Here is a 567136-nt window from a genome sequence, read left to right as displayed (position 1 = left end):
AGAGTGGTCCAGCTGTGGGCAGAATATTGCCTAGAAAAAACACAGTTTTTGTTTTTTTACTAAATCATATGGCAGTCTGAATGGGGCTTAAGATTCAAGATATTTAAATACATCCTTCTATTTTGTCATCTATTGCATGTCATAGATGCATAATAAAAATAAACACAAGAGGGCACCTCCATCTAAGTGTAGACAGTTTATTCAAACAAGGGTCAAAAGATATATATATATATATATATATATATATATATAATAGATTTTTTTTAAACCCTTGTTTTAAAAGATTGTCTATACTTGTGTTGTTTTTAATATGTGTGTACATTCAGAGAACTCAAGACCCCGGGTTGTCCTTATACCAGTGAAATCACTGTGACATTAATGGGTCTGTCGGCACAGTAGCTTGTTTTTTGGTATGTCACAGACACATGTTTCCTCTATCTTATTAGGAATGTGTACCACTATTTATTGCTTCAATGACTATCATGCATGCATGCAGTCAATGACAAGGTTAAGATGTGCACCACTACAGATGGGAAAGACCACAGAAATATAAACATTAACATTATTGTAAAGGAAAAATAAAAAACATGTTTAATAGCCCCGATCCTCCTATTCTGGTATCCTAGCCAGCACTCCTGGCTCCTCCACATTACAAATGCTCCCATAACCAGCCTCCTGTGGGCTACATTTCCGAGCTGGGCTCTCTGTGTCAATGGACACACAGAGTGCTGCTCCCTCCTCACAGGCTGTGATCAACAGCAGCAGGAGCCAATAGATGGATTGAGATCAGTATGCAGGGGGAGGAGCTGAACATAGAAGGTAAAAAACACTTTAATTCAGACAGGCTATAGTGCTGATAGTCCGTGAATGAACAGCTTATTTATGTGGTTTCCGCTGCTAGGTGCTGCAATGAGGCAGCCCATTCAAGTCTATTGGGGCTCCCAATTTGACAATCATGTCAGTGTGGGTGAGCAGCCCTGAATGCAGACTGTCCGCCTTAGAAGCCGATTACCTGGCTGTCAAGTTGGGGCAGATGGTCTGTGCTGTCGCTGTGTCCCAATAGACATGGATAGGCTGCCTGCACACAGCACCTGGCAGCTAAAGCCACATAAACAATGCGCTCCTTCACAGACTATTGGTGTCAGTGCCCATCTGAATGAGACCATACAGAAAGCCTCTTTGCAGTATATTTAAAACCACAATGCAATTCTCTCAACTGAAAATAAACACATTTAAAGGGCTTAAAAAGAACACAAATGGAAATCTAAGAGAGATGAAAGAAGTAATACAAACAGCAGAAGAATAGCTATAGGAGAGAGCCGTACAATGTATAGTGTGCACATGTATAGTGTACATTTAGAGCGCATTACTGGGAACTTACTCACTGATGGAATAACACACATTAAATGTTCAATTACCATATAAATATTGTTTCCTGTAAATCGACCCTCTAAAGAAGACAAACATTTATATGGTATGCAATCATCAAAATACTAAAATAAAAAGGTAAAAAGCCCCATAATTATAAAATCCTACAAAAGAAATGAAAGAAGCAGATTTGAAGAAATACTACCATTTATAGCATCATGATTTTATATGATTTTCAATTAAAACATGGGGAACATGGTTCTGGCTCTGCCGACCTAAATGTTTTTTTGTTTCTACTGGCATTCAACGTAAAGAGAAAGTATATGTATTTTTTGGGGGGGGATTTTTGGTTAGCACACATTTTCAGTTATTGTTGTAGCATTTACCTATAGCAAAATTAAATTTGGCTTTGAGATATACTGTAATTGTCATTAGCTCTACATCCGTTGCGATAAGATATTAGCCATCTAGGAAGCACGTTGTTTTCAATGAGTCAACCGGTTCCATGACTTACTTTGCAGGAATGAGCAGTAAAGCACAACCATTGTGTAGTACTGCAATAGGGGAAGCACAGCCTAAAAATATACCTAAACAAAAAAGGTCTAAAATCATCTTTTTTACATTCATATCTAATAACATTGGAAAGACCTCACATTCTGATTAATCTAAATGTAGATCTTTTGTAAATAAATCTTCAGGAAAAAGCCTGCAACCACCCACTTCTTTTGATCTCTGCACCAATAAAAATGATAAACCTGCATTGCCATGTGACCTGTCTGTAACAACCACTGTCTTTCCTACCACTGTGCTAGATTTTGCACACAGAGGACAGGGTAAAGCCATTTAGGATGATGGCAGCCATTTAGGATGATGGCAGCCCCAGAACACGTATCAAGGTGAAAATGGAGCTTTCCCTCTATGCACAGGGCTGCGCGTAGCATAGAAGGCCTCAGTACAAGATGCATAGTGAATACATTTAGAAAGATCTGATGTAACCAACCTTAGATTTTTTATTGATGCACTGGCTTAGCAAGTGGTGAAAGTGTTGCAGAGTTTCTTTTTCCAAAGGTACACTTTTAATTTATCTTTTTAAAAAAAACTCACACAGTGATTGATGTTCACACTGTTCAGCAAATCAGTCCTTACTGTTTAATTTTTCTTAATTCTTTGTTCACTTTCTTACATATCAAATACCCTTTGACTTTCCTCTAAGACAATCATCTACCAGCATCTGTTCTTGATGTACTGTATTTTATTATGTGCATAAAAGTGCAAAGGGTCCTTCTTTTTACAATTACAGAATATAATCAGTTTTACCTACAGGGCTCTACATGCACACAAATTTTACAGGTTGAAGGAAAAATATAATTTAATAGGCAGACAACCATGAAGTATTAATAGGTTCACCATCAGGATGTAATCTGAATGTCAGCAGTGCATTCTAGTGAATCAACCTCTATGTTCATCCTACTCCTTTGTGTGCTGAGACGATCTGATCATGAATTATTTTAAGGACATGGGTTCACTACAAGATGAACCAGTCACCTATGTATAAAAATGTGTTTAAATGGACATCAAACATGTTCTGTTAGTATGGATCCAAGTTAATTTTGGAAAGTGACAAAATATTTATCCTTGATATAGGCATTAATACTTTACCTTGCTTCACTAAACCAAACACTTTCTGGTTCCATCATGACTACATGGGGGCCATTTTCCCCATTGTACTTTCCACATACTGTATGTATATGGCATGTAATTATGAGAAAAAATAATACAACTGTGGTGGGAAAATATTATACTTAGGAAGAAAATTAAGCAGAATTTTCAGTCAATCCTATTACTTCCTATATAATGTGGAGATTTTGCATCAAGCTCTCATAGGATAAAATTGTGTTGTTTACAAGAAGTGACAATGGATATCTAAAATGTGTATACAAATCTAAAAATCACTCTACACGGTGTAAAATAAAAAATAAAGAATGGTTAGATAGTTGATTCATTTTATAAATTAGTTCAAAATATATTTTTGTAATTGGAAAAAAGTTTGCCATGCAGAAGTGACATAAATGGGCTTACAATTGCTAGTAGGTTTACGTCTCCTAAAAAATACATTTATTAAAAAAGTGAGAGAATTCCAAAGGCCTTTTCCAACAAAACAGGAAATATCCTAGAGGCAAGAGTTGAAAATTTGGCAGTGTGGTGCAGCCTTCAGAGGAACTCCGGGCAGACAGCTAAAATATGCAGTTGAAATGTTTCCTGTCATAGAATTTGTAATCTTACTTAGCCTCCTTTGTGGTTTGTGCAACTCTTTACTTCTTCCCAAATCGGCTCCATGCTAAATTATGTGATTATGCTAATCAATTGTGCAGTGAGCAGTGTGTGGGTTATATATCAAGTTGCTTTTTTCACCCAGGAAATAAGTTCATCAAATGGCAAGCAGTGTGGCATGGAAATGGTATGTAAATTACAATATTGGCTTTAGAGAAATGCAAATTATTTGGCATGTAAAATAGTACCCACCTATATATATATATATATATATATATATATATATATATATATATATATATATATATATATATATATATATATATATTATATATATATATCAACTGGGTATAGTTTTTTCTGGAATTCCGGGTCAAAATAGGGAGATTTCCTGTGCAAACTATTTTTTTTAATGTGGTTAATGTGGACTTAAAGTCAAAAATAGATTTTGCATTGCATTGTCCCCCAGACACTTACCTGTCACTGTAAAGGGCAGACCAGCCACTACCTTGCATACAATTCACCTTCTCAACTTCAGCCATGATCATATTCTGTATGAGGAAGTTCCACCTGCTGTATGGAGGGCATATTGGACCCTTCAGGCAGTGGCTCCACTGTGGTGTGCATATGTATCTAGCTGTTTTGCCAGGAGCAGAACATATCGTTTTCAGATATTTTGCACCGTGCTCATAAAAGCAACCCGCAGATTAGCATGCACAGCCTCCTAAAAAGACTTCTACACAAATCTTAATATTCATAGTTTATGCATATGCTCTCTCTCTCTCTCTCTCTCTCTATATATATATATATATATATATATATATATATACATACATATACACAAATACTGCTGAGCATGTATGGCTGAATTTATGGAAAGACCACTGGATTTTTTAAACTGCATGTGGAAAGTCCACTTCATGTGAACAGCTGCAAAAGTATGCTTCCCTATCGTAATTTTTTTTTACTTCCTATTATACTTGTAATGTGGACTAACAGCACATTTATAGCACCTTCTACAGTGATTATGTCATATGAGTTCTTGCTTCAATATTTTTTAACCCAACTAACAGAATTTGCAAAACTGATTTGCTTAGGTTAAATTAAGATTTAAGGCATTCATTTTCATTTATATAGAGAGTACCCTTACTGTTTATGCAGCCCTTATAGAATGTATCTTCCATTGTAAAGAATAACTTGTAATATGTCCTTGCACTGTTTTATAATTAAGTGTAAAAAGTACATTAAATGAAAAAGTGAATTGTAATTTACTGATGTTATAAGCTGTTCTGAGGCATACTTTAGCATTTGAAGGTAATTACTCTTGTCCACCTTGTTGCACAGCTGAACCGGCCCCTTAAATAAAGGAAACATTAGGTTATTTGGTGAGATTTAAATACCCCTATTATGATTAATGTAAAGTGCTATGTATGTTGTTTTTGTATAAGTGGTAAGAGGGAAAATTACATTTTGTATCCCAAGGACTCCAATTTCCTTGTAAAATAAGACATTGGGTGAGATAGATTATTTTTTTTCCGTTGGAAGAAAACGGTAAAAGCAATTTACTCCAGCACAAAGTGAGGCATCCCTGCTTAGTATTAAAATTGTTGGAAGACTTGTTTCGGAACAATTTACGGCAGCTGTCACCTGACTTGTCTAATGAAATGTGCAATCTTCTGAATTCTAACTTTAAAAGGCTATTTGTTGTCCTTTGAAAGGTTCCTTTTTAACCATGGTAATTTAAAGCTTTCTATCTTTCAAGAAGGCATGACCAAGAAAAGCAGTGTTATTGAACAAATCATAAAAAGGATGTAAATTTTGTACAGTATCAGAATGTATAAATTGAGCTTGCTTGTAGGAAGAAAACTTTAAATAAAACTTTATGTAAGAATTACTCTTTTGGTGTTTCATTCTTGTCATGTCAAAATCTTTTCTTTATTGTTGTCGTGGCCTTTTGGTTAAATTTGACTTGGCTGAAAAGAAATCCTTCAATGAACATTCAGTTGGATGTCATTAAAGAGGGGAATGTAGTAGGCTGGGTAAAGATCATATCTTCTGAAGTCTATGTTTATAGTACAAGACAAAGAGAACATTTGGTATGATGTATGTTCAGAGCCAAAGTCAATGGTGAAACTAAATGTGATGTAAACAGTTATGATTAGTATATCAAAAAAGAGTGATTTTATTTAGTATGTATTTGTTTATTCGTTTTTTTTTTAACTACAAATGCTTAGGTTTTAGCACATGAAGTGGATTAACTTTTACCAACATTAAGAGAACCATTTATGGGAGTTTTTGTTCATTTGTAAGTTCAAAACCTACAGTAGCTATTAAACTGAAGGAATAGCATATTTTCAGTGTGCATGTATTCTGAGTCATTATTGTAGTATTTGCTTTCAAACTATCTTGGAGCATTCAGACTCTTTGATCTGTTGCCTAACGTGCATTATGGGCATTAAGGCAGACTATTTATTTGAATGAGCTGCTAATGCACTTAAATTGGACTTGCAATATTTTTTCTTTTACAGTACACCACTGTGCATAGCAATGTGCTACCATGTGTCGTGGTGTTCTGCAACATGCATTTTCATAGTGGTGCCATTGAACGACAAATGAATGACATCACACTGAACTAGTGTACATGTGCTGCTGAACATTGCAGTAATGCACATTATATTGCTCATTTTACCATATCAATGCATAGGTCAGAATGAGCTCTTAAAGAAGTCTTTCACAATCTTTTTAGAAGCTTACATGTCAATATTGTTATCACTATATTGACTATAGAAACAAGATATGTATATGAGCTGCTAGAAAAAGTTCTCAGTGGCTTAGTGCAATTATTCTGTCTGCCACAATGGGCATTGAGATTAGATATCAGCCATTATGTTTTGATTTAGTTGGCTGACTAACAGGGGTTGATTTACAAATAGGCTGTTCCCTCTGGAGGTGAAGTTGCACTTTGCAGTGGTGTTTTCCCTAAAGCTTAGTGAATATAGTGAAATTTCACTTTGAAAAGAATATCCATGTGCAAGGAATGCAAGAAAAAAAAACCCATTGTGCTTGCACGAGATTGGCAAGATTGGATGGTGGAAGTCAGGGGCTAATTCTGTTGCAAAATGCTTCTTCCCTTGCAAAATGAACAGTCCTAATATCGATAGTATTTTACCTCTATATACAGTAGTTGCATTGAGTAAAGATCAATTAACTGCATAGCACTGCAAAACAGGCAACAGAGAACGTATATAATATAATGAGAAAATATGGCCGCTCCAATGTTTTACAAAGTTAACACAGCAGAAACATCTTTTAAAACATTACCATATTTTCATGAGAATATTTACATCAAGCTGGTCTATTCTACATTTCATTTATATAGAACATTGAAAAGACTATACATTAGATGAAACTTATATGTTTAAAGAACAAAGTATCTTATATGAGGTTTTTTGCTGTGTCCATTAACAAGGTGGTAGAGTCATCTGATTAGCATGTCTAAATCTAATGATAATGGTTAAGACTCACTGAATAACAATTATTTTTACCTCAGTTGATCAGCTTTGCACATTACTGTCAAGAGTTCATCTGTTATAACAGTAATGCTAAGTATCAAAGGATATTGTTCCTTGTCTTTCATTTAGCCATGAAAAATATGGTTATTAATAAAGCGATCCAGCTGCCCAACCAGACTGGAGTTTAACATTAGACCACCAGATCTTTAAAACATCTAAGTCTGGACTATCTGGAAATTTGGGACATCTGGTCAATCTTCTGGCCTGTGAGAAGCAAATGCAAATGTTTATGTCAATTGCATGCATAGACACATGTGGTCATTGGATAACCTAAAAAGACTTTGAAGACACCCATTGACCCCCAATGGGAAAATGTTAATACGTTTACTGTATGATTGGAGTGGAAACAGCTCTACTGTAATCACTAAGCGAAGTGAACATTCTCTAATCCTTTATTAAATTGCCGTAACTTGGTATTCAAGTGTCATACTTCTCAAACGGCAAGTACGATTAGATAACTGCAGGAATGAACATTATTATTCACCATTACTATTTAATACCTATATAAATTGAAATGTTTATTCAGTTTACAGTCAGAAATTTGAAACTGTTAAATTACTGACATTTACATTTAGCCCTGCCCACGCATTGTAAATCTTAGCCAAACTGCTTTTCTTCTGAAAAGCTTTTTTGAAGGTAAATGGAGAATGTAACGTGGTGATCATACCTTATAGCTTGACAGCCTAAGCATAATTTTCACAAGAAACTCCCCAGGTATGTCTATTCCTTTCTTAAAGTTGGAGTCTATGGCAATAAGGGTGTCCCATGTTATGCTCATCTGTGAATGTCAGTCTGTGTTTTAGTCAAAGCAACATACATCTTTATATATATATATATTATAAAAATGAAACCCCAACCAAAACATTTTCTAATTCTAATTTTGGATAGCATGGAGAAGAGTTAGAAACTCTGTCTGTTTTTTTCAACTATTGTGCCAGATGGAGATATTTTCCTCACTTTCTTTGAAAGGGTATAACAGGATATAGGATGAAAATTCCACAAAATGAAGGGCAAATCAAACCCTTGACAGCTGACATAAAACAGATGTTCACATTGGGAGATTTCCCCTTCTGCTCCGTTTAGCTGTTAAATTTTGAAATTCCCGTCTCTTTCTGCCATGATGACATTGGTCATCAGGACAGAATGCAAGAGTGGAAATACCTAACCTATCATTAAAACCTGACAAAGGCTCTAACCTTTCCCAACTCAAATCAAAATTGAACTGTGCAGCCATGGATGTCTGTTATCACAAGGAGGAGCGTAATAAAAGTGGCATGGGAACTGAAATCTGGCCTTGGTACAGGCCCAAAACTTCATAGGACATTTTGTTCTTCCAAATTGTACTTAAAAAAAAACAAAAAAAAAAGCTTTTCACTATAGTTTATTATCAATTTTACATATCTGTCTTTAATTGACACATGTGCCAAAATCCTTTACTATGACATTGCAGTTACTATATCAAAGAAAATAATGAACTTATTCAATTATTTCTAAGTAGAACTAAGTAAATTAAAACAATGATAATACTGCTTATAGCAGCCAATGAGATGTCTTACATCCCCATTAATGACAGTCAGAAACATATTAGCTGCTGTGATCACTTTTAGTTTCATTAAACTATTATTTATAGATGAATCCCAATAGCATTAAAACAGATAGATGTGTTTGTTTTGCAAAATTCTGTGTGGCCTAAAACAGTATTACAATAGTACAAAGTAACTGTGTCAATGTTCCTTATTGATGCAAAAGTTACATTTTTCACTGTTAATGCTGTATAGTTTGTATCTGCAATAAAGATTCTGCTAATCTCTAGCTGATATGCTGAACTATGGAACCGAAACTCATTTCTTGGACCTTGTCAGATGTATTCTGTGTATGTCACTGTTCCACACCAATTACATTTTTCACAAGGCACTTCCATGCACGGCTTTGGACCCTTATGCATAAGCCATTTCAGATGAAACTAAAATTAAAATCTGACTGACGGAAATCTCAGTAATCCTGAAAATGGAAACTCAAATAGTTTACAGAAATGGGAAAGAAAGAACTTGTTTTAGAATTACTTATGCAGGATTAATCCCCTCCTCCCTGCTTGAATGAATATGCCATACTTTGCTTAATAAAGCTTACATGAATTGCAAAGTGAACTCTGCTAACTTCTGCAATTGCTGTCTTAGTCCTTCACCACTGCACAAAGTATTCAACACACTTACAAGAGCCTGACACCAAAAATAAAAGTGCTTGTTTCCTATCACACACTGGGATGGATCACTATGCCGTAGGGTTGGGTAATAAAGACAATGTGACACCTGTATAGAAATCTGAGCACACAAGATGTACATGAACATTAAAGAACACATTTACTTTAGGAAAAAGAAAAAAGAAAAAAAAACCACAGCCCACCCTCCCTCACCCCTTAAAATAATCTAACCCAGACACCTGCACCAGTTGTGTAATTACCTTAATTACAGGTGGTTTGTATACTTCTTTGGCCAAAACTCTTCCTTGCCACAGGCTGAGCCTTCACAGTGAGCCCCCCATACACTTGAATGGGGGCACTACTATTGAACACTAGAGATGCTAGTAGTACGGGCCTATTCAAGTCTATGGGAACTCAGCACCATAGAAGATTTTTAGCCAAAGATTGGTAAACCCCACAGAGGTCACTGTTTGTCAGGCAGAAGTAAATAAGATCTTGGTAAGAGGTTAAAACTAGATTAGAGGGTTAGGGAGGGTGAGCTGATGTTTTTTTTCTTTTTATGAAATTAAGCATCCCATAAAGGTTCGCTCTTGATTTAGCTTTGAAATTTATGCGGCAACATTGTCTACCACCCCTGGACTTTTTCATCCTGACACAGCTGTAGAGAAATAGACAACCCTCTTATTAAAATTGCCTTGTTGCTGGCAATCCGACTCTCTGGCTTCCGTACTATAATTTTCGGACCGAAGACACATGTACAGATAAGGACCCTGTTTTTTTGTTTAATTTCCTGAGCTGCATAATTGCTTCAGGTCAGGGACTTTTTAAGCCAAGGAGAAAGCATAGCAGCTGGGCAACATACATTATAGGAAGGTAAACAGTAGCAACCCCCAAATTTCTCTCATGACACATTTACTTTAACCACTTGAGGTCCGGGCCATAGCCGAATGATGGCTACAGTGCAGACCTCAATTTCCGGGAGGCCGTCCACCCCTATTCACACGCGATGTGATCACCGAGTCACTGAGACTCGGTTGATCACCGATCTTAGTAAGAGGCCGGTCCCGGCCCATTACCGCGTGATCAGCTGTCAGCCAATGTAAACAAAATCTCGGTGATCATTTTTTTTTCTCCTCACGCTGACAGCGTGAGGAGAAAAAAAACCCGATCACCGGCTTATGTTAAAGGGTCATCGGTCCCGAAGAGGAAGGAGGCACATTTGCCTCATCTGTGCCATTCACTACCCCCTGCCAGTGCCACCTGCCATTGTCACCTGCCAGTGACCACAGTGCCCACCAGTGCCACCTATCAATGCCCATGAGTGCCACCTATCAATGCCCACAAGTGCCACCTATCAATGCCCACCAATGGTGCCAATCAGTGCCACCTAGCAGTGCTGCCTATCAGTGTAAGCAATCAGTGCCCATCACTGCCACCCATCAGTGCCCATCACTGCCACCCATTGGTGCCCATCACTGTCGTCTCATCAGCATGCATCAATGAAGGAGAAAAATTACCTGTTTGCAAAATGTTATAACAAAATAAAAAAATATATAAAAATGTTTTTTCTAAATTTGGACTTTTTCAATTTTTATAACAAAAAATAAAAACCGCAGAGGTGATCAAATACCACCAAAAGAATTTGGCTACAGTGTTGCATGACTGCGCAATTGTCATTCAAAGTACAACAGGGCTGAAAGCTGAAAATTAGTCTGGACAGGAGGGGGGTTTTAAGTGCCCAGTAAGCAAGTGGTTAAGGTGCATACTTTCTAATGGGAATATTTACCAATTATTCAAAGGTCATTTCACCTTATATTTGCTGAAGTATCTTTGGTGGATATTCACCTTATGTATCAAGACAAATTATTGGAAACTTTTCCTAGATTATCCCAAGTAAATTACATTTGGTAACATCTGTTTTTTAGTAGGAAAAATCTTTATAGTAACACCAACCTTAGGTAAAATAAAAGGTAATCTTTCCCAATAAAATACACCTGGAGGTCTCGATTCATTGCATTTTCTACTGATCCCATGATAGAGTGCTGAACCTGTGTTTATAAAACAAATATATATTAAAAGAGCATTCCCCCATGATACTTATACCAGCCCGCATGCCCTTTAGCGAGTTTCAACAAGGGGGGCTTATGTGCCACCTACCTGCTCACCACTGGTGGTTGCCAACCTTCCTGGTGAACTGGTTTACCTTAATCAGTTTACTTGTAAGAAAAATAAAAAAACATCAACACAACACCAAAGAAAAATAGAAATAAATCTACAAAGTTGTATTTTTAATCAGTATTTAACTGCCAGGTTCCAGCGATGTCTGAAAATGTCCCATGGTATCTGTTCCAGTATTGGCAGCTCAGAGAAGGGAGGAGAACGTGCCCTACCTGTTTTACTTCTTAGACTCTGTTCTGGCAATGAGAAAGTTCCCAACACAGTTTTATGTGTCCACCGTGTGTCCAAGGTACTCCGGAAAAGGAATTTTCTGTGATATCACTGCTAAATATGAGTAGTGATATCATGGGACCTGCATTAAATCTGTAACTACCGCAAACATAAGGCTTATGCCAGAGCAGAGCGGCTTGCAGCAGACCAGCTGGTAGCCCTTGCCCTCCGGTGCATTTGCACAGGCTGTAACAAAAATCTTGCAGCCATCTATTGCCCAGTACTGCATGGAATTATGGCTGGATGTGATCCTTGGCTATTAAACCATTGAAAGTATGAATTGGCCCCCATTACTTTCTTTTTACATTGTAGCACATCACAATGAACAGCATGTGGGGGTACATTTCTCATTTCTGTATAAGAGCATTGGGGTGCCATTCAAATGTAATGTCACCAATGCACTGCAGTTCATGAATTGCTGTGCATTGCAGCAACAAGCAGCAAAACACTTGTTTTATTAACACAAGCACAAGTGTGAATGGGCCACTAATATAAATAAATAAATAAATATAAAATGACAATGCCTTTGAAAATCCGCCCATGCCTCAAACCACTTATGCTCATCATTTAGCGATCCCCTGCTTATCCTCACTCAGAATATGGGGGAGCATATTCCCTTCTCCTAAGTGGTAGTACTCTTGCTTATGAGCCAATCACTAAGAGGGGTGTCACTGCTTCCTCTAGACTATGGCACTGGGTATTTCAGTAGCAGCTACAAACTAACTTTTTACTAGCACTGTCACTTTGCTTTGAGAGGTCAAAGAGACAGGGTGTTAAGACAACCTAATTTTTTAATGGAGTGACATCACACCACAATAGACTTAAAATCAGGTATGATGCTTTATTTCAGCACAGTACTCTGCAACACACAAATGGTTCATTGGGGATTACTGGCAAAGTTTGTTGGGGTGCCATTCAAAGAGAGCATAAAAAATCATTAGCACCATCCTTTAATTCTACAATCCATGTGCTGATAGAAAATATATGGTTTAACTAGTAATTTTTACTAACATATAAAGTAGTAAATTTACTAACTTATAACGCTGGAAGTGTAAAATAGTGAAAAGTAGCAAAAATGTTAAAGGTGAAAATGAGAGGCTGGTCCTGGCAGCAAAAGGGTTAAAGTATATGTTAATCCCATCCAACCTAGTCAGATGGGGTGTCGTTCAGATGTGTACTTTTCACGTACATTCAGTAGCAATAAAACCTAAGCTGGAAAATACCTTTATTCCACATTTGTTTTCATGGTCATGTGACCTGCATGTTCCTCTGCTCATATTTGCAGATTCAGGGTTGTGGGCAGGCAGCAGCTCATCATTTCACTTTTCCTCATCAGCTTCAGATTGAGATTACGCTTATGGTTCTTTTCACTTGTTGACCTATTCTTATCTGTACTTAAAAAAAGGCCTTCTACTATACAGAGATGTTGAAATGTAAATCACAGACAGAGAGAGATAGAAAGCAAACAGCTTCTGCTGTACTCTCACTGTAGAACCATAGTGCATTTTATATTTAATGTCATGGGTGCAATCTGCAATAAAAAAAAAACATTTATGTACATATCATAAAAACTTTACTAGTGTAAAAAAAAATAGATTAACTGTAACACAAAAGTGTTTCCATAACATAAAGAGGTCTCAGCAGCTGATCTGGCATAATATGATGTGTAATAGAAACTTAAGAATATTATTTGGCACAAATAAGTGCCTTGATTCTTTACAGTAGTATGGGGTTGTATTTTCTAATATATTACATTGTTCTTTAGCATGCATTATGAAAAAATTAAGTTACCATATGTACACTATCTGCATTAGTACCCCGTGGCTGGAGCTTTCCAGATTTTCTTGAAAATACTGTATTAAGATACAGGAAAATTGTATTTTACACCCTTTAGTTTTTCTGGTTTACTATCTTGTTAAGAAAAATCACAGTAACATTACCTTTTACCTAAGGAGTAGCTGCACACTTATATTGAAATTTGCACTTATTTGTGTAATAATGCAGAGACCTCTGTTTTCCGTAATATTCTCTTCGGGAATGGGAAGGTTGCCAAGCAGGGCCACCTGGGCAAACATTTGCTTTTCAAGCTTGTTAAACAACTGATAAACCTTAAGTATCTAATTGCTTTGAGATTACAAACCTTCTTCATGTCAAATTCACTTGTATCTGTTAATTGGCTGTTAGAATTTAAGGAGAAGTCCACCCATGGACAATTCTCCACTAATAATCATTTTTGGTGCTACTTTGTATTATTACTAGAGATGGGTGAACTGAGATTTCACCAGGATTCTGCCAATTTCTTTTCTACAAATATCTACAAAGATGGGAGTATTTCAACAGAAAATTTCTGTAATTTTTTGTCCATGGAGACTTTTAAAGAGTTGCCTCCACTGTTTTTCATGTCCTGCTATTGTCCCTTGGGGTTGCACACTCAAAGCTGTTCTGGAAGGATTTTTCAGTAGACACAACACCCATATGAAGGCAATGCAGTAGAACAACATTTAAAATGTTACCCGATTAGGATAGTGCTGGGTGAGTAGTGTATGATCACATACATGGATCAATCTTTGACAATTGATGGAATATAGTTGTTTCATTCTGTTTCTCCTTTGGTTTGCTGTTTTTGTGTCAGTTTCTTCTTTGACCTTTATTTTTTAATTGTCTGTAAGATCATGAAATCAACATGGAGACGGTTTAAGGCACTATATAAAGATATATATATATATATGTGTGAATAATGTTTTGTTTGGGGTGACCTGAGAAGTATTATTGCACTTTCTCCAATGTATATGCATTGTGGATTTTATTATCTTTTGATGTTTTAATACTGTTTTGTGTATGTGTTTTTATATGAGTAATCTACTCTGTCAGCTGCTCCAGGTTTTGGGAAGGCTATTGAAACTAATGATCTGCCTTGGGAAGTAGTCATAATTAAACTTTTTTCCAGTCCCCACAGAGTCTGTGTAGCCATTGACAGTTGCCCTTATGTTATATAGAATAAGGGTGAATATCTTTGGAGTGCAGCTTTCTGGAGTTTTTATCTACATGGCTTCAGCAACTTGAACTGAGACTGTACATGTAAAAGAGGAGTGTAAAGGTGATTGTTGGCTGACTCACCTAGAGCAGCATTTACACTGATTTACACTTTTAATCTGTAATGGATCACAACACTTCCTTGTAAGCCTTGCTCAGTGCCACCATGTGGGTACAGCCACAAAGTGTCAAACCATATGTTATATCATCGTTATCACTTTTTCATCCAAGTGCCTTTGTTCACTGCCCCAAACTGTCAGTAAATCCTCCTACACAATGATTGTTGGCCAAACGAGCGTCTGATTTTTGTCAAAACAAGAGAAAACCTTGTGCTCAAGGCACGGTGTGACCCCTCTGGATTTTAAAAGGCGGACCAGGCATTCATTAAATTGTGTGTGCACCACCAACACCCAAGGCACCTTGTCCCCCTGTTGATGGGGACAAGGGCCTCTTCCCGACAACCCTGGGCTGTGGTTGTTGGGGTCTGTGGGTGGGGAGTTTTAACAAGGGGGGGCCCATATCCATACCCATTCACCAAAAAAGTGTCAAAAACTAAGAAACACAGTAAACTGTTTTTGACAAGTCCTTTATTAAAAAAGAGAAAAATAAATAAAAATAGTGTCCCTCAATGTAAATCTACTGCCAATCACCCCGCCTGCAAAAATAGAAAAAAAAATGCCCGCTGTCATCTCCTGGGCGGCCACCAGTCATTTGCCTCCTCTCTGCTTTGACAGCTACTATATAGGCAAGGGTGGGGCCAAATGGTGGCACCCCCCTTTCTGATGTCAAGTGGCGTCATGTGACGTCAGAAGGGGCAGTGCCACCGGGTAACATAACTGGGTGGCCCCCCTTGCCTATAAAAGAGCTATCAAAGCAGATAAGAGGCAGATGGCCGGTGGCCTTCCGAAGAGATGACAGTGGGCTTTTTTTTTTCTGGTTGGCCGGCGGCGTGATTGACGAGCATCATTAAAATCACTGCTCTTTTAAAAACGATCATTTGAAAAACTTTTTTTTACATTGATACATGTCCCCAAGGGAGCACCCAGGTCCCCATACATTTTATGGCAATAACTTGCATATATGCCTTTAACCACCTCAGTACAGTGCAGTTACACCCCCTTCCTGACCAGACCAATTTTCAGCTTTCAGCGCTCTCACAGTTTGAATGACAATTACTCGGTCATCCAACACTGTATCCATATGAAACTTGCGTCCTTTTTTCCACACAAATAGAGCTTTCTTTTAGTGGTATTTAATCACTAGTGGGTTTTTTATTTTTTGTGCTATAAATAAAATAAAACTTACATTTTGTGAAAAAAATGCCTTTTTTTTTGTTTCTGTCATAAATTTTTGCTAATTAGTAATTTTTCTTCATAAATTTTGGCCAAAATTTATACTGCTACATATCTTTGGTAAAAATAACCCACATTAGTGTATATTATTTGGTCTTTGTGAAAGTTATAGAGTCTACAAACTATGGTGCCAATCACTGAAAATTGATCACTTCTGATCAGGCCTTCAGTACATCAGGTGTACCTCATTTCTTGAGACACTAACAAGTCAGGAAAGTACAAATACCCCCCAAATGACCCCTATTTACAAAGTAGACATTCCAAGGTATTAAGTAAGTAGCATGGTGAGTTTTTTTAAGTTGTCATTTTTTCCCACAATTCTTTGCAAAATGAAGATTTTTTTTTTTATTATTTTATTTTTTACAAAATTTTCATATTATCAGGTTATTTCTCACACACAGCATATGCATACAACAAATTACACCCCAAAATACATTCTGCTACTCTTCCCAAGTACGGCGATACCACATGTGTGAGACTTTTACACAGCCTGGCCACATACAGAGCACCAACATTGATGTAGTACCTTCTGACGTTCTACGAGCAAAAATGACGCATCTCATTTCTCAACCACCTATTACACTTTTGAAGGCCCTGGAGTACCAGAACAATGGAATTTCCCATAAAATGACCCCATTTTGGAAAGCAAACACCCCAACGTATAATCTGTGAGGCATAATGAGTCTTTTGAATGGTTAATTTTTTTCCAGAAGTTTTTGGAATATGTGGAAAAAAATTAAAACGCATTTTTTTTTTACACAACATTGTCAATTTATAAGATATTTCTAACACATAGCATGTATATAGCAAAAATTACACCCCAAAATACATTCTGCTACTCCTCCCAAGTATGGCGATTCCACATGTGTAGGACTTTTGCACAGCCTGGTCACATAGAGAGGCCGAACATTGAAGTAGTATGTTCAGGTGTTCTAGGAGCATAAATGACACATCTCATCACACTTTTGAAGGTCCTGGACCACCAGGACAGTGCAATTACCCACAAAATTACTCCATTTTGGAAAGCAAACACCCCAACGTATATTCTATGAGACATGGGCTGCAAATAGGTACTCTGGTACTTTGATGGCCTGGTGACAGGTACTCTGGTACTCTGATGGCCTGGTGACAGGTACTCTGGTACTCTGATGGCCTGGTGACAGGTACTCGGGTACTCTGATGGCCTGGTGACAGGTACTCGGGTACTCTGATGACCTGGTGACAGGTACTCGGGTACTCTGATGGCCTGGTGACAGGTACTCGGGTACTCTGATGGCCTGGTGACAGGTACTCTGATGGCTTGGTGACTGGTATTTGGGTACTCTGAAGGGCGGTGACAGGTACTCATATAGACTGTGACAGGTACTCGGGTACTAAGATGAACTGTGACAGGTACTCGGGTACTCAGATGAACTGTGACAGGTACTCGGGTACTCAGATGGACTGGGACAGGTACTCGGGTACTCAGATGGACTGGGACAGGTACTCGGGTACTCAGATGGACTGGGAAAGGTACTCGGGTACTCAGATGGACTGGGACAGGTACTCGGGTACTCAGATGGGCTGTGACAGGTACTCGGGTACTCAGATGGGCTGTGACAGGTACTCGGGTACTCAGATGGGCTGTGACAGGTACTCGGGTACTCTGATGGACTGTGACAGATACTCGGATACTCTGATGGACCGTGACAGATACTCGGACACTCTGATGGACCGTGACAGATACTCGGGTACCCTGATGGACTGTGACAGTACTCAGTACTCTAAAGGACTGTGACAGGTACTCGGGTACCCTGATGGACCGTGACAGGTACTCGGGTACCCTGATGGACCGTGACAGGTACTCGGGTACCCTGATGGACCGTGACAGGTACTCGGGTACCCTGATGGACCGTGACAGGTACTCGGGTACCCTGATGGACCGTGACAGGTACTCGGGTACCCTGATGGACTGTGACAGGTACTCAGGTACCCTGATGGACCGTGACAGGTACTCGGGTACTCTGATGGGCCGGGACAGGTACTCGGGTACTCTGATGGGCCGGGACAGGTACTCGGGTACTCTGATGGGCCGGGACAGGTACTCGGGTACTCTGATGGGCCGGGACAGGTACTGGGGTACTCTGATGGGCCGGGACAGGTACTCGGGTACTCAGATGGGCCGGGACAGGTACTCGGGTACTCTGATGGGCCGGGACAGGTACTCGGGTACTCAGATGGGCCGGGACAGGTACTTGGGTACTCTGATGGGCCGGGACAGGTACTCGGGTACTCTGATGGGCTGGAACAGGTACTCGGGTACTCTGATGGGCTGGGACAGGTACTCGGGTACTCTGATGGGCTGGGACAGGTACTCAAATACTCTGATGGACTGTGACAGGTACTCTGATGGACTGTGATTGACAGGTACTATGAGGGGTGGTGACAGGTCCTCTTTATTGGGGGGGGGGGCAATCAGTGTGTGTTGGTGTACACTGTAGGTGGTAACGAGATGTTACCGCAATCTTCTCCTCACACACGATCGGTGTGTGTGGAGGAGAACCCGGTAACATCTCGTTACCGCGGTTTGTTTACATTTTAGTGATCGGCTGTGAAAGGATCACAGCCGATCACGTGGGTAAACAGCCGGCCAATGGCTGTTTACCAGCGTCGGTGATGAGCAGTGTTCCCGGGGAACACGCCGCCACCGACGTGCACGCGCAGCGCGCTCACGATCGCGCGCATGCGCCGTGCACAGTGGGGGTGTGACCATCTGTGATCGGCCGTGACTTCATCACGGCCGATCACGTGGTAAACAGCCATAACCAATGGCTGTTCACCCCCTTTGGTGGCGAGCGGTGTCTCCGTGACACGCCGACACCGAAGTAACAGGGATGCGCGCGCACGATCGCTCGCATTCCCTGTTTAAACGGGAGGCAGTCATATGACGGCCTCCCGCCGCAATAGGTGCGCCGCCTGGCCGTCATTTGACAGCCGGCGGTCAGCATCTAGTTAAAATTAGGATTTTTGATTTTTCATGTTCTTATCCCATAGACTTTAATAGAGTTTGCATGTTCAGTAGAACTTTTTGCCTGTTCAAGATGTTCTGGTATGAAACGAACTGGGGGTTGTTCGGCCCATCTCTACTGACAACCAGCACGAATGGCTGTCAAAATACCTGAATAGTGACTGTTCTGCTTCGCGTTATTGAACTGTTGTATAACACTAGTCAGACAGCTTAACAATAATTCAGAAGTCAAGAAACGGGAGACATCAGATCAGATCAGACAACATAAGCATAAACAAAACATATGTGTCAGTACATTAACCACTTGCTTACTGGGCGCTTAAACCCCCTCCTGCCCAGATAAATTTTCAGCTTTCAGCACTGATGCACTTTGAATGACAATTGCGCGGTCATACAACACTGTACCCAAATTAAATTTTTATCATTTTTTCCCACAAATAGAGCTTTCTTTTGGTGGTATTTAATTACAGCTGTGAGTTTTATTTTTTGCTAAACAAACAAAAAATATGCAAAATAAAAAATAAAAATAAAAATCATGTTTAATAGTTTGTTATAAAATTTTGCAAACAGGTCATTTTTCTCCTTCATTGAAATGCGCTGATGAGGCAGCACTGGTGGGCATTGATAGGCTGCACTGGTGGGCACTGATAGGCATAGTTAAGCTGGCACCGATAGGCACAGTTAAGGTGGCACCGATAGGCACAGATAAGGTGGCACCGATAGGCACAGATAAGGCAGTACTGATGGGCACAGATAAGGCAGCACTGATGGGCAAAGATGGGCACAGATAAGATGGCACTTATGGGTGGTACGGATGGGTGGCACAGATGGGTGGCACTAATGGGCACTGATAGGTACCACTGATAGATGGGACTGATGGGCACTGATAGGTGGCACTGATAGGTGGCTCTGATAGGTGGCACTCCTGGGCACTGATGGGCGGCACTGATGGGCACTGATGGGCATGGGTAGATGACACTGATGGGCACGGCTATATGTGGCACTGAGGTGCAGCACTGTTGTTGAGGCAGATTGTGGGCACTGATAGGTGGCACTGATGGGTGGCAGTGTGGGCACTGATGGGTGGCACTGTGGGCACTAATGGGTGGCACTATGGGCACTAATGGATGGCACTGATGGGTGGCACTTTTGCCTTTCCTTAGGTGGCACTGGCAGGGGGCAGGTGGGCACTGATGAGCTGGTGCCAGCTCGCCGTGATCGGGATTGAAGTCCCTCTCACGGCCGCCGATGATGGGGACTGAAGTCCCTCTCACGGCCGCCGATGATCGGCTTTTTTTTTCGCTGACAGCGCGAGGAGGAAAAATAGCCGATTACTGGCTCTGATTGGTGCATCACTGTATCCTGGCCTAGGCCGACAAGGCCTAAGCCTAGGGCAGCACTTTGCAGTGGGGCAGCACGGAAAGAGTGTAGCGCCGCACTGCTTCTGGTATATGGGTGGCCCGGCAGTCCGCAACTGTGGGGGGGCACCACTTCTAATTTTGACTGTCCCATCATCCTGGACCACAAACCTTCCTCACTGTGCTATATGTTTTCTGCTGCACCATTGGCATGGTTATATCTTCTTAGTCCTCTCCATAAAATGATCAGAAATTTGTGCTTAAAGTAGAATTATAGGCAACACTTTTTTTCATAATGGATAGAATAAGGAAGAGTTATAGCCCCTATCAGTTTATTTTTTACCATCCCTTTCCCATTGCAGAGATTTCCCTTCACTTCCTGCCCCATTGCCAAACAGGAAGTGAGAGGAAATCTATGCCCCCCCCCCCCCGGCATTCAGAACTAGTGTCTCCACTCAAAAAGGTTCTTCTTCCTAAACAGCAAGGGGTGTGGCCTTGACAGGAAGGGGTGGGTCATATTTAAATTAGGGGGTGCACGAGTTTAGTCAGGCCGAGGGCAGCACAAAACCTAAATACACGACTGGATTGGTGATGTGAAGGGGGGCCCTTCCATGTGGCATCAAGGAGAGGGTGACACTGTCCTCCAGTGTAGATGTCAGTGTCCTTCAGCCCAATAAATACAGTTTGGAATTGGGGTGGCTTGTGAAGTTGCAAACTTTTAAAGGGTGCCATGGCTGGGTAGCAAAAAAGTCAGTGTCCAGCATACATCCCTGTGGCTACTGATCCCAGCACCACCTCTTCAGGCACTACCAGCCTGCCTGGCTGCAGCTGCCTCTTTCACTAGCCCTCCTGCCTAACTTCTCCACAGTCCTCCCAGACTGAACACTCACCAGCCCACCCGGCTGACTTCTCAGGAGATTTCCCAGACGTGTTGACCCGCTCATGCTGTCCTCTCCTTGCGTCTGTGCCTCCAGGAAGGGGTTCCATCATATGTTGTGGGGGATCCTTCAAGTAGCACCCGAGCCCTAAGCCCAATGCCACCCCCCCAGACTAGGAGGAACCCTCAAGGGCCACTGACAGCTTCCTCAGCACTCCATCTTCCACCCGACTGCCCCTGCTGACATGACTCATGCCTATTTATGAGGTGCCTACCCCCTTCTAGCCCCTTTTTGCTGGGGATTGGTCGAGGGCCTCAAAAATATGCCAAACTTCTCCTCCTAACCTCCACCCACTACATCTGGAAGCTTCTCCAAGGTTCGAGAAAACAGGGGGAGGCATCAGAGAAGCTGCTTGCTGAGTCATCCAGCCTCCCTGAGATACTCAACCCTGACCCAGATTCAACCCAGCTTGGCTCTAAAACAATTTTCCTACATTAAAAACCTATTTACAGCTAGCACACTAGCTAGAGGGTGCTACATATAGGAAGGGTGAAAGGTGCCTTAAAGAGGTAGTAAACTCCGCTTTGCAATTTTTATCTACAGGGAAGCCTATAATAAAGCTTACCTGTAGGTAAAATAAATATCTCCTAAACATGCACTGTGTGTGAGGTTGTTTTTCAGGGGTTGGGCTTGGCTCCTTAGTACCAGTGAAGGGAACTCTTAGGGCATCAACAAACCAAGACATTATGGACAATTTCACGCTCCCAACTTTGTGGGAACAGCTTGGGGGTGGCCCCTTCCTGTTCCAACATGACTGTGCACCAGTGCACAAAGCAAGGTCCATAAAGACATGGATGAGCGAGTTTGTGCTGGAGGAACTTGACTGGCCTGCACAGAGTCCTGCCCTTAACCCAATAGCCAATAGAACACTTTTGGGATGAATTAGAGCAGAGACTGCGAGCTAGGCATTCTCGTCCAACATCAGTGCCTGATCTCACAAATACGCTTCTGGAAAAATGGTCAAACATTCCCATAGACACATCCCTAAACCTTGCGGACAACCTTCCCAGAAGAGTTGAAGCTGGTTTAGTCAAAGGGTGGGCCAACTCAATATTGAACCCAACGGACTAAGACTAGGATTCCATTAAAGTTCATGTGCAAGTAAAGGCAGGTGTCCCAATACTTTTTACAATATAGTGTATATACAGTACATATTTGAATCCCTCAATGTGATTGAACCTTATAAACCACTTGACAACTGGGCACTTAAACCCCTCTCCTGCCCAATGAAAATTACTCAGTCCTGCAACACTGTACCCAAATGTATTTTTTGTCCTTTTTTTCCCACAAATAGAGCTTTCTTTTGGTGGTATTTAATCACCTCTGGGGGTTTGCTATAAATGGAAAAAGACCGAAAATTTCGAAAAAAATGCATTTTTCTTTGTTTCTGTGATAAAATTTTGCAAATTATTAATTTTTCTTCATAAATAACCCAAATTGGTGGATATTATTTGGTCTTTGTGAAAGTTAAAGAGTCTACAAGCTGTGGTTCAAATCATACAAAATTGTTCACATCTGATGTACTGGTGGCCTATTTCATTTCTTGCGACCTGGACAAGGCAGGAAAATACAAATACCCCCCAAATTACCCCTTTTTGGAAAGTAGACATTCCAAAGTATTTATTAAGAGGAATGGTCAGCTTTTTGATGTTGTAATTTTTTCCCACAATTCTTTGAAACATTTTTTATTTTATTTTAATATTTTTCCACAAAATGGTAATTGTAATTGGTTATTTCTCTCACATGGCATGTGTATACCACAAATAATGCCCCCCAAAAAAATTCTTCTATTCCTCCAGAGTATTACGATACCACATGTGTGTTGTTTTCCACAGCCTGACCACTTAACCACTTTCAGACCGGACCAATTTGCTGGTCAAAGACCAGACCACTTTTTGCGATTCGGCACTGCGTCGCTTTAACTGACAATTGCGCGGTCGTGCGACGTGGCTCCCAAACAAAATTAACGTCCTTTTTTTCCCACAAATAGAGCTTTCTTTTGGTGGTATTTGATCACCCCTGCGGTTTTTATTTTTTGCGCTATAAACAAAAATAGAGCGATAATTTTGAAAAAAACGCATTATTTTTTACTTTTTGTAATAATAAATATCCCCCAAAAATATATAAAAAAACATTTTTTCCCTCAGTTTAGGCCGATACGTATTCTTCTACATATTTTTGGTAAAAAAAAATCGCAATAAGCGATTATTGATTGGTTTGCGCAAAAGTTATAGCGTTTACAAAATAGGGATAGTTTTATAGCATTTTTATTAATAATTTTTTATTATTTTTTTTTTGACTAGTAATGGCGGCGATCTGCGATTTTTATTGTGACTGCGACATTGTGGGGGACCCATCGGACATTTTTGACACATTTTTGGGACCATTGTCATTTATACAGTAATCACTGCTATATAAATGCAGTGATTCCTGTGTAAATGACACTGGCAGTGAAAGGGTTAACCAGTGGGTGGCAGTGTAGGGGTTAAGTGTTCCTAGGGGTGTGTTACTAACTGTGGGGGGGTTGGGCTTTCATTTAGTGTACACTGATCTCTGCTCCAATCACATGGAGCAGAGATCAGCGTCACTAGTTGCTAGGCAGAATGGAAAAATGTTGTTTATACAGCATTTCCTCCATTCGGCCGCTCAGTGAGACGATCGCGGGGATGCCCGCGGCGATCGAGTCCGCGGGTCCCCGCGACCGGACTCACGGGGGTCCCGACCAGCGCGGGAGCGCGCCGCCGCCGGCGCGCTCCCGATGGCACGGCGGCAACGAATATTGGACGTACATGTACGCCAATATGCCTGCCCGTGCCATTCTGTCGACGTACATCGTCGTGCACTGGTCGGGAAGTGGTTAAAGAGGCCCAACATGCAGGGAGCACCGTCACGTGTTCTAGGAGCATAAATTACACATCTAACTTGTTGACTACCTATTACACTTTTGAAGGCCCTGGAGCACCAGGACAATGACACGTGACACTGACGTGGCACCGATGACAGATGGCACTGATATGTGGCACTGATGTGGCACTGATAACAGATGCCACTAATACGTGGCACTGATGACACACGTGACACTGATGTGGCACTGATGACAGATGGCCTTTATATGTGGCACTGATGACACGTGGCTCTAATACGTGGCACTGATGACACATGGCACTAATACGTGGCACTGATGACAGATGGCACTAATACGCGGCACTGATGACACGTGAGACTGATGACAGGTGGCACTGATACCTGGCATTGATGACACGTGACACTGATAACAGATGGCACGTGACACTGACAGGTGGCACTGATGACAGATGGCACTGATACGTGGCACTGATGATACGTGACACTGATATGGCACTGATGACAGATGGCACTATTTGGCACTGATGACACGTGGCACTGATGTGGCACTGATGTGGCACTGATGACAGATGGCACTATGTGGCATTGATGACATGTGCCACTGATGTGGCACTGATGACAGGTGGCACTGATGACAGATGGCACTTATACGTGGCACTGGGGACAGATGGCACTGATGACAGGTGGCACTGGGGATAGATGGCACTGACGACAGGTGGCACTGGGGACAGATGGCACTGATGACTGGTGGCAGTGGGGGCAGATGGCACTGACAGGTGGCAGTGGCGACAGATGGCAGTGGGGGCAGTGGGGACAGATGGCAGTGGGGACAGATGAGCACTTTATTTTTTTTTATTATTTTTTTTTTTCACTAACCGCTGCATCTCACAGCAGTTCATCTCTCCCTCCTCACACGCTGTCTGTGTGAGGAGGGAGAGCCGGTGATGAAAGATGATCTCATATGTTTTGAGATCCTCTCTCATTGGACACATTGGACACAGTGATCTGTGACTGGCTGTATCTGAGGGACATGGCCAGCACAGGAGGACGTCCAGGGATGCCCTCTAGGCAGTTAGCGTCCGCACTGTAGCCGTCTTTTGGCTATAGCGTGGGCGCAAAGTGGTTAAGGACAGTTCACAAAAGAAAAAGGAAAACTTTTATTTTTGTTGTTGTTTAACACCTCTGCTTATCCCTCCTGTTGCAGTCCTTTTTACCTATTCTTGCTTTCCTCATCTTCTGTTCATTCTCCCCTATAAACAATGATTGTATTTGCATATAGAAGTATAGAAGTCTCTGCTTTTTGTACATTTCTAATGCCGCATACACACGATCGGACTTTCCGGCAGACTTAGTCCGGCAGACTGGAAACCTTCAGACAATTCGATCGTGTGTGGGCTCCAGCGGACTATTTTTTCCCAAAAGTCCAACAGACCTACAGTAGAAATAAAACATGTTTCAAATCTGTCCAACGTCTCGGCTTTTTAGCGTGCAAACCGTTCGTCTGTATGCTGGTCCGACGGATCAAATACGACGCAAGGGCAGCTATTGGCTACTGGCTATTGAACTTCCTTGTTTTGTCACGTTTACATCATCACGTTCAAAATGAACAGACTTTTTAAACTGACTTGTGTGGACAAATCCGCTCATTCAGAAAGTCCGTCAGACCGTCGGGAAGACTGTCGGGAAGACCGTAGGACCTAGTCCATCGAAAGGTCCGGTCGTTTGTACGCGGCAAAACATTACTATACTATTCAACATGCAATGAACCAGTGCATAAGTGTGATCATATATATAGTAGTCTATTTTGTGGTGTTATTTTTTTTATTTGATATGCTTGCATACTACCAAAAAACAATATCAAAATGTGCCATATGCATTTATAAATAGCAATACTGCTTAAAGCGTTAGTAAACTCCCCCTGGACACTTGTACCTACAGGTAACTGTAGCATGTACTGTGACATACTGAAGCAGAACATGATCCCCTCCATTTTAAGACTGCACTGCAGGGCAGTATTCCTCCAAGACAACCACTGCCTTGCTAAAGAAGCTGAGGGTAAAGGTGATGGACTGGCCATGCATGTCTCCAGACCTAAACCCTATTGAGCATCTGTGCGGCATCCTCAAACAGAAGGTGAAGGAGCGGAAGGTCTCTAACATCCACCAGCTCTGTGATGTCATCCTGGAGGAGTGGAAGAGGACTCCAGTGGCAACCTGTGAAGCTTGGTGAACTCCATGCCAAGAGGGTTAAGGCAGTGCTGGAAAATAATGGTGGCCACACAAAATATTGACACTTTGGGTCCAATGTGGACATTTTCACTTGGGGTGTACTAATTTTTGTTGCCAGCGGTTTAGACATTAATGGCTGTGTGTTGAGTTATTTTGAGGGGAGAGCAAATCTACACTGTTATAAATGTACACTCACTACTTTATATTGTAGCAAAGTGTAATCTCTTCAGTGTTTTCACATGAAAAGATATAATAAAATATTTACAAAAATTAGAAGGTATACTCACTTTTGTGAGATACTGCATATCCCTAATTAACTGTGACCTTAAAATTCTTACAAAAGCTTTTGAGTTACGACTAAATTCTTTCTTACAACATTATATTCATAAGGACACATCTGGATTTATCAGATATCGACAAAACATCAGATCAAATGCCCAATTATTTGACACGCTACATTATTATCATTAGACCTTCACAAGGCCTTTGTCATGGGATTATTTGTTCACTGGATTATTATCAATCCGTATTACAACTACCATCCTCAGAACTGCTTTAATACAACCTAATTACTTTATTCTTAGAGAATAAACTTAGTAGAATTATTCACCCACTTCAGTTATCCCTATTTGAACAACCTTGTACTACTAGAAATCCAATAACAGACCGTATCTCTATTTTATATAATATTTTAATTGAACCTGAACATAAGCTCCCGAATATGGCACAATGGGAAAAAGATCTTAATTTTTCTTGGGAAATCTCAGAATGGTATAAAACGATCAATAATCTCTCCAAACTATTGATAAATAGGTCTTTGGTGGAATCTAACTACAAAACTCCATTGCGATGGTACATGGTTCCATTGAGAATAACTAAATAAATTAACAAGTTTCTTCTAAATTTTTTAGAAATTGTGGCCAAGAAGGTTCTATAAAAATTTGATACGAGTGTACCTAAACACACCAAACGCTTAATTTCTTACATAAGCCATTCCTAACCACTAGAATAACCATTGCGCTTTGTTGGAATCAGTCTGGAATAACATTTGATTATGTTATACAAAAGTTAAACTGGGCTATAATCAACGATAAATTGACTTACATTTTACATAAACACCTGACTATTTTTGAAAAAATGTGGCGACCTTGGTTACATTATTTATCTTTGAGTACTATCAGTATATATATGGAGATCCTTCCACTTCTTGCAACAAAGTGACAGCAGTAAGTCACAGCCTTGCAATGCAGCAGTAATGTCCTCAACCTTTCATGTGTGACTATAGAACAGTGCTGACTCCCATTGTGCATATAGTCTCATCATAGCGCACAGCTGTCTCCTCTACCCCAGAAGGAAATACCGTAGACCAACATGTGACTTAAAGGGGTTTTAAAGTCAGAAGGTTTTTTTATCGTGATGTATTCTATGCATTAGGATAGAAAGCCTTATGTGTGTAGCGGCACACCTCGACCCACCTAATACTTACCTGAGCTCCATCTCTGTCCAGCGATGTCCACGAGTGTCTCGGCCATCCGAGACCCTCCCTTTTGGCTGAGACACAGCAGCAGCGCCATTGGCTCCCGCTGCTGTCAAAGTCAGTTAGCCAATCAGAAGAGAGACGGTGGGACTGAACCGCAGCTCTGAGTGTGAATGGACACCAGGAGCACAGAAGAAGGGACCTGAGAAGAGGAGGATCTGGGCTACTCTGTGCAAATCCACTGCACAGGGCAGGCAAGTAAAACAAGTCTTTACAATAACTTTAAACTCCCTTGGTGTGCAGCAATGTGCCAGACAGTAACAATGTGCTACACCTTCTCCCCACTTACAGCCCTGGCCCTGCAGAAGCTATTAAATAACATTTACATGGCCACAAAAAAAAGAAAGAAATTCACAATACAGTAATACATTTTAATCATGCTATATTTTAACCACTTGCCTACTGCGCCAGGGCGTGCGGGAGCACGATTCTGGGATGACGTCATTGTATGCCCTCCCAGAGTTATCGAGCCACGCTGTAGCCATCATTCGGCCATCACAGATCACAGTAAATGGGCGCTGACAGCAGCCGTTTACCACATGTTCGATCCGTCAAATGACGGAGCGATCACTTGTAAACAAACCGGCATCATATCCGATTCCTCTTACCCTCTCTGTACCGATCGGTAGAGTGTGAGCGGAGAGGGAATTGATCAGATGCTACAACACTGTGGGCTGGATCTTTAGTACCCACAGCGCTGATATGTGACAAATCCTGCCTCATTCAGCCATCCATCCATCCTCAGCCATCCCATCTATCCCCATCCATAATCAGCAATACTCATCCATCCATGCTCAGCCATCCATCCATACTCAGCAATACTCATCCATCCACCCATACTCAGCAATACTCATCCATCCATGCTCAGCCATCCATCCATACTCAGCAATACTCATCCATCCATCCATGCTCAACCATCCCACCCACCCCCATCCATACCCAGCCATACTCAGCCATACCCAGCCGTACTCAGCCATACTCAGCTGTACCCAGCTGTACTCAGCCGTATCCAGCCATACCCAGCTGTACTTAGCCGCACCCAGCTGTACTCAGCCGAACCCAGCCATACCCAGCCATACTTAGCCGCACCCAGCCGTACTCAGCCAAACCCAGTCATACTCAGCCGCACCCAGCCATACTCAGCCGCACCCAGCCATACTCAGCCGTACCCAGCTGTACCCAGCCGTACTCAGCCGTACTCAGCCATACCCAGCCGTACTCAACCGTACTCAGCCGTACTCAGCCGTAGCCAGCCATACTCAGCCATACCCAGTTGTACTCAGCCATATCCAGCCATTCTCATCCATGCTCAGTTATCCCATCCATACTCAGCCATCCCCATCCATGGCTCATCCATCCCCATTCATGCTCATCCATGCCACATCAGTTCTCATCCATGCCACTAGAGTGCCTCACAAAAGTGTAATAGGTAGTCAAATTAGATTTGACATTTATGGCCTGATGGTGCTCCCTGCATGTTGGGCCTCTCTATGTAGCCAGGCTGTGTAAAAGTCTCCCACATGTTGTATCACCATACTCTGAAGGAGTAGGAGAATCTATTCTGGGGTGTAATTTTTGGTATGTACATGCTATGTTTTAGAAATACTGTGTAAATGTTCAACTTGTGTAAAAAAAAAATGCATTTTCATTTTCGTTACACATATTCCAAACACTTGTAGAAAAAAATGACATGTTCAAAAGACTCTTTATGCCTCATAGATTATATATTAGGTTGTTTTCTTTCCAAAATGGGGTCATTTTTGTGGCATTTGGGGTGTAATTTGTGCTATGCATATGCTGTGTGTGAGAAATAACCTGCTAATATAACAATTTTGTAAAAAAGAAAAAGAAAACTTGATTTTTTCAAAGAATTGTGGGAAAAAATCACAACTTCAAAAAACTCACCATGCCTCTTACTTAATACCTTGGAATGTCTACTTTCCAAAAAGGAGTCATTTGGGGGCATTTGTACTTTCCTGGCTTGGATCTCAAGAAATGCAATTCAGTGCATCAGGTGTGATCAATTTTCAGAGATTGTAGACGCTATAACTTTCACAAAGACCAAATAATATACACCAATTTGGGTTATTTTTACCAAAGATATGTAGCAGTATACATTTTGGCCAAAATATATGATGAAAAATTAATAAATTTGTAACATTTTATAATAGAAACAAAGAAAAGTGCATTTTTTTTTCTTTTATAGTGCAAAAAAACCAGCAGTGATTAAATACCACCAAAAGAAAGCTCTATTTTTGTTTAAAAAAAGGACAAAGAATTCATATAGGTACAGTGTTGGATGACTGAGTAATTGTTATTCAAGTTGTGAGAGCACCAAAAACTGAAAATTGGTCTGGTTAGGAAGGGGGTTTAAGTCCCCAATGAGAAAGTGGTTAATAGGACACGTCTTCACATTACCTTGCATGTCTGTAAAAGATACTAATACATCTCCTTTACCCCCTTCAGATCTGCGCTATAGCTAAATGGCGCCTACAGCGTGGATCTGCTTTGCTGGGAGGCCGTCAATAGACAGCCTCCCCTTTGCACACTCCCTGAGCGCCCCCTGCAGGTGATCACAGATCGGAGTAATGGGTCGATCCTGACCCCCTGCCACGTGATCAACTGTCAGCCAATGACAGCTGATCATGTGATGTAAACAGAAGATTGGTAATCGTTTTTTTTTCTTCTCATGCTGACAGTTTGAGGAGGAAAAAAAGCCAATCACCGGCTTCTGTAGAAGGGACATCGGTCCCGAAAACGTGAGGCCGCCTCATATGTGCCCACCAGTACCGCCTGCCAGTGCCACCTGCCAGTGTCACAAATCAGTGCCCACAGTGCCACAAATCAGTGCCCACCAGTACATAAGTGCCAGCAATCAGTGCCACCTATCAATGCCCACGAGTGCCAATGCTCACCAGTGGTGCCAATCAGTGCCTCATCAGTGCCATCTAGCTGTGCTGCCTATCAGTGTCACCTACAAGTGCCAATCAGTGCCTATCAGTGTCACCTACCAGTCCCAATCAGTGCCCATCACTACCACCCATCAGTGCCACCTATCAGTGGCACCTATTAGTGCCCTTCTGTACCACCTATCAGTGCCCACCACTGCACCTATCAGTGCCCACCAGTGCCGACCAGTGCTACCTCATCAGTGCTACCTCATCAGTGCCACCTTATCAAAGCCCATCAGTGCCGCCTTATCAGCGCCCATCAGTACAGCCTATCAGTGCACATCAGTATAACCTCATCAGCATACATCAATAAAGGTGAAAAATTACCTGTTTGCAAAATTAAAATGTTGTATTTTTTTTTTATTTTGTTTTTTTTTTAAACAAAAAATAAAAAACCCAGAGGTGATCAAATACCACCATAAGAAAGCTCTATTTGTGGGAAAAAAATTATAAAAATGTAATTTGAATTGCCATTCAAAGAGTGATAGCGCTAAAAGCTGAAAATTGGTCTGGGCAGGAAGGGGGTTTAGGTGCCCAGTAAGTAAGTGGTTAATAGTGTTGTTTGTTTGTATCTGTCTGGAGTTCAGTGTTATGAACATTACAGCACAAATTGCTGTATGTGTTCACTGTCCTTTCAGTACACAATCTCTCATATCATTGTAATGTTATTCGGCACTTTCTCTAAAACATTTCTTTATTTATTCCATCTAGAATTATAATGGATAAACTGAACTTGATTGGGGCATATAGATGTTTGTCATAGTAAGTAAATGAAACAATGGAGACAATGTCAGCAAAGTGAAGATACTTCCTTAGTGCATAGATCATACATCCCTGTGATTCTGGTGCTGATGCCATTTTGCACCTCTGCAGGAGTGCAATAAGTGGTGCGGTAAACCAGGAAATTAGAAGAATGTAAATTCTCGCAAAGGAATTGCACGCTGGGGGAAAAATTGCTTCCTCATGCTTATATTTTTTTCATGGAAATAATTCACCTACCTCCTAAAATCAAATTGTTAAAGGCTTGGTGGGAGAGCATAACCTGAAAATGATATGTTGCCGGACTAAGAATGATCAACTGAGTAATCTCAACTCCATCTGCAAAAAATATACACCCAGACTTCATAAGAGATTGTTACCTGCTGCATAGCATCTGCCTGCTCAGACCACTTCACTGCCCAGTCACTCTGCACTGCAATTGCTGGCAATTTAGCAGTTATGCCAGCAAAGTCCATCAACATAAATAGTTAGAAAAACAATTTGGATGTATTACCTGCAAATATTTCATAGTGCCATCTGCAATGAAATAGGTCATGTGTATAATGGCATCTTAAAGCACATATTTTACAGTAACCCTGAAAGCTTTTAACACTTTGAAAATAAGCAAAATTTAATGGAAGAATTGGACGTTTTTCAGAATATTATTTTGTGTCAGACTAAACATAATGGCTAAGACTGGTCTAAAGCAGGTAGACATCTACCCAGCAATGAGGAGTGGGGACAGGACTCAAGTCCCAAGTCCTGCAGAGATCATTTCCTAGGCTGACAGTCACAAATACTGTATGAAATACATCTTATCCTTCATTCTTCTTCATTGAGGAATAAAGAATTAGATGCTATTTGTGGAGAGATTATCACCATCTAGTAGGGTAGAAACAGCCTGCAAGTAACAAGCAGTAAAAGAAGATTGGGAGGGGGCGTGGTCATGGCACGAGCATGTGAGGACGTGTTCATATGGAGCTCTGTGAGAAGAGCTCACCACACCACACCCACAGCATCTTTATTGGGGAGATATCGGCACACTGTTATGCCCCCCAAGTGGAAGACATCCCTGCAGCTGCAGCGGACTCCTTGGAGTCGTTCTGGTTCCCTGCAGGCTCATCCAAGATGGCCCTTGCACATGCAGCCTCCTTGATCCCCTCTCCACAACTACCGTTCCCATTGCTTCCTCCCCCACCTCACCCTCTTGCTCGGACAGCCAAGACAGACACTCAGATGTGGGAGAGGATTTGGGCATAAAGACCTGTGCTCCCATATTTTATCCCTCCCCACTAAGGCTGGCCTAGAGCTGTTTGCAAATAGGGTAGAGAAGGCCCTGTGACAGGACATAGAAGCCCTCCAGGCTGATACTGCTCACATTGTGGGGAGAGACAAAGACATAATAAGCTAGTATGCATTGCATACTAGCTAACTATGAAATACAGTTCCAAAAAAAGTATGTGAACCCTTTTGGAATGACATGGATTTCTGCACAAATTGGTCATAAAATGTGATCTGATATTCATCTAAGTCACAACAATAGACAATCACAGTCTGCTTAAACTAATAACAAACAAATAATTAAATGTTACCATGTTTTTTATTGAACACACCATGTAAACATTCACAGTGCAGGTGGAAAAAGTATGTGCACCCCTAGACTAATGAGATCTCTAAGAGCTAATTGGAGTGAGGTGTCAGCCAACTGGAGTCCAATCAATGAGATGAGATTGAAGGTGTTGGTTACAGCTGCCCTGCCCTATAAAAAAAACACACACCAGTTCTGAGTTTGCTTTTCACAAGAATCATTGCCTAATGTGAATGATGCCTCACACAAAAGAGCTCTCAGAAGACCTACGATTAAGAATTGTTGACTTGCATAAAGCTGGAAAAGGGTTATAAAAGTATCTCTAAAAGCCTTGCTGTTCATCAGTCCATGATAAGAAAAATTGTCTATACATGGAGAAAGTTGAGCACTGCTGCTACCCTAGGAGTGTGCGTCCTGTAAAGATGACTGCAAGAGCACAGCACAGACTGCTCAATGAGATGTAGAAGAATCCTAGAGTGTCAGCTAAAGACTTACAAAAGTCTCTGGCAAATACTAACAACTCTGTTAGCGAATCTACGATATGTAAAACACTAAACAAGAATGGATTTCATGGGAGGATACCACAGAGGAAGCCACTGCTGTCCAAAAAAAAACATTGCTGCACGTTTACAATTTGCACAAGAGCATCTGGATGTTCCACAGCAGTACTGCCAAAATATTCTGTGGACAGATGAAACCAAATTTGAGCTGTTTGGAAGAAACACACAACACTATGTGTGGAGAAAAAGAGGCACAGCACACCAACATCAAAACCTCATCCCAACTGTGAAGTATGGTGGTGGGGGCATCATGGTTTGGGGCTGCTTTGCTGCATCAGGGCCTGGACGGATTGCTATCATTGAAGGAAAAATTAATTTCCAAGTTTATCAAGACATTTTTCAGGAGAACTTAAGGCCATCTGTCCACCAGCTGAAGCTCAACAGAAGATGGGTGTTGCAACTGGACAACGACCCAAAGCATAGAAGTAAACCAACAACAGAATGGCTTAAACAGAAGAAAATACACCTTCTGGAGTGGCCCAGTCAGAGTCCTGACCTCAACTGGATTGAGATCCTGTGGCATGACCTCAAGAAAGCGATTCACACCAGACATCCCAAGAATATTGCTGAACTGAAACAGTTCTGTAAAGAGGAATGGTCAGGAATTACTCCTGACCGTTGTGCACGTCTGATCTGCAACTACAGGAAACGTTTGGGTGAAGTTATTGCTGTCAAAGGAGGTTCAGTCAGTTATTAAATCCAAGGGTTCACATACTTTTTCCACCTGCACTGTGAATGTTTACATGGTGTGTTCAATAAAAACATGGTAACATTTTATTCTTTGTGGGTTATTAGTTGAAGCAGACTGTAATTGTCTATTGTTGTGACTTAGATGAAGATCAGATCACATTTTATGACCAATTTGTGCAGAAATTGATATCATTCCAAAAGGGTTCACATACTTTTTTTTTGCAACTGTACTTACCTTAGATTGAAGCTGTTGCATTGGCCCCACACACCGATGTGACAGGCGACAAGTATTCCAACGTTATTTCTGGGTTTGCAGGCTCCGGCACTGTGATTGGCCCAGAGCCGAAATGACGTCACGCATGCACGGGGAAGTCGTCGTTTACAAGACAGCTGCTGAAGAAACGGCACGAGCAAGCCGTTTCTTCAGTGTGCATGCGCCAATGACTTTGGCGCAAGCCTATATGGTAAATATCTCCTAAACCATGCAGGTTTAGGAGATGTACAAGTGGTATAACTAGGTTTACAACCACTTTAAAGCCGTGGAATCGCAGTGGAAGGAGATCACCCCCACCTTGCAGGCACTTACTGAGAGATGCAAAACACAGGATCAACAGATTAACTCTTTGCTGGATCAGATGGATGATTTTGAAAATAGAATCCTTAGGGTTTACATTCACATCAGAGGCCTGCCAGAGGCCACTGCGCCCCGGGTTATAATCCCCACCTTGTAAGGTAGCTTTAAACAAATCATAGGCCATGAGGCACCCTAGCACATTGAAATTGATCGCGCTCATAGAGCACTTCGCCCTCCATCTGAGGGCCTGAAGAAACCAAAAGACATAATATGCAAACTTCATAAATACTCCCTTAAGGAACGCAGCATGTTTCATGTCAGAGGCGCCAGTCATGTAGATTTTGATGGTGCAAAATTATCCTTTTTTCTGGATTTCTCCAGACGCACATTGACGTGGAGATTTCGCTATACTCCATGTGTAATCCATGTCTCTTGCGCTACTAAGCACCCTTGTAGCCTTTTGGTATTTAGCTCCGGCTCCTGAAGAGCACGCGCTATATGTTTTGAAATGTATTGTTACCCTTAAACCGCAGTTTGGTTTGGGTTTGATTATTCTAAATTTTGACCTCAGCATCAGTCTGACTGGACTGCCGGGTGTTCTGCCTAGCCATGGGTGGCACTGTCACTTGCAGCAGGAATGGAAACACAGTATAGTTGGGTGCAGCCCAGTGGGAGTGTTACTCTTGCTGTGCCTTCTGAGAGAGGGTACTTAAGGTGCGGATGTCACGTGTTTCGGAGTTCCGGTCCAGAAGTATGTTCTGACTGCATGGTCCTGGGCCTCAGGACTTCTGTGGCCTGGGGTGTGGATCCACCCAACTTTACGTCTTGGGGCTGGCTAGCCCGAGGCGAGGAAACTGAAAGGAGGATTCGGAGGTGGTCTGGTGCCGTCTCGTTTAGTGGAGAGGCCCAGCAACTGTGAAGTTATCCAGGGGAGGACTCTTTGGGAGAAGGCCACGCAAAGGGTTGGCTTCTCAACAAGAGCCTGGAAAAGCTGAAGGACCTAAGAAAATTGAATCCCGTGCGGTATCGCCGGACCAGCTGCAAGATACTGGTACCACACAAGTGTTCTACAAGCTTTCAAGTTTCCCTCAGGTGTTCTATAGCAAAGTCTGTGGCAGAGACTTATTCCTGACTCAAGTTCCGTGTTGACTGCTAGGCCTGGTGAGAGAAGGACTATCCCATTAGGGTGAGAATCCAGTTGTGAATGGCTATTCTCTGGATTTATTCAAAGTGAGAGACTGTTTCATATGGAATATAACATTAAGAGTACTTTTCACCTAAACCCTCTGATCCTATGTTGAGATACTGTGTTACTAACTGTTTTTCGCAAATAAAGATCCCTTTAAGTGAATCTGTCATCAGTTTTTGGGCCATCTACCTCGGGAAACCCCTAGACGCATACGAGGTAAAGAAGGTAACGGTAAGCCCAATAAAATCAGCCGCTCCTTCGGGGGTCAGTGCTACAGGTATAATGCATCTTAATCAACCCCTGTCTCCTGCATTTCCCCAAGTAAACAGACATAGTCACCGTCCTCACGTTCTTAGCTCCATCGCTCGACTGCCTCGTGAGCGCAGGTACCTTTTATTCATCGGCAACAAAAGGAAAATGACAAACAGGAAGTCATGACCCCAACAGCCAATGGCTTTCTTCATGCAAAATGACCAGACAGGAAATTACCACACTAAAGGGGGGGCATCCATAAGAGTGGGAGGGAGAAGTGCACATGTCTCATCCACTTGAGGCATGTACACTGCCCTCCGCCCAGCCACACGCATGCACATCCACCATCTTGGTCAGCATGGAGCCCACTCAATACTGCTCAGAGTAACCAGTATCTAGTAAGATCATTCTACTTGTTCTTACAGGCTTGAGAAGATCTGTGGGGACATCTGTGCTACTGCTGTTGTCAATATACGGTATGAGTATATTAATAAGGCAGATATGTATCCAAAAAGGGATAGCGTAGCCACAAGAGAGAAATAAGTTGTTTCTCTTGTTATATGGACTTCGCTTCTCTAATGTGCCTAGCCATTTGAAAGCAAGAATCCCAGCGTGTTGCGCTTGACACTTAAAAGCCGACAAACACCCACACACACAGAGAACATGTCTCCAAGCCCATGAGAAGGTTTTCATACTGACAGTTTTACCGCTGGTCCCGATTCAACCCAAGTGCGCTCTGCTAGAAGGCTCCTGGGTTAAATCAGACACAGGGAGACAGATGACAATATATAAAACACACATAATAAAATTTCCACAACAACATTGATGCAACGCCACGCTCTTAAACTGCTTTTAAGAGAAGTGGAGAGGAGCAACTTCTTGTATCTGGACTGCACTTTTCCTGGAGCCCTGCACTTGTTCTGGAGCCCTGCACTTGTTCTGGAGCCCTGCACACACCTGCCTGAAATTCCCTATGCGCGATGGCAGACATCAGTAGAACAGAAGACTTCCTCCTAAAGAGGAAAATAAATACCAAGCACTAGTCATGGTGAGAGTTCTCCTGTCGTTATTCACCTATGATTGGATTGAATTCCAGCTGAGGTCCAGTTCCTTCCAAACGCTTATGCAATACTGGATTTCCTGGCTGTGGCCAATACAAGCGTGAATGGCTCTCTGCCACTGGAAAGTGAGTACACTTTGTCTGGTAAGAGCGTATACCCCATTTCCTTGGTGAAAGATTATCTCTCACTATCTCTGGTGTTCCCACCACCCATCATCTGTTTCTAGTCTTCACAGTTTTATTACAGGAGTGGATCTGGAGTTCTTTATATCCATGGACATTTGTTTCCATTATTTTACCTTAGTGGTGCATTCATGTTCATATTAGTTCTTAATCACTGGACTGTATTTTCTGTCACTCTTTACTGTATATAATATTACTATTTTGAGTTTTTTTTTTTTGCTTTCTAAATATTACAGTATGCTGTTTGTTTGATGTTTTCTAGCGCTACACTGTGTTTTCACATATCTTTTTTACTTTGTTTAAGGCCGCGTACACACGGGCGGACTGTTTGCCCAACCTTGTTCGTCAAACAGTTTGGGCAAACAGTCCGCTCAAAATTTGCATGAGCGGACTTGCCCACACACGAGCGGACTGTTTGACGAACAAGGTTGGGCAAACAGTGCGCTCAACTTTTGAAATGAACGGACTCGCCCACGTAAGGCGGAGGCAAATCCGCCCATTTCGAGCGCGTGTACAGGTAGGCGGGGCCCGCGAAGGAGACGTCGCGGGCTCCGCCGCCTGGAATGGGCTTAAAGGGGAACCCCAACGCCGAAAAAAATCGGCGTGGGGGTTCCCCCCAAGTCCACACCAGACCCTTGCCCGAGCACGCTACCCGGCCGGCCAGGAAAGGGGGGCGAGCGAGCGCGCCCCCCCTCCTGAGCCGTACCAGGCCGCGTGCCCTCAACATGGGGGGTGCCTTGGGGAAGGGGGGGCCGCGCGGCCCCCCCACCCCAAAGCACCTTGTCCCCATGTTGATGAGGACAAGGGCCTCTTCCCGACAACCCTGGCCGTTGGTTGTCGGGGTCTGCGGGCGGGGGGCTTATCGGAATCCGGGAGCCCCCTTTAAGAAGGGGGCCCCCGGATACCGGCCCCCCACCCTATGTGAATGAGTATGGGGTACAATGTACCCCTACCCATTCACCTGTGAAATAAAGTACAATAAAAAACACAACACAGAGAAAAAATATTTTATTGCACAGCTCCGGGGGTCTTCCGTCTTCGGGGGTCTTCTCGCCGGACTCCTCCGCTATGTGTGTGTAGCTCTTTTGCTAGCGGAGGAGTCCGGCTTTCTTCCTCCCCGCCGCCGGCCTCTTCTCCCGACTTCGGGGGTCTTGTCCCCCTCTTCGGTTCTTCTGCCGGGCCACCGCGCCTGGTCCGGTGGCCCAGTCTTCTGTCGCCGTCTTCCGTTCTTCTGTCGCCGCCTTCGGTTCTTCTGCCGGGCCACCGCGCCTTCTTGTAGCTCTTTTACAGGCGGTGGCCCGGTCTTCTGTCGCCGCTGTCGTCGCCGCCGCCGCCGCCTTCCGTTCTTGTTCTTCTTCTTGTTCTTCTTCTTCTCCTGGAGATGTTGACTCGACGAGCTCTCCGGCCGGAATGCCAGAGCCGCGCTGTGCGGTCACTTATATAGTGACAATGGGGCGGTGTCACATGGTATATGTCACATGGGTTGGTCACATGGTGACCCCGCCCCCTTACGATGTCATAGTCCCCATGTGACATCAACCCATGTGACCAACCCATGTGACATATACCATGTGACACCGCCCCATTGTCACTATATAAGTGGCAGCGGAGCGTGTCCCTGGCATTCCGGCCGGAGAGCTCGTCGAGTCAACATCTCCAGGAGAAGAAGAAGAACAAGAAGAAGAACAAGAACGGAAGGCGGCGGCGGCGGCGACGACAGCGGCGACAGAAGACCGGGCCACCGCCTGTAAAAGAGCTACAAGAAGGCGCGGTGGCCCGGCAGAAGAACCGAAGGCGGCGACAGAAGAACGGAAGACGGCGACAGAAGACCGGGCCACCGGACCAGGCGCGGTGGCCCGGCAGAAGAACCGAAGAGGGGGACAAGACCCCCGAAGTCGGGAGAAGAGGCCGGCGGCGGGGAGGAAGAAAGCCGGACTCCTCCGCTAGCAAAAGAGCTACACACACATAGCGGAGGAGTCCGGCGAGAAGACCCCCGAAGACGGAAGACCCCCGGAGCTGTGCAATAAAATATTTTTTCTCTGTGTTGTGTTTTTTATTGTACTTTATTTCACAGGTGAATGGGTAGGGGTACATTGTACCCCATACTCATTCACATAGGGTGGGGGGCCGGTATCCGGGGGCCCCCTTCTTAAAGGGGGCTCCCGGATTCCGATAAGCCCCCCGCCCGCAGACCCCGACAACCAACGGCCAGGGTTGTCGGGAAGAGGCCCTTGTCCTCATCAACATGGGGACAAGGTGCTTTGGGGTGGGGGGGCCGCGCGGCCCCCCCTTCCCCAAGGCACCCCCCATGTTGAGGGCACGCGGCCTGGTACGGCTCAGGAGGGGGGGCGCGCTCGCTCGCCCCCCTTTCCTGGCCGGCCGGGTAGCGTGCTCGGGCAAGGGTCTGGTGTGGACTTGGGGGGAACCCCCACGCCGATTTTTTTCGGCCTTGGGGTTCCCCTTTAAGCCCATTCCAGGCGGCGGAGCCCGCGACGTCTCCTTTGCGGGCCCCGCCTACCTGTACACGCTCTCGAAATGGGCGGACTTTCCGAGCGGGAACAGTCCGCTCATTTCGAAAGTACAGCGGACAGGCCCACACACGGGCGGACTGTTCGCTCAAACACAGTTTCAGCGGACAGTTTTTCGGAATTTCCGAAAGACTTTGTCCGTCCAACTGTCCGCTGAAACTGTCCGCTGAAAGCCCACACACGAGCGGACTGTCCGCCCAAACACTGTTCAGCGGACAAGGTTGGGCGAACAGTCCGCCCGTGTGTACGCGGCCTTAGTGTCAGCAGCTTTTCACATGATAGGTTTAGCGCAGTAAGCTTCCAAATCTCTTCTGATAGGACCAAGAACCTCTTGGGGAGACATAACCTTACTGCCCTGTACACATGGTCAGACATTCCGACGACAAAATCCGTCAGATTTTTTCCAACGGATTTTGGCCCAAACTTGTCTTGCATACACACGGTTGCACAAAGTTGTTGGAAAATCCGATCGTTCAGAACACGGTGATGTAGAACACGTACGACGGGACTATAAAGAGGCCAGTAGCCAATAGCTTTCCTCTCGTAATTTATTCTGAGCATGCGTGGCACTTTGTCCATCGGAATTGTCTACAAATAATTGAAATTTAAACGATCGGATTTTGCTGTTGGAAAATTTTAGATCCAGCTTTCAAACTTTGTGTGTCGGAAATTCCGACGGAAAAAGTCAGATGGAGCCCACACACGATCGGATTTTCCTACAACACGATCCGATCGCACATTTTCTGTCGGAAAGTCCAACCGTGTATACAGGGCAGGGTAGGGTTCAAAATTGAGTTGGCCCACCCTTTTCAACTATAACAGGTTCAAATCTACTGGAAGGCTGTCGACAAGGTTTAGGAGTGTGTCTTTGGGAATATTTGACCATTCTTCTGGAAGCATATTTGTAAGGTCAGGCACTGATGTGGACGAGAGAGCCTGGCTCTCAGTCTCCGTTCTAATTCATCCCAAAGGTATTCATAGGGTTGAAGTCAGGACTCTGTGTAGGCCAGTCAAGTTCCCCCACCTCAAACTCGCTCATCCATGTCTTTATAGACCTTGCTTTGGAGGAACTTGAATGGATTGCACAGAGTCCTGACCTCAAACTGATAGAACACCTTTAGGATGAATTAGAGGGGAGACTGCAAGCCTGGCCTTCTTGTCCACATCCATGCCTGACCTCACAAATGGAAGAATGGTCAAACATTCCCATAGACACACTCCTAAACCTTGTGGACAGCCTTCCCAGAAGAGTTGAAGCTGTTATAGCTGCAAAGGTTGGGTCAACTCAATATCGAATCCTATGGACTATGACTGGGATGCCATTGAAGTTCATGTAAAGGCAGGTGTCCCAATACTTTTGGTAATATAGTGTATGTTGCTTACATGTTTTTTAAACACTCCTCTTTCCCACTGTAGCTTTCAAGATCCATTTACACTGGAGTGACTCATCATGCGATTTGACAGGTCAAATCGCATGGCAAGTCACACTCTATTGTTGGTAATGGCATTGTTCAAATCTGTGCAATGCTGACTTTGCGGTGCCGCATCGATTTGAAAAAGTAGTGAGGTCATTGGCGAAAGAGGGAACTAATGTTTACTTTATCTATTAATTTACCTGTTTTTTTTTTGTTTTTGTTTTGTTTTTTCTTTGTCCTTTTTTCTTTTTTCCTTCCCCTTTGGATTAATAATTGCCATATTGGATCTTGGAAATAGTACCATTATATCTTTGGTTCAATGTGTATGATTTGTTGTGTTTTACGTGTTTTGTCTGTAATTATAAAAAACTATAAAAAAAGATTTAAAACAAAAAAAAGGAATAATTAACTAAAAAGCAGTGTTCATTTTTACATCAAACTTCAATTTAGTTATAGTCTTTTGACTAAAATGCCATTTTAGTTTTAGTCGTCTTTTAATCATCTGAGTTGTTTTAGTTTTATTCGTATTTTAGTTGACTAAAATCCCCAGTACATTTTAGTCAACTAAAAACTGATGGGTTTATTTACATTTTAATGCATTATTTCTTTAGAACTGCCAAACATTATATACTCCTGGAGTAAAAATTAAATAAGATGTTTATTATTTATGGTATTAAGGTCTGAACAAGCACTGCTGACAAAGATTTAGCTGTTGTGATAGATATTCAATTTAGTTTCAGTTATAGACTTTTGATTAAAACGCCATTTTAGTATTAGTCGTATTTTAGTCTTTTGACTAAATTGTAATTTTAGTTTTAGTCGTATTTTTAGTCATCTGAATTGTTTTAGTTTTAGTAGACTAAAATAGTATTCATTTAGTAGACAAAATTAACACTGCTAAAAAGTAGAGGCCATATGTAAATGATATGCAGTATGGCGTGAAAGGGTGTCTGAAAGCCTTTTCAGCCAAAGGGTGGCCTTTTCTGGGGATGATCCTCTTAAGGAGTAGTACTTTAGTAAAGCAACGTGCTATGGTATTCAATATCTGAAGTGGTGAGGATGAAATGGTTGATGTGATGACCCTACCTACAAGTGAGTTAATGTAATATTGGAATTATAATGACAGCACACTGCTCACTCCTACACAAAGCCCCATGGGTAATGGGGAATACCCACAATAAATCCCTGTTGTGGGTGCCGGGGCCATAGATTTGGGTGGGAGTAAGCAGTGTGTAGTCATTGCAATAAGCATGGGCTGGAGCTGAACATCCTGTTATTTGGATGGTGCATTACAGTAGAGAAAGAGCAGACTCCTGGGCCTTGGCACCCAACTGATTGCAGTAAATCGAGGAGGGTAAAGGTTGGTGAATGGCAAAAGGGATTGGGTTCTAATTAGAATTTGAAGCCTTGTCTAAAATACCATGTCCAAAGTATCTGCAAGTGGATAGGAACACTGCTTTAGAGTAGCTCACTTCCTTTAGTAATGTAACTTATTACCCATGCATTGAAATTGAAACGTGTGATCCATCATGGGTGTTTCAGAGTTAATGTAGACAGAAACCTTACTATCTCTTTAGAGAAAGCTGAAATTTCTCCAGAGCAACTGTTCAAGACTATAATTTTGATGCTTTTCCCTGATGAAAACTGTTAATGTATTAAGTCAAAGGACAAAGCAGATCCTAAGAAATGAAATTTGATGTTCAGATTGAATATTAAGTAGTGTTTCTCCCTCATAGCCGTGTCTTTCTCAGTATAGCATTGACTTGAGTAGCCAGTTGCCAGTTGTTATCATAATTTCCATTGGGGGGTCCCACAGGTTACAACACAAGATTCAACAAGGTCATGTATAATAGCTGTTTTGTTGTTTTACTGATCTGACTTTGCATAACACAACTCTAACTGGGCTATTCTGGGTTGAAGGCTTTGGTTGTAAATCCTAACCTTGTCTTGCATGCTTCGTGATTTTGCATGTAATCTATTCCAACAACAGCTACATAGTGCCTATAAAGAGGTCTAGTATGATGTGGACTTGCAGGAGTAGACATAGTGTTGAATATCTCTGTATTTTTGTTTTGTTTCATGCAAATATATGCTATATTTGTCTTGTTTGGTAGGAAATGATGGAGCATCTTGACACCCATCAACCATCAATGAGACCCCTAGAAACCATCTTTTCCTCAAAGCTGAACTCCAGGAAGATGTAAAAGACAGTTCTGTATACATCAATACACATTTTTATTAATGCAGTCAGTACACTGTAGAAATGTGAGAATTTGACTTGGGATTAGACTCTTGCAGTTCCTGTACAACAAAACTCTGATTCTGGGAGGATGCAGCAGAACAAGGAGCCAGTCAGTTGAGCTGCAGTGCAGGAACAATGCTGATAAGTCTGTTGCTTCTCCCGTCCACTTACAGGCTGGAGGAGAGACAATACTTGTAAGTTATAATAAGAAACATCAGGTCTTTTTTACTGACAGCAGGGGCGGACTGACCATTCATGCACTCGGGCATTGCCCGTTGGCCCCATGCCACCAAGGGGACCCATCAGGGTTGCCAGCCTCAATAAAACCAGGGACAGTATGTAAAAATCTGTGTTTTTTGAAAAATCCCAAGATTATAGCTCCCCCGTCTCTCCAGTACCTTTTCAGTGTGTGTATGTGTATTCTGTGTGTGTATACTGTGTGTGTATATTGTGTGTCTGTGTGTATAATGTATTGCCTGGGGGCCCCATAATCTCCTATTGCACGAGGGCCCCGTAATCTTCTCCTATTGCCTGGGGGCCCCATAATCTCCTATTGCCCGGGGGCCCCATGAGTTGTCAGCCCACCCCTGGCTGACAGGCAGAGCTGTGTTGTGGGGCTAAGCTGTGTAAATCTCATGACTGGATGGATAAATGTACAAATCATTTGACAGGTAAAACAGCACCCATATAAAGTGGATATAAAAAGTCTACACACCCCTGTTAAAATGTCAGGTTTCTGTGATGTAAAAAAATGAGACAAAGATAAATAATTTCAGAGCTTTTTCCACCTTTAATGTGACCTATAAACTGTACAAAATAGTAGTAAAGGTCTTGCGAGCTACCAAATCAAAGATACCCTATCTTACAATAGTATGATGACAGCTTCTAGCACTAATCACGTCCTATACTAACGTGTGAGTATTTATCTATAAACTGTACAACTCAGTTAAACAACAAACGGAATGTTTTTAGTTGGAGGGAAGTAAAAATTTAAAAAATTTAATAATATGGTTACATAAGTGTGTACACCCTTAAACTAATACTTTGTTGAAGCACCTTTTCATTTTATTATAGCACTCAGTCTTTTTGGGTATGAGTCTACCAGCATGGTACATCATGGCTTGGCAATATTTGCCCACTCTTCTTTGCAAAAACACTGTCAAATTGCGAGGGCATCTCCTGTGCAAAGTCCTCTTCAGATCACCCCACAGATTTTCAATTGGATTCAAGTCTGGCTGAAGCCATTTCTTTGTTGATTTGGATGTATGCATTGGGTCATTGTCATGCTGAAAGATGAAGTTCCCCTTCATATTCAGCTTTCTAGCAGAAGCCTGAAAAGGTTTTGTGCCAATATTGACTGGTATTTGGAACTGTTCATAATTCCCTCTACCTTGACTAAGGCCCCTGTTCCAGCTGAAGAAAAACAGTCCCAAAGCATGATGCTGCCACCATCATGCTTCCCAGTGGGTGTGGTGTTCTTTTGGTGATGCGCAGTGTTGTTTTTGCACCAAACATATCTTTTGGAATTATGGCCAAAAAGTTCAACCTTGGTTTCATCAGACCAGAACACATTTTCCCCACGTGCTTTTGGGAGACTTTGGATGTGTTTTTGCAAAATTTTGCTGGGCTTGGATGTTTTTCTTCATAAGAAAAGACTTCCGTCTTGCCACTTAACCCCATAGCCCAGACATATGAAGAACATGGGAGATTGTTGTCACATGTACCACACAGCCAGTACTTGCCAGATATTCCTCCAGCTCCTTTAATGTTGCTGTAGGCCTCTTTGCAGCCTCCCTGACCAGTTTTCTTCTTGTCTTTTCATCAATTTTGGAGGGACATCCAGTTCTTGGTAATGTCACTGTTGTGCCATATTTTCTCTACTTGATGATGACTGTCTTCACTGTGTTCCATGGTATATCTAATGACTTGGAAGTTCTTTTGTACTCTTCTCCCGACTGATACCTTTTAACAATGAGATCCCTCTAATGCTTTGGAAGCTGTCTGCAGACCATCGCATTTGCTGTAGAATGTGACTAAAAAAGACAGGAAAGACCTACTAGAGCAGTTTTTTTTTGGGGTTAATCAGAGGCACTTTAAATGATAGCAGGTGTGTGTGACTCCTATTTAACATGAGGTTGAATGATTGCTTAATTCTGAACACAGCTACATCCCCAGTTAAAAGAGGGTGTGCACACTTATGCAACCACATTATTTTAGTTCAATTGAGTTGTACAGTTTATAGGTCACATTAAAGGTGGAAAAAGTAAAAAAAAAAAAAAAAGATCTTTGTCTCATCTTTTTACATCACAGAAACCTGTCATTTTAATAGGGGTGTGTAGACTTTTTTTTTATCCACTGTAGTTATGCAATCTGTGTATTGAGCTATTTGCCTAAAAGTTCAGCTTTAAAGCAACTCTGTCACTAGCCAAACAAATACAAATTTACACAAAAAAGTCTCCTTCAGAAGAAAATTATTACTACCTGTCCAATGGGCAGTGATTCTTTCCACCCACCAGCTGGTGCATCAGTAGTACAGAGCACAGTAATGGCATAGTGGCCGGAGAGTGGAACAACCATTGGAATAATTTTGATCAGCGTCAGTCAAAAATGTGTAGCCATTCTTAATATTCCTGGTTGTCAAAATGCTGGTGTTTAAGAGTTTGGTCAGAACAATCCAAATTCATACCCAGGAGTAAAAAAAAAAAAACAGTGCAAAAGTACCATGGAGAATTTAGAAATAAAGCAGGAGTACTAATATAGAACCATAAAGCTAACAGGTCAAGGATCCAAGCAGCAAACCTCAGAAACCTGGCCTACCAATAATCAGCAACAAGAAGTCTGAAAACAGTAGTGCCCCCACTGAGGAAATCATTTATGGGTTGCACATATAGATTTCCTTAGATAATTACTACAGACAATCACTAAGCAGCTCTGCGGGCAATGTTATACAAGTTAGGAGACATTGATAAGAATACGTTGCATGAGGATGCGTGAGTCTAAGAAACTGTAGTAAGGAATAAGAAAAAAAGCCAGGCGGTGACAATTTCACAAAGCCATTAATTGATAACTATAGAAAGCTGTAATAGATGTTATAGTTGTATTACTGAATCTTGCATATCATTATTATTCTGTACTATCGTAATAAGTATATGGTATGCAGTTTTTTTTATTCCTATACTTAGGATATAAAATTCAGAGATGGTAGGCAGGTGGGTTGCCAACGGGTTAATCCCTTTCTCAGTATATGTTGTGCATTTTCTGGCAGACTCGCTCTACATGAGATCCTCATTTTTTTTTATTTTGCACTTGACTGAGCAAGCTTCATTATGATACTTATTCTAGCATTCACAAACGCAGTCAACTCACTGAGCTACACCTCTCACATTGCACAATTGATGGATTTTTCCACATTGTATGGCTAAACATTCTCTTATCATCTAATTCTGCTGTATAGATGTAATGTGGGGGCACATAATCATATTATCTGGAGAAAAGAATAATATGAAATACAAACCACTAACCACATTGCTTGTTAGGAAAAATAAAAAATAAAAATAAACCTAGAATTTATTTTATTCACATGTAAGAACAGACAAAACAGCAGGCCCTAGACATGGCTTCCCCATGCCCCCACTCCACAGTTAGTGCTGCAGTATTGTCAATCCAAAATCTTAAAAGTACTCAATCTTCATCACTAGGTAGAACATAGCTGGTCCTCTGGATAATGTCAGAAACAATGAATCAGACTGAAACAGAAGTACAGTTAAATCACACGTGTGTATTATTATTAATAATAATAATAATAATAATAATAATAATAAAAAGGTAAACAGTGTAAACGTAGTCAAAACCTGGCCAGAGTTCTGAAACCAGACAAGCCAAAACGTCAGGGAGTCAGCGATGAGCATAGTAGAACAGCAAGTAGGATCTGGAGCCAAAAGGAAGCCAAGCAAGTCTTTAACAGGAACACAGGAGAACGTTTTTAGAGATGTGACCAAGGCGAGGGCAGAGATCATCTGGGCTGGACGGCTTAAGTAGGCAGGACTGAAGAGCAGGATACCATCAACAGGTGAGTCACTGTGGATAGAAAGGAGCTGGCAATTAACCGACAGCTAAGTGGACTGTACCCTTTCCAATGCACCAGGTATTGTATGTGCCCACGGAATCTATGAGAGTCAACAATGGACTGTACTTTTATACTCCTTATGGTTCTCAACCTGTACAGGGTGAGGACGAGGCACTGAGGTGGTAAAGTGGTTGCAGACCAAAGGTTTTAATAAGGAGACATGAAATACATTCTAGATACGCATATTAGAAGGAAAGTCTAATGCGTAAGCCACTGGGGTAATCCTGAGAAGACTACGGAAAGGCCCAATAAACAAACCTCAGAGAGGGAACACGAAGACGGAGGTTGTGAGATGACAGCCAGACCCTGTCCCCAACCTGGTAGGAAGGCATAGGCAGGCATCTGCAGTCAGCATAGAGTCTGTACCTATCATTGGCACATTGCAAAACCTCCTGGACTTGTGCCCAAGTGGAACGAAGACCACGGATATGTTCCTCTAACGAAGGAATGCTCTGTGGAACAAATGAGTCAGGCAGCATGGAAGGTTGAAAACCATAGTTTGCCATAAACGTAAACAATCAGGAAGCAGAATTCAAGGCACTATTGTGAGGAAACTTCGCCCAAGGTAAGAGGTCTGACCAGGTGTTATGATGGTCAGAAATATAGCAATGTAGGAATTGCTCCAATGGATGACTGGTTCGTTCTGCGGCCCCATTAGACTACAGGTGATACGCAAAGGTGAAAGCAAGCTGAATTCCCAACTGTGCACAAAAGGCTTGCCAGAACAGGGACACAAACTGACTACCCCTGTCCAAGACAATCACCTTGGGTAGCCCATGTAAGCGAAAGATCTCCTGAGCAAAAATGGAAGTCAGTTCCTTAGAAGTGAGCAACTTCTTAAGTGGAATACAATGGGACATTTTCGAGAACCTCTCAACCACTATAAGGATAACCTTGTTGCCCTGAGAGTTGGGTAACTCCACAATTCCATAGACAGGTAGTTCCATGGCCTCTCTCCATTGGGTATGGGTTGTAGGAGGCCCACTGGAAGGTGGCAATTACATCAACATGTAGACTAGGCCACCAGAATTGCTGGGAAATGGCCCAAAAGGTTGATTCTTTCCAGGGTGGCCAGCAGCCTTGGGAGAACAGTAAGTCTGGAGCACAGCAGTATGGAGACTCTCTGGGACAAAGCAGCGGTCACAAGGTTTCTCAGGGGGAGCATGGACCTGAGCGGCAAGAATTTTGTCACCCAAAGTAGAAGTGAGACTGGGGCGAATCGTAGCCAGAATATGGTCAGGAGGAATCACAGGAACTGGATCTGACTCCATCTTGGAAGTGGAGGTAAATTGGCGTGACAAAGTGTCAGCCTTTACATTCTTAGTATCAGGTAAGAATGAGACAATGTAATTGAAACTAGACAAGAAAAGAGCCCATCACGCCCTTCTGGAAGAGAGACATTTAGCCTCAGACAAGAATGTGAGATTCTTATGGTCAGTGAAACTGAGAACCGACACAGTGATACCTTTGAGGAGATGTCTCCATTCTTTCAGGGCTAAAATGATCGCTAACAGCTCTCTGTCACCAATATCGTAATTGCACTCTGCACGTGACTTGGAAAAGTAGCCACAAGGATGCATAGTGCTCTCAGAGGTAGGACGTTTCAGACAGAAGGGTGCCAACTCCTGCTCAGAAGCATCAACCTCAAGGATAAAAGGTAATGTAGGATCAGAATGTGCCAAAAGAGGAGCAGAAACAAAGGCAGCCTTGAGACTCTGAAAGGCCTTAATGGACTCCGGAGACCAACTCTGTGGGTTACTGTCCTTTCTGGTCATATCAGTCAGGGGCTTGACTAGAGATGAGAAGTTATGAAAAAACTTCCCATAATATTTGGCAAAGCCAAGAAAATGCTGTAGAGGACGTAAACCCACGGGTCAGGGCCACTGTAGCACTGCTGAAAGTTTCCCTGGGTCCATCGAAAAACCAGCAGTGGAAACTACATAACTGTCAGGAAAGGTTCCCTCCGCTGGTCATATCAATCATTTGGCATGCAGTACTGAAATCCACCAGCAGGTGTCTCCTGGCAGTTTGGAGCTGTCAGAAGAGCTTTTTCCTGCTGGAATTATGTCATATTTGGGCCGCAGTACTGGCATCCACCAGCAGAGGGATCCTGGCAGTGTGGAGCAGGTATTACCTTCTGCAATCGGGCGTCACATGACTTTCATAGCAGCTATAGTATAAATACCCAGCAAGTGCACACACACCTTGCCCTGATATTGTCCTTGTGCCCTGACCTGCAGCCTGTTTATCTGTTAGCCTGATCCTGATCCTGAACCCTGATTCCTGTATCCTGAACCTGTTTGTCTCTGTATCCCTGGATCCTTGCCCTGCAGCCTGATTCCTTCCATCGTGTTTCCCTGTCTGTTTACTCCTGGCCCTCCATCTGCTGATCTCCTGTTTATGACCCTGGCCTGGCTTGACTACCATTCTGGTACTTTCTTTTGCTATATATGCTGGTTGGTTTATTATCACGGGTTGTTCAGTTTCTTCACTCTGTAACACTCTGTAACCCAGGAATTTAACCTGTTCACGATGGAATTAGCACTTCTCCAATTTACAATAGAGGTTGTTCTCTCTTAGTTTTTGAAGTACACAACAGACATCTGTGTGGTGGCTCTCCAGGGACATGGAAAATATGTGGATATCATCGAGATAAACCACAACACATAACTCCAGAAAATATTGGAGGACAATAAATTCCTGGAAAACCGCCGGGGCATTACAAAGGCCAAAAGACATTACGAGGTACTCATAATAGCCTGTTCTGGTATTAAACGCAGTTTTCCACTCGTCACCCCCTCCTTAATCCTCACGAGATTGTATGCCCCTCCTAAATCAAGCTTTGTGAAAACCGTTTCTCCCTTGAGTTAGCCAAATAACTCCATAATCAATGGAATCGGATATGCGTTCTTAATCGTGAAATGATTGAGACCCCTATAATCAATACAAGGTCTCAGTTCACCACTCTTCTAAACAGAGAAGAAACCAGCACAGGCAGGAGATGAGCATTTGCGGATGAAACCTCGCAAAAGTACATCTGCAACATATTCCTCCATGGCCCTATCCTCCAAGACCAACAAAGGGTAAATCCAGCCATGAGGGGGTATGGGACTAGGTTGAAGGTCAATTGCGCAAGCATAAGACCGATGTGGAGGCAAACTATAGGCTTGACCTTTGTCAAAGACATCGCTAAAATTGCGGTACTCCTCCAGCAGGAAGGAAAATGAAGAGGTGCACAGGACCTTGGCTACCTTCTGGAAGCATGTCTTACTGCATTGTGGAGACCAGAAGAGAACCTCAGCACAGAGCCAATCAAAAGAAGGTTTGTGCCTCTGTAACCAAGAATAACGAATAACCAGTGGAAACTTAGGTGAGGAAATAACTTGGAATTGGAATATCTCATGGTGAAGAGCCTCTATGGCCACAGACAATGGAACAGTCTCATGAGTCACACATGGGAAGGCTGTAGAGGTCTCCCGTCAAGAACCTCAATGGCAAGTGGAGTGTCACGCAGCAGAATAGAGTGCCTCAAAATCGAACCTTTGAACGGGCCGAAAATTCGTACAAACTTTAGAACCCCATTAAAGTCTATGGGACTCGAACGTTCGAAATCAAAAGTGCTAATTTTAAAGGATAATATGCAAGTTATTGTTCTAAAAAGGGTTTGGGGACTCGGCTCCTGCCATGCAAATTTTTTTTTTCGAAATGGCAGTTTTTTCGACAGCACTGATTTTAATGATGCTTAAAGTGAAATATTCCTTTATATATCGTGCCTGGGGGGTGTCTATAGTATACCTGGGAAGTGGCATGTGTTTCCCGTGTTTAGAACAGTCCCTGCACAAAATTACATTTCTAATGGAAAAAAAGTAATTTAACCACTTCAGCCCCGGACCATTTTGCTGGCCAAAGACCAGACCACTTTTTTGCGATTCGGCACTGAGTCGTTTTAACTGACAATTGTGCGGACATGCAAAGTGGCTCCCAAACAAAATTGACGTCCTTTTTTTTCCCACAAATAGAGCTTTCTTTTGGTGGTATTTGATCACCCCTGCAGTTTTTATTTTTTGCGTTATAAACCAAAATAGAGCGACAATTTTGAAAAAAACGCATTATTATTTACTTTTTGTTATAATAAATATCCCCCAAAAATATATAAAAAAACATTTTTTCCCTCAGTTTAGGCCGATACGTATTCTTCTACATATTTTGGTAAAAAAAAAAATCGCAATAAGCGATTATTGATTGGTTTGCGCAAAAGTTATAGCGTTTACAAAATAGGGGATAGTTTTATGGAATTTTTATTAATAATTTTTTTTTTACTAGTAATGGCGGCGATCAGTGATTTTTATTGGACTGCGACATTATGGCGGACACATCTGACATTTTTGACACATTTTTGGGATCACTGTCATTTATACAGCAATCACTGCTATACAAATGCAATGATTCCTGTGTAAATGACACTGGCAGTGAAGGGGTTAACCGGGGGGTGGCAGTGTAGGGGTTAAGTGTTCCTAGGTATGTGTTACTAACTGTTGGGGGCTGGCCTTTCATTTAGTGAACACTGACCTCTGCTCCAATCACATGGAGCAGAGATCAGTGTCACTTGTTGCTAGGCAGAATGGGAAGATGCTGTTTACAACGACATCGTCCATTCGGCCGCCCCGTGAGACGATCGTGGGTATGCCCGCAGCGATTGAGTCTGCGGGACCCACGACCAGACTCATGGGGGTCCTGGCCAGCACGCGAGCGCACCTCCAGTGACGCGCTTGCGATGGCAGGGCAGCAATAAAGATTGGACGTACCTGTACGCCAATATGCCTGCCCGTGCCATTCTCTCGACGTACATAGGTGTGCGCTGGTCAGGAACTGGTTAAAACTGCTTGCAGTTTTAATGTAATGTCTGGTTCCAACAATACAGATGAAAATTATTGAGAAAAATGGCATGGGTAGCCCCCCCTGCCCGTTACCGGCCCCTTTGGGTCTTGTACGGATATTAAGGGTAACCCCGTACCCAAATTAAAAAAAGGAAAGGCGCGGGGCCCCCAGGCCCTATATGCTCAGAACAGCAGTATACAGGCGGTGCAAACAAGATAGGGTCTGTGTAGGTTTGTTGTGTTAAGTAGAATCTGTTTGTAATTTTGAACTGGTACATTTTTAAAGTGTAGCTCCAGTCAAAAAATCTATTTTTAAGCTTTTTGGAAAACATAGGGAAGGGTTATAATCCCTGTATATATATTTTTTTCATCTCACTTCCTGTTGTCTCCTTCCGTTTGCAAGTAGGAGACGTTTGTATGTTGGATGTTTGAAAGTATTGGCCTGCCCTATATGCTCTGCATAAATTTGGGTCTAAGGTGTTGGTGTTGCCACAACACTGTAAGCCCTCAAAGTGACTCTTGGTGGGCGCTGGAACTGTCCCTACTGTGAAATATGTTATCATGAATTGTAATTACATGCACCTGCTAAACAGGGGCTGAAAAATTGGGCCTTAGGCACTGGTGCCACAACACTGCAACACCTCACAGATACTCTAGTTGTAGTGCAGGAATGAGCCCTGCTGCAAAATATTGTATCAAAAATTGTAATTACACGCCCCTATTAAACAGGGGCTGAAAAATTGGGCCTTAGGCACTGGTGCTGGTGCCACCACATTGCAACCCCTTACATATACTCTAGTTGGAGTGCAGGAATGAGCCCTGCTGCAAAGTATTGCATCAAAAATTGTAATTACATGCCAGTTGTTAAACGGGCTGAAAAATTGGGCCTTAGCCACTGGTGGCGCGCCCAGAACCAAAAATGTTCTTCCAAGCTATCAGCAGGATCATTGAGGATGAAGAGGATAGTCAGTCAACTTAACAGGATAGTCACTCAGCATCAGCATAGGCAGTCTTGAAGGGATGTGACATTTCAAAAAAAAATATTCGGTTACATCAGCTTCAGGTGCTTGGTAGCTGGTGGTGATCCAAGACTGATTAATCTTTATGAAGGTCAGTCGATCAACCGAGTCGGTGGACAGCGCACCCTGTGATCGGTTACAAAGCCTCCAGCAGCACTGAATGTGCATTCCAAAAGAACGCTGGATGCAGGACAGGCCAGTAGCTCAATTGCATAGTGCGTCAGCTCTGGCCAGTGATCTATCCTCAAGACTGAGTAACCCAGAGGATTTTCGATGGGAAAAGTGTCCAAGTCTGACCTTGCCCCTAGGTATTCCTGCACCATGTAAATCAGACGCTGGCGATGGTTGCTGGAACCGATCATACCTTGGGGCTGCGGACTAAAAAATTGTCTGAGCGCATCGGTCAGACGGCCACCTTCTCCACCGCTCCTTCTGAGACTGACCGAAGCCTCAGCAACACATTGTCCAGGACCAGGAATTTGTAACCTCCCAGTCTCTGGGAATGCATTGCACAGACCTTTCTGCAAGGCCTTCCGGAGATGTCTCATCCTCTTCTCCTTCTGCAATGGCAAGATAAGGTCCACAACCTTACCCTTGTACCATGGATCAAGGAGAGTTGCCAGCCAGTAATGATCCCTCTCCTTGATCCGCTGAATATGAGGATCCTTCCGCAGGCTTTGCAGGATCAGGGAGGCCATGCAGCCTAGGTTAGCTGAGGCATTTGGTCCGGAGTCCTCTGGGTCACTAAGGACGATATGATCCGCAGCCACCTCCTCCCAGCCACATACAAGTCCACGGGTTTCTTGGGACTGTAAATCATCCCTACAAGACTGCTGATGCTGATGCTGAGTGCCAGGCTCAACCTCCATGCTGACACAATCCCCCTCCTCCTCCTCCTCCTCTTCCTGTGTGATCCACGGGACAGCAGGAACACTGTCTGGATAAAGGGGCCTTGAGAGGCAAGGAAGTCCTCCTCTTCCTGTCTCTGTTCTGCCTCAAATGCCCTGTCCATTATTCCACATAGTGTGTGTTCCAACAGGTGGACAATAGGTACAATGTCACTGATGCATGCACTGTCACTGCTCACCATCCTCATGGCCTCCTCAAATGGTGACAGGACAATGCATGCATCCCTGATCATGGCCCACTGGTGTGGGGAAAAAAAACAGAGCTCCCCTGTCCCTGTCCTGGTGCCGTAGTCGCACAGGTACTCATTGATGGCCCCCTGCTGCTTGTGCAGCTGCTGCAGCATGGCCAATGTTGAGTTCCACCTGGTGTGTATATCACAGATAAGGCGGTTCTTGGGCAGGTTCAACTCCTTTTGGAGCTCAGCCAGCCGAGCACTGGCATTATATAACTGGTGGAAATGAACACAGAATTTCCTGGCCTGCCTCAGGACATCCTGTAAGCCCGGGTCCCTGCCCAAGAACCGCTGCACCACCAAGTTAAGCACGTGAGCCACACAGGGCACATGGGTCAGTTGTCCCTGTCAGAGGGCGGAGAGGAGGTTGGTGCCATTGTCGCAAACCACCATTCCTGGCTTAATCTGGCGTGGCGTCAACCACCTCTCAACCTGCCCCTGCAGAGCTGACAGAATATCTGCCCCAGTGTGGCTCCTGTCCCCCAAGCACACCAGCGCAAGCACGGCATGGCATCTTTTTGCCTGCGTACTTGCATAGCCCCTTAAACACCTACGGAGCACTGCTGATTCCAAGGACAAAGCACAGGAAGAGGCCATGGAGGAAGAAGAAGAGGAGAGGGTGGAGGAGAGAGATGTGTCACAACAAGTAGTAGCATTTTGGAGACATGGTGGCAGAACAACCTCCATCACTACTGCACCTTGTCCTGCATCCTTCCCAGCTGCCAGAAGAGTGACCCAATGCGCCGTGAAAGATAGGTAACGTCCCTGTCCATGCCTGCTGGACCATAAGTCTAACAACTGAAAAGGCAGCAGTTGAAGTGCTAGAAATTTAGCCAAGCTAGCATTCATCCGCTGGGCATGTGGATGACTTGGAGTGAACTTCTTTCAACGGTCCAGCAGCTTGGGGCAGGGAAATTTTCCTGGTACAATTGGACGTCCGTGTACTGCTAGCAGAGTGCCCGCAAATACTTGGCTGTGACACACCTAGTTCTTCACCTTCATTTCAGAGAGGACTGAAGGTATAGTGGGGTTGGAGATCCCAGCTGATGAGGAGCAAGGAGAGGTCCATTTTGTTCTTTGGTGTGGGTCTTTAAGGTACGCTTGGCAACTAACTGCATGGCAGGTCAACATATATCTGGTCAAGCATGTGGTGCCCAAGTGGCTGATGTTTTGGCCACGCGAGATACGCTTGAGAAATATGCTGCAAATAGCAGTGGTGCGATCTGATGCATGCACCCGTCTCAAAAAAGGCCCACACCAAAGAACTTTTGAAATAACGTGCAGAGGCAGCGCCCTGCATAGGCGGAGCTCTGCGGTGTGATTCAGTCGGTGTGCTGTCCTTAAGCTAGCCCCTGGAGGGCATCCTGCCTCAATGGAAATAAGCACTGTTTCCTCTAGACACAGAGCCTGCTTGCCCTGTTTTATTGGCTCGTGACTGTCTGCCTCTCCTTGTTGGTCTTCCAGACATACTAATGGCCTGCAGGGAGATGAGAACACCAGCAGTTGGGGTAGCTTTAGGTGCACACTGAGCAGATGACAGAGTACACCGACTGTAATTACTGCAGCTGGCTGCCTGTGGTATAGGATCTGAAGAACATGAGCAATTGGAGGTAGCTTCAGGTGTACACTGTGCAGATGGCGCAATACACCGACTGTAACTGCTGCAGCTGCCTGTGATATAGCACCAGAACAACACCAGCAATTGGGGTAGCTTCAGGTAAACACTGTGCAGGGGGCACAATACAACAATTGTAACTGCTGCAGCTGCCTGTGGTATAGGACTAGAACAACACCAGCAATTGGGGTAGCTTCAGGTGTACACTGTCCAGGTGGCACAATACACTGACTGTAACTGCTGCAGCTGCCTGTGGTATAGGACTAGAACAACACCAGCAATGGGGGTAGCTTCAGGTGTACACTGTCCAGGTGGCACAATACACCGACTGTAACTGTTGCAGCTGCCTGTGGTATAGGACCAGAACAACACCAGTAATTGGGGTAGCTTCAGGTAAACACTGTGCAGAGGGCACAATACACTGACTGTAACTGCTGCAGCTGCCTTTGGTATACTACTAGAACAACATAAGCAATTATGGGGTAGCTTCAGGTGTATACTGTGTGGTTGGCACAATACACCGACTGTAACTGCTGCAGTTGCCTGTGGTATAGGACTAGAAAAACACAAGCAATTGGGGGTAACTTCAGGTGTACACTGTGCAGGTGGCACAATACACTTGACTGTAACTGCTGCAGCTGCCTGCAGTATAGGACCAGAACAACACCAGCAATTGGGGTAGCTTCAGGTGTACACTGCAGGTGGCACAATACACCGACTGTAACTGCTGCAGCTGCCTGTGATATAGCACCAGAACAAAACCAGCAATTGGGGTAGCTTCAGGTAAACACTGTGCAAAGGGCACAATGCACCGACTGTAACTGCTGCAGCTGCCTGTGGTATAGCACCAGAACAACACCAGTAATTGGGGTAGCTTCAGGTAAACACTGTGCAGGGGGCACAATACACCAACTGTAACTGCTGCAGCTGCCTGTGGTATAGGACTAGAACAACACCAGCAATTGGGGTAGCTTCAGGTGTACACTGTCCAGGTGGTACAATACAATGACTGTAACTGCTGCAGCTGCCTGTGGTATAGGACCAGAACAACACCAGTAATTGGGGTAGCTTCAGGTAAACACTGTGCAGAGGGCACAATACACTGATTGTAACTTCTGCAGCTGCCTGTGGTATAGTACTAGAACAACACGAGCAATTGGGGGTAGCTTCAGGTGTACACTGTGCAGGTGGCGCAATACACTCGACTGTAACTGCTGCAGCTACCTGTGGTATAGGACCAGAACAACACCAGCAATTGGGGGTAGCTTCAGGTGTATACTGTGCAGGTGGCACAATACACCGACTGTAACCTCTGCAGCTGCCTGTGGTATAGGACCAGAACAACACCAGTAATTGGGGGTAGCTTCAGCTGTATACTGTGCAGGAGGCACAATACACTGACTGTAACTTCTGCAGCAGCCTATGGTATAGGACCAGAACAACATGAGCAATTGGGGGTAGCTTCAGATGTATACTGTGCAGGTGGCACAATACATTGACTGTAACTGCTGCAGCTGCCTGTGGTATAGGACCAGAACAACACGAGCAATTGGGGGTAGCTTCAGGTGTATACTGTGCAGGTGGCACAATACACCGACTGTAACTGCTGCAGCTGCCTGTGGTATAGGACCAGAACAACACCAGCAATTGGGGGTAGCTTCAGGTGTATACTGTGCAGGTGGCACAATACACAAACTATAACTGCTGCAGCTGCCTATGGTATAGGACCAGAACAACACCAGTAATTGGGGTAGTTTCAGGTGTACACTGTGCAGGGGGCACAATACACCAACTGTAATTAAGCTAGGTTCACAAGAAATGAAGACACTGTCCCTGCCTATCTGTCTCTCTATGAACGCCACAACACACAACACAAGGCCGACCGCGCAACCCCCTGAGCTATAATTGGCCACAGGCAGGATTATGATGGCTCTCCTCGCTGCCGGAGCTGTGATTGGCCAAGCATGCGGGTCACAGTGCATGCTTGGCCAATCATCAGCCAGCAATGCATTGTGGGTCGTGAGTGCCACACGAATATGGCGCGAACACCAAGCTCATCCCTATTCAATACAAAGGCAGTATCAATGAACAGGCCGGCAGACCCAGAGTCGATTAGAGCCTGTATCTCTAGGGACGACTCAGCTGAATAAAGGGTAACCAAAACCAGGGGCTTATTCTTCTGGATAACTGGGGATGAAACAACACCACCTAAGGTCTGTCCGTGACAGGACCTCAAGGTTCGAGCGTTCCCTAGATGGGTAGGGCAAGACTTCAAGAAGCGACCTGCCTGGCCACAAAAAAGGCACAATCTCTCCCTCCTCCTAAAGGTTCTCTCATCCGCAAAGAGACGAGTGAAGCCCGAGTGCATGGGTTCATCTTCACAGACCAACTCGGTACCAGGAGGCATGGAAGGTGAGGGAGGCAAAGATGGGACTGCAAAGTTTGGAGACAAATGTACAGGAGGCTTCCGCAAGCACTCCTTAAAAGGAAGTCTTTCTCTGAGTCTGGAGTCAATGAGGATGGAAAACGTTATCAACTTCTCCAGCTCAGTGGGTATATCTCGGGCTGCTATCTCATCCTTGATGGTATCCGAAAGACCATGAGAAAAAGCAAACACAAGGGCCTCATTGTTCCAAGCAACCTCTGCTGCCAGAGTATGGAATTCAATGGCGTAATCAGCAACAGTTCTCATACTCTGTTTGATGTACATGAGACACTTGGCAGCAGAAGCGGAGTGTACGAGAACGTCAAATACCCTTTTAAAAGAAGCCACAAACTCTGGGTAACTTAAAACAAAGATATCACGATACCTACTTTGCTTCTATCCATGGGAAACACCTGGGGCAGCATCTCAAAGTATATCTCAGCCTGGTTGAGAAACCCTCTGCATTGGACTGGATCGCCCCCAAATCACTGGGGAAGCAGAGCGGAACCAGTCATACCTCTTTATAGAGTTAATACTCAAGGCGAGTGCCTGCAGAGACTGGAGCAGCAGCAGGGATGGCCTGCAACACAGGTTGTACCAGAGCAGCCACAGTGGGAGATTCCAGGTGAGCCGTGCGACTCAAGAGCAATTGTAATACTATGGCAAACTGATCCATACGGTGATCCTACTCATCTAATCTGGAAAAAATATTACCAACAAGTGGATTGACTGCATCTTCTGAATTTATGACCTTCGCCTACTGTCAGAAACCCAAATCAGACTGAGACAGAAGTACAGTTAAATCACACTTGTTTAATAATAATAATAAAAAGGTAAACAGAGTAAACGTAATCAAAGCATAGCCAGAGTTCATGAACTGGAATGGATAGTCAGACAAGCCAAAATGTCAGGGAGAAAGAGATGAGCATAATAGAACAGCAAGCAGGATCTGGAGCCAGAAGGAATGTCAACCAAGCATGTCTTTAACAGGAACACAGGAGAGCGTCTCTAGAGATGTAACCAAGGCGAAGACAGAGATCATCTGGGCTGGACTGTCTCTCAGCATCTCTGTAGTTTAGAAGGTAAACTCTGTGAATTCTGTGACACATCAGTGTTTACTCACAGGGCATGGTGAATACATATCCTAGGATTCAAGGAACTAAAAGTGTGGGGATCTTCACAAAACAAGTTTACAAACTTCAAGATTATTCAAAATAAGATAGGCTATAAACAACTGCAATACAGTATAAAAAAAAAATATATGACTTGACATTTTGCCCAAAGAAACTCATTAAGGTATGGAGGAAGAATTATGTACATCTTACATCTATGTCTACTTACTGCCACTCTACTAGCCAAATTGCTTTTTTTTTATGAAATAATTGTCACACTGGGAAACTGATAAAGATGCTGAATGGTTAGTTTTCCTGACATTCCTACTAAAGCATTTTTATAAAGGTGTACAAAGTCATTAAATATATATTATTATACATTTGTATCTAAATATTTAAAATTGACAGTGCAAGGGGAATTAAAATTAAGGTTTAGAGGCCTCAAAATGAAAAGAATTCAAAGGAAACGCTGGAGATCTCAATGATCCTTCTAGCCCACCCCTGCTGCTTTTACATCACTTAATAATTGCCTTATCTTCAGGCTACAAAAGTCTTAACAGGTTAACTCACTTTACTCATTCAACCTAATAATTCATTAGTGTATGGTTAAATGCTTGGGGCAGTAGGAAGATCTTGGTGATAAGGAATGATGCTGAGGGGTCAACTGTCGTTTTCCTTCTCTAAGGTCTTATTTGTGCCTTTACTGAAATTTTAAGGATTTTAGACCAGTGTATAAAAATATTTTAAGTAGATATTTAATTTATAGCTATAGTGATGCCAGTGTCAGATTTGGGAATGTGTAAGTGACAGCACCACTCTAGCATATCATCCTACTTATGCAGAGGTATGCAGAAGAGGTTGCACCTCCCCTGTAAAGATATTCAATGATACCAGTGAAACTTTTTTGCTTGGTAGTGTATTGTGTGTCCATCTTCTGATTCTGATTGGCCTTTGCCAACCTTTGAATCACAGTAACTCAGAAGCTGAAGACAGCCTAATTTTACACAGTTCTGCTGTTACAGCTAGAAAAGAATTTAAGTTACAGTTCAAACAAAACAAATAATTCCTGGATCAATATATGTTGTATGATGCATAGTTACATAGTAGGTGAGGTTGAAAAAAGACACAAGTCCATCAAGTCCAACCTATGCGTGTGATTATATGTTAGTATTACATTGTATATCCCTGCATGTTGTGGGATGTCTTATTAAATTCCCTTCAATAGAAAAGTTTTATTTCTATTGTGTGGTCAACAGTATGGTATTTGTAAATTTAAATCATATCCCCTCTCAAGCGTCTCTTCTCCAGAGAGAATACGTTCAGTGCTCGTAACCTTTCTTCATAACTGATATCCTTCAATCCCTTTATTAGCTTTGTTGCCCTTCTCTGTACTAGCTCCATTTCCAGAACATCCTTCCTGAGGACTGGTGTGCAGAACTGGACAGCATACTCCAGGTGAGGCGGGACCGGAGTATTGTAGAATGGGAGAATTATTGCTTTATCTCTTGAGTTAATCCTCTTTTTAATCCATGCCAATTACTTTGTTAGCAGCAGCTTAGCATCGCATGGCATTGCTGAGTCTATCATCTACTAGAACCCCAGGTTCTACCCCCAGTGAGTAGATTGCATTCATATTTTTGCCACCCAAATGCATTATTTTACATTTTTCCACATTAAACCTCATTTGCCAAGTAGTTGCCCACCCCTTTAATTTGTTCAGATATTCTTGCAAGGTTTCCACATCCTGCGGAGAAGTTATTGCCCTGCTTAGCTTAGTATCGTCCACAAATACAGATTTTGAAAGGTTTACCCCATCCTCTTGGTCTTTTATGAACAAATTAAATAGGATTGGTCCCAGCATAGAACCCTGGGGGACCCCACTTATCACCCCTGACCATTCCGAGTACTCCCCGTTTATCACCATCCTCTGAACTTGCCCTTGTAGCCAGTTTTCAATCCATGTACTTAGCCTATGCTTTATGCCAATGGACCTTACTTTGTACAGTAAACGTTTATGGGGAACTGTGTCAAATGCTTTTGCAAAATCCAGATACACCACATCTTCTTTTATCTAGATGGCAGCTCACCTCCTCATAGAAGGTTAGTAGATTGGTTTGGCAAGAACGATTCTTCATGCTCATTCACCTAACAATTTCTAATATCTCTTGGGACTTAGGAAGATATTTGCACTCACATGCTGTAACCATGACAAGGGATTGCTGCATTCCTTACTGTATTTCTAATGTTATATTATGAATAAGAATATTGTGAGTGAGAACACCCTTGGTTCAAGTGCAATACTCAAATGTTCAACCAAAAGTAAGGGAGGAACATGACCATGAACTATGCTATCGGAGATGCAGTCCCCATCATATTTCACTTATAACTAAAAACAGTATATTTGAGTGTACTGATTGTTTAAGAACTACATCTACTCAACGATGAACCAAAATGTAAAAAGTGACTTGCATACAAAGAGTCCATTCAATATAAAATGAACTTTATACACATCCTGCAGGGAAAAAAACTGTATCATAGAAATTCGTAATGACCCATCAATGCATTGCCATGACGTTGGTTTTTTTTCCTTTGAGATCTGATAAAAGTAATCTCTTAGGCCGCGTACACACGGGCGGACTGTTCGCCCAACTTTGTCCGCTGAACAGTGTTTGGGCGGACAGTCCGCTCGTGTGTGGGCTTTCAGCGGACAGTTGGACGGACAAGGTTTTTCGGAATTTCCGAAAAACTGTCCGCTGAAACCTTGTTTCAGCGAACAGTCCGCTCATGTGTAGGCTTGTTCGTCAAACAAAGTTGCGCGCATGCTCAGAAAGGATTTTCACGCCGAAAGCTATAATGCAGTGTATAGGATGTCGTATTTTTCGTCCCGTCATACGTGCCGTTCACGTCATCGCGCACGGTTTCAGCAAACTGTTCGTTCGTCGTGTGTGGCCATGTCCGTCCATGCTAATTTTGAGCGGACTGTTTGCCGAAACTGTTGGACGGACAAAGTTGGGCGAACAGTCCGCCCGTGTGTACGCGGCCTGAATCAGAAAAAATCCTGATGTGTTTCTTCTTTCATTTTGGATGACAAGTAAGACCTGAGTTCCCGATTTTGTTCAAGTTCCCGATTTAGTGTGCGCCTCTCACACAGAAATGTGTATCATGCATCACTTGAATGGGCTGCTCTATGCGCAATTGTCGCTCAAGAGAAGCTCATGAACCAAATTTTGGCCCTGAGCCAGGAGTGGTTTTGCAATTGCATTTTGATATGATTCTCACACATCTTGTCACTCGACAATCGTGGCAAAATCATACCTTGTTTTGGGTGAGATTCAAGATGAATGCCACGCGTTTTTCCATGATTTTGAATCGCAGTGATTCTGCCTGCGATTCCAAATCACCCATGTATTAAAGGGGTCTAACACAAAATTAACCTTCAGTACAGTTCAGAACTTTTTCCACCTTTAATGTGACCTATAAACTGTACAACTCAATTGAAAAACAAACAAATCTTTTAGGTGGAGGGAAGTAAAAATAAAAAAATAAAATATTATGGTTGCATGAGTGTGCACACCCTTAAACTAATACTTTGTTGAAGCACCTTTTGATTGTATTACAACACTCAGTCTTTTTGGGTATGAGTCTATCAGCATGGCACATCTTGATTTGGCATTATTTGCACACTCTTTTTTTAACCACTTGCCATCCGCGCTATAGCCGAATGATGGCCACAGTGGGGACCTAAATTTCTGGAAGGCCGTCAAATGACGACCTCCCCTTTGCATGCTTCCTTCGTGCGCCCTGCAGGGCATGCACAGTGTGTGCTGTGATCACTGAGACTTGGGTGATCACAGATCCGAGTAAGGGGCCGGTCCTGGCCCCTTACCACGTGATCAGCTGTCAGCCAATGACAGCTAATCACATGATGTAAACAAAAGCTTGGTAATCATTTTTGTTTTTCTCCTCACGCTGACAGCGTGAGGAGAAGAAAAAGCCAATCACCGGCTTATCTGCAAGGGACATCGGTCCCGCAGAGGAAGAGGCAATTATGCCTCATCTGTGCCCAACAGTACCCCCTGCCAGTGCCATCTGCCATTGCCGCCTGCCAGTGCCCACAGTACTCACCAGTGTCACCTGTCAATGCCCACGAGTGCCGCCTACCAATGCCCACCAGTGGTGCCAATCAGTCCCACCTAGCAGTTCTGCTTATTAGTGTAACCGATCAGTGCCCATTACTGCCACCCGTCAGTGCCCATCAGTGCCCATCACTGCCACCCGTCAGTGCCCATCAGTGCTGCCTCATCAGCCTACATCAATGAAAGAGGAAAATTACCTGTTTGCAAAATTTTATAACAAAATATAAAAAAAAAATTTTTTAACAAAAAATAAAAACCGCAGAGGTGATCAAATACCACCAAAAGAAAGCACTATTTGTGGGAAAAAATGATAAAAATTTAATTTGGGTACAGTGTAGCATGACCGCGCAATTGTCATTCAAAATGCATCAGCACTGAAAGCTGAAAATTGGTCTGGACAAGAGGGGGGTTTAAGTGCCCAGTATGCAAGTGGTTAAAGAAAATCCAAATCTGCCAGATTGCAAGGGCATCTCCTGTGCACAGCCCTCTTGAGATCACTGCACAGATTTTCAATTGGATTCAGGTCTGGGCTCTGACTGGGCTATTCCAAATCTTTAATCTTCTTCTGAACCTATTCCTTTGTTGATTTGGATGTATGCTTTGGGTCGTTGTCATGAAAGATGAATTTCCTCTTCATGTTCAGCTTTCTAGCAGAAGCTAGAACTGTTCATAATGTCCTTTACCTTGACTAAGGCCCATGTTTCATCTTAAGAAAAACAGTCCCAAAGCATGATGCTTTTGGTGATGTGCAGTATTGTTTTTGCACCAAACATATCTTTTAGAATTATGGCCAAAAAGTTCAACCTTGGTTTCATCAGACCAGAACACATTTTCCCACGTGCTTTTGGGAGACGTCAGATGTGTTTCTGCAAAATTTAGCCAGGCTTGGATGTTTTTCTTCCATCTTAGCACTCTACCCCATAGCCCAGACATATGAAGAATATGGGAGTTTGTTGTCACATGTACCACACAGCCAGTACTTGCCAGATATTCCTGTAGCTCCTTTAAAGAGGAAGTAAACCCTGATGGGTTTACTTCCTCTTTGTCTCCCTGCAAAGGTAAAGCATAATGGGCTACTATGCATTGCATAGTAGCCCATTATGTGTCAGTTACCTGACACAGGAGCCAGCGATGTCACCGCTGTCCCCTGTCCGGAGCATCCATCTTGTTCTGGGTATCGCTGCTCACATCGCTGTAGACAACTGTCACTGTCTTTTACTAAATATCTCCTAAACCGTGTAGGTTTAGGAGATATTTCTTGGACCTACAGGTAAGCCTTAATCTAGGCTTACCTGTAGGTCAAAGTGGTTTGCAAGGGTTTACAACCACTTTAAAGTTGCTGTAGGCCTCTTGGCAGCTGACCAGTTTTCTTTGCATCAAGTTTGGAGGGATGTCCAGTTCTTGGTAATGTCACTGTTGTACCATATTTTCTCCACTTGATGATGACTGTCCTCACTGTGTTCCATGGTATATCTAATGCCTTGACAATTCTTTTGTACCCATCTCCTGACTGATACCTTATAGCAATGAGATTCCTCTAAGAAAATAGAATAAGAAAATGTCAGGAAAGACCTACTAGAACAGCTGAACTCTATCAGGGGTTAATCAGAGGTAGTGATGGACGAACTTCCAATGGGACGTTTCGTGAACGTGAGCCGCAAACGTGACCAAAAGTTTGCGAACCGCAAGGTTCGCGGAGGACCCCATTGACTTTAATGGCAGGCAAACCTTAAAAACCTCCACGTCATATTTGCAGCCACAAAATACTTACTAGACATGCACACATAGTCCGACAACATGGACACTGACATAACAAAAGTATTAAGTGAATCTGGGATCGACAACGACAAGCATTCTGTGTGCCAACCTGTGCTTGAGCCCCTCCCTCTGCCCAGCCCTTACCCCCACCTATGCAGGGCTCCACTGTGGTGGTCCAGAGGTGCCAGTCCAGTACTGATCCTCAGCCATGGTTCTGGCACTGCCTGCTGATTGGCTTCTCCACTGCTATCTCCCTCACTGTCTGAAACCAGCACCACGATAGAAACTGAGCACTGACACCAGCACCGTGATAGAGAGCACTGACACCAGCACCGTAAAAGAGAGGACTGACACCAGCACCAAGATAGAGAGCACTGACACCAGCACCAAGATAGAGAGCACTGACACCAGCACCGTGATAGAGAGGATTGACACCAGCACCGTGATAGAGAGGACTGACACAAGCTCCGTTATAGAGAGCACTGAGACCACACCAGCACCGAGATAGAGAGCACTGACACCACACCAGCACCGAGATAGAGAGCACCGACAGACTGTCCCTGCTCCAAACACCAAACTGTCCCTCCCTACACTGAGAAACAACAGCTGCAGAATCGGTCAGCAGCACAGCAATGCAGTGCACTATAATATGCTTTCTATATTTGAAAGAAAGTATATTATACGTGTATTACAACCCTATATACTGTACACCTATACCAGTCCTTAAAAGGACCTTTGTGGACCTAGTACTAGCTAGCTAGTAGCTAGTGAATTGCAGACTGCCCCTGCTCCAAAAACCACTGTCCCGCCCTACACTGAGAAACGACAACTGCAGAATCGGTCAGAACTCAGCTCAGCAGCACAGCAGTGAAGTATAATATGCTTTCTATATTTGAAAGAAAGTATATTATACGTGTACAACACAATATACTGTACACCTATACCAGTCCTTAAAAGGACCTTTGTGGACCTAGTAGCTAGTGATTTGCAGACTGTCCCTGCTCCAAACACCAAACTGTCCCTCCTTACACTGATAAAAGACAGCTGCAGAATCGTTCAGCACTCAGCAGCACAGCAGTGCACCATAATATACTTTCTATATTTGAAAGAAAGTATATTATAAGTGTATTACAACCCTATATACTGTACACCTATACCAGTCCTTAAAAGGACTTTTGTGGACCTAATAGTAATAGCTAATTAGCTAGCTAGTGATTAGACTGACTGTCCCTGCTCCACACAGCGTCCTTTCCCTACACTGACAAAAGACAGAATGTAAAATGGCCGCCAGATCAGGTCAATTTATAAGGTAGGGGGTATGTCCATGTGCTGAAATGTCTCAATTGGCTGTCCTGTACCCCATGATGGATGTGTCATAGGTCAAAGTTCTTCACAATGTAAACAAATATGGCCGCCGCAAACAGCGCGAGAAGTCCGCCGGTTTGGCGAATCGCGAACGAGCAAAGTTCGCCGCTTACCGAAAGCTAGGCGAACCGCAAGGCCATCTCTAATCAGAGGCACTTTAAATGATGGCAGGTGTGACTCCTTTTTAACATGAGTTTGAATGTGATTGCCTAATTCTGAACACAACTACATCCCCACTTGTACACACTTATGCAACCACATTCTTTTTTTTTTTACACCCCCCCCCACCCCTAAAATATTTTAAGTTTTTCAACTGAGAAGTACAGTTTATAGGTCACATTAAAGATGAAAAAAGTTCTGAAATTATTTATCTTTTTCTAATTTTTTTACATCACAAACATTTTAACAGGACATTTTAACATTTTAACAAGAGTGTGTAGACGTTTTATATCCACTGTATATTACAGCTGTCTTTGTTTACTATTTTATGTAAGTAAGATACAATTTAGTCTTTTGTTACCTTGCATTAAAGGGGATGTAAAGACAAAAGGCATTAAATTAAAAAATATTCTGTGTGCAGCAGCGTCCCCCCAATGCTTATCTGAGCCCATCTAGATCAAGCGATGTTGCAGGAATGTCTTGTCTGCATGGAACTCCCCTCCTGATTGGCTGAGACAGCAACGCAGCTCCATTGGCTCCTTCTGCAGGTTTCCATTACATCAGAGGGGGGCTGGGTCACCCGCACGTTACTGCCAAAGCCCGACTTTCCCTTTGCGTCAGAGGGGGACGGGGTCAGGTGATGAGTGGCCCCGCCCTCCTCAGCTAAGAAGTGTCAGACTGCCGGAATTCCTGCAGTGTCTCCGGTGGACACAAGATGGATGCACTGCGCTGGAGGGAGAGATCACCCATCGCTGGATCAGATCACCCATCGCTGGACCCCTGAGAAGAGATCATCCATCACTGGATAGCAAGAGTGGATTACCACCGCTGGAATCTTTTTTTTATTCTTTTTATTTTTAATAAAGGACTTTTCCCAACGGTGTGTGTGTGTGTGTTTTTAAAAAATGTTGTACACTCTCTTTGTGAAATGGTAGGGGTACTTTTGTACTCCCTTACCATTTCAAACGGGGGGCAGGATCTGGGGGTCCCCTTGTTAAAGGGGGCTTCCAGATTCTGATAAGCCCCCCACCCACAGACCCCCACAACCACCAGCCAGGGTTGTGGGGATGAGGCCCTTGTATTCATAAACATGGAGACAAGGTGCTTTGGAGGGGACCCCAAAGCATCCTCCCAATATTGAGGGCATGTGGCCTGGTATGGTTCAGGAGGGGGGACCCTCTCTCATCCCCCCTTTTCCTGCGGCCTGCCAGGTTACATGCTCAGATAAAGGGTCTGGTATGGATTTTTGGGGGGAACCCCACGTCAGTTAAAAAAAAAAATTGATGTGGGGTTCCCCTTAATATCCATACCAGACCTGCAGGGCCTGGTAATTGAATTTGGGGGAACCCCACGCTTTTTTTTTATCAATGACTTTCAATGACTGTTATCTGTATTACGAGGAGCCGACAATTCATTATAACCACGAGTGCTTTTAAATGACTTTTTTCCTGCAGAAATGACACTTTGTGCAGGGACAGTTCTAAGCACGGGAAACATGCACCCCTTTACAGGTATACTATACACACCCCCAGGTACGAAATTTAAAGGAATATTATACTTTTATTGTTTCACTTTAACCATTATTAAAATCACTGCTCCCGAAAAAACGGCAGTTTTTAAAACTTTTTTTTGCATTGATACATGTCCCCTGGGGCAGAACCCAGGTCCCCAAACACTTTTCATGACAATAACTTGCATATAAGCCTTTACAATTAGCACTTTAGATTTCTCCCATAGACTTGTACAGGGTGTTCCGCGGCTTTTCGAATTTGCCGCAAACAACCCAAATTGTTTGCTGTTCGGTGAACAGGACGAACAGGCAATGCTCGACTCAAACTCGAAGCTCATCCCTACTATGTACTTTGAGAACACTGAAGAAACACTAAAGACTTTTCAGAAGAAATATAAAAAAAAAAAAAAAACAATATTTTAAAAGAATGGAAGCAATTCTGGATCTATCGGTTGAAAATGTAACACTGAAGTTTTACATGCTTTCAAATTATGTATTACAATATTTTTACCTTATTTTTTTCCCTTGGTTTTACTTGTAATATTCCATCTCTTTCAGGTCCAAAGCACTGTGATAACAAGTGCCTAGAGATTAGTTTTGCTCAGAATGATATAAAGCTATAAATCCCAACAATGTTACGATAAATTGCCCCATACACTATATATAAAGAAGGAGAGGGGGTTGATTCGCTAAAGGCAAATAGACTCTTCACTTGGCAAGGGAAGTTGTACTTTGCATGGAAATCTTTTTCCAGAGGTTAGTGAATGAGGTCTCTGTTGACATCCTTTATCCAACCATGTGCAAATAAAATGCTGTTTTTTTTATTCTACTTGCACTTGGGTATTCTTTACCAAGTGAAACTTCGCTACATTCAATACATTTTGAGGCAAAGTCCTTTGCAACTTTCCTTGTAAAGGGAACAGCCTATTTATATCAACTCCAATGATTTCCTAAGAAACGTTCCTGATGTTAGTGTAACCAAACTGAACTTTCTTTGCAACTATTCTGCAAGTCTGCTGCAAGTTCTGGTTAAGTTATGTTGTGCAATAGTCATCCCACCACAGGGGTCACTGTGACTGAATTTTCATGCTGTAGACTTGCAGAGCTCTTGTTGTACACTCACCAATGCAACTTTCCTCTTGCTAGAGACTTGGAAAAATGTCAACGAGAACTTGTGCTTCAAGTGCTCTGCAAGTGTACAACTTGTCAGTGAAATTATTCAGCAAGTTAAAAGACTCATGCCGCGTGTACGCGACCGGAATTTTCGACGGACTAGGTCCAACAGTCTTCCCGACTGACTTTTGGTGGAAATCTGATGGACTTTTGAACAAACGAACTTGGCGACACATGACCGGACTATGTCCGTTCGAAAGTCCTTTCATTTTGAGCGTGATGACATAAACGGGACTAAACAAGGAAGTTCAATAGCCAGTAGCCAATAGCTGCCCTTGCGTCGTATTTGGTCCGTCGGACTAGCACACAGACGAACTGTTTTCTGGATTTTTAGTCCGTCGAATAGATTTAAAACGTTCTTATTCTAGGTCCGTCTGATTTTTTTATTAGAAGCGGTCGAACTAGCCCACACACGATCGGATTGTTCGAGGGACTGATTCCGTTGGACCTAGTCTGCCAGAAAGTCCGTTCTTGTGTACGTGGCATCACAATTCAACACTGCCACAATTTTTTGGCAAGTTATCCTTGCTATCTGAGTATTAGGTTGTGTACCAAAAAGACAAAAGGTCACTTTTTAGAACAGATCTTTTCAATAGTAAATCCTATTTTAAGGAGCAAAACACTAGGAAAGGCACACTTTCATTTTGGTTGTGTATATTTATTGGTTTGCATTAGCGTCAACATCATTGCAAAAGTGGCGGTGCTTCACAGGAATAGGTGGGGCTTCCTGGCACCTAAATTTTAGTTCATTTATAAAATGTTGCCAGTGGTTTGCTGTGTGCTAAAAGTGTAGCTCTGTTATGACAGCCCAAAGTGCTGAGAGCTGAGGTAATTTGGGAGCCTAAAAAAGATGCTACCTCCATCTCACTCGAACCTAAATGCTCTTCCTGTTCTGAACTAAGCAAGGAAATGAAGCCTAAAAAGAAAGTTCAAAGAAAAAATTAGCTATGTTTATTACTGTTTCCTTTTGCTAGCAGACGTTTGGAATGACTGGGGTTAATGAGACTGCTGTCACAAACCTCTATAACAATGCGGCACTCCAGGATGTAGATTAAAGAATCTTGATGCACATAGCAGTTGGTAAAGATACTTCGCCTTTGGCCTCATGCCTTCTAATAGATTTCATTCACACCCTGTTGTGTCAGTTACGTACGTACTTGTAGCTTGAACGGCTTAGCTTTAGCACAAACTGCCGCATGTTTTGGTTTATCTGACTAGCTATATTACCAGCTTGGTTTATACCTCTTTCATCCTTCAAGAACTATATGCCTGGCTGCATTTATGTTCTCATTTAGCATCTCAAAATGGGCACTTGCTTTCAAGAAGGGTTACTGCTTGATTCACCCGCTTTGTTAATCTGGTTAATTAGCATACTGTCTGCCATTAACAACAATAAAACAACAATGCTTCTGACTGCTCTGCAAATCCAAAACACAGACAGTGAAGCCAGAATAAATGAACAAATCACCTATCTGAAACATTTCTGCTGGAGTGACGTTTGGAATTAAAGGCATGGTGCAGAAGTTTCTCTAAATAGGCATATGTTTAACAATATAAAAATTACCATCTGTGGTTGTAAACAAATATGGTATTTACCTGACTGTGGATCAATGCATGTGTACACTACATAGCAGGCTGTACATATGTGTACCATACAGTGAATTAATATGACAACATCTGCTGCCTCCTGTTTCTACAAACCTCTATTCTCCAAGACAGTCAGGAATCCTCAGTAACCAACCTTATCCCTTTAACAGCAGTGGGCAGAAAGCTTCAAAAACATTGCCTACTATAAGAAACAGTGCTGTTTAGTGTAGCGCTTACCCCTGGAGGAGCTGCTGGCGTTAGGTTCTGTGTTCTGGTGTTACAACTCTGCAAACAGCTTTGCCCCTTCTGACACACCAGGCTGAGCAGAGAATTGCTGCAAACACCTGTGCATGCACACATGCAAATATTCTGCACACGGTTAGTTTGGGTTGTTACGCTGGTTACTGTCTAATTTGAAGCGCTTGTTTTTACCCTGGAAACGGTAAGGGCAATTCTTATGTTTACAACAATAACTATTCCTTACAGAATTACGCTATGTTTCCTGTTCTTCCTCTCTTTTCCCTTTGTAGTTGGGCTCATTTGCCCATTTGTTTTACCTGCCTTATCAATCGTTTTGGAGTGTTTGCCTGAAGACCGTATTCACATAGTGTGCCTGAATTCCCTGGTCATCATGTAAAGCCTGTTTGACCCATCAGATGTAAACCCGTATGAGTCTATCCTTTCTGGTAAGAGACTGGAGCTTTTGGTGGCGGATCTTCTGTTACCTCTGTCACATTTTGGATGTTCACTGATGATTTTTGTGACTGTTTCCCATTTATGTTTTGAACGACTCCTTTGGAATACATTTGGGACTTGTCTGCGTGCCTTTTTTTTTGTTTACACCTTGGACATTAATTTCTCACGGAACACGTCACTATTTATATTGCATTTTTTCATATCTTAATTTTATTTTTGATCATTATTTGCTTAGCGTTGCACATTTTCCATATATATCAGTTAGAAAAAGGCACCAGAAAATAGACACTGGACCAGTTAACTGCAAGCAAAGTATATTGTCAGGGGGGCATGTCCAAGATGGCAATGGACAGTGACTTGATCTGCACTGACCTTGACTCCTACCATGAATGTATTACAGCAACAGAGCAGAGCGTGAACATTGTTCATGGTGGAGCGAGCTCACCGCATGCAGGCTGCGTGTCAGCACCCTAGCACCCCTTCACACACTTTCGTTCTCTAGTTACTCAACTTTTTGGGACTGTGACCTGGTCCTCAAGGAAGGAAGACTACAGGGTAAACTCCACTATGAAAATGCATAGCTTTTAATTTTTTCTGACCTCTCATTTGAGACGTAATGCCTTTGGAGGTAATTTGATGAGGTGAAGGCCATATGGAGTCCTTTATAGCATGATATACCCAGCCAAATTCATCTTGTCACAAGTTAGTCTGCAGGTTTCCAGCCTCTGTATTGTTAGCTCCTTGCTGCATTGGTTCTGCTAGTCCTGTGTTTTTTTTCAAGTGTGTTGTTTGGCTCTGTGCTCATCTATGGGCTTTGCCTGCTACTCTGTGGCTTTCCATTTCCTTTTCCTTCCATCACTTTCTGGCGCACCTCCCAGTTTGCTTCCCTATATATACACATGTGCTACGTCCAGCCAGCATTGCCTGAGCAACTTCACGGGTCTCTGAGCTCCCGTTTGCTTCTACTCATGTATCTTGTGTCTGACTACCCATGTATCGATCTCGGCTTCATCTACCTCTTCTCTATTGATGTATATTGTTGCAGTGGTGGCAGTCTTCCATTGACCACTATCCGGCTATCTATCCATGCTGAATTACTGTGCTGTGTTATCCCGCTATGTTGTTATCGTGGATGTTTTCTGGCTGCCTCACTGCTGCTCCTCTCCTGGGGCAATGTTCCTTCAAGTTTTGGTGTTACCTGAGAGACTTGTGCCCTTTAAAGACTGAAGCAGAAACTACATCTGTCACATATACACACATTGTTGTGATGAGTATTTTGATTATGACCCCTAGTGGCTTGTTGCCATTTTTAGGTTGAAGACTCAGATCCACCTTGACTGTAGCAGACTCCACTTACAGCTATAGATATTATTGTAGACCCATTGGGTAACTTGGTGTCTGCCCCTGACCTATATAATGGATGTTTTACCTCCTACTATCAGGCACTTTATACATCAAGAGTGAACTTCGAATCAAATGCATTGATCCAATATCTAAATGGTATAGACTTTGCCATTCTCTCATTGACCCAACACAATCACCTATAGTCTCTGATCTCAGTTGAAGAGGTTCAGACAGCTAAAACTTCATTCCAATCAGGGAAAACCTCAGAACCTGACAGTCTTCCAGTGGAGTTTTTTAAAACCGATTCAAGGATTTTGAATCTTTCACAAGGCCTTGGATGAGGACTTACGAGAGGGCATACCACCTGCCTCGATGTCAGAAGCCATAGTATACTATAGTAGTAATTCCTTAGCAAAGGAACCAACCAATGCACTTCATACCACCTGATCTCCCTCCTAAATGTTGCCTCGAGGATTTTTTTCTAAACTTCTGGTGAATTGTTATGGGAGTTATATGCACGGTGATTCATGCAGAATAGACTGGATTTATGCCTGACTGGGAGACATGTACAATTTGTTTTGGGTACGAAATCTCTATTTCTCTATTTGGAAAAACAAACTAAGCTATACAAGAATTATAAAATACACAGAATACCCTAATAAAGAGGAAAAAATAGTAACTATATTAGTAACTATATTTACAGATATGACATTGAGAGAATCAGAGCTATTTCACAAGAATTTACCATCATGCTGACAATATCGGGATCCTATATACTCAGGTCAATTTATTGCAAAATTGATGCAGCAATACCAAGGATTTTTGGTTTTCTGTGTCCCTGTTGGGGGAATTTCTCATTCCTTTCCAGTCCATTTGAAGTTTGTCAGGCAGAATAGAAAGTGAAACAAAATCTCTCCAATGGAAAAACACACACCTGTTACATTAAAAGAGAAGCAATTTTTTTTTTTTGCCCCATTTATATTTACCTAGGTGGATGCAGCATTGGTCCGATCTGTCCCCTAGCGCCTCTGCACTGAGAACCGAGCGATTGAACGCCACCAATGGTTTTGTTCTCACCGCTTCCCTAGCGGAGAGATACTGACTGTCAGTCAGCAGCTCTCCTCTCTGCTTCTCCAAGCTCACTGGTGCACTGAGCTGTGAAGGGGTGGGAAGCGACCGTCTCAGGTTCTCACCGGCTCACTCAGAGGCTGAGACTACCATTAGTCCAGGTACCTGGCGGATCCAGACTTTATTGTCGTGATGACACGGTGCCTGGACTGATTCCAGTGATGTCAGCAAAGAGTGGAGTACAGACCACTCTCTTTTGAAAACGGGTCACAGGAGTGCAAGATGAATTGCACTCCTGTGATTCATAGGAGAAGTACAGCCAAATAAGCTGAGGCTGGACTCTCCTTTACCCTCCCCAGGGATCCAGCATCAGATCTTTTCCCTGTCGCAGGGCCAACAGCACATATGGGTTTTTACCCTGAAGCAACGCAAAAAGAGAGCCAGCAACTCTTTCCCTATCTCCTTGGACTTTGTTTTTAATTGTTTAACTAGTCAATTATGCTATTGTAACACATCAATTTGTCTATGGGTAGAGTTTATATGTTTAAATGTCCTGTTGTTTCAGACCATAGCACGTATAGTCTGATTCCCAGGGACCCGACATCTAATTATAAAAGCACCCACATTAAGCTTATTAATGAGGGCTCTTATCAGAAACCATGAATCAGACTGAGACAGAAGTACAATTAAATCACACTTGTTTACTAATAAAAATAAAAAGGTAAATAGAAAAAGCGTAGTCAAGCATAGCCAGAGTCCAGTAACCAGATGGGGTAGCCAGCCAGTCCAAAGTTCATTAACCAGATCGGGTAATCAGCCAGACCTGAAGTCAGGGATCCAAGGAGAGCAACTGTAAGCAGGATAAGAAGCCAGGAGGGATGTCAGCAAGCCAGTCTTGAAAGAAACAGCAGGAGATGGTTCCTTGTGATGTGACCAACGCGAAGGCTTTAAATAGGCAGGTCAGAAAAGCATCATTGGGAACAGCTGGTAACTGTGGAAAGAGAATAGAGCTGGCAATTAGCTGACAGCTGAGCGGCCAGCCCAGAGGAGGAAGGGCTAAGCCAGCCCTGACATCTCTGCTTTGAGCATTTTGAACAAGGAGAAGGATTTTTTTAGTACCTTTAGCCCCTCGCATCCCGGTAATATATTATCTCCCAAAGGTCCATAAGGACCCAGTCAATCCCCCTGGACACCCCATAGTTAGCGGGATTGACTCGGCCACATCCAGAATAGGGCGTTATGTCAATTTCCATCTTCAACCACTGGTCAAACAGATACCCTCATATCTCAAGGATACTCGGGACACTATTAGGCTCCTGGAGACAATTGAATACCAGGAGAGTTTGATACTGGTAACAGCAGATGTTTCTGCTCTTTGCACATGTATCCCGCATGATTTGGGTTTTTCAGCAGTTGACCATTATTTATCAAAAAAATACAGCCCCCCTTTAATTCAATGGAATTTCATCATAGAGGACCTGATATTCGCAAATTAACACAACAATTTTTTTTTTTATGACCAATTTTATTTGCAGAAGAGGGGTGTAGCTATGGGGGCCAAGTTCGCACCCAGTCTGGAGAACATGTTCATGACCCAGTAGGAGGAGGATGTCATCTATGCCCTCAAGAGACCCGAGTTGGTTCTCTGGGCTTGGTACATAGACGACATACTCCTCCTTTGGAGGGGAGACTTTAAGTCTTTGGATGTCTTTATGACTATTTTTAACAACAATAATATGGGTATAACCTTGAGTTAATCAAGCTAGTCTCAAAATCATACATGTTTTAGACCTCGAGATTGCGTTAATAAATCATCATTTAGAATTCAGAGCGTATTTCAAACCTACTGACCGGAATGGATACATTATGGTTGATAGTTGCCATCATGCTCAATGGCTCAAGTCAGTACCACGCAGTAAATTTTTTACGACTGCAGCCTAACTGTACTAATTTAGTGGATTTCTATCACCAGTCAGAAATCTTGAAGAAAAGATTTGTTGAAAAGGGTTATAGTAGATCTAGATGTAGCGATTAATAGGGCTTCAGTTATGGATAAGAATTCTTTACTGATTGATCATCCCAAGCCAGTTCAGGATAACAAATTTAAGTGGTCTTTCTTTGCCTCTTATTCGATCCAACACAGGCAAATCAAAGAGATATTCAACAAACACTGTAGTGATAGATACCTTCGTCCTGTCATTCGTAAACACGCCGGTATCATATACAGAGGTGCTCAGTCTATACATGGACAAATTGCACCCAACGTTATTGATCCTCCAAAAGTGTTTATTTTTTCCATCAATGTAAGGGTTATTATCCATGTCATAAGTGTAATGTTTGTCTCCACAATGTGTGTGGGAGACATAAAACAGACACATTTACATCTACGACTACTCAACGTACTTATTCTATTAAACACTTTACTACGTGTGCCACTAGGTTCATAGTATATCTTTTTTTTACTTCTTTATTTATTTTTATTTTTTCCTCATTGTACAAAATATCATAACAAACAGCTTATATACACATCAATTAAGCTTATCCACTATATGTATTCACACTTCCTTTGGTGTCAATTTATCCCACATTCTATTACCCCCCCCCCCCCCCCTCTTTTCCTCCCGTCCCGCCTTCCCTACCCCATCCTCCCCCTCACCCTCCCTCTCCCAGTGTCCCTCTTATCTAGATCTATCTTGTTATCTCTGTACTTATTTTTAAGCCTGTATTTCGTGGTTTTCAAGCTACTTTGTACCTCATTTACCCTTATCCTTCTTCTTTTCCTTCCTTCCTTTTCTTCCTTCCTTCTTTTCTTTCTACCACTATTGTTGGTTAGGTGGGTACCCTATTTCATTCAGCCACGGCGTCCAGATTTTCTCAAACCCTATGAGGTTTCCTCTACGTATATATACAGTTTTCTCCTTCCAGATTAAATCATTGATAACTCGGGACCACTCACTCACAAGAGGTGCGCTCTCGGACTGCCATTTCTGTGCTATCAGTTTCCGTGCTTGATATAAGCAGCGTATAACTGCGAGCATAGTGCTTTTCTGTTCGCCCGGTGCTTTCCTATGTCCTAGTATACAGGTTTTAGGATCGAGATCCAGATTAATCCCGAATGTTTTATTTATAGTTTCTGCTATTCCTTCCCAGTATCGAAACAGCTTTGGGCACTTCCACATCATATGTAGAAGGTCCCCGCAGCCTCGGCATCTAGGACAATTGGCGTCCGTCCTCCTTCCGAACAGAAACAATCTCTTGGGAGTATAGTAGGCCCTGTATAGCAGCATCAAGTGTGACACTTTCTGTGAAGGAGAAACTGACAATAGAGGCCCCAGTTCTATTATTCTCTTCCACTGTTCCTCCGTGATCTCTCCTATGTCCTCTTCCCACTTCTTTCTTTGCTTGGCTAAGCCAGGTTCTATTTTTAGTCCCCTACCTAATAGCCCATAGAGGGTGGATATAACTCCCCTAGATTTATCTATCTTAATTATCTCCTGGGATAGGGATATCTTATCCCACTCAGGGATCTGTGGTCCAAACTGCGCTTTCAGAGCATGCCGGAGCTGTAGATATTGAAAGAATGTTTGTTGCGGTAAATCGTATTCCTTTTTTAAATCCGTAAATGTTTTCAGTATTGTACCCTCATAAATTTGACCCAACTTGACTATTCCTTTCTTCTCCCATATATTAATTCTCCCCATTAACAATATTTCCTGCAAGTTCTTATTATCCCACAGGGGCGTATGTTCTGACCAGCCTGTACATCCCAGCATCTTTTTTACTGTTCTCCATACTTTGTTTAGCATATTTATTATGGGGTCCTTACGCTGAATGGAACTTGCTTCCAGTGCATCTACCAATTTTTCATGTGGAGCTCCAATCAGCATTGCTCTGCCATTTGGGTTACCCTCCCCCTCCTGATTACATCCCACCAGATGTTGCAATTGCGCTGCTAAGTAATAATTCCTAGGGTTGGGCACGGCTAGTCCCCCCTTATCCGTTGGCTGCTGTAACGCCTGGAGTCGAATTCTCGCTTGTCCCTTTTTCCAAATTAGCTCCCGAAAGAGAGTTTCAAATTTTTTAAACCACTTTTTTCCTATCCACACCGGGGCGTTGTGCAGAACATACAACAATTGTGGCAGCCATATCATTTTTATCAAGCTGCAACGACCCGCCACCGACAAGGGAAGTCGACTCCAGACGTCACAGCTTCGCTTGAATTTTCCCAATAGCGGAAGCATATTTTTATCAACGTATTGCTCTAAGTTTACTGTTAAATATATACCTAGGTATTTCATTGAGTCTACCATTTTCAATTGCGGTATCCCAGTCGCAATCACTGCGGCTGGGGTATCCACTTGGAGCAGTTCTGACTTCCCCCAATTTATTGTCAAACCTGTGAAGCCTCCAAAGTCCTCAACAAGTTTAATTGCCTTTACCAGAGAATGACCAGTGTCTCCTAGAAAGAGAAGAACATCATCTGCATAAAGTGCAATCCTCTCCTCTCTATCCTCTTCCCTTTGAAAACCAGATATCTCAGGGTCTGACCTAATAGCAATCGCCAACGGCTCCATTGCAATAGCGAAGAGCAGAGGGGAGAGAGGGCACCCCTGCCTTGTCCCCCTGCTCATCTCTATTCTTTCAGATTGTTCTTTATTTATTCTTACTTTTGCACTGGGGTCACTGTACATCATTTTAATCCATCCGATGAACGCGGGGCCGACCCCACACCCCTCCAGGACACGCCACAGGTATCCCCATTCTAGACTGTCAAAAGCCTTTGTCATGTCCAGAGATAGGATGGCCCTCGAGCCCGCGTTCATCGGGGGGGTCTGAATATTTAAAAATGCCCTTCTTATATTCATACTGGTTGATCGTCCGGCAATAAAACCTGTCTGATCTATGTGTATCAGTCTATTAATGACTTTATTTAGCCTATTTGACAATACCTTCGCCAAAATTTTAGCATCAGAACATAAAAGTGATATCGGCCTATATGAGGCTACCTCTTGAGGGTCTTTCCCTTCTTTAGGTATTACAATAATGGTCGCCTCCAACATGGATACTGGCAGCTTCCCCTCTACCTTTGCCCCTTTCAAAGTCCTAAGTAGTTCTGGAAGTAAAATTTCACTGTATTTCTTGTATAGTTCCACCGGTAGGCCATCTGGCCCAGGGGACTTTTGGTTAGCCATACCAGTCACTGCCTGCTGTATCTCGCTAAGGGTTATAGGGGCTTCCAGATCATCCCTCTCCTCTTGAGTGAGGGTTGGAAATTTCACTTTTTCCAAAAATGCGCCCATGCCTTCTTCATTCCTCTGGCCTCGAGTTCTGTATAGTTCCTCATAGAAGACCCTGAAGGCCTCTACTATCTCCTTTTCACTTGTAAGAACTGTCCCGTTCATGGATTTAATCGCTGGGATTGTAGCTGAGGGGGAATTAGTTTTTACTAGCTGGGCTAATGTTCTCCCGACGCTCTCTCCCTCCCCAAAATAGCGTTGCTTCTGAAATAATCGCTTATTTTCTTCCCTTTTTATAATTACCGACCTATACCCATGCTGTTTGTTTAACCATATTCTTTGTTTTTCATAGGTGGGATCCTGGACATAGTTCTCCTCTGCCTCTATTACTTCCTTCCTAATTTTTTCCTCCCAGCTCCTAGATTTTTGTTTAATTTTAGTCACCTGGTGAATCAGAATACCTCTAGTGTATGCTTTTAATGTATCCCATATTGTGTTAGTTGGGGCAGTGTCTATATTGAATACTATAAACTCTTTTAATCTTTTTGGAATTTCTTCTACATCTTTCATTAATTCAAGCCAGAACGGGCTTATTCTCCAATCCCCCGGTGTTTTTCTTTTTTCCCCTGTTCTCAGTACTATTTTCAAAAATGAGTGGTCAGATATTCCCCTAGGTAGATACTCTATATTTCTTACATCTTGCAACGCTTCCTCATTACCCAGGGCTAGGTCTATTCTGGATAGTGTTGAGTGAGAACTTGAAAAGCAGGAGTATTGCCTTACATTCATATTCCTCACCCTCCACATATCCAGTAGTCCTACTTCCTTCAGGAAGTGACTTAATCTTGTTAACCCCGTTTCTCCTGATTGAAGTTTACTGGGGAGCCTGTCAGCCCCTCTATCAAGCACTTCATTGAAGTCCCCCAGAACTATTACCGGTACCTCCTCTTTATCTGCCAAAAAGTCCATTAGTCTATACACCACCTCCATCTTAAACGGGGGTGGCACATAGACACACGCCAGAACACATGGCCTGTCCTCCAAAACACAATATAAGAAAATATAACGGCCCAGTTCATCTAAACTGGCCTGTCTGCAGATGAATCTAACCCCTGTTCCTATCATCACACACACTCCCCTCGAGTAGGATGTGTGGGTGGAGTGGTATTGATTTTGATACCTCCTATTTTTAAATTGGGGAATAGTTAATTTTGTTAAATGTGTCTCCTGCAGACAGGCCAGGCCGATCGCATGTCTATCCAGCATCAAAAACACTGCTGCTCGTTTAATCGGGCTCCCCAAGCCTCTTACATTCCAAGAGGCAACATTAAGTACCTTATCCAACATTATTCAACATATACCGGAACAAAATTAAAATAAATAAGCAAAAAGGGGGTGGAGCTTCAAACTTTGTGAAAAATATCCTATAGTATCTCATTCTACCCATATTCCCCCCATATCCACCTAATTTACAAAATCCATACCGGTGTATCATCTTTATAATGGTAGCTTCCAATTGAGCCACTATTTGTGTACAAAATATACAATATATAGCTTTCAACCTTCTGTGATCTTCTGTGTTCAAAATTTTTTTTTGATCCCTTCTACCCTTTCTCCTTTTGCAGTCCCTCCCAGCTCCCCCCCCTCCCATCCCATCCCTCCAACCCGCCCCCTCCCTCCCCTTCCCCCCAACCCACCACCACCTATCTAGGTACTCCCTTAAGGGGGTATACATGGCCCTTACACACTCCTCCCTTCCATCCTTCCCTCCCTTTGCATCCCCACACTTATTACACTCTACTTCCACCCTAGGGGAGACAGACACCACAAAAGTAAAACAGATATAAAGAAAAAAAAGAAATAAAACCTTAATCCCTATCTCCCCTATTATCATTGTTTCATACCTCATTTAAGTCTCCCGCCACTCTCTCCCTGTACTCCTAAAAAAGAATTGTTCAAAAAGAAGAGACCCCTATTCCCCTCCCCCACCCCCTTAATGCGTCTGTAATGACTCCTTGTTAGCCTCGAGCCATAAGGTTACATCTCCCGGGGCGTCAAACACCCGTATTCCCCCCAGTGTCGCTATTCGCAAGCGTGCTGGGTATAAGAGGGCATATGTAATCTTATGGGTTCTTAAGGTACGTTTAACCTCTAAGAAATCGGCCCTTCGCCTCTGCAGTTCTGGTGAATAATCTGAATAAAAAGAAATCTTTACACCATCATACATAACACTCCCCATGTCTCTAGCCTTACGCATCAATGTCACTTTGTCATTGTAATTAAAAAATTTCAAAATCATTGGTCTAGGACGGCCTCCAGGAGGCGGGGCTTTAAAAGGGACCCGATGGGCCCTTTCTATTGAAAAGAAAGGTGAAAATTTTTCTCTGCCAAATAGTTCTATGAACCATGTCTCTAAAAATTTTATAGGGTCAGAGCCTTCACATCTCTCAGGCAATCCTAGCACCCTAATATTGTCTCTTCGAAGTCTATTTTCTACTTCATCCATTCTGGCAGTTTGGCTGGTTAATTGTTTTCTCAAACTGTTAACCTCCTGATGTAATGGGTGTAGAACATCTTCCATTTGGCTTATCCTTATTTCTAGTGCTGCCGTTCTTTCCGCTGCGTTATGTATGTCCTGTCTAATCAATAGTAGCTCTTCCTTCATATTTTTAAATTGGCCGCATAGATCTCCCAGCGAGTTTTTGCATGCATTAACAGCTTGAAGGACCTCTCTTAATGTTGGTTCCTCTTCAATAGGGGGGTTACTTTTGGTACCTAATTCGGTCTCATTATGGGTTATCCCTTGATGTTTGCTTGCATTCTTTGAGCTGGGTGCTGCTACAATTTTTGAGCCTGAAGGACCTTGGCTTTTTCTATCCACTGATCCCCCCTGTTGAATTTTTACTTGAATAGGCTGGGCTTGTTGTTCCGTTTGCTCCCCCTTCATTGGAGACTGACCCGATGTACGGGTATATCGCTCTAGTTTTGCTGCAGCTGATCGTGCAACCTGGGCGTTTTTTTCCTTTGAGGAGCGGAGGTGTTGTGCCCCTTCGTTCTCCTCCAGTGCCTGATCCTCTCCTCTTCTCCTTGACATCTTTAATATTCAGGTATGGTGCAAAGAATCTAGGCCTAACCCCAGAAAAAAGGCAAAAAAAAATAAAAATAAAAAATGGGGGGTAATAATAGTAGTAGAGCAATAGCTCAAAGCAGCTCAAAACAGCTAAAAAATATAACAAGAGGGGGGGGGGGGGGGGGAGGGGTGAGTCCCTGTACTGAGTCAGCCAAATGTATATAGACCAGTCAGTTTTTCTTCAGCGAGAGCGTGCGTCAAGTATCTTGTTTATAGGACCGCACCTGCGGAGGGCTTATAACATTTGACCTTTAAGCAGCTGTCCTTTCAGAATTCTTTTTGCCCAGGTATCAAAGCGCTGATATTCACACAGTCATTATACCTCCCAGTCAGAATTACAAAGATATTAACCAGCCTGGGATATCCTTTAAGAGTCTCCTCAAATAGACAGCTTATTTCCACAAGTAAAAGCAAAAGTTTTCCTACCAGGAGGGAGAGTGAGTGCTTACTCCAGTCCTGGTCCCAGCTGCTCAGCGCTTCTGCGTTCTGTCAGGCCTCCCCCACCTCCACTTCACATACCTCGGGAGCCTTCTAGTTTCCTCCAGGCTCAGCTGCTGGGGCGTCTCTCAGAACGATATTCGTCTGTGCCGCTTCTCGCTGTGTTCTCGCGGTCTTTGCGCTGCTCTCCGACAGTCCTCGGCTTCTCTCGGCGACCTTCGGCGTGCCTCGGCGATCTCCGGCTGTTTTCCGGATGCATGCAGGTGCCTTCGGAAATCTCCGACCTCAGTAAATTCTCCGGAGCTCCTCAAGCGTTCGTATATACGGCCGCCTCACCGCTCTGCCTTCCCAGCCAGGGTGCACTAGACGTCGGAGCACAGAGAGAGAACCCGTCGGCACGCCATTCACCTCACATCACCTCGCCGTCTCCACACCTCCCACACCTTCCACATCCGGCCACTCCCCCGTGTGTTCTAGGTTCATAGTATATCTAATGACTTCAGGACATACCATAAGGACCTTCTCAGTGAGGGTCAATGAGCATTTGGCCAGCATTAAAAAGAGTCGTATTAACCATAGCATCCCCTGTCATTATTTGAAACATCATAATAAAGACCCCACTGGAACCCAATTCCAAGTAATAGACAAATTTGTCCCACATTGGAGAGGTGAGTCCTGTTTACGTGGGGTCGCTCGTCTTTAAACGTAATGGATACATGAACTCAAGTCATATACATCGTATGGGATGAATATGGATTGGGATATAAATTATTTTATTAATCAAGCCTAATTGCTACATTCCATGTTTCCGATTACCATTCAGTAGATACTGTTTATCTATATGAATATGCTATTTTTTCTTATTAGCTCAGAATTTATGTATGTATGATCCCATGTATTGACTGTAAGACGCCCATCATTGGGGCCTCCAATACATATTATTTATTTATATATTTTTTTAATTTGTTCTTTCCATTACATATATTTTTATATGCCTCACATTTTAGGGTGACACTTGGCCCAATATGTCCGTGTGGAGTCACCACTTCCTTTCCTTTCAAAATGAGGCTTGGTAGACTTGACTGAGGTTTGGCACGCACTCTGTCACATTGACATTGATGACGAGATTGCACTTTGGCCACAACGAGGCTTGGATGTCATATTTACAGCCATGTGGCCGGCGTCGCTCCGCTCATGGATTATCGAAATGAGGCATGCAACTCATGCCGACAGTAGCATTTTCTGTCTTGGAGCCATGTCCGGAGCCACACCGCTCTGATTGGTCCATTCTGTTAGTACATGTTCTCTATAAATATGGCCAATGTGGGAGAGCTGTTTTATGCCCCAGTTGAAGTCCATTGGGACGAAACGCATTCCACGCGTTTCAGTTTTTCAGCTCCCCACATTGCTTTTATCTTGTGATCGCAATTTCATATTTACATTTACGGATCTATGTTGGTATTTTAACCACTTGCCTACTAGGCACTTAAACATCCTTCCTGCCCAGACCAATTTTCAGCTTTCCGTGCTCTCACACTTTGAATGACAATTACTCAGTCATGTAACACTGTACCCAAATGAATTTTTTGTCCTTTTTTCCCACAAATAGAGCTTTCTTTTGGTGGTATTTGACCCCCTCTGGGGGTTTTTTTGCGCTATAAATTAAAAAAGACTGAAAATTTGGAAAAAAAATGAATTTTTCTTAGTTTATGTGATAAAATTTTGCAAATTATTAATTTTTCTTAATACATTTTGGCCACAATTTATACTGCTACATATTTTTGGTAAAAATAACCCAAATTCGTGGATATTATTTGGTCTTTGTGAAAGTTAGAGAGTCCACAAGCTGTGATGCGAATCATAAAAAATTGATCACACCTGTTGTACTGTTGGCCTATCTCATTTCTTGCGACCCGAACAAGCCAGGAAAGTACAAATACCCCCAAATGACCCCTTTTTTGAAAGTAGACACACATTCCAAGTTATTTAATAAGATGCATGGTGAGGTTTTTGATGTTGTCATTTTTTTCCCACAATTCTTTGAAAAATTAAGATTTTTATTTTTTTTTCTCACAAAATTTTCAATGTAAGAGGGGATTTCTCTCACATGGCATGTGTATACCTCAAATGTTGCCCCAAAATACATTCTGCTACTCCTCCGGAGTATGGCAATACCAAATGTGTGAGACTTTTACACAGCCTGGCCATATACAGAGGCCCAATATTGAAATAGCACCATCAGGCGTTCTAGGAGCATAAATTACACATCTCATTTCTCAACCAACTATTACATTTTTGAAGGCCCTGGAGCACCAGGAGAATGGAAACGCCCACAAAATGACCCCATTTTGGAAAGCTAACACTCCAAGGTATAATCTATGAGGCATAATGAGTCTTTTGAACGGTTCATTTTTTTTACGCAAAGTTGTCCATTTATAAGATATTTCCAACACATTATATGTACATAGCAAAAATGACACCCCAAAATTCGTTCTGCTACTCCTCCTGAGTATGGCAATACCAAATGTGTGAGACTTTTACACAGCTTGGCCACATACAGAGGCCAAACATGCAAGGAACACCATCAGGTGTTCCAGGGACACATAGCATGCACATACCAAGAATTACACCCCAAAATACATTCTGCTGAGCAAAGAGTAAACAAAAGATTACCTGTGGTTTTAGCAGCGCAGTTGTCCACAGGATGATAGCACTGGTCCAGGCAGCAGGCAGGGACTTGGTCAGCAAAAGCAAACACAATTTTCCAGGCAACAGGCAGGTATACTGTCCATAGTCAATATAGACAGCAGGCAGGGATACTGTCCATATACAGTCCAAGGTCAGTGCAGGCAGAGATTGTCAGCAGTGCCAAAATATTGGTCCTGGTAGTAGGCAGGAACATGGTCCATCCATGTGGTGTGGTCAGTTCATGTGACAGGCAGAGGCATGATGGCATAGGTCCTACAGGCAGCAGGCAGAAGAAGGGCCTCGTTCAGGACAGAATGGGGATAGGGGTAGAGGCTTCTCCCACCCAAATCTCTTTGAAGCCTCCGAGTCTCCAGACCCTAAACTAGGAATGAGAAAACAAATGAAATAGTCTTCTTCATCCAGAAAAACAATTCTGGAGCCCCTCACATATGTGAGAACCCTGTTATGAATCCCACTAGTCCACTGGGAGGGTACAAGATCAGTCCAAGAGGCAGGCAAGAGGCATGGTCAAACAGTTCAGGGTCAGTTCCAGATCAGGCAGAGGTATATACAGAATTGGTAGGCAGAAGCGTGGTCGAATAACAGTCCAGGGTCAGTTCCAGATCAGGCAGAGGCATAAACAGAATCAGTAGGCAGAAGCGTGGTCGAATAACAAGCCAGGGTCAGTTACAGAGAAAACAGAGGCATAAGGGGTGTGAAGGTAAATGGCAGGAAGTTAGGGTTATGGTTACCATACTTCACTAATAATTCAGTGAAGTATGGTAAAGGCGGAAACAGTCACCTATGCAGAGGCCTGGTTGGGAAGGGCATTGGGCACAATGATAAGTGGTGTCTCTTCTCAATCCTTGTTTGCTGCACACCCAACATTTTTTCTGACGTTTTCGGACTGTTGGTCTGGGAGGGATTTTATCAGGAAAGTGGCGTTCAGAGAGTCTGCTAATTACATCGGATCGAATGTTTTCTGGTGGGCCGTTGGGGTATATAAGGGCAGTGGTGATTTCCTCCTGGTAGCCAAGGAAGGGTATGGGTCTTTCAGTGGCTTTTCGATAGATTACATACGTGTTGTACATGGCCAAATTAAAGAAATAATGAAATGAAACTTTTTTATACCACTTGTATGTTCTTCTTGTGGAAAGGTAGGGTTTGAGCATCTGGTCGATGAAGTCGACACCCCCCATGAACATGTTGTTCTCATGGATACAAGTTGGCTTTTGTATTGGGCCATTCCTCCTTGTGATCTCAACAAATGTATTGTTGTGGATCGAAGAAAGCATGTACACATCCCTTCTGTCCCTCCACTTCACAGCCAAAATTTCCTCATTCCGTAAACTCGCCGCTTCACCTTTTCTTAACTTTTTGTTGACGAGGCTTTGAGGAAAGCCCTTCCGGTTCATCCTTACGGTGCCACATGCTGGAGTTTTCTTTCTATGAAGGTTTGCGGAACAGGGGTAAACTTGTGTAAAAATTGTCCACATAGAGATGGTAGCCTTTCTCCAGGAGTGGGTTTATGAGTTCCCAAACAACTTTCCCACTCGATTCAATGTATTCAGGGCAATTAGGGGGATGTAGCTGGGTGTCCTTCCCTTCGTATACCATGAAAGAATATGTATACCTCGTGGCTCGGTCGCACAATTTATACATCTTCACCCCATAGCGGGCCCTTTTGGAGGGAATAAATTGTTTTAGGCCCAGCCTGGCAGAAAATTTGATCAGGGACTCATCCACACATATGTGTTGGTCTGGGGTAAACAACTGGGGGAAGATCTCAGAAAAAATCATTTATTAGTGGCCGAATTTTGTAAAGTTTATCAAAATGTGGGTCATTTCAGGGAAGGCACTGGGTATTGTCGTTATAGTGTAGGAATCTCATAATCATGAGATATCTGGTCCAGGGCATTATTGAGGAAAAGATGGGCATGTGGTAGATAGGGCGGGATGACCAATATGAACGAATTTCATTTTTTCTGTTTAGTCCCATACAGAATGTGAGGCACAAAATTTTTTTAAACTCCTCCACTATTAGGGCTCTTCACTTGTAGGGACGGGCATAATAGGACGTTGGGTTGCTTGCAATAAATAGTTTGGCATATAGGTTGGACTGGACCACAATCGATTCAAGCATGTCCTCAGTAAAAATTACGTGGAAAAAGTCCATCGGGGAAAAATTGTGTATGTCCACCTGGACTCCTGGGTGGGCAGTGAAAGAGGGAACGTTAGCTTCTCCTGAGTTAGGAGGAAGCCACAAGGGGTTCTGGAGGGAATAGGGAAGGCTGGCATGGGACCTAACCCTTTGGGGCTGAGTTGACACACTGGTACTTGGCCTTTGCCGAGGTACTGTGGTGCTGGTGGATGGCACTGTGTGGCTGGTGGATGGTACCGCCTCCTCACCAGTACGCCTTTGTCTGACGGGCGGATTCTCATCTTCCTCCTCTGAGGCTGTCATTGTACTGCTGCTGAGGACAGGCTCGTAGTCCACGTCAGACTCAGAATCTGAATATGGGGAGGAATCCGAAGCGGAGAGCTCCCCGTTGCTCTTGTCGGCCGCAAGAATATCGTATGCCTCCTCGGCTGAATATAACCTTTGTGACATTTTTAGTGATCACAAATAGCACTGACAGGTGACACTGATGTGGCAGATGACACTGACAGGTGATGCTGATGTGGCAAGTGACACTAGCAGGTGACACTAACAGGTAGCACTGATCACAGGTGACGCTGATGTGGCAAGTGACACTAGCAGGTGACACTAACAGGTAGCACTGATCACAGGTGACACAGATGTGGCAGGTGGCACTGACGACACGTGGCACTGACGACACGTGACACTGATACGTGGCACTGATACGTGGCACTAATACGTGTCACTGACACGTGACACATGACACTGGCAGATGGCACTGGTGGCAGATGGCGCTGGCAGATGGCTCTGGCAGATGAGGCTGGCAGATTGCTCTGGCAGATGCCACTGGGGCTGGCAGATGGCACTGGCAGATGGCGCTGGCAGATGGCGCTGGGAGATGTCACTGGCAGATTGCTCTGGCAGATGGGGCTGGCAGATTGCTCTGGCAGATGGCACTGGGGCTGGCAGATGGCACTGGCAGATGGCACTGGCACTGAAAGATGGCACTGGCAGATGGAGCTAGCAGATGTCACTGGCAGATGGCTCTGGCAGATGGGCAGGGCAATGAGAGATGATGTCATATGTTTACATTTGAGATCATCTCTCATTGGCAGGTACGATCGCGCTGTAAACGGCTGCTTTGATTGGCCGTTTACAGCGATCTATGATTGCCTATGTCCGAGGGACATGGCAAAATCAGAATTTCCCAGATGTGCGCCCACGGCGGCGTGCATTGTGGAAGTAAACAGGAGGACATCCAGGGACGGCCTCCCGGCAGTTAGCGTCCGCTCTGTAGCCGTCTTTCGGCTATAGGGCAGGCGCGAAGCGGTTAAATAAAACCCATCTATTTTGATTTACACCATATGGAGACATCTTTTTCTTTTCATATTCCTTTGGATGAGAGTGTCTGGCTTTTGGTGTCTACACCTGGATTGACCACCATTCAAATTCCATCTGTGTGAGTTCCAGGGTTCATTTTGATTGATTCACTGTCGCTGACATGTGGGTCCACTTCATTTGGTAAGAGTATTTACCCCTTATCTTTGGTGGAGGTTGCATCATCCCTGGTGTTGTATGTGCTGTCATGGCTATTCCATACTACCTCTGAATATTAATTCAATCATAAGGAATTAAAGAATTTAAGGAATTTCCATGTTCCATTTTGAACTTACTTTACGGTATAATGATCCATTATTGGTTCAGACCTTTGGGACTTTTAATTTCATATTCTTATTTGATTAGCACTTTATTTTTCATCATAAATGTTCTTCACTATTGTATCACTGTCAGAAACCATGAATCAGAATGAGACAGAAGAACAGTTAAATCACACTTGTTTAATAATAATAAAAAAGGTAAACAGAGTAAATGTCAAAACATAGCCAGAGTTTAGGAACCGGAACAGATAGTCAAACAAGCCAAAACTTCAGGGAGCCAGAGAACAGCGTAGTAGAACAGCAAGCAGAATCTGGAGCCAGAAGGAATGTCAGTCAAGCAAGTCTTTAACAGGAACACAGAAGAGCATCTCTAGAAATGTGACCAAGGTGAAGGCAGAGATCATCTGGACTGGACGGCTTTAGTAGGCAGGACTGACAAGCAGGATATCATCAACATTTGAGTCACTGGTGAGAGATATGAGCTGGCAATTAGCCGACAGCTGAGAGGCCAGCTCAGAGAGGGAAGGGCTGAGCCCAGCCCTGACAACCAATTATTATATGGTTCATCAGTGTACAATATTTCTCACTTTTCATATGTTGTATCATCACTTTAGTGCTACATTTTGTTGTGCCTCCTACACACAGTAATTTCACATATTATGGTTTCAGTATGTTATAAGTGTTAGGTACCTGGTAATGAGCCCGACTTGATGGAAGAAGACTTCTCTTACAGCTCTGGTTCAGGGACCACTGGAATGGAGACAGTGGCCCCATGAGCGCAGCGGGGTAGGAGTGTCTGACTGGAAGCAGCGGCTGGTTACTTCTGGATGCTGAAACTGCAGAGAAGATGGTAGACAGGCAGGCAGTGATCAGCAGGCAAGGCAGCGGCAGCAAGGACCGGGTGCAGCACACTTGAACAGCAGAAGAATAGTCAGGCGGGCCGGGTCACAATGGATAAGCAGACAGGTAAGTACAGCAGGCAGAAGAGAAGTGCAGGCAGGCAGAGGTTTGGCAACAGAGGTACAGTCCAAAGCAAGGTCAGGTAGGCCGGGGTCAGAGCAGGAGAGGTCAGCAAGGTCAGACGGTAGCCGGGTCAGATATCACAACAGCAGGCGGATAGCAGGTAGTTCGGGTACAGAGCTGCAGACAAACAGCACTGAGTAGATGCAGCAGCCACCTTTAAATAGGCCCACTGGCACCAAACCGCGCTAACGCGCACACGCACGCCGCGCACACGCAAACCGCGTGCAGTGCGCGTGCACGCGAACGTCGCGATCGTGAACGTCGCAAATGCGTACGCCACGCGCACATCGCGTACGCGCACCCGCGCATCCGCCCGTCCCGTGCGGGAGAAAACCCTGACAATATGCTATGATTAAGGCTCTTGTCAAAGGGCGCTAGCTTCTTTTTACACCACTATTATGTAGCCAATAAAATTGCAACATGGATACCAGAGTTTTCAGCTCTCTTTCTTCATTTTGTCCTGTGGGAGGATACCCTGAGCCTGGGCACCTGCATGTTGATTCTATGTCTGGATGCATTAGTTCCCCGTAGTGAGTGCTGCACCTATGCTTCATTTTCACCCTGAGTTTTGGGACCACGGCCAGTTGGGTGCATGCCTAAAAAGCAATGAGATGCTAGTTGTTTGAATAAAGTGTCACTATTTCTAAGCCAATAAAAAATAATTAAAATAAACAGACTGCTGTGGCAGCACAACATAACATTTTGAGAAATGGAATGAGGATAAGTTAATAGTGTGAAAGGGTTTTAAAGAAGTATTCCAGGTATAGCATTTTGGACCAATGTAACTATGCATTTTCCATACTTGTGGGATTCCACTAGAAGTGAAAATCACTGTAGTAAACACTGCTACTCTAGTGATCTCTACTAGCTTTCAGGTTCTGTGCTGAGTGGCTGCCATTCTGCATTCTAAATCCAGATCAAAGTGTGAAACTGCAACATTTTGGAGCCACGCAAGACCACTTCATCAGGCATGTAAGCAGTCCCCACCCAACACACAAGATCTCAGTATATTTTGTTGTAGCTGCTTCTTCATGGAGTCAGGCCCATGGATACCAGTTCATAGACAAGGGTAGGTGAGAAATCCTGCCCTACTACCCGGTTTGGGATGTGCTCCCATGTGGATTCCAGCTTGCTTCTTCTGGTGTACTTTGCATTCTTTGCCAACACCTGGACCAGATGTTTAAGGTGTTCTTTAAATGTCTTGAAGAAGACGATGATATCATCAAGGTAAACTAAAACAGTCTTGAAACTTTAATCTCCAAGACACGTTTCCATTAGGTGCTGGAATGTGCTGGGGGCGTTACTTAGGCCAAAGGGCATGCAATTAAATCCAAATAGTCGGCAAGTCCCCGTGCCTCAGAGGGTGACCCCACCCTCCATTATATAGGAGCTGTCACCTGAACAGAAGCGTCACACAACGGGAGACTCCCATTGAGGCAGATTGTCTGGAGGACAAAGTGGGTAAGAAGAAGCCGGAGGAAGATGCTGGATGAGAAGAGTGGAGAAAGAAGCAGTGGAAGAAGGGGGGGAAGAACAAGATGGAGGAAGAAGAAGAAAAAAAGATGGAGGAAGAAGACATTAATAAAGGAATTGTCAAAAACCGGCTATTGTCTTTTTAAATATTTTTGACACTTTTTTGTGAAATGGTAGGGGTAAATTTGTACCCCATTACCAATTCACAAAAGGGGGCTGGGATCTGGGGGTCCCCTTGTTAAAGGGGGCTTCCAGATTCCGTTAAGCCCCCGTCCGCAGACCCCCACAACCAGCGAGCAAGGGTTGTGGGGATGAGACCCTTCTCCCCATCAACATGGGGACAAGGTGCTTTGGGGGGCTACCCCAAAGCACCCTCCCCATGTTGAGGGCATGTGGCCTGGTACAGTTCAGGAGGGGGGGTTCTCTCTCATCCCCCTCTTTTCCTTCCAGGTTGCGTGCTCACATAAGGGTCTGGTATGGATTTTTGGGGGGACCCCACGCCATTTTTTTTTCATTTCGGCGCAGGGTTCCCCTTAAAATCCACACCAGACCTGAAGAGCCTAGTATGGAATTTGGGGGGACCCCCACACATTTTTTTTAAAATTTTGGTTTGTGGTTCCCCTGTGGTGGAATCCCATACCATTTCTTTCAATGAATTTAATGTGTATTGCAGGGACCGACTATTCATTTTAGCCTTGACTAGTTTTAAATTACTTTTTTTCCTTTAGCAATGTCATTTTGCTCTCAGACTGTTCTAACCACGGGAAACATGCGCCACTTTACAGGCATACTATATACACCCCCCAGGTACGAAATTTAAAGGAATATTACACTTTTATTGTTTCACTTTAAGCATTATTAAAATCACTGCTCCCGTAAAAACTGCAGTTTTTAAAACTTTTTTTTGCATTGATACATGTCCCCTGGGACAGTTTTTATGACAATAACTTGCATATAAGCTTTTAAAATGATCACTTTTGATTATTCATGTTCATGTCCCATAGACTTTAACGGTGTTCATGTGTTCGAACAAATTTTTTGCCTGTTCGTATGTTCTGGATGCGAACTGAACCGGGGGATGTTCAGCTTATCCCTAGTCCCAACCAAGCGGGTTACCTGTCCCTACTCTATCCACTTGCAAAATAAGCGCAAAGCTTAGGCGCCAGGGCCTTAAATAGGCTCTGCTTGATCCAAGATGGCTTGTAGAGTCACATGGGGCAGCAGCAACCAACTGGATTTGGCTCTGTCAGGGAAGACAAAATTGTTTTTTTGTACTTTATGAATATTGCACATCACATAGTAGTTTGATTTGTTACTTGTTTAATCTGCAATACAGGAGCCTTTCTTTGTACTTTCAACATTTAAAAAAATCAATGGGTCATAGCCATATTAATCCCAACATAATCCCAACATAAGCCATTAAAAAAGCAACAATATTCAGAAAAATATTGTAGTGTTACATTCTGGAAATAAAAAAAGTTTTATTTCACTGATCTATACAAAATAGTCCAAATGATGAAATGAGGGAAAAAAAGCCTAGGTTTTCCAAAATATGTAATTAAATGTTCTTGCATAGCAAAACTACTTACTGTTATCTCACATATATATATTATTATTATTATAGCCAAATTTACCACCCTAACACCTCCCACAGCTTATACACTACATAAACAGTAATATACCAAAACGTGCGGATTGTTCCCCATTGGTGTGCTATTACTTTGTGGAATGTTTCACCAAATGATTCAGGAAATATCGTTGTTTTTGTGGCGAAATTGGTCCCATAGGAATAAATGGCGAAATTAACTAGAGTGGGAGGTGACAAAAGCCGACAACCCCATGATCAAAACATTATATCCACACCATGATCAGCCAAAACATTATGATCACCCCAAGATCAGCCAAAATATTATGACCACCCCATGATCAGCCAAAACATTAGGATTAATTTAATAATTTGGCTGATCATGGGGTGGTCATAAATTATTTGGCTGATCATGGGGTGGTCATAATGCTTTGGCTGATCAAAGGGTGGTCATAATTTTTTGGCTGATCATGGGGTGGTCATAATGTTTTGGTTGATCATGGGGTGGTCATAAAATATTATGACCACAACATGATCAGCCAAAATATTATGACCACCCTATGTTCAGCCAAAACATTATGACCACGCCATTAAAAAAAAAATGTAAAAGAAAAAATCATTTTTGAAAAAAAAAACATTTAAAAAAATAATAATAATCAGTTCAGCTCTTTCAGCTAATGATGGGACTTTTTTACTACTATTTATACTTTTTAAAATATTAAGCTTTTTAACACTTTTCTCAGTTACTCCAGCCACTCCAGCCACACAACAGTTACTTAAGCCACTCCACCCAGTGACTCCGCCCACTCCAGTTGTAGACTACTGTAGGTGGAGGCAAGAACACTTCACACAATTTCCCCAGAAATTGTAGCTTTTATAGTTAAAATTTACAATCCCATGGCTTAAATAAAGATCTTTATTCCTATGTTAGCACTGTGAAATGAGTCTTATCACTTCATACAAAGCTTTCCTACAGGTCATATATTTTCATTTCTATCCTGCTTTTATTTTATCATTATTTTTTTTAACCACTTGACCTCTGGAAGATTTACCCCCATGCATGACCAGTCCATGTTTTGCTATATGGCACTGCGTTATTTTAACTGTCATGCAACTCTGTGCCCAAATAAAATTTGTGTACATTTTTTCCCACAAATAGAGCTTTCTTCTTGGTGGTATTTTACGACCAATGTGTTTTATTTTTTGTGCTATAAACAATAGAGACCAACAATGCTGAAAAAATATGTTTTTTTTACTTTCTACTATAAAACATATCCAATAAAAATAAATGTAAAAAATCCAATTTCTTCATAAATTTAGGTCCTGTATTCTGCTACATGTTTTTTGGTAAAAAAAAAAATCCCCATGAAGTAATGTATATTGATCTGTTTACTTGAAAGTTATAGCATATGAAAAATATGGGATATATATATATGGAATTTTTTTTTAATACCTAGTAATGACGGTGATCAGCAACTTATAGGACTATGATATTGGAGGTAACAATTGGTTACTAATGCCCCGTACACACGAGAGGAATTAAGTCTGACAGACCTCCAAAGGAGTTCCGCCGGAGTTCCGCTGGAGTTCCGACGGAGTTCCGACGGAGTTCTGGCGGACTTTTCGACCGAACGGACTTGACCACACACCATCACACCAAACTCCGACGGAGTCGAACGTGATGACGTACGACTAGATTCGACGTAGGAAGTTCATAGACAGTAGCCAATAGCTGCCCTAGCGTCGGTTTTAGTCCGTCGGAGTAGCACACACACGAGCGGATTTTTCAAAGGGGACCGGGTCCGGCGGAGTTCCGTCGGGAAAATTTAAAGCATGCTTCATTTCTAAAGTCCGTCAGACTTTAGCTTCGCTAAAGTCCGTTGCAGCCCACACACGATCGGATAGTCCGCCGGACTCAGTCCGTCGGAGTTTGGATGTCGAAAAGTCCGCTCGTGTGTACGGGGCATAACTGACGCTTTTGATACTTTGTGGGAACCGACACTAATATAGTGATCAGTGCTAAAAATATACACTGTCACTGTACTAATGACACTGGCTGGGAAGGGGTTAAACATCTAGGGTGCTCAAAGGGTTGTGTACTGTATGTGCTGGATTTTAGTTCCTGCTTTGCAGGAAAACAAAATCCATTGCTTCCCCCTGTCAGAACAGAGATCTGCCTTGTTTACATAGGCAGAGGTCCATTCTGAGTCTCTGTGTGATGTTCGGCAGACGTCGGCAGACATCAAGTGACTGGGACTCACAGATCCACGGATCGGCTTCTGCTGTGAATAATCATAGCAGAAGTAGCCCCCACCGGCAACACACATGCCCCCTTCAGTGCAGGATTGCATATATATATATATATATAGTGAGGGGTTAGCTCGGCAGCGGGTGTGTGTGACCCCCTGGATGGGTTCACAACACAAAATCAGGCACAGCAGACAGCGTTGTAGGTGCAAAAAAAAACAAAAGATGCAGTTTATTTATGCTACATGCAGTGAAACATATAACAGCCAAACAAAAATAAAACATGAAAATAAATCCTGGTCAGCTTGACCTCTAATTACACACTTAGATTCCCTGTCTAACAACTGAGTGCAGCCTTGTGCTGCACCAGTCCCTGTCTCTGTTGTAGAGGTTTGCCACACAGGCGTTAACTCACCGCACAGAACAGGTGTCACACTCCCCAGTCTATACAAACACAAAACTGGTTCCAGGATGGAGCATCTCCCTAAGCATGCTGGGGCTTTTTGTAGAGGTCTTAATGAGCCCACTTACTTCAGCTGGGCTCATTAACCCTTCCCCTCTAATTGTACAAGTCTGCATAAAGCCTGAATCTGGGGCACATTTATTTCCCATCCTGGATACAACCAGGTGACTTTACCTGCGTGCTGCCACATACCCCCCCTCTTGTTTCAACCTTGGGGTTGTAACACAAGCAGTCAGACACGCATGTATCCGAGACAAAGCATCCACATTCCCCATTTTAACACCAGGGCGATGCTTAACTGTAAAGTTAAATTCCTGTAGGGCCAGGAACCACCTATTTACCCTTCTATTGGTCTCCTTGTTTTGAGCCATCCACTTTAAAGGAGCGTGATCAGTCACCAGGTCAAAGTGCCTACCTAGCAGATAGTACCGAAGGGAATCTAGAGCCCACTTCACTGCTAAACATTCCTTCTCAATCGTGGCGTAATTTACCTCATGGGACTTCAACTTCCTGCTGAGGTAAATGACTGGGTGCTCTTCCCCGTTCCAGACCTGGGATAACACTGCTCCTAACCCAACGTCTGATGCATCAGTTTGTACAACGAAGTCCTTAGAGAAGTCTGGTGAGTACAACACTGGCTGGCTACATAAGGCTGTTTTTAAGGACTGAAATGCTTCTTCAGCCTCTGGGGACCATTTAACCATGACCGACTCTTTCCCTTTTGTCAGGTTGGTGAGGGGCACAGCCTGAGAAGCAAAATGGGGAATGAATCGTCGATAATAGCCAGCGATTCCCAGAAAGGCTCGTACCTGTTTCTTGCTGTTAGGACGTGGCCAACTCTGTATGGCCTCGACTTTATTGACTTGGGGTTTTATCACCCCCCTCCCAATAGTGTACCCAAGATATTTGGCCTCCTCCTGTCCAATGGTACACTTCTTTGGATTGGCCGTAAACCCAGCTTCCCGGATAGAGTCTAGGACTGCTTGTACTTTTGGCAAATGTGAGACCCAGTCTGTGCTATGGATAATCACATCATCCAGGTAAGCTGCAGCATATTTCTGATGGGGCCTCAGAATCTTATCCATTTTCCGCTGGAATGTTGCCGGTGCATTCTGTAACCCAAACGGCATTCTCTTATATTGGAATGCCCCATCTGGGGTTACAAACGCAGTTTTCTCCTTGGCCGACTCGGCCAGGGGAATTTGCCAATACCCTTTGGTGAGATCAAGAGTTGTCATATATCGGGCTGTTCCCAGCCGGTCAATCAACTCATCTATACACAGCATGGGGTAGGTGTCAAATTTTGTAACTTTATTCAATTGTCGAAAATCGTTACAAAACCGCCAGCTCCCATCAGGTTTGGGCACTAGTACGATAGGACTGGACCAGTCACTCTGGGACTCCTCTATCACACCCAATTCCAGCATCCTTTGAACCTCCCCACGTATTGCCTCCCGTCGGGCCTCTGGTATTCTATAAGGTTTTAGTTTTACCCTTTCTCCTGGCGGGGTGATAATGTCATGTTCTACGCCAGATGTTTGTCCCGGCAGCTCAGAGAAAATCTCTTTGTTACGAAGTACAAACTCTTTAACCTCCTGTTGTTGGGCTTTCGATAAGGTGTCTGCTATTCCAACCTCAGGAACTAAGCAATCAGGCTGTGCTTGTGACAAAGTCTCTGCGACTAGGGATTCCCTATCCCTCCAGGCTTTCAGCAGATTGACGTGATAGATCTGCTCCGGCTTTCGCCTTCCTGGCTGTCTAACCCTGTAGTTCACCTCACTAATTTTTTCAATTACTTCGTATGGACCTTGCCATTTGGCCAGAAATTTGCTTTCAACCGTAGGGACTAGCACCAAGACCCTATCCCCCGGGGGAAAAGTACGGGTCTTGGCCCCACGGTTGTACACTCTCTGCTGTGCTAACTGCGCTTGGGTCAAATGTTCCTTTACGATTGGCATTACCTGTGCAATTCTATCTTGCATCAGGGCGACATGCTCAATCACGCTCCTGTGAGGAGAACTCTAATTTTCCCAAGTTTCCTTGGCGATATCCAGCAGCCCTCTTGGGTGTCTCCCATAGAGCAACTCGAAGGGTGAGAAACCCGTAGAGGATTGGGTTACCTCCCTAATGGCAAACATCAGATAGGGTATTAGACAGTCCCAATTCTTTCCATCTCTATCCACCACCTTCTTTAACATTTGTTTTAGGGTTTTGTTGAATCTTTCAACCAACCCATCTGTTTGGGGGTGATACACAGATGTACGCAATTGTGTCACTTTGTACATCTTGCATAGTTCTTTCATAACCCTGGACATAAAGGGTGTACCTTGGTCCGTAAGCAGTTCCTTACAAATACCCATGCGGCTAAAAACAAGAGATAGCTCTTTGGCTATCGTTTTGGCCGAGGTATTTCGAAGAGGAATTGCTTCCGGATAACGGGTGGCATAGTCCAATATAACCAAAATGTATTGATGCCCCCTAGCAGACTTCATTATCGGACCTACCAAATCCATTGCGATCCTCTCAAAGGGAACCTCAATGATAGGAAGAGGTACCAGCGGGTTACGGAAATGTGGCATAGGTGCCGACTTCTGACACACAGGGCAGGAGGAACAATAATTTTCTGTTTCCTTCATGACCCCAGGCCAATAGAATCTCTGCAGTACCCTCTCTCTGGTTTTCTCGGTCCCCAGATGACCTCCCAGAATGTGCCCATGGGCCAATTCTAACACCAACTTCCTGTAAGGTTTGGGCACTACAAGTTGCTCAATGGTTTCTTCTGCCCTTTGAGCCACTCGATACAGCAGGTCCCTTTCCATAGTGAAGTAAGGATAAGTGCAAGTCTTATCTGGGTTCACTAACTCGCCATCTATTTTCACCACATTTTCCCGTGCCTTTATTAGGGTGGGGTCTTTTAACTGTTCTGTGGCAAAATTTTCCCTGTGAACCTCAAGATCCGAAAACTCCACAGACGGCATGTTTTCATCTGAGGATGTTGGCTCCTCCCCAGTTTCTCGAGTTTCCCCCGCCAATACCGACAAGGGAAATTCAGGAGAGTCCTCACCACTCCCAGAGGAATTCTGGTCATCTTCCTGGTCTATAGGGGCACCAGTGGGGGGCTCAGGACAATCCCAGGGTTCCCAGAATTTTGGAAAATCCCTTCCCACAATAGCATCATGTGGTAAGTGAGACACTAACCCCACCTGATGAGAGGGGTTACCTTTGGGGGTCTCAAAAAACACTGAAGTTACAGGATACTCTCGGGTGTCCCCATGCACACAAATAACAGCCACCTTGTTCTTCCCAGAGAACTTTGTAGTAACTAATTCAGCTTTTATCAATGTTACCAGGCTACCTGAATCCAGCAACACATCAACATTTCTACCATTAATACACATTTTACATAAATGTTTCTCAGGTCCCCGAATGGCAGTGCATGCAACTGTCGCAAACAGCGACTGACGTCTCTCCCTTATAAAGTCACATTGCATAGGCTCATCCGCAACTGGGCAATTGGCTGCAATATGTCCCTCTTGCCGGCAGCGGTAGCGAATAATCTTTTTCGCTGCCTCTTGCAGCCTGGGCTTCCCGGGCTGCTCCCGCCAGACCTTAGGTAGAACTCCCATCCTCTCACTCTCTCCACCCTCACCCCTTGGAGTCATCTTACCCGCCACTGGGGATGATCTGGTCTTAGGGTGGAAAGTCCGTGAGTCCCTGGAAGAGGTGGTCAGGTTCTCTGTAGCCAAGTACCTCTCAACCAGATCCACAAGTTTATCTGCATTTTCTGGGTCTCCATGGCTTACCCATTTTTGGATGGCAGTAGGAAGAGCTCTCAGGAAACGATCCATAACAACACGTTCCACAATGTTTAGTGCGGTCAAAGTCTCTGGCTGCAGCCACTTCCTGCTCAGGTGAATGAGATCATACATTTGAGACCTGGGGGGTTTTCCAACCTGAAAAGTCCAATTATGCACACGCTGAGCCCGGACGGCCAGGGTGACACCCAGCCGTGCCAATATTGCTGTTTTTAGCACCACATAGTCTTTTGCTTGGTCAGGCTCTAGGTCATAATAAGCTTTCTGCGATTCTCCAGTTAACAGAGGGGTCACCAGTCCAGCCCATTGCTCCTTAGGCCACTTTTCCCTTTCAGCAGTCCTTTCAAATGTTGTCAAAAACACCTCCGGATCATCCTCTCCAGTCATTTTTGTCAATAAACGGCTCACACCAAAGGATGCGGTATTATTGTAACCACTTGCTTCATTGGTCTGCGGACGTTGCTGTATTAATGTCTCTATTTTCTGTTGAAAATTCTGCTCTTGCTTCTGCAACAGGTCTATGAAGCGGGCTTCAGATCGCTGCTGGGCTTGTTGCTGAGCTTCCAGACTCTGCTGCAAAGTTGCATTTGTCTGCTGCTGGGCTGCAAGGCTCTTTTGTAAACCTGCATTTGTTTGCTGCTGATTTGCATTTGCTTGCTGCTGATTTGCATTTGCTTGCTGCTAATTTGCATTTGCTAGAGCCAGCTGTCTCAGTATCTCTTCCATGCTGGCCTTAAAAAAAACTGCCAAAATTCTCCACCAACTGTGAGGGGTTAGCTCGGCAGCGGGTGTGTGTGACCCCCTGGATGGGTTCACAACACAAAATCAGGCACAGCAGACAGCGTTGTAGGTGCAAAAAAAAACAAAAGATGCAGTTTATTTATGCTACATGCAGTGAAACATATAACAGCCAAACAAAAATAAAACATGAAAATAAATCTTGGTCAGCTTGACCTCTAATTACACACTTAGATTCCCTGTCTAACAACTGAGTGCAGCCTTGTGCTGCACCAGTCCCTGTCTCCGTTGTAGAGGTTTGCCACACAGGCGTTAACTCACCGCACAGAACAGGTGTCACACTCCCCAGTCTATACAAACACAAAACTGGTTTCAGGATGGAGCATCTCCCTAAGCATGCTGGGGCTTTTTGTAGAGGTCTTAATGAGCCCACTTACTTCAGCTGGGCTCATTAACTCTTCCCCTCTAATTGTACAAGTCTGCATAAAGCCTGAATCTGGGGCACACATATTTCCCATCCTGGATACAACCAGGTGACTTTACCTGCGTGCTGCCACAATATATATATATATATATATGTGTATATATATATATATATATATATATATATATATATATATATACAGTACATGATCCAGCTCAGAGCTGCTACCCTGTAGCAGTAAAACTGCTATAGGACAGTCAGCAAGTGGTTAATATTTTTTATGTTATGTTATTATTTTTACCCCTATTAATTTACTTTTTTTCTGACCTTTCATTATTTATTAAGCAGTCTCAAACCCCACCTCCTGACATCAGTCTGATTTCTTTTTTTAACTCTGTGTGCGGTCTAAACCCAAAACAAGCCTACAATAATTACCAACAGTGCCTGTAATATGACACTTTTAAAGCTGCAGACAGGAGAAGTTGATGATGTAATCTTGTATAAATAATTTTTTCTGTTCTTTCCCGCTGTTTGCTGGCAGTCGGGTATGGATATTTCCAGTCTTCCTGATTTTAATTTTCAGCTGGTATGTAGGGAGTGATGTGGACCTAATCTTAAAGGGTCTACAGCAGATTACACATAGTGCATAGTGATGTCTGCAGACAACAGGAGCTGCTACTGCCAGTAAGGTGTAGGTGTGAGCATTCAGCCCAATGCTGGTCAGTTTTAGGCCTCTTTCACACGGAATGGATCCGTGATGATCCACCCAGTGAACAGCCGCTTGCTCAGCGGGGATCGCTCTGCCGATCCCCACTGAGCAGGCAGATGACAGGTCCATTTCTGCACTGTGCAGGGACGGACCTGTCAGAGCGCCGCTCTTCCCTATGGGAGATCGGATGACGACAGACCGCAGAGTCCGTCGTCGCTCGATCCAATGACGGATGGAAGAGTTTTTCTTCCGTCACACTTTTTTGGATCAGAGCGGGTCGGATGTCAGCGGACATGTCACCGCTGACATCCAACGCTCCATAGAGGTCTATGGAGCATTCGTTCAGGTCCGCCTAAAAAACTGACAGGCAGACCTGAACGGATCGTCCGTGTGAAAGAGGCCTAAGTCTATGCTGATTAACCCCTGATGGGAAAAAGCACCAGCTGGACTTATAAAGTAAGTCAGTAAGTAAGTGAGTAAGTGAGTCAAATCACGGTGGAGTGCCCTGGTGAAATTTCAGTTTTGGGTGGAGTTGCGCACAGTATTGAGGATAAATATATCAGAACATTGGGATTGAAATTAAATAAATGAGGAACCATTGGTGTGGACACTTGTTAATCCTAGTTTTACAACCGTGCCATGTCCCAAGGTAATCTAGATATAGGAAACAAACACATTGAACTGCAGTTTGTGGACTATATAGGCGCAACCAACATAACCAATTGGACATACAATCTGTAATTAGATCTGTTGGGCGATGTGTACTAAGCCCCCACCTTTAACCACTTCAGCCCCGGAAGGATTTACCCCCTTCCTGATCCCGAGAACACTGACACACCTTGAAGGTTTAATTGGGCTTTATTTCATGGCAAAGCTCTAGAAAAGCATGGGTTAAATAAGGATAATTTACAATACAGCAATGTAGGAACCTTGTTAAGTGACACCATTCACAGGGTGTCACTGTTCATTCACCACCTCTGCCTGGGAAGCAACTGGTGCACAGGCAGGTGCTAGTGAGCGATACTGGCTTGTAATTGCAGAATAATGACAACCCAACACAGTACAGCAATACAAATGGCATTTTTCAAAGGTAATACAGCCTACCTACTACCTAATGTAAAGTTGTCCTGCCTAACCACTGGCCAGTGGGACTATGTAGAGAGTCTGCCAGTGATGGGGCCCTTGCGTGGGAGTACTCACTAAAGTAAACAAGATGGTGGCTGGAAACCTCTACCATTGATGACTGATTCAATTCCTGAGGGGTTCCTCTTTGGCTGGTGAAAGGCTAATGCTCTCTGGGCACACACAGTACAGTTCAGCTCCTAGACTCTGTAATAGCAGTCACAGAAAGTTCTCAATTCATTTTCTCTACTCCTAGAATACTTCCCGGGGATATATTGTACTGGCCAGGCACTCTTGTTCCCCAAGTGGTTCTCGGGCTCTCTAAAATGAGTCCTAGAGCCCTCTCATCAGATCCCACATGGATCTTCTGCTTCTCTCAGTGGTGAAAGGCTGAAAAACATCCCACAGCCGATTGGGAACCAGCCTGGCTTAGGCAGCTAATCAGGAGTCCTCCTTCGCCAGAGTTGCTAGGGGCAGGTCCTCTTCAGCTGTACTCAAAAACATATAAAAAGACACACAGGCAAACCAATAATTTGTTGAAGCACAGGGTGGTTCAAGGTCAGAACCGTATCCCTATGCTGGGGCCCCCACCTAAATTAACAGGTGTGGTTCCTTAAAGTAGTTGTAAACCCTTACAATCCACTTTTTACTACAGATAAGTGTATAATAAGGCTTACCTGTAGCTACCCCGGATATCTCCTAAACCTGCGCACTTTAGGAGAATTCCCCTGTATCAGCATATGTCGACACCATCGGCACATGCGCACTGAAGCAATGGCTTGTTTGTGTCCTTGCTTCAGCTAGTGTGCTGTTACCGGCAGCTCCCGAACGCATGCTAGCTCATTATGGCTTTGTCTTGCAGGTTTTTTTTTTTTTTTGTTTTTTTTTTTGTGGGTTTACAAACACTTTAAGGTCATGAATAAACTAAAAAAAAATGGCCATTGAAGATCACCAAGAAACCTTATTAAGGAACACTCTGGACTTAAAAAACAATTTTAATGAAAATGATTAAGTTAGTTGATGCAAAAAAACTACCATTAGTGCCAACATTAACCACTTCAGCCCAGGACCCCGGAAGATTTTACCCCCTTAATCACCAGTGTTTTTTGCAATATGGCAATGCGTGCGCAAACGTTATAGCGTCTCCAAAATAAGGGGTAGATTTATGGCATTTTTTCTATTAGTAATGGTGGTGATCTACGATTTTTATTGGGACTGCGATATATATATATATATATATATATATATATATATATATATATACATACAATACGTTGTACAGCATTGTGTTCCAGCAGAGAACGTCCCATCCCACTCCTGGATAAAATTGAGTTTAGTACTGGTCAGCAATTCACAGTGGGGCTTTGTATTCTGTGAATGAATACAAAGCCTCCTCTGATTGGCTGAGGCCGAGATCATGAGGTCACCTGCTTGCCTCTCCACTTCAGTCAATGAAAAGAAGGTTTGTATTCATTCATAGAATACAAAGTCCCTCTGTGAATGGCTGAGCAGCACTCAGCCCAACTTGATTTTGTTGTTGGAGCGGAACATCAAGTTCCCATCCTGCTGACCAAACACAACACTGTATACTGTATGGAGCTGAGGCTATATACAGTTTATACAGCATGCCCAGCCACTGCATCTGCTGATGAAGGCGCAATAGATTGCTTGGACCAGCTTGGTCCAAATAAATTATTTATACTTTACTAAAAGCTACTTTAGAAGTTACAGACCTGCTCCAGAGAAAGATCAGGTCTTCTGCACTGCCAGACAGAACTTTGCTGTGTGGCAGAGCTGTTATCAGGGCTGGATGAACAGAAATACAAATTCTTTGACAGATAAAAAAAAATCTCCCGTATATGTGTAGGCAGTTACCAAGTGTATTAAAGATGCTCTGTATGTAAAATACGTTGCTGGTATTTTTGGTGTTAACTTGCTGTGGTGTGTTTTCTGTTTGGCCTGTTGAGTTTCCTTACCCGAGATATTTAAAGTGGTTCTAGAGGTAAAAAGTTTTACCCTAATTTATTCTCTGCATTAAAGGGATTCTAAAGGCAGAAGATTTTCTTTGTTAATATATTTTATGTGTAGCCCTGGCCTCGACTTCCCGGGAGCCCGATTGTGACTACTGGGAGTAGGGGTGGCTCAAACATCCTCAGGGTGCAGGTTCATGGGCATGAACAAGAAAGAAGTTGGGCGCCAGTCACTTTTATGCTTTATACAATAGAGAAGTTTATTTCTCAATAGGAAAAAATCTGGGCGAGACGGGAATAGGGCACAGGACACCCTTGATAACGATCAGCAATAGGCAGACTCCTTAGACAAAAATAGGGTAAGTAAAGCAGACAGCAGTACAGGAATAAAAGCCTTTAAGCTGAACCAGCACATCTTTACTTTGTAGGTCAAGCTGTCTCCTCTAGCAACTAAACTTTACTCACTGCTTCATCCACTGATTCCCTTGGATGAGTTCTCTCTGAAGCTGTCCCAGCCACTTCATAGCCACCTGGTCCTCTCTCTGGTGCTTCCTTAGAACTCCGACCATCCCTTTAGAATCATTACTGGATCTTTGGCAGGCTTTTCTTTGCATAAACTTGAATACCTGTATAGGCCTCATCAGGCCTAGCTGCTGGCAGCCTCCTGGATAGGCCCCAGGCTTCAGGCCTAGCAGCCAGGAACTCTATATATTATTATTATTTACAATTTATATAGCGCCAACCGTATACGTAGCGCTTAAGGCGTTTATATTTGAGTGTGATTGTCCAGATCCTCCTCCCTCTAACTGAGCCCCGGTACAGCTGTCTCACGGTTCCAGGGCTTAGATATCCCCGGAGCTTAATCACCTAAATATACCCCATCAGGAGGGACACTTAGGAGAACTCTAATCAGAACCTGCGTAGCCCGTCCTCTCAGCGGGGAAGAAGAAGAGAGAAATCTGAGAGGATTTCTAAGTCCTGGAACCGCAAGGCGGCTATAGATTTGTGCACTGCAGGTTAGCGGGACAGTGGGTGCTGAGGAGGGGGTCCTGTGTAAGTTCACCTTACAGATTTTTCTACTTAAATTTTAAAGAAAAAAAAAATAAAAAATTTTACAACCACTTTAAGGTACCAAACCTTTGTGTGCATGTGTGGCCCCCACCCCCTAAACGGCTGCAGCAGCTATTCTCTTTACTCTCTTCTCACAGAAGACTCGGCAGCATTGGGAGCCATAGACTGCTGCTGCTGTCAGTCAAATCCAGTAAGCAGGGGGCAGGTCCGAGCCACACTGTGTGTGTGTCTATAGACACACACAGCCTGGTAAGAATTGAGCCTGCATGTCTGCCACCATAGCAAGCAGTTTGCTATGGGGCAGACTGAGGGGTAGAGGAGCCAAGATCAACAGCGGGGAGCCCTGAAAGGGCTACTCAATACCGTTGGGACTGTAGTGAGCAAAGGACCATGGAATGTAAACTATTAAAAGGTTTGACACAGCATAGCCCTAAGGCCTCTGTCAAAGCTAAAAAAGAACACCATTCATTTAATGCCTGTTGTACTGTCTGGTAATTGCTGGGTTAAACTGTATAGAAAGAAGTTGTAAAGACAAATCTGTCTCAGTGAAGGCAAATTCACACATGATTGCAGAGCAGCAGAGGTGATTCAATGCTTCGACTACTCTGCATTGCTGGCCTGTTAGGGGGAAGTGTGGGGCACAATTCAGCACATCACACTATTCTTTTTTTTTTTTTTTTGCACAAGCTTACTTTGAAGTTTACAAAGTGCAATGCACTGCCTGACATTGCACTGCGATTTGGGCCAGTGAGCTGTGATAAATGCAACATGTCTGCATTTTATCCCAGTACGCTGCAGTGCAGCCCTAAGCTGCATTGCAGTGTGAATGGCACACATAGGAATCCATTGTTTCCTGTAGGTCCCTATGGCAACAGATGTTTCACCATGCGGTAGAACATCTGTCACATGTTCATAGTGTGAATTGGCCCTAAATGCCCCTGCCAGTTAAGTGAATCGACTGGTATTATTAATTGGGAATGACAAGTGAGTGAAATCCTGCAGTCTGTGGGAATGTGGAATGAAGTATACATCTTGTGTTAACCTTCTGGGTATCTGAGAGTGATAAATACAAAGGAAGGAGAAGCAGCCAGTGTGGGAGAGGAGACACTGGTGGCTGGTGATGGAGGCTGGCTGTATTAGAGGGGTGATCTGGTGGCTGTATGGTCCACCAATCTCAGCGGCAGAGACCCTGGGTTGGGGACCCCTACATAGCAGAGCTTTCCTATGGACTGGGCATGGACCCTGAGTGTTCTAAGCCTTGTGAAATGGCAGGTTCCCTCCATGCCTTCGGTGCTGAAAAAAAAGTAAAGCACAATCAGTGTTTGTCGCTATTTCCTTCTAAATAGCTTTATAGTCTGTCAGGACAGGTGTCGTCTGTTCCTAGTAATTAGGAACAGTGATCACTCTCCTCCTCCAGTCAGCCCAGCCACCATACAGTTATGCCGCATACACACAACCAGACTTTTCAATGGACTAGGTCCAACGGTCTTCCCGACAGGACCTTACGAACGTACGGACTTGGCCACACAAAAGCACACCAAAGTCTGATGGATTCAAACATCATGACGTACGACCGGACTAGAATAAGGAAGTTCATAGCCAGTAGCCAATAGCTGCCCTAGCGTCGGTTTTCATCCATCAGACTAGCATACAGACGAACTGATTTTTCGACTGGACTCGAGTCCGTCGGAAAGATTTGAAACATATTTTAAATCTAAAGTCCGTCTGATTTTTAGACAGCAAAGGTCCGATGAAGCCCACACACGATCGAATTGTCTGGCGGATTCGTTCTGTCGGACCTAGGCCGTTGAAAAGTCGGTCGTGTGTACGCGGAATTAGAAACACTCCTTAGGGAACACACTTAACCTCTTGATCGCCCCCTAGTGTTAATCCCTTGCCTGCCAGTGACATTTATAAAGTAATCAGTGGTTATTTTCAGCTCTGATCGCTGTGTCAATGTTCCCAAAAAAGGTGTCAAAGGTGTCTGATCGGTCCGCCGCAATGTTGCAGTCCTGCTACAAATCGCAGATCTCCGTCATTACTAGTAACAAAAACAAATGCCATAAATATATCCCCTATTTTGTAGACGGTGTAACTTTTGCACAAACCAATCAATATATGCTTATTGCAATTTTTTTACCAAAAATATGTATTTTTTAAAAAAATTTGGATATTTATTATAGCAAAAAGTAAAAAATATTTTTTTTTGTTTATAGCACAAAAAGTAGAAACCGCGGAGGTGATCAAATAATCAAGCAATCAATAATCACCAAAAGAAAGCTCTATTTGTGGCAAAAAAAAGGACATCAATTTTGTTTGGGTACACCATTGCACAACTGCGCATTTGTCAGTTTAAGCGGCGCAGTCCCGTAATGCAAAAAATGGCCTGGTCATTAAGGGGGCAAATCCTTCTGGTCCTTAAGTGGTTAAAGGTGGAAAAAGTTCTGAAATGATTTATCTTTAACCTTTAATCTTTAATGATTTATCCACTTCACGCTAAATCACGTACCTGTATGTCATTTCGTTAAAGTGGTGCTACCGGAGTGAAGCCTGCAGCTGCAGACTCCACCACAGCACCGTTTTTTAGAGTGGGAGGTTGGCTATCTATTTAAAAAAATGACAGTGTTCCAAAATGCAGATTTTGGCGTTTTGAATACTTTGAAGTGCAAAAGAGGGATTTGAGGTCTTTTAGACCCCCGATCCCTCCATAAAGAGTATGTGTCACTGCCTATTACTGTCACAAGGGATGTTTACAATCATTGTTGCGGAATGTCAGTCTGACAGAGACTCTTTACCATGTGATCATACCCTGTCCAATCACAGCTGATCATGATGTAAACAGGAAGAGCCATTGATAGGCTTTTCCCCACTTGCGTCGGACAGACGCGATTAGAGAAGAGCCGATCGACTGCTCGACTGACAGGGCTCGGATGCCCAGCCAGGACCACCAGGATGCTGCCAGGACCACCAGGGATCTCCACCACAGTGGACCACCAGGTATGCCACCCTAGACCACCAGGGAAATGCCAATCAGTGCCCAGGCAGTTGCCAATCGGTGCCAATGTAAAATGCCTGCCATTGCCACCAGTGATGCCTATCAGTAAAATCTATCAGTGCCAGCCAACAGTGCCCATCAGTGCCAACCATAAGTACCCATCAGTGCAGCCTTTCAGTACCCATCAGTGCAGCCTATCAGTGCCCACCAGTGCCACCTATGAGTGCCCATCAGTGCCGCCTATCAATGCCCATCAGTGCCGCATATTAGTGCCACCTATTTGTGCTGCCTATCAGTGTCGCCTATCAGTGCCCATCAGTGCCATCTTATTGGTGCCACCTCATCTGTGCCCCCCTTATCAGTGTCCATCAATAAAGCTTATCAGTGCCCATCAGTGAAGAAGAAAACGTACTTACAACATTTTATAACAAAAACAAAGAAAAAACGTTTTTTTTTCAAAATTTTCTGTCTTTTTTTTTATTAGTTTAGCACAAAATAAAACCTGCAGAGGTGATCAAATACCACCAAAAGAAAGCTCTATTTGTGGGAACAAAAGGATAAAAATTTAGTTTGGGTACAGTGTAGCATGACCACGCAATTCTCATTTAAAAAGTGACAGCACTGAAAGCTGAAAATTGGCCTGGGCAGGAAGGTGCGACAGTGCTCTGTATTGATTTGGTCGGGTACTGTAGTTTTAGTTTGTAGCCATTCCACGAGTGTGTGCAATTTTAAAGTGTAAGGTGTTAGGTATCTCTTTACTCGCAGTAACAACATCTTTCAAAATATGCAAAAAAATTGGGCTAACTTTACGGTTTTCTTCATTTTTTTATTCAGTGAAGTGTACATTTTCCCAAAAAATTGCGTTTAAAAGACTGTGCAAATACCGTGTAGTAAAAAATATTGCAACGACCACCATGTTATTCTCTTGGGACTTTGCTAAAAAATTATATATATATATATTGTTTGGGAGTTCTAAGTAATTTTCTAGCAAAAAATACAGATTTGAACTTGTAAAAAATAGGCTTGGTCCAGAAGTGGTTAACATCACAGAAACCTGACATTTTAACAGGGGTGTGTAGACTTTGTAGACATTGCTACATTGCTATATTGCTCAGGGCTACGGCTGATTCTGCATTATGGTGAGTTGGACCATTTCATTTTATATAACAATGTGATAATAAAATAATGCGCTTCAATCATCCTGACGCCATAACAACCATGGTTTTCACCAACCATTTCCTAGATATATTGCCTGCAAAAAAAATTCTGGTAGGGTCCCTCCCGAGACTAGACTCTGGATCCCCCCTGGGACAGGACAGAGATGCTCTGACTATCACATGGATTTAGATATACACTCAACAGCTGCAGATAAACTATGAGATCATAGGACTACTTGCATAATAGTCCCTTCTGTCTTGGGGTTTAGCAGTATGGACCGGACATGTGGCTGAGACTTTTTCTCTCTCCACTTCCTCCTTCCAGGGTTTCAAAGCTAACAGCTCAGGAATAGGAAATGTATACATAATTTATTTACAGTAATTTACAAATTCAGACAGTAGTGGGCAACAGATGCCTACATGTTAATATACTTTGCAATGAAGCACAAAAGTGTGACTTGGCACTTAACCACTTAAGGACCAGGTATCTTTTTCCGATTTGGTGTTTACATGTTTAAAACAGTTTTTTTTGCTAGAAAATTACTTAGAACCTCCAAACATTTTATATATTTTTTTCTAACACCCTAGAGAATAAAATGGCGGTTATTTGCAATACTTTTTTTCACACCGTATTTGCGCAGCGGTCTTACAAGCATACTTTTTTTGGAAAAAATAATGTGAAAGATAATGTTACGCCGAGTAAATTGATACCCAACATGTCACGCTTCAAAATTGCGCCCGCTCGTGGAATGGCGTCAAACTTTTAGCCTCAAAAATCTCCATAAGCGACATTTAAAAAATTCTACAGGTTGCATTTTTTGCATTACAGAGGAGCTAGAATTATTGCTCTCACTCTACCGATCGTGGTGATACCTCACATGTGTGGTTTGACTAGCGTTTTCATATGCGGGCACTACTCACGTATGAGCTCGCTTCTGTGCGCGAGCTTGTCGTGACGGGGTGTTTTTAAAAACCTTTTTTTTCTTATTTATTTTAATTGATTTTATTTATTTTTACAGTGTTTTAAAAAAAATGGATCACTTTTATTCCTATTACAAGGAATGTAAACATTCCTTGTAATAGAAAAAAGCATGACAGGTCCTCTTAAATATGAGATCTGGGGTCAAAAAGTCCTCAGATCTCATATTTGGACTAAAATGCAAAAAAAAAAAAAAAAATGACATTAAAAAAAAAATACCTTTAAGAGGTATGCGCGGAAGTGACGTTTTGACGTCGCTTCCGCCCTCCTATGGTATAGAAACGAGTGGGGGCCATCTTAGCCTCACTCATCTCCATACCCAGCTAGGAAAAGGACCCGATCGCCTCCGCCGCTACCGCCAGCTCCGGTAAGCGGCAGAAGGTGCGGGAGGGCGGCGGGAGGGGGGTGGCCCCTCTCCCGCCACCGATAGCGGTGATCTTGCAGCGATTCTGCCACGGAGACCAACATTATCGTACAAATGACCGGCGCCTGAAGAGATGGATATCTCGGTTGTGGCAGCAACTGCTGCCGTTACCGAAATATCCCTCTTCAAAAATAGGACGTACATCGGCGTGCACTGGTCGTTAAGTGGTTAAAGTAGAGCTTCACCCAAAAAGGGCAGTACTGCTTCCCCCCCCACTATATTTTGCACTTTTTCCTTTTTTATGGAGCAGGTACCATTTTCACCAGCACCCACTCCCACTTGGCCAAACAGAAGTTCTCCCCCTTTCTGCCCCAGGAGGAGGAGGCTGGGGATCCATTCAGAAAGTGCATTTGTGGCTCATGCATATGCAGTGCATATGCAGTGGGGAGCCAGCTGTGAATTTTAGCTGCTGACTTTTTTTTTCCAGACCAAAGATCCTTTTTAAGTGTGACAGCTCACATAACAATACAATACGACATTTCCAGCAAACACACTTATCATCATGGTGAAATAAAATACAAAATACACAATACATCTAAACTGTTAAAAATATTAGGTTTACATTGTGTGTGTGTGTGTGTGTGTGTATGTATATATATATATATATATATATATATATACATATTTGCAAATATATGTGAAGCCACACTGCCACATCAGGGCCCCTCTGCAAAGTGCGGTCCCTATTCTAACGTAATTTCCAAATTGAGACATTTATAGCAATAAATAACCTGAGCGTCTAAACTAGTTCAGGAATGTTGTTAAAAACAGAGGTTTTTGTTGCATATATTTGCAATCCTATGTGAAGCCCCAAAGAGCTCCCAGCTTGCGACATGCTGCTATCATACAATGGTGAACGCTTCTGGGATGCAGCAGAGCCATTGGATCTATCCTTATCTCTTGCACTTGGTCACAGTCGCATGATCAGGATTTCTGTGTCCCTTCAAAAATGTTTTCAGGGTTAATGCCTATGACTATTCTAAGTGTTGGGTGCTTGTAGCACTCAAAAAGATTATTTTCACCATTTATTGTGAGAGCGATGTCATATTATTGCAGACAATGTTTTATTGCTGGTTTGACAAACATCTAATGCCAAAAGAAATAAAATACTAGCCTCCAACCTCCCCTTATAGCCAGTCCAACACACACAAAAGTATCATCCTCCAACCTCCCATTTTAGCTGATCTAACACATGCCTAGAAAATAATGACCTCTAACCTACCCTATAGCCAGTCCAACACATGCCTAAAAAGGTTCCAACCTCCCTGTTTAGCTGATCTTACACATGCCTAGAAAATACTGGCCTCCAATCTCCCCTATAGCCAAACCAACACATGCCTAAAGAAGGACCAGCCTCCAATCTCCATTTTTAGCTGATATAACACATGCCGAGAAAATACTGGCTTACAAACTCCCCTATAGCCTGTCCAACACAGGCCTGAACAAATACCATCCTCCAACCTCCCTTTTTAGCTGATCTAACACATGCCTAGAAAATACTGGCCTCCAACCTCCCTTATAGCCTGTCCAAAATAGGCCTGAACAATTACCACCCTCCAACCTCCCTTTTTAGCTGATCAGACACATGCCTAGAAAATACTGACCTCCAACCTCCCCTATAACCAGTCCAACACACACCTGAAAAAGTACCAGCCTCCAACGTACCTATTTAACTGAACAAACACATGCCTAGAAAATACTGGCCTCCAACCTCCCCTATAGCCAGTTCAACACACGCCTACACAAGGACCAGCCTCCAACATCCCTTTTTAGTTGATCTAACACATGCCTAGACAATACTGGCCTCCAACCTCCCCTACAGCAAGTCCAACACACGCCTGAACAAATACCAGCCTTCAACCTCCCTTTTTAGCTGATCTAACACCTGCCTAGAAAATACTGGCCTCCAACCTCCCCTATAGCCAGTCCAACACACGCCTGAAGAAATACCATCCTCCAACCTCCCTTTTTAGCTGATCTAACACATGCCTAGAAATTACTGGCCTCTAACCTCCCCTATAGACATTCCAACACACGCCTGAAGAAATACCATCCTCCAACCTCCAACCTCTCTTTTTAGCTGATCTAACACATGCCTAGAAAATACTGGCCTCTAACCTACCCTATACATTCCAGCACACGCCTGAACAAATACCAGCCTACAACCTCTCTTTTTAGCTGATCTAACACATGCCTAGAAAATACTGGCCTCCAACTTCCCATATAGCCTGTCAAACACACGCCTGAACAAATACCATCCTCAAACCTCCAACTTCCCTTTTTAGCTGATCAGACACATGCTTAGAAAATACTGGCCTCCAACATCCCCTATAGCCTGTCCAACACACACCTGAAAAAAGTGCCAGCCTCCAACCTACCTATTTAGCTGATCAAACACGTGCCTAGAAAATACTGGCCTCCAACCTCCCCTATAGCCAGTCCAACACATGACAAAAAAGGACAAGCCTCCAGCCTCCTTTTTTAGCTGCTCTAACACATGCCTAGAAAATACTGGCCTCCGACCTCCCCTATAGCCAGTCCAACACACGCCTAAAAAAGGACCAGCCTCCGACCTCCCTTTTTAGCTGATCTAACACATGCCTAGATAATACTGGCCTCCAACCTCCCCTATAGCCTGTCCAACACATGTCTTAACAAATACTAGCCTCCAACCTTCCTTTTTAGCAGATTTAACACATGTCTAGAAAATACTGGCCTCCAACCTCCCCTATGGCCAGTCCAACACACGCCTGAACAATTACCAGCCTCTAACCTCCATTTTTAGCTAATCTAATACATGCCTAGAAAATACTGGCCTCCAACCTCCCCTATAGCCAGTCCAACACACGCCAAAAAAGGACCAGCCTCTAACCTCCATTTTTAGCTAATCTAATACATGCCTAGAAAATACTGGCCTCCAACATCCCCTATAGCCAGTCCAACACACGCCAAAAAGGACCAGCCTCCAACCTCCCTTTTTAGCTGATCTAATACATGCCTAGAAAATACTGGCCTCCAACCTCCCCTATAGCCAGTGCAACACACGGCAAAAAAGGACCAGCCTCCAGCCTCCTTTTTTAGCTGATCTAACACATGCCTAGAAAATAATGGCCTCCAACCTCCCCTATAGCCAGTCCAACACACGCCAAAAAAGGACCAGCCTCCCTTTTTAGCTGATCTAACACATGCCTAGAAAATACTGGCCTCCAACCTCCCCTATGGCCAGTCCAACACACACCTGAACAATTACCAGCCTCTAACCTCCCTTTTTAGCTAATCTAATACATGTCTAGAAAATACTGGCCTCCAACCTCCCCTATAGCCAGTCCAACACACGCCAAAAAAGGACCAGCCTCCAACCTTCCTTTTTAGCAGATTTAACACATACCTAGAAAATACTGGCCTCCAACCTCCCCTATGGCCAGTTCAACACACGCCTGAACAATTACCAGTCTCTAACCTCCATTTTTAGCTAATCTAATACATGCCTAGAAAATACTGGCCTCCAACCTCCCCTATAGCCAGTCCAACACACGCCAAAAAGGACCAGCCTCCAACCTCCCTTTTTAGCTGATCTAATACATGCCTAGAAAATACTGGCCTCCAACCTCCCCTATAGCCAGTCCAACACATGCCAAAAAGGACCAGCCTCCAACCTCCCTTTTTAGCTGATCTAATACATGCCTAGAAAATACTGGCCCCCAACCTCCCCTATAGCCAGTCCAACACACGCCAAAAAAGGACCAGCCTCCAGCCTCCTTTTTTAGCTGATCTAACACATGCCTAGAAAATAATGGCCTCCAACCTTCCCTATAGGCAGTCCAGCACACATCTAAAAAAGGACCAGCCTCCAACCTCCTTTTTAAGCTAATCTAAGGCATGCCTAGAAAAAAACTAAATCTGACCTCCAACCTCCCCCTAAAGCTAGTCCAACACACACCTATTAAAAGTACCAGCCTCCAACTTCCCCCTATAGCTGGTCCAACAAATGCTCCAACTTCTTCTTTTAGCTGATCCAACACACCTAAAAAGAAATACTAGCCTCCAACCTCCCCTTATAGCCAGTCCTGCACACACCTAAATAAAAAGTACCAGCCCCCAACCTCACCCTTTAGCTGATCCAAAACAACAAGGGTGTAGATAAGGGTGGTAGGGGGGAAACCCCAGGATGTCCTTAATTTCAGGCTGGTCACATACCTTGCATCTATTCCGTAGTGTGGAAAATAAATATCTTCAGCCCTGCAACGTTTGCAGGGGGAGCTGATGGCACCTGTGGCCTTTGTATTTCTCCCCATCTGCTGCTCGTGAAAGAGAACCCACAATAGAGCTTGCGATCCTCTTCTGATAATTCGGTCTTCAGTTCTAATTTGGCAGACTATGATTTTCTCCATTGGCATCTCTGTCGCCAGGTCTGCTGAGCACTGTAAAGAGAAGAAACATTAGTACTGAAGAATTTGTGCAATGATGGCCTTTTTATTAGAAATGGTTATACACACTCAGGTGCTGGGAGAATATAGAATATACTTACCGTGCTCATGGTAAATGGTGGGCTTACTTCTCCAGCCTCCAGTTTCAAACAGTCTACGCTCTTAAAAAATGGGTGGCTTTGCAGATCTTTAACAAGAATCTCTCTTGTATCTGGACATTAGCATAGGAGCTGTAAAAATATACAAAAAAAATAGATTATCCATGGTATAAAGACAATAACTATGCTATTCCACTTTTATAATTATTCATAAAATAGGAATTTTTGCTGGCTATAGATGGTCTTTACTTACTTTCTCTATGAGGTCTTTGAGATTCGTATTAAAATCCTGAGGGAATCTTGGATCATGGTTGCAGATTAAGTCTCTAAAGAACTCCTCATCGCTAATTCTGTTTCTGAGTCGGCATCTGAGTCAGTGTCTGAATGCATGCCTACATCAGCATCTGAAGCAGCCTCCGAAATATCTGATTTGGTGTTTGATTCAGTGCCTAGATTGCCATCTGAGCTGGCATCTAAAGCAGTGTCTGAATCAGAAGCAGTGCCTGAGTCAGCATATGAGTCGGTGTTGGAGGCAGTGTCTGACTCCGTATCTGAGTCAGTATTTGACTGTTTGAATGAATAATTTGCAGTTGTCATATCATAGACTATAACTCCCAGAGAGAAATAGTCAACAGCAAATACATACGGCTTCTCCAAATAGATCTATGGAAATATCAAAAAGAGTAGAATGATCACTACTGATTGTTTTACTGACAAGAAGAGAGGAAATCCAAAATAATTCAATACTCACTTCTGGTGCGATGTATTGAAAAGTCCCGGCGAAGGAAGTCAGGGTTTGGGATGCATGCACCTCTGTTGCTGATATGCCAAAGTCAGCAATTCTCACATGTCCAACACTATCCAGCAGAAGGTTGTCTGGTTTGAGATCCCGGTGTACAATCCACCAGTTATGAAGGAACTGCAGGCTACAAAGGATCTCTGCGGTGAGAAATCTGATAGAGAAAAAATGATATATAAGATTACCATTCAAACAGCTTTATTTAATATAATAATCTAAGCCACAGAATAGCAAAACATTGATCCCATCGCTCCAATCATCATGTATAGTCATGTATGCTTGTAATAACTTTATCTCATTGAAAGAAAATATTATCAGTAACAGCAGAATTTAGCACAATACATAGAAGTTTTTTTTTTACTGTATATGGATATTTGAAATTGCTGATGAATTTGTAACAAATACATTTTGCAAATTCTGAGAAATATGATTGTATGTGATTGCGCAGTCTCTCCTAAAGTGTATATAAGACCAACAGAAGACAATAAAAAAAGCTTCCCCTCTTCATACAAAACTACAAAAAAGGTTTCACATTTACAATCAAACTTTATCAAAATTGACATTATACAAGAACGTGTCAGATATATATCAAATTGATTTTTTGGTAGAGCCCCCATATGATATAATTGTAAATTAGAGAGGAAATAGTTTAGAGATTGCCCAATCAGATGCAAGGTTGAAGGCGTCCACTGGATGATAAACTGGCCAATAACAGTTGGATTATAACAGTATGTATATGGACACATACATCTGTAGAGGCATTGTGACAGTTCATTCACGGGGTAGAAAAGAAATTTGCTAAGATATGTCCAGTGCCTGAGATGTCTGTTCGGTGTGTGATTGAACATGTATAGGTAGAGCTGTGGTAGGACAGATGTACTAATAGTCAGACCTCCCTGCCGCAATCTTGTATGTAGGACAAGCCTACACTTTGATGTGATAGATGTACAGTACTATGTTCTACCTCAATTCTTCCTCTCTTTGCTTACCTCTCCTCATGTGTTCAGACTAAGAGGCCAGCCACTTCCACCTGGTGGTTTTTATAACCTCTCCTCTAAGCATGACTCCATCCCAGGCCCTATCAGGGAACCCTATATTAACCTGTGCACTGCAAGCAAGCTGATCAACCATTGTGTATCCATTGTGTGTTTGGCTTCCTGTTTCCTGCTTGCCGTGTGCTCTATGTTTGACTCTGTTAGCGGCCTTGGCGGGTTCTCAACGATTCCTGTCTGCTTGTGACCTTGACCTTTTGGCATGTTCATGACCGTCCCTGTCTGCCTGTGACCCTGATCCTTTGGCCTGTACTCTGTTGTTCCTGTCTGCTAGTTGCCCTGACCTCTGCCTTATCCCCTTACTATCCTTGTCATTCCAGCCTGCTGCTTCCTTCTCCAGTAGTCTACTGCCAGACTGCAGTGAAGTCCATCCTCACCACTAGAGGCTCTGGCGAACACCCGCTGGCTCTTAGGCCGCGTACACACGGGCGGACTGTTCGCCCAACTTTGTCCGCTGAACAGTGTTTCAGCGGACAGTCCGCTCGTGTGTGGGCTTCAGCGGACAGTTTCAGCGCACAGTCTGACGAACAAAGTTTTTCGGAATTCCCGTAAGACAGTCTGCTGAAACTTGGTTTGAGCGGACAGTCCGCTCGTGTGTAGGCTTGTTCATCAAACTAAGTTCCGCGCATGCTCAGAAAGGATTTACACGGCGAAGGTTGCATTGCAGTGTATAGGACGTCGTTTTTCTAGTCCCGTCGTACGTGCCGTTCACGTCATCACGCACGCTTTCAGCGGACTGTTCGTTCATCGTGTGTGGTCAAGTCCGTTCATGCAAATTTTGAGCGGACTGTTTGTCGTACTGTTTGACGAACAAAGTTGGGCGAACAGTCCGCCCGTGTGTACGCGGCCTTAGACTCCGCGTCCTGGGGAATCTATGCTCCAGCTCCCATTGGGATCTGCGTTAGTGATCCTCTAGACCTGTGTCCTGAATCTCCCTGGGTACAATCCGCAGAAGTCAGTCCTAAGGTCCACTACCTAGCGGTGCACTTCCGACTCCTACGGAGTGCATCTGTCACCTGGTCTCAGGTGACCTGACATTATCATGGTGCCATGCCTTACCTTATCGTCTCTATATTTACTGTTACCCTCTTCTTTAAGAAGTTCTCCGGGTCTCCACCACTCAGGTATTCCATGGTGAAGAATGCAAGATTCTGTGAAGAGGAAAGAAAAATGCAGGTTATAGAAATGATTCACTCTGTGAATCCCTATGAAGCTTTGGGTAGGTTGTGAGAAAGGTAGATGTCACAGCGGTATTCTGACAAGATTAACCATTTAACATCGGCCTCTCCCAATAAAAAAAGTGAAGTCACTTACTTTTGTCTGGAAGGTACCATATGCATAAGTGCAAAATGGGCTGGCACAAGCTTCCTTCAGTATTTGGCTCTCGTTGAGGGCATCTTTATAGTATTTGTTGTCCTTGGTCACGATTTTGAGAGCCAGCGGTTCATCACTGGAGGTGTGTGATGCCAAAACCACCTGGAGGAAACAGGGAGAGGGAAAAATTATAGTTGACTATAGTTCAATCACATTTAATACTTTATTTATGGGTCACCAATAATGGTAGCATCACCATAATGGAATTGTATTCATCACAGGGTCTACATTGGTTAAACAACTGAAATTCTGGGCCCTTCTCCTACTCCTGGCTAGAGTCTCACTCATTCAAGTGTATTAAAATAGATGTCAATAAAGAATACAGCAAGAAAAGTGAGATCATCCCATTCATTACTCCTTTATGGAGAAGCTGATCTCCTTCACCACCCTGATTCTTTCAATACTACCACATTTATCGGCATATAACACACATTTTTTCCCCTTAAAATCAGTGTACTTCGGCTAGACTCGGCTCCTCTCGCAGTCCCGTCCCTGACTGTGAGCAGAGCCGAGTCTAGCGAATTACACTCAGCTTTTTGTATGTCGGCGACGCTCACTCCTCTCCTCTTGCAATCAGTGGAGATGAGCGGGACTGTGAGCAGAGCCTAGTCTAGCCGAAGTACACTCAGCTTTGTGTATATCTGCTCCGCTCAGTCAGCGGAGATCGGCGCCAATTTTAAATCAGGGCAATGCTGCAAAGACACTGGGTAATGCTGCAAAGGCACTGGGCAAGGCTGCAAAGGCACTGGGCAAGGCTGCCAATGGACACTGGGCAAGACTGCAGATGGACACTGGGCATGGCTGCAATGATGGACAAGGCTGCAGATGGACACTGATAAGTCTGCATTGATGGGCATTTAAATGTAAGTTTTTTTCCTTAAAATTCCCTCCTAAACTTGTGGTCCGTGTTATACACCAGCGCGTGTTATACGCTGATAAATACGGTATATAAAGTTAGTCACTGATGGGCATTTAAATGTAATTTTTTTTCCTTAAAATTTCCTCCTAAACTTGGGGTGCGTGTTATACACCGGTGCGTGTTATACGCCGATAAATACGGCATATAAAGTTAGACATGGTGGAGTCTCAGTGTGGACTTCACATGTTGGTGGAGTCTCGGTGTGGACTTCACATGTTGGTGGAGTCTCGGTGTGGACTTCACATGTTGGTGGAGTCTCGGTGTGGACTTCAAATGTTGATGGAGTCTCGATGTGGACTTCACATTTGATCTCACTCACTGGGGCAGGCCTGTTGTGTGAGCTGCGTCTGCGGTATACATCTGCAATAAGAAAAGGAAATCAGATTTAGAACCTTCACCTACATTTGATAAATTTTCCTTTGTAGAAAATCGAATTATAGAGAGCAAAGTTCAGAACTCCAGTGCCAGGGACAATAAATAAACCCACCATGACAGGGATACAGGGATGACTATTGGTTGTTTTAAAAATTCTGGTTGCCTGGCACTTATAATGACCCACTGGATATGATACTTACTACAAGTCAGTCAAAGTAGTTGGCAACAAGTATAGTCAGTGGTGTGATGATACACTTTAACCACTTAAGGACCGCCTCATGCCGATATACATTAGCAGAATGGCATGGCTGAGCACAAGCATGTACAGGTAAATTGCCCTTTAAGAGACCAGCCGTGGGTCTCCACCACTGGCGCACTCGCGACCTGGTCCTGAGCTCCATGACCGTGGCTGTGGGACTCATGGATCCGATCGCCGCCGGTGTCCCGCTATCAGGTCACAGAGCTGAAGAACGGGGAGAGGTAAGTGTAAACAAACCTCTCCCTGTGCTTCCTAGTGAGCCTGTCACTGATCGCCTGTTCCCTGTCATAGGGAAAGACAATCAGTGACATCACATGCCAAGCCACGCCCCCTACAGTTAAAAAAACACACATTAGGTCACACTTAACCCCTACACTGCCCCTGGTGTTAACCCCTTCACTGCCAGTGACATTTTACAGTAATCAATGCATTTTAAATAAAATATGTAGAAGAATACGCATTGGCCTAAACTGAGGAAAAAATTTTTTTTTTATATATATTTTTGGGGGATATTTATTATAGCAAAAAGTAAAATATATTAAATTTTTTTCTAAATTATCGCTCTATCTTTGTTTATAGAGCAAAAAATAAAAACCGTAGAGGTGATCAAATTCCACCAAAGAAAGCTCTATTTGTGGGGAAAAAAGGGACGTCAATTTTGTTTGGGAGCCACATCGCACAACCACGCAATTGTCAGTTAAAGTGACGTAGTGACGAATCGCAAAAAGGGGCCTGGTCCTTTAGCTGCAAAATGGTCCGGGGCTTAAGTGGTTAAAATGAGTGAGCGGGTCACAAAGAAAGTTGTAAAGCTGCAACAGGAAGTAGCTGTGTCACCTCCCTAGCTGCGCATTGTTTCAGAGCTTGGTAAATCCAGGGTCGGTGCAAGGCTCTCACACCATCCACCCAATATGTGCTGGGCAGTATTGCTCCTCATAAAGTGTGTTATAGAAGAGAGGTAGCAGTGATTGTATCACAGTGCCAACATCCAGATAGACAAATGCAAAAAGACAAAATAATCATTTTTGAAAAACAAATTTTTGAAAAACAAATCATTTAAAAAAATAATAATTTTTGAAAAAATAAATCATTTTCAACATGTTCAGCTCTTTCAGCTAATAACGGGACTTCAACTTTTTTACTACTATTTATACTTTTTAAAATATTAAGCTTTTTAACACTTTTCACAGTTACTCAAGCCACTCCACCCGGTTACTCTGCTCACTCCAGTTGTAGACTACTGTAGGTGGAGGCAAGAACGCTTCACACAATTTCCACAGAAATTGTAGCTTTTCTAGTTATAATAAGCTCTGGTTCAATCAATGACCTGCAAAATCCACATGATTAGTTTAACTGCACTTTTGCGCGGTGCTATTTCTTTCAGGGCACAGAGTTTGTAAGGTGGCACTTCTAAACAAACAGCATTAAACAGATGAAGTATCTATTAAAACAAGTCTGAGATTAAGTTCTGGAGAGGCACCAAACCGGTTTTCATTGTTTAAAATGATTCTATGAATTTCCAGTGGAGCACAGTTACATCCAATATTTAACCACTTGCCTACTGAGCACTTAAAACCCCCTCCTGCCCAGACCAATTTTCAGCTTTCGGTGCTCTCACACTTTGAATCACAATTACTCAGTCATGCAACACTGTACCCAAATAAATTTTCTGTCCTTTTTTTTCCCACAAATAGAGCTTTCTTTTGGTGGTATTTGATCACCTCTGGGTTTTTTATTTTTTGCGCTATAAATGAAAAAAGACTGAAAGTTTTGAGAAAAAAACGCATTTTTCTTTGTTTCTGTGATAAAATTTAGCAAATTATTAATTTTTCTTTATAAATTTTGGGCACAATTTATACTGCTACATATCTTTGGTAAAAATAACCCAAATTAGTGGATATTATTTGGTCTTTGTGAAAGTTAGAGAGTCTACAAACTGTGGTGCAAATCACACAAAATTTATCACATCTGATGTACTGGTGGCTGCTCTCATTTCTTGCAACCCGAACAAGCCAGGAAAGTACAAATACCCCCCAAATGACCCCTTTTTTGAAAGTAGACATTCCAAGGTATTTAGTAAGAGGAATGGTGAGCTTTTTGATGTTGTCATTTTTTCCCACAATTCTTTGCAAAATTAAGATTTTTTCTTTTATTTTAATTTTTTCCACCAAATTGTCATTGTAATAGGTTATTTCTCTCATGTGGCATGTGTATACCACAAATAATGCCCCAAAATACATTCTGCTACTCCTCCTGAGTATTATGATGCTACATGTGTGGGACTTTTCCACAGCCTGGCCACTTAGAGAGGCCCAACATGCAAGGAGCACCGTCACATGTTCTAGGAGCATAAATAACACATCTAACTTAATGACTACCTATTACACTTTTGAAGGCCCTGAAGCACCAGGACAATGACACATGACACCAACGTGGCACTGATGACAGATGCCACTAATATGTGGCACTGATGACACGTGACACTGATGTGGCACTGATGACAGATGGCACTATGTGGCACTGATGACATGTGGCACTGATGTGGCACTGATGACAGGTGGCACTGATGACAGATGGCACTTATACGTGGCACTGAGGACAGATGGCACTGATGACAGGTGGCACTGGGGACAGATGGCACTGATGACAGGTGGCAGTGGGGGCAGATGGCACTGACAGGTGGCAGTGGGGGCAGATGGCAGTGGGGGCAGTGGGGGCAGGTGGCAGTGGGGACAGATGGGCACTTTATTTTCGTTTTTTTTTTTTACACTAACCGCTGTCTGTGTGAGGAGGGAGAGCCGGCAATGAGAGATGATCTCATATGTTCATATGCAAATATTTTTAGTGCACTTTCCTTCCTTCCCACTAGGTGTCACTGTCTAATAGTCTGAGTCACCTGCAGTGTTGATGTAGCAGCACTTTATTAGACTGGTTCACACGATAGCAGAGAGCTGCGTTTTTCTTAAGAAGAAACAACACAGCTCCCAACAAAGGCACACAGCAAACAATGGTTCGCACTTCATCCCAGCTATCAGCTGCAGAACAGAGTGTTGAGGAAAAATTCAAAACTACCACATGCAGCCAGGAGAGACGTAACCCACAGTGACATCTGGCTGCTTCCACTTGTGGTTGAGGCTTGGTTCACACTTATGCAATGCAGCAAACCCTGCAAATCCAGTGCAGTCCGCATCACACCTGAATTGTCGGCAGTTCACACAGCCTTATGCAAACTGCTGGGGGTTTCAATACAAAGTTAATGACACCCCCAGATCGACTCGCAGATTGCGAACTGTGAAATGGTGCAGGAATCGGATCGCATAGTTGTGAACACCCATGCGATCCAATTCCAGCACAGACCAAAAAAAGGATCCTGTATCATTTTGGTCCGAATACGATGCAAATTCAGCCATACAATCTATATGGCTGAATTTGCATCGTACAGATATGGCATGTAATCTGCACAGCAATGCAATGCGAACCACATGCGATGTCTAAAATCGCTAAGATAAAAGGCATGCCCCATGCTTGGACTTTATCCCTGTACTCCAAAAGCAAATGTCTTACTCAGCAGATGCTCTCTAATGATTTTGTTGTAACTGTGTGTGCTACATTACAAAGATATTATGCCACCACCTGGAGAATGGCTGAATGTACAGAACCTTGTTTATTTTAAATCGAAAAGATATGCGCCAGTCTGGACAATGTGTTATTCCTGACTTACAGGAAACTTCCCCTGGAACTTTCCTGTGCATTTAGAGGATTTGGGGGGCATTAAATGTGAGCGCAGGATGGAATAAGACACATGATCCCAGTAAAGCCAGGCTGGGATGGCTTTAGGGGCTTCAAAAGCGGAAAGTTCCAGAGAGTTTAAATGTATATGTGCTGTCTCACTACTTTTCAGTGAAAACAAAGGGAAAAGGAATAATCTATTTGGGGCATAATTATTGTTTGGTATTGGTCAACCTTTACCTTCCTTTCCATTGAGACAGTTAAAGCGGAATACTCACCTCGGCTCCATCGATGCAGCATCACCGAGGTCCCTGCCCAGCCGCTGACATGTTCGCAGCTTCTGGACCTTCATTGAAGGCTGCTTCAATTAGTCAGATTTGGCATTACGAATTTGTTCAAAGAGCTGTCCGTGCGTGGCTCACTGTACGAGGGCAGACAGGTCAGAAGTAACTTTAATGCAGAAGAGACAATGCATGTCTCTTCTGCATGAAAGTTCCTGACTATTTGCCCATTTTTTAGTTTTGCCCTAAAGTTCCACAGAACATTTGACTTAGAAGACCAATATTAATAATTTCAGATACTTGACTTGCTTTTTCCTCAATGCAAAGAAGGCTGTCAGTTGCCATGCTATTCAAGTATTTTCTGGAAGGTGGTCTTGCCATTGGACTTGGTTAAAGCACAGATGAAGTGCTCCGTATTTTCCTTTGAAAGAATTCTTGCATATCAGTCATACCCGATAGGTTTGGGCACTCAGTAAAGCACACGGTTCACCTTGCTAAAAGGGGAAAAGTAGCAAGCTTGTAGGCAGGTACAGTCTGTTTTCTCAACTGCAGGCGGCGCTCTACCACAGTGGCAGTGCAGAGGGAGAGGAAGTCAGGAGAAAAATGGCTCCTCTATGGTTTCCTGGGTCCCTGGGGCAGCAAACTGGTTGGATACTGACAGCCCATGTAACCTTGGTGGCCATCTTGGGTCAGTCTATTTAAGATCCTGGCTTTCCTTGGTTTGGCGCACATTTTAGCATGTGGGTAGTATAGGGGCAGGTCACATGTCTGTCAAGGACAGTATTAGCAGTAGGGAAAGGTTCCAGACAAGTGGAAAAAGCCTAGGGGTCCACCATCCTTCTTGGAAACCTTCCCACTTGGGCTCAGACTGGAAAGGCCGCATTCCGCCCCTCAAGACAGACGTGTAGTGGTTCAGGCTGAGACCTGAACCACTACACGCTGCTGTCATCCCTAAGTGTTCCCGGCTGGGTTTCCCTTCCACCAGGCTCATTGTGAACTGTTTTTCATCGACTTCAGTACAAGTTCCATTATTTTATATTCTGGACTGAGCCTGTGTTATTGCTGCATGCTGCACCCAACCACAAGCTTGTTTTGGATCCAGAAATGTTGGCACCCAAACCGGGCGCGAATTGGTTAACCACATAAGCCCCAGACCATTTTGCTGGTCAAAGACCAGACCACTTTTTGCAATTCGGCACTGTGTCGCTTTAACTGACAATTGCACAGTCATGCGATGTGGCTCCCAAACAAAATTGACGTTCTTTTTTTTTCCCACAAATAGCTCTTTCTTTTGGTGGTATTTGATCACCCCTGTGTTTTTTTGCACTATAAACAAAAAAAGAGCGACAATTTTGAAAAAAACGCATTCTTTTTTACTACAATAAATATCCCCCAAAAATGTATAAAAAAAACATTATTTTTTTTAGTTTAGGCTGATATGTATTCTTCTACATATTTTTGGTAAAAAAAATCTCGCGGGTATCCCCGTGGCGATCGAGTCTGCGGGTCCCGTGATTGGAATCACGGAGGTCCCAACCAGCACGGCGGCAAATTTAAAGGGATGTACCTGTACGCCCATTTGCCTGTCCATGCCATTCTGCCGATGTACATTGGCGTGCGCCAGGCAGCAAGTGCCACAGACAGGCAAATGGGCGTACAGGCAAGTCATGCATATGCCACAACCATAACCTTGTCTACAAAAGCTTGGTAGACAATGAGTCAACTTCTTGTAAACTATACATATACCCTAACATTCTGAGGGCAATTTACTAAAACCACAGAAGGCAAAATCTGGAGCAGCTCAGCACAGTAACCAATACACTTTTAACTTCAGCTTGTTAAGTTAATCATTGAGCTTAAAGCAGAGTTCCGTTTAAAAAAAAAAAATTTAAGTCAGCAGCTACAAATACTGCAGCTGCTGACTTTTGGTAATCGGACACTTTCCTGTCCCAGGGTCCAGCGATGCAGGGGATCGAAGCTCCGCTTGTCCCCCCATCTGCTCGGCGGCGCCGTCATTTTAACTGTGGGCACCCAGCTGTGGTTTCACAGCCGGGCACCCACTGTTCATGCGCAAGCCGCGCGCCGTGACTGACCGGCCAATCATCTAGGACCGGTCATGTGTTCAAAAAGATTACTTAGAGGGAGGGGGGAGAGGTGATCTCCCTTCCTGCGCTGAGGGAAGTGAATTCAGGAGCCCAGGTGCTGAAGGAGGCAGATTTTGAGGGACCACATAGTAACAGGTATAAAAAGGTAAGTAAAAAGAAAAACATTTTCCAAAGTTTTTTTTATTTTTTCATGCACATTAAAAAAAATGTTTACATTTTTTTTGTTTTGGGGTGGAACTCCACTTAAAGCATTGATCATCCAGAATCTGGCTACCCCAGTAATTTCCCCCAGTTGTGTTTAAAAGTTTGCATAATATATGTCACATGACGCTAAGCTGTATATTACCGGTAATGTATTTTTCAAGCGATCCTTTGGACTCACATCTTCTTATAAAGTGGCCCTAAATCTATTGAACTGCATCCCCAAAATAGGATGTGGGGGCTGTATTATGCAGATTTTGACCACAATATCCATGGTTAATATTTGACACCCCCTTCCTCAACCTCCTATTTGTCAATGAGACTTACCATTATATTTTCCATCCTGTAGGTAAGTACAGAAGCAGATGGAGCCACATAACCATAGAATTTGAGGTTAATATTTTCATAATATAGATTTGGAAGTCCTCCAGAGCTCTGGAGATAAATGTAGGTGGACACCTGGAAGTGTCTTTATTATGTACTTGGGACCCATGTTCAAGGTAAGGCAAGATCACAGGGTCAGTTATGGTAGTGGCATATGCATGACTTGCCTGTACGCCCATTTGCCTGTCTGTGGCACTTGCTGCCTGGCGCACGCCAATGTACGTCGGCAGAATGGCATGGACAGGCAAATGGGCGTACAGGTACATCCCTTTAAATTTGCCGCCGTGCTGGTTGGGACCTCCGTGATTCCGATCACGGGACCCAGGGTCAGTTTTACCATTAATTCTAAAGAGAGTAACCTCCCTGAATCAGACAGCAGTTATAGAATGATGCCAGTATAGCTTCTATCAAAGTGTCTGAAAGATCTGCCTGAACTGTTTACAGTAACCAACTGAATTCAGTGTTTTTTCTTCTTATACTGTCATTTACCATTTTAAGTTCATATGAAGCAAAATATGATCATGTCAGGGTGTAAACAGAAAAGACAAATCTTAAATATGCAGAATTCATAAATGTAATAAACAATATCACATATGATGAAAGAGAATTAAGCTGTGATTTAACTAGATTTTAGGCTTTTTAATATGCTAACATCTGACATTTTTGGAAGATTTATTCAATAGTTGTATTCGGTTTTACTTGTTAGTTGTTAGTGAATGAAGTTAGCTCAGTGACCACAAGGTGGCTCCCACCATACAGTTTGGAAAGAACAGACCTCATGATGACTACTGTTTGAATATATTAATATTGATTGTAACATGCACTGTACTTTATACTATACTGTTAAACAAAATAAATGAAAATGTCTGAACTGCCTGAATAATTTAGGTAAGTACATGCATTGGCTAAAGTATAATCAGACAAAGGATTAATTAAATATCATGCACCCATTTATATTACCTGCTCCTCTCAGGAGCTGACCTGTTCTGCTTCACCTGTCCTCCTCCAACATATCTGCTTTAAAGTTCAAAGGGCGACTCAGAAGATTTTTCTTTCTTTTTTTGTAAGATCACAGACTATTAGCAGAAACTGTAAAAGACTGGAATTAGCATATTACATGGTTGGCTCAAGCTTATATTGGCATGGCTACCGACATGCCACTACACAAACATAATAAAAAAGTGGCCTCTTTCAAGGAGTGATAGCATGACAACCCCAGTCCTGCAGAAAAGAGCAAAAATCTTATGATTACTGAGAGGTTCAATGGGCTATGGAATACATTTATGGACAAGTAAAATAAAAAAAACCTTAGGTGTGAATAGAAGCAGGCTACATTTTTTCTTTTTACTATAATACAACATGAACTGGGGGAGATTTACTAAAACTGGTGCACACAGAATCTGGTGAAGCTGTGCATAGTAACCAATCAGCATCTAGGTTTAAGCCCGGGTTCCCACTGGTACGACACCACTGTTGTACGACTGTCATTCCGACTTTGGCCTGCAACATCGGTCATACATCGGTCCTACAGCCATCCGACTTGAATGAACAGAATACGATTTTGCTCCAACTTTGAGATAGTCCAACTTGTCCTTTGACCAATCAAAACAATCCCAGTGTGACATAAATTCATTTTCCTGCTGCTGTAATCACCACGTCAGATGTTACAAGTCTGATGGTTAGGACAAGGATCCGACTTGAATAATATTCAATGGGCTGAAAACAGACCAAAGTAGTGCAGGAACCTTTTTCAGAATCAGACTGACTTGTGTCGGACCAGTTAAGACAGCTCTTATAGGGAACCATTGATTTGTACATGTCATTCGACATTTGCTCCCAAAGTCGGAGGGTATTTCGTACCAGTGTGAACCGGGCCTTAGTATGTCACTGCCTGCGGCATGATGGGGTGGTGACATCATAAGAGGCGGGCCTCCAGTGACCCTGCCTCATGCCAATATAAGTAGTGGCACACTGCACACCCGGCATTAGAGTAGGAGAGAACGTCGAGTCAACATTGCAAGAAGAACAGAGGGAGAAGACAGTGGAGAAGACCCAGCAAAAGAGTAAGAAGATAGCAGGAAGGAGACCCGGACAGAGAAGAAGACAGCAGACAGAGGGAGAAGAACCGGAGAGGACTAGAAGATATCAGCGGAGAAGAACCGGAGAGGGGAGAAGAAGAGACAACGGAGCTGCCTTAATAAATTACTTTAAAAACATGTGTAACGTGTTTTATTTTAGATTTTTTTTTTGGGTAGGGGGTACAACGTACCCCAAACTTATTCACATAGGGTGGGGGGCCAGAATCTGGTGGGCCCCTTGTTAAAGGGGGCTTCCAGATTCTGATAAGTCCCCCGCTGCAGACTCCAACAACCAACGGCCAGGGTTCTTGGGAAGAGGCCCTTGTCCTCATCAACATGAGGACAAGGTTCTTTGAGCACCCACCCCTCACGTTGAGGGAATGCAGCCTGGTATGGTACAGGAGGGGGGGGGCACTCGCTCATCCCCAACCCCTTTTCTGACCTGCCGGGCTGTGTGCTCGGATAAGGGTCTGGTATGGATTTCGGTGTGGGGGTTCCCCTGAAAATCCATACCAGACCGAAGGGCCTGGTATGCTCTTGGAGGGGGAACCCATGCCATTTTTTTTTTTAATTATGCACGGAGTTCCCCCTAAAGATTCATACAAGATACAGTGGCTGGTATTGTCAGGGATCAATGTTGGATTCCTGTTCATTGAAGTTAGATGCATGTTGGCCTTCAGGGAAAAGTCAGATACAAAGTGGTAGGACTGTCATGTTGTACCAGTGTGAACCCGGCCAGAAGCTGGTTGGTTAAAATGCACAGCTGCACCAGATCCTGTGTAAACTAGTTACATGTCATCAAAACAGACTTTTCTACTAAAAAGTCAAATAGTCACAGCCTGTTGTGATATTTTAGTTTGCATTAAAGCAATAAAAGTCAAACATCAATAAAACTTTGTTTAATTTTGGCTAGAAGTCCCCAATTTGTCTCATTTAAAGTCGAAAAACCCTTCTTATTTACATAGTTTTGGCTATAGTGAGTAAAGGTCAGAACCTCTATCTCATTTTAAATGCCGACTACATCGCCATTGCTGATACTTGCTTTAGCCTTGTTCCATGTTTTCTTGACATTCATCAAATAGAACAGATGGGTACCCTAGAGCATGACAGACATTCTACCCCCCACCCCCCAAAATGTTTTACCTCTGTTTAAAAATTATAGTTGCCTGGATGTGTCTGGCTTCCACATTTTCGAGTCAGAGACCCAAAAACACATATAGCAAATAAAAATAATTTTCTTTATTTTTCATCAACTTTAAAAAAAAAGAAAAAAAAGCCAATTCATCAGCATGACAACCGGACAATTAGCATTTTCAGAAAGTTAGGTCAACAATGGCAATCTTCATACTGCTCTTATGATAGGTTTCTCTTCCATAAAACCTTCATTACAATACTATACTTCTAACTAAACAAAAAAAAAAAAAAACATTGTATATTTATTTGTCTAACATAGATAGGGGGGCTGGAATCAGATAGAAAAGCACTTTACATTTTTATTTATTGCTAGAACATAAGGATTTTCAGGTTGGTCTAATCCCATGGAACTGAATATGCTACCTATAAAACCATTGCTAACCTTATTCATAAAATGCAAGAAGCCTCTGCAAAGGAGGGAGGTGATACCTGGGAGTGACAATTACAATACATATGTAGAGAAGTGCAAATATTTTTAGTGCACTTTCCTTCCTTCCCACTAGGTGTCACTGTCTAATAGTCTGAGTCACCTGCAGTGTTGATGTAGCAGCACTTTATTAGACTGGTTCACACGATAGCAGAGAGCTGCGTTTTTCTTAAGAAGAAACAACACAGCTCCCAACAAAGGCACACAGCAAACAATGGTTCGCACTTCATCCCAGCTATCAGCTGCAGAACAGAGTGTTGAGGAAAAATTCAAAACTACCACATGCAGCCAGGAGAGACGTAACCCACAGTGACATCTGGCTGCTTCCACTTGTGGTTGAGGCTTGGTTCACACTTATGCAATGCAGCAAACCCTGCAAATCCAGTGCAGTCCGCATCACACCTGAATTGTCGGCAGTTCACACAGCCTTATGCAAACTGCTGGGGGTTTCAATACAAAGTTAATGACACCCCCAGATCGACTCGCAGATTGCGAACTGTGAAATGGTGCAGGAATCGGATCGCATAGTTGTGAACACCCATGCGATCCAATTCCAGCACAGACCAAAAAAAGGATCCTGTATCATTTTGGTCCGAATACGATGCAAATTCAGCCATACAATCTATATGGCTGAATTTGCATCGTACAGATATGGCATGTAATCTGCACAGCAATGCAATGCGAACCACATGCGATGTCTAAAATCGCTAAGATAAAAGGCATGCCCCATGCTTGGACTTTATCCCTGTACTCCAAAAGCAAATGTCTTACTCAGCAGATGCTCTCTAATGATTTTGTTGTAACTGTGTGTGCTACATTACAAAGATATTATGCCACCACCTGGAGAATGGCTGAATGTACAGAACCTTGTTTATTTTAAATCGAAAAGATATGCGCCAGTCTGGACAATGTGTTATTCCTGACTTACAGGAAACTTCCCCTGGAACTTTCCTGTGCATTTAGAGGATTTGGGGGGCATTAAATGTGAGCGCAGGATGGAATAAGACACATGATCCCAGTAAAGCCAGGCTGGGATGGCTTTAGGGGCTTCAAAAGCGGAAAGTTCCAGAGAGTTTAAATGTATATGTGCTGTCTCACTACTTTTCAGTGAAAACAAAGGGAAAAGGAATAATCTATTTGGGGCATAATTATTGTTTGGTATTGGTCAACCTTTACCTTCCTTTCCATTGAGACAGTTAAAGCGGAATACTCACCTCGGCTCCATCGATGCAGCATCACCGAGGTCCCTGCCCAGCCGCTGACATGTTCGCAGCTTCTGGACCTTCATTGAAGGCTGCTTCAATTAGTCAGATTTGGCATTACGAATTTGTTCAAAGAGCTGTCCGTGCGTGGCTCACTGTACGAGGGCAGACAGGTCAGAAGTAACTTTAATGCAGAAGAGACAATGCATGTCTCTTCTGCATGAAAGTTCCTGACTATTTGCCCATTTTTTAGTTTTGCCCTAAAGTTCCACAGAACATTTGACTTAGAAGACCAATATTAATAATTTCAGATACTTGACTTGCTTTTTCCTCAATGCAAAGAAGGCTGTCAGTTGCCATGCTATTCAAGTATTTTCTGGAAGGTGGTCTTGCCATTGGACTTGGTTAAAGCACAGATGAAGTGCTCCGTATTTTCCTTTGAAAGAATTCTTGCATATCAGTCATACCCGATAGGTTTGGGCACTCAGTAAAGCACACGGTTCACCTTGCTAAAAGGGGAAAAGTAGCAAGCTTGTAGGCAGGTACAGTCTGTTTTCTCAACTGCAGGCGGCGCTCTACCACAGTGGCAGTGCAGAGGGAGAGGAAGTCAGGAGAAAAATGGCTCCTCTATGGTTTCCTGGGTCCCTGGGGCAGCAAACTGGTTGGATACTGACAGCCCATGTAACCTTGGTGGCCATCTTGGGTCAGTCTATTTAAGATCCTGGCTTTCCTTGGTTTGGCGCACATTTTAGCATGTGGGTAGTATAGGGGCAGGTCACATGTCTGTCAAGGACAGTATTAGCAGTAGGGAAAGGTTCCAGACAAGTGGAAAAAGCCTAGGGGTCCACCATCCTTCTTGGAAACCTTCCCACTTGGGCTCAGACTGGAAAGGCCGCATTCCGCCCCTCAAGACAGACGTGTAGTGGTTCAGGCTGAGACCTGAACCACTACACGCTGCTGTCATCCCTAAGTGTTCCCGGCTGGGTTTCCCTTCCACCAGGCTCATTGTGAACTGTTTTTCATCGACTTCAGTACAAGTTCCATTATTTTATATTCTGGACTGAGCCTGTGTTATTGCTGCATGCTGCACCCAACCACAAGCTTGTTTTGGATCCAGAAATGTTGGCACCCAAACCTTTAACACACTAAACTGTAGGCAACAGTAGTCTTTCATGCATGGGTTTTTTTGCACATACTTTTCATTCCTGAAAATCTATTTTATTAAACTAAACTATGCCATTTCTCTTTCTATCCCATCAAACAGTAGGTGTACATAGCCATCCCCAAATAGCAGCAGTGAAAACGTTCTGCAAAAATCCATGTAGGGATATCATGGCTATCTAATAATTACTTAAGAGCTGTAATACGAGAAGGAGCAATGAAGTACTTAAAACATCCTCTGTGCACAGGTACTGTGATATAGGGCAGCAACAAAAAATGACATAGGGCAATTCAAAGTTAATATTTCCCCAGAGAAAAGAGGGTGCTGTCCTTTTGGAAAAGAAAGCTGATTAAAGTATTGTCAAGGGAAATTATACCATAGAAAAAAAAAACACTGCTCCAGGAGAAGAAACCGCCTGCCTCATACAGCCTCCATCTGGGTGCTCACCCCAGCTCGCCACCGCTACACCACAGAAATTAAAGGACCGGCCACACACTATTGTAGAGTTGCTTAAACCATTTATTCCATCATCACTCCAGATAAAGACAGCACACCGATATGAGACACAGAGTACCTACTTGTTAACATATAAATATAATTGTGTTTTATTCATGCCCAAGCCATAACCAGGTTATTGTATGAATAAGCACTACTCTGTGTGTGTGGCTCTACAATGGTGTGCAGCTGGTCCTTTCAGTGTCAGGGATATGCACATAATGCAAACAATATATCTTATGCTAGGTCTAATTTAATCTGGTCACTATATCGGGAACGACGGCATGATGTCAGCGCTTAAGACCTTACGTGCTGATGTCACGCCGCCATTCCCGGTTGTCGTGCGGCGGTCATCTTAGTAAGTCCGGCCTAAGTGGCTTATCATTTGTTTCCACATGGATTTTTATAACTTAATTTGTAATAATAAATACTACCCCAGTGTGTCCAGTCCAGCGAGTCACATATTTGTGCTATGACCCAGATCTTTCATATCACAGCCCCTCCCCACCCGAACATTGCAGTTTATCCTTTTCACCACATTGCCCCCTTATTTACGTTGCAGAATTACCCTCTTTACATCACAGCACCCCCCTTTAAAATACAGCTCTCCCTTTTCCATCACAGCACCCCCTTTATAATATAGACCCCCTTCACATTACAGTACTCCCTTTACAATACAGCCCCCCTTTATATCTTGTATACCAAAGTCCATACCCCCTGAACCCCTGACTGGGCTCCCACAGGGGATGTAGTAGTTCACATCCTTAGCAGCATTCTGTTCCTTGAGTGGGGAGACCTGGTGCCATATATCCGGCTGTCTTACTAACCATGGCACTCTAGAGAGGTGGCTCCTTCCCTTTTTATGTTTGCACAAGCAGAGGGTGGTACTTTCACAGATAGACACTTTTTTTGGCAAATAACTGCAGAAAAACAGTTAATGCCAATGGGTGCACATACTTTTTCTTGCCATTTTACCTTGTACTGAGTGTAAAGTACACATGATAGGATAAACCTGCTGAAGCTATAGGTTTGGTAGTATGTCTGACAAATAAAAAGCCCACAGATAATAGGACTGGTCTACTTATACAAACATCAGCAAAATAAGAATGAAGTGCTAATGGGTATTGTGAGCTCCGAGTAATCATGAAAATATCAGCATCTCAGAGCTAAACTTCCCATTTAAAAAAAGATTTTCATTCATCTGTAGCATGCAATACTGTAACAAAATGCCTTTTTCAAAGCTGCTACGAGCAGTCGGATGCTAATGCTTTTACCATACTATGATGAGTTTTTCATGATTCATGGTGTTTAAAATATACAAGAATGCTGTTTTCAATTGGAAATTTCTCATAGATTGAATGCATCATCAAGACGATTGTTCATGCATGGAAGAACAACAAGCAAAATGATACGAACCATTTTTAAGCTCTACACTTAAGCAAAGCAAAACAGTTGTAATACAAACTATTAAATGTAGTTTTCAGTCTCAGTACATCTCCTATGGAAAATTCAGGCAAAATAGACAATATTATTCAACTGCACCATATACTTTACATGGACCTGAAAATTACTGTGAGGTTGAAGAGGATTGTTGGGTTTCAGGGATGAGAGCTCCGAAGCTAATTTTTTTATAGTGGTGGGGCCCCAAGTTTTACTGGACCATTGCAGTGGCCCCAAATGTATGTGTAGCACCCTCCTAGGTAGGTGCTAGAAGAGAGTATAGTTTTTGGTCTTTCTGCTTACCAGGAAGATGGTAAGGTAAAACTTAGCCCTTGTACACACGATCGGAGATTCCGACGGAATGTGTCCGATCGGAGTGTTTTTTCGGATATCCTGACTGTGTGTGGTCTGCATCGGACTGTTTCCATCTGAATATCCGTCGGACCAAATTTTCCAACTTGCTGGAAATATTTTCCAACAAAATGCTCCGATCGGACATACTCCGATCATGTGTAGAGAATTCCGATCGGACAAAGTGAAACACATGCTCAGATCAAATTCCTACATCATGGCTATTGGCTACTAGCCAGAACATAGTCCCATCGTAACGAAATTATGTCATCGCGTTCTGAAAGATCGGATTTTCCGACAACTTTGTCCGACCGTGTGTATGCAACAGTTTCGGACAAGATCCGTCGGAACAAAATCCGACGGACAAAATCCGACAGATTTGGTTGTCGGAATCTCCGACCGTGTGTACAAGGGCTTAGCCTGCCAGAACCGAGGACTCCTGTGCGCATGTGTGGGAGTGACAGCACAACTCACAGCACCGGAGCCTGCGAAACACTGGGGGAACATGTCAGCCCCTCAGCGATGACCGGGCCCTGCTGCAGGGGCTTCGTTCTAAGGTAAGTATTTCATAATGTGCTAGTTTGCAAAGCATACTATCACATTATTCCATTGTCTTGCACTTTGTTTGTTTTTTCCAATGGTTTACTACCGCTTTAAGGGCCTTACAATCTAAGGTCCCTAACTCACATTCATACTTTTTTACGTGTTTGCTGGAAATGCAGGCAAAAACACACATTTCTGCTCCTGTTTCTGCTACGCTCAGATGTGAATGCAGCCTCTGGCATGAAGAAGTTAACCAGTGCTAAACAAAGACAAACAAGAAGTCAGTGAGAAGCTGTAGCAGTGGCTTTCTATAAGTGGAGCAGAGATCAGACAGACTATTGTTATGGCTCTGTGAGACTAGTTCTACCAGAAGTGGGTGAGGCCGGAGGAGTTGTGCAATAGTCAGTGACACTCCAGCAGTGCAGGGCCCAGTGCAGGCTATTATAGGAAGGAAGCAGATCATGTAGTAGAGATCAGGGGATGTTCTGCTGGAATTGAGAGTTTGGGCATCCTGTGTTCAGCTCCACACATCAGGAAGAGCCTTGTGTAATGCGGAAGAGACTGTGTGTAAGTGTGCAGCTCACACTTCTCTATCTAGTAATCACTCCCAGTACTCAGCCAGAAGTGACAGATCAGGATGGCAGGGACATCTTACAACAAACTGGTCCTTAAACTGGTGATGACTGGGGACTCCAATGTGGGGAAGACCTGTATTATGACCAGGTACACAGAAAACATCATCCCATCCTATATCTCCACTATAGGTGAGTAGTGGTAAGGTATTTACATTGCAAGGTTTTGTAGATACAGTATGCTTCTCATGTAGCTATAGTCTGTTCCTGATTTGTTCCTGAATAGTCTTAGTTTTTGTGCCTCCATAGGATCCTGGAAATGGCCATGTAGGATTAATAATGGCAACCTACTGAAACAAAATACACCTTTTTCAGCACATTGAATGCTTGTTAAAGTGACACTAAATGATATCCCTAGAGCTGTTCCACACTGCCGTGCTATGATTTGGCCACAGTGTAAGTGCAGTGCAGTGTACCCATGGGTTATTATTACGGAAATTGGCACTAGTGCTGGGCGTTAATTGTGGAAACTGGTACCAATACTGGGGGATATTATTGCAGAAACTGGTGCCAATGCTGGGGATTAACATTGCAGAAATTGGCACTAGTGCATTATTTATTGTAGACATTAGCACCAATGATAGGGTTTGTAATTGCAGAAACTGGTACCGATGCTGGGGGTTATTATTGCAGAAACTTGGAGCAACACTGGGGGTTATTATTGCAGAAACTTGGAGCAACACTGGGGGTTATTATTGCAGAAACTGGTGCTAATGCTGGGGGTTATCGTTGTGGAAATTAGCACTAGTGCTGGGCTTTATTTATTGTGGAAATTAGTTCCAATGATTGGGGTTGTAATTTTGGAAACTGGCACCAATGCAGGGGAGGGGAGGATTTGCTGATACTGACACCAGTGCACAGAGTTATTATTGAATCCACTGACATCAACACTGGGGTTACTATTACTGCAACAATGGAGCGAGGAGCTCGTGGATTTTAGGCAGATACAGCAAACAGTTTTTTCCTATTTTTTTTACATAAATAAATAAAAAATGATAATTTTAAGCACACCTGTTGTTTGTCTCAACCCACTAACTGCTATATCTTCAGAACAGCTTGTTCTGTTGAAAAACAACAGATTACTGGTCAAATCAGCAGGTGAAAATAAAGGAAATCAGTCCTAAAAAAGAAGACAAATGTAGCCACCACATCTAAGAATTGGTAAGCTGCAATATAATAAATGTTTGTTTTTGGTTCTAATACAGCTTGAATTCTAGCATCAAGCCTACTTTTCACATATGGCTCAGTGTCCCAATGCGCATTAAAATCAGCATAAAAAAATAATTTAACCACCTCCCGCCCGCCCTATAGCCGAATGACGGCCTTAGAGCAGGCGGGTTCCTTCGCCTGGCCGTCCCTGGACGGCCTTGTGTTTACTTCCGCAATGCGCGCCGCCGGGGGCGCGCATCGCGGGAGTATTGTATTCGCCGTGTCTCCCGGAGACAGGCAAATACAGATCGCCGTGAACGGCCAATCAAAGCGGCCGTTCACAGCGCGATCGCAGCTGCCAATGGGAGATGATCTCATATGTAAACATATGACATCATCTCCCATTGCCGTGTCTCTCCCTCCTCACACAGAGACAGCGTGTGAGGAGGGAGAGCGATCTGTGTGTCAGCCCCAGTGCCATGTGTCAGCCCCAGTGCCATGTGTCAGCCCCAGTGCCAGTGCCATCTGTCAGCCCAGTGCCATCTGTCAGCCCCAGTGCCATCTGTCAGCCTCAGTGCCAGTGTCATCTGTCAGCCCAGTGCCATCTGTCAGCCCAGTGCCATCTGCCAGTAGTGCCAGTGCCGCCAGTGCCACATGCCAGCGCCAGTGCCTGCCGTCAGCCCCAGTGCCGCCAGCCCCAGTGCCGCCAGTGCCGCCAGCACCAGTGCCACCTGCCAGTGCCACCTGCCAGCCCCAGTGCCATCCATCAGCCCCAGTGCTGTCAGTGCCGTCAGCCCCAGTGCCGCCAGTGCCGTCAGCCCCAGTGCCACCTGCCAGCGCCAGTGCCACCTGCTAGCACCAGTGCCACCTGCCAGCGCCAGTGCCACCTGCCAGCGCCAGTGCCATCCGTCAGCCCCAGTGCCGTCAGCCCCAGCGCCGTCAGTGCCGCCAGTGCCAGTGCCACCTGCCAGCGCCAGTGCCACCTGCAGCGCCAGTGCCACCTGCCAGCGCCACTGCCACCCGTCAGCCCCAGTGCCGCCAGTGCCAGTGCCTCCAGTACCACCTGCCAGTGCCACCTGCCAGTGCCACCTGCCACCACCAGTGCCGCCAGTGCCAGTGCCGCCAGTGCCACCTGCCAGTGCCACCTGCCAGTGCCACCTGCCAGCACCAGTGCCACCTGCCAGCGCCAGTGCCATCCGTCAGCCCCAGTGCCGTCAGCCCCAGTGCCGCCAGCCCCATTGCTGCCAGTGCCACATGCCAGTGCCACCTGCCAGTGCCACCTGCCAGTGCCAGTGCCACCTGCCAGCGCCAGTGCCACCTGCCAGCGCCAGTGCCATCCGTCAGCCCCAGTGCCGTCAGCCCCAGTGCCGCCAGTGCCAGTGCCACCTGCCAGCACCACCTGCCAGCGCCAGTGCCATCTGTCAGCCGCAGTGCCATCTGCCAGCCCCATTTGCCAGAGCAATTAGCCAGAGCAAATAGCCAGCACCATCTGCCAGTGCCAGCCCCAGTGCCATCTGTCAGCGACATCTGCCAGCCCCATCTGCCAGCCCCATCTGTCAGCCCCATCTGTCAGCCCCATCTGTCAGCCCCATCTATCAGCCCCATCTGCCTCCAGTGCCATCTGCCTCCAGTGCCATCTGTCAGTGCCACGTGTCGTCAGTGCCACGTGTTGTCAGTGCCACGTGGGGTCACTTTGTGGGCATTTCCATTGTCCTGGTGCTCCAGGGCCTTCAAAACTGTAATAGGTGGTTGAGAAATAAGATGTGTAATTTATGCTCCTAGAACGCCTGATGGTGCTATTTCAAAATTGGGCCTCTGTATGTGGCCAGGCTGTGTAAAAGTCTCACACATTTGGTATCGTAATACTCAGAAGGAGTAGCAGAACGTATTTTGGGGTGTCATTTGTGGTATACACATGCCATGTGAGAGAAATAACCTATTACATTGAAAATTTTGTGAGAAAAAAAAAAATCTTCATTTTGCAAAGAATTGTGGGAAAAAGATGTCAACATCATAAACCTCAACATGCATCTTAGTAAATACTTTGGCATGTCTACTTTCAAAAAAGGGGTCATTTGGGGGGTATTTGTACTTTCCTGACTTGTTCGGGTCGCAAGAAATGAGTAAATCAGGTGTGATCAATTTTGTGCGATTCGCACCACAGCTTGTAGACTCTCTAACTTTCACAAAGACCAAATAATATCCACTAATTTGGGTTATTTTTACCAAAGATATGTAGCAGTATAAATTGTGGCCAAAATTTATGAAGAAAAATTTATAATTTGCATAATTCTGTGACAGAAACAAAGAAATATGCGTTTTTTTTCAAAATTTTCGGTCTTTTTTCATTTATAGCACAAAAAATAAAAACCCCAGAGGTGATCAAATACCACCAAAAGAAAGTTCTATTTGTGGGAAAAAAAGGACACAAAATTAATTTGGGTATAGTGTTGCATGACTGAGTAATTGTCATTCAAAGTGTGAGAGCACCAAAAGCTGAAAATTGGTCTGGTCAGGAAGAGTGTTTAAGTGCCCAGTAAGCAAGTGGTTAAGTGATTGTAAAGCCTTTTTTAAATAAATAAACATGTTATACTTACCTACTGTTAGTTTTCCACCACACATGGTCCAAACCTAAATCCAATTGACATTTGAAAACTGCTGTTCCCAGATGCTCTCCATACAATCTGACAGAGGTTGAGCTATTTTGCAAAGAATGTGAACTTGTCAAACCTTGTAATTGTAAGCTGCTATGCTAATACAGTGAAGCTGCCCGCATTTCCCACACTTTTTAAAAAAAATTGGCGTGGTTTTCCCCCCACCCCCCAAATACATACCAGACTCTTATCCGACCATGCAGCCTGGCAGGACAGGAAAGGGAGGGGACAAGAAAGTGCCCCCCTCCTGAACCATACTAGGCCACTTGCCCTCAACATGTTGGGGACAAGGGTTTCTTCCGAACAACCCTGTCCGGAGGTTGTTGGGGTCTGCGAGTGGGGGGCTTATTGGAATCTGGAAGCCCCCTTTAATAATGGGCCCCCAGATCCTGCCCCCACCTATGTGAATGGGTATTGGATACATTGTACCCCAACCCATTCATCAAAAAAGTGTCAAAAAGTGAAAACCACAAGAGACAGTTTTTGACAATTCCTTTATTAAACAAAGAAAAAAAAAGTGTCCCGCAATGTACATCCATCTTCAATTACGCCACCCGATGGACCCTAAAAATAGAGAAAAATTAAAAAAGCTTGATGGGAGGCCTCCCAGTGACTGCTGTCTCTTGGCTTTGACAGCTGTTTTATAGGCAAGGGCGGTGCTACCCGGTGACGTAACCAAGTGACTCCGCCCCTTCTGACGTCATGTGCTGTCAGAGGGGGCGGGGTCAGCGGGTGGCCTCGCCCTTGCCTATATAACAGCTGTCAAACCTAAAAGACAGCAGTCGCTGGGAGGCCTCCCATGGAGGCAGAGTTTTTTTGTTGTTTTTTTTTTCTATTTTTTGTTGGGTGGCGTGATTGACAGTAGATGTACATTAAAGGATACTTTTTTTTTTCCTGTCTTAATAAAGGATTTGTCTAAAACTGTCTCTTGTGATTTTTACTTTTTGACACTTTTTTGGTGAATAGGCAGGCGTACAATGTGCCCAATACTCATTCCCATGGGGGGTCGGGAATTGCAGATAAGCCCCCAGACCCCGACAGCCACCAGCCAGGGTTGTCGGGAAGAGGCCCTTGTCCCCGTCAACATGGGGATAAGGTGCTTTGGAGTGCGCCTCAAAGCACCCTCCCCATGTTGTGGGCATGTGGCCAGGTATGGTTCAAGAGGGAGCGTGTTTGCTTGCCCCCCCCCCCCCCATCCTGACCTTTTTCATTGATTTTTCATCTACAGTATACTGCTGGAAGCTGGAAATAATTTACAGCCGCAAACAAGTTTAAATGAATTTTTTTTCCTTTAGAAATGTCATTATTGCTGTTGTATGTTCTACACATTGCACATATGCGCCAATTTACAGGCAGACTAAAGGAATCCCACAGGCATGATATTTAATGGAATATTTAATTTTTATTGTTATTGTTTCACTTTAAGTATCATTAAAATCACTGCTCCTGAAAAAAGATTGTTTTAAAAACTTTTTTTTTCTTTGATACATGCCCCCAAGGGCAGTCCCCGGGCCCCCATACACTTTTTATGACAATAACTTTGCATATAAGCCTTTAAAATTAGCACTTTTGATTTTTCATGTTCGTGTCCCATAGACTTTATTAGAGTTTGCATGTTTGCTAGAACTTTTTGCCTGTTCGAGGTGTTCTGGTGTGAACCAAACCGGGGGGGTATTCGGACCATCCCTAATCAAAAAGGTACAGTTGTACTGTAACCTCTGCACTTTCTGCACATACTGTATGTACAGCAACTACAGACCTATAGCCATGCCTATTTTATAATTATGGGATGTGTCTGGTCTAAAATTATAATTAGATTCTAGGCTGACCATTTACATGGTCAGCCTAGAAGAAAACTGTGCTAACAAGTGTAACAATGTTGTCATCAGGACCTAAACTGAGAGGAATTTTTCATTGGTGACACCAGGGGTCAATATACTAATGATTATCGCATCTGATATTTGTGCTTTTTCAGTCAATTCAGTAAATAAAAACCACACACACACATTTGTTATTTACAGGATTATATAGGCCAGTGATGGCGAACCTTGGCACCCCAGATGTTTTTGAACTACATTTCCCATGATGCTCAACTACACTGCAGAGTGGATGAGCATCATGGGAAATGTAGTTCCAAAACATCTGGAGTGGCAAGGTTCGCCATCACTGATATAGGCCATTGATATTTTAGGCATGTACAAAAATACGAGTGGCACTCTGCACTGACCAATAAGTTAAAAGTATACATACAATGTATCAGTGCAGTAAAGTTGCAACCTTAGCTCAGTAATGTAAATTAATTGTAACATTGCACTAGAGAGTGATCATTCTCTGAATTAAAGCACACTAAGGCTGGGATCACACTTGTGCAGATTGAGAACGCTCCCAAAATCACGCGTATTCCTGACCCACAGGAAAAACTTGCCATTCTCTTGCAGATGCGCGGGAGTGCCACTAAAGCCACGTACACACGTAGCCGTCTGTCCGACGTACTTAGTCTGGCGGACTTTCCGCCAGACTGTCCGTCGGACTTTCCGAACGGGCTACTTGCCCACACACAGCACTTTTTCAGCGGACTAATACGGCGTACTAAGTCCGCCGTACTTTTGAAATGAACGGACTCGCCCACACACGCGGAGGAAAGTCCGCTCATTTCGAGCACGTCTTCAGGTAGGCGGGGCCCGCGAAGGAGACGTCGCTGGCCCCGCCGCCTGGTATGTACTTAAAGGGGAACCCCCAACGCCGAAAAAAAAATCGGCGTGGGGTCCCCCCCAAGTCCACAACAGACCCTTGTCCAAGCACGCTACCCGGCCGGCCAGGAAAGGAGGGGCGAACAAGCGCCCCCCCTCCTGAGCCGTACCAGGCCACGTGCCCTCAACATGGGGGTGCCTTGGGGAAGGGGGGGCCGCGCGGCCCCCCCACCCCAAAGCACCTTGTCCCCATGTTGATGAGGACAAGGGCCTCTTCCTGACAACCCTGGCCGTTGGTTGTCGGGGTCTGCGGGCGGGGGGCTTATCGTAATCCGGGAGCCCCCTTTAATAAGGGGGCCCCCGGATACCAGCCCCCCACCCTATGTGAATGAGTATGGGGTACAATGTACCCCTACCCATTCACCTGTCAAATAAAGTACAAAAAAAACACAACACACAAGATAAAATAATTTATTGCACAGCTCCGGGGTCTTCCGTCTTCGGGGGTCTTCTCGCCGGACTCCTCCGCTATCTTCTTGTAGCTCTTTTACTAGCGGAGGAGCCCGGCATTCTTCTTCGTCACCGCGGCCTCTTCTTCCAACTTCGGGGGTCTTGTCCCCCTCTTCGGTTCTTCTGCCGGGCCACCGCGCCTTCTTCTAGCTCTTTTACAGGCAGTGGCCCGGTCTTCTGTCGCCGCCGCCGCCTTCCGTTCTTCTGTTCTTGTCTTCTTCTTCTTCTTCAGATGTTGCCTCGCCGAGTCCTCCGCTCACAGTGACAGGGAGCGGGCACGCGGCGACTTATATAGGGACAAGGGGCGGGGTCTTCGGTGGATGTCACATGGGTGGATGTCACATGGTGACCCGCCCCCTTACGATGTCACAGTCCCGGAGGATGCTGGGACTGTCACCATGTGACATCAACCCATGTGACATCCACCCATGTGACATCCACATCTTGTGTGTTGTGTTTTTTTTTGTACTTTATTTGACAGGTGAATGGGTAGGGGTACATTGTACCCCATACTCATTCACATAGGGTGGGGGGCTGGTATCCGGGGGCCCCCTTATTAAAGGGGGCTCCCGGATTCCGATAAGCCCCCCGCCCGCAGACCTCGACAACCAACGGCCAGGGTTGTCGGGAAGAGGCCCACCCCGCCCGGAGAAAAGTCCACTCATTTCAAAAGAACGGCGGACTGGCATACACACGGCCGGAATGTCCGCCGAAATGCGAGTCCGGCGGGAAGATTGGAGTGCAAAACTTCTTTCTAAGTCCGCCGTACTTTCGGGTCAAAAATATGCCGGAGCCTACACACGGGGGGATTGTCTGGCGGACTTGAGTTTGCCGGACTTTTCCACCCGCTTGTTTGATCGTGTGTACGCGGGATAATTCTCACACTGCAGCAAACGTGCCGCATTTTCGCGTCCTGGTGTGGTGTGATTTAAAACAAAGAGAAAGATATTTCTTTCCCTGCATTTCTGCAGATAGGGCAGCCATTTTAAATTAAGTGTGAACCTAACCTAAGGCCTAATGAACATTGCTGCTCCTAAACGTGAATTTAGGAGCTTTTAACATTTTTTTGCCAATGCCCCTAAACTCAACTCAATAAAAGCCTATGCGTTCATGTACACATAGGCTTTTATCAGAGTTTAGGAGCAGCAGACTTTAGGGGCAGTTAAATGTCCTTATCTTGAATGCAAAAGGAGAGGAACCTTTTTTTGCCAAAAAATGCAAAAAAATGCGGAAAAAAAGGCATGTAAATGCACCTAATTGCTAACTGGATTTAGCGCTTGGGCATTTATTCATGTCAATTGCAAGTACTCTGGCCAATGAAATAAATAAATTCCAAGCACTAAGCATAGAAAAAACATGGCAAAAACGCGGTACTGTTTTTTGCCGCGTCTAGCATTTTTCTGCTGCCAAGAGAGTTACGTTAAGGGGTGGCCGGTGGACATGTCGATTTATGTTTTTAGTTTCACAATATTTCTGTTTGCCTTCATTCACAGTACAATCTCCTGACAGCTGTTCTATTTCTGACCTACTCTATCCAGAGCTAAAAAGGTCTACACTTTAAAGGGGTTGTAAAGGTAATTTTTTTATTTTCTACATAGTTTCCTTTAAGCTAGTGCATTGTTGGTTCACTTTCCTTTTCCTTTGATTTCCCTTCTAAATGTTTTTTTTCTTTGTCTGAATATCTCACTTCCTGTTTCTCCTCAGTAAACTTCTCACCATCATCCGAGCTGGTGGTTAGTCAGCCAGAACAGCTTACTGAGCAGCTTACTGGGGAGGAACAGGAAGTGAGAAATTCAGACAAAGAAAACAAAGAAAAAAAAAATTTAGAAGGGAAATCGAAGGAAAAGATAAGTGAACCAACAATGCACTAGCTTCAAGGAACCTATGTAGAAAATAAAAAATTTACCTTTACAACCCCTTTAAATAAAGGCAGTAAAACAGGTTATTATTATAAATATGTAGAGAATGTGATAACCTGAGCATCATTGCATTTCTCCATGTGTCATATAGGTGTAAATGTAGTAATGCAAATAAACTTTACAAAGTAAAACATACCAGAGTGAGAACTTCCCTGTTGAAGCTGAAGTTCAGTAAAATTCCAAACTGTCCTGGACAGAGGCGGCTCTAGACTTTCTGAGGCCTTAGGCAAAACTTAGACATGAGGCCCCACTCACGCCCATAATGGGAAAAATATTATAAAAATGATAAAAATTAACTGTATGAATGCATATATTAACTTAATTCCTATGAACTATGAATTCACCGTTTCTATAAATTTCTCTAGCCAATTATTCTTTAATCAAATATCATTAAACATAGGGTGGGTGGGTATATATGTTACACGCACACAGATATAGATCAAATTGTGCAGCTGCCTACTCATTATCCTTTGTGCTGTCTCATAAATGTGAAATTAATTTGTCAACAAAGTATAAAACAAAAAAAAAAGTAATTTTACAACATATTCTAAAACATAACCTGTTTAATGCAACAAGTCCAATCCAGCTAAGGAGCAGTCCCAGCTGAGGGATATAGTCATAGTCCAACCCAGCTGATAGACATAGTCCGACCCATCCAATCCAGCTAAGGGACAGTCCCAGATAAGAGACAGCCCAGCTAAGAGACAGTCCAATCCAGCTAAAGGACAGTCACCGACCTCACATCCATGATACAAGAGATGGTCAGAGACTGTGTACGGGCAATAATACAGGAGATGGTCAGAGACTGTGTGTGGACAATGATACAGGAGATGGTCAGAGACTGTGTGTGGACAATGATACAGGAGATGGTCAGAGTCTATGCAGACAATTATACAGGAGACGGTCAGAGACTGTGCAGACAATGATACAGGCAAGGGTCAGAGACTGTGGACAATGATACAGGAGATGGTTTTATTATGGTAATGACAAGCAAACTCTTACCTGGCTAACATGGTATCAAACGTTGGAGCCACTGACAGGGTGCTGACAGACAATCATGCAGGAGATGGTCATAGACTGCGGAAAATTATACAGGAGATGGTCAGAGACTGTGTGTGGACAATGAATCAGGAGATGGTCAGAGACTGTGTGTGGACAATGAATCAGGAGATGGTCAGAGACTGTGTGTGGACAATGAATAAGGAGATGGCCAGAGACTGTGTGTGGACAATGATACAGGAGACGGTCAGAGACTGTGTGTGGACAATGATACAGGAGACGGTCAGAGACTGTGTGTGGACAAGGATACAGGAGACGGTCAGAGACTGTGTGTGGACAAGGATACAGGAGACGGTCAGAGACTTGCAGAGACAATGATACAGGAGACGGTTTTATTATGGTAATAACAAGCAAACTCTTACCTGGCTAACACGGTATGAAAAGTTGGAGCCACTGACAGGGTGCTGACAGACAATCATGCCACAAAGATGCAGGAGATGGTCAGATACTGTGCGCAGATAATGATACAGGAAATGGTCAGAGACTGTGGGCGGACAATGATACAGGAGCCACTGTGCCATCAAAAGCAGCCACCGTGCCAGTAATCGCAGCCACTGTGTCATCAAACACAGCCACTGTGTCATCAAACGCAGCCACTGTGCCCTCAAACGCAGCCACTGTGCCAAAACGCAGCCACTGTGCCCATCAATTGCAGCCACTGTGCCCATCAAACTCAGCCACTGTGCCCATCAAACTCAGCCACTGTGCCCATCAAATGCAGCCACTGCGCCATCAAACGCAGCCACTGTGCCATCAAACGCAACCACTGTGCCATCAAACGCAGCCACTGTGCCCTCAAACGCAGCCACTGTGCCCTCAAACGCAGCGACTGTGCCCTCAAACGCAGCCACTGTGCTCATCAATTGCAGCCACTGTGCCCATCAAATGCAGCCACTGCGCCATCAAACACAGCCACTGTGCCATCAAACGCATCCACTGTGCCATCAAACGCAGCCACTGTGCCCATCAAACGCAGCCACTGCGACATCAAACGCAGCCACCGTGCCAACAAAAGCAGCCACCGTGCCATCAAACACAGCCACTGTGCCCATCAATTGCAGCCACTGTGCCATCAAACTCAGCCACTGTGCCCATCAAATGCAGCCACTGCACCATCAATTGCAACCACCATGCCATCAAACTCAGCCACTGTGCCCATCAAATGCAGCCACTGCGCCATCAAATGCAGCCACTGTGCCATCAAATGCAGCCACTGTGCCCTCAAACGCAGCCACTGTGCCCTCAAACGCAGCCACTGTGCCCTCAAACGCAGCCACTGTGCCCATCAATTGCAGCCACTGCGCCATCAAACACAGCCACTGTGCCATCAAACGCAGCCACTGTGCCCATCAAACGCAGCCACTGTGCCCATCAAACGCAGCCACTGCGACATCAAACGCAGCCACCGTGCCAACAAAAGCAGCCACCGTGCCATCAAACACAGCCACTGTGCCCATCAATTGCAGCCACTGTGCCATCAAACTCAGCCACTGTGCCCATCAAATGCAGCCACCGTGCCCATCAAATGCAGCCACTGCGCCATCAATTGCAGCCACCGTGCCATCAAACTCAGCCACTGTGCCCATCAAATGCAGTCACTGCGCCATCAAACGTAGCCACTGTGCCCATCAAACGCAGCCACTGTGCCATCAAATGCAGCCACTGTGCCATCAAACGCAGCCACTGTGCCATCAAACACAGCCACCGTGCCCATCAAATGCAGCCACTGTGCCCATCAATTGCAGCCACCGTGCCCATCAATTGCAGCCACCGTGCCATCAAACTCAGCCACTGTGCCCATCAATTGCAGCCACCGTGCCATCAAACTCAGCCACTGTGCCCATCAATTGCAGCCACCGTGCCATCAAACTCAGCCACTGTACCCATCAAATGCAGTCATTGCGCCATCAAACGCAGCCACTGTGCCATCAAACGCCGCCACTGTGCCATCAAACGCAGCCACTGTGCCCATCAATTGCAGCCACTGTGCCATCAAACACAGCCACCGTGCCCATCAAATGCAGCCACCGTGTCATCAAACTCAGCCACTGTGCCCATCAAATGCAGCCACTGTGCCATCAATTGCAGCCACCGTGCCATCAAACTCAGCCACTGTGCCCATCAAATGCAGTCACTGCGCCATCAAATGCAGCCACTGTGCCAGCAAACGCAGCCACTGTGCCCATCAAACGCAGCCACTGTGCCATCAAACGCAGCCACTGTGCCCATCAAACTCAGCCACTGTGCCATCAAACGCAGCCACTGTGCCATCAAACACAGCCACCGTGCCCATCAAATGCAGCCACTGTGCCATCAAACGCAGCCACTGTGCTCAATAATTGCAGCCACTGTGCCATTAAACCCAGCCACTGTGCCATCAATTGCAGCCACCATGCCATCAAACACAGCCACTGTAAAGCATCCTCAGTAAAGCAGATGAAAAGTTATTTTTAGAATGTGTGAAAATAAAACTGTCTTGTCAATGCAGAGTTAATATGGCCTTTGGACTCTTAGATTTGGTGGGGGTGCATTGTTGTTAGGTTTTTCATATATATATATATATATATATATATATATATATATATATATATATATATATATATATATATATATATGAAAAACCTATATATAAACTGTACCTGATGATCCTGCTCCTCGCCTTGGTGACAAATTGGTAAAGGCAGCAGGACTCAGTTGGAGAAGCAACACATGATGTTCTAGCTCTGCCCTGCAGTGCAATCTGGGAGTTGTAGTCTCTGCAGAGCACAGGCACCAGACGGCCATGTTAAAGTCTATGTGCCTGTGCTCTGTGGGAGAACTACAATTCCCGGCATGCAATGGGGCCGCCGTTAGGGGAAGGAAGGGCTAGGACTCGGAGGACAGCGCTGCTGCTATTGGACACACAGGCAGCCTAAGCCATGCATATTAGACAGTCGGACATACTCTTATCACCCCCCTCATCCACCGCCGCGGAGCTCACTCTGTCTGCAGCTGTGTGCAGCGCGCCCGCCGCTCGCTCACCCCGCCGTTTGAGAGACACTCCACACAGCAGCAGACAGTGCAGCACAACACCTCAGAGACAAATTAGGCAATCGCTCGATGGCGAGGCCCTTCCTGTGGGCGAGGCCTAAGGCAATCGCCTAATTTGCCTAATTAAAGAGCCGCCTCTGGTCCTGGAGACATGGTATTTCCACTTCAGCTGATCTGAGTGGAATTGGTGACACACTCCTTCATCTTCACTTATCTTAACCTCGGTGACTTTAACAGACAAATGCAGTTTACTAAAATAAAACCCCAATGTGACTCCCATGTCCTACTCCCATGTCCTACTCCCATGTCATTCTAATTAAATTTTATATATATATATATATATATATATATATATATATATATATATATCAGATATATATATATCAGACTTCAAACCGTGCTATAGTGGCTTATTCTGCCTCTGGCAGGGCTTACATCCTATAGGAACCGCAGGTTATGCAGTGCAATATATAGAATTATGAATGGATAGATAGATAGATAGATAGATAGATAGATAGATAGATAGATAGATAGATAGATAGATAGATAGATAGATAGATAGATATGCATTTGTAGGCTGCAAACCAATGGTGGTCAACTTTCTTGATATGGGGGGCCTCAAGTACAGCCCCCAACTTCACCAAAGGGCTGCACATAAAAATGGTCAGAGATTGTGGACATAATACAGGAGATGGTCAGAGACTGCTGACAGGATACAAGAAATGATCAGAGACTGCGGACATGCTGCAAGACACTTTCAAAGACTGTATACATACTATTGGGGTTGTTGGGGACTGGGGACATGCTTTAGGAGAAAGTCTTTGACTGGAGACATATCACATAAGAATACTAGAAACCACTGCTATAGGGCAATAGGGAAACACATTAGTGTCACAGATTAGTGTCTGTGAGGGCCCTGAGGGCTGCACAAAAAAGTGCCAAAGGGCCCATAAGCGGTCCTCAAGCTACAGTTTTGGCACCAAGGCTGTTGACATTTGCAAATGTAGCACCCTGATGTTTAGGCAGGGCTTCTAGTAAATTTATCTGCCAGGTGTAGTCGCCTTGACCAATTGATAGGGGATCAATTGATTCCACCCTAATTCTGGCATTGCTGCACTTCTCTCTTTTGTCACTAGATGGTCGGGTATCTGGGGACATTAGATAAGACAAGGGCATTGCAAGGACAGATTAGCAATAGATGGGGTATCTCAGCCAATGGCCAGGGATCTTCTTCGGTCCCTTAGCCTGCTGAGAGAGCCTATTTATTTAGGTGAGGTCAGGTGATCGGGGTTCTGGACAGCTGTTTGGGTGGACGTGTGTTGTGCTGCCCCAGGCTGCTAGGCCAGAGCCTGAAGCCTATCCTGGGGGACGTCTGGCTGCTAGGCTGTCTAAGGGCTTATCCAGAAGAAGAGAGCAGCATAGGGTTGGGATTGCGGCTTGTAGTCCAACCAGGAGTGATGGTTCTGCCGGTCAGAGAACCTGTCATGGTCAGAGGTAGAGGGGAAACTGTCGCCACTAAAAGACCATCCACCTTATTACCAGTGATCACTGTTAGTAGCTGAAGTAAGTACCAGAGCAGTATTCTCACCAACCGGGGACAGTGAAGAATTGGGAAACTTCAGCTGATTCGAGTCAGAGACCCAGCCAGTGGAGGTGATGCTTGCAGAGCAGCCTTGTTTGTCAAGTCAGGGACCGAGCAGGCCAGTGGGGTGACGCTTGAGGAGTATTTTGAATGCCAAGCTAGGGACCCAGCTGGGAAGCGGGGGTGACGCTTAAGGAAGATACTGAGAGAGAGAAGGAAGCACTTGGGAGATCCAGTGGCAGTGGATCAGAAAGTCTAGTAAGAGAGACTGGGAGCTCAGTTGAGTGAAGATCTACAATAGGAGATTGTGGAGGAAGTAAAGAGTTCATTGTTACCTTTGTTAGAAACTGTTCAAGATCATTGCCATAGGAGGCAGCGTGTCTACACATGCAGATGTGGTGTCCGGCTGAATGCCTTTCCCTGCATGTCCACCTATAGAAGTCTCAGAGTCTGCTAATTAACATTGCAACTACTAAAGGGTGTCCTGGCCCTAATTCCTCTCTCCCACAGTTTTGTTCAAAAGACAATAAATCATTCAAGAAGTGTCTGGTGCCCATGAATCTACCTTGCATTACACCCACCATGCCTCGTAACCCACTCTACACAGAAGGATGTCAGCTGTACCTAGCTCTGGAGGTCACCATTAGGCTTCTGGATGCCTGGGACCTGTCTAAACAAACATGGCACCTGCTCTTAAGATATGCATTAAGAGACATATCAAAACACCTTCTAAAAAACATCTGATGCATGGGAACAGGTCCACTGGGGGCAGAGTGTCTGCAGTACAACACGCTCCATATAATTTAGCAATATATTATAAGACCAAATGTTTGTGGAAACCTATAACACCTTGTTGGACATCCCATTTCAAAACTATGGGCATTAAAATGGATTTGCCCTCCCACTCCTTGTGGCTCTATCAGCGCCTTCTTAGTCTTGAGGAAATTTGTACCCATTCAACCAAAAAAGCAACGGTAAGGTCAGGTAGTGCTGTTGGAAGAAAAGGCCTGGCGTGCAATTAGCATTCCAGTTCAACGCAAAGGTGTTCAAGGGGTTAAGGTCATGCCTCTGTGCAGGTCACTCAAGTTCCTTAACACTGATCTTATCAATAGCGATGACCTCGGGCGTGTTTAAACCATGATTCAAATCCACATGTGTTATATACTATACTGGGTCAATCATCTGCAGCCGGGTATTCTCTGACTTACAGCCAGGGCAGGACTTACCATTGGGCTTGACTGGGCTCAAGCCCATGGGCCCCACCCAATAGGGGGCCCCGCCAAGATACATAGCCGAGTGTACCCGGCTCGGCTCCGCTCACAGTTATGCCCAGTCCCGCCCTATGATGGACATAACACAGGGACTGGGCATGACTGTGAGCCAAGCCGACTACTATCGGCTCCGCTCGGGACTGCTAGAGGGCCCGAGAGCCGCTGAGATGCACAGGACTCTGTATCTCGGCAGGGCCATTTTTAAACTTCAAGACTGCAATGACAAGCCTGCAAATGACACTGACAACGCTGCAGATGGACACTGATAAGGCTGCATTGATGGGCATTTAAATGTAAGTTTTTTCATTAAACTTCCCTCCTAAAAGTTTTATCCTTAAAATTCCTTCCTAAACTTGGGGTGCGTGTTATATGCCAGCACGTGTTATACGCCGATAAATATGGTAATGTATAGAAGGTAGGGCCCGAAAGTGACTCAAGCCCAGGGGCCCCCACCACCCTAAGTCCTGCCCTGCTTACAGCCATACATATACTGTACATTAGGGAGTGTATACATGTGGCTGCAGGCAGGGTGGAGAGTGCCCTGGCTGACAATGATTGGCCTAATATAGGTGACAGCTTCCTGGCAGACTCACACACACAAATTCAGATCCTGGTTCATAAATACCTGAGTTCATTATTGTTCATCAAACTTCAAAACTTGTCAAAAGTTGACAAGTTCAAACATGACTTTTTGGACCTAGATTTGTGCACCTAAACGCAATCATTTGGAGGGGCTTCCACATACTTTTACCTGTAGGGTCCCAGTTTTGGCTGCCATGGGCCCACTACATGAATTCTGTTTACCATAAGCTGCAGTCTTTGTTTTTTGACTGCTAAAGATGTGTATTCAGTTTTATTTTTATGTTAAACATAATCCCAGGGAAAGGTGTGCTTTCAGTATCTGAGTTGGGTTTTGGGGGCAAACATGACCCATTCCACCTGGAAAACGTACACAATGTGTCCCGCCTTTGATGTCTGATATGGTAAGGATAAACATGTTGCAGCCAAGACTTCCTTAAAGTTGATCTAAAGCAACAAGGCGTAGTCCAATGAGTTGCTCCAATGCAAAGCCAAAAATGCAACAGATTCTGTAGAATATCCTATTGTAAGGATGAATACAGAGACTAGACAAGTGTGTTTCATTTTGTTTAGTTTCGTTTCTTTATGAATCAAAATTTGGACAGAACTTTTGTTATTCAGAGATTTGGATGTATCTGAATCTTTGCATGTCAATAGTAACGCATTTCAAAAAAAATAAATGAATAAACTGGTAATAAATAATACTAATTAACCACCTCCCGCCCGCCCTATAGCCGAATGATGGCCCTAGAGCAGGCGGGTTCCTTCGACTGGTTGTCCCTGGACGTCCTTGTGTTTACTTCTGCAATGCGCGCCGCCGGGGGCGCGCATCGCGGAAGTTTTGTATTCGCCGTGTCTCCCGGAGACAGGCAAACATAGATCGCCGTGAACGGCCAATCAAAGCGGCCGTTCACAGCGCGATCGCAGCTGCCAATGGGAGATGATCTCAAATGTAAACATATGAGATCATCTCCCATTGCCGTGTCTCTCCCTCCTCACACAGAGACAGCGTGTGAGGAGAGAGAGGATCTGTGAGTCAGCCCCAGTGCCAACTGTCAGCCCCAGTGCCATCTGTCAGCCCCAGTGCCATCTGTCAGCCCCAGTGCCAGTGCCATCTGTCAGCCCAGTGCCATCTGCCAGTAGTGCCAGTGCCGCCAGTGCCACCTGCCAGCGCCAGTGCCACCTGCCAGCGCCAGTGCCACCTGCCAGTGCCAGTGCCAGTGCCAGCGCCAGTGCCACCTGCCAGCGCCATCCGTCAGCCTCAGTGCCGTCAGCCCCCGTGCCGTCAGCCCCAGTGCCACCAGTGCCAGTGCTGCCAGTGCCACCTGCCAGCACCAGTGCCACCTGCCAGTGCCATCCGTCAGCCCCAGTGCCGTCAGCCCCAGTGCCGCCAGTGCCGCCAGTGCCAGTGCCGCCAGTGACACCTGCCAGTGCCAGTGCCACCTGCCAGCACCAGTGCCACCTGCCAGCGCCAGTGCCATCCATCAGCCCCAGTGCCGTCAGCCCCAGTGCCGCCAGTGCCAGTGCCAATGCCACCTGCCAGTGCCAGTGCCAGCGCCAGTGCCATCCGTCAGCCCCAGTGCCGTCAGCCCCAGTGCCATCAGCGCCAGTGCCGCCAGTGCCAGTGCCACCTGCCAGTGTCACCTGCCAGTGCCACCTGCCAGCGCCAGTGCCACTTGCCAGTGCCAGTGCCACCTGCCAGCGCCAGTGCCATCTGCCAGCCGCAGTGCCATCTGCAAGCCCCATTTGCCAGAGCAATTAGCCAGAGCAAATAGCCAGCACCATCTGCCAGTGCCAGTGCCATCTGCCAGTGCCAGCTCCAGTGCCATCTGTCAGCGACATCTGCCAGCGACATCTGCCAGCGACATCTGTCAGCCCCATCTGTCAGCCCCATCTGTCAGCCCCATCTGCCTCCAGTGCCATCTGCCTCCAGTGCCATTTGTCAGTGCCACGTGCTGTCAGTGCCACGTGTTGTCAGTGCCACGTGGGGTCACTTTGTGGGCATTTCCATTGTCCTGGTGCTCCAGGGCCTTCAAAACTGTAATAGGTGGTTGAGAAATAAGATGTGTAATTTATGCTCCTAGAACGCCTGATGGTGCTATTTCAATATTGGGCCTCTGTATGTGGCCAGGCTGTGTAAAAGTCTCACACATTTGGTATCGTTATACTCAGGAGGAGTAGTAGAACATATTTTGGGGTGTCATTTTTGCTATGTACATGCTATGTGTTGGAAATATCTTATAAATGGACAACTTTGCGTAAAAAAATGCGTTTTCATTTTTTTTCCACATTTTCCCAAAACTTCTGGAAAAAAAATGAACCATTCAAACGACTCAATATGCCTCATAGATTATACGTTGGGGTGTTAGCTTTCCAAAAGGGGGTCACTTTGTGGGCATTTCCATTGTCCTGGTGCTCCAGGGCCTTCAAAAATGTAATAGGTGGTTGAGAAATGAAATGTGTAATTTATGCTCCTAGAACGCCTGATGGTGCTATTTCAATATTGGGCCTCTGTATGTGGCCAGGCTGTGTAAAAGTCTCACACATTTGGTATCGTAATACTCAGAAGGAGTAGCAGAACGTATTTTGGGGTGTCATTTGTGGTATACACATGCCATGTGAGAGAAATAACCTATTACATTGAAAATTTTGTGAGAAAAAAAAAAAATCTTCATTTTGCAAAGAATTGTGGGAAAAAGATAACAACATCAAAAACCTCACCATGCATCTTAGTAAATACCTTGGAATGTCTACTTTCAAAAAAGGGGTCATTTGGGGGGTATTTGTACTTTCCTGACTTGTTCGGGTCGCAAGAAATGAGATAGGCCGCCAGTACATCAGGTGTGATCAATTTTTTATGATTCGCACCACAGCTTGTAGACTCTCTAACTTTCACAAAGACCAAATAATATCCACTAATTTGGGTTATTTTTACCAAAGATATGTAGCAGTATAAATTGTGGCCAAAATTTATGAAAAAAAATTATAATTTGCATAATTCTGTCACAGAAACAAAGAAATATGCGTTTTTTTCAAAATTTTCGGTCTTTTTTCATTTATAGCGCAAAAAATAAAAACCCCAGAGGTGATCAAATACCACCAAAAGAAAGCTCTATTTGTGGGAAAAAAAGGACACAAAATTATTTTGGGTATAGTGTTGCATGACTGAGTAATTGTCATTCAAAGTGTGAGAGCACCAAAAGCTGAAAATTGGTCTGGTCAGGAAGGGTGTTTAAGTGCCCAGTAAGCAAGTGGTTAAAGTAATAACTGCTAATAAATTATAACAAAAACAACAAATTCATCCATATTCATTCTTTTGATTCATTTGTGGCTTTGGAGGGTTTTGTAAGTTCAATAAAAATGTGTCACGCTCTGTATTGTTATGACTGGCAAAAGTCAAAGTGGAAATGCAAAATCACACTGTTAACATAAAGAATGAATCTGAATCTTACAAAGTAACTTAACTCCAAAAATAAAAATTGTTCCAGAACAGCGAATATACAAATCAAATAAAAAAAAAAGAATCATTCTAACATAAGGAATATAACAAAATAAAATGATTGACTTAACGAATGAACCCAAAACAAAACAAAACAATTTTTTCCATCATCCACATCTCTAACAGAGACCACATGAGGCAAACACACAGATGCAATATTTTCATACAGGAATGCAGGCTGATAATATAGCCTTCTACTGCTCTACTCACAGGTACTGAATATTTAACTCCTTTCTGCTGGATCATGTTTCCTTTTCAGTAGTGCAAATCTTCTATAGGGATGAATAGGAGTTTTAATCAACCCTGTCACTTTACCCACTCAGTCTATTTAAGTAACCTTGTACGTTAAGAAGAACAGTGCCCTTATCTTAAAAGTTACAATAAAGACTCCTTTATAAATGTTTAGTAACGGCAATCTACAAACAGCTTTTTTGTTCATTTTTTTTCTTCCCCATTCTTCTCATGATGGCCGTTTTCACTAAGGGCAGATTAATCCATATCACTTCACGTCCTGGAACTCTGAGTCTGCTTCCAGGAACATGTGATAATGCATGTCATCTGAGGAGAAGGCACTGGTATTGTAGCCCTCCCATGAATCATCAGCGAGGCCCTGGTTTATCACCAGTCCCTCACTCAATGAGGAAATGGAAAAGCAGAAACTGTATGTAAAAACAAAAAATATTTATTTAAAGAGTAACTCCACTTTTGTTGAGAAAAAAAACATAGAGTGAACATGTATTGGAGTGATTTTATAACTATCAAGCTGCTGCTCCTGCATGGCTCTAATGAGGAAATTGGCAAGACCTGCATCTCTTTAGGCATGATTTCCCTTTGGGTGATATCAACAAAATTACATTTTTTTTGCAAGGGATGCCGAAAAACTGACTTGTATCTTAGTGTAGACTTCTGGGTAAATTAGTAAGCCATTCACAAAAGCAGAAAATTACATTTATGAGGGGCGTTCTATACACCATCTGTATATAGAAAGCCTCCAGGTAGCTTAATTGCATTGCAATTTACAGAAAATTATAAAGCTGCATATTGAATTATTGAAAAGGAAAGGTAATTTTTAATAACATTCAATTACAATATGACTTGTGTTACAAATGTATATGCTATATACTATATATATATATTAGAAGACCAGTATGGTGGCCTGAATTTATGGGAGGGGCCCAAAGGGTATTTAAGCTGATCACTCGCCCTTGCTCTGTCGGTTCCAGTGCGCGATACTACACGTCACTAGGCTGGCTCTTCTGCGTTGTGTTCAGTAGCAGCAGCCCGCAACCAATGGCAAATGCCTACCCATGTCCGAAATCCTCTCATATTCCCCCTTTGGGCTCTTGCACAACCTAGTCATGCAGGCGGCCACCTATCTGGCTTTCTATGACTTCCTATGACCTAGCGAGTTCACCTCTGGCAATACCAGTAGTCAGATACTGTACAGACACCTCCCCACTTACTTCCCAAACCATTATGTACTTCCTCTTACGGTCTCCTGGTGCCCAGTTATGATCCTTGACCGTTTGCTCTCTCACCTACCCAGCCAGTCAACCTCCAGCCCCTTACTGCCTTCTCAGTCAACCCCCGAGTGGCATTAATTTTATTAAATGTGTTAGGGTCCTTCTGCTCAACTTAAGCCTGTACTCTGGACATTCCTTTCCGGATCAGCACAGCCTCAGTCACATCCCAGCGCAGAGTACCAGACCATGTGATCAAGAACCTAGGCAAATGGAAGTCCTCCTACTTCATCAGATATATTCCAAACCCTCAAGTGGAGATGGCTCTAGCCTTCTCTAAGCTTGCTCAATGAGGTTAGAGCCAATAAGATATACCTCCCTACCTGCTTATTTTTTGGCACCTTTTCTTGACTTACCTACCAGACGACCAAAAGCCACACCTCAGGTCTATTTATGTTGTAAGTCTTGTCGCGTGTTTGTGATCCACATCTGTGTCAGTTTTAGGGCCATGACATTATATATATATATATATATATATATATATATATATATATATATATATATATATATATATATGTATAGGCTACTTTCACACGGTGGGTGTAAGCGATAAAGTGCCGCTATTTTTAGCGGCACTATTTGGCAGCAGATTTGGCAGCACTGCCCCATTGATTTCAATGAGCAGGGGGCGCTTTTTCTACACTGCTTCTACAGCTCTGCAAAGATCCTTTTTTTTTTACAGTCCTGCAAGTGCACCGCTTCAGTGTGAAAGCACTTAGGCTTTCACACTGGAGAGACAGGAGAGGCTCTTTACAGGCGCTATGCAGGCGTTATGCAGGCACTATGCAGGAGCTATCTTTAGCGCTGTAGTGCCTGTAAAGCACCTCAGTGGGAAAGTAGCCTGAATGTAAGATGATTTAATTTCATTCAATAAAAGTGTTACCAAACGGTTTCCTGGGGAATGTTTACTTTTGTGTGCTCAATGTGTTAAAATATTAGGTGGATAATGGAAAGTAGAAAGATCTGCTATGTTGATTGCTAACTGTTGGTTCCCTTCATATCAATGAGGCTAGATATTGAGATAAAACAGCAAATAAAAATGCTTCATGTCATTTTTATATTTTTTTTTAGGAATTGATTTCAAGACTAAAACAATCAATATTGATGACACACCATTAAAACTTCAGATCTGGTAAGATTATGCTTTATATCTGAATGTTATTTAATCTCTGCATATAAATACGTAATAACTTTATACTTATTGTTACATTCACTACTGGTTGTCACTCTTTGGTGAGTGTGTTGGAAGCATCGTTTTTGTCATACTGTATACACACAAGCAACATTTAGTCCAAAAGTCATTTTAAGGGTATTACTATTACTAACTGATGTTCAGAGTTAAAGAAACTCTGTCCCTTTAAGAAAACAACACACTAACGCCAGGTATAAATTATCCATGGTAGCTTTCAGTACAGTACAGTACCTTGTGCTTGACTCAAATTTCGAGCCTTTCTGATAGCCTATTCTTTGGTACCTCCTAAGGTTTCATACATGCCAGGAGTTTAGCCTGTTGTATGAGATTCAAGGATTTTGGTGCAGGTGGAAGGCCCAGGTGCATCATCCAGTTTTGCTGCCGGCAGCCTGTAAAACTTTATAAAGCTGCTGTAACTGGACAGAGAAGGATGGTGCACCGAGCTGTAAATTTGTGCATACCACATCTAGGCACAAATGCTCAGAGCACACATGCACAGAGCAAAGTGGGCACAAACATCTACAACATCCAGCTGCAGCATAGAGTTTTACAGGCTGCCAGCAGTGGGCCTGAACAGGGCTCCCATGCCTTCTGCCCACACCAAAACACAGGAATCTCATGCATCGGGGCTGAGCACCCAGTAATGCAGCTTGCCTGCCAATTTCTGTCTCCAGCATATTCCTATTGGTCAGTGATGGGTCAGCAGGACAGTGGGGGTGGGTGAGGCCAGCTAAGCTCTGACACTACCTGTAAATTTTTGGAGTAGAGAATACTGCTGGAGGTACGTTCAGGCACCTCCGACTAGACTTTTGGTCTTTTAAAGTCCAACTCCAAGGCAAAAAGAAAATGTTCCCATGCAGTGGGGCTGTGCCCACATTGCATGGGTTAACTGCGATTGGAGAATAGAGACATACTTGCCTAATCCTCTCCTCACAAGATCAGTTTCTGTGGCTCCCGAGTCGCGACACCCCCCAGTAGTCTTGCGATATTATGCGGTTAACTGTTGTGGACATCATCGTGCCCATAGACATGCTCTGGATGTAAGGATGTCAGAAACAGTCCACCACTGGATCATGGGGGAGTGCAGTTTGCCAGTGGAGCAGAGGATCAGGTGAGTATAAGCTTTCTGCTCTACCCTGGACAAAACGAGCAGTTAACCTGTGTGGTGCAGACACAGCCACACTGCATAGGTAAACTTATTTTTCCCTGGAGTTGGGTTTTAAAGCAGCCTTTCTCATCCTTTTTACCAAGGCGAATCCCTTGAAATCATTTTCAGGTCTCAGGGAACTTATATTATATCTTAAATTATATCTCAGTCACAAAATCAGTTAGGTATAGATATAAGAATAAATAAAGGAATAAAAATGTGAGTAACTTAAACTATTTGACACCCAAAAGATGATAATTTCTATAATACCCCTTCTCTATATAACCATACAGTATATTTTCAGTAATTATCATGGAGTTATACAAATTTAGGTTAAATATAGGTGGTAAAAATGGTGTCCTTTTATATTGGTGGTCCATGTAAACGTTCCCGCATACAGTGGTGGTCAGTGAAAAAGTTTCCACAATAGTCATCAGTAGAAGAAGCACCCTTTTACATTGGTGCTTGAAAGAAGGAATCCCTGATTGATTTTCACTGATCCTACACCACTGGGACCAACCAGCAGGAGATCAATCCACCATTGCCCAGGGAACCCCTAGCATCCTTCTGGAGGTATCCCAAAAGTCCATGAAAATCTGGTTGAGAATGGCTGTCCAGTTAAAATTCTGTACACGCTAATGTATACTTCCCATTACCAGTCACAGGGATATTTACTTTTCAATGTACATACAAATAATTTTCCAAAAAACTGAACAGATCATTTTTTTAACATATTGTTTTAAGCAGTTTACCTAGCCGCCCTAACCAGCTTTCCGGTAAGCAGTGAATTGTGGAATTATTGTGTTCCTGATAGGTAGGAAAATCACAATGATCTTCTTTCTTTATTTTTACGCTGAGCATGTGACTTTACTTCTCATTTTATCACATGATCTGCAGTTAATGTTGCCATTATTTCAGTTCAAGAAAAACATTCCTGTTATACTGTACATATAAAACCATTAACTAAAATCTCATATACCTTAAAGCTTTAAAATAAAGTGATTTGAAAAGTCATGTCAATATTTTTTAGTTTCATTCTTTTGTCATTGTTTTATCAAGTGAACAAACAGCATTTCAAGTTGCGTAATACAGTGCCTTGCGAAAGTATTCGGCCCCCTTGAACTTTTCAACCTTTTGCCACATTTCAGGCTTCAAACATAAAGATATAAATTTTTAATTTTTTGTGAAGAATCACCAACAAGTGGGACACAATTGTGAAGTGGAACGAAATCTATCGGATTTTTGAAACTTTTTTAACTAATAAAAAAATGAAAAGTGGGGCGTGCAAAATTATTTGGCCCCCTTGCGTTAATACTTTGTAGAGCCACCTTTTGCTGCGATTACAGCTGCAAGTCGCTTGGGGTATGTCTCTATCAGTTTTGCACATCTAGAGACTGAAATTCTTGCCCATTCTTCCTTGCAAAACAGCTCGAGCTCAGTGAGGTTGGATGGAGAGCGTTTGTGAACAGCAGTTTTCAGCTCTTTCCACAGATTCTCGATTGGATTCAGGTCTGGACTTTGACTTGGCCATTCTAACACCTGGATACGTTTATTTGTGAACCATGTCTTTGTAGATTTTGCTGTATGTTTGGGATCATTGTCTTGTTGGAAGATAAATCTCCGTCCCAGTTTCAGGTCTTCTGCAAACTCCAACAGGTTTTCATCCAGAATGGTCCTGTATTTGGCTGCATCCATCTTCCCCTCAATTTTAACCATCTTCCCTGTCCCTGCTGAAGAAAAGCAGGCCCAAACCATGATGCTGCCACCACCATGTTTGACAGTGGGGATGGTGTGTTGAAGGTGATGAGCTGTGTTGCTTTTACGCCAAACATATAGTTTTGCATTGTGGGCAAAAAGTTCGATTTTGGTTTTATCTGACCAGAGCACCTTCTTCCACATGTTTGGTGTGTCTCCCAGGTGGCTTGTGGCAAACTTTAGACAAGATTTTTTATGGATATCTTTGAGAAATGGCTTTCTTCTTGCCACTCTGCCATAAAGGCCAGATTTGTGCAGTGTACGACTGATTGTTGTCCTATGGACAGACTCTCCCACCTCAGCTGTAGTTCTCTGCAGTTCATCCAGAGTGATCATGGGCCTCTTGGCTGCATCTCTGATCAGTCTTCTCCTTGTCTGAGCTGAAAGTTTAGAGGGACGGCCAGGTCTTGGTAGATTTGCAGTGGTCTGATACTCCTTCCATTTCAAAATGATCGCTTGCACAGTGCTCCTTGGGATGTTTAAAGCTTGGGAAATCTTTTTGTATCCAAATCCGGTTTTAAACTTCTCCACAACAGTATTACGGACCTGCCTGGTGTGTTCCTTGGTCTTCATGATGCTCTCTGCGCTTTCAACAGAACCCTGAGACTATCACAGAGCAGGTGCATTTATACAGAGACTTGATTACACACAGGTGGATTCTATTAATGACCATCAGTCATTTAGGACAACATTGGATTATTCAGAGATCCTCGCTGAACTTCTGGAGTGAGTTTGCTGCACTGAAAGTAAAGGGGCCGAATAATTTTGCACGCACCACTTTTCAGTTTTTTATTTGCTAAAAAAGTTTCAAAAATCCAATAGATTTCGTTCCACTTCACAATTGTGTCCCACTTGTTGGTGATTCTTCACAAAAAAATTTAATTTTATATCTTTATGTTTGAAGCCTGAAATGTGGCAAAAGGTTGAAAAGTTCAAGGGGGCCGAATACTTTCGCAAGGCACTGTACATAGATCATCGTGCAAAGAAGGGTAGCAAGGGTAAGAGAGAGGAAAGGCTGGAAAGGGGAGGCTGGTACGATATAATAGGGTTCCTGGTTAAATTGTAGACTGAAGGTAAATTTGTGTGTTCACATTTGATTGTGACTCACCAAGGCCAAGGTAGTATACAGAAAATAATTAAATAAAAACAATACTGTACAATGATAAAGAAATATGAAGGCAGGATAATGCTCAAATGGGGAAAGGCCTGGATTCAATGGAAAGTAAGTTGAGCAGGACCATTATGGATTGATGGGTTTTTGTTGTAGGATTTCAAAGTTGTAAGGTGCAGAGTGGGGTGAGATAACCAGTGTTGCCATTGGTGTAAGAAGTTCTCTTGTGTCAAGTGAGCCTTGGCAAAGGCGTATTCATTCGGGCATGTTAATTTAGAGAGATTGTCACATCCTTAACAGATGGTGCTTTCGAGATTTTCAAATTGCAAGCAATGGAGAGTCTCGCAGCTATGAAAAAACAGGTGAGTAGGGTGTGAAATTTATAAGGTCATGAATCCTTGCCTAAGACTAACAAAGCTAGTTTGGGATCGTTCGCTATGTCCATGTTGATAACCATTGCTATTAGCTGGAAAACTTGAGTCCAAAAGGGTTTAATAACAGGACATTGCCACAAAATATGAAGGGGTGATCCAGTGGAGCCACATGGCCTCCAACATAGAGGAGATTGATTGGTGTAGATCGCAGTTAATTTTTGTGGGGTGTGGTACCATTGGTACACAAGCTTTTGGGGAGATTTCCAGTAGGTGATGCAACAGGAATAGTTTGGAGGGAGAGTTTGAGCTTGTTGCCATTGCTTTAGTGTGGTAGAGAAGGATTGGGAGTGTTCTTGGTATTATTGTAAAGTAATTTAGAGCTAGGGGAAGTTGAATTCCCAGATATTGTACGGACGATAAAGGAGCCCATGAGAACAGCGCAACTGATGCAAAAGCATTTTTGGTGGACGGGTCCAAATTGATGGGGAGCATGTAGCACTTGTGATACAATTTATATAATGAGAGAGTAGCTGACTAAGAGGAAGTAATGTACCCTATCAAATGCTTTTTCAGCATCTAAAGAGATTAATACAGAAGGCATGTTATGGTGTTTGGCCCATTGGATGAGATTGATGGAGCGTCTAGTGGTATTGGAGGTTTGGCAGCTAGGGACGAAGCCTACTTGGTCAGAGTGAATGAGGTGTGGGTTGAGTTGGGAGATACGGTTGGATACGTTTTTGCATAAAGCGTGGTGTCTGAGTTTAGAAGTGAGAGAGGGTGAAAGTTGTCAGAAGACCTGCCTGGTTTGGGGATGGAAACAATAATGGATTCTAAGAATTCTTGGGGACAGGATCCACGGTCAATAATGCTGTTAAATGTATCGGTCAGATAAGGAGTCAGACGGTCGGTGAATTGTCTATAATATTCATTCACAAATCCATCAGGGCCAGGAGATTTATGTAGGGTGAGGGACTTTTTGGCTTTGGCTACTTCGGTGTGTGTGATTGGAGAGGCTAGATCTGCAAGTTGGGAGTCTGTTATAGACAGAAGGTTAATGGAGTCTAAAAAATGGCAAAGAACTTCTGGGGCTGGGGATTGGAATGCAGGTTTGTCACATAGGTTAAATAGTGTGGAGTAAATTTGACTAAACTGTTCCGCAATTTCTGATCGGTTGAACAGTTTCCGGTCACTGGGAATCTTTGACGCTGCTAGCTAATGCCCTGTACACACGGTCAGACATTCCGACCACAAAATCCGTCTGATTTTTTTCCGACGGATTTTGGCCAAAACTTGTGTTGCATACACATGGTCGGACAAAGTTGTCGGAAAATCCAATCGTTCGGAATGAGGTGACCTTCGTTACGTACGACGGGACTACATAGAGGCCAGTAGCCAATAGCGTTCGTCTCTTTCTTCTAACTTCTTTCTTTATTATTTCTCCTGATCTCATGAATAATCTTTTTTGTTTTTAAAGCCAGATCTCCATAATAATGTTTGGATTTTTTTTTATTGTTATTTTTTTTTTAATCAAGAACTCCTTTTTTAGAATATTTTAAAATTATTTTCTAGTCATCTCCATCATTTTTTTTTTGTGTGTGTCAAGTTTACACAACAACATTATTATCTTGTCTTTTTAAATCTCAAGGAGGTTAGTTGGTGTCCCTTGTTAATTTGACATTGTATTTTTGAAATGTGTCTGTCTACTCACAAACAAACTGTCCTATTTGAAGAAAAACACATAGGTAAGTATTTTCAGAAAAAAAATCTAAATTTTTTCTGACTGATAATAAAATAAAGAAGGCAACGCTGAAAAAACTGGTGGAATTTGTGAAGCCTTTCCACCCCAGGGCACACATCAACTATTTGGAAAATAAAATTGGTAGCTTGAGAAGTCCATATAATAGGGAGCACAATCTGGTCTAGGACTCCCAGAGATCATGAACAGCAGCAGATGATAATGCAGATAATGCAGAATGCTGCATTAGCATACTTAATGAGGCCCAGTGCTGCCTCCTCTATGTTACTCCCCTTCCTGGACATTTTTGCTGGAAGGTGGAGAAAAGGCACCTGGGATTGGGTGAGGCTACAGGGCCCTGCCACCTCCTGGCTGACACTTAACCCCACTTCCTCCTGGCAGACACTTACCCCCGCCTCCTCCTTTCTGCCACTTTCCAGAGCCTCGTTCTGGCTAAGGTCTTCCTGTGTATGAAAAAGTTACATACTTTTAGTTTTTGGTTCATCGATCACACCCAAATTTCAGCTCAAGACTATTGCAAATTGAATGTTAATAAATAGAAAAGATTATCATTCTGACCCCAGCCTTTTTAATTCTTGTCACACTCATTTTTGGCCCCTACTGTCAATTGACATGTCAAACACTTTTTGTTAAATCATTAATTTGTTAGCAAGAATAACATCAAGTAAACAACAATCATTTTCAGACAATAAATATGTTAAAAAATACTATACCTGGCTCTAGCTAGTCTCCTCAACTTCTTCCAGGATGGAAGGCCCAGGTTGGTCCTCGGAAGCCTTAGCTGGGGTTGAGGGAAGGGTGAATGGAAGTGTAGAAAGTGATTCCCTGGCTTCCACCTGGTCTTCCAGAAAGCACATCCTGCTGTAGTACCACAGACTGGATACATACACATCCTCTGCTGCAGCTCCTGATCTCATGGAAGCCTGGACCTTATTAAGCTCTTTCCTATATGTGCTTCTCAAGCTACCAATTTTCTTCTTCACGAACTCGATGTCTGCATCGCGGACCTGCGTCTTCACATATTCCAGCAATTTCTCCAGCGATGCCTTCCTAGCTGGTTTATTGAGATATAAGGGGTTTTTAACCTCCCACAAATTTCGCATATCCCTGTATTTGTCTATGAATTGGCCCATGAATTCAAGGTCTTTGAATTGTTTCATATTTGCTGTAAGACAAAACACAAGACAGAAACACTAAATATCAGGCTAAACCCTACTAATCTTATCCCAATATAGGCCTCAATCTAGAATCAGTATAGGCCACTGTTCATCCTCCTTCCTCAGCACACCGAATATACGTACGACACACGCGTCTTAACTTTATATACACTGCGCATGCGTGAAACTCTGCCGCGCCGCCCGCCCCTCACATTCTTTCTCGAAAATTCCCTGCCCCGTCTCTTTCGTCTCAGTGGGAGAGGAACATGGCAGAAACAGAGCAGGTGGTCACTACTACTATTAGTAACGAGGAGGAAAGCCCGGAGGCTGAAACGTCCTGATCCAGGAGAAGGTTTAAGGCATTCAATATGTCCTTTGAAGAGATGGTGGAGATGGTCCACATATTGAAGAGGGCCGACTATGATGGCAAGAATGGACCGTAACCAGACCCCAATCTGCAAAAGGCCAAAATCATGATGAAAGTGGTAAAGAGTCTGCGGTGGAAATTTGGGATACGACGATCTAAGGAGAAATTAAGGAAACGCTGGTCAGACCTAAAATTAAGGGAGCACGATCAGTACAGAATGATAAAGAAAGTGCTTCAAAAAAGTAAGTACTTGTGTGTTCCTATTATGATTATTAACTTGCATGCTGCTCCATGTGCTTTTCTTTACTATTGTACAGTTTAAAACGGCTACTTTGATGTTCGTGGGCATAGTAATCTTTCGTAGGAAACATTGTTAATTTGCCAACTAAATACCATGTTTTTAGCTGATACAAGGTTAACTACATTTGGTCATGCTAATTTGTATTAAGAGAAGTTTAGGACATTGTTGTCTAGATGTCTTTGAAACTAGTATGAATTGCAAACTTGATTCGGTGTAATGTAAGGAGAGGACACTCAGCAGCTGTTTACACATCTGGACTCAGGAGCACTAGTGTGGGACACCAGAGCACATTTTTTAGGGTGACCCACACAGGTGCTCCAGTGGAGACTTGCAGTGTGTCCATGTGTGAAACTTGTCCAAATAAGGTAAGTATTCCAGTTTGGTTAAGAGAATTAATCGTGTCTTCAACTTGGAACTCTGGCCAAACAGACAATTGTACCCCACTTCAAAGTAATCTTTCACATTCATATTTCTGTCCACAAATATCTGTGTGCTAAGTATACCTTTTGTTTCATTCTCATAGGGGAGAAAAGACTCGGGACGTCTGAGGACAGCATGAACCCCCTGCCTCCTCAAGAAGGGGAACAGACGACACCACAATCTGTGGATATGGAGGAAGGAGAGGTGGAAGAAGTGCTCCCATTTGGCACCACAACAGGTCAGTGTCGGAAACCACAGATTGAGGTAATAGATGTATGCCTGCATATTTTTAATATATGGTGTGTATTTTTATTTTAGGTGATGTTCAGGTTGTGGTACCAAAATCGAGTCATTTCACCAGTGACAGTGCACAACGGCTTATCCAGGAAATCATGTCTTGTAGTTGTAATTTGGGCCTTATCAAAGAAAAAACCAAGGAGATTAAACAAAGAATGAAGAACATGATTGATGTATTAGGGAGAATCTAAATCCGAAAAATATTCCTGGATTTTTTTTTTTATACAAATTAAATAAAACGCACATGTGAATGTGCACTGAGTAAAAGGCTTTCTACTCAACAATGTCTGGCTTCTTCTTTCAATGCTCAATAACACTTTTTGTATTAATTTGGTGTTTACAGTGACAATAGCTGTTAATTAAATAATGTGAAAACCACTTGGCACTACAAGTGCACTAGGAGAACCTAGGTGACAGATAAAAAAAACACAAGCAGTAAATCCAAATCAAGATTTTATCATATCGATTTTTTTTTAATTTAAAAAATATTTACAAATTAGCTGGCATAGCAATGGTCCCCCTACCCGTAAAATATTCCACATATTTTTCACGCACTTCTCGGGCGCTTTGGGAGGACAAGCCAGGACGGAAAGCTTCCAGGACTGTCAGTGTTGTTTCACAAAGTCCGGCCTCATGCCCAACTGAGGCTATATAATTTGGAGAATTTCTTTTTAAAAAGTTGTGCAGGATGCAGCAGCATAAAACAATGTGGTTCAGTTTGTACTCCGCCAGGTTGATTGCCGTTAGAAATAGACGGAACTGGCTGGCCATTATCCCAAAGGTATTCTCCACGACTCTTCGGGCTCTGGCCAGCCTGTAATTAAAAACCCTCTTCTCTGGGGTGAGGGTCTTCTGGGGGAATGGCCTCATCACGTGATTGGCCAGACCAAATGCTTCATCAGCAATAAAAACAAACGGAAGTCTTTCGACATGCTCTATCACAGGTGGCAATCCCAAGCCACCGCTCTAGAGATGTCCCTAGAACTCAACTCGGTCTGGGCAAAGACTCCACCATTCGACATCTGCCAATTCTTCCCCACGTCCACATAGAGAAATCGTATGTCGCCGACACCACAGCCATCAGCACGATACTATGAAACCCCTTATAATTAAAATAGTATGACCCTGAAAGGGGTGGTGGGACGATGTGGATGTGCTTCCCATCTATTGCCCCTCTGCAGTTGGGAAAGTCCCAACGATGGGCAAAGTGGGATGCCACAGTTTGCCATTCCTGTGGCGTTGTAGGAAACTGTGGAGTCCAAACTGAAAAAACAAAAATGAATTTTGCACATAAACATTGCAAGCAGATTAGACACAAACATTCTTGGCCAACATCAGTATAACATTGATTTTAATGTGTATTTAAAGACAAAAAAATAAGGTCAACTTATCAGATTCCTCAACCCCTTTCATGGCCCATTGTCCAAATTTGGGGGGTTCTAAATGAGTTTGTGAGCCCAGAAAAAGCCTCTGACACTCTGCATAAATTTAAGGACAACAATAACACTTGTACAAATTATAGAGGGTGTTTAGGGTAAAGCAGTACAATGGAGCTGACAAAATACATTGTTAAGTGACTAGGCTAGGTGTGTATGGGCACAGGATAGCATGCTGGGGAGGTTAGTGAAGGCAAATATGCATGTAGGCCAAAAAAGGTGCATTAAAAGATTCAAGCATGCATGAGGACAAAGGGGAGATTCACAGCATATTACAATCAGGGTAATTATGGAATTATGAAAGAAATACAAAACATTAGCATACATTAAATACATATAATGTGATATTATAGGATAAAACTTACAATCATATAGTCCTTCTGCAGAACCTGAATAATAGCAGAACAGGTCTCTGGAATAATGATTCCCAGAGCCTGGGAGGAGATGCCTGTCGACAACTTAAGGTCCCGTAGACTTCACCCTGTCGCCAAGTACCGCAAGGTGGCGACTAACCTCTGCTCGGGAGTGATGGCTTGCCGCATGCAGGTGTCTTGCCTGCTAATATAAGGAAGGAACGCACTGAAGAACAGCAAGGCCTGTGAAGAGCGAGCTGAAAATCAGAAATGAGCGGACAAGAACGCACTGAAAAACATATACGAACTGACTACACACACTGAAAAACAAATACAAACCCACAAGCACAAACTGAACAGCAGTAAAACGATCAAAATAAGCACAAGTCTTAAAATAGCGAATCGTCTCTCACCAAACTTCTACTAACACGAGATTAGCAGAAGGAGCCCAAAGGGTGGCGCACTGGGTATTGAACTTCCTTTTTCTAGTCCCGTCATACGTGTTGTACGTCACTGCATTCTTGGTCGTCAGAATTTGGTGCGATTGTGTGTATGCAAGACAGCTTGAGCAAAATCCAGTCAGTATTCTGTTGGAAAAAACATCAGAGCTTTTTCCAACCAAAATTCTGATCGTGTGTACACGGCATAAGAGATGTATTCATTAGGGCTGTGCTCAGCCCTTCCTTCTCTGATCTGGTCGCTCAGCTGTTGGCTAATTGCCAGCTCCCATCTCTCTCCTCAGTTACTCAGCTGTTATTGATATCCTGCTTGTCAGTCCTGCCTACTTAAGCTTTCCCCTCCAGCAGAGCTCTGCCTTCGCCTTGGTCAACATTACAAGAAACATCTCCTGCGTTGCTGTTTAAAGACCGGCTTTGCTGACATCACTTCTGGTTTTGGATCTTGCTTGCTGTTCCACTACATTGATCCATGACTTCTGGCTTGGCTGCCTATCTGTTCCGGTTACTGAAATTTGGCTGTTTTGACTACGTTTGTTCTTTTTACTTTTATTATTTAACAAGTGTGATTTAACTGTACTTCTAATTTCATGTTTTCTAACAGTATTTGGGAGGTTAGTTGAGCTACCAGTTTGATAAATATACCTCTGATGAAGGCTTTGTGACTGTTCCAGATAATCGAGGGGTCAGAAACTGAGCTGGAGATGGTCGTAAAAAAAAGTTCAAGGGCAGATTCAATCTGTTTCTGGTAATAAGGCTTGGTAAGAAGGCTGTGGCTACTCTAGAGTAAACTTGTCTTCCAGAAAGAGATCGATACTCGAGTATACACTGTGAGAAGAGGAGTAGAAGGTGAATTCTCTCTCCTTGCCATGAATGCACCTCCACGGGTCAAAGAGATCCTCTTGGGAAAGAAGGGAGTTTAGAGAAGGAGGGCGATCTACGGGTGGGGCTTGTGGAGTCCATTGGGGGATCTAGGATTTTGTTGATGTCCCCACGGATTGCTATGGGGTTGGTTTTGTAAGGTTGGAGACTAGTGAAAAGAGAGTTAAAAAAGGACATGGTGGGTGTTGGGAGCATATAAATTAAGACTCATGTGGAAGTTTTTGATTTTTGCAGTGATAATGAGAAACCGGCCATTGGGATCAGCATCTAAGGAATGCAGTTGGAAGGAGGTTGAGTCGCGCTTTTTTATTTGGAGTCAGCATTAGCAAAAAAAAAAAAGTGGAAGCATTTTGGTGGTTTAGAAGCAGTAAAATGTGTTTCTTGGATACATACTACATTACTCTTGGCAGAAAGAGCCTCTTTCCACATGAGAGATCTTTTAAAGGAACTGTTAAGTACCTCAGCATTTAAGGATAGGGTTTTGAGTGACATGGTGATGTATGAGGGGATGTAATTGTGTCATGTGTTTATTATTGGCAACATGAGAGAGTTGACCTTCAGAGTAACCACTAGACCTGGAAGACTTGGCGTGTCAGACCATATGTTGTGAGTGGTCATATGGGGGAGAAGGGTTGTACCAGCTTTTAAGGAGGCGAGGAGGAAGAGGGGAAGGGTGTAGGTAAGAGAACAAGGCACAAAAATAAGTGTACATTCTTGTTTGCATAGCACACCTGTAATCTGGGGAGGAAAAAAATTATCAACAATCAATAATAAGAACAAAATATATCAAACGTTATCTGGTTTAAACAACAACAAAGAAGCCCAGCATGGGAAACTGTGTAAGTAGCTGTGTACGCTACGTAGCCAATGCTAATCTGATAGAGTGGCAAGATTGTGGAAGGTGGGTGTTATCCACTTGAGGTGATAAATAGTCACTAATTTGCCTTGGAATGTGACTACATGTTTTGTGGTGAATCCCCATTTATAGGAGATATTTCGCTCTCTCAGGGTGGATGTGACTGGTGCCAGCTCACAGGGCTGTGTATGGGTCTGGGAATACCGAAATTTTTTGGGTGGACAGGAGTATACACTCTTTCACTTGGAAGAAGTGGAGACAAACTAGAACATCGCTGGGTTTTTCCATTGGAATGTGTGACGGTTTAAAGGAGAAGTTCATTCGGCTGGGCTTCCCCTATGGGTCACAGGAGTGCAATTTGTTTTGCACTCCTGTGACCTGTTTTCATCAGAGAGTGGTCTGAAGTCCACTCTTTGCTGACGTCACCAAGATCAGGCCAGGCACCACATCATCCCGACTCTGGAAGTCTGGATCCACCAGGTGCCTAGACTGATAGGTGTCTCAGGCACTCAGTGAGCCGCTGAGAGGCTGATGGGCACTCCCCGACTCTCCACCATTCAGTGCTCCAGTGAGCATGGAGGAGCAGAGCAAGAGAGCCGCTGATTGACAGTCAGCAGCTCTCCGTTTAGGGAGGTGAGAGAACTAAGACACTGGCGACGTTCGGTGGCTCAATTCTCAGTGAAGAGGCGGCGGGGGACAGATGCAGCACTGGACCGATGTTGCATCCACCTAGGTAAGTATTATTATGGGATAAAAAAATCCCATACTTCTCTTTTAAAGTTTCTATGCGCCCTTTTAATAGTGAGGTCAAGGACGGTCAGTGAGGGGACCAGAAGTTTAAAGAATTGTTGGAGATAGGAGGTCAGCTCTGCAGGAGAAATGGTCTCAATGATGCCCCTAATTTTGAGATTGTTCCTGCAAGAGCAATCTTCTAGGTCCGCTAGTTTGGCAGGGACACATTGTAATTCTTCCGCTTGATAAGTTGATGTTCCAGAGTGTCTGTGCAGTCACCAAGGTCACCAATCTGAGACTGCATGTGTGACATTGATTTATTCATATCTTTCCTGAGGTCTCTTTGAAGAGAGAGGAGCATGTGTTTGAGTGTGTTTTCACATACAGGGCTATCAGAGGAAGGTAGTGCAGCTAATGTGGTGGTGTCAGGGCTGGGCTCACTTGCCACCATTTGCAGGTTGTCACTTGCCACCATTTGCAGATTGTCACTTGCCACGTCACATGCCACCATTTGCAGATTGTCACTTGCCACATCACCTGCCACCATTTGCAGATTGTCACTTGCCACATCACCTGCCACCATTTGCAGATTGTCACTTGCCACGCCACTTGCCATATCACTTGCCAATTGTCACTTGCCAAATCACTTGCCACCATTTGCAGATTGTCACTTGCCACATCACTTGCCACCGTTAGCCAGGGGCGGATCCAGGGGGGGGCAACAGGTCAATTGCCCCCCCCGAGATAGTAGCAGTGAGAGTGAGACAGTGACATGTCATTGTCACATTCTCACTTGCTCTGTTCGTTCGCGTGTGCCGCTGCCTCCTCTGCCCGAGTCTCTCTCTCTCACATAACCCGATCAGCGGGCAGCGGCGCAGAGAGAGAGAGAGACTTGTAGTTACGCCCAGCCAGCACTGCAGTGAGAGACCATGGTCACGTTTAAGGCAGCTGGATCAGCCTCGCCTCCTCATTGGCCATTGACAGATAGGAGGAGGAGGAACAGCGGTGGGTGGAGCCTCTCTCCTGCACTCGTTGCTAACGCCTGGGCCGCCTGGCGTCTAGCAACGAGTGACGTCATGGTCACGCCGGTCACGTGGGAGGGAGACAGACACAGACTCAGCGGAGCAGAGCTGCTGGAGCCTGGAGAACAGATCAGGCAGCCGCAGCGGCGCAGCCAGGGAGAGCTCAGAGCAAGAGCAGACTGACTGAGTCAATGTTATGCCAGTGAGTGACTGTGATAATCAATCACAGTCACTGTATTTAAGATGTTCAACTTCAGCTAAAAAACGAAGTCTTCCTGCAGAGTGGCACTTGCAGCAATCTTAGTTCTGGAGTCCGCCCCTGACGTTGTTGGTCCCACCCACCCAGCTCCCCCTCCATCTTGTTCACGCTACAGGCCTCCGCTCTGCCACCCCTGAGTTAGTTTTAGCTCCACCCACCTCCTCCATCTTCTCCACCGGTTTGAGCAGTGCAGTCTACAGAGTGAATTCTACATAGAATATTGAGAAGATTACTGCTGGATCCATCCATCCCATCCATCTCCACTCCATTGCTCCTGCATGGGAACGGTACCCCTCCCCTCACCAGACTACCAAAAGAATTGCCTAAACGTGAGTAAAAGTATGAATGAATGTTATGTGACAAATCGCAAAATACCATGTGCCATTATGTATGATTATTTCTTGTGATCCTGCGCTGCGTTACTTTGACTGGCTGATAATTGCGCGGTTGTGCAATCAATGCTGTACCGAATTTAAATTGATGTCCTTTTTTTCCCACAAATAGAGCTTTCTTTGCTGACATTTGATCATCTCTGCGTTTTTTTTTATTTTTTGTGATATAAACAGAAAAAGAGCAAGAATTAAAAAAAATAAAAATAAAAAAACAATATTTTTTGCTTTTGCTATAAAAAAATATTGCTTCCTCAGTTTAGGCCATTCTGTATTCTGCTCCATATTTTTTGAGAAAAAAAAAATACCAGTAAGTGTATATTGATTGGTTTGCGCAAAATTCATAGCGTCTACAAACTATATTTATGGCATTTATATTTAATTTTTTTTTACTAGTAATGACGGCGATCAGTGATTTTTAGCGGTACTGCAACATTGCAGCGGAGAGATCGGACCAATAACTGACACTTTTGACGCTTTCGTTTCTGGCAGTGCCCCTCCCGAGACTTGACTCTGGATCCGCCCTTGCCGTTAGCAGATTATCACTTGCCACCATTAGCAAATTGTCACTTGCCATGCCAGCCAGTGCCACCAAATGTGCATTGTCGCTGCATTGGTGGCAGGCTGGCAGCACTGGCCCATTTATTGAGGGACGGAGAGCGGAAATATGGGGCAGGCAGTGAGAGATGATGTAATCTCTCTGCTCCCCACCACACCTCCGACATTTAAAAGACCCACGCTGTGAGGGTGGAAGAGTGCTGATGTGTAGCGGGCAGTGAGAGATGATGTCATCTCTCTGCTCCCCGCCGCACAACGCTCCCACATTGAAGTGGCCCAGCTGTGAGGGCGGAAGAGCGTTGACAGGTGGGTGGAGAGAGATGATGTCCTCTCTGCTCGTCCACCCGCTCGTCTCTCATTCACCTCCAATGCCACCCGCTGCAGCCGTGACCTGCCCACTCTTCTCTCCTCCACCTCAAATGCCACCCACCCCAGCCGTGACCTGCCCGCTACCTCTCCTCCACCTCAAATGCCGTCGCCGTGACACACTGAGACTTGGGGCTATGGGCTCCACACTCGGGGGTCAATCCTCGATAGCCACACCCTGGTGACGCCTATGCTTGTACATAAGTACTCGCCGGTACCTTTGCAATGGAATTTGAGCACATACAAAATCAATGGACTGAAGTCACTATGACAAGGCCGGGCTCACACAGGAGTAGTGCAGGAAACTGCATATGATTTGGACAGGAACTGCCCCACAATCCTGTCCAAACCACATTCTTTGCAGTGGGATTTGAGCCCATTCATTTTGTATGGGCTCAAATTGCACCGCAAAGTGATCGGTTTTAGGTATTGTACTCTTGGAAATGCTTAGTATCAGTACCGATACCGGTATTGGTGCAACCCTATGTGCAAGCATTGCTGAAGCGTGTGCATGTATCCAGGCACTAGCTGTAAAATGGCTGCAGGAGTTCAGTGATGCCATAATGCAACAAAAATGAAAAAAAAAAATTAAACAGTGTTTTATAAAAATGATTGAAACACAGTGCTTTAGCAAACTAAATCTCAGTCAGTTATGGTTTACATAATTTTTAAGAGTTTTCCTATTATTTAGCAGATGCTTTAAAATAAGAAGTAATTTGGAAAATGCGGTGCATTCATTTCAAGTCACATTTCTTGCTACTGCAACACTTATGGATCAGGTGACTAAGTAATATGTTACTTCTACATTCTCAACTGTGTTGCTTTAGTGAGAAATAGAACTACTGTGTTAATATTTCTTATAAATGGCCTGAAGCAGCTACAAGAACTATCTTAATTTGATAATGTCCCATTAGTTTTTCTAGATTATTTGGTTTGTAAATGCTACAAAAAAAGGTATTGTCATGTGCCTGATCAGAATGACTGTTTTATTTTTTTTAAATGAAAATTTTTCTTTATATTTTAACCTTAAAGAGGATATCTCCTAGGAAGTCGTTTTATGCTAAAAAGTGACACGTGTATATTATTATTTTAAATCTGGGTTACACTCCACCATTCATTCTGAAATGAAAAATTTGGACAGAAATAAATAGCTCCAGAGTAGGCCTTTAGGAAAAATGCATTACGAACAACTGATTTTGATTCTAATTGATTGCAGCTATACTAATCTTGTATAGGTAGCCTTCTTTCGTGTTATATTAAATACATTTTATCCCAGGAATCAGCAGTATACTTATAGTATTTTAAGATTGTGACCGTACCTCACCTTGAGTTAAATTTAAAAACACCAGGTAGTCAACCCTAGGCTCCTTTTACATAGGTAGTGGACTTTACTGCCCATCTGAAAAGCAATTAACAGTGGATAGGGATTCAGAGGAAGTTGAGTGGTGCCATGTCCTTTTTTTTATCTCAAGGTGGATTTTACATTTGAAATACTGGTGCAGTTCCATTGACTTGAAGAGTTGATTTTGCAAGCAACATCTCCTGCTAAATGTGACATGCCAAGTTAAATTTGGCACACAGCAAAGCATTAACGCTGTGGCAATGTGACCTGGCCTGAGTGGCTATCGTGCTAATTTCTGCATATGCCACCAACCAGTAAGTAAAAACTGGTGATTTGCTGTCTGTGTGACCTTAGCCTCACATAGTTTACAAGGATAAACCTATGACAAAAAAAATAATTCCGGAGTAGAACAGTAGAGAACATCATCAGTTGCAGATACTGGCTGCCTGACAAGTCATAGAAGTCGTGCCCTTTCTCCAATAACATGCTGAGAAAAGAATCATATGCACACAGAAAAAGTTTAAATTGTTTTTAGATTACAAGATTAGTTTCCATTCACAAAGCTTTAAAGTGATTGTAAAGATTTTATTTTATTTTTTTAAATAACAAACATGTTATACTTACCACCTCTGTGCAGTTGGTTTTGCACAGAGCAGCTCCGATCCTCCTCTTCTCGGGTCTCTCTTCGCTGCTCCTAGCCCTTTCCTCCTTTGAGTGCCCCTTTTATTTTCAGCTGTATGACTGTAAATTCCAAATCTCATTGAAGATAGGTTAAACATAACTGTCACTTTTTTGAAATGAGGATTATTTTCCTGGTGTGTAGGCTTTCTGAATTAAGCCTCTTGCTCGCTTTAAGCCTGGAACACATGGGCTGAAAATCAGCCAGTATCGTCTAGTTAAATAGAAACCTCCCAACATTGGGCCCATGTGTACAACAGCCTATCTGACAGAAGCTGGCTGAATGGCCAACTTCTGTTGATCAAACATGCTGGAAAACCAGTATCAAATCGTCATCCAGTGAGTGCTGACCGACTGTGAGTGCCGTACGGTGTGTTCTGGTTGGGGGGGGGGGGGGGGGGGACTAAAGTAACTAAGTGTCCTTAGAAGAGGGAGTACATTAGCCACCAAGATGGCAGAGTTTCTCCATAATTCAGGTGTTTGGTACCCCATCTTGTTCCTGTTTCAGGAATACAAAAGGTGGTGCCCTGGGCCATCATAGTAATTGCTGATGGCCAATTAGCAGTCTGCTAACAGTTGGCTGTAGTTGGCAGGATGGGGTATGTCACCACTGGGGAGGATGTGCTGGCCTTACTGGTTGGGCCTTAGCTGGAAGGCAGAGTCCATGAAGAAGCTGCATTATCGAGGCAACTGGGGGGTGAGACATCTTGTTGGACTGTGTGTACAGAACAAGGAGCATGTTCCAGCCTACTTAGAAGAGAGGCTCGGAAGATGGGGTTTGACCCTGTTTGATGGTTCTGTTTAATTGGGGAGTTGCCACAGACAGTAGGCTGTGATTTATTCCTGAAAGAAGACTGACACCATGCATTTACAGCCTTAATGAAGTCTTGGTGCCGGTGTGCCCATGTTATAATCGAGTGACCCAAACATCCTCCCTTGAGCACATTGTGGCAGGTGTTGTACTTACCTGTTTGAGGTGCCACAGGACTTGTCAATGCATTGGGAAGAAGATGGAGCCTAAGAAGAGATTCCAATTAGTAAAGGTTCAGAGGTCAGAGTAATGGATCCCCTGGGCTCTCCTCTTATGTATATACTCATTCATGTTCCAGGAAGTTGACGGAAAGTGCCCTGGGACGGCATGGTGATTGCTGGTGACCAATTAAGAGCCTGCTTACAAGTTTGGCACATTTACCTGGATTTATTTTGTAATGTAGAAGACGTTTGGTTACCTATTAACGCATGCTAATGAGTGTCAGAAACATACCGAAGCATTTTCAATCACATAGATTAGATTCAGTCAACTTTAACTAGAATTAAACCCTCCTATTTTACAGCCAATGAAGCTGCCATCTTAGCCTCTGTTTGATTTGCATCTGCCATGGTCCTTCACATGATCAGTTAAGCAATTTGAGGGCTTGACAGTTTGATTTAGGGCACTAACAAGTGTGACAGTTATCATTCATGGCATGCCTTGAATGTAACTGTTTTGTGAAACAGTTAAATCAATGGGTTCAGTTTAGCTTTAAACCGATTACCATCTAATATGTCAAGGCAGATATTAGTTGTCCAAGAACATGGTGGTGAAAATCACCCTGTTCTGTTTCCACAATCTAGTCACCATAGTGCCAGTGTGAGACAACTGTTAATTGTTTGAGTTATATGGTTGAAGGTGTGACTTGGTGTTCTATACACCTGGGTAAAGATGTAAACCTGCATTATATGTGTAAGACAGATAGTGTTGTAGGCCCCCCACCCCATTCAGATATGGTTGATCTAGAACAGTGGTTCTCAACCTTTTTAGTGCCGTGACCCCTTAATAAATTTCCCAAGCTGTGGGGACCCCTAACAGTAAAATTATTTTCGTAGCCTGGGTTGTCAGCACCCAAGGCAAGACAAGTCATTTGCACCCCTAACCCATGGACATTTAATGCACCCTGCGTCCCTTCCACTTGTACGGTATTAAAACCCCTTATGGTACATTTTAGGATGTACCACTCTCTCTCTATGTCCTCCTTTCTTTCCCTTTTATCTGTCTCCATCCTAATTTTTTTTTCCCCTATCCCTCTCTCTCTAGCCGTCTTTCTTGTTCTTTCTCTTATTCTTTCTCTCCCTTTTTCTTTGTTCCTCCCCCTCTTTTCCTCTCCCTTCCATGTATTCTCTGTTTCCTTCTCTTACTCCTTGGTGGAGGGGTGGGGGGAATGGGATGAGTGTCAGTGCTGGTGGGAGTTGGGATGAGTTGCAATGCTGGAGAGGGTTTTGATCAGCCAGGTTAGGTGCTCTTGATCAAGGTCATCTGCTGATCTGAGAACTGTAGTGGGGACTTTTAATGACAACTATAATCACAGGTAGTGCTACTCATTTGTCTCCGGCTTCACTGTGGCTCCGACTTTGTGATGTCTCGTAGCAGTGACACCTATGCCGAAATCAAGCGAGGGTCTCCTCCAACCCCTCCCACTTAATATTCCTCACCAGTCAGCTGACCTCTAGTCTCTGCCCCCCAGTCATGCTGTGAACTGAATGGGTCGGCTGTGAAGAGGCTAAATGCCACGGGCTCAAGGATCAGCCCAGGTGGGCACCCACAGGCTCCCTGCTGGGCAGCCATAAAAAGACTGGGAGAGAGGTAGGGCTTCAGGAACAGCCCAGGATTCGGTGACCCCTGGTAAATGTGCACCTTCTTGTCCTCAGATGATTGTCCTTTTTCCTTTAGTATAGGATGTCTGTTGGATCTTGATCTGCAGAGTCTACCCTTCGTGTTGCTGTTTTGGGCCACCTATAGGTTAAGTTGTTGTTTTGCATCCCCCAAGTACAGGTGTAGCTAAGCCAATAGCTAGTTCCAAAATATGGTGTCAGGAGTCTTCACTGAACAGCAAGAGACACGAACTGTCTTAATATTGTATGTCTAGTAGTGGGATGGTGTAATTTGTGATACATTCAGCCCGGCTTTGCTGGGGAAATGGATTTTCATCAGAAATTATTATAAAATGTAAGTGAACTCTTTGTTGTTTCAGGGATACAGCAGGACAAGAAAGATTTCACACCCTCAGTGTCAGTTATTTCCGTGGTGCTCAAGGATTTGTACTTGTTTACGATATCACAAATACAAACTCATTTGAAAACATTTCTTTGTGGATGAAGGACATTAAAATGGTAAGTAACAGATGAAAATTTAAAGAGATTTTCCTTAAAATGTTGGGGTAGTACTTTATCTCATTGAGAATTATGTATATTAGCGCACCAGACTTCTTCCAAGGTGATTGAAAACTGGAGGCAGCTTTCCAAGACCCAACAAAATGAGAGGGATTTACTAAATCTGGTGCAGCTTTGCATAGAAACCAATCAGCTTCCAGGTTTTAGCGTCAAAGCTTAACTGAACAAGCTGAAATTAGAAGCTGAATGGCTACCATGCACAGCTGCATCAGATGCTGTGTGCTCCAATAATTTAGTAACTTTCGACCCTATGTGTCTTCCATGAGTATTTCCTTGTCGTGGAATGCATGACAGTCATAGAAATAAATTACCGTAATACATTTATGCAATGTGATGAAAATTAGATATTTCAACAAAGCCCCTTTGAGGTCTGTGTGTTGTTTGGTTTCATTTAGTGCGAATGAGTAAGTGCACAATATACTTGAATGATAAATCTATTTTACTACAGTAGAAAATAACGGTGTCTTTTGCCTGTACTGTATATATAACAGTTGATTGCTGGCCCCATAATCTGTCAGTAAGTGGCTTAGGCTGCATTCACACCTGAGCGTTTTTAGCTTGTAAAACGCCAGAAAAACTGCACTTCTTTTTGGGCAGATTACAGGCGCTTTTCTACTTTTTACATTGGTGGCCTCTTGACCTGAAAAATCCTGGCAAAAATGCTCAACCTCAAAGTTGCCAATTTATGATCATTACTCTGTTAAATAGATAAATAGAAATGGATACATTATTAGATTAGATAAATTATCAAGGCTGACAAAACACTGTTTCCACTTTCCCCAGTGGAAGGCAAAAAAAATGTCAAAGGCAACTTTGGCGAATGATTAAAAAAAAATATTCATGAAGCCCCAAACATATTCAGATCTATTTTCCTGAATTAAAATATTTCTATACTAACCTTTTTTAGGTTTGTAAAGGAATGATTAAAACCCCCGTTAGACTTACCGGTAATGGTATTTTCATGAATCTTCCAGGACAGCTACTTGAGAGATGATTGGCTCCACCTTCTACAGGAAACACAAATCAGACATAATTTAAAATGCCTCTCCCTCTCCTCTTACCCTCAGTAATTTGAAGATAAAGTAAACATTCACCAAAAGTGTACTTGGCAGAGGAATAACAGAACCTCACTAAAACACCACCAACAGGTTATATAAGGAGACCAGTGAATAAAGAATAGGATGGGAATATTCCCCTCTTCATTTTCCGGGACAGCTACTTGAGAGGATAAGAAAGATTCTATACCTTAGGGAGGGACAACAGACTGAAGCACTTTCCTTCCAAGGGAGAGGTTCTGGCTGAAGAGCATCTGGACTCTATAATGCTTGATGAATGCATGAGAGGAGGACCAGCAGCTTTGGATACATCTTTCCATGATGCTCCCACACTTTCTGCCCATGATGCGGCCAGAGATCTAATAGAGTGAGCTCTAACTCTGGTAGAAGGGGTCTGACCTGACGACCTGTAAACTTCACAAATAGCTTCCTAATCCATCTGGCAATTGAACCCCTGGATGTTTTGGTCCCCTTTTTGGGGCCACCAAATTAAATTAATAGTTGGGAGGATTTCCTAAACTGACTAGACACTTATAAATAATGCAGAAGACATCTTTTCACATCCAGAAAACTAAATCTTTCCTCCTCCAAATTCCAGGGGGAGGAACAAAAACTAGGAAGAGCTACTTCCTGGGATCTGTGAAAAGTGAAAGAGACTTTGGGTAAATACAAAGGATCAGGACTAATCACTACCCTGTCGTCTAACATTTTTTAAGAAACGGTCTTTACAAGAGAGGGACTCCAAATCAGAAATCCTTCTCCCTGAAATTATAGCCAAAAGAATGTCAATCTTTAAAGTTATCAATTTCAAAGAGGCCTTGTGTAAAGGTTCAAAGGGAGCTCTGGTAAGAGCATTCAATACTAATGACAGATCCCAGGGGGAATCTGTCTAACAACTTTGGGTGTACGTCTAGCTAGTATGAATATTTTAATCAAAGGGTCCTTAGACAGTCTTCTTTCCATGAACAGAGACAGGGCAGCCACCTAAAACCCTAAGGGTGCTGACAAAAACCCCCTTTTCCACCCTCTTCTGTAAAAAATCCAGTATACAGGGGATAGAAAAAGAGTCCACTCACAAAAGTCTTCCAAACTTTTCCATAAATCTTTCGTGTGACGAATTTACGGCTGTCTAGAATAGTTTCAATAACTTTAAATGAACATCCCCAACTCCTCCTGGGCAACCACGGGGCAATCAGGATCACCTCTGCTTGTTCCTGAATAATCTTCCCAATTACCAGAGGTAATAGTGGAAATGGTGGGAAGGCGTAGGCTAGAGTGAAATTTCACAGGAAAGAGAGCTCATCTGTCCCTAACGACTCCATCAAGAAAAAAGGTGGAAGCTTCCTGTTGAGAGCTGATGCAAAAAGATCCACACCCCACTGTAAAACGATCTCTTAGAAGGTTTCTTATTTTAGTTCCCAATTGCTGCAGCTAATACTTACTCTGCTCAGATAATCTGCCAATACATTTGCCGTCCCATTGCTGTGAACCGCCGTGATGGAAGAAACATTGTTCTCCACCCAGGTTAGTATTTTCTGGCCTAATACTAGCAGCCTGTTTGAAAGAGTGCCCCCCTGCTTAGTGAGGTATGCCACGGCCGTGGCATTGTCTGAAAAGATCAACAGGTCCCTCGCATAGACCCTTGCTTCCAGAGCAACAAAAGCCTTCCCTATCGCTAAAAGTTCTCTGAAGTTTGAAGACTGGACTGCCTCCCCTGGCTTCCAGGCTCTCTGGGCCTGCCAGTCCTCTGAGTGAGCTCCCCAACCCCACAGGCTGGCATCTGTGGTAATTTTTATTGAGGAATGCTGTGCCCGGGCCTTCCCTCCCTACAGATGTTCCGGTTGCTCCCACCAGGACAGATTGAGAGAATCGTCTCCTGGAAGATGTATGAGTTGATTCAAGGAGCCTTTTCTACAATCCCAATAATGCAGAAGAAATGCCTGACTCCCAGGATCGCTGCAGTTATTAAGCTCAATAACTGCATAATTTGATGAAAGGAGGCCTGCGGGAGCAACCTGAAATTCCGCATGGAGAGGAGGATCTTTGAGACTTTTTTCCCCAGAAGTAAAAATTTTTTGTAAATTAAGAATCTGTTCAGGGCACTTAGATTGATGACTATCTGAAACCCTCTGGATGCCTTCTTCACCAGAAAAATTTGCTAATAGAACCCTTGAAATTTCTGATCCTCGGGAATGGGAGAAATTACCCTTTCTGATTCCCAAAGAGAAATCAGATCTAACATGCCCTGCCGTCTCTCTTGGTCTCTGGGCAGCCGAGTGAGAAAAAAACGCTGTGGTGGGGGAAGTCAACTACAACCTGTAACCTTCTTCTATAATCTAGAGGATAAAAGGAGGGAAACCTCCTTTTATGTCCTCTAGACCGGAACAACCTTCTTTCAGTTTCTTTCCACTCAGAAAGGACCATGTCTTTGAGAGAATGATGCCCTGGAAAAAACTAGGCTTACGCTCCCCTGAAGTCCCCTGTACATTTTTATCTTGAAGAAACCGAGTCTGCTGTGGCATCTCAATCTGTTCAGAAGTATAAACTGACTTTAACAGTTCTATCTTCAATTGGAAAGAGATATCTGGCCGTGCTAGCAGTCTCTTGGACCTCTGATGCAGATTCCTCGTCAGATAAACAAAAAAAGGGAAGAAACAGTGATAGAAACACACTGTCAAAAAAGTAGGCATATGTAGATTCTGAATTCTGTCCTTCTTCCGGGTCAGAAACAGCCGTGAACTCACAGTCTCTAATACAAAGGTTTAGAAGATTTAACCGACACTTGGGTCACTGACACAGATTTTGATGTGGGCCCAACCCTGCTAATCTATCATTAAAGGACTGAAAAGAGGAAACCAACTCTTTCATAGAAACCATTGATTCCTTTATAGAAGCAACAGAATCAGCCACTGCAACTGAAATAATACAACTATCACATAATAGTTTTCTGCAGCTATCAGGAAGCCTAGATCTACAGTTCTCACATTTCCTCTTAACAGGCTTGCCAACCTAGAAGAAAGCAAAGAGAAAAAAGAGGTATATATGGCTACTTTTCACTAAATGCGAAATACAACATATACCGACCCCGGCTCTAATGGCTCTCAACAATCCTTAGGAGAGGCTCTTACCTTGGGGGCAGTATTGGACCCGGATGCAGCTGCTGGGCCAGCTTGAGTGGGTGCTCCATCCTCAGGGCTGTCTTCAGTATCCTTCCGGGAAGACTTCAGACAGGCAGGAGACCGACACTGAACGTGCTGACCGCCATCCGATGTATAGCTGTTTATATAGCAGCGTATGTCCAGCAGCATGACGCATTGAGCTCATCTCTTTAAAGAATCGGCACCTGGAAGTGTCACGTCACTTCTGGTTCCGGCGCCATCTTGCCACCTCACTGGAAATGTGTCATCCCACCCCATTTTGGTACACCCAAAGCGGAGAGGAACACGAGGAAGGCACTACTCTGTGTCTCTACTCACCCTGGAGACGCCAGACAAGACCCTGGGGAGTGGGAGTCGCCAATGTCTAGGGAAAACAAGGCAAGTAACCACCCAGGTAAAAAGGAGGGCCCTTTTCAGCCCACACATGCAGAGAATACTGCAGACATAGCCACAACTAGCCTGAGTATACCAAAAATGGGGGTTGGCTAACCACAGTTACCAGGCCTAAAGAAAAATGGCAAACATTACGGTGCGTACCACTGGAGGTCTGGAAACACAAAACAACTGAGGGTGAGAGGAGAGAGAGAAGCATTTTAAATTGTGTTTGATTTGTGTTTGCTTTTGAAAGTGGAGCCAATCATCTCTCAAGTAGCTGTCCTGGAAGATGAAGGGGGGAAAAGTAAAGGATTGAAACCCCTTTTAGTTTTTTTTTTTGCAGTCTGTGTGGCATTGAGGAAATTTCACATCACCACTTTTTCTGGAGATACAACAGGAAATGAGAAGAAGTCTCTAAAAGTGAGGAAAATTCCCTTTGTAGATATGTCACTGAAACAGACGTGATTGTATGAACATTGCCTTCACTTCTTTTTTTGGTGTCAGCTGTAAAATGTTGTATTTTCCATCACTTTCAGACACAGAGGGTGAATTTTCTCAGTGGGGACAGCAATAAAAACTTGAGAGGATTTCTTATCCTTTTCACATAACATAACCACCTACAAAGAGCCCTTAATCATTTTTCCCACCACCTGAAACTTCCACACCCTAATTTTCTAGAAAAATTATAACTCATATCTATTGGCATGTGCTTGCCGTCATCCCTTCTAATGAGTACAAAATCGACAAAAACTCTATTTGGTGGGATTTTGGAGGCAACAATAAGAAAAAATTAAATTTATAAAAAATATAACAGCAGTGTTATGCATTTTCTATGAATTGATGTTAAGATTTTGTAAAATAAATGAAATATTTTTTATAAATTTTCTTTTTTCTTATTGCTGCCTCCAAAATCCCAACAATTAGAGGTTTTTGTCGATTTTGCACCCTAATTTTCTAACCTTAAAATAAAGCTAAACTTACCTTTCCTTCAAGGGTCCCTGTCTCTCACCAGTGCTGGTATCTTCTCCTGGGTGCCGGTCTTCCGCCATCTTCATTGGCCATGCACAGGAGTCAGTCATCCCGGCACACAGAGACCATTCTGTCAATGTAAGCTTAGCTGCACATGCGTTTATATGCCGGAGAAGACAGCGAGCAGGCGGGTAGGTGTATTTTATTGAAGAAGAGACATTGAAAGTCTGTTTTGCAATAAAGAGCCTGCCTACTTGCTCTTTGTGTTTTAACACTTAACTCATCTCATAAAGTGTGAACTAGCTCCAATATTTAGGCCCTAAACCCCTGAACCGAACAGTAAGCTAGCATAACCCCTAAACTAATCTTGATTAACCCCTATTCTGCTTCATAATCTCTTTATGTGTGGAAGCCTCTAGCAATACAGGTAATGTGCCACAGGTATGTAGTGCTGAGTTACTAGCACCAGAGAATCTGCATAAATAGCAGGCATAATTTATGTGTCTGTGCTTTAATTTAGTTTTCTTATAAACACCTCAAATCCTGGAGCGTTCTGGTATGCTAATTTTGACCAGCCTCCCTGGTTGACAGCCCAGTCCCACCATTTGCATAGCACTACTGGCCATCACAGTGGTGGGCCAGTAGGAAGATGTAGGAGGGGGTTGTGCCATACTCTTTATCAAAATTTGCACGCCATATTTCCCCAAGATTTCAGACAATAAGGGGTTGATTTATTAAGGTGATGCTGCATCCACCTAGGTAAGTATGAAAAATACATCTCTTTTAAATTTGCCTAGGTGTTTCTCTAGTTCTCCTTAATGTTGGGAATGGGGTGTTGATTTTAGTGTATTCTGGCACTAGTGGCCCATTTGTGCAGGCAGATGGAAAAATTGTCATTTAGAATTTAAATCTTTACTTTGTAAATTATATTTTCTACTATTTACTATTTACTTTACTATTCTACTATTTTATCTTTCGAGAGACCAAAATCATACATTTTTTTTTTAGTCTATCCACTTTTAAATCTTTTTGGGGGATTTAAATTACCAGAAATTACTTTTTCAGCTGTAGGTTTCATTGACTTTATGTATTTGCTTTTTTATTCCTGATATTTATATATGAACTTTCAATACTGTTAACTCTTAGTCTCCTTGAATATCCTATCATAAATAAGTACGGTATTTGATTCGTTTTTTCAAATATATTTGTTTGCTTTCATTCCTATTTTTTTCCAAGATGTATAGTTATGATGACACCCCCCCCCTCCTTAAACTTTAAGTTTATTCAAAAAAATTAAGCAGCACTGGTTTGCTCCCCCCAAACTGTAACTAAGTTACAGGTGTTTTGGGAAAAAGGGGGAATGTGAGTACCAAATTTTATCAGTACCCATTCCGATTACCCACTCCAACTTCCGCAATCCTCGCCTAGTTGAAAATACAGACGCTTGCCCCCTCCTCTCCTGGTGCCACCTGGGGCATGTGACATGCCCCAGGAAATTGCAGGGCCACTGGCAAAGTGGCATGTGAGCTTGCACATGTGCAGTGGGGAGCCAGCTATAATATTTGTATATCAGATATTCAGTTCATTATTTTATTGGATCTCGCATTTTCAAACATTGTATGGTGTTACAACCTCATCTTACTTTTTTAGGCGCACGTGTTCATTCTAAACTTCTTACTCTTCTTGCCTACCCCAAGCATTTGTGTTCTTACTAACCAATGGGAGTTATTTACTAAAGGAAAATCCAATTTGCACTACAAGTGCACTAGATCTGAGGGGGACATGCAATGAAAATAAAAAAAACAGCATTTTAGCTTGCACATGATTGTATGATAAAAATCAGCAGAGCTTCCCCTTTTTTCAGATCTACCCCTTATGCCGCGTACACATGCTCTGAGTTTTTGTCTGAAAAATCTTGGATGCTCTCAATCTTTTGCTGGTGGAAATTCTGCCAGCAACAGTCCGATGGAGCATACACGTGGTCGGAATATCCGACCAAAAGCTATCGGACTTTTGCTAGTGGGATCTCCAAACGTATGTACGGGGCTTAAGAATTATGCTGCGTACATACGACCGGACTTTCCAGCAGACTAGGTCCGATGGGATCAGTTCGTCGGACAATCCGATAGTGTGTGGGCTAGTCCGACCTTTTAAAAAAAAAAAAAAAATCAGACGGACCTAGAAATAGAACATGTTTCAAATCTATCTGACAGACTCAAGTCTGATGGACTAAAAGTCTGGAAAACCGTTCGTCTTGTGCTAGTCCGACGGACCAAATACGACGCTAGGGCAGCTATTGGCTACTGGCTATTGAATGTCCTTGTTTAGTCCTGTTTACGTCATCACATTCAAAACGAATGGACTTTTGATCGAACTTAGTCTGTTCGTGTGTGGCCAAGTCCATTCGTTTGGAAAGTCCGTCAGACCTCTGCCGAAAGTCCGTCGGGAAGACTGGTGGACCTAGTCTGCTGAAAAGTCCAGTCGTGTGTACGCAGCATAAGAGCGTCTGCACTTCCAAGTGCACATTCAGTGCAAAGGGGATTTGCCTTTCGTAAATCACCCCCAATGTGTCACACTCCTTAGCTTTGCTGCCTTATACTTTTTCATCCTCCCTTCCCCCTATTCCTCTTATTAAAGTGTTATTAAACCCTATAAATGTAAACCTGGCCCTGAGTGTGTAACATGTATGCTGTGTGTCTTTCTTTGCAAGTGTGTGATTTCTTTGATTTTCCTCTATAGAAATCCTCTCCTTATAGGTTCTGGGTTTCAAGTGGTTCTGTTCCCTTATGGGGACCCATGGAGCTACCTCTGCATGTCCTTCCAGCTGGTTGGCTGGCCCCTCTCCCTACACTGCATGCATCCACAGCAGCATATAGCATCAAAGCCTAGGGCTGAAAACTGCTCCCTCTCGTCTCTGTGCCTGCACTGTCCTGTACAGGGTGCACCTTCCCCTGTGACCTGATGCCAGTGATTTATAATGCAAGCAGGGGCGGACTGACCATTCGGGCACTGCCCGAGGGCCCCATGCCACTAAGGGGCCCCATCAGAGTTGCCAGCCTCAATAAAACCAGGGACAGTATGTAAAAATCTGTGTTTTTAAAAACAATCTCAAGAGAATAGCTGCAGCTGCCCGCCTTTCCAGTACCTTTTCGGTGTGTGTATATGTGGATTCTGTGTGTGTATACTGTGTGTGTATACTGTATGTACTGTATGTATGTGTGTGTGTGTGTATACTGTGTGTCCCCATAATCTATTGCCTGGGGGCCCCATAATCTCCTATTGCCCGGGGGCCCCATAATATCCTATTGCCCGGGGGCCCCATAATCTGCTATTGCCCAGGGGCCCCATGAGTTGTCAGTCCGCCCCTGAATGCAAGTGCTTCTCCACACATCTAAACCAAAAATGTATGGGGGCTGCTGCATTGTTTTAATAGAATGTATTTCTTGAAAAAAAAAATGTGTTTAGTACTACTTTAAACCAAACCTGAGACACGTTTGAAACTTTTAAAAGTAAAAATTGCAAGCATCATCAGGATGCTTTACTAAGACAGGGATGTCAGTTGATTAGGCTTTGGACTGAAGTTAAAGAAGTCACCCCTTAGGCCGCGTACACACGGGCGGACTGTTCGCCCAACTTTGTCCGCTGAACAGTGTTTCAGCGGACAGTCCGCTCGTGTGTGGGCTTCAGCGGACAGTTTCAGCGGACAGTCTGACGAACAAAGTTTTTCGGAATTCCCGTAAGACAGTCCGCTGAAACTTGGTTTGAGCGGACAGTCCGCTCGTGTGTAGGCTTGTTCGTCAAACTAAGTTTCGCGCATGCTCAGAAAGGATTTACACGCCGAAGGTTGCATTGCAGTGTATTGGACGTCGTTTTTCTAGTCCCATCGTACGTGCCGTTCACGTCATCGCGCACGCTTTCAGCGGACTGTTCGTTCATCGTGTGTGGTCAAGTCCGCTCATGCAAATTTTGAGCGGACTGTTTGTCGGATTGTTTGACAAACTAAGTTGGGCGAACAGTCCGCCCGTGTGTACGCGGCCTTAGAAACAAATTGAAATCAGTTTAGGAGAAACAGAGAGGATTTTCTGGCAAACGTCCATAATCTTAGACAGGAATTTTCCTTTTACAACTTAAAATGACTGACAGATTCATTTAAAACTTAAAGTGGTTATAAACCTCAAACATGAAATATGAACAAAGCATATCTCTCTATAGTATGTTCTTGTATCAATTAGGAGCATAACGTTTAATTTCTGTCTGCTGCTTCATTCCTCTGCTATCAACATGGATCACTTATGACAAGTTTTCCTGACACCAAGAGAAAATGGTGACGGGGAGGGAGCTCTGGCTGATTGACAGCCTCAGCTCTGTTTCTGTGTGCTGTGTGCATGGGGGTGTGTCCTTTCCCTCCAATCAGCTCTAAGAGCCCTCCTCACTGATCTTTTCAGAGTAAAACTTCAAGAGGAACTGCACTCTGCTCATATAATTTGGAATAAAAACATCTTTGCCATTTGCCTTCCCTCCAACCATTTTGCATATAATTTTATATATACTGTGACTCGGTACTTGCCAAATATTCTGCAGAAATCTCCCTCCACTGAGTCTGGCTGCATCCAATTTAACTGTGGGCAGCTGAAGCTGCTGCCTGTTCACTTCCTGGATTTACACAGACACACAGAGGCACAACTCCAGCTCTGCAGCTCTAATAATTGGCCCTCTCATGACTTACCCCTGTCTTGGTAGGCTGATGCCTTCAGAGTTCCCTTCACTGAAACTAAGGGGCCAAGTCCAACCCCTGAAAAACAACCCCACATCATAACCCCCCCCCCCCCCACTTCACCAAATGATTTGAACCCATGCACAAAGCAAGGTCCATAAAGACATGGATGAGTGAGTTTGGAGTGGAGGAACTTGACTAGCCTGCACAGAGTCCTGACCTCAAGCTGATAGAACACCTTTGAGATGAACTAGTCCGGAGACTGCAAGTCAGGCCTTCTCGTCCACATCAGTGCCTGACCTTACAAATGTGCTTTTGGAAGAATGGTTAAAGATTCCCATAAACACACTCCTAAACCTTGTGCACAGCCTTCCCAGAAGAGTTGAAGCTCTTATAGTTGCAAAGGGTGGGCCAACTCAATATTGAACACTAAAGACTAAGACTGGGATCCCATTAAAGTTCATGTGCTTGTAAAGGCAGGTGTCCCAATACTTTTTGTAATATAGTGTACATACGTTATTACTAGCAATATATTTAACATTGAACTATAGCAGTACAAGTAGCAAATCAGTTTAATTGCTGATGACAAGGAGCATGCTGACAGGAGGAGAAAGCAGAGTTAGCCCTTGTACGCACGGTCAGAGATTCCGACAACCAAATCCATCGGATTTTGTCCGAAACTGTTGCATACACACGGTCGGACAAAGTTGTCGGGAAAAAAATCCGACGTGATTACGTTATTTCGTTATGACGGGACTACGTTCACGCTAGTAGCCAATAGCTTTGGTGTAGGAATTTGATCTGAGCATGCGTGGCACTTTGTCCGATCGGAATTCTCTACACATGATCGGAGTATGTCCGATCGGAGCATTTTGTCGGAAAATTTTACCAACAAGTTGGAAAACTCAGACGGAAACAGTCCGATGTAGACCACACACAGTCGGAATATCCGACAAAACGGTCTGATCGGACACATTCCGTCGGAATCTCCGACCGTGTATACAAGGGCTAAGAGGTAGATGAGCTTATCACTGTACTACTTCTCTTTTGACTGTTCAGTCACAAGCTAGGTGGGCCCAGGGGGACCTGTGCTCACAAGTAGCAGTACAAGTAGCGGGCTGTAAGAGGGCTGAATAATGCTGCCCATCAGACTGATGACATCTAGTGGCAGAAAAGAGTACTGCAGGTGAATTCTTTGGCTTAAATGTGAATATGGTGGCAATAGATGGTTTTGTTCTTTTGTCTTTTACTGGGCTATTCTTTTTATATTGTTATTTTGGCCCGGAGTTCAGCTTTAATAAAGTATGTTGACATGTACATTCTTTTCTATTCATACAGTACATACATGAAAGAAAATACTGACATCTCTGTTCATACTTGGATTTAAATGTACTTTAGCCTTTTTTTTTTTTTAAGTATTTCCCGGTGACATGCTTTACTTGTGTGTTTATCTCTCCGTCTCCGTAGTACTATATTCTATTTGCCATTCCCAGTAATCGTCTCTGGCAAGAGTTGAAAGCCTGTAACTGGTTCACTATTGTTAGACTAAATGAATTCTGAATGGAAATGCAGAAAAGTGTCAGCCCTCATATTACCGCCATACAAAATGCCAGGGATTTTGGGTGTAAGACTGTCATCTACAATGGATGGGAGCTGTAGTGCTTTGCAGAATCTATCCATTCCCAAAGTCGCTGCATCTTTACAATTTGCTTTTGTGATTCAGAAAGCTGGGGAAGAAGTGGATGTAGTTCTCCTGGGAAATAAGTGTGACAAGGAAGACGAACGTGAGGTTTCAAAAGAGAGAGGGGAAAAGGTAAGCATTGATTATCTCTGCATATAAAAGTATTTGAGTTAGGCGGGTACACTGCATCTGTAATGTGCCTGACCATGCAGTTCTGTCATTAGGAACTAATGTTGCTTAGAATGGAATTCTCATTCTGCAATATTGATTGCACCTCTTTCTTAAGCTGTAAGTTTGAAAAATGTCTTTTAATTTACGTATTAAAGTTTTATCCATTGGTTCAAACTTTTCAAACTTATTTATTATCTGCTAACTTTATTTGTTACTCTCTTGGAAATGTAATGTCTTTGCAAATCAAGCTTAAATCCTGGTTGTAACAGTGTCAGTTTAAGGACTGCTCTGCTTAAAGCCACTCAGAATAAGGTAAAGAGGAATCCAACGATCGAGGTAACCAGTGCTCCTAAAAAAATCACATCTGTGGCCAGAATTTCTTAGCTGTCTTCTATTGCAAGTGAATTGACATGTTCTCTCGACTCCCTCAAGGTATGTACTGGTTTCAAGATGGTATTAACCAGCTAGAGAATTGTGAAATTTATCAAAACTGGAGCAGACAGAATCTGGAGCAGCTGTGCATGGCAGACAATCTTTTTCTAACTTTAAAATGTTCCATTCAGCTTCAGTGGTGGCTGGTGCTCAAAACAAACTGAAAAATTCTGAAAAATACTTTAAAAAAACATCAATTGCAGCCTGTGTCCCTATCAAATGCAGCCACTTTGCACAGCAAATGCAGCCACTGTGCCATCATATGCAGCCACTGTGCCCATCATATGCAACCACTGTGCCCATCATATGCAACCACTGTGCCCATCATATGCAGCCTCACTCTGCCCATCAAATGCAGCCTCACTCTGCCCATCAAATGCAGCCTCACTCTGCCGATCAAATGCAGCCTCACTCTGCCCAGCAAATGCAGCCACTGTGCCCATCAAATGCAACCACTGTGCCATCATATGCAGCCACTGTGCCCATCATATGCAGCCTCTGTGCCCATTATATGCAGCCATTGTGCCCATCCAATAGGGTAGCCTGGTGCTTTGGCCAATCAGGAAACAGGTCTAACACCCTGCCTCCTGAATGGTGGGGAGGAAGGTTAGTGTGAAAATAGCGAAAATTTATTTGCTATTGTCACACAATTGGGTGGAATCAGGGCGCATTCTCTGCGCCCTGAGCCCACTCTATTTTTAAGCCTATTAGAGTCTCAGGCTCTAATCAGGTGCTTCAAAAAGTACCACCCCCTCCCGCCCCCGCCACAAGAAACCATGCATTCTGAAAGGGGCTGGGTGCATGGATGGGGGGGCGGCGCCCATGCTCCCACAATGCACGGGCCGCCACTGTTCAGCTTTGAAAATAAAAGATAGAAGTTGATCGGTTGCTATGCACAGCTGCCCCAGATCCTGTCTGCTGCAGTTTTGATGTATTCTCTTTGCGGTCTCTGTTTAATCACCTTCTTGCTCCAGTCTTCTGATTAAATAATGCAAGTTTGACTGAAGGGGGTGGAGCCTGCTCTCTGCTTTTTTTTTTTAAAATACTTAAAGTGATTTTAAAGGGTAGCATTTAAAAAAATAATGAAAAAATAAACGTTATACTTATCTGTTCTGTGTGATGTTTTTACACAAAGCAGCCCTGATCCTCCTCTTCTGGGGTTCCCCGACAGCGCTCTTGGTTCCTTCTCTTCTTGGTGTGCCTCCATAGGAAACCTTCCTATGGTGGCACACCTGCAGGCTTGGCCCTGCCCCCCACTCCCTCATCATAGTATTTGATTGACAGCAGCAGGAGCCAATGGCTTCCACTGCTATCAATCTGTCCTGTGAGGAGGGATAGAGCGGAGACGGATGCTGCTCTCAGGCATAGTGCTGGATCAAGATCAGGCTCAGGTAAATATAAGTGGGGGGCTGAAGGGAGAGCTGCACACAGAAGGTTTTTTACCTTAATGCAGAGGATGCATTAAAGCGGAGTTCCACCCAAAAATGGAACTTCCGCTTTAAGTGTTGGTGACCCCCCTGACATGCCACATATGGCATGTAATTTTTTTTGGGGGGGGGGGGGTAACAGGTAACCTGCTTTTAGAGGCACCCAGCTTCCACTTCCTCCCCTGGTGCCGTGGCTCCGGAAGGAAGATCACCACTCCCCCCTCCCTCCCTGCAATCTTCTGGGATGCATCACAGGTGGCAGAAGATTGCCCGGCCAATCACAGCGTGCAGCATGGCTCGTGCATGTGCAGTGCGCGCCCAACTGTGAAGCCACAGCCGGGTGCCCACAGTTAGATTGCTGGCACCTTGGAGAGGAGAGGGGCTTTGTGCACCCGCATCACTGGACCGTGGGACAGGTGAGTGTCTGATTATTAAAAGTCAGTACACTTTTTGTAGCTGCTGACTTTCAAATGGGTGGAATTCCGCTTTAAGGTAAAAAAAAAAAAACTTCTGCCTTTAGAACCACCTTAATGAAGGAAGATGTAGTAAAGGTCTACTTGGTCAAATAATACAGATTAAAGTGTTACTAAACGCAGAACACTGTATTCACTATATCTGGTCTCCCACAGTACACAAAACATAGAAATGCAATTATTTTAGTAAATATAAACTTCTAAATACCTTTTCTCATCAGCAGTTAGAGCAGTATTGTGTCTTCTCTCTGTGTCTGGTTAAAGCTTGTAGGAGGAGTTTTCATTCTCAGCTGACTGTCTTATGAGGCTCTCTAGCTATACACACCAAACTGAGCACGTACAGCATGTTCCTAAGGCTCTGTTCTATCAGCAGATAGACTGGGGACTCTGGAAGAAGGGGAGTATCAGAGAAGACAGGATCAAACAGCCTTTTTTACACAATGCAGAGAATTAACCCCTTATGTTCCACAGTGACTATAATAAGCATGCTTTACTGCATATACTGTACAGAGAAAAGATGTAGCAGTGTGCAGAGGGTCCATCCAGAATTTGTTAATATGTTGTCACAACCCCTTTAGTACCTGATAGTTCAAGTACATGTACAAGAAGAAGAGTTTAGAGGCAGAAAAGAAAACCACTGCCAGTGTGTCTAGGAGCAGCGATGTTTTGTCCAAAAAAAAAACGCACGATGCAAGTAAATGCTTGTAAATAGCTCTAAACACACATTATCGCTAGTTTAGCGCTTGAGCATTAATTAATTTCAGTGGCCAGAATAAATTATTATTCTGGCCACTGAAATTAATTAATGCCAAGCGCAGGATGCGCCTAAATGCATTACACACGTTTAAAAGTAAAAGTATGAAGTGTTTTTTCTGCAAAAACACCACTGCCAGGAGGAATAACGTCTAGAAGAGAGAGCAAAACATCCAGTGTGCATGAGCCTAAAGGTTTGTTTTTTTTACCCTAATGTGTTCTCTGCATTAAGATAATGGCTTTTCACCCCTCGCCCTCCCTAACACTTACCTGAGACATTTATCATCACTGTAACTGGTTGCAAGTCTTCCTTCTTTTTCTAGTCTCATGGGCTTTGCTGATAGCAGCAGGAGCTATTGGCACCTGCTGCTGTCAATCAAATCCGGTGAGGAGGGAGCAGGGCTGACCCGTGCTTTTCTGTGTCTATAGAAACACACAGCCTATCTCAGCAGCGAGAACGCATGTCTGCGTTATGTGCAGACATAAGAGCAGGAGCCCAGATGCTGGCGAGGGACAGCAGATGAGAAGGTTTAGGGCTGCTCTGTGCAATACATTGCACAAAGCAGGTAAGTATAAACCATTTATTACTTAAGATTTAAAAAAAAAGCATTATTAAAAGCAGTTATTGCTTTTTTGACCAAGGTCAAACCAAAAATGATTGCAATGAACAATAGCAAATAGGCAATGCTCTAAGGTTTATTAGCAAAAGGGAAAAAAGGTTCTGCTGCAAGATTTTGGCACCACAGATGTTTATGGAGGATTGGCAACATCTGGTCATAGATAATAGATAAAGGCATACAACCGTCTGATCGCCACAAACAATCGTTTCCAACAATAGATGAGTGTTTGTAGGCTTTGATGAGGCTCAAATGACAGCTGCTGTCAGGCTGCGGCTTTACCTGCAGTGTATGTGTTGTGCTAAATGAAATAATGATTTAGCATGACAACATGAAATGTTACTTTAGAACATTATTAGGAGGTGGTAAAAAGCTGGAAGGTTTGTAAAAATAAGGCAGCTGCCTCATCTGTGTTTTTCAATTTCATGGGCAAAATACTGTACTATGCCTTGTCAAACTGTGAAGAATGGAGTACTATTGCGCCACCAGGTGTGTACTTTGAAAACTGCAGAAGCTCTGAATTTAGGCTCAAGAGAATGAAGAAAGAGTTGACGATCACAGGTAGTTCTACTATAGATTCCTTGTTTAAATAAACTAGGACAGAAGGAAGAAATCATAATAACCACACTTTCAGAAGATCAAATTTTCATACTATGTGCACTTCTACTATAAAATTCATTGTGGACAAACTCTGCTTGGAGTTTGACTCATGGGGGTGGGTTGGTGGCTTAGCAAAAAATATAAGAAAATTTCCTAACTTACCAAAAGTTTTAACAGGTAGAAGCAACCTTTGTATTTAGAGTTTACTTCACAATGGTGCATTAAAATTGCAATTACACTGTGAACATGTGAATTATTAAAGATGTCACGTATTTTTAAAGATTTGTATTTCACAGCCTTGTGATCAGGGTCGAATATGTTGCCCTGGATATGAACAATAGAGATAGGGGTCATCACTGGTATGAATAGAAAGACTAAATATAACTTAAATGATCAGAAGGATCTCGTTGCAAATTCATTTTGCATTTATGGGCTACAAGATGGAGTTTGTTCCCATAGTTTTTCAGCAATGACATTTTCTGTAAGAAACTATACAGTGCCTTGCGAAAGTATTCACTCACTGAGCTCGAGCTGTTTTGCAAGGAAGAATGGGCAAGAATTTCAGTCTCTCGATGTGCAAAACTGATAGAGACATACCCCAAGCGACTTGCAGCTGTAATCGCAGCAAAAGGTGGCTCTACAAAGTATTAACGCAAGGGGGCCAAATAATTTTGCACGCCCCACTTTTCATTTTTTTATTAGTTAAAAAAGTTTCAAAAATCCAATAGATTTCGTTCCACTTCACAATTGTGTCCCACTTGTTGGTTATTCTTCACAAAAAATTTTAATTTTATATCTTTATGTTTGAAGCCTGAAATGTGGCAAAAGGTTGAATAGTTCAAGGGGGCCGAATACTTTCGCAAGGCACTGTATATATAAAACTATAGTCTTTTAGTCTTTGATACATTTGACTCAGTCCAGACTGAATATATATTATAGTCACTGGTATAGACTATACAGTAGGTATAACTAAATCCACTACATATACAGTGTACTTCCACACTATTCCCATACCTCCCAACCATCCCGGATTCCACAGGATCGTCCCAAGATTTCAGGTATGTCCCCGAACCCAGTGAGGCACCACTCAGTAGCGGTATCCTCAATGGGTGCACTGTGTGCTCTCACACACAGTACTAAGTGAGAATTCATGGCAGAGCTTTTGAGGAAGCATATTGTCTGTGTGAAAAATGTCAACCTGTATTCATTGTCTGTGTCCTGATGGCAATCACTTGTACAGTCTTCAATAAACTTGGCCCAGTAGTGGTGTGCAGCCGAATTCTTAACTGTCTCTATTGCTACAAATGTGAGTCAGGGTTAGCACCCAGACCACCAAGTCCTTTTGTATATTACATTCATCTGGAGCAGAATATTGTTTACTTTTTCCTTCACAAAAGAGCTTGCCGACAATCTCTGCCCCCCCCCCCCCCCCCAATGTAGTCCTTGGTTGCCAGCGGCCTAGCAACTGATGACATACTTTGCAGGCCACCTCCAGGCCTTTGGTTCCCGATTCCTGCCTCTTCTTGCGTCTCAGAAACTGCTGCTCTTTTCAGAGTTCTGCAGCCCTTTACTTTCCAGCTTGTCACACAGAAGCTTCTGTGTGTTAGTGCAAGGCACCCAGGGCATATGCCCCACATTTGCTTGTGGGTACCCGGGGTCCCGGCACCACACTTCCCACATTGTTTTTTTTATTGGCGATTCTGGAAGCGGCTTCTTTACCCGCATGTCAGAACTGTGTTTCAGGGAGTGGAAGTGAAGTGCTGTGAAACTCCTCCTCGGCTCCATGCTACAGTTTTGATAGTCTGAGCTGTCAGTGGCACTGTGCAGAAAAAAAAGCACAGGAATACATAGCATTCTATATTTGTGAGAGAGCTGGAGGGGTACTAGTAAGAGGAAGTGGGGCATTATTGCGAGAGAGCTCAGGGGGCATTGTTGCGAGAGAGCTTGGGAAGCATTGGTGAGAGCTGGGGGGGGGCATTGGTGAGAGCTGGAGGGCATTGGTAAGAACTAAGGGGGCATTAGTGAGAAAGCTGGGGGGGCATTGGTGAGAGAGCTGGAGGGGGGACATTAGTGTGAGAGCTGGGGGGGCATGGCTGAGAAAGCTGGGGGGCATTGGCGAGAGAGCTAGGGAGGCATTGGTTGGAATGCTGGGGGATATTGATGAAAAGGCTGGGGGGGCTATTGGTGAGAGAGCTGGGGGGTGTTGGTGAGAGAGCTGGGGGGGCATGGCTGAGAAAGCTGGGGGGGCATTGGTCAGAGAGTGAGGAGGGCCATATGTGAGAGGTGAGAGAGCTGGGAGGCATTAGTGAGAGCTGGGGGGCATTGTGAGAGAGCTTGGTTTTATTTAATCACACCTTAAGCTCCTCCCTCTGTTAAGACTTTGGCAACACCCACATGCAGCTCACTTCCTCCTTTGATTGTCCCTCATTTTGAAGTTCAAAAGTTGGGAGGTATGTATTGCAACATACAGAAAACAGACAAAGTGGACTGTTCACCCAGTACAGACAAATGCAACTACAATAAGTCCTGTCTCCGTAGACCTACAAGTACCAGTACACTAACTGCTGATCCCTATTATCTGTAGAATTAAGTCCCAATCTCCCCACTGATATACAGTATAGCTTGCCTCTTTAGAGCTACAAGTCCCATCAAACTGTACTTGTATTTCTCCTCTCCCAACAGGTCCCAGCACACTACACAAGTAGAAATAGTCATACTTTCAGATTTTACAGCAACAGTTACATTCGTCAATGCTGCAAAATTCATAAAATACCATACTATATTAATGCACATTAGTAAGGGCTTGAAGATAACTGAATACATATACATGCCTATTAGGTGGGACTTTATTTCAGTAAATAGGAAAACAAATTGCACTTATATTTCTACATAAGACTAGGGCTATGTTTTCTGTATGCACATTTTCAGTGATAAATGGACACTACTTCTGTTCTCCTGGATGGAGGACTTTGGGAGTGCACCATAGAGCATACTTCACCATCTTTCAACACTGAAATATGAACTGCACCATTCCCATACCTATACAACAAATTAAATGTACTTTTTCCAATAAAAAAAAAAATATCTCACAAAAATACACAGCTATTAATTAGACTCAGTACAGATGGCTGCCTCAATAAATATATAGATACAAACTTAAATACAATGTGTAGAATGACAGGGTCCCTAGCCTTCAGTGGGACCCCCATGGGATGGCACAAAGGTCTAGGTATTCCTTTTCCCCCCTCCCACCTCTCTTACAGGTTGCTATTGGCAATTACAGCAGAGAATCTGCGTGGCAACAGGAGGTGGCTTAGTCTGATTTGGCGGGCAGCTGCAGCCCTCGCTTTTTGCTCTCATAGAACCAGCTGCTGCCGCCTCAGATGGACCAGACCGCAGCGCCCACCCACCCTCCCCTCTTTTATCCAAATCCTATCATGGTGCCTATTTACTGGCGGATTAGTCGTCCAGTATACCTGGATGGACATTGTGACTATTTTTGTTTATGGTTGATGGTTTAGCCAAAAACTGCTATATATCGGTTAAAAAAACAGCTTTTTTTATTCTAATTAAGGTTACCCCATAAATCACACCGTGGCCAAAATAAATTCCAATAAAGTGTTTAAAGTTAATTACTGTGTGCTGTGTGTTATTTGCTACTAACTCCTTTGTGCTATCCCATGTGTTTATGGATGCTTTTATTTTACATAACTATTTAAATAGACATGGTCATCTTGCCCAATTAAAGCAAAGTGACTGCTGCTTTAGCCAACAAAACATACATGGTGCTTCTGGGTAATTGAAAGCATGTGACCATGTGACATGACCGAGGAAGTGACCTATTGGTGCCATCCAACTCAAGAGACACTGAGGATTTTAGAGCTATGATGGAGGAAGGAACAGCAATGGAGTGCTGGCCTTTTTGCCTTTTGCACAGATACAGTCACTTTGTTCTGAATAGGCAAGGTGACAGTGTTCATATAACAAATAATTTAGGCTAAGAATAAGTGAAAAAGTCTCTTTAAATGACGTATGAATTTCCAAAATGTCAGGTTAAGCAGATCTATATAACATTGCTTAAAGCTAAACTCCAGGTACAAAACATTCATTCAAATACAGTCTATACCTCAATAGCCACAGAGGATATAAATCCCCTTTATGTGTACCAAACACATTTGCAAACCCTGTTATTATCATATAAAAGTAGCAGAGATATTATCACTATGCTGCACATAACTTACAACCTAGGACAGGCTGCCTGCAGATGATTGCTGGAGGTGCGGATACAACACCAGTCACCCTGCACAAGGAGGGAGGGCAGCACTGACAGGAAAGCTTCTGCACAGAGGCAATGTTTTGTGATGAATTGCTGCGCAAATCTGGAAGAAATACATGACTCATATATTATATAGATTAATAACACGCAGAGGATTTCAAGCATTTCCTTCTTTTAATTTTGATGATTATGGCTTACAGCTAGTGAAAACCCAAAAGACCAATAAAAAAAAAGGATTTTTAATACAGAAATGTTGGCTTACTGAAAACGATGTCCATAACCAGTATAGTATGCACCAGTGGTGGAATTATAGGGGGTCGCCGAGGTTGCCATGGCGACCGGGCCCCTTGCTGCTGGAGGCACTTGAGGGCCCCCTGTACTCTTCCATAGGAGGAGCAGCTGAGAGGAGCTCCCTGATCATCAGCCGATTCCGAACTGTAATAGGCACTGTGCAGGGAGCTCCTCACATTAGCCTAAGTGAAAGCACAGTGTGTGCTTTTTGTCTCACCCTACAGTGCAGTATCCGGCAGAAAGAGCTAGGGAGGGTAAAGGACTGCCGTTTTTTTTAATAAGACTATCTACTGTATGTGTGTTTATATGTGTGTGCATGCATGTGTGTGTGCATGCATGTGTGTGTGCGTGTGTGTGTGTGTGTGTGTGTGTGCATGCATGTGTGAGTGTGTTTGCATGTGTATGTGCATGCATGTGTGTGTGCATGTGTGTGGTTGTGCATGTATGTGTGTGTGTTTGTGTGCGCATGTGTGTGTGTGTGTGTGTGTGTGTATGTATGTGTGGGTGTGCATGTATGTGTGTGTGGGTGTACATGTATGTGTGTGCATGTATGTGTGTGTGTGCATGTGTGTGCATGCATATATGTGTGTGGATGTGCATGCATGTATGTGTGTGTGTGCATGTATGTGTGTATGTGGGTGTGCATGCATGTATGTGTGTGTGTGTGGGTGTGCATGCATGTATGTGTGTGTGTGGGTGTGCATGCATGTATGTGTGTGTGTGTTCATATATGTATGTGTATGTATGCATGTGTGTTTGCATGTATGTGAGTTAGTGTGGATAGATTCATGCATAGCATAGCATGAATCTATCCATGGCCACAGCTGCCACCCCCATATTTAGGTGTCCAGTCCCTTTTGGGGCACCTGAATTCAAGGCCGTCTTTAAGGCAGGGCAAAAGGGGCAGCTGCCCAGGGCCCTGTCATTGTTGTGGGGCCCAAAGCAGCTGCCTCATACTTGCCAACTATCCCAGTTTACATTCCCTTGTCCCTTCAAGTTTTAGTCCTGTGCTGCTACTAATGCTGCCCAGCTCTGCCCTATTGTTGTGTACAGATGACTCACCTGCAGACCCTGTGTTTACATGTAAATACTGGCTTTCATATGTAAATTGCAGTCACATGCATATGTAAATAGCTAAGGCCAACGGCACTGATATGTAAATAAAGGCAGCATTCATAGGTATATCATGCCCCCTTGCAGTGAGGAGAAGATGTGCTGTAACCTATCGCAACCAGTGAGCAGTATTACTGTACAGTAATCTCTAGCAGCCAATCAACAAGCAGAAATGTGCTGTAACCTCTAGCAACTAATCAGTGAGCCTTAAGGAGTGCTGTAACCTCTAGCAACCAGTCAGTAAGCAGTAATGATATGCTGTAACCTCTGGCAACCAATCGCATCCGCTGCCTGATCTGATACAGTAAACTGATTTTAAGTCTAGCTGCTATTTATTGTATGTCTCAGAGAAAGTGGAGAAAGCAAAATTGCATGGGGGGGGGGGGGGCCCTAAGAAAATTTTTACCCAGGGTCCAATCAATATTAAAGACGGCCCTGCCTGAATTACAGCAGTGGGGGGCGGGGGTGTTTTTGAAACACCTTATTAGAGCCATAGGCTCTAATAGGCTTCAAAATAGGTGAACTGCGAGTGCCATGCTTGACGCTCACAGTCCACCCAGATGTGTTAGAAAAGCAAATTAATATTCACTTTCCTAATACTGAACTGCCTCTCCACCAATCTGGTGTGTGGGTCTATTACCTGTCACCTGATTGGCTGAAACGATAGGTGCAGCTATTGGACGCCTATCAGCAGGAGAGGACGGGAGATGAGGATGGCAGGAGACGCATGGAGGACTCCGCTCGTAGCCATCACCCGCTGCCCCACCAAGACAGGGTAAGTGCCAGGCAGATTGCGAGCAGGCTGTGGGGATTCACAGTGGCAGAATTTGATGGCACACTGGCAGCATTTAATGGGCAGTGGCAGCATTCAATGGGCACAGTGGCAGCATTTGATGGGCACAGTGGTAGCATTTGATGGAACAGTGGCAGCATTTGATGCACAGTGGCAGCGTTTGATGGGTACACTGTCAGCGTTTGATGGGTACACTGTCAGCATTTGATGGGCACACTGGTGGCATTTGATGGGCACAGCGGCAGAGTTTGATGGGCACAGTGGCAGCATTTGATGGGCATAGTGGTGACATTTTATTGCACAGTGGTGGTGTTTGATGGTACAGTGGCTGCAATTGATTTGCACAGTGGCCGCAATTGATGTTTTTTTTCAGAATTTTTACGTTTTTCAGCTGCCACTGGTTTATATGTGTGTGTATATGTGCATTTATATATATGTATATGTGTGCATATTATGTGTGTGTGTGTTTATATATCTGTGTGTGTTTACATGTATGTATCCACATTTTATGTAAAATGCTGTTCCTCCGAAAAGCGAATTCATGCTCAGATCGCTTTTCAGAGGCATTTGACAGCCTGTAGAGAGGCAATATGTTGCCTACTGACCACCTGTTTTAACCCCTTAAATGCATCATCACTATGCTGCAACTGCATGCAATGCACACAATTGCAGGGGGGGTTGGAGTGCAGCCCCATTCACGTAGGGGTATACTTCAAGGGTGCCCTGACTGGAAAAAGATTGAGAAACACTGACATAGAGGAACCGATCTCTCCATTTTCCTCCTGCAGCCGCTGAATGCCTGTGGGTGGGAGAGGAGGAGAAGCAGGGGGAAATGGAGAAATCGGTTCCTTTATATGCAACCACCCATATGTGACTGGGCCTTGGTGTTCTGCCACCGGGCTCAGGGAAAAGAGCTTTGTCCGCACGTTAGGGGGGCCCTCCATGAATTCTTGCATTGGGGGCCCTGAGGGTTCTAGTTATGCCACTGGTATGCACTCAATACTTTCTGGGTTCCTTTTGCATAAATTACTGCATCAATGCGGCTTGGCATGGAGGCGATCAGCCTGTGGCACTGCTGAGGAGTTATGGAAGCCCAGGTCTTCATCTTGACAATACCCCACAGATTCTCTATGGGGTTAGACGAGTTTGCCGGCCAATCAAGCACTGTGATACCATGATCATCAAACAAGGTATTGATACTTTTAGCAGTGTGGGCAGGTGCCAAATCCTGCTGGAAAATTAAATCAGCATCTCCATTATGCTGGTCGGCAGGGAGAAGCATGACGTTCTCTAGAATTTCCTGGTAGAGGACTGCATTGACTTGATAAAACACAGTGGACCAACACCAGCAGATGACATGGCTCCCCAAATCATCACTGACTGTGGAAACTTCACACTGGACTTCATGCAAGTTGGGTTCTGTGCCTCTCCACTGTTCCTCCAGACTCTGGGACCTAGTATTCCAAATTAAATGCAAAATTTACTAAGGAGGACTTTGGACCACTTAGCCCAGGTAAGGCGCTTCTGATGTTGTCTTCTGGTTCAAGAGTACCTTGATACAAGAAATGCGACAGTTGTAGCCCATGTGTGTGGTGGCTCTTGAAGCACTGACACCAGCCCTAATCTACTCCTTGTGAATCTCCCCCAAATTCTTGAATGGCCTTTGCTTCACAATCCTCTCAATGTTGTGGTTATCCCTGTTGCTTGTGCACCTTTTTCTACCACACTTTTTCCTTCCAATAAACTTTCTATTAATATGCTTGGATACAGAACTCTGTGGACAGTCAGCTTGTTTAGCAATGATCTTTTCTGACTTACCCTCCTTGTGTCTTCCCCCATGATTGTGTAACCTACTGAACCAGGCTGAGAGATCATTTAAAGGTTCAGGAAACCTTTAAAGGTGTTTTTTGAGTAAGTTAGCTGATTAGAGTGTGACACCATGTTTTTTTTTTACTAGAGAGGGCAAAATTAGTCACAATTCTGCATAGAAACCAATCAGCTTCCAGGTTTTATTGCCAAAGCTTAATTGAAAAAGCTGAGGTTAGAAGCGGATTGGTTTCTATGCACAATTGTGACTAATTTTGCCATTTCTAGCTTTAGTAAATAAAGTAAAACTCCTACAATATTGAACTTTTTCACATATTCGAATTGTCTGAGTTGTCTGAGGTTTTCACTAGCTGTAGGCCATAATCATCAAAATTAAAAGAAAGAAATGCTTGAAATATACCACTCTTTGTGTTTAACGAATCTATATAATATGAGTTCTACTTTTTGAATTGAATTACTGAAATAAATTTACTTTTTGATGATATAATTTTTTTTTCAGATGCACCTGTATATTTACACAATATCCCAGATTTCAGCTTTAACCACTTCCCGCCCGGCCTATAGCAGATTGACGGCCGGGCGGTGGTTCTGTTATCCTGACCTGGGCGTCATATGACGTCCATCAGGCTAAAATGCTGGCGGTGCAGGCAGCGTGGCATTCGCAGGTGCTGTGTGTCAGTTTGACACACTGCATCTCCGATCGTAGTAAGGAGCCTCTGACAGAGGCTTCTTACCACATGATCAGCTGTGACCAATCACAGCTGATCATCACTTGAACCAGGAAGGTCCAGTAAACATAATTTCTCGGTTTGCACTGACAGGGAGAGCCGATCGGAAGCTCTCCCTGTCAGAGGGGGTGTCTGTGTTGATGATCAGCACATTGCTTATCAGCACAGCCCCCATCAGATGTGCCCATCAGCTGCCAATCAGTGCCCATCAGCTGCCAGTCAGTGCCAATGAGAGCCCACCACAGTGCCAATCAGTGCCCATCACAGTGCCAATCAATGCCATCTATTAGTGTGCATCAGTGCCACCTGTCAGTGCCCATCAGTGCTGCAAATCAATGCCTCCTATTGGTGCTCAACAGTGCTGCATATCAGTGCCCATCTATTCTATATATCAGTGCCTCCTCATCAGTGCCCATCAGTGCAACCTTATCAGTGCCAACTCATCAGTGCTGCCTCATCCGTGCCCGTCAGTGAAGGAGAAAAATAAATTTTATGACAAAAAGAAGAAACTTATTTTTTTCAAAAATTTTGGACTTTTTTTGTTTAATAAAAAATAAAAACCCCAGAGGTGATCAAATACCACCAAAAGAAAGCTCTATTTGTGTGAAAAAAAGTGATACAAATTTAGTTTGGGTACTGTGTTGCATGACCCCACTATTGTCATTCAAAGTGTGACAGCGCTGAAAGCTGAAAATTGTCTTGGGCAGGAAGGGGCAAAAGTGCCTGTTATTAAAGTGGTTAATTTAACTGTATTATTATAAGACATTTTAAGAATGTACTATTAATTTGTATGCTTTTCTGTTAAAACATATCATATATTCACTGTTTATAATTTTTTTTTTTAGCTTGCTTGGGAGTATGGCATACCATTTTATGAGACAAGTGCTAAAGAATATATCAATATTGACAAAGCATTCCTAAGTTTGTCAAATGCAATTTATGAAAAGGTAGGTAAGCACCAATTCATAGAACCCGAATTTTGAATATTTGTTTCCTTTTTTATGCTAGACCCCAAATAGTGGACAGGCCATGGTAAGGCAGGTAAAGGCTACTATTTCAAGTACCTATCGAAGTTACTGCCTCTTAAAATGAATATAGATAGAATATATGGATTTCCAGAACTGAACTAATATTATACAATATAATATATGATAGATGACGTTGTGGTTGTAGGGGAATACAGTATATTTAGTGACACCCAGCAGTAATTCTGCTGTATTATTTTGCAGTCAGTATATAAGTGTAAATTATCACATATATAAAAAATATATGTAAAAATACGCTGATATTCCAGAATCCTAAACGTGAAATTTTTTTTGTAAATTGTATTAGAATTTTAATTTGTAACCTTTAAATGTTCACGTGTTTGCTTTTCCATATTCCCTACATGAATTTAAATAGATATTTGTAGATTAGCCATTAGAGGGAGCTCTGAACTTTGTTGCAAACACTCTGACTTCTGGCTTAAAAAGGTTACTTTTGTAAGCTTATAACAAATACAAATTGTTAAATTGATATAAATAACGTTATCAATATGTGTAAATGTTTAAATACATTTAAATAATAATGTAATTAAATACAGTATGTACTGCACTTAAGGAAGGCCACACTTCCTCAGTACAAATACAGGCTGTGCTTTGAGAGCACCAAGCTCTCATTCACCCATACCCAGCTCAGCTCTTTCTGCTCCAGACGTGAATCTTGACCAGCCAAAAGCTCAAGCATGGGACTGGAACTGGAGAGAATGCATTAGGGCTCTAGTAACCAGATTTTAAATGGAAAGATATGCCCAATGGTTTGAATCTAGTTATAAATCTGAAATTCAGTCCCTGAAGGGAAATTGAAATATCCTGCTCTATACTGACTGATGCTATGGCAGTCCAGGTAAAATGGCTTAGATGTCCAAGAAATCCAAGACAACATGGAAAACAGAAAACACCAAAACAACTGTAGGACCCTGGGGTTGCCAAAGTCAGCTAGTTCTGACTTACTCCCAATGGAACCTTTTCTAATCTGCTAAGCACATCACATGCTGTAGACCTTCAAATCAATGGGACTCACAAACCCCTGAGCCCTAAAAGCCGCAACCCAGCTAGGTCACCATAAGACCTCATTTGTTGTGTTAATTTTTCTGCACAACGAAGGAAAATATGAGGACAGCTCGAGAGACAGGGCCTATCACTTTGGATGGGGCTACCTTCCCAACTGTCTATGAAAACAAAAAATGCAGTGTAGATGGGCTTTCCTTTTTACCTGTAAATTAAGAAAGAGGGCAAATCCTTTGTTCACTGACAAGGAATTAATGGACCTAGCCCATATGGCACACATTGATTTGCCTCCCACCTCCACCATGTCAAGTGTACACAGATTAAAATAAAGTGTTTATCCTCCATCTGTGACCGTGGGATGGACCTTCATTGTCCAATGTGTAACAACTTTACATAAGGAAACTGATACTATGCTCCTGCCTTATACTTGGGTAGACTGTGGCTGATCTTTGCATTATGTCAGAGGGGTAAAACTATCTCACAATTCTCTAACCCAGCCATTTTCAGACATGGCTCCTTGGAACCTTGGGGTTCCTCTAGAGGGGGCCAGGGGTTCCCTGAACTGTGGCTAACTGAACTTCCATGTGATGGTGATTCCAGGTCCAACACCAATAGGAAAAGGCATAACTGTAAGGGTGGTATTCTGGCCATCACTGTATGGGGAGAATTCTTCCTACTGACAACCACCAATGTAAGGGGCATTCTCCCAATGAACATCAAGGGACTAATCTTAACAGGGGTTCTTTGAGACCTGAAAATTATTACAAGGTATAAATAAGTTGAGAAATGTTGCTCTAACCAGATTAACAAAATCCCCATGTTACTTCCAGGCTACTTCACACAGTGCTTTTAGGAGCATCATACTTTACCTTGACTGGCTGACATTCACATTATCGTTCCTATATTCATACTCCATATTCGTTAGTTATCATGCTTTTGACAATTCCCTGCCCATGACTATACAAAATTTTCATCATATTCCTTATTACATTATTAACACAGATGGCTGTATGATTTCCCAGGACTGACATCAGCATGGACTTCCACCCATCTCCTAGGGACCCACACTTACCTTTCCAGGCTGTGAAGAATATGCTAGTTCCCTTGTTTTACTTATAATCTGGATTTTAGACAAATGCTTGCTTTGGTTATGATCAAAACCACTGACCCCGAACTGGCATATCATATTCAATACTGCTTCCAGGGGACTTTCTTTGTCTTGCCTTTCAATAATGGATAAGGAGTGGCACTGAGATTTGGATATGTTCTCCTTTACTTTCAATCACAGCAATGATAGTGTCTTTACTCCTTTTTAGGAGCACATTACAGGCATGCCTAAAATTGCCATTACCAGCTTAGTTATACAGAGCAATACTTGCATATTTAAACTGCTTATAAAAGAACTTCACAAACAGAAAAAGCACACGCATAGGTGCGTTCTTATGTCAGTATTGAAGAGTTACACCAGCATCTTATGTATATAATCCTTTATAAGAATTATTTAGGCTGACTTCAAACATACTAATCCCAACATTCCTGTTGAAATGGCTGTGCATCTAAGTGGGTGCTGTAGTGACCAACGCCTGAAACCGTTTAAAGTAAAAACAAAAAATGTCACCAGCATGGGTCCAAAATTTTAATTAGTGATCACATTGTTACAGCAGAAGGAAACGTTTCAGAGCCATGTATCACATGCCTGACGAAGGGGTCCTGCGAAATGTTGTTTTCCACTGTAATGATCGGTAATAAGACATTGGACACATTTTGGAGACCCCTGGTTTGCTGGTGACATTTTTTGTTTTTATATAGGGTGGAAACACACTTTTTTGCAATGCACCGTGCTGTGGTAATGTGTGTGTTAGTGCAACACACATTAACACACATCACCTGCATTAGTGTGTTGTTGGACCAGTCATTATGAATGGCATCCCGACACATCAGGACAAGGCAGCTCTGACACAAATGCATTTTTAGCATACCACAATGCATGGTAATACACTACTGCGCGTTGTGGTGGGCTGAGAAAAATACTGCACGTCCATTTTTTGCCTGTTCTTGTGCATTGGTGCCCAGTCAAAATCAATAGACTGCCTTAAAGGGGTTGTAAAAGTTCATTTTTTATTTTCTACATAGGTTCCTTTAAGCTAGTGCATTGTTGGTTCACTTACCTTTTCCTTCGATTTCCCTTCTAAATGTTTTTTTTCTTTGTCTGAGTTTCTCACTTCCTGTTTCTCCTCAGTAAACTTCACACCATCATCCGAGTGGTGGTTAGTCAGCCAGAACAGCTTACTGAACAGCTTACTGAGGAGGAACAGGAAGTGAGAAATTCAGACAAAGAAAACAAAGAAAAAAAAAATTCAGAAGGGAAATCGATGGAAAAGATAAGTGAACCAACAATGCACTAGCTTAAAGGATATAATATTATATAATTGTTGGACATATTTTATACATTGATCTCACTGAAGTGTAACAAGAGAGTTCAAACTCTTCCACAAATGTTTCTAGTTGGCCAATACAGCCCTTCCTAAATAGTACTCTAATGTTGCCTCCCCAAGGAAATTATACTCCTTGTTTTGTTTCTTTTTTAGAGATCATCCATATTGATCAATCCAAATTTGGTGGATTTACAAGAACCAAAGAAAAGCACTTCATGCATGTCTTGTGGGTGAAGGAGCTTCTAGTACGATTATGGAGGTCATCAAAGACATCAAAGAGGTCTCTCATTCCATGCTGCTGAGCCAAGCACATTACATTATGTCTAATTGCACAGTATTATAATTATATTTATTGTAAAATTCCATTTTATGTGTGTGTGTGTGTGTGTGTGAACATATGTTTTTGTTTTCTTAGTGCTTACTTTAATCAGAGCATGAAATAATAGTAAAACTTTAATAAAAGTAAACTATGCAAACTAAAATGTGTGCATTTATTCCAAGATTATTCTTAACCACTTAAGCCCCGGACAACTTTGCAGCCAAAGGACCAAGCCCCTTTTTGCGATTCGGCACTGCGTCTCTTTAACCACTTGGGATCCGCGCTATTGCCAAATGACGGCATTAGCGCGGACCTACATTTTCGGGACGACGTCTATTGACGTTGTCCCGTGTACGAGCGGCCTGCGCGCCCCCTGAGGGGCGCGCGCGGCGCGCTCTGTGATCGGCGAGTCCATGAGACTCGCCTGATCACCGATCCGTGCAAGGGGTCGATCCCGACCCCTTATCACGTGATCAGCTGTCAGCCAATGACAGCTGATCATGTGATAGAACGGAGCCGGTAATCGGCTATTATTCCTCCTCGCGCTGATAGCGCGAGGAGAAAAAAAAAAAGCCGATCACCGGCGGCCGTGATCGGGACATTAGTCCCGATCACGGCCATCAATACAAGGGACCACCTGCCACCTGCCAGTGCCCACCTGCCTCCCGCAGTGCCATCCTGAAGTAAAAGTAACGTAAAAGTAAGTGCCCCCCGTCAGTGCCCCCCGTCAGTGCCCATAGTGCCCACAGTGCCACCCACAGTGCCACCCACAGTGCCACCCACAGTGCCACCCCACAGTGCCACCCACAGTGCCACCCACAGTGCCCACAATCTGCCTCAAAGGTGCTGCACCCCAGTGCCGCCCATCAGTGCCCAGCAGTGCCGCCCATCAGTGCCCAGCAGTGCCACCTATCAGAGCCACCTATCAGTGCCACCTATCAGTGCCCATCAGTCCCATCTATCTGTGGTACCTATCAGTGCCCATCCGTGCCACCCATCCGTGCCACTTATCCGTGCCACCCATCCGTGCCATCTTATCTGTGCCCATCTTTGCCCATCAGTGCCGCCTTATCTGTGCCCATCGGTGCCGCCTTATCTGTGCCTATTAGTGCCGCCTTAACTATGCCTATCAGTGCCCACCAGTGCAGCCTATCAGTGCCCACCAATGCAGCCTATCAGTGCCCACCAATGCAGCCCATCAGTGCCCACCAATGCAGCCTATCAGTGCCGCCTAATCAGCGCACTTCAATGAAGGAGAAAAATTACCCGTTTGCAAAATTTTATAACAAACTATTAAAACATGATTTTTTTATTTATTTATTTTTTTTTGCAACTTTTTTTGTTTGTTTAGCAAAAAATAAAACTCCGAGCTGTAACTAAATACCACCAAAAGAAAGCTCTATTTGTGGGAAAAAAATGATAAAAATTTAATTTGGGTACAGTGTTGTATGCCCGCGCAATTGTCATTCAAAGTGCATCAGCGCTGAAAGCTGAAAATTGGTCTGGGACTGAGGGGGGTTTAAGTGCCCAGTAAGCAAGTGGTTAACTGACAATTGCGTGGTCGTGCAACGTGGCTCCCAAACAAAATTGGCATCCTTTTTTTCCCACAAATAGAGCTTTCTTTTGGTGGTATTTGATCACCTCTGCAGTTTTAATTTTTTGCGCTATAAACAAAAATAGAGTGACAATTTTGAAAAAAAATTCAATATTTTTTACTTTTTGCTATAATAAATATCCCCAAAAAATTTATAAAAATATTTTTTTTCCTCAGTTTAGGCTGATACATATTCTTCTACATATTTTTGGTAAAAAAAATCACAATTAGTGATTATTGATTGGTTTGCGCAAAAGCTATAGCGTTTACAAGATCGGGGATAGTTTTATAGCATTTTTATTAATATAATTTTTTTTACTAGTAATGGCGGCGATTAGCGATTTTTATTGTGACTGTGACATTATGGCAGACACATCGGACATTTATAACACATTTTTGGGACCATTGTCATTTATACAGCAATCAGTGCTATTTGAATGCACTGATTCCTGTGTAAATTACACTGGCAGTGAAGGAGTTAACCACTATGGGGCAGTGTAGGTTTTATGTTGACGTTATGTATTTTTTTTATTGGAGGGGACGTGGCCTGGCATGTGCCGTCACTGATCGTCTTTCCCTATATCAGGGGATAGACGATCGGTGACAGCCACAGTAGGAAGCACGGGGAGAGGTTTGTTTACAGCAAGGTACAGGTACGTGCTTGTGCCCAGCCGTGCCATTCTGCCGACATACATCGGCGTGAGGTGGTCCTTAAGTGATTAAGAGTATTCATCACGTCATCGTCATATATTATTTGATGTTCCTGTCCCCTAGTGTACAAAGTACCTATAACACTTCGTACCCTCTTTCTAGAAGCTGTAGAAGTTGAGATCCAGTATGTGACAGTGTTCCCCAAGCACCTCCACATCCTGGACACTATGTCAGCCTTGTGTGCTTTCTCTGTGTTTCGTCAGATTAGATGATCCGTCAGATTTTGTAACAGAAGTGACCTTCTGTCGCTGCCATCTTGCTACACCCCGCACTCAGCCACAGTAAGGATACAGTGAGAAGGCTGCAAGCAGACATCTTGTTACAACCATTGGAGTCTTGCATTTCACACTTATTTTTAACAGTAAACGGAGCTTATATAGTGAAATAAACAAACAGGACATGTGTGAGCAGCTCAGGAACAGCACTGCTCTGATCAGACCTGTGTTGTTCAGTGTAAAACGAACAACCCCTGTCCCCGCATTCAGAGTGTCGGCACTTGTGTCATAAATGGGGATGGAGGTTCTGTCAATTATACCTGTATTGGACATTGAGCTGTGCTAATAAAAATTCTAATGCCACGTACATACGATCGGAATTCCGGCCAGAAAAAGACCGATGAGAGCTTTTCATCAGAAAATGTGACCGTGTTTATGCTCCATCAGAATTTAGCTGTTCGAATTTCCACCAGCCAAAAATTGATAGCATGTTCTCAATTTTCCATATGGAAAAACTTTCTATCTGAAAAATTTCGATCGTGTGTATGCAATTCCGACACGCCAAAAATCACGCATGCCCAGACTCAACTACGAGACGGAAGCTATTGGCTACTGGCTATTGAACTTCCTTTTTCTAGTCCCGTTGTACATCACTGCATTCTAAACGATCGGAATTTGATGTGACCGTGTGTAGGCAAAACAGCTTGAGCGGAATTCCGTCGGGAAAACCATCAGAGCTTTTTCCGACGAGAATTTCGATCGTGTGTACATGGCATAAAAGTATGAAAAAAATACTTCATCAATTACATGTGCTATAATGAACAATCAAAAATGAAAACATATTAATCAATTTGTGCAGCAAAACGTTCAAATAAATCACTAAAAAGTCCATGTGATAAATATAAAGTCCAAGATCAATATTCAACCACCATCAATGTATTGGAAACCGCCACCTCAATGGTACAGATGCAAGCTCACCAATGGTAAATGACCCACCTCTAAATAAAGAGAAGTCATACAGACCACATGGGTTGAATAATGTGTCAGAAGCACATCATTCCCGCTCATACTCTTCTATAATATCAGGGATCTGTATAGATATCCTCTTACTGTTACCATCCATGCAGTGCAGTGAAGGAATATGAAAGCAAACATCCCACATAATGTAAAATTCTCAAAACAGTTAATTTAATTTAATTTAAGTTAAGTTATTAAGCTAAAAATTGCATGTGCATACAAAGTAAAATGTTTGTGCAATTAAAACGCTTATCCAGGTGGCAAACCACCATCACTTCTGGGAATGCAGGAACATGATGACATCAGCGCATGCCCTAAACCCAGGTACAGGCGGTACATTACAGGTGAGCAGTCCACAAGTGGTTAAGAAATTTGGGATGTGATAAATGGTTCCGGCTAAATTTTTTATTCTTAGTCTTTTTCATTTTTACTTAAATTTTAGTTTATTGTTATAGTGTTGTTTATCTTAACAAAATGTATATGATTGTTATATTATGTAGTCGCTTCCCTTCATGTTGAACTTACCTGGCTTTAAGTAATTGGCATATGTTTGGTAAGCCAGGGGTTGACAAATTTGCTTGGAATCTAGGAGCCAGCTAAAAAAGTTAGGAGCCAAGTCCGTGACGGCGATCTGGACCTGTCCCTGGCCTGACATGGAGACGAGTGAGGGGAAGATAGCGCGGGCCCCCCCACCTGTCTCCAAGTCATTGCCCATAGCTATTAGAGGGACATTTTATTTGTTTTATTTTTTTCAAATGACGATTTTTTTTTAAATTGCATTTTAGTGTAAATATGAGATGTGAGGTCTCTCTGACCCCAGATCTCATATATAAGAGGACCTGTCATGCTTTTTTCTATTACAAAGGATTTTTACATTCCTTGTAATAGGAATAAAAGTGACAATTTTTTTTTTAAAAGAACAGTGAAAAAAAATAAAAATAAAAGTTAAAATAAGAAAAATATTTTTTTTTTTAAACGCGCCCTGTCCTGCCAAGCTTGCGTGCAGAAGCGAACGCATATATGAAAGCAATGTTCAAACCACACATGTGAGGTATCGCTGCGATCGGTAGAGTAAGAGCAATAATTCTAGCCCTAGACCTTCTCTGTAACTCAAAACGTGCAACCTGTAGAATTTTTTAAACGTCGCCTATGGAGATTTTAAAGGGTAAAAGTTTGTCGCCATTCCATGAGCGGGCGCAATTTTGAAGCATGACATGTTGGGTATCAATTTACTCGGCGTAACATTATCTTTCACAATATAAAAAAAAATTGGGCTCACTTTACTGTTGTCTTATTTTTTTTTATTAAATAAATAATTGTTTCCCCAAAAAAAGTGCGCTTGTAAGTACGCTGTGCAAATATGGTGCGACAGACATTATTGCAACAACCACCATTTTACTCTCTAGGGTGTTAGAATAAAAAAGAAAAAAAAAAGTGTGTGTGTGTGTGTGTGTGTGTGTGTGTGTATGTGTGTGTATATATATATATATATATATATATATATATATATATATATATATATATATACACACACACATATACATACATATATATATATATATATATATATATATATATATATATATGTATGTAATGTTTAGGTGTTCTAAGTAAATGGAAGGAGATCTATTAGCATTAATGGTTGTAATTCCAACGGCCACCACAAGAGGGCGCCAGATTCCAGAAGGAATAGGATCACAGAAGGGAATAGCTAGCATCACAGAAGGCCTCAAAGCCGGGGGCTCAATTACCGGCCGCCGGCGGCGCGGCCCGACGCAATCACGCTGGGGGGGTCCACGGAGACAGGATACCCCCAGCTGTGCTGCCCCAGGCGCCAGTCGCTAATTCTAGTCGCCAATGCGACCTGGCGCCCGGGTTTTGTCGAGCCCTGTGGTAAGCAATGACGTTTTGGTCCACAAGATGGGTAGATGCCTCTTTTTTGGAATTTACCTTATTAGGAGTTTAGCCTGTATTGATCTAATGTACAAACACAAGGTAGCTACAGCTCGGGAAGGAATGAAAGCATAGTGACATTTATTTAAAAAAACACCAAAACTCACATTAAAATGGTTGTAAATCCCAGTCATGGAATTTGAGAAAAGCACATATATCTGTAGTGTTTACTTATCTCTCTCCAAAAGCTCTAAGTATTGTTTCTCTCTGGTGCTTCATCCCTCTGTTATCAGCACGAGTCACTTATGCAAAGTTTTCACGACACATGAGATAAATTTGTGTTGGAAGGGGGGTGGGAGGGAGAGTTCAGAACAGAGCTTGTCTATTCACAACACAGTTCTGCTGTGTGGAGGGGAGAGTGTGTATTTCTTTAGCTCTCACACAGTGTAACTGCAGTCTTCCCACCTTCTGCTCTGTGCTGCTGATGAAGAAAGATTTTTAACAAGATCTGCACTTTTAAAAGGGTGCAGATAAAAAACCAAAACCTATGTAGGTGGATTTGTTTCGTCTCTGTGTATCATCTGAGGCTGTTCAATTCACTGGGTATATGTGAGGATTTACAACCACTTTAAGGTAAAGGAAGTGCTGCTGAGAACGTAGAGAGAGAATGTATGTGTGAGGATGGACACAGAGTCTGCAGACCGGCAGCAGCTGTCAGACACATGGAACCGCCGGGAAGATGGAACAGTGACAGTGTCTACGGTCATCCTCTAACAAACAGGCAGGCACTGGAATGTGGAAAAGGGGGTGTGTACAATGTGTTTCAGAGGCCCTGCCTCCTTTCTCAAGTTCCTCCAACCAAAACGTGTTCACCCATGTCTTTATGGACCTTGCTTTGTGCACTAGTGCGCAATCATGTTGGAACAGGAAGGGCCCATCCCCAAACTGTTCCCACAATGTTGGGAGCATGAAATGGTCCAAAATGTCTTGGTATGTTATACTGAAACTAAAGGGCCAAGCCCAACCCCTGAAAAACAACTCCCCACCAAATGATTTGGACCAGTGCATGAAGCAAGGTCCATAAAGACTTGGATGAGTGAGTTTGGGGTGGAGGAACTTGACTGGCCTGCACAGAGCCCTGACCTCAACCCGATAGAAAAACTTTGGGATGAATTAGAGGGGAGACTGCGAGCCAGGCCTTCCCATCCAACATCAGTGCTTGACCTCACAAATGCGCTTCTTGAAAAATGGTCAAACATTCTCATAGACACACTCCTACAGCCTGTGGACAGCCGTTCCAGAAGAGTTGAAGCTGTTAAAGCTGTAAAGGTTGCCATTAAGACTAAGACTGGGGTGCCATTAAATTTAATGTGCGTTTAAAGGCAGGCGTCCCAATTATTTTGGTAATATAGTATATATATATATATATATATATATATATATATACTGTTTATAATATATATATATATATATATATATATATATATATATATATATTTATTTATTTTAAACACTCAAGAGGAAAATTAGGAGTCCCCAGTGATATGATGTGCAGATTCAGGCACTTGTAAGCAGAGATCTCCCCTATACAGTGTCTGAGAGCTATAATACATTGTGGGGTGGTTTAATTCTCAGGGATCTAGCAGAGATGAAGATACCAGTTTTTGGTGAACTGACCCTTTTAGAACAGGGGGTTATGGGCAGGACTGTCCTAATGAGTGGGCACACCTGGGCACCTCCCAGGGGCCCCAGCTGTAGGGGGGAGCATGCACTTTCCCCAAAGCAGCTGGTCCTTGAGCTCATGCTGCCCTGAAATTGGGGACCCCATGATGGCACTGAGAGTGATGGATACACAGTTGAGGCAGGCTGGCAACCGTGCGCCATGCTGTGCAGAATGATACCTATTATTTCACAGCCAGCAGGGAGGGGCAGGGCCGGAGAGCTAGTGATGCTCTGACCCTGCCTCATGCACCTTGAATGCACGGGACTCTACCGCAGGGTAGGAGCTGGAGTAGGAGCTGCTGTGTCGGCAGCACTGAGAGCCCTCCCGTGGAAGTAGCATTGTGGATGGTGTCATGGTGAGCCCAGCTGTCCAGCACTGTTTGCACCGAAGGGATGCTCCCTCCTCCCCCCTCCTTCTGCCTGCTTGATTGGTATAGGTGAGTCCAGTGCTGGAGGTGGGCACATAGCCAAAAGTTTACATTTTGAGATACTGTGTATCTCTTTTCTTTAAATGCGCTTGGTTACATTTGTTTACTCCAAGGGAGATCCTCTGAGGCTTAGCATATGTATTATTATTTTTTTCTTTGGCAGACATTTATTCCTAGCCCCTATTTTTGTGGCTCTCCCCATATGAACTGACATGCTGCTGTTTTGGTTGGGAGAGGAGTCTGTCTAAGCTGTGCACACTGATTGGCGCGTGAGGACAGTTTCTATATACACACCTGTCCTCTTATTTCTTTAATGGTGTTCATTGCACTATTCAGCAGTACATGAAATCTGAGGGACCATCAGCTGGTATCCATGCTAGGAATAATCTTCGTTTGATCTGTAAGTACTCTAATCTCTACCATGAGTCACATATATTGTAACTACAATTATTATTATTATTATTATTATTCAGGATTTATATAGCTACAACTACAATGTAAATATTTGTTTATGTTTATTCATATGTATATAATTTTTTCTTTTTTGTATTTACATACATACATCTATATCTTTTAATAGAACGCCATCAAAAGGCTACCTTTATAACCCCTGAGGAAGGACTTGGATATGCCATCAATGTAATTGTGGGTGTATTCTCCGAAACATGTCGGGATTTGTTGCGACTATTACTTTTATCTGACTTGATGCCAGACATATTTGTATATTCCAACACCTTTTGGTAGCCGTTATATTTTGTGCTTTATTGTATGGTCTATTATCTTAGATGTGTATGTAATAATGTGTGTTATATGATATCTAATGTTTCAATAAACTTTTTCTATATATTTTTTATACTATATACAAACTATCTTGTTTTCAGATCCTACCAGTTATTTCTGCCCATAAAATCCCTGGGGCAACTCTCTTTAGTTTGTACAGACTTTTTTGTGGGATGTGGCAGAAATGATTGGGATCTCTTATGGGTTGGTATTCTCTTTTTCAAATTTTTCCCAAAAGTTTGCATGCACTGTATCTCCAGTGGAAAAGGGGGTACTACATGGATGGAATAATGGTGCTGGGGGATATCAAGGTTGTATGGAGGAAAACAGTGTTGAGGGGGGATCTGGGGTTTATAGGAGCTAGCGATGCTTGGGTGGCTATAGTGCTAGAGGTATCAGGGATGTAGAGAGGCCACAGTGTAGGGGGTATCAGGGATGTAGTGGGGTCACAATACAACGTTTATCTTATGTTATATGGTAACAGTGCTGGGGGGAATATCTAGGGTGTAGAGGGGTCAGAGTACTGGGGGATATCTGGGGTATAAAGGGGTCAGAGTGCTGGGGGGATATCTGGGATGTAGAGGGGTCAGAGTTCTGGAGGATATCTGGGGTGTAGAGGGTTCATAGTGTTGGGGAAGTATAGATCTAGCAGATAGATTATATGCACAGGACAGCTTTGTTACTTTATGTATGTAGTATTTTCCCACTGTTTCTTTGCTGTACAGAATGATTGTTCATGTAGTTAATGCGGACCGCCACCCAAAAGGGGAAGCTCCGCGTGTCTGCCTCCTACCTACTTGATGTCTGTTTACCTGCGCTGTCTCCATTGTAGGGGCCCCAGAGCATTACTTTGCCCAGGGGCCCATGATGTTATTAAGACGGCCCTGGTTATGGGAGGTGTCAAGGGGGGAGGACTATACGTAGAGATGCCACGGTGACCAGCTAAGGTCAGGTTGGTGGTAGTGTAATGGTGATGAAGCCCTGTCTGGCAAGGTGAAGGATTTCTCTTTGTGGCACATGACACAACAGCATAACTGACTGGCTGCTTGTGTTGCTGTGCCCCTTTATCCACAGTCAGGTGCATGTCCCTTTAATTCAAACTCCCACAATCCTCTGGGCTCACAGTATCCCCTAAGCTCTTGGACACACCCAGGCAATATAAATTCCGGCTCCTCCCTGCTTCCTATGCTCAGAGAGACCCTGCCTGATGGGACAGTAGTGACTGGGCAAGTGAAATGTCACCAGGTGCTGAGTTCTCCCCCATTAAAGTGGTTGTAAACCCTTACAAACCACTTTGACCTACAGGTAAGCCTAGATTAAAGCTTACCTGTAGGTCCAAGAAATATCTCCTAAACCTACATGGTTTAGGACAGAGTTATGCAATTAGCGGACCTCCAGCTGTTGCAAAACTACAAGTCCCATAATGCCTCTGCCTCTGGGTGTCATGCTTGTGGCTGTTAGAGTCTTGCTATGCCTCATGGGAATTATAGTTTGGCAACAGCTGGAGGTCCGCTAATTGCATATCCCTGGTTTAGGAGATATTTACTAAAAGATAGGCACCGCTGTCTATGGCGCATGCGCCACAATATCGCAGTCCTGCTATAAGTCGCTAATCACCGCCATTACTAGTAAAAAAATATATAAATAAATAAATATATTCCATAGTTTGTAGACGCTACAACATTTGTGCAAAGCAATCAATATATACTTTAACCACTTTAAGACCGGACCTCTTTTTTTGATGTGTTGTTTAAAAAAATTTTTTTCCTAAAAATTACTTAGAACCCCCAAACATTATACATTTTTTTCTAACACCCTAGAGAATAAAATGGCGGTCGTTGCAATACTTTTTGTCACACCGTATTAGCGCAGTGGTCTTACAAGCGCACTTTTCTTTGAAAAAATACACTTTTTTGAATAAAAAAATAAGACAACAGTAAAGTTAGCCCAATTTTTTTATATAGTGAAAGATAATGTTATGCCAAGTAAATTGATACCCAAGATGTCACACTTCAAAATTGCGCCCGGTCGTGGAATGGCAACAAACTTTTACCCTTGAAAAGCTTCATTGGCGACATTTAAAAAATTCTACAGTTTGCAAGTTTTGCCATACAGAGGAGGAGGTCTAGGGCTAAAATTATTGCTCTCGCTCTAGCAATTGTGGCGATACCTCACATGTGTGGTTTAAACACTGTTTTCATATGCAGGTGCTACTCATGTATGCGTTCGGTTCTGCACGCGAGCTCGGCCCCTCGCGTTTACATATTTTTTTCTTATTTATTTTACCTTTCTTTTTTTTTTTACACTGTTTAAAAAAATAAATTGTGTTACTTTTATTCCTATTACAAGGAATGTAAACATCCTTTGTAATAGAAAAAAATGCATGACAGGACCTCTTAAATATGAGATCTGGGTCAAAAAGACCTCAGATCTCATATTTACACTAAAATGCAATAAAAAAATAAAATGGCCCTTTAAGAACTATGGGCGGAAGTGATGTTTTGACGTCACTTCCACCCTGCAGTGTCATGGAGACGGGTGGGGGCCATCTTCCCCTCACTAGCCTCCATGCACAGCCACGAATGGGTATATATACTGTATATAAAGCTATTTGGATTTGGCAGAGACATATTTTATTTCTATTCCAAGCAAGTATCGTAGGGTAGAATAGAATAAAGTGGTGTAGAGTAGAGTAGTGTAGGGACTGGCCAGAGAGGGATTACGTTGGCTACAGCTTAAACATGTATTGCAATGCATGTGAACCAAAAATCCCTGTTTTTATGCAAAGTTTCAAAAAATTTGTAATGCCCCATACACATGGTTGGACTTTCTGATGACAAAATCCGTTCTTTCTTTTTCCGATGGATTTTGGCCCAAACTTGTCTAGCATACACACGGTCGCACAAAGTTGTCCAAAAATTGTCCTGAACGCGGTGACATAGTACACGTAGGACAGGACTATGAAAGGGCCAGTAGCCAATAACTTTTGTCTGGTAATTTATTCTGAGCATTTTGTCCGTCTATACACGATTCGAATTTAAACTATCGGATTTTGTTGTCGGAAAATTTTAGATCATGTTCTCAAACTTTGTGCGTCGGAAAATTTGATGGAAAAAGTCCGATGGAGCCCACACACGGTCAGATTTTCCGACAACATGATCCTATCGCACATTTTCCGACGGAAAATCTGACTGTGTGTATGGGGCATAAGAGTGTAAAGCACTATGTAGAGGGTTGATGCATGTTATGGGTTATACATACAGTATATTGTATGTAGAGCTCTTTGGATACGAGCATAGACATATTTCTATTTCTGTTCTATAGAGAAGTTAGTTTGATAGAAACCATCAAGCATATGTATCCTGTTCTACAGCGAATGTGTATTATTCTAATAAAAAATAAATATTACTATTTATTAGACTGGGGTTGTGAGAAAAAAACTGGGGGACAGCCTGGTTATTTTACCTGTTTAACACACATGACCACCTCTCCTCCAATCACAGAGCAACTCTGTGAACTACCATGCCACTTTTCACATGTGGCTACACACCAAGCATTTACCTGTGCATATCCTAGTCTGGACACCACTGACTTCATCAAGGCCTGGACATAAGTAGGTAAACACGTGGTGTGTGGCTATATGTGAATAGCAGCGGCCACTGTCAGTATGTCATTAATTTAAAGAGGCTGACCGGCCACTGATATTCACATTACCTGGTCATTGTACTGGAAGGAATCTTCCCCTGGAAACCACAGAGAGGAAATAACTAGCCATGTGAAGGAGGCCTTAAAGTGTTTGTAAAGTCTTGTTGCTCTGTTGCAGTGGATTTGCACAGAGCAGCCTGGATCCTCCTCTTTTCGTGTTCCTCTTCTGTGATTCTGGTCCCTCCCTCCAGTTCAGTGCCCCCACCGCAAGCAGCTTGCTATGGGGCACCCAAGCTGAGTCACAGCCCCCTGTGTCCATTCAGACACGGACCCCTGACCCGGTCCTGTCCCCCTCTCTCTCTCCTGATTGGCTAGCTGACTTTCATCGTGTCTCAGCCAATCAGGAAGGAGAATCTCAGAGGGCTGAGACACTTGTGGACATTGCTGGACAGAGAGGGACCTCAGGTAAGTGTTAGGGAGGCTGAGGGGGGGGGGGGGGGGCTGCTGCACACAGAAGGCTTTTTATCTTAATGCATAGAATGGATAAAGATTTAAAAAAAAAATTGTCTTTACAAACACTTCAAACGCCACAGATATGTTATTAAGCTTTACACCATGTACAGGTTCTCTTTAACCCATCAAATTAGAGGTATTATATAAAACAGAACTGCATTGCACTTGAAAGCAGGTCCTAGGTCCAAGGTACCCAGTCAGGGACAGACCACACACACAATTCTTGATGTGATAATATAATTTGTATATTGCATACAGGTTAATTGTAATGAATAAAGCCAGTTATTTGTAGGCACTGATATAGGGCAATATAGCAGTTGTTATTTATATACTGTCACCAGGGTTGGGCCTGTATTATCAGGGTATGGCTTCCACTGGAGGGATGGTGGCTTGTAGCATACCAGAATGGCACTATAATACTGCTAGGAAGCCCCTCGTGTTACTTGTCTGAATAGTGAGATGTTTCCTCCAGACAAGTGTTATCCCTGATCTACTGTACTCATGAGGAACCTTTCCTTTTAGTATGCACTTTCCGTCACCAGCAGGGTCCCTGTCCCTGAACCACCACTTGCTCCAGGCATATCCAAATGGCGTGGGTACCTGATAGATAAGGTCCCACACAGAGATGGCTGCCAGAGCTCTCAAAAGGTTGCAGTGTCCAATCAGACAGCTGGCTACTCTGAAAAACTCATGGAGTCCCTAAGGGGACAATTTCCCTTACAAACTTCACTCCGTGTGTAATAATGGCTTAGGGCCACCTACAGAGGGGGACCTGAACCTGTCTACACACCAATCACAGCTCCAGTGTAACCACTGATAGGGTAATACCAACTTTTGAATGCACACACTCCTAAAGGGACACTTAGAGTACAAAAACACAAAGTTCTGGGCCCAAAAAAGCTGACCAGCAGAAGGTTTAGTACATGTGGACTGCTGACTGTTGCTGTGGTAACCGCCTATAGGTCTTCTCCACCCTCTTAGGGTATCTTATGTAAGTTAAAAAAGAGGTGGACTATTATAGGTTAATTATTTGCAACCTGCTAGTTATCTAGTTAATTACTCAGATTTTACTGTTTGCTGTTTGGTCTGTTACCTGACCTGCTATAACTATTCACAAATTAGCCAACTCAGTATAACCCTTCAATGCTGATATATCCCTGCATGACCCCTTCTTACACACAGCAATTACAATATTTAAACACAAAAAGTGATTATTGTGCTGGTGGAACAAAAAAAAGGTAATTAATTACTAAACGCAGCAAGCACACTATGAGATATTTGACATGGCAATAAGCAAATATAATAAATAATAATAATAATAAATATAAATATCTGCTGCACTAAATACACCAAAACCAAGAATTAGTGACTTATTGAAATTAATAAAAAATGTAATGTCCAAAATAAAAGTCTGTGTAATAATTGTTGCAGAAAAGGAAAAACGAATCCTCAAAAGACCTCTTCAATTCTGATCCAACACCAGCAAAGAGAGACTAAAAACTGCTCACCAAATGGGCATGACTCTAATGTTAGAGTATGGACTATCAGCCTTTGCTTGTCCCTGTTACCAGGTGGATTGGTGGGACTTGTAGATTATACATTTCTTTATGTTTTCTTTTCAGCTGATAGGAAGTGACAAGGACACATATAGCAAAAAAAAAAAAAAAAAAACAACAAAAAAAATGCGCAGACTTGATAAACTACTCTGTCTTTTTCTGCCATCGGCTTTCTAATGATCGAAATTCTCATCGGAAAAAGCTCTGATGGTTTTCCCGTGGGAATTCTGTCGGAATTTTGCTCAAACTGTCTTGCCTACACACAGTCACACCAAATTTCGACGGCAATAACACTGCGACGTACAACACGTTCGACGCCACTATAAAAGGGAAATTTAATGTTTCCGAGCATGCGTTGAATTGTTTCCGAGCATGCGTCGGAATTTTGCGTGTTGGAATTGCATACACACGATCGAAAAATCGATAGAAAGGTTTTCCTATCTCTACCCCCGGTTCAACCCCCTTCACACATTCCTCCCCCCCACCCCTTTCCCCCTCTACCCCCCCCCTTTTTTTTTTTTTTTTTTTTTACATTTTTTTTATTTATTTTTTTCTCTGAAACTTACCCATTCACCTAGAAGTATACAACCAAACTCTAAGATGACTAACTGTAAACAGAATTCCACTCCACTAATGATTAATCTTCTCTCAATTAATGCCAAAGGACTTAACATACCTGAAAAAAGGACCAAACTACTCAATGAACTCCACAAACACAAAGCAAATATCATTTGTATCCAAGAAACACATTTTAAATCCGAAAAGTTCCCGAAATTACAAGACAAAAGATTCCCATTTGCCTACCACGCCACAAACCCCGAAGGGAAAACAAAAGGGGTCTCAATTTTGATTTCCAGACAGACATCATTCCAACTCCAGGACTCTATGACTGATCCTGGAGGCAGATTTATATTTTTAAAAGGTAAACTAGGCCATCACCCTATCACTATCGCAAATATATATGCTCCAAATTCTAAACAGGTAGCCTTTTTTCGTAAAATCAAAGACCTACTAACGACATTCGCATCTGGTATTCTCATCCTAGGGGGTGACTTTAACATCCCGCTAAACCCCGCAATAGACACCTCAAATGGAGCGTCGAGCCTACCGTACAGAGCATTAAAACAAATTAAAATTCAGTTACAAAACCTTATGTTACACGACTCCTGGAGAACCCTCAATCCCCAATCCAAGGACTTCACATTCTTTTCCAGCGTTCACCAAAAGTATTCAAGGATAGATTACTTCTTTATGACACAATCAGACCTATCCCTCCTGAGCAACAGTACCATCGAACCAATGACCATTTCAGACCATCACCCAATCACCATGACTCTAACTTTCCCAGAGAAAAACACTAGCACCAAAACATGGAGACTGAACACTTCCATACTGAAAGACCCCAAAGATATTTCAGAGTTTAATGAAACACTAAAAGATTACTTTGCTCGAAATGATAACAGAGAAACCTCAACAATCACACAGTGGGAGGCCCACAAATGTGTTATCAGAGGAGAATTTATAAAAAAACTAGCCAAAATAAAAAAAGAAAAACAATCCAAAATAAATTCATTGATAGCCCATATCCATAATCTTGAAACAACACATAAAAGAACTATTGCAATCTCAACATTTGAGGAGCTTACGAATGCGAGAAAACTACTCGCAGATGAATTAAATATCAAAACCAAAAGGCAATATATCTTAAGACACAAGATATACTATGAGCAAGGAAACAAGAGTGGGAGACTGCTCGCTAAAGCAGTACAAAACAAAAAAATCTCAGCAACAATCCACCAGATAATGGACAAACAAGGCAAATTACAATCCTCGAATGTGGAGATTGCAAAACAATTCGAATTATATTATCAGTCTCTTTATAATATCCCTTCCAATCCCAAAAGTCCGCTAAATTCAGACCTAAGAGCCAACCTTATCCAAGACTTTCTAAGTAAATATAGTCCACCCCGAATCTCAGACGCCACTGCCCAAAAACTTAAAGAACCGATCTCTGGCACGGAACTAGACAAAGCTATAAAAGAGATGAAAATAGGAAAAGCCCCAGGCCCTGATGGATTACCCCTACAATATTACAAGACTTTCATCGAAATACTAAAACCACAATTTCTGAAATCTTTTCAATCACTACACTCCGAGAAACACCCCCCCAAACAACTACTAGAAGCCCATATAACTGTAATACCCAAAGAAGGAAAGGACATAACCCAGGTCACAAACTATAGGCCGATTTCCTTAATTAACGTAGATGTAAAACTTCATGCGAAAATTTTAGCAAACAGAATACTACCTTTACTAACATCCCTAATAACTCTAGACCAAGTGGGCTTTATTCCCGGCAGAGAGGGAAGAGACAACACGACCAAAGCCTTAAATATCAGTCACTGGTTAACTTCAAAACAAAAACAAGGATTCTTTCTCTCCCTCGATGCAGAGAAGGCGTTCGATAGGGTGGCATGGGATTTCATAGACGCAGTATTGAATCATATAGGAATACTACCCCAAATGAGATCTTACATCAATGTACTATATTCCAATCCGACTGCACGAGTTCGTGTAAACAACCACCTATCGAACGCCTTCAACTTACGAAATGGCACCAGACAAGGATGCCCACTCTCCCCACTCCTATTTGTCCTCACTCTAGAACCACCATTAAATAAAATCAGAGCAAATAATGACATCAAGGGAATAGAAATCCAAAATAACACCTATAAAGTTGCAGCATTCGCTGACGATATGCTACTCTTCTTATCGGAACCACACACCTCCTTGCCTAACCTCCTCAAAGACCTGGAACATTTCCATCTTCTCTCTAATCTAAAAATCAACCACTCCAAATCAAACGCTCTTAATATCACTTTGCAGCCAAGTTCTGTAGAACTCTGCAAGAAAAATCACACATTTATCTGGGCTGAAAAGAGCATCACATATTTGGGCATTGAAATTCCCTCAGATTTAAAAAAACTTTACCAATTAAACTATATACCCATTCTAAAAGAAACATGAGATGATTTGAGAAGATGGAACGCCCTAAACATCTCGTGGTTTGGCAGGGCCTCGCTGATAAAAATGACAATCTTACCCAGATACCTATACGTTATGCAAACTATCCCCATCAGAGTGCCAATATCCTTTTTTGCAGCCTTCCGTAAAGCGTGCTCCCTGTTTATATGGAGGGGCAAAACCCCCAGAATAAAGTTTGCCAGACTAAACCTCCCTAAACACAAGGGTGGTATAGCTCTCCCTGACCTTAGGAAATACCACCAAGCAACACTCTTAACCCGTATAGTAGACTGGAACATTCATCAAGCTGTTAAGGACTGGGTGACGTTAGAACAATCTCAGTTTACCTCCTCAATCAAGTCACTTCCGTGGATCCACCCTAAACATCACTCTAATCACATCAAAACGCACCCCCTAGTTGGACCCACATTAGAAATCTTTCACAACACATTCAAATCCAAAAACCCTACTCCTTGGTATAGCCCTCTCACACCTCTGAGAAATAACCCTGACTTCCCACCAGGATTAGATAGAAACTTTCTTTCACATAATTGGCCACATAAAGAAATCCTTGCCAAACATTTCTTCAAAAATGGGAAAATACTCTCTAGAGAAGACCTCCATGACATTATAACACCTCTCCAAATACCCCATTGGAACTATATTCAAATTAGACACTTCCTGACCAACAAACAGACAACGTATCTTTGGACGAAACCCCTAACGACTGTTGAAGACCTTTGTACGAAGAAAACTCCACACAGACATATTATATCAATCATATATAACTCACTATTTGAAGGGGCACCCGATTTCTCCATCAAAACATGTGAACATTGGGAAAGAGACCTTGATATCTCAATATCCGAAAAACAATGGGAGAAATTACATATTTACGCACACAAAGGGTCACTAAATATAGCCACTCAGGAATGCAGCTATAAAATCTTGTCCAGATGGTATAGGACCCCCTCTATTCTACACAAGTTTTCCCCCACATCCTCAGAAAAATGCTGGAGATGCAAACGAGAAGAGGGCTCGATGCTCCATGTGTGGTGGTCCTGCCCCTTAATCCAGACCTTCTGGGTAGAGGTTCACGAAACCATCAACAAAATCTCCTCAGAACACTTGAACTTTAACGCGGCACAATACCTCCTTCACTTAAATGACATCCCCAGGAAAATTTATCTGAAATCACTGCCAATGTTTATGGTCAATGCTGCACGTCACTGTATCCCCGTCCACTGGCGCTCCGAGGCCGTTCCAACGAAAAAGGAATGGTTTCGGAGAATAAACAACATAGAGCAGATTGAAGAACTTATCAGTGTATCTCAGAAAAAAATTACAAAATTCTTTGCAACTTGGCATGAATGGATAGAATATAAAAGCTCTCAGGAATATAAATCAATTGTAAACCATTAGAAAACTACTTCTATAAGAGAAAAACTCAGATAGAACTGAAATAAATTTTGTAATTATAAGTATTTTTCTCACTGTACTGTTCCCCCCATCTATTAATTTTTTTTTTTTTTTCTCCTTCTATCCCTCACCCTTTCCCCCTCCCCACCCCCATACCTCCCCCTCCTACTCTGGGTACAGTTAGCCAAACTACCAGCTGACCTTCATTATTATGATGGAATAATATGCTTATTTGTTCATATATATATATATATATTGTACTATCTACATTAATATTTTTCCTATTTTCCTCTGTAACTGTACTCTACTATTATCACATGTGTAACATGCGACATTATATGTCTTTATACTAAGATGTATTTTATGTTCTTATTCACTCAATAAACTTTGTGAAACAAAAAAAAAAAAAAGAAAGGTTTTCCGTCAGAAAAATTAAGAACAGGCTCTCAATCTAAAGACCGTTGGAAATGCTGACAGAAAAAAACTGATGGGCATACACACGGTCAGAAAATCCTATGAAAAGCTCCCATCGGACTGTTTCCATCGGAAATTCTGGCCATGTGTACGTGGCATTACTTTATTGAATGGACCCCTCCGTTGACCACACATTGATTCCATATTTGGGCCTCATCCTTTATACCATTTTATACCAATGCTGCTTAACTTAGTTTGAGTATCTAAGCTTCAAAAATCTCTGGACACGACAGAGTCAATATAATTTAACTCCAACAATGAACTTCCCTTATTTGCTCCCTTTTTGGCTGTTAAAAAAAATGTAATATCACTTTAACCACTAGATGGCATGGTACTTTAAAGTAACTGAGAATAAATTCAAAGCAATCTGGGATAGAAACTGAAAAATATATATTTTTTTCTTTTAACTGGTATTATTCATAGCATAAGGGGAACAGTGTACAATATATGGATGGTGTAGTCACTGTGATATGCTATGATATCTGTAAACAAACATTGCAATAATACACCAATCTGTCCGACTTTCTCCTACTTTGTCCACTTTCAAGCGATCCCTGAAAACTCATCTCTTCAGAGAAGTCTATCTGGCCCCCACCTAAGAACTGTACGTTTATTTTCTCCATCAGCACATCCCCTACAGTTATTACCTCTTGTATCTCTTGACCCGCCTTCCTAGATTGAAAGCTCTAAGGAGCAGGGCTCTCTGATTTCTACTGTATTAACCACTTAAGCCCTGGACCATTTTCCAGCTAAAGGACCAAGCCCCTTTTTGCGATTCGTCACTGCGACGCTTTAACTGACAATTGTGCGGTCGTGCGACGTGGCTCCCAAACAAAATTGACGTCCTTTTTTTCCCACAAATAGAGCTTTCTTTTGGTGGTATTTGATCACCTCTGCGGTTTTTATTTTTTGTGCTATAAACAAAAATAGAGTGACAATTTTGAAAAAAAATTCAATATTTTTTACTTTTTGCTATAATAAATATCCCCCAAAAATATATAAAAAAAACATTTTTTTCCCTCAGTTTAGGCCGATACATATTCTTCTACATATTTTTGAAAAAAAAACCTGCAATAAGCGTTTATTGATTGGTTTGCGCAAAAGTTATAGCGTCTACAAAATAGGGGATAGTTTTATGACATTTTTATTAATAATTTTTTTTATTAGTAATGGCGGCGATCAGCGATTTTTATTGTGACTGCGACATTATGGCGGACACGTCGGACAATTTTGACACATTTTTGGGACCATTGGCATTAATACAGCAATCAGTGCAATTAAAAATGCACTGATTACTGTAAAAATTTCACTGGCAGTGTAGGGATTAAGTGTATGTGTGTGTGTGTTTTTTTAACTGTAGGGGGGCATGGCTTGATGTCTGATATCACTGATCGTCTTTCCCTATAACAGGGAACAGACGATCAGTGACAGCCTCAGTAGGAAGCTCGAGGAGAGGTTTGTTTACACTTACCTCTCCTCGTTCTTCAGTTCTGTGACCCGATCGCGGGACACCGGTGGTGATCGGGTCCACGGGTCCTGCGGTCACGGTCACGGAGCTCAGGACCGGGTCGCGAGTGCGCTGTTGGAGGCGCGCGCATGACCCACGGCTGGGCACTTAAAGGGAATGTACAGGTAATGATTGTGCCCAGCCGTGCCATTCTGCCGACGTACGTCGGCGTGAGGCAGTCCTTAAGCGGTTAAAGTGTATTGTATTTGTACTGTCTACCCTCATTGTTGGCGCTATGTAAATCGTGTATAATAATAATAATATTAATGTAAGCATTTTCCTACAGTAAAATTGTTCATGAAAAAAATGAACTCCTCAAGCTTCTATACCTTACTTTCATGAGTTTTTTGGAAATATTTGGCTGTAGCAGTTTGTTCTCCGAAGGGTTGGAGAGCAGTGCAATAATGAGTGTCTGCAGACAATATTGAAGCATGGTGGAGATTTCTTGCAAGTTTAGAGCTGCACTTCTGCAACTGGAGTTGGAGATTTGGTCCATGATCAATGGTGTCCTCAATGCTGAGGAATACAGGCAGTTGCTTAGCCATCATGCCATACCATCAGGGAGGCATGTGATCAGCCACAAATTTATTCTGCAGCAGGACAACTACCCCAAACATACAGCCAATGTCATTAAGAACTATCTTCGATCTAAAGAAGGACAAGGAGTCCTAGAAGTGATGGTTTTGCCCCCACAGAGCCCTGATCTCAACATCATCGAATCTGTCTGCGATTACATGAAGAGATAGAAGGATTTGAGGCAGCCTATATCCTATCTATCACTTCAGCCCCGGAAGGTTTTACACCCTTAAAGGGTAAGTTCACCTTTACAGGAAAATCTGTAAGGTGAACTTACACAGGACCATCTCCTCACCCCCCGCTGACATGGGCCGCGGCGATCTCCCGCTCTGAGCCCCGGTATAGCTGCCTCAGGAGTCCGAGCTTAAAAATAACCCACAGCTGAATCTCCAAAATGTACCTCTTCAGGAGGGATGTTTTGGAGCACTCTAATTGGTCAGCGTCATCACATGGGCAGCACTGACCAATCAGAAGCCACGTAGCCTGTCCTATCAGCTGGGAAGAAGACGTGTAAATGCAGAGGGGATTTCTAAGCCCCGGACATTTTTGAAAAACTTTTTTTTATTTTCTTAACAAACACAAAGCAATACAGACTGTAACATTGGGGTGTTTAGCTCAATTGGTAGATGCATTTTTTAGTTCACATCAGGCAGGCGTTTATGGTTAAGGGCCTGGTAGCCCACATTTATTATAAGAAAACAAAATATTAGTCCATCCAGAAATCCCACGCAGGGGTCCAAGCTTACATTAAATACCCAAAAAATCCAAATGAAAATGCTAGCCCACCTGGCTACTCTTCAGCAGTAGTGCTGCTATAGGTACTTGCTCCGTCCACCAAACTGCTTGGACGCACACAGTCTTAGGCTCCTTGGACGCACACAGCTTCAAGCCCTTTAACACACAGCTTTGGACTCCTTGGACGCACACAGCTTCAACCCTTCAACGCACACAGCTTTGGGCTCTTTGGACGCACACAGCTTCAACCCTTCAACGCACACAGCTTTGGGCTCTTTGGACATGCACACAGCTTCAAGCTACTCCACTCCACCATCCCTCACACTCCATTCCCAACAGCCCCTTCGTTATATGGGCTGTGTGCAGCTGGGCACACACCCTGCTCGTTATCACCAAGACCTGGACACAGGGTTGGAGATCCCTCTTTCCTCCAATTTCACAGGGACAGAGCCTCGCTCTGTCACAAGACATACAACAGCTCAGCCAACATCTGGCTATTAACAGGGAAGGGACCCATGCAGGACCATTAGATTATCTACAACCACCATAGTATAACATCATCAATAGGCTGTCATGGCTCTTGCTCCAGGGGTGGACTGACAATGAACTAGCTCACCTAGATTATTGTGCTATCCTGGATTGATCTATTAAGATGTCAAGGAGAGCCATCATATATCAGAGAGGTCACCTAATCTGTTGCAGCAGTGGAAGGTTCCGCTAACCACTCACTCCAGACTCTGTCATGTTTTTTTAGACAGCCTCTATGTATATAGGTGTCCCTGTAAAGGTGTATCACATTGTTAACAAGTGTTTTCCATAAACCTATAGAGGGACAAGTCTTTTGCTTCCAGCATATGACAATGGATTTCCTGGCATAGAACAGCAGGAGACCCAACAAGGTTCTCTCAGCCAATCTGGGCACCAAGTCCTGCACCAGCCCCAGCAGGCATATTCTTGGGGATGGATCAACATAGATACTTAGCAGCAGATCATTTACCTCTGAAAGAATTTGTGACCAGAAACCTGTAATTACCGGGCAGGACCAAAAGATATGGCCCAAGTTCCTGGGACTATGGTCACAACGCCAGCATTCCGGGGAGAGAGAAGAGCTCATCCTGTGCACCCGAGCGGGAGTAAGATATGCCCTATGGACAATCTTGCATTGAATGAGATGGACTCTCAAGGAAACCAGTATTTTAAATAGTCCCACACATCTCCCCAATCCTCGGAGTCCATCTACGGAACATCCCGATCCCATTGCTAATGGAGCCTGGACAGTTCAGGAGACGAGCATATAGCACGGAGGTGGGTTTTTCGGTTCAATCAAATCGCAAATCCACTCTAGGTTGGACTTCACCATCTACCTTTCGCCTGGAGGGAACTGAGCCCTGAATGCATGGGACAAGTGTAGATATCTGAATTTGTGTGAGAGCGGGACGTTGTGATGAGACATTAAGTGATCAAAGGAGAATATCGTTAGGTCTGAGGGGATGTCTGAGAGAGCCTTAATATGGTACCTGGCCCAAATCACAGGTTCTGGAATCCCAAGAATGTGCTGTAGGATGGGCTTGTTCCAGAGTGGGCCGTTCGGGGATACAGCAGTCAGAGGATACTTTTCACAGGCTAGGCCTTCCCTCCAGGCCCTAAGGGTGGTATGCATGGAAGGGGTTAGGTCATACGGAGCCTTTGGACCCCGCAAAAGGAGATTCGACAACGCCTCCACAGATCGCAACAACGCAGGCCATCCTCTCCTCCAGCCAGCCTAGCCACAGACCTTTAATGTGTGGTGACTGGTGAGACAGGTAATGCCTCCGCCACTGGTTCCATTGCAATGGCAAAAAGTGCTGGAGAGAGAGGGCGGTCCTGCCGTGTACCCCTAGAGAGTTCAGAAACAGGAGACAGATGACCCCCTAAATGAATGGCAGATGTAGGCAAACTATATAGTCTGATAGTCAGTAACCAGTGAATGAATACCAGGGGAAATCCCATTCTCTGCAGAATCTCCCACAGGAAAGGCCACTCAATCGAGTTGAAAGCCTTCTCAATATTGAGAGAGGCAACCACTCTAGTAGCCTGATTGTCGTGTCTTGTATGGAGGATAGTGAACAATCTACGAAGATTGATGTCTGTAGACTTATGGGACATGAACCTGATCTGATCGGAGTCAATGAGAGAGGGGAGTAATGAGTTAAATCTAGTGGTGAGGAGTTTAGTTAGGATTTTGAGGTCAGTATTAAGGAGTGCTATAGGTCTATAAGAGGCCTGTAATTTGGTATCCTTACCCATCTTGGTGATGAGGATAACATGTGCGTGTGCCATGGAGGGTGGGAGAAAGCCCCGTCCAGGCAATGTGTAAATAGGTCAGCCAGCCAGGGGGCCAGCATGTTACCATGTGCTACACAGAAATCAGTCGGGAGACCATCTGGGCCAGGAGCTTTGCCAGTGGATAGGAAGTTAATTACAGCATGAACCTCTTCCACGGTAATTGGAGCAATTAGTTGAGATCCTTTGGAATCGAAGAGCCAGCCATGGGCTATCAGATCCAGAAGAGATGCCAACCTCTCTGGGTCTAAACCCGAGGGTAGTGTGGTGGTATATAGAGATTGATAAAAAACATTGAAAGCTCATAGAATAGTCTCTGGGGAGGCGACGGCCTCACCTGTGGGACAGGTAAGTTCAGGAATCACGGTATTAGGGGTGTCCTGGAGAAATATCATCGCCAACAGCTTTGCCATTCCTGTTGCCCTGTTCGAAGAATGTTTGCTTCGTATTATATATTTCAAGTCTAATAACCTCTGTTAAGTGAAGATGAAGACTGCATTTAGATGCCTGCAACACATCAAAGTTTGAGGCCGAGGGAGCCAATCCATATTGGTCAGAAGTCAACCCCAGCTCACTCTCCAATGCTGTTGTGGCAGCAGTTTGTTACAAAATGACCGCCTTGATGGTCAAAATGTAATGGCCCCTTGTAAATGACTTGAAGACGTCCCATACTATCTTAGGAGAGGATCGCCCTTCATTAAAATCCCAGTAATTGAGTAGGGCCAGTGGGGGTTGATCAGCTATTTCGGGTTGGGAAATCCATTGAGCCCCTAGACACCACATAGAGCCACAGCAAGAGGCAGAAGTGTGTAGGGTGATCTCTAGGGGGCTGTGGTCAGACAGACCGCTGGGCAAATAGCTTTTAGAATGTCTGTCAGCATAGAGGAGTTGGCAAACACAGTCTCTGTAGGTGGTTTTGTAGGAGGTAGAAAAACACAAAAGGTCTTGGTGGATGGGAATTTCCACCTCCCCTGCAGATAACGCCCAGTTTGAAAACTCCCTGGTGAAAGACTTAGGTGGTAAGGGTCTATCTAGGTCTGGGGAGAGGATGGCATTAAAATCTCCCAGTAGTAACATTTTTGCAGGACAATAGGGGGCGATCCTCTCCAGTATAGTATATAGAATTTCAGCTTTAAAGGGCAGTGGCACATATATGCCAGCAAAGACATACCTGTGCTGCCAAAGCGTGAGTACCAGTATCACATACCTACCCAACAGATCTGAACCACTTCTATGACACACGGGAAAGATTTATACACCAAGATGGAGACTTCCCTCACATATGTCGAGCAAGATTCATTAAAAGCCTTTTGTACCCAAGGCCTGTTCAGAGCCCTTAGCTTACTGCTCACCAGGTGTGTGTCTTGCAGGACTAGAACAGCTGGATTACATTGTTTGATATATTGAAAAAGAAGTTCCTCCTTAAATTTAGAGTTGAGGCCACGCACATTCCAGGACACCACAGAAAAGGTATCCTGATCGCGTGATGCCATATTCACTCCAGGCTTTAATAATTAAAGGAGATTGATAGTAGTCGAGCAGACGACACTCGGTGAGCAGTAGTGGAGCAAGAGCCATTGTACGTGAAACACAAAATAAACATATATAAAAACAATTCAACCAAACTAAAATCTCCCAAGCACCTGGTGCCTATCCGACCATTTGCCAACACCCCCAGAACATCATGGGGGGGGGGGGGGCAGGAGGTGGTCTATACCCAAAAACAAAAAAACAATGCCTGTGATAGCAGTTTCAACCTTTGTAAATAACACCCTACTACTTCGCCAATACCCCAACATAACCGGGCTTGTAGTTTAATCCCTAAACTTTTATAGACACAAAAATCGCCTATGTGAGGCTCAAAGTTCCAGGGAGGGTCCCTGGTAGCGCCTGGCCTTTAACAGTAGGCGAGTGCGAGGGGATGTGGATCCCATCACATCCGGTGGGGGATCGGATAATCCACTGATACTCTACGCGGACATCGTCTCTTCGAGAAGATTTGTTGAAATTGTCTTGCTGTAGCTCCGATCGACAAGTAAGATCAGGAGAGAACATTGCCCCAAGTTGGGGTGGGGGATGTGGGCCACACCCATCTCCTGCCAGGGAAGGGGCCTGCAGTGAGACTCTGGGAACAAGATGAGCCAGCTAAAGGGTGATCAGTCAAGCCCCAGACATTTTTATGCAATACGGCACTGCGTTACTTTAACTTTGACAATTGCACCGTCGTGCAACGCTGTACCCAAACAGAAATTAGTGTTCTTTTTCCCCACAAATAGAGCTTTCTTTTGGTGGTATTTGATCACCTGCACTTTTTATTTTTGTGCTTTAAATAAAAGAAGAGCTACAATTCTGAAAAAAAAAACAATATTTTTTATTTTCTGTTATAATACATATTCAATAAAAAATTAAAAAAATCTAGTTTCTTTTTTTTTATTTAAGCCAATATGTATTCTGCTACATATTTTTGACAACAAAAAAAATCTCAATAAGCGTGTATTGATTGGTTTGCACAAAAGTTACAGCGTCTACAAAATAGGGGATAGAGTTATGGTATTTTTTTTTTTTTTTTTTACTAGTAATGGCGGTGATCAGCAATTTTTAGCAGGACTGCGATGTTACAGCGGACATATCGGATACCTAACTGACAGTTTTGACACTTTTTTGGGAACCAGTGGCATTATTACAGTGATCAAAGATGCATTGGCATTGTACCAATGACACTGACAGGGAAGGGGTTAACATCAGGGGTGATAAAAGGGTTAAGTGTGTCCTTAGGAGGTGCTTGCTAACCGTGTAAAGGATGGACTGACTGGGGGAACACAGAGATCCATGTTCCTGCTTAGCAGGAACAGAAGATCGCTGTGTTCTTCTTTGTCAGAACGGCAATCTGCCTTGTTTATGGCTATTGTGGCTGGGGTGGTATTTATTGCGGGGTCCACTGTTGCTGGGGTGGTATTTTATAGTGGGGGTCCACTGTTGCTGGGGTGGTATTTTATTGTGGGGTTTATTGTTGCTTGGGTGGTATTTTATTGTGCGGGTCTATTGTTGCTGGGGGGGGGGGGGTATTTTATTGTGGGGGTCCATTGTTGCTGGAATGGTATTTTATTGTGGGGGTTTATTGTTGCTGGGCTGGTATTTTATTGTGGGGGTCCATTGTTGCTTTTCTTATTATTATTACCAAATTCCATACAAATTGCTTAGCATTACAAAACTATACTTGTCTCTGTATTCTCTTAAAGGGGCCCTAATGGGAGGTGGGTAGAGGGTGGGACCAAAGGTTGGTGCTTGGAGGTGCTAGGGGAGTTCCTGAACCTATTCTGTGAGAAAAAAAACCTGGACCTATGAATGGAGGAGGTAAACTTTTTCATTCATCTTCCTGTCCTCCATTCATAGATCGCATTTCATATATGGAAGCTGTAGTACTATATATACCAGTGGTGGTGTGTCCACAAAGGGCACAGGAGCACTGCCCCCCCCCCCCCCCCCCCCTTATCCTGCACCACTCTAATCACCATAAATAGATTCATATCTATGGTCGCTGCTGACACCCCCTATTCAGGTTCCCGGCCCATATTTGGATGCCGGACATCTGAATTACACTGGTGGGGGTGTTTTTTGGAAGCACCTGATTAGAGCCATAGGCTCTAATAGGCGCTCAAAAATGTGAGAAGCGGGTACAACGCTGTGTGTTCGGTTCTCACTCAGCTGTATGTTAGCAAAGCAAAGGAATTCGCTTTGCTAACATTGAACCGCCTCCCAGCCAATCAAGTTGCTGGGTCTGTGTTATCTGCCATGACAGGCACTGTCATTGGATGGCTATCAGGCCAAATCAAATTTTAACCCTACGGACTAATGCCCCATACACACGATGAGATTATCGGACGAATGATCGTCCGTTTTTTATTGCATGCTAATCTCAGATCGAATCTGATGAGTTTACTAAAGTCACGAAAATTCCCGCACGACAGAAAAAAAATTCGGAAGTGATGTCATGTGTTGTAATGCATTTGTATTGCATTTTCGAACGATAGCTGTACTGATTAAACGAAAATCGTACGATCTGGCATCGTACGAAAAAATTTTCCGTGCATGTCCGATAGAATAATATCGGATGTACTGTCCTAATCGGCTCTCGAAAGCTCTGTACTAACGATCCGATTATCGTACGATCGATTCGAAAGCGGTATTTTCCGTACGATTTTCGGATTGTGTGTACGGGGCATAAGACTGGGCTGCCATTAAAGTTCACATGTGTGTAAAGGCAGGCGTTCCAATACTTTTGGCTAGATAGTGTATCTGGCAAGATTTACAATGGTAGTGGAACCCTGCAATACATAAATACTACATTTAGACATAGTTTTAGGACCTGAGTCAGGAGTTGTGTTTAACAACATAGGGAGATAAGACAACTTCTTCACCTGAAGTAGCATGCTTGGGATTTGAACCCAGACCCTCAGAGATGCTAAGCAGAAGTTCTAATCTCTAAACCACAGATCTGCCACATGTGGAAACCTCCTACACATAAATACAGCATTTCTTTGGACATATAGGTGGTGGAATTACATTTTTATTTCTGATGTTGGTACACATATCACATTTTTTTGGCTCAATTTATAATTATTTGGAAATAATAAAAAAAACACAAAATTGTGATTCATTTTAAATTTTCATCAGCAATGTTATTGTTTGTGCTTTGTAAAAACACCGGTGTGAGTTTTGGGTAAAGATTGTTGTGAGATGGAGAGTAACAAGTGAAAGTGACAGAGAAAAATATATTTCATCAAAACATTCCACATTCTAGTAGTCTTAAACACAAAATAGACGAAAAAACAAAAACAAAATAGAAGCAGCAACATTGTTGCAAGGAACATTTATTTCAGAGAAAGATACATTTTATCTCAACATTAAAAGTATTTATTTGGAAAAGTTACAATCGTACAATTAGAATCAATGGCTGAATCTTGCATTGGACTATAATAGCGCAAGTTTTCATTTTCAAAAACGCATTTTTAGCCCAGAGCTAATTTTGGTATTTACAACCTACTTTGTAAAAAAGACATAGGAGGTAAATGGAGGGAAAATGAGAGCTGTTTGCAGGTCTGAGCATGCTCAGTTGTGTTGGCACCTAGTTGTACAGAGACAGGGAATTGATCTCTTTTCAGACTCTTAAAGATATTTCAATGCAGAAATCATTTTTTCACACAGTTTAAATGCAGATTATCATTAAACAATATACAGCATATTTCAGTACCATTTAGGCAATGATATCATGCTATAAACATTATTTCCATGTGCACTACTCCAGGTTTTAGCAGAGTAAGGGTTCAGGTGCTATTAGTTTTCAGGGAACTAAAGTAAATTCGATTTTGGGAATATTTTTTTTTTTACCAGTGCCACAGTGAATACCGTTTTAGCACTAATTAGCGCGATTAGCGCTAATTAGCACCGCAGAGCTATAGTAAATGACCCCCTATGTCATTTGTCGCCTTTGCACTGGCATGTGCAGTTTGAAAGCGTGACATGTTTGGTGTCTATTTACTCAGCGTAACATTATCTTTTATATTTCACAAAAAAACTGGGTTATGTATTGTATTGTGTTTTTTTTTTTTGCATTAAAATTCAAAAAAGTGTACGTTTTTCCCATAAAATTGCGTTTGATAAACTGCTGCACAAATGTTAAAGCAGAGTTCCAATAAAAATAAAAATAAGCGATGCTGGCGTACGAAACCCTGCTCCTCTCTGCGGTGCTGGCATTGTCACTGATCTCATGGACTCACTGATCACAGATCATGCCACCTGTGCCCTGTAAGGGGCGCCCAGGCAGCTCATGCATGGGGGACGTACACGGGTGCCCTTCCAGCAATTTAGGCCAGCGCTGTACCTGTCTTTCAGGCAAAAAGATTAAATAGCACCAAAAGAAAGTTCTATTTGTGTGAATAAAAATGATAAAAACTTGATTTGGGTACAGTGTTGCATGACTGAGTAATTGTCATTCAATTGGCCAGTATTGCAGTGGTTATTGAGTAGATGTGTATCTGGAGATGTATGGGGGGGGGGGGGGGAGGGGCAGTGTAGCGGTGGGTGCCCCCTCTCTCTATCTCCCGCTATAGAGAGGAGGTGCAGTACCGGGAGCGGCCAGTAGGGATCAGTGTGGGTCCGGGGCGCCGTCATTCCCGGTGTAGGAAGTGTCCTCCTGTCGGTGTGGATGTGTTGGGAGGAGGCGGATCTCCGGGGTGACAGGCGGCTCCTTCCTCCGCACAGCTCGCTGATCAGTCGCTGGTATGGTGAGTCTTCCTGCACTCCGGAGCGGAGACAGAGCCGGGCACAACCATCTGCAGCCAGCCAGGGGGAGTATGAGCTGAGCACCCCCTCCTCTCCTCCTGGAGCCCCCGATCGTACTGTCCCCCCCCGGCCGGGGAAGGGGGAAGAAGATGGACCCTCCTGTGAAGGATGTGAAGTGGAGCTCTGCCTCCTTACCCCTGGATCTCATCGTCAGCTCCTACCGCCTCCCGCAACTGGTCCGGCTGGACTGCGGTAAGTGCTTGCAACATGGGGACACCTTCACCGTGCTGTGGGTATGGGGACACCGATGACGTCATACTGTGCGACCTGTCATCATAGTAACCTCTGTATGTGCTGTCATCACATCTGTGTGGGGTCACCCTGCAGGGTCACCCAGGACAGAGCACCCCCGAGCCCCCCCCCCCCCATCAACAACAACAACAAGGTTCTGCTCCATGTTGTAGTATGAGATGACCCGATCAGTGACAGGTCACCCCCCCCCCCCCCAGTACAGGAGCCAGCATGGGTCACATGACTTGGTGACAGATCTCTGACCCCCCATACACACACCACAATCATCTCATACTTCTATACACACACCTCATCTTCTGCTGGAGACTAACTAGGAAGAAAGTAGTGATGATGATGATGATGATGATGATAGGAGTGTGTACAGTGCCCCCATACAGCTGAATTGCGGGGAGAGGGTCCTCAGACAGGTGAATTGGGGGGGGGGTCCTCAGACAGGTGAATTGGGGGGGGGGTCCTCAGACAGGTGAATTGGGGGGGGGGGGGGTCCTCAGACAGGTGAATTGGGGGGGGGTCCTCAGACGGGTGAATTGGGGGGGAGGGGGTCCTCAGACGGGTGAATTGGGGGGGAGAGGGTCCTCAGACGGGTGAATTGGGGGGGAGAGGGTCCTCAGACGGGTGAATTGGGGGGGGAGAGGGTCCTCAGACGGGTGAATTGGGGGGGGAGAGGGTCCTCAGACGGGTGAATTGGGGGGGGGGAGGGTCCTCAGACGGGTGAATTGGGGGGGGGGGAGGGTCCTCAGACGGGTGAATTGGGGGGGGGGGAGGGTCCTCAGACGGGTGAATTGGGGGGGGGGGGGAGGGTCCTCAGACGGGTGAATTGGGGGGGGGGGAGGGTCCTCAGACGGGTGAATTGGGGGGGGAGGGTCCTCAGACGGGTGAATTGGGGGGGGGGGAGGGTCCTCAGACGGGTGAATTGGGGGGGGGGAGGGTCCTCAGACGGGTGAATTGGGGGGGGGGGGGGAGGGTCCTCAGACGGGTGAATTGGGGGGGGGGGAGGGTCCTCAGACGGGTGAATTGGGGGGGGGGGAGGGTCCTCAGACGGGTGAATTGGGGGGGGGGGGAGGGTCCTCAGACGGGTGAATTGGGGGGGGAGGGTCCTCAGACGGGTGAATTGGGGGGGGGGGAGGGTCCTCAGACGGGTGAATTGGGGGGGGGGGGGGGGGAGGGTCCTCAGACGGGTGAATTGGGGGGGGGGGAGGGTCCTCAGACGGGTGAATTGGGGGGGGAGGGTCCTCAGACGGGTGAATTGGGGGGGGAGGGTCCTCAGACGGGTGAATTGGGGGGGGGGGTCCTCAGACGGGTGAATTGGGGTGGAGGGGGTCATCAGACGGGTGAATTGGGGTGGAGGGGGTCATCAGACGGGAGAATTGGGGGTGGAGGGGGTCATCAGACAGGTGAATGGGGGGCCGGTGTGCTGCAATTTAATGCACATTATTAGATTATCACACCTGTGCACCACGATGCCATGCATTGAGAAAAATTGTATAGTTGCGTCTGTTTTGGCGCATTGCTCCAAGTCTCTACTCCGTGCATTTCAGGTTCTGTTCACACATATGGTAGGGACCTGTGCTTTACTGCACTGGAAGAAGGCAAGTAATCGCAACAAAAAAAAAACACGTAGAAAACAACGTATACACTATAACACAGGTGTCATGTGCAATGCACATCAACACAATGAAAATCTGTTTTTAATGCACATATAAACGTGTTAAGATCTGTCTAAATTGGCCCTAGTATATGAATGTGAGTTAGGGACTTTAGATTGTAAGCTCCTTGAGGGTAGGGACCAATGTATATGTAAATCGCTGACGGCGCTATATAAGTACCTTAAATAATAATACACCTAAAAATGCATGCCAATGGAAAACAATATACATCCATGTTCCATGCATGTTTATATGTGAGCAGGCTCTTGTGTATTTCTCCATTTATTTGACTTTTGTTGGCCTAGGAAATTCAGAATGCTTAAAAATGCACGAAAACCTGTAGGGAGAGGCTGGTGGGGGGTAGGTAGTTTACTGTGCTCAGCTAAATGTCACCTCTGGATGCAGCACTGCTGTGACCACCTACAAACTGCTAAAGCCATAAATTTAGCAGAGACATTGGGGATTATTTACTAAAGCTAGAAAGCGCAAAAGCAATCTCACTTCTGCAGAGAAACCAATCAGCTTCCAGGTTTTATTGCCAAACCTCAATTGAACAAGCTGAGATTAGAAGCTGATTGGTTTCTCTGCAGAAGTGATACTGGTTTTGCACTCTCTAGCTTTAGCAAATAAACCTGACTGACCCTGGACGACACACATTGTTGGGATGTTGAGGCATACCAACCTACAGCTATATTATTTATATATAATCTATCGTCTCGCAGACAGTTTACGGCGCATGTTACATATATATTGTACATTCACATCAGTCCCTGCCCTCAAGGAGCTTACAATATAAAGTTCCTAACTTGCATACACATACTAGGGCCAATTTAGATAGGAGCCAATTAACCTACTAGCATGTCTTTGGAGTGTGGGAGGAAACCGGAGTACCTGGAGGAAACGCACACATCATAGGGAGAACATGGAAACTCCAGGCAGGTAGTGTCCTGATTTGAACTGAGATCCCCCAGCGCCTGCCCTGCCGTGCTAACCACAATATTTCCCAAAAAGTTCCTTATTAAACTTAAACTGTATGCTCTGTGGAATGCTGCTGTCTAAGGCTAGGTTCACCCTTGTGCGGGGCGATTGCAGGAATCACATTTGTTCCTGCAACCACCCCGCACCTGCTCTTTTACAGACACGCGGGGCTGCCATTTATTCATAATGGTACCGCCATGCATCAAAACGCACAGTGTATATGTGGGTGCAGGAAATTGCATGGTGCAAAAGCACCATGTGATTTCCCTGCAGCTGCGATTTTAAAAATGTTTCCTGCAGGTACAGCAATTCCATTCAAGTGAATAAGCTTCTGTACTTGTGCAAACGTGGACCACACCAAACACATAGGTGTGAACCTAGCATAAATACAGTAGGCTAGACCTACCTGTGCGCAGAATTTCCTTTTTTTTTTTTTTTTGTTAAGCTCTGCGCCAACTGTTGGTGCTATATAAATCCTGTATAATAATAATAATAATAATAATAATAATAATAATAATAATAATAATATTATCATTGTTATCAACTATGACATTGGTTTGCTTTAAGTCGCATACTTTAAGAATGGATGACACACAGGCAGTTGTAGGCGACTTTCACTAAGGGAGTAAGCACTCTATGGGGTTGATTTACTAAGGCAAATCCAAGTGCACATGTAGTGCAAAGTGGAAGTGTAGTCGCTGTAGATCTGAGGGGAAGCTCTGCTGATTTTATCATCCAATCATGTACAGGCAAAAATGCTGTTTTTATTTTCCTTGCATGTTCCCCTCAGATCTACAGCGACGTGCACTTGTAGTGCAAAGTGGATTTGCCTTTAGTAAATAAACCCCAGTGTGCTTCACTTGAGCCACCAAAATTCATTTTTAAAACCGATACAGTATACCAGAGTAAAACATTTCTGTCAGTGAAGGTTCCCCTTAATATTCCTACTCAGACTGCTGTTTCCCATTATCTCATTTTATGTTTGTGGTAGATCTTTCCTAAATGAGACAGTATTGTACATAATTAAACGTTAAAGGGCACGTCCCCAGTCTTTAAAGGTTTCCTTTTATTACACAGAGACCTAAACTGTACATATGGGCACTATAGAATTTTTATTTTCTAGATGGTGACTATGGGATTTATATGCAGGTGTCAGTGCTGGAAGGAGCTCCCCTCTATACAAAGTATAATAAAGGGAAAAAAAAGTTATTTTTATTACAGTGTATCTGAGAAAGAAATCTGTAGCCTGCAATCATCAGTGAAAGATTTTACTGTGGTATTGAGTATGCCCAAGATGGCTGCCTCACCTTCTAAGGGCCACAGTTAACACACAGTGCAGCAACTGGCATTTTTCCACACTGGGAAATTCTAGCCACCACTAGGGCACATAGAAAACAATTGTCGCTGAGGCGCAATAAAATGCAGACATGCTTGATTTTATCACACCTCACTGGATGGTGCGTCACCGCATGAGTGTATCGCTCCACTGCAGTGCGGCGCCATGAATGAAGTGTCACTTTGTGCACGGTAATGCCCTGTACACATGGTCAGACTTTCCGATGGAAAATGTGCGATCGGACTGTGTTGTCAGAAAATCCGATCGTGTGTGGGCTTCATCTGACTTTTTCCATCAGAATTTGACACACAATGTTTAAGAGCAGGATCTAAAATTTTCCGACAACAAAATCCGATCGTTTAAATTCCAATCGCGTGTAGACAATTCCGACGAACAAAGTGCCACGCATGCTCAGAATAAATTACGAGACAAAAGCTACTGTTCTCTTTATAGTCCCGTTGTACGTGTTCTATGTCACCGTGTTCTGAACGATCGCATTTCCGACAACTTTGTGCGACCATGTGTATACAAGACAAGTTTGGGCCAAAATCCGTTGGAAAAAATCGGAATGTCAGACCATGTGTACAGGGCATAAAGGGAGTTGCCAAAAAAAAAATAAGGAACCGTGTGATGCGTTAAAACACACATCACACCAGTCCATGCCATATGTCAAAACGGACAGCAGCCTGCACACTGAACCACTCTGGTTTAATATGCAGGCATTTGTGAACAGGTCCCTAGCCCTTTGAGTCTCCAGGGAGAAAGACACGGGGGGGGGGGGGGGGGTGTTAGTTATTTACCAAAGGCAAATCTACTAGTGCTAGTGCACTTGGAAATGCAGTCGCTGTAGATCTGAGGGGGACATGCAAGGACAATAAAAAACAGCATTATTGCTTGCACCTGATTGGATGATAAAATCAGCAGAGCTTCCCCTCAGCAATTGCACTTCCAAGTACACTTATAGTGCACAGTGGATTTGCCTTTAGTAAATCGACCCCTAAGGCCTGATTCACACTTTTGCATTTTGCAGATTTGCACTACAGAATGTGTTCCTTAGGAAACCATGTTAAATGGTCCGTAGTTCAAAAAGCGCTAAAAATGCATAGGTGTGAATCAGGCCTAAAGAAATACAAACTGAATGAGAGAAAATATTGTATTCGTTTTAAGTGAATTTTGGTGGCTCAAGTGGACTTTTATGTGTAAATTTGGTGATTTTCCGTGTATTATTTATTCCTGTGTATGGGCCCAGCAAACCTGAGGTGCTCAAGGCCCTCCCAAGGCATGAGGGTAGATTCACACCAGGTATCTCACCTCATGACCATGCATGATGCCTTGTCTCCTGCGTGCGCGGTTCACGCTGCTGCGTTGCGATGGTATGCATTGTGAGGTAATTCGTTGCCACTGTGCGGCAGCCAGTTGGACTTGATGAAATGTCTGTGTGATGCAGCGGTTGTTGTGAATTAGCCCTAAACCTGGTTGGTTGTCTTTATGTTTTATGTTTATAAGGCTGTCTGCTGCAAGTTATCACCTCACAATTCACTAAACAATATTACGTGTGATATTTGGATCACGTGACTCATACAATATTAAAGTGAATTCACCATCAATATATGTTTTTTACCGCAGAAATTACAAACGCTATTTTTGGTGCGCTATTTAGTTTTTTTTTTTTTTTTTGTGCATTCAACCCTGTATCTTTTTATGTAAATAAGTACTACTGGAGAATGATTACTCTGACCTTGTAATTATGTATTATTTTTGGAATCGTGTAATATTTTTTAGTTTCTGCCAGTAACATAATTGACCGGTTCTTGTTAATTATCTTGATGATAATAAGGTATAATCACTTAGAACTGCACTATTGTAGGAATTCTTTCTAAACTGCACTTGTTACATAACTCTGGTATATGCTTGTGTTACTTTGTAGAAGGAGAGAGATTTATGGTTGCTACTAATGGCTGCCACAAAGTATGGCCTCTAAGGGCTCATTTAGGGGGAGGGTTGGGGTGTAAAAATAGGCAGTTGCGGTTTGATGGTCCCCCTTAACCGCTTCAGCCCCAAAAGATTTTACCCCTTCCTGACCAGAGCACTTTTTGCCAATCGGCACTGCGTCGCTTTAACTGACAATTGTGTGGTCCTGCGATGTGGCTCCCAAACAAAAATACTTCCCCACAAATAGAGCTTTCTTTTGGTGGTATTTGATCACCTCTGCGGTTTTTATTTTTTGCGCTATAAACAAGAAAAGCGCCAATTTTGAAAAAAACACATTATTTTTTTACATTTTCCTATAATAAATATCCCCCAAAAATATTGTATTTCCCCCCCCCCCCCCCCCCTCAGTTTAGGCCTATACGTATTCTTCTACATATTTTTGGTAAAAAAAATGCAATAAACGTTTGGTTTGAGCAAAAGTTATAGCATGTACAAAATAGGGAATAGTTTTATGGCATTTTTATTAATACATTTTTATTTATTTTTTACTAGTAATGGCTGCGATTAGTGATTTTATTTTTTTTTTTTTATCGTGATTGCGACATTATGGTGGACACATCGGACATTTTTGACAAATTTTTGGGACGATTGCTATACAAACAATTGCTATACAAATGCACTGATTCCTGTGTAAATAACACAGGCAGTGAAGGGGGTTAATCTCTAGAGGGCAGTGTAAGGGTTAAGTGTGTCCTGGGAAGTGTTTCTAACTGTGGGGGGGGGGGGGCGTGGCTACGTGTGACATGTCACTGATCTCTCTGCTCCCTATCACAGGGAGCAGAGATCAGTGACACTGTCACAAGGCAGATGCTTGTTTACATTAGCATCTCGCCGTTCTTCCTCTCTGTGAGGCGATCGTGGGTATCCCCGCGGCGATCGAGTCCGTGGGACTTGCGATATGACTCACGGAGGTCCCGGCTGGCGTGCACCACTGGCGGCGTGCACATGATGGCACGGTGGCAAATTTAAAGGGATGTATGGCACGCCCATCTGCCCAGCCGTGCCATTCTGCCGACGTACATCGGTGTGAGCCGGTCGGGAACTGGTTAAGCTAACAAAGCAGCCATAAGGGATCGTGCGCAAGCGGTGGCAAAAACTATACTCCCAATTCAAGTAAACGGGGCTGCACCCCAATTGCTCTGCAATCGTGCAATGCACACGTTTTTCAGGGGCAAAGGCTACAGGGGGAGCATTGCCTCCCATCAGCCTGTTTAAAGAGGAAGTAAACCCTTTCAAACCACTTTGACCTACAGGTAAGCCTTAATCTCCAAGCAATATCTCATAAACCTATATGGTTTAGGAGATATTTGCCCGAAAATGGGCACAGCTGTCTACGGCGCATGCGCCGTAGACAGCGGTGCGCAGGCGCACTAAATGCGGCAAGTCCAAGAATGGATTTGCCTAATTTGTCGACTCCCGTGCGCATGCGCGGGAGTGACGTCATCGCGGCTTCGCCGAATGGCAGCGGCGGAGCTGCGAGACGCGACTCCCGTGCGCATGCGCGGGAGTGACGTCATCGCGGCTTCGCCGCTGTGATTCGTCGGAGCTGCGAGACGCCACCAGCAAGATGGATGCGGCGGACTACAGGGGACAGCGGCGACTTCGCTGGCTCCTGTGTCAGGTAAGTGACACATAATGAGCTACTATGCGATGCATAGTAGTCCATTATGCTTTACCTTTGCAGGGAAAAAAAGAGGAAGTAAACCCATCAGGTTTTACCTCTACCCGAGGCTCCAGTGGGGACCTTTTCCCCTCACTTTATATTCTGGGGGCAATGTTTCACCAGACAGAAAATGAGGGGGGAAAAAAGAAACGCAACAGAGAAACAGCCCACAACAAAAAGCTGACAGGGAAGTATGTTACTTCTCTCTCTGTCGCTGTTGGAATTTCATTTTCTTCCTGTCTGGGGAAAAGGTTGTTTGCAGAAATCACTAAGACCCCTTTCACACGAGGCACTTTTCAGATGAATTCACGACAAAAAAAGCTCCCGAAAAGCTCCTGAAAAACAATTTCAATTAAAATCAATGAATGCTTTCACACTGGGGCAGTGCGCTGGCAGTGCAGTGAAAAAACGCCCCTCGCTATTGAAATTAATAGAAAGCTCTTCAAAAGCGCCTGAAAAGCTCTTCAAAAGCACTCGGTGTTTGACCGGCAGTTTAAAAGTGTGAAAGTGGCCTCAGATAAAAGAAAACCTAACAGGGGATCTAATCCCCTGTCCTCTATCCAAAACTTAAAAAATAGAGGCTTGCTTACATCAGTGGATCACTTTTCCAAGGACAGTTAAAGAGGAAGTAAACCCTGACAGGGGTTCTAACCATAACACTATCCCAAACAAATACATTTTTGGCTATAGTTGCATTTTAAGGGGGCATGCATGATGAAGCTATGGTAGACAGGAGCAGTGAGAGCGGTTTATTAGAATTGGGCAGCTTCCTTTTATAAATGTCTCCTTCATGTGCTCTAAGGCTCGGTTTAAACTAGCCAACCCTGTGCGTTCCTGTTGCAGGAAATGCAAGGAAACCGCATGGTCAAAAAGACCATGCAGTTTCCCTGTGGTTGCTTTAAAATAAAAATAAAAAATAAATCCAAATGAATGGGCTGTCCTGCCTCAGCAAATGTGGGCCACATGGCCCACACTCGTGTGAACCATGTCTAAAAGTAGTAGCGTAATAATTGTTCATGCCCACTGCCTATTTGATTTTAGGTAGGATCTTGCTGGCAGTAAAGATCCTAAATAAAATCTTGTTTGTGTACTGTATGCATGTGCAAATGCACCCTATTTGCTAGTGCGCAGGTGGCTTCTGCCTCCATGGTGGCTGGACGTAGGCAGCTCCTTATGACTAGCTTCCTTGGTTGCTAGGATGCAGGCAGCTCCTAAAGCCCATGCACATACAAATTTTCAGAACAAGCTTTCGGGGTATGTCCCCTTCTTCAAGACCTAAGGCCGCTTTCACACTGCACCGCCCAAAGCGATGGTGGTAAAACACCGCTATTTTTAGCTGCGTTTTACTGTCGGATTTGCAGCGCATTTCGGCCGCTAGCGGAACGCTTTTAACCCCTGCTAGCGGCGGAGAAAGGGTTAAAGCTGCCCGCAATGCACAGCAATAGTGGCGTTTTGCCGGCGGTATAGCCGCGCTGCCCCATTGATTTCAATGGGGAGCAGCGGTGGAGCAACGGTAAACTCACCGCTCCAAAGAAGCTGCTGGCAGGACTTTTCCTGACATCCTGCCAGCGCACCGCTCCGGTGTGAAAGCCCTCGGCTTTCACACTTGAGACAATGGTGCAGCTGTTTGAGGGCAGATTTCAGGTGCTATTTTTAACACTATAGGGCCTGCAAAACGGCCTCGGTGTGAAAGGGGTCTTAGGGAAAGAAAAACGCCACAAACAAATGTAAACAGCAATGGCAATTAAACTAGGATAGTTGCTGTGTACTTTTTTTTTTTTTTTTTTTTTATTTATTTTATATTCTACTAAAACTTTGTGTATCAGTACTGCTTGGATCTTGGAGCTTGTCCTGAAATATTGTGTCACGAACGGTACTTAATTGTTTCTGTCGCAAGTGCATTAATACAGCTACAGTCACCTCAAGCAAGATGGTATTAATAATAGGATTTGTATATAGCAGTGATAACATCTACATGGTTAGAAAATTCAGTAGTGACCTTATTATCAGATATATACAGTGCCTTGCGAAAGTATTCGGCCCCCTTGAACTTTTCAACCTTTTGCCACATTTCAGGCTTCAAACATAAAGATATAACATTTTTATTCTTTGTGAAGAATCACCAACAAGTGGGACACAATTGTGAAGTGGAACGAAATCTATTGGATTTTTGAAACTTTTTTAACTAATAAAAAAATGAAAAGTGGGGAGTGCAAAATTATTCGGCCCCCTTGCGTTAATACTTTGTAGAGCCACCTTTTGCTGCGATTACAGCTGCAAGTCGCTTGGGGTATGTCTCTATCAGTTTTGCACATCGAGAGACTGAAATTCTTGCCCATTCTTCCTTGCAAAACAGCTTGAGTTTAGTGAGGTTGGATGGAGAGCGTTTGTGAACAGCAGTTTTCAGCTCTTTCCACAGATTCTCGATTGGATTCAGGTCTGGACTTTGACTTGGCCATTCTAACACCTGGATACGTTTATTTGTGAACCATTCCTTTGTAGATTTTGCTGTATGTTTGGGATCATTGTCTTGTTGGAAGATAAATCTCCGTCCCAGTTTCAGGTCTTTTGCAGACTCCAACAGGTTTTCATCCAGAATGGTCCTGTATTTGGCTGCATCCATCTTCCCCCCTCAATTTTAACCATCTTCCCTGTCCCTGCTGAAGAAAAGCAGGTCCAAACCATGATGCTGCCACCACCATGTTTGACAGTGGGGATGGTGTGTTGAGGGTGATGAGCTGTGTTGCTTTTACGCCAAACATATCGTTTTGCATTGTGGGCAAAAAGTTCGATTTTTGTTTCATCTGACCAGAGCACCTTCTTCCACATGTTTGGTGTGTCTCCCAGGTGGCTTGTGGCAAACTTTAGACAAGACTTTTTATGGATATCTTTGAGAAATGGCTTTCTTCTTGCCACTCTTCCATAAAGGCCAGATTTGTGCAGTGTACGACTGATTGTTGTCCTATGGACAGACTCTCCCACCTCAGCTGTAGTTCTCTGCAGTTCATCCAGAGTGATTCTGGGCCTCTTGGCTGCATCTCTGATCAGTCTTCTCCTTGTCTGAGCTGAAAGTTTAGATGGACGGCCAGGTCTTGGTAGATTTGCAGTGGTCTGATACTCCTTCCATTTCAAAATGATCGCTTGCACAGGGCTCCTTGGGATGTTTAAAGATTGGGAAATCTTTTTGTATCCAAATCCGGCTTTAAACTGAGACTATCAGGCTGGGTTCACACTGCTGCGGGGGGGAGATCCGGATGTGATTCGCACCGCACTGCAGTGCAAATCACATCGGATCTCTGTAGCGATGCGAGTTCAGCCATACAGATAGTATGGCTGAATTCGCATCGCTCCCGCAGCAAACTCGTACGGGACCCTTTTTTTGGTCCGCAGCAGAATCGGATCGCATGGGTGTTCACACCATGCGATCCGATTCCTGTGCGAGTGTGCAGATCGCACTGCGATATGCGGACGGATCTGGGGGTGTCATTAACATTTCATTGACACTCCCAGCAGTCCGCATAGGGCAGTGTGAACTGCCGGCGGGAGTCATGCGATGCGGGAAAACGCTGCGGATTCGCGGCGTTCCCGCATCGCTATAGTGTGAACCTAGCCTCACAGAGCAGGTGCATTTATACAGAGACTTGATTACATACAGGTGGATTCTATTTATTACCATCAGTCATTTAGGACAACATTGGATCATTCAGAGATCCTCGCTGAACTTCTGGAGTGGGTTTGCTGCACTGAAAGTAAAGGGGCCGAATAATTTTGCACGCACCACTTTTCAGTTTATTTGCTAAAAAAGTTTAAAATATCCAATAGATTTCGTTCCACTTGTTGGTGATTCTTCACAAAAAATTTAAATTTTATATCTTTATGTTTGAAGCCTGAAATGTGGCAAAAGGTTGAAAAGTTCAAGGGGGCCCAATACTTTCGCAAGGCACTGTATATTACTGATTGATAACCATTTGTTCCTCACCTTACAGAACCCAGGAAGCGAGATGTGTGTCACTTATTTACCATTTGAATAAAGTTCTAAAGCTAGTCATAAACAAGTCATTAAGTGGAAGGTGTAGACAAGTAGCACTAAGCTTTTATAATTGGTGCATTGTTGCAAGATGATCACAAATACTCACATCCCCACTGAGGACTTTGTTGTCACAGACTTTGTAATTTGAAGAATATAGGAGAGGCTCCAAGGCCTAAAACAGAGCAGTAAAAAAAGCAACCAGCACATGGCCATGACTGGGAAAGTGCCCTCATGGCCATCTCGAGCCTCCTCATATGCCTCTGTGAACTTCCATTTTCTCAAAGTCGTGAACATTGTTATGGCCTGCACTCCTGATCATAGTTGGGTCTTACTGATAGTTTGCTCAAAGGTGGGACATTGTAACATGGGTTCAGCCAGGGTGGCTGATGTCCACAGGAAGGTCTAGGTCAGGGGTAGGCAACCTCGGGCTTCCAGCTGTGGTGAAACTACAAGTCCCATGAGACATTGCAAGACCCTGACAATCACAGGAATGACTCCTAGAGGCAGAGGAATGATGGGATTTATAGTTTCACCACAGCTGGAGTGCCAAAGTTCATTACCCTTGGTCTAGGTAAACCTTTCTATGTAAACCAGAGTTGTGTAGAGCCCTAGCATTCCTCCAGAGGTTGCTAGGGTTTCTCTTTTTTTCTTTCCTGTCGCTGAATGACCTCCAAATTGTTTTTGCCTGTATAGATTAAATCCCATATGGCATCTGTCTTTTAAAGGTGACATTCTGACCACTAGTGTGAGGATGGCACTCTTTTTTTTTTTTTTTTTTTTTCAGTGCTCAACTACATAAGAGATCTTTCCCCACTGATACCGCAATAAATTGGTTTTAGCAGGCCTTTCCTGAGGCCTAAAACGTATTTCGGGGGCTTCTCTTGGGTAAAAAGGTTGTGAAATACTGGTTCAGGTGTTGCTGAGATGAGTGTTTTTGCAAGAGCTATATGAGGGCAGTTTATTCTGTCAGCTGCCTTCTGTTTGTGTTAAAGCAAACCTGTACTGCAGGAAGTATAAAGGCTGCCATTACTGGTTGCCTGCCTGTCATGCTGGTTCAGCGATTTCAATACTTCCAATCACTAAACTGCAGTAAATGTTCAGACGAGGATTCTTGACTGGATCTAATCCAGTGACCCAGAAAGCCTTAGTGCATTGGGGTGCTGTGCTAAAGTCATAGTAACATAATTTACTTTTCGCCTTATTCCTAACATTAAGCACTGGTCCATGCCCTGGGCTTAGTGGACTGTTTCCTTTGTGTTTAAAAAAAAAAAAAAAAAACTTTATAAGATGTTTACATCTCAGTAAAGTTCAGTTGCCACGGAGCAAGCAATGGATTGCCTCACACTGCGCTGACAAAATAGTATGGCATGAACTTCAGCATTATTAAAATACACAATATTTTAGGACCTCACAGGTTCACGTCAAAGACTAAAGACTTAAATCCGCAGCACCCACAACACACCATTGAAGTGTTCTGCAGCACATGTGGAACATTGCTCTGTTGCCTTAGAGCAGTGGTCTCCAAACTGTGGCCCTGGGGCCGGATGTGGCCATTTCCTTGTCTTTTATTTTTACTTTATTTTGAATTACAACCCCTGTCTAGTTTTCACTGCAATCCCGAGCTCTGATGAGATTTTTGCTCACTTTTTGTCCCAGTGTCAACTGTTTCACCAGAAGTGATGGAGAATCTCTAACAGAAACTGCAAAAAATTTGTAATTAGATTTTCTCTCACTTCCTATCTGGTTAAAATGTTGTCACCAGCTTTAAGTGGAGTGAAACTTTAATAAGAGGCCCTGGATTGTAGTACAAACCTGACAGTAGTTTTATCCATTCCCCACTATCCGAATCTTGGTTTGACTTATGTTTAAAGGGCCCATTCAAACATGTCCTTTCTTGTATGCTGCATTAATGCACATGCGTTGTCAGGCATTAACTTGTGCTAAAGCAGCTCGTTAATGTTGAATGGCCTGCCAATGAAAAATGTAGACTAAGGCCGCGTACACACGCGCGGACTGTTCGCCCAACCTTGTTCGGCAAACAGTTTGTCAAACAGTCCGCTCAAAATTTGCATGAGCGGACTTGCCCACACACGAGCGGACTGTTTGACGAACAAGGTTGGGCAAACAGTTCGCTCAACTTTTGAAATGAACGGACTCGCCCACGTAAGGCGGAGGCAAATCCGCCCATTTCGAGCGCGTGTACAGGTAGGCGGGGCCCGCGAAGGAGACGTCGCGGGCTCCGCCGCCTGGAATGGGCTTAAAGGGGAACCCCAACGCCGAAAAAAATCGGCGTGGGGGTTCCCCCCAAGTCCACACCAGACCCTTGTCCGAGCACGCTACCCGGCCGGCCAGGAAAGGGGGGCGAGCGAGCGCGCCCCCCCTCCTGAGCCGTACCAGGCCGCGTGCCCTCAACATGGGGGGGTGCCTTGGGGAAGGGGGGGCCGCGCGGCCCCCCCACCCCAAAGCACCTTGTCCCCATGTTGATGAGGACAAGGGCCTCTTCCCGACAACCCTGGCCGTTGGTTGTCGGGGTCTGCGGGCGGGGGGCTTATCGGAATCCGGGAGCCCCCTTTAAGAAGGGGGCCCCCGGATACCGGCCCCCCACCCTATGTGAATGAGTATGGGGTACAATGTACCCCTACCCATTCACCTGTGAAATAAAGTACAAATAAAAACACAACACAGGGGGAAAAAATATTTTATTGCACAGCCGGGGGTCTTCCGTCTTCGGGGGTCTTCTCGCCGGACTCCTCCGCTATGTGTGTGTAGCTCTTTTGCCAGCGGAGGAGTCCGGCTTTCTTCCTCCCCGCCGCCGGCCTCTTCTCCCGACTTCGGGGGTCTTGTCCCCCTCTTCGGTTCTTCTGCCGGGCCACCGCGCCTGGTCCGGTGGCCCGGTCTTCTGTCGCCGTCTTCCGTTCTTCTGTCGCCGCCTTCGGTTCTTCTGCCGGGCCACCGCGCCTTCTTGTAGCTCTTTTACAGGCGGTGGCCCGGTCTTCTGTCGCCGTCGCCGCCTTCCGTTCGTGTTCTTCTTCTTGTTCTTCTTGTTCTTCTCCAGGCGATGTTGACACGTCGCTCCCTCCGGCCGGAATGCCAGAGCCGCCCTGCGCTGTGACTTATATAGTGACAATGGGGCGGGGTCACATGGTATATGTCACATGGGTTGATGTCACATGGTGACCCCGCCCCCTTACGATGTCATAGTCCCCATGTGACATCAACCCATGTGACCAACCCATGTGACATATACCATGTGACCCCGCCCCATTGTCACTATATAAGTGACCGCACAGCGCGTCCCCGGCATTCCGGCCGGAGAGCTCGTCGAGTCAACATCTCCAGGAGAAGAACAAGAAGAACAAGAAGAAGAACACGAACGGAAGGCGGCGACGGCGACAGAAGACCGGGCCATCGCCTGTAAAAGAGCTACAAGAAGGCGCGGTGGCCCGGCAGAAGAACCGAAGGCGGCGACAGAAGAACGGAAGACGGCGACAGAAGACCGGGCCACCGGACCAGGCGCGGTGGCCCGGCAGAAGAACCGAAGAGGGGGACAAGACCCCCGAAGTCGGGAGAAGAGGCCGGCGGCGGGGAGGAAGAAAGCCGGACTCCTCCGCTGGCAAAAGAGCTACACACACATAGCGGAGGAGTCCGGCGAGAAGACCCCCGAAGACGGAAGACCCCCGGCTGTGCAATAAAATATTTTTTCCCCCTGTGTTGTGTTTTTATTTGTACTTTATTTCACAGGTGAATGGGTAGGGGTACATTGTACCCCATACTCATTCACATAGGGTGGGGGGCCGGTATCCGGGGGCCCCCTTCTTAAAGGGGGCTCCCGGATTCCGATAAGCCCCCCGCCCGCAGACCCCGACAACCAACGGCCAGGGTTGTCGGGAAGAGGCCCTTGTCCTCATCAACATGGGGACAAGGTGCTTTGGGGTGGGGGGGCCGCGCGGCCCCCCCCTTCCCCAAGGCACCCCCCATGTTGAGGGCACGCGGCCTGGTACGGCTCAGGAGGGGGGGCGCGCTCGCTCGCCCCCCTTTCCTGGCCGGCCGGGTAGCGTGCTCGGACAAGGGTCTGGTGTGGACTTGGGGGGAACCCCCACGCCGATTTTTGTTGGGGTTCCCCTTTAAGCCCATTCCAGGCGGCGGAGCCCGCGACGTCTCCTTCGCGGGCCCCGCCTACCTGTACACGCGCTCGAAATGGGCGGACTTTCCGAGCGGGAACAGTCCGCTCATTTCGAAAGTACAGCGGACAAGCCCACACACGGGCGGACTGTTCGCTCAAACACAGTTTCAGCGGACAGTTTTTCGGAATTTCCGAAAGACTTTGTCCGTCCAACTGTCCGCTGAAACTGTCCGCTGAAAGCCCACACACGAGCGGACTGTCCGCCCAAACACTGTTCAGCGGACAAGGTTGGGCGAACAGTCCGCCCGTGTGTACGCGGCCTAATAGCGGGCATGCCATGTTTTCTCTGCCGCAGCACCCGCAACACACCATTGTAGTGTTCTGCAGCACATGTGGAACATTGCTCTGTTTCCTTAGAGCAGTGGTCTCCAAACTGTGGCCCTGGGGCTGGATGTGGCCATTTGCTTGTCTTTATCCGACCCTTGAGGCATTTATTCCTGCCACTGAAACCAACAATGCCACTAACACCAACGAAGGGGCATAATTCTTTCTATTGAAAACAAAAAGGGGGCACTATTCCTCTCAACAACACCAACTATTTCTCCCCCTAATACCAGAGTTTGGGCGTTATTTACCCTGACTAGGCACAGTCTGGCCCCCCCTAAAGTCTGAAGGATAGTAAACTGGCCCTTTCGTTAGAATGTTTTGAGATCCCTACCCTAGAGCATTGGGGCGCTAGTCAAAGTAATGTGTTATCTCACCCACATGTGTTTTTTAGCTCTAAAGTTGACCCTTGAGAGTCAGCCTGAGACAATGAAGATAAATGATGGCTCTGGCTGTCCGATTTAAGGTGGGTCTGCATCCTGGGCTGGGAAGAGTGGTTACTTTTAAAGCATTAGTTCCTTTTTATTAAACAAATATGAACTCTGCAGTCTGCAAGCACCATTCCATTATTGTAAACTAATCTGATTTTGAAAGTATGCATTTATACCTGTAGGCTATTTTATTAAAGCCTGCCCCAAAAGCTTCTGTTTTCACAACCTCTTCTCTAGGATGGACCAGCCATAAAGACGTGTCTGCTAGCCGTGCAGGAGAAAGCACTGTCCTTCTATGCAAATCTTGCTCTCCACTGAGCAGGTGAGCTCAGGAACTGCAATGGTGGAGAGTGTTTCAACTGCTGAGGTCACCTGTGGCGACGCGATGGGGGGCTCAGATAGCATTCGCTCTTGTGCTATTAGGGGGTACTAGTCCTAAAGGAGTACATGGACTCCATTTGGTATTTTTTATTTTTTTTAAAGGTGAACTAACCCTTTACTTTCGCGCATCTAAATATGTGGCCCATTACAGCATACTTTTTTTTTTTTTTTCCCAAGTATTTGCTTTACTTCTAGTGATCCTACTTAAAAATCATATACGCCGTACACAATAGGCATTGATGGGACTATTATCATGGAAGCTCATGCATCTTCTATATGGGGAGTTGGCTTTGGTTGCCCAGTAATCCCCGTAGTCCTATGTGCATTCTTGCTAATATTTGTAGAATAGGATCCTACTTAGAACCACACCGGTTAAATTTGTCTCTGGCTTATGTATGCTTACTGGAAAAAAAACAAAACGATATGCAACGCCATAGACTGACTTTGTCTCCCCAACGCCTCTGCACTCGTATTAACTAAACACGGATGCAAAGAGTTTAGCATAACTGAGGAAGCATAGAGAATATTTCAAAGTGATTTATAAAGTGACGCAGGCAAGTGGGAGTTTGTGCTCCGAAATATGTAAGCAATTATGTTTCCTCTGTCATTAGATTACCTCATCATGTAACAATTTAACTCTGTTAACCTTTAATTTTTAAATGACCTCGGCGACCAATAACATCTGAGACTTATGCAACAGCAGGATTTTTAGATCAGGATTTTGTTTTACCGATATTGATTTATTTGTCAGATTTCCTGGATGAATCTGCCAATTTCTAGTTTTCTACCATTTACTATTATTTTACAACTTTTTGCGCTTATTTCTGACGCTTTCAAAAGCCTTGGTTTCTGTAAGTGTCAGATAATTCAAACGTCTCTTCTTTTTCATGAAATGGCAGTAGTATTCCATTTGTGCAGTTTTTTCCTAAAATCCTTGCAAAACGTCTTCTGTAATTAGGTCCCTGTTGGCTGAAACATTCTCCTGGGTTACTGCATGTTCATTCAATTTGTAGCTAAGCTGTTGTGTCTGAAGGTTCCATTGTGACAGCACTGACCATTATTAGGCTCGACTGCAACAGTAGCCAAGACTGAATTCCTATCTCACTTCCCTGTTATTGAATGGACAAAAGGAATAAAGACTCTCAGCATTGGACATCTGTACTATTAGTGTGATTGGTGCAATATTCCTTATCAAACACAGGCTATTGTAGGTCAGCCTTCTACCAAATTGAATGTCTATTCATATAAAGCCCTAACGCTACCTTGTTGTAAGAGAATTATATGGTATCTTTGAATTCTGGGCTTAAAAGTTTTGTGGAGGAGATCTTCTGTAGGTTTTGCTCCAGGTCAAGTCATAAAGGAGGTCTTTCATGTTCATTTCTAGGTTTTACCTTTCTGTTACTAAGTTTATAAATTATCAGTGAGCAGCGTGCAAATCAATACATGGTGCATTAGGGGCTGTTCATACTCACTCCATCACTATGAGAATTGTTTTCTGTAATCCTCAAAAAACCTGGTTGATCCTGCTGTTCCTTATCTCCAGCTTCTGTCCCCATATCAGCTAGGGATTTTGCAGCTGTGGTGGCAACTCTGCACATGCTTGGTTTTCAGTGAGTTTCTTTGTTGAACATTTGCTCCCTATCGCATCTGAGCGGCCCATGTGACTATAGCGTCACATATTCTGGCATATACTCCTCCATGCCCACTAACCAGCTAAACTCAATGGGGGTGGGATATTACATGTAGATTAAAAGAGAAGTATGAGGTGTTTTTATTTATTTGTTTGTTTGGAATCATACTCACCTAGGTGAATGCATGCATCTGTCAGTCCAATGCAGCATCTGTCCCCTACTGGCTCTAAGACTAAGAACCGAGCGATCAAACACAGATGATCGCTCAGTTCTCTGTGAGCAGAGAGCTGGTGATTGTCAGTCACCATTTTCTGTTCTGCCCACCACCCACCACGCCCACTGGAGCGCTAAGCTATAAAGGGGGCGGCTGGCTTAGGCTCTCAGCGGCTCACTGAGAGCTTGTTTGGCTGTACTTCTTTAATGGAGACTCAGGCTGGAGGGGAGTGACACAGCCTGTGACTGGCAGAAATCCACCCATACCTTGTTATTTCCACAAAATAATATGAACGTCATTTGTAAAAACTTAATATTTGTATGACAGTTTAAAACAGTTTATTGATTTTATTTATATTTATTCTGTGTTTTATTTTTTATTTAAAACATGTGACCAGCAGAAGAGAACTATAAGCTCCTCCTGCTTATGTTTTCCTGCAGGCAGGCTGGGAAAGAACTGGGTCATGTGACAGTTGTATATTGATTTAGGCTCCATGCACACTGGAGCTCATAAACTGCAGTTTATTGGAGTATGTTTTTTTTTTTTTTTAAAGCCCATAAACTCCACTCTATGTGTCCATGCACACATGGACATTTTTCAGCTTTAATGAGCAGTGGAGTTTATGGGCTTTTTTCTGAACGCCAGAAATTCGCGTTCAAAGTGCTGTTTTTCACCGCCAAAAAACGACAAACGCTGATAAACGCTCATAAACGCGCGTTAATTAGTGTTCGGCATTCTATTTTTTCAATGCATTGTGGGAGTTTGGAATGTACTGTGGGATTTTTGGAGTGTCCTCTGTGTATTTTTATTGAAAACGCCCATAAACGCTAACACTAATAAAAGCTAGTACAAAACGCTGTTAAAAGCAAGTTTTTCTGCCAGCAATCTGGCGTCCAGAAAAAGCTTTTTTGAGCTTCAGTGTGCATGGAGCCTTAGGAAAACAGTAGGCTGCTTTCACACTGAGGCGCTATAAATAGCGCCTGTAAAGCGCCTCTCCTGTCACTGCCTGAGTGCTTTCACACTGGAGGGGGTGTGCTGGCAGGACGCCAAAAAAAGTCCTGCAAGCCGCATCTTTGCAGAGCTGTAGGAGTGGTGTATACACCACTCCTAAAGCGGCCCTGCCCATTGAAATCAATGGGCAGCCCGGCCGAACCGCCACTGCAGCAGTGTTTTGTGGGTGGTTTTAACCCTTTTTTTGGGCAAAAACCTCCACAAAAACAGTAAAGTGCCTCTAAAAATATTGGCGCTTTACTGGCAATGCCCCAGTCTGAAAGTAGCCTTGGATGTGTGTCTTTTTTTTGTTTAATTACAGTGCAATCATCCACATACAAAAATAGAAGGGATAATGTCAATTAAACTGTGTGTGTTTAGTATCACTTTAACTATTGAATTGACTGTATAAAGATATCCATAATTTCCCAGTCAAATAGTTTCTTCTATGTGATCCAGCAATAATTGTTTTTGACTCCTGAGCCATAATTATGGTCCTCTTTCAGAAAACTCTATTGTGAAGTGTAACACATCTGTGTGATTAGGAAGAACCTATTCCCCATCTCATGAGACACCCAATATATTAAAGGCAGTCAATTCATGAATGCATTGCTTTGGTGAATGGCTGCTTCCATCCAGGTGATTTGGTCTGTAATTAATGGGAGTTCTATTTACATCTGTACACATGTTGTGTGTTTTTGCACATTGACCCTCAAATAAGCATCAAAGGGTCCTTTGTTTTTTTTTTTTTTCGTGTTTACTTCATGTATGTGCATTTGGAGTATGGTTACTGGCAATACACCTACACATGTAAATGCATTTTAATGGTTTGCGGTAAAACAGCATGCGTAGATGTGTGGGCACCCTATGAAATGATTTGTTTTTTTCATTATACTCCAGGACACCAACCAGTTTACTTCTAATCCAGATATTTTGCAGACTTTTGCTTTATTTAAATTGGTACTTGAATGAATATCCTCCTGTTCCCCCATATGATCGCAATTTTATATAAGTAGGAAATAGGGTAATTTGGAAAATATTTGGTATGGGGTCACATACATTTAGGTGGACTGGGTTGATATCTACAGGTACAGTGCCTTGCGAAAGTATTCGGCCCCCTTGAACTTTTCAACCTTTTGCCACATTTCAGGCTTCAAACATAAAGATATACAATTTTTATTTTTTGTGAAGAATCACCAACAAGTGGGACACAATTGTGAAGTGGAACGAAATCTATTGGATATTTTGAAACTTTTTTAGCAAATAAAAAACTGAAAAGTGGTGCGTGCAAAATTATTCGGCCCCTTTATTTTCAGTGCAGCAAACTCACTCCAGAAGTTCAGCGAGGATCTCTGAATGATCCAATGTTGTCCTAAATGACTGATGGTGATAAATAGAATCCACCTGTGTGTAATCAAGTCTCTGTATAAATGCACCTGCTCTGTGATAGTCTCAGGGTTCTGTTGAAAGCGCAGAGAACATCATGAAGACCAAGGAACACACCAGGCAGGTCCGTAATACTGTTGTGGAGAAGTTTTAAAGCCTGATTTAGATACAAAAAGATTTCCCAAGCTTTAAACATCCCAAGGAGCACTGTGCAAGCGATCATTTTGAAATGATTTCACTTTTTAAGGGAAAGGGAGAAGGGAAAGGGGGGAGAGAGAGAAGGAAATAAGGAAGGGGGAGAAGGATTTGTGGAAAGAAAGGGGGGGGGGGGAAGAGAGAAGGGAAGAGGGGGAGAGAAAGGAAGAGGAGGAAGGAGGAGAAAAAAATAGATTTTTTTTCTTCTAATAGATCAGGGAATAATTATATATTAAAGGAAATATCTTTGTCTACTCTAGGAATGTTATATGTTCTATGTAGTTGGTGATGTAAAAATGTTTTGTGTTTGTAGATGTTTTGTAATGTTTATTTCAATGAAAATCATTTAAAAGATTTAAACAATTCTGTAAATAGAATTATAGTTTTGGTGGCCACATGGAGTAATATAGATATAACTATTGCCCACAGACAAGCATTGATTTGTTTTTTTTTTTGTTTTTTTCATAGTGGATGTAGAGAGCTGTTCCAGGAAAATGCTATTATATATCTATTTCCTGGTCTTGGTTGCTTAAGATCCTTTTTATGGAATCAGTATAGGGTCACTATTGCATGTGGAACACCTTATCACACTTGCTACAAGCCATAGTGCATTTCTTTAGTGCACATAATTCTTTTTTAATATAAAAGTAATTTATGTCTAGTATTTGCAGATTTTTACAGGCTTGTGTGTTTTGTTTGTTTTTTGTTTTTTAAGTTCAAACAAGCTTAGTCTAATCCTTCTATAATGGCTTTCTCTATTTCACTTCTGTCAAAATGTACATCCATTCATGTCTGATCATATGGATGGAGTGATCAGACACTGATGTACCTTGACTTTGGAGCTCAGCTCATGTCTCTAGAATTTTTCCCTGATTCTTTGTCTACCGTTTGTACTGTCCTGAGATCGGTTTTCCTCTTGTTGGCTACACTCCCCTGCACCATAAACTTCTTAGTAATATTTGCAACTGTAGTCAGGGGAACATCAAGCTGTTTGGAGATAGTCTGATAGCCTTTACCTTTTGACATGCTGGTCTATAATTTTCTTTCTGATCTTCTCAGACAACTCTTTCCTTTTTCTCTGGTCCAAGTTCAGCGTGGTGCCCAGGATAATACCAAACCACACAGTGACTACTTATCTCCATTTGAATAGGCTGACTGATTACAAGATGTGACATTACGGTCACATTAGTTTGAAATATCATTCTGGGCCAAATATTTTTAATCTATTCTAGAGATGCAAACAAATCTGTCCAGGCCATTTTAAAATATCTTTGTAGGATAGGGAATTTGCTGTCGTTTAACCACCTTCAGACCGGACCATTTTGCTGGTAAATGACCAGAGGTCTTTTTACAATTTGGCACTGCGCTGCTTTAACTGGTAATTGCGCGGTCATGCAATGTTGTACCCAAACAAAATTTGCGTCCTTTTCTTCCCACAAATAGAGCTTTCTTTTGATGGTATTTGATTGCCTCTGCGATTTTTATTTTTTGCGATATAAACGTAAAAAGACCGCAAATTTTGAAAAAAAATGATATTTTCTACTTTTTGTTATTAGAAAAATCCAATAAACTCAATTTTAGTCATACATTTAGGCCAAAATGTATTCAGCCACATGTCTTTGGTAAAAAAAAGTAAATAATTGTATATTTATTGGTTTGCGCAAAAGTTGTCACATCTACAAACTAAGGTACGTTTTCTGGAATTTACGCAGCTTTTAGTTTACGACTCATTTCTTGAGGTGCTAAAATGGCAGGGCAGTACAAAACCCCCCCAAATGACCCCATTTTGGAAAGTAGACACCCTAAGGAAATTGATAAGTGGCATGTTGAGCCCATTGAATATTTTATTTTTTTGCCTCAAGCGATTGAATAATGACAAAAAAATAATTTTTTTTTTTTTTTACACAAAGTTGTCACTAAATGATATATTGCTCACACATGTACGGGGATACCACATATGTGGGACTTTTTGGGAGCCTAGCCACGTACGGGGCCCCGAAAACCAAGAACCGCCTTCAGGTTTTCTAAGGGCGTAAATATTTGACTTCACTCCTCACTACCTATTACAGTTTTGAAGGCCATAAAATGCCAAGATGGCACAAAACCCCCACAAATGACCCCATTTTAGAAAGTAGACACCCCAAGCTATTTGCTGAGAGGCATGTTGAGTCCATGGAATATTTTATATTTTTCCACAAGTTGCGGGAAAATTACAAACTTTTTTTTTTTTTTTTTTTTTTCACAAAGTTGTCACTAAATGATATATTGCTCATGCATGCCATGGGCATATGTGAAATGACACCCCAAAATAAATTCTGCTGCTTCTCCTGAGTACGGGGATACCACATATGTGGGACTTTTTGGGAGCCTAGCCGCGTACGGGGACCCGAAAACCAAGCACCGCCTTCAGGCTTTCTAAGGGCGTTACAGTTTTGAAGGCCATAAAATGCCAAGATGGCACAAACCCCCCCCCCAAATGACCCCATTTTGGAAAGTAGACACCCCTAAATTTAGGGGTACACTAGTGAGACTAGGTAATAAATGGCGGGTGCCCTGAAACTATAAAAAAATAACTAACCAACCAGCGTCACCTGTAACAGTTATATGGTGATCACTGGTGAAAGGGTTAACTAGGGGGCAATCAGGGGGCTTTATGCGGTAGTATATGGGGGTCCCTGGCGCTATAAAAAGCTGCGGCGAACCTAAATACCTACCTGCCTAACTAGCGTCACCTGTGACACTAATACAGCGATCAGAAAAACTATCGCTTATTAGGCTGGGTTCACACTGGAGCGATGCGGGAACGCCATGAATCCGCGGCGGGTTCCCGCATCGCATGCCTCCCGGCGGCAGTTCACACTGCCCTATGCGAACTGCTGGGAGTGTCAGTGAAATGTTAATGACACCCCCAGATCAGTTCGCATATCGCAGTGCGATCTGCAAACTCGGATCGCATGGTGTGAACACCCATGCGATCCGATTCTGCTGCGGACCAAAAAAAGGGTCCCGTGCGAATTTGCGGCGGGTGCGGCGGGTGCGACACGAATTCAGCCATACTATCTGTATGGCTGAACTCGAATCGCACAGAGATCGGATGTGATTTGCACTGCAGTGCGGTGTGAATCACATCCGTTCTCATAAACCGCTGCAATGTAAACCCAGCCTTAGTGACACTGGCGACGGGGGGTGATGACGGGGTTAAACCTTTATTGGGGGGGGTTAGGGGGGCACATTAGAACTAAAGGGGGCTAACCCTAACTGCCCTAACAGTTATTACAGTCACAAATGACACCAATGCAAAAAAAAAAAAAAAAAGCAATTGGTGTCACTGTGACTGGGGGGGCAGGGGTAATTGGGGGGTGATCGGGGGGTAAAGGGGGGGTGTGAGTGTGCCTGGCATGTTCTACTGTGTAGTGTAGTGCTTGTGCAACTCACCGATGCTCTCTCCTCGGTGCCGGAACGAAAAATACCGACACGGAGGAGAGAATACATCACTTCCTCTCCTGTGTTTACATTACAGGAGAGGAAATGATGTCACGGGACATTTTCATTCGTCGGGAGCGATCGCGAGGAGGTGGCCATGAATGAATGGCCGTCCCCTCGTCCGGGATCGCTCCCGAACGAATACCGACCGCCGCAGGCACCGGGCGGGGGCCCGATCGGGCCCCCGACCGGCGGGCAGGCAAGGACGTACATGTAAGCCCTTATGCCTGCCCGTGCCATTCTGTCGACGTACATCGTCGTGCGGCGGTCGGCAAGTGGTTAAATATACATATTTGATTCATCATTGTAGTATTTGCAAGTACACCTTTTCTAATCGGAGAATGCTTTGCATTCATTCAGAAAATGTAAAGCATTCTCTGAATGACATCCGTGCTGAATGGCCAATCTCCTGTATTCACAATGCATCAGACTGACCACTCAGCACAAAACCTGGAAACAAGTGGAGTAGTGGTGCTACAGTGATGTCCAGATTCTAAAACCTAAAAATATAGCATGCCTGCAATTCAGCTTTAAAGTATTTAAGTGCAGACTTCATTATGAAACCTTTACATTTGGCTCTTCATGTAACTTTACTTATTGCTCAAGTGTGACACTTGAGCTCAGATTTGGCGCAATGATGCTTTTTTCAAATGCCCACTCTACTGCCAACAGCACAGTGGTTGTCTAAATTAGCCCTAGTATGTGTATTTATGCAGGCCGGCTGTCAGAAATCAGGGTGCCCAATACGACCTACCTGACCCCCCGACCCCCCGCCCCCCCCCCCCCCCCGAAAATATCAAATGTTTACGCTAAGATGTCACAATGCTATGCTTTGCAGTCATGGCAGAACTGTTGTGTGTGTGGTTTTTTTTTTTTATTTTTTTTATTGCCCAATGACAATTTTATATTAAGATACCGTAAATCCATGGCTCAGTATTTAGAACTGATCCCCCTGTAGAGTATTTGAAGGAACAAAGTCGGCAACGCTACAGGGGAATCCACAAGAGTCACAAGGCAGTACAGCTATTGCTCCTGCTTGGCAGGTGCCTGAGCCCCCCTTTTCTTTATCGTACATCACGGGACACAGAGCACCATAGTAATAACTATGTGGGTTATAGGCCAGCTTTAGGCAAATGGACACTGGTATAACCAAAAAGGAAACAGGAAGTGCCCCTCCTTATATAACCCCTCCCATATCGGGAGTATCTCAGTTTTTGTAGCAAAGCAATATATACACATATCCGAAAAAGAGGGGAGGGACCTCTGTCCCGTGATGTACTCCAAGAAAAGGATTTTACAGGTAATCAGTTATCAAAATCCTATTTTCTTTATCGTACATCACAGGAGGGGGGGGGGGGGAAAGAGCACCATAGTAATAACTATGTGGAATGTCCCAAAGCAATGCCACCTGAGGGGCAAAGCAAATAGTTGCCACCAGGTGTGAGGATATTGCTGCCTGCAGCACACTGCACCGAAGGCGGTGGCCTCTTGCCATCTTATATCCATTTAATCGACTCTCGTGAATGTATGTACTGACGACCAAGTAGCGCCCTTGCAAACCTGAGCCATTTTAAATGTAAGCTGTTATAAAAATCCTATTTTTAAACTAGTGGGTCTTGGGCCCGGTACAAGAGAGCTGGCTGTACTGCCTTATCAGCAGTTGCCACCATACAATTAATTAAATTTCAAAAAGCAAATGGATGCTTACAAACCTAAAAGATCAACAGGCTTATAACGCATATGCTTCAGCGGTGGGCAGTAGGTCCCATCACAAAATAAGCTCTTCCATCTGATAATTTTGTGATGGGACCTACTGCCCAAGGCTGAAGCATATGAGTTATAAGCCTGTTGATCTTTTATGTTTGTGAGTATCTATTTGCTATTTGGAATTTTATAAATTGTATGGTGGTAATACACGAGGAATTGTGCCCCCTTGTGTCTTTTTTGCAGTTGTTTCAAAATTTCCTGAACTGTGGAGGGCTGCACCTGAAGAAACCTTGTGCACCTTATTACTGTCTCTTGGAGCACCGTGCATAAGTGCTGAAGCGTTTATTTTTTGGCCCTTTATGTAAGAGTTTGAGTTAGGGGCCTTAGATTGTAAGCTTCTTGAGGGCAGGGGCTGATGTGTATGTAGAAGCGCTGGGTAGATTGACAGGGATGTAGAAGTACTTTTATAATGTAAAAAATGAATAAACCTATTATACGCCCTGGGAGACACCTCTGAGAATAATGACCATCTCCATTTATAACTGTGTGCACCAGGTATGGTCAATTCCTGCTGTGTACTCAAAGTGTTTTTTCCCCTTTTTAAAAGAAGTAAAAACACATCTGTAAATCCTCACTCCTCCATATTGTTTCTCAGTAGTAGTAGTAGTAGTAGTAGTAGTAGTAGTAGTAGTAGTAGTAGTAGTAGTAGTAACAGATATGTTTATTGTTGTTTATGCTGGGAAATGGCTAAACGTCATTGTCTCATGTTTTCTTGAAGTTAAATTTCAGCTTCAATGTCAGAGTGGAAGTGTAACCTACACTACTTTTGTTTAGAGGGTATTCAATTACTCGCAGCTCAAGGATGTCCTTCTATGCCGAGGTTTTATACTACTAGATTTACAGTATCTTTATACAGCCATGGTATTAGTGCTCACATGCCATGTTGGTGGATCTTGAGCAGTAAATGTGGAATAGTCCTAATATGCAGCTATATGAATGTAAGTATTTGGAAAGAAGCCATTTTATTTTAAGGGAATCTGTGTCCAAGAGCTAAGCAATATGCTTTGGTTCAACTGGAAAGCAGCATGTCTCTTTCAAGGCTGTTAGTACTCCGATTTATGCTATAATGTAATACTTTTACCCCTCAAACCTGCTTCTAACGAGAGCTTCACAACCATGCATTGTCGCTTGAGTATATATATATATATATATATATATATATATATATATATATATATATATATATATATATAAATTTATAAATCATATATATATATATATATATATATATATATATATATATATATATATATATATATATATATATATATATATATATATATATATATATATATATATATATATAAATTTATAAATCTACACTGATCAGCCATAACTTTGACCGCTGACAGGTTATGTAACTAACATTAATTATCTTGTTACAATGGCATCTGAAAGTCGGCAAGATATATTGGGTAGAGTTCTGGGAAAGAAGTATTTGATCCACTGCTGATTTTGTACGTTTGCCCACTTACAAATTATCAGTTTATAATTTTACTGGTAGGGTTTTTTTGAGAGACAGAATAACAACAAAAATTTCCAGAAAAATGTATTTCAAAAAAGTTGATTTGTCTTTTTAATGAGTGACATAAGTATTTGATCCCATATCATTCAGGCTCCATGCACACTGAAGCTCAAAAAAGCTTTTTCTGGACGCCAGATTGCTGGCAGAAAACGCTGGTTGAAAAACTTGCTTTTAACAGCGTTTTGTACTAGCGTTTATTAGCGTTAGCGCTTATGGGCGTTTTCAATAAAAATACACAGAGGACACTCCAAAAATTCCACAGTACATTCCAAACTCCCACAATGCATTGAAAAAATAGAATGCCGAACACTAACGCGTGTTTATAAGCGTTTATCAGCGTTTGTAGTTTTTTGGCGGTGAAAAACGGCACTTTGAACGCGAATTTCTGGCGTTCAGAAAAAAGCCCATAAACTCCACTGCTCATTAAAGCTGAAAAACTTCCATGTGTGCATGGACACATAGGCTAACATAGAGTGGAGTTTATGGGCTTTTAAAAAAAACGCCCAAACTCCAATAAACTGCAGTTTATGAGCTCCAGTGTGCATGGAGCCTTAGCAAGATGTCTGGCTCCCAGGTGTCTACTATACAAGTAACGAGCTGTTATTAGGCACACTCTCTTAAGGCTGGGTTTCCCCGCATCAAATTCGCATTACAGGAGATTGTGACTGGCTCTCTATCACACATCCCCGGAGCGGCTGCAGAGCACATTGCTCAGAGGTCCTGTATTCCTTTGGCTCAGTTTCAGGTCCAAATTTGGGCAAACATTTGGGCCGGAGTCGTCCCTGAAATGGAGAATGTGGACACTCCGGACCCTTGCTGTCAGCTGCATCCATGTTTAGTGTGAACCCAGCCTAAAGGGAGTGCTCATAATTTCAGATTGTTACCTGTATATAAGACCATGGCCAAGACAAAAGAGCTGTCCAAGGATGTCAGGGACAAGATTGTAGACCTTCAAATGGCTGGAATGGGCTACAAGGTCATTGCCAATCAGCTTAGTGAGAGGGGGACAACAGTTGGTGCGATTATTTGCAAATAGCACAAAATAACGGTCAATCTTCATGCAAGATCTCACCCCGGGGAGTTTCAGTGTTCATGAGAACAATGAGAAATTAGCCCAGAACTACACGCGAGAATCTTGTCAATGATCTTAAGGCAGCTGGGACCATAGTCATCAAAAAAACAATTGGTAACGCACTATGCCATGAAGGAATGAAATCCCGCAAGGTCCTCCTGCTCAAGAAAGCACATGTACAAGCCCATCTGAATGATTTATAGGAGAACTGGGTGAAAGTATTGTGGCCATAAGAGGCCAAAATCAAGCTCTTTGGCATCAACTCAACTCGGAGTGTTTTCAGGAAAAGAAACCCTAATGCCCCGTACACACGAGAGGAATTAAGTCTGACAGACCTCCAAAGGAGTTCCGCCGGAGTTCCGCTGGAGTTCCGACGGACTTTTCGACCGAACGGACTTGACCACACACCATCACACCAAACTCCGACGGAGTCGAACGTGATGACGTACGACTGGATTCGACGTAGGAAGTTCATAGACAGTAGCCAATAGCTGCCCTAGCGTCGGTTTTAGTCCGTCGGAGTAGCACACACACGAGCGGATTTTTCAAAGGGGACCGGGTCCGGCGGAGTTCCGTCGGGAAAATTTAAAGCATGCTTCATTTCTAAAGTCCGTCAGACTTTAGCTTCGCTAAAGTCCGTTGCAGCCCACACACGATCGGATAGTCCGCCGGACTCAGTCCGTCGGAGTTTGGATGTCGAAAAGTCCGCTCGTGTGTACGGGGCATAAGACTGCATGTTTTCTGCACTGAAAGATGTCAATGGGTTATCACAGCAGTGATTTATCAGACACCAAGGGGTTGATTTACTAAAACTGGAAAGTGCAAAATCTGGTGCAGCTCTGCGTAGAAACTAATCCGCTTCCAGGTTTTTTTTGTTTTGTTTTTTTGTCTAATTTTAATTGAACAAGCTGAACTTAGAAGCTGATTTGGTTTCAATGCAGAGCTGCACCAGATATTGGACTCTCCAGTTTTAGTAATTTAACCCCCAAGTCTGATGTTTTTATCAGACAATGGAGCTTTAAGCATACTGCTCTGCTTCCTCTATAGCTGCAGGCACTGTGGAAGACTGCTGAATTGCTGATGGGGTGGGCTGCAACGCAAACTGAGCTGCTCCAAAAAAGCAAGTCCAAAAGCATATTGAAAAATGCACTGCAAACACAAAACATGTCAAGTGCACGACAAACGCGCTTCAAATGCATGTAAACATGCAGTCAAAACCGTGCAGTTATGTGCAGTTTCTGGTGTGAATGGACCCTAACTTCTCCACTGCCTGCAGCTACAAAGGTCAGTAAGGGGCAGTTCACACTTGTGCAATGCGAGAACCCTGCAAATCCACTGCGGGTTCCCGCATCACACCCGGCATGCACGGCAGTTCACACTGCCATATGCGAACTGCTGGGGAGTGTCATTATATGTTAACCACACCCCCCCATTTCAGCTCGCGTATCGCACTGTGAACTGACAGTTCGGACAAGAATTAGATTGCATATGTGTGAACACGCATGCGATTCTGGTCTGAACAGAAAAGTGTTCTGTGCGCATTTGGACCGAATGCGGTGTGATATCACTCATGTTATCTGTATGGCTGATATCGCACCGCACAGACATCGCATGTAATGTGAACAGCAGTACACTGCGAATTACATGCGATGTCTGGCATCGCACAAGTGTGAACCGGCCCTAAGGCTGGGTTCACACTGCTGCGATGTCCATGATCGGATGTGATTCGCACTGCGCTGCAGTGCAAATCACATGTGATCTGTGTGCGATGCGATTTCAGCCATACAGATAGTATGGCTGAATTCGCATCGCATCCGGCCCAAATTCGTACAGGACCTTTTTTTGGTCCGCAGCAGAATCGGATCACATGGGTGTTCACACCATGCGATCCGATTCCTGCCCAAGTTTGCAGATCGCACTGTGATATGCAAACTGATTTGGAGGTGTCATTAACTTTTCACTGACACTCCCAGCAGTTCGCATAGGGCAGTGTGAACTGCCGCCAGGAGGCATGTGATGCGGGAACCCGTAGTGGATTTGCAGCGTTCCGGCATCGCAGCAGTGTGAACCCAGCCTAAAGGCTTGTTCTAAAGATGCTTAATTTACCAGAAACTTCTTTGTTTGCCAGAGCAGATTGTGCCATACATTCTGGTAATCCTGGTCATACACTGCCTTGTGTGATATGTGGCGTAGACATACCAGGAGGCAGCGAGAGGCCAATATCACCCTTGCTTAGGCAAAGATTCAGGAATAGAAAAATAAAATAAATGTATTTACTGTTAGAGGGTGGGTGGCATATGAGAGGAAGATGTTTTGAGTGACGGTCTTCTTTATCATGGCAGTGGCTCTAACTCTTCCCTGCTCTGTCCATGGCTAAAATAAAATCTGTGGAGTCGGGCTTGCACAAAACAGTAGAACACATTTGGCCATTTGACTGTAAATGAGCTTGTATATTATACCATTCTTCCTGCATTTTAAAGGAACCCTGTGAGTATAGCAACATTGTCATTTCAGGTTCTTCTACAAAGGCTTCATTCAAAACAGATCGTTTTCACGTTGGCACTTTGTAACATTCATTTCTTCATTTGAAATTACATAGGGCTGTCAAATAATGGAGAACAAGCCAGATGAAATACTCTTTAATTTATTAGCAATTACTAAAATGAAATGAGTTCTCTGAAGAGAATGTGCAGTAAATATAAATTGCATGGAAAACTGTCATTTGTAAATACACACAGGCTCTAATTGTCTAATGAGGGATTGTTCTGCAGTGGAGCCAGAGAACAGAATACATCTACTGTCTCATCATAGATTAATGCTGCCACCCAACTGTATGTCTGTTTAGTAAGTGCTTTGAATTTGCATTTTCTAAATTGCATTTTGAATTTGCTTTGCTTTTTCCTATAAATGGCCACCTACTTTTTCTCCAGTTTATAAACAAGTTTTTCCAGCAATATTTCATATCGTTACCTGTGCTCCTTCCTCTTCTTCCTCCGATGATTGGCTGGTCCAGAATTCTGAATCACCTTAGCCCAGGTTGTCCTAATGATGTGCCCTCCAGTGTAGATCCATGACGGCGTGGGCTCATGTCAGAGGTAAGGCATTGAATAATGCCCAACGTTGGTCAATCTGAAAGACAGTTGGTGGTCCTCCTTGGTGAAACACTTTCTTCAGGTGCAATGCTGGAGTTGAGGTAGATATAACCGAGTAACCCCCCCCTTTCTTTTTTTAACACGTTGGGCAGTTTAAAGTTTTTAAGTGTAAACTAGAGTTCTACTATAACTTAAATGTTGTCTGTTGCATTACTTTTCTTCCTTGTACAAGGAATTCTAAATAGTCAACAGTTTTATTTGTCATGGATGGTATTGCAATATGCTACAAAAATACCGTTCAAAGGAACATTCCATGGTTATAGTTTTTAGCTCAGGCAGTAGAAACATTTAGCTAAATACAGTGGTTTATTATAATATAGCTCTCTGTAAGTGGTGATTTAATTGGTGGCTGCTGATTCACTTGGCTGATTTCCTGTCGCAAGCATCAAAAGCTTTTGTTCCACTCATGATAGCAGCCTTGGATGACATGTGCCATTGTACTTTGAAATGTTTCTTGTACCAGAAGCAAAAAGCTCTTACTTATTGGCTATTGTAGTCTAAGAAATATCTCCACTGGAAAGAGATTTAAAGTGGAACTCAACACCTTTTTAATTGAGAAGCATGGTACCCCCCCCCCTTTAAACACAACAGGAAGTGAGTAGAAATCTCACATTTGACATCTGCCACCAGAACAGGCTTTCTCCTTGTGAGATTTTTCATCCACTCCTTGTTCTGGTGCCAAGCATATCATTTCAGGTTTGCCCTCGCTGTTTGTCCAGGTGACAACAGTCATCATAACAGAAAGTTATATTGAGCCTCCCAAATTGAGGCACTTCAACAAAATCCTCAGAGAGGTACAGAGGTTCTAACCTTCCCTGCTCATAACTTTTACTTTTCATTACAGCAAACCGCAAGCTGACCTACAGCGCAATACTTGATTATTTCCATTCCATTCTTTTATTTTTTTTTCCAGGACTTAATTAGCTATGCCGTGTAGACAGAAAATGAGTTACTCTACAATTAACATTTAATCCTGAGTTTAAAATGGAAATTTAAGGCTAATTCACACTATATGCGATGATCGATGTTTTACCCCATTGTAAAATGTCTGTCACCCTAGGAACACACAGGAATCAATTGTTTCCTCTGTGCCCCATTCACATTGCATTGCAGCTTAGTGCTGTGGTAAAATGCAGACATGCTGCATTTTTATTGCAGTTCATCGTGCCAAATCACACTGCAGTGTAAGGCAGCGCATCACATCACATCGCACTGCCCTACATTGCGGTGAATGAAGTGTACGTTTTTGTACACTTTTATGCCGTGTACACACAATCGTAAATTCCGACTGGATTTCTTTCAAGCTGTCTTGCATACACACGGTCACACCAAATTCTGACCTTCAAGAACGCAGTGACATACAGCACATACAACGGGACTAGAAAAAGGAAGTTCAATACCCAGTAGCCAATAGCTTCCATCTCCTAGCTGAATCTGAGCATGTGTGAGTTTTTGCGTGTCGGAATTGCATGCACACGATCGGAATATCCAATAGAAAGTTTTTCCGTCAGAAAAACTGAGAACCTGCTCTCAAATTTTTTTGCTGGTGGGAATTCAGCCCGCTAAATTCCGATGGAGCATACACACGGCCTCATTTTCCGATGAAAAGCTCTCATCGGTCTTTTACTGGCCAAAATTCCGATTGTGTGTACGCGGTATTAGCATAGACTTTATCTAAAAAAGGAAAATGTGTGACGCACTGAATCCTGCACCACACTGCCCCCTATCGCAGCAAGCAGAGTGGCCAGAGCAGTAAATCGCTTGCTCTGCATTGCAGTGAGATCTTGCATACTTGCATCAAAGCAAGCTGGACCAATGTGCGTATGCAAAAAATATATTTCCTTGAGTTCGGCTTAAAAAAACAAAGGAATGTGAAGCACTTATAGCAACCACTTATAGCAACCAGATTCCTGGTTCTTCTTGAAAGATAAAATGTGATTGGGATAACTACCCATAGAATTTAGTATTTTTCTCTCATACAGTATTTGTTAATCACCCTCTCTGTATGTTTGTGTAGGAATATTTTATGCTCCTCCCTGCCTTGATTTTCAGCCAGAATGCATGACAGTCACTTATGTTATTGATACCAGATGGCACTGTCTATTGTTGGCAGTAAGAAACACTCAACCAAGTTGGAAAGCCTTATCTTATTTTCCTTCTTAACCAGCACCAGGCATACCTGGTCTTAGGCTGGCCATACAATTTTCTTGTACAATTTCCCTTTAGGTTTACCAAACCCATATAATATGAGGTCAAACCCAAACATGTTAAATTTGTATGCAATCAGGCAGCCCCTTGTACTGCATAGTTGAAGGTAAATCTAAAGGAAATTGAATAAGAAAATTGTATATTGTATGGCCAGCTTTACTGTCCACTTGCTCTCTACATTGAAAGAAAAATTGAAAGGCCATTACAGCCAAGCTTGTGAAAACTCTACAATGCTCAAAATATTGTTTGCCCTTAGGGCAGTTTGTTCATCCCGGTATATCCAAACAAGCCCTAAAGCCTCTGTTCTTTTAAGATACATTAGAGATCTTTTCAGAGCAATACACTTAGTGATTGTAAAGTCTCGTTGTTTATTTTTATAGAAAAAAAAAATGTTATACTTCCCGATTCTGTGCAGTGATTTTGCACAGGACAGCCTAGATCCTCCTCTTCTCGGGTCCCTCTTCTGTGCTCCTGGCCCCTCTCTCCTTTTGGAGGTCCCCCACAGCAAGAATATTGCTATGGGGGCACTGAGCAGCAGCTCTGTGTATCTATTCAGACACGGAGCTGCGGGTCGGCCCTGCCCCCTCTTGACTGACTTGGATTGAGAGCAGCGGGAGCCAATGGGGCCACTGCTGTGTCTCAGCAAATCAGGAGGCAGAGTCCCGGATGGTCGAGATACTCATGGACATGGCTGGACAGAGATGGGGCTCAGGTAAGTATTGGGGGGGGGGGGGGGAGCGGGGGCACTACTGCACACAAAAGGCTCTTTATCTTCATGCATGGGAATCGGTGTTAATTTAGTCGACTAAAACATTTTAGTCGACTATAATGACAACGTTTTAGTCGACTAAATTAATACTATTTTAGTCGACTAAAATACGACTAAAACTAAAACAATTGAGATGAAAAAAGCCATCTTAGTCAAAAGACTATGACTAAAACTAAATTGCAATTACTGAAATGTACTAGAGATTTAGTCTACTAAATACATCTAAAACAATTGCAGAAGACTAAAATCGGACTAAAACTAAAATGCCATTTTAGTCCTAAGACTAAAATTAACACTGCATGGAATGCATGAAGATAAAAAACCTTCTGACTTTACAACCACTTTTAACTGGGTACACACCAGTAGGATTTAGTTTGAATTTTCGTTGCAGCATTCTTTTTTTTTTGAAGCACGGGATTAGAGTCGGAGGCTTTAATTGGCTTCAAAAAACGGTGGGCTTGGGACATAGAGCCCACCCTGTTGTGTGACAGTGAATTAAAATTTGCTAATGTCTTCCTGTTTCTCCTCCTGGCCAATCAGGAAGCCAGGGGTCCTAATACCCCATTGGCCAGGAGCACGAAGACCCGATTGGCCAAGAGGAGAAGTGACGACCAGGAGATGGGGGGGGGGGGGGGGGGGAGTTGCCGCAGCCGTGACCATGTTGTGTGGTTGTGGGCTGGCGCAATGGGGGGTGAGGGTTAGTGTGCGGTGGCGGGGGGAAATGTCTGTGGTCAGGTCTGTCTGCCGCCCCCCCCCAGCCGATGGAGCACCAGCCGCTACTGGTACCCACCATTACTCCTCTTGCCTTCCCCGTGAACCTAGACTAACACATTACAGCTTCCAGTTACCTGAATAACACAGCATCAGTCCACTACACTATATCCTGCAAACCCAATTGTCTTCTCACTGGATTTTCTCTTATTGTGTACTTTCCATGTAAACACTACACATGTACCAGTAGATGTTCACCATAGGGTGATGCCACACTCCTAAGTATGATTATTTTTTAGTGAGTGGTGAATAGAACTAACTGCTCATGTTCAATGTTCCCACATTAAACCCTCAATACATTTTGATGACAAGAAGCTCCTCTTTCGTTGCCAGCTTCATGAAGTCTTCCAGAGGTAGTGTTTGTCGTACACCCATGTCGCACAGTGAGAAGCTTGAAGACCAGGGGGACTTTTCCAAAGTTCTACCAGTCAAATAAAGGCTTTAGGAACTGTGATTTATGAGGTTTATTAAATAATACCAAATTATTCTTTCCTTTGCAAAATTGTACAAATTACTCAAGTTTGCACTTTGTTCAATCTGCAGCTCAGAAAAAAAACAAAAACATAGACAGATAAAAAAAATCACTCTAAGTACACTATGCAAATATCTCCTAAACCTGTACAGTTTAGGAGATATTTAAAGTGCATGCAGCCAGTGACATCACCGGCGAATGCCCCCAGATGGAACAGCCCGCAGGTACCATTCCTTCTGAGCCTGTGCCATGAATGGTGGCTCCCGCGCACATGCGTGGGAGTGACATCGTCGCCGCGCCGGAGCCTGTAAACACAGAAGAAGCTCACAGAAAAGATGTCGGCCGTGACAGTGGTGTGTGGGGACCTCTGCAACAGCTTTGTTTTAAGGTAAATATTTCAAATATTGGCTGCATTGGTTTTCTGTTTCTAGGCTTTTCCCCCTTAACTTTCACCCAGTGATCTGGCTTGTAACACCGTTCCTGTCTTTTGGGTGTCTCCACTGTAGATGGGGGGGAGCAGAGACACCCTTGGAGAGCAGCATTGTCAGTCTGGGGAGACAGTAGTGTTAGCTGTACTAGCAGATTTAGATGGACTTGATTAACAAATTCTAATTTACAAGAAGTCAAACTCCAGCTAAGACTTTTTAAGTAGTTATAGCAACAATTTTTTTTTTTTCTTTGGTCCTTAATTGTTACACTGCAATATAATACACTTTTGTATGTTGAGTTTAGTGCCGCTTTAAGTGCGATAAGAACCATTTTAGTGTTGGTTTCACTTTAAGGACGTGGGAGTGGAACCTCTGTATAATGATTGTGCGTGGGGTTCTGCATACGGCTGTGTTGTTCCCTTGGCAACTTACAATTTAACATAAAAATTGCACGGGGTGGAGCAGACCTACCATTTAAACAACATAATCGCCTTTCCAGCAATATAGTTACAATAATTTAAAGCACAAAAGGACCCTAACCTCAAAATGGGTTTCAAATGTAGCTTTACCTATAATAACACTTTTTTATCCAAAGATTGTATGTTGCAAATGGTTTCCTTTTGTTGCAGCAAGTTTGATTTTTGTGTAGGTTGTTACTGAGCTTTGCTTACTTGTTCCAACTACTGTTTCTAAGGGTACCTGGGTCTGATTCCATTTAGCTGTAACTGGAAAGAAATGTATGGCCCATATTCACTCAGCAGTGCTTTACTGTGTGGCATAGTCCTCATCTACATGGGTAATTAGATGACTGAGTATTAGTAGCATTTAGTACAAAACCATACCAGTGACGGTCTTCTTTGGTTTGCAATGCAAAAAAACTATTAACAAAGTTAAATCTTTGCCATCATGGCACTTAGGCTGCATTCACACCTGAGCATTTCAAAGTTGTGTGTTTTTACAGTGATTTTGCCACGATTTGGTTCAGGTCACCAATGTAAAAATCAAAAATGCCTTTAATCTGCCCCAAAGATGTTGTGTTCTTTTTTTGAGCTTAGGACGTTTTTCAGGAGTGTTTGCTTCAGGTAACAAAATGCTCAGATGTAAACAGGTGCCATTGAAATGAATTTGGCGGTTGTGATCTACGCTTTGCACATCAAATTTGTGTTGGGGTTGATTTAGTAAAACTGGAGAGTGCAAAATCTGGTGCAGCTGTACACAGAAACCAATCGGCTTCCAGGTTTTATTGTCAAAGTTTAATTGATCAAGCTTAATTTAGAAGCTGATTGACTACCATGCCCAAGTGCACCAGATTTTGAACACTCCAGTTTTAGTAAATCAACCCCAATGTGTTCTTGAATAAGCCTAATACTGAATTATCACCTAGTTCCTTTACCAAGAAGAGAGGTTATTGAACTTCTACCCATTTAGATGGCTAGGAATACGGAAAAGCTTTACAGTGACATCCAATATAGCCAAGTTGATTGTCCATCTTCGCTAGAGCTGCATGATTTTGGATTGAATTTGAATAATTTTTATACCAAAAAAAGGGTTAACTTTTACTGTTTTATTTTTTTAATTAAAGTGTATATTTAAAAAAAAAAAAAAAAAAAAAAACGCTGCGCAAATATGGTGTGTCATAAAATATTGAAACAACCACCATTTTATTCTCTAGGGCAGTGATGGCGAACCTTGGCACCCCAGATGTTTTGGAACTACATTTCCCATGATGCTCATGCACTCTGCAGTGTATTTGAGCATCATGGGAAATGTAGTTCTAAAACATCTGGAGTGCCAAGGTTCGCCATCACTACTCTAGGGTCTCAAGTAATTTTCTAGCAGAAAATAATGATTTTTACTTGTAAGCAACAAATGTCAGAAAAGGTTTGGTCTTTAAATGGTTAAACTTCCTTCATTTACTCGCCAGAGTTCTTTCCTTTGATGAAAGAATGAAAAGATACTTTGTTTCTACTTATTCCAGTGTTGTGATTAAACTTGGGAAGCTGCCTGGATTTTTTTTATTTTCCAGTTGTGAGAACTCTCTGCACTTGTTAGAATCGTAACATGCTGGTTTGAAGATTGGGAAGGAAAAAAAAATAGCGATTTTGATTCTTAACAATTAATCGTCTTCGCCCATGAACAGTTATACATAGTATAGGAGTCTGTATCTTTGTCTGTTTAATGCATTGTTTTGTGTCTTGAATATACAGTATCTTGCATGTAGAATATTTTTTTAGACATATAACTGTGACAACAAAAGATAGGCATACCTGTCTATTTTCCATCAGTTTTAGTTTTTCTGGAGTGGGATAGAAAATAAAGTTTGAGTATTATAAGGGTATCCCAATTTTTCTTTTTCTTTTATTGTGCAAGGCATTCAGGCTCAGAGCAAAGATAATGCACAACATTGGCAATTCTTTCTCAATCTTAACCTACTCCACTACCTGAAATAACTAATTTTGACAATAACCTACCTCCTAAGCTTATTACCTCCTGAGTAGTACCTCAATCTATTCTCTTGGTAAAACTTCACATTCACTCAAGTCATCTGCAACTTCATTCTACATTCCTCCCTTCAGGCATTATACAGCTAAAATTCTAGTACATGCTCTCTTCATATCCTTGGCTGAACTATTGTAACACTCCCCTTTTTGCGGTCTACCAACATGCAGACTGGCACTGCTCCAGTCCATCTTTAATCTGCTGCTTTACTCCTCTGCTTCTATTCCCACTCCTCAAATACCACTCCTCTGTCATTCTCAGCACTGACTACCATTTACTCTGACAAATTCAGTGTAAATCCCTGACTTCAATCTGCAAAGATCTCTACGGTCTGAGCCCTCTATACAATTCTTTTCTAATTTCCGAATGCCACCGCAAATGCAGTATCTACTTTGTTTACATCCTTTTCTTCGCCTCCACTTTACTTACTTCCTCATACTCCTATAGCACGACATCAGAGCCCCATCATTGGTTGGATTGATAGGACTAGTGCCCCATTGTTGCCATCAGTTAGAAAAATAGTGCCCTATTGATGGTGTCAGTAGGGGGAATGGTGCCCCATCATTGTTGGTGGAATAGTGCCCCAAGGGTCAGATAAAGGCAAGCGAAGGGCCACACTATGGAGACCACTGCTCTAGACTATAGGCTCATAAAATAAACTATAAACCTTGTATTATTACTTTAGAACTTTGTATATGTTATTTAGCAAAATCAGTAGTCTATCCCCCTTTGCACAGAACCATTGGAGATGATGCCAGTACATAAATTGATAGCTAAATAATAATAGCACTAAACTGAATTTTAGTTTACTGAAGTCATGTGAGGGGGTGTTAGAATAGTTATTAATGTGGTCACTATGTTGCGTCCACCCCCAGGATATACAGTGCTTTGAAAAAGTATTTATACCCCCTGACATTTTCTACATTTGTGTTTTTTGGTTGTAACATGACAAAATGTATTTTATTGGGATTTTATGTGCTAGACTAACACAAAGTGGCACATAATTCTGAAGCGGTAGGAAAATGATAAATGATTTTCAATTTTTTTTTACAAATAAACATCTGAAAAGCGTGGCGTGCATTTGTATTTCGCTCCCAAGTCATAACTTTTTGGGTATGTCTCTACCAGCTTTGCACATCTAGAATGAAATTTTTCTCCATTTTTCATTTCAAAATTACTTAAGCTCTGTCAGATTGGATGGAGAGCGTCTGTGAACAGCCATTTTCAAGTCTTGCCACAGATTAATTGGATTTAGGTCTGGGCTTTGACTAGGCCATTCTAACACATGCTTTTATCTAAAACATTCCATTGTAGCTCTGTTTGTATGTTTAGAATCGTTGTCCTGCTGGAAGGTGAACCTCTGCTCCAATCTCAAGTCTTTTGCAGACTCTAGCAGGTTTTCTTCTAAGATTGCCCTGTATTTGGCACCATACATCTTACCATCAAATCTGACCAGCTTCCCTGTCCCTGCTGAATAAAAACATCCCACAGCATGATGCTTTCACCACCATGTTTCACAGTGGGGATGGTGTGTTCAGGGTGATGTGCAGTGTTAGTTTTTCGCCACACAAAATTTTCCTTTTAGGCCAAAAAAGTTCAACTTTGGTCTCATCTGACCAGAACACCTTCTTCCACATGTTTGCTGTGTCCCCCACATGGCTTCTCACAAACTGCAAAAGTGACATCTTATGGCTTCTTTCAACAATGGCTTTCTTCTTGCCGCTCTTCCATAAAGGCCAGATCTGTAGAGTGCATGACTAATAGTTGTGCTGTGGACAAATTCTCCCACTTGAATGGTGGATCTCTGCCGCTCCTCCCAGAGTTACCATGGGCCTCTACTGCTTCTCTGATTTAATGCTCTCCTTGCCTGGCCCGGATGATGGATTGAACAGTGCTCCCTGAGATGCTCAAAGCTTGGGATATTTTATAACCTAACCCTGCACTAATCTTCTTCAACTTTATCCCTGACCTGTCTGGTGTTCCTTGGCCTTCATGATGCAGTTTGTTCACTAAGGTTCTCCAACAAACATCTGAGGGCTTCACAGAACAGCTGTATTTATACTGAGATTAAATTACACCCAGCTGAACTCTATTTACTAACTAGGTGACTTCTTAAGGCAATTGGTTCTCTAGATTTTAGTTAGGGGTATCAGGGTAAAGGGGGCTGTATACAAATGTATGCCACACCAGTGGTAATTTTGACAGCAAATTTCGATTGAGTTTTAGTCTTAGTATTTTGACTAAAATTGCATTTTAGTTTTAGTCTTTTTTTTTTTTTTTTAATCTTCTGCAATTGTTTTTAGTTTTAATCACATTTAGTCGGCTAAATCTCCAGTACAGTTTGCCGACTAAAAAGTTCTACACTTTAGTCGACTAAAAACTCCAGTACTTTTTTTTTTTAGTCGACTAAAATATAATGGGTGTAGTTAAATTGCAATATTTAAGCATTTCTATACAATTTCCAAATTCATTATGTTCTGCTGGAGTGAAAAATCTAAAGTTGTTTATGGTATTAACGTTTGAACATGCACTAGAGACACAGATTTAGTCATTATAAAACATCTTTATTTAGGCAAAACCAAGTTTTGTTCCAAGAATATTGCTTTTCTTTGACAGAAGTGTTAACACTTAAAAAAAAAAAAAAAAAAAAAACCTCTTTGGCGTTTTTACAACCTGTCGTACATGATTTAACTTTCGTTAATTTTGCCACCTTTACATGCCGGCGTTTTGCCACGTCTTGCATTTAGAAGCATATTAAAAACAATTTTTTATTTTAATAAATAGCCAAAAATGAAAACCACCTGTTAACAAAACGCCGATAAATGTGAGTTACCGCATTTACACGTGTTTACGAGCTGTTACAGGAATTTGGCGTTTCAGATGCCCCTGAACATCCGTCCTGAACGCTTTATTTTTATTTTTTTTTTCTCTTAACTAGAAACTACTATAAACGACCCTGTATACATGTCCTGATAAGATAACATAAAGGAGAGTTCTGGGGCAGCTGAAAAAAAAAACAGTAGTGTACATGAGGCCTTTGCGTGATGATGCCACCATGCAGTGCATGAACATTTACATGAACTTTAACAGTTCAAGATACTGAACAGAATTTCTGTTCAGTTTCTTGAACTGTTGAACATTAATTGTAATGTACACAGTCACACTCTGTGGGTGCTCTCTGCTCTGGACAGTATTAGCCGTCAGGACTCGGGAGTGGGACTCTCGTTGGGAGGCCTGTAATGGACACTGCTGCTCTGGACGGTCGTCTGAGGACTTGGAGGCCTGTAATACTGGCTGCCCAGTCGCTTGCTTGCTGGGAGTGGAAGCAGGCAGTGCTCCATGGAAACTGGAAGTTAGTTCACGAGGGTATACGTCCCGTTTTTGTTCCATTTTTTTTTTTCGTTCATTTACAAAAACGGAATTGATTTTCGTCATAGTTGTTATCAATGGACAAAAATGTGGTGTACTTTACGTTTAGTTTTCGTCACTGCAAAAATGCCGTGGACGAAAATTTTGACAAACGTTTTTGTTGGTGAAATTAACACTGCTCCACATGTTTCAGATATTTATTTGTAAAAAAAAAAAAATTGTAAACCATTTATCAAGGCACTGTAAATAGTGGGTTATGTCCGAGAGCTGGTGAGTTTTGGTGGAGATGTGAGCTAGAAAGGTGTTCAGGTGGACAACACGGTGGCTAAGTGGTTAGCACTTACACCTAAGAGCACTAGAGTCATCAGTTTGAATCCCAACCATGGCACTTACCTGTCTGAAGTTTGCATGTTCACCCTGTGCTTGTGTGGGTTTCCTCCAGGTATTCCACTTTCCTGCCACACTCCAAAGACGTGGTAGGTTGATTGGCTCCTGTCTAAATTGGCCCTAGTATGTGTATGTATGAATTTGAGTTGGGAACCTTAGGGCAGGGACTGGTGAATGTACATTATACTGTATATGTAAAGTGCTGTGTAAATTATAGGCGCTATATAAGTACCTATAATAATAAATTTATGGTGTGGAGTTGGCCATCCATGGGATTGGCTGGGGCCTTTTCGCAATTGTGTATTCCTGGAAGCATGAGATGTTCTCTTGCCAGGGAATGCCTGGAGAGGTTCTCGTATACAAGATGGAGGTAATGTAGAGACAGAACGAAGTATGTTCGCCCTGAGGAAGGTACGGATAACTGCTGCCGGAATTGTGGGAACTTGCATGTTATACCATTTCTGAAGTTCTGAAGCCTTACTACTGGACTTACCTCACCCTTGTCTGGCCTATTGCTAGAACTGATACCTTGCTGGAGCCAGGAAGAATGCATTGAAGTGTTGCAGCTTGGTAACATACATGTGGTGTAAAATTGTACACATATGTTCTCTCAGGGAGCAGAGGACTTGCAATTACACAGAGAATGGGGCAAAAGGCCTGTTAATAGTACCAGGAAATGAAATGTTCTGCCCACGTTCTTTTGGCTTTGCCCGATCCGTGAAAGATGAAATCTTGTTGGAAATCTAGTAATGGCATTTACACAATTCATACATTGCAGGAATCAAAGGTGATCTATTGTTAAAATGTGCTTGTCCCATGAATCTGTATGACATATGTCACCAGTACCAAATTGCCATTTTTTATTTATTTTTTTGTTAATTAATTAATTCCAGATTCTAAACAGAGATGGCAAGTGTAATTTTCAAAAATGGTGCAGCCTATGCTAGTCCAACTAAATCTGAGACTACATCAAATGCAAAAATGAAGTGCATTCATTCCTTGTGTAGTATGCACAATACTTTGGAGAATAGTCTATCTGTAAATGTGCGCCTTAGGTAGACTATAAACTAGTGGGATTATAAAGGATGCTGAAAGGTAATATTTAATATCTATGTCTGTTCACACCTTAACTTGTTTCTAGCCATACATTGAGTCCGGAGTCTGGAAAGATGATCTAAGAGGAAAATCTTTAGTCGTTACAGTGTCTTTCTTCCAGCACTCAAGGTCACCCACAAAGGCAAACTATTGATTAGGCCTCTTAAGGGATAGAGAAATCGGAGACTTAATTGATGACTTGTCTGTAAATTCGGCTGGACTTTTCTGCATGGTGGGCAAAATCTAGGAAAGAAGAATTATATACAAGAGTATTGCTAGTAGTGAGTGCAGCAATTGGTACTATATAGTTCTTTGCTACATTGGATCTTACTGGGCTATTTTGCCTTCTTTCTTAGGCCTCATGTACACGGGACATTTAAATACCTCTCTTGAATGCTGGAATTTGACAGCTAGTAATAGACGGTTAAAAACCTCTGTTCTGCTGCGTTTACTTGACACATTTAACCGCATTTAGCCATGTTTGTGTTTTTAGAAGCATTTTTTACATTGTAAATGGTCAGCAGTGTATCTCGATTGAAAACACCTATACATGAAATGCAGCTAAATGCGAGTTACCGCGTTTAGCTGCGTTTGCACGCTGTTACAAGCATTTGGCGTTTCAAGCGACCAAATTTTTTTTTGGCCTGAACGCAATTTGTTTGCGTTAAAAAAAAATGCCAATAAACTCAACTGCCTCCTAATGACTATAAACTACTTGGTGTACATGGACAGAGAATAACCTGGAGGAGAGTTCAGGGGCCGCTGGGAAAAAGTGCCCAACTGCTCCTAAACGTCAGTTTATCAGCAGCAGTGTACATGAGGCCTTACTTGTTACTTTCTTTTCTCTCATATCGTTCCAAAAGGAAACCTGTATTCTATTGCAGCTTGCCTATTCTTAGTTGTGATGGCTACATTCGTTTTTTACATTTGTTTTCTGGGATGAGACAAACCATTTACCACTGACGGGTGCTTACAATGATAGTGCATCTAAATCTGCTAGTACCTCTAACACTCCAGTCCCCCCCCCCAGAAGATTAACAATGCTGTTGTCCAAAAATCTCTCTTGCTCCTTCAGCCAAAGTGGGGCACTCTAATGCCCCGTACACACGGTCAGACATTCCGCCGACAAAATCCGTTTTTTCCAATGGATTTTGGACCAAACTTGTCTTGCATACACACGGTCGCACAAAGTTGTCGGAAAATCCGATCGTTCAGAACGCGGTGACATAGAACACGTACGACTGGTAGCAAATAATAGCTTTAATCTCATTTATTCTGAGCATGCATGGTACTTTGTCCGTCAGAATTGTCTACACATGATCGGAATTTAAACGATCGGATTTTGTTGTCGGAAAATTTTAGATCCTGCTCTCAAACTTTGTGTGTCGGAAATTCCCGACGAAAAAAGTCAGATGGAGCCCACACACACGTTCAGATTTTCCTAGAGCAAGATCCGATCGCACATTTTCCGTCAAAGTCCGACCGTGTGTACAGGGCATTATACAGGAGGCGTGTTATTGGGAAGATCACCAGGTGAAAACAGAAGGAAAAAGTCTAAAGGAAAAATAATGCTTTCAGCAAGCTGGGATTGTATAGAGAAAAATGCAAATCCTTCAAGAGATGAAACCACTTCCTTTTTATGTCTACATTTCAGTGTTCTATTTAGATGTTTACCTGGAGTTCAGCTTTAAAGTAAATCTGTCACAAACCCTGATCAATTTAAACTAAACATATGATAAAAAATACCCGATGCCTGCAGTTAAAACCATGGCGTAGATTTACTAAAACTGGAGAGGGCAATATCTGGTGCAGCTCTGCATAGAAACCAATCGGCTTCCAGGTTTCTATGTCCATGCTTAATTGAACAAGCTGAAGTATATTGCCCTCTCCAGTTTTGAAGCATGGGGCTTAATTGACTAAAATAAGAAATTCTAATAACATAGGCGGCTGAAATGATCTCCAAAATGTATCTTTTTTTGATAAAAAGCTAAACTATACTCCATTCCCTTTTTGTGATATTAAAGCTCTGCCCCTCTCCCTTTTTTTTTTTTGTTATAGAGGATTATCCTGTGTTTGCGTTTGTATACGTGTGTGTGTGTATGTTGGGGTTGCTTCATCGCTTTTTTTTTTTTGCGTGTATATGTTTGTTTTGTGATTTTTTTTTTTTTTTTTTTATTGAGCACTTTAAAATGACTGTTCCTATACATAGTCCACTGAGCTGTTTATTGCAGCAATTGTTTTCTGTTCATACACCGTTGCTTTAGAATTTTGACATATTTGGCATTGTTTTGATGTATCTGTTCAATTGCAATAATTTAAGAATGAACACTCCTTTAAAAATACATTGGGCTCATATAAAAATTAGTTGCGATCTGCAGTAGATTGCTTTTTAGAGTGTGCTTAAAGCGGAGGTCCACCCTAAAGTGGACCTTCCGCTCATCGGAACCCTCCCCCCCTCCGGCGCCACAATTGGCACCTTTCAGGGGGGAGGGGGGTGCAGGTACCTGTACAGTACAGGTATCTGCACCCACTTCCGGGATAGCTCTCTGCAGAAAGGGGCGTAGATTACGCCCCTTTCCAAAAGTCCCCCGCTGCCTGCTGGGAAACGCACAGATCCCAGAGGCAGCGGGGACCGTCCTTATTGTGCAGCGCGACTCGCGCATGCGCAGTAGGGAACCGGGAAATGAAGCCGAAAGGCTACACTTCCTGATTCCCATACCCAAGATGGTGGCGGCAGCACCCGAGAGACGATCGAGAAATCGACTTCGGGTGCCGACATCGCGGGCGCGCTGGACAGGTAAGTGTCACTATTTTAAAAGTCAGCAGCTGCAGTATTTGTAGCTGCTGGCTTTTAAAGAAGAAAAAAAACGCGGAGTCCCGGCGGACTCCCGCTGTGTTACAGTGCATATAGAAAGTATTCAGAGCTTCACTTTTTCCACATTTTGTTATGTTACAGCCTTGTTCCAAATTGATTAAATTCATTATTAACAATTCCCCATAATGACAACGTGAAAGAAGTTTGAAATCTTTTCACGTTTTTAAATAAATAAACAGGAAAAAAAAAACGTATATAAGTATTCACAGCCTTTGCTGAAGCACCTTTGGCACCAATTAGCAAGTCTTTATAAGTCTGATGCTACAAGCTTGGCACACCTATTTTTGGGCAGGTTCTCCCATTCTTCCTGGCAGGACCTCTCAAGCTCCATCAGGTTGGATGGGGGATCGTCAGTGCACAGCCATTTTCCGATCTATCCAGAGATGTTTAATCGGGTTCAAGTCTGGGCTCTGGCTGAGTCACTCAAAGACATTCACAGAGTTGTCACATAGCCATTCCTTTGTTATCTTGGCTGTGTGCTTAGGGTCGCTGTGATTTTGGAAGATAAACCTTCATCCATTCTGAGGTCCAGAGCGCTCTGGAGCAGGTTTTCATCAATGATGTCTTTGTACATTGCAGTATTCATCTTTCCCTCGATCCTGACCAGTCTCACAGTTCCTGTCACTGAAAAACCTCTCTACAGCATGATGCTGCCACCACCATGCTTCACTGTAGGGATAGTTTTGGCCAGGTGATGAGCGGTGCCTGGTTTCCTCCAGACATGACGCTTGCCATTCAGGCCAAAGAGTTCAATCTTTGTTTATTCAGACCAGAGCATTTTGTTTCTCATGGTCTGAGTCCTTCAGGTGCCTTTTGTAAAACTCCAGGCAGACTGCCATGTGCCTTTGTATTGAGGAGTGGCTTCTGTATGGCCACTACCATACAGGCCTGATTGCTTGAGTGCTGCAGAGATGGTTGTTCTTCTGGAAGGTTTTCTCTCCACAGAGAAATGCTGGAGCTCTGCCAGAGTGACCATCGGGTTCTTGGTCACCTCCCTGACTAAGGCCCTTCTCCCCCAATCACTCAGTCTGGCTTGGAGGCCTGCTCTAAGAAGAGTCCTGGTGGTTCCAAAATTCTTCTATTTATGGATAACGGAGGCCACTCTGCTCGTTGGGATCTTCAATGCTGCAGACATTTTTCTGTACCCTTCCCCAGATCTGTTCTTTGGTAAAATCCTGTCTCCAGATATCTACAGACAATTCCTTTGACTTCATGGCTTGGTTTGTGCTCTGACATGCACTGTTAACTGTGGGACCTTATATAGATAGGTGTGTGCCTTTCCAAATCAACTGCATTTACCATAGGTGGACTCCAATCGAGTTGTAGAAATATCTCAAGAATTATCAGTGGAAATAGGATGCACCTGAGCTCAATTTTGAGTGTGAATGCTTATATACGTGTGTTTTTTGTCGTGTTGTTTGTTTGTTTTGTTTTAATAAATTTTCAAAGATTTCAAACAAACTTCTTTCACATTGTCATTAATGGGGTATTGTTTGTAGAATTTTGAGGAAAATAATGAATGTAATCCATTTTGGAATAAGGCTGTAACATAACAAAAAATGTGGAAAAAGTGAAGCGCTGTGAATACTTTCCGGATGCACTGCATATCATGTACATTGCACACAGTTGTGGCGCTACCCCTTTCACTTGAATGGGCCATCTTCAGTACTGCCCACTAAGTGAAACAGAAGGGGTAATTATTGCAGTACCTTGCAGTTGTACCATGTGTATGCCCCGTACTGTTGCCTTTGCAGCTTAGGTTGGTGATTGATGGGCAGTAAAAACCCAGCTCTACTGCCTGTTTTTTTTCCTCCTCCCAACCACATGTGTAAACGGAGCTTATAATGGGTAGTCTTCCTCTTCCTTCAGACATATACAGTCGATTTTTATGAAAAAAATATATTGGTATGTCCAGGCTTTGCAAGGATTTTCTTTTATAGTTCTCCAGTTTGATTGTGCTAAAAACCAGCTTGAAGCTGATCAAACCAATGATGAGTGTTTAGATCTGTAGGTTGTACAATCAGCCAAATTGTACATGAGAGAGAATAACTTCAAGCGTTAAAGAGTTAATAAATTAGAGGCCATTGCTGTGTGCCTGGGCATCTGGTTCATATGTAAGCTATTATGTTTAATGTGTATTCGGTTAATGGCTGATCCCGGTCTGAAGCCTTGACTGTATTTCATCATGCTCATTTAAATATGTTTATTGACCATTGCTTTACACACACAGCGATCAGAGAACACAATGTTGTGTACAGTGTTGCTGATTCTTTACTACATATAAAATCCAGAGCTGCTTATTTTGCCACTTGAACTTGCATGGCATCATCACGTCCGAATAGTTGGTGGCCTGCCATATTTTTGCCCCACAGTCAGCGGTGATGACCAGTGCTCTTGAAAGCACAGGTGTTGTCTCCTAATATTGCCGATCTTTTCCTCTGGTTGCACATAACACAGTTGCAGATGTAGTTGCTCATGTATAACGCAGATCGTTCTGTTAATGTAGGACGATTGTTCACTTTATTTAACTTATTATAGATGGTGCAAAGCGAACCTGCCACCAAACTAAAAGTGCCCAAAAAAGAAAGTAAAGATTTCTTCCCCCGACACTTACACCACGAACTGCCCTGTAGTCCAGAGAAACTGTTAGCTGAAATCTCCTTAATTCACACACTATCAGTTTTTCTGCTGAGTTTTTCCTTCAGGTTTACCAAAACCATGTAGTACAAGGGCCTGCCTGATTGCATACAAATGGAAACTCCTAAGGTGTGACCTCATATTTATATGGTTTTGGTAAATCGGAAGGAAAAACTCAGCAGAAAAACTGATAGTGTGTATGGGGCTTAAATCTCCTGGTCCCCCGTGGCTTCCATTTGGTTCTGCTCATGCAGGAAACAGTCGTGCCATGGAAGCTGGTGGGAGGAACCACTAAGTGTTGGAGAGGACCAGGAGATTAACACACCAGAAAGTGATGGTGTCCAACACCTTTCTTTGCCCTGGAGTGCAGTTTGGTGGCAGGAAAGGTAAAAGTCATCATTTCTCCAGTTTGGTGCTGAAGTTAGGAGAGGTATTATTTTGCTTTCCTCCTTTATAAGTATAATATCTGTTATGGGCTCATTTAGTTTGGTAACAGGGTCATGTTAAGGCTGGTTTCACATTACATTGTGATAAGGCGCACTTCGTCATAACCCACAGTAATGCATGGACAAATAAACTTACACATTGGATCCTATTTCTCCAATTTTGGCAGCAGCTAAGACGATTCCAAAGTAGAAAGTGTAAAAACAGTAATCCCTTTTAACAGCAACATCTTCCCACTCTTGGTAATCTCCATCATTGTGCCCTGTGTTGCAAGTTACTGGAGGTATCTGACCACAATGTGTAGGTCATATCTCGCTCAGGCTGTCGCACCAGCCTTACATGGTTGCACACCACCCCATCCACCTTCATTCTGTCATGATCCTTGCAGTCCTTGTGTCCTTCACATGGCTACCCACCAAGTTCCTGGCATTTATAGAAGGAAAAACAGAACAGCATTCCTCGCATAATAGTTTATTGAAAAATGTAAAACAGTATAATGAAAATGCATAGTTCATGCATTAGTGTGCTTAATAGGCTGCCATTTTTGAAGTGGCACTTTAATGTATGTTAGCGCAACATAACTCGGATATGGGAGCCATCTATGGGTTGTAATTTGATGCATTGAAAAAAAAATGGTGTTTGGTTTAAGGTGTATTGGCAGACCAGCCAAAAATAATGTGTAGTAAATAATACTACTAATATATACTAATCATAAAAAATAATATATGCATATACTATTCTACAATAATATATTATAATAACAATACTACTAATGAAAAATGTGTGTAGTGCAATGCACTCACTGGATATGTATTGTATGAAGGGGTTTTAAAGGTTGATTTTTTTTTTTTTTCCAACACTTTATCTTCTCCAAAGAAATGAAAATACTGTAGTATTTCTATATTCAAATGTCTTTTGGATCCTATCAGGCCCTCTTCACATCTGTACAGTGCATTGCATTACTATAGGCACATGTTTCAGGCCCTTATTTATAGTCATGCCTCATTTCAGACATAACCCCCTTTTTTTATTTTATTTTATTTTATTTTATTTTTTTTCAGCATGCCCCAACGCATCGCAAAGATGGTTGTGACATTGTGTGGCACATGTGCTTATGAAAAGTGTTTTGAAGTGCCCTTTAAAATGAATAGAAATGCACCTCTCCACTGAGCTGTATTGCTGTGCATTGCTCCTGTTAGAGGTAGCTGTTGGCTGGGTTCTCACTAAACTCTATAAACGCTAAAATAAATGCAATATGTTTAAATGTAGGTGGAATGTATCTTCTGTCTCCCTTCCCTTTCATTTCTCAAATGCAAGCTTTTTTTTCAGCTTTTCTTAGACTTCCTAATCAAGGGGGGCTACATTCGTTCTCCATGCTTCCCTTTTTGTGTATGTGGACGTAGCCACCCTTTCCTGCTTGTCTGAGTTGGACTACACATTTAAACACGGACGCATTCAGCTCTATGGGAATTGTAGTACATATGTAGGGAAGCTTGTGACCAGAAATAACGGCACTGCTCAGTCCACACTAGTAGAGAATAGGGATCATCCACAAGTGGAAAGAAGCCTTGAAAACAATGGCAAGAGACTTAAAAAAACAAAAACAAAGTGAGTTTAGTGCCACTTTAAATCCCATTGTGTTGGCGTTGTACCCAGGGACGCATGACATTTGAGATTTACATAGCGTTTGGCATTTGTTCTAAGCACATGATAGTTTGCCAAATGGCTAAATCACCAGCAGTCTCATTAAAGAGAAAATGTTTGCAATATTTTTAAAATTGGGACATGACCCTAATTGAGTAGGAGGTAAGTTCAAAACTGGCCTTGGAATCGATGGCCTATAGAGGTAGTGAAGTCCGTCAACAGTAAGCAGATTCAACCAAGCTTGGGTCAAACATTCAGCTATACTCGGACAAAATGGGGCTGACTCAATAGACCACTTGGTCTTTTTTCAGCCATGACTCCTCAACGTATCTATCTTATAAGAAAATGAGTAAAGCTGGATAGGATACACGCTGTGTGAGGGTTTTTTATTTTTTTTCAACCAGTGGGCCGAAAAAAAAAAAAAATCCTGCATTCACATAAGGAATGTGGATACAGGGATCTCCCCCACCCACTATCGTATTCTGACAGCGGGGACTCCCCTCTTTCAGAATACATTGGTCAGTGCTTGATGATTGAATGCAGGTTTTCCAGCAGGACCATTCGCCAGAAGCCAATCTAACGATCAGCTTCTGGCAAACAGAAGGCTACACACAGTTTCAATCCATGTGTACCCTGCTTAAAGTAGTTGTAAACCTCAGTGTACTCACTGCCTCGTTCCTCTGCTATCTGTATGAGTCTCTTCTGATGGTGTCCACGGGGCAGGGCACAACCCGTGATTGACAGCCTCTGCCTTGTTGCTGTGTGCTTTCTGAAAGGGGGGTGTGTGTCACTTCCCACCTATCAGCTCTCCTAACGGATGGTTCGCCGCCCCCTGCTTTTCTGAGCTGAGAGATCCTGTGTAAATTCTGCACTTTGAATGGCTGTAAGGTGGCTGTAGTTACAAGGTACAATTTATGTAGGAAGATTTGTTTAATCTCTGTGTATCACCTGTGACCAGTCACTTCACTGGGTATAGGTAAGGATTTTCAACCACTTTAAAGTGTTACTAAACCCATAACAGTAACATCAGTGTGTGTGTGTGTGTGTGTGTGTATATGCAGTAAAGCATGCTTGTTATGTTCACTGTGGAATCTAAGGGGTTGTATAATGGCTGTGTGATCCTGTCTGCACAGATCCTCTTCTTCTTTAACTGACTGCAACCCATCTCTCGATAGAACAGAGCATTAGTAGACAGGCCGCACATGCTCAGTTTGGTGTGTATTGCAAGAGTTTTTTTTTTTTTTTTTTTTTTTCATTCATGGGAGAGTGCATGTAATCAGCACAGGGCCAATCGGTACTGTCCAGACAGAACTCCTCCTACAAGCTTAAGTAGACACTCGTACAAGTCTCAAGACTCCTATATACTGCTGATGAGAAAAGGCATTTAGCAGTTTATATTTACTAAAATGATTGTATTCCCATGTTCTGTGTACTGTGGGAGACCAGATATGAGTGCAGGTTCTGGTTTTAGTAACACTTTAGGATATGTTCACAGCAGCAATAGTGGTAATGTCACAATTTCAAACTGTCAATAACTTAATTAATAATTAGTAGTATAACTGTCATTGTATTTTTTTTAGGAGAGAACATTGAAGGCCTTCGGGAGAATGATTATCTCTTGATACACTCATGCCGGCAATGGACAACGATCACAGCTCACAGTTTGGAAGAAGGGCATTATGTCATAGGCCCAAAGATCGAGATTCCTGTACACTTTGGAGGTATGCCATGCGTCTCATATGATAACATATACCTGTGTTACCTAGATATATAGGGGGAAGCCATTTTGAAAAATGCATGTATTTGTGTGACCGAGTTTTTTGAGCTGGCAAATACATCCACATCATCTGCAGTAATTAAAGGGATGGTATACGGATTATACAGTAAATAAGCTGATGTTTTATTTTTATGTACATTTTTTCTCTTACTACCTAAGCTGTGAATTTTTTATGGAACCTGTAGTTCAGGTTTACCTGTTCTAAGCAGTAAGAAGAGTGGCGTATCCCTCTTCTGTCGGGTTCTGTGCAGTATGTGTAATGTGATCTCCCTGCTTTTTAGGTTGGTTTTACAGCAGCAGTTGTTATCTGAGCCTCTTTCTAGTACCTCTGCGTACAGCTTGCCACCGGCTGGCTGCAAATACTAAAATATGAAATATTTCTAATGAATATTCATTTTCTATGGCTGATTAACTGGTCTTGTGCACTTTCAGTAACGTGTACAAATACAGTTTGAAAATAATGCAAAATCTGCATGGCTCATTTGGCTAATGCCCTTGGATACAATACAATAGAGATGCTGGTAGCATGCTTCTGATGCAAGATCTGTTTTTAAGTTGGAAGCAGAGGGAACCAGTGGGGGCAAATCTGTTATTTTAGTTTAAAGCTAAAGGGCCAAGGTTGCCTACCTCTACTCTAGACAAATGGTTAAATACATGGAATGCATATGTAAACTACTTTACCTGTCAAAGACTTTGTAATTCTCATTAGCCAGTTAGTTTTGTGATAGAAACAACCCTGCTAGACAGCACTAACAGGTTCTGGGCCTCTTTGAACAACCTAATATTTGATCAGTACATAATGGCCTCCCTCTGTCTCTCCTTTGTGTTCTTAGTGTTAGACATACACTGGGCAAAGCAATGGAGTCCTGACAGAGAGAGTGGAACAACACTTTTAAGTGGACTGTCAGTGGTCACACAAGGTGGAAATCAGTGGTATAAATCTCACCGTGAGAGATAAGAAGCCGGTAGGCGGTTTATTTGCACAGGATCTACCTAAACTAAAACATTATTCTTGAGAGCACTGACCCTTTAAATAAAATATGCAAAAAATTATTGGTTAAACACATTTTACCCCTTCTTTTCTTTTCCTTTTTTGTACTCTTCATAATAACAATCTCAATTATTTAGAGGTTGGATGAAAGGTTTCTAAAGTCTATATATTTTTTTTTTTTTTTTTTTTACCTTTTTATTCTCAGCATTAAGGTAAAATGGCTTGTATGCAGCACCGATCCATTGACTTCCTGTTCCCACAGGAGACACAGACAATGGTGGGAGACATTGGTCCTGCTGCTGTCAGTCAATTCCTGTGAGGGGGAAGCGGGGGGTGTGACCAAGCCATGCCATGTGTGTCTGTAGAGAGACACAACCTGGCTTGGTAACGCACCCACATGGGTGCCCACATGGCACAGCGCTTGCGAAGGGAGCACATGCAAGGAGAGGAGAGCCCTGACAGTTGACTACCAGAGAGAAGGTAAAGGGCTGCTCTGCGTGATATCGTTCCACACAGCAGGTAAGTATAACCTCTTTTTTTTATTTTTTATTTTAATAAATAACCATATAGCCTTTATTATCACTTTAAGTTTTATTACTATGGTGGATAGAAGAATCCTCCCCACAGAGACGATGTATTGTGACAGTGGGGATTCTCCGCTGTCAGAATACACTGATCAGTAGCTGCAGGCACTGATCTAGAAAAATTTACCAACAAACCCACTCGTTAGAAGTCAATTGTTAGCTCGACTTCTGTTGAACAGGAGCAGCCACACATGAATTTAAATTTGTCTAATCCCTGCTGAACCTACCAAATTTCGATCTATGACCAGCTTTATATTGAGAAAACAGGTTCTTTACTATTAGAGCAGCAAAAATGTGGAACTCCCTCTCCTGGGAAGTGATACAGTACTAGCTGAGTGTGTCAATGGCTTCCTTAAAAAAAAATTTGATGTCTTTTTAAAAAAGTAGAATATACAGGGCTATGGAGATTGCTGGATAATAAAAATCACACACATCTTATTTCAGCTATGTAAACTTTTGATAGTTCCATACACCAGGCCAAAAAAGAGGGATGACTAAGGAGTAAAGAGGGACAAAGGGAGCTATGTATAAATTTATGAAACTCATTCAGGGCTCTTGTAGAACTCCCACTGATGTCCGTTGTATACAACAAACAAGTATTAGTAAAAAATTCATAAAAAAAACTATAATGGGCAACAGTAAGAATTTTAGTAACTTTGATTAGGGCCAAGTTGTAATCGCTATATGACTGGATCAGAGCAACTCCAAAACTGTAGCTCTTTTGGGATCTTACTTGGCTGCAGTGTTCAAGACCTACAAAAAATGGTCCAAGGAAGGAAAACCAGGAACCAGAGAAAAGGTCATGGGTAGCTAAGGCTCAATAATTGACATGGGGAGCAAAGTCTGACCTGTGTAGGCTGATCCAATAGAGAAGCTACTGTAGCTCAAACCGCTGAAAATGTAATGTTGACGGAATCAAAACACACAGAGCATCGCCGTTTGTTGTGCTTGGTGCTGTGTTGCCACACCATTCAGGGTGCCCATGCTGACCCATGTACACAGCCAAAATTGCTTACAATGGGCATGTGAGCATCAGTCCTGAGGATGGTCAGGTGCATGTATGTTGCTTACCCCGGGGAAGAGATGGCACCAGGATGCAGTATGGGAGGAAGGGAAGCTGGCAGAGGCAGTGATCTTCTACTGGGTGCCGGATACCACAACATACTTTCAGAGATCTAGTGGTGTCCATGCCAGATGATTTTAGGGCCAGGGCTGTTTTAACTGGTTGGGTGGTCCATGTTGTGGTGGGTGGTCAGTGTGTGTATCTATCTCTATCTCTCTATCTCTCTATCTCTCTATCTCTCTATCTCTCTATCTCTCTATCTCTCTATCTCTCTATCTCTCTATCTCTATCTCTATCTCTCTCTCTCTCTCTCTCTCTCTCTCTCTCTCTCTCTATCTCTCTATCTCTCTATCTCTCTATCTCTCTATCTTTTTGTATTAGGGACAACCATCAGAATGATTCATAGAATATAATAAAAGCCCTCATTCTATAATTACACATTTTATGCAGTGCCTATGTCTCAGCAGTCAGTGATTTATTTTGTTTCAGCCTTCTCTGCGACGCTTTATGTAACATGCAGTAATGACATTTGAAATGGTTGGACATTTCCTGCCGCCAGCGGTGTGTGGCATAATATTGAGGCTTCTCTATTGTGTGCCATGTTTCATTAGTATCCTGGTTTGAGCTCCCTGTGTGAGGAAAACTTGACTCGTGAAAATGAAACTGCATCTTTATCACACGAGTATTTTATTCACATCCTAGTTTTCTCCATTAGCCCTACTTTGTACGTGGAAGGGGTGAGCGTGCGACCACGGCTGTTATTGGCTTAAACTGACCATACACAACATTTCTTAATTTTTTAATTGTTAGTTGGTGTCAAGTGGACATGCATATTTTGATTGCAATAAAATTTAAAGGCGCAGGATGGGAGTTTTTTTTCCCCAAATGAATAATGTTCTAACTGGCAAAGTCCATTCATCCAAATGAAATGTTAAAAGCAAATGAAATAGCGAAGCACTTTCAAATCACATCTTTCAATGTACTGTGAATTTTTATATGAATGTTCATAATTGTTTGAAAATCCACTAGTGGGTACGGTACTGTATATATCAATCAGCCATAACATTATGACCACTGGCAGGTAACGTGAATAACATTGATTATAGCATTACAATGGCATCTGAAAGTGGATGGGATATATTAGTCAGCAAGTGAATGTGTTGTCCCTGAAGCTAATGCGTTGAAACCAGAAAAAATGGGCAAGTGTAAAGATTTTAGTGATTTTGACCAGCAGCAGACTCTTACCTCTGTCACTGCTGCACAACTGATTGCCTTTTGTTTCTTCCTCCCCCAGTTTGTGCTTTGCTGCATAGGGGCTCCAGTAGGCTGAGACCAATAGAAATGCAGGTACTTGCGATGCTTGCATTAAAAAAAATAATAGGATGTTATTAATGAATACATAGCTTTATTTACATGTGCCTTTTGCCTGGAATCTTTTATATCTGCCCCCCCCCCGCCACAGCCTCTTGGGACATGTCACAGGTCCCAGGAGACTACAGGACCAATCACAGGGCACAGAGTGGCTTGTGCATGTGCAGTGGGCAACCAGCTGTGAAGCTGCAAGGAGTCCAAGTCCGCTGCCCACAGGATGCCAATGACTGGATCCAATGCCCAATAAAGAGCCAGGAGTCGAGTGAGGGCATTGCTGGATCCAGGGACAGGTAAGTGTGTGTGTGTGTGTGTGTGTGTGTGTGTGTGTGTGTGTGTGTTTTTTGTTTTGTTTTTTAAAAGTCAGCAGCTACAGTATTTATATCTGATGACTTTTACATGTTTGTTTATAGAGTGAAAAAGCTCTTTAGGCTGCTTTCACACGGACGATCCCTTCAGGTCCGCCTGTCATTTTTTCAGGCGGACCTGAATGGATGCTCCATAGAGGTCTATGGAGCGTCGGATGTCAGCGGTGACAAGTCCGCTGACATCCGACCCGCTCCGATCCGAAAAAGTGTGACGGAGGAAAAAGCTATTTTTCCATCCGTCATCGGATCGGGTGACGACGGACACTGCGGTCCTTCGTCACCCGATCTCCCATAGGGGAGAGCGGCGCTGTGACAGGTCCATCCCTGCGCAGCGTGCAGAGACAGACCTGTCATCTTCCTGCTCAGCGGAGATCGCTCCGGCGATCCCCGCTGAGCAAGTGGATATCCAGCACTGATCCGCCCCGTGTGAAAGGACCCTTAAAGTGACCACTAAACAACCTTACTCCCCAAAACATAATCCATACACACCCTCAACCTAACCACTTGCTGACCACATAACACCGTTCTACACAAGCAAAGTGGCTCTCCTGTGCTGGATCTCATAGCTAGTAAGTGATCTGTTGCTTCCAGGCTGGTTCGGCCGGGGCGCTGCCTGTGCTGTGACTAGACACAGCACAGTTCAGTCAGTGAGTGCTGGCCAATGGATGTTTGTCGGCACCCGTTGATCAGCGAGAAGGAAGACAGGACAGAGCTCTGCATATGCAAACAATACCGAGCTCTATCCTATCAGCGGGGATGTGTCTGTTTTTGTTTCCCTGCAAAGGGAGTAAAAACTGGCACATCCCTTAGTAAAATCACGTTACAGTAAACACAGAAACCCTGGCACACACTTAACCCTTTGATCGCCCCTGATGTTGACCCCTTCCCAGCCATTAGTACAGTGACAGTGCATATTTTTAGCACTGATCACTGTATTAGTGTCACTGGTTCCCACAAAGTGTCAGTGTCATGTTGTCCACCGCAATATTGCAGTCCTGATATAAATTAATGATCACCACCATTCCTAATATAAAAAAAAAATAATAATAAAAATTCCATTATGTATACCATAGTTTGTAGACGCTATAACATTTGTGCAAACCAATCAATATACACTTATTGGGATTTTGTTTACCAAAAATTTGTAGCAGAATGTATATTGGCTTAAATTTATGAAGAAATTAGATTGTTACATTTTTTTTTTTTGTATTGGTTAAGTTTTATAGCAGAAAGTAAAAAAAGTTTTTCAAAATTTTCGGTCTTTTTTCATTTATAGCACAAAGAATAAAAAAATTCACAGGTACATAAACATTTTGTTTTATGTACAGCACTGCGTGACTGCACAATTGTCAAAGTAACGCAGTGCCAAAAAGCAAAGAAATTGCCTGGCAATGAATGGGGGTAAATTTTTCCAGATGTCAAGTGGTTAATGGCCTCGTGATCTGTTTTTCATGAAACGGTTGTGTTTTTTTGCCTCCCTTGTAATGTCATTTGTGGGCTCCTTGCCTCTCTTTTTCCATATTCGTTCTGTTTGTTTAGAATGAGCAGTGTATGTTAATGGAGGTCATGAGAACTGCACACTACAAATCCCATATTCCATCTCAGTAGAGAGCAAGAGGTGGCTACATTCCTATATACAGTGACCATTGAGAACAAATGTAGCCCCTCTCTAACAGGAAGTCAGATCACGCATTTGGAGATGTGGAGGAGGCTGAGAGTACTAGCAGGTAATTTCTGTGTTTAAGAAGACATGTTTTTTTTTTTTTTGGGTGTCACGTTGAAGAGGAACTGCAGTCTGCTCATATAATTTGTAATAAAAATATCTTTGCCATTCTGAAGCTTCCCTCCAACCACTTTGCATATTTTATACTTGTATTTACTGTGATTCTGTACTTTCCAAATATGCTGAAGAAATCTCTCTCCACTGAGTCTGGCTGCAGCCATTTAAACTGTGGGCAGCCGATGCTGCTGCCTGTTCACTTCCTGGATTTACACAGAGGCACACCTCCAGCTCTGCAGCTCTGATTGGCCCTCCTATGACTCATCTGCTCTCCCTTCCTGGCTGACTCTCAGAGTGAGAGAGAGAGAACTGTGCATGGTGTCATAAGCCTAGGCTTTGCACCAGACAAGAATCAGGAATTGGTCTGTATAAGGTATTTACTAGCAGAAAAAAATGTTTTACTATTGTAGTGTCCATAACCCTTTGTAGGGCGGCCTTGACTTAATGGGCTTACCGGTTACCTCCACTTGGCTTGTTCTTCCACGTCTACGACCAGCTGGTTCCGAGACTCAGGAACAAACGGATCCCTACCCCAGACCAGACGGGTCTATTGGGAGTAGCCAGCAGAAGCATGTTGCGGGATGTCCGACACACCCCGTGACCGGGACCCCTCGTGGGGCTACCACGATCCTGGAACCAGAACAGACCACACGGGCATTGCAAACTCCTCTCCTTAACACGTGACCCCCAACATCTTAAGTACCCCTTCCCAGACTCCTCAGCGAGGCCCGGCACACCCGCTGATTGGTTGCGGGAAACCTGATACCTAAAACGTCCAACCAGGCCTGGTTCTGGCTTGTCATGTGTACCTCACTACACACATGACCAAGCCGAACTTCCAACATAGCCCAGCCAAACTGATGTCAAAGTCAACCTACATAATTAACCCTCAGAACCCCTACTGTTCTGAGGCAAAAACTAAATTTACACCTGTATGACATTTTATCCAAAATGTCATCCGCTACGCTATACAAAGTTAAAACAACAAAGGCAGAAGATTTAATAGATGGAAAGATGAAAAAATTACTTTAAATTTAATTTTGTTTTTAAAGTACATTGGTCACTTCCTAAATTCTGAAGGAATAAAATGTAAGCACCCCGATATGCCTACATAAACCCTCAAGCTTCCACATGAATCCCTGGGGGCTATTAGACAAATTCACTCATTTTTCCAACGCTTTCTGGTTTAGGTCCAATCTGACATGACCCCTCCAGCCTCCCACACCTCCATATTGTCCCATCACAGTGCTGAGGCAATAGAATGGTGCAGGATCTGCAAATCAAAGGTTCACTTAATACATGTTAAGCCGAATGTTCTCTTCCATGGATCTGCGGTGTGTGATGGCAGGAACAGCTGTGAGTGGATCTGTGGGTTGATCTGAGTGGGTTGTTAAAAACTTGTTAAGACTGGTTTGATTAGTTAATGCTTTTTAATAGGTGTTCATTACTCTGCTGTATCCTGTTATTAAATGGGATGGTGTTGGTAATGTACAGGGTTTGCTACATTTTTCCACTCGCTCCTTCTTTGTTACGCAACATATTTATAAGTCATGGGCACTGCCCATGTACAAGTATTTTCTTTTAGACATCCATAACCTATTGTACGTTTCAACCCTGGCAATCATCATATGATTGGATTGTCTTGTCGAAATGTCTTCTAACATGTACAAAGAATAATTCAGTGGGCAAGTATTTTATTGCTTGTATTGATATACTGCTGCCATATTACACAGAGCTACAGTCAAAATAACCTTTCTTACCTGTGTCTGGCGCAGAGGAGCTTACACTCTAACATGGAGTAAACTTCTAGGAAGGAGTGATAACCACTTAGCAGCTGATAAAAACTAGGAGCTAAAGCTGAACTCCAGGGAAATTTCAAACCTGAACTTGCAGAGTGGCTACCCCCACACTGCAAGGGTTAAATGCTAATTTCTTTACATTAAAAAGCACTTTAAGCTTGCCTTATCCCAGGCCAAGCCCCCCCACCCAAGAAGCCAATGCTCTCCTCCCTCACTCCAACACTTTTGGTTGTGGGAAGGCCCTTGTCATCCTCACTTACCATGTTGAACTGCTGGTCTGGGATTGTACATGATGTCAGGAGAGCAGCTTGGGTTGTTCTGGGGAGAAGGAAACCTGGAGGAGTGAGGGATAAGGATAAGATCTATCTTATCTAAGGATACGATATTGTTAAGATAGAGCAAGCCCAGAGATGGGTAGCAAAAATGGTGAAAGTTGGGGGATAAAACCTATCAGGAGAGACCTCAGGAACTTATGTACAATCTGGAGGAAAGAAGGGAAAGGAAAGACACGATTGAAACCTTTAAATACACCAAGGGGTTAAATAAGGTTCAAGAGGGTTTTTTTTTTTTTTTTTAAATATGAAACCAAAATCCAGAACACGGGGACTAATTTTTATAAAGTAGTATTTTACTGAAAGTGTAGTTGATGCTTGGAATAAACTTCCAGCAGAAGTAGTAAGACGGTCAACAGTAAATGGCTTTAAACTTGCTTGAGACAAACCTAGATCTATACAAAAAAAAGATAACGAAAGAAAAAAAATGGGCAGACACTGAACTACTGTCTCTTTTTTTTTTTTTCTGCCCAAACTTTTCTAAGTTCCGTTATGGTCCCTAACCACTTTCCGCCCACGCTAAAGTTGAATGACGTCTACAGTGTGGAATTCCAGTGCCGGGAGGGCATCAATAGACGTCCTTCTGTGATCTCACTGCTCCAGTGCCCCATGATCACCGAGTCCTTTGGACTTGGCTGATCACAGAACTGGGTAAGGGGCCCATAACAGCTGATCGGGAAGTAAACAGGAGCCGGTGTGAGGAGAAAAGAGTAAAGCCGGTAACGGGCTTCTATTAGAGGCACATCAGCGCAGATCTGTGCTACCCATCAGTGCAACAGTGCTGAAAGCTAAAAATTGGCCTGGGCAGGAAGGGGATGTAAGTGCCCAGTAGACAAGTGGTTAATATATGTTCTTTATTCTTTCCAAAGGAAACGGACACAAGGATTATGACGGAATACATACAGTATATCCAAGCAACCTGGTGGCTAAATAAGTCACAAGGATACCGTATATACTCGAGTATAGGCCGACCCGAGTATAAGCCGAGGCCCCCAATTTACCCCCAAAAAACTGGGAAACCTATTGACTCGTGTATAAGCCGAGGGTGAGATATGCCTGTCCATCCCTGTGTGTGTCCGTCCATCCCTGTGTGTCCGTCCATCCCTGTGTGTCCGTCCATCCCTGTGTGTCCGTCCATCCCTGTGTGTCCGTCCATCCCTGTGTGTGTGTCCATCCATCCATCCCTGTGTGTGTGTGTCCATCCATCCATCCATCCCTGTGTGTGTGTCCATCCATCCATCCATCCCTGTGTGTGTGTCCATCCATCCATCCCTGTGTGTGTGTGCGTCCATCCATCCATCCATCCCTGTGTGTGTGTGTGTGTGTGTGTCCATCCATCCATCCATCCCTGTGTGTGTGTGTGTGTCCATCCATCCATCCATCCCTGTGTGTGTGTGTGTGTGTCCATCCATCCATCCATCCCTGTGTGTGTGTGTGTGTCCATCCATCCATCCCTGTGTGTGTGTGTGTGTGTGTGTGTGTGTGTGTGTGTGTGTGTGTCCGTGCAGCCTTGTGTGTCCAGCCTACCTGTGTCCCGAGCCTCCGTGTCGTCCCGTCCCGAGCCTCCGTGTCGTCCCGTCCCGAGCCTCCGTGTCGTCCCATGCCAGGATCGCCGCTCTTCGTCGGCGCCCTGGCGGCCATTCCCCTGTTCAAAAGCCGCGCCTCCGCCTCCGCCTGTGATAGGCGGAACACTCAATTTCCCAGCAGTCAGTGTTCCGCCTATCACGGACATCGGCTCATCCGAGGATGAGCCGATGTCCGTGATAGGCGGAACACTGACTGCTGGGAAATTGAGTGTTCCGCCTATCACAGGCGGAGGCGGAGGCGGAGGCGCGGCTTTTGAAAGGTAGAATGGCCGCTGTCTGTCTGCTCGACACGCTGTTCGGGCAGTCAGACAGCGGTGACTCGAGTATAAGCCGAGGGGGGCACTTTCAGCCTCAAAAAAGAGGCTGAAAATCTCGGCTTATACTCGAGTATATACGGTAAGCACATTTAGACCATCCTATACAGTACTCATAGATATTCTAGTATATAGCTTAATGGAGTTCATCCAATACTCATAGTACATCACCTAGTACCCAAGAACTATTGGTTGCAGGCGTTTGGGAGATGCATGGAAGGAGTATTCATTACAGTACATGCATTTTAAAGAGTAAGTAGATGAGAAAGTTAAAAAGAAATGTAGACAGGAATAAGGGTTCAAAATGGATATGGAGCGAAAAAGGGGCCTGGACTTGAAGATTGTGATGTCACTGTCTCTCCATCTCATCAAATCGGATAATGCTTTGCATTCATTGAGAAAATGCAACGGATACTATGAACGTCGCCTATGCCGAACAAACGACCTCCTGTGTTTACAAGGCAGCAGCTTGGCATGGGGACAGAGGTCACCAGCCATCGTATGGGTGATTTCCAGCTTTCACAGGGATCTTCCAGATATGACACATACATACACATACTGAAACATTTTTTACCTTAATGCAGGAAATGCATTATGGTAAAAAATGTTTAGGCTTTACAATAGCGTTACATTTAGTAAGGGCCGATTTATCATGTAGGTTGTTTACTTTGTAAGAATTAGAACATTTCACCATATCTTTTATATGTTCTTCCGTTGGACCCCTTTCACAATGGGGTGTTTTCAGGTGCTTTTGGGCTAAAAATAGCTCCTGAAAATCTCCTTCCCTGCAGCCACAGTGTGAAAGCCTGAGTGCTTTCACACTGGAGTGGTGCGCTTGCAGGACGTTAGAAAAAGTCCTGCAAGCGGCATCTTTTGGGCGGAGCAGGAGCGGTGAATACACCGCTCCTCCACCGCCCCTGCCATTGGAATCAATGGACACCCCTGCCAAAGCGATTTGCAGGCACTAGTAACCTTTTATTTACCCACTAGCGGGGGTTAAAAGCATCCGCTAGCGGCCGAAAAGCTCCGCTATTACATCGATATAGTGCCGCTAAAATTAGCAGCACTTTACCACTGATGCCCCCCCGCCCCAGTGTGAAAGTAGCCTAAATTTGTACAGAACCACAGGAGATTATGGGGATATATAAATCGGTCATAACAACTATGACTTTCCTTACAACAAAGAAAATCATGTACTGCTTCCCGTGATGAATTGTTTCATTGAACATCACATGATGATCATAAACAAGTCCTTTTTTGTTTTTAATCACCCCTTGAAGTAAGTTTGAATTCACGTCAATGGCTTCAGATCAGTTGCTAAACATAAAACACTGGTGAATAGCTTACATGCCTTGAACCCTGCTGCTGCCAGAGTCATTTTTTTGCAGGTTTGTTTTTTGTTTTCTTTTGCCCGCATGGTTGGATGGTTTCTGGATGATTCAAGGACATTTGCACTTTATTTCTATTATTAATAAATTGTAATATAATTGTGCAACTCACCATAATGCAGAATCAGTGGGAACCCTGAGCTTGTTTTCTTGCAACTAAATGGTCCCATCTGGAGTTGATAGACAGGGACACCCGAAGTATCTTGGATTGCTGTCCCAGTCTAGTCTGTAATCTCATTTTGGTTGCTGTAACTGCAAAAAAACAGCTTCACAACGATGGGAAGTTGAAAATGGAAGCAGGCTTTTCAGTGCTTTTGTGGCAGTATCAGGATATTCCACCTTGAATTTAATCCAGAATGTATGGAGATAATAAACATGTTATACTTCCCTGCTCTGTGCAAGGGTTTTGACCAGAGCAGCCCCAATTCTCCTGGAGTGCCCAGCCAGCGCTCCTGGCTCCTCCCCTGTGCCCCCGCTGAGAGCCGCTTTTCATGGGTGCACCGATGTGGGCACGTGCGCTCCTGAGACCTGCTGCTGCGTCCATTGACACAGACTCAGCCCTGCCCTCCACTCTGTGTCACTGGATTTGATTGACCGCAGCAGGAGCCAATGGTTGGAGCCGCTGGGCTCGTGCTCATTGCTAAATCTGATGGGTTCAGGTAAGAATAAGGGGGAGGGAGGCAGCTGCAGCAAAGAAGATTTTTCACCTTAATGCATAGAATGCATTTCACCTTAAGGCATTTTCTTTGACTTCAGCAGAAATGTCTTCTGGTAGTAAGTCCTTAGCTTTTTGTTAGGAGTAGCGTGATCGCATACCTGAAATGTGTTGCTGACCGCCGCACGAACATTTACGTTGGCAGAATGGCACGTACAGGCAAATGGGCGTACAGGTACGTCCCTTTAAATTTGACGCCGTGTGGTCGTGTGCGTGCCGCCAGCTCCATGAGTGGGATCTTGGGTCCCGCGGACTCTGTCTGCGGGGATACCTGCGATTGTCTCACAGCGAGGAAGAATGGGGAAATGCTGATGTAAACAAGCATTTTCCCATTCTGCCTAGTGACGCTGACACTGATCACAACTCCCTGTGATCGGGAGCGGTGATCAGTGTCGTGTCACATGTAGTCCACCCCCCCCCACAGTTGGAATCACTCTCTAGGACACACTTAACCCCTGCAGCACCCCCTCCTGGTTAACCCCTTCACTACCAGTCACATTTACACAGTAATCAATGCATTTTTAATCGCACTGATCTCTGTATAGATGTGAATGGTCCCAAAATGGCGTCAAAGGTGTCCGATCTGTTCGCCATAATGTTGCAGTTGTGATTATAAACGCAGATCGCCGACATTACTAATAACATTTTTTTTCATAAAAATGCCATAAAACTATCCTCTATTTTGTAGACACTAACTTTTGCACAAACCAATCAATAAACGCTTATTGGGATTTTTTTTTTTTTTTTTTTTTTTTTTTACGAAAAATATCTAGAATACGTATTTGCCTAAACTAAGAAAAGAATATGTTGTTTTTTTTTTTTATGTTTTTTGGGAATATTTATTAGAAGTCTGCGGGCAGGGAGGTGGTGAAAGAGCACTTGATTAGCTGGGGCTGGTTTTGACAGCTACCCATGGGGGGGAGAAGAGTGGAACCTCCTCCTTTCCTTTAAAGGTTTACTTTAAATGTAGTTTACATTGCTTGCCCAGAGCTAGCACAGTGTTCCCCTGTCACCCCAGTGTATGCACTCCATTTTAAAGTATGTAGGGTATGCTAGAGAGGAGGAACATTTGTCATGCTAGGCATTATAAACTGGATTTTCTACACATTTCTAGTGCGTGATCTAATTTACAAGGTTTTTGCAGGAGGCAGAGGACATGAAATCAAGTATTAAGGTGATTTTTTTTTTTTTTTTTTTTTTTAAAGTGTACATCGCCTCCAAATAAAAGCACATACATCCTTCCACTACTTCGAAAATATCACATGGTTTAGAAAAGTCTGTCACTGTCCAGATCCATATTACAATCAAATCCGTACTGAGTGTGGAATTTTGAATTGGTGTAAACCAACCACAAGCGATGTACACACAGAGCGCGGTTTGGGATCAAACCTGCACAAGTGCCCCTATATTGAGTGGCTTGCTATGGGAGCACTCATAAGGGAGGAGGAGCTGGCAGGGGACCCCAGAGGAAGAGGATCAAAACACATTACACAGAGCAGGTAAGTATAAAATGTTTATATAAAAAAAAAAAAGAAAAACCTTTACAATCACTTTAAATTGTACTGTAGAGCATATAAGCCCTTACAGAGAAATGGCTGTGTTCTAATTAGGACATTTACTCCCATTTCCTGGTCTTTGAGCCCAGAGAACAGTAATAAAGGCACCACTAGAATACATTCATTGTGTCACTGTAGACTGAAGATCTGCAGAGTTCAGCACAATATGACCAGGATATGTTACCCATCTGCTCTGCCTGCTTTTCAAAGATTTGCTTGCTGTGGGCAGCTCTGGTTTATTTATATCTGTAAATGGTATGGTTCTTTTATGAGTTAAGCTGGGATTTGTAAAGAATCATAAAGGTTTTCTTATTGAATCCTTTAAAACGGAACATCTACAGAATATTGAGGGAGGGGGGTTTTGCAGATCTTCTGATAGGGTGCCGTGCTATTTACCTATAGTTAACAGCTGATGCATCGTTAAACCCCTTGATTATTTTTGTCTGTGGTGATGATTTATGTAGAGATTATCATTCATCAGGATTATTCCTAATCTGACCCTGGAGTGCCCCATCATCAGAAGCACTGATTTCTGCTTTTTCATATAATTGGTAGAAATGAACATATGGATGGGCAAACATTTATATTTCGATTACCTTCTGGAAGAAAAGACCCATATAGTAACATTTAAAAAAAAAAAGCTTTGACAGAAGAACACCATGCTTTTACATGTTGCATTATACTGATTGTATTGTTGAATCTACAAGCACAGAAAGACTGAAGACTGCCAGATGAGAAGAATGTTCCTTTTCTCCAGGCATTCTTTTCAGTGCGGAGCTCCTATGTAAGTGTTAGAAGTGATGCCGTGTACACACGAGCGGAATGTCCGACAGAAAAAGTCAGACGGAATCTTTTCATCGTATATGCCGATTGTGTGTATGCCTCATTACACTTTTTTTTTTTTACGAAAATTCTGACGGACCTAGAAATAAAACGTGGTTTAAAACTTTCCGACTGAATCAATTCCTATCGTACATGCTGTACGTCATGTGTTCTTAACGATCGGGCTTTGGTGTGATCATGTATACCGCGCGACAGTTTTAGCAGAACTCTGTTGGAACTCCGTCTGAAAAACCTTTGGAGTTTATTCCGACGGGAAAACCGGTCGTCTGTACACGGCATAAGACTTGTCATCATTTTCTCATATCCACCAATATGATTCTGAACTGAAGTTTTCATAAAACCCTGAAACTTACTGGTGGTTGCAGATTATACCAGCAGTTCTGGGTACATACACTACACCTACAACCCTTGTCGCTCAATTCCATACTTTAGCATGCCACTGTAGAACTTTTACTCACGGCTACCATTAAAGCATATCTAAACCCAAGTACAGAAAATTTTAAAATATTGCGGCTTACCATTCTTGGATGTGGTGGCTGCATTCGTTTTCTTTTTGCAGGTTAAAATCACTTTTAACAAGTACTGAAAATGCATTTTAATCCATCCAGAAATGCTGTTTTCTTGTCATTTTCTGTGTGATTGACAGGAAGCAAAAATGTGATGTTAGATGTTATCTTTCTTTCATGTAAAGAGATGAACAAAGGCAGACCGTTTTGAAGTCAAGCCTTTTTGCCAACCATTGTTCCCTGCATGGATACAGTGCAGATGTGAGCGTAGCCAACCAGGGATCAGAAGTGTGTTATTTGTAGGATAACAGGTATAAGTAAAAAGAAAACTACAGTAAACTCTACATCTAAAGACTGGCCAGCTGCAATCTATATAAAATTGTTTTTGGATTTAGATATGCTTTAAAGATTTTAAAGACATTCTAATGCATCTGTCTTGCTCCAGGTATCGGGGTACCCTGCTAAAATGAATTGGGGGTCAGGTGCAAGAATGCCCCTTACAATGGTTGTCGGTGGGAAGAATAACACCATTGAATGGGAGGTCAATCAGCCACAGCTCAAGCAACCCCTAGCAACCTCCTGAAGCAGCCCTGGTTGTGAGGGGCTGTCCTCATGTTATGTTATGTTTTGTTTTTTATCCAGGTCTCCTGCACCTTTATTCCACCATACTTGTATAATTTTCCTCTTCCCCTGTTTTCTCTGTCAAAATCAACGGCTCAACTATCAACCTGTCCCCCCCATGCCAAAGTCCTAGGCGTAATCCTGGACTCTGAACATCCAGTTGCTGTCCAAAGCTTGCCGCCTCAAACTCCAACATCTCCAGGATACGCCCCTTCCTAACCAACGACACCACAAAGCTTCTAATCCACTCCCTGGTCATCTCTTGTCATGGTTAGTGCAACTCCCTCTTCATTGGCTTACCTTTTAAATAGGCAACCCCCCTTCAGTCCATCATGAACGCTGCTGCCAGACTCCTCCACCTTACAAACCACTCAGTGTCTGCTACCCCTCTTTGCCAATCCCTCCCATTGGCTGCCGCTCAACCAACTAATTCAATTCAAGATACTAACCATAACTTGCAAAGCCATCCATAACTTGGCCCCCAGCTACATCACTAACCTAGTTTCAAAATACCAACCAAATCATTCTCTTTGTTCCTCCCAGGACCTTCTGCTCTCTAGCCTTGTCATCTCATCTGTTGCTCGCCTTCAGGACTTTTCCCGAGCCTCTCCCATCCTCTGGATAGCTCTACCCCAATCTGCTTGACTATCTCCTACTTTTTCCATTTTCAGGCGTTCCCTGAAAACGCATGTCTTCAGCGAAGTCTATCTGGCCCCCACCTAATAACTACATTTATTTTCTCCATCAGCATATCCCCCACAGTTATTACACTTGTATCCTTTGACCCTCCATCTTGGATTGTAAGCTCTACCAAGCACTGTTCTCTCATTCCTACTGTATCAGAGAACCCTGAAGTTGTACCCACAAGTTGTAAAGCACTGCGTAAACTGTCTGTGCTCTATAAATCCTGTATTATAATAATAGTAATTTTGTATTTTTTTGCTAGCAGCAGATATTAAGCCCAATGCCTGGTGAGAATAAAGACCTAATTAGAGACACTACTAAGACCAATATGTCTATTCTAATATTGTCAGCCTTTGGTGGTTTCATGTTTTCCATAACACATGCTAAGTTCTAGCCTGGCAATAATTGCCCTATCCACAGGCTGCTTAAATGCCACATGCTGGTATTTAACTTACTACTGTATTTAGGCATTAAGTGGTACAGCCAGTTAGCTAATTTATCAGATTTCTAGAGTACAGATTGGATGATGTTGGCGAGAAGCCAGGAGCTTGATGCGCAGAAAGAAATGGAAGCCCCAGAGAAGTGGCTAAATGTATTTAATACTAGAATGCTGAATGTGACGTCACTGAACCCATGATGTTTTAATGTTATTTTCCAATTCGCCGAGAATGTGAAAGCAGGCCATATGCTAAGCATTGTCTGTGTCCGACCACAAGGTTCTCTCATCTCTAAGAAAAGCTCTTCTTATTAAGATGCTTTTGTCTGTTCTATAAAAGGTTTCTCAAGAAGTATTCCAGGGGAAATGAAGGCATGTGCATAGTTGTGTGGGCTGTAGTGTTCCTGCTGTTTTAGTTACATATGTACTGAATCTTGATGATTTTCCTGGAACAGCGTGATGATACTTGAAACAAAAATGCTGTTCATGGCTAGAGACTTAGAGATGGTTGTGACTACAACTGGTCTGAGTCATCCAAGCAGCCTGCAGGCTTAGCAGCCCAGCTGACAGGCATGTCCTCTGCCAGCATAACAGTGTTCATTATACTGCCAGTATTGGCTGACTCCATACCCCAGCCTCTCTCTGACAGCAATCCGCGGCATTCCAGACACACTGCCCTCTGGTCACCCATAGTCCTCATGATGCACTGTGTAGGCCAATAATAATGTCATTAATGTTTATTCCCATAGTCGTTCTCTCATACGACTTTTATTGGGCATGTTGATCATTTAAAGACTGCTAATGTGGATGTAATCGTGTTTTCCTGTAAAGCGCTACAGAATATGTTGGAGTTATATAATGATTACAGTATAGGGTATAATAGCCTAGCAGCGTGAATGTTAGCAAAATGTATATACATGTACTGTATACAATACCATACTCCATGTATACATACAGTATCTCAAAAAAGTGAGTACACCCCTCATATTTTTGTAAATATATTATATCTTTTCATGTAACAACACTGAATAAATGACACTTTGCTACAATGTAAAGTAGTGAGTGTACAGCTTGTATAACAGTGTAAATTTGCTGTCCCTTCAAATAACTTAAAACATTCATGTCTAAACTGCTGGCAACAAAAGTGAGTACACCCCTAAGTGAAAATGTCCAAATTGGGCCCAAAGTGTCAATATTTTTGTTTTCTAGCACTGCCTTTACCATCTTGGGCATGGAGTTAACCAGAGCTTCACAGGTTGCCACTGGAATCCTCTTCCACTCCTCCATGACGACATCCCGGAGCTGGTGGATGTTAGAGACCTTACGCTCCTCCACCTTCTGTTTTGAAGATGCCCCACAGATGCTCAATAGGGTTTAGGCCTGGAGACATGCTTGGCCAGTCCATCACCTTTACTCTAAGCTTCTTTAGCAAGGCCGTGGTCGTCTTGGAGGTGTGTTTGGGGTCGTTATGTTGGAATACTGCCTGCAGCCCAGTCTCGGAAGGGAGGGGGATCAGGTTCTGCTTCAGTATGTCACAGTACATGTTGGAATTCATGGTTCCCTCAATGAACTGTAGCACCCCAGTGCCAGCAGCACTCATGCAGCCCCAGACCATAACACTCCCACCACCATGCTTGACTGTAGGCAAGACACACTTGTCTTTTTACTCCTCACCTGGTTGCCGCCACACACGCTTGACAACATATGAACTAAATAAGTTTATCTTGGTCCACGTGGTTCCAGTAATCCATGTTCTTAGTCTGCTTGTCTTCAGCAAACTGTGTGCTTTCTTGTACATCATCTTTAGAAGAGGCTTCCTTCTGGGACGACAGCCATGCAGACCAATTTGTTGCAGTGTGCAGCGTATGGTCTGATCACTGACAGGCTGGCCCCCCCACCCCTTCAGCCTTTGCAGCAATGCTGGCAGCACTCTTATGTCTACTTCCCAAAGACAACCTTTGGATATGACGCTGAGCACGTATACTCAACTTCTCTGGTCGACCATGGCGAGGCTTGTTCTGAGTGGAACCTGTCCTGTTAAACCGCTGTATGGTCTTGGGCACCGTGCTGCAGTTCAGTTTCAGGGTCTTGGCAATCTTCTTATAGCCTAGGCCATCTTTATGTAGAGCAACAATTTTATTTTTTTCAGCTCCTCAGAGAGTTCTTTGCCACGAGGTGCCATTTTGAACTTTCAGTGACTAGTATGAGAGAGTGAGAGCAAAGACACCAAATTTAACACACCTGCTCCCCATTCACACCTGAGACCTTGTAACACTAACGAGTCACATGACATCGGGGAGGGAAAATGGCTAATTGAGCCCAATTTGGACATTTTCCCTTAGGGGTGTACTCACTTTTTTTGCCAGCCGTTTAGACATAAATGGCTGTGTGGTGATGTTATTTTGAGGGGACAGAAAATTTACACTGTTATACAAGCTGTACACTCACTACTTTACATTGTGGCAAAGTGTAATTTCTTTAGTGTTGTCACAAGAAAAGATATAATACAATTTTTACAAAAATGTGAGGGGTGTACTCGCTTTTGTGAGATACTGTATATACAAACAGATGGCAGCCACCCCAACCTCTAACTAGCCTTTGCAGCAAAGTGCACATGGAAGGGCAACACATATCAAAAACAAACTAAAATTACTAGCTAGCTTCAAACAAAACTGAATTGACCCTAACAGTTCACATAAAAAAAAAATGGTTAAGTTGAACAATTATAGAGTTAAAACTGCAGTACACTTGATGTGGCCACTGCAGCTTACACATATATTTGAAAATGTGTGACTAAACCCCTTGTTTTTAACGTGAACTGTTGGACAATTCAGTTTTGTTGCAGACTGGCTGGTAAGTGAAATTGGAATTTTTGTTTGTTTTTGATGTATACATATTTATTTTGTCTGACCACAGTACAATAATTGATGTCTGTTAAGATATGTCATTATTAAACCACACCCTAAAGAATTGGTATTTTGGTCATGCTCCCAACTGACAGGTTCTGTGTCAAGGGAAATTTGTTCTCATCAGATGGGTTTTTCACACAGTCCTATGGAAATGCCCGCTTAAAGCAGGTCAAAAGAAGTCAACTGCAGGTCAGGTGCACCTGTCAATGTATTTTAAATGGATCTTGGGCATCTTAAGTGATGGCATCCACACAAGCCCAAATGCTGTCTGCTGGGACGTTGTCATCCCTCTGACACCCACTGTAGAGTCAGTCCCAGGCTCAAGATGTTACATGGGCAGGGTGGTTGTACAGATTCACCCTGCTGAACCAGCCACATTTCAAGCCATGTATAGGCAGAATGGTTGTATAGAAGTCGATCTATCGTTTGACTTCTGAATTTTTAGCTGCTCCTCTGATCAGTGTATTCTGATGGTGAGGGAAGTCTCTCCACAATAAGAATAGAAAGGTTCACCTCGAATGTGTGCATGGGGTAATCTAGATGATATATATTTTTTTGTTTTGTTTTTCAACCTACCGTATATACTCGAGTATAGGCCGACCCGAATATAAGCCGAGGCCCCCAATTTACCCCCAAAAAACTGGAAAACTTATTGACTCGTGTATAAGCCGAGGGTGAGACATGCCTGTCCATCCCTGTGTGTCCGTCCATCCTTGTGTGTCCATCCATCCCTGTGTGTGTGTGTCCGTCCATCCCTGTGTGTCCGTCCATCCCTGTGTGTCCGTCCATCCCTGTGTGTCCGTCCATCCCTGTGTGTCCGTCCATCCCTGTGTGTGTGTCCATCCATCCATGTGTGTGTGTCCATCCATGTGTGTGTGTCCATCCATCCCTGTGTGTGTGTCCGTGCAGCCTTGTGTGTCCAGCCTACCTGTGTCCCGAGCCTCCGTCGTCCCGTGCCTCCTCCGTCCCGTGCCGAGCCGAGCCTCCGTCCTTCCAGGATCGCCGATATTCATCGGCGCCTCTTCGGCCATTCCTCTGTTCAAAAGCCGCGCCTCCGTCTGTGATAGGCGGAACACTCAATTTCCCAGCAGTCTGTGTTCCGCCTATCACAGACATCCTCTCATCCTCGTCCGTAGTACGAGGATGAGCGGATGTCCGTGATAGGCGGAACACTGACTGCTGGGAAATTGAGTGTTCCGCCTATCACAGACGGAGGCGCGGCTTTTGAATAGTAGAATGTCCGCCGTCTGTCTGCTCGACACGCTGATCGAGCAGGCAGACGGCGATGACTCGAGTATAAGCCGAGGGGGGCACTTTCAGCCTCAAAAAAGAGGCTGAAAATCTCGGCTTATACTCGAGTATATACGGTACTAGTTTAATGGGGAAAAAAATGAATATCTATGGGCTGCTTAAAGCGGGGTTCCACCGCCGTTTTATTATTATTATTTTTTTTTTTGGTAAAATGGCAAGGAGTAAGTTTTATAATTGTTTTACTTACTTTTTATGTTTTCTAAGGTTCCTGCTGCCGTTTTTCCGTATAGTGTAGACTTTATAAAAACGTCTCCTGACGTTTTCCATCTTGCCTATGGGCATGTGAAGCCCACAGGCATTGTCTTCCGGGACACTGTGCTGCTGATGTCCCAGCATGCACCGCCCCTTCAATCGCCGATCTCGCGCATGCGCAGATCAAAAAACTTGAGCGCTGACAACAAGAACTCGAGCCCGGGCGCCGCACAGACTCCTGGGAAATTGAAAAAACGATCCCAGGAGCCAGTGTGGCCAACAGGAAGCGCAGACCTGCCGCTGAAGCCCCGCCCATATCCGCAGCCGCACCGCCCCTTTCCGGAATCTCCAGGAACAGGAAATAAAAAAAAAAAGAAAAAAGACACAAGATGACAGCAGCAAGGTAAGGGGGATATCCAGCAATTACACAACAAGACAATCCTATAGGCATAGAAGTAGTAATTCGGGTGGAGCTCCGCTTTAAGGTAATTAATGCACAGTGCCCTTTTTGCGTGTTGGAATTAAATCATGGTATGGAGGGGGATAGAATTCATTGGTGAATGAAGCGGCATTGTGTACCAGGGCTACTTGCTATGACAGCTTATTTTCCTGCATATTTATGGCACCTTATATTTGTAAAGTATTACATCTAGAAGATAAATCATTCACAGACATTAATGAATTTGACTTGCCTCATGTTTTTCTCGTCTCACAGTATTAAAACGGTAGTAAACCCCTGTTTTTTTATTTGCAACCCACAAGGCAATGTCATAATGTGCTAGTATGCATCACATACTAGCACAATATGTGAAATGTACCTTAGAACAAAGCCGTCCAGTGATGCACTGTCACCGCTGAAAGCTCTTCCAGGCGGTGACGTCGCCGGTTGCATCTACAGTAAATATCTCTCAAACAGTGCACGTTTAGGAGGTATTTACAGTACCTATAGATAAGCCTTATTATAGGCTTACCTATAGGTAAAATTGATGCATGGAATTATGGGAGATTACTCCCACTTTAACCTTTTTATTAATACTCTGTAGGCATTTAGATGGTTCCATCAACTAAGGCTAACCTGACTAAGTTTTGGGACTTTTTTCATGTACTTCCTTGGGTTAATAACCACTGAGCCAACACGTTCTATAAAATCATTTTGTACATGATTTTATTCAGAACATTCTACAATTTTTAAAAGAAAGAGACTTATTCCATAAAACAAGTTAACAAACTGCTTGTCCAGGGTGATGTAATCTTGGATCCAAGATCCGGTTTTGTATATCTTTTAGCAGGCTGACCCGCTTCGTCAGGGCCTCAGATCCTTTCAAATATTGTAACATGTACAAGATATGACGATCAATGTTTCATGTAGCAACATCACAAATTAATTTCTTTACACACAGCATCTTTTGTTATCAGAAAAAATGTACATATATTTTCTACATTCATTGCGACATACTACATAGTGGGGCAAATGATATTACATGGCATAAATCATTTTATTCTAAAAGGTATATATGGCAAAATTGCCTGTAAAGCGTTATATCAGAGAGTGGTCAGAGAGACTGGCAGGGAACCTGGGGAGTCCGTGGGGAATGTCTCCAAAACCCAAAAAAGGAAACCCCCACATAAGAACAAGACCAATACCATATATCTGGATGTTGGAAATATATACTGTAGTATTATAGTGCACCACAGGGGGTATAGTAGAAAAAGAGGGAAATGGGATAAGTAGAAGAGAAAAAAAAAGGTGGAGAAGAGGGCGGAAAAGGGGAGAAAATGGGATTATTTTTCTTTCTACTTCTTCATTCTTCTCCTTTCATGAAAAGTCCCAAACCTTACTCAGATTTCTATAATTGTCTCTTAAGGAATGGTACTCCCTTATGGTGCGTATTGATTCACTCTACCCCTCAACACAAGACATTTAAGATAAACATGTCATTGATTTACTTATAAAAACAAGAGGTGCCAAGATATGTAGTACCTTTTTTGCATTTGGTTCATAGTTATTGCTGGTCCTCAATGATTTGGTAAACTGAAAACCACACTGATGCTGAACACCTGCATGAATTGGCCTTCATAGGGAGGCTTTTTCTGCAAATACCAGTTCCACAAACTGAGATTAGCCATATCTTTTCTCCTAGCAACCCTTATGACCCGTACAAACGACCATTTTTCCCGTCGGAATAAACTCTGAAGATTTTTCTGATGGAATTCTGCTCAAGCTGCCTTGCATACACACCAAATTCCAACCACACGTATGACGGGACTATAAAACGGAAGTTCAATACCCAGTGCGCCACCCTTTGGGCTCCTTCTGCTAATCTTGCGTTTATCTCATGTTAGTAGAAGTTTGAGAGACGATTCATGCTTTTCAGACTCGTGCTTTTCAGATCGTTTTACTGCTGTTCAGTTTGTGATAATTTTTCAATAATCCAAAAAAAAATCTTGATAAAATAAAATAAAAAATGATGACTATAAAGTCTAAACATTATTATGGAGATCTGGCTTTTAAAAAATAGATCATTCATGAGATCACGATAAATAATAAAGAAATCAGTTTGTGAGAACTCTGTGTGAATATCAGCAGCAAAACAACTTCATTCTTCTAGCATTATAAAGAACAAAAGAATGCACTGCATTAAAAGATCACAGAATTAGCAGCACGAGGAATGTGCTATCTCCATTATGAACGCTAGTTTTACCACACCGAGCACTTCTGTCTCGTACTTGCTTCAGAGCATGCGTCATTTTTGGTACGTCTGAACAGCATACAGACCAGCGGTTTTCCCGATAGTAATTTATTCTGTCGGAAAATAGAGAGCATGTTCTCTATCGAAGTCCATCTGAATTTTCGAAAATAAAAAGTCCAATGGGGCATACACACGGTCGGAATATGGGATGGAAAGATCCCATTGGACTTTTTCTGTCGGAAATCCCGCCCGTGTGTACGCGGCATAAGGGTAATGGACTGAGCTTCTCTAATTGGTAGACAGGCTCTCATATGAATGGTACTTGCCAGGGCTCCTAGGATGTTATTCAAATCCAGTTAGTGCTTTTTTATTTGACTGCTCAGATCTCCATAAAATTATGTTTTGGCAACAACAAATTTACCTTAAAATACCAAGAAATCCTTAAATAACAGGTTATTTTTTATTATTCACTTAGGAACATTGCTAGTGTGTATGTGTGTGTGTGTGTGTGTGTATATATATAATTTTGAGCCAAATAACGCGGGGCACCTATTTTTAGTTTCAGCAACCTCCCCTTGTGCATTTTATTATGCATTTCTTGAAATAACTACATCAGAAAAAGAATCTTGCATAAAGCGGTTCCGTTTGTTTCAGGTTTTGAAGGTGTTTTTAATTGTTTTGCCTGAGAGATCTGATAAAATGTCAGCTGAAAAAGAGTACAGTAATTGCATCTTTGCAGAGTTCGGCTTCAAACAATGTTCCAGCAGTCTTCCTTATTCCTTTGCAAGTTCAGCAGTAGTGGCTAATATCACAATAATTTGGAAATTGTCTTGCAGACAGCGGGATGAACCAAATGGAAGGGGCGGTGCTTCTTCGCAAAATCTCACAAATTGGAGACCATAATGCCTCGCAGTCTAAACAATAAATAGTCTGTCAATAAACTAGCTGTGTCATCGGCCAAACCTAAACCATTGCATGAGAACAGTGGGTTTGGGGGAAACCACCTTATGGTTCCTCCTGAGGTTACTAGGGATTCCTTCAGCAGTGATTTTAGATGGCTTGATCTACTACCTACACTGAACATGCAGTGGGCAATAACTACCAATGTAAGAGGTCACTACTACATTGAATTTTAAACGATGCCATAATTGTTAATGCTTGCCTTGTTGTGCAGTTTGTAGCTGAAGTCCTATAATCCTACAATAATTTGCATCCTATGATTCTGGGCTGTGCTACTTCTGCTTATTTCTCTGGTTTAAACCTTGCAGGGAACATAGAGTAGCTGCAGTTGTTTGCAGAACACTAGAATGCTAGTAAGAAGGCATTTGGGACCAGATCCGCAGGCATGGGCTAAATATAAAATTAGTGAAGCTGGAACATATTATCACAAATGGAGAGATGACCCCATTTCATATTTTGCGCACCAAATTTAATGTACCCAAACATGCACATTTTAGGTACCTTCAAATTGCGCATGCCTATAGGTGTCAGTTCCTGGGCCAACCGGTTGAGTTATCATACTCAGAGCTTGAATCTACCCTTCGGGTGAAGGACTTGGAGAAACCCACGTCCCAGCTCTATGGGTCCCTGCTTGTTGCTGCTAGTCCTGAGCTGTCCTACCTCTGCAGGAAATGGGTGGGGGATATCCCGGAACTTGATGATGACGACTGGAGGGAGATTTGGGACTTTCCCTTCTCCCATCTAGTATCAGCTAGAGATAAACTGGTCCAGTACAAAATACTGCACAGAGCCTACTTCACACCCCACATGATGTCGGCGGCATATTCTCCATTGTGTTGGTGTTGCTCACACCAACCCGGAAATTTTTTTTCATATTTTTTGGAGCTGCCCAGCAATTCAGCATTATTGGCAGGAGGTTATTCAGGTAATTGTACAAGTCACCAAGATCCACGTTCCTTATGATCCCAAACACTGTCTGCCGGGGTTGGTTGAACAAATGCCAGTGATTAGAGCGCGAAAAGTACTTATATCCCTACTACGGTATTATGCTCGCAAGGCCATCACGATGACCTGGAAACAATCCCCCCCCCCCTGTTAGATTTTGGAAAAGCCTGATAAATGCTAGCTTGCCCTTTATATAGGGCCACATATTCAAACAGAGGCTGCCCACAAAAGTTTGATAAAGTGTGGACATGCTGGCTAGATGATGACTCCACAGCAAGTGATGACGTTAGAAAGACCTAGATTAGGATTATATTTCAAGTAAACGAACCCAGATATTCTTCTATTTGAGTACCCTGACAACAGTAGCTTGATCCCCCTGAACTGGAACCTCTCCCCACATTGGGGTTGTAGTTTAGTTGTTCATGTTAAGTTGTACATAGTATTAATGTTACGGCATGTTGCTGTGACATGAGACTTGCCCCTGCATGGGAAAATGGTGTTTGGCCCCTGCGTGGGCTAGTTTTGTTTTGAATGAAACTGAAAACTCAATAAAAAAAAAAAAAGGCATTTGGGTATCTCTGCAAACTAGATATCTGTACTCTGGTCTCCACCCAAAAACTTACTCGGTGGAATTCAAATCAGCCTAAAGTCACTTTTCACATTTCTAGTGCCCTTAAGAACTACCTGTATCTAATTTAGGCAAGCAATTGTGGCAAATTCAGGTAGTTCTTACTACCAACACTTTAAGAATCTGTCACTATGGCAACAACAAATTCTTAAAGAATTACTGCCAGTTTTCCGTTAGGAAACTAGTGGTAATTAAGACCAACTCTAAGCTGGCAGACAAGAGTTATGCCAGTGCTCGGAGCAGGCATCACCTGTGCTGAGAAGTTGTCATGTACTGTATGACATGTGACAACTTCCCACACAGTTTTGTATTGGGGATACAGCACTCAGACAGCTGGCAAAATCAACAGTAAATGGCTTCAAACATGCTTGGAACAAACATAGATCTATATTCAGACAAAAAAAAGTTAACGAAAAAAATAAAAATGGGCTGACTCAATAGACTACTGTTTTTTTTTTGTTTTGTTTTTTCTGTGTTTCTTGGTCACTTTTCTGTAGACAACAATATTTTTATTTTTGCGCAAACCAATCAATATACGCTTAATGGAATTTTTCTCACTTAAAAACATGTTGTGGAATATATTGGCCTAAATTGATGTAGAAATTCAATTTTTTTTTTTTTTGCGTAAACGTTTTTATTAAATGTTTTTGAAAGCTGTACAGCAAAACGCAAAAGAAAAATGCCACATACATTGAACAGTCCTGTAAATGGGAAATGATAAACCAAATAAGGTAAGAGATTAACAATATACATTGTAAAGAAAGAATAGGGTCTTCTATCAATAAGACCCCACAGTTATGCCACATACACATGGTCGGACATTCCGACCACAAAATCCGTTGGATTTTTTCCGACGGATTTTGGCCGAAACTTATGTTGCATACACACGGTCGGACAAAGTTGTCGGAAAATCCGATCGTTCAGAACGAGGTGACGTAAATCATGTACGACAGGACTATAAAGAGGCCAATAGCCAATAGCTTTCGTCTCGTAATTTATTCTGAGCATGCGTGGCACTTTGTCCGTTGGAATTCTCTACACACGATCGGAAAAGGTCAGATTGGATTTTGTTGTCGGAAAATTTTAGATCCTGCTCTCAAACTTTTTCTGTCCGAAATTCCGACCGAAAAAGTCCGATCAAGCCCACACACGATTGGATTTTACGACAACATAAACTGGTCGGACTTTTTCTCTCTGAATTTTCCGACCGTGTGTATGGGGCATAAGAATAATCAAACGTATAAAAAAAGAATGAAACTTTGACCCGTATTGTTGTGTGCAATACCTGAGATAGTTAATACCAATACATAAAATGTAAAGAACCCGACTAAAATTAGTAGCCATCTTGGGTACCTCTCAATTCTGCTACTTGTGTTCACTGAGGCCAAGCCATCAGGGGGGGGGGAAGAGAAAAGGGGCTTAGGAGAAGGAGGAGGGAAGCATAGAATGAGGGTAAAGAATGGAGAAAGGGTGAGGTCACCACCAACTGCCCTCTCCATCCATCTTCTCTTGGTAACTTTTCTATGTTTCTATGTAGATGTAAACGGGATACAGGTGATGTCATTTTCCAAATTTGAGCACTGCCCATAACTGGGTAGAGTACCGTATCACTGCATGGGCAGAGCCTGATGAGGAACTAGGGGACTCACGTCTGCTTTGATTGACAGTGCATTGCTATGGGCAGATTTGAAAGCTGCTCTTGGACTGAATTTTGTGCGCTGTCAATCACAAGTAAAGCAAATCTCATAGGGACCTGGTCTCATTTTCTCATCAGGTTTCACCCACCCCAATACACAACTCACCCATTCGCCTGTCAGTGTAAGGAGTACAGTGACTGCAGAGGGAGGGCAGGCGTAATTTCACTGCTGAGGAAGAAGTGTACATGCTGCGACGTGCATGAATTGGGCATCCAGAAAAAGGAAATTGCCTGTGGCCACAACCTAGCTATCCAAAGGCTGGCGAAGGGAGCCTGCTGTCTCCCGAAATGCATTCCCAGCAGTCTTTGCGGTTCCATTGAGCACACTGCAATGTTTGTGTGAGATTCCTTCCACTGTTGGTGGCTACAGCGGTCCTAGTCTTAGCAACTCTCAGCATTCCGGCGGCTCCAGCAGCTTTGCATTACAGAGAGACCCTTGCATACCCAGGCGATCTATTATATCCATCCATGCCCTGGACTGTGCCATTCAGTGATATGGCCTGACTGATTCACACCTGTGAGTGCTTATACTTTTTATTTTCATTTCAATTTTAATAAACTAACTTGCTATATCATAAGGCTTCTTGGTGCCATTCTCTGTTTAAACATCTACATGAATGGGGCACACACTAATATGTTCGGTGCTGTGCACCAGCGGGATTCTAAAGAGGGTCTATGACCCCACTGTGTTCAGGTGCATTACACTGAAACCTCAGCAGCTAAAATGTGATCTTTTTTTTTGTAAACTGATATTTTGAATGCTGATTTAGTTTTTAGTTTCTGGGTGCTGTGGTATTGTAGTTGGCATTCCATTAAAAGATTCAAAAACAACTTATGCATTTCCCAGTCATATGTCGCCTCATTGAGATCTGTAGATATTGTAGATTATGTGATTAACCCCCATTAGGAGGTGACTACATGCGGGTAATAAAACTGCATTAACTATACAACTTACCTCTGTACTTTCTATGTTACTAATGATCCTGTGTAAACTAGGTGTACAAGTCCCTTAGGTAAATGGCTATTGTGTTTTTGGTAATGAGTCAATGGGGGGAAGTAAATGTACTTCTACTTGCCAGCAATGGTGTGCTATTCTTAGATCCACTGCTATAGTTGAGAGGGAACAAACCACAGGAAAACAAGAGACAAAAAATAAGCAGAATGTTCCAACTAAGACTGTAAGTTTTATCCTTCTTTGGTTATAAATGCTGAATGGTAGTGGTACCACGTAAGATCTATAGCATACACCGACGTCACCTATACTTTGTCTGTACATAAAGAAATGTTCACCATTCAAAAGAAATAATGGTTCTTGCTGCGCATATGGCTTGGTGGTTTATATTGTATAGCTGCATATAGCATTGGGTGTCATACATAGTCAAAAGAGTACACTTTCCTGACACACAGGGCTTCTGTCATGGCCAACCTAAAAGGATGTATTAGCAGCAGGGGGAACAAAATAAGGAACAAATGGGGGCTGCTGGCTTTATTACTTTAATTGCTGCAGGCATGGTACAAGCCCACGTCTGCTTTCATAATGATCAGCCCTGCTGTTGATGTGTTGGACTTCTTTCACAGATATAATTGGCGGCCTCTTTTTTTTTTTTTTTTTTTTATCTGTATATTGGATATATATATATATATATATATATATATATATATATATATATATATATATATATATATATATATATATATATATACACATACACACACACACACACACACACACACACACACACACACACACACACACACACACACTATATTGTCAAAAGTATTTGGATGCCTGCCTTTACAGGTTCAATATTGAGTTGGCCCACCCTTTGCAGCTATAACCGCTTCAACTCTTCTGGGAAGGCTGTCCGCAAGGTTTAGGAGTGTGTCTCTGGGAATGTTTGACCATTCTTCCAGAAGCGCTTTTGTGAGATCAGGCACTGATGTTGGACAAGTAGACCTGGCTCGTAGTTTCTGCTCAAAGTCATCCCAAAGGTGTTTGATCAGGTTGAGGTCAGGACTCTGTGCAGGCCAGTTAAGTTCCTCCACCCCAATCTCACTCCTCCATGTCTTTATGGACCTTGATTTGTGCACTGGTCCAAATCATTTGGTGGAGGGGGGATTGTAGTGTGGGGTTGTTTTTTCAGGGCTTGGGCCCTTAGTTCCAGTGAAGGGAACTCGTAAGGAGTCAGCGTATCAAGACATTTTGGACAATTTCATGCTCCCAACTTTGTGGTAACAGTTTGAGGATGGCCCCTTCCTTTTCTAACATGACTGCGCACCAGTGCACAAAGCAAGGTCCATAAAGACATGGGTGGATGAACTTGACTGTCCTGACCTCAACCCGGTAGAACACCTTTGGGATGCAGCGCCTAGAGGCGATTCAGTTCGCATTGTGCGCTATACAAGTATTTCATTCATTCATTCATTCAATTGGAGCAGAGATTGTGAGCCAGACCTTTTCTCCAATATCAGTGCCTAATCTCACAAATGTGTTTCTGGAAGAATGGTCAAACATTCCCATAGACACACTTCTAAACCTTGTGGACAGCCTTCCCAGAGTTGAAGCTGTTATAGCTGCAAAGGGTGGGCCAACTCAATAATAAACCGAATGTAATAAGACTGGGATGCCATTAAAGTTCATGTGCGTGTAAAGGCAGATGCCGTGTGTGTGTGTGTGTGTGTGTGTGTGTGTGTGTGTGTGTGTGTGTGTTATATGTATGTGTATATATGTGACAACACCGAGGTAATTACTTTTCTACAATGTATAGTAGTGAGTGTATAGCTTGTATAACAGTGTAAATTTGCTGTCCTCTCAAAATAACTCAACACCCAGCTATTAATGTCTAAATTGCTGGCAAAAAAGTGAGTACACCCCTAAGTGAAAATGTCCAAATTGGGCCCAATTAAACATTTTAGCTCTCCAGTGTCATGTGACTCGTCAGTGTTACAAGTTCTCAGGTGTGAATGGGGAGCAGGTGTGTTAAATTTGGTGTTATCGATCTCACTCTCTCATACTGGTCACTGGAAGTTCAACATAGCACCTCATGGCAAAGAACTCTCTGAGGATCTGAAAAATTGTTGCTCTACATAAAGATGTAGCAAAGTGTAATTTCTTCAGTGTTGTCGCATGAAAAAGATATAATAAAATATTTACAAAAATGTGAGGGGTGTACTCACTTTTGTGAGATACTGTGTGTGCGTATGTGTATTTTTTATTTTATTTTTTGCTTCATGTGAGATTCCCCCTGTGCAAGAGACAGGTTTGAGCTCATTCATGATGTCCACCATTCTTGCATCACAACGTTCCAATAAATGGCTGTAGGTTCTTTAGTATGCTTTGTGTGCTGTGCCGCTGCCTGTTTTTTTTATCTATTATGTGTCAAATCTCTACATTTACCTCAGGTGTGCTCCAACACTGACTGTACACATGATGTTACCAGGAAAAATTGACCCAATCCCCTTCTACAGCACTTAAGGCCACTTTCACACTGAGCGCTTTACAGGCACTATAGTGCTAAAAATAGTGCCTGCAAAGTGCCTGTTAAGCCAGCGCTTCTCCTGTCACTCCAGTGTGAAAGCCTGAGGGCTTTCACACTGGAGCGGTGCACTGGCAGGATACTCAAAGTCCTGCAAGCAGCTTCTTTTGAGGCGCTTTAGGAGATGGCCATCTAAAGCAAGGACTAATGATTCTGGTAGCATTTACTTCCTAGGATCCATCTGCCCTTAGCTTAGGCATGCAGGCAGGAGGTGGAGCCTAGCTGAGAAAGCTGCTCCTCCCCTCCTCCAGATGAAAGGGCAAAAAATGCCCTTGGAGACTCCTGGGATGTATGACCTCTTTTTGGCCTAGGACAGAAACCAGAAGGCACTGTAGAAGTGTAAAAAAAAATGAAAAGTTTTTAAAATAAGTAAATCTACTTTTCCATCTATGTTAATTCAGAGAATTTGCTTTAAGCAGTCAAAACTGAACTCTCGCAGATATAAGACCCAAATGAACACAACTCGGTGTTCATTAATACATCAGGGCACTGTGGTTTTCTTTAGGGGCCAGTTCACACCACATACAGTCCAGTGCATTTTTTTGTGCATCAAAAATACATGGAAAGTAGGTTTTATGGTTTCCAATGGCATAGTTCACACCAGTGCTGTCAGTTCCAGGCCTTTCCAGTTACAGAAAAAAAGTAGAACATGTTTCATTTTACCTGCACTGGACTGTACTGGAATGTAGTAAAACTCATCAAAAACGCACCGGACTCTAGTATAGTGGGGAAAAAAACGCAAAAAAGCACCTGGAATACATCTGGAAATGCATCAAAAATGCACTGGAATGCATAAAAAACGCGCATGCAGCAATGTGTCTGGAACGGATCCGGAGTGCGTTTTTTATGGTGTGAACCAGCCCTTAGTCTTGGTATCTCTAACTGCGAGAGCACAGTGAGCCTATCCATTGTTCTTCATGTAAATGTGCTGACACAGAACAATGTGAGGAGGAAAGAGTAGAAGGAGCAGAGGAATAACTTCACTGGTCTCCTGCTGCTCTCCTCTGTCTGCCAGGATGAGGGCCCGTTTTCCTTTTGTGGCCTTGTGCAGCGGCAATGGCTGGACATGGGGTAATGCCTTGTGCCTGAAACAAATGAATACTTGGCATGCCAGGCTTGTATGGGTTGTGAGGTGGTTGGCAGTGATTCAGGCTTGCAACAAATGTGTGGTTCCATTGATTCCACATTACTTTACGAAATACTGTGCTTTATAATCATTACAGTTTCTATTATTTATCTGTATTTACAGATATTTTCCTACAGTTGAAAATAACTGAAAATGCATTAACAAGGCATCGGTATCGGTTTTAAAAGCCCTTGAAGGCTAGCTTTGAATATATTTTCTTTTGCATTATTAATGTGTTGAATTATTATAAGCTTGTCAGAAATGTGGAACAATTAGTTGTGATGCAATGAGAGAAGTAATGATGTTTGCAACAACCTGAATGTAGATCAGGCAAATCACAAGAGGGAATAGTCCTTGTTTATCCATTCATTGTAATCATGTGGAAGATATTTACAGGGTATCCCATCAACCTTGAGCCAACTGGGACATCTTGTATGCTCCTGTTATTCCTTTATGCAGGCTTGGCTCAGAATGTACCTAAATTAAATGAATGCCATAAATTGCTGATCTTTTGTAGTTTTCTGTCTGCATCAGTTTATATTTTCACCAGGCAGCCATGGAATGTAAAGGATAACTAAACTTTTAACAAAGATTTCCATACCCCCCCCATAATGTTAATATAATTATGTACTGACAGTCATTGTAAAATTCAATGGTCACTGCTTTAGCCTGCCCAGAGACAAAATAATCTTTCCTAATCCAGTGTTGAGTTTTGTTCTTGTGGCTCGACAAGTGCTAGACTGCTGCAGAGTACGATAGTCAAAGTCTCCAACTTGGCAAAAATGCCTGGACTTTAGGAAGCAGTCTGTGAGCTGCGAATGCTGTCTAGAGCAGTAGTCGCCAACCTTTTGGACCTCACGGACCACTAAACTCACAATTTTACATGCTTCATACACCTAATGTTCCAGCTCTCTGCCCCCCTCCTCCCGGCCTTATACACACAATGTTCTGCATCAAACTGCTGCCTTAGATAGACTCACCATTGGATCTCACTTATACAGCCATGTGCACAAGCTCCTTGCTCCCTCCCACAGTCCATGATCAGTCCTGCCATTGGAAATGCCCTCCTTCACCTCCTGCTCTCTGCACTACTCCCAGCGACTCCCTCTGAGTTCACAGGAGCTGGAACTACAGAGGAGGCATTGACTATCGATGTTCATGTCAGAGCACATTGAGAACAACACTGGAAACAACATTGGGCAGTATAATTCCACAATGTTGATTTGCAGCAGAACCCCTGTGTACCACAAAAAATTTCTCGTGGACCATCCATGGTCCACCACCACTGGCTGGGGACTGCTGGTCTAGAGGCAAGTCACTGCAGCTGTGTGAAAATCAAGTTTCACTTTTTAGCACCGGGCAGTCCATTGCTGTCGGAATCCAAAGAGCAGTTCCCAGGGTTACTCACCTAGACTTTTCTTATTTATGTTGGGAAAGACATGGCTCCTGAGCCACATTCATTGAACTGTATTTTGCTTGTATCTCCTACTGACCTCCTTTATTGTGTGGTACTGAGCAATTTTTTGTATTGTACCAATTAAGTAGCGCTAAGTTGATTAGGATATACCTGTGCATGTATTATTGTTGTGAGCAAGGCTCAGTTTTGTACCTACCAAACATTTTATACCATAACAAATTTAAAAAAATAAAACGATGTAAGAGAGATGTCTGAGTCAGATGTGGTTCCATTAGAAATACTAATAGGCTCATGCACTTAAATTCACACGCTTGGTACCATGTGACCTCAGTGGTGTTAGATTGCAGGATCTATCAGTTGAAATGCCTCACTAGCCACACATACTGACCAACCTATGGAGCCGAGTGGCACATTACCATACCCCAGGTCATAGTTATGCTATTGCGTTCATGGCAGTGAAAATTCAAATGAGCATTTATCAGCCGTTGGTGTCCTTGTGAATCAGGTTAATGAAACGTGGACTGTGATTTGCTGCCGTGCATTACTGCATTTTACACTTTTACTGTAAAAATATAGACCTAGAAAGAGGCAGAACCAAGATTCCAGCAGAGTCAGATTGTTTATGAGAAATGTGTTTGTTATAAATACCAATAGATCTAAACGTGATCCGAATTCTTTTTCCCATTTTTCAATGAATGGAGGTATTCTCGGCTTCACCATCCCTATCAATATTTTATAGATTTGGGAAATACAATGTTTAAATTTGTCTGTGAATTACACAGTCATTCAGATGGTAATAAGTCCTCATCAGTTCTAATTGGTTGAGGTAATGTTATAGTAAAGTGTCTTAATTGCAAATACCTCTATTCATTCAAAACCATTACTTCCCTTCTCTGTTGTGTGCAAATCTCCCCTTTTTTCATTATTTCTTTTAATTGTGCATGTTCAGTGGCGTAACTAGAACCTTCCGGGCCCCGATGCAAGAAACCATGAAGGGCCCCCCTGAACCCCAGCCAGGGCCCTTCCGTCCGAGTCCGGTGGTGGAACTCCAGAGCGTGGTCACAGGTATGACCTTTGTGAGCCCTGTAGTTCCACCACTGGCATCAGTAGTTTTTTTTATTATTTTATTTTTTATTTTTAGGTACCCCATTGGCAGGATGGGGTCCCCGTCCCCAGAAGAGATGAGGTCCTTTTCTCCAGGGCAGATGAAGTTACTGCCCCCAGATGAGAAGGGGTCCCTGTCCCCAGGGGAGATGGGGGTTCCTGTCCCCACGGGAGAAGGGGCCCCTGTCCCCAGGGGGAGATGGAGGGGGGTAAGTAATGGTGTGTGGGGGGATGGGGTCCTCTCACTCACCATGACCAAGCTGCAGGCCGCGCACTTATCCATGTTGGCCTGGGCTCCATCCAGTGTGCTGGACGGGTGATCAGCATATGTAGAGGGGGCTGCATGGGCCCCCTGCAGCACAGGGCCCAGTTGCGGTCGCGACTGCTGCACCCCCTATAGTTACGCCCCTGTGCATGTTTATATTTAATCCAATCCCCAAATTGTATCCCATTACCAGGTCTAAAAAAATGTGTCCCCTTGAGAAAAATGAAAGGCGACTTGTATTCCCATTTTGCTGACCTATAAATTTGATCCCAAACCCTCAGTGCATTCTTCATCAATTCTTGTGTGTTCTCATCTAATATTCTATACTTTTGTGGAAGCGTTTAAAATTAGGTAAAGTACGAAGAGCTGTACATGGTTTGGCGACGGATATAAACGCGATAGAAATTAATTATAAATGCGTGGCAAGGTGATATATAAAGCCCATTCAAACACAAAAATATCAACCTGAGAAATCGACAATGTGTTGAAGGGGTGTAACCAGAAGGGCACCATGGACCACACATGGTGGGATTGGCCAAAGATACGGCCTGTTGGCAAAAAATATGATAATGTATAGACGAGATTACAGGCACCGATATCCCAGATGATCCTCTGTTATGTAAATTTTGCAATACTAAAAATACAATAAAGCAATATAAGAAGCCAGTAATGCCTTATTTGATAACCGCTGCGAAAGGAGCCATCCCAAAAAGGGTGGTTAGACTCAAAGTCCTACAATAGAAGATTGGCTTTAAAGAGTAGAACATATATATAAAATGGAATACTTGAGTTGTAGTAAAGACGATCAGATAGATTTGCTACCATGTGGGAAATATGGTAAGATTACAAGAAAGTACACTGAGATATGGAGATAGTGGGGGGGGGGGGCAGTCAGGAAAGAGAGAGGGTTGGGGGAAGGATATAGGAGTATCAGAGTAGAGGAAGGGGGGAGACTTTAAGGCCCCTTTCACACGGGATGGATCAGTAATGATCCGCCCCGTGATGATCCGCTTGCTCAGAGGGGATCGCTCCGTTGTCCCCGCTGAGCCGGTGGCGGACAGGGCGGTCTCTGCACACTGTGCAGGGACTGCCCTGTCAGCTCTCCGCTCTCCTCTATGGGGGATCGGATGAGCACGGACCGTGTGTCCGTGTTCATCCGATCTGCTCTGCAGATGGATAGAAAAATAGGATTTTCCTCCGTCTGCAGAATCGGACCAAGGCGGACGATAGCGGGTGTCTGCGGATGTTCATCTGCAGACACCTGCTATCCCATAGGAATGCATGTATGTCCGTATTTCATGCGCAAACGGATGGATGAAATACGGACATACTGTCCGCATGTGTAAAGGGGCCTAAGAGAACGAGGGAGGGTGAGGGTAAATGGGAGTTATTGTTAAATGAATGTTTGAAATATGTTCTATTCTTTTCTTAAATTTTGTAAATGGAAAATTAAATGAAGTTAAATAATAAAAAATACTAATCATTTTTCAGTTCCTTTTACCATCTGTTAAAGAAATCTTACTGCAGGGAACTCTCGCCCATTAGGCTGAAACAATAAAAAAAATTATGTATGTGTGTGTGTGTGTATATGTATGTGTGTGTGTGTGTGTGTGTGTGTATGTGTATATATATATATATATATATATATATATATGTGTATGTATATATATATGTATGTATATATATATATATATATATATATATATATATATATATATATATATATATATGAAACTGTAAAGAATTTGTTTTAATGTGTATGTGTTTATTTCCCTCCTTCTAGTCTTTGTAATGGGCCACCACCTATCCACTGCCTGTTTAAGCATAAAGGCCTTCCTTGTTCTCCACTTCCTATGTCCATTGTTCATTGTGGAGTGCATAGTGATGGTGCTCCTACACTCATTGTACATGAGACCGGGCCTAGTGACAGGGAAATAAGTTTCATTGAATCTTTACTTTTTTTTATGGACCCTTCATTAGGACTAGAAATATTACAGTAAAGAAATTAGGTTGGAAGGTACGATGGATACAGCAAAGGACTAGGTTAGTAGTGACTGTTTCATGGTCAAGTATGTATTTCTGCTTCCATGATCCATCCTGTGGCCCTCTATATAATAAAAGCTGAACATAATACAAGATGTACTATAGGCAGACATTACTTTTTTTAAACCTGATCTTCAAGCAGATATTCAAAAACACAATATAATCCAGTATCAAAAATAAAATCGCCTGAAAAACTGCACTGCACGCTCACAATGCAGAGCAGCAGTGTTGGTCACTCAGGGCTTTATTGCTTTGAACAGAGATACTTACAGGTGGGGGGTGGCTAGATCAGTATAATGGGCCATTATTATGATGAGGCTTTATTGCTCTGCACAGAGATACTTCCAGGTGGGGAGAAGCGAGGAATGGCTGTTTTGGTATGATACCTCTCATTCAATGTCCTGTCAGCAGGGTGAGGGAAGAGACCAGGGCCAGCCTGTATATTTTAGGTTGTTAGTCCTGCCTTTCTCAGCCTTTTTACCCCAGAGGAACCTCTAATATAATTTTCAGGTCTAGGAGAACTTTTATTAAAACAAATTAATCAAATTAAGAGGGCTAAGGGGACCTTGCTCATAAGAGCTTACAATATAATAGGGGAAGTCAAGTGATACAGAAAGTTATATTGATAATAGATGAATTTCAAGCTCAGTTATTAGTTGGAGGACTGATAAGCTTCCCAGAAGAGATGAGTTCACATTGGGTCATTTTTCAGCGCTATTGCGTTTAAAAATAGTGTCTGCAAACTGACCTGAAACAGCCGCTGCTGTGTCTCCAGTGTGAAAGCCTGAGGCCTTTCACACTGGAGCGGTGCGCTGGCAGGAAGGTAAACAAAGTCCTGCTAGCAGCATCTTCGGAGCGGTGAAGGACCGGTGTGTATACCACTCCTCCACTGCTCCTGCCCATTGAAATCAATGGGGCACCGCCTCTGTAGAGGTGCTTTGCGGTGGTTTTTAACCCTCTTTCGGCCGCTAGCGGGGTGTAAAACCGTGCCGCATAAATCCGACGGTAAAGCGCTGCTAAAAATAGTGGCGCTTTACCGCCGACGCACCTCCCGCCCCAGTGTGAAAGGAGCCAAAGGGGGACAGAGTAGGGGATAGCCAGGCAGATTGAGGTGGCTTTGGAGATGGGAGAGGCTCTGGAGAAGACCTGGAGATGAGCATAGGAGGAGGAGATGAGAACTAGAGAGTAGGGGGGTCTTAGGCAGAGAGAATATTTTGGATGATATTTGGAGACAAGATTAGTTCAGGGCAGGGTTGTTGATAGCTTTGTATGTTAGTATTTTGAATTTAAAATGACACGGTCTAACAATTTACAGTAGAAACAGAGGTTTTAGTTGCACACATTTGTAAATATATGGGGGGGGGGCATGCTGCCTCGCCAAGACTTCTCTGTAAAGTGCCACCACAACTCTGGACAGAATGCTGCCCTTTTAAGACAACTAAAGAGGACTATGTAGATAGGTCATTCAGACACAGGTCAAGGAGCCCCTAGCAACTTCTGGAGGAACTCCTTGGGTTCCACACAACCCTGGTTGACAATGAGTTAGTCTGTAAAGACAAATTTGGCTCTGCTATAGGGCATAATAAGGCTGACCTAACGTAGTTGCAAATTCATTGGTAGGCAAGACAGTTCACAAGTGTGTTTTACCTGTGTTTTTTCCCATTGGAAATTTTCATTAGAGTTTTCAAGCTAATACATTTGTACAATGTGTATGAACATAAAGAAATGTGAACATTCTAGTATTAGTACAGAAAGTACAAATGGCAATTACTGGCAATGTATGACATTGTGGATCCAATTAAAATAGCCTTTTTAATCAGGGTGTTGCAAATTTCTCTATAGAGAGTTATCACAACAATGTCTTCTGTATATGTGCCAGTAGAAGGAACAATTGGGATGCTGACCAATCCCAGAGGTGCTAAAGGTCAAGGATCTGGAGGAACGTTGTGCTCAATATTAAAATATTTGTTACTGCTTTTAATATTGCCTGAAGTATGTTGTATCATAAATGAAAATAAGCTTTACTGTCCTGGACATGAAAATTACTTCTAGTAATAAACATGACACTATCTGTGTTTGTGTAAATGTTATTGAAAGTATTAAAGTAGTATTAAACCCAAAAGCAAACGTTTATTATGATTCAGTTGGCCATTTCTTAGATGTGATGGCTACATTCATTATATTTTTTAAGGGCCGGTTCACACAGCGAGGTGCGGCGAGGCGTCTCCGACTTACCTCGCCGCGACCTGCGGGGAGCTCAGCGGCGACTTGCAGAGGACTTCTGTATAGAAGTCAATGCAAGTCGCCCCGAAGTAGTACAGGAACCTTTTTTCTGAGTCGGAGCGACTCGAGTCGCTCCTCTCAGAACGGTTCCATTGTACAGAACGGGGGCGACTTGCGGGAGCGAGGCGAGGCGAGCCGTGTCGCCTCGCCTCGCCTCGCTGTGTGAACCGGCCCTTAGGCTTGCCTTCTTTTATCTTTATCAGGTAATCCAGTCAGTAAGTCTGTCTGTCTGTTTTTGTTTTTCAAAAGAACAAGCTCTCCTGCAGAATGTAGGATGTCATGCAGAATCGGTTACATAAGACAAACCATTTAACACTAGCAGGGGTGCCTACAATGATCAGCGTTTACTGTATGTAAAACCTTGTTGGTGGTTTTTAAATCTGCTAGAACATCTAACACTCCCCTCCCTCAGATTAATAATACTGCTGTCCAAAGGTACTCCTTCATGGAGAGTGTAGGCAGCAATAATACAGGAGGTGTGTTACCATATCACCAGGTGAAAACGGAGGAAAATGAATGCAGCCACCACATCTAGTGATTGGTAAGCTGCAATATATTACATTTTTCATTTAATACTGCTTTGAATGTGGTGCTGTTGAACAAAATAGGGGGCAGGAAAACAAATGTATCTAGATCTGTGCTTTCTGCGTCATCTACAAAAAGCAACATTACTTAATGAAATGTGCATGGTTTTATTATGTATCTAATAGGATCTGGGAACACTCGCGAGCTCTGTGTGCGTTTCATATGTATCCCTGTTGTATCATGTTTGGTGTCTGAAAAGTACAAATGAATTTCAGGGATCATGCTCTATTGTTTGTATTGCAAGGTTTTATTCATTTTCATCGACAACAACAGCAAAAAAAAAAAAAGTGAAAAAAAGTACACATTTCCTTTAAAGTGGGAGTAAACCCGCTGAAATTTTTTTTTTTTCTGACCTGCAAGGGAAAAGGCATAATGAGCTAGTATGCACCGCATACTAGCTCATTATGTAATACCTTAGAACGAGGCCCTGATATCTCGGATGATCCACGCAGAGGGAGCCGACATGTTTCCTCGGCGTGTCTTCCGGGTATCGCGGCCCCGGCGCTGTGGGTGGCCGGAGCCGCAATATCGTCACTCCCGTGCATGCCGGAACTCTCAGCCGAAAATCCCCTGTGCGCATGCGCCGCTGCAGTCAGCAGCGCATTGCGAGGGGAATATCTCCTAAACCATACAGGTTTAGGAGATTTTTTTTTTTTTTTTACCTACAGGTAAGCCTTATTATAGTCTTACCTCTAGGTAAAAGTAAAAAAAACAGTATACAACTGCTTTAAAGTGTAACTTTGAATGTTAATGGGGGGGCTTTTTTTATCATGGAAGAGAGACACAAACTATTGTAAAATTAAGCCACTACCACGCCGCCCCAAAGATGTTGCTTGCAGGACTTTTTTCCATCCTGCACTCGGGCTTTCACACTGGCGAGGCATAGGCAGTTTTACAGGTGCTATTTTTAGCGCTAAGAACGCCTGTAAAATGCCTTCAGTGCGAAAGGTTTCTTACGATTTTAGAGTATACCTTTAGACCTCTTTCACACTGGGGTGCTTTTTAGGCGTTTTAGCGCTAAAAATAGCACCTGTAAAGCACCTCTCAAGCCACCCCAGTGTGAAAGCCTGAGTGCTTTCACACTGGGGGGAGTGTGCTTGCAGGACTGAAAAAAAGTCCTGCCAGCAGCATCTTTGGTGCATACACCGCTCCTCCACCGTCCCTGCCCTTTGAAATTAATGGGCAGCACTGCTGAAGCCCCACAAAATGGATGCTAGTAACCCTTTCATCGGCCGCTAGTGGGGGTTAAAAGCACCCCGCTAGCAACCAAAAAGCGCCGCCACGACAGCGATAAAGCACCGCTAAAACTAGCGGTGCTTTACAGCTGACACTCGAACCGCCCCAGTGTGAAAGGGGTCTAAATTGCTTATTCACTTAAAGGGGTTCTGCACTCAGAATAAAACATTTGCCCATTCTCTTGCCTCTAGTTAATATATTTCATAATGCCACCTGTTTTTTTTTTTTTTGCATTCACCTACCTTTTGTAATCTTTAGTAGTTTATTTTAAACCCCTGCGGCGATGGGCGGTCTCTTGCGGGGATCAGCGTCATTTCCTGCTGAAGCCCGCACTGTCTCCTGGGATCTCGTTCGTGTAATCCCAGGAGACATTGCGGCTAATGCACCCGACATCTCGCGAGATCTCGGGTGCTACAGCCGACATCTCGCGTGATTTCGGTAATTACAGCCGAGATACTTACCTGCTTCATGTAATGGCTTTGCACAGAGCAGCCAAGATCGTCGTCTTCTCGGGCCTCCCCTTAACCAGTGCCTCCAATAGCAAGCCACTTGCTCGCTCCTGAGCCCCACTCTATGCACCCATAAGACACACAGAGCTGTGGCTCAGCCCCCTCCCCTGCTTTCTCACCATTGGCTCATATGCTGTGATTGACAGCAGTGGGAGCAAATGGCTGTGTCACAGCCAGTGAGAGAGAGAGACCCAGGGTAGCTGAGGCTCCCGTGCACATCACTGGATCGAGGGGGGCTGTGGGGGGAGCAGCACACAGTTTTTTTTTTTTTCTTTGTTTTTTTTTTTTTTTACCTTCATGCATAGAATGCATAAAACCTTTAGCCTTTACAACAACTTTAAAGCAGAACTCTAGGCAGGAAGAAAGACGCAAATTTAAAGAATGAATGAATAATTTGTATATGTGAACCCTTACCATTCAGGTTAAACTAGAAATTCAAGGCAAATAAGTGTGTGTGTGTGTGTGTGTGTGTGTGTGTGTGTGTGTGCGTGCGTGCGTGCGTGCGTGCGTGCGTGCGTAGTGAGGAAACAAAAGTATTTTATCCCCTGCTGATTTTGTACATTTGCCTACTGACAAATGATCAGTCTATAATTTTAATGGTAGATTTATTTTAACAGTGAGAGACAAAATAACAAAAATATCCAGAAAAATGCATTTCAAAAAAGTTACTTTTTTCATTCATTAACCCTTTCCCGCCGAGCGTACGCAGATATGCGTACTCGGCTTCCGGGGGTTATACCGGGATGATGCCCGCACCTGCAGGCATCATCCCGGTACCGTTTTTTGCAGCAGGCGATTGGCTATCCAGCCATAACAACCGATGCAGCTAAAAGCCGCTCGGCTGTTATGCCGGAGGAGCGGGAGGGGACGTCCCCCCTCCCGCCGCCTCTCGCCGCTGTTACCGGTGCTCCCGCTCGATCGGGAGCACCGATTCGCAATCCGACGCCTCCGGCTGCTGTGGAGGAACTGGAACGAAGCTGTAATCGGCTTCGTTCCAGTCTCCTCATCGTAAACACGGAAGCGACGTCATGACGTCACTTCCCGTTTACTCGGCTGCCAATGGCGCCGTATTTAAAAAAATATCCGGTATTCAGAATCGCCGTTTTCGGCGATCTGAATACATTGAAGTGTAAAGGAGGGGTGGGGGGTCTTTTAGACCCCCGATCCCTCCATAAAGAGGACCTGTCACCACCTATTAACTGTCACAAGGGATGTTTACATTCCTTGTGACAGCAATAAAAGTGATCAATTTTTTTTTTTTTCTTTAAAACAATTTAGTCATTTTAAAATAAATAAAAAAATAATAAAAAATTTTTAAAGCGCCCGCCGTCCCCGCGAGCTCGCAAAGCAAATAATTTTTTTTTTAAAGCGTCGCCTATTGAGATTTTTAGGTACCGTACTTTGTCGTCAATCTACAAGTGCGCGCAATTATAAAGTGTGACATGTTTGGTATCTATTTACTCGGCGTAACATTATCTTTCACATTACGCAAAAAAATTGGGCTAATTTTACTGTTTTGTTTTTTTTTTATTCATGAAAGTGTCCCTTTTCCCAAAAAGTTGCGTTTAAAACACCGCTGCGCAAATACCGTGTGACATAAAATATTGCAACAATCGCCGTTTTATTCTCTAGAGTCTCTGCTAAAAATATATATATAATGTTTGGGGGTTCCAAGTAATTTTCTAGCAAAAAATATGGATTTTAACTTGTAAACACCAAATTCCAAAAAAAGGCTTAGTCATGAAAGGGTTAAAATGCAAATTTATATTTGATCCCCTAATAAATCAGCAAAATTTCTGGCTCCCAGTTGTCTTCTATACAGGTAACGAGCTGAGTATAGGAGCATACTCTTAAAGGGAGTGCTCCTAATTTCGGCTTGTTACCTGTATAAAAGACACCTGTCCACAGAAGCAATCAATCATATTCCAATCTCTCCACCATGGCCAAGACCAAAGAGCTATCCAAGCATGTCAGGGACAAGATTGTAGGACCTACACAAGGCTGGAATGGGGTACAAGACCATCGCCAAGCAGCTTGGCGAAAGGGTGACAACAGTTGGTGCGATTATTCGCAAATGGAAGAAACACAAATTAGCGGTCAATCTCCCTCGGTCTGTTGATCATGAGAATGGTGAGGAATCAGCCCAGAACTACATGGGAGAATCTTGTCAATGATCTCAAGGAAGCTAGGACCATAGGTACCAAGGAAGCAATTGGTAACACACTACGCCATGAATGACTGAAATACTGCAGCGCCCGCAAGGTCCCCCTGCTCAAGAAAGCACATGCCCATCTGAAGTTTGCTAATGAGCATCTGAACGTTTCAGAGGAGAACTGGGTGAAAGTGTTGTGTGTTCAGATGAGACCAAAATCGAGCTCTTTGGCATTAACTCAACTCGCTGTGTTTGGAGGAGGTGGAATGCTGTCTTTGACCCCAAGAACACTATCCCCATCGCCAAACGTGGAGGGGGAAACTTCATGCTTTGGGAATGCCTTCTGCTAAGGGGACAGGACAATTTCACCACATTAAAGGGACGATGGACGGGCCATGTACCGTCAAATCTTGGGTGAGAACCTCCTTCCCTCAGTCATGGTATTGAAAATGGGTCATAGATGGGTATTCCAGCATGAGAATGACACAGAAACACACTGCCAAGGCAACAAAGGAGTGGTTTAAGAAGAAGCACATTAAGGTCCTGGAGTGGCCTAGCCAGTCTCCAGACCTTAATTCCATTGATAAATTGGTGGAGGGAGCTGAAATTCGAGTTACCAAATGTCAGCCTCCAAACCTTAATGACTTGGAGAGGATCTGCAAAGAGGAGATGTGTGTAAACCTGGTGGCTAACTACAAGAAACTTCTGACACCTGTGATTGCCAACAAAGGTTTTTCCACCAAGTACTAAGTGTTTTGCGAAGGGGTGAAATGCATTTTTCTGGATTTTTTGTTGTTGTTGTTCTGTCTCTCACTGTTTAAATAAACTTGCCTTTAAAATTAGACTGATCATTTTTAAGTCGGTCAAGCGTACAAAATCAGCAGATCAAATACTCCCTCTGTATGTATATACAGTATCTCACAAGAGTGAGTACACCCCTCACATTTTTGTCAATATTTTATCATCTTTTCATGGGACAACACCGAAGAAATTACAGTTTGCTACAATGTAAAATAGTGAGTGTACATCTTGTATAACAGTGTAAATTTGCTGTCCCCTCAAAATAACTCAACACACAGCCATTCATGTCTTAACCGCTGGCAACAAAAATTAGTACACCTCTAAGTGAAAATGTCCAAATTGGGCCCAAAGTGTCAATATTTTGTGTGGCCACCATTATTTTAAAGCGCTGCTTTAACCCTCTTGGGCATGGAGTTTCACAGGTTGCAACTGAATACTCTTCCACTCCTCCATGATGACATCACAGAGCTGGGGGATGTTAGAGACTTTGCGCTCCTCCACCTTCCATTTTGAGGATGCCCAACAGATGTTCAATAGGGTTTAGGTCTAGAGACATGCCACACCATCACCTTTACCCTCCACTTCTTTAGTAAGGCAGTGGTCATCTTGGAGGTGTGTTTGGGGTCGTTATGTTGGAATGCTGCCCTGCGGCCCAGTCTCCAATGGGATGGGATCCTGCTCTGCTTCAGTATGTCACAGTACATGTTGGCATTCAAGGTTCCCTCAAACTGTAGCTATCCAGTGCAGGCAGCACTTATGCAGCCCCAGACCATAACACTCCCACCACCATGCTTGGCTGTAGGTTGCCGGAACACATGTTTGATACCATCTGAACCAAATAAGTTTATCTTGTTCTCATCAGGCCACAGGACATGGTTCCAGTAATCCATGTCTTGTCTTCAGCAAACTGTTTTTGGCCTTTCTTGTTCATCTTTAGAAGAGGCTTTGTTTTGGAATGACAGCCATGCAGACCAATTTAATGCAGTGTGCGACATATGGTCTGAGCACTGACAGGCTGACGCCCCCCCCCCCCCCCCCACCCCTTCAACCTCTGCAGCAATACTGGCAGCACTCATACATGTATTTCCCAAAGTCAACATCTGGATATGACACGCAGCATGTGCACTCAACTTCTTTGGTCGACCATGGCGAGGCCTGTTCTGAGTGGAACCTGTCCTGTTAAACCACTGTATGGTCTTTGCCACCATGCTGCAGCTCAATTTCACTGTCTTGGCAATCTTTTTATAGCCTAGGCCATCTTTATGTAGAGCAACCATTCTTTTTTTTTTTTGTTTTTTTTTCAGATCCTCAGAGTTCTTTGCCATGAGGTACCATGTTGAACTTCCAGTGACCAGTATGAGAGAGCGAGAGCGATGACACCAAATTTAACACACTCTCCATTCACACCTTCACATCTTCAGACCTTGTAACACTGAGTTACATGACACCAGGGAGGTAAAATGGCTAATTGGGCCCAATTTGGACATTTTCACTTAGGGGTGTAATCGCGTTTGTTGCCAGCGGTTTAGACCTTAATGGCTGTGTGTTGAGTTAGTTTGAGGGGGCAGCAGATTTACACTGTTATACAAGCTGTACACTCACTACTTTACATTGTAGCAAAGTATAATTTCTTCAGTGTTGTCACATGAAAAGACATAATAAAATATTACCAAAAATGTGGAATGTACTCGCTTTTGTGAGGTACTGTGTGTGTGCGTGTGTGTGTGATATATATATATATATATATATATGTGTATATATATATATATGTGTATGTGTGTGTGTGTGTGTGTGTGTGTGTGTATATATATATATATATATATATATATATATATATATATAATTAGTATATGGGAGTTATTTAGGAAAGGCAAATCCACTTTGCACTACAAGTACAGTCGCTGTGGATCTGAGGAGGACATGCAAGGAAAACAGAAAACAACATTTTAGCTTGCACGTGATTGGATGATCAAATCAGCAGAGCTTCCCCTCAGATTTACAGCGACTGCACTTCCAAGTGCACTTGTAGTGCAAAGTGGATTTGCCTTTTGTAAATAACCCCCTATGTGTATGTATTATAATAGAACAGATAAAATATTCTGTTCTCAGCTGCCTTAAGGGCTTATAGAGGTACAGTTAGCTGAATGAGGGCCAGTGAAGAACTTTTATTTTTCCTTTTGAAGACACTATTTAATTGATGCACCAGTTTTACGTCTTGTGTGCTTGAATGAGTCATCTGTGTTTTTGTAGTACAAATAGGCATTTCAAGAGCTTTTGGAGAGAAAAAGCAGAATGCGCTGCCAATATGGACTGTGTTCGTGAACATTACAACATGTCATTTTAGTTATAACCGTATCTCCTGCAATGCTAGAAAAATGTCAATGTTCTGTTTGTCATACCCCATATAAACTGTCTTCAGCTGTTATCCACTCTGTTATAGGGTTCTGTTTGTGAAATGACTGAAGGGGAATCCACAGTGCTCTTTAATTCCTGTCCACCCACAATTAAAACATTTCTCTGGCACATGCCAACTCTGCTTCCTGTGTGCGGCCTTGGAAATCTGTGCAGGTTTATTTTCATTAGCTGTTGCTTGGTTAACCCATGCATTGACTGTTTTTTAAAGAGTATGTGAAATAAAATTGCTAAAATAAATATTATCCGAGGGTGGGTACGGATTCCTTTTATTGCATATATGTATTCGTTTGTCTATTCTATAATTAGCTAGTCTATTAAAACTCTGATAATGTTACTGTTGATGGCACAATAATATAAGATTAGCTATGAAAACATACACACTGCTTAACAAAACAACGTCTTATTTATTTCCCAAGAAAATAGCAAAATGCTAACATGAAAATACTATAGCGCATATAACAAAAGAACATCAAATATACTTATCAAGCCTATCCCCTAGACATGGTCTCATCAGCTGGCCTCAAGATGGCAACAGAGAGAGCTCTCTGTCCCGGGCAGCACTTTTTAAACTTCAGTCATACACTGTCCAGACCCAACCCCATTGCCCACCCATCTAGACCTCAGAATCAAAGTATTTATGGGGCAGGCCTCCTCAATATTTTATATTACTGTCCGCCCTGCTGTATTGGCCTCTAGGGGCAGCATTGTCCATGTATAATGTCTGTGTCCTGGGTCAATCTTTAGTGCCTGTTGATCCTTTAATCTTTGTAACCGACCTATGTAAATTATCCTGGCAGCCATGGCCCTCTTTGAAGCTTGCTTGCATAGCATTATCACACCAGTCAATCAGGAGCCAAGCTTTTGTTCAGCCTTGACAGTGGCCTGACTTCTTCTTTCAGATGAATATTCTGATATGCTACAAAGCTTTGATGTGTTACATTCCAGACAGCCCCCAAGAATGTGAAGGCTTGGTATAGCCATAGTTCATATTTCAAACACCTCTTATATTATGAAATAAAACCTGTTGCCTTCCAACAGTATGTATAGCCAAACTTTTTTTTTTTTGTTAGTTTTGAATAGAGTATTGAAGGGATAAAAACCCTGAAAGGTTGTTTTGTTGTCTGTATACCATTGGAGAAATTTCCCTTTACTTCATGTAGGGCAACAACTAAACTTTCACTTTAAATCTGTGCCTAATGAGCATGTTTGTGTCTTGGGGCGCTTTCGTAACTGTGCTACTGTTTGACTACAGTGTGGGTGGAGCGCAATGTACCTGCAGTTTTAGTGCCAGTTACCCACTTTTTCCCAAGACTTCTATTTTAACCCCCGTTCCCTGCAAAAGCATGTTGCATCTTTAGTGTGCTGTTGGAAACGGTATGAACGTGCCCTTACTCTCTTCCCCTCACAGTTCCTTTAGTATACTCCTGTTCCAAGCTGTATGGTCACTGCATATGTTCAAAGGGTGAGATGGTTGCATTGGGCAACTTCACTTAATGGTCAGGAACCCCTTTTTGCAATAGGAGATATCCTTTTTTTTTTTTTCTGTAATCCAATGGTATCTAGGACTACTGCAACCTCACATCTAGTTATTACATACAGTGGTCCTTCTGGCTTTTCAGGATTCCTCTGACAATACAGGAAGTTATGGCAAGTTTCATTTGTGCCCCACACCTTTCAGAAAGTTATTTTCCTCCAACACAATATCCTTCACCCCTGCCTGTAAAGTAGTGTACATAGATCTGCAGCTGTGTCCCTGGGAATGGTGACCAAGAACTGACCCATGCTTTGACACTTGGCTGATAGGGGTATCGCAACATAGAACATAGAAAATAGTATTGGGTCGGCTGTATTCTTAGAGAGAATTTCCAGTTATCTGAAAACTGCCCCTATACAGTTCTTCCCCCTTCTAGTACATCAGAAACAACTGGACTATTCCAGTTGATGATCAAAATCACTTTCTTCTTTATTGATAACCTTAGTGCCAATCTTGATGGGCAAGTCCATAATTTTCCATGTGCACCAGTTGGAAGTGTTTTCATTCAAACTTCATTGACGAGTGTATTTGATCATTTTCTAAGCTGCTGGTCAGTGTATGCCCTTACTCTCATTTACCATTTCTTTAGATTGTTAGAATTGATCCAATTGTGGTAAAATAGGTGTAAATTCTGGTTTCGGTAGAATTAGCAGACAGCAACTCGATCCAAATTACATCCTGCAGATCGTAAAAAGCTTTTTAATCCAAATATTTGTGCAGATCCTAACAGATGAACGTCAGAAATTATAGTGTGTCCAGCAGAATATAGTATATGTGGTGAATGGAGGCTAAACATGAAGAAGTGTGGGACTAACATAGAGCATCTCCTAGCTACAGAGTGAGGGAGGGACAAACATATTCAAAGTCAAACAACACGTGTAACATGATACCTATATCATAATAATGTTTGCTTTTGGGTTTAATACCGTTTTAATACCCATGGTTCCAGTTTCACTATCAATATAGCCTTGTTAAATAAGGCAAAGGCCAACTGCTGTATCCCTGAACAACCCATCACAGCTTGTGTTTCTCTAATGTGGATTCTAGAAACTGGGATTTTATTTCCTGTAGATTGCTATACTTTGCATGTCATCATCGTTTATTGCACTGAATGTACATAATAGTCACTAATCCCTTTTTCAGAATCTCGGATAATGCTGATGTGCTGTATCTAAACACAGGAAATAATATGGTATATGATGTGCTTTACATTGTAAATGATAGTTTGTGGTTTTGATGACAGTAAAAGCACAATTTATTTTTCCTCCCGGAGTTTCATTCATCACGCATTCTTTGACGCCTACTCACGTATTCAGCACAATTCCTTCCATTAGCTTAGGTACTGGGGTTTGCACATGCATACATGTTCTTATCTCAGTTAAATGTGTTTTTATATTTGTATGGTGTACACCACTTCTACCAATACCTCTACCATGATTCCTCAACATGTTTTAAAGGGTTCTCCGCCTTCAACAAAGCGGAAAGCATTATGACTGTTGCTTACTGGTGGTGGGGGTTTCTGCTTAGAACTTTATCCACTTTTTGCATTACAGAAATCCCCAAAACACAAAAAAAACATCTTGAGGGTTTTGGAGCATTTGAGCTACTCTGCTTCTGCCAATATATGGCATCGCCCCTTTGAAAAGCTAGTAAAAAATAAAAAAATCTGATTCAGGCTCTCAGCAGCTCACTGGGAGTCTGTGCCAGTCTGGCATGGGGGCAGATCCCGACCAATGCTCTCAGCAGCTCACTGGGAGGCTGTGCCAGGTGCCGGTCTGGCATGGGGGCAGATCCCGACCATATGATCAGCCCACAGTCTGCTGAAAATGGGTCACAGAAGTGCAGAACACACCTGTGATCCATAGAAGTACAGCCGAACAAGCTTTGACTGACTGTACTTCTTTAAAAATGAAAAGGTGTGTGTGTGTATGTGTATGTGTATATATATATGTATGTGTATATATATGTATGTGTATGTGTGTGTATGTATATATATATATATATATATATATATATATATATATATATAATATGTATGTGTATATATATATGTATGTGTGTGTGTGTATATATATATATAATTTTTTTTTTTTTTTTTTATGTACATATAATATTAAATACAACTGTATTTATAGAAGGTATAAATTTACCAAATTAACCCAGTCGATCCACTCAGGATAGGCTTTTCTTCAGAAAAAGAAACTGAACTAATTTCATTGTGTAAAATCTTCAGGCTGCTGGGAATATTTTAAAGCTGAACTCCAGGCATAACAAAAATATTCCCTTGCACTTTCTGCTCTGCAAGGGTTGAACACTTGTTTATGCCTAGTGTACAAGTAAAAAGGACTCTTATTTACCTTTATACTTTCTTTTATATTGCTGCTATCTATAGGGGTTTGTATTCGTAACGAGTTTTAAGAAATAAGTAATTTAGTATGTTAAACATTAACGTTCTGTAATTTGACAATGGTAGATAAAACAGCTGGTAGATTTACTAAGCCATGATCAGGCTGCTAAGCCTTCAACCAGTGTAACTCCAAGTACCTGCAGCCGGGCATTGTAGCCCGGTGTCAACTGGAGAATTTTGATTGTCCCTTACAGCTTAATATTGAAGAGAAATTTCTTGTAAAATGTGTTACTTTCTGGGAAAACTGTCGTCTTATTTATGATCCATAATAGGAGTAGGCGAAAATGGCATGCTCTGCGTGGCATAAAGCCAAGCAGGAAATTTGTAATGGAAAGAACAGGTACTTGGTCTGTGAAAAAAGAGCGAATGAAACAGCATAACTTTAGCCACATATACGGTTCCTTCAATCCTTCATCTCTCTCTTTGGCCATCAGGAGCCGTATTTCTGTGTATCAGGAACTTGGGACCAACTTCCCTTCTGTCCACGTGGTGGCATTAATTCTTGGCTGGCCAGACCCCATTATCACAGCATTGGGATTGAGCCCCTAGCCTCATGTTCAAAGTACCCCTGGACCCACCATTGTTGACTCAAAATGAACCAGTCAACCTATATGTTAAAGTATAACTAAAGGCAAAATTGGGTTTTTAGTTTTGGAAACCGTGGCGATAGTTTCAAACTCCTTTCAACTTTTATTGCTGTCTGTGCTCCCATTAAGGAGATTCACCCTCTCTTTGTCCTTTTTCCCATTATTTGTGAAAGTAAAAGAAAAAAAAACACCACATTTTGGGTTTTCCCAAGAACAGTAATAGAGGGGAAAAATTCTGATGCAGACACTAGTTTTCGTGACCTGGGGGTCCCCAATGAATTCCCTTAAAGTCGTAGTAAACCGCACTTGAGGAACATAAAAAATCCCCTGCAAGGCATTGAAGGCAATGTCATAATGTGCTAGTATGCATTGCTTACTAGAAAATTATGGCAGACTTGCCTCAAAACAAAGGCCTCCAGCGCTGCGCTGGCACCGCTGAGAGGGCTTCCATCTTTCCCCAGTCTTCATTCCGGGTTCACGGCCTCTAGCTACGTGAGTGGCTGGAGGCGCAATGACATCACTCGTGCGTGGGAGCTGCCATTTATGGCACAGGCTCTGAAGGTCCCGCACTGTATGCCGGACCTTCAGAGCACTTGTGCCAGTGACATCACTGGCTGCATGTCCTCTGAATATCTCCTAAACCGTGCAAGTTTAGGAGATATTTGCAGTACCTACAGGTAAGCATCATTAAAGGCTTACCTGTAAGTAAAATTGGTAGAACAGTTTACTACTGCTTTAATTTGCAGATATTTCCTCTCACTGTTTGGCTATAGGACAGAAAATTAAGGGAAATCTCTGCAATGGGACATAGATGGCAAAAACAAATCTGACAGGGGTTAAAACCTTCCCTTACTCTATCCAAAATGAAAAAAAAAGCTTTGCCTATAGTTCTAGTTTAAGTGCCTGATCCAAAAACCTCAATATTTTGTTGTGCACCAAGAACTAGTATGTCCATTGGTTCTGACATGTGCTTGTTTGATCACATAGAGTATTGAGGCCAGACAACTAGCATTTTCCAAAAAGGTCATTTAATTAAAGACTGCCCCCATTTTTCCAGTACAAGTTACATTACAAAGGATTATAGTACTTGTAAGCCCATTCTCTATATGCAAGAATTTGAAGCCAAGTGCATTTTTTTTAAGGAAGCAAAAGTATTCTCTCTTTCCTATTTAGGGTCGCAATGGAAGAGCAAATGTATCTGGAAATAATCTCAGTCAGTGTATGCTGGAAGACACATGTACTGATTGTAGAGCATTGTGCTGACCTGAAATCGTATCCGTTCTGCATTCTTGCTGTTTTTTTTTTACATCCCATCCTTAGCAACAATGACTTTTGCCTAGAACGAGGTGCTCCTCTTCTCTTGGCTACTTGCCAGGCTGTACTTTTCTCCACAGAACATCCAGATTCCTTGTCTTTAGTGTTAACTCTTAGCTATAATTGGCAAGAAACAGATCTCACTGAACTATAATGCATTGCCTTCTGTCGTTATTACATTTTTCTACATAAGACACGTCTCCCTGAACTTGCCTCACCTGTATTTGTTGTCATTGTTTGTACCTGTTGCATTATATACTTGTATACCCCATGAGGGCAATTCAGGAAAAAAATCCCTGGTTTACAATATCTATACAGACTTGTACAGACTTAAGACAGGAACCATCTGCAACCCTTAATACCTATCCATGTCTGCCAACGGTGCAATGTTGGAAAAGGCTTTAAAAGGAAGAGAACAAGCATTGAGTTTCTTAGGTACATAAGGAAGAATCCTGGAGCGCTCTGACAGATCACATGCTACTAGCTGTAAATGTCTGAAGTATAGAGTCCGCCGTTGCTCAGCTCTCCTTTAAATGAGAATTGCCTTGATTTTATGCAAACCCACTGTCTTCAGTAGATTCCGATTTTTTTTCTTGAACAACAATACAGATGGGGAGGTATGAGCTTACTAATTGCTTACATTTTCTGCATCAATGACTTTAAAGTGCTTCTAAAGGCAGAAGTTTTTTTTATCTTTATGCATTAAAGGGGTTGTAAACCCTCATGTTTTTTCACCTTAATGCATCCTATACATTAAGGTGAAAAAACACCTGGCAGTCACAGGTCCTCCAGCCCCCCCCCCCCCATTTTACTTACCTGAGCCCCTTCATCTCCTCAGCGGGGACACGCTGTCCCTCTCTCCACGGGCTCCCATTGGCTCATGCTGTTGTCAATCAAATCCAATGACACGGGGGCGGGGCGAGTCCGGCATTTGTGTCTGTGGACACAAATGCTAGGCTCGGACGCACGCCTGCAAGGTAACCCCCCTCAGGAGAGCGCTTCTCCTAGGGGGTTATCTGATGTGGGGAGGAGCCGCGAGAGCCACAAGGGGACCCCAGAAGAGGATGTTCGGGCAACTATATGCAAAACGAGCTGCACAGTGGAGGTAAGTATGATATGTTTATTTAAAAAAAATATAACAAATGATCCTTTACGATCACTTTAAGATAAAAAAAAAAGTGGCAGCAGCCCCCCCTAATACTTACCTGAGTTCCATCTCGATCTAGTGATGTTGTAGAAGAGCCTCGGCTGTCCAGGACTCTCCCTCCTGATTGGCTGAGACACAGAAGCGACACCATTGGCTCCTGCAGCTGTCAAAGTCAATCAGGTGAGAGAGGGTCGGGGCCAAACCACAACTCCGTATCTGAATAGACACACAGAGCTGCGGCTTGGCTCAGGTGCCCCCATAGCAAGCTGCTTGCTGGGGGAGTCACTTGACAGGAGGGAGGAGTCAGGAGCACTAGCAAAGGATCCGAGAAGAGGAGGATCTGGGCTGCTCTGTGCAAAACCACTGCACACAGCAGGCAAGTATGACATGTTTGTTATTTTTAAAGGAAAAAGAGACTTTAGTATCACTTTAAGGGGCCATTAATTAAAGTAGCAGTATGATCTAACCACAGCTTTTCTGCTGTTCTCTGAAGCCCAATACACGCGGGCCAAATGTTGGGCGGCATTGGCCGGTGTAATTGAAACCAGCCAACATTCAGCCCGTGTGTAAGGCAGCTGGTTCAACAGAACCTCGGCCATCGGCCGGCTTCTGTTAAAGGATCATGACAGAAAAAGGTCTGCCGACTGTCGCCCCCCTGTTCAAACAGAATAGCACAGCAGGGGGAGATTGCTGTACTAGCATTGGATTGTTAGTACAGTGGCTCCCATCTGAGCTGTACTGTGTAGCTGCTGACTTTTAATAATTAGACACTCACCTGTCCCACAGTCCAGGGATGCAGGCGCACAAAGTCTTGCTCCTCTCCCCCTCCTCTCCACCGCACCGGCATTCTATCTGTGGGTGCCGGGCTGTGGATTCACAGCCAGACGTGAGCAATGGGAATGGCCGGGCAATCTTCTGGGACCTGTGACGTGTCCCAGAAGATTGCAGGGAGGGAGGGGGGAGAGGTGAACTTCCTTCCTTCTGGTGCCATAGAGCATGGTGCCCTTAAAAACTGGGTACCTGATCCACCCCCCCCCCCCAAAACATACCACAAATGTGGCATGTCAGGGGGTCACCATCACTTAAAGTGGAAGTTCCATTTTTGGGTGGAACTCCGCTTTAATGTGATGTCCTGAGTGCGAACCACTGAGTATTATAAATAGGCCCTGGAACTAGAAACCGTCACAACTGTTTGTGTTTTTTTTTTATATCCCCTTCCTGATTTTTTTTATTTGCATATTTCTCACACTTACATGATTCAAATAATTAAACAAATTTTAATATTACACAAAGATAACCCGAGTAAATCCAAGATGCAGTTTTTAAATTATTATTTCATTTATTAAGGGAAAAAAGCTGTTAAAACCTGCCTGTGAAAAAGTAATTGCCCCCTCCCATGCTGAATCCTAAATTAACTATGATTAACCACAATTTTTTGGAAAGCTGAGTTAAATTTCACTTGCCACACCCAGGCCTGATTATTACCAGACCTGTTAAATCAATAAATCACATAAATAGAAGCAGTCTGACAAAGTGAAGCATGCTAACAGATCACAAAATGCCACACATCATGCCATGATCTAAAAAAAATTCAAGAACCGATTAGAAACAAACTACATGTACAATAAGATGTACTAGAAACAAACTACACTCCTAGACCAATTCATGTACATGAATTGGTCTAGGAAGGGTTTCAAAGCCATTTCTAAGGCTTTGGAACTCCAGTGAACCACGGGGAGGGCCATTATCCACAAATGGAGATTACTTGGAACAGTGATGAACCTTCCCAGGAGTGGCCGGCCTACAAAAATTACTCCAAGAGCATGACGACACCTCACCCAGGAGGTCATGAAAAACCCCAGAACAACATCTAAAGAACTGCAGGCCTCGCTTGCCTCAGGTAAGATCAATGTTCATGATTCGACAATAAGAAAGAGACTGGGCAAAAATGGCACTCATGGGAGAGTTCCAAGGCCAAAGCCACTGCTGACCAAAAAGTACACAAAGGCTCATCTCACATTTGCTAAAAAAAACATCTTGATTATCCCCAAGATTTTTAAGCAAATATTCTGTGGACTGATGAGACAAAAAAAATTTCTTTTTGGAAGGTGTGCGTCCCGTTACATCTGACATAAAACTAATACAGCATTTCATAACAAGACCATCATACCAACAGTCAGATACGCTGGTGGTAGCGTGATGGTCTGGGGCTGCTTTGCAGCTTCAGGACCTGGACGACTTACCATTTTTGATGGAACCATTGGAACCATGAATTCTGAGCTCTACCAGAAAATCCTAAAGGAGAATGTCCAGGCCATCAGTTTGCGACCTCAAGTTTAAGTGCACTTGGGTTATGCAGCAGGACAATGATCCGAAACACAACAGCAAGTCCACCTTCAAATGGTTCAAACAAAGCAAAATTTAGGTTTTGGAGTGGCCTAGTCAAAGCCCGGACTTAAATCCATTTGAAATGATGTATTGTAACCTTACACAGGCTGTTCATGCTTTAAAACCCTCCAATGTGGCTGAATTAAAACAATTCTGCAAAGAGTGGGCCAAAATTTCTCCATAGCAATGTGAAAGACTCATTGGCAGTTATCGCAAACGCTTGATTGCAGTTGTTGCCGCCAAGGGTGGCACAGTCAGTTATTAGGTATAGGGGGAAATTACTTTTTCACAAGCCAGGCAGGTTTGAACAGCTTTTTTGCCTTAATAAATGAAACCATCATTTAAAAACTGGATTTTGTATTTACTCGGGTTATCTTTGTGTAATAATAAAACTTGTTTGATCTGAGTCATTTTAAGTGTGACAAATATGCAAAACAATAAAAAAAATTAAATCCGAGGAGGGGGCAAATTTTTATTTTTTCGTGTATGTATGTGTGTGTGTGTGTGTATATATAGATATAGATATATAGAGAGAGAGAGAAGAGAGAGAGAGAGAGAGAGAGAGAGATACAGACATACAGTGGGTATAGAAAGAATTACCCCCTTTAAAATCACATTTTGTTGCTTTACAGCCTGAAATTTAGATAGTTTTTGTTTTATCCAGCTGTATTTACCCAGTGCAACTTATACCATCCAAGTGAAAGATATAACACCAACTTGTCAGAAAAAAAAATAATAATAATAAAAACAGAATCACTGAGTTGGAAAAAGGTTCACCCCTCCTAAAAATTACTTGTAAACTCAATCAGGTGTAGCTAATGACCTTCTCAAAAACCTTCTCGGAATTTTACATTGTATGCCATAATGCACCCGTGTGCATAAAACATCTGTGGTTTATGAGGTAGCTGCCAGGATGGCTGCCAAGGCACAGGTGCAATAGGAAACAAGCTTTCAGTGCTGATCATGTAAATGTAGTAGATGCATTGCTCTGCCATGCTTTTGGCTGCAAAGGTAACATCTAATGTGTTTCTATGGCAGTGTCTTGATAGGGACGATTTCAAGCAGATTTGAGAAGTAGTTCATGTATTACATTTTTAAGCAGGGTTTCACTGCTATAGACTATAATGTAAATCATGCTGCAAATCATACCCTTATCAGCACTACTTGAGCCTGAAAGAAGTTAAATATTAACCCTTTGCTAGTTAAACTTTTGTTCATGGCATTACTGTTGCTCCCAGCGACATGGACAGCCCCTCTCACTGAAGTAGCACTGAAGTATTATCAGATGGTTACAAATCTCACAGAATTAGTGATTAAAGTGGAGTTTTACCCATTTAAATGTCAGCAGCTACAAAAAGTGTAATCAATCAGACACTCATCTGTCCAGCAATGTGGGCACATGGAGCCTCGCTTTTCTCCACCTCCTCTCCACGGCGCCGGCATTCTAACTGGGCGCCCGGCTGTGGCTTCACAGCTGGGCGTGCATTGTGCATGAGCGAGCTGTGAGGTGTCCCAGAAGATTGCAGGGGGGAGAGGTGAACTTCCTTCTGGCGCCGCAGAGAGGAAGTAGGAGCTAGGTGCCCTTAAAAACTGGGTACCCGCTCTCCCCCTCCCCCTTAAAAAAAAAAGACATGCCAAATGTGGCATGTCAGGGGGTCACCATCACTTAAAGTGGAAGTTGCATTTTTGGGTAAAACTCCACTTGAAGTAGTTGAAGTCAGTTGCACTACTTTAAATCGTACCCGGTGTGACTGCAGGCTAGGAGCTTAAATTGCCTTTACTGCTTGGTAAGAATCAGTAAACAAATGGCATTTTTAAACAAATTGGAAACTGTGAAACAGAATGCAAAAATAATTATTATTCTAGTATAAACTGCTATTAATGTACCATAAATTGGTTCCATCTCCCAGTGGTTAGGAAGCTGTACAATCCATATAATCCAAAGGATAAAGATACTTAACATCCCCAGGAAATCTAATCAAGTACATTTATTAATCCAGCACTGGGCAATGTTTTGGCTAAAGGGATTTGATGCAGCTCAAGGACTGAACTGCTGTCACATTATACTTGGCATATAACAGTCCCATAGATTTAGTCTATGTTTAGCAGTTGCATGCTGTGGTGAAGCTGTACTGAGCTACATGGTGCAAGAATTGGTGTTGGAAACACTTAAAGCGTTTGTTAACCCCAAAAAATAATATTGATCCTGTTTCTTTAAAGCATGTTATACAGAACATGTGCTGTGTTTTTGGCCCCCTGTATCACCTGTAATACCTGGTTGATCCTGCCAGTTTCTGCCCTCCCCCTGTAAACTGACCACGGTGCATCATGGCTGCTGAGCCCTGACACCATGGTCAGTTTACGCGCCTCTGTCACCCGCAGCTCTCCTCTGTCCCCCCCCCCCCTTTGCCTATCAGCTCTGTGTGTGAGCTGCCGCCCCTCCCCTTCTATCACAGTTCTGCTCCCAATCACTGCCAGTCCCTCTGCTAGGATTACATGATGTATATACTATATACCATTTTCTAAAATTCTTCCTAAAAATACAGTTTTTCTTATCCCCGATCAGTGGTCACAAGACCGCCCGACGCTGTCTTCCTCCGATGTTTGTAACACAGAGGAAGGTCACATGACCATTTAGCAGACGTCAGAGGGAGATCTCAGCCCCTCCCTCTGTAATGCATACATCGGAGGAAGACTGCGTTGGGCAGTCACATGACCGGGAATAAGAAAAAAACGGTATTTATAAGAAGAATTTTAGAAAATGGCATTTAGTATATACATCATGTAATCCTAGCAGAGGGGCTGGCAGTGGCTGTGTGCACTGCCTTAAAAAGTCACTCATTCACCATTCATTCACCATTCACAAACACTTTAAAGCAGAACCCCAATCTAGATAAACATAATACAAATGAATAGCCCTTTAAGAGGTAAAATAACAAAACCAGGATAGGGGAGGAAATCCCCAGCCAGGCAGTCACTTGCACTGGCGGTGCAGGTGCGGAGCAGCTGGCTCCCTTCCTAGCATCAGTGCGATTGGGCAGCGGAGCAGCAGATGTTAGTAAACCCCCTCCGCATGCACTGAGGCAAGCCTAGTAGGGAGTACACAGAGTGGCTGCTGCTGTAAGCAGCATGTGATGCCTCTGGATACTGAGGAAAAGAAGGACTCCTCCCTTCCTGGACTTTGAGAGCCAATAGGAGAGCAGCTTCCTGTGCAGGGGCTCGGGTGCTGAAGCGTGACAATGTGGAGGACTTTGGCTGTACATGGACAGGTAGGACAGTGTTATGGGGGAAAGGGAGGGGGGGTGCAGAGGAAACTGCTGTGTATATGGGGGGTGTGAAGGGGATCACAATGCATCACTGATCCCTGCATTCTGAGCGCAACGACTCACTGATTCCTGCATTCTGAGCACAACGACTCGCTGATTCCTGCATTCTGAGCGCAACGCATCGCTGATTCCTGCATTCTGAGCGCAACGCATCGCTGATCCCTGCATTCTGAGCGTAAGGCATCGCTGATCCTTGGATTCTGAGCCTAAGGCATCCCTGATCCTTGGATTCTGAGCCTAAGGCATCCCTGATCCTTGGATTCTGAGCCTAAGGCATCCCTGATCCTTGGATTCTGAGCCTAAGGCATCCCTGATCCTTGGATTCTGAGCCTAAGGCATCCCTGATCCTTGGATTCTGAGCCTAAGGCATCCCTGATCCCTGCATTCTGAGCGCAAGGCATCCCTGATCCCTGCATTCTGAGCGCAAGGCATCCCTGATCCCTGCATTCTGAGCGCAAGGCATCCCTGATCCCTGCATTCTGAGCGCAAGGCATCCCTGATCCCTGCATTCTGAGCGCAAGGCATCCCTGATCCCTGCATTCTGAGCGCAAGGCATCCCTGATCCCTGCATTCTGAGCGCAAGGCAATCCTTTGAAAAAGGCTTTTTATGGGGAGATTCGTACATTTTTGGTCCCTAAGGGCTCATTCAGAGGGATGATCAGTCCCATTCTCTGTGCAGAGCCGCTGGTAGGTTTATTTCCATGTCGGCACTTTGAAATAAATAAATAAGCTAGTTTTGTGTCGCCGTTTCGGCACTCGGGCTCGAAAAGGTTCGCCATTGCTGTCCTACAGGATCTGCATGAATTTTTCATACTCTTTGCACTAGATGTGTTCTGTAATTTACTCTTCTAGGCTCTCCATATTTCCCCATGGTTTGTGTAAAGACAGCTTGGACAGTGAGAAAAGGGTGGCAGTAGTCTCTTTTTAATTCATCACGTTGAAATGATTTTAACATTAGATTCTCAATACACAGAGAATATTGAAGACAATCCTTTGTTTAAAGCAGAGTTCCACCCAAAAATGGAACTTCCGCTTTTCTGAATCCTCCCCCCCCCCCCTCTGGTGTCACATTTAGCACCTTTCAGGGGAAAGGGGGAGCAGATACCTGTCTAATACAAGTATTTTGCTCCCGCTTTCGGGCATAGATACCCGCGGGTGACTTGGGTATCCATGCCACCCCCCGCTGTCTTCTGGGAGATAGGAACAGACAGTGCGTGTTGTGCGTGCACAGTAGGGAACCAGGATCACTTCCTGATTCCTTTACCAAGGATGGTGGTGACAGATCAGCTTTGGGTGCTGACATCGTGGGCATCCTGGAAGCTTCCATATTTTAAAAGTCAGCAACTGCAGTATTTGTAGCTGCTGACTTCAGAAAAAAGAGATGATATGGGTGCCTGTGGATAGCAAATTAACATTATATAGAATGTACAGCATGTTCTGTTACTTCCACTTGAGTACCTGTTTATCTGGTCATCTCTCTAAAGGTTGCATTATGCTTTTCTGATTTTGTCCAGAACCAATGAATTTGCAGTATTTTTTGCATTGCATACATCCTCCCATTCAATATGATAGGCAGTATATATCGAGCCATGGTTCAGGCTTACAGGATACAAAGAGTAGAGTGAAAGGATTGATATATATTATATGATCTAATGCATAATCATCTAGACCAGTTCAAAATAACTACATGTGAATATGATTAAAATGGAATAATGGTCAGGTGATAAAACAATAAATATATTGCAGCTTTCTAAAGGCCTTTTGGACAGATGCACCTAAAAACATGCAAGCATTTTTTTTAATTATTATTACTGATGTAAATGTGGAGCACATTGTATATAATGGACACACATAAACATGCGCTGCGTATATATAGGTCAGTGAAATTTACAGAAACTGCTGCACAGTATTTTAAACATATATAAGCACAAATACATGCTTATGACACAACCCAAGAAAAGCTAAACTAATGTATTTGCACACTTAAAATAAAATACAGCTCATCCTCCCATTTTTATGCAGGAATTTTTATCAGTACCATGTGGAAGTACCCCAAGGCAGGCAATACATGATTGATTCATCTTTCGTTAAACCAACTAGCAGCTAGAAAGAAAGAAAATTTATAAATTCTACACATTTTGAAGTAGATGAGGGAATCTCTCCCACAGAACTATTGTATTCTGACATCAGGGATGGTATGGAATAGGCAGCTTGTACATCGGGGAAGACACCAGCACAGTGTCTAAGTGGTTAACACTTCTGCCTAGCAGCACTAGGGTCATTGGTTCGAATCCCAACCATGGTACTACCTGCCTGGAGGTTGCATGCTCCCCCTGTGCCTTCATAGGTTTCCTCTGTTTGCATCGGGTTTCTCACACACGCCAAAGACATGCAGGTAGGTTAATTGGCTCCTGTCTAAATTGGCCCTAGTATGAATGTGAATTAGAGGTCTTAGATTGAAAGCTCCTTGAGGGCAGGGACTGATGTGAATGTACAATATATATGTAAAGCTCTGCATAAATTGACGGCACTATACAAGTACCAGTAATAAATCATGCTGAAAGATGTATTCAAGTTTTAGAGCAGCAGAGGTTTTCCAAAGGAGACTGCAGACTCCATATTTGTGTGTCACTAGGTTGGGGAGGGGAATTTCTTTCCAGTAGTAATTTATCAACTGCAAAAGAAAGATCCCTTACCAGTATTCTGGATAATCTCCATTAGCACCCCACACACAGAAGCAGATGGGCTTCACACCTTCAAAGGCCATAATCTTTGTTTAGCATAATCAATCCCAAAAATGTTGTCAGTAGCCAGAACCTCACAATCCTACAGGTTTTTACTGCTACGGTAGTGCCCCTACAGATCAGATATCAAAGGACAGTCTATTGTCTATCTTTTTTCCTCTTTGAGGGTCAAAAGCGAAGTGTGAGTACTGGAGGGCAACTACTCCCTTCATTGGGCTCCCAACGTTTTCCTCTCCTTGATGCTTCTTTTTTTTTTTTTTTTTTTTTTTTCATTCTTGGAGATTCTTTTTTATTTTTTATTCTTTTCAGACTTTGACACATTGTTTTAGCTCTCTTTCAGCCTTTGTCATCTCTTCCCTTGTAGTGCCTCCTGTTACCTTCAAATAGGTCCTTTTTATGGTGTGACATGGACATGTTCAGAATAAAAACATTTGTTGCGTTTTTCATATTGAGTCATTAAGTTACTAATTTAGTTTCATTGCATTCGTAACAAAATTGGTTTCACCTAGTTTCGTTTTGTTTTGTTTATTCTGTTTCGACAGGATTCAAATTTTCCCAATGGATTTGAAGTATTTGAATTGATCAAGTTCATTGTGAAGAATAGCTGGTTCTATTCCATTCAAGTTTTGAAAGACTGCTATATTCTCTGTTTTATTCTATTCTATGCTATTCGAGATTAGAATTTTGGATTTTCTATTTTTTTTCTATTATTTTCTTACTACAGTTATTGCAATATGTTTTCATTTTAACCATTTCTGGACTGGCGCACAGATATCGTTGTTATGGCAGCATCTAGCTGCCATAACCCTGGTATTCCCGTGTTCGGCCGGCAGTCCAGTAAAAGATAAATGAGGTCTCTGTAGCGGATTCGCCGCAAGATCACTTTTATTGGCGGCGGGAGAGGTTCCCTTCCGCCGATTTACTGGAGCCGTCGGCAGCAGCAATTGGATCCTTCCAGTGGCTGTGCATGGAGACGAGTGAGGAGAAGATGGCCCCCACCTGTTAACATGACACTGCAGGGCAGAAGCGATGTCAAAACGTCACTTCCGCCTATAGCTCTTAAAGGGCCATTTTTTTCTTAATTTTTTTTTAAATGACAATTTATTTTTTTCTTTATTGCATTTTAGTGTAAATATGAGATCTGAGGTCTTTTTGACCCCAGATCTCATATTTATGAGCTCCTGTCATGCTTTTTTTTTTATATTACAAGGGATTTTTTTTTTAAACAATGTAAAAATAAAAGGTAAAATAAATAAGAAAAAAAAAAAGCTTGCGTGCAGAAGCGAACGCATACGTGAGTAGTGCCCATATATCAAAACGGTGTTCAAACCACACATGAGAGGTATCGCCGCAATCAGTAGAGCAAGAGCAATAATTCTATCCCTAGACCTTCTCTGTAACACAACCTGAAACCTGTAGAATTTTTTTAAATGTCGCCTATGGAGATTTTTAGGGGTAAAAGTTTGTCGCCATTCCACGAGTAGGTGCAATTTTTGAAGAGTGACATGTTGGGTATCAATTTACTTGCCATAATATTATCTTTCACAATATAAAAAAAAAAAAATAGGCTAGCTTTACTGTTGTCTTATTTTGCAATTCAAAAAAGTGTGTTTTTTCAAAAAAAAGTGCGCTTGTAAGACCGCTGCGCAAATACGGTGTGACAGAAAGTATTGCAACGACCGCCATTTTATTCTCTAGGGTGTTAGAAAAAAAAATTATAATGTTTGGGGGTTCTAAGTAATGTTCTAGCAAAAAAAAATGTTTTTAACTTGTAAACAACACATCTAAAAAAAGAGGCTCGGTCCTTAAGTGGTTTAATTTTCGAATTTGGATAGTTTCGTTATAAATTATTTTGGATTCATTGAAATTCATTACTATTGTGATTCAGAAATTCCAATACATCTGTAGAACAAAAATCTAGTCCACATTTCAATTCATAACAAAACAAATTGCACATAGTCTATCTAGTTCAACCAATAAAAGGGGGGGGGGAAAGTTATACAATTCTATATACACAATCCTATACCCACAGTTTATTCAGAAGGAGGGAAAAAAACTCCAGTAAAGCATGATTCGATTTGTTTCAGCAGGGGAAAAAATTCCATCCTGATCCCCTAAGAGGCAATTGCATATTGCCTGGCTCAACTTTACCTATAAATGTTAGTATCCAGTTATTATATACAATTAGGAAAGAATCCAGGCTTTTTTAAAGGATTCTACGGAGCTAGACAGAGCCAGTTTTTGAGGGAGTCTATTCCACATTTTTACAGCTCTTACTGTGAAGAAAACTTTCTGTATTTGGAGATGGAATCTCTTTTCCTCCAGTTGTAAACCCCTTACAACTGAAGGAAAAGAGATTCCATCTCCAAATACAGAAAGGTTTCTTCACAGTAAGAGCTGTAAAAATATGACCTTAAAGTTAATTTATACATCTCTATTTAAGAGAGAATAAATTCAGTTCCTCTAATCTTTTTCTCATAGTTGAGCTCCTCCATGCCTCTTGGTTGCCCTTCTCTGCACTTTCTACAGTTTTTCGATGTCTACTTCGGTGTATGTATAGCTAAAACCTTTTTAATTTTGTATTGAGTAGAAGTGTGTATTTTTTTTGTTTTGTTTTTTGTGTGTGATTTGTTTCGTGACCTGGCAGTTTTACTCTTTGTCCTAGTGACCTTTGTCACCGAGACAGAAAGTGTGGAAATTGTTAATATTTTAGTTGGCACAAAAACAAGTGGTAAAGGTTGATCTTCCTATAGGGATACCCGTTCAACGGTAACTGAAAATCCTCTCAATTTGAAGCGATTACCTATTATGTGCCTAGGACAGAAAGTGAAGGGAAAAACTCCCAAATAGGTCAAAGACAGCAAAACTGGTTTTATAAAAAAAAAGTTTATGGTTGTAAAGCCTCCCTCTGGCAATGACTAGAGTACTCCGAGTAAGTTTTTATATGAACAGTCCCCCTGCTTTATGGCGTATGTACGTTTTAACAAAGTTCTCATTTTATAAAATGAAAACACCTCTGTTTTGAATCGTCGTCTGTGTCTTTCCGCTTAGCTCTTCATTACTGAGCATTCTTTTTGTGGCCTTGACCCAGCTCCATGTTAAACAGGCGGAGGTGCAAGTGTAGGGTGTTGGAATCAAATGTTCCATTTGAACAAGGGCAGTTACATAAACAGAAATTCCTTCGGAATTTGCGATTACTGGTTTCTTAACATATTTATTGCACTCCAAAAGCATGTAATGCTTGAAATAGTTTCGGTAAATGTATATAAAAAAAATTAAAAATGCGTCCGTGTTTTGTGTATTGGGAAGAAATAATCTTTGTTTCAAAGTTGTTTCTTTAATACGGTACTCCCAAACTTGAGCGTACTCATCTCCTTATTTGGCTTTGTTTCAGTTATGGTTGTGGAATGCATTGTAGCAAAGCCTACATGCATATTATGAATGAAATTTATCGTACTTATACAGCAATCTGTTAAATTCCACACACCAGAAAAAGTTCAGCTAATCTGCCCTACGTAAAAAAACGATTACTGTGAATGACCTAGTATTCTGTTACGTAAATCAGTCTTTTGTTTCACAGCGCACTTATCGGCTTAATTAAAATCAATATGAGTTAGAGAGTGCTACTCGTGCATTTCTCATGCTTCTATAAATGTGATCAATGGGCTATGTTTGAAGTGGAACTCCAGCAAAACTTTCTCGTTTTCTTTTTTTTAGAAAGAGTGAAGCAGAGTTAGACCTGCTTTAGGTGTTTGTTGCTATCTTTGCCCTGATAATTAGAATCTTCATTTTTAATATCCCAGCAACAGCTAGGTTATGTAGGAATTTGCAGATTTGGAGATGGCTGAGAGCAATAAAAGCTACTTTTTTTTTTTTTTTTTTTTTTAAGTTAAAAAAAATATATACTAGAATAGATTTTTTACACCAAAGTGTGGTGTTACTTAACCACTTTCAGACCGGACCAATTTGCTGGTCAAAGACCAGACCACTTTTTGCGATTCGGCACTGCGTCGCTTTAACTGACAATTGCGCGGTCCTGCGACGTGGCTCCCAAACAAAATTGACGTCCTTTTTTTCCCACAAATAGAGCTTTCTTTTGGTGGTATTTGATCACCCCTGCGGTTTTTATTTTTTGCGCTATAAACAAAAATAGAGCGACAATTTTGAAAAAAAACGCATTATTTTTTACTTTTTGTTATAATAAATATCCCCCAAAAATATATAAAAAAACATTTTTTTCCCTCAGTTTAGGCCGATACGTATTCTTCTACATATTTTTGGTAAAAAAATCGCAATAAGCGATTATTGATTGGTTTGCGCAAAAGTTATAGCGTTTACAAAATAGGGATAGTTTTATAGCATTTTTATTAATAATTTTTTATTATTATTTTTTTTACTAGTAATGGCAGCGATCAGCGATTTTTATTGTGACTGCGACATTATGGCAGACACATCGGACATTTTTGACACATTTTTGGGACCATTGTCATTTATACAGTAATCACTGCTATATAAATGCAGTGATTCCTGTGTAAATGACACTGGCAGTGAAAGGGTTAACCAGTGGGTGGCAGTGTAGGGGTTAAGTGTTCCTAGGGGAGTGTTACTAACTGTGGGGGGGTTGGGCTTTCATTTAGTGTACACTGATCTCTGCTCCAATCACATGGAGCAGAGGTCAGCGTCACTAGTTGCTAGGCAGAATAGACAAATGTTGTTTACACAGCATTTGCTCTATTCGGCCGCTCCGTGAGACGATCGTGGGGATGCCCGCGGCGATCGAGTCCGCGGGTCCCGCGACCGGACTCACGGGGGTCCCGACCAGCGCGGGAGCGCGCCGCCGGCGGCGCGCTCCCGATGGCAGGGCGGCATCGAATATTGGACGTACCTGTACGCCAATATGCCTGCCCGTGCCATTCCGTCGACGTACAAGTGGTTAAAGTGCCATTAAGAAGTGGTTAAAGTGCCATTAAACTCAAATCATTAAAAGCAATCAGCAAATGCTGTGTTACATGCTTTTCATTCTCACTCAGTCACTATGAAATTTGTTTTCTGTATTCTGCAAAAAAAAAACCTGGTTGATCCTGCTGTTCTCTGTCTCCGCCTCCTGGCCATGTCCCCACTGCAGTTGGGGAAATTTACAGAGCAGTGTTGGCAGCTAGTGCACATGCTCAGTTTTCAGTGTATTTCTACCCTGAACATTTCCTCCCTATCACATCTGAGCAGCCCATGTGACTATACATGTGGGCATTTACACAGTGGTAAATGACAGCCCAATCTATCCCTCCTCCTCCATGCCCACTAACCAGCTAAACACAATGGGGGTGGTTATTACATCTTAATTGATGGAGGCTTCAGCTCCCTGTTGTTGTTGGACACAGGCTTGAGGGACATGACCCAGCCTGTGACTGGCAGAAATCTGCCCACACCATGTTACTGCCAAATATAATAAAGATGATTTAACACGTGAGCAGCAGATGACTAGAAGCTTATCCTGGTTATGTTTCCCTGCAGACAGGATTGGAAAGAGCTGGGACAGCTGTATATAAATTAGGAAAAAGGTACTTAGATGTATTTTCATTTTTTTTAAATTTAAAATTACAGTGTCACCATCCGCATACTTAAAGAGAAGGGACAATGTAAATTAAATGGTCTGTGTTTATCACAAACTTTTGGATAATGTGTTTTTGTAAAGATGGGGAAAGACCATTGATGCTGTTTATAGCGAACACTCATTAATTAGGCTCGTTTCACAATGAGAGTCGCATGTGACTCGCTCAGGAACCGCACTACATTCCTGTGCAATTCATATAGGATTCAATACGGTGTGATTTGACCCATTCAGTTTAAATGGCTCAAATTGCACCACATCTGCACCAAAGACGTGTCTGCATCATTTTTGGAAACGCACTGCAACCGAATCGCATGGTCGCTTTGTACCATGTGATCTAGTGCAGGCAAACGCATTGCGTTTGCGATCCTTTTGGCGTGTTGTTAAGATTGCATTGGCACCTATTGTGAATCACAAGGGCAATATGATTTGTACGCGTTGTGAAAAATGCGCAGCAATCGGTTTCTCACATCTAAATAGTGAGCCGACGCTTAGGTTACATTTTCTTGCTTCACCAGAAAAAAGAACTGCCTTTTAGAATCTAGTTATTTATTATAGCCAGTGCCTGCAACAATCGCTTTCTACATTTCTTTATAGAAGCTCCTTAGAAACACAGTCAGCAGGAAAACATCCACTATCTCCCAGTTTTGTGTTACCTGGAACCTGGATGCCTTCACCTGAGTCATGGTGTTTGTTATATATGGTTACTAGTTGTGGTTGTTAAGGTTAAGTGCTAATAAATAAGTGCTTTTTTGGAAGTATAGCTCGAGCACAGTAGCTGATGATTACTAATGTCTCCGTTCTGCTCTGGAAAACTGAATATGTCTCATTGCCAGAAGTTCAGGCTTTCTATCTCTGGCATGAAAATGTTCTACCCTCCCTCTGAACTTCGCAGCCGAACACCTGGTATTGAATAACATAAACTGTAAACGATCTCTTAAAGCAATTGTTGTGCTCCTTCTCTGCATAACCTATTGGCAGGTCTCAAAGGTGAGTGGGTGTAAAAGTGTAGGCGTTCACAAACAATTCTGCCTGAGATCAGTTTTCGAGAACGAATAAGAAACTAACTGTGTTCTGTTTCTAAAAGGAGTGTAGATCGAAATGTGCCCAGAATTTTAGACTCCTTTCCAACTGTCTGTCGTTTTGTTTAGTTGGAACTTCTGCTTAGTAGCGAGGTTATATTTGTATTGTGCAACAGCCTTCTTTTAAAGTATACCTGTCACTATGTAACGCTAACTAAACTAACCTTACATCTTAACTGTAGGGCCCTTAAGATGGCCAAGCTGAATTTTGAATAAGAAAGTAGTAGCGTGTCCTTCTCCAGGTCCTTCCATGGAAAACATGCCCTTGATGACCGAAATTAAGTTGTAGCAGGGGGAAGATTTTAACTTTATGTGCATATCGGAGTACCACAAGTTTTCATCGCTCCCAGGACACTCCAGATACTGTGCAAAAGTACATGCAGGCTCCTGAAGGTTTCAATTTTTTAGCTGTACTTTGCTCCTAATCTCCCTAAGTTGGGAGTCTTCAAACTATAGCCTACCTAAATAAAGGGCCTGTTTAGTGTCCTTCAGACTTAGGGGGGTTGGGTTGTGGCCAGTAGGGATAGAAAACAGGCCCAACATCAGTGAGAATAAACATGACCTCAGGGTTGCTGCTCAGTAGGAGGAGGAATAATACCCCATCATTGGTATCAGTGGGAGGAATAGTACACCATTGTTGGTGTCAGTGGGAGGAATAGTGCCCCATCATTTTTGGAGGAATATTGCCCCAGGGGCCAGATAAAAGATAGAATATCACTGAGAACACTGAGTCACATGACACTGGGGAGAGAAAATGGCAAATTGTGTATTCACCTTTTTTTGCCAGCGGTTTAGATGTGTTGAGTTATTTTGAGGGGGCAGCACATTTATAAAAGCTGTACACTCACTACTTTACATTGTAACAAAGTGTAATTTCTTCAGTGTTGACACATGAAAAGATATAATAATAAAATATATACAAAAATGTGAGGGGTGTACTTACTTTTGTGAGCTACTGTGTGCGTGTGTGCGTGTGTGTGTGTGTGTGTGTGTGTATATAGAACAACAATGTGTATCTGTATATAATAAATGCATGTAGAAATTCTATCAGGGTTTTGTTGCTGGTGACTAGGAATGACCTTGGGCAGGTTTGGACTCGTGTACGAACAGTTCTGAGCTCGTCCGTGCTGTTGACAAATGGCAAACCTGATCTAATGAAGAGAAGTTCTAATCTTTCCACACTCTGTCCAAAAGGAAAAGGGTATTGTTGGATTTGGGTTATAATAATTTTCGTTTTTTTTTTTCCTGCTCAAAAGTCCCCCAATGGCAGTGTTCTAGAACCTAATAGGAGGAAAGGCTGACTGAGATTATGCTGAAGTAACTCTCTGAACTAGCCTATACAAAAGCAGAAAAAAGCAGGACAATTTTTATAAGATGAGTTTGTGGAGGTGGGACACCTACAAGGAGCAGATGGCATGATATGTTTGCTGTTCACTAAATTCGGGAAATCCCTCTTATATCTATACTGGAAGATGATCTCTGTAGCATCCCAAAATTTCAGATAGTATGGTGGTTTCCAGGAGGGCAAGTGTAGCAAAATCTACATGCTGCCACCAAGTTAAAGATGGCTCTGCCTCGGAAGCAATGGGAATAGCCCTCCCATCTAACATGATACAGATGCTCCGAACGAACTTCCGCTTTAGGTGGACGTCAGTAGCGTTGACCTATTTGGGCACTAAATTATCACCTGATCTATCCCATCTCTATGAATTAAATTTCCCCCCTCTACTCGCGGAAACTAAGATCTTGTTGAGCAAATGGCAAACGAACTTGCACTCCTGGTTTGGGAGGTGCAACTTGTTAAAGATGTGCATCCTCCCGAAATATCTCTATTTATTCCAGGCGCTGCCGGTCAATATACCGACGGTATTTTTTCAGAGGGTACAGGCACTGTTCATGCGTTTTGTCTGGGCCGGCAAGAAAACCCGTATACCACGGTCACAGTTAACGTTACCGAAGCACTACGGCGGGCTTGCGATCCCAGATGTGAGGAGGTATTACCTAGCAGTACATTTGGGAAGAGTCATTGACTGGCAGCGTCATGGTAATCTAAAACTGTGGGCGCAGATCGAACAGGAACAATCCCCTGTCCCTTTGAATAGAGCACTATGGTGTTGGGAAGATTTGCCACAGTCCTTAAAATCGCACCCTTTAATAGGAAATTCACTGAGAAAAAGCAGACAGGCAGTGTTAAGTGTACAGCAGACGTCCACGACCTCGCCCCTAACGCCCATTCTAGGCAACCCCAAATTCCCTCCGGGCATGTCATCCATACACTTCCGGACCCTACGGGAGTCCGACATCACAGCCGCATCTAATTTTGTCCTAGGAAATAGATGGCCATCTATTATAGAGTTGACAGACTCTGCAGGTCCCTTCCGTATGCCCTTCTGGCCGGCGGCACAACTACATCACTTCCTACACTCTTTACATGACCCACATCAATACTGTAGACCCCTTACTACATTTGAGGATTACTGCTCGGGCAGGGAACCACTTCCCCGGGTCCTGTCTGGAGCATATACCCTTCTTAATACACCCCCGGTCCAACCTGAACTGACTTGCATTGAGAAATGGGGCGTAGATCTCCAACGTACTTTTGACGCAGGGCAGGTCCACAGGATGATACACCTGTCTCTCAAGTCTTCCATTTGTTCAAAGACACAAGAAACGAATTATAAGGTTTTGACGAGATGGTACTTGACTCCCAGCAGACTCCGTGCCATGTTCCCGGAGACCTCAGATCGGTGCTGGCGATGTGGCACGGATAAGGGGACATTGCTCCATATTTTTTGGACCTGCCCCAAACTGCTAACATTTTGGCACTCGGTACGCACTATATCTCAGGACTTCACGGAATTCGTGATACCTGATGATCCCGCCTTCTTCCTGCTGCATGTCTCTACCATGTCGCTCAAGACCTATAAAAAATCTATTCTACGACATTTGGTGAATGCGGCCAAGGCCTGCGTTCCCCTCATGTGGAAACAGCAAAACCCACCTACGGTGGCATTGTGGCTGAGAAAGGTTGAAGAAATCAATAAAATGGAGGACTTGATTTTGACAGCAGCGGATAAACGTGAGGTGTATCAGCAGAAATGGACCCGTTGGAACCTATTCAAGTATTCAGATGCAGGGAGACCCTTATTTGACGCCTGACGTGTTAAATAGTGTATGTTACCCGGGGGCTCTACTATTGAGCCTAGAGACCCTGCGACCCGCCTCTACAGATTTGTCTACCCGTTACCCCTTCCTCCCTTCCCTCTCCCTCTTCCCCCCTCCTTCCCCCAATCCCTATCTCTACTTATTGCTTCTCCTTCTTTATTTTCAGACTATCCATTCTCTCTGTTCTCTCTGGTGATTCCAGTTCACGTATTTTACATTGCACAGTGGTGATATATGGTTGTGGTCAATTATATATGAATGGAGGATGGTCATCAAAGTGGCTACTTTCAATATACGTTTGTGCATTTCACAGTGCCCTAGGGCAACCATAGATATTCGATCAGAGCTGGATTTTGTCTTCTACCGGTGCTGCGCACCTGTTTTCACCAATCTCTGTTACCTATATGCTATGGTCACCAGACTGTTTGTTTTTTCTTCTCTGTCCTATGTACCGATAAAATTAATAAAACTATATTTGGAAAAAAAAAAAAGATGGCTCTGCCAAAATAAAACTGATTGTATTATTGATGTATGGAGTGACCAGTTTTCATTATTATGGAACCTTTACTCTTATGCCACATTTTTTCTCAAAGCCAAACTCCAGTTTTGCCATTAAATTTTAAATAGTGTGTTTGGGCCAAATCAGTGATTTAAAAAACATTGAATCTAAAAGCATCAGCATGGTACCCAAACAATTAACATTTTTGAGAAGACCGCATTCGCAGCTTACATGTACTTTTCATAACCTATTTACTGTAAGAAAACTAGAAGCATAGTACTGGCCGCATGCTAAATGTTTTATGGCAATTTAGTGGATTTCATTGCATCTCTTAGCCCTTGTACACACGGTTGGACATTCCGACCACAAAATCCGTTGGATTTTTTCCGACGGATTTTGTCCGAGACTGGTCTTGCATACATGCGGTCGGATAAAGTTGTCGGAAAATCAGATCGTTCAGAATGTGATGACGTTCGTTCGTTACGACGGGACTACGTTGCGGCTAGTAGCCAATAGCTTTGGTCTCGTAATTTGATCTGAGCATGCGTGGCACTTTGTCCGATCGGAATTCTCTAAAAACGATTGGACAAAGTCCGATTGGATCATGTTGTCGGAAAATTTTATATCCAGCTCTCAAACTTTGTTGGTCGGACATTCCGACGGAAAAAGTCAGATGGAGCCCACACACGGTCGAATTATCCGACAACATGGTCCGATCGGACATTTTCCGCTGGAATTTCCAACTGTGTACAAGGGCTTACTGTCTCTAAGCTATTTGAAATCCAACCCATAATCCTACCCCTTGACTGATGGCATAAAGCAACTCCACTTGGCCACCTTATACCACTGGTGTATAGAACCAAGCATTGTGTATGTACCCTGGCTATCCCACCCAATAAAGCCTTTACCCTTTACCCATTTACTGACACAAGTAATCTGGCCAGTTACATGAATAATATTGTTTTATGTTCCTAAGCAAAGGCCCGAATGATTCTTCATCATCATGCTAGGACAAGTATTTTGGGTGCTTGCTTGTTATATACTTTCACCGTTTGTTATTTTGTTTTATAATTTTGGAGCCTTGCATCATACCTTAATTTAAGAAGTTACATTTCTAAACTACACTTTAAATACATTTTATCTACTCCTTACTGCCTGATACCAATACATTTTTTTGAGAAGTATGCAGGTCAGCTTTAAATGGCAAATGGAGATTTAGAAAACCAATACTTTTATGATAAATGATGTAATGTTTGTCTGAGGTCAAGTGTCATCTAGTTCTGGGCCAGAAAGCTCAGTCTAAAGCAGGTGAATCTGACTAAGCAATCTTTTACTTCAATTGAAATTCCAACAGTTCTTTTCCTTTTATGGTGGCCACAATGGAGAAAGGAGCTGTGCCTGCCAAACGCTTCCACTTTTACATGAAGCTCTAAAATAGTGCCGGTCAATGTTTTTTTGTTTTTTACCATCTGCCAATTTCTGAAGTGTGCTTTTTGTTACAGGTTGGAGCTTTGAGTAAAAAACCTTCAACGCTTAACCCTTTTTTGTTAATGAACACGCACATTACGGATGTGAATGTTTACTGAAGCCCTCCTCTTCACTCCAAACCATATAGCTTCTGAAAACAGCACTTCAGTTAATGAACTGTACTCTAGAGTTCACATATTCTACAATCTGTGTGCTGCTGTTATCAGAACTATAATCTCAATGGAAAGCAAATAAAAAAAATGTTGTAAGTAACCCCAAAAAATATCATCTCAAATTCCTACTAAATATAGAAAATTAAACGGTCAAATTGCTAAAAGTAAACGTCTAATTAAAGCACAGAAAAGTGTAAGAACATTAATTGTGCAAAAAAAAAATGCAAATTTGATGTACTTTAAAAGGATTTATTACTTTACTAGTTTGGGATTTATATAAAACAAACCCCCTAAAATGTGTTACATGTATATGGTTTGGGTGTATGCTTTTGCTTTTTTCTTTAAATTATTTTGTCATTGTCACAGGGGGCTTGCATACCCTCATGGAACAGTATGTGGGCATATATCAGTGAGGGCTTTCACTCCATGGAGGGATTAGATCAGTGGTCATCAACCCTGTCCTCAGGGCCCACTAATAGGCCAGGTTTGCAAAGTAACTGAAATACATCACAGTGATCTCATTTTCTGCTCAGTGATTGCAGTATTCTAGTCTGCATCTCCCCAAGGTAATACATAAAACCTGGCCTGTTAGTGGGCCACTGCATTAGATGACATCAAAGCAATACTGTTTGTTTTACAATTTATCTAGCTTTAAAGGAGAAGTATGACCAAAACTATTTTGACCCTACTTCTCCTATGGATCACAGAAGTGCAGGTTGTTCTGCACTCCTGTGACCCGTTTTCAGCCAACAGCAGGCTAAAGTTTGCTTTTGGCTGATGTCACTCAGGCGGTCCAAGCTCTGCTCCGATCCTGACTTTACAGTTGGGAATCCACCCAGATGCCTGGACTGCCAGTGAGCCGCTGAGAGCCCAAGCCAGCCACCTCCACCCCCTGCACAGTACATCACTCCACTGAATGCTTGAGGGGCAGAGCAGAGTCACTATGTATTTTAATCAGAACTTAATTTCCAAGCTCCAGTCATAAACTTTTTAAAGAAAGTTAGAAAGAAGGGGTTAGGAGCTGTCATAGTTTCTTTTTTTTAAATCTTGTCTGTTGGGAAGATGTCCTCATACTTCTTGTCCTGTTACCTGTACAAGTTAGGTTAGGATATACCATTTTCAGCTGGACAAAGTCAGTTTTCTTTTTTTCTTCACCTTTTGTGTCAGACTTTTTCTTGTCTTATTGCATATATGTAAATGGAAAAAAATGCCATATACAAAATGCCTTTGTCAGCCCCCCCCCCCCCCCCCCAAACAATTTTGTGTATTTGTTGTTTTTGGGTATTATGGACTTCAGTAAGAGCTGAGTTATGTTAATCCGAACCGTTGTGTGATCGGCTTGATCACTTGCACAGATGCTTGATTGTTTTGCGGAGAGCGGTGCTTAGTATAAGTCGTGCTGACAGTCACAGCCAGGCCAGCAGCCCCAGCCAGGTCAGTTTTGCAATGTAGGAAATGTCTAGCTAGCAGTTATTTGCTGTATTACTTAAGATTTTGAAATCCTGGCCAGCTGGCTGCTTGAGCCAAGAAAATGTCATCTCCTGAATAGATCACCCACGCAAGGAGCGAAAACGGAACACAGAAAAAATGATGAGGATACACCTCCGTAATGGAAATCTGGCACTTTAATTCTAACATGAAAAGTGATTTTGTTATTTTCAGTGCATTTAATAGAAACTTTGGATAATAACGTCCTTTTGAAATAACATTTGAAATGACGAACATATGAATTTATGGATCTGAACACTTTGTGGACCATTTTAGCAACTTGTTTCATTCTATACTGATCAGTCTGTTTTGGATGAAGGACAGGCAGGGAAGGGCTGGAAAGGGGACAGATGGAGAAAAAAGGCTTCCCAGGCAGCCCTTGTTTTTGTCAAATGAGGAATTGGGGAGTGGTAATGAACTCTTCATTGCTATATGTATTCAAAGTAGAACTCCAACTAAAATGTATTGTTTTGTATAGAGTGCTGAAACGAGAGAATCTCTGTTTTCATTGATGCTATTGCCCAGTTGGCAGTGGACAACTTCCCTAAATAGGGGAAATGTCACCTTTTGACAGCTATCACAGGAACAAGTGTTCAAATTGGAAGATATTCCCTCAACTACTTTTGGATATACTTGCTTTGCCCCAGTGGAACACATTACCATACCAAATAGAGTGAAATTCTCCAACAGGGGTACAGATGGCATTAAAGATCTGACAGAGCTTTTAAACTTTCTGCACCTAACCAAAACTATAAAACATTGTTACTACAAACCCAGAGTTGGTGCTAAATTCCCATGGATCGCTTTTAATGCTCTCGTATCAGAGGTTTATTTTATCTGGCTGGCACTCTAATGATGATCATTTTATTTGGCCAATGTTGGCTTTCTCTAATAAAGGGCATTCCCAATTTTGTGATTCATCAATATTCTTCTATGTAGTATTGCACTGTTACTCTCTTATGGAAGATGAGCACAAAGTGTTCCGGTCACAATACAGGCAATTGGGTTCAATAGATCCAAATATCTGGGCAGCTGAAATTATAGGCCAAACGTGATATTTCCTATTAAAAAGGGACAATAGGTAAGCCTGAAAGCCAGGCAGGGGTTATACAAAAAAAGTTACGATTCTGTTTGTTTCAGCTGCCTCAAGAATTGGCTTGATATTTGGTTGAAATTCCTAGTTTTGTGACAGGTTTGCTTTTAAAAGATGCACAATATGCCCGAATGTATACAAACACCTCCAAATTATTCAGTTCAAATGTCTCCAGTGAAGGGTATTGTGTTAACACTAAAGCATACAAAGACATTTTAGGCAATTGTGCAATTTGTGGCAAGAGTTTGGAGAAGGCCTTTTTTCTGCCTGAGGATAAGGACATGGTATGACAAATTTTGGTGTGAAGTGCATCGTACCCTGAGCTCAACCCTGTTGCATTGGGGTTGAATTGAAATACCAATTGCAAGCAGTCTTCTCAGTCTTCTCATCCAATATCAGCACCTAACCTCACAAATGCCTCATAGCTGCACAAATTTCCTCAGGCACTCCAAAATGTAATGGAAAGGCTTTCAAAAAGAGTGCTTGCTGTTAAAGTGTGTGTGTGGCACTTTCTTCATGTTAACCCCCTTCACGACTGCGCTATAGCTGAATGACGGCTACATCGTGGCCGCAATTTGCTGGGAGGCCATCATTTGATGTCCTCTCATGCTCACTCCCCCTACAGCTTGGGTCGGCAGTGATGTGTGATCGCTGCTTCCTTCGGACACCACTGATCACAGACCAGGGTAAAGAGCCAATTGGTAGTGGCTCTTTACCATGTGATCAGCTTTGTCCAATCACAGCTGCCTACGAATGTAAACATGATTTGCCGGTTATTGGCAATCCTCCCCTCAAGCTGACAGCTTGAGAGGAGAGCTGGAAACTGGCAAATCCACACATGGGGACATCTGCACTGAGAGTCAGGGCACTGATCATCAGTGTCCTGATTCTCAGTGCAGCCCCAACAGTGCCCATCAATACCACATATCAGTGCAGCCTCATTAATGCAGCTTATCTGTGTCCATCAGTGCAGAATATCAGTAAAGGAGAAAAATTACTTATTTATAAAATTGTTTAACAGAAACAAAGAAACTTCAATTTTTTTTTCCCACATTTTTTTACGTTTGCTTAGCAAAAAAAACCCATTGGTGATTAAATACCACAAAAAGAAAGCTCTATCTGTCTCAAAAAAATAACAATTTAGTTTTGGATACAGTTGCATGACCGTGCAATTGTCATTGAAAATGTGACAGCAATGAAAGCTGAAAATTAGCCTGGACAGGAAGAGGGTGAAAGTGCCCAGTAGGCAAGTGGTTAATACTCATGGTTTTGGAATAGGATGTCCATTAAGCATCTATATAGGTGGATAAATATAGTTATATTCGTATAGTGTATATGTACTATTACAATGCCTCCCAGCTGGCATCAAACAAAGCTTAGTGGTGGTCAACCTGGTAAATAAAGAGGGTCATCTTACGTGGCCCCCAACATGTCCAAAAAGCTGCACAATAGAATTTGCCTTGTTCTTGCTTGTGTTAAGACTTCATTGGGCAATACTGCCCCTGCAGCAGGTGTAAACAAGTCACCTTTACAGAAAAGATGTGAACTAACACTGCACACCTTCACCACAGCCCCAATCCCCCCGGTCCCTGCTGTAATTGCCTTTGGGGTTGCTAAGCTGTCAGCGCCCAATCAGCTGGTTCAGTGATCCTGGTATTTAAAATCCGTGATCTCATGAGAGTGATGCTCCGTGATCATGCTGGTCAATCAGAATCGCTCTCGTCTGTCCTGGAAGTGCTGCACAGAGAAGAGGAAGAAAAGCAGCGATTCCAAATCCCCAGACCGGCACCAAAAGCTCAGCAGGCCCGGAGGGTAAGTACAGTGGGGATGGGGGCGGCAAGGTGTACGGTGTTCGTTCACCTTTTACATTTTTTCTGTAAAGGGGAACTAACACTTAAATTCTCATAGCAATTAAAACATTTACAACCATTCATATTACATCAAGTTCAGAAACTCATGCTTAATTTTTTATTTTTTGTTTCCTTTTAACTTTTCCAGCGCTTTATGTTCTGCAGCTTGCTTTCTAGCAGCGGGGTGGGAGCCTCTTCGGGGGCCCTGTGATCACCTATTCTCCATACCTACAGCTTAGAGCACGGGCATTGATTGGCAGCCCCTGCTGCCAGTCACATGTGGAAACCACTGCTGTGCTGTGGCTGACAGTGTCAGGAAGCCAGCTGGGAAGCCAATCTACTGGCATAATGTTTAACTATACTAGAGCTGCAAAGTAGCCTGAACCATGACCAACTGGGGCCTATGTTATCTAGTGCCCAACACTAAGCGGGCTGCACACAAGTGGTAAAAATGGAATTTACCTTTAAATTCAGAAGTTATAAAATAATTACACCGATTTTTTCCTCTAGTCTGTACTAAGTATTGATTTGTGTTCTGTTGATATTTTATTGTTGAGTAATCCTGAACATATTCCGTTGGGAATGTGAATAAACGTGGAAAGATTTGATGAAATAACTGTCCAGCTGCAAAATGACAATATGGCTTACTCCCACTCAAACATTTTCCCATTAACACATCAGAACAGATGTACAGTCTGCCCTTAGCTTGTTACTGGAATGGCAGATCAGCAACGCACTTGTCAGTTGTAGTAACAAGCTTGGAGACCATGCTAGATGTATGACAGCAGTTAATAATAATTGTGATAAGTGTACCTCCTGCTGATGGTCACCTGAGTCGGCTTGTTAGTGGTCAGAAGAAAAAGCTAGAAATCGTACTTTCTACAAATCTATCCTGCATAACCCATTCATGTATTGTATGTGGGGTTGTCTTTGTGACCTTGCTGGAAATCAATGAAGTAGACAACTCTACTCCAGGGTTCTCTATTAGCTTCTGGGTCTCATGCTGAGTGGCTGGCCTCTTGTATTTTTGAAAGTTGTATTAAAGGTTTAGCTTTAAAAAAATAAATAAACATGTTATACTTGCCTGCTCTGTGCAGTGGTTTTGCACAAAGCAGCCCTGATCACATCTTTTCATGCCCCCCTCCTGTGCTCTTGGCTCCTTCCCCTTGACCCGTGCCCCTATAGCAAGCTGCTTGCTATGGGGGCACTGGTGCGTGCTCCCCCAACCCCCACCGCCCCCCCCCCCCCCTGAGCCTTACTCTATGCATCCATAAAACGCATAGAGCTGTGGCTCGACCATACCCCCCACTCTGTTCTCGTTGACTCACTGGCTGTGATTGACAGCAATGCGAGCCAATGACTCCTGTTTCTTTCTCAGCCAATGAGGAGAGGGAGTCCTGGGACAGCCAGGGCTCTCGTGCACATCGCTGGATCGGTGAGGGAGCTCAGGTGAGTATTAGGCGGTTGTGGGGGGAGCAGAACACGGAAAGGTTATTTTACCTTCATGCATAGAATGCATGAAGGTAAAAAGCCTTCAGCCTTTACAACCACGTTAAGGACAGTTAAACATTACCGTAGTAAATAAGCTTAAAAATAGGCCCTCATTAACCGCTATGGCTATGACTGGAGCAAATTATCCTCAAAGTTCACAATAGCAGCAGTGTCAGAAGTCATTCAAGTTGTGTCTCAGCACACACTACTGGCGATTAGAAGGTTGGCACGTTTGCAACTACCAGGGGGAGCCAGCTACCAAGAGAAAGAGGTAGTAAAACTAAGAATTTTCTGCTGCTTAGTTTAATTACTCCACAATGACTGCAGTTACAGAAGTCAGTGAGGTTTCTTTTACAGTTTAATTTTAGAGCTTTACAGTTTTACAGCTTGTTGAGAAAATTTAATTATTCGGATGCCCATAGCTAGGCCACAGTTATGAAAACGTTTATTTGCTAGATATATACTTTAAAGGGGTTGTAAACCTTGTTCATTTTTCTTTTTTTTTAAATAAACAGGTTTATACCTACCTGCTCTGTTCAATGGTATTGCATAAAATGCCCGGTCAGTCTTATTTATTAATCGTATAAGAATTCTCTGCCTTTCCCTGTACATATAGTTTTATTTGCTTCAGGCATAACATGTACTTTTGTCAGTGGTTTGGAGTCCCCTTTTGTTTATTACTGTAACTTTTAGGAAATGCAAGAAGGATATTCCCAAAGACATCCTATATTTTAAAGTTTCAGCACCAAGAAACTTCTTATTGCAACCAGCCAGATCCAAACTTGCCTTGGAAGCATAAGGACATGTTCACGCTAGCAGGTGTTAGGAAAGCAGCTGCTGGTGTGCACCGTGTCGGTAAGACTGCTGATGTACTGAAAACAATGCATCACACACTTTATTGAAGTGTTAAATGTCACAAATTGGCAGTGTTATCTGCTGTACTTCTTTTTTTCTATATATCATTCAGTTGCCTTTACTATGCATTGAGACCTTGCTGGGAAAACCTGCTCAGCTAATATTAGCTAATTTAGGACCCGTTTATTATATGGATAAACGGGTCCTACACCTGACTGGTGGTAAATTATACATGTAGCACCCTCTAGTATGTGCAACTAGAAGTGTAGTACAGGAAAATGCAACTTCGACTCATGCTTTAAACCTGTGAGTCTTAATTGGGTCAGGGTCATTAGAGTTCAGAGCTGGGTGACTCATGCTAGCAGCTCTCTGGTGCCTCCCTCTGTTTCTGGGACATTAGAGAATGTTCTAGAGCTAGGGGAGGGAGGCTAGGAGGGGCTGCTATGACTATTTATGGGACCGCAGCCAATCCCCAGGAGTGGGCTGGCAGAGGACTGAAAAGATGCTATAAATATACATGGGCCACGCCAGCAGGGGAGTCTGGTGGAAGATGGAGAGGCTGTCGGTGGCCCTTGAGGGACCCCTTGCCAGGAACAGTTTACCTCAGTCTGGAGGCTCGGGATAGCTGGTATGGAAGGATCCCACCACAGGAGGCAGTTGGAAAACCTTCAGGAGACGCCGCGGAAGAGAGCAAGCACAGACCATGAGTAAACTCAGCCTGATGCAGGGACAAAACAAGGAGAGAGACTGTCAGCTGTAGCATTGCTCTCTGACAGTGGTGTGCTTAAATCTTCATCCTTGCCCTGGGAAATTTCCATGGGAGTGTGCCAGTCAGGAGGACTGGGGAAGCAAGCAGCCAGGTGGGTTGTTATCTTCTGCAGCAGTAGAACTGTTCTCTGGGATTACAAGAAGGCAGCAGGAGATGCTGTTCACTCCATGTGCTACTTTAATGCACAAAAGGGATAGGATGTTCCTAACCTGCAATTGACTGCTGCTGAATTAACATTAGAGACGGTTGGTTCTCCTGGAGTGATCAGCAGGTGCTATATGTGTGAGCCAAGTTTGTGCAGGAGGAAGGAAGAGCACTTTGTGTAAAAAATCCCCTTGTTAATAGTTGTGGACTTTGTTCAAGTTGGGCATCCCATAACTCTCTTCCCCATCCACGTCATCAACCCCTAATAAAACATCAATGTTGGAATGTGTGAAGGAAATGCTGTGTAGCAGTGGGGAATCCTGACTTCTACAGCTTTTATGAGTGGTGTGCTACATACAGAGAGAAAAGTCATCCAATGTGTAGAAGGCCTCCATACATTACAGCTGAACTTGTAGAGATGATTGATTATGCAGGAACATATGGAGCTGACGTCTCAAAAAGCAGTGATGTCTTCATGCTGAACACTATGAAATCAGTTCCATCTGGAAATGCTTTCATTGGTGCATTTAAATGTGTGCTCTATTGATTTTTATTTTTCAACCTAGGCAACAAAAATAGTTGGTAAGGCATATGCCCATGGGTTTTTTCCCCCATCGCATATCCTGTTGTGTCTAGCAGTTATGAAATCAGGTGGCATCGTGGAGACCTGGCAGTCCGCTTTGTTTCCTTGACCACTTGACAGCAGTTTCCCCAGTTTTGTTGTCAGTCTATGCGGCAGCTAACACAATAAAATATTGGCAGTGGAAGCGGACTGCTTTGCGCCTACAAATAAAATGCCTCCTCCCACGGCAATTGTTTTGAACTGATTTCATGTCCAAATAGCAACAATTCTCCACACTGTGTTACAGTAATTATTGCAACATATTCCGGATGTAAAGGAAATCTCATTTTGGGACCAGGGATAGTTTTTCTTAACTCTTGCCACATCAACTTGTCCTTGCCAGAGAAAGAGTGCCAACATCTGTCTGACACATTTGACTGGGCAATGAAATCATTACCTGTATAAATATTACATACTTATAGAGTACATCCTTACTTTCATACCCTGCACTTCCAAAAACGTTTTAATTAGTGTTCTGGGCATATCCTCCCTTTTCAGTACAGTACAGTTTGGCTTAATGGGCAACTTAACTTTTGTGGGAGAAAAATAGCATATGCAATTGCTACACAAGCCATATTGTATTTGAATGCTATTAAAAATGACTCATTTTCAATCACTTTACAATCTGCAGTGCTGCCATTTTCTGTAAAATGCAACATGGCAACCCGTAGACGTTCCATACACCATTGGAGAAACTTTCCAGAAATGTAATTTCCTGATTGTGTGATTGGCTGGCTGATATTTTTTTCCCCAGAAATCTGTACTGTAAAAAAAAATGTCATCTTTGGGGAGATACTACTGAAGTTTAATCATTTCTACAAGTATACAGACCCTTAATTTTCCCTATTAGAACACTGCAAGTGCATCAGCTGATAGTGAAAAAGTCTCCCATTCAGATTTGCTCTGCAGACATTTTTTTTTCTTCAGAGCAGAAACAGGTAGGAATCTGCCACAAAGTTTGTTAAAATCCTTGAAATGTACATTGATCACCCAGAGTTAGTTTAAACTGACAACAGTGATTTTTCTGCACTGAAAGTGGTTATAAAACTTGGGCATGAAATATGAACAAAAGCATATCACACTCTAATGTGTACTTGTCTCAGTCCAGAGCACTAAGGGCATTTACACTTGCTTACAAATGTGGCTTTGGACACACTTTTGTAAAGCACTCAGAATGCCAATCAAAGCACATGTCCCTAAATAAAATGGTTACCTTACAGTCCTGTTCATGCGTTGCGGTTGCTTTGCTTAAAAAATTATACCCTATATCACTTTCTATGTGCTTCAAATAGTCTCCAAAGCCTCCATAGAAGTTTGTCAAAGCTCGCTTACTAGAGGTCGACCGATATATTGGCCGATATTTGCCGTTTTTTAAATAATCGGCATCGGCCGATTGTGCTGATAAAAAGCCGATTTAGAACTACAGCGGGACTTTGAAATGACTTCTGTAATAGAAGTCAGTGTAAGTTGCCTGAGTCGTCATAGAAACATCTTCCTCCTCTCTGGGCAGGCTGCCAAGAAAAGAACAGAAAGATACAATGTTTACACTTGAATGAATGAAATCATCTCAGTGTGTAGAAGTTCTCAGTTTAACCATTTAAAGACTAAATCTTTTCTGACACCTGTTGCTTACAAGTAAAAATCCTGTATTTTCTGCCAGAAAATCACTTAGACCCCCCAAAAATTATATATATTTTTTTAGCAGAGATCCTAGGGAATAAAATAGCAGTTGTTGCAATATTTTATGTCACACGGCATTTGCACAGAGGTCTTTCAAATGCATTTTTTTGGGAAAAAAATACACTATTTAAAAAATAAAAATAAAATAAAAACAGTAAAGTTAGCCCATTTTTTTTTTCGTCCAAAAGTTTTGACTACCTGTTTTTATTTAATATATAGGTTTTTTTTTTTTTTATCTAAATCATACATGCAAGTAAACTGATTGGAGGTTTGTTTTGTTTAATAAATGTTTAAATGTAAGAAATTTTCTGTATCACTTATGAAGACTGCTTTCACACTGGAGCAGGCAGGCGTTGATGGAAAAACGCAAGTTTTAGCAGCTCTTTACCATCATTTTAGCGGTGCTATTTGGCTGCTAGTGGGGCACATATAACCCAGCTAGCGGCCAAGGAAGAGGTTAAATGCGCCCATGAAGCACTGCTGCCAAATCGCATTGCATGCGCTTCGGCAGTGGTGCCCATTCATATCAATGGGCAGGAGTGGTGGAGGAGCGGTATACACTACTCCAAACGTGCTGCTTGCAGGACTTCTTTTTTAAGATCCTGCCAGCGCATCGCCTCAGTGTGAAAGCACTCTGTCTTTCACACAGGCTGCAGGGGAGCCATTTTGCAGGCACTTTACAGGCGCTATTTTTAGCCCAAAAGCGCCTGAAAAACGCCCCAGTGGGAAAGGTGTGTTAGATCAAGGGGGATTAAAAAAAAAAAAATAATAAAAAAGGAAAAAAATAAATAAATAAAATAAAATCGGCCTAACATATCGGCCCAAAAAAATCGGCATCATATATCGGCTATCGGCCGCCATGATTTCTAAATATCGGCATCGGCCAGAGAAAAACCCATATCGGTCGACCTCTATCACAGCACCTGAAGCTTTTGAGGGGCTTTTATTTAGCGTTACCTTTGCTTTGTTTTGGAGGTATTGCAAGTATGAGATATCCCAGGATGTACTGGGAAACGAACAAGCAAACCAGAAAGACGTCATCAGCAGTCACTTCCGGTTCATATGTATATATTCTGGAAGTGTCTGGTGAAGACATCACATCTGATGTGCAGTGTGGAACAGCAGGAAGGTGAGCGGGGTCTGGGCTGGAGAGGAGCAACTAGCAGATGGCACACGTGGTGTGCAACATGGGAATGTTCTAGCAGAAGGTGAGCAGGGACTGGAGAGAGAGAGGACTGAGAAGCAGAAGATCAGTAGAGCTGGGGGACCAGAGAAAGTCATGTAGTGGCAGCGTGGAAACAATATAGCGGGTGGTAAGCGGGGACCAGAGAGAGGAGGATCAGCAAACCAGAAGTTCAGCAGAGATAGGAGTTACTACTGAGTGGGACATCAGCATAACTGGGGGTACTATTGAACAGGAGATCCGCTGAAGGAGAGTACGAATAAGCTGGGGATCTGCTACTGGACCCCTTTAAAACAAATAGAAAATCAACACTAGGGCATTTGCCAGGTTTCATTAAAGTTTAAAAAAAGAATCACTGAAGCATAAAAAACACATACCGTATATACTCGAGTATAAGCCGAGATTTTCAGCCTCTTTTTTGAGGCTGAAAGTGCCCCCCTCGGCTTATACTCGAGTCATCGCCGTCTGACTGCTCGATCAGCGTATCGAGCAGACAGACGGCGGACATACTACAATTTGAAAGCCGCGCCTCCTTCTCCGCCTCCGCCTGTGATAGGCGGAACACTGAATTTCCCAGCAGCCTGTGTTCCGCCTATCACGGACATCGTCTCATCCTCGTCCGTAGTACGAGGATGAGACGATATCGGTGATAGGCGGAACACAGGCTGCTGGGAAATTCAGTGTTCCGCCTATCACAGGCGGAGGCGGAGGCGGGGCTTTTGAATTTTAGAATGGCCGCCGAGGCGATCCTGGCAAGGCATGGGACGGAGGCAAGGCAAGGCACGGCACGGCACGGCACGGGACGGGACGGAGGCAAGGCACGACACGACACGGGACGGAGGCAAGGAGGCAAGGCACGGCACGGGACGGAGGCAAGGAGGCAAGGCACGGGACGGAGGCAAGGAGGCAAGGCACGGCACGGGACGGAGGCAAGGAGGCAAGGCACGGGACGGAGGCTGGACACACACACACACACACACACACACACACACACGGACACACACACATGGACACACACACACAGGGATGGATGGATGGAGACACACACACACAGGGATGGATGGATGGAGACACACACACACACAGGGATGGATGGATGGAGACACACACACACACAGGGATGGATGGATGGAGACACACACACACAGGGATGGATGGATGGATGGACACACACACACACAGGGATGGATGGATGGATGGACACACACACACAGGGATGGACGGACACACAGGGACGGACACACACACAGGGATGGACAGGCATGTCTCACCCTCGGCTTATACACGAGTCAATAAGTTTGCCAGTTTTTTTGGGGGTAAATTGGGGGCCTCGGCTTATATTCGGGTCGGCCTATACTCGAGTATATACGGTAGTATTTTAAAGTGTAAGTTCACTTTTACAGAAAAATCTCTAAGGTCACTTTACACAGGGCCCCCTCCTCGTCCAAGCCGGGTATATACACATCGGGAGTCCAGGGCTTAGAAATCCCCTTGGCATCCACGCAACTTCTCTTCTCCATGGCTGACAGATGTGGCTACTGATTGGTAGACGCCGCCACCAATTAGAATACTCCAAATCGTCCCTCCTGACGAGGTACATTTTGGACATTTAGCTTGGGGGCTTTCTCAGCCCGGGACTCCTGACGTGGATATACTGGGGGGTGGGGGGGGTTGTCATGTGTAAGTTCACTTTACAGATTTTTCTGACAAATTTTCCTAATGCCAAGAGAAAAAGTGTGACACGGGAGGGAGTTCCAGTCCACAGCCTATGATTGAAAGCCTCAGCTCTGTGTCCTGAGTGCTGTCTGCTCTCAGAGCTCCCCTCACTGAGCTCTGCAGTTTGCACTTTCAGCTCCCTGCCCCCTTTTTTAACAGCTTTATTAATTATGGACTTGATTGGATGTAGAGGAGAGAATACTGCAGATAAACGGTTACAATTTATGTAGGAGGTTTTGTTTAATCTCTGTGTATCACCTGAGGCCAGTCACTTCACTGGGTATATGAGAGGGTTTACAACCACTTTAATTCCTAACCAGCATTGTCCATAGGGATGAGCTAAGGCGTGTTTGGATCATATTCTGAACCCACACTATACTGGGCCAATATTAAGCGGTTGAGACATTACTTGCCAAGCAGCTGCTAGCATACACATCCATTGTATGCATACGGCTGCGGGGTGAGGAATGTCCTGGCCCCAGATGATTGGTCCAGTACAGGAGATAGCTTCCTGTTGGGCTCACTCAGGTGAGTTCAGACTAGGATCCAAACATGCCCTGAGCCTATCACTAGTTGTCAGTCACTGTGTTTAGGAATAGTGCTTTTGAGAAATGTAATTCTGGGCGCATGCCTATATAAATGGGAACTGAGGTCCAAGAAATTCCCTGTGCAAATATTTTTTTTTTCCATAACAATATGCTAATTATTTTACAAGTCTAGTTATAATTAGGGGGGCATGAATGGGTTTTTTGGTGCCGAAATAGATACCGAAAATGGAAAAAAGCTCTAGGCCGAAAACCATTACCGAAAGTGACTGTTTTTAAAAATATTTTTATACGGGAGACAGTCAGCGACTGGGACATGGTACAGGAGATGGTCAGAGACTGCAGAGGTGGTACATGAGATTGTCAGAGGCTGCAGAGGTGGTACAGGAGATGGTCAGAGACTGCAGACATTGTACAGGAGATGATCAGAGACTGGGGACATGGTACAGGAGATGGTCAGAGACTGGGGACATGGTACAGGAGATGGTCAGAGACTGCAGACATGATACAAGAGATCAATGCAGGCTCACCAGTGCCTGTCAGATGCAGCCAGCCAGTGTCCCCATTGCAGGCAGTGTCCCTGTTGCAGCCTGTGAAGGGAGAGGAGAGCCGCCGCCGTCTGTTTGATTACAGCGCCGGGAACATCACAACTTTCCTTTCAATAGCTGTGTGTTAACCGCTGCACGTTATCACATACAGCCCCTCCTCTTTGTCCGGGCACTTTAATAGACAGATCACCCATGCAATCCAGACAAGGGGGAGGGGCTGTATGTGACGGTGCGCAGCGGGGAACACACAGCTATTGAAATGAATGCTGTGATGTTCCCAGCGCTGTAATCAAACAGGTGATGGTGGCTCTCCTCTCTTCTACGATATAGGAAGCCCCCCTGATGGGTGGCACCAGGGGCGGGGGTCTGAGTCCCAGGCCCCGCCCCATTTTCGGCTCCATTATCTGCCATTTTTTTCTTTCGGCAATTTTAGGCCGAAAAGGCAATTTTAGGCCAAAATGTTTTGGCGGCTGAAATTTCGGTGTATCCCTAGTGATAATGTTCCTATTTCCTTCCACAGGAGGAAGGTAAAGGAAAAATTTGATTAGGTATGCTCTGGAGGAGGAGGAGGAGGGGGGTTTTATGGTTACATTTTGGTAATGCTTGGACATACTGTATACTTTAGGCTCAGTGGGTGAGAATAATTATTTGAGGAGACAGAATTACATAATATACAGTTGTGCTCATAAATTTACATACCCTGGCAGAATTTGATTTCTTGGCCATTTTTCAGAGAATATGAATGAATATCTTTCACTCATGGTTAGTGTTTGGCTGAAGCCATTTATTATCAATCAACTGTGTTTTTTTAAATCATAATGAAAACAGAAACTACCTGAATTAACCTGATCAAAAGTTTACATACCCTGGCGATTTTGGCCTGATAACATGCACACAAGTTGACACAAAGGAGTTTGAATGGTTATTAAAGGTAACCATCCTCATCTGTGATCTATTTGTATTTAGTTTGTGTGTATAAAAGGTCAATGACTTTCTGGACTCTTAGCAGACCTTTCATCTTTCATCCAGTGCTGCACTAACCTTTCTGGATTCTGAGTAATGGGGAAAGCAAAATAATTGTCAAAGGATCTGCAGGAAAAGGTAGTTGAACTGTATACAACAGGAAAGGGATATAAAAAGATATCCAATGAATTGAAAATGCCAATCGGCAGTGTTCAAACTCTAATCAAGAAGTGGCATGAGGGGTTCTGTTGAAACCAAACCACAGTCAGGTAGACCAACTAAGAATTCAGAAACAACTGCCTGGAAAATTGCTTTGGGATACAAAGAGAAACCCACAAATAACTTCAGGTGAAATACATGACTCTCTGAAAACAAGATGCACAATTAGGACGCACTTGAAGAAAGATGGGCTGCATGATTGAGTTGCCAGAAGAAAAATCCATTAACATGCAAATGCCACAAAGTATCCCACTTACCATACACCAAACAGCACAGAGACAAGCCTCACATCTTCTGGCACCAAGTCATTTGGAGTGATGGGGCCAAAATTTAGCCATAAATGCTACTTTTGGAGAGGAGTCAACAAGGCCTGTGATGAAAGGTACACCATTCCTACTGTGAAACACGGAGGTGGATCGCTGATGTTTTGTGGATGTGTGAGCTACAGGAAATTTGGTAAAAATTGATGGCAAGATGAATGCAGTATGTTATCAAAAAATACTGGAGGAACATTTGCATTCATCAGCCAGGAAGCTGCGCATGGGACGTACTTGGACATTCTAACATGACAATTATCCAAAACACATGGCCAAGTCGACTTGTCATTGGCTACAGCAGAATAAAGTGAAGCTTCTGGAGTGGCCATCTCAGTCTCCTGACCTCAATATCATTGAGCCACTCTGGGGAGATCTAAACCATGCAGTTCATGCAAGACAGCCCAAGAATTTACAGGCACTGGAGGCTTTTTGCCAAGATTAATGGGCAGCAATACCATCTGAGATGATGGTAATGACTAATAAAGAGCCTCATCCACAAATACCACAAAAGACCTCAAAAGACTTCAAGCTGTCATGATCTTAAATGGGGCAATACATGGTTTTGAGAACTGGGGTATGTAAACTTTTGATCAAGGTCTTTTGGGTAGTTTCTGCTGTCCTTGTGATTTAAAAAGCGTAAACACAGTTCATTGATAATAAATGGCTTCAGCCAAACACTAACCATGAGTGAAAGAAAAGTTATCATTCATATTCTCTGAAAAATGGCCAAGAATTAAATTCTGCCAGGGTATGTAAACTTATGAGCACAACTGTACAGGAATAATTATGACTGATATTTTAGAGACCAGTAATTAGAAGAAAACATTTCTGTGTAAAAATGAATCGTAGCGCGTGACTTAGACCTTTTGCTCTCCACTGTGACCCGTTGCACGTCCTGCACACCCCTGTCCTGACATGACTTGTTCATCTCCAGAAAGGGGCCTTGTTCTGTATTATGTATGTACAAGCAGATATAACCTGTGCTCAGCCTCGCTGGCCCTCAGGCCAAAAGTAGTCAGCAGCTGCCTCTCCTATGGGACATTAAAGTGTTTGGCTGGCAGTGCATGTTGGGAATTGAAGTTCCCCAGCAGATGGAGGAAGTTAGATTAGTGTTCATTTGACAGTTTATTTTATAGCCTTAATAGCGCACAGATTATTCTTTCTTCCTCGGTACTGGATGTCACAAATCAGGATTTGACATCATGTGTATGAGAATAGGAGAAATACAGCCATTCACTAGCAGTCTACAACAACACTGCCTTTTACTGTAAAGAGTTCAGCCTTTTTTCATTTATTAGCACATGTGTAAACACTCATAAATGCACTGCTTTGTCTTGAAGAGAAATACACAATTCACACATTCCATATTACTGGATGGAATTTTTGAAATCTTAAGTGTTTATGGAGGCTCCCTTAATATCATTAGTTTAGAAATATGTGTCAAAAAGTGACTAGATGAGCTCATTTCAGCATAGCTTTATAGGTCTATAACTGGTCTAGTATGGAGACCCCAAGGTTAGCATAATGGTAAAGTACCCAGCATTTTTAGGAGAGACAGAATTCCATGTTTTATTTTGTACAAATACAATTTGAATGTCTATGGGGTACAATGATAATCTTTATGAATGCGATCCTCTTTTTTTTTTGTCAGTTAAAAAAACTAATGTTTGAATATGAAAAGAAATAAGTGCAGCACTATATATGCTATAAGTATTCAGAAAATTCTGACTAATATAAATGCAAAATAAAGGAAATAATCATATGTGCAAATACAATCATGTAACAATTTGTGAAAAAATGCAAAGCATGTGTTCAGTGCAATATCTATAAATACACTTTGCCACACAAATAGTGCAGTGCTCCTTGCTTCCAAAGCTTTACATAAGATGTCCAATTTCTCCACCTTACGCGTTGTGTCCTTAATGGGACTTAATCCGACCTGCATGGGTCCCACTGCTATTAATCTGCCCTGTGAGACCAGTGAGAAAGAGCAGCACTTACAGGACTCAGGTAAGTTATTAGGAAAGGGGTAACAGCTAATGAAAGTTTGTTTTTTAACCTTCATGCACAGAATGCATGACGTTAAAACACCTTTTGACTTTAAAGTGTCTTTTGCACTAACTTTACTTTAAAGTGGTTGTAAAGGCTAAAGTTTTTTTTTTTTTTTTACCATCATGCATCCTTTGCATGAAGGTAAAAAAAAACTTCTGTGTCCCCCCCCCCCCCCCAATACTTAACTGAGACCCATCGCAATCCAGTGATGTGCATGAGAGCCCTGACTCTCTGGGGACTCTCCCTCATTGGCTGAGAGAGACAGCGGTCGGAAGCCATTGGCTCCCGCTGCTGTAAAATCAGACAGTAAGCCGATGACAAGAGAGGGGAGGCAGGGGTGGGGCTGAGCAATGTGAATGGAGAAGAGTCGGCCTGCTTGGGTGCCCCCATAGTGAGCTACTTGGTCTGGGGGCACTTGGCTGGAGGGAGGGGCCAGTAGCGCTGGTGTGGGCCCCGGGAAGAGGAGGATTGGGGTTGCTCTGTGTAAAACCATTACACAGAGCAGGTAATTATGACACGTTTTTAAAATTGCCTTTTAATATCACTTTAAAGCGTAGATATATTTTTGCTTTATTGCTATCATATAAAGCAAAAGTGTCATTTAAAATAAAATTGCATTTCTTAAGGGGCTTCATGCGCACTGGGGTTTTGTAAACACTTTTCTCTTGGCAGAAGAAAAATAGCTTCAGAAACACGCCTCAGTGATTCTGCTGCTGCTCTCAGGCACAGCACTGGATAGAAAAAGGAGCCAGGTATGTATTTGGGAGGGGAAGCTGATACTGGAAGATTTTTACCTTAAGTCCACTTTCACGTTGGAGGCATTTTTCAGGTGTTGTATCGCTAAAAATTGTACCTGTAAAGCACCTGAAAAATGCCTCATCTGCAGTCCCAGTGTGAAAGCCTGAGTGCTTTCACACTGGGGTGCTGCGCTGGCAGGACATTATAAAATGTCCTGCAAGCAACATCTTTGGGGCGCTTTAGGAGCGGTGTATACACTGCTCCTAAAGTGCCCCTGCCCATTGAAATCAATGGGCAGTGGCATTTTGCGGGTGCTTTAAACCCTTTTCCCGGCTGCTGTTGGGGGTTAAAAGCGCCTGCAAAGCACCTCTAAAAAATCGGTAAAGCAGTGCTAAAATTAACAACGCTTTACCGCTAACATGGCTGCGCTCCCGGTGAGAAAGGGCTCTTATGCATAGAATGCATCGAGGTAAAAAACCTTAAGCATTTAGACCAACTTTAAGACAAATCAAATTGACTGGAGGATCACAGTTATGGCAGTTTATTATCACAAAGTACATTTTCTTAAAGGGTTTAGGCATTTTACCCATTGAATCCAAAAGGGGTCCAGGGCCACATGCTGACTGATTGTGGCCCTGAAGCTGCATGCACTTGATGTCTGAGCTACCGCATACAACTTGTGCCTTTTTATGTGCTCTCACATGAACCTGTTTTGTATCAACAGATAATAGGATTATGTAATGGTTTGCTTGTTTTGCTGTATTGTTATGTATATACAGTATTTATTTTGTGTGCAACGATATTGCAAAGAGGTTTGTTCTATTTCACAATGCCCCACAATCTATGAGTTGGAGTTACTCAATAAAGAGTGGCAGATCCTGAAAATAGAGTTCAGTTTCCACACTGACAGATTTCCAACATAAACATCTTACAAGATTTTGTTTGATTTGTTTTCAGGGCAATTCAAGTTGCTTGAGCAAGACCGGGATATCAAGGAGCCAGTACAGTATTTCAACAGTGTGGAGGAGGTGGCTAAGGCATTTCCTGAGCGGGTCTATGTTATGGAGGACATAACATTCAATGTCAAGGTAGTCTTTAATGATATATATTTATCACAACTGTAATAAATAGTTTTAGTTTAACCCCTTGATAACGGAGGGTAAAACAAATCTTAATGCTTAAACAATTATGCAACATTGACGTGTTAGTAAAACTGCACATATCATCATCTTGTTTTTTGGTTTCTTTTTTTCAGGCCAAAATTAGGCTTTTGATTTGGTAGTAAATGGTAATGGATACTGTATCTCCTGATTATTATTATTTTTTATTATCAAAGGAAAACTGTCCCAAAATTGTTTATAAAACATATGGTTTTTATTTAGCTGTATTTTTCTTGCTACTACCATAACCGATCACCAAAAAACAACCCAAAATTATTTCTCATACTCCTGATGATTGCAGCAATACCACATACCCTTAGGTCAATATATATTTGGATATAGGCAGAATTTTCTTTTTGTTCAGGTATTTACCAAAACATATTCAATATATAGTTATATCATGGATATATACTGAAAGTGCACACTCTCAGGCTTAATTTGAGGGTCTGTATATCTAAATCGGAGTAAGGGTTTAGGAATTACAGCTCTTAAAAATAGCCAACACCCTTTTTCAAGGGACCAAAACTAATTGGACAATTGAATCAAAAGCGATTTCATGGCCTGGTGTGAGCTACTACTTTATTTGTTTATCAATCAGGTAAAAGTTCTGGAGTTGATTGTAAGTGTGGTATTTACATTTGGGTTCTATAGTGAACCTACATCTTGTGTTCAAAGGAGCTGTCCATGCAAGTGAAACAGGCCATTGTAAAAAAATGTTTTGTTCAAAAACAAAACAAATTCATAAGAGAGATAGCAGCAGCATTGGGAGTGGTCAAATCAACAGTTTTGTACATTCTGAAGAAAGAACAATGAACTGGTGAGCTCAGCAACATAAAAAGGCCTGGACATCCATGGAAGACAACAGTGGTGGATGATCGCAGGATCCTCTCTATGGTAAAGAGAAACCCATTCACAACATCCAGACAAGTGAAGGACACACTCCCAGGAGGTGGGCATATCGTCAAATTCTACAATCAAGAGAAGACTTCATGAGAGCAAATACAGAGGGTTCCCCACAAGGTGCAAACCATTCATAAGCCTGAAGAATATAAAAGCCAGATAAGACTTTACCAAAAAATATCTAAAAAAAGCCGGACCAGTTCTGGAAAAGCATTCTTTGGATGGATGAAACTAAGATTAATCTGGACCAGTATGGCAGGAAGAAAAAAGGATGGAAAAGGCTTGGAGCTCATGATCCAAAGCACAAACGGCCATCTGTAAAACATGGTGGATGCAATGTGATATCATAGGCATGCATGGCTTCAAGTGGCACTGGGTCATTGGTGATTATTGATGATGTGACAGAAGCAGCCGGATGAATTCTGCGGTGTTTAGAGATATACTGTCAGCCCATATTCAGCCAAATGCAGCAAAGTTGATTGGGCGGCGCTTCACAGTACAGATGAACAATGATCCCAAACGCACTGAAAATGCAACCCAGGAGCTTTTGAAGGAAAAGAAGTGGAATATTCTGCAATGGCCAAGTCAAACACCTTATCTCAACCCAATTGGACATGAATTTTACTTGTTGAAGGCAAAATTAAAAGGCAGACCCAAAAACAAGGAATAACTGAAGACAGCCTGGGAAACCATCAGAAGGGAGGGAACATAGTCTTGTAATGTCCATGGATTCCAGACTTCAGGCAGTCATTGCCAGTAAAGGATTCTCCACAAAATATATAAAAAAAATAAAAAAAACACATTTATATATATATATATATATATATATATATATGTGTGTGTGTGTGTGTGTGTGTGTGTGTGTGTGTGTGTGTATATTAAAGCGGAGGTCCACCCTAAAATGGACCTCCGCTCATCTGATCCCTCCCCCCCTCCGGCGCCACAATCGGCACCTTTCAGGGGGGAGGGGGGTGCAGTTACCTGGATAATCCAGGTAACTGCACCCACTTCCGGGCTAGCTGTCTGCGGAACGAGCGTAGGTTACGCCCCCGTTCCGCAATGCCCCGCCCCCTTCAGCAAGTGCCCCGCTGCCTGCTGGGAAACACACAGCTCCCAGAGGCAGCGGGGACCGTCCGGATTGCGCCGCGCGGCTCGCGCATGCGCAGTAGGGAACCGGGAAATGAAGCCGAAAGGCTCCATTTCCTGATTCCCATACCCAAGATGGCGGCGGGACCCGGCAGCCGAGCGAGCGATCGGCTTCGGGTGCCGACATCGCGGGCGCGCTGGACAGGTAAGTGTCACTATTTAAAAGTCAGCAGCTGCAGTATTTGTAGCTGCTGGCTTTTAAAAAAAAAAAAAAAAAACGCGGAGTCCCGGTGGACTCCCGCTTTAATACAGAATGAATCATAAAAGTGCATAAATTATAATCTTCATCAGGGACTGTTACCACCTATGTCAAATAAATTGATTTGGAGAAAATATTCCCTCAAAGATCATCCTGAAAGTTTGTATAAGCCTTTCATCACACAAAGGGGCCATAGGATAAGAATCCCAACAAGGACGTAAAAAAGGGAGAGCTCCCAAAGCCGTCCCAGCCAATAAACAGGGAAAACGAACTGTGGTTTAGCAATTCCTAAGTCCAAAAAAGGAGCTTGAATTGCAGTGGCCCCTGCAAAAGTCATTACAGCCAACCAACAGGGAAAACAGGTTGTAATTTAGCAATTTCTAAGTGCCGGAAAGGATACTTGAATTGCAGTGGCCCCTGCCCTCAAAGATGGATTTTTTTGTTTTATTTTATTCTGGTGGCATACATAGCCAAAAGTATGAAAATTGTGCCTGTGTCCAAATACAGTATCTCACAAAATTGAGTAGACCCCTTACATTTTTATCAATATTTTATAATAGCTTTTCATGTGACAACACTGAATAAATGACACTTTGCTATAATGTAAAGTGGTGAGGGTACAACTTGTATAACAGTGTAAATTTGCTGCCCCCTTAAAATAACTCAACACACAGCCATTAATGTCTAAACCGCTGAAAACAAAAGTGAGTATACCCCTAAGTGAAAATGTCCAAATTGGGCCCAAAGTGTCAATTTGTGTGGCCACCATTATTTTCCAGCACTGCCTTAACCCTCTTGGGCATGGAGTTCACCAGAGCATCACAGGTTGCCACTGGAGTCCTTATCCTCTCCTCCATGACGACATCCCGGAGCTGGTGGATGTTGGAGACCTTGCGCTCCTCCACCGTCTGTATTAGGATGCCCCAGACATGCTAAATAGGATCTGAAGACATGCTTGGCTAGTCCATCACCTTTACCCCTCAGCTTCTGTAACAAGGCAGTGGTCATCTTGGAGGTGTGTTTGGGGTTATGTTGGAATACTGCTCTGCGGCCCAGTCTCTGAAGGGAGGGGATCATGCTCTGCTTCAGAATGTCACAGTACATGCTGGCATTCATGGTTCCCTCAATAAACTGTAGCTCCCCAGTGCCAGCAGCACTCATGCAGCCCCAGACCATGACACTCCCACCACCATGCTTGACTGTAGACAAGACACACTTGTCTTTGGACTCCTCACCTGGTTGCTGCCACACACATACTTGACACTATCTGAACCAAATAAGTTTATTTTTTTTATTTAGCTTGCTACTACCATAACCCATCACCAAATCACCACCACCATATGTTGTTTGTATATGTAGTAGGGCCCAGAAACAATGGTGCTCATATAGCTTTTTTTAATCCTACCTAAATCACACTGACACTAAGTGTCAGCCCACATGGAGGGCGCCGACCCCTCTCATCCATGCATCTGGCCCCGCTGATCTACATATCAGGCTGCCGGAATATGGATTCCAATGCGGGGTGGGTGTTTTTTTGAATCGTGATTAGAGCCACAGGCTTTTATAGGTCTCAAAAAAAGAGTGTGAGTTCAGGAACGTCCCTCAGAACAAGTGCTCGCAGCGCAGCCATGAGGTGCGCTACGGCTCGATCCTGTGATCATTATGATCACAGAATCCAGCTGAGCAGAGATCAGGATATGGGGCTGTGATTGGCCCTCCTGATCACGTGACGGCTGTGTCCAATCACAGCCATCACAATGTAAACAGATGCGTGTCTCTGTGACAGTTCTCCCCACGAGCTCAGTGTGGGAGGTGGGGGAGAGAGGAGGAATCTGCAGGTCTGTGACAGCTCTTGGTGAGGATGATTTTACACAGAGAGCTCTTGCAGATCACCCCACAATCAGTACACCAAGCACCACTGATACCCCTGTCCCTATACACTTCAGTGTCCCCATAAAACATCTGTCTGTCACCCATCACTGCCAACACCAAATAAACACTGATTTGGGTTATTTTTACCAAAGAAATGTAGCAGTATAATTTTTGGTCAAAATTTATCAAGAGAAATTACTTGTTTGCAAAATGTTATAACAAAAACCTAAGAAAAAGGCCTTTTCTTTGAAAATGATCAGTCTTTTTTTATTTGTAGTGTAAAAAATAAAAACCCCAGCGGTGATTAAATACCCCCCCCCCCAAAAAAAGCTCTATTTGTGTGAAAAAAATGCTAAAAATTTAATTTGGGTATAGTGTTACATGACCGCGCAATTCTCATTCAAAGTGTGACCGCGTTGAAAGCTGAAAATTGGTTTGGGAAGGAGGGGGTTGAAAGTGCCCCATATTGAAGTGGTTAAAAAATGTTGTGTTTTTTTTTTTTTTTTATCTTGCCTAAAATATACTGAACCTGACCTTTGGCTCTGACCTTGATCCTAAGGCCTCATGCACACCGGATGGGCAGAAAAATGTATTATTCTGGCCAATGAAATTAACGCCAAAGCGCTTGATGCACCTAAGCATATTAAATGCGTTTTCAAGAGTTTTTTTGCCAAAATGCTGCTAACAGGAGGAAATGTGTCTAGGAGAGATGGCAAATTGTCCAATGTGTGTGTGAGGCCTAACTCTGACACTGACCTAGATCAAACCTTGATCTACCTATTTTTTCTTTATTTTTCTTTCTTTCTTTTTTTAGTCCTCCACACTTTTGTCTAGCAAAGAGAGCTAGATTTAATAAGGGTGATTTGCTAAAACTGGTACACACAGAATCTAGTGTAGTTGTGCATAGTAACCAATCGGCTTCTAATTTCAGCTTGTCCAATTAAGCTTTGAGAAGAAAACCTAGAAGCTGATTAGACCAGTTTTAGTATATCTCTCCTAATGCATCTTTCGCTCCATTCAGAAGAGAAAGTGGGCACACAGGCGGGCTTTACAGTGATCACTATGATAGCCAATCAGAGGCTTTCCAGTGATGGGCTTTCTCATTCCCGGTCGTTAGTACGGGACCCGCAACCCTCAAGGAGAACCTGGTCCCTGTACTGGTAGTCCCCTGCGTTGATGTTTCCATCGGCTGTCGGGTGCTGCCACTGCCATTGTGGGTAAGGGAACCCGGCAATGTAGCATTACGGTTTACGCCGGGTCACTACTGCGCATGCACATGGAACCACTGTGCTCTCCAAATGGCCCAGTGGCGAGGGAAGGAGGAGGGAGCTGAGCTGTTCACATAATGTTCCCCCCGAAAGGTGCCAAATGTGGCACTGGAGGAGGGGAGGAGACAAATGAGTGGAAGTTTCACTTTTGGGTTGAACTCAGCTTTAAGGTCTCTGCTCAAGCTCCTGTAAGTCCATCTGGCGTTTCCTGCAATAGATGCTGGCTGGGCAGGAGTCCGTTTTAACTCATCACATACTGTGGATATTCATAGAGAAGTCCCAAACGCCCCAAAGCCATTAGTAAATGGGTGAAAGCAGCCTCAGCTGGATTAATCAAAACCTTGCGACCAGCACGTTTCACCCTGTCCACAGGGCTTCATCATGGAGTTGTCAAATGGTTGGTGTCACAACTGATCACATGTTCGGTACCATGGCAAGTGCAGCTTCCTTGCATTTAAGGTATTAGAGGGTTTACTTCTGCTTTAAGAAACTTATTACTCCTCCCTCTGGGATCTGGGGTTTCTCCCAGTCAATACATTATTTTCTTTTTAGAAAAGAACCCAAGTTTCTGTGATAGTTTCTGTGTTGAAACAGATGTGATCAAATCCTATGCTGCTGTTTTGCGGAGTGTTTTTCAGTCTTCCATGCTTTTCTGTGATTGGTTGGATTATTTTTAGCTGAAGTTGAACTCATGGTGATCCCTGTAGCCAGTTGGCAATAGCATACAGTCCATCAAAATTCTAGATACATGACAGCCATCTGTAATGGGGTAACATTCCCTCCCTAATTTGAACACTATTCAGTAAAGCCAAAAAACTTATATGGTACCTATTACTTTTAGGTGCCCTCATTTAGAAGATCTTGAATGAAGAGTGAACATTTGCGGCAAACAAATGCTGCACATAATGCTGCCACTGACCCCGGAAGGCTGGCCTCGGTACTCACACTGCTCCGGCTCCCACTCATCCTCCCATCTGCTGCTGCAGTCTCCTCCTCGGCGGCCAACACATGCTCCTGGCCCAGGCTTCTGCTAGGAGGACGGGCTCTATTTGAGCCGGGAAGGCAGCGATCAGTGCTGAGGGGCCATTGCTTCTCCTCACGGCTGAACAGGAAGTGTGTCCTGAGACCCAATTCTAGGACTCCCTGGCTAATCGGGTCTCAGGACCTGCTTCCTGATTGGCCGGGAGGAGAAGCAGGAAGAGATTAGCGAATATTAATTTGCTAATTTCACACAACTGGGTGGGCTCAAGGCACAGTGCTCTGTTCCCCGAGCCAGCCCTTTTATTTTTAAAGCCAATTAGAGCCTCAAGCTCTAAACATGTGCTTCAAAAAAGAAAAAACCCCATTGAAATCCATGATTCTGGCGACCTGCATGTAGATTAGGGTCTGGGCGCATGGATTGGGGGGCTGCGCCCCTAATGGATCGGCCGCCACTGATCACTAGACAGGCAATTAACCTACCAACCATGTCTTTGGCATGTTGGATGAAACCATAGCACGGGGGGACATGCAAACTCCATGCTGTTCCCTGAACAAGATTTGAACCAAGGACCCCGATTATGCAAGGCAGAACCACTGTGCTGCCATAAGTCTTCAGCCAGAGGTTTGTGCATATTGGCATTGGTTATAAAAGGCTAAAACATATAAAGAGTTAAGCAATAAAGAGATGCTGTGTCCGCTTTTAATTCATCAAAGTTTCTTCTGCCTAATGCTTCAGGCCACCAGTATGATTTTCAATAAGAACAGTGGGAGTTCTAGGATGGGACTGACACCAATGTGCCAGACAAGTCTTCACTGTCATCATTACATTTAGTTCATTGTTCACAACATCAAAATCATCCGAGGCGACAGGTTCTATGAGTCAGGGCGAAATATTTCACTTTATTCTTTTGTCATTTGTTACCGTCTATAACAAAGCTAAGGCAAAGCATTGCTAAGCATTACAAAGCAAGACTTTTGCTCTATAATTTGGTGCCACAATACACGCTGTGTAGTCTAGATAATAATAATAATTGTGTATTCGGTCAAAATCCTGCTTGGAAATCTTTCTATGGATTGTCTTGTGTTTGTCTGACTCAGTTAAACCTTCATCCATTCTAATCAACAACAGTTTTTGTATTTTTTTTTTCTTTCTGTAGGAAAAAAAAAAAGATCAATATAATGAACAAGGCTCATATTCACACAACATTGGCAGTAGATATTCTAATGTCACCCTGTACAAGCTGCCTTATTGTGTGGTAGGTTGGTAATTTTGTGAAACATCCTGGCACTCTTCCTACCAATGTATTATTGAGTCATCTGTCTATAATTGGGGATTGGGGATTTATTGGCTTGGGTTGTACAAGCCTATAGTGGTTCTAAAGCTAAAACTTTTTTTTTTATCTTAAAGTGGTTGTAAAGGTAATAGTCAGCCCCATCTGAACTACTTACCTGAGCTTGATCTCAATCCAGCCCTGTTCCCGTCTTCAGCGGCGCTGCTCTTCTATACCCTCTTCTCACAGGAGGCTCATAAGCAGCAGCAGCCTGTACAGCCGTGCCATTCATTCAAAAAGATATGTGAATGAATTGCAAATCCTGTCTGCCGCTACTGCAAACGGACTTGTAGTTATCAATGGAACAGGACTGCGGTAATCGGCGCACTTATAGCCTGTGGACACTTACTGCGGCTTACTACCTTGGCAAAGACATAGAGCTGGTGGAAGAGTTGGTAGGAGCCTGACATTGCCCCTGCAATCCGCTGGTTGTGGGTGCATCACTGTTCAGGCTGCATTTAAAAATATGCACGCTTTTTTTTCCCCCCCGTAAGGCTGGCCATACGTTATGCAGTTTTCTTGTATAATTTTCCTTTGGATTCCCCTAAAGCATATAATATGAGGTCAAACCTAAACACTTTCAATTTGTATGCAATCAGGCAAACCCTTGCATTACATAGTTGATGGTAAATCCAGAGTAAATAAAAAAAGATTGTATAATCTATGGGCAGCTTAAAAAAGTGGGCTTGACCCCCCATTCACATTGTGATGCGATTTGTCATGCAATTTGACAGTTCCACATCATTGACAAGTCGCAGCCTATTGTCGGCAATGGAACCAGTCAAATTTCATGTCGCAGAGGCTTTGAAAAAGGTTCCTACGCTATTTTTTGCTGATTTCGTTGCGACTTATACTTCTAAAATCGAAGAATATCAAATGGTTCGCAAGCATGATGTCGTTTTTTGTTTGTTGTTTTTGTTTTTTTGTTTTTTTTAGTGGACCTAGGAGCGTTTACATTTGTTTCATTAATATTTAACACGTATTTGCCATTAAATGTAATTTTTTGAGATAGCTGGATAGGTGGTCCTTCACATTTCTTTTCTTTTTTTTTTTTTATATGTGGGAACACAGTCTGTGTTGAGCAGCAACCTTGAGTATACTTGTTTTTATTTATTTACACCTCACACCACCCATAGTAGCGCAGAAGTTTTACCACATTGTTTTTATAGACTCCTGTTAAACAAAGTTTCAAGCCGGAATTAAATCAGAGGTGCAAATTGCACTAATTTGCAGCTTTGAAATTGCGTTGAAGTAGCACGATTTCAAAGCCGCACCTGTGTGAACCGGGGCTTAATGATTGTAGCAAAAGGGAGGCTTCTTCGTAGCAATCTCCAAGCTGGTGGGTAAGTGCACTGCTGGTATAAGTGAGGCAATCCGTTTTAGGAGGACACCCTCTTTAACATACTGTGTGCATGCCAAGTATTACTACAGATTATAAAAATTTATCCGAAAGTAATCTCCCCTTCTGTAAGACGGAAATGCCTCCTGTGGGGGGATCAATATTATGTTGGAGTTTAAGCAGCTTGGATGAAAAACCCGTGATACATTTACTGCATCTGCTGTGTGTAGTCATTGTAAGCAGCTATTTCTTTTGTCCCTCACATGAACTGTGTACGTGGTTTGTGCTAGAATTAATCTCAAATCTTTCTAAATTGGCCAGAATATGGAAGGAGAAATCCTTAAACTAAACACATCTATTCCATATTAAGTAGAGTTGCACCGATACCACTTTAAGACTGAGTACAAGTACTGATGAATTTTTTTCAAGTACTCACTGATGCAGATTACCAATACGTTTTTGTTTTTTTGTCGTGTGACAATGGCACTAATATGCAGGCGTGGACGGTGTCAGTAGTTTTTATATATTTTTTTACAATGAATTTTTTACAATTTTATGGGTATGTGTGTGTGTATGTATGTATATCTGTGTGTGTGTGTATATGGCTATATATATATATATATATATATATATATATATATATATATATATATATATATATATATATATATATATATATATATATATTATAATTTTTTTTTTTTACAATGCTTTCTTTTGGGGAGGGGGGGTTGTCCGTGTTTTTTTTGTTTTAATCTTTATTATTTTTACAATTTAACCTTTAAATATTTATTTTTAAACAAACAGAAAAAAACAGCGCCAACCCAAGTGCAGTATAATAAAACACAGGTATTTATTCACAAGGTAATCCACTCACTCTCTCTTTGAGTAAATCAGGCACATCATTTATATGGTCATCAGGTACATCACAGGGTTCCCGGTGGGAAAGTGTCCTCTTTGGCTGTGGATTCTCGTCCGGTGGCACCGGTGGTTCCCAGCGTCTCCGGCTCGGTATCGCAGCGTCACGGGGGTCAGCTGATGGATCATTCGGAAAATGATGTGGCTGATTTACTCCAAGAGAGAGTGAGTGGATTACCTTGTGAATAAATACCTGTGTTTTATTATACTGCACTTAGGTTGGTGCTGTTTTTTTCTGTTTGTATATCTCCTAAAGGTGCATTCTACCCTTGAACATGCTGCCTCCCTGCTTGTGCTAAGAAATCCTTTTCTCCCTGTGGCTATAATCTACCATCTCCTGCTAGTAATTGCACAATGTACTACTGACTATTATCTGGCATTGCTTATTAAGAACTGCAGTACTTTGTGGATTTGTCTTTTGAACTACTGTCACAGAACATACCTCCTATCCCCCCACCCTCCACCCCATTTCTTGTTTTTGTCCTTTCCCCTTCCCCCCCCTTTCCCCCCCCCTTTGCCTTCCCCCCCCCCCCCTTTGCCTTCCCATTAGTCTTCCTCCACCCTGGATATATGTAAACCAGCAGCGCAACAAAAAAAATCTGCTTTCTTTTACTTTGTATTTATTTTTAAATCAGCCCTGTTGGGGGCTTTGGTGAGATATCAGGGGTCTAAACAGACCCCTGACATCTCCCTCTTTGAGACAGGGAAATGGACTGAGGACACAGATTCCCCAGTCCCTTTCTCTGTAGCCTATGCTGCACTGAAAATGAATGGACAGAAGACAGAGGCTCCTCTCCATTCATAAACTGAAGCATCGTAAATACAGTTTACAATGCTCAGTTATGAATGGACAGAGACAGTGGACACTGACTCTGTCCATTCAGTAAAGGTAGGAGCCAGTAAATGACAGATTTACCAGCTTCTTCCTCCGCTCTCCACCCCTGACAGATCTGGGACAGGGGGGACCGGAGGAGGACTGGGAGAGAGCAAGGAGCATGGATAGAGCACATGGAGGACCCAGACAGAACAAGGAGCACATGGGGGTGTGCCAGAGGGGTACCCAGACAGTAGGAGGAGCACACAAGGGAGCCAGAGGAGGACACGGACAGTCGGGGACGATCAGTGTAGCAGTGGAGTGAGGTACAAGCACCGATCTCCCTGTATAGCTTTCAATAAAGCATCTGACAGCCGTGGGAGGGAGAGGAGAAAGGGTCTCTCAGAAAAGCTATATAGGGAGATCAGTGCTTGTATCTCCCTCCTCCCACCCCCCCATCGCTGCACCGATCACCTGTGAGGCTGCCTGCCCACCCCCCGCTACTCTGAGGATGCCTGGTCCGATACAACAGGTATTGGATCAGGCATCGGTGCATTTGCATGAGTATGGATACTCATGCAAATGCTTGGTATCGGCACCGATACTAATGCCGATGCAACCCTAATATTAAGCTTAATTATATACAAGTTAAAATTGTATTAAATAGCATCTTTCACTGAAATATTGGTTATAAATCTGCACAAGGCAATATAAATGCTATTTTTTTATGTTCTATATCTAAAGAAGGATTTATTACTGAAATCAGAGCATGGGTAGTGTAAATTGTGAGCATGTGAAATGGGGATTAGTGTGTTGGTGTATGTAATTGCAGACCAGGTCAATCGTACTATGACTCAGCTGGACTCGTGTTTTCTTCAGTTTCCTGTTCATATTTATATTGACTCTGTGGTCCCCTTAGAGCCAAAGGCCAAGTTACATTTATATCTGCAGTATTTATTCCTCATGTTGTAGGCAGTCGATCTCTGTTCTTCTTTACATTAGAGAGCAAGAGGGAAGGCAGATTTCTAGGAATTCTGAAGGCTAATGGTCACATCATCCAGAGGAATGTGTGTACTTGATCTCCTTCCACTAAACTCTTCTCCCACTGGAACCATCTCTTCCTATTAGGGTACCCTATCCATAAAATAATACCATGTGTTGAGCTTGCAGAGTGATTATGTGATAGGGTATTGCCTTCAGTCTCAAGAGGCATCGTACACAAAATATGATAAGGGAGATTTGCATTATCCTGAAACTTTAGATAGTAAACTGTATTTCCTGACTATAAAATCTCAAAGACCACTTTTGTTAAAAGCCGATGCCATCCATTAAATGTCCAAACTTTATCTCACATCTTGGTGGCATTACTATTAAAGGAAATCTTTCCTGAAACAAACATGGAAGCTGCCATCTCTGAACTCTTTCAGCAAATGCTGAACTTCTGATCTCAATAGTTTTAAACCCTAAGCCAGAACAAGTATGTAGACATTGACTTCTGACCTTGTCTGACTGACTTTCCAGATATGCTTACATGTTTTGTGTCCATGACTTGATAACTTGTTGGCTTAGTTTGCCATGTTCGACCACCTAAGGGGGTCAGTTCAGCAGCACAGCAGTGTTATTGGAACCAGAGATTCCTAAAAAGAAGTTAGGTGTACAAAGAAACCAATCGGATTCCAGTTTTTTTTGTCAAACCTTAATTGAACAAGCTGAGGTTAGAAGCTAATTGGCTACTTTGCACAGCTGCAATCGGACTCTACGTGCTTTAATTTTAGTAAATCTCCCCCCATTGTGTCATCATTTGTTTCTGAATGCTTTTAATTTGTGTCCTGCACAGTGGCGGCTGGTGAAATTTTTTTTTGGGGGGGGCACAAACCCCTCCAGGTCTTTTCAACAGGGCTGTCATGTGGCACTAGGCATCCCATTACTGGCCGCAGTGATCCCATAAACTTTACCGCTCCACCGACATCGGGATAATCTAGGATCATCCCCACAGCCAGGAGATGCAAGAGCCATGGGAAGGACTTGGACAACCAGTGACGGTCCCTGGCATTCGGCCCCACCTTTGCCAACCCGATTCACCTCCTGTCCTGATTGGCTGGGAGGAGAAGTCAGAAAGAAGCCCACCCTTTTTAAAGCCAATTCATGTGGCTTGCAAAAACAAACAAAAAACTCGTACAAACGTATGAGTCCGGCACCCTGCAGGGGGTGGCATCCCTAATGGACCGGCTGCTACTGGTTCTGTGTAGTCCTGTACTAGCTGATTCCAATAGTAAACTCTAGTTTTTATTAAATGAATTAGTAATATGACTTGTAGGTTACCGAACGATGCCCATGTAAATGATATCTCCCACTCCTGTATGCTAGACAGCCCTACCCTAAAGGTTTAAAAAAAATAGATGGTGAGGGTGATTTAAAGAACAACTCTAGGCATTGGCCTGTTATACATAGTTACATTGGTCCACTATGTAACTGTACCTGGCCAATGCAGCTGGAAATCACTGAAGTAAATGCCATTCCTCCAGTGATCTCCACTTGCTTCCAGTCTCATGCTGAGTGGCTGACCTGATGCATTGTGGATACTGGAGGTTGGCCTCTTGAAATGGGCAATGATTGGACATGGTGGAGAGGCAGGGTGGTGAAATCACACACTCCATTTTGTCCAATCGGAGAACGCTTTGCTTTCAATCAGAAAATGGAAAACATTCCCTGAATGGCCCCTGTGCCTAGCGGCAACCTCCTCCTGTATTCACTATGCATCAGACCAGACATTCAGTATGGGACCTATAATTGTGGAGATCACTGGAGTAACACTGTCTACTTCAGTGATTTCCAGATTCCAGGGGCATTGGCCAGTTATGGTATAAACAGCACATAGTTACAATGGTCCAAGCTTGACAAGTGAAACTATGTATACCATGCCAGTGCCTGGAATTTTTCTTTAATAAGGCATTTGCAGCACGTTTCTTTGTTTTTTGGATGTGGTCGGAAGCCTTGCACCAAATTCATGAAAGACCTTGTGACAATTTCATTGTTGGTACCGATGCGTGCAACAAGTTCAAGTAGTTCTTATTTGCAACACTTTTATTGTATGATGCTATTGTGACAAATTCAAAACGAGATAACGATATCGGTGATAGGAAAGGTAGTTCTACGTTGAAGTAAATTGTTGATTATGTCTTGTGTGTAATTACTGTGTCACATCTTTGGGTCTTTACATTCCTCTGCAACTGATAATTCCGAAGTTTCCACTACTCTCCCAACTTTTCCAAATAGATTTTGTGGCTCAAAAACTCTGGAGAGGTACTTGCGACAGTTCTATCAAAGGTGCCACAGATTTATTTACACCCTACGCCTGTGCTTGAATTCGCCACAAGTTCCTCTATTGTCTGTTTATAGGAGAATCTACAACAGTCTTTATTATTGTTTTATTATACAAGATTTATATAGCACCAACAGTTTGCGCATCGCTTTACAACATGAGCGCAAGACAGTACAGTTACAATACAATACAATTCAATACAGGAGGAATCAGAGGGCCCTGCTCGTTAGAGTTTACAATCTAGGAGGGTGAGTCAAGTGATACAAAAGTTAATAACTGTGGGGGATGAAATGATGGAGAAAATCAAAGTAGTAGTAGTAGTGTTAGGCGAAGGCAGAATAGGCTTTTCTGAAGAGGATGGTTTTTAGGGATTGTCTAAAAGCAGAGTAGGAGATATTTGGACAGATTGGGGTAGGGAGTTCCATAGGATGGGCCTGGAAAAGTCCTGGAGGTGAGCATGAGATGGTGACAAGGGAGCTAGAGAGCAGGAGGTCTTGGGAGGAACGAAGAGAACTATTAGGTTGGTATTTTGAGACTAGGTTAGTAATGCAGCTGGGGGCTGAATTGTGAATGGTTTTGCAAGCTGCTGTTAGTAGTTGATCAAATTTAATTAATTGGGTGAGCGGGAGCCAGTGGAGGGATTGACAGAGAGGAGTAGCAGACGCGGAGCGGTTGGTATGGTGGATGAGCCTGGCAGCAGCATTCATGGACTGAGGGGGGATATCCTATGTAAGGGTAAGCCAATGAGGAGGGAGTTGCGGTAATCGAGGCATGAGATGACCAGAGAGTGAATTAAGAGCTTTGTGGGGTCATTGGTTAGAAAGGGACATATTTTGGAGACGTTGCAGAGGCATGAGGCGTCAAGGTAATCGAGGCATGAGAGGACCAGGGAGTGAATTAAGAGCTTTGTGGGGTCATTGGTTAGAAAGGGACATATTTTGGAGACGTTGCAGAGGTTGAGGCGTCAAGATTTAGACAGTGATTGGATGTAGGGCTTAAAAGATAGAACAGAGTCCAGGATTACACCTAGAACCTTTCCATGCGGGGACGGGTTGATAGTTGTGCCATCGATCTTGACAGAGAGATCAGGGGAAGGGGCAAGTGGGGCAAGGAAATAGGAGTTTGGTTTTTGATAGTTTGAGGAAGTGGTGTGACATCCGGTTTATGAATTTCCATGGATCATTTTTATAGATTGAAAACATCCTTCTGTTTATGACTAAGCAGAGAAGAGTGACGTTAGGCCACTGTACTGGTCTATCTAGTTAGCCAAGGAAAAAATCATTATACAAATAGTTATAGTGAAAGAATAACAAGGCACAGAACAATTGAAATTAGCTTTCTAAATAGTAAAGATCAGATGCCAACAGTTTTGCATCTGACGTCAAGCAGTCTGGTTCCCATGACGACTAAGCATTTTGGTAAACTTTCTTATTCACAAAAAGGTAATAGGAGGCAAAATGATCCCTGCTTATTACTACTCGTGTTTAGAACAGCCTGTGCATAAATTTAATTGCTGAAAATATGGTAAACAATCAAAAAGTAAAGTATAAAAAAAATGCTTTATGCTTAGTTAACACACTTGAATTTTCTTTTATTAGGTTTCATTCACATGGGCGCATAGACCCATACGTCCACATAGAGGCATCTGTTTATGCACTCGGAGTAGCATAGCTATAACCTAAAGCTGATTAAAAGAATCAATGAGAGTCTGACAGGTACAGCGCTTGTTACACACATCCAGACAGGGACTTCCGTACAATGGCCCTGGAGGAAATCTGCATCCAGAGCCACTCATCCATATGTGTACGCAAGTACCTGCACAAAGATATGTAAAGACCCATATAGCTGCTGCGCCTGTTGGACTCTCATTGATCTTTAGCACACCTTCTCATGAATGAATGTAAGGCTTGGTTCACAGTGCTGCGACTGTAAAGTCATAGGACTTTGCCCTGCGACTTCCTTCTGACTTGATCCAGCTTGGATGCTACTTAGGAGCCTCTACCAGGGCTGAAATCACATCCAAGTTGGACGGAAGTAGTGCAGGAACCTTTTCTAAAGTAGGAGCAACTTGTGCAGCATCAAAGTGGTACTAAACCCAGGACCCTGCATTCACTATATCTGGTCTCCCACAGTACACAGAACATGGAAATGCAATAGGTTTAGTAAATATAAATTGCTAAGTACCTTATTAGCAGTATACATCAGCCTTGTGACTTATATCAGTGCCTGGTTAAAGATTGTAGGAGGAGTTTTCATTCTGTTCTGGCTGTCCTATAAGGCTGCAGAACCCCTGACCCTCTGTCTGGGCAGTGCTGATTGGCCCTGTGCTGATCACATACATTCTCCCAAGAAAAAAGAAAAACTTTCTAGCAACACACACCAAACTGAGCATGTGCAGCTTGTCTCCTAGTGGACTCTACAGTGGAAGAAGAGTAGGAACAGAGAAGACGGGATCAAACTGCCTTTTTACACAATGCAGAGCATTAACCCCTTAGGTTCTACAGTGAGTATAACAAGCATGCTTTATTGCATATACAGACGGATTTTACTGTTGTGGGTTTAGTAACATTTTAAGGCGGCTCTCATAGGGAAACATTGCATTTGACTTGTAATGCAACTTGGGATCTCATGTCGCAGCAGTGTGAACCAACCCTAAATGAGGATTTAATCTTCTTTACCGAAAAAAAAAAAAAAAAAAAAAGCTATTAAATAGTTTTGTTAAAAGCAGAGGTATAGTCAGAAACCAAATCCCACAGCATGCTAAGGCCCCTTTAACACGGGCTGTCCGATCAGGTCTTTCTGTCAGTTTTTCAGGTGAACCTGATCGGACCATCCATAGTCCATCTGACAGCCCCATAGAGAACAGAGGGGCTGTGTCCATGTTCGCTCTGCATAGCGGAGCAGACATGGACCTGTCATCCACCTACTCAGTGGGGAGATCCCCTGCTGAGCAGGCGGATGCACATTATAGAGAACGCAGTGTAAAACTAGCCTAAAGGCCCATACACACTATAGGAAAATCGGATGGAAAAATTTGTACAAGCTGTCTGATGATTTTTGGACCGTTAGTACGGTACTTTCGACAGCCGATTTTTGCTTTTTCGGCAGACAAAAGCTGGATGTGCAGACTATAACATTTTTGTCGGATGTGAACTTGACATCTGCTTTTCGTTTCATTAGTACGGTTTTCGTATGGAAAAAAACGTAAGGGCAAGACTACACATGCTCAGAAATGAATACATACAAAACTATTCAATACATTACGTCACTTCTGATGTTGTATTCTGTGGTATGCAAACTTTCATATTGCGAGCAACTTCTTCCCTTTCAACATGAGACTAGCATGCCACAAAAAACGAACATTCGGTTGTCCGAAAATCTAAGCGTGTGTATGAGGCTTACATTTTCTTTCAAAAGTGAAGACATAACTTTTGAAAGAAAACGTAAGCCTTGTACACCTTAGATTTTCAGTCGACCGAATGTTCGTTTTTTTGTGGCATGCTAGTCTCATGTCGAAAGTGAAGAAGTTACTCACAATATGACAATTTGCGTTTTAATTTAACTTAATAAAGGGTTAACTCTAGGATAAACCAGAGTCCTGCACAGTCTCTTGATTTGTGGTGTGCTTTGTGTTTTTCTTCCAGAGCTGTGCAGTGATCCAGGGTGAAATTTTGCTTTTGTGTAGGAGTTCCCTGCAATAAAGACCAGTCACTGCTGGCTCTCTTTTACCCTGTGCAGGGTGACTGGTCGTGTAGCCACCCCTTCCTCTACCTGCTCAGCTCTGCTCTCTGCACAGGTTATGTACAGCACCGTGATGATGTCACCACTATTTTTACAGGCTAATACTCTATATGGGTTTGCAAAGGCATTTGGTGCACACAAAGTATTTGTAACTTTTGTGGCTCTTGAGAAATATATCTGAAAGTTTTTGTGCCTACAATTCAGCTTTAAATAGCTTGTAGAAGGGTTAAGCCTCAGTTCACACTATAAACCGCATGCAATTTGCACAGGAACCGCACAGCATTCCTGCTCAATTCACAAGCAATTTTGAATGGGCCCAAATCGCACCAGCATCATATTAAAGAAGTGCAGGCACCTTTTTTGGAGCCACACTGTAACGCAAAATCATTTAATTCCATGCGATCCATTGCGGGCAAACTGCAGTGGTTTGCGATCCTTTTGGGGTGTTAACTTTGTGTTGACACCTGCAGCAGATCGCAAACAATGCAATAGCAATGTGTTGGGGGGAGACTCGCAGGGACAGCTGCCTTTCCCATACAGTATGTGTGAACCTAGGCTAAAACCACTGTCTGTATTTTTTTGATGTGTCCTCATTGGGGTGTTTTTCCCTCACTTTTATTGGGTTGAATGAAAAGAGACTTGCATTGTGTACAAGGCTTTTGTGAGGTGATATCTTCCAATGTAAGCACCTGGTGACAACTGTTACCTCAAGGACAGGAAGTGAAGGGAAGTCTCCCTAATGAACAGACGGCGAAAATGTAATTCAGAAAAAAAAAAAGAAACTTTTTGGACTGACATGACTGTACATTTTAAGCTGGCTGTGCCAAAAAAAATATTTTGTGATTTAGAACATGGAAAGAACATTCTTGTATCACAACGTATGCTCTTTTATCTGATCTTCCATGCTGATCATATTCTGCTTGATGTCTATTGCATAAAAAGTAAAAAATATCAAGGTTAATCCTGTAGAAGTACATAGGTTCATTCAATTAAGCAGGCAATTGGAATTTTGCAAGGAAATTGACAATTGAGTTCAAAGAAGCTAGTGTTTCTACAGTCTAAAAATAGAGATTCATGCAAACGTACTGTCACAGTACTATCCAATTAATCAATAAATTCACACATAATGAGTGCTGCGTCAGCCAAGCGTAAACTTCTATGAAGGGCGCAGTGTACTTTTATTCACCAGGGGTGTTTTATTTTCAGCAAGTGATACAACTGCAACGCAATGTTTCCGTAAATTCTAGGATCATTACTTTCCATTTGGAGGTACATGTAGTCCTCAAAACTTCACATTATCGTATGGTCTGGGTCTTCCTTAGATTATTCTGTGGATCTGCTAAATTATTTGTCAGCTTACAGAAGTGCAAATAATTTTATAGGGAGTACTTTCTGCATACATTGAGGTGCAGTCTTGTGCTACAAGCTGTCAGTACTGGTATATTATAGCCATACTAGTAAGTTATATTTATGGGTTGGTTCCATATAGAGGAGATTCTGCTCTAATTCAGCAGATCTTAGATACAATATGTGTGTATACTTGTAATTTGGGGGAAAAAGGGGGCTTTGGATACCTGGTGGATGTGGTCTTCAGTCAGGATTCCAAGCAGTTGATCTCCTTGTTTTACATCCGAATTATGTTGCCCGCGGCCACTACACAGGCCTACCAACTGAAATCCAGGTGGGAGATGGACTTGGGGGCCGTTGTGGACAAGGACCTGGGTGAGATTTTGGCCTCCTCTAAAATGGTATCCCCGAAATTGTCTGACCTCTTTGCACATCTTTATATTCTCCACAGGTCCTACATTACCCCGACTCGTCTCTCTAAATATTAGCCAGATTATAGCCCGACTTGTCCTTAACATGGAGACCACAGGGGAACATTCCATCATCTAATATGGTCCTGCCCCTCCCTCCAGGCCTACAGGCGCTGTATGTTGACCCCTTATTCTGGTACACTTACACACGGTCGGATTTTCCGACGGAAAATGTTCGATGGGAGCTTTTTGTCAGAAATTCCGATCGTGTGTAGGCTCCATCGGAAATTATCCATCGGAATTTGTCACACAAAATTTGAGATTTGGTTCCCAAATTTTCCGACATCAAAATCTGTTGTCGGAAATTCCGATCGTGTGTACACAATTCTGACACACAAAGTTCCATGCATGCTTGGAATCAAGCAAAAGAGCCTCACTGGCTATTGAACTTCATTTTTCTCGGCTCGTCGTACGTGTTGTACGTCAAAGCGTTCTTGTCGTTTGTGGTTTCCGACCAACTTTGTGTGACCGTGTGTATGCAAGACAAGTTTGAGCCAACATCCATCGGAAAAAATCTATGGATTTTGTTGTCGGAATGTCTGATCAATATCCGATCATGTGTACATGGCATTAGTCATGTAGGACAAGGATCTAATCTATCCTAATATAATATGGTTATGTCTATGCTCTATCCTTTTGTATAGTGCTTGTTGCACTTTGTATTTGTTTGTATATTCTTTTTAATATGCTCAATAAACATCACTTTTGGCGGGGGGGTCTTGGCTTTGGTGGGAAAAATTGTTTGGCAGCAAGATAATGGTTAATGTTGATATTTTCTGGACAACCCAATTTTGCTATGCTCTCTATTATACATATTTATAATTTGATGTGGGTTACTACCTGCATACACTGTAGTAGAGATATATTTCTGCTAACTCTGAGAGAATGAGAATAGTCCTACTCATAGTAATGTCTACCATGTAGTGAAGGCAGCACAGATATTCAAGCTTGGAATAGGAATTATGCCTTATACACACAATGCTTTGCCGCTTATTGAGATTTATTTATGAAAAACATGTATCAGAATACATATTGGCCTAAATTTATTAAGAAATTTATTTTTTGTTTTTTTGGATAGGTTTTATAGCAGAAAATACAAAATATTTTGTTTTTGTTACAAAAGAGGTTTTCGGGAGGTTACGTTTTCGGGAGGTTAGGTGGTTAAAGTACCTGCCAGTTTGCAGTATATCTTATCACAGGCTGGAATTACATTTTCCTGCTTCCTTGAATTTAAATGTAAGTCCATGTATTTAAAAATAAATTTTGGTTCACGTTGAAGATCTTTTTACTTTTTGTAATTTTATTTTATGTACTAAAGTGCTCTAAAAATATTTTCAGTCTAATATCTGTTTTCCAAAAAAATAAATAAAAAAAATAAAGGAAAATCAGACAGATTAATAAAAAAGAAAACCCTTGTGGAACGAGTGTTGAAATGCTGGCGGACTTGTTATAACCAGGCAGCTCGGAGTGTAAATAATGAACCAGCAATTGTTTCCTGCCTAGTTGGACAGGAAATTATTAAAGGTGCTTAGAAAATGTGAATGACTTCCTCTTAGGAAGCCCCAGAATTAATATCCAGACTTCCACACTTGTGGACTTTGTGCTTTAGCTGTAATTTACCATGACACCCCCATGCTGCATGTTTATATGAACTGTCTGCCTGGGGTAGACGCAGCCTTTATCGTGTCACTTATTTCCTGCACACCGATTACTATAGAGATGATTAGCTTGCTTGTCTTATCAATTTAGCCGTGGCTGATCAGCGCTACGGCATTTTATCTCCAGATTTGCAGATGTGGACTAATGTTACATCATGAGTTCAGCATTCAGCGTGTAATTAAATCAGCTGCTCTCTACATGCCGATTGGTAATGCCCTTACTCATAATGTCTTTCTTTGACTTTTTGCTATTCTATAAAACACCATTACGAGTGATGGTAATGGCAAGGAGCTATGAGATAAAGAAGCCTGTGTGCTGATTCCTATTTCAGCAAACCACTGAGGCTCTGTTTGCTGCAGTAGGAAAGGCTCTAATTTGTGAAACCCATAGCCCTAGCCAGCTTAGACAAATTGATGGAGAATTCAGGAGCAAGCCAGGTAAATAAGGCAGCAGGTATTTTTTCTTCTTTTTATCATTTTGCCCAGAGGATCATACTCTGAAATCCGTTTTATTATCACATTGTAGCCTGCATTTAGGTTTCTTGAACCAGTCAGTTAGGCTTATGGAAAAATCGAATTACTGGGCATAATCCTTTTGAAAGCGTTTATTGAGAGACATTTAGGAGAAAGTATTTTGTACTTGTTGGTCCTGTTCAAAGGAATAAATGTCTGGTTCAGTGCAAAAAAAAAAGCAGCTTAAGGAGAAATATACATCTTTCCTAACACTGCACACTTATAATACCGGTAATTAAAATGGAACTTCTGCTTTAAGTGCAGGTGACCCCCTGACATGCCAAATTTGGCACGTCATTTTTTTTGGGGGGGAGGGGGGCGATATCCTCTTTTTAGAGGGATCCAGCTCCCATTTCCTCCCGGGGCACCGTGGTGTTGGAAGAAAGTTCACCTCTCCCCCCTCCCTCTTGGCAATCATCTGGGACATGTCACAGGACCCAGATGATTGCCCGGCCAGTCAGTGCGCAGCGCGGCTCACTTCAATGGCCATAAGCTAATATCAGAATTGTTCAGCAGACTCTGCCGAACAATTCTATAACTAGGAACAGCGAATTACAAACTGCTGATAAGAGTTATTAGTCCCTAATATGACCGACCCCACCCCACCTCCCAACCCATGCCGTCACTTCCCTGCCCACAGCCACTCCACCTCCCGCTGATCCTATTCTTCTAAAACTGTTCCCCCACTCTCCTTTACTATCCCCTTCACCTCCCTTCTAGCCCCCCAGCACTGAATACCCCCATCCTCCCAATCCCCCACAGCCACCATCAGCCAGCTTCCCCCTGCTGCTCCCGCCGGCTTCAGGCTCTGCATGGGAAGATCCAGATGTGTCCCTCCATCACTCAGATCGCCCCTCCTCATAAAGCCCCCGCACCACCGTTCCATGGCGGCATCTCTCCTTTTCTCCCACTGCTTGCAGCTTCTCCTTGCACTGATCTCCATGATCTGTCAGGCTGGGGAGCACAACGGGGGGGGGGGGGGGGTGGGGGGTAAGAGAGGAGTGTGGGTGGGCGTGTGAAGTTGGGGGTGTTTGGTATAGATGTGTTTACCAACCCCCCATAGTACAATGAGTAGTGATTGTTACAACGTATCTGACTTTCATTGTCAGGCAGACCCGATCGGCCTGCTTGTGTGATGGGGCTTAAGGCCTTGTTCACACAGGGCATACACAGCGTACCTTTACAGGGATGCACAGGCGTTCCGTGCATCTCTGTGCAGGCAGTCCCATTTGATGTCTTTACAAATTTAAAAAGCTGTAAGTGAAAAATGAAAATCTCCAGATTTTTAGAGAAATTTTTGGGTACGTTCTATTTTTCACCATTTTGCAAAAAGCCGCAATTTAAAATGTACAAATATTTGTTCTTAACTCCTTACAGGTTAAGCTTTTATATTTAATAGGAATTTTGTAAAATTAGCTGTGTTTTTATCTGCTACTAATGGTTTTAGTGTATTTTTGGTGAATATATTGATTTGATAAACATTTGCGCAAATTGCGCGGGGTCTGAAAAATCAGTAGCACCTTCTTTTAATTCTAGCAGTCATATTTCAGAAAATATATGCTTTTTGGTATCTTTCACAAATTCTGAAAGCTGTAAGGGAAAAATGAAAACCTTCACATTTTTAACCACTTCATCCGCGGAAGATTTTACCCCCTTCCTGACCAGGGAACTTTTTACAGTTTGGCACTGCGTTGCTTTAACTGACAATTGCGCGGGCATGGAATCATTCTTTTGGTGGTATTTGATCACCTCTGTGGTTTTTATTTTTTGCACTATAAACAAAAGGGTGACAATTAAAAAAAACTATTTTAAATGTTTTTAAAAAAAAACACATTTCTTCATCAGTTTATGCCAATGTATATTCTTATACATATTTTTGGTAAAAAAATTAATCGCAATAAGCGTATATTGATTGGTTTGTGCAAAAATAGAATCTGCAAACTTTGGGAAAGGTTTATGGCATTTTTGTTGTGTTTTTAGCGGTTCTGTGACATTGCGGCGGACAGATCAGACACGTTTGACACATTTTTGGAACCATTGACGCTTATACAGCGATTTTTGTGCTATAAAAATGCACTGATCACTTTGTAAATGTCACTGGTAGGGAAGGAGTTAACACTAGGAGGCAATCTAGGGGTTAAATGTGTGTTCCCTCAGTGTGTTCTACCTGTATGGAGATAGGACTGACTAGGGGAGGAGACCTATCATTGTTCCTACTTAGTAGGAACAAATGATAGGTCTCCTCTCCTCTGACAGAACAGGTATTTGTGTGTTTACACACACAAATCCCCGTGCTGGCTCTCTGATGGCTCCTAAAGGGGATGACCTCTCCGTATGGGGTTTTGCGCAGTCGTGCCATTCTGGCGCAGTATATCCGCATGAGGTGGTTGGCAAGCGGTTAAAGAAATTTGGGCACTTACATTTCTCTTTTGTTCATTGACTGACACAGCACCTCCTTAATCTTGACCATTGGGTTATATCACTTGTAGGCAGAACAAAAAAACACCTGGCTATGCCCATGGGCTGTCCTCAGTATATAACCCCCTCCCTGCTCTAGGTATACAGTTTATTTCTGTCTATTCAGGAGTAAGGACCTAGCTCCTTGCTGGGATCTTGTGGTCCTAGCAAACTTGACTTTTTGTCTTTCTTCCATGAGTTTGCTCTTGGAAGATCTTAAATCAACGGCTGGGCGACAGGCTGAATAATTTAGATCCAGTGGTCTCCCCAGTCCAGCCAGCAAGTGTGTGCAAACGGCAGCTACGCTCTAGGTCGGCCGTGACATAGCCTTAATTGACGACGGCTGTCCCATAAAATCCATTTCTCTGAATTCATCAACGGGCACATCACCCACCCCTCTATGGAGTTTTTGATGCTTCTATTACTGCTTTCTACTAAAATGAATATATAGAGCAGGGAGGGGGTTATATACTGAGGATAGCCCATGGGCGTAGCCAGGTTTTTTTTTTTTGGTCTGCCTAGTCCTACTCCTGCAGAGGCGATATAACCCAATGGTCAAGAGTAAGAAGGCACTGTGTCCGCCGAACTCGGAGAAATGGATTTTACAGTGAGTACAAAAATCCAATTATTTTTGCGTGCGTTTGATTTTCTCCATTTTGCAAAAAGGCGCAATGTAAAAAAATTTCACATTTTTGTTATTTATTACAGGTTAAGCTTTTATATTTAGTAGGAATTTTGTAAAAGTTTGTGTATTTATCTGCTAATCATGATTCTAGTGGATTTTTTTGTAAAAATATTGTTTTGATAAACATTTGCGCAAATATCGTGGGACCTTAGAAATCAGTAGCACCTTCTTTTTATTCTACTGGTCATGTGCTTTCAGAAAATATATGGTTTGGGGGGGGGGGGGGGGGTCTTTTACAAACTTTGAAAGCTATAAGTGAAAAATAAAAAAGCAAAGGAAAAATTGCAAAAATAGTCTGGCCACCTGAGGGTAAAAATGGAGCACAGGACCTGGCAGCCAAAGGGTTAAAGAGAAGTTAGTGAGTATTATGTACCTTATGGAATGTGCCGTTTAGAGAACCTGCACCTTTAGCCTAATGTATCAGGGGTAAGAGGTCTCCTGAAAGGAAATCTTCTCGTTTTAAACAAAATAAAAATGCAATTTTTTTTTTTTGCTGGTAAAAAAATGTGCATTTATTATTATTATTTTTTTATTTATTTTTTTGAGCCTGTAAAGGATTGCACCAGTGATCAGCAGGTCTCCAGCAGATCTGCCAGTGTATCTGCTTGCCTATACATCCCGCAAAGCATGAATTGAACTACCACGGCACTCCAAAGCCTTGTGGTAGTTCATTAAAAACTACAAGCCAACAGGCGTAAAGGCTGACAGACCTCGTATTCTTCCATGCATGGAGCCCTGTCAACGAGTGACGCTCGCCTCAATTTTTTTTTAATTGTTCTCCCTACCCCCCCCACTAGCTGTCACTGTGGGGGATCGGGAAGGTGAGGGAGCCGTTCCTAACATTGTTCCATGTTATTCCCTGAATATGGATATAACAGGTGAACCTATCCTTGAAGGCTGACCTTTGCCACCTGCCTGAACCCGCACACTGCACACGTTACCTTTGGTTGTCTTCAGCAATGGCAGCTGCACTTCAAAAATGATTATGGAAATTTTCTGATAAAAGTCAAGTTACAGATGTTACATATTCCATAAAAAAAAAAAAAAAAAAGTAGCAATGTACCATCAATAGACCACTGTAAATATAGATTGAATTTAGCTATAAAAGATAGAGAAAAGGAGAGTTTGGGAGCCACGCAACACCTCCACATTTCTCCTATTCTAGGTAGGTAGAGGTGATAAAATTATATACTAGTATTTAATTACGTAAATATTGAATTATTTACAACTGTCGCCATTTTTTCATGAATCACAATCCATGAAAGTTTTTGGTTTTAGATAATGTTAGATAATCATTTGTGATTTTAGGGATGTGACGATTATTTTCCATGCAGAGTTTAAGAATGTCGCTGTATTCCAGGTTTTCATTAAGGAGAGATATATTATGGATTTTAGGTATAATAAGGTTGATGATAGAACAAATAGGAGTGTGGGTTCTATTCCAGAACTGTTTAATATTAGGTCACTGCCACCACATCTGCCACACACTGTCCCTTGTTAGCTGCATTGTTTGAAACATTGTGGTGAAATGTCTGGAAAAATGTTTGCCAATTCAGAAGGAACTAAATACCAGCTAGACAAAAAAACTTCAAAATTTTCTTTAATAAGGGAAAAGTTCATTATTCCCTAATGGGCTTGTATAGACCATTTATGCAAAAATCAAGATTTTTTGGCGTAACATCCTCTTTCACATTATGCAAAAAAATTTAGCTAACTTAACTGTTTCGTTTTTTTTCTTTTTTAATTCATTGAAGTTTGTGGCTTTTCCCCAAAAATTGTTTTTGAAAGACTGCTGCATAAATACACTGTGACATAAAATATTGCAACAACCGCCATTTAATTCCCTAGGGCAGTGATGGCGAACCTTGGCACCCCAGATGTTTTGGAACTACATTTCCCATGATGCTCCACTACAATGCAAGGTACCAGAGCATCATGGGAAATGTAGTTCCAAAACATCTGGAGTGCCAAGGGTCGCCATCACTGCCCTAGGGTCTCTGCTATCCTCCTGTGAGCAGAGAAACGCTCTGCACTGAATCGCGTAAATGCCGGATTAAAATCACGAGGGGGGTTGAATCGAGATTTTTAATTTTTTTTAACAATCGTGCAGCACTAAAACGTTGATATCTAGAGTTACAGTACTTGATGGCAGACTCCCATTGTATAATAGTCTTCTAAAATTTAATTGTAGTAAGTTAACTATATGAAAAGGATATACTTTTTTGGTGTCCTGGTGAACTGAACCACCAGTGCTCAAAAGTTGTCATATCTGAGATATGACTGTTTCATAAATCCTGTGTATAAACTGTAGCATTTGATAGGGAAGCACCAATATCCCTTTTTTATTTTTATCGCCGATACTGAGAACTGATACTTTGTGGTGTGACATAAAATGAATGGTCTCAAATCGCACTGCAGGATTGCAGTGCTATTTCTGCCTGAATTACATGCGGATCCCCTCCGCTACTGTGTGAACCCAGACTTATCATAGGGATTTTAGCGTGGGTTCACACAGGAGCAGCGCGGGAAAACATGTGACGTTCATTGCATTGTGACCTGAACCCGTTCATTTTGTATGGGCACAAATCACATCGTATTGATTTTCGGGTATCGGGAGCATTTTCACGAGTACGCTTGGAAATACCCAGTATAACTATGTGGTCCTATGTGACAATACTTTTAAAGTCAATAAAGTGACTTATTAAACCCTTTACAACTACTTTTCATTACAGGTAAGCCTATAATAAAGCTTATCTGTAGCTACCATGGATATCTCCTAAACCTGCACGGTTTAGGAGATATCCCCTATAACAGCATGTGTCAATGTCATCGGCACATGCACACTGAAGTAACAGTTCGTTTGTGCCGTTTCCTCAGCTGAGCTGACGTGCCGTTACCGGTGGCTCCCGCGCACATATGCAGGAGTGACGTCATCGCAGCTCCAGCCAATTACAGTGCTGGATCTCGCGATACCCAGAAATAACTTCGGGAGATATGTCGCCGGGCAGAGCAGTATGCCGGGACCACTGTGTGGGGGCTTTGATCCTAAGGTAAGTTTTTCATAGCGAGCTAGTATAACTCATTATGCCTTTGTCTTGCAGGTTTTTTTTGGGGGTTTACAACCACTTTAAGTATAAACCTTTTATTTATCTTCCATTGAAATGCATTTGTTATAACTGATTGTTAAAGTGGTGTTCCATCCAAAAGTGGAACATCTGCTCATTTGTCTTCTCTCCCCCTCCGGTGCCACAATTGGCACCTTTCGAGGGGGAGGGAGGTCAGGATACCTGTCAAAGACAGGTATCCTGTTCCCACTTCCCGGAGTCCGGGCCGCGGCCAATGACATCACTGCAGGGCTCCGCGCTCCCCCTCCTCCCTGTCCCCAGGCCAGTAGGAGAGGGGAGCAGGGCCTTGTGCATGCACAGTAGGGTTCCTGGCGTGATGCCGTAAGGCTGCACTGCCGGGTACCCTTGCCCGCAATGGCGGCGGCAGCACCCAACAGCTGATGGTAACATCAGCTGCGGTGACGACATCGATGGACTCCAGGACAGGTAAGTGTCCTATTGTTAAAAGCCAGTAGCTTCAGTATGTGTAACTGCTGGCTTTAATTTTTTATTTTTATATTTTGAATGGAACACCACTTTAACCGGTTCCCAACCGGCGCACACCAATGTACGGCGGCAGAATGGCACGGGTAGGCAAATGGACGTACCTGTACGTCCCTTTAAATTTGCCGCCCTGCCATCACGAGCGTACGGCCGGCAGCACGCTTGCGTGCCGGTCAGGACCCCCGTGAGTCCGGTCGCGGGTCCCGCGGACTCGATCACCGTGGGCATACCCGCGATCGTCTCAGGGGGTGGGTGAACGGAGAGATGCCATTGTAAACAGCATCTCCTTGTTCTGCCTAGCAACAAGTGACGCTGATCTCTGCTCCATGTGATTGGAGCAGAGATCAGTGTTCACTAAATGAAAGCCCAGCCCCCAACAGTTAGTAACACACCCCTAGGAACACTTAACCCCTACACTGCCACCCACTGGTTAACCCCTTCACTGCCAGTGTCATTTACACAGGAATCACTGCATTTATATAGCAGCGATTGCTGTATAAATGACAATGGTCCCAAAAATGTCCGATGTGTCCGCCATAATGTCGCAGTCGCAATAAAAATTGCTGATCGCCGCCATTACTAGTAAAAAATTTTTTATAAAAATGCCATAAAACTATCCCCTATTTTGTAAAGGTTATAACTTTTGCGCAAACCAATCAATAATCGCTTATTGCGATTTTTTTTTTTTTGTTTTTTTTTACCAAAAATGTAGAAGAATACGTATTGGCCTAAACTGAGGGAAAACATTTTTTTTATATATTTTTGGGGGATATTTATTATAACAAAAAGTAAAAAATTAGTTTTTTTCAAAATTGTCGCTCTATTTTTGTTTATAGCGCAAAAAATAACCGCAGGGTTGATCAAATACCACCAAAAGAAAGCTCTATTTGTGGGAAAAAAAGGATGTCAATTTTGTTTGGGAGCCACGTGGCACGACTTCGCAATTGTCAGTTAAAACGACGCAGTGCCGAATAGCAAAAAGTGGTCTGGTCTTTGGCCAGCAAAATGGTCCGGGGCTGAAGTGGTTAAAGAGAGGGCAACAGTGTATGTTGATAGAGCGTGTGGATTCTCAGATATTTAGAGTGCGATAATGGGGGGCACAATATTGATGATCATTGTTTGAGTGTAAGCTAAATGAGAAGGTCTATAGAGAGTGATTCACCTGCTAGAGATTCTAAATGGATTCAATCTTTAAAGTCATTGGTGTAAATTAAAGATAACATGGTTAGTCTTGAAGCTCTGTTAAAATTCGGTAAACAAAAATGTATTTTTTAAGGACAATCTATATCCCCTAGGACCCCAAATAAATGTAAACATTTCAGCTTTAACTTTTTATTTATTTTTTCTTAAAGTGGGATTTTTATTCAGGGGTGGGGGGGGGGGGGGGGGTTTCAAAGTGACATAACCGTTTAAGTAACCAAGACATTTTAAAAATATTCCAGCCCCCCTACTAGCACATTATGAAAGACATACCTGTAAAACAAATCCTTTCAGCGGCACACTGTCGGACTTCCATCTTCACCTGGTCTTCCTTCTGGGTTCATGGGTTTTGGATGTTTGAATGGATGAACTGCGACGTCACTCCTGTGCATGCGCACGGGAGTCACGGTCGAGCCATAGTGCTCTTGGTTGACGGCAATTCAGAGCGCAGTGCGCTTGTGCCTGTGACGTAACCGGCTGCAAAACATTTGAATATTTACGTTTAGGAGATATTAATTTTACTTACAAGTAAGTGTTATTAAAGTGGTTCTCAAGGCAGAAGGTTCCCCCCCCCCCCCCCCTTCATTGGCTGAAACACAGCAGTGGGCGCCATTGGCTCCACTGCTGTCAATCAAAGTCAGTAAGCCCGTGAGTAGAGAGGGGGGAAGGGGCCAAGCCATGACTCCATGTCTGAATGGACAGAGTAGTGGCTCAGCTTGGGTATCCCCCTTGCAAGCTGCTTGCTATAAGGGCACTCAGCAAAAGGTAATGTAATATTAATCTCTTCAATCTATTTTTTTTTAATGGGGTTGTGCTGTTAACTTTTTATAACTGTTAAACTGACCTCATTTACAGACTGAAGTTTATTCCTTTGATCTAAAAGAACTAAATGATACTTTGTTTATAGTTATCTCCCAGTGCGGACAATATTATGATAAAAAAAAACAGGCATGCTTTTTTTTTTTTTGTCAGCTGCGAGCAAAGAACTCTGCATTGAATCAAGGAAATGCAGGATGAAGATTGTGCGGGGTGGTTGAATCGAGATCACAATCTGTTAACGATTAATCGTGCAGCTCTAGTGCCCAAGTTAGGTTTGTTGGTATTTGATCGGTCTAGTGTTAAGTCTAGAGATATGTTAGAGTCTCTTCCAAAGAAATTTGCAAATAATCGCACCAACTGTTGTCACCTTCTCGCCAAGCTGCTTGACGATGGTCTTGTAGCCCATTCCAGCCTTGTGTAGGTCTACATTCTTGTCTCTGACATCCTTGGACAGCTCTTGGCCATGGTGAAAAGATTGGAATATGATTACTTCTGTGTACAGGTGTCTTTTTATACAGGTAACAAGCTGAGATTAGAAACACTCCCTTTAAGAGAGTGCTCCTAATCTCAGCTCATTACCCTCTATAGAATACACCTGGGAGCCAGAAATCTTGCTGATTGATGGAGCATAACATTTTTATTTTACTCATTAACATGTAAATCAATTTATAACTTTTTTTGCAATGCGTTTTTCTGGATATTTTTGTTATTGTGTCTCTCACTGTTAAAATAAACCTACAATTAAAATTATAGACTGATTATTTCTTTGTCAGTGGGCAAACGTACAAAATCAGCAGGAGGTTAAATACTTTTTTCCCCTCACGCACCAGTCCCAGTGTCCCCAATCACTGCCGCACCAGTCCCAGTGTCCCCAATCACTGCCGCACCAGTCCCAGTGTCCCCAATCACTGCCGCACCAGTCCCAGTGTCCCCAATCACTGCCGCACCAGTCCCAGTGTCCCCAATCACTGCCGCACCAGTCCCAGTGTCCCCAATCACTGCCGCACCAGTCCCACATCAGCTACACATGCTGCAAGTCCCACTGCCACCAGACTAGTGCAGCCAGCTACAGCCACCAACAGTGTGCCTGATCGCTGCCGCAGTGTTGCCTGCCCCATGAACTGACCCTGCCCTGTTTATTGACCACACCCTCCTGTCAGAAAACAATAGCTCAGCGGGGGAGATTGATGTACTAACATCGGATAGTTAGTATAGCGGCTCCTCCTGAGTTCTTCAGGTTTTTTTTCAACGGGCTGAACGAAAAAAAAACTGAAGAGCTTGGGAGGAGCCGCTGTACTACCTCGCTGAGTTGAACGATAAATTGCTAGTGTGTACTAGGCTTTAGTGCTGTGAGCTGGGACAACTATACAGGTTTTTAACCACTTTAGATGAGGATTGATTGTTTTGACTTATAAAAAGATCAAAATATATATAGTCTTTGTGTGTTTATGTATACTGTGTGCATATATATATATATATATATATATATATATATATATATATGTGTGTGTGTGAATATAGATATACATATACATATATATATATATATATATATACCGTATATACTCGAGTATAAGCCGAGATTTTCAGCCTCTTTTTTGAGGCTGAAAGTGCCCCCTCGGCTTATACTCGAGTCGCCGCTGTCTGACTGCTCGATCAGCGTATCGAGCAGACAGACGGCGGACATTAATTTTCAAAAGCCGCGCCTCCTTCTCCGCCTCCGCCTGTGATAGGCGGAACACTGAATTTCCCAGCAGTCAGTGTTCCGCCTATCACGGACATCCGCTCATTCTCATACTACGGACGAGTATGAGAGGATGTCTGTGATAGGCGGAACACAGGCTGCTGGGAAATTGAGTGTTCCGCCTATCACAGGCGGAGGCGGAATTTTGAATTGTAGAATGGCCGCCGAGAAGAGCGGCGATCCATCGGGACGGAGGAGGCACGGCACGGCACGGGACGGAGGAGACACGGGACGGAGGAGGCACGGCACGGGGGAGGCACGGCACGGGACGGAGGAGGCTCGGGACGACGGCGGCTCGGGACGGAGGCTTGGGACACAGGTAGGCTGGACACACACACAAGGCTGCACGGACACACACACACACACACACACACACACACACACACACACACACACACACACACACACACACACACACACACACACGGATGGATGGATGGATGGATGGATGGATACACACACACACACACACACACACAGGGATGGATGGATGGATGGATGGATACACACACACACACACACACAGGGATGGATGGATGGATGGATACACACACAGGGATGGATGGATGGACGGACACACACACAGGGATGAACGGACACACAGGGATGGACAGCCATGTCTCACCCTCGGCTTATACACGAGTCAATAAGTTTTCCAGTTTTTTGGGGGTAAATTGGGGGCCTCGGCTTATACTCGGGTCGGCCTATACTCGAGTATATACGGTATATATATATATATATATATATATATATATATATATATATATATATATATATATACATACATACATACAATATCTCCACTTTTTATTTATTTTTTCCCCAATGTACATGTTGGTTTAACAATTCTCATATTCTCTTTAATATGTTACATTTAATATATTCTATTTTGTAGTGGCAAAAATAAAGAATATTAAAATGTTTTCTCACAGAAAATACTTGACAGTTATAATGACTCTTAGGTGATCATCTGTTCTTGAAAATATGCTCGTCCGTCTGTCGATGCATAATCTTCCCACAAGCCAAAAAGAATGACAGCATCACAGAAGTTGAGCATTACTTAAAGCATCGTTTTAAGTTCTGAATGATGACAAAAAAAATATTTTTTGTGAAACAAGCTGTCTAGGCCATTGATCCATAAATCACATATAAGAGGTTTACATAAAGTTTGCGCTTTAAGATTCCTAGTGGCAACACTCAGAGAATGAGCATGCATGCAGGATCAGTGAATGTAATGTAATCTTTTTCCCTCATTTTACATGATGTGGCACAACATAAGTTGTGCATAGGCGCATTTTTTCCATGCATTTCCGCACTTTACTCATAGAGCAGCCCATTTGTTTCAACTGGGCTGCCCTACGTGCAATAAATGTGTCTTGCTTGGCATGGTCAGTTGCCATTAACAATGAATTGTACAGCAATCGTAACATGCATGTGTTCACACGCTATGCTAGTATAACTGTGGGACCAAAGAGGACCTGAACTCTGAAAGCTGTGCCCAAAAATAGGCCAGCAGAGGGCTAGTGTTCTGTATTGACCATAGGTTCCCTGCAGCTGTCCTTTTCCCCTTATGTTATTATTATTATTATACAGGATTTATATAGTGCGAACGGTTTATGCAGCACTTTACAATATAAAAAGAGAAAATACAGTTACAATACAATAAAATACAAGAGGATTAAGAGGGCCCTGCTCAGAAAAGCTTACAATCTAGTAGGGTGGGGAAGGTGGTACAAAAGGTTGTAACTGTGGGGAATGAGCTGATGGAAGTGGTAGGAGATTAGTTGGAGACATGATAGGCTTCCCTGAAGAGATGAGTTTTCAGGAATCGCCTGAAGGTAGCAAGAGTAGGGAATAGCTGGACCAGTGGAGGTAGTGAGTTCCAGAGGATGGGAGAGGCTCTGGAGAAATCCTGAAGATGAGCATGGGAGGAGGAGACGAGAGAGCTTGAGAGTAGGAGGTCTTGAGAAGAGCAAAGGGGACGATTTGGGTGATATTTGGAGACAAGATTGGTGATGTAGCTCAGGGCAGAGTTGTGAATGGCTTTGTATGTTGTGGTTAGTATTATGAATTTAATTCGCTGGGTGATTGGGAGCCAGTGTTGGGGATTGGAGGAGAGGGTTGGCAGACACTGAGCGGTTGGCAAGGTGGATAAGTCCGGCAGCAGCATTCATGATAGACTGAAGAGGGGGTAGCCTATGGCGAGGTAGGTCAATGAGAAGGGAGTCGCAATAGTAAAGGCGAGAGATAATAAGGGAGTGAATGAGGAGCTTGGTGGTTTCATTTGTTAAAAAGGGGCGAATTTTAGAGATGTTACGGAGGGGAATTCTACAAACTTGTTGGCATACCATGCCTTGTTCTGCCCTTTTTATTTATTTTTTGCGTGTGGGGTGGAATAAGCCTTGGCTTCCTAATGTCATAGCTGTCCACATGAGGACTGCTGATCTGTTAACTGGTGGGGAAATAATTAAAAAGCAGAACAGGTTCACAAAGCATGATGGCTAATGTGAATTACTTAACCACTTGGCGCCAGGTGGACATCCTGGGATGGCCTCGACTTTCCGGGTTTATATCTGAATGATGCCTGAGGCTACAGACATCATTCAGATATCGGCATTTTCAGCCGGCGATTCCCTGCACCATAAGAATGATCATAGCGGCTGTTCGTGCTTGCGGGAGGGGGGCTCCCTCTGGTTCTTCTACCGACTCACCGTTTCCATCGGTGAGTTGGACACAGGATCCGCTGGCCCCCGGATAATGATCATAGAGATTTCTGGTGGACCAGATGGTCGCCGGAGTCTCTATGATCGTTCGGAGGCCGGGCGCGATGTTATGACGTCATGCCCGGCCTCTGCATTCACATAATGGCACCGCCTCGGCTGGGAAGCTGTGATCGTTTTTTTTTTTTTTGTTTTTTTTTTATTATTTCGATAGAGGTGAGATGTGGGGTCTTATTGACCCCATATCTCACTGTAAATGGGTCCGATCATGCCAAATTCCTATTACAAGTGATGTTTACATTCCGTAAACATCCCTTGTAATAGGAATATGGCATAAGCGTCACCTATGGGGATTTTTAAATACCAAAGTTTGGCGCCATTCCACAGGCGCATGCAATTTTGAAGTGTGACATGTTGGGTACCTATTTACTCTGCGTATCTTCATCTTTCACATTATGCAAAAAAATTGGGCTAACTTTACTGTTTTTTTTTTATTTATTTTTTAAAGCATGAAACTGTTTTTTTCGAAAAATTGCTGTGCCATTGTATTCTCTAGGGTCTTTGCTAAAAAAACATATATAATGTTTAGGGGTTCTAGCAAAAAAATGATGATAGTAAAGGTTCTCACACAGCTCCTATGGTAGAGGGGTTTCAGGTGTTCTACTTCAACCTTTTTACACTCTCCAAACCAAAAGGGGGAATCTGCCCCAATGGAGCGTAAAGCCTTTAATGTCTTTAGATCTAAAAAATCTACATGGAATTCACCAGGTCTGTCATAGCCTCCTTACATCAGGGATACTTTCTAGCCCTTATGGACATCAGGGAAGTCCATTTGTCCGTGCATCAGTGCTTCCTCCACTTTCTGGCCCCTGTACTATTCATGCTTCCCCCCTCCCCCCACGGTATCCCCATTGTGGAATATCTGGATGACCTCCTAATGAAGGCGCAGCCAGCACAGACTTTGGCCAACAGTATGGCAAGTAAGGACAATCTAGACCTTTGAAAAGGGAGTATCTGGGTCTTATCCTAGACACAGCTCAAGCCAGAGTTTTTTTCTTCTCCGAGAGAAACTTTTTACTCTCCATTCCCAGAATCTTCAGTCCAATGAAGCTTCTGTGAGCGTGAAATCTTAGCTTGTCTGTATCCCATAATGCAAAAATAACTCAAAGTTGCCTTCCCTTTTGCCGTTACCACTGCAAGATGTGTGTCTGACCTGATGGCTTTCTCCTTTTTAAATAACCTTTTTTGGTCTTCTATATGGACAAGATGGTATTGAGGTCTCCAGTGTATCAGGAGATCTCCCTTCATTTTTCATTCATCTTCTTTGTCTGGATGTTGTGCAGGCTGTGTGTGTGTATCTGAACTGCTTTTCCCAATTTTTCCCAATTCTCTCTGAATCTTGCGTCCCTCAATGAACAAGAAAGCAAAGATTTTTGTACTTTCTGTAAAATCCATTTCCTGGAGTTTATCGAGTTTATCGAGTCGAAGATCTCATCCCCCACTGTGTGTATGATCTTTCTTCTAGTATTGCTTTTCTACAAAACATAGACATGATGAGAATGGGAGGGGTTGTACCAGGATCGCCACTGATTTGTTTGCCTGTTTCCAAATATTCCTGTAGATTTTATTTTCCAATGGCATAAAATACTCCTTTCTGTAAGAAAAATGTTCGGCCTGCTCCTTCATTACAGTTTTCTTTGCTGGCAAGGATCAGTATAAGCAATCCTTCATCACAAGTGTCCTCACATAGACACAGTACTGAGGAAGAGAGAATGTCTGACCAGGTCTGTAAGATTACAGAGTGCGCTGGGCAGTGCAGTCCGACTCTGGTGCCTGTTGGATTGTATATTCATACAGAGACACAATGTGCAACTGCAATAGCATTAAAGTGGAGGTAATGGAGTGCAATGTTTGCTTTTTTATTTTTTTTTTTTTTATTTTTTTTTAACTTCAGTTCGGCTTTAAACATGTTTTAGTATCAGACTGGACCAAATAGAGGCAGATTTACGGTTTCAAAGATTTTGCATATGTTGGATGTATTTGTGTTTAATTAAGGACTGTTCCCCTTCCTTCAAGAAAATTATTTTCCAACTGTGAATGCATTAAAAAATAGTTATAGGGATTTGTTGTTGTGTTTATGTACAATGCGATAATAGAAAAAATGGCCAGGGCTTAACCAAATGCCATGAAATGAATGACACATCTGAACCTGTTCGCCCAAAGATGACCATTTATTGTTTCTTTAAGATGCTTATAAAAATCATGCAGCTTATGGGTTACAAAAAAAAACTAAAAGAAAAGTATGGGTTAAAAATAAATAAACACTTACTTATACTCATCTAGGTGGATGCAGCTTCCATCCAATGCTACATCTGTCCCCTGCAGCTTCTACGACTAAAAACTGAGCAATCAAAGACCACTGATTGCTCAGTTCCCAGCCTTCAGTGAGCATTGGAGTACTGGGCTGTGGAGGGGAAGGTAGCGGCTGGCTCAGTCTCCCAGTGGCTTACTGACTCTGAGACAGCTGCTGGTCCAGGCATCTGGGTGGATCCCAACTGTAATGTCAAGTTCGAGCCAGAGCCTGGACGAGGCTGAGTGACATCCGCCAACAGCAGGCTGCAGAACGAACTGCACTCCTGTGATCCTCAGGAGAAATATAGCCAAAATAGCTTTGGCTATACTTCTCCTTTTAAACAGAAGTGGTGTATGGAGGTTTGTAAACTAGAATATAAGCTTACTATGTATTTGTTGTCTTGACTTGACTTATACACTTTTAAATAGAACGTATTATCTGAAGTAAAACATGTTAAAGTGTGAAAGACACAAAACTGCATGAACCCCCTGCAAGCGCTCATAAATACATTAAGACCCCTTTCACATTGAGGCATTTTCAGGTGCTTTTGGGCTAAAAATATACATGTAAAGCGCCTGAAAAATGGCTCCCCTGCAGTCTGTGTGAAAGCCCTAGTGCTTTCACACTGAGGCGATGTGCTGGCAGGACGTTAAAAAAAGCTCCTGCATGCAGAATCTTTGGAGCGGTGAAAGAGCAGTGTATACACTACTCCTCTACGCTCCTGCCCATTGAAATGCATGGGCAGCGTTGGCAAAGCACTGCTGCAATGACGCTTTGTGAGTCGTTTTAACCCTTTTTCGGCCACTAGCGGGGATTAAAGGCGCCCCGCTAGCGGGTGAAAAACCTCTGCAAAAACAATGGTAAAGCACCGCTTTACAGCCAACTCCCCAGTGTGAAAGCAGCCTTACCATCAACAAAATCCAGCTCCAGACAATGCTATTTCTCATTCGCTCATTGACAGACACGGCGCTTCCTTATTCAGAACCATAGGGTTATATCGCCCCCTACAGGAGTAGGACACTAGGCAGAAAAAAGACTTAGCTATGCCCGTGGGCAGTCCTATGTGATATAAACCCCCCCTCTCTGCTATAGACCTGCTGGGATCTCTGGTCCTGGCAATATTTTGATTTTGCTTTTTAAGCTGCTTTGTTTCCTGTGAGATCTACAATCGATTGCTGGACTGGGCGATGGGCTGGACACAAAGATCCAGTGGTCTCCCCAGTCTGGCCAGCTATGCGCTAGGTCAGCCATGATTTAGCCCTACTGGGCGGGGGCTGGCTCTGCGATTCAAACGTCTCACGAGGTCACATACGACCGAGTCTTGGCCTGTGTCTCAGTGTTCCTCATGGCCGACAGCCCACCCACTTTGGTGGTGAGGAGGGTCTGTCTGTGAGTGTTACCCATGCACTTGCTGGAACGGTAAGTTAGGGGCCCCCCTCCTCTCCTTCCCTGGAGTGGTGTGGGGTGGGGGTACTCCCTAGGGTGGTCGGTCCCTCCTGGGTTCTGAACTGGTACTGGAGCTGGATTTTGTTGTCCCAGTCTGACCATAGTGTCCCAGTCTTAGTCCGTAGGGTTCAATATTGAGTTGGCCCACCCTTTTGCTGCTATAACCACTTCAATTCTTCTGGGAAGGCTGTCCACAAGATTTAGGAGTTTGTCTATGGGAATGTTTGACCATTCTTCCAGAAGCACATTTGTGAGGTCAGGCACTGGTGTTGGATGAGGAGGCGTGGCTCACAGTCTCCGCTCTAATTCATCCCAAAGGTGTTCTATCAGGTTGAGGTCACGACTCATCCGTGTCTTTATGGACCTTGCTTCGTGCACTGGTCCAAATCATTTGGTGGATTGTGGAATTATGGTGTGTGGTTGTTTTTCAGGGCTTGGGCTTGGCCCCTTAGTAAAGGGAACTCTTAAGGCATCAGCATACAGTGGGGACAGAAAGTATTCAGAACACCTTCACTCTTTGTTATATTGCTGCCATTTGCTAAAATAATTTGAGTTCATTTTTTTCCTCATTAATGTACACACATATTGACAGAAAAACACAGAATTGTTGACATTTTTGCAGATTTATTAAAAAAGAAAAACTGAAATATCACATGGTCCTAAGTTATTCAGACCATTTGCTCAGTATTTAGTAGAAGCACCCTTTTGATCTAATACAGCCATGAGTCTTTTTGGGAAATATGCAACAAGTTTTTCACACCTGGATTTGGGGATCCTCTGCCATTCCTCCTTGCAGATCCTCTCCATTTCTGTCAGGTTGGATGGTAAATGTTGGTGGACAGCCATTTTTAGGTCTCTCCAGAGATGCTCAAGAAAAAGAGGGCTCCCACTGTGTCAGCATTAGCAATGTATTGGCCCCATCCCTATATATAGACCAAGAAGAACCCCCTAGATGGGAGTTTGACAGACAGAGATGTTCAATTGGGTTTAAGGCAGGGCTCTGGGTGGGCCATTCAATAATAGTCACGAAGTTGTTGTGAAGCCACTCCTTCATTATTTTAGCTATGTGCTTAGGGTCATTGTCTTGTCTTAGGTCCAGAGAAGGTTTTTGTCCAGGATATCCCTGTACATTCATCTTTCCCTCGATTACAACCAGTCGTCCTGTCCCTGCAGCTGAAAAACACCCCCACAGCATCCTGCTGCCACCACCATGCTTCACTGTTGGGACTGTATTAGACAGGTGATGAGCAGTGCCTGGTTTTCTCCACACATACTGTTTAGAATTAAGGCCAAAAAATTCTATCTTGGTCTCATCAGACCAGAGAATCATAATTCTCACCATCTTGGAGTCCTTCAGGTGTTTTTTTTTTTTTTTTTTTTTTTTTTTTTTTTAGCAAACTCTATGCAGGCTTTCATGTGTCTTGCACTGAGGAGAGGCTTCCGTCGGGCCACTCTGCCAATATCCTGACTGGTGGAGGGCTGCAGTGATGGTTGACTTTCTACAACTTTCTCCCATCTCCCGACTGCATCTCTGGAGCTCAGCCACAGTGATCTTTGAGTTCTTCTTTACCTCTCTCAGCAAGGCTCTTCTCCCTCGATAGCTCAGTTTAGCCAGACAGCCAGCTCTAGGAAGGGTTCTGGTCATCCCAAACATCTTCCATTTAAGGATTATGGAGGCCACTGTGCTCTTAGGAACTTTAAGTGCAGCAGAAAGATTTTTGTAACCTTGGCCACAGTTCTGTCTCTGAGCTCTTCAGGCAGTTCCTTTGACCTCATGATTCTCATTTGCTCTGACATGCATTGTGAGCTGTAAGGTTTTATATAGACAGGTGTGTGGCTTTCCTAATCCAGGTCCAATAAGTCCAATCAGTAAGTCCAATCAGTGTAATCAAACACAGCTGGACTCAAATGAAGTTGTAGAACCATCTCAAGGATGATCAGAAGAAATGGACAGCACCTGAGTTCAATAAGAGTGTCACAGCAAAGGGTCTGAATACTTAGGACCATGTGATATTTCAGTTTTCCTTTTTTAATAAATCTGCAAAAATATCAACAATTCTGTGTTTTCCTGTCAATTTGGGGTGCTGTGTGTACATTAATGAGGAAAAAAATTAACATAAATTATTTTAGCAAATGGCTGCAATATAACAAAGTGAAAAATTTAAGGGGGTCTAAATACTTTCTATCCCCACTGTACCTAGACATTTTGGACAAATTCATGCCCCCAGCTTTGTGGGAACAGTTTGAATTTGGCCCCTTCCTGTTCCAACATGACTGCGCATTTGTGCACAAAAAAAGTCCATAAAGACATGCATGAGCGAGTTTGGGGGTGGGGAAACTTGACTGGCCTGCACAGAGTCCTGATCTCAACCCGATAGAACACCTTTGGAATAAATTAGAGCAGAGACTGGGAGCCAGACATTCTCATCCACATCAGTGCCTGACCTCACAAATTAGTTGAAGCTGTTATAGCTTCAATATTGAATCCTACGGACTAAGACACCATTAGTTCTTGTGCGTGTAAAGATGGTTGTACCAATACTTTTGACAATATGGCTTATGTTTATAATAAGCATGTTTAAATCCTTGACTGTTGATTATACTACTTAATCTTTTGGAAGTCTGTGCCAAGCATTAACTTCTCTGTCAGTAAAATAATACTTTATTAGTTAATTTTATTAGATTAGCTTTGAATGTTCCTCCAATTTTTCTGATCATAAATTTGGGGAATAAAAGAGGTGCGCTAGGGACAGTATGGCTGATGTATAAAGGGTTAGATAATGCTTCTCCAGCCTGGGAATAACTTGACTTGCTGCAGCTTCTAATGTACACTTTGAGAAGCTTACAACTGTGTAAGATGGAAGCTAAGGCTAAAGTTCAGCTTTACATCATTTCTAAGAAATATTTACTTGATTACAAGTAAACCACCCTACATTGCAGCCCAAACACAGAAATTCTCACTGTATTTCATTGAAAACTTTTTGAAGAAAACAGCAGAGGAAAGAACCCTTAAAGCGGAGGTTCACCCTAAAGTGGACCTCCGCTCATCGGAACCCTCCCCCCCTCCGGCGCCACAATTGGCACCTTTCAGGGGGGAGGGGGGTGCAGATACCTGTACAGTACAGGTATTCTGCACCTACTTCCGGGATAGCTCTCTGCGGAAAGGGGCGTAGATTACGCCCCTTTCCGCAAGTGCCCGCCCCTTTCCGCAAGTGCCCCGCTGCCTGCTGGGAAACACACAGATCCCAGAGGCAGCGGGGACCGTCCTCATTGCGCAGCGCGATTCGCAGTAGGGAACCGGGAAATGAAGCCGAAAGGCTCCATTTCCTGATTCCCATACCCAAGATGGCGGCGGCAACACCTTACAGACGATCTAGAGATCGGCTTCGGGTGCCGACATCGCGGGCGCGCTGGACAGGTAAGTGTCACTATTTTAAAAGTCAGCAGCTGCAGTATTTGTAGCTGCTGGCTTTTAAAAAAAAAAAAAAAACGCGGAGTCCCGGTGGACTTCTGCTTTGAAGCTAAGAGATAAAGATCCAGAGCTATTCATCAAGAACAATTTATTTCTGTACGTGAATTCTTTGTTGTAAGCTTAGCTGCTTGTTTTGTTATGACATTTTACTTAAGTTTTATGAACTGCTTATTTTCTATGATAATGCTCTGTGTATAGTAATGCTTGAAATGTAATTTCAGGTTGCTTCTGGAGAGTGCAATGAAGACACAGAAGTCTATAACATCACGCTGTGTACAGGAGATGAGCTCACGTTAATGGGCCAGGCTGAAATTCTGTATGCAAAAACATCCAAGGAGAAATCACGTCTGAATACAATTTTTAAGAAGATTGGAAAATTGAACTCAATCAGCAAGTTGGGTAAAGGCAAAATGCCTTGCCTAATCTGTATGAATCATAGAACTAATGAAAGCATCAGCCTTCCATTCCAATGTAAAGGAAGGTTTAGCACTCGCAGCCCTTTAGAGATTCAAATGCAAGATGGGGAACACACAATCCGCAACATTGTAGAGAAAACACGACTGCCTGTGAATGTGACTGTGCCTAGCCCTCCTCCCCGTAACCCCTACGACCTTCATTTCATTCGGGAGGGACATCGGTATAAGTTTGTCAACATCCAAACCAAGACTGTTGTCGTTTGTTGTGTGCTGCGTGGCAGCAAAATCATTCCCATGCATTTTCCCTTACATTTGTCTGTCCCAAAGTTTAGCCTTCCTGAAAACGTAGCGAAAGGTGAAGCGTGGCAAGAGTCCGTAGTTCAGCATTGGTACAACATATGTCAAGAACAGTTCGACATTGAGGAATATTCTCGGGCGGTGAGGGATGTTAAAGCAGACTGGAATGAGGAATGTAAGAGTCCAAAAAAGAGCTATTGTTCTGGACATAGTCATATACCCAACTCGCTAAGCTATGCCCGTGATGAGCTGACCCAATCTTTCCATCGACTTTCTGTCTGTGTTTATGGAAATAACTTGCATGGAAACAGTGAAGTAAACCTGCATGGCTGTCGGGACATTTGTGGGGACTGGGCAGTGTACCCTCAAGATTCCCCACAGTACCAGGACTCTGGTGACAGTGGAAGTGATTACCTCTTCCCTGAAACTGGTGAGGAATCCATAAGTCTACCAGCCAAGCCAGAGCTTCCCTATGAGGAGCTCTGGTTAGAAATGGGAACAGTAAAACGAGGAGGACAGCCCCTCACCCGTTCACAAAGTGAAAAGAACAAATGTGATCCTTTTAGGGGGTCACTTCATTCCAAGTGTGGCACATCCTCTCTCTCATCCCCTGGATCTCTTCTGACCAGCAAGTGTTGTGATATACCCCTACCTCCACCTCCAGTGCCTCCCAAATCAGAAGCTGTAAGTATCTTATGAGTTTGAGTCCAACATTTCTAAAGTGGCTGCAGTTTATGCAATGCTGCACAGTTATTTATATGTATTATTTCAGGGAACGCATTGAGTTAATATCTGAAGAGTGCATTGAAAACAATAGAAATATTAATCAAATGCACCTCGTTTAGTTTCCCTTGCACTTAATAAGGGGTTATGCAATCAAACTCAGAGGCAGGACAATTGTACCTTGGTCAGCTTTATGAAACAAGCAAACCATTGTATAGGTTATTAGTATACTACACAAAATCTGGTATTAGTTGTTTCCTGATCAGTAATGGAACACACTGTATAAGGTCATGAATTCAAGGGCTTTGGGTTGTTTTGACAAGCTTGACTTTAACATCACTTTGAGTTGCTTCTGAGATCTGCAGTGACGTGCAGTTGACCTCCTTTTCACCTGCATTTGACCTGCTTCAAGCTGCTTTTGTATTCCTTCACACTTGTATGAGTAGAGAAGCAGTTCTGATGCAAACAAAGGCCCATTGACATGGGCCCTTTAAATTTCCTTATTTAATGTATGCATATACCAATTTTATTTTTAAATACATAATTACCTTTCTCTGGTACAAATTAAAACGTGAAATACAAATATTTCAGTTATATGGGCCTGTTTAAATGGATTTTGAACCTGTGTTGATCTACAAATGCAGCTTGTTTTGACATCAGTTTAGGATGTTTAGGAGACCATTAAAAGAAATCAATGGCAAGTGCATTTGACCTGCAATCAACTCGTTTCAAGTTGCTTCTGTATTCTTATAAATCTGGATAGAAAAGCAGTTCTGACATAAGCAAAAGCTTATTGACACAGGCACTTAAGTGTATATCCTCTAAGGCTGTGTTTTAAAGCTTCACTTTTCACCTTACCTTCACCTTACCTCAATTCAGTTGAAACAGTTTTAGGGTTCTGTAGTTTATACAAGACATCCAGTGCCAAAAACATAAGAAATGTATGACAAAACAGATTACATGAGTTTGTATAAATAATCAGCACTACACTTCTGATGCTGAAACGTGAATCCTGCAATACTAAAGCATCCTAAAGCATCCATACATGGATCGAAATTCAGGCAGTTCAACAAGGAATGGAAGAATTTTGATCCATGTATGGCACTGTGGTTGAACAGACATCGATCTACCAATCAACATCTGTACAACCATCCTGTCTGAAGTTAATTGCTCAATCAACACTGCAGGCTATAATCTGCAGTGCTGATCAGCGTATTTAGACAGCAGGAAATTCTCCCAACTCAGCATAAAAGATACGGCAGGGAGGATTCCCCCATCCACCTCAAATGTGTGGATGGGTTAATTGGGTCCATTTTTTTTTTTTTCTTTCAACCCACTGGTTGAGTGAAAAAACTAAAAACGAAATGTATGGTCTGCCTAAGGATAGGAATATTTGAGCTGCCATTGCTATCTCGTATTGAACCTCCTGACTGGGGCTGTTGTACTTCTGAACCTACTGATTCATTGATTTGGATTCAGCATGCACCCAACGAAGTTTTGAGAGATCGAACTTTGTTCTTGCTTGCTCCAGGTCAGTCACTTGCCATGAAGTGAAGCCACAACCAGAATGGCGGCCACAGAACTTGTACATTTGAAACAAGTCGGCAAAGGCTTCTACAGTTTTCTATCCTTAAAGATTTATTTTAAAGAAACCCAGTTGAAGGCGAAAAGTGGGCTGCCACAGTTTCCGTTTTTACTCATTGACCTAGATCAGGTATGTAGATCAGAAGCGGTGACATTGATAGCGGCATACTTGTTCTAGGTCATCAACTCAGAAATGTTCAAGGACAGAGACAGCCATCCAACCTTTTGCGAAGCTTGACAAAAAAAGCCTCCATATTTCTATTATGACAAGTAATTTTTTAAATGAGGTTTCCAGTGACTATACTCAGATGCATATCTCTCTGCTTATTAGCACACACAAGTTATTAGTGTTCTTAGCGCCTTTGTGTTGTGATGATGGGAGCCTAAATATCAGAACTTATCAGCAATGTCAGCTGATGGTATCACTGAGACTGTAGCTTGTTTCTTCAGATCACATTTTGCTCTAAGAAGTTTCTTGCTGGTAAATGTAAGCAAAAATGGCACGGCAGTCTTACAGAAGAATTAAACCCCTCTACTTAAAGAGGAAGTAAACCCTGATGAGTTTACTTCCTCTTTCATTCCCTGCAAAGGCAAAGCATAATGGACTACTATGCATCGCATAGTAGCCCATTATGTGTCACTTACCTGACACAGGAGCCAGCGAAGTCGCCGCTGTCCCCTGTAGTCCACCGCATCCATCTTGTTGTTGGGGTCTCGCAGCTCCGCCGCTGTCATTCGGCGAAGCCGCGATGACGTCACTCCCGCGCATGCGCACGGGAGCCGACACGCGCGGCAGCTCCATTGCTGAGAATGCCGCGCTCAGTGCGCCTGCGCGCCGCTGTCTACGGCGCATGTGCCGTAGACAGCGGTGCCCGTTTTCGGGCAAATATCTTCTAAACCATATAGGTTTAGGAGATATTGCTTGGACCTACAGGTAAGCCTTAATCTAGGCTTACCTGTAGGTCAAAGTGGTTTGTAAGGGTTTACAACCACTTTAATACTTAAAGGCAAGAATGGTAGTCATTGAGTCAAAATTATATAATTATACAACTATTACTCTTAACTAAGATTAAGGCAGTATGTGCATGATAATGCTCCAAGGGTACTGGATTTTTCTGCATGACAGAAAAATGCATCTCATGTTTTGTGTGTGTGTGTGTGTATATGCACATGCACACATTGCTAATGTTACTTAAAAAAAAAGAAAATGAATGTACCCACCACATCTAAGGACCGGAAGCTATAATATATTGCATTTTTGTTCTTGGGTTTAGCTATCCTTTTTAATCGAGGCATTTCTACAGTCCAGCCATGGGCCAATTGGGGCCTGCATTCCGGTTTAATGCGGCCCCACTGGTAATTTGTATTTATATATCTTTTGTGACCCCCAACAAATCCCTGAGCACTGCAGATTTGTTGGGGGGGCGCAAAAGATATATGCCGTATTTATCATTCTGGCAAACTTGGAGAGGACAGAGAGGGGCGGGTGAGTGCCATCAGACTACATACAGGAGAATCTCCAGTTTACTTGGTGGCCTCTGTAATTGAAAGTCCTGTCTCCTGCACTGGCATTGGGTGACTGTTCTGTCTATCATAGAAGGTGGCACTTTGTATTAAAGAGGCCGCCGAGTAAACAAGAGAGTCTCCTCTATGTAATCTGTTGGCGCTCGTCCCGCTCCCCTCCCTGTCCCCTTTGAGGCTGCAGATGGGCATCGAACAGGCTGCACTGATGGAAATGGCGAGGCTGCATTCAGAGGCTGCATTCATGGCAATGGTAAGGTTGCAGATGGGCACAGATTAGGCTTAGACCCTTGTTTTGCTTCACAGTTCTGTATTTAAAATGTAAGTTTTTTTTCCCTGAAACTTCCCTCTTAAAGTGAAGGTGCGTGTTATACGCCGATATCCAAATAACGAGCCTAAGCTCATCCTTGGACTCTTCACCACACACAGCCACAAAGGCAAGATAATTCTTGTTGGGCAGTGTATTAGTTCATTTGCATTTGATTTTAATGGTTCAAAGAATGTCAGGCAAAATGGTTGGCCCTCATGCATGTTAACTTCATCAAATCTGGCCCTGTTTGAAAAAAGTTTGGACACCCCTGCTTTAATCAAAAATCTTCCCAGCTGAACAAAGAGCACAAAAATAACCTAATAAAGTCTCTAACCCTTTCCTTCCCATCCAAAACTCTAGAAAAAAAAACGGTCTATACTTACACTGAACCCCGTCCCCTGCCTGAAGCCTAACCTAACCCTAAAATGTAACATCTTGAAAAAAATTCATGAATGCCATCCTTAACTACCATGTAGAACAGTGGCCTCCAAACTACGGCCTTGGGGGCTGGATGTAGATTGCTTTTATCAGGCCCTTGGGAACCTATTCCTCCCAATGATAACAGGGCACTATTCCTTCTACACCAACAATGGGGCATAATTCCTGTCACTGATACCAACATTAGGACACTATTCCTACCACTGACCCCCACAATAGCATACTATTCTTCCCAGTGACACCAATGATGGAAAACTATTCCTTTCACTGGTACCAACTGCAGGATTCTTTTCCTCCCACTGATGCCAAAAATTGGGGCACTATTCCTTCCCTCTAATACCAACAGTAGGGTAAAATTCCCCCCACTAATACCAGTGAATGGACATTCTTTACTCCCATTGGTACCAGAGCATTTTCTACTCATGCTGGCCACAGTCTGGCCCCTTCAAAGTCTGAAGGACAGTAGGATGGCCTTTTGTTCAGAAAGTTTGGGGACCCCTGTTATAGAGCACCAAAGCTGTTGGCACCAATAGATCTACATTGTTTAAGATTACGCTAACAAAAATTACTTCTTCACATCACTGGGAAAAATCTTAGAGCCCAGAAATTGGAATAGCCTTGCCATTATATGTCTATGCAGGCTTTTACATGTACTCCTGCGCCTTCTATTCTATTGGCTGTATATACAAATGTAAGCCTTGTTTTATTTATTTTTTCATCCCTGAGGTTTTAACTGTACATTCTTTATTTAATAGAACAGTCAGTAAGAAAATACAGATATAAGTTTTTTTTTTTGTGCCACCCAAAACCCCACAAATGCATATGCGTGCATCATAATGTACATTCCTTACATGCCTCTTTACTGGTAGCATCCCACATCCTGCATGCAAAAGACTATGGTATCTACAGAAACTAAGACTTCAAAAGGGAAAAGAAAAAAAGCTTTAAAATTATTTAATCATGGTTACAATTCATCATTTTATCTAGATTATTTTTTTTTTTACTTTTCTATAATTGTTTTTACCAGATGGTAATCATTTTTTTGTCTTTTAATCTTCAAAGTGAGGGTAATACTGTAGATTAGTACATCAGTAACATCATCATTTCAGACAGTCTTGTTTTAAACCCTGCATTTTAGCAAAAATGTACAAATAGATACTCATTGTAGCAAAAAGAATTTGCTGCCTGTGAGATCCATGTACACAGTTCCCAACTGTCCCTGATTTGGTACAAAGTCCCTCTGTCCCTCTTTCCTCCTCATTTGTTCTTAATTTTTGTCTGACCTGTATAGTTGTATATAAAATGCAATTTTAATCTTTCAAAAAGTGTTTTCCCAGCGCTAAACCTTTCATCCAATTAATTTTTTTTTCTTTTTTCTTTTTTTTTTCTTTTTTTTTTTTTTTTTTTTTTTTTTTTAACCACTCAGTGTAAGTCAATTTAATAGCTATGGGACCACCTCAGCTTTCAGCTCAGCGTCCCTTCCATGCAATCACATCATAGTGGCAAGTTTTTTTTTTTTTTTTTTTTTTTGAGAGTGTTGATACCAGGCTTACTACTTTACATATTAACCTTCTCATCCCTCTTAATCACACACTCCCATCTTCTCCCTCCTCTTACCACTACCCCCCCTACCTATCTGTGGACCACCTTATCCTATTTTTTCTGTAAGTACTTTAATTTCTACTAGTTTGTACCTTGTTATATCTTAACTGTACCTATTTTAGGGCCTCCTCAACCCCTCTGAGATGAGCCATTTCTTCCTAAAATCTGCCCAGCACTTCCATTTCTCTATAATTGGCGTAATACTCTGCTCTTCCCAGCTACCTCTCAGACACTCCATTTTATAGGTCTTTTCTACCGAGTCCACCCATTCTCACATTGACGGGGCTTCCTTCTCTTGCCATTTCTTCGGTATTAATTTTTTACCTGCATTCAGCAGATGGGGGATCACCGATTCCTTGTATTGTCTAAGCCCAATTCTTGTCCCATGGAATAACACTACCCAGGGATCAGCTTTCACCTCTGTTTGTAATCTCTTTAATGAGGGCTATAATTTGGTTCCAGTAAGGTTTTATTTTTGGACAACTCCACCACAGATGTGTCATCGTGCCCACCTCTCTACATCCCCTCCAACATTCCCTGGCGCCATCCTGCTGAAATTTGCTTTTCCTCTCTGGGGTATAGTACCATCTCGTCAAACATTTAAAGCTCATTTCCGCCGTTCTAGCGTCTACTGCCGAGCCATGCACTAATTTAAATATTTTCCTTAATATTGTGTTCTCTGGTTGTGTTCCTAGTTCCCTCTCCCATTTTTTGATGTACGCAGGTACCCCCAGCTCTACTCCCTCCAACAGCATTCTGTACCATCTCGAAACAATTTTCTTTGATGTCTTTAATGTACAAAGCTGTTCCAAAGGGGTTAAATCTTCCGCTGTTCTAACCCGTGCGGGGAGTTTTTTAATAAAACTCGAAAGCTGTGCGTACCTCCATTCATCAATTATCATCATCTCTTTTTTTTGTGCCAACTCGTGATATGGTGCTAATCCCTCCCCTTTCATTACATCTTTTAATTTTACCTCCTCTTTAACCCAATTTCCTCCTATCTCCTGACACCCTGGTAGGAAAAAATTATTATTCTTTAATGCTATAAGTGGTGAATTGTATTTTCCGTTAAATTGCCTATATATCTTGTCCCATATCCTCAACGTGTTTCGTGTAATATTATTCCCTTCCAAAAATACGTTTCTCTCAAATGGAGGATTCCAAATTTGCTTCTCCAATTTTGTTCTACATAAATCGTGTTCCAATCTCACCCATCTTTTCTCTGTGTTATCCCTTATACTCCATTCACTCACTCTAGACACTGCAACTGCTTCATAATAAGTCTGTGCATCTGGTACTGCTACTCCACCCCTGTTCTTTGGTTGTCGAAGTGTCGCGAAGGCCACCCTGGCTTTTTTATTTTTCCACACAAATTTCATTAGGATGGCTTTTAATTTTGACAAGTAAACATTGGACAAAGGTATTGGGAGCATCTGAAACCTGTATAAGATCTTAGGAAATATTATCATCTTTAATGAATTTATTCTCCCCAGCCATGATAGTGCCCTATAGCTACACCTTTTACATTCTGCCTGTATCTCGTCTAATAACGGGATGTAATTACAACGGTACATTTTTCTCTCTGTTTTTGCTAGCTTTATCCCTAAATATTTGAGTTCACTCTTCCACGGGAATTTCCAACTTTGTTGTGTCTTTTGTGCCTCTCGCTTGTTAATGTTAATATTCATTATCTCCGATTTTGACCTATTTATTTTAAAATTTGAGACCTCCCCATACTGGTCGAGTAACTTTAATAATTCTGGCATAGATGTCTTTGGGTTGTTCAAGTACACTAAAATATCGTCCGCGAACGCGGAGTATTTGTATTCAACTTTTTTCACTTTCACCCCTTCTATTCCAGGATCTCCCCTTATTGCTGCCAGGAGTGGTTCCAAGGAGAGCACAAACAGGAGGGGTGAAAGCGGGCAACCCTGCCTTGTACCCCTCTCCATCTCAAAAGGCTCCGACTCATACCCATTAACTTTTATACGTGTCTTTGGATGATCATACAATACTTTCACCCTCTGTATCATCTTTGGTCCTAACCCCATCTTCTCTAGTGTCTTAAACATAAACCCCCAGTCTACTCTGTCGAAGGCTTTCTGTGCGTCCAACGACAGAAGCAGACTGGGGGTTCCACCCTGTCGCATCTTTTGAAGCAGGAGAAGTGTCTTTATTCCATTGTCCTTTCCCTCTCGACCCCCCTATAAAACCCGTCTGATCTGGGTGGACCAGTGTTGTCATTAAATCCTTCATTCGCTCTGCTAATACTTTAGCATACAGCTTTGTATCCGCGTTTAACAGCGAAATCGGCCTGTAGCTGGTACACTGTGTGGGATCTTTGCCTTCTTTCTGTATTAGTGTAATGTAGTCATCCAATTTCTAAATGGCTGCATTTGTAAATTTTAAAAGCCAGTATAAAAGGTATAGTAGTGGTAAAAAAAAAAAAAAGCACTTGTGGGTTTAATCAACATTTTTTTTATATAATTCTCCTTTTGGGAGCATGACAGGGGGTGTGTCCTGTGCCTACATACATTTTCTAATAGGTGTCCCTCCTTCCCATCTCAAAATGTTGAGAGGTATGCATATGGCACTTACTCCAGTGATCAGCTCTCCCCAGTCCTCTTGAGCAGACAGAAAAAACTGGTAAAATCTGCTCTGCCTAGTCACTTGACAACAAAAGTCTAACTGAAAGAATCCACCAGGATGTCCCTCTGAAGTCTCTCATAGCTGCCTTCCTCCAAAATATTCTTTCACCGACCTCCTTCCCCCTTTGACATCACAATTTACAGGCTGCCACATGGTTTTCCCCTTTGAGTAGCCAGAGAGGTAAATTTCAGTAGACATTTTGGAATAGCCTGAAATCCCTTGCTGGCAAGCTGTTAGAAACAGAGTGGCCTCTAGTGGCAGAAAACAGTGTGAAAATAAAATATTGGGACTAAGTGAAATTGGCGCTGCTAGTATAAGGTATAATCTGGTATGTCACAATATATACCAAAACCGTAAAAATATTCAGCAAGAAAAAAATCTGTAAAGCGCTAATGTGTATGAAATCCATCAAATGTCTTTTATAATGTAACAATTTTGCATTAGTTTACCATATGTATACTGTAAATTCAAAATTTAGAAAATCCAGAATTCATATCCAAATAAGTGCTAAAGTGCAAAATCAAAATGTTGTAATGCACAACAAATATGCATTAGTGATACTTCATGTGCATAAATTCAATTAAAAAAAGTCCATCAGTTCATATAAAACATTTAGAAATCATATCCGCTGAGGGAAATAAGGGCTGCTAAAAAAGTGCTCACATTCAGGCAGTGGTTTTGCGTCACACTCATTGCCCCCTCTTATGCTGCACTCACCAGATAGCAATCCCCTACATGGGGTCACAAGCCTCCACAGTATCAGTGACTGTAATGGAAATTCCCTCGATTTGTCTCCTTTGCTCTCCTCCCTCCACAGTCCTTATCGATATGTTTATTTGCGCAACAAGTAAACCACTACAGGTTACAGGAGTTTGAATGTATTCAAATACAGGAAGTCCGGGTTACGGTGCATTCTACGGACCAAACCGGAAGTGACGCAATAGCTCCGTCTTGCTTGTTTCGTCACAAATCCATAATCGGAAGCGGCCAAAACTGTGCGCACAATAGAAAAAATTGACTACATAACCGGTAAATGTGTCTGAATTGTGAAATACATAGTTCTGCGGTACATGGTAGGCGTTACAGCGAATTTCTCTGTTAAGCCCCATACACACTATCAGATTATCTGCTGAGTTTTTCCTTCAGATTTACCAAAACCATATAATATGAGGACAAACCTTAGGAGTTTCAATGTGTATGCAATCAGGCAGGCCCTTCTACTACATGGTTTTGGTAAATCTGAAGGAAAAACTCAGCAGATAATCTGATAGTGTGTATGGGGCTTTAGAGTTTGAAATTAGTGGGTTTGACATTGCACGGGAAACCAAAGCATCTGGAGAGAGGTGAGGGAAACTTAATTGAGAATTACCAGGATAAGTATAATTTTTCTCTAAAACCATTTTTTTTTATTTTACATAAACTGAGGGATTGATAAAGCCCATCAGATTTTTGTTATTGTTTTGTCATCACTGGGGAGATTCCTCTCTTTTTTTTTTCCTTGGTGATCATTAGACAAAGTGAATCCACCCTATTAGATTGTAAGCTCTTCTGAGTAGGGCCCTCTTAATCCTCTTGTATTTTATTGTATTGCAACTGTATTGTCTCCTTTTATATTGTAAAGCGATGAGTAAATTGTTGGCGCTTACATTAGTGAGCTTTCTTCTCACTTCCTGTTGCGTTTCCAGGACAGGAAGTGAAGGGATGTTTTATAAATATACTTTAATATCCTCCACTGGGATGGATTAGATGGTTACTTTTATATGAGGGGTTTGCAAAAAGTTTCCACGCTTTTTTTTTTTTTATACTTAATAGAGTTAAAAAAATTAAAAGCGGAAACTTTTTGAGGAACCCTCGTAGATAGATAAAAACGCTTGTGTATGTTAACGCTCAAAACATGCATAAACGCATGGTAAAAAATGGCAAAATGCACATTCTTAACTCTGCTTTTGCCAAACTCCAGGAAATAAAAACTTTATTTCCTGGAGTTTGAATGACACCTAAAATCGTGGTGTGGGTCTGCCGCGATTGTCGCACTGCAGTTGTGGCAACCCGCATCTCGTGAAGCATGTCGCCCAAAAAAATTTTAAGGAGCTACTTTTTGGCGACGTACTTCACGCGAAGCGGGTTGCCATCAGAATGGAATCTCAAATGCGATTTATCATTAACACATCAGTGCTTTTAAATCGTTGGCAGAATCGCAGAAAATCTGAGGAGGACTAGGAGAGGACTCCTAGGGAAGGTAAAAATCCTAGTTGTCCTATTGACTGACTTTACGATCAGCTTTGATCTTCCTGGCTGTTCTGTTGTGACTTGCCATCCTGTACTGCACAAGGGTAGCAGTCCCACACTCTTCTTCCTCCCCACACACCATTTAAAAAACATCTTGTATTCTGTTAACAGAACAGAACACAACGCATTCTATGATTGGACAAGGGGTGGTCCTGTTGTTCATATGCCCTGCCTCTCTGTGAATAGAATGAGGGAGGAAGGGAGAGAGCAAGCAGCTGCTACGCCTGCATTGAATGAGACCAAAAATCAGAGCAGCAGAGCCCAGAAGATCAAAGCTGACAGTAAATCGGTCACAAAGTTAACCAAAATGTTAGCATGCCCAGCAGCCTATGGGAAGGACGCTGCTAGAGAAGGTGTGGTGGGTGTAGAAGAATTGTGCAGAGGTTCATGTCTTTGGCTGACTCTCCTCAGTATGGCCCCATGACATTCTTCCCCATTTGACACAGTGGTGTAGTGGTTGGCACTCTCACCTAGCAGTAAAAAGGGTTGCTGGTTCAAATCCCAACCACGACACTACCTGCCAGGAGTTTGCATGGTCTCCCTGTGCTTGCGTGGGTTTCCTCCGGGTACTCCGGTTTCCTCCCAAACTCCAAAGACATGCAGGTAAGTTAATTGGCTTCTGTCCAAAATTGGCCCTAGTAAAAGAATGGGGACCTTGGATTGTGGGCTCCTTGAGGGTAGGGACTGATGTGAGTGTGCAATGTATAGGGATAGAGACAATTGTAGAAACTCACTCAGGTTGAACTTGATGGACTGGTGTCTTTATTCAACCTTCAAATTCTGTAACTATGTAACAGCATGGGGTCCGGTGCGTTTCTGTTCACCAGTTCAGGTGCGCTTCAGGTCCAATTCTTTGCCTGAATTCGCACATGAACCAGACCCCAACACGCACAGGACCCTTCTGCAATCCGGACCGTGGCTGTCCCGGACCTGTATGAACCCGGCTTCATTGAGAGCCAGTCACACTCACCTATCATGCGAACCCAGCCTAAGGCCTCTTGCACATGATACTCCTGTTTGAGCATCTACTTTTTCAGACGTAATTTCAGGTTTTTTTTGGTATGTATTTGTGCATATTTACATGCGTTTTCACGTATGTACATTTGCGCATTTTCGAGCAAATCTATTCTCGCGTTCTTGTTCTGCACAATATGCAAATAGACATAGCATTTATGCACGAGGCGTAAATTACTGACCAAAAATCCATATTTAAAAAAAAAATGACCATTTTACTGAAAAATGCACAACCCTTGTTTACGTGCCTGTGTATATAAGCACATTACAATTAATGGGCTGTATTTTAGCTCAGTAAAAAAAAGCTGCAGTGAGCAAGACCCCTAATACTTTTGTAAAACTCTATCCCTGCCACTAGAGGCCACATATGTTTCAGGAGGTGCAGAGAATGTTGTAAAAGTGTGTGTGTGTGTGTGGGAGAGGGGGGGTACAGAAAGTGAGAACCACCCCTCCCCTTTCTCAGCATTGGTGGTCAGTGGCTTGTTTTAATAATAATAAATAATGATTGGGTGGAGGTTACTGTGCCCGACAGGTTAGATGACTTCCATTGCCGGGTGGTCGAACGATGCGGACCCCAAAATAAAAAAAAGGTGCTAGGAGCAGCAAATGTATACCTCTCCAAAGTAAAAAAAAAAGCTCCTAGCAGAAAATACAATTACAGATAAATGTAAAATAAAACAGACTAGTGGTTTTGCTGACGCACCCAAAATGTAGTCCTAAAATGGACTATTGGGTCTCTGAATTGTGAACATCAGGGCTAATATAGGAGACACATGACTATGTAGTCCACCACACTGCAGTCTACAGTAAGTTTGCTCAATATAGAACATCACTTTATAGCCACTAACTCTCCCTTCAGACGTTCAGCTCTCCCTAAATTACTCAACACACACTGACCAATGGCTCCTGGGAACCCACCATTGTATTATCCACGGGTTGTCACAAAAAAAAGCCACCATTATTGGCCATTCTAGCCCTGGTGACCACAGCTGAAAGGTCAGGTCATTATTGGGTTTATTTACTAAAACTGGAGAGTGTAAAACTGGTGCAGCTCTGCATAGAAACCAATCGGCTTCTAACTTCAGCTTGTTCAATTAAACTTTGACAAAAAAAAACCTGGAAGCTGATTTGGTTTAGTAACTCAAACCCTATGGGTCATATAGAATTAAGTCTGGCGAACTTCACCTTGAACTCCCTGGTTTTGCCAGGAACCCAATGTTTGGAGAACCCCAACCTCCATCCTTACCCAGGATTTTAGATGCCAGCCTATATACAAAGCAGATTTTTACTAAAACTTTGATCCATCTGAAAATAGGTCCCATTGTTTTCATCATCATATACCTATGTGTGCACCTTTATATTGATGAGATTAAAGCATTTGCCCTCTATCAATGGGAATATCATCAGTTTTATGGCAGATGTTCTGATAGCCCAGTTTTTAGTATGGTATAGGGCACATTTATGAATGTGAATGAGCCATAAAGTGACAATTATACATGCAGAAAGCTTTCCCTGTGTGCACCCACAACACGTCTCTCATCACCAAGCTGCTCTATCAGCAACTCCCCAGCCTCTGACTGTATTAATGAGAAATGATACACGCCTGGAGGCACCTGTGAGTTCAGTGTGTTTTTATGCAGTACATTTTATATAGGTGGATGACATTATTTACTGTCAGTCAGTCTTGGTGTCTGCAACTCATGTCAGTACATTGTTTTCAACATATCTTGTTCTCATGCCTCTTGAGATGAGTCTGGGTGGATACATAAGCTTCAAATTACAGGCAGCTTACAGGGATTTATAATAATGTGTTCTCAATCAACCTCCCACACTGATGTCAAGAGACTCGGTGAATAATTGAAAATGGCTATAACCAAAGCATCTCCACCTTTCACACAGACGATTGGTGTCCGTTCAGGTCCACCTGTAAGTTTTTTTTTTTTTTTTTAGTCAGACCTGAGCGGACACTCCATAGAGGTCTATGGAGGGACGGATGTCAGCGGTGACATGTCCGCTGACCTCTGACCCGCTCCAATCTGAAAAAGCGTGATGGAGGAAAAACCTATTTTTCCATCCGTCTGCAGATCACGTGATGACGGACAGCAGAGTGCAGAGACTGACCTGTCCTCTGCCTGCTCAGAGGGGGATTGACGGAGCGATCCCCCGCTGAGCAGAGTGGGCTCCGTACACGAACACGTCCGTGTAAAGGAGCTTAGATTATTGTCCTGGAAATGGAAAATAAATGTCAGTGTGCTGGGCAATGGTGGCATACAGGTCTGATTTTTATTTATTTATTTATTTTTTTTTATAAAATACAAGGCCAGCCTTCAACTGGCAGTAGACACATGAGATCATTCTTTAAAGTGATTGTAAACCCTCGCCTTGTAAAACAACCCATTCAGTTTAAAATAGATCTAAAACAGGACAAATCTGGTCATTGGAAGAGAGCAGACGGAGTTCCCAGGTAGAGAACTGACCACAGTGTGTCGTCCTATCAAATGTTGGATTTACATATTCTTGACCAATGTAGTCCTTTTCATTGAATCAGTTGACATCTAATTACTTTGTAAGTGTAAAAACCGCGCTAATGCTAAAATTAAAATAATCTTGCGCGGAGAAGCAACTCAACCATGTGATATAATCATAGTGCATAGAAATATACAGAAAACAGAAATGAAATACCGTATATACTCGAGTATAAGCCGAGATTTTCAGCCTCTTTTTTGAGGCTGAAAGTGCCCCCCTCGGCTTATACTCGAGTCATCGCTGTCTGTCTGCCCGATCAGCGTGTCGAGCAGACAGACAGCGGCCATTCTAGGATTCAAAGGCCGCGCCTCCGTCGGTGATAGGCGGAACACTGAATTTCCCAGCAGTCTGCGTTCCGCCTATCACGGACATCCTCTCATCCTCGTCCGTAGTATGATGATGAGCGGACGTCCATGATAGGCGGACCACTGACTGCTGGGAAATTGAGTGTTCCGCCTATCACGGACATCCGATAGGCGGAACACTCAATTTCCCAGCAGTCAGTGGGAAATTGAGTGTTCCGCCTATCACCGACGGAGGCGCGGCTTTTGAATCCTAGAATCGCCGCCGACGAAGAGCTGAAGGACGGAGGCTCGGCTCGGGACGGGCCGGGACGGGACGCAGGCTGGACGGGACGCAGGCTGGACGGGACGCAGGCTGGACGGGACGCAGGCTGGACGGGACGCAGGCTGGACGGGACGCAGGCTGGACGGGACGCAGGCTGGACGGACACAGGCTGGACGGACACAGGCAGGCTGCACAGACACACACACACACACACACACACACACACACACACACACACACACACACACACACACACACACACACACAGATGCATGCACACACACACACACACAGGGATGGATGGACACACACACACACGGATGCATGGACACACACACACACACACGGATGCATGGACACACACACACACACACACACACGGATGCATGGACACACACACACACACGGATGCATGGACACACACACACACACACGGATGCATGGACACACACACACACACACACACACACACGGATGCATGGACACACACACACACACACACACGGATGCATGGACACACACAGGGATGGATGGACCCACAGGGATGGACGGACACACAGGGATGGACAGGCATGTCTCACCCTCGGCTTATACACGAGTCAATAATTTTTTCCAGTTTTTTGGGGGTAAATTGGGGGCCTCGGCTTATATTCGGGTCGGCCTATACTCGAGTATATACGGTACACGTTAGTGAAACTAGAGTAAGAAAAATATAGTCCATGTGAATAAGTGAAATAAATGGAGAAATCCAGCACCAGCAGCAATGTAAACCTCCTTGTGTGAAACCTTCACCTCTGATAAGAGTAGTCAGGTTCAACTGTTTTTGCAGATCAAGCAGAGGAAATATGGAATCACTCAATTCTGAGGAAAATATTATGGAATCACCATGTACTTTGCAGTTCTAAAACAAACATCTGCATCAGATGACATCCTGAAAAATGTCATCATCACCAAACATCCTTTCAATTGATGGAATAAAAAAAGTGTCCAAAATCTCAATATAAACGTGTGCATTTATTGAAGATTTAATGACTATCGCCCGCCCCCCGTACCTTTACCTGACATGCAACCCCATATGATCAATGATTGTGGAAATGTGCATGTTTTCTTCAGGCGGTCGTCGTCGTACTTGATCTGCAGAAACAGTTACAACTGACTAAAGTTTTATTTCTTTTTTTATTTTGTTTACCTGTTTCTTAAAGCCAGAAGGTTGAATGAAAATAGTTTTGGGGCATGTCTGTGATTAGTTTTTTTTTCTACACAATTAAACAATTGAATGGATATTTTCCAAGAGTGGTGATTCCATAGGGGTTGTATATTTTTCTTACGCTATTTTCACTGAAGTGTATTCCATTTTGTCTTGTATTGCATAAGCGCAGCTTTTTATATGTGTATAGTCTAAATACTTTGCACCAGACACTTACTTGCCAGTATCTCGTTGGAGGAACACTTGATCAGGGAAACCTGGGCTGGCTGATATATTTACTCTTTGATCTAATGGCATTGCGCTGTGTCTCACCACAGAGAGATTGGCAGTCTGAATAAGGTGAGATTATGTCTGCACGGCTACCAACACTGAACCTTGGTTTCATTTTAAAAATGTGATATGAGAACAAATACCACATGATGCCCAGTGGTGTGTTTTTTTGTTTTTGTTTTTTTTTATTTACCCCCCCCTCCAGAAAAAAATGTGCTGCGTGCCATCCTCTGTAGGTTAGTTCCACTGTTCGTTTGGTTGACTTTATGGCTAAGCCTGGCTAACAGTTGGTGGAGCATCTGTCAGGTCAGGCCCCAAAATAAATAAAAGCTAAATTAGGGACAGGCACAAAAATTGCTTTTTTTACCCCGCAGTAGACTGTTGTCATGAATGTACAGTAATACTAATTTTGCTTGCTCAATTCTTCCTCCTTAATCAGAATGCAAAATTGTAACTTTGTAGCAAGTCAAGTGGGAGGCTGCAGCAGGGCTGATCCATGTCCGATAGCTGTGAATATATATTTGCATAGTTAGTAAGGTTGAAGAAAGACACCAGCCCATCCAGTTCAACCATAGTGAGTCTGGGTGCATGTCTACAATTGCCCTTATCCCTGCACATTGTGCCTGATTAAGGTGCTCATCTATTATAATATTGTTTATATAAGGTACCCATATAGCGGCATCAATTTACACAGTGCTCCACACATACATCACACACTCACATCAATCCCTACCCTCAAGGAGCCCACAATTCAAGGTCCCCAATTAACATTCATATGCAAGGAGCAATTTTGGACAGAAGCCAATTAACCTACCAGTCAGAAACTACACGGTCACCAGGGTTTACATAATTATGCCATCTTGAAACCAGCATCTTAATCCACAAAGTAGGCTTAGACCCTGGATAATGATTAAATGGTAACTCCACTTTCGTTGGGGGGAAAAAGAATAGCAAATAAAGAAAAAATAATATAGTGCATATAATTGTGACACAAATATTGTAACTGAATGTTGTTAAAAAAATTACTTTTCCTTTTCAATCTGCAGCCAATGTAATTTTCTGAGAATACATTGCAATATGGCTACATGGAGTTGTTCTGTACACAGAATGTGTACAGACCACTCCCCAGAAACATAATTTCCTGCCTGTGTGATTGGCTCACCAATTTCCCCAGAAGTCTGCCTAAGATGCAAATCAGATTTCTGGCATCCCTTGCAACAAAAATTGCATTTTTTGACATACTTTCAATAGGAACACATCTAAAGGGATGCAGGCCCAGCATATTTTCTCATTAGTGCCCTTCAGCTCCACACCTGACAGTTAATTATGAAACCACTCCCATTATATAATCTGCAACAAAGTTTGTTATATTCCTTGTAATGTACATAGATCACCTGGGGGGAATGTTTTTTTTTTTTTTTTTTTACTCAACAAAAGTGGAGTTATGCTTTACGCAAAGATGGCTCTGTCCTTCTAGAGCAAAAAGCAAAAGAAGACATGGTCGGTGAGAGCACTGTAATCCATTTGGGGGTAATAAATAAAACTTGCTGTCACTTGGGGACATAGTTATAAAGCAGTGAATGGGACTTTAACCACTAAGCATCCACGCTGTAGCCGAAAGACTGCTACAGCGCGTACTCCAATTGCCGTGGGCGCGCATCAGGGAAATTCTGTGTTGGCCGTGTCCCTTGGACACAGCCAATCACAGATCGTGCTAAATGGCCAATCAAAGCAGCCATTAAGCACTCAATCTGAGTGTCCAATGAGAGATGATCTCCTATGTAAACATATGAAATCCTCTCTTATTGCCGGCCCTCCCTCCTCACACAGAGATTGTGTGTGAGGAGAGTGAGCGAACGGCTGCAGCGTCAGTGAGTGTGTGTTTTTTTTGTTTTTTTTTCAAAATTTATTTTTTCTTTTATAGCGCAAAAAATAAAAAAGCCCATCAAATACCACCAAAAGAAAGCTCTATTTGTATGAAAAAAGGACAAAAAATCATTTGGGTACAGTATTGCATAACTGAGTAATTGTCATTCAAAGTGTGAGAGCACTGAAAGCTGAAAATTGGTCTGGTCATGAGGGGGGGTTTAAGTGCCCAGTTGTCAAGTGGTTAAAGCTGGAATCCTAAAGTTCTCCCTTGCAGCGAGGTTGCCTCTGCACTGCAAGGGTTAACAGCTCAGTAAGGTCTAGGAGGACCAGGTACCATAGTTTTACTTGCCTGATCCTCCATTGCTGCAGGCTTCTCTGCAGCCTTTTCTCCACTTCTCCTCTGGTGGTCTAAAAGGTCCTTTGACTTTGGCCAGACCGTGGCCTTCCATTGGATATGAGGACTCTGAGGAACAGGCCAGAGCCATCTGTCAGGGGTGTGGAGGCTCAGGCAGGTAATGGTTTTTCCCATCCCATAGACAGAAACAGACAGTTAACATTGGGGTGTGGGCACAGTAGGTCTTTTTCTAAGTAGGCATCCCAAAAATGATCAAACATTCAATGGTAAATAAGGCGCACCAGCCTAGTGCATTACCATATAAAACGTTTAATACATATCAATAAAATATTCCATTATGTTCCTAAAGAGAAAATTCACACTTATAGATCGCAATCCTCACCGGATGCATGTCAGTCGGAAAGGCGCAGCTGAAACTTTGAGGCGCAAGCTTTATACGGTAATGCACTAGTCTGGTGCACCTTCTTCCTATTTTCTGTTTATAGTTTGGTGTCCCAGTACCTAAGAAGAGGGTGGCAAAGATGTTGTGCATCCATTGGCAGTCGCTGTCATGGATCTTTCCAGGTGGCCCTATGTTGTGGTTCATGGTGGAAGTTCTTATCCATTCTGGTCTCCTTGAAGATGAGACCGCCAAGAAGAGTCATTTATCTTAGCGTGAACTTGGTGCATTTTAATATTATTGAATAGTGATGAATCAGTCACTGTTATTTACAACTCATGCACCAGATAGATTCACCTGCAGGAAAAATTTATGAAAATTAGATTACACTAATTAGCATATTTATAAAGTAGGTAAAATGCTTGCAGTTTATATGAAAAAATTGATGCTAGGTACGATTTATCGGTGCCCTGTGTATGCTGCATAGGTTACGCATATTTAAAGCAGAACTCCAGTTTAAAACCATAGCCTATTCAAAAGATAAAATAGCTTTTGCTGCAATACTTAACTTCGATCCATGGCACTCCTGCAGTCCTTTTTCTTTAATAAATGCCCTTTGTCTTCTGGGTTCAATGACAGATGGCATCATTCTACCCACTTCCTCTGAGCCCAGGCTGCCATGGGCCCACTCTAGCCTATGAATGAATGGACAGTGAAAGAAGAAGCAGCACAGTGATAAGCTCATCTCTGTTAGTCTGCTTCTTCCTATAAGCATGCTGCTTCCTAATACATGAACAGGATGATTCTTCATTTTCCCAGTCTGAGCTCTGCAATGCAAGACACTGCAAAATGATGATGCCAAGTCACATTCAGGTACTTGCACTGCTTGCATTTAAAAATTGCATTTGTATTAATGATTACAGAGCTGTATGAATTTGTGTCTTTTAAAGGACCAGAGGTCACTGTCTTAGGCACAATAGAGCCATGTTCCTGTAATAGAGGGGTCTCAAACGTTCTAAACAAAGAGTCAGTTTACTGTCTTTCAGATTTTTAGGGGGGGCAGACTAAAGCCAGTGCAAGTAGAAAAGACCTTGGCATCAATGGAAGTAAACAATGTCCCATCATTGTTATTAGTGGGAGAAATATTGCCTTGTTGGGGGAAGGAGTATTGCTCCATCAGTGTCAGTGGGAGGAATAGTGCCCCATCATGGGTGTCAGTGGTAGGAATAGTGACCCTTCATTGGTGTAAGCAGATGGAATAGTGACCCATCATTGATGTCAGTGGGAGGAACCAGTGCCTCATTGTTTGTGTCAATGGGAGGAATAGTGCCCCAAGGGGCGTATATAGGAAAGCAAAGGGCCACAGTTAGCAGACCACTGTTCTTATGGGTCAATATTCCAGAAGACCACCACTGATCTCTGCTGGCATCTGGACTGGCTGCAATTATATTTCCCTAGCAAAAGTTCCCGAAAAGGTCAAAAATGTTTCCAGGAAAAGCATATTATGTGCTGTTTACGGAGACACCCTGCCTCTCTGGCTTATGTAAAAGATTTAAATCATTAGAACCTGGGTGTGTCAGCCTTTCCTCCTTAGCATGTCATAGATGAATATGCCTGGATTAGAGGGGATGAAGTGCTGCTCACACAACCCAACAGGTGATTGTTCAGTTTGTTTTGTTGGCCATCATAACCAAGGTAAAAACAAATCCTAAGGCCTCATGTACACTGCTGCTGGTAAACGGACATTTAGGAGCAGTTCAGTGTATTTTTCAGCTGCCCCTGAACTCTCCTCTGTTATCTTATCTGTCCATGTACACAGTTGAGTTTAGAGGCATTTTGTAGAACGCAAACAAATGCGTTCAGAAGCGTTTACAGGCATTTCAAGCTCAGATCGCGTCTAAACGCTGTAAATTATGTTAAGCTGCTTTTCGTTTACAGTCGTTTTTAATTTTTTGGCCATTTGAAAAAAAATTAATATATATTATATAATTTTAAACGCTTCTAAAAGCAAGCTGCATGTAAGCGTGGCAAAACAAACTTTTTAAACGTCGGTTACTATCTGTCAAGTTAAATAGTTCAGGAGAGGTTGTAAAAACGTCCCGTGTACATGAAGCCTTACACGCAAACCCAGTTTTTCAACTTTTCCATGTGTTTGGCCCAGTTTACATCTATACGTTGCGTTTTATATGCATTTTAGCTGTTACAATTGACCTCTATATAACTTGTGTTTTGATTAAAGCACATCAAGGATGCAGCAAGCAGGATTTTTTTTTTTTTTAAACGCCCCGCATGTAAAGCACCGAAGCTGGAACAGGGCCCTAGTAAAACTGCAACTGCACATATCTTTGCAGCTGCTTATATCCAAGTGAATTTTACCTTTTCAGAATATATTCGGCCCCCATGTGGGGTGTAATGTTAATAGATCTCTTGTGACTTTAATATTTAAAAAAAAACACACACATATATATATATATATATATATATATATATATATATATATAATCAAGCATGGAGGTGAAAATATTCTTTGGGATTTTTTCTCTGCTAAAGGTACAGACTGACTGACTTTGCCTCATTGAGGGGCCAATGGATGGGACAATGTATTGTAAAATCTTGGATGAGAACCACCTTTTCTCTAGAACACTGAAGATGGGTCATGGATGGGTCTTTCAGCATGACAATGACCCAAAACATACCGCCAAGGCAAGAGTGGCTCAAAAAGAAGCACATTAAGGTCATGGAGTGGCCTAGCCAGTTTCCAGACCTTAATTTAATGCTATAGAAAATATATGGAGGGAACTGAAATTTTGAGTTGCCAAGCAACCTTAAGGATTTAGAGATCTGTAAAAAAAAAAAGTGGACAAAAATCCCTCCTGAGATGTGTGCAAACCTGATCATTAACTACAAACTAGAAACGTCCTTACCTCTGTGCTTGACAACAAGGGTTTCTCCACCAAGTACTAAGTCATGTTTTGCTTGGGGATCAAATACTTATTTTACTCTCTGATCTGCAACTCAATTTATAACATTTATATCACCTTTTTTTTTCTGATTTTTGGTTAATATTCTGTCTCTTATTTAAAATACACCTATGATAAAAATGATAGACACTTCTTTTCTTTGTAAGTGGGTAAACTTACAAAATCTGCAGGGGATCAAAGTATAATTTTTCCGTCTGTATATGTGTACGGCTGGTGGGAAGGATTTATGGTATGACACTTCCATTAGAAAAAATGATATCTCCGTAAAGCAGACCTTTCGCTGCCCATGCTATCCAAATGAATGTTGTCCATGCTTTGTGATATTTAAATAAAATAAGACAATAAAAAACGTAAAGCACCCTCCCCACCCCTGTGCTTGTGCGCAAAGACAAACGCAAACACACAAGTCCCTCGCGCATATGTAAACAGTGTTCGCACTACACATGTGAGGTATCACCACGTACATCAAAGTGAAAGAAATAATTCTAGCCCCAGACCTTGTGTGTAACTCTAAACTGGTAACCTGTAAAGGCTTTTAAAGCGTTGCATATGGAGGTTCTTAGGTACTCTACTTTGGCATCATTCAACGGGCGTACACAATTTTAAAACATGACATGTTGGGTATCTTCATGGCGTAACATCATTTTATTTTTTTACAAAAAATGTATATTTTATTGTTTGTGTGCACTAAAATTAAATACTGTGTAACATAGCAAAACCCACCATTTTATTCTATAGGGCGTCTGCTTAAAAATGTATGTTTGGGGGTAATGTAAGTAATATTTTTTCAACAAAATGCAGATTTTTACATGAAGGAGAGTAATGGCAGAATTGGCCCGGTAGGGAAGTAGTTAAAGCGGAGGTCTGCCCACCCCTGCAAAAATTAGAAACCAGCAGCTACACGTACTGCAGCTGCTGACTTTTAATAATAGGACACTTACCTGTCCTAGAATCCAGTAATGTCGGCACCACAGCTGATGCTTCCATCAGCTGTCAGGTGCTGCCGCCGCCATTGCCGCTAAGGGAACCCGCTAGTGAAGCATTACGGCTTCACGCCGGGTCCCTACTGCGCATGCACAAAGCACTTCTGCGCTCTCCTACTGGCCTGGCGGCGGGGAAGGAGGAGGAGGGAGCTGAGCTGCTGACGTAATGTGCCATGGCCCAGTCTCCCGGAAGTGGGGAAGGGTACCTATCAAAGACGGGTATCTGTTCCTCCAGAAAGGTGCCAAATGTGGCATTTGAGGGGGGGAGACAGATTCCACTTTTGGGTAGAACTCCACTTTAAAGTAAACCCGTGCTGCATTTTATACATGACAAAATGCCAGTTATCTGAAATGATCTTATCTGAAAAGCTTCCATCTGTGTCCCTCTTTGATTTAGTTTTACTTTGTTACTGTTGCTTGTCTTACCCCCTGGCATTCCTCTGTCCAATCAGACGGTCTCATTGGCCAGTGAGCACACTTTTGTTGGCCAGTGAAATGTCAGGCGGCAGAGCTTCCCTATGATGTATGTAAGGGAAGGCCAAGCTCAAGTATCAGGTTGAAATGAAATCGGAGGAACACCAAATCTTTTCTGACCTGTAAAGATTGTTGCAGGCATCCTGTAGTGTAGCACTTGTGTGCCTAGATAGGACATTTACTTTTCCCAGTTTAAATGGAGTACAGATTTACTTTAAAGAGAACCAGTCCTGTGTGGGCAGGTGTAGTGATAAGAATCCCCGCTCTGACATTTTTATAGTAGTATCTTTACTGCTCAGGAATATATTATTTAGCTGTATTTTCTCCCTCTAAAAGTGACTCTAATCCAAAAGTAACCTGCTTGTAATTAGTAATGAGCTGCTTTTGCAGGACTGTGGGTGATGTAAAAGCTGGTTTTCTGTCATCTTAAAAACACCTTTCTTATGTGACCATTTTTTTTGAACATTCAGCACAGGTTAACTTTGTATGTTAAAGCGGACCCCCCTATTTAAAACTGGCCTAAGTACTGTGATCATTATTGCAAACTAAACACATTTAATGATGATTCATTTCCCAATGTGCCCCTCTATCATTAGAGGCTGGCTTCTTCTTGCATGTTTTCACCGCTGCCCATCTATGATGTCAGCGATAGATCTTGCAGTAGAAGATCTGGCTCTGTTGTTTATACATTGCCATGGCAATGGCTGCGTGTCAAGTGTTGCAATACGTATCACTTGCTGGAACACTGGAAATAAAAGCTCTCATCCTAAAAGGCACAGGTGATGTAGCTTTCCCATGGGGCATGTGTAATGCCAGAGTTACGTCACCAGTGCCTCAAAAAAACATGAAGTTTGAGTACATTGGTTGTAAACCATTACATATAGAGAGTGAAGTGACTGGATTTAGGGGATACACTGATTAAACAAATTCTCCTACATAAGTTGTACCTGTATATCTACAGTCATCTTTTCCTTACAGCCATTCAAAATACAGAGTTTACACAGGATCTCTCAGCTCTGAAATGCTGGGGAGTGGAGAGCTGATGTTACATCAGTGAGAAGAACTCTGAGAGCTGATTGGAGGGAAGGGACCCCCCCCCCTTTCACACAGGGACAGAACTGAGACTGTCAATCTGCTGGAGATATCGCTATCCTGTCACATTTTTTCTCTTGGTGTCAGGAGAAGCAACCCATGCTTATAGCAGAGGAATGGGGCAGTAGACAGAAATGACACTTAGTGCTCTGGGTTGAGTCAAGTACACACTATAGAGCAGGGGTCTCCAAACTTTCTAAACAAAGGGCCAGTTTATCCTTCTTCAGACTTTAGGGGGGCCGGACTGTGGCCATCAGGAGTGGAAATTATCTTGGCATCAGTGTAGGTAAACATTGCCACATTGGGTATTAGGGGGAGAAATGGTGCCCTATCATTGGTGTCAGTGGGAGAAATGGTGCCCCGTTGTCAGTTGGCAGAATAGTGCCTCGTATCCGTGGGAGGAATAGTGCCCCAAGGGCAGAATAAAGGCAAGCGAAGGGCCACAGTTTGGAGACCACTGCTATAGACGGATATGCTTTGTTCATATTAAATGTCTGAGGTTTAGGTTTACAACCACTTTACAGGTAAGTAACTGCTAAAATCTTTAATTTAGCAAATCACTGTAATAACATAACATTTCCCCTGGTAACTGAAAGTATTCAATTGCACAGATGGGTTGAATACAGTAATACCTCACAACTAGTAACGCAGTTTACGAGCCTTTTGCAATACGAGCTATTATTTTTGGAAAATCCTGACTATGAGCGTTGGGGTGTGCAGTACCACATTTGGCCAGAGTTGGGGCAGGCTCACTGGTGACACTCAGAGCCATTCGGAAACCCTGTGTTCCCGACCCTCTCCGAGTGCATCCAAGCAGTCTCAATGTGCCCCCCCACCTCTGGTCACATGCAGTACTGCATACAATAGTAGTCACTTGCTTTGATATACGAGTGCTTTGGATTACAACCATTCTTCTGGAACGAATTATGCTTGTAATCCATAGATTTCCTGTTTACCTGTTTTCCCCCGACACATGCATTGGTACCTCCCACTGGCTCAAATGTCATGTAGTGACACATGAGCCAGTGAGAGAAACCAAAATGTGTGGAGGGGGAGAAGCAAAGAGACAACAGTCAAAAAACTGTCTGATTTGAAAGGTACGTATAGTGCCTCTTCTATTGTAGGTATGCTTTAACATACAAAGTGACCCAGTGGAGATTTTGATTATTTGTCACCAATTGTCTTTCGTATGTGGAAAGTACAGAATAAAGGACAAAAGATATATTAATATGCATAAAATTCTGAATTTCAGATAGCTAAAGTCTAAACTGTAAGCAAAAAATAATTATGAACTAATGTCTTATTGTACAAATCATTCTCATAGCATGCACAATTAGGACACAATTCCCACATGTAAATCAGGTTGACAATTGAACTGTGTGACTCGTCTGTAATGCAGCCAGACCTGCTTGAACTTCTTAAAGGACACCTTGGAGGAAAGCCAATAATGCAATTTCTAAGTATTAAATCGATGTTTCGTTGCATTGACCTACTTCAAACTGGCTTATAATTGGGATCAAACCCTACAAAATAGAAAAAAAAAATTAAAATTGCAGTGTCAGTCTGTTGATGACCCATTATGGCACCATCTAAGGAATGACGCAGAGGTAGGAAATAGACATTGAATGTCATTTCTAAGTCTATTCCATTGAAGGCAAAGTGTTATATAAGTTGTAGCTTACAATGCAGTTAAACCTGTCACTGATGAGTGATGTGGTAGAACCACTTTCATAGTAAACCACACTGAGAACTATCCACAAAAAAACAATTGAAGACTGGAGAGAGAGAAAAATACTATCATAAGCCCTCGTGCACACTGGAGGCGGGTTTGAAGTCGTACGAGTTCAGCTGAATTCACACGATTTCAAACCCGCATTTTATTGCGAGTTCAAGGGCGATTCGAAAGAAATCTGTGCGGGTTAATGCACAGATGTCTATTGAAATCGCTTCCAAAGTTGCAAAAAGTAGTACAGGAACTACTTTTGGAAATGGGTGCGGCGCCACAAAGTCAGCGTCGCATCGATTTGGACGGTGCCGTTGCTGGCAACAGGCGCTGATTTGGCATGCGATGTGCCAAATCAGCCCGATGTGAAGGGGGCTAAAGCCCCTTTCACATGAAGGGTCTGATCGGGTACACCTGTCGGTTTTTCTGGTGGTCCTGATAGAATGGTCCACTCACCCCTATGAACCGGTGGGTGTGAACGGATTTGTGTCTGTTTACACCTGCCTACCTCCGATCCGATCTCGTCTACTAAAGAAAAAAAAAGGAAGGGGATCCATCTCCCTCCATCTAATTGGATTGGAGGGCAGTCAGGTGTAAAACAGACAGTGGAGCAAAGCGGCCTCTATCCATGTCTGCTCTGCGGAAACTGAGCAGGCACAGACCTGTTATTCGCCCGCTCTGCTTTGCTAATCAAAACTGAATCTGCCTCGTGTGAAAGGGGCATTTAATGAAAAGAATCTGCTTTTTAAAGCAAAACTTGATTGAGAAAATTATAGTCGCTACCTTGGGAGCCAGTGCTTGGTATAGATTCAGTCTGACTGTTCAATCTCCTTTGGGTCTATTAACAACTATGTAGTGTAAGGATCCACCTGATTGGATAATTTATGATTTAGGAATGCCCTCCTGTTATATGGTTTTGGTGAAGCTAAAGTTGATTGTACAAAGATTGTATGGTAAGATTGTAATGTGTATGGTGGGCATTACTGCTTATCAGAGGATGAGCCAATGTGGGACTAATTAGCGGGAAGGGGGGGGCACCACAAATGAGAAATTATCTTCATGGGTGGGGATGTTGCCACCGAACATCCAATTCAAAAATTGATGGAGCTGGATGGAACATTGTTGGCCTGACGTTGTCTGCATCAAATAAGATGCATCTGAAGTTTGGGGTAATTTGACAGCCATTGGAAATGGCCATTGCTGGGTCTTGTTCTGAAAATTCTAGTTGCCTGGCTGTCAATCAAAGGCATTAATACTTTTAATCACGCACCACAGGCATTCAGTTGTTTTTTTTTTTACTTTACTCTCTGCATACTTGTTTCAGTACAGTGATACAGAATGTGATAAAGTGATTCATATAATCATACAGGATTCTAGCTCTCAGAGTCTTTGACTTTAGTTACCCTGTTTCCCCAAAAATAAGACCTAGCGTGATTGTCGGTGATGGCTGCAATATAAGCTCTACCCCCCAAATAAGCCCTAGTTAAAGTCCATGTAGGTCTTATTTTCAGGGTAGGGCTTATTTTTGGGGAAATAGGGTAGGGCTTATTTTGGGGGGTAGGGCTTATATTGCAGCCATCACCGACAATCACACTAGGTCTTAATTTTGGGGAAACAGGGTATTTACTCATTGACTTGAAGGCTGGCCATACACTATACAATTTTCTTGTTCAACTTCCCTAAAGATTTACCAAAACCATATAATATGAGGTCAAATTGAAACCCTTTTCATTTTTATGCAATCAGGCAGGCCCTTGCACTACATAGTTGAAGGCAAATATAAAGGAAATTCAATAAGATAATCGTATGATGTATGGCCAGCCTTAAAGTATGAAATTATTGAAACAAAACAACTAATAGTGGTTTCTGGAGAAGGTCAACAATGGCAGCCTCCATACTTTTCACGCCACGTTTTTTTTTTAAGGGGGAAAACAGCTTTCCTGGAGGATATTGCATGTCAAGTAAAGCCAGCAACTCGGAGTGCTCTTTCAAAATAAATCCTTTATTAGCTACATATAGAAGAAAAACCAAACGGAAAAAAAAAATGAAAAAAGACAGAAGACACAGTTCAAGTATAATGTAAATATGTAAAGGGCACTCAGAGCTTCAAGATTAAACAGACAACGTCTATATAAAAACATCCAATGATGATGGCGATGATAATAATGTTTCTTCAACACTTGGGGCTGCAACTTACAGATAGAAGCAGTCTGAAACACAAGCAAAAAGAAAAGGCGCCTTTAAGTGTAGAAGTTAAAACTGTTTAATATCCCCAGCGGGATTAAAAACATAAAATCGGGAGATACAAAAGGCACATCATGGTAGATTTCAGGTTATTCAGCATCAGAAGGGTTCACAGTAGAAAAAACTCCCAGGGCTGTTCGTATGTTGTCCAGTCAATTCAACAGCCGAGTATGCATAGCGCTGGGGACACCAGCAGAAATGACGTAGTCTGAGACCAAAGGAAGAGAAGTCCCGGAAGTGATGTCAGCAATGAGGGACAGCAGCCAGCCTGGACTGCCAACTGTATGTGGTCTATGACTCTAAATACCTTATCCCAGTTATCTTCAGGCCGGTCATGTGACTTCCGGCCGCTCTGCTACTACAATTCAGGGCTACAGCGGGAGCCGACATCTCCCTCTGACGTCGTCCAGGAGTCACATGACCGCTGTGCTGGCCGCTCGACACCTCCCACTGTAGTCTTGGATCGTAGTAGCAGAGCGGCCAGGAGTCACGTGACCAGCCTGAAGATAACTAGAAAAGGGTATTTAGAGGCATCCTTTTAAACAAACACTTGGAGAGTGAGTTATTGCCAGATAAAGGAGAGGAGCTGCTGGGATATTTTTTATTTATTTTTTTATTGCGAATAGCGACAGGAGGGGGAAAACAGACACGGAGCTGACAGGCAGGGATGGAGGGGGAGAGGAGGACAGAGGAGAACTGCGGATGACGGTGGGATGCAACTGACCACTTTAGTCAGGGCTCAGCAGCCATGATTATCGTGGTCAGCTCACATAGGGGGACACAGGAAGTGTCAGGATCAGCCAGGTTTTTATTTTATTTTTTTACAGTTCAGAGAGAGGCAGATTAGACAGCACAAGCACTGTGCTGTTTAATCTGCTATAAGGGAAAATGATGTCCCTTTATTTTTTTTTTATTTTTTTTTTTATTTTTTTAGGGTTACAAACACTTTAATGTCCATTCTATTATTCAAGCCCTGCGGTGCCCTTGTATTAAGGGTATGTATCCACCACACCTCATGTTGAAGTAGGATCTGATGTGCATCTCCTCTTCTGAAAGATTTCCTGACCTCTTCAATGCCAAAGAAAGAGAACGTATCAAGACTTCCTTTATGTATTTCACGAAAATGTGTAGAAATGTTGGATATATTTCTTGCATTATTTCTGGCTTCTCATGGTTTGGCTTATCATGCTCATCCTCATGTTTCTGCCCTTTGAGTCACTAACCCAGACCAGGTATGCAACACTTTGTACATTGCTCTGCATACTTGTATAGGGTAATGAGACCACTAGAATTTTCAGGAATTTCTGAAAGGCAGCCTACATGTTTCTTTAATGAAATGTACTAAAAGAAATTACATTTTTCTGTACCATGCTTTATTGTATAACATTATTTCAGAGTTAAAGGGCTATTATGTTTGTGTGAATTGCTTCAGTCATTAATAATTGTGGACTCCCCCCTCCTAGGTAAAAGAAGAATGCAGACTTTTGAATGCTCCACCTGTGCCTCCTCGCAGTTCCAAACCATCGTCCCCCACCCCATCTGTTCAACCGCCAACAGGAAAACTAGCGCGGCAGCAAACACGCTCTCCCAGTCCTACGCTTTCCTACTATTCCTCAGGGCTGCACAGCATGTAAGTACAGCCAGTCTCTGTAAACACTGTCTGTCTCTTCTTTCCCCAAGTTCAGCCCGAAAAGCTGAGAACTGCATTATAATGTAAAGCTCAGCAGAAATGAAGAAATCAAGGTGAAATTAAGACGGCCTTTGAAGTCAGACTTGCATTAAATGTAACCTTACCATGCAACACGAGAAGGACAGAAACATGGTTTAGCGTGCAGAAAAAAATTCAAAGACTTCACTAGGTCATCGGAATTAAATGATGAATGTATAGAAATAACATTTACTAGAGATTCTACGGGTTATATTCAAAAGGGGCTCCAGTCTGAAAACCGTCTATTTCAGAGAGGTTTACTGGAGAATGTGCAGCATTGCCTTGCAGAAAAGGAAAAAAAACTTTTATTACTTTATCTCAGACAGATCTGCTATAGTTTTATAGCTTTATTCCTACAATGGGCCCTCTGCTGGTTAAAAATAGCACTGCGGCAATATAAAAACATGCTCCCAACCCATGTTTTATATGCCTGTGTTTTTTATTTATTTATATAGTGCTGGCAATTTCCGCAAAGCTTTACATGCTGCTCTTTAACACCAGTCCCTCCCTTCAAGCAGCAATCTAAGGTCCCTATCTCACCTACATAAATACATATACATTCTAAGGCCAATTTGGACAGAAGGCAATTAACCTACCAGTATGACTTTGGAGTGTGGGAGGAAAGTGGACCACCCATAGGAACCCCACACTAGCACATGGACCAGGATTTGAACCAAGGACCTTAGTGCTGAAGTGTCAACCATTAAGCCACTGTGCTGTTTTAAATAGAACCCGTCAAGACAGCCATTACTTTCACAGCCTATAAAACATCTAGCACTGGAGAGGGGGTCATTTCAATGTATCCTTAAAAAGGCTAGCTGCCTCCAGAGCTGGCATGTCTGGCTAGCTGCCTCCGGCTCCACTGGCTTTGACTGGGAATGGCTATGATTCAAGGAAAAGGCATTGGTATCCTCCAATAACAGGCAGGAGTTTCACTTGTAACAGATAACAGTGGTCCTGACGAGTTTCCCTTAAACGCTTAAAGTGGATCTCCAAACAAAAAAAGCTTGAAGTTGTATCAAACCTTCAGGCTGGGTTTACAACCTGTGTGATGCCAGACATCGCATGTGATTCGCACCACATTGCTGTACAGATCACATGCAATGTCTGTGCAATGCAAGTTCAGCCATACAGTTTGTATGGCTGAATTCGCATCGCATTTGGACCAAAATTTTGCAGGACCTTTTTTTTTTTCTTTTTTTTTTTTTGGTCTGCACTGGAATCGGATCACATGGGTGTGATCCGATTCCTGTACCATTTCACAGTTCACACTGCCATCTGCTAACTGATCTGGAGGCGTCATTAACTTTGTAGGGACACCCGCAGTGGTTCACAGAGGACAGTGTGAACCACCGGCAAAGTGTGAACCGAGCCTTAGTGTTTATTAACTCAACACATTGAACACAATAATATAAACATTTCCTAGCAAACTGTTTGTTAAAATTCTTACCCCCGCACTTGCTGTTTACAACTTTAAATGCTGCTGGCTCTTGTTAGTGCAGCTTCTCTGAACTTCTGGTCTTCACAGGAAAGAGTTAATAGTGGACAGTGCAGTCTTCATTTAGTCTCTTAGCTTGGAGGAGCAGGAGAGTACCTTTGCCATCCTAGGCTATGGGGCTGTGTGTTTCTGTTGATGCACATAGTGTAGGAAGGGACAATTCTAGTCCCTGCATGCAAGGGTGGCTCCATAGGATGCAACAAGACCAAGGAGCCATCCTAAAATGAATGTCTTTGGTTACCCTAATGATTTGAATAGAAGTACTTTGATGAGATCACCCCTGTGCTCCCCCGGTCTGTAAACATGTTACTCATCCCTGAGTAAAGCCATTGAACTCTTATTGACCACTTCTAGTATATTTTCTCTAAATTGCTATGTATTTGTGGGTCACAATTGCATACATTTACATATATTTTGTGAGCAAAGCAATAAAAATGTAAGCCAAAAATTCTCCCCTTCTTGGCTGTACAAAACAAACCATGTGTGTCTATGGCTCCTGTTCTTTATAAAGCAGATCAGCACAATTACAGCCTTTGTGATTTGTATGATTCTAATTAATCCCACGTCAGTCAGAAAATGAGATCTTTTAATTGATGTACCTGTAATTAATTAAACACATCAAATGGTGACATGTTGAAGTGTTAATAACCGGGAGTTGAACAAGTTCCTGCAAAGCACTCAGGCCAGGTAAATTCATGCTTTAGGTAGGTGGGACCTTCTTAGTGAGTACTTGCAAATAATGTGATGACTCAACTGCTACATATTTCCAGATGATATCTGTACTCATAAACAAGATGATCTAAATAAAGATTTTCTGAATAGTTTTTTTTTGGACCATATAGCCTGGTAATTAAAAATAAGAAACCTTTTTGTGGGAAGACTTTAGTACATCAGCAATACATGAATCAGCTAGTATATTCCCTAAGTAATATTAGATACATTTGTTATTAGATAATCTGATGCTTGAGAGCTCATGCTTGCAATTGCATGCTGAGGCCTTGACCAAACAATTTTTAGGTATAATACATAGGTTTTGAAATGAGCCTATATCAGTAGCGGGCCTGTCCATTGGGGCACACGGGCACTCCGGTACCCCCCCCCCAAATCCAATCCATGCGTCTGGCTCACTGATCTACATGCAGGATATTGGACCATAGATTCCAATGGGGGGGAGATTTTGAAGCAAGTGATTAGAGCCAGAGGCTCTAATAGGCTTCAAAAAAGGGCTCTGCGCTCCAAGCCCACCCAGTTGTGTGACAATAGTGGATAAATATTCATTCTTGCCATGCTGATCCTCCTCCCGGCCAATCAGATAGCAGATCCTGAGATCCATTACGCGATTGGCTGAAAGGACAGGATCCTATTGGACGCCTAGAGGGCGGAAATGCACGGTGGAAGCCGCTGTGAGGGAGAGGAGGCGGGATAGAAGCTGCTCCCCGTCGCCCACAGGAGCACTGCAGCACCTCTGGTGGTGAGGGTTCTGAGTTATAGTGCAGCACCTCTGGTGGTGAGGGTTCTGAGTTATGATGCAGCACCTCTGGTGGTGAGGGTTCTGAGTTATGGTGCAGCACCTCTGGTGGTGAGGGTTCTGAGTTATGATGCAGCACCTCTGGTGGTGAGGGTACTGTAGTATGATGCAGCACCTCTGGTGGTGAGGGTACTGTAGTATGATGCAGCGCCTCTGGTGGTGAGGGTACTGTAGTATGATGCAGCGCCGCTGGTGGTGAGGGTACTGTAGTATGATGCAGCATCTCTGGTGGTGAGGGTACTGTTATATAATGCAGCACCTCTGGTGGTGAGTGTACTGTAGTATGATGCAGCACCTCTGGTGGTGAGGGAACGGTTGAGTGTTTCTCAACCCCAGTCTTCAAGGCGCCCCAACAGGTCATGTTTTGGGGATTTCCCTCAGATGAAACAGCTGTGGTAATTACTAAGACAATGAAAACTCATCAATCACCTGTGCAAAATAATGGAAAGCCTAAAAACATGACCTGTTGGGGCATTGAGGATCGGAGTTGAGAAACACTGCTCTGGTATGATGCAGCATCTCTTGACAGTACGGATGCTGTAATACCACGCAGCACCTCTGGTAGTGAGGGTACTGTAGTATGATGTGACTAAACCTCGCTCTCTGCTCAGGGTGCTCTGAGAACTGAGCAATCGGCGGGGTTTGATCTCACTTGGCTTCTGTGGCTGGAATAGCCTTGAGAAAATACAGATGAAATCAAATCAGTCTTTAACAGCTGAAATGTAGCATTTGGAAGATGCAGATCATGTTTTTAGAATTACTGCTCCTTTAATGAAACTGCGGGTCCCTATACAGTACATTGTTATAAACACAGCTCATCTTAAACCATATTTTTAGTTAAAGACCCCAACCAGCTGTATTCATAATTTGTAATGCTGTTTTAAGTCTTGATGCATTATTGATCATGGCCTCCTGCGTTAAATTAAATTTAAAGTGGCCACTAATACATTATCATATAGACAAAGGAGTGCGGTCAGCAGATAATAAATCTATTATAAATGTATTGCATTTATAATGGGGGGGGGGGGATGACATCAGTCTTAGTCCATAGGGCTCAATATTGAGTTGGCCCACCCTATGCAGCTACAACAGCTTCAACGCTTCTGGGAAGGCTGTCCACAAGGAGTGTGTCTATGGGAACATTTGACCATTCTTCCAGAAGCGCATTTGTGAGGTCAGACACTGATGTGGATGAGAAGACCTGGCTAGCAGTCTCTGCTTTAATTCATCCGAAAGGTCTTCTATCAGGTTGAGGTCAGGACTCTGTGCAGGTCAGTCAAGTTTCTCCATCCCAAACTCACTCATCCATGTCTTTGTGGACCTTGCTTTGTGCACTGGTGCGCAGTCATGTTGGAACAGAAAGAGACCATCTTGAACTGTTCCCGCAAAGTTGGGAGCATTAAATTGTCCAAAATGTCTTGGAATGCTAACGCCTTAAAAGTTCTCTTCACTGGACCTAAGGGCCAAGCCCACCCCCTGAAAAACAATCGCTCACCATAATTTACCCTCCACCAAATGGTTTTGACCAGTGCACAAAGCAAGGTCCATAAAGACATGGATGAGTGCGTTTGGGTGGAGGAATTTGACTGAGTCCTGAGCTCAACCCAATAGAACACCTTTGGGCTGAATTGGAGACTGCGACCCAGGGCTTCTGGTCCAACATCAATACCTGACCTCATAAATGCACTTCTGGAAGAATGGTCAAACATTCCCATAGGCACACTCCTTGTGGACAGCCTTCCCAGAAGAGTTGAAGCTGTTGTAGCTGCAAAGGGTGGGCCCACTCAATATTGAACCCTATGGACTAAGACTGGGATGCCTTTACACACACACATTCATGCGCGTGTAAAGGCCGGCATCCCAATACTTTTGGTAATATAGTGTATAAACTTTACTTTGGGCGCTTAAAATTGTGTAAAATCCAAGAATATCTTTTGATGACAATCAATAATGCAATTTCACAGTTTGTCTTTTAATGTGTTGCTAATTTATAAATGAATGTGTTATCTTCATATTATCATAAATGGGGAAGAAAATTTTGAATATTCCTCAATATAAATGGTTTTACAAAATAACATGCACAGCAGGAAGAGATATATTCAGAAGAGTAGAAAAACCCTGAAAAGAAGATGCTTTTATGATGTTAGACTTTTTTATACCTAAACTTTCATTTCTTCTTTCCAGAGGTGTCACAGAGAATGAAGTAGCCACCTCTTCGGACAATGCCCAGGTTTCATGTTATCCCTGTAATTGGATCAAGAATGAGAAAAATGACCTTGAAAGCACTTTGCCTTGTGGCACAGCACCATCTGAAACCCTTCCTTCTCGCTTGTCCTGGCCAAACCGTTATTGTGGTGGGGCTGAAGGCATGAACACAAACGACTTGCTCGCAGATCAGTGCCGCAGTTATTACAGCTATCCTCGACAAAAGACCCCAGCCACACCAAAGAGAAACTTTCCGTCCCCCTTTGATTTTAGTGTGGGCGATTCTTTAACTGGGTGTCCACAAGTGACACCAAATGAATTTACTGACATCTCTGCAGGGTGCCCAAAGTCTGCAAGCTACTCGCTGGAAAGCTCTACTGAGAAGATTCTACCTGATAACAGCACAAAACAAAGTATGTCCTGCCCAGCATTACCCCCACGAGCATCCAAGTCAAGTGATGTTAACACAGTCCAAGAGCCACTCTCCCTGTCTATGAAAATAGACGGAGCAGAGGAAGAGTCCCAGACTTGCTCGCCAGATGTTATGGAAGAACATTATTTGGCTAAAAAGGGCATGCAGGATATTTTCTCTATCTCGTACCCATTCTCTTCTCCTCTACACATGCAACTAGCACCCAGGTCATGTGGAGATGGCTCTCCTTGGCAGCCACCCTCTGACCTTTCAGGACTGTCCATGGAAGAGGTATCAAAATCGCTTCGGTTTATTGGTTTGTCAGAAGACGTTGTGTCCTTTTTTGTTTCCGAAAAGATTGATGGGAATTTACTGGTTCAGTTAACAGAGGAGATTCTCTCAGAAGACTTCAAATTAAGCAAACTGCAGGTCAAAAAGATATTACAATTTATTAATGGTTGGAGGCCTAAGATGTAGACAATAAAGTATTACAAATGGTACTGAACAAAGCTAGAAACGAGCTGGACTGTAAGGCCGATATATGTACAATCTGAAATTGTTATTTTGCACTAAAATAATACTATTGGCTGTATATAGTCCTACAAAAGAAGAAAATCTTACTATGCAGTGAAAGGTACGAGTTGTAGTTGTATCACTTAGTACTGTACGTCAATGCAAACATGTATGAAAACACTCACAGTGTGCCTTGCGCATCACTGAACATTCAGCCGCTGCTACAAACCATTTTGAAATGTTAAAGGGAATTTTTAGTTTATAAGCTTCAATGTCTACAGATGTAATATATTGGTAGCCAAAACTTTCTAATGTAGTTCTCTTTTTTTTTTTTTTTTTTTTGGAAACAGGTAAAGTAAACCCGTATAAAAGATTACGAAAGAGCACTTAAATATATTCAGCTTTCGTAAATATAGAGAAAACAGTTCATGTATTTAGGGTTGGAATAAAATCCCAATTTCAGTGCTTTTCCACTTGAGAAAAGTTTGTAGTCCTGTACCCTGAAGATCCTTTTATTCACTCTTCTGTGTACTCAATGAACCATGTGATAATATACCAAGTATGGAAGTAAGGGCTTAATCCGTTATTAACCATATGGAATACTCCTTGCTCTACACTACACACATTTAAGACCTCTGTGTACCGTATTGTATGATTAGACTTGAAACACTTTGCAGAATTGTATTATTATATTAATCGACACTTTAATATTTTTTTCCACTGCTTTGAATGGAGACAAAATGTCCATGAAAGCTGTTGGTATTGTTTATGCAATTAAAATGCCTCGAGGCCTGCATAGATGAGGACCTGTTCACTTGTCTGGGCATGGGTCTGACCAATGTTTGTAGAATGGTACTGCCCCCTGCAGTTTGCTACAGGTATCGGTCATTATTGTGATCTTTACTCTAATTGACTTGGTCCCTCTGAAGGATAATCATGTTCTCAAGACTGTATTTTTTTTTTTTATTATTATTATTCCAATTCACTTTTGAAGGATTAACCCCCATGTGGTGAATTGCTGTTTTTAAAATGAAGCTTCTTTTTAATTCCTATTTTTCTCAATAAAGTGCTATGTGTAACTCCCAGAACAAAACCACTGCTTGAGATGCAAAGAACTCAGTGTGGTAAAGCTATAGACGTTCATATACCATGTTTTGTGTACATAAATATGTATAATATATAAACTTATTTTCACTCAATGTGTGTGGTCCTATATTTTTTTTTTATATATATATTTTATTTTTTTAATGTGGCAGTAAAATCATTATGCAACAGAAAACTCAACTCAGATGGTCTAAAAGAAGATAAGACTAGTGTGTTGTTGGGACATTTGAGAACTTTTTTTTTTTTTTAACACACTTTTCAGAATAAGGCTCGTAACTCCCCTCCAGGCCATGATCCTGATATGTGCTGTTATATAAAAACCATTTGTTATCCCAGATGAGAATTAAATTGAACCCATTCAATTCAAATTGGATACACATGTAACGTTTAAGGTAACACTTTTTTTTTTTTTTTTTTCATTTTGGACAGAGTAAAAGAGGGTTATAACGCCCCATCTGTTTAATTTTTTTGCTATCTGTGTTCCATTGGGGGGATTTCCCTTCACTTTCTCTCTCATAGCCAAAAGAGGAAGTGAGGAAATCCCAAAAAGGTCATTAGAAATAGTGTCCTCATTGGAATATTTCCCCTCCGTTCTGATGTCAACCCAAAATTTGGGATTTTATTTTACCTTCACTATCGATTAAAGTGGAAGTAAACCCATCGATTTAAACAGTTAAAAAAAGGCATGCTGGGAATGCTAACTGCACATTGGCTGTGCTCTCGGCTAAACTATCAAACCATCCAATGGCTGGTGTCATAACGAATCACATGTGCAGCACCATAGCAGTTGAAGATTAAACAGAGGCAAAGTTGGCAGCTTCCTTGGCTGAAAACGATAGGGGAGTTTACTTCCACTTTAAATCAGTAAACAGGACAAATAGAGGGTGAATCTCCCTAACGAGGGCACACAGCAATAAAAATTGTCAGGTGTTCGAATCCCTCGCCACTCAAAAGAAAAGTTTTGCTTTTAGTTACAATTTAAAAACGTAAGGACCGCCCACGGCATATATACTGCGGCAGGGCGGCCCTGTGCAAAACAACATACCCGTACATCACTGCAGGGACACGCCCGCTGCACAGTGGGAGAGCTGATGCACCAGTCCAGCGGCCGCGATGTCCGACAGCCACCCACCCACGATCGCACCTCAAAGAGGCAGAACAAAGCAGATCCCCATTTTGTTAGAGGAGTACAGAGAGATTGTCTGTTCCTAGGGATCGGGAACAGCAATCTCTCTGTACTCCCAGTCAGTCCACTCCCCCCACAGGTAGGAAGCACCTCCCTATGACACACGTAACCCCTTGATCGCCCCCTAGTGTTAATCCCTTCCCTGCCAGTGTAATTTATACAGTAATCAGTGCATATTTTTAGCTCTGATCACTGAAATAATGTCATTAGTCCCAAAAAAGGGTCAAAAGTGTCCGATCTGTCTGCCGTAATGTCACAGTCCCGCTAAAAATCGAAGAAAAGTAATAAATAAATAAAATGCCTCATCTATCCACTATTTTGTAGATGCTATAAAACTTTTGCACAAACCAATCAATATAAGCTTATTGCGACTTTTTTTACCAAAAATATATAGAAGAATACATATTGGTCTAAACTGATGAATACATTTTTTTTACATTTTTAATTGGATATGTATTATAGCAAATAGTAAAAAATAATTTTTTCCCCCCAAAATTATCTTCATTTTTTTGTTTTGTTTATAGCACAGAAAACAAAAACCGCAGAGGTGATCAAATACTGGCAAAAGAGAGCTCTATTTATGAAAAAAAAAAAAAAAGGGACATAAATTTAATTTGGGTACAGTGTCGCACGACCGAGCAATTATCCATTAAAGTAACGTGGTGCCTTATCGCAAAAAATGGCCTGGTCATTAAGGGGGTAAATTCTTTCTGGGGCTGAAGTGGTTAAAGACACGCAGGTTTAGGAGCAGTTGAGCATTTTTTTCAGCTGCTCCTGAACTCTCCTCTGTTATCTTATCTATACATGTACACAGGGTCGTTTATAGTCAGTTCAAGGCAGTTGAGTTTAGAACGCCAAAAAATGCAGTCAGAGTAGATGCACAGAGGCATTTGAAACGGCAAATGCCTGTAACAGCTTGTAAATGCAGCAACTCGCTATCTGCGTTTCGTTTACCGGCTGTCTTTAATTTTAGAATATTTGACGAAAAAAACGCTTAACGCAAATGCGGCAAAACTTACATTTTTAAATGTCGGTTACTGTCTGTCAAGTTAAATTGTTCAGGGGAGGTTGTAAAACGTCCTGTGTACATTAAGCCTAACTCTTAAAAATGCTGCCCCCTCCCCCCTTATTCTGCATAGCCTGTATATAACAAAAAAAAAACCCAGAAGTAAATACTTTTTTCAGTCCTGTCTGGTCCAGTCACGTGATCCAGAAGCTTTGGTTCCCCTGTGTCAGAGAGCAGCTGCTGAGAGCAGAAGAGGGAGTGTCAACAATGGAGGGCAATGGGAGCCAGTGGGTGATGTCACGGGTCTGGGAATTCACAGCTGTTGAGCACTCTCTTACACAGGGGAGCTGGAGCTGCTGGATCACATGACCAGATGGGATTAAAATAATGTGTTTTCACTGCTTCTTTTTACAGTGGCTATAAAAAAATCTACACACCCCATTTAAAATTTTAGGTTTCTGTGATGTAAAAAAAAATGAAAACAAGATGAATCATTTCAAAACTTTTTCCACCTTTAATGTGACTTATAAACTGTACAACTCAGTTGAAAAACAAACAAATATATATATTTTTTTGGGGGGCAGTAAAAGTTAAAAAATAAAATGTGGTTGCATAGGTGTGCACACCCTCTTATACATGGGGATGTAGCTGTTTTCAGAATTAAGCAATCACATTCAAATTCATGTTAAATAGGAGTCAGTACACACTAGTCATCATTTATCAAAGTGCCTCTTATTAACCCCAAATAAAATTCAGCTGTTCTAGTAGGCCTTTCCTGACATTTTCTTAGTTGCATCCAACAGCAAAACCCATTTTCAAAGCATCAAAGGGATCACATTGTTAAAAGGTATCAGTCAGGAGAAGAGTACAAAAGAATTTCAAGGCATTAGATATACCATGGAATACAGGGAAGACAGTCATCATCAAGTGGAGAAAATATGGCACAACAGTGACATTACCAAGAACTGGACGTCCCTCCAAAATTGATGAAAAGACCAGAAGAAAACTGGTCAGGGAGGCTGCAAAGAGGCCTACAGAAACATTAAAGGAGCTTCAGGAATATCTGACAAGTACTGGCTGTGTGGTACATGTGACAACAATCTCCTGTATTCTTCATATGTCTGGGCTATGGAGTAGAGTAGCAAGACGGAATCCTTTTCACACTAAGAAAAACATCCAAGCCCGGCTAAATTTTGCAAAAACGCATCTGAAATCTCCCAAAAGCACATGGGAAAATGTGTTAAGGTCTGATGAAACCAAGGTTGAACTTTTTGCCCATAATTCCAAAAGATCTGTTTGGTGCAAAAAACAGCACTGCACATCACCAAAACACGATATCCACAGTGAAGCATGGTGGTGGCAGCATCATTCTTGGGGCTGCTTTATTCAGCTGGAACGAAGAAGATTAAAGTTTTGGAATGGCCAAGCCAGAGCCCAGACTTGAATCCGATTGAAACTGTGGGGTAATCTGAAGAGGGTTGTGCACCAGCGATGCCCTCGCTATCTTACAGATTTGGAGAGTTTTTACAAAGAAGACTGGGCAAATGTTGCAAAGTCAAGATGTGCCATGCTTATAGACTCATCCCCAAAAAAGACTGAATGCTGTAATCAAATCAAAAGGTGCTTCAACAAAGTATTAGTTTAAGGGTGTGCACACTTATGCAACCATATTATTTTAGTTTATTTTTACTTCCCTCCACCTAGAAAAAAAAAAAATCAGTTTGTTGTTCAACTGAGTAGTACAGTTTATAGGTCACAATAAGACCCCTTTAACACTGGGGCGAGGGCGGCAAAACGCTGCTATTGTTGGCAGCGCTTTACCGCCAATTTTGCGACGCTATTCGGCTGCTAGCGGAGAACTTTTACTGCCCCGTTAGCAGCTGAGAAAGGGTTAAAACCACTGCAAAGTGCTGCTGCAGCATCGCTATGCCGGTGGTATAGCTGCGCTGCTCCATTAATTTCAATGGGCAGGAGCAGTGCTTACTGCTCCAAAGATGCTGCTAGAAGGACTTTTTTTTTTTAGCATCCTGCCAGCACACTGTTCCAGTGTGAAAGCCCTTGGGGCTTTCACATTGGAGACACAGCAGCGGCTCTTTCAGGGAGCTTTGCAGGCGCTATTTTTAGCACTCTAGCACCTACAAAGCGCCCCAATGTGAAAGGGGTCTAAAGGTGGAAAAAGTTCTGAAAATTATTTCTTTATCTAATTTTTTTTTTTTTTACATCACAGAAACCTGCCATTTTAACAGGGGTGTGTAGACTTTTTATATCCACTGTATAAAGGCTTTGCAAGATCGTAAAGGGGAGGGAGAGGCAACACTTTTAAGAGATGTTTAGCCTTTACTAGTACTTTAAAGTGGTTCTAAAAACCTAAACATTTTTTACCTTAAGGGCACTTTCACACTGGCAGTGCCCGTGCTTCAGTGGTAAAGCGCCGCAAATATAAGCGGCACTTTACCGTCTTTTTGGTTGCTAGCGGGCTCTTTTAACCCCTGCTAAGGGCCGTAAAAGGGTTAAAACCGCCTGCAATGCGTCGCCGCTCATTAATTTCAATGGGCAGGGATGCTTTAGGAACGGTGTATACACAACTACTACAGCGCATCAAAGATGCTTGCAGGACTTTTTTTTTAGCGTCCTGCCAGTGCACTGCACCAGTGTGAAAGCACTCGGGCTTTCACATTGGAGTGACAGGAGATGCACTTTTTTTTTTTTTAGCATTATAGCACCTGTAAAGTGCCTCAGCGTGAAAGGGATCAAATTAATTCCCTGTTTAGGTAACAGTGTCACCCTCCTGTACACCTAGCTTAGCCTTCACTTGATTCAGTGCTATGCCTGTCTGTAGAAGCTCTCCCCACTCTCACAAGCTTTTCTGTGGTAGCCATTGGCTCCTGCTGCTGTCAGTCGAATACTGCGACAAGGAGTAGGGCTGAGCCGCACTGCCTTTATATATGGACGCAGGCAGCGTGACTCAGATTGAGCGCACAGTTGTGCCACAATGGGAAGCAAATTTTTGTGGCACACAGAGAAGAGGAGGGCCCAAGAGCGCCAGTGGGGGACCCAAGAAGAGGCAGGTCAGGGCCCCTCTGTGCAATGTAATTGCACAGAGCAGGTGAATATAACAGGTTTGTAATTTAAAAAAAAAAAAAAAAAAAATCAACTCTACAATCTCTTTAAAATAAAACTTTAAAAATCGGGCATTCAATTACAAAAAATTCAAAAGTTTTTTTTTTTTTTTTTTTATCAGGAACACCATACACATCCGTCAGACTTTTAGGGTGCTTCATATATTTAAAATGTTCCATATTTCACATTCATTCTATGGAGAGAATTTGAAAACATGCAATGATGCTGCTTGGGAAATACTGCAATACATTATGTGAAAATTAAACAAGTTTTTCATAGTCCTACATTATGGAATACAGGACCGTATTTGGAAGCACTGGGTTATACCACCGCCTTCAGGCAAAGCTGTAAGGACAAGCCAGTATAACCTCTTTCACTCCCAGCTTACCTCCAGTTTTCCAGCAAGTGTCCTTAGGAAGAGGACAGAATTAAAATTAGACTTGGGGAAACTTAACATTAATAAATCACTGGGACCAGATGGCTTGCATCCAAGGGTACTTGGGGAACTCAGTGCAGTAATTGCCAGACTATTGTTCCTAAGTTTTACTGACAGTCTACTTACTGGAGTTGTAGCAGGTGATTTGAGAAAGGCCAGTGTAGCACCAATATTTAAAAAGGGCCCAAAATACATCATGGGATGAGTATATGGATTGAAAACTGGCTACAAGGGCGAGTTCAGGGGGTGGTGATAAATGGGGGAGTATTTGGAATGGTCAGGGGTGGGTAGTGGGCTCCCCCAGGGTTCTTTGCTGGGACCAATTCTATATATTTTGTTTATAAACAAATTGGAGGATGGGGTAAACAGTTCAATCTCTGTATTTGTGGACGATACTAAGCAGGGCAATAACTTCTCCGCAGGATGTCTCAGCGGGGAGCATCAATAAGCTATTAGATAAGAACCTGCAACACCTTTTTACCAAGACTTTTTTTTTTCCTTATAGCAAGATTCTGCAGTTGCTGCAGAGCCACTGGGGCTTAATTTTCAGCTCACAAATCTTGGCAGTTATCTACTTTTCCTTGGGGAGACTGTACCTGGATCCTGGCAGATAGAAGATGTGGTGTTGACCCTGTACCGTCACCCTTCAGCACTGGTTCCTGTTATTGGTACTCACATAGACGCATAGTGCAACACGTTGTTAGTTGCAGGTTTCTTTACAGGTCCACAGCTTTTAACCTCTAGCTAAAAAAAAAAAGCTAATTAACTATATTAACCCGCACCCACTTGATTACTAAGGTATATAAGGAATATATATTCATTTCCTGGGCCCCATCAGGTTACCAGAGGGGCCCAGGAGGTGAAAGCAGAAGAGGGACTTTTTTTTTCCATTTTCGGGTGCAGGGATACAATTGCATGCTGTTCTCAGTATGCCTGCACAAACTAAAGTTCTTCCTGCTCACTGTGTGCCTCTCCGGCGGATGGATATTACTGTTATATGGCTCCCTTCATTCAGTAAGTGCTGCAGCTTGAGGGACTTATCACTGAGGCAGCTGAGACAGACAGAGCAGCAGGAGTAATCAGGACAACGGTAGTGGTACACAGGCAAGCAGTCCCCTGCACACACACACACTGACAGGTCACACTATTGTATAATGTGCAGTCCCCAGACTCTGTGTGCTCATGATTATTATCATTATGATGATCAGGGCACAGCAGGTGCTGTATGGCTCTGTCAGTGTAACATGACTGTTGGGTGCTGACTTTCCTGATATATGGCTGTACTGTGTGTTACAGACTATAACTCAGCACAGCCATAACAAAGTCAGCACCACACAGTCCTGTTACACCGACAGAGCCATACAGCACCTGCTGTGCTCTGATCATCATAATGATAATGACCATGAGCACATAGTGATATGTTACTTTTACACATGTGATGGGAGAAGGGATAGTAAAAACACACAGCCAAGCTGCATTTTTACCACCCCCAAACCACTCCCCTTTCATAACCTTTCACCCAAGCTTTGCAATTAGGACCTTTTTCATGCAGACCTGATTGAAAGCTGTAGGTTTACAGGTATGAACTGACTTGTGTGCATTTAGATCCATCTTCCTCCGTGTCCATTCAGGTGGGGGAAAAAAAAATGGAAAAGAATATCCTTTTCTATTTTTCCCAGACCTAAATGTGACAGATCAGAGGTATCCTGATGTAAATGGACACAAGTCGGTGGTGTATGAAGACACAAACTGAATAGGCACAAATGTTAAAACACTGACATCTCTCCCATTCAGATGCAGTTATGATTGGTGGGGTGCTGTAAATGTTACATGTTCCAGCTCCTGCCTCCAGACACCCCCCCCCCCCATGACAGTGTGGAGGCAGGGGCGGGGTTGTGGGTGGAGCCAGGATGGGTTGTGGGTGGGGTCAAGGGGGCCCCATCGGGTAGGCTGTATGGGGCCTCATGATTTCTAACAGCAGCCCTGAGTATGGGATACCACATTTGTGAGACTTTTTCAGTGCTGGACTGATTATGTACCAAACATTGTGTATCACACAAATCACTTGTATCAAAAGCAACTTACTGTATTGGTTACCTCTATAGGAGTGGTCAAGGAATATAGCTTAGTGTAGCATCACCTAAAACAGTCCTCATTCCTATAGGCCAAGCAAGCCTAGCCTACCGGTATGTGGCTGTCACCAGGAGTGCCATGTTCTCTGGCTGTTAAAGAGAGGATGAACAAAAAAGTTCCACAGGGGATGGCTGGGACTGGTATCTCACAGGAACTTAATCAGTGGGATGTGCTTATGGGTCAGTTCAGCAGGTGATGATCGGAGAACTGTGACTGGCTACACTATTAGGGTTTGTTCACAAATTAGATTGGGGGGCAGTAAAACCTTGTAAAGCTGTGGCTCAATTTCAACTCCTCATCTGTTACCCCCTTCAGCTGCAGTGGCTGCGGGTGTACATCTGCCATGGATGCAATGCTTTACTTCACAGCTGAGGAAGGAATTATTCCTCCTGTATGTAAAAACTAAGTTCCTCAAAAAGTGGGACTTTAATGGACCAGAAATGCTCAAGGAGTAGAGAATTTTGTAAAATGACTAATTTATTACAATGTATCAGCAAAATGAATACAATTGGCAAACATCATAATAATGAGGGTAAACATGGAAAACAAACAAAACTAAAAGAAGAAAAAGGCCAGATCAACTGTCGGAAAGACATAAGAAATCCAAAGCGTTTCAACGAATGAGGTAGAGGTCTTCTTCAGGGTTAATAAGCTGACATTTTCCAGACTAATACATACACTCTATAATATCAATTAACACAATTACAAACACATATCAAAATTCATAGTGTGACATAACTTATATCATAGAAGTTATAACAAGAAAGAAAGAAATAAAATGTACATGTAGGTACCCATACTGACCTCATGTGTCTTATGTGTCAATCAGAAAAAATTCCTAGCTCAACAGATAAAAGGAGACTAGAAAGCCATTGAAACGCCATTTGGCCAGAGCAAAAAGGGAAAACTAAACTGTAGCCACCTCAGAAATCCCCTCCGTCTGTCTAAATCTGCCTCACAAAAGGGGGCCCGAGCAGCATCAAAGGAAGATCCAACAAGAATCTGGGTATATGCAAAAACAAAAAAGAAAGGGAGTAGACAAATAGTAAATAGGTTATACTATAAAGCAGCCATTCTCAACCTTTTTAACACAGAGGAACCCTTGAAATTACTTTCCGGTCTTGGGGAACCCCTGCTAAAAAGGACTATATCTACATCTCATGATACATTAGTGTGATAAACAATGAAAGGAATGCTTCTTACACTTGTGGTCATTGGGAAGAATTACCCCCTTACAGATAGTTAAAAAGATCAATGGGAGCTTATGTGAAAGGCAGAAATTGCTCCTTGCTCAAGGAAACCCTGGTAACCTCTGGAGGAACCCTAGTTGAGAATACCTGCTATAAAGCATCAATTAGTACACCGAAAAAATGGACGCTCAGTGGTATCATCCAAAAAGGTGATGATGATTATCAAAGCTATCATTTGGGGGTTTGTAAGATGAATCTATTCACCATGGAAGTTGGTCCTTAGCGCAGATCCCACTGCAGAAGGCCACTGATGGTCAAATAAGGCTGGGCCGCATATGAGTTTTAAGAGCAGAGAATGCTCAAAGATTACTTAACAGATATCCAAAGAGAGGCTGAAAGAACAGCCAAACCTAAAATCAAAAATAATATGAATTTGTATTTCTCCAGGGGACAAGAGAGTCAATCCAAAAGTACAAAAAATTTAGAGGCTAATGAACCCTAAACAGCGGGGAATTATCACATACCTTGTAAGCCTTATTAGTGTCATAGGTGTAGCAGTTCCTCATGTCTCCAAAGAGCTACCAGGAGCATGGAAGTTGCCTGCTTTTAAATGGTGACCATAATGAGAGAGGGAGATATGGTGAATGATGTCATTGAGTGAACCTTCCTGAATGCAGCCCCGCGATTGGCCCTCCTCAGCTGACGGCTCACCACGCCGCCAACACAGGAGTATCTGATCAGGGTGACGTTGGGTCATGGCGCCACCCGCAAGCCACACCATCGCGAGAGACTGACACAAGTGACGCCTTCATGGGCAGGTTGGGCCCGATCACGTGACGGCATGGCGTGCTGCACCACCCACCCACTGACGCATGAAGGACAAAGGCGAACGGCAACAGATCGTTCATCAGAGCCTGAAGTAAGCTGCGGTAACCGCGACGTGGGCAAGACCAAAATGGAATTCTGGCAGAGAGCATATTCTAATACTTGATAGAGTACACCCAGGCCTTAGAGGTGGGGACTGGAATAAGACACTACAGCGCGAACAACGCTGGATCTTTAGACTCAATTCCACCACATTTCCTGGCCTAAATGAGATGATGTCCTATAAACCTTTTTTGGAGGGATTCGTCTTGGATTGTCCAGAAAATAACTAGGTCCCTCAGCCATCTTGTTTCAGACTCATTCATTACTGTATTAGTCCCTTATAGGTGTAATTTTTGCAATAATGGTTTGTACCATATTTCTGCCATTATATACGGCATTGGATTGCCAGTCTACCAAAGGTGTTGTATCATATTTACTTGGCTTTTTTGACAAATCATACTGTCATCAGTGTGGTCGGGTCTCCATATGGACCACGTGTCAACTGCCATTATACTATAGTTATATATTTTTTTAATTTTTCTGAATATTCTTTATCTAATTTTTTACTTTTTCTCTTCTGTTCAGGCATTCAATGTGGTTATGAAACAAAACAGTCCTTAAGTGCTAAAAATGGCAGTCATATAAAATCATTATTGTGTCATAGTCAATGTATGAAAATTGTCTGGAACCCAATGCAGCTGTTAACCTCTGGGAAAAAAAAGGGGGACATCAAGAATACACAAACAGCGCTCAATGGGACCAGAAAAATAAAAGGACTATTATAAATAATATATTAATCCAAGTTAATTTAACCACTCCCTGACCGGCGCACGCCGATGTACGTTGGTAGAATGGCACGGACAGACAATTGGACGTACAGGTACGTCCCTTTAAATTTGCCGCTGTGCCATCGGTTAGAACCTCAGAGTCCGATCGTGGGTCCCGTGGGCTCGATCGTCGCAGGGATACCTGCAATCATCTGACGGGGAGGAAGAACGGGGAGATGCTAAAGTAAACAAGCATCTCCCTGTTCTGCCTACAACAGTGACACTGATCTCTGCTCCCTGTGATTGGAGCAGAGATCAATGATGTATAAAACACAGCCACGCAGCCCACAGTTAGCAACACGCCCCTAGGACACACTTAACCCCTACACTGCCACCTAGTGGTTAACCCCTTCACTGCCAGTGTCATTTACACAGGAATCAGTGCATTTGTATAGCATTGATTGCTGTATAAATGACAATGGTCCCAAAAATGTGTCAAAAAAAGTCTGATGTGTCCGCCATAATGTCGCAGTCACAATAAAAATCGCTGATCGCCGCCATTACTAGTAAAAAAAAATGATTAATAAAAAATACCATAAAACTATCCCCTATTTTGTAAATGCTCTAACTTTTGTGCAAACCAATCAATAATGGTTATTGTGATTTTTTTTATGAAAAATATGTAGAAGAATATGTATCGGCCTAAACTGAAGAAAAAAAAATGTTTTTTTTTTATAAATTTTTGGGGGATATTTATTATAGCAAAAAGTAAAAAATAATGCGTTTTTTTCAAAATTGTCGCTATTTTGTTGTTTATAGCCCAACAAAATAAAAACCGCAGGGGTGATCAAATACCACCAAAAGAAAGCGCTATTTGTGGGAAAAAAGGACGTCAATTTTGTTTGGGAGCCACGTCGCACGACAGTGCAATTGTCAGTTAAAACGACGCAGTGCCGAATCGCAAAAAGTGGTCTGGTCTTTGGCCAGCAAAATGGTCTGGGGCTTATGTGGTTAATTAGATGCACGCACAAAATTTTATTCAAAATCACACAACAGTCAGATGAAAAGATTGAGTATAAGAATAAAACTTGATAATAAAAAATCATTTTCATTGTTGAAATACTCCGAAAATTAGTAATTACAATACCGCCGTGACTCCAGATGAAAAGGGGTTAAAATCAGCAAGATGTGTTCTGAATCCTGGTCTGGAATAGATATTCCCAATGGTTCAAATATGCAGAGAAGAATTGAAGAAGACAGACCCCGCTCTCTATACTGCAGCTACTGGTTTGATACTGGATGTCACTCTCACTCTGTAGGAAGGTGTATTGTAGCCCGTGTCGCCGCAGAACTTCCATGGTCAGCAGGCTGATCAGGCGAGCATGTACCGGGCGTCCTGGGGGGCACTCTAAGCAGCGAGAGCTAAATCCGAGAGCCAGAAGACAGGGTCAGAGCCGTATGCAGGAAGTCACAGGATGTCAGGCGGTACACAAGCTCAATGTTGTCATGGCGACCGTGAATAACATGTTTCACGTGCCTGCGCTTTGTCAAAGTCTGTGCTTTGTTAAAGGGGACTAACAAAGTGCAGGCGTGTGAAATGTGATGCAAAGAAACAGTTTTCTGAAGACAAGCAGACATATGCCATGTACAGACGACTGGAATTTCCGACAACCAAACCGTGGATTTATTTTTGACGGATATTGGCTAAAACCTGTCTTGCATACATACGGTCGCACAAATGTTTTCCTAAGGTCAAGATGAAGATGCTGTGTCTGTCATTGAACTTCAGAGTAAAGGATTTTACAGTGAGTACAAAAATCCTATTTTTTTTGACCGTAGAAATATCCTTTTTTTTGTGGTAAACAGGCATGTTTTTAAAACCATAAAACAAAAAACAACTCAGGAACTTACAAAGTTCAACTTTGATAAACTGAAGGCAATATCAGACATTAGTATGTCCAAACTGTGTTGATATTGCCTTCATCAGATGGGGTGTCACCCCTGTAAAAGCCAAATTTTGAAGATGCGCACAAATTGAGTCAAATAGGGATTTCCCTCCTGATCCCATGCCTAATGTAAACATGTGCTAGCTCCCATCATGGGGGATCAATGGACGTGTTTCGGAGGTACAACCCCTTCCTCTCCTCTACTTTAGTTGCGAGGAAGAGGTTGCACCCACAAAACGCATACAATGATATCCCGTAATGGCAGATAGCACATGTTGACACACTGTGTGCATCTTCAAAATTTGGCTTTCAAAATTTTTTTGAAAAGTTAGAAAAATATAAACAAATTTGATAAATGTTGGTGTGTTTTCGATTCTACCTAAAAACATCAATGATGTTTTTGAGTCTTTTTTCCCACATCATTGATGTCTTCCCTGATCTTCTGTAAATCCCTATTGTGCACCATGATCTCCCCAATGAGGATCTGTGCACTTGTGAAATGTGTTTCTTCTTCCACAACATCCACATCACCTAAAAAAAAAAAAAATCACACCATGTATTATAAATATGCAGGCATCCATCTATTACACCCAATTCATAAACCTCTCCTTCCTCCACATCCTCAGGTTGTGGTGTGGGGATATCCCCTTCTTTCGGAGGTTGGGGGTCCCTGGTGACCTCAGATATCTTTTCTCCCCTATGTGAATAAAAAAGGTATACTTAGCACACAGATAATATTTGAGGGCAGAAATAGGAATATGAAACATTGCTTGGAAGGTGTCATACAAATGTCTATTTTGGCAGAGTTCCAAGATGAAGACATGATTTTTTACCTTTCTTAAAGCTGGAATACTTAACTTTTTTGATCAAGCTTCACAGATGGAGACACCCCTAGTATCCACTGCAGCACCTGTGTGGGACAACCTAAAAAGTTTGTTCTGGTGTCCCACACTAGTGCTCCTGCATCCAGATGTGTAAACAGCTGCTGAGTGTCCTCTCCTTACACTGAATCAAGTTTGCATTTCATTCTAGTTCCAAAACCCACCTAGACAAACTTCTTTGAATACAAATAGGCCTGAACAAATGTAATTAACCTGTATCTGCCAAGAACATCGTATTAGTGGGCAAACTAACGATGTTTACTATGAATGATTACTATGAACGATTACTGAAAGTTGTCATTTTAAACTGTACAACAGTAAAGAAAAGCACGTGGAGCAGTACGAACGTAAATAATAACACACGACAACTACTTACTCTTTAGAAGCACTTTCCTGATCTGTACTGATCCTGCTCCCTCAATTTCAGGTCTGACCAGCATTTCCTCAATTGATCCTTGGATCGCTGTACCCCAAAGTTCCTGTGTAGACTTCTCCCAACTTTAGTCACGATCTTGGCCTTTCTCACATTAGCGTGTCTGTACGGTCCATGCTCCCAATCATAGTTGGCCCTCTTTAAGATGTGTACCATCTCTACAAAGGACATATTTGAGGCCTTAAATCTCCTCCGGGATCGAGACGTTCGTGGCTCCAGCTTTTGTTGCTGCTGCTGTCTTCATGCACTTGTTTTTTCTCTGCCATGTGCTCTCCCACAACGCCGAAAGAGAAAGTGCGGGGAATATACTATAAAGAAGGTCAGAGGCGGGTGGAGTTTCTCGCTTGCACAGTGTATATAAAGCAGGGGTGGCCAACCCGCGGCTCTTTGATCGGTTTCCTGCGGCTCTTGCGTTCGGGCTGTTTCATTGCGGTGACAGGCAGCCCGAGCCTCTGCACTCCTCCGCTCCTCCCACACATCAACAGCCAATCAGCATGTAGTGTCCCCAGCCCGCCACATTTGAATACATAGGCGCTGGAGTGAGGCTGAAGGGGGGCAGAGGAAGGAGAAACACGCTGTATCTGAAGCCGATGAGATACAAAAAGGTATGACCACAAGTGTGCAGGTTACTGATCTGTCCTCCCTTCTCCCTCTGTCTTGCTCTGTACTTTTTTTTTTTTTTTTTTAATAAAGGTTTCACCTGAACACTGATAAGATCTGCTCAGCACATTCTCTGTCTGTTGATAGTGTGACACACTGCTGGCTGTTAACCATTTCAGCTTCTTTTCACTTATTTATCCAGAGCTCTGTGTGTGCTGCATGCTTTCTGTGATGTTTTTTGGAAGAATGTACTGCTAGTTCAGGCTAGAAGACCCATTAACTGTTTATTGTTATCCTGACCAGTTCACTGTTTGTAAGACAATTTGTATTTTGGAAATTAGATGAGCTGCTGTCTTCTGTCACATGGATGTACTTTCAAAGGAAGATTACTGACCTGTGGTCTTTGTAGTGTTAAAACAGTGTGTGACATTTACAATAAATCCAGCTGAGCAAAAGTATGTGTGTATGAGGAAGGGATGGGGTGATGTTCATGTGTGCCCATGCGTATGATGTGGCTCTTTGCGGTAACTCGGTAAAAAATGTGGCTCTTGGTCTTCGTCTGGTTGGCCACCCCTGATATAAAGCGGAACATGTGAGCGAAGGAAGGAGTAACGGAAGCGCTGATCATGATAATGAAGGTACAATTTTAACTTTGACCTATACTGCTTATAGATTGAGGACTATATTGGGACAAGATTAGGAGAGTTTAGCCTGACATTAGGGTTTGTCTTGTGTTGTGTTGTGTCTTGCAGAGAAAATGGATATATTGAATGATAAGGACTTTATCCCCATATTCATTGATATGTACAGGGAGCTGCCCTGTCTGTGGCAGGTAAACCACCTCTTTTATACTAATAAAATAAAGAGGAAGGCAACATTGGTTCCATTGTTGGAATCAGTGAAACCACAGATCCCCACAGCAACCATCAACTATTTGAAGGCCACAATTGGTGGCATGAGGAGCACTTATAATAGGGAGCAAGAAGGTCCAGAATTCCCAGAGATGAGGAGCTGCAGCAGATGACATTTATGTGCCCAGGCTGTTGTACTATGACAGACTGCATTTTATCTCAGACCAGAGGGACCCCAGGCCAGCACTCTTCACTCTTCCTTCAACGCTTCCTTCCACCCCAGCTGAGGCTTCTGACATCCAACCTGGGCCTTCCAGCCAGGCTACTGCGACCCTCAGAACCTCCCTGATCTTCAAGAGAACTATGCCTGCATGGCAGCCTGTACAATGCAGGAAATGGAGGAGGGCCAACGCCACTTATGTGAGGAAGTTATCTTACTAGTCCTAAATAAGGGGTTGAGGGGTGAACTCACAAGCCAAAGCCAGGTTTGTAAGTTTGACCATTGTCCTCCCCCTCCTCCACCTCCTGCCACAACTCCAACACCAAAGCCACAGCCTGGAAGGAAGACAAGAGAGTGATGGCCTGGGTTCAGTCTGGTCTGACAAAAGACGCAGGCTGTTGTAAGACCACAGCCTGGGGGCATATATGTCATCTGCTGCTGTTCCTGATCTCTTGGAGGCCTGGACTGGATTGTGCTCACTATTATATGAACTCCTCATGCTACCAATTTTGGCTGTAAAATAGTTGATGTGTGTCCTTCTTTGTAAAGGATATCTGTAGTGAGGGAAAATGTATACTTCCATGGCTGGACTTTCCTCCTGATAATACTAGGTTTTTGGCTTTGATCCCAATCCTCTGGATGCAATACCTAACTGACCTAGAACAATTATGCATATGGTGAGTTCTGGGTAGGCAAGTAGCCACCGCCTGCAGTGATTCCCAGGCTCTCTTGTTCCTCCAGCGAGCTCAGGACTATGTAAGTGGTCAGGACATCTGCCCACAGAAGAGCTGGAGGAACATCCATTTGCTGATCTCACCATAACGAATTATTCCAGAAGCGATGAGGATTCAAAGGTTTTTAAAGCATCACTTGTGGACAATTTTTGGTACCATAGTTTGTTGCATTTGACAGAAGTAGGCAATTTTAAATCTTTACATGTTTGGGGTCTATCACCAGTGCCCATCAATGCAGCATCACCTGTGCTCATCAATGCAGCCTCACCAGTGCTCATCAGCGCAACCTCACCTGTGCCCATCAATGCAGCCTCATCTGTGCTCATCAATTCAGCCTCACCTGTGCCTATCAATGCAGCCTCAAAAGTGCCCATCAATGCGGCTTCACCACTGCCTATCAATACAGCTTTACCTGTGCCCATCAATGCAGCCTCACTTGTGCCCATCAATGCCGCTTCACCAGTGCCCATCAGTGCAGCCTCACATGTGCCCTTCGATGCAGCCCTAACCTGTGCCCTTTGATGCAGCCTCACCTGTTCCCCTTCAATGCCGTTTCACCAGTACCCATTAATGCAACCTCACTTGTGCCCATTAGGGATGGCCGAACTGTTCGCCCAGTGGTAGTTTTGCGGCGAATTTTGCGTGTTTGCGATTTGCCCGATCCGCAAACTATTGCCGCTGTTCGTCCAGCGGACATGTGTTTACAGTGTGAAAGAACTTTGACCCATGATGACACATCCATCATGGGGTACAGGACAGCCAATTGAGACATTTCAGCACATGGACAATTGGACATTCCCCCTACCTTATAAATAGACCTGATCTGGTGGCCATTTTACATTCTGTCTTATTTCAGTGTAGGGACAGGACGCTGTGTGGAGCAGGGAGAGACTGTAGTGACACAAATCGCTAGCTATTAGGTCCACAAAGGTCCTTTTAAGGACTGGTATAGGTGTACAGTATATAGGGTTCAGTGCACTGCTGTATTGGTGATTGCAGCAGCATGTTTTTTGTCAGTGCAGGGAGGGACAGGACTCTGTGTGCAGCAGGGACAGTCAGTTCAATCACTAGCTAGCTATTACTATTAGGTCCACAAAGGTCCTTTTAAGGACTGGTAAAGGTGTACAGTATGTAGGGTTGTACACGTATAATATACTTTCTTCCAAATATAGAAAGAATATTATACTTGACTGCTGCCCTATTCTGCAGCAGTCCTTTATCAGTGTAGGGACTGAGGTACAGTCTGCAAATCACTAGCTACTTGGTCCACAAAGGTCCTTGTAAGGACTGGTATAGATGTACAATATATAGGGTTGTGGTGCACTGCTGCAGATTACTGCCCTATTCTGCAGCAGTCCTTTATCAGTGTAGGGACTGAGGTACAGTCTGCAAATCACTAGCTACTTGGTCCACAAAGGTCCTTGTAAGGACTGGTATAGGTGTACAATATATAGGGTTGTGGTGCACTGCTGCAGATTGCTGCCCTATTCTGCAGCAGTCCTTTATCAGTGTAGGGACTGAGGTACAGTCTGCAAATCACTAGCTACTTGGTCCACAAAGGTCCTTGTAAGGACTGGTATAGATGTACAATATATAGGGTTGTGGTGCACTGCTGCAGATTACTGCCCTATTCTGCAGCAGTCCTTTATCAGTGTAGGGACTGAGGTACAGTCTGCAAATCACTAGCTACTTGGTCCACAAAGGTCCTTGTAAGGACTGGTATAGGTGTAATATTTGGAGGGTTGTGGTGCAATGCTGCAGATGGTGGTGTCGGTGCACTCTATCACGGTGCTGGTCTCAGTGCTCTCTATCACGGTGCTGGTGTGGTGTCAGTGTACTCTATCACGGTGCTGGTGTCAGTGCTCTATATCACAGTGCTGGTGTCAGTACTCTATATCACGGTGCTGGTGTCAGTGCTCTATATCATGATGCTGGTGTCAGTGCTCTATATCATGGTGCTGGTGTCAGTGCTCTATATCACGGTGCTGGTGTCAGTGCACTCTATCACGGTGCTGGTGTCAGTGCTCTATATCACAGTGCTTGTGTCAGTACTCTATATCACGGTGCTGGTGTCAGTGCTCTATATCACGATGCTGGTGTCAGTGCTCTATATCATGGTGCTGGTGTCAGTGCTCTATATCACGGTGCTGGTGTCAGTGCACTCTATCACGGTGCTGGTGTCAGTGCTCTATATCACGGTGCTGGTGTCAGTGCACTCTATCACGGTGCTGGTGTCAGTGCTCTATATCACAGTGCTGGTGTCAGTGCTCTATATCACAGTGCTGGTGTCAGTGCTCTATATCACAGTGCTGGTGTCAGTGCACTCTATCACGGTGCTGGTGTCAGTGCTCTATATCACGGTGCTGGTGATCATCTCCTGCACCCTTGTCATAGCCTACCCTGACCTTTCCTCTCCTCCATTGCCTTCATGCACTCCTGAGTCCTGAATTGTCAAAATTTCACATATAAAAAAAGAATGCTTCTAGTTGTCGATCCCAGATTCACTGGGAGGACAGCTCCCATTCAACCCCGCCTACCGGCGGTCCTCCCCTCCCCCCTCCGAGGCAGCTCATGCTCGCCCTCAATCATTTTCCATTTGCAAAATGCGAGCAGTGCAGGGGAAATATGAAGGGCTGTGTTTAGATGATCTCTTTCCCCTTTGCTGAAAAAAAACAGCAATAATTCCAGAGCTACGTGGACATAAGAGAGAGAAAAACATTTTGCAACATTTTTGTTCTTTTTATGTAAGGATGTTTTTGTAGTTTATTACATATAAAGTTCACTCATATAAACCATATACAGTAGTTGAACCTTGTTTGAGGACATTCTTTTTACCCTGTATATTCACAGCATCTCCAAAGGCTGGATTGTGTAATGATCATTTATTCAAATAAAGCACAATAGTATTACAATAGCAGAGTATTAAAGGCTGAAAAGTCGAGAATGAAGAATGGCTCAATCCTTACCTGTATAGACAGCAACATTCCACAGTTCTGTCACCATGTAATTGATGTGCTCCAACAATGCTAAGAGAACTACAGCGTCAGTCATGGAAAAGCAATGCAATAAGGATCATTTTATACTCTTATTTTATCTTATCGTTTTCCTACAGAACCTGCATAACATATCATTGCAGAGGTGAGGGTGCAATTTTTTTTTATTTTCTGTGCTTTTTGGCAAGTTAAGACTTGATAGGTGTCTGTATTGTATACAACCTTTGCACTAGGTGACCATAGAATAAAAACACTGCGGGTGTGCTATGTAAAGAGTATGCTAAATAACTGATAACATTTCTTGTTACCCGTTGCAACCAATCGGCTTCCAACTATCAAGTCCAGGCTTAGAATAAATAATAGAAGCTGATTGGTGGCAATGGGTAACAAAAATGTTATCTTTGGTATGCTCTTCATACATAGTGCCCTGAATGCTTTCAGTATCAGGTTACTTGCATGGCTCTGTGGTCTGTTACATTCTAATAAGCAGTCCCGTCTCAATGTTCAAATGACAGAGCATCCTAATCACTAGTTTATTTGTCAGCAGACTGTCTGCTAAAGGGGGCATTTAACTTAAAGCGGTTGTAAACCTCCGACATGAATATATAAACAAATCATATCCCTCCATAATAGAATACTTATCTCAATTAAGAGTAAGTGTCATTTCTGTCAGCTGTGTTGTTGCTCTGCTATCAGCATGAATCATTTCTCACAAGTTTTCCTGACACAAAGGAAAAAAAAGGTGACAGCCTCAGCTCTATTCCCGTGTGCTGTGTGAGAAGTGGGGGGGGGGGGTCCCTCCAATCAACTCTCAGAGCTCTTTTCACACAGTGTGTGATTTCAGCCGCCCCGTTTTCTGAAAACTCAGACAAGACAAGCTTGATAAATTCTGGACTTTGAATGAATGTAGAGAAGACTGCAGGTAAACAGGTTATGTAGGAGGATTTGTTTAATCTCTGTGTATCACCTGAGGTCAGTCACCTAACTGGGTATATGTAAGGGTTTACAACCACTTTAAAGTGTTTCTAAAGCCGCGTACACACGGGCAGACTTTATGGCCAACTTAGTCCGTCAGACAATCCGACGGACAGTCCGTCCTACTTTCGAATGAACGGACTTGACCACACACGGATGCACAAACAGTCCGTCGAAAGCTTGCGCGATGACGTGTACAGCACGTAAGACGGGACTTGAAATAGGAAGTCCAATACACAGCAATGCAACCTTTCGTCGTGTAAATCCTTTCTGAGCATGCGCCATACTTAGTCCGTCGAACTAGCCTACTGACGAGCGGATTGTCCGCTAAAACCAAAGTATGACGGACAGTATTACGGAAATTCCGAAATACTTAGTACGCCAGACTGCACGCTGAAAAAGTCAGCTGAAGCGCACACACGAGCGGACTGTCCGCTGAAATGTGTTTCGACGGACTAAGTTGGCCAGACAGTCCGCCCGTGTGTACGCGGCTTAAGGCTGCAGGTTTTTTTTTTACAAAAAAAAATCTTCAGTTAAGCAGGGCTGATACGCACTCTTATGGACACAAAAAGCGGGGCTCAGGGACGAGCATGCACGAGTGCCCCTATAGCAAGCGACACTCGACAGGGGGAGGGGCCCAGGGCACCGGTAAGGGACCAGAGAAGAAGAGGATCAGGACTGCTCTGTGCAAAACCACTGCACAGAGCAGGTAAATATGACATGTTTGTTATTTTAAAAAAAATGCCTTTACAAACACTTTAAAACCGGTAGCTCAGTGTAAAAGGATGTGCAAATCTGTTCAAAGGGGTTCTATTTGAAAATCTTTTTTTTTCAGAATATATAAATACATCTGTATTCATCAGCATACCTTTTAGTAGTAGTGGCAATTATCTCTTAGGCTCGATTCACACCTAGGCAGGTTGCAGTTTGCATATTCCAGATGCATTTTGCAATTTTCAATACACATTGTTGAATCATTGAAGTCTATGGAACCAAAAACCAGAAAAAAAATATCTGGCCGTTTCCATAAAATGCACAGATGTGATCTACATCCATAGGAAACCATGTTAAATGGACTGTATTGTGTTTCTGCAAAACTGAAAATGCACTAAAAAATGCATAGATGTAAACCAGGCCTTAGGCACCATATTCAGAATGCACATCTTTCTTAATAAATGCAAAGGCATTCTCTGATTGGATGAGGTTGCAATTGTGACACCACCACAACACCTCTGCACCTCATCCAATCAGAGTTCCCGAGATTTTTAGTCCTAGCCAGCCCACCTGTGCTATAAAAAAGGGAAAGGCTGAGGTTAAGGGACTTCCTAGTTGAACTAGTTTGTTCTGTTCTGCTTGTAGCATCATGGATGCTGCGCTTTGCAGTTTGCTAAAGACCCTGGCACTTTCGAAGATATCCAAGTCATAGACTATGCTATAATAGACTCTCACCTCACAGAGGTATGCCTGGGCAGCCACACTACTATAGTTAGGGCCGGTTCACACAGCGATGCGCGGCGAGGCGTCTCCGACTTGCCTCGCCGCGACCTGCACGGACCTCAGCGGCGACTTGCAGAGGACTTCTGCATAGAAGTCAATGCAAGTCGCCCCCGAAGTCGCCCCGAAGTAGTACAGGAACCTTTTTTCTGAGTCGGAGCGACTCGAGTCGCTCCTCTCAGAACGGTTCCATAGCACTGAATGGGGGCGACTTGCGGGAGCGAGGCGAGGCGAGCCGTGTCGCCTCGCCTCGCGTCGCAGTGTGAACCGGCCCTGAGGGTTAGATGAAGAACTGTCAGGGCTGGACTCAGCCCTTGCTTCTCTGACCTGGCTGCTCAGCTGTCGGTTAATTGCCAGCTCCTATCTCTCTACAGTGACTCACCTGTTGATATCCTACTCGTCAGTCCTGCCTACTTCAGCTGTCCAGCCCAGATGATCTCTGCTTTCGCCTTAGTCAACATCACAGAGACTATCCCCTGCATTCCTGTTAGTTTAATATCTTTTTATTGAACAAAATGTATACAGGTACATAAAAAGATACATCAACAAAGTGGGTCAATATTCCAATGATATAATTGAATATATAACAAGGCTCATGAAAAAAGCAAGTAAAGCTGCGCTATGGACCAAACCCGGAACCGGCAAGTGGGTAAGAGCTGCCTCTACTTAATACCTCCTCCCAGAATTGGGGGGAGGATGATGTAATAAAGATAAAGGGGAGTAGATTTTGGCGCTATACCTAAATCATCTGTGTCATAATAAACACCATGCACAACCCAAAATAAAAATAAATCCTTAAGTGTGTGCACCTCTATATGAATAATCTAAACGTGATACAAAAATTGTGCTTATAATACCAACTTAGTAAAAAAATATTTTTTGGGTGAAAATACCAACTTAGAAAAAAAAAATGGGATATAAATATACCTACTTATATACACACATATGCTCTATGTGCCTAAAACCCCAAAATTCATACATAAAAAATCTTATAAAGTGGTACCGATACAGAATGCATAAATTAGACCCCTAGATAAATAAATCAACAAAATAAAAATATCTATCAATACTTATACACATAAAAGTGCCAGTTAATTAGTGACGATCAGAAAATTGTGATGATCAGAAAAATTATATATATAAAGCAATTGCTAAAAAGTCCCACATGAAGATAAGGAATGGTGACTAGTGCAGAAGTTCTTGATATTCTCAATAGAGCAAACTTATGTACGAATGTATGAATTTTGGGGTTTTAGGCACATAGAGCATATGTGTGTATAAAAAAGGTATGGCGCTAAACCCTATTAGTGCTACCGTGCAAAGATATCCTAAAGCAATTTTATCCAAAACAAACTATGTGTAGATAATGTGTAAATAATGTGAAATCAACATTCACGTTTCATTATAATAAAACAACAAATGAGTGTGTCAAGTTATTAAAAACATTCATTAAATGTGCAAAATGGTGAAATTATTATTAGTAGAAAACAGATTGTGCAAACATGTGCAAAAAATTGTGCAAAAAGACAACTACAGATCAGAGCAACCAAGGATCAGAAATCATTCAACCAAAAAACCGCATAAAAGCGTTAAATGTGCAGATCAACAATGTTTTCAACCAATAATCGCATGAAGACGCTTCTGAGTCCAATATAAGTCCAAAATTAATATTTGGCTTGATAGTGCTGCCTCTTCAGATTATTGTTGTAATGATTACAAAAATCAATGGGGGGTATTTGATTCACTTGTGCAAATAGTGTGGACTTTCACTTAGAAAACTTCATCCCCGGTGCGCCACTCTGTGCTATGGTATATAAATGCTCTCACCAGAGTTAATGCCCTCGTGGGGCTAGATGAACCTTCACAATGTAAGCCACTGTGTCGCTCTCTGGCTGCTGCAGGTGCACTGGGTGAAGCTTCGTTGTTCCGTCCGTGTAATATCCAACGTTAATGTATAAGGAAAGACATATCCATAGTGTAATACGTTCTTAACCAAATCGTTCGTTTATTAAATTTAAAATCTACTCACATTTTGTATTAAAAGCATATGCGTATAGTAAAAACTCCGTTCGTCTCAAACGAGTGCACACAACGTGGCCACGCCCTACGCGTTTCGTCACTACGTCGTAGTGACGAAACGCGTAGGGCGTGGCCACGTTGTGTGCACTCGTTTGAGACGAACGGAGTTTTTACTATACGCATATGCTTTTAATACAAAATGTGAGTAGATTTTAAATTTAATAAACGAACGATTTGGTTAAGAACGTATTACACTATGGATATGTCTTTCCTTATACATTAACGTTGGATATTACACGGACGGAACAACGAAGCTTCACCCAGTGCACCTGCAGCAGCCAGAGAGCGACACAGTGGCTTACATTGTGAAGGTTCATCTAGCCCCACGAGGGCATTAACTCTGGTGAGAGCATTTATATACCATAGCACAGAGTGGCGCACCGGGGATGAAGTTTTCTAAGTGAAAGTCCACACTATTTGCACAAGTGAATCAAATACCCCCCATTGATTTTTGTAATCATTACAACAATAATCTGAAGAGGCAGCACTATCAAGCCAAATATTAATTTTGGACTTATATTGGACTCAGAAGCGTCTTCATGCGATTATTGGTTGAAAACATTGTTGATCTGCACATTTAACGCTTTTATGCGGTTTTTTGGTTGAATGATTTCTGATCCTTGGTTGCTCTGATCTGTAGTTGTCTTTTTGCACAATTTTTTGCACATGTTTGCACAATCTGTTTTCTACTAATAATAATTTCACCATTTTGCACATTTAATGAATGTTTTTAATAACTTGACACACTCATTTGTTGTTTTATTATAATGAAACGTGAATGTTGATTTCACATTATTTACACATTATCTACACATAGTTTGTTTTGGATAAAATTGCTTTAGGATATCTTTGCACGGTAGCACTAATAGGGTTTAGCGCCATACCTTTTTTATTTCACATTTCATTTCCCTCTCCTCCCCAACAAGGAAGTGAGGGCTTCAGGCACAGGCAGCTCTAACCCAGCATATTTCTTTTTCCTTCTTTTAATTTTACCACATATCCCTATCACAGCGGAGATTTGTTTGTCCATAGCGCGACTTTATTTATTCATTCATTCATATGTGTGTATACAAGTAGGTATATTTATATCCCATTTAAAAAAAAAAAAATTCTAGGTTAGTATTTTCACCAAAAAAATATTTTTTTACTAAGTTGGTATTATAAGCACAATTTTTGTATCACGTTTAGATTATTCATATAGCGGTGCACACACTTAAGGATTTATTTTTATTTTGGGTGTTTATTATGACACAGATGATTTAGGTATAGTGCCAAAATCTACTCCCCTTAATCTTTATAACATGGCTCATACCTATCTATAGAGTAAATCCCAACATAGGTTTAAGTTAACAGTAGACCGGAGTCTATGGGTAAAACCAGGTTGTAAAGATGTGGCCTGTAAATTGAGGAGGGAGGAGGTATGTCCATGAGACTACAAAATTCTAAACATGAAAAAGAAAAATGGATATCTTGGAGGCACTTACAATAAAATAACAGATGTGATATCAATATAATAATAAAGAAAACTAAAAGGAGCAGAAGAAAGGAGAGGAGAGAAGGAGAGGTGAGAGGATTGAAGGGAAGAGGTGGAGGGGTGGGGGGGGGGGGGGGTCAAAGGACGTGACAATATATGTATAGAACATTTAGCTTACAAAACCAATACAGAACTACTAATAGGCATTCAAAAAGGGCGAACCTGTGAATTAATTATGTACTCTGAGGGTCGAGGAGATAATGTCCTTGGAGCAGGAAGAGGTAATGAATGACGACCAAGGTTGCCAAGTTAGGGAATGATGTTCTGTGGTATCCCTTGCTATGTGGGTGAGTTCTTCCATGAGATGTACGTCCGTTATCTTTTGTATCCAGGTTTTTAGGGATGGTGTTGTAGGTTGGTTCCAGAGGGCTGGAATAATGGCTATTAAGCAATTGGGGATAATAGAACGTTAGAATCATCCAATGGGCTTTGAGGTAGTAGTTTGGTGGATCAAAGCCACTATTTTAGACCAGAACGGGCGTATGGTGGGGCATGTCCACCATATGTGTGCATGGGTGGCAATCTCTCCACAGTTCCTTCAGCATGATGGCGAGTTGGTAGGGAACATTCAATGAAGTTTGGCTGGTGTATGGTGCCATCTGGTGAGCAATTTGTAGTTAGATTCTGCCATGCTTGAGGCAATTGAAAATATGTGGACCAGTTGGAGTATTTTATCTTTTTTTTTTGTCTGAGATGGTGGAGCTTTGGACAAGTAATTCAGATGTTGAGGATTTTGAAGAGTGATAAGGGGATTGTAAAACTGTGAGATACAGTGATTGGAGAGTCCTCATGGGTGAAGATTAGTTCAATTCAGATGAGGTCCTGAGTACTTTGAATTGGTTGGGGTAGGGATAGAAGAAAATGATGCAGTTGATTATAGCTCCATGTGTCCATAAACGTGGATGGTTTGGACTTCAGAAGTTCAGGTAGTGGTTTAATAGTATTTGATCGGAGAACATGGTGAAGCTGTAATGGAGACTTTGAGGACTAAGGTTGGAAACCAAGGTCCAGAAGGCCAGGCATAAAGTGCATTCATAGTTTATTTTGCACAAACGCACAATTACTATTACATTGAATTATATTTGTATTAATGTATTTATATACATACATTTACATATATATTTTCTTTTACTTCATACACTGTCACTTTCACCCACATATTTTTGTACATTCACATTTTGTATCAAACTCATATAATCACGTTTCACCACACAGATATTTTCACCCTTTTTTTCCCAGTCATTCTTATCAATTAACAACTGGGTGTGGAATGCATGTGTGGAGAATCTACGATGATAGCTAACCAGCTGTCATGGTTTTACTTCTGATTTCGCTATTGTGTGTCTACACTTGAATGGTATATATTTGTTTCTTATTCAGAACAAAAGTCAGCTATGAGTAAGCGCTGTTTGTAGCGTGAAACGCGTCAGCACCTTGTTCTATTTTTTTGTTCCCCTTTGCTGTGATGTGTTGTTCAATGGAGTTTTGCACTTGCATTTGAAGAAATAAAGGCACTTTATTTTTTACTCAATCCGGAGTGCGGCTATCCAGAGTTTTCTTCAGATTTTGCACATAAAGTGTTTATGACGAAGGAGGGGCATCAGAGAAGAGTTATAAGCCCAGTTATTTTTCTTATGAAGTCCATCCCATATGTCTAAGGAGGATATGATAAGGGGTGAGGAATTATGGGAAAGATTCCTAGAGGATCGGGGAATCCATGGTACTGTGGATAGGTCTGCTCCAATTAGGGAGTACCCCAGCTGTACCCAGAGTTTGGAAGTGAGAGCATATTTCCAATCTGCAATACGGGATAATGCTATAGCATGGTAGTAAACTTTAAAATTAGGGAGAGCCAGCCCACCTGATGATTTGGAGCGAAAAATAACTGACCTGGAGATTCTATGATGTCTGTCTTTCCAGATGAAGCGGACAATCATGGTCTGTAGTATGGAGAAAAAGCCTATGGGGATTTTCAATGGGATCATTTATAAAATAAAGAGAATACGGGGGAGGATATTCATCTTAATTATGCTAACTTTGCCTAACCAGGAATGGAAGAGAGAGGACTATTTCCTGAGGTCTGCTATAATAGTATTCAGAATAGGGTTATAATTATGTTTAAAGAGGGAGTGTAAATTGGGAGTAAGATAGATACCTAGGTATTTCAAATGTTTAGTTTCCCAACAAAAGGGGAAGAGGGGTTTCAATGAATCGGCAGTTGATTGAGGAACATTCAATCTCAGATTTTGTTAGATTGATTTTGAAGATGGATATGGTTTGGTAGTTTGAGAAAGCCGACATTAGATTTGGCAGTGAGATGCATGGTTGTTGGATGAAAAATAAAATGTCATCAGCATATGCTGCATACTTATGTAAAGAATTTCCTATTTGGATGCCGTGTTTGCTTTTATTGTGTCTGCTTGTGGACAACAAGGGTTCAAGGGAGATGGCAAAGAGAAGGGGGGATAGGAGATAGCCCTGTCTGGTACTGTTGTGTAGTGTGAAAGAATCACTTAGAGAGTAATTTATGTGTATACGTGCGGTGCGGTTAGGGTAAAGAGAGGAGATACGGTGAAACATCTTGGGACCAAGGCCAAAGTAGCGAATGGGTTGTTCTGAGGTATTCTCAGTCCACCCTATCAAACAATTTTTCAGCATCTGTAGATAGGAGAAGGGGGGGCTGGGAACGACCCAGAAAATAGTGTATTAGGGTTAAGGTTCTTAAGGAGTTGTCTCTGGCTTCTCTATTAGGTATGAAAGCCGTTTGGTCGGCAGATACCCATTGGGGGAGTAAGGGGAGGAGTCTATTCGCCATTACCTTGGGGTATAATTTAGTGTCAATATTCAATGAAGATATGGGTTTATAGCTACTGCACAAGGTGGGGTCCTTACCAGGCTTAGGAATGATGGTGATATGGGCAGAGAGTGATTCTGGGCTTGGGCCGGATTCTTGAGGGATGGAATTGGCATATGCTGTGAGGTGGGGGATGAGGATGTCGCTAAAGGTTTTATAATATAGGATGGTAAAACCATCAGGTCCAGGGGCCTTACCTGAGGGGGAGGATTTAAGTGCATTTTGAAATTCTTCTATGGTGAAGTCAGCTTCCATATCTTTGAGTGCTGTGCGTGATAGCTTTGGGAGATTAGCAGGTTTTAGGTAGGAGAGTAATCTTTTGCGTTTTTATGAGTGTGTCTGGGATGTTTGACCTTCTTCTACGTTGTAGAGTTCGGAGTAAAATTCTCGAAAAGCTTTGGTGATTTGTGTGGTAGTGTGGACTAGGTTGCCTGACGGGAGTTTAACTTTGGGTATGAACGATAGGGTTTTTTTTGCTTTGAAAGATCTGGCCAATTGTTTACTTGGTTTGTTTCCCCATTCATAAACCCTTTGAGAGATAATGTGGAATTTCTTTTTGGTATCGAGATCGAGTGTTTTAAGTTCTGCTCTTTTAAGGGTGAGAGCTTCAAGGTGTGCTGCCTGTAGTGAAAGTTTATGTTTATCAAGCTCTGAAATCTGTTTGACGACTTGTTTGAGTTGCTGACCATGCTCTTTCTTTTTTCTCATACCAAGTTCAATCAAACAACCTCTCATAGAAGCTTTATGGGCTTCCCAAAGCACAGATGGGGAAGTTTCCGAGGATGTATTCTCTCTGAAATACTGAGTCAAAGAGGTAGATAATATAGAGATCTCTGTTGAGTTGGAGAGGAGGGAGTCATTAAGTTTCCAATTGTTGTTACGAGAAGGTAAAGTGGGCAAGGTCAAACAGATCGATACAGGAGCGTGATCAGAGATAGAGGCTAAACCTATATTCGCAGAGCGTAGGAGGGGTAGATGGTAATTGTCTAGAAATATGTTGTCTATCCTAGAATAGGAGTGGTGTGTTTTGGAATAATGAGAGAAGTCTTTATCTTTGGGGTGAAGTAGGCACCAGACGTCTATGAGTTGTAAACCTAGCAGTTTTTTTTTGACCTGCGAAATTCGTTTAACATGTCTATGGAAGGGTCTAGGGGTATGTTTATATCTCCTGCCAAAATGATCATACCTTCTGCAAAGTGGGATCATTTTACGAGGAGTTGGGTGAGGAAAATGGGTTGGTTGTGATTGGGGCAATATATGTTTGCTAAAGTACACAGGGTATTACCTATGCAACCTTTGAGGAAAAGGTATCGACCATGATCATCCACTAGCATTGTGGTTAGGCGAAAATATGCACTGTTACTGAACCCAATGGCTACTCCTTTAGCTTTGTTGATATTCGACAGGCTGTAATACCAATGGGGGAACTGCTGAGAATAGAGTTTAACAGAAGTAGAGTGTGTCAAATATGTTTCTTGGAGGAAAGCAATTGAGCAGTGTGATTTTTTTAATTCTCGCATTACTTGATGCCTCTTTGCTGCCACATTGAGGCCCTTTACGTTATAAGATAGTAGCATTAGAGTTGCCATAGTGTCAGAGGAGAGAAAATCTTCAGTTTACCTTGCCAAGTATGCCAACATGGGGAGGAGGGGGGGGGGGGGGGGTAGAAGGGAAGGAAGGAGCGAAAAGGCCGAAAGAGAGAGAGAGAGAGAGAAAGAGAGAGAGAGAGAGAGAGAGAAGTAGAAATGTATGCAGAAAGAACAATTACATTCTGTAGTACTATTGGGAACAAGTAGAGGTTCACGCAGAAATCTGATGTGGTCCCAGTGGGGGAGGGGAGAACGAGCAGTTAGTATGGACCCTATCAGGTGGACCATAACAGAGAAAACATAGAGGCTGCTCATAATTGCCAACCCCAGGAGGAGAGGGGCGGGAGACATACAACATAGTAGAGGCATGATTTAGAGGGCAGTATGCACCCTCAGCATACGGCCTCTAAAAAGTATATTAAATTGTCAAAATTTAAAGTCTTGCAATGTGTATAGTAGCAACAGGTTACTTATCTAGATAAAACGATACAAACAACAGTGACTAGTGACCATATGTTGGAAAACAGCTCAGAACAGAACATTGTTTAAGCTGGTCATCATAGTGATGTAATAGACCGAGCTTGGTGGAAAAAGGGGTAAGTCATCAAACAAGCCAAAAAATTAGATGTAACCAGGATTGGAGCTACGGTAGTTGCCAGGTAAGGTGTATCGGACGAGAAAAGATTAAGTGTGGATAGATATGATATTCACCCATTTTTCTGAGAGGACCCCGTTACAGAAGCACGTTTCTGCTTGGAGGGGGTCTTCCGCCAATGAGAGGCTTGCGGGGTACTGCAAAAGTAGGTATGGAGTTCTGGCATCCTGGGAGATCCATAGCTGGTAGATTCAGATCGTGGAGGAAGGTAGGAAGTTGAGTAACCGTATCTTGCAGTTCTTTAATGGCTACCGCATGGGAGTCTTGGTGCTGTTCTGTCTCCTCCAGCCTAACTAGCAGGTGGGACATGTCGGCCCTCACTGCAGAGATATTTTTTTTAATGGATTTCTCCTTGCTGCGAATCATACCCGCCATCTCCTTTTATATTTCACTCACCAGTGAGGTAATTTCAGAACCTGCGGGGGATCCGGGATCGTACATCAATTCCGAGCAGGAGGAGGAGGCTGGGGAGCTTTCCCGAGCGGAGGCTGTGTGTGAGGATGGTGAGATAATCAACCTTGTGGCTCTGGCCTGTCCGCTCCGCGTGTTGGGGGAGGATCTCCCTGCGGCAAGGAACCGTTTTATGGATCCGACAGCTGCTTGAGGTGAAGCCGATGATTTCCCGGAGTGTTTGTTAATTGTAGATAGTGATCCGGGTGTTTTAGAAGGCATTGCTAGAGGTTTTTGGCTGTTGACTAGACGGAGCTCTTCTCAAACACGTCTATTCAGTGCCATGCGTAGGCCACGCCCCCCTGCATTCCTGTTAAAGACTTGGCTGACATTCCTTCTGGCTCCAGATCCTGATTGCGGTTCCACTACACTTTTCCCTGGCTTCCTGACTTTCTGGCTTGTCTGACTATCCGTTTTGGTTATGGAACTTTGGCTATGTTTTGACTACGTTTGTTCTATTTACTTTTATTTTTAAACAAGTGTTATTTAAGTGTACTTGTTTGATTCATGGTTTCTGACAGTAGGCGAAGGCCAGGAATTCAGAAGATGCAGTCAATCCACTTGTTGGTAATATTTTTTCCAGATTGGATGAGCAGGATCACTGCATGGATCAGTTTGCCATGGCCTTACAAACGCTCCTGAGTCACATGGCTCACCTGGAATCTCCCACTGTAGCTTGGTACAGCCCGTTTTGCATGCCATCCCTGCTTCTGCTCCAGTCTCTGTTCAGGCACCCGCCTAGAGTATTACCTCTATAAGTTTGTATGTCTGGTTCTCGCTTCCCCATCGATTTAGGGGTGACCCAGTCCAATGCAGAGGGTTTCTCAACCAGGTTGAGATATGCTTTAAGATGCTGCCCCAGACGTTTCCCACGAACAGAAGCAAAGTAGGTGTCATGATATCTTTTCTTTCTGGGAGAGCCTTGGCCTGGGCAAATCCTCTATGGGAGATGCAAAAACCTGTTGTCTTGAGTTACCCTGAGTTTGTGGCTTCTTTTAAAAGGGTATTTGATGTTCCCGCATGCTCCGCTTCTCCTGCCAAGTGCCTCATATCCATCAAACTGAGTATGAGAACTGTTGCCTATTACGCCATTGAATTATGTACTCTGGCAGGAGAGGTTGCTTGGAACAATGAGGCCCTTGTGGCTGCTTTTTTTTATGGTCTCTTGGATACCATCAAGGATGAAATAGCGGCCCGAGATATACTCTCTGATCTGGAGAAGTTGATCACGTTTGCCATCCTGATTGACTCCAGACTCAGAGAAAGACTCTCTTTTAAGGATTGCTTATGGAAGCCTCCTGTACATTTGCCTCTGAGCTTTGCAGTCCCACCCTTGCCTCCCTCACTTCCCATGCCTCCTGGCACCAAGTTGGTCTGTGAAGATGAACCCATGCACTTGGGCTTTACGTGTCTCTCTATGGATGAGAGGACCCTTAGGAGGAGGGAGAGATTGTGCCTTTATTGTGGCCAGGCAGGTCATTTTTTAAAGTCTTGTCCTACTCATTCAAGGAACACCCGAACCCTGAGGTCCTGTCATGGACAGACCTTAGGTGGCGCTGTTTTGTCCCCAGTTATTCAGAAGGATAAGCCCTTGGTTTTGGTTACCCTTTTTTGGGCCGAGTCGTCCGTCGAGATACAGGCTCTAACCGACTCTGGGGCTGCAGGCCTGTTCATTGATGCTACCTTTGTATCAAAGCACTTGATTCTGCTGCAGCTGCGTGACACTCCATTTGCCATTGAAGCTCTTGATGGGAGAGCCTGCCCATGTGGCTCATTGTCCATGTCCGTAGGGGCTTTTCACCATGAAATAATCAAATTCCAAGTCATTTCCTAATCTAAGTTTCTGCTGGTTATTGATTATCCTTGGTTACAGAGGCGCAACCCCTCTTTTGATTGGCTCCATGCTGAGGGTCTCTCCTGGTCACCACAATGCAGTAAAACATGCTTCCAGAAGGTAGCCAAGGTCCTGTGCACCTCTTCAATCTTCCCCCTGCTGGAGGAGTACTGCAATTTTAGCAATTTCTTTTAGTTTTAGTTTGCCTCCATACCGTATAATTGTGCAATTGACCTTCAACCTGCCATACCCCCCTCGTGGCCGGGCTTACCCTTTGCTGGTCTTCGAGGATAAGGCCATGGAGGGCTATATTGCAGACACACTCTCAAGGTTTCATCCGCAAATCCTCATCTCCTGCTAGTGCTGGCTTCCTTTTTTGAAGAAGAGTGGTGAACTGAGGCCTTTATTGATTATAGGGGTCTCAATGGTTTCACGATTAAGAATGCCTATCCGATTCTGTTGATTACGGAGTTATTTGACCACCTCAAGGGAGCAACGGTTTTCACGCAGCTTTATTTGAGAGGGGCATACAATCTCATGAGGATTAAGGGAGGGAGACGAGTGGAAAACTGCTTTTAATACCAGAACAGGCCATTATGAATATGTTACCGGCCTCAAAATGTGAATTAAGAGAGCCGATGATTGTAGACGCGATGAGATAAGGTGATCAGCTTGGCGTGGACTGCAAAGAATCACACAAACAGCATGAGATATGACCACTGACTTTATGGCTGGAAGTAGTTTAATTTTTACATAACAATACATCTTTTACATTTTTATAGTCACATGTTTATAACCATTAACAATATATATAATACAGATTTTAACTAAAGTATTTTAAAACGTAGTTATAACAATGAACATTACTATATTTTAATAACATATATATCCCTGTTATTCAGTGTTATAGATAATTATCTTTATCTCTCTGGTACACTTTAAGTGTGCAATAATCATACTAGCAATGCATTGCTTTAATACAAATATTTTCATGGTAGTACTCTTTTTTAACCACTAGATGGTGCACATTGCATGTCTGTATGATGCAATACATAAGCTTTACATACAATAGGTTTTTTTCTTATTAATAACAGAAAACATGTGCTTCTATAAATCTATGCCATTTTCAATAAATCAGGTTTAAATATACTTATTTAGAAATGTTTAGTGTTTATCATAGACATTTGTTCTGACTAATGCAGTATTTTCATGTTCTTATGCACTTTTCACTTGTTTCTGACACATGCTGTTCTACACTTCTAATTACAGCAAAACTATAGCATAAAATCTGCTGAGACTTTTTCTGCATCTGCTCAAGATGTTTAGGAATCTTTCTATTACAGGTTAATACAGATTAGGAACGATTTAGAGTACATACCTGCAAAGAATCACACAAACAACATGAGATATGACCACTGACTTTATGGCTGGAAGTAGTTTAATTTCCAGTCACATGGTGTGTGGCCTTATATAGACTCTGTTTGTGTACCTTCTCTGCCATCTACTGGTTATTAATAGAATAGAAGGGAGATGTTTAGAAATATAAAAAAAAATGAATATGTACTTTGCTTTGGGGTGTCTGTTTTGTGACCATAAAAACCCCAGTCTGTCACAAATACCTTGTTAAGCCTTTTGGCCTTGGTCCCTGGAGAGACACTACACAGATGTTTGTCATGTGCTTCAGAAACTAAGAGAGAACAATCTCTATTGTAAATTGGAGAAGTGCGAATTCCATCGTGAACAGGTTAAATTCCTGGGTTATGTAATTTCCACTGCTGGTTTTTCGATGGACCCAAAGAAACTATCAGCAGTCCTACAGTGGCCCGGTCCTGTGGGTTTATGCCCTCTGCAGCGTTTTCTTGGCTTTGCCAACTATTATCGGAAGTTTATTCATAACTTCTCGTCTCTGGTCAAGCCACAGAGTTGGTCTCCGGAGTCCATTAACGCCTTTGAGAGTCTCAAGGCTGCCTTTTTTTCTGCTCCTGTGTTGGCACATCCTGATACTACGTTAGAAAGATCTCCCGAGCAAAAAAATTGATTTAGGGGCTTTTTTTTATTTTTTTTATTGTTTTAACTGGTAATGGAGGCAATTTTTAGTGGGACTCCCTGATCACGCGTCGGAAAGAGAGAGAAAGAGACACCGGAAGTGACGTCCGGGCCTGCCGCTCGTCTTTATTTACACTGATGCCTGTTTTTTTATTTCTAAAATGTGAATAACCTGATAATTTTTAATTAAATAAATATTGGAGCTTAAAACCTACTACACTATCCAGTACCATCTTTTATACTTTGTGAGGTACATTCGTTTTGAGACACCGTGGTATAAGATGTGAGGAAACCCCTGTTACGGTTGATACATGTTGATACATGCTGTAACCTTACAGCTGTAAGGTAAGGGGGGACACCCATCCACTTATCCAACGGAGAGAAAAGAAGGAATGTGGCACTGAATAGCCTGCATGGTTTACACAGCACCTAGACATGATTTTGGAATGCTTTATGTTTGAATGTTGCACCAGCAGCATTGACACATTCTACACTATTTGGACTGCTTTATTGTTTGATTTATTGTTTTTGGTTTTATTGGCACCAAGCACTTTACTTTATGGACTTGTTTTGGCTTGCATATTCTTGTTATGTATGTTTATTAACTACTATATATATATATATATATATATATATATATATATATATATATATACCGTATGTATATATATATATATATATATGTATATATGCAGTGTGTGGCATTTGCACTAGTCACTTTAATGGTCCATGAGTTTCTTTGCACTATTGCGTTCTAGCACTTGGCACTTACTATTTCATTTGGGTTGAGCACGTTTTATATAGTGAACTACAACTATTAACTACTTAATGGTAACCTACTCTCCAGCACTTATCATTAATTAACTCCATTCACATCAAATACTTATTCGTACATTCCCCCCCCCCCCCCAGGGCTGGATTAACGTAGGGGCTATTGGAGCTGCAGCTCCAGGCCCCTACCTTAATATAGGCCCATCCACCCAAAAAGGACATGGAAAGCAATGGGCCAATGGGAAGAGATCTCCCCTGACGGGCCCTGCATTCCACGTGCACCGCGGGGGCAGGGTGGTGGGATTGATAATGGGCACTGCATGAGCAGTCCTAACAGAAGCCTGGGGCATGCCAATGCAGGGCTCTTACAGAAGTCTGGGGCTTCCATAGTGTTAGGCCTGCGCAGCTGCACTCTTTCAGCTCAGAGTGCACGCCCATGCGCGGCCCTTACCGAAAATGGCAAATAAAATGGCAGGCTTCCCTAGTGTTATACCTGTGCGGCTGCGCTACTTTTGAGTTTGGGCGCATGCCATCACATGCTCTTGGAAAGCAGAAGGGTGCCCAGTAAAAGGCCCACCAAAATCCTCAGCACCATGCACATGATGCTCTTAATCCGGCCCTGCCCCCCCCCATTCCCCTTCCCACCCCTTATATCTTTATACGGCGCAGCACTACCACATATACACATTTATTTCAATAGGGCAGGAGTTCACCCTTATTCAGTGCATGCAGCAGTATTCCACCTCCCCTTGTATTGTTTCCGTTCGGCTAGCGCAGAGGTACCATACACATTACACTATTTAGTGGGACTGCGACATTGCGGCAGACAAATCTGACCCCAAATGACACTTTTTGGGAACCAGTGACATTATTGCATTGATCAGTGCTATAAAAATGCCCTGACAATGTACAAATGACACTGACAGGGAAGGAGTTAACACTAGGGGGAGATCAAGGGGTTAAGTGTATTCCCTAGGTGTGTTCTAAATGTAGGGAGGATGGGCTTACTGGAACATGACAGAGATCACTGTTCCTGATCACTGGGAAGAGTAGATATCTGTCATGTTATTTGGCAGAACAGGGTTCCCCGTTCTGCTTCTCCTCACTGTGACCACGGGTCACTGGCAGACATTGAGTCTGCGGGTATGCTCCCGCGGCAGGCGCACACGCACCCGCTATCCTTCTTTCTTGCACAGACCGACTTACAGGTACGTCCATTTGCGCAGAACAGCCGACTTGCCGCAGTATATCTGTGTGAGCTGGTTGGCTAGTGGTTAAACAAATCCCTTAATCACTTGCCTGCAAGACACTTTCACCTCTTTCCTGCCCAGGCCATTTTTCAGCTTTTATTGCTCTCACATTTTGAATGACAATTACTCATACAACACTGTACCCATATGACATTTGTGTCCTTTTTATCACACAAATAGAGCTTTCTTTTGGTGGTATTCAATAATTAGTGGGTTTTTTATTTTTTGTGCTATACATGAAGAAAGACCAAAATTTTGGTGAAAAAAAAATGCCTTTTTCTTTGTTTCCCTCATTAAATTTAGCAAATTAGTAATTTTTCTTCATAAATTTTGGCCAAAATGTATACTGCTACATATATTCAGTAAAAATACATTGTATATTATTTGGTCTTTGTAAAAGTTATAGAGTCTACAAGCTATGGTGCCAATCATTGAAAATTGATCACACCTTATTAAGACCCCTTTCACACTGGGGCGCTTTTCAGGCATTTTATCGCAAAAAATAGCACCTGTAAAGCACCTGAAAAGCTCCTCTCAAGCCACCCTAGTGTGAAAGCCAAAATGTGATTTCACACTGGGGCAGTGTGCTTGCAGGACAGGAAAAAAAAGTCCTGCAAGCAGCATCTTTGGAGCGGTGGAGGCGCTATTAACCCTTTCCTCAGAAAATCGCAGGGGGTTAAAAGCACACTAATGAATGTGGCTGAATATCACCGCTATAACAGCAGTAAAGTGCCGCTTTAGTGGTGCTTTACCGCTAACGAACCGGCCACCCCAGCGTGACGGTAGCCATACTGAAGGCCTATCTCATTTCTTGAGACACTAACAAGCCAGGAAAGTACAATTGCCGCCCAAGTTACCCCCTTTTGGAAACTAGACATCCCTAGGTACAGTGCCTTGCGAAAGTATTCGGCCCCCTTGAACTTTTCAACCTTTTGCCACATTTCAGGCTTCAAACATAAAGATATAACATTTTAATTTTTTGTGAAGAATCACCAACAAGTGGGACACAATTGTGAAGTGGAACGAAATCTATTGGATATTTTAAACTTTTTTAGCAAATAAAAAACTGAAAAGTGGTGCGTGCAAAATTATTCGGTCCCTTTACTTTCAGTGCAGCAAACTCACTCCAGAAGTTCAGCGAGGATCTCTGAATGATCCAATGTTGTCCTAAATGACTGATGGTGATAAATAGAATCCACCTGTGTGTAATCAAGTCTCTGTATAAATGCACCTGCTCTGTGATAGTCTCAGGGTTCTGTTGAAAGTGCAGAGAGCATCATGAAGACCAAGGAACACACCAGGCAGGTCCGTAATACTGTTGTGGAGAAGTATAAGGCCGGATTTGGATACAAAAAGATTTCCCAAACTTTAAACATCCCAAGGAGCACTGTGCAAGCGATCATTTTGAAATGGAAGGAGTATCAGACCACTGCAAATCTACCAAGACCTGGCCGTCCCTCTAAACTTTCAGCTCAGACAAGGAGAAGACTGATCAGAGATGCAGCCAAGAGGCCCATGATCACTCTGGATGAACTGCAGAGAACCACAGCTGAGGTGGGAGAGTCTGTCCATAGGACAACAATCAGTCGTACACTGCACAAATCTGGCCTTTATGGAAGAGTGGCAAGAAGAAAGCCATTTCTCAAAGATATCCATAAAAAGTCTCGTCTAAAGTTTGTCACAAGCCACCTGGGAGACACACCAAACATGTGGAAGAAGGTGCTCTGGTCAGATGAAACCAAAATCGAACTTTTTGCCCACAATGCAAAACGATATGTTTGGCATAAAAGCAACACAGCTCATCACCCTCAACACACCATCCCCACTGTCAAACATGGTGGTGGCAGCATCATGGTTTGGGCCTGCTTTTCTTCAGCAGGGACAGGGAAGATGGTTAAAATTGAGGGGAAGATGGATGCAGCCAAATACAGGACCATTCTGGATGAAAACCTGTTGGAGTCTGCAAAAGACCTGAAACTGGGACGGAGATTTATCTTCCAACAAGACAATGATCCCAAACATACAGCAAAATCTACAAAGGAATGGTTCACAAATAAACGTATCCAGGTGTTAGAATGGCCAAGTCAAAGTCCAGACCTGAATCCAATCGAGAATCTGTGGAAAGAGCTGAAAACTGCTGTTCACAAACGCTCTCCATCCAACCTCACTGAGCTCGAGCTGTTTTGCAAGGAAGAATGGGCAAGAATTTCAGTCTCTCGATGTGCAAAACTGATAGAGACATACCCCAAGCGACTTGCAGCTGTAATCGCAGCAAAAGGTGGCTCTACAAAGTATTAACGCAAGGGGGCCGAATAATTTTGCACGCCCCACTTTTCATTTTTTTATTAGTTAAAAAAGTTTCAAAAATCCAATAGATTTCATTCCACTTCACAATTGTGTCCCACTTGTTGGTGATTCTTCACAAAAAACATTTAATTTTATATCTTTATGTTTGAAGCCTGAAATGTGGCAAAAGGTTGAAAAGTTCAAGGGGGCCGAATACTTTCGCAAGGCACTGTATTTAGTAAGTCACATGATGAGTTTTTTTGGAAGTTGTAATTTTTTCCCACAATTCTTTGCAAATTTAATTTTTTTTTTTTACAAAATTGTCATATTAACAAGTTATTCCCCACACACAGCATATGCATACTTGCAATTACACCCCCAAAACACATTCTGATACTCCTCCTGAGTATGGCTATACCGCATGTGTGAGACTTTTTCATAGCCTGGCCACATACAGAGGCCCAACATTGAAGTAGCACCTTCAGGCATTCTACAAGCATAAATTACACATCTCATTTCTCAACCATCTATTACATTTTGAAGGCCATGGAGCACCAGGACAATGGAAACGCCCACAAAATGACCCTATTTGGAAAACAAAACACCTCAATGTATAATCTATAAGGCTAATGAGTCTTTTGAACATTTCATTTTTTTCAAGTTTTTGGAAAATGTGGAAAGAAAATGAAAACCCATTTATGTTTTACACAAAGTTGTCCATTTATACAATATTTCTAACACATAACATGTACATAGCAAAAATTGCACCCCAAAATAGATTCTCCTACTTCTCCTGAGTATAGCAATACCACATGTGTGAGACTTTTACACAGCCTGTAATACTTCTAATATTCCCATTGCATAACCTCTATCTACTACAAAACATTTATAAATACTTTGACAGACCCACTTACAAAAGCACTGAACTCTGTGTCTAGACTGTGAGAAGTACCCTCTGAATTCCTTTCCGCCTATATCACTGATATGCCGCGTATACACGATCAGAATTCCGGCCAGAAAAAGACAGATGAGAGCTTTTCATCGGAAATTCTGATCGTGTGTATGCAATTCCGACATGCCAAAAATGACGCATGCTCAGATTCACCTATGAGACGGAAGCTATTGGCTACTGGCTATTGAACTTCCTTTTTCTAGTCCCGTTGTACGTGTTGTCACCACGTTCTAAATTATCGGAATTTGGTGTGACCATGTGTAGGCAAGACAGCTTGAGTGGAATTCCGTTGGGAAAACCATCAGAGCTTTTTCCAGCGAGAATTACGATCACGTGTGGTTGGCATTATACCCAAACCCAACAAAGATCCTACCGACTGCTCCAGTAACTGGCCCATTTCACTATTGAATCTAGATCTTAAGCTGCTGGAGAAGATCTTGGCCACTAGACTAAGACCTCTTTTGTCAGAACTAATCGGTCCAGAGAAAGTTGGCTTGATGCCGGGCAGGGAGGCAAAAGACAAGATCATTAAAGCTCTCTTATTGTCACATGCTGCCCATACATGAGACATCGAGGGCCTTCTCCTATCCATGGATTCGTTAGAAGACCTTTGATATGGTCTCATGGGAGTTCATGTTAGCCACGTGTTGCCACATTGGACTGGGCTCTAACATGATGGCTTGGTTTTCTGCTTTACATCAGAATCCTTCAGCCAGACTAAAAATGAATGGCTCTTTATCTGAGAAAGTCTGTATAACCAATGGAACCAGACAGGGGTGCCCCCTCTCTCCTTTATGATTTTGTCATTGGAACCATTCATTAGAACGGTCAACAAGGACAACTCAATCAGTGGATCTCAGCTACTAGACAGAGAGTTCAAAATTGCAGCATACGCAGACGATCTGTTAATTTTTCTAACTAAGCCACATATTACAATACCCAACTTAATCAAAGCATTTACATGTTATGGATATGTGTTGAATCTCAAAATAAACTATTCTAAATCAGAAGCTATGAATATTACCATGTCAGGCAACTAACTTCTTAGGACTATAGAAAACTGCCCCTTTTAATGGGAAAAGATGGCACTCAATTACTTGGGAGTCTGGCTGACCTCAAGGTACTCACAATAAAAAGTATTAAACAGGCATATAACGAACGAGCTGCAGGCTCGCCCACGTCACTTCCGGTGCCTTGTGTTCCCGCACGTGTGCCTCATGACTTCATGTGACAGTGATGAGTGTATAGATATATTTCCTATCACTGTTCTATGAAGAATCATTTCAGTGTTTGATATAGTTTTATTGTCTTATCAATACACTTATTGTTTTATCCAAAGAAATTGCAGGGCATGTAACACATTTTTATACTGCCTAGGATTGGATATATTGACCTTTGAACATTGCCTCTTTCAACCATATCTTTCATTGAGCACCTTTTTTATTTAGTTTCATAGCGCAGCACTACCTTCACTTTATATATTTTCTGGGTTCTGATATTTCCTTCAGTGTTGCAGCATATTGTTCAAAAACGCACACATTTGGTATCGTGGGAATATCATTGTATTATATAACTTTAAATGCTTTTCGTAGAGTAGCAAAATATTCCAAAGTAACCTCTTTACTCAGCCCCCTGACGCCTTTAAAGCACAATCCTGACTTCACTCCTGGGATAGGGAATCTGTCGCTTCAATACCCAAATTCTGACACACCACTGTTAGCAGGTGACTGCTTTCACATGGGCAGAATCAAAGATTTCTCTACTTTAAAAAATGACAGTGGGCTCACACATATACCACTTTGGTCCTACTTTCAAATCCACAGTTATACCAACAGCAAAACACAAAAAAGGGATTTCTCTAGGCCTTTAACAGAATTGGAATTGGTATGCGTAAATGGTGAATATTTTGAAAGGGCAACTTTGGTCACCTACACCTGGCTACAAAACTCTAATTCTACCACAGAGGATAGATTGAGGAGAAACCGGTTGAAGGCTCTTCAGATGGACATAACAGATAACCAGTGGAGAAATACATGCATTTTATCGCCCAAGGGTTCTATCAGCACTAAAATGCAGGAAACTACATACAAACTGTTGACAAATTGGTATATTACCCCAGTAAAGCTGAACAAGTGGAACCCACAGACCTCTAGCACTTTCTGGAGGTGCAGGAGCAACGTGGGCACCATCATACACATTTTTGTTGACCGTATTTTGAAATAAGATCAGGGGAATAATTCTACAAATGACAGAAACTAGCCTCACGCTCAATGCAGCATGTTGTCTATTACATATCTAAAATTTTCCATGTAAACGCTACAAAAAATCTTTAACTAAACACTTGCTAAATGCTGCTAAAGCTCTGATCCTGATCCTCTGGAAAAACACTCAGACCCCAACTGTATCGGAGTGGTAGGACAGGGTCTCGGACATATGTACGAGAGAAATTTTGGCCATGGTTTACCTTTCGCTATTCGCTAAGAACTAGCCAATTTACAGATGGAAGAAGCTAATTTTACCACTTTTGTCCCCATTTGTACTATCCACGAATCTGATGAAGATCGTTTATCTCTAGGTCTGAAATTACATTACCATAGATTATATATTATTATTATTATGTATGACATTACCATATATTATCCTGTTATGATGGATGCATATACTCTTACTTTTATTCCTTCTAATTTTCCTACCTTTTCCCAATACTTTTCTTCACCAGGCACTACCCTCTGGCTAAATATGTTAGAGTAATGTCATGAAACAAAAGTAATAACTTACATATTCCACAAGATAAGGTATCACTGCTTTTGATATAATACTTTTGTACTACCTGTGCTTGACTTGTGAACATTTCTCATGATTTCTAATAAACTTTTAATGTTTAAAAAAAAAAAAAAAATTACACTGTATCTGCCCTTTTGCTAAGTATATATTGTTTTATTCCTAGCAGGCCTGAAAAGGGTACCAGGGACTCATCCACACATATATGCTGATTGGGGACATAGAGTTCTGCAAATCATTGGGGAAAGAAATGTATGAGTCTGTGAACTGCGGGTGTTGTCGCTGGAATGAAGGAAGTGCATAATCATCTCATATTGGGACCTGGGCACTACGGCAGAACAAATGGGCATGTAGCGGCCCTGGCACTCGGGGGACGTGACACTCCAGTGCTGGCAGTTGCAAGATTAGAAGTTCCTGTCCCGGTACTTAGGCGTGATGCGGCAGCACTGGTACTGGGCCTGGGCATTTGTTCCCAGGGCCTATTGCTGGTGACAGCTCTGGTACTGGGCCTGGGAAAATGTTCTCTGGGCCAATCGCTGGTGACAGCTCTGGCACTGGGCCTGGGAATTTGTTTTTGGGGCCTATCGCAGGCAACAGCACTGGTACTGGGCTTGGGAATTTGAACCTGGCTTCCAGAGCATCGTGCCCTTTTAGGAGGGACCCATTCCTCCTCCGATTCATTTTCAATCAGTTCAAATGCTGAATTTGATTCAGAATCAGAATTGGCATTTGAATCTGATGACAACTCCCCACTGCTCTCATCAGTCATGAAGAGGATCTGGAATGCCTCCTCACTGCTATATACTTTTTTGGATATGCTGCTGATGGCCGAGTGCAGTGTTGCCAACCCCCAGAAGTGAAATTTACTGGCAGGATGCCAAACTTGACAAAAACTGCACCAATTTCTTTTCTGGCAAAATCATGAAATTTACTGACAGCCACATTTTTTGCTGACAAAAAAGTGGAATGCCTGTTTTCAGTGCTAAACAGTGCAAATATCAATATTTAAACTATAAATATGTAGATGCTATTAGCAAAGTGTTTAAGTTAAACAAAAGTCAAAAAGCATATTTCTATATTTACATGGTACAGGAGGGGGTCAGAGGCTGCATGGACATGGTACAGGAGGGGGCCAGAGGCTGTGCGGACATGGTACAGGGGTCAGAGGCTGTCTGTGTAGTGTTGTCAATATGCTGCTAGGTATAAAGATTGGTCTGGTCCACGATAAATTGCAGTAAAGTGTTGGCTCTACTGGATGGCTCTAGCTGTCCTCCCTCCTCCTCCATACTTGGCTCAGTATAGGGGAGGCTCAGGCTGATCAGCACAATACACATCAGTTTGACCTGGAGTAGATGGTCATAGTCAGCGACGCTCTGTTCAGTGCTCCATTTCAGGCAGAGACTGACCTCCTCCTCCTCTGCTGTGGTGAGATGCCATCCCGCCTGGCCGAGCATGTACGAGTTTTCCCGAGCCCGGCAGGCTTCAGGGCGGCACATGCGCAGTTGGCCTGCAGCCATCCTTTTTATGGGCACAGCTGCCCGTAACGGCCATTTATGGGCAGCCCGAAATTGGGTGACAGATGGGTGGCAGGTGACGTTCGCTGATAGGTGGCAGGTGACAGGTGACGTTCACTTATGGGCTGTACAATTGGGTGGCAGGTGACGTTCACTGATGGGCTGTGTGTTGGGTGGCAGGTGACATTCACTGATAGGTAAAGACAGTGTGACTGATGATTGTAGCTGGCAAGGTCACTGATAAGTGACGGGTGCACTGCTAACGGTCACTGATGAGTGACAGGGGCACTGATAGGCGACAGGTGCACTTTATGGGCGCTAATGGGCACTGATGTGGTGACTGTTGGGTGACAGGTGCAGGGGGGTAGAGATGATGTGACAGGTTCTCTTTGTGTTGTACTTGTGCAGTACACTAAACAAGACACAGATCGGTAACTCACTTTTCCTGGCTCTTCTCTCCTCACACTGGAAACACTAACACTGTGTGTTTACATTTGTGGTCAGCTGCCGGGATCACGGCGTCACTGACATGCACGTGAAGTGAGCTCCTGATTGTGCGCATGCAAGGGGGAAGTACCATCTGTGATCGACCGTGACAGGATCACATGGTGAACAGCCATGCCCATTGGCTGTTCACCCCCATCAATGATGAGCTGTGTCTCGGGGACACGCCACCACCGACAGCGCAGGGCTGCTTGCACCCACTCGCGCGCATGCCCTGTTTGAATGGACCAACCTTCTGTGTGTAGCAGCCCCCTTAACACTCCCCCCGATACTTACCTGAGCCCCATCTCTCTCCAGAGATGTCCACAAGTCCCTCGGCCATCCGGGACTCTCCACTGGGATTGGCTGAGACACAGCAGCAGCGATAATGGCTCCCATGGCTGTCAATCAAAGTCAGTTAGCCAATCAGGAGAGAGAGGGGGCAGGGCTGAATGGCAGCTCTGTGTCTGAATGGACACAGGGAGCTGCAGCTTGGCTCGGGTGCTCCCACGCTGCTGGCTGTGGGGGCACTTGACAGGAGGGAGGGGCCAGGAGCAATGAAGAGGGACCCAAGAAGGGGAGGACCTGGGCTGCTTCACAGAGCAGATAAGTATAACATGTTTGTTATTTATTTATTTTAAAAACGAGACTTTACAATCACTTTAAGTTAATTTTAATCTCTGCCTGAAAATAAACCCTTATGAAGGGGGTTATAATTAAACGGCCATAGACACTAAAATCTGATGTTCAATGTAATTTAAATTTACCAACACTATATAATATGAGGATAATAAAAAAAACCTTCCGAGTGCAGCTAGCCCCCCGCCCCCTCATACTTACTTGAGCCCGATCTCAATCCAGTGGTGTGCATGAGAGCAGCAGGTTCCCTTAGCTCTATCCCTCCTAGTTCTCCCTCTTCAAGTTTCTAGCAAGTGCAAAGTTGCAGTGGTGAGTCTACTGCAAGAGTTTTGCAAGTTTACAGAATGAAAATTCAGCCAGAGTGACCTCTGTGGTGGGGTGACTATTGCACAACATAACTGAACCAGAACTTGCAACAGACTTGCAGAATATTTGCAAAGAAAGTTGATCTGGAGTCATGCAATGCGGACTTGCTGCAATTGTGCAACAAACTTGTGAAGCCTGGTAAGTCTAGCAATGGTGAAGCCTGGCAAGTCTACAAAATCACTTTCAAGCTTGCAGCAAAATTGCTTGCTATCTGAGCCCCCATAGCAAGCGGCTTGCTATGGTGGTAACTTGGGTAACAATATTGTCTGCCGTTTCTTTGTTTTGACATGTAAAATATAAAGGAAAATGTAAAAAGGATTTCCAGAACTGGAAAAAAATTCACAAATTATGTAACCCACTTATTCAGGAACTGATGTATAATTGCTTGTTTTGTAAAACGCATTTTTCCATTTCAATAATGATATTTTTTACTCGTCACTTACTTAAAAAAAAAACCTGAATTTCAGGTTGGTAAAGTTTGCATAGTTGAATAACTGGAAATTTTCAAGAAATGTAGTACAAAGGATACAACCTACAGTAGGGAAATTCACAGTCAGATGGGTCTTTTAGGCTTTACTGGCAAGGCAACTAGAACATAACTTTGTTAATTACCGTACTTTGTAAGGGATTACTTTAACTACTTTCAGACCGGATCATTTTGCTGGCTTAAGACCAGATTCGGCACTGCGTCGCTTTAACTGACAATTGCGCGGTCGTGCGACGTGGCTCCCAAACAAAATTGACGTCCTTTTTTCCCACAAATAGAGATTTCTTTTGGTGGTATTTGATCACCCCTGCGGTTTTAATTTTTTGCGCTATAAACAAAAATAGAGCGACAATTTTGAAAAAAAAAACACATAATTTTTTACTTTTTGTTATAATAAATATCCCCCAAAAATACATAAAATAACATTTTTTCCCCTCAGTTTAGGCCGATACATATTCTTCTACATATTTTTGGTTAAAAAAAAAAATTACAATAAGCGATTATTGATTGGTTTGCACAAAAGTTATAGTGTTTACAAAATAGGGGATAGTTTATGGCATTTTTATTAATATTTTTTTTTTTACTAGTAATGGTGGCGATCAGCGATTTTTATTGTGACTGCGACATTGTGGAGGACACATCAGACATTTTTGACACATTTTTGGGACCATTGTCATTTATACAGCAATCAATGTTATACAAATGCATTGATTTCTGTGTAAATTACACTGGCAGTGAAGGGGTTAATCAGACGGTGGCAGTGTAGGGGTTAGGTGTGTCCTAGGGGCGTGTTACTAACTGTGGGGGGCTGGGCTTTGTGTTAGTGAACACTGATCTCTGCTACAATCACATGGAGCAGAGATCAGCATCACTTGTTGCTAGGCAGAATGGGGAGATGCTGTTTACAGGGGCATCTCCCCATTCAGCCGCCTCATTTGATGATCGCTGGTATCGAGTCCACGGGACCTGCGACTGGACTCACGGGGGTCCCGACCGGCATGCGGCGCGCACGCGATGGCAGGGCAGCATTTAAAAATGGACGTACCTGTACACCAACATGCCTGCCCGTGCCATTCTGCCGATGTACACCGGTCGGGAACTGGTTAATGGGATTAAAATAGACTTGTCAAGAGACAGGGGATACAGTCTGTTTTAACCAGGTAAATGTCCCACTAGTGCACTGCTATTGTGTACATCCGCTTAAATGGGTCATGTTCAGCAGGCGGTTCCACCGCCAAAGACAATCTGGGGTTCATTTTTGCTGTGGATGTGAATAAAAGCATTGACTGTGATTACGGAGTCAGAGTAACTTGGAGCACTGTTAGATCCTTGGGGGCACTGTGAGATCCTTGGGGGCACTGTGGGTAACTGGAGCATTGTGAGTTTGGGCACTGTGAGATCCTTGTGGGCACTGTGGGTAACTGGAACATTGTGAGTTTGGGCACTGTGAGATCCTTGGGGGCACTGTGAGAACCTTGGGGGCACTGTGACTAACTGGAGCATTGCGAGTTTGGGCATTTTGAGTAACTTGGAGCACTGTGAGTAGGGATGAGCTTCGAGTTTGAGTCGAACTCATGTTCTACTCGAACATTGCCTGTTCGCCTGTTCAGCGAACAATTTGGGCTGTTCGCAGCAAATTCGAAAAGCCGGAACACCCTATACAAGTCTATGGGAGAAATCTAAAGTGCTCATTTTAAAGGGCAATATGCAGGTTACTGTCCTAAAAAGTGTTTGGGGACCCGGGTCCTGCCCCAGGGGACATGGATCAATGCAAAAAAAAAAGTTTTAAAAACGGCCGTTTTTTCAGGAGCAGTGATTTTAACCACTTTCAGACCGGACCATTTTGCTGGTAAATGACCAGAGGTCTTTTTACACTTTGGCACTGCGCTGCTTTAACTGGTAATTGCGCGGTCATGCAATGTTGTACCCAAACAAAATTTGCGTCCTTTTCTTCCCACAAATAGAGCTTTCTTTTGATGGTATTTGATGGCCTCTGCGATTTTTATTTTTTGCGATATAAACGTAAAAAGACCGCAAATTTTGAAAAAAAATGATATTTTCTACTTTTTGTTATTAGAAAAATCCAATAAACTCAATTTTAGTCATACATTTAGGCCAAAATGTATTCAGCCACATGTCTTTGGTAAAAAAAAAGTCAATAATTGTATATTTATTGGTTTGCGCAAAAGTTGTCACATCTACAAACTAAGGTACGTTTTCTGCAATTTACGCAGCTTTTAGTTTACGACTGCCTATCTCATTTCTTGAGGTGCTAAAATGGCAGGGCAGTACAAAACCCCCCCAAATGACCCCATTTTGGAAAGTAGACCCCCTAAGGAAATTGATAAGAGGCATGTTGAGCCCATTGAATATTTTATTTTTTTGCCTCAAGCGATTGAATAATGACAAAAAAAAAAATTTTTTTTTTTTTTTACACAAAGTTGTCACTAAATGATATATTGCTCACACATGCTATGGGCGTATGTGAAATAACACCCCAAAATAAATTCTGCTGCTTCTCCTGAGTACGGGGATACCACATATGTGGGACTTTTTGGGAGCCTAGCCGCGTACGGGGCCCCGAAAACCAAGCACCGCCTTCAGGCTTTCTAAGGGCGTACATTTTTGAGTTCACTTCTCACTACCTATTACAGTTTTGAAGGCCATAAAATGCCAAGATGGCACAAAACCCCCACAAATGACCCCATTTTAGAAAGTAGACACCCCAAGCTATTTGCTGAGAGGCATGTTGAGTTCATGGAATATTTTATATTTTGCCACAAGTTGCGGGAAAATTACAAACTTTTTTTTTTTTTTTTTTTTTTTCACAAAGTTGTCACTAAATGATATATTGCTCACACATGCCATGGGCATATGTGAAATGACACCCCAAAATAAATTCTGCTGCTTCTCCTGAGTACGGGGATACCACATATGTGGGACTTTTTGGGAGCCTAGCCGCGTACGGGGCCCCGAAAACCAAGCACCGCCTTCAGGCTTTCTAAGGGCGTAAATTTTTGAGTTCACTTCTCACTACCTATTACAGTTTTGAAGGCCATAAAATGCCAAGATGGCACAAAACCCCCACAAATGACCCCATTTTAGAAAGTAGACACCCCAAGCTATTTGCTGAGAGGCATGTTGAGTCCATGGAATATTTTATATTTTGCCACAAGTTGTGGGAAAATTACAAACTTTTTTTTTTTTTTTTTTTTTTTCACAAAGTTGTCACTAAATGATATATTGCTCACGCATGCCATGGGCATATGTGAAATGACACCCCAAAATAAATTCTGCTGCTTCTCCTGAGTACGGGGATACCACATATGTGGGACTTTTTGGGAGCCTAGCCGCGTACGGGGCCCCGAAAACCAAGCACCGCCTTCAGGCTTTCTAAGGGCGTTACAGTTTTGAAGGCCATAAAATGCCAAGATGGCACAAACCCCCCCCAAATGACCCCATTTTGGAAAGTAGACACCCCTAAATTTAGGGGTACACTAGTGAGACTAGGTAATAAATGGCGGGTGCCCTGAAACTATAAAAAAATAACTAACCAACCAGCGTCACCTGTAACAGTTATATGGTGATCACTGGTGAAAGGGTTAACTAGGGGGCAATCAGGGGGCTTTATGCGGTAGTATATGGGGGTCCCTGGCGCTATAAAAAGCTGCGGCGAACCTAAATACCTACCTGCCTAACTAGCGTCACCTGTGACACTAATACAGCGATCAGAAAAACGATCGCTTATTAGGCTGGGTTCACACTGGAGCGATGCGGGAACGCCACGAATGCGCGGCGGGTTCCCGCATCGCATGCCTCCCGGCGGCAGTTCACACTGCCCTATGCGAACTGCTGGGAGTGTCAGTGAAATGTTACTGACACCCCCAGATCAGTTCGCATATCGCAGTGCGATCTGCAAACTCGGATCGCATGGTGTGAACACCCATGCGATCCGATTCTGCTGCGGGCCAAAAAAAGGGTCCCGTGCGAATTTGCGGCGGGTGCGGCGGGTGTGGCGGGTGCGGCGGGTGCGGCGAATGGCTGAACTCGAATCGCACAGAGATCGGATGTGATTTGCACTGCAGTGCGGTGCGAATCACATCCGTTCTCATAAACCGCTGCAATGTGAACCCAGCCTTAGTGACACTGGCGACGGGGGGTGATCACGGGGTTAAACCTTTATTGGGGGGGTTAGGGGGGTACCTTAGAACTAAAGGGGGCTAACCCTAACTGCCCTAACAGTTATTAGTCACAAATGACACCCGCCGGGTGATCAGGGGGTTAAACCTTTATTAGGTAATAAATGGCGGGTGCCCTGAAACTATAAAAAATAACTAACCAACCAGCGTCACCTGTAACAGTTATATGGTGATCACTGGTGAAAGGGTTAACTAGGGGGCAATCAGGGGGCTTTATGCGGTAGTATATGGGGGTCCCTGGCGCTATAAAAAGCTGCGGCGAACCTAAATACCTACCTGCCTAACTAGCGTCACCTGTGACACTAATACGGCGATCAGAAAAATGATCGCTTATTAGGCTGGGTTCACACTGGAGCGATGCGGAAACGCCACGAATGCGCGGCGGGTTCCCGCATCGCATGCCTCCCGGCGGCAGTTCACACTGCCCTATGCGAACTGCTGGGAGTGTCAGTGAAATGTTACTGACACCCCCAGATCAGTTCGCATATCGCAGTGCGATCTGCAAACTCGGATCGCATGGTGTGAACACCCATGCGATCCGATTCTGCTGCGGGCCAAAAAAAGGGTCCCGTGCGAATTTGCGGTGGGTGCGGCGGGTGTGGCGGGTGCGGCGGGTGCGGCGAATGGCTGAACTCGAATCGCACAGAGATCGGATGTGATTTGCACTGCAGTGCGGTGCGAATCACATTCGTTCTCATAAACCGCTGCAATGTGAACCCAGCCTTAGTGACACTGGCGACGGGGGGTGATCACGGGGTTAAACCTTTATTGGGGGGGTTAGGGGGGTACATTAGAACTAAAGGGGGCTAACTCTAACTGCCCTAACAGTTATTACAGTCACAAATGACACCAATGCAAAAAAAAAAAAAAAAAAAAAAAATGACATTGGTGTCACTGTGACTGGGGGGCAGGGGTAATTGGGGGGGTGATCGGGGGGTAAAGGGGGGGTGTGAGTGTGCCTGGCATGTTCTACTGTGTGTGTAGAGTGTTGGTGCAACTCACCGATCCGCTCTCCTCCGTGTCGGAACGAAAAATACCGACACGGAGGAGAGAATACATCACTTCCTCTCCTGTGTTTACATTACAGGAGAGGAAGTGATGTCACGGGGGATTCCTATTCGTCGGGAGCGATCGCGAGGGGGTGGCCATGAACGAATGGCCGTCCCCTCGTCCGGGATCGCTCCCGCACGAATACCGACCGCCGCAGGCACCGGGCGGGGGCCCGATCGGGCCCCCGACCCGCGGGAGGCAAGGGACGTACATGTACGCCAATATGCCTGCCCGTGCCATGCTATCGACGTACATCGTCGTGCGGCGGTCGGCAACTGGTTAATAATGATTAAAGTGAAACAATAAAAGTGTAATATTCCTTTAAAATTTCGTAGCTGGGGGGTATCTATAGTATGCCTGTGAAGGGGCGCATGTTTCTGGTGCTTAGAACTGTCGCTGCACAAAGTGTCATTTGTGCAGGAAAAAAAGTCTTTTAAAATCACTTGCGGCTAAATTGTCGGGTCTCCGTAATACAGAGAACACTCAATGAGTGTTCTCTGTATTAGCCGACAATTCATTCATTCATTGATTAAAAAAAAAAAAAAAAAAAAAGCGTGGGGGTTCCCCTAAATTCAATCAAAAGGCCCTTCAGGTCTGACATGGATATTAAGGGGAACCCCGTGTCAAATTTAAAAAAAAAATTGACGTGGGGGTCCCCCCAAATATCCATACCAGACCCTTCAGGTCTGATATGGATATTAAGGGGAACCCCGCATCAAATTAAAAAAAAAAATTGACGTGGGGGTCCCCCTAAATATCCATACCAGACCCTTCAGGTCTGATATGGATATTAAGGGGAACCCCGCATCAAATTAAAAAAAAAAATTGACGTGGGGGTCCCCCTAAATATCCATACCAGACCCTTTATCCGAGCACGCAACCTGGCAGGCCGCAGGAAAAGAGGGGGGGACGAGAGAGCGGCCCCCCCTCCCTCCTGAACCGTACCAGGCCACATACCCTCAACATTGGGAGGATGCTTTGGGGGTCTGTGACCCCTCAAAGCACCTTGTCCCCATGTTGATAAGGACAAGGGCCTCATCCTCACAACCCTGGCCGTTGGTTGTTAGGGTCTGCGGGCGGGGGGCTTATCAGAATCTGGAAGCCCCCTTTAACAAGGGGACCCCCAGATCCCGCCCCCCCCCCTGTTTGAAATGGTAAGGGGGTACAAAAGTACCCCTACCATTTCACAAAGAAAGTGTCAAAATGGTTAAATAAGACAAACACACTTTTGAAAAATTCCTTTATTAAAAATAAAAAAAATAAAAAAAAAATTCCAGCGGTGCTAATCCACTCTTGCTATCCAGCGACGGGTCTCCGGGGTCCAGCGATGGATGATCATATCCAGCGACGGGGGATCTCTCAGTCCAGCGCTGTCCATACCTCCTTCTTCTGTCTCCACTGCGGAGACACTGCAGAGAGCCGAGCGCTGACATTTCTTATATTGGGAGGGCGGGGCCACCCGTCACCTGACCCCGCCCCTCTGACGCAGGAGAGGGAAGCCAGGGGTTCCCCAGTGACGTGTGGGTGACCCCGCCCCCTCTGATGTAACGGAAACCTGCGTTACATCAGAGGGGGCGGGGTCACCCACACGTCACTGGGGAACCCCTGGCTTCCCTCTCCTGCGTCAGAGGGGCGGGGTCAGGTGACGGGTGGCCCCGCCCTCCCAATATAAGAAATGTCAGTGCTCGGCTCTCTGCAGTGTCTCCGCAGTGGAGACAGAAGAAGGAGGTATGGACAGCGCTGGACTGAGAGACCCCCGTCGCTGGATATGATCATCCATCGCTGGACCCCGGAGACCCGTCGCTGGATAGCAAGAGTGGATTAGCACCGCTGGAATTTTTTTTTTTATTTTTTTTATTTTTAATAAAGGAATTTTTCAAAAGTGTGTTTGTCTTATTTAACCATTTTGACACTTTCTTTGTGAAATGGTAGGGGTACTTTTGTACCCCCTTACCATTTCAAACAGGGGGGGGGGCGGGATCTGGGGGTCCCCTTGTTAAAGGGGGCTTCCAGATTCTGATAAGCCCCCCGCCCGCAGACCCTCACAACCAACGGCCAGGGTTGTGAGGATGAGGCCCTTGTCCTTATCAACATGGGGACAAGGTGCTTTGAGGGGTCACAGACCCCCAAAGCATCCTCCCAATGTTGAGGGTATGTGGCCTGGTATGGTTCAGGAGGGAGGGGGGGCCGCTCTCTCGTCCCCCCCTCTTTTCCTGCGGCCTGCCAGGTTGCGTGCTCGGATAAAGGGTCTGGTATGGATATTTAGGGGGACCCCCACGTCAATTTTTTTTTTTAATTTGATGTGGGGTTCCCCTTAATATCCATATCAGACCTGAAGGGTCTGGTATGGATATTTGGGGGGACCCCCACGTCAATTTTTTTTTTTAATTTGACACGGGGTTCCCCTTAATATCCATGTCAGACCTGAAGGGCCTTTTGATTGAATTTAGGGGAACCCCCACGCTTTTTTTTTTTTTTTTTTTTTTAATCAATGAATGAATGAATTGTCGGCTAATACAGAGAACACTCATTGAGTGTTCTCTGTATTACGGAGACACGACAATTTAGCCGCAAGTGATTTTAAAAGACTTTTTTTCCTGCACAAATGACACTTTGTGCAGCGACAGTTCTAAGCACCAGAAACATGCGCCCCTTCACAGGCAGACTATAGATACCCCCCAGCTACGAAATTTAAAGGAATATTACACTTTTATTGTTTCACTTTAATCATTATTAAAATCACTGCTCCTGAAAAAACGGCCGTTTTTAAAAAAAATGTTTGCATTGATCCATGTCTCCTGGGGCAGGACCCAGGTCCCCAAACACTTTTTAGGACAGTAACTTTCATATTACCCTTTAAAATGAGCACTTTAGATTGTGAACGTTCGAGTCCCATAGACTTTAATAGGGTTCTAAAGTTCACACGAAGTTTAGGTCTGTTCGCAGGTTCTGGTGCGAACCGAACAGGGGGGTGTTCGGCTCATCCCTAACTGTGAGTATCTGGGGCACTGTAAGTACTGAGGCATTGTGACTGGGGCACTGTAAGTGCTGAGGCATTGTGACTGGGGCACTGTAAGTGCTGAGGCACTGGGAGTACTGGGGCAATGTAAGGACTGAGGCCTTGTGGGTAACTGTGACACTGAGCTTCAAATACAGGAAACAATACAGAAATGAATAGTGGGTGTATGTTACAGTCCTCCCAAACATGCAGGATGAAGAGGAGACCGATTTTCTTTCACACTTAGAAATTGCAGCAAAGAAGGGCAATGTGATTATTAAGGGGGACTTCAGATACCTAGATTTTGACTGGGCAGATGGAACTGCTCACTTATCATTATACAAAAAATACAATAAATTCCCCTTGGGGTTTTTAAGCAGCAATGAGAGACAATGTTAGATAAAAAATACTTATTTTATTGACCCAAAAAGCATTGTAATCACAATGATTTTAAAATTCAAGCTCTTGTGTACATGTATTGAAGCACCTAAGTAAATAGAAATACATACGACATTGAATACAAAGTTCATATGAAGAGATTACAAAAATCTTCAGAATTTTTTCATGAATTTTAGATCATACAGAATAAGGCACCCTGCTACCCCAATGCATTTCGACCCTCTAAAAATGACAGTCTTCTTCAGGGGGGACAGTATTGTAAAAGGGCGACTTTTATCACATTTCTGTGGGATATCAAAAGAAAAAAAAAGGAAATCAAAATATATAAAGAAATTCGTTTGGTTTAATAGTTATTGTTTACATGAATCTCATACAGTATTTACCGTTTGCACCAATCGCCTGCGCTTGAACCAGAGACTTTGATTATGACGAATTAAAAAGACTATATTTTCTCCGTGAGGGTGATCCTTGGTTTGCCACAGTGATATTTCCTCCCGCTCATCCCTCCCACCAAAATGGGGGGGGGGGGGGGGAGGGGGGGAAGGGGAAGCGAAAAAGGAAAGGGAGGGGCTTCACAGAGGCGTATAAGAAACACAGGCTTACAAGAGATGACAGCGTATTAGAGTTCTCCGGGGGAAGCAAAGGGGAGACCAGTATCGCCCACTTTATAGCTGCACCTGAAAGTAGTAATATGTCAAAATTACCTTTAAGTCATATATTCAACACTTTCTCTATAGAAAATAATGAATATAAATTTGTTTGTCTAAATATATTACATAGTCACATTTAATACCGTATATCCTTAGGGTTGTATATATTTGTGATTTTCCATTAGTCAAAAAAACATTGTTATAAAGGAAAGAAAGAGTTGACGAAGGGACTGAATAGTCCCGTGATAAGAAAGATGTAGTATGCTGTGCATCTGAGTGAGGAAAAGGTGCACATAAAACTAAACAATACTTGTTATAAACTAATGTGCACGATAGAAGTGAGTAATGGTAAATACTAATATTTAAAAGAGTGCCCAATATTAAGAATGTGCCATTAACGGCAATAAAAATATAATTTCTTGAATGTCTTGAAAGGCCAATTTCATGTGTCAACTGGTGGATGCTCCAACTAGAAACATGGCTCTGCTTGACCAACTAAATACAAGCAACACAGAGCTGTTTGTGGATGTGGGAGTAAGGGAGAACTTTGGAAACAGTGATCACAGGGTAATTATTTTAACTGTAAATCATGGGAAAAGAAGGCATAAGGGCAGGACAAGAGCTTTACATTTCAAGAGTACCAAGTTTATTAAATTGTGCTCCATACTTCATGACATTAAATGGGTAGATAGTCTAGAACCAAAAAACATCGAGGAAAAGTGGGCATGCCTTAAGAACATATTAAATATTGTAATTAGCCAGTGTATTCCAACGGGCAACAAATATAAAAGAAATAAAGTTAAACCTGAGTGGGTAAATTGGAGCGTAAAAAGGCATATTAATGAGAAAATTATATCTTTTAAAAAATATAGGGCAGATGGGACACTGGCAACATTCCAAAATGGCAAAGAATGCTATAGAAAAAAAAGTAAAAGCATGATCACAGCAGCGAAAATAGACCATGAGAGACGCATAGTGGAGGAGAGTAAAAATAATCCACAACATTTTTTTTTATAATAGTCATAAGACAAAGTCAGATCATATCGGCCCCATAAAGAATAAGGTGAAGTTGGTTACAATTGTCAGGGAGAAGGGAACTGTGTAAATACATTTTTCTCCTTGGTTTTTACTATGGAATAGGAGAGCTAACGGAAGCCAGTGTTCTAAAAAGAACTGAAAAACTCAATGTGAACAAATCACCATAACCAGATTGCTTACACCCGAGAGTTCTCAAAGAACTTGTCATGTAATTGCTAGACCATCATTCCTAATCTTTAAGGACAGCCTACTGACCGTAATAGTATTCGTTGATTGATGAAAAGCTAACATGCATGTTACCAGTATTCAAAAAAGGGCCAAGATACATATCTGGAAACTACACGTCAGACTAACATCAATAGTATGTAAACTATTGGAGGGGATTATAAGGGACTATATCCAAGAAACTGCTGATATAAAAAGAGTATAGGAAGAGACTGTGGTTGTACAGTGAGGGAAAAAAAAGTTTTTGATCTCCTGCTGATTTTGTACATTTGCCTACTGACAAAGAAATGATCAGTCTATCATTTTAATTGTAGGTTTATTTTAACAGTGAGAGACAGAATAATATAAAAATCCAGAAATACACATTTCAAAAAAAGTTATGAATTGATTTGCATTTTAATGAGTGAAATAACAATTTGACTCCTTCGCAAAACGTGACTTAATGTGCTTCTTCGTGAGCCACTTCTTTAAGAGAGTGCTCCTATTCTCAACTTGCTACCTGTATAGAAGACACCTGGGAGCCAGAAATCTTGCTGATTAATAATCCCCATGACTAAGCTCCGGGGGTGGAGTGAAATGCGTTGGAGCATGGACTTGTTGGGAGCTGAGATTGTCTTTCCTACCATTGTATTGCTTGTGTGGATGTGTGGCACTGGGGATCCCTTCCCTCTTCTCTCCAGCGGTCACAGGAGCCAGGACGAGCTCCACTCCCTCGACAGCACTCCCTCAGCAGTGGATGCATCCACCATCTACATTGCTCCCCGAACCAGCACATGAGCCTGAGCAGCACACTAATCCTCCAGGGGTCACAGTGACTAGTGTCCCATTGTTGGTGTCAGTGGGAGGAATAATGCCTTATTGTTGGTGTCTGTGGGAGGAATAATGCCCCATTATTGGTGTCCGTGAAAAGAATAGTGCCCCATCGTGGTGCCAGTTTAAGAAATAATGCCCCATTGTTGGTGCCAGTGGGGGGAATAATGCTAAACCATTAGTTTCATCAAAAACAATTGTGTATTACTGTTAAGCCGGCCATACATTATAGATTGAAATCCGAAGAGTTCAGCAGGAACTGGCCGAGAGTCGATCCATGTATGGGTAGGCTGGTTGTTCCGAAGTCGATCCATCGATAAACTTGGGTACAACCAGCCTGTTGGATTTCTTACATACGATTACTACCAGTGGCTATAGCTGCTAGCAGTAATCATTGCGCTTTGCCTGCCAGGAAAGCCCCCCCACCCACACTTGCAGAACACAATAGCGCTGCGGGAGGCATTCCCTCATCAACACTGACCGTGTTGATGGCGGAATCAAGCGATTTTCTTTCCTTCCATCCATGGTGGAAAAACAAAGGACCATGGTTTGGAGACCACTGATTGAGAGCAATTAACAGTTAGCAATTCATATCTATGCAGCTACAAAATGCTGGTGTGTTATGTCATCATTAGTGATGGACGAACTTCCGACGGGACGTTTCGCGAACGCGAAACGCGAACGGGCACAAACGTTCGCGAAAACGACCGTTCGCCGCGGGCTCCATTGACTTCAATGGGAGGCGAATTTCGCAAACCTTTAGGTCGAATTTGCGGCCACGGGGTAATTATTAGGGGGTAGCACGTAGTCCCACCACCTGGACAATAGCATAATACATGTATGAGGTGAATTTGGGATCGATAACTACAAGCATTTTTTTTTTATTTGGGAAATTGTTCTGACAATTCAGGACTATGGAGCTAATGAAGGCAATGGAGGAGAGGGAAGGTCAGGGACCAGGGTAGGCAAACAAGAGGGTGCAGGAGATACAGAGCACTGACAGCAGCACCGTAATACAGAGCACTGACATCAGCACCGTGACATACAGCGCTGACAGCAGCTCCGTGACATACAGCGCTGACAGCAGCTCCGTGACATACAGCGCTGACAGCAGCTCCGTGACATACAGCGCTGACAGCAGCTCCGTGACATACAGCGCTGACAGCAGCTCCGTCAGCACTGACAGCAGCTCCGTGACATACAGCGCTGACAGCAGCTCCGTGACATACAGCGCTGACAGCAGCACCGTGACATACAGCGCTGACAGCAGCTCCGTGACATACAGCGCTGACAGCAGCTCCGTGACATACAGCGCTGACAGCAGCTCCGTGACATACAGCGCTGACAGCAGCTCCGTGACATACAGCGCTGACAGCAGCTCCGTGACATACAGCGCTGACAGCAGCTCCGTGACATACAGCGCTGACAGCAGCACCGTAAGCAGCCCCAGGAGGAAGTCAGCACAGCACAGGGATGGTGTGATCCCCTCATAATAAGAACCCCCAGGAGGAAGTCAGCACAGCACAGGGATGGTGGGAGCCCCTCATAATAAGAACCCCCAGGAGGAAGTCAGCACAGCACAGGGATGGTGGGAGCCCCTCATAATAAGAACACCCAGGAGGAAGTCAGCACAGCACAGGGATGGTGGGAACCCCTCATAATAAGCAGCCCCAGTAGAAATATGACACCGCTCAACCTCTTCAAAGAGGAGGGTAGGGGCATATAGTACGGTGTGCTTTTTTGGGTCAGGGAAGTGAGCCAAATGAATTAAGAAGGTCTGTGTGCTTGATTCCAAAAATTGTTTATAGACATATACATGGTCTACTGATCACATGTGTTGAATTCCTCCGAGATCCATGCCTCATTCATTTTTAGAAATGTGAGGTAGTTAACACTGTCGTGAGCTAGGCGAGTACGCTTATCGGTCACAATCCCCCCTGCTGCGCTGAACGTCCTTTCGGACAGGACACTGGATGAGGGGCAAGCCAACAGTTCGATTGCAAATTGGGCAAGCTCTGGCCAGAGGTCAAGCCTGCCCACCCAGTAGTCTAGGGGTTCATCACTCCTCAGAGCGTCCACATCGGCCGTTAACCCAATGTAGTCGGACACCTGACGGTCTAGGCGTTCCCTGATGCTGGATCCGGATGACACCTGTCGATGGGTCGGCTGAAAGAATGACCTCATATCCGAAGTCACCAACACATCTTCAAACCGGCCTCTTCTTGCAGGCGCTGTTGGATTGGTACCCGCAAATCCTTCTCTGGGAGTGGGAATTGCTCCTCTGCCAGCGCACGCAAAAGCAGAATGCAGCATTTCTCGAAGCAAGGCCTGGAAGTGCTGCATTCTGACAGCCCTCTGCGACGGCGGTAACATTTCCGCCATTTTGTGTTTGTACCGGGGATCTAAGTACGTTGCCACCCAGTACTGGTCCTTGACCCTCATGCTTTTTATACGGGGGTCCCTATTAAAACACTGGAGCATGAAGGCCCCCATTTGCACTCAAGCGGAAGGTATGTGGTGGTGGTGGTGTTGTTGGTGGTAGTGTCTTTGGGGGTGCACATAGCAGAGAGTGAAGAAGAGGGTGCAGATCGAGAGGATGAGGAGGGTGCAGAAGAATAAGGCTGAGTGAGCCACTCAACCAAGTCTGGTGCGTCCTTTAAAGTAATTGAACGCACCTTCTGCAACTTCCCACTTTGGCTCAAGGCTGTTGCTCCTGCCCTACCCCTACCACCCCTGCGGAAGGGCCTGCCTCTTCCTCTGCCTGTCATTTTTTAAATCACCCTGTGACAAAACTCTTAGTCCCTATACCGCTGAAGGACTGCTGCAGTATAGGGCAGCGGTCAGCAGTAGTGCACGTCAACCCTATGTATTGTGGACCGATAGCGGTCCTTACAGAACAGCAGACTGTACTGCACTCAGGCCTATGTACCGTAGCACCCTATACCAAGTTACCAGTCCTTATAAAAACTTTTGTGGACCAAGCAGGTTGTGTGTTAGTGATTAGCAGACTGTACGTCAGTCCCTATACCAATGAAGGACTGCTGCAGTATAGGGCAGCGGTCAGCAGTAGTGCACGGCAACCCTATGTATTGTGGACCGATAGCGGTCCTTACAGAACAGCAGACTGTACTGCACTCAGGCCTATGTACCGTAGCACCCTATACCAAGTTACCAGTCCTTATAAGAACTTTTGTGGACCAAGCAGGTTGTGTGTTAGTGATTAGCAGACTGTACGTCAGTCCCTATACCAATGAAGGACTGCTGCAGTATAGGGCAGCGGTCAGCAGTAGTGCACGTCAACCCTATGTATTGTGGACCGATAGCGGTCCTTACAGAACAGCAGACTGTACTGCACTCAGGCCTATGTACCGTAGCACCCTATACCAAGTTACCAGTCCTTATAAAAACTTTTGTGGACCAAGCAGGTTGTGTGTTAGTGATTAGCAGACTGTACGTCAGTCCCTATACCAATGAAGGACTGCTGCAGTATAGGGCAGCGGTCAGCAGTAGTGCACGGCAACCCTATGTATTGTGGACCGATAGCGGTCCTTACAGAACAGCAGACTGTAACGCACTCAGGCCTATGTACCGTAGCACCCTATACCAAGTTACCAGTCCTTATAAGAACTTTTGTGGACCAAGCAGGTTGTGTGTTAGTGATTAGCAGACTGTACGTCAGTCCCTATACCAATGAAGGACTGCTGCAGTATAGGGCAGCGGTCAGCAGTAGTGCACGGCAACCCTATGTATTGTGGACCGATAGCGGTCCTTACAGAACAGCAGACTGTACTGCACTCAGGCCTATGTACCGTAGCACCCTATACCAAGTTACCAGTCCTTATAAGAACTTTTGTGGACCAAGCAGGTTGTGTGTTAGTGTTTAGCAGACTGTGCGTCAGTCCCTATACCGCTGAAGGACTGCTGCAGTATAGGGCAGCGGTCAGCAGTAGTGCACGGCAACCCTATGTATTGTGGACCGATAGCGGTCCTTACAGAACAGCAGACTGTAACGCACTCAGGCCTATGTACCGTAGCACCCTATACCAAGTTACCAGTCCTTATAAGAACTTTTGTGGACCAAGCAGGTTGTGTGTTAGTGATTAGCAGACTGTACGTCAGTCCCTATACCAATGAAGGACTGCTGCAGTATAGGGCAGCGGTCAGCAGTAGTGCACGGCAACCCTATGTATTGTGGACCGATAGCGGTCCTTACAGAACAGCAGACTGTAACGCACTCAGGCCTATGTACCGTAGCACCCTATACCAAGTTACCAGTCCTTATAAGAACTTTTGTGGACCAAGCAGGTTGTGTGTTAGTGATTAGCAGACTGTACGTCAGTCCCTATACCAATGAAGGACTGCTGCAGTATAGGGCAGCAGTCAGCAGTAGTGCACGTCAACCCTATGTATTGTGGACCGATAGCGGTCCTTACAGAACAGCAGACTGTACTGCACTCAGGCCTATGTACCGTAGCACCCTATACCAAGTTACCAGTCCTTATAAAAACTTTTGTGGACCAAGCAGGTTGTGTGTTAGTGATTAGCAGACTGTACGTCAGTCCCTATACCAATGAAGGACTGCTGCAGTATAGGGCAGCGGTCAGCAGTAGTGCACGGCAACCCTATGTATTGTGGACCGATAGCGGTCCTTACAGAACAGCAGACTGTAACGCACTCAGGCCTATGTACCGTAGCACCCTATACCAAGTTACCAGTCCTTATAAGAACTTTTGTGGACCAAGCAGGTTGTGTGTTAGTGATTAGCAGACTGTACGTCAGTCCCTATACCAATGAAGGACTGCTGCAGTATAGGGCAGCGGTCAGCAGTAGTGCACGGCAACCCTATGTATTGTGGACCGATAGCGGTCCTTACAGAACAGCAGACTGTACTGCACTCAGGCCTATGTACCGTAGCACCCTATACCAAGTTACCAGTCCTTATAAGAACTTTTGTGGACCAAGCAGGTTGTGTGTTAGTGTTTAGCAGACTGTGCGTCAGTCCCTATACCGCTGAAGGACTGCTGCAGTATAGGGCAGCGGTCAGCAGTAGTGCACGGCAACCCTATGTATTGTGGACCGATAGCGGTCCTTACAGAACAGCAGACTGTAACGCACTCAGGCCTATGTACCGTAGCACCCTATACCAAGTTACCAGTCCTTATAAGAACTTTTGTGGACCAAGCAGGTTGTGTGTTAGTGTTTAGCAGACTGTGCGTCAGTCCCTATACCGCTGAAGGACTGCTGCAGTATAGGGCAGCGGTCAGCAGTAGTGCACGGCAACCCTATGTATTGTGGACCGATAGCGGTCCTTACAGAACAGCAGACTGTAACGCACTCAGGCCTATGTACCGTAGCACCCTATACCAAGTTACCAGTCCTTATAAGAACTTTTGTGGACCAAGCAGGTTGTGTGTTAGTGATTAGCAGACTGTACGTCAGTCCCTATACCAATGAAGGACTGCTGCAGTATAGGGCAGCGGTCAGCAGTAGTGCACGGCAACCCTATGTATTGTGGACCGATAGCGGTCCTTACAGAACAGCAGACTGTAACGCACTCAGGCCTATGTACCGTAGCACCCTATACCAAGTTACCAGTCCTTATAAGAACTTTTGTGGACCAAGCAGGTTGTGTGTTAGTGATTAGCAGACTGTACGTCAGTCCCTATACCAATGAAGGACTGCTGCAGTATAGGGCAGCGGTCAGCAGTAGTGCACGTCAACCCTATGTATTGTGGACCGATAGCGGTCCTTACAGAACAGCAGACTGTAACGCACTCAGGCCTATGTACCGTAGCACCCTATACCAAGTTACCAGTCCTTATAAGAACTTTTGTGGACCAAGCAGGTTGTGTGTTAGTGATTAGCAGACTGTACGTCAGTCCCTATACCAATGAAGGACTGCTGCAGTATAGGGCAGCGGTCAGCAGTAGTGCACGGCAACCCTATGTATTGTGGACCGATAGCGGTCCTTACAGAACAGCAGACTGTAACGCACTCAGGCCTATGTACCGTAGCACCCTATACCAAGTTACCAGTCCTTATAAGAACTTTTGTGGACCAAGCAGGTTGTGTGTTAGTGATTAGCAGACTGTACGTCAGTCCCTATACCAATGAAGGACTGCTGCAGTATAGGGCAGCGGTCAGCAGTAGTGCACGGCAACCCTATGTATTGTGGACCGATAGCGGTCCTTACAGAACAGCAGACTGTACTGCACTCAGGCCTATGTACCGTAGCACCCTATACCAAGTTACCAGTCCTTATAAGAACTTTTGTGGACCAAGCAGGTTGTGTGTTAGTGTTTAGCAGACTGTGCGTCAGTCCCTATACCGCTGAAGGACTGCTGCAGTATAGGGCAGCGGTCAGCAGTAGTGCACGGCAACCCTATGTATTGTGGACCGATAGCGGTCCTTACAGAACAGCAGACTGTAACGCACTCAGGCCTATGTACCGTAGCACCCTATACCAAGTTACCAGTCCTTATAAGAACTTTTGTGGACCAAGCAGGTTGTGTGTTAGTGATTAGCAGACTGTACGTCAGTCCCTATACCAATGAAGGACTGCTGCAGTATAGGGCAGCGGTCAGCAGTAGTGCACGGCAACCCTATGTATTGTGGACCGATAGCGGTCCTTACAGAACAGCAGACTGTACTGCACTCAGGCCTATGTACCGTAGCACCCTATACCAAGTTACCAGTCCTTATAAGAACTTTTGTGGACCAAGCAGGTTGTGTGTTAGTGTTTAGCAGACTGTGCGTCAGTCCCTATACCGCTGAAGGACTGCTGCAGTATAGGGCAGCGGTCAGCAGTAGTGCACGGCAACCCTATGTATTGTGGACCGATAGCGGTCCTTACAGAACAGCAGACTGTAACGCACTCAGGCCTATGTACCGTAGCACCCTATACCAAGTTACCAGTCCTTATAAGAACTTTTGTGGACCAAGCAGGTTGTGTGTTAGTGATTAGCAGACTGTACGTCAGTCCCTATACCAATGAAGGACTGCTGCAGTATAGGGCAGCGGTCAGCAGTAGTGCACGGCAACCCTATGTATTGTGGACCGATAGCGGTCCTTACAGAACAGCAGACTGTAACGCACTCAGGCCTATGTACCGTAGCACCCTATACCAAGTTACCAGTCCTTATAAGAACTTTTGTGGACCAAGCAGGTTGTGTGTTAGTGATTAGCAGACTGTACGTCAGTCCCTATACCAATGAAGGACTGCTGCAGTATAGGGCAGCGGTCAGCAGTAGTGCACGGCAACCCTATGTATTGTGGACCGATAGCGGTCCTTACAGAACAGCAGACTGTAACGCACTCAGGCCTATGTACCGTAGCACCCTATACCAAGTTACCAGTCCTTATAAGAACTTTTGTGGACCAAGCAGGTTGTGTGTTAGTGATTAGCAGACTGTACGTCAGTCCCTATACCAATGAAGGACTGCTGCAGTATAGGGCAGCGGTCAGCAGTAGTGCACGGCAACCCTATGTATTGTGGACCGATAGCGGTCCTTACAGAACAGCAGACTGTAACGCACTCAGGCCTATGTACCGTAGCACCCTATACCAAGTTACCAGTCCTTATAAGAACTTTTGTGGACCAAGCAGGTTGTGTGTTAGTGTTTAGCAGACTGTGCGTCAGTCCCTATACCGCTGAAGGACTGCTGCAGTATAGGGCAGCGGTCAGCAGTAGTGCACGGCAACCCTATGTATTGTGGACCGATAGCGGTCCTTACAGAACAGCAGACTGTACTGCACTCAGGCCTATGTACCGTAGCACCCTATACCAAGTTACCAGTCCTTATAAGAACTTTTGTGGACCAAGCAGGTTGTGTGTTAGTGTTTAGCAGACTGTGCGTCAGTCCCTATACCGCTGAAGGACTGCTGCAGTATAGGGCAGCGGTCAGCAGTAGTGCACGGCAACCCTATGTATTGTGGACCGATAGCGGTCCTTACAGAACAGCAGACTGTAACGCACTCAGGCCTATGTACCGTAGCACCCTATACCAAGTTACCAGTCCTTATAAGAACTTTTGTGGACCAAGCAGGTTGTGTGTTAGTGATTAGCAGACTGTACGTCAGTCCCTATACCAATGAAGGACTGCTGCAGTATAGGGCAGCGGTCAGCAGTAGTGCACGGCAACCCTATGTATTGTGGACCGATAGCGGTCCTTACAGAACAGCAGACTGTACTGCACTCAGGCCTATGTACCGTAGCACCCTATACCAAGTTACCAGTCCTTATAAGAACTTTTGTGGACCAAGCAGGTTGTGTGTTAGTGTTTAGCAGACTGTGCGTCAGTCCCTATACCGCTGAAGGACTGCTGCAGTATAGGGCAGCGGTCAGCAGTAGTGCACGTCAACCCTATGTATTGTGGACCGATAGCGGTCCTTACAGAACAGCAGACTGTAACGCACTCAGGCCTATGTACCGTAGCACCCTATACCAAGTTACCAGTCCTTATAAGAACTTTTGTGGACCAAGCAGGTTGTGTATTAGTGTTTAGCAGACTGTGCGTCAGTCCCTATACCGCTGAAGGACTGCTGCAGTATAGGGCAGCGGTCAGCAGTAGTGCACGGCAACCCTATCTATTGTGGACCGATAGCGGTCCTTACAGAACAGCAGACTGTACCGCACCCAAGCCTATGTACCGTAGCACCCTAGACAGACCAAGTTACCAGTCCTGATAAAGAGCTTTGTGGAACAAGTGAGTTGTGAATGATTAGCAGACTGCAGCAGAAGGGCAGCAGTCAAGTATAATATTCTTTCTATATTTGGAAGAAAGAATATTATACGTGTACAAGCCTATTACCGTACCACTGATACCAGTCCTGAAAAGAACCTTTGTGGAACTAATAGTAACAGCAAGTCTTTAAAATTATCCTCACTGCCTGACACACTGCTTCCTGCCTGTCCCTATACAAATTGGCAAAAAAGAGTAGGCTGGAACGATTAGCTGGAACAGCTCTTTTGTGGACCTGATAGTAACAGCTAATGATGATGATGATGATGATGATGAAGAAAGACTAATCTGGCTGAGCTGTCCCTAAAATAGCAGCATACAGCGCTCTGTCCCTTTATCTAAACTGACAAAAGAAACTCAGGCTGCTGACCTAACACCTATACCAGTCCTGAAAAGAACTTTTGTGTACCAAATAGCTAGCGTTTTCTCTGTCCCTACTCCACACAGGATCCTTTCCCTACAGTGACAGAAGAAAGAATGTAAAATGGCCACCGGATCGGGTGTATTTATAGGTTAGGGGGAATGTCCAAGTGTCCATGAGCTGTCATGTCTCAATTGGTTGTCCTGTAACACATGATAAACGTGTCACGAAAGGTTAAAGTTCTTGTATACATTAAACACGTAAGTCCGCCGGGGCGAACGACGGAAAAAGGCGTTCGAACCCGCGGACGGCGAAAGTCGGAAATTCGCCGCGAAACGACCGCCGGGCGAACCGTTCGGCCATCACTAGTCATCATCAGCTACACAGAGAAACGTGAGCAGCTACTGAAACTGGGAATTCTATAGCTAGCTACATACCCTGAAAAAAGTCATCCACTAAGCATGATATTTCTGCACTAATGACCTTTTTATGACTGAAATTTTTTTTAAGCAAAAAAAAGGCTAAGAAGAACAATTTTGGAGCTGCTACAAAATCACTCATGTGACACGGGCCTAATGCCCTGTACACACGGTCAGACATTCCGACAACAAAATCCCTCTGATTTTTTCTGACGGATGTTGGCTCAAACTTGTCGTGCATACATACGGTTGCACAAATTTGTCGGAAAATCCGATCGTTTACAACGCGGTGACGTAGAACACGATAGCTTTTGTCTCTTAGCCCTTGTACACACGATCGGAGATTCCGACGGAATGTGTCCGATCGGAGCGTTTTGTCGGATATTCCGACTGTGTGTGGTCTGCATCGGACTGTTTCCGTCGGAATATCCGTCGGACCAAATTTTCCAACTTGACGGAAATATTTTCAGACAAAATGCTCCGATCATGTGTAGAGAATTCCGATCGGACAAAGTGCCACGCATGCTCAGATCAAATTCCTACATCAAAGCTATTGGCTACTAGCCTGAACGTAGTCCCATCGTAACGAAATTACGTCATCACGTTCTGAAAGATCGGATTTTCCGACAACTTTGTCCGACCGTGTGTATGCAACAGTTTCAGACAAGATCCGTCGGACAAAATCTGACGGATTTGGTTGTCGGAATCTCCGACCGTGTGTACAAGGGCTTAGTCTATTTTGAACATGTGTGGCACTTTGTCCATTGGCATTGTCTACACGTGATCGGAATTTAAACAATCGGATTTTGTTGTCTGAAAAATTTTAGAACCTGCTCTCAAACTCTGTGCGTCGGAAAATCAGATGGAAAAAGTCAGATGGAGCCCACACACGATTGGATTTTCCAATAATAAGATCCGATCGCACATTTTCCGTCAGTGAAATCTGACCGTGTGCATGGGGCATAAGAGTGGGAGAGGAAAAGTCAGCACTGTGAGATAAGCAGTCATGCAGTTAAAAATAAATGGCAGAACGATTTTTATTTTTTTATCTCGGGGAAAGGTTTTATTCCCCCTCCCAACAGATGCCTGTAGTGTCATACGGCACATGCACAACTTGAAACACTCTGAGATTTATAGAAAGCAGAGAGCAATAGAAGGTACTTTACATACTTGATTAGAATTTATTTTGGTAAATTCGGTCACCTTCTCCTTTTCCCCTGATGAAGTCACATGGTGTGATGTCACGCGTAGGGACAGGAAGGAAACTGACTGTGGATGCACTTTCTGCTGATTACTAGAAAAAGGCTTTTTTTCTATCTATTAATGTGTGAGTACCCTGTGTATGGAAATTTTTAATAAATGCTATTTGTGAAATACTACACTATGGTATTCCCTCTCTATTAATCTATTGGGTCCTATGGAGCAATAATAATAAAATTTAAAGGAGAAGGTGACCGAATTTACCAGGAGAGAAGACATATAAAGAAATCTATATACCTTTATGCGAATCCCTCCTTGCTATAGGCAAGGGGCTACTGCCCACTAAAGTGTGATCACAGCGGGGTTAAGCACTGGGAGATCCACGCCTCAGTTGAATTTGCACAAAGCACTTGCACTTAAAAGGAGACCATTGTTTATTTATGGACTTGAATATTTATATCTTTTTATTTTTATTTTTTTGATGGATTTCAATATGAATATTTAATCTATAGAGGCCGGATTCATTCTGATATAACTAGGCTCTGTAGTGCGTTTACTACTATATATATTTTTTGTTTAATTCTAAAGTTTATTTCCATGTGATCAGGAGAGGGTACCCTCTTTTTGGTCTAGGTATACTCTCTTATTTTCTTGTATATCATTTGTTTATTATTAGGGTGGTTCACTTATATCACCTCTGGAGAGTGTTTACTTATTTGCACATTTATAAGACGCACTTGGCACTTTATGATCAATTCACTGTTTTTTTGGCTTTGCACTCAATTGAAGCAGTTGTGTTTCCGTGGAGGTTTTCAATTGACTCTGTAGTGCGTTTACTTTTTTTTTCTGCATTTTCTCTGCACTTTATCAAAATAGTAATTTGTTTAAGAGACAGTTTTTAGTTACTTACCTTTGTTCACTTGATTTTCATTTATTTGGATTCTATCACCTCTGTGGTGTGTTTATTTTATTTAATGTAGCACTTTTTGATATTATTTAGTAGACATATTATATATATATATATATATATATATATATATATATATATATATATATATATATATATATATATATATATATATATATATATATATATATATATTTATAGTACACTATTGATTTGTGTAACTAGGCATTATACTCATCACCCTCGGAGGGTTATTTAATATAGGGGCAGCGCAATACCAACATATCTTTAGTATGGTGGAGAATATAGCACAGTATGGTGGCTTAATTACTATCATACTCATAGGTGTGTGCCGGGTATGCCTGGGCACACTTTAATCCACCTGAGCAGTGCAGATTCCCCCTGTTATGTCACCAAAGCCCCCTACGAGGTTCCTAAAAAAAAAATTTTTAAAAAATAATATAAAAATAAAATGGTAAAAAGATAATACAAAAATAAAATAAAAATAGAAAACTACTGACACCAACCTCTGCCCTACTAGAGCTGCGCACACCTATGATCATACTTTATATTAGTCCAGTACCTCTGGGGTTTAAAGTGGAAGTCCATGCTAAAACTAAAATCCCTGCATCTATAGCCACCAACATTCTTATACTAATCTATCTAGCCCTGTAAATAAAAAATAAATAAATAAATAAAAATCAATATACATACCTTTTCTGCAGGCGATCCAACATGATCTCCAGTGGGGGAAGCTCTGCTGAGTACACGTCCGACCACAGCTGTGAAATGAATGGGATGTGACGTCACCCATACACTTAATATGGGGCTTCCGTTGTCAGACATGTCCTCTGCACCCGCCCTCCACAGCAAAGCCTCAGCTGGCAGCTCATTGTGGGATCAGAGCTTCTGCTGCTGGATATCGGGTTGGGTCGCCTGCAGAAAAGGTATGTAAAGCAAGTTTTTCTTTACAGAGCTAGAGAGGTTAGTGTTAGAATGTTGGTGGCTATAGATGCAGGGATTTTAGTTTTAGCATGGACTTACACTTTAAAATAATACAACAATCTCTGAACATAGGTCTCTGCCTCTGTAGTCAAATAATCTCTCCATATTCTGGGAAAGAGTCCTGAATTTGTAAGCACACACGTGGGATGCCAGTAGGGTGGAAGCAAGCTGGAGGACACCTAAATCTATATTCACACATTTGTATATATAAATAATGATTACTATAACAATAGGAAGTGCAGTTTAAGCTTTAAGTTTGTAAACAAAAATACAATACTTGTGTGTATTTGGGAAACTTCCTTAGATGATTGATTGGAGACACCAAATAAACATCTCATAAAGGGTGATAAAAAGTCCCTGTAACCATGTTAGTGCAGAGACTGCTGCCACCTGTTGGAGGAAGAAGGGAAATTATTTCTTTGACATATAACAGAATGAAATGAACGGAGGTTATAAAGTATTGTTGAACAGCACCACCACGTGGTAAAGATTGGATCTTACATTGCTTTGTCCAATAAATATACTAGTACTGATCATTTTGCAAGTTTATGCCTAAAGCATGTTGCTTACATTTTAGCACATTGTTCCCAAGAGAAATGTTATGCATTAATCTGTAACAACCAGATGCTGGCATTCAGCAGTCTGGCCACACTAGAGTGTATAAGGTGGGTGGCTTCGTGGTTAGCACTTCTGTCTTGCAGCACTGGAGTCCCCAGTTTGAATCCTGGTCAGGACACTATCAGCATGGAGTTTGCATGGTCTTCCTGTGCTTGAGTGGGTTTTCCCCAAGTACTCTGATATCCTTCCACACTGCAAAGATATACTGGTCAATTAACTGTCCGCTGTCTAAATTGTTCTAGTATCTATAGGCATTCCTGCGATGTAGGGACTCTAGATTGTAATATCCTTATAGGCAGGAAATGATGTCAATGTAAAAGCACTGCATATATTGTTGGCATTATATAAACATCAGTAATAAATAAAAGGTGCTTTGTCTAAGTTTGCACTGTTATGATGAAAATACACATATATTTAAATACCAAAAAATGTTTAAGAGCTAAAGCAGTCAAATGGTTTAACCACCTTCAGACCGGACCATTTTGCTGGTAAATGACCAGAGGTCTTTTTACAATTTGGCACTGCGCTGCTTTAACTGGTAATTGCGCGGTCATGCAATGTTGTACCCAAACAAAATTTGCGTCCTTTTCTTCCCACAAATAGAGCTTTCTTTTGATGGTATTTGATTGCCTCTGCGATTTTCATTTTTTGCGATATAAACGTAAAAAGACCGCAAATTTTGAAAAAAAATGATATTTTCTACTTTTTGTTATTAGAAAAATCCAATAAACTCAATTTTAGTCATACATTTAGGCCAAAATGTATTCAGCCACATGTCTTTGGTAAAAAAAAAGTCAATAATTGTATATTTATTGGTTTGCGCAAAAGTTGTCACATCTACAAACTAAGGTACGTTTTCTGGAATTTACGCAGCTTTTAGTTTACGACTGCCTATCTCATTTCTTGAGGTGCTAAAATGGCAGGGCAGTACAAAACCCCCCCAAATGACCCCATTTTGGAAAGTAGACACCCTAAGGAAATTGATAAGTGGCATGTTGAGCCCATTGAATATTTTATTTTTTTGCCTCAAGCGATTGAATAATGACAAAAAAAAATTATTTTTTTTTTTTTACACAAAGTTGTCACTAAATGATATATTGCTCACACATGCTATGGGCATATGTGAAATGACACCCCAAAATAAATTCTGCTGCTTCTCCTGAGTACGGGGATACCACATATGTGGGACTTTTTGGGAGCCTAGCCGCGTACGGGGCCCCGAAAACCAAGCACCGCTTTCAGGTTTTCTAAGGGCGTAAATTTTTGATTTCACTTCTCACTACCTATTACAGTTTTGAAGGCCATAAAATGCCAAGATGGCACAAAACCCCCACAAATGACCCCATTTTAGAAAGTAGACACCCCAAGCTATTTGCTGAGAGGCATTTTGAGTCCATGGAATATTTTATATTTTGCCACAAGTTGCGGGAAAATTACAAACTTTTTTTTTTTTTTTTCACAAAGTTGTCACTAAATGATATATTGCTCACGCATGCCATGGGCATATGTGAAATGACACCCCAAAATAAATTCTGTTGCTTCTCCTGAGTATGGGGATACCACATATGTGGGACTTTTTGGGAGCCTAGCCGCGTACGAGGCCCCGAAAACCAAGCACCGCCTTCAGGCTTTCTAAGGGTGTTACAGTTTTGAAGGCCATAAAATGCCAAGATGGCACAAACCCCCCCCAAATGACCCCATTTTGGAAAGTAGACACCCCTAAATTTAGGGGTACACTAGTGAGACTAGGTAATAAATTGCGGGTGCCCTGAAACTATAAAAAAAATAACTAACCAACCAGCGTCACCTGTAACAGTTATATGGTGATCACTGGTGAAAGGGTTAACTAGGGGGCAATCAGGGGGCTTTATGCGGTAGTATATGGGGGTCCCTGGCGCTATAAAAAGCTGCGGCGAACCTAAATACCTACCTGTCTAACTAGCGTCACCTGTGACACTAATACAGTGATCAGAAAAACGATCGCTTATTAGGCTGGGTTCACACTGGAGCGATGCGGGAACGCCACGAATCCGCGGCGGGTTCCCGCATCACATGCCTCCCGGCGGCAGTTCACACTGCCCTATGCGAACTGCTGGGAGTGTCAGTGAAATGTTAATGACACCCCCAGATCAGTTCGCATATCGCAGTGCGATCTGCAAACTCGGATCGCATGGTGTGAACACCCATGCGATCCGATTCTGCTGCGGACCAAAAAAAGGGTCCCGTGCGAGTTTGCGGCGGGTGCGGCGGGTGCGACACGAATTCAGCCATACTATCTGTATGGCTGAACTCGAATCGCACAGAGATCAGATGTGATTTGCACTGCAGTGCGGTGCGAATCACATCCATTCTCATAAACCGCTGCAATGTGAACCCAGCCTTAGTGACACTGGCGACGGGGGGTGATCACGGGGTTAAACCTTTATTGGGGGGGTACCTTAGAACTAAAGGGGGCTAACCCTAACTGCCCTAACAGTTATTACAGTCACAAATGACACCCGCCGGGTGATCAGGGGGTTAAACCTTTATTAGGTAATAAATGGCGGGTGCCCTGAAACTATAAAAAAATAACTAACCAACCAGCGTCACCTGTAACAGTTATATGGTGATCACTGGTGAAAGGGTTAACTAGGGGGCAATCAGGGGGCTTTATGCGGTAGTATATGGGGGTCCCTGGCGCTATAAAAAGCTGCGGCGAACCTAAATACCTACCTGCCTAACTAGCGTCACCTGTGACACTAATACAGCGATCAGAAAAACTATCGCTTATTAGGCTGGGTTCACACTGGAGCGATGCGGGAACGCCATGAATCCGCGGCGGGTTCCCGCATCGCATGCCTCCCGGCGGCAGTTCACACTGCCCTATGCGAACTGCTGGGAGTGTCAGTGAAATGTTAATGACACCCCCAGATCAGTTCGCATATCGCAGTGCGATCTGCAAACTCGGATCGCATGGTGTGAACACCCATGCGATCCGATTCTGCTGCGGGCCAAAAAAAGGGTCCCGTGCGAATTTGCGGCGGGTGCGGCGGGTGCGACACGAATTCAGCCATACTATCTGTATGGCTGAACTCGAATCGCACAGAGATCGGATGTGATTTGCACTGCAGTGCGGTACGAATCACATTCGTTCTCATAAACCGCTGCAATGTGAACCCAGCCTTAGTGACACTGGAAACGGGTGGCGATCACGGGGTTAAACCTTTATTGGGGGGGTTAGGGGGGCACATTAGAACTAAAGGGGGCTAACCCTAACTGCCCTAACAGTTATTACAGTCACAAATGACACCAATGCAAAAAAAAAAAAAAAAGCAATTGGTGTCACTGTGACTGGGGGGGCAGGGGTAATTGGGGCGTGATCGGGGGGTAAAGGGGGGGTGTGAGTGTGCCTGGCATGTTCTACTGTATGTGTGGTGTGTTGGTGCAACTCACCGAACCTCTCTCCTCGGTGCCGGAACGAAAAATACCGACACGGAGGAGAGAATACATCACTTCCTCTCCTGTGTTTACATTACAGGAGAGGAAGTGATGTCACGGGACATTTTCATTCGTCGGGAGCGATCGCGAGGGGGTGGCCATGAATGAATGGCCGTCCCCTCGTCCGGGATCGCTCCCGAACGAATACCGACCGCCGCAGGCACCGGGCGGGCAGGCAAGGACGTACATGTAAGCCCTTATGCCTGCCCGTGCCATTCTGTCGACGTACATCGTCGTGCGGCGGTTGGCAAGTGGTTAAAGTGCTTTAAATCCAAAAAGAAACATTTATTATATTGTAGCCAAATTTTTAAATGTGATAGCTACATTAGTTTTATTTTTTAGGCTTTTTTCATTATTTTTTCCACCTTGTTTTTGTGCCAGTAAGTCTGTTGATTTTAAGTGTTCTTTAACCACTTATGGACCAGGCCTATTTCTGAGATTTGTTGTTTATAAGTTAAAAACATTTTTTTTGCTAGAAAATTACTTAGAACCCCCAAAGATTATATATTTTTTTCTAACACCCTACAGAATAAAATGGCGGTCGTTGTAATACTTTCTGTCACAACGTATTTGCACAGCGGTCTTACAAGCACACTTTTTTTGGAAAAAGTACACTTTTTTTTATGAAAAAATAAGACAACAGTAAAGTTAGCCCAATTTTTATATTGCAAAAGATAATGTTACACTGGGTAAATTGATACCCAACATGTAACACTTCTAAATTGCGCCCTCTCGTGGAATGGCCACAAACTTTTACCCTTAAAAATCTCTATAGGCAAAGTTTAAAAAATTCTACAGGTTGCATGTTTTGAGTTACAGAGGAGGTCTAGGACTAGCATTATTGCTCTGGCTCTACCGATTGCAGTGATACCTCACATGTGTGGTTTGCACACAGTTTTCATATGTGGGCGCCGCTCGCGTGTGCGTTCGCTTCTACGGACGGACGCGTTAACTTTTATTTTTTATTTTTACACTGTTCTTTTAAAAAAAACAAAGTGTCACTTTTATTCCTATTACAAGGAATGTAAACATTTTGTGAAAAAAAAAGCATGGCAGGACCTCTTAAATATGAGATTTGGGGTCAAAAAGACCTCATATCTCATATTTCCAATAAAAAATTAAAAAAAATTAAATGTCATTAAAAAAAAAAAAAAATGTTGCTTTAAGAGTGTTTTCACGTCGCTTCAGCCCCTGCAATGGTATCGCGACGGGGGGCCCCCCCAACTTCCTCTCACTTGTCTCCATACCAAGTCAGGAAGAGGACCCGATTGCCTCTGCCGCTATGGCTCCAGTAAGAATTTGCCACTGAGACCACTTTTATCTGAAACCGGACCGCTCACTGAAGAAGAGGATACCGGGGTTATGGTAGCTAGCTGCTGCCATAGCAACGCTATCCCCATTCAAAGTGCTGACGTATATCGACATGAGCCGGTCCTGAAGTGTCCAGCAAAAGTGGTAATTAGAGTGTTTGGACAAACCATCTACCACTGACAGGGGTGCTTACAATGATCAAATTTTATTCATTTATATAAAACATTTATCCCAAAATAAAATAAAATTCTTGCTGTAACTGCTTAAAACAGGTTAGCTGGAGTTCATCTGTCATTTGTTAGTCAAGTCCATCTACATTGTAAATCTGCTAGTGCATCTAATGGCGCGCACACACGACCGGACTTTCCGGCAGACTAGGTCTGAAGGGATTAGTCCATCGGACAATCCGATCATGTGTGGGCTAGTCCGATCATTTTTCTAAAAAAAGAAAGAAAAAATAAATAAAAAAATCGCACGGACCTAGAAATAGAACATGTTTCAAATCTATCAGACGGACTCAAGTCCGGCGGACTAAAAATCGGGAAAACTGTTTGTCTGTATGCTGGTCCGACGGACCAAATACGATGCAAGGCAAGCTATTGGCTACTGGCTATTGAACTTCCTTGTTTAGTCCCGTTTACATCATCACGTTCAAAACTAACACTTAGTCTGTTTGTGTTTGGCCAAGTCCGTTAGTTCGGAAAGTCTGTCGGAGCTCTGTTGAAAGTCCGTTGGGAAAACCGTCGGACCTAGTCTGCCAAAAAGTCTGGTCGTGTGTACGCAGCATTACACTAACCTCTCCCTGGATTGACAATGCTATTGTGCAAAGGTGTCTCCGTTACTTCTCTGTCCAGAGTGGGGACACTTTAAAACAGGAAGTGTGTTACTGGCCAGATCATCAGGTGAAAAAAAAAAGGAAAAGATGTCTATACACGGAAACTGATACAGCTGCCACATTTAAAGTGGTTGTAAACCCAGATGAAAAAAAAAAAAAAAAAACAACAACCTGCAAGACAAAGGTATAATGAGGTAGTATGCATCGCATACTAGCTCATTTTGAAATACCTGCCTTAGAGCAAAGCTGTTGTAGCGGTCCCGACACACCACTGTGACCGGCAACATGTCGTCTCTGAGTTATTTTCGGGTTTGCCGGCTCTGAGCTCTATGATTGGCCAGAGCTGCGATGACGTCACTCCGCGCATGTGCACGTGAGCCACCGGTAATGGTACAGCAGCTGAAGAAATGGCACAAGCAAGCTGTTTTTTCAGTGCACATGTGCCGATGACGTCAGCACATGCGGATACAGTGAATATCTCCCTAAACTGTGCAAGTTTAGGAGAAATTCACAGTACCTACAGGTAAGCCTTATTATAGGCTTACCTGTAGGTAAAAGTGGTTGTAAAGGGTTTACAACCACTTTAACCACTTGAGATCCGCGCTATAGCCAAATGACGGCTACAGCGCGGATCTCCTTTTCCGGGACTACGTCTATTGACGTAGTCCCGTGTACGAGCGTCCTGCGCGCCCCCTGAGGGGCGCGCGCGGCACGCTCTGTGATCGGCGAGTCCATGAGACTCGCCTGATCACCGATCCGTGCAAGGGGTCGATCCCGACCCCTTATCACGTGATCAGCTGTCAGCCAATGACAGCTGATCAGGTGATATAACGGAGCCGGTAATCGGCTAGTATTCCTCCTCGCGCTGACAGCGCGAGGAGGAAAAAAAAAAAGCCGATCACCGGCGGCCGTGATCGGGACATCAGTCCCGATCACGGCCAGCAATGCAAGCGCCCACCTGCCCCCTGCCAGTGCCCACCTGCCCCCTGCAGTGCCACCCTAATAAAAAGTGCCCCCCGTCAGTGCCACCCAGCAGTGCCCATAGTGCCACCCAGCAGTGCCCACAGTGCCACCCAGCAGTGCCACCCACAGTGCCACCCACAGTGCCCACAATCTGCCTCAAAGGTGCTGCACCCCAGTGCCGCCCATCAGTGCCCAGCAGTGCCGCCCATCAGTGCCCAGCAGTGCCGCCCATCAGTGCCCAGCAGTGCCGCCCATCAGTGCCACCTATCAGTGCCACCTATCAGTGCCCAACAGTCCCATCTATCAGTGGTACCTATCAGTGCCCATCCGTGCCACCCATCCGTGCCATCTTATCTGTGCCCATCTTTGCCCATCAGTGCCGCCTTATCTGTGCCTATTAGTGCCGCCTTAACTATGCCTATCAGTGCCCACCAATGCAGCCCATCAGTGCCCACCAATGCAGCCCATCAGTGCCCACCAATGCAGCCCATCAGTGCCCACCAATGCAGCCTATCAGTGCCGCCTAATCAGCGCACTTCAATGAAGGAGAAAAATGACCCGTTTGCAAAATTTTATAACAAACTATTAAAACATGATTTATTTTTTTATTTTTTTTGCATCTTTTTTTGTTTGTTTAGCAAAAAATAAAACTCCGAGCTGTAACTAAATACCACCAAAAGAAAGCTCTATTTGTGGGAAAAAAATGATAAAAATTTCATTTGGGTACAGTGTTGTATGCCCGCGCAATTGTCATTCAAAGTGCATCAGCGCTGAAAGCTGAAGATTGGTCTGGAAAAGAGGGGGGTTTAAGTGCCCAGTAAGCAAGTGGTTAAACAGAGACATACCTACAGAGTTCGCAATTGCAACCAGCCCTATGCTTTAGGGGGGACATGCGGCTTCCTTGTACATGTGGATAGGAGTGGTGGGGGAGGTGGCATATAGAAGAACTGATCCCATCCATTTTCCTCCTTCAGCTGCTGAAAGCCACTGTCCCGTGTGCCCTTGGTACTGATCACTGACTCTGTATATTCATGACTGAGGTATAGAGAACTGTGTTTTCTATGCTTCAGTCTGTGAATGAATGAGAAGTACTGTACAAAGCTATAAAGCGATCCCTGTTAATGTATCCTGTGCAGCTGAGGCTGTGTCCTCAATCTCCTTTCTCTGTCTCAAAGGTCTGTTTGGACCCCTGGTATTTCCCCAAAGACCCCCCCCCCACCCCCCACCCAAACGGGCTCCTAAAAAAAAAACTGTAAAAAAAAAAAAAAAAAAAAAAAAGAAAGAATTAAAAAAAAAATGAAGGCAAAAAATATAATAAAAAAATAAAATAACAAAAATAAAAAAATACCGACACCAGTGGCGGAACTAAACTTGCAAAGGTAGCACTTGCAATATAATACATTTTTGTTTTGATGTTTAATACCACTTTGAAATATCTGTTCTCATTTCTTTTGCCTGCTAATGGTAACATGTTTTGCAGTGATGCAACTTGCACAATTTTAATCAATACCTTAGATTGAGTCAGCAGACTCTTTGTAGCTAAGCATATTCTCTGTGCACTCTGCTCAGTCCAGCTGGAACTTTACACCTACAGAAAACAGCATGGTTGTTCTAATTAGCTTGGCAGACACAATGAAATGACATTTTAGTAATAAAAGCTTCAGAGGTTGTACAAATGGTTATCTTGTGTGTCTGGATCATCATGACCTAAATAGACGCAACATAACATACGGCCATATCAGATCTGTCTACAGAGATTTACTAGAGTAAAAGAAATAGTTCTTACTGAACAGATCATAATTATTTCCTTTGCAAATTCCACCAAAACCACCTTACAGACAAAATCCACATGCTATAAACGGTTTATATAAAAAAAAATAACAATGTTATCTGAAAATGTTAAAAATAACATAGACATGCACTACCTTATATAGTAAACACCTAAGGCGTTGTCATCGAAGTTGCAAAATGCAGAAAAAAACATTCGATGGCCATCATAAATAAGGTGCAGATTGAAGGCAATCACATGATGTGATGGATATACAGTGCCTTGAAAAAGTATTCATACCCCTCGACATTTTCCACATTTTGTCATGTTACAACCAAAACGTAAATGTATTTTATATGGGATTTTATGTGATAGACCAACACAAAGTGCCACATTAGTGTGAAGTGGAAGGAAAATGATAAATAATTTTCAATTTTTTTTCCAAATAAATATCTGAAAAGTGCGGCGTGCATTCGTATTCAGCCTCCCTCAGTCAATACTTTGTAGAACCACCTTTCGCTGCAATTACAGCTGCAAGTCTTTCTGGGGATGTCTCTACCAGCTTTGCACATCTAGAGTGACATTTTTGCCCATTCTTCTTTGCAAAATAGCTCTGTCAGATTGAATAGAGGGCATCTGTGAACAGAAATTTTCAAGTCTTGCCACAGTTTCTCAATTGGATTTAGGTCTGGACTTTGACTGGGCCATTCTAACACGTGAATATGGTTCGATCTAAACCATTCCATTGTAGCTCTGGCTGTATATTTAGGGTCGTTGTCCTGCTGGAAGGTGAACCTCCACCCCAGTCTCAAGTCTTCTGCAGACTCTAATGCCCTGTACACAGGACCGGTTTTCCCCTCGGAATAAACTCTGAAGGTTTTTCCGACGGAGTTCCGATGGAATTCCGCTGAAACTGTCTTGCGTACTCATGATCACACCAGAGTCCGACTGTCAAGAAAGTAGTGACGTACAACTCGTACGACGGGACTAGAAAAAGGAAGTTCAATAGCCAGTAGCCAATAGCTTCCGTCTCATACTTGCTTCAGGGAATGCATCGTTTTTGGTCCATCAGAAAAGCATACAGATGATCGGTTTTCCCAATAGGAATTGGTTCCGTCGGAAATATTTAGAACGTGTTCTATTTCTAGATCCGTCAGAATTTTTGATGTAAAAAGTCCCACGGGGCATACACACGAATATACGATGAAAAGCTCCCATCTGACTTTTTCTGTCTGACATTCCGCTCGCGTGTACATGGCATAACAGGTTTTCTTTCGAAGATTGCCTTGTATTTGGCTCCATCTATTTTCCCATCAACTCTGACCAGCTTTGCTGTCCCTTCTGAAGAAAAGCATCCCCACAACATGTTGCTACCTCCATCATGTTTCACAGTGGGGATGGTGTGTTCAGGGTAATGTTCAGTGTTAGTTTTCCGCCACACATAGCATTTTGCTTATAGACCAAAAAGTTACATTTTGGTCTCATCTGACCAAAGCACCTTCTTCCACATGTTTGCTGTGCCCCCCACATGGCTTCTCGCAAACTGCAAACAGGACTTCTTATGGCTTTCTTTCAACAAAAACGTTCTTCTTGTCACTCTTTCATAAAGATCAGATTTGTGGAGTGCACAACTAATAGTTGTCCTGTGGACAGATTCTCCCACCCGAGCTGTGGATCTCTGCAGCTCCTCCAGAGCTACCACTAGACATGTGCATTCATTTTCGTCCGAATGCATTTTCGTCCGAATTTCAGCTATTTTCGTTTTCGTTTTGACAAACGATAACGAAAGCACAAAATCCGAAAAACGAAAGATCCGACATAAATAAATGCTTTATTTTCGTTTTCATTGTTACAGTTCGATATAGAACAGGAGATTCGACATGACTCTGACAACAATCTGTGTCTATAGAACCTGTGGTCGAATGTGCCTAACCTTACCTCTATTAGTCCAAGATTATATAGAGAAAATATTCGACAGAGAAAAAAGATTTGACAGAGAGAAAAGATTCTGCAAGTTACTGTCCTAAAAAGTGTTTGGGGACCCGGGCCCTGCCCTAGGGGACATGGATCAATGCAAAAAAAAGTTTTAAAAACGGCCGTTTTTTCGGGAGCAGTGATTTTAATAATGATTAAAGTGAAACAATAAAAGTGTAATATTCCTTTAAATTTCGTAGGGGGGGGTTGTCTATAGTATGCCTGTGAAGGGGCGCATGTTTCCCGTGCTTAGAACAGTCCCTGCACAAAGTGTCATTTATGCAGGAAAAAAAGTCCTTTAAAATCACTCGCAGCTATTATGAATTGTCGGCTCCGTAATACAGAGAACACTCATTGAAAGTCATTGATAAAAAAATAAATAAATGAAAAAAAAAAAAAGCGTGAGGGTCCCCCAAATTCAATTACCAGGCCCTTCAGGTCTGGTATGGATATTAAGGGGAACCCTGCCTCAAATTTAAGAAAAAATTTGACGTGGGGTTCCCCCTAAATATCCATAACCAGACCCTTCAGGTCTGGTATGGATATTAAGGGGAACCCCGCGTCAAATTTAAAAAAAAATTGACGTGGGGTTCCCCCTAAAAATCCATACCAGACCCTTTATCCGAGCACGCAACCTGGCAGGCCGCAGGAAAAGAGGGGGGGACGAGAGAGCGGCCCCCCCTCCCTCCTGAACCGTACCAGGCCACATGCCCTCAACATTGGGAGGATGCTTTGGGGGTCTGTGACCCCCTCAAAGCACCTTGTCCCCATGTTGATGAGGACAAGGGCCTCATCTCCACAACCCTGGCCGGTGGTTGTGGAGGTCTGCGGGCGGGGGGCTTATCAGAATCTGGAAGCCCCCTTTAACAAGGGGACCCCCAGATCCCGGCCCCGGGGGCGGGGTCACCCATACGTCACGGGGAACCCCGGGTTTCCCCTTGCGTCAGAGGGGGGCGGGGTCAGGTGACGGGTGGCCCCGCCCACCGTATATAAGAAACGTCAAGCCGCCGGAATGTCTGTAGTGTCTCCTCCATGGAGACAGAAGAAGGACGGAGGATTCGCTGCGCTGGATGACATGAGACATCGCTGGAGAGATGACCGTCCGTCGCTGGATAGCAAGAGTGGATTACCGCCGCTGGAATCTTTTTTTTATTTTTTTATTTTTAATAAAGGAATTTTTCAAAAGTGTGTTTGTTTTATTTAACCATTTTTTACACTTTCTTTGTGAAATGGTAGGGGTACTTTTGTACCCCCTTACCATTTCAAACAGGGGGGGGGCCGGGATCTGGGGGTCCCCTTGTTAAAGGGGGCTTCCAGATTCTGATAAGCCCCCCGCCCGCAGACCTCCACAACCACCGGCCAGGGTTGTGGAGATGAGGCCCTTGTCCTCATCAACATGGGGACAAGGTGCTTTGAGGGGGTCACAGACCCCCAAAGCATCCTCCCAATGTTGAGGGCATGTGGCCTGGTACGGTTCAGGAGGGAGGGGGGGCCGCTCTCTCGTCCCCCCCTCTTTTCCTGCGGCCTGCCAGGTTGCGTGCTCGGATAAAGGGTCTGGTATGGATTTTTAGGGGGAACCCCACGTCAATTTTTTTTTAAATTTGACGCGGGGTTCCCCTTAATATCCATACCAGACCTGAAGGGTCTGGTTATGGATATTTAGGGGGAACCCCACGGCAAATTTTTTCTTAAATTTGAGGCAGGGTTCCCCTTAATATCCATACCAGACCTGAAGGGCCTGGTAATTGAATTTGGGGGACCCCCACGCTTTTTTTTAAAATTTATTTATTTATTTTTTTATCAATGACTTTCAATGAGTGTTCTCTGTATTACGGGAGCCGACAATTCATAATAGCTGCGAGTGATTTTAAAGGACTTTTTTTCCTGCATAAATGACACTTTGTGCAGGGACTGTTCTAAGCACGGGAAACATGCGCCCCTTCACAGGCATACTATAGACAACCCCCCCCTACGAAATTTAAAGGAATATTACACTTTTATTGTTTCACTTTAATCATTATTAAAATCACTGCTCCCGAAAAAAACGGCCGTTTTTAAAACTTTTTTTTGCATTGATACATGTCCCCTGGGGCAGGACCCGGGTCCCCAAACACTTTTTAGGACAGTAACTTGCATATTAGCCTTTAAAATTAGCACTTTCGATTTTGAACGTTGGAGTCCCATAGACTTTAATAGGGTTCTAAAGTATGCTATATATACTAGCTCCGTCGAATCTTCTTTATACATTCGACAGACACTATAAACCTTCAAAGACAGATTCGACCGTAATTCATGTGGATTTTCGGACGAATGCAATTTTTGAACGAAAAACGAAATAAATAAAACCGAATTTCGGGAGTAACTAAATAAATTAAGTTTTCGGACGAAAACGAAATTCCGAAACGAAATATTTTACTCTGCACATGTCTAGCTACCACGGGCTTCATGGCTGCTTCTCTGATTATTGCTCTCCTTGCACGGCCCGTCAGATTAGATCCCGGTCATGCCTTAGTAGGTTTGCAGTTCTGCCATACTCTTTCCATTTGAACAGTGCTCCGTGAGATGTTCAAAGCTTGAGATATTTTTTTATAACCTACCCCTGTTTTAAACTTCTACTCAACTTTAGCCCTCTCCTGTCTGATGTGTTCCTTGGCCTTCATGATTCTGTTTGTTCACTAAGGTTCTCTAACAAACCTCTGAGGGCTTCACAGAACAGCTGTATTTATACTGCAATTACATTACACACAGGTGGACGCTACTAATTAGGTGACTTCTGAAGGAAGTTGGTTCCGCTAGATTTTAGTTCAGAGTAAAGGGGGCTGAATACAAAGGCACACCTAATTTTTCTTTATGTGTAAAAAATGTTGAAAACCATTTATCATTTTCTTTCCACTTCACAATTATTTGCGACTTCTTGTTGGTCGATCACATAAAATTCCAATAAAATACATTTACATTTTTGGCTGTAACATGACAAAATGTGGAAAATTTCAAGGGGTATGAATACTTTTTCAAAGCACTGTAGATGTGCCAAGTTTTGTAAATTATCCCACCCCCATAAGTGTGCAGAAAGAAGATCTTTGTATCTTAGCATTGCAAAACAATCCAGACTAGTGATGGCCGAACAGTTCGCCCGGCGGTCGTTTCGCAGCGAATTTCGGCTGCTCGCGGTCCGCCCGTTCGGCGGACTATTGGCGCCGTTCGCCTGGCGGACTTCCGTGTTTACTGTGTAAAAGAACTTTGACCTATGATGACACATCCATCATGGGGTACAGGACAGCCAATTGAGACATTACAGCACATGGACACTTGGACATTCCCCCTAACTTATAAATACACCCGATCCGGCGGCCATTTTACATTCTTTCTTCTGTCACTATAGGGAGAGGTTGCTGTGTGGAGCAGGGAGAGATTGCAGTGACCCAAATCGCTAGCTATTTGTTAGGTGTATATAGGTTTGCTGTGCTACTGATTATGAGTGTCTTTTGTCAGTTTAGAGAAAGGGACAGGACGGTGTGTCTGCTGTAGGGACAGTCAGTTTAGTCATTAGCTGTTACTATCAGGTCCACAAAAGTGCTATTCCAGTTATTGTTCCAGTAGCCTCTGTTTTGTCAGTTTATATAGGGACAGGCAGGAAGCAGTGTGTGAGTCAGTGAGGGTCAGTTTAATCAGTAGCTGTTAGTATATTAGGTCCACAAAGGTTCTTTTCAGGACTGGTATCAGCGGTATGGTAATAGGCTTGTACACGTATAATATTCTTTCTTTCAAATATAGAAAGAATATTATACTTGACTGCTGCCCTTCTGCTGCAGTCTGCTAATCATTCACAACCTACTTGTTCCACAAAACTCCTTATAAGGACTGTTAATAACCTGATGTAGGGTGCTATAGTACATAGGGCTGAGTGAGGTACAGTCTGCCATTCTATAAGGACTGGTATAGGTCCACAATACATAGGGTTGATGTGCACTACTGCTGACCGCTGCCCTATACTGCAGCAGTCCTTCATCGGTATAAGGACTGACGTACAGTCTGCTAATCACTCACACACAATCTACTTGTTTCACAAAGGTCCTTATAAGGACTGGTAAGGTATAGGGTACTACAGTACATATTGTTGAGTGAAGTACAGTCTGCCATTCTATAAGGACTGGTATAGGTCTACAATACATAGGGTTGAGGTGCACTACTGCTGACTGACCGCTGCCCTATACTGCAGCAGTCCTTCATCGGTATAGGGACTGACGTACAGTCTGCTAATCACTCACACACAACCTACTTGTTCCACAAAGGTCCTTATAAGGACTGGTAAGGTATAAGGTACTACAGTACATAGGGTTGAGTGAGGTACAGTCTGCCATTCTATAAGGACTGGTATAGGTCCACAATACATAGGGTTGAGGTGCACTACTGCTGACCGCTGCCCTATACTGCAGCAGTCCTTCATCGGTACAGGGACTGAGAGTTTTGTCACAGGGTCATTTAAAAAATTACAGGCAGAGGAAGAGGCAGGCCCTTCCACAGGGGTGGTAGGGGTAGGGCAGGAGCAACAGGCTTGAGCCAAAGTGGGAAGTTGCAGGAGGTGCGTTCAATTACTTTAAAGGACGCACCAGACTTGGTTGAGTGGCTCGCTCAGCCTTACTCTTCTGCACCCTCATCCTCTCAATCTGCACCCTCTTCTTCACTCTCTGCTATGTGCACCCCCAAAGACACTACCACCAACAACACCACCACCACCACCACATACCTTCCGCTTTAGTCACAGGAATTATTTTCCGATCCATATCAAGAGGACATTTCTGATGCGCAGCCACTCTTGCCATTGGATCAGGAAGAGGAGGTAGCAACAACTGCTACTCAGCAGTCTGACGACAGTACCCAGATCAGCCCAAGGAGGAGGTTGGTCCCCGGTGTTGCTGCCTACTCTGAGATCTCTACTTATAGCGGTGGGGACGGTGAGGTTGATGATGACGTTTCTAGTGATGTCACGTGGGTGCCCACAAGAGAGGAAGAGGAGGGGAGTTCAGAGGGAGATATGGACTAGCAGATAGGGAGGAGAAGCAGGAATAGCTTACATTGCACAGGAGGGACAAAGCAGACTGCAAATGTATCAGGAGCGAGTCATCGACCATGTACGGTCACATCTGGCGCTCCCAGGACACCGGCACATGGCTCCGCAGTGTGGGCTTTTTTTAACGTGTCTGCTGCTGACAATAGCGTTGCCATCTGCAATCTTTGCAGTCAACGCATTAGTCGCGGAAAGCCCAACACTCACCTAGGGACGACCGCCTTAAGAAGGCACATGAGCTGCCATCACCGAGCCGAGTGGGAGCAACGGAACACACAAAGCCACACTGCAGGCTCTCACCATCCAGCCTCGTCTTCTACTTCTCCTTCTCTCTCCTCACAATTGTCCTCCACTCTACCTTCCATCATGCCAAGCTCAGGTTTTTCTGCAAAAAGGCAGGCTTCCGTGGGCCTAATGTTCGAGCGTAAAAAAATGATGACGCCGGATAACCCTCTTGACCAACAGTTGACGGCTGGCTTGTCAGAACTGATAGCCCGCCAACTACTGCCATATAAACTGGTGGACTCGGAGGCCTTTTGCAAATTTGTGCCCATTGGAACACCACAATGGAAGGTCCCAGGAAGTAAGTATTTCTCAGAGAAGGGCATCCCAGAGCTATATGGCCATGTTCAGCGGCACGTGAATGTATCTCTGGCACACAGTGTCGGTGCCAAGATATCTGACCACAGACACGTGGTCTAGCAAACACGGGCAGGGAAGGTATATCCATTTTACTGCCCTTCTGACAGCCCTCAAGCATGTAACCCGTGGCACCCGTGTAGATTTGGTTTTACCGCCATGGATTGCATGCAGGCCTGACTCTTCTCCTCCTCCTCCTCCTACTCCATCCTCCTCCCTCTCCTCCTCGGCTGACTCCTCCTTTTCCGCTGCTAGCGTCTCTTCCGCTGCGCCGCCCAAGCTCCCCAGAACCTATTCCACATGCCAGGTGAGATGTTGCCATGCCGTGCTGCGTCTGTTGTGCCTGGAAGCCAAGAGCCACACTGGCCCGGCACTCCTTTCAGCTTTGCGTTCACAGGCAGATCATTGGCTAACACCGCTCAATTTGACAGTTGGTAAAGTGGTGTGTGACAACGGTGCCAATCTGCTTAGCGCATTGAAACAGGGCAAAATCATGCACGTGCCATGCATGGCACACGTCTTAAACTTGGTCGTGCAGCGATTCCTTGTCAAATACCCTGGGGTCCAGGACATCTTGCGGCAGGCAAGGAAAATCTCGGCCCATTTCAGAAGATCTTACACGGCCATGGCTCGCCTTGCTGACATTCAGCGGTGACACAATCTGCCGGTCAGACGTCTTATTTGCAATTGCCCGATGCGATGGAACTCAACCTTCTATATGCTTGATAGGCTGCTCCAGCAGAAACGTGCAGCTAACGTCTACCTGTATGAACTCTGCGGCAGAACCGGTTCTGGGGAGCTGGGGTTTTTTTCACTGCGCCAGTGGCTGCTCATGCGCGACGCATGCAGACTTCTGCACCCATTTGAGGAGACCACCAAACTGGTCAGTCGCAGCCATGGTGCCATCAGTGACATGGTAACTTATGCCTTCTTTATGGAGCGTGCATTGCGTCGTGTCATTGATCAAGCTGTGGAGGAGCAGGAGCGGGAAGATGAGGAAGTCGCAATGCTGGATGAATTCCCAGGGGGGGCTACTCTATCTGAGACAAGTCAACAACAGGAGTCTGAAGAGGAGTCAGAGGAGGATGGTGCCGGGGCGGATGAGGAGCAAGAAGAGCATGCTTTAAACCTTTCTGGGATCCCTGTTGTGCGTGGATGGGGAGAGGAGAATGAAGAGGACGACATTATCCTGGATAAGGAGCAGGAGCCAGGCCACCACACCGCTTCCACTTTAGTGCAAATGGGGGCCTTCATGCTCCAGTGTTTTAATAGGGACCCCCGTAAAAAAAGCATAAGGGTCAAGGACCAGTACTGGGTGGCAGCGTACTTAGACCCCCGGTACAGACACAAAATGGCAGAAATGTTACCGCCGTCACAGAGGGCTGGCAGAATGGAGCACTTCCAGGCCTTGCTTCGAGAAATGCTGCATTCTGCTTTTGCATGCGCTGGCAAAGGAGCAATTCCCACTCCCAGAGAAGGAGTTGCGGGTACCAATCCAACAGCGCTTGCAAGAAGAGGCCAGTTTGAAGATGTGTTGGTGACTTCGGATATGAGGTCATTCTTTCAGCTGACCCATCGACAGGTGTCATCCGGATCCGGCATCAGGGAACGCCTAGACCGTCAGGTGTCTGACTACATCGGGTTAACGGCCGATGTGGACGCTCTGAGGAGTGATGAACCCCTGGACTACTGGGTGGGCAGGCTTGACCTCTGGCCAGAGCTTGCCCAATTTGCAATCGAACTGTTGGCTTGCCCCTCATCCAGTGTCCTGTCTGAAAGGACGTTCAGCGCAGCAGGGGGGATCGTGACCAATAAGCGTACTCGCCTAGCTCACGACAGTGTTAACTACCTCACATTTCTAAAAATGAATGAGGCATGGATCTCGGAGGAATTCAACACATATGACCAGCAGACCATGTATATGTCTATAAACAATTTTTTTAATCGAGCACAGAGACCTTCTTTATTCATTTGGCTCACTTCCTTGTCCAAAAAAAGCACACCGTACTATATGCCCGTACCCTCCTCTTTGAAGAGGTTGAGCGGTGTCATATTTCTACTGGGGCTGCTTATTATGAGGGGCTCCCACCATCCCTGTGCTGTGCTGAATTCCTCCTGGGGCTGTACCTCTGCTGTGCATATTTTAAGGTGCTCCCACCATCCCTGTGCTATGCTCATTATGAGGGGCTCCCACCATCCCTGTGCTGTGCTGACTTCCTCCTGGGGCTGCTTATTATGAGGGGCTCCCACCATCCCTGTGCTATGCTGACATCCTCCTGGGGCTGCTTATTATGAGGGGCTCCCACCATCCCTGTGCTATGCTCATTATGAGGGGCTCCCACCATCCCTGTGCTATGCTCATTATGAGGGGCTCCCACCATCCCTGTGCTATGCTCATTATGAGGGGCTCCCACCATCCCTGTGCTATGCTGACTTCCTCCTGGGGCTGCTTACGGTGCAGGTGTCAGTGCTGTATATCACGGTGCTGCTGTCAGTGCTTTATGTCACGCTGCTGATGTCAGTGCTCTCTATCACGGTGCTGTTGTCAGATGACTCTATCACGGTGCAGGTGTCATTGCTGTATGTCACGCTGCTGATGTCAGTGCTCTCTATCACGGTGCTGCTGTCAGTGCTTTATGTCACGCTACTGATGTCAGTGCTCTCTATCACGGTGCTGCTGTCAGTGCTGTATATCACGGTGCTGGTGTTAGTGCTTTATGTCACGCTGCTGATGTCAGTGCTCTCTATCACGGTGCTGTTGTCAGATGACTATCACGGTGCAGGTGTCATTGCTGTATGTCACGCTGCTGGTGATCATCTCCTGCACCCTCTTTGCCTACCCTGGTCCCTGACCTTCCCTCTCCTCCATTGCCTTCATGCGCTCCATAGTCCTGAATTGTCACAACAATTTCCCATATAAAAAAAGAATGATTGTAGTTGTCGAACCCAGATTCACCTCATACATGTGTTATGTCATTGGCCATGTGGTGGGACTATGTTTGCACAGCTATTAATTATTTTGTGGCTGCAAATTTGACCTGTAGGTTTGCGAAGTTCGCCTCCCATTGAAGTCAATGGGGCCCACCGTGAACGTTCCGGTTCGCAAACTATCGGCCGCGCTCACGGTCCGCGTTTGCGAAACGTCCCGTCTGAAGTTCGTCCATCACTAATCCAGACTTCTCATCCTTCCAATCCGCTTCTCTAAGGGTAATATGTTGTATTTTCAGATAATGAGATTGATTCATACAAACCGCTGCTGCCAGAAGAGAGTCCTCCACACATGGGCCAAACAAGCTGTTAGCTTTTGGATTCCAATGAAGATATGCGCAGTCCATATTTGCTACAGTAAGCACTAGCAGACATCCAGCCATTGCTCCCATTAGCTTCTGGAGGATCTTGTTTGTAGAATGTTTTAAAGTGACTTCATCATAAGAGAAGTGTGGAGGCTGCTATTGCTGGCCACTTTCTGTAAATTCTTAAAGCCTGGAACTTAAAGAGTAGCTTAGCTCTACCCCTCTCCCTCCTACCTGTAAGACAGGACTTTCTTCCGAAAACATCTTCACCTTCCCAATGAATCCAGCATTTTCCTGCTGTGATCTGTTGCTTCTTTGCCACTATAGGTCCCGCGCCTCCATACTAATCAGGGGTGCTTTACTGAAGTGTTCTTCTGTCTGCTTCAAACATACAGTTGTGTACAGGAAAATCTACATGAGTGTATATATTCCATGGTACAGGATGATTGATTGACGTTGTTGATTGAGCCAGATGTCATCTTAGCTCCAACTTCAGGTCTACTCCTTGGTCACTCTGGAACAAAATGTACAGTAAATAGAACTACATCAAATAATAAAATGATTACCATATATAGCACCCTCTAGTGTGCTACAAGTGTGAGAGTAGGAGAATGTATACCCTGACTCATGTTTAAACCAATGAGTCTGTATTTGGGTCAGGGAAGAGTTTAGGGCAGCGTGACTCATACAGACAGCTCTCTGGCGCCTCCCCTGGTTCTGAAAAGTTTGAGAACATTCTGGAAACTAAAGGGCAGAGGCTAGGAGGGCTGTTCATATTTAGGGGTGCTTAGCCAATCCCCAGGAGATGAGCCTGGCAGGGGACTTAGCGAACCCCTAAAAAGGAATGAGTCATGCTGGGAAGGGAGTCGGTGGAAGATGGAGTGCTGAGGGGACTGTCGGTACCCCTTGAGGCGAACCCCCTAGTCAGGGGGGGTGGGTGGTGGTGCTCTGCCTTGGGCCAGGGCACAGGAGCTGACCTGGGAGGATCCTGACAACAGGAGAAGCTTAGGGGGAGGCTTCCCTGATAGGCAGCAGGAGTAAGAAGGACGGTGTGAGTACTGCAGCATGGTTCAGGAACCAACAAGGGGAGAGACTGCCACATGTAGCAGGTCTCTCTGGAAGATAGTGGTGTGCTTAAATCTTCTCTACCTTGCCCTGGGAGATCTCCTGAGAGTCAGTCGGTAGACTGGTGAAGAGAAGCAGCCAGGTGGGCTAGCATTTCCTGCAGTGGTAAAGCTGGGACATGTCTACAAAGGAGTTGGAGTTACTCCAGGATGCAGTTCATGACACATTGTGGTACTTTCTAAGGGACTGAGAGTTTCTAGCCTGTGAGGGGCTGTTGCTGATCTAAGCCCTTGTACACACGGTCGGACATTTCGACAACCAAATCTGTCGCATTTTGTCCGAAACTGTTACATACACACAGTCGGACAAAGTTGTCAGAAAATCCGATCGTACTTAACGTGATGACGTTATTTCGTTAGGACGGGACTATGTTCAGGCTAGTAGCCAATAGCTTTGGTCTAGGAATTTGATCTGAGCATACGTGGCACTTTGTCCGATCGGAATTCTCTACACATGATCGGACAAAGTCCGATCGGAGTATGTTGTCAGAAAATTTTATAAACAAGTTGGAAAACTTGGTCCGTCGGATACTCCGATGGAAACAGTCCGATGGAACCCACACACTGTTGGATTATCCGACAACACGGTCCTATCGGACATTGTCCATCGGAATATCCGACCATGTGTACAAGGGCTAACAGAGACTGTTAGCTAATAAAGGGGATTCAATCAGAGCTGTACAGATCAAGGAAGAGGAATCCATAGACGTTGTACAGGATAAAGGAGAAGAATCAATTGGAGCTGTAAATAGGGAGGAAGTTGTACCTGGTTTTGTTATTGTCAAGTTATTATTCCCCTAATAAAAATGCAAAACAAAGCTTAAGGTCTGTTCACTGTGTTGGGTGAAAGCTGAAACTGTTGTGTGACTGGCTGTGTAGCAGTGGGGAACTTTGTCATCCCCTATGGGGGTAGTGCTACACATATTATAATCACCCTTTCTACCTCCCTAGTATAGTGATGAGGAGCTGTGTATTTTCTTATTACAACTGATCAGGTGCTGATAATGAAGGAATGACTATTCCACTTGTGGGCAGGTGGAATGTATTCTCTCCAATGTAGGTGGTGCTTGACCGCAGCAAACTTGTAGTTGTAGAGGAAAATGGTTCCTGGATGGATCCAATTAGATGCTGTGGTCCCTAGTGACTCTGGCAGCCATCTTGGGTCAGGCAGAGTCTATTTAGGTACCTAGTTCCTAGGCTTGGCTTGCATTTCTCATGTGGGTAGTGTAGGGACAAGCCACCCCTCTGACAGGGACAGTGATTAGTGGCAGGGAGAGTTTCCAAATGAGAAGGGAAAGGGGTAAGGACACTCCCTCCTTTCCAGAGACCTCCACATTTGGGTACGCACCGGCCAGGCCAGGCTGCATTCTGCCCCTTAAGATAGGCGCTGCGGGCACTATGAGACTTGCTCTACTACACATCACTGTTGCATTCTGTGAGTGTGGGCTTGTTGTGAATTGCCAAAATTTAACATTAAAGTGTTACTAAACCCAAGACCCTGCACTGAATCTGGTCTCCCACAGAACACAGAACATGGAAATGCAATAGTTTTAGTCAGAGGTGTAACTAGAACTATTAGGGCCTCAGTACAAAAAATCATGAGGCGCCCCCACCTCTGACAGGAGGGGAACCATGTGACAGGAGGGATCCAGTAGGACAGAAGGGATGGCAGTAGGACAGGAGGGATGGCAGTAGGACAGGAGGGGGGGCAGTAGGACAGGAGGGGGTGCAATGTGACAGCGGGGGGGATGTGACAGCAGGGGGGGCACTGTGACAGCAGGGGAAGCACTGTGACAGTAGGGGGGCAGAGAATGAATTTGTACACTTGGCCAGGAAGCAAGTCTTATCCACCAGCAGCAGTCTGGAGTTGCGGGAACCGGAGTTGAGGGGGCAGAGATGAGAGGTGGGCGATGACCTGGGCAACAGGCTGGATAGGTGGGGCGGTGCAGCAGAGTGGCTTATAGAAGAACCAACTTCCTCCATTATCCTTCTGGCTCCTGCAGCCACTGAAAGCCTGCTTCTCCTCCTCTCCCTCCCACAGGCATTCAGCGGCTGCAGGAGCCAGGAGTATAATGGAGGGGTTCCGTTCTATATGACACTCCACCGCACCGCCCCTCCTATCCAGGAGCAGAAAATTCTGACAGGGGAGCCGCAGCCTCCCAAAGCAGAGAGCCAGGTTGCAGTTGCGATCCCTATAGTTACATCCCAGGTTTTAGTAAATTTAAACTGCTAAATATCTTACAGTTAGAACAGTCTTGTGACTTCTATCAGTGTCTGGCTAAGCAATGGCTAATTAATGCAGGAGGAGTTTTCATTCGCCTCTGACTGTTCTATGAGGCTGCAGGACACCTGACTCTCTGGACATTGCTGATTGGCCCTGTGCTGATCACATGTGCCCGCCCAAGAAAATAAAAACTCTCTAGCAATGCACACCAAACTGAGCATGTGTAGGGTTCCTCCAAGGCTCTGTTCTATCAGGAGATGGTTTGAGGACAGTGGAAGAAGGGGAGGTTTAGAGAAGACAGGGTGAAACAGCTTTTTTACACACTGCAGAGGATTAACCAAAGTGCCAAAGGCTCCAAAGTGAGTATAACAAGCATGCTTTACTGCATATACAGACTGATTTACTGTTGTGGGTTTAGTTCTGTTCTTTCTCTGAGTGTTTACTGCCAACGCACCACACTGCACCTCCCCACACACTTATCAGTTTATATAATACCTGCATCGTTTTCTACACAACAGAGGAAGGTAAGAATCTGCAATCGAATGTTCTAAAATCCTTTCAATGAATATAGTTGTGTCCTGTGCTGAGTGGCCAACCTCTTGTGCTCACAATGCATAGGCCAGCTGCTCAGGATGAGACCTGGATGCTAGTGGAGATCACTGGGGTAGCTGTGCCTACTACATTGGTTTCCAGCCTCTAGAGCAGCCTTTTGACTCCAGGAGAACTTTTCTAATAAGTTTTGGGTCTAGGGAATAAGGCTTCCCTTACAGGGGTGGTCAGATTACAGAGGCAGCTGGTGGTCCCCTCACTCACACCCCCCTCACCCCCACGTGGCTCTCGATCAATCACAGCGGCGAGCGTCTCGCATTAAAGCCACCCCTCCCTGCACGATCAGTGGCTTTACCTTATACTGTGGTAGAGGTGTGGGGAAGAGGAATAAGTGGTGGTGCACTGCTCAATCCGGGTTAGGCTGCTGCCAGCGCTGATGCTTCTCCTCCGGGCAGAACAGGAGGCGGGTCCTGAGACCCCTTTCACACTCAGGTGGTTTTCAGCCATTTCAGTGCTAGAAATAGCCTCTAAATAATGCCTGAAAACCATCTCCCATTCATTGCAGTGTGACTTTTCA

General features: G+C 43.1%; 2 protein-coding genes and 1 long non-coding RNA gene across 4 annotated transcripts; all 3 read left to right on the top strand.

Moving 5' to 3' along the window:
* The first annotated feature begins 138053 nt into the window (after positions 1-138053).
* On the top strand, positions 138054-212581 carry LOC143997165 (ras-related protein Rab-10-like). 2 transcript variants are annotated; one of them, XM_077492624.1, is made up of 6 exons: positions 138058-138421; positions 160823-160883; positions 181965-182103; positions 194158-194247; positions 208462-208563; positions 212253-212581. In XM_077492624.1, exons 1-6 carry the CDS (start codon positions 138295-138297, stop codon positions 212331-212333), a joined length of 600 nt encoding a protein of 199 aa, XP_077348750.1. In that variant the 5' UTR covers positions 138058-138294; the 3' UTR covers positions 212334-212581. The 2 variants fall into 2 exon arrangements, with proteins under 2 accessions (XP_077348751.1, XP_077348750.1); XM_077492625.1 differs by lacking the exon at positions 194158-194247 and having other exon boundaries at positions 138054-138421.
* A 1515-nt stretch (positions 212582-214096) lies between these two features.
* On the top strand, positions 214097-220864 carry LOC143997164 (uncharacterized). Its single transcript, XR_013277653.1, has 2 exons — positions 214097-216299; positions 220579-220864. It is a non-coding gene; the product is annotated as an uncharacterized LOC143997164 (long non-coding RNA).
* Positions 220865-242773: 21909 nt separating this feature from the next.
* Positions 242774-472407, top strand: GAREM1 (GRB2 associated regulator of MAPK1 subtype 1). Its single transcript, XM_077492623.1, has 6 exons — positions 242774-243083; positions 296701-296841; positions 391306-391436; positions 434053-435228; positions 464808-464974; positions 470263-472407. The coding sequence occupies exons 1-6, from the start codon at positions 242981-242983 to the stop codon at positions 471170-471172; spliced, it is 2628 nt and encodes an 875-aa protein (XP_077348749.1). The 5' UTR covers positions 242774-242980; the 3' UTR covers positions 471173-472407.
* Positions 472408-567136: the final 94729 nt, after the last annotated feature.

The sequence above is a fragment of the Lithobates pipiens genome, unplaced genomic scaffold (assembly GCF_037356315.1).
Source record: "Lithobates pipiens isolate NorthernLeopardFrog02 unplaced genomic scaffold, aLitPip1_a1.2 Scaffold_19, whole genome shotgun sequence".
NCBI classification, from domain to species: Eukaryota; Metazoa; Chordata; class Amphibia; order Anura; family Ranidae; genus Lithobates; species Lithobates pipiens.
The sequence above is the reverse complement of the archived record's forward strand: the minus strand, read 5'-3'. Positions and strand labels throughout refer to the sequence as shown.

Coding starts and splice junctions, on each gene's coding strand:
- GAREM1 (XM_077492623.1), top strand. CDS start 242,981: ATGGACCCTCCTGTGAAGGATGTGAAGTGGAGCTCTGCCTCCTTACCC. Junction 296,842..391,305: donor GATTCCTGTACACTTTGGAG/GTATGCCATGCG, acceptor ATTTGTTTTCAG/GGCAATTCAAGTTGCTTGAG. Junction 435,229..464,807: donor TGCCTCCCAAATCAGAAGCT/GTAAGTATCTTA, acceptor CCCCCCTCCTAG/GTAAAAGAAGAATGCAGACT.
- LOC143997165 (XM_077492624.1), top strand. CDS start 138,295: ATGGCAGGGACATCTTACAACAAACTGGTCCTTAAACTGGTGATGACT. Junction 194,248..208,461: donor CAAAAGAGAGAGGGGAAAAG/GTAAGCATTGAT, acceptor TTTTTTTTTTAG/CTTGCTTGGGAGTATGGCAT. Junction 208,564..212,252: donor CAAATGCAATTTATGAAAAG/GTAGGTAAGCAC, acceptor TTTCTTTTTTAG/AGATCATCCATATTGATCAA.